Source organism: Aphis gossypii, chromosome 3 (genome assembly GCF_020184175.1).
Source record: "Aphis gossypii isolate Hap1 chromosome 3, ASM2018417v2, whole genome shotgun sequence".
NCBI classification, from domain to species: domain Eukaryota; kingdom Metazoa; phylum Arthropoda; class Insecta; order Hemiptera; family Aphididae; genus Aphis; species Aphis gossypii.
Window position 1 is genome coordinate 44,217,090 of NC_065532.1, and position 576,716 is coordinate 44,793,805.

A 576,716-nucleotide genomic window follows, 5' to 3' on the forward strand; every position below is an offset into this window, starting at 1 on the left:
ATTTACAGAAGGTTTAGGTTCAACCGTGTTGCATAGGATTTTCGTTCTTTAGACATTTTGACCACCGCATTAATTTATTATTCCAATATACGATTAGTTAATCGTTATAGTAGCTGTTATCTGTTGGGAAAAAAAAAGATTTATTTTAAACAAAATACCATCTTATCATGCGGTCGCTTAATCTAACTACTATTAAAATAAAAATAAAAAATTATCAGCACTCAGTTGTGTCAAAACCGTTTTTTAAGCAGCACATAGTGTTCTGGTTCAACTGAGAGGATTATCAACTGTGTATACGAGTGTGATTAGCTACAATTTTATTATTATTTTCTCAGTTTGAAATAGTTAACAATATAATACAGATATATATTCCTAATATTTATAATAATTTATATTTACATTGCTATACTAGTACTTTAAACTCTTTTAAATAACAATTATGTTTAATTGTTTTTTAAAAAGAATTTTATGTTTAATTATTGTCATCAAATTTGTGAATATAGATGCTGCAATAACAGGTATGTGTTCGAAAAAATTAAATTATTCATATAAGAGTTTTTTTTTTTTTTTTAATTTTTGTTCAATTCTACGAGTATGTTTTCTTATATTTTTATTGAAAGTATTAAGATAAATATATTATATATTTTTATTTTAGTTTAAATAATATTTTATTGATAACATAAAGGAAACAAAAAATAAATAAATACTATATGTTTAATTATTTAATCGGAAATATTACATTTTATTCATGATTTTGTGTGCGTTTTTTATTTTGATAAAATACTATTTATTTAAGTGTATGTGGTTTTAAAATTATGTTCACAATTTAGTATTTCTAAAAGTTATAACTTATAGATACAATTATTTGAAATTCAATTAAATAAAATAATATTTGTATAATGTGTAATAAATGTTTAATTTACTTAAAATCAATCAATAGATTACAAGTATTTTAAACATATCATAAATATAATATTGATATTTTTATATTATTTTTTTAGTATACTTAACATTTTAGTTAAATTAATAGAATATTTTTACTTAATTTTTATCAAATACTTTTTAGGTCTTAATAGCTAAGTAATATCCATAAATTAGTGGCATTTTCATAAAAAAAAAAATCATTTACAAAATGTACAAACAATATTTTCGATTATAATAATTCACGTACTTACGAAAATTGAGCTCAAACCTTTGTTTATCATAACAACTATTTGTTAATAAGTATTTGTGTTTGTAACAAAAAGCAGTTGATGACAAATCATAGTTATAGTGTAAAAATTAATAAAAATGAATAATATTAAAAATGTATGGTTGGTAGAATAGATAAAACAACATAACAACTATGTATTTATAAACTTATCATGTAGGTACTGTTGTCGTGTTATCGGCTTTTTTATTTGAGAAGTGTAGTACTGAAATGAAAAATAGCTTGTGATTTTTCTCTTAAAATTTTTGCAGTGAATTAAAATTATATAACATTAAGATCTAATAATGTTTTAAAAAATAAAAAATTAAAATTAGATTTTAGAAATTTAACTCATAAATTATTTAATTTTTGAAACAAATTCTTAGCCAATCGTCTAAGATTTAACAACAATAATATTATCTTGTAATCAAAATTTTCTTACTTTAGTACACAATATTTCATTTTTGTAATCAGAACTTGGTTTGTATATCATGTTTAATGTCTCCCTCGGTCTTTTACACACAACTTTTCTGACAAGCACCTAAATAACAACAACTAATACGTCATTTTTTGAATTTAAACTTAGTCTACAAACTGAATGCTAATTTATGAAGTTATTATAATTCTCATTTGGTCATACACTATTAAAATTTTGGACCAAAAAAAAAAAATCGTGCAATATTCGCCTTCTGGAAGCATTTTAAGCGATTAGTTTAAGACTAATTACTGGATGTCCATGGAATGTTTTTGATTTAAATTTACCAGTGATCAACATATTTTCACATTCGAAAAACTAGTTCATCAATATTATAATAGATTTTATAACAAACTTACTTATCACAAAAATCTTTTTACTTTTCAATTTTTTACTAGCTATTTTGGGAAATCTTGCCAGTAGTATATACATTGACCAACAGACAACTTAGTAAACATTAAACATAATAATATCTTATTTTTTGTATAGCTCTTTTAACTTATTATTCATATAATTTACTTATTGAGCTACTATTAGTATAAATCGTAAATATTATTTGAATTAATAAGAAAAAAATATTCCATCATTTGTTTTTTTGGCTGTATTATTTAAAATTTAACAATGATATTTGATTAAACTCCAAGATAATTTTCTTTAATAGTAAATTGTTGAATTATAACTATTAAGGTTTTTTAGAAAATATTTTATACACAAAATTAATACATTTACATTTGTAATAACTAGTCAAAATTAAAACAATGGTATAATCATTATTATAATAATAGATAGGTACCCTATTAAAAAACATTTTAAATCTATTAACAGCAGTAATAAAGTCAATTATTATTAACATATTTCATGCTTGTTATATATTAAAAATTAGCTTATTATACTATTTAATAATAATAATTGTAGTTCGTATCTATAAGAGAAACAGAGAGTATAGCACTTATAGACAAAGAAACTTGAACTTAATTTAAAATAATGATTTTTTAATCGGTTGACAAAAACACGTATTATTATACTATAACGTTCTCAGAGTAAATATAATAATTATATTCATATTTTGAGGTAGATAGTCATTTTAAAATATATACTACAATCTATAGATTTTCCTTTAAAATATAAGACTGTTAAAAATTTAGTGCTAAAAAATGGATGCTGAATAATTAAAACTGCCTCGCTGTATCTATCTTCGTTCATTGGTTTTTTTTTCAAATGTATTTACATTATTGTTTATAAACAGTAAAAAATATTTTTGTATACAAATTATAAAATAAATTGTTGTCAAATGTAAATATAATAGTGATTATAAAACCAATGCTATCAAACGCTATAAATTATTAATCAATGCAAGAGTGCGGATTAATTTTAAAGATTAAGGAATTCATTTTAATATTAGAGCATAATATAATACATGAGCAAGAATCTATAATATAAGTATTGTAAAATAAGAGTTTTAACCATTTGGATTTACTTCAACTCAAGCTCAAATTAAAGGAATAGGTAGATTTTTGTTATAAATTAGTACATTTTAAATTTATCATGATTTTGAGGGTAATAAAAGTTTAGTTCAATTAAAAAAAAAAATCTCTAAGAAAGTCGAACAATAAAATGCTAATTTTAAACAATATTGAAAATATAAAAAACGATGTTAATAAAAATTATTAATAGTTTCCATTAAAAACCTTAAAGGTGATCTGAGATCAAGTTCAATTTTATAATTGAGTTTTTTTTCTTTGTTTGTTTCTGATAACATACGGAACATAGTTTATTTGTAATTTTTTTATTTCCCTATTTTAAGGACATTTTTGTCATTTTTATGTCTTATTTTGAGTAATTCGAAGCTTTGATATATTTATATAGAATTTTATAGTAAAATATATTTAAAAAAAATGTGTTTTTATTAATTTAAAACTAATATTTGTAATTTTTTTAGACCATTTTTTAATGACATTTTTTGCCATTTTTATGTCATAGTTGCATTTTTTTTTAGGTCATTTTTTATTGTTCTTAAGGTCATCAACTTCTGAGTCCTAGTTATAATTAATATTACTAAATCAATATTGGAGAAAAGATCTATAAATTATATATTTAAAAACACTTTCTTATACCATATTTTAATATAATATTATATAACGTATTTAATTATGTACTGCCGTGGTACTGATACGCGTGAAGTAGGTACCTAGGTACGTAGTTTGTACTCGTTCAATGTGTTGATTATCTTATGGGACTGAAGTTTTTTTTCTGAAGTTATTCTTGATAGTGTATAATGTATGATTAAACGATTTAAAAAATACACATATATTTATATACTTATATATATGTATAATATATATATATATATATATATATATAGGAATGAATAATCCAAGATGATATTTTAATAGTACTAGGTATATTAATTTGTATAGTATTCGCCTATTGAATGTTAAAGGGCACCTAATAGATACACAAATCTGTAGGTTTACACTTCTCAGTTAGGCGTATTTTATAGTCTTAAGATAAATTAATTAAGTATCTATCTAAATATAGGCAACAACAGCTTGTTTAATATATTATACATTATGATGTCATAGATTACTTTAATGTTTTACCTATACGACCAAATATTAGTATAGGTATTTTCGGTATACTGTTATAGTAACATAACAATATTGATCGAGTAATATTCGTTCACTATAAATGGTATATTATTTGTTTACATATTTTTTTTTGTACTAAATAATCAATAATCAATATTGAATAGGAATTATTAGCTATCATATAAAATATGTAACGTTTATAAATAATTAAAAAAAAATGTATTCAGAAATTGTTTTGATTGTATTTGGTCTTTGGTCTTATAGTAGTAATAATGACTCTTGCTAATGAGAAGTTAAAATACTAATTTTCTATGTTCATATTTTTAATATTAGGTTATAGTTTATTTTAAAAAATTTCAAATTGCGAATATAAATATCTTCCCTTTTATAATTTTTTAATGGGCATGTGCAGCTAATCTAACCTAATTCAACCTACACATTTTATTTTATCAATTATTCTTATTCTATAAAATGTTTATTTACTAGTATTTCACGAACAACTCAATACAATTTATGAAATACTTTACATTAGTAAATTATTAATAATGATTTAATTCAGTTAATTACAGTTTTAGCTTTAAACATTGTGTTAATAAATTAGAGGTTTTAACTATAATTTGAAAATAAGTACGAAAATATTATTGACTTTTTCATGAGCCTTTTATTTTAATGCACTAGTATAATATTACATATATTTTTATTGTTAATAATAAATTATATTCTTTAAGTAGGTACTATTAAATTTAATGAACAAAAAAAAAAAAAAAAGTAATGAATATTTTATCTCGATTATATTTATTTATATATTTTTGACATTATATAAGCTAAAAATCAGTTTAGGTTTTTGTTTTAGCTCGTGAAATATACTTTTGTCCAATACAGTCAAATGGTCATAGAATAAAGTCTATTTAAGTATTTGTATACAATGTACTATGTTTAAACTAATTTTTAATAGGATATTTGTCTGTTATCGTCAATCAACTAATATAACGAACAATTATAAAATATCGATTAGTCATGCGCCCAAGACCCGAGATACAAACAGTAAAATTTTTTTTTTTATTCGTATTACGTTTGTGTACAGCTACAGCTCACTAAGCTAGTGGTACTTTTATATTAATTAAGACCTATAATATGTATATTCTAAAGGTACTCAATGTATAATTCAAATCGTGTAAAATAAATATTTAGTTAATTTATCGTATATACTTGTTTCACATGTTAACTATGGACTCAATATGAAATAATTATCCTTTAAATCATCTTTAGAACTATTATTTCACTAATAATTGAACTTTGGATGCTATTGGCTACAAAAAGCTTTACATATTGATATCGAGTTACTGTTTATACATTTTAATCTATTTAATCATGACGTGAATTATGTATTATTATTTTACAGCTAATAAATTAGGTGACATTGTAGTTACTACTTACGAGATTAAAATGCGTATTACGTACACATTACATCAAATACTAAAATACGTGAATAATTAATTGAAATATTGTACCCGACATTTTGTTAAAGGTAATAAAGGAAAACAAAATTGGAACGACACATGGACGGATAAGCTGAGAAGAGATTTATTAAGGTTCTACGATAGACACTCAAGACCGGTCATCGGCGATAATCTGACAAATGTCACGGTCAACACTGTTTTAAAATATGTCGATCTGGTGAGTAAGATTATTACATATTTAACAAACTTACGACTAGACTGTGAATTAAATGAAAAGCACTAATAATTCCTAGAAAAAAATTATTAGACTGAAAAACTTTTGAATAAAGTATATAATAAAAGTTGTTAAAAAATGTATTTAAACTAAATTATGTAAAGTATGTACCTAAAGATTTTTATTATTGTGATAAATATTTTACTTGATAGTTTAAAATATTAATATTGATATTCTACAAATGATATTGAGACGTTGGAATAATATGCCTTACTATTCGATTTTTGCTTAGTAAACTTTTGTAAAAAATGACGTTGCTTATTACATACATTGAAGGACCAATTGTTGCAAATTATCTGCTTGTTTTTATTGTATAAGTATTATAATCATTGATGAAACGTATATGTTCGCAGGACTTTCAAAATTCAATTATGACCATTAACGCTTGGGTATCAATGGTAAGTATAAAATATACCTAATATATCGTATTTAAATATTTGAAACATAATAATTAAATGGTTATGGGTCGACAATCGATCTTAATATATACTAATACGGTTTTGCATGAACCTAGAAAGTTTTTTAGTTTTTAATCTTATGCGCATATTTAATGAAATGTTTTTGGGTCTCCTCGGAAAAAAAATATAATATATTAGACCAAAACGGTCTTTAAAGCTCACCATATGTACTGGTAAACTGTTGCTAAAATGTTGCTTTCGTACTCCTACTTTCGTAGACTTGGCAAGATGAAAAACTTCTATGGAATGAATCAGATTACGGAGGCACAAAATCTGTAAACATGGCTTATGATGAAATATGGATGCCCGATATTGTGGCCTACAACAGGTAGGAATCGTATATAGTCAAATATTGCAAAATTTGGTAATAAACGTATAAAGCTCGCTTTTTGGCTGAAATAATCAAGGTAGGTACCTATCTCACAGTAACGCGCACCTTGTAAAACGATTTTGGACTATCGAATCCGTTTTGGTTGAAACTTGAAATATATTTTTTTTATATATAAATTACAAAAGATACTTTATAAGTTTTTGTTATTTAAGTATTAATTGGTAAGTTCATTGAAAGTTTTATTTTTTGAAAAAAAAAACCGAGTGATTCTCATATATCACATAGTACATTTTGAAATAATATTAAATGCCTTTTGGCTTTATTCGAAGCATAAATATTTAATTAGACTATACCTAACTATATTATATTAAGTAGTTAGTAGTTCTTAGTTCCAATTAATTTGAACAGTCGCTTAACCAGAAAACTGTTTCTGGGAAGCACTTATATTTAATTTTGTTTTGGGAAAATGATTAATTTATTCACAAACTAAACACAATAACAAGCAAAATTTTTCAGTGTATCAATTAATTGCATTTCGCTTACATAATTTTAGTGATTCAATTTAAAAAAATTTAAAATTTAAATTCAATAAACCAACCTATTATTAATCTGTTTTTTGTTTCGCAGTGCTGATGGACATCATGACGAGACGTATGGAAAGATTAACTGTGTTGTCCGCTCTGGTGGACAAGTCCATTGGATACCTCCAGCCAAGTACCGAGTATTTTGCAACGTAGACTTGACCAATTGGCCGTTCGGAGAACACACCTGTTCATTGCGACTCGGCTCTTGGACGTACGATGGCAATTCAGTTAGCATGCAAATAAACGAGAAAATAAATGTATGATTATTTTTCATTAATTGTATTAACTAAATTGATATAGAGTAAAACTGTAAGATATATACTATGTAAATATATATATATATAGTATCATAAATAAAATAACACATAATATGTCAACTAAAAAGATAATTTTTTTAAAATAAGTTTTTTAGAAAACTAACAATCACGTGATTTTCTTCTTATAGACCGCCGACATGATTAGCTTGGATGAGGGTTGTAAATGGGACATTACAAAGGTGACGCAAAGACGGAGAGTTGAAAGCTACTCTTGTAATTCCAACGACATTTACGAAGATATTCATTACAGTATCACCGTTAAGAGAAAAATACCTGCCTACCATAGTATTATCATCATTCCAGCGTTAGGTACATTATATTATATTATTTAATTATACATTTATACGTATTAGCATAATACCATATTAGCATATTGACACTAAATATTCATACTACGTCAGGACTATCGGCTTGAATGACGAAAAAATTATTTCTTTATTTGTCAGTGCGGTGTTGATAAAATTCCATGAATAATATCAAACCAATACCTATATGAATTAATCAGTGTGAATGTATTATCCAGAGACGGATAGGCTCTTTTTTTTATTATAATATGGAAAATGTTTAAATGGCCACACATAAAAATATTTCAGAAACCATGAAAGGTTTGCTTCGTTCATATAACATGTATAACTATTTAAATTTTCAATATTAGTTACTCTCCACAAATATTTTCATTACATATTTCAATATTTGGATACATTTAAGCGACATAATATTCATACTAATAATTTTAGTTCCAACTTATATACTGTTTATTTTATTCAAGTTTTCGTTTATGGTGTGAGAAACAATATTTAGAAAATCAATTTAAATTTACCAAATAGATAAAAAAAATGTACAGACTATATAACTACTTTAGAAAAGAAAAACAAACAAACGTAAGGCCTTTCTGGGACTTGAAGCCTAAACCAAGTAAAACCTATAGGTCCTAATGAATCTACTATCCATTCATATAAATGGAAAATTGTAGCGATTTGCCATGCAGACATAATATTTTGTATTTTTCGTATTATGAGGTGAGTTGTAATATCATGTCACCAAAACTGTCCTGAACTATAGTTTTTCCTATACTTATTATTGAAATGATTGTTATGTTCATCTTTAATAATAATATGACAAATGATAATCAGATAATATCGCAGTCGACAAATATTGTACAGTCCAAGTAATAATGGTTCAAATATAAAATATGTTTAATGTTTATAATAGTTGTTATTATTTGTGTAATACATTTTTTTGTACTCTCGTAATTTAGTCGTCGTATTCCTGACGCTGTCCGTATTTTGGCTACCTCCAGAGTCGACGGAGAAATTTATGTTAAGCGGCGTAACTCTGGTCATGATATGCATACTGTTGATGATGATTTCTAGCAATGTACCCATCATGAGCGATCGCATTCCGTTAATAGGTGAGTTGTGTGATTATAATACATATGTAGTTGAATTCTCTAAGAAATATATTCTATTACATTAAATGTTTTATTTTTCGCTAACCGCCTGATTTTCAGTACTGTTTTATTCAAACTCGTTGGGCATGGTCACTCTATCGATGGTATTCTCTGTGATGTTACATAATTTAGCTAAATCTAAACAACCCGACCATAAAGTACCTAAATACATAACTCAGTTGTTGAACACGAAATTTGGAACTGTCATGAGGTTTACATCATTAAAGGTAAATACCTAATTCTTGATAATAATGGTAGATATTGAAGGTTATATATATATATTATGTTTAAACAACAACAAAAAAAAAAACTCACCCAAGACGAGATTATAATATTATAACATTTAATTTTTAATTGTATCATAATACGTTTGCGTTGTTTATCGCTAACACTGCAGCCGATAATTTACTATTATTGGTTTATTTATATAATATGCCTTGTATTATATTGTACTTGAAATATATAGATAATGATTTTCACTTAATAACGATAATATGTATATCGTAAAGTGTTTTAAACCTTTTACAATAATCTCAAGTAAGTTATGCTATCCAAAACCAATATACGCAAAGAATGTATATTGATTTTACATTGGCGTTTTTTTTTTTCATATTTATATGGTCTGCCAACATTTTTCAAGTAGGATTGTTGAAAAAAAATGCCTGCAAATTAGTTTCTTGAAATTATCGAATAGGTTCCCGGGTAATCTATTGGTAAATATACTAATTGGTTTCTGCGTGGTCTAGGTAACACTCGAATAATTATTGGTTCTGATTAAAATTCTATTTCAATATTAAAACAATGTTAAAATTAACATTTTAAATTATGGTTAAAAAATGATTGTACACTTCAACCAAAAACAGTTTCTTTCTCATTTTATGGAAACTTAGGCGTGTAGTTAGTTTATAGTAAGCACTGTTAGTTAATTTATATAATTGTATACAACAAACTATATATACATATAATATGCATTTGTCAATACCTATTAAGGATGATAAAATAATTATATAATAATAGTTTTACTTTAACCTTATATCAAATAAGTCGAAGTTATAGTTAAAATAAATAGTTGGTAACAAAAAATATGATAGTTATCTATATTTTATAATATAGTTTTTGCGAATATTGTAAACTCAAAATTTGGTGAACATTCAATTTTTTAAATTAATTTTATTTTAATAACTTTCTTTTTTCAGCTGTATTTTTTACTTTTAACGAGATTAACTTACCTAAATATGTTCATACTGGATCATTTTTTTTTCAATTAATAAAAATATATTTGGGTAGATGGAATATAATATTCTGATTCGTAAGTTTCTCATCCAAAGATTCGCGACAATAAATTGTTTTTTCTTCTGAAAAATATGAAATGCTGACTACATTTTTAATCAAAAATTGCAGTTAGGTACCAGTTGATAATAAAATATGTTTACTTATTTGTATATATTTGAATTGATCCAAAGAGTTGTGCAGCGATAATAATTTTTATTGAAAACCAATAATTGTTTATGTACTTTATTTTGACCCGGGAACGAATTTTGTATTTTCAGTTTAAAAATTTCACGTGACCTTTGGGCTAGCTAGGTTTCTAATTGAAGATCTAGCATTATTAAAATATTTAAAGGAGTTAATTTTTTTTTTACAATAAAGGAAAAATTACTGAAAAATATTTATAATGCTTGATAACATTTCAGTATAGGGTGTTTAATCAAGTTCCGCTTTTCATTTTTTTTTTAAATGCATTAAGTGCATCATCACGGAAGAATTGAAAAAACGGTTTGCTGACTATTTATTGATTCACTAAAACGATTAGAAAGGATATTTATTGTATTAAAAATCTATTATCAAAAGCAGCAGGAATTCTAAAAAATTGAAAAGTTGATTAGTGACAGAAACAAACATTTTAGTAAACAGTTTTTACAAACAATTGTTGTCAAAATAATTTTTAGGAAACTGTTTAGTGTTTACTTTCGGTACCTCTACAGAAAATGTATAATATGATTACTTTAAAATATAATATAAAAATCTATACAAGAGATGAGTAAAGCGGGACTAAAACACTCCATCTATTTTCAGTTGTATCATGTTTCGATTTTACTATAAAACTATAAAATAAAAACAAAAAAAAAAAATTAACATATAATATAATTCATATTTAATCATGATTAATAACTGAAGTTTGACAATATTTTGAAATTAATTCTACATGGTTTACATTTTATTACAGACTGATGACGAGGACAAGCTTTTAGACGAATCAATTGAAGATAGATCAAAACCTCCTCAACTGAAAGAAAGTCAATGGTATTACCTGGCTCTAGTTTTGGATAGATCGATGTTTATTGTTTACTTATTTTTGTTCATCACTATGGTGGTTTATTTTTTGAAGTGAATAATATAAAAATAATATTTCACTTATGATCAATTATTATGTATTTATCAACTAGTTTCTATTAAGGAACAATTTTTTTTTATTTTATTCGTATCGACTTTTTGTTCTTTTATAACTCTCATATTTTTATAAATTTATAAACAAAGGTATTTTTAATTATATTTATATTTAATCCTAATATTAAAAAAGTATAGTTACTTATTTGTTGATTATAATGAATATTTTTGGCTTTAATTATTAAATATACTTTAATTTTATATTTTTAATGAATGTCTATGAGTATCTATGATTTAATATCTTTAACTTGATATTAGTTATATATAAAAAAAAAATTACCTATATAAAAAAAATGTATTTTAACTAATAATATTCATTAAAGGATATTTTTTTGATGAACTTGTATACAAATAAATATTTATTAAAATGCACATGTCATGAATAATTTAGATCACTTATTTTCCAACGTATTATGTAATAAATGTGTATGATAAAAACAAAAAAAAAACAATAATGTATGCTAACATAACATATAACAAAAACATAACAAGAATTAAAACAAATAGTTGAACAAGTTTTCATAATCATAGTAAGTATATATGTATATAATGTATATATATATATGAGAAGATAAGGTATGAAAATTTGATTTGCATTTTCAAGAAAAATTCTAAGAAACTACAAAACATTCAAGTTCCTCATAATACTTAATACGTGTAATATATTATGATAAATATTCTACGAGTATAGTAAAAAAAAAAAAATAAAAAAAAATTCATTGACCCGTTATATCTAAAGTTTAGCAAATAATTATTATCATTCAAACATTAAATTATGTTAGTTATAGATAATATATACGATACCTAACTAATGATGGGGGTATATCTTAAATGTAAGTAAATTGTATAATCTGAAAAATGTTATTATTTTATATTGTTGATAATATGTAAATATGTTGGGTTTTGCCATGTTGCTTATAGTTTACGGTAAATCCGGTTGTTTGTGATATTTGCACTCGTTTTGTTTCTTTGAACGACTATAAAAATAATAAAAAAAAGTTGTTATTAATCATATAAAAAGTAATAAAATAGAGGTAATAAACAATAAATTGTTTATAAATTCTAAATAATATCATTTGGGCTGTAAGAAAAATCATCTGTAAACAAGTATTTGTATACGCACCGCAAAAAATAGAGGATCACACCAATGATAATAACCATCTTTATAACAAATCCAAAGCAAAATATGTATTCGATGACGCGCGGATCGTGTTTCAACTGCTCCCAAGTCGTCATTTGGTCGCATTGCAATTTATCGTCTGGCATACAGATGTCTTTAGTGCATATATAGCTACCTTGCAAAGTACTGCACATCGATTTTGGTTTTTCTGATTGGTTGCATGAAGCTGAAAAATGTAATATGTCAGGTACGCGTTGAAACATTACTTATCGTAATAACATAAATTAATAAATGTAACAACCAATAAGTTAAATTAGCTAGACAATAGACATTGAAAACATTTTTTTGTTTTACTTACATTCCATAACCACAAGTCCGTCAGATCTACGGCATATCACGTCGGCGTTTGGGGTCAATGCCCAATCATAGGTCATGCATGGTGGTATGCGGCAATCACGAGTCTCCCAGAGAGGATCGGTGCAAGCGGTAGTTCCAGCCGGCGATTGTGATATGACCGTACGCGATCTTGTTTCGTAGCCAATAGTCTCTCTCTCGCAATCTCCGTGACAATGTGACCACTGGCTCCACTCGGACAGGGTACAACCAGGACCGCAAGATACGTAACAATTCTGCCAGGATAATGGTTTTTGCTGGCCCAAAGAGCCGCAAAAAGTAGACTCGACTGTTTCTCCGTCATTGGTCCTCACGCACGTCACGTTCCTGGTGGTCATACCATGTCCACAAGCGGCTCCCTTTACCAAGTTAACACATGGAAACGAATTATTCATCAAATAATATTTCATCAAAAGAACTGCAATGAGTTTATGATGTATTTAATATGGTTGGAATAAGTGAACATTTTGAAAAAATTCTGGGGTGGAGAGTGGCTGACTATTGTTTTGCACCTAAGCTTAATTCGATAGATACCATTCATTAATGATTTAATTGCCAACATATTCTTTATTATTATCCATGTACACAATTTTATTTGCATCATTATGAATGAAATCATAAATACAGATAATTCAAATATATGATTTTGATTTACATATTTCGCTGGTTTTTGAATATTTGAATGATTTTTAAGAAAAATATTCTAAAAGTAAATTTGACTATATTATGTTTATATATCATTTGTAACATTATAAATAATCATAGTATATTTTATGGAATATGGGGGGGGGGGGGTGGCTAAATGTACTCTTTATAATAATTGAAGATACCAATTATTCCAATTTCCACCTATGACTAGTATTTTCGTTTATTTCAAAATACGTACATGGAGTTGACATGCGGACCATGGACCTAGCGACCAATTATAACAAGGCACAGCTGGACAAGGCTTCCATTGTTCGATAGTCATAGGACATTGTCTTCCTGTTGCACTTGGGTTCATAGCTGTATAAGCTCTGCGTGACACTCCTTTAAAACCAACGATACACAATTATTAACGCTTGTGCTTCATTCGTAATGTCGATTAACCTTGATGACGCGTGCAAAGTAATAATTAACTCCAGTCTATTTTTAACATGCTATAAATAATATTGTGGATCTTATATAGTGGATGTTATTATCATGTAATCATAAAAGTGTTAAAAAATAATTTTAAAAATGTCATCTGTATAACACAAAAATTAAAATTAAATAATTTTAACACGTAATAATTTATTATATTTCTATAATACGAGTAGAATAATAATAGAAAAAAATATTTAATTTTCAATAATAAATACTAGATAATTAATAAAATTATTATTCTTGATTTAAATTGAAAAAAATTACAGCATACGCGCTACTATATTGTCTAATGTTTAAATATAGCAAATTTAGCACTGTAGATATTGGCCATTACCTGTATCATTGCAAGAGCAACTTGAATTCCATGGTGACCATCCTTCAAGAGCGCAATCGACTGGGCAATCAATATAACACCATTTGTCCAACGGACTTGGTTTTGGCTGATCGTCACAAAACCTATTAGGGTAAATGAGCGTCATTATAGGTATTAATAAGAAAATACGTATAGGTAATAGCCATATGATGAATTGGGCTTGGAAGTTATAGCACTAAAAATGTAACTTTCTTGTCTTAAATATGTACTTATTTAAATAAATACCAAAATATACAAGTATGCTAAAAATTGGGAAGTTTGATTTTATTAGTATTATATAAGAAAATACTTAGAAATAGCACTTACGATTCTAAATAAACAAAAGCTCTAAATCAGTAAAAACATTTTGAGTACGATATTAAGAAAGATAATGTGTACCTAACAAATTTGTATTTTACTTTGGATGTTTTCATATTTATCAGAAAAAAATTCTTATTCTAGAACTTCCAAGCATTGTTTTAAATAATATAAAGCGAGTACATTACCGGTCTAAAACAGTTCTACCATCGCTCCTCTCGCAATACACCGCTCCGACTGTCATACCTTCACCACATGGACTACCACCCAAAGGCAGACATGATACATTTGTAATTGTTTTCCATGAGTACTTAAAGCATGTGAAGTTCAAATGACACGGTTGCGTTTGTATGGCTACAGGACAATTTGCTCCGGTAGGGCTCTGGCTTCTAAGCAACAATCTGGTTCGTTGTTGTTCTTGCGATGGTAGGCAATCCTTTAAAATTAATTATTTTTTTATTAGAGAAGATAATAAATAACCGTATATAATATTTTAAGCTGATGTATAACTTTTTTTAAACTATTAATAATCATTAATTTTTTATTAGGTATTTTAAATTTTTAAAAAAATGCATACAAAAATAATGTTTTAACTTTCAATATTTTTTAATGCCTACAACTTTATTTAACTTAAATCGACATATTTCGTACTATTAAATTGTTTAAATATATTATTTACTTTTGGGCAAATTGACCAATCTGACCAGCTACTTAATACACAATCCCCAGGACATGCGATTGTACACAAGTTTACTCCATCTGGTCGTGTGGTCCAATCACAGTATTCTTCTGACAATTCTATTCCAGTATTTATGTGAATACATCTATTACAAAAGTTAAATAAAAATAAATATCAGTTAGATTATTAAAATATAATTTTTTTAATATGAACATTTGATAATATGTGATTAAAGACTTAAGACTATAAAATGTTGCACAAAATTATAAAAAAAAATACACAATTAATATTATTTTGTTGTAAAATGTGTTTACACTATTTTAAATACATTATTTATTTACCGCACTAATCTAAACATTTCTCCTTCACCACAGCCTTTCAGTTTATCCTTATCCGGTAATTTACACTGGCTCCATGGTTCAGTAGTCCATTGGAAACTGTTACACGGTGTGTTACAAACTTTTGTTTGTACCGTTTCACCACAGGGTCTCCCACCATTTGCTGCGTGTCGTTCGATCTATTAAACAATATTTTTAATAATTAAAAAACATTAAAATGCACGCAAGTTAAAATAAATTACGGTTCTAGAACGGTGATGTATCCCTGGTCCACACAGTTTACTGCATACTCCCCATTCATTCCAATCAGACATTTGGCAATCAATCGAACACGGTACTAAACATGGTTCTTCTTCAATTCCTGTACTACCACCACACAACCTGTACAAAACAAAATCATAATAAGTACTATAATAATATCATACATATGGAAATATATTTTTCTCCCTTACGCTGGATCAACTAGATGGTTATTCACGTTGTAACATCCCAATGACCTGTATCGCGTGCCAGCTCCACACCCGTCAGTTTCATTCGTTAAACAAAATGACCAATCGGATGTAGGTTGGGGAAAATATTCAGAGCACGGGCATTTTGTTGTTTCAACGAGACGCACTTCTTTGCAAGCCGGATGCGACATAGAATCTCCAATAAGTTCTCGGGTTCTGGTACGCAAACCCGAACATGGCTGAGGGCATGACGACCAATGGGACCATTCAGTCATTTGACATGGAGTTTGACAGTCCACATGACATCGTTCGACACTACTTGGTGTAACGTTTAAAGACTGTAGACAGTATTTTAGTTCGACGTACACAAGCGAATCATTATCTTTACACCGGAAATCTATAATAATAATATTTGTTAACAAATTAATAATAAAAATAATATTACTAGTCTTAAATTTGAAAATATAGCTTAATAGGTACCCCTTGTTCTCAGACCATGGCCGCAAGTAACGCCTTCTGCTAGTTCACAGTGAGACCAAGCACCGAAATCTAAACCGTATGTAGGACATATTTTATTTGGAATTGGACATGATTCCTCTTCAAATATTGGACCACAAGATTCACCTCCAAGAATAACTCGATTACGTTGTCGTTTGAATTTAGTTAAATCCGTTTGTTCTAAAAAATATTTAATTATTTTGTGTTTTATAAAGAGTCTTAAATTTCTTATATATGGATTTGTGCAAAATAATAAAGTTGATTATATATTTTATTATTATTTCACAACTATACAAAATATGTAAATAAGGTAAAACACATATTTATCATTATTTATTTATATGATCTGTACGAAATGGATAAGTATTTTTTTAGTATTTAATTTAATTTATTTTGATTAGCACTATAAAATATAATAATTAATATTACCATTTATACATGAATCATGAGGACATTCTGACCAATCACTCCAGTCCGAAAGAACACATATTTTACTTTTACAATCATTGGAACAATCTCTTACAGTGATTGGTTTTGGTAATTCCTTACAACTATAAAAATATTATATTAATGTTAGTTTTGTTTGAGTTATTATAGGCACTTTAAATATATATTTTTACTTTTCATCTTTCACTTTCTTATCATTTCCTTTCATGCACCAAACATCTCTTGTTTGTATTCCATGACCACATGTTCCATTGCAGTCCGTCCATGGTAAAACTAACCAGCTTAATCCATAACATCCGTGCGTATTACAATTTTCAAACTGTACCATGTCATCTTTGGATGGACACGGATGCCCAGTTTTTCCAGGAGGTCCAATTACAGTACGGTTTCTATATCTAACACCTATATCGGATTCAATAGAACATCCCATAGAACATTCACTCCATTCTGACCATCCAGATACAACGCAGTCTTCTGGGCATGGTACTGAACATGGTTCAGATTCTGATGGTTTGAGTTTAGAACACAATGAGTTATGTACTACTTCCTATAAATATATTTAGAATATTGTAAAATAATAGTATAAGTACGATTTATGTATTTGTATATTTACCTTATCATGTGCAGTGCAATACACCTGTCTAGTCCTTTGTCCGGGACCGCATTTCTCAGTAGGCTCATCAAGCATACAACTTCCCCATTGACCGTAATCCCAAATATAACATTGAGGATTTTGACAAGGTTGGACTTCTTCAAGACTGGGACATTGTACACCATATTCACTAGGTGGTACATTTGCAATTCGGGTTCTTTTTCTGTATCCGATATTTTCAAATTCTAATAAAAATATTTCATTATTAAATATTTTTAATTTCTAAATAATGAAATTCAATAAATATTATGTTAAACCTTCTTGTGATTCAGTTTCATGTTTAGAAGGACATTTCGATGGTTTACAAGGGCCCCATTTACTCCACGGTCCAACTTGACAATCTCTTGGGCATGGTATTTCGCATCTATTAATATACATAAATGTATTATTTTTATAAATCAATTTTCCCATTCTTATTAAGTATATGATTTGATTATTATTAAAAAAATACTATTTACATGTATACAATAAATACATATTATTGACCTTTGAATTGTTGGTGGTGTATCCAGAATACGACAAACTGATGAATCCATAAATTTACCAGTCATAAGTTCAATACAAGTGATGTTTCTATATTGAAGTCCACCACCACATTGAACCGATGAATTAGAAATGGGTTGTGAACATTTACTCCAACTTGATATTAGCCATTTATACCTAAAATATATGTAATATTAATTATACCACGAATGAACTAAGAAAAATTATTTTATGATTTATGTGTATCATACAAATTAAGAATTAACTAATAAAATAAATATCAATAAATATAATATATAGATCATTATTTTACATTATGATTTAAATTTAATTTTCACTCTTGTGGTAAATTGAATGATGTACTTATTTAAATTGTTGTAAATTAATGTAGGTATTAATAATTAAACAAAAAATCAAAAATAATACTTATACTACTGTCCTCACATAATAGTTAAAAGAAAAAAGAGTGGTCAAGTGAGTAACGTTTTGCTGTATAGTTGGTCACTATATAATGGATGTATTAAATTTGAATCCAATGATATGTATTATTGTATACTAAGAACCATTCTGAGCGGAAATGATTTGTGTAAGATGATACCTAGGATATATTTTCTAGTGGATAGTGAAAAAGGTGGTTTATGTTTTAACTGGATGTCGCAAAATTTAAGTTCTTTTATAATATTATTGTAAGCCAAACTTATGGAAAATCTCGTATTAAGTTTTCCACTCTTAGCTACGTATACACATTTTTTTATAAATTTTAACTACAAAATAATTTACAAATATTCATGATTTTGACGAATTTTTGTCAATATTTGAAATTCAAACGCTAATAAAAATATTATTTAAATACATTTTAAATAAAATTGTGCCTATATATTCTTATAATTTTTTAATCACTATAAGACTAACTTAAAAGGAACTTTGTATTTAATTTTCAAGTATTTGACTCGGCCAAAAATTTTTTATCGATATTTATAAAAAAAAAATATAACAAAAACAAATATTTCAAATACCTAGAAATAACAAAAATATTTTGAAAATTTAACTGTATAGATAACACTATTAAGAACGTTTGGTGAAAATTTTAAATATCTGCAGTGATTAGATTTTGAGTTACAACTATATAAAAAATCGATTTTGTCAGTTTTGCGTGAAAATTCTCGTTTTTCTATCACTATTTTTTTGTTTTTCTCTTTTTTTTTTTTAAAACTGATGGAAAATTCTTACTTTTAACCTCTATAATTAACAAAGGATATTCACTTTACCATCGGAAACCATCCCCGAAGTTTGAAATTGTAGCATTATTTCGACAAGTTATGCTGTACAGTAGTGTATACAAACAAAAAATAATAAACACATCATTGTAAAATAAATACATTCATCACTTCGTTCAGTATCTAAAACGTTTATCTAATTTGTGTTCTTCCAGAAAAAATGGAACATAATGTGACCAAAAATTCATTATAATCTATTACCTATATAGTTCGTTGGAAATTGACAAAGACAAGACAATCATTAATTTTACCAAAGAATTATAATTTTTTATGTAAAAAAAGAGTGTACAGAAATTTATCAAAAAACAATTTAGCTAATAGCACAAAAATAAATTTTTAATTTACTATTATATAAGAATTTTAAGATAAAATTAAATTATAAAATTATTTTTCACTATAAATTAATAAATACGAGTAGATTATTCTAACAATACTTTTTTTTAGTTATTCTCAACTATAAAAATAAGAATATTATTCTTAGTTTTCGACTATATAGTGCAATATTATGTAAAAAAATATCAACACTGCCAAATAAATAGGTACATTTAAAATTTATCTTTATCTCTGTATCCCATATTGCTAGATGTGTGCGTGCGTTAACATACATATAAGATAAGGAGTTAACGCAAATGCGTCACGATTTTTTTCAATTTGTATCATATTTTAAATTTAAATTTTATCCGTATTCATATTATTAATTATTTTTAATTTTCTTTTTAAAATAGTGGATTTTATTTTTACATTCTTTCTTTTTTTTTGTCACTCGTATGTTAACACATTTTATTCTTATTTTTTTTTTATTACCTAAGTATTTATTTAATTATCATTCCTTTCCTTAAATAACATTATATAATGCTTCACGGCTGTAACTGGGGGATCCAGGGTTCCAGACCCCCCCCCCCTCCGAAACTTTTAAAAGTAGAAATAGTCAATGCAAATTATTGATAAAAATGACAAGTGTTCAGTACCAATCTAGATATTTAAAAAAATGTTGGATCCTCTCCCCCCCTCGAGTTTTTTTTCAGTTACGGCCTTGTAATGCTTATTAGTCATTAGAGTTTATAAATTAATTTATAAATTATCATACTTATCAGAGCACAGCGGTAAGTTTTCTTTTGTAGTTCTTGTTTCTACGAGATGAGGACATGGTGATCCCTGCCCTTCATGTAAACGAAGAATTTGACGCTTTCTAATTGCTTCTTCGGCTCGGATCTGTAATAAAATAAAGTAACAAGTTTATAAAAACAAAATACAATTTGAAATTTGAAATTTATGTTAACATACTTTTCCACCTGCGCTAATACATCCACCTTGTGTAATTTCCCAATCGGTCCAATCACTTACAACGCAATCTTGGGCTATGATACATGCTCTAGTATTGGTAGGCAACTGTTTATCCTCACAAAAGCTGAGAGAAACAAGTATGCCGGACTCGTCAAAACAGCTCATAGATCGCTTTTGTGTGCCCACTTGAGGCCAGTGTTTATAAAAAGTATCTGAATGTGAGCCTGAATTTAGTATGCCATCATTGTCTCCCATAGTATGTTCGGAAAATGGAACACACTGTTGCCATTGATTTACTTTCAGTTGGTATAATCCAAATGGATAGAAACTCGAGCACGATGGATCGTCTGGTACACAGACACGCGATTCAGTAAGCTAAAAAAAAAAAATTAAAAGCTAAAAATATAGTTGAATAATGTGACTTTAACTTATTTAGATATTCATTTGAACGTAAAATTACGAAAGATAATAATTTTATACCTATTTTGGAATTTTCTACAAAATTATTATCAGTACCGTTAAATTAAATCATATCATTATAATTTTATATATATATTATATATATATATATATATATATTTATGTATTACGTTACGAATTAAAATATAATCTTATAAATTATGAATATTTAAAATATTTTGTTAACTATGATAAGATCCAAACATACTTTATTATTAATATAATTTAAAACAAACTTTACCGGTGGACATTTAGCTCCATTGTTTTTCTGTTCAATTACTATACTTCTCGTCCTTCGTTGTGTTCCTCCACAGCAGATTGTCCAGTTAGAGTATTCAGTGACTACACAGTCTTGGTTTTGTTCAAGTGAACATACTTCCACTGGAGGTGTTCCGGGAGATAAATTTAGGCAACTACTATCTTCAATTCTGACTGGTTCCTATTCATAATAAAATCGAAATAATTTATTTTATGTTTCATATGTAAATAAGTATGTCTGTTAATTAAATTATTATATTCATACAAACATGCTACTACCAATATTTTAATTTTTAACTGCTCTTGTCTAAGTTAGATTCTTTTCCTTCCTACGTATTTATTATTCTCCACAATTATTCTAAACACATCTCATATTTATACTTACTGATTTTTGGTTATTGGATATGATTTGTTTGTACATGTATTATAATATATATTATATAAAAATATGAAATATAATATTAATAAGTAGTAAAAAAAAAATATATCAACTATTATTATTTTAAATGAATTATATTATTATAAGTTAGAAGTAAACTAATTTATACTTTTTAATTCCGTGATAATCGTAATTAAAGTAAATTGCAGGTCCACTCATTTTAATTTCAAACTATTTATCTCAGTATAATTATAAACGAATTTAAATGTTAGTTATTCAGTTGCAATAATAATTTACCTCAAGTTTTATTCCGTCATGTATAACCATGACACATGTGATCTTCCTGCGGCGTATTCCCTGGTTGTCATTTAGCCCGGTGTCTTCAGATCTAGTGCACGGTTCCCATTCACCGATTCTCCACTCTACCGCATCTGTGAAGATTGATAATATATTGTAAAATAATTGCATATTACATGGAGTGGTACGAATATCGAGTTATAAAAAGTCAGTATAGGTATTTACCAGTATTCCACAGAAAGTTTTGAGTGATTTCGTTCGATGGTGGTGGCAGACCACATCGATATAAACCAATTTGCAAGATCAATGTGATCAGTAATCCGGTGCTAGGGAAAATCATAGTGCTATGTTGGACGGTGTAAGCTCCTCAGACAGTGGTTAAGCTTAAAGGACGGCGTTTACGTTCATCTGAAAACAAATCTAAAATGAAAACTACGTTTTTAGTATAGAAAATCACATGATGAACGTTGATAGACTATGACGATTTTTATGCTATGAAAACGCAGAGGTTATCGCGCAGAAAAACATGTCGGTCACAGGATCCCGGGCCGCAACACCCCTGCAGGCTATAATAATAAACTGATGCGCGCGCGCGCTCGCTTGGACGTTTTTATGATATCGTCTCTGACTATTTCACGTATTTGATATACGGCTTAATGTGCTAGCAAGCTGTTGAAGTCATAAATAAAAACAGCACGTACCTGTTCGACCGAAGAAAAGGCATTTTTTTCAGTCGAAAACGTTACCAGCTACTACTATAATATGCTGTTCGTTTACGGTATGACGACGGCAACAGCAGAGAGACGTCTGGAAAACACCTAAAACTGGCCGCGGACAAATCGATTCACGGGGAGAGCGAACGATTTCCGTTGCCGGGGAAACGCTTTTGCGTCGACTTTTGCGACTGCGTTCGCTCCTTTGTGCTCGCGTGTTACATGGTATACATATAGCACTCCTTCTGCACTACAACCCTCCCCTCACAAAAACTAAAACCACCACCCAACAGAGGATGTCAGACACTTCGTCCCCCCGCATAGGTATGTATACATTATACAGCACACCATTCCATTTTCGAGCCTTTGTTCTCAGGTACCGAATTTAAACGACGCAATAACCGGTCATTACAAGGTCTGTGCAATATTTCGTATTGTATATTGTATATTATATTTTTAACGACACGGTTTTATTTTTATTCGTATACGATGTGTACCTATGATGTGTACTAGGTTTGACCGTTTGATTGGTGGGGGGAAGGTTACTTAAATTACTGAAATACATTTATTTTAATTTAATTTACTATTTAATTATATATTTATATCAGTTATAATCACACTGCGGTAGTGCGGTGCGATATTATATATCTAATTGATAATTTAAAATATCAATAATCGAAACGTTGACGAATACGTACGCATAATAATTACACGATCGATTGAATACTGTCAAATATAAAAATATTATGTGACATGACAATTTATATGTACCACACTATAATATACTTAAAAATAATTTTTCTGTGTTTTACAGTAATAATTTAACATAGGCAACAATAAAAAACAATAGAATGTTTGTTAAAAATGCAATGAATGCATTTAAAACATTAAGATATATTCATCATAATATTTTTTAATAATAACTTTGGCTCTTCATGCTATGGAATAGTATTATAAATTGATTTAATTATTATTTATATATTATGGACAACTTAAATTTATATTAGCCACTCTTATGTGACTATACAGACTATGCTCATATGTATTAAATAAGAAGCAGGTATAAAAATGTTGATTATTATTCAATCGTTTTATACTTTTATATATACAGACTATTACACAGTTATATTTTTACCGTTAATAGTTTTAATCTAAAACAGTAATTTTTAAAACATAAAATAATAGGTAATAATAATAAGTTTAAATAATCGATATTTTTTTATCTAAGTGAGATTCTATTTTTATTAGCAGAATTTAATAATATTTTTTACCTATATTATTTATAACAAACTATGTTTTATTACTTTATAAAGTTTATCCATATAGGTTTATAGCTAGTTTTGTATTTAAGTTAAAATAAAAAAATAAGAACTATTAAAAAAATACAAGTGGATTTTATTTTTTAATGCTAATGTATAATATTCTGTTATAGAGAATTACTTCAATATGAGCTCAAGTTTTGGAGGTCATAAATAATTTATAAGTCATTCGATGATTTGAGTATATACTTGATTATATATTTACTTGTATTCTTGTATCAACAATATCTCGAATATGAAATATAAGCTTTAGCTATCACCAAAAAATACATTATAGTTATAAGAATTGACTGAAATTTCATTCAGCACAATAAAACACACAGAAACATAGTATATTGATAGGTATAGTAGTGTATGTTATAATGCTTTAAATATAAAATTTAATCATAAAATTACAATTTACAAACAGTAATTTTATTTTAAATACCAAAGAATTGTCAAGTAACAAATCAGTTAGATTACATCTTAGAACCTTATTGTTTTATTATTCAAGATGTATTATAAATATATTATATATTATATATATAAAACAAATTTATTTTTCGTAAAGTTGTGATCTTTTTTTAAAACTTTTTCATATAATCTGTTATAATTACTTACATTTATCATTACATATAAATTCTAAATTATTTATATAAGTTTTCTTACTTTTCCAGTAAAGACATATATTCTACAAAACAGATCAAAAATAATATTTATAAACAATAAACAGTTCTTTCTGTAATTATTAGGGAAACTGTTTTGTTTCAAAATATTCATAATTATATTTAAATTATTTAATAGGAAAGTAGAAGTACCTGGTATTGAATTAAATTTTTCATACTACAAGTCAGTCTAAATATTATGAGATAAGATAAATATTTTTTTGTACAGAAATCGTGTATGATGATGGTGAATATTTATGCGTGAGGGACAAATTGACAATCAAAGATTGAGTTAACTTCTTGTAAAACAGGTGCTATGAACAAACAATATTTATTTTTGAGAAACAATGGTTATGGGTTACTCTGTAGTCGATACAATTGATTTCTAGAGTGAAACATTCCCGCTTGAACTTTTGTAATTTTCCTGTAAAAAGGTGATGTTAGATTATAAATATAAACTACAAACAAATTAAAGCTAAAATTTACCATAGAAGATGACTTATGATTTGACGTAATATCGTTATCATTTTTCAATGGAATCATTCTAAAAACAATAAATTTAAGAAAATACCCCATAATAAATTAATATTACCTACATTTTTGAATTTTCATATGCAAGTCAACAATACAATACAGTATACAAACAAATATTAATTTTATGTCATATTATTATTATAATTATTACAGTTGGCTAAACAAAAAAAAAAAAAAAATAAAATAAAATGTAATCATGTACCACTCCATCTCTAAGTTTCACACAGGAATAAATAAGTATTCAATTTATATCTGAATAACCACACTACATTTTAAAAATTAAAAATGTTCAAAATATATCTGTACTTAGTCTGTATGTTTACTTTTAATGTAAGTGCGCTACATATTATTTTAGTTCATTTCCAAGTTACTAGTCACAGCAACTAGATGGTGCTAGAATGACGAAATCGTTATATTATTATAATAGTGTTGGTTATTTTTTTAGACTACAATTAATATACCACATTATACTAATTAATTAATTTAAATTATGGATTTAAAATTTAAATCAAACATAATATTTGGATATGGACAAGACGTTAAATAGGTTATTTACTTATTCAAATATGTTTATAATATTACGTAAAAAAAAAAAATTTTCGACTGTCGATTTTTAATATTAAGTCATTATTACAATGACTATAAGGTTTACAATAAAAAATCACGTTTAATTTTTAAATATATAATCTACACATTAAATAGATAGCTAAGATGTTTTTTAATATAGTTAATTTATATTATTATACATTATATATTCTTTCAATAATTCTGAATAATAGTCCTCAATGTCACTCTATCTAAAAAAATATATTTTTAGTAATGTAAATAGATTATAAAAATATTAAATACGAATATGAAAGCTATTCTTAATTATTTGTTACTTGAATTACAATTATTGTATGCGTCGTAATAGAAGTTCAGGTAAATATTTTAAATATTGTATTATCTTTAATAAATAATATTGTATACTATCAACTCATTTATCTTGACACAAGCTCAGCATAGTGAGGTAAATTTATAATAATAATACATTGCAAATCTTAGTTTTGATTTCAGATTTATTTTTGATATTTTTAAAATGTATAGGTATGGTTTTTTATGAAAATAAATAAATAAATAAATAATAAAAATGCTATTATAGTTGTATTTTGCATGTTAACCGGAGTTTTTAATTAAAATATATTAAACAAAATTAATTAAATTTTATATTCACTTGAAGATTTAGGCATGGTCCCATCACAGTCTTCATCACCAATGCAGCACTAACAGGTACGCGTCAATTTTATTTTATTTTTTATTTAGAAGAAAGCCTCGATGACAGGACTATTGGCTTGTTTTATATGGGTACTTAGATACTTTAAAGTAAATTGTAAAATTTAATATTATTCATAAAAATCAATATATTTAGTATGGATTCTTCGTCGGGCCCCAGTGCGTCGTGGAGTTGCTTAGATAATATGTTGTATTTTTGTCGGGCCTCTTGCGTGTCTCTACATTCTGTATTGATGTGTTTGATCGAGGTTGGATATCTGCATGTTTGGCATAATCATGGAGGCTCTATTTTCATAAGATAGGTATGTGTGTAGTGTGTATGACCTATTCTAAGACGATTTAATACAACTTCGTCTCTTTTTTTGAGAGATATTGGGTTATTTCATTTTTTGATTATTTGAAGATTATTTAGTTTTTTTTTTCAATGAAATTTTCTTTTTCAAAAATAGATAACAACTGAAAAAGTAATTAGTATTATTTATATATTATTATATAATATTGTATTTAATGAATTATTATTTTATAATTTTATTCCTAAAATGTTTGTGCTTTGTAAAAAAGTTAATCATTTTTATTTTTTTAAAGTTATAACAAAAAATTACAAACTTAATTTAATGTGGCCTTAAGATATTAAGACATGCAACTTTTTAATAAACTAAATCTTAATTGTAAAAATACAAGATGTTTATAATATTTATTAAGAGCTTTAAATGGGTTTAAATAAGTTAAAAAAATGATGATCAATAAACTTCAGTGTTATATTATAATGTTAGATTTTAAATTATTGATATGATTTTGAAAGTATATAATTTATTTGGTTTTTTTTTTATTTATTTACACCAGTAAGCTATTGAAAATGAGGTGTTGGTTGTGAACAATTTTACATTATATTTAACAAGCTATATTTTTCTTGTCTTGTTGCTAAAGAGTATATATATTATATACATACATATATATTATATATATATATATATATATGTATGTATATGTATATTTATAATCACATATATAGTTTAACTTGTGTCTCTCTCTATTTTTTCCTTTCTTTCTTTAGTCCATAAATTTTATCAGTATTAATTAAACGTCGACTGGAAAATTCTTGGTAAATACAGGCAAAACGCATTGCTCAAAGAATTCTTTTATTACTATACCACCACTCCTCTACTATTTGGTGTTTGCTCCTTTAAAACCTCGGGCAAGTTGATAGGGAAAAAGTTGGCTATTTTATAACTAATGTCAAAAAATTTAGATTGTTAGAAAACCATAACAAAAAAATCACAGAAAAACAGTTTTATGAAATATTAAGAAGTATTAATAATGTTATTAACATTAGATTTTTTAAATTTATATTGAAGTGTTTTCAAATAATTTAAAGATGTAAAATTTAGTATTACCTATCGCGATCAATGAAAATCCATAAGGAATAGTTTTTAATATAAAATTATGTCAGAGTAACAATGTTCAATAGAAATATTTTAATCAAGTAAAGAATAACACTGCATTATCTTTTATAGAAAAAGATTTAGTGATTTATGAAAAACTTGTAAGAAAAAGTGAATTTGTGTTTTGCTGTAGAATAGAACAAATCGTTTTTTGAATTCCTATGACTTTTATATGATGGAATAATTCGATTAAAATTATAAACATAATGTTACAATTGGAGTATTTTAAAGTACTAGAAACCTAAATATAAAACTAAATGCATAGTTTATATAACTATTTATTAGTTATATATTCAGCTACAACACATTAATTTCAAATACATTTTTCATAATATTGAAAAATTACTCGAAATCTTGTATTTTTAAATTATTTACATAAATATTTTTATTATTGTATTATGAAACGTATAAAATATATTTGTCAATTTGTAAAATTATAGAGTTTGCAATTCTACTTAAAAAAAATCCTAAACTTTATTTTCTAGTAATTTAAAATTATTGAAAGTTATTATAAATCATATTTATAAATAGATAAATAAGTCTCTGTATTTAGATTGGGCTATTTCATTGTTTTAAATAATGACGATTTATTTAACTTATGAATTGTTTATTTATATATTTTTGGTTTTCTGTAAATATAAGCTGTCTATTTGAATTTTTATAGTTATATATATATTTAATTTATAAATAATATTACCATTTTTATTGGTTTCTGACTCATTCTTTTAAATAATGTGCCTTTCTGATAAATTGATAAGACACGTTTTATTTTTATCTGTTAAATGCAATACCACACGCGATATACAATCAATAGTAAAACAGTAATAGGTGCCGTCACTTTTACAAAAAGTTGTAAGTATACCAAATTAATATACCATTCTGCTTTAGTGCCTACTCGTTGTATCGTGTTAAATATATCTAAGGTCCACCATTTCACATTCTCATACTGTACATTAATAATATCTAACTGAAAAATATTGTCAGCAGCCATATATATTTATTATATATATATCCAAATACTAGTTTCCCATAACACAAAACTTTTCAGTCGACTATCCAAAGAACGTATCTACATAATGGAGATGTAATCGGGAGAGGGATACCAGATTTATACATACGAGTAATAATATAAAATACAAATTTCCATCCTTCTCACTCAGTCGTATACATAAGAGGATTATGCTTTATACCGTCACAAGTTTTAATCAAATTTAATTAGAAAACGGACGCCGAAATAAAGTCCGTAATCCTTTTTCCAGTGCAGTTCTATGCCTCTCTCTTCTAGTCTTTCCAAGGCTATTAATTATAACTTTGACTTGAAAGTAAATTTTCCAAATATGTGTTACTGTTGAATCGATCGTTTTCAAATATCTCCGTTTTTTTTATTGATGATCGATGTACTAAAACAAACATTGAATTCAAAATATGATTTTATTTAAATTATACATAAATTAAAATAAATTTCATACATTCTTATCAGCGAATCTATTACCAAACAGTGTATCGAAATTATAAACTAGTGAATATGGTTACAAATTTAGTCTCTATCACATTATTTTATAGGTAGATTATACTTTTATTAATGTAATGGTGTAAACCATACTTTGAAGATCCTCCTATAAAACTAAAAAAGTATAATTTTTAAATTCTTTAATATATTATTATGTTTAAATTAGTTTCTTTTTTATTAATAGTTTTTTATGTTCAGTAACAATAATAATATTTATTTTTTCTGCTTTATTCGCTAAACCATAAGAATAACAAATCTATTTTATTACAAAAGATATGAATGAGTGGTAGTTTACTAACTTACTTTACTACTAATTAGTAATACTTATTACTAAAAATAAATAAATAAACATGTGTACATATTGTATATAAATATTACATTAATTTAAAGTACTTTTATATGTTAACTCAATGAATGTAAATACTAACTACTTACTTAATTTAAATAGTTATTTCCATTATTTCTGAAAACAATCTATGAGATCTGTAATTAATAAACACAGGTACGTACACAAAAAAAAATTTCGAGGGGGGGCTCATAAAAAAATTTACAATTATCAATATTTATCGATGAATAATGATACAAATAAACTACACAACTATTCATTTTCGGGGGGGGGGTGAACCCCCAAAACCCCCCTTGTATACGTGCCAGAATATATACGATATAGTGTCTACCTACTACTCTCTATAGTATATACTTGTAAGTTGTAATACTATCGTACTAATACAAATAAAGGTCCAAATTCAAAATCATATATTTTTAAAAATTGTGATTTTTGATAAAACAATGAATTACAGGTAAGTTTTTTTTGTTATCATCGCATCACTTTAACAATACATTAATTACATTAATTAATTTAAAATAAAATACTGTCAAGGCTTATAGTATATTGTATATGCAATTGGTTATTCTCATACTTATTCACATTTTGCGATTTAATGATAAAATAATTGTTAACTAATAACTATATTAGTTTAAAACTTCTCCCCACTCTTACTTCACAAGGTGGCTCTATAGTCGTAGCTTCTCCGGTGCTTTTTGTACATTTAAAAATAAATATTTACAGAAAATTATACCTAGTTGAATATCTAGATATCAGTCATGTAAAGATATAAATCGATAAACGACAGTGTAATTTAAAGTTGTCATAGATTTGTACCGCGATCGTGACAGCTACAAACACAAACGACGAAAAACACGTATACGCACGGCCTTCGAGAGACGCGAGCTACGCAAACAACGAAGTGAAAAACGTTCGGAAAAATTGAAAAATCCGGCAAAAATTATAAAAATCGTTTTCAAAAACTCGTGTTATTAACCAGAGGAGAACCGTTTGTTTTGATAATCGCATTATCGACGGTAGAACTATTCGTTTCGATAACGACGCGGTCACGGAGCTACAGAAAACAGCGATCGGAAAAAAATCTAATTTTCTAATTGGCGTTCCTTATTTGCTGCGTACCTGCGTCGCCAACGTCGCGAACTCCTTCACATTTTATTATATAAGGATAAAGGAGAAGATTAATTTTATGGATAAATATAACTTATAAATAAATTAAACTACTTATTTATTTTATTTTATTATTTTTAATAATAATAATAATAATAATAATAATAATAATATAATAGATACTTACTATAATATTTATTTTTTCATCTATGTTTATAGTTTGATTATATTTTATTTCGTCGTCCTGGGCTACGATATAGGAATATCAACAAAATTCATGTTATTATTTATTTCACTGTGTTTAATTCGTTCACTTAATTAACAATTCGTTTTCTGTCATATTTTGATTTTGAATCCGTAACAAGTATGTGGTTCAATAGCATGATATCCAACAATTGGAAAATTAGTATTGCCATTGGCGGTATTGCGGTGGGCTTTGCGGGCTTGGCTGCTGCTTACAATAAATTGGTACTGAATATAAACTTATTAATTATTTAACATTTATTTCATATAATTTCTTAAATTATTTTTAGTACAATAATGAGAATCGTCAAACTAAATATGAAATCATACCACAATACAAAAACAAACTAGAAGAATTAGGAATGGTTAGCAATAATTCGACCATAGGTCCAATATTTTTATGTGGTATATTTATTTAGTTTCTTATCTAGAACTTAATAATTACTCAACTAGACTTCTTTTTTTCTAATTATTGAAAACCTTTATTTCATATAATTAGAAATTGTATTTTTTTTTTTATCTTATTATATTTTATTGTGTTTATTACAATATTTTAATGTTCACGTAGGAAAAAAGAACAATGACGACTTCGATTTGCCTGATGAAATCGTTATTGAAAATTATTTGAATTCTTTTAGCGAAGATCCATATAACGATAAATATTCACGCGCATTAATGGAAACGGAAATTCAGTGAGTTTATTTTAAATGATTTTTACTCGATTCAGCCAGCCTTTTTATTTTTGAAAAAAAACTGTATTAATATACAGCATAATTATCTTTGAATTATAATTATAATATATTTATATATTATACACATTGCAGTATGACATTTATAATAAAATGTGTTATAACTTACAACATAATTTTAAATTTTTGTTTTTCGTCGAACTTATTTAGAACTGGTCTCGCCAAATCCTTTACATGCCTCCGGGAGAAAAAATATGAACTCGTTGAGGAGGCATGTAAAGAAGAATTGGCGAAGAAAAAAAATAAAAATAAGAAGAAAAGGTTGATGAGACAAATTCGAAGAACATTGGCATTAAATCTACTTGGTACTTTTGCCATACTACGGGGAGATTATGTGACTGCAATCGAACATCTCACTACTGTTGTAGAAACACCAAGTGCTTCTAAAAAGGTATAAAATTAAACTATATTTAGTGATGTGTGTATACACTCTTAAAAATGTATGGTTTTATTATGTTATTACTCCTTCCAACAAATTCATAATTTCTAAATATTTCTTTTTTTCTTATTTCAGTTTCAATAAATAAACATCTTCTATCTTTATTTTATATTTAAGATTATTTATTTTGTAACCTAAGTATAGATTGTCAAAAGAGATTGTTTAAAGAACTGATTATTTATAATAAGATTATCATAGTAGTATTAGTAAATTAGATATTTGTTTCATTAGAATAATTAGAATAATATAATGATTTCTCGGATTTAGTTATACAATTGATTAGATAATAAAACTGATTAGCTTTAAAGTCTAGAATACTTACACGTGTAAACAACATTTAAATATATACTTATTTTTATATCTCCAATAAAAGTATTAATTTTATCAATTATTTAATACACGAAATAAACCCCCAAAATTAGGGATAAACATTGACTAATAAATTTGAAATAAATTATACATTGTTAGAAATTGTGGTTCTCTTTACTATATTTCTACATAAACTCCACTGTGATCAATGTATGTATTTTTGCATTTTGAAGACCATTTTTTTAATAACTTTATCATAGAACTCGTACCAGATAGGTATGATTTCAATGCAGGAATAGGGATGATTAACACTTGGTACTAGGTTAAAAAGCTTTTCGAGGATTTTTAATATTATTCTATCCATATTGGTTGATTAAGTATATTGTTTCTCAGGCAGTGTGAGGATGAGAATTTTGAGAATTCATCTTGATAATGCAAATGTTCTGTAAAAATCTTGTCAATTATAGTTTTACTAAAAGATATCAATTCATACAGCTCTTGAATAGTCATCAATCTTCAAGCATTATCTTCTTCACTTTTTAAATTGTATTGTTCGAAACCAATGGCTATCCAACATTCTGATCATCGTTGACATCTGTATTTCTGTTTTTAAACTGTCGACGCATTTCGATGAGGGAATAAATGACATGCCAGAGTTAACAGATTTTATATCTTTTAGATACCTTATTTTACAATCATAGTATTTAAAATAATATGCTCATTATTGACTTATTAAATATTTATTGGATTCTCATCTGACCCAGTCTTAAAATCTTAATTAATCATTTTTATATACTTAAATAATATTAAATTATATTTTATAAAAAAATCTCTAATTAGATCACTGGTCATAGGGCTAAGTATATATTTTTTATAATTTAAATTATTTCAGTTTTTAAAAATTTCAGTTTTACTTATAAAACCAGAAAGTTTAATTATACGAAGTATATATAATATAAAATATTTAATACTATATTATAATGTAACAAAACTGACCTATATTTTTATAATTATAAATTGTTTAGATATAATAATTGTATGTTGTTTTCTAATAGTTGGTGATAAATTCGTTAATCAAGAGATCTTCAATTTTGTATCAACGAAGACAATTTAAAGAATCTCTTGATGATTTAAAACTAGCAGAAAATTATATTCATGAGATCAAGCGATCAGATGAAATATTTAATACCACTTAATTATAATTGCATAAGGTTTATTTAAATCATATTTTATCTATTTGTTAAAAAAAAAAAAAACAAAAAAAAAATTTATTTTATATGATAAATAATATTATCTTATACAGTTATATATTGTGTTATGTTACATTACTTTTGTAAACAATATTTATTTTTATAATCAATTTGTTAACTATTTCAATGATAATAAATAATTATAATGAAAAGAATAAAATATGCATTGTACCATTTATTGAATGTAAGTTAAAAAAAAGATTTAAAAAAATTGGGCAAATTCTGCAACATCAATTGTCTACAGGTTACAAAAAAAAAAAAATTAAAATAATCTTACTTTAATAAATTTATCCTTCTTAATGGTGTCAACAGTAGTTTTCTTCACAATAATTTTTATTTTTGCTGCAGGACAATTTACATCTTTAGATTTCCCTCTTTTATTTTGTGCTGCTTCAATTTTTCTAAAATTACTGTGATGAACAACATAGTTTTTTTCTGAAATATATAGTTTTATTAAAATGTAAAAATTATAAACAATTTGTATATATAGTCATAAATTTATATGAATATAATATATACCTCCATAAATATAATATTAACTAATATTTTTATAAGTAGGTTATATTATTACTTAAAAAATAAATTATAAAATTAGTAATTAATTTAAACTAATAAGATGTTATTGAATATAATTAAGTATTTATCAAAAGAAAATATTAAAGAGATAGATGATCATATATTTAAAGTACCTAGTGAAACTAGTGACAGTTTATATGAGGTTTAAAGAAATGTAAAATATTGTATTCTAATATGGGCGTTTATCTAAACTTTACAAGCACCATGCAGCCATATATTTATATTTTGATTAAGAGCTACCTAATGCACCACTTGCCACTGCAAATTGCAGGCATGCAATTGCTGTTTTAGCATTTGGAAATAAAGTACAACCTTTATCGTTAAATACTTCCTTAAATGAAATAACACCAACACCAAAAGAGAATAGTTCAATAAAAACAAACATTAAACAAGAAGGTACAAAGACGAAAGACAATGAGAATAAAATGAAGTGTAAAAAACATGAAGTAAACTGTGATTGAAAACTGTGAATTGTCAATTGACGATGTCAAAAAAATGAAATATAGTGTTAAAAAAAGACGTTCTCATAATGAGCAATTTCCCCTTCGTTGACATTTAAATAATAAACATTTTCATCGTTCAAAATTTTCCCAAGAATATGAGTCCGTGGTAGCGGGTTTTAAGTAACTTTTGTTAAGTTGACTTCCGCGCGTGAGTTAAAAAAACTATAAAAAATTCAAAACTACCACAATACTTGAAACGTAAATCCTCATACCAATTTTAAGTTTTTTTTTAATCTTCTTTCCCCTTTATCGTTCGTTAGAATAACGGACGCAATTTTATAAATGTGCAAGTTAACAAACCGCTTTGGACTCGCAGCATTAACCACGTTGGACATTAATCTGAATTTGCACTGCATGAAACTATTTTATGATGAACAGTGACCAAACATAAATTAGGGGAAAATACATATTTGAGATATAAAAATATATTTATCTAAAAAACAGATAAAACTTTTAATTTATGTGATTACACTAGTTAATGATTTTAAACTAAATTAAAATATATTATGTTATTTATCACATAGTTATTTTATCCTTGTAGTTAAATCTTTTAAGTTGTGAATATTTGTATGTTAAATGCTTTTAAAATAAGGATAATTTTTCTTAATATATTGTGTATGTAAATTATTTTCAAAAGCTTTTAGTTAAAATAAATCACTTGTTTAAAAAACATAAGTAGTCCTCTTAAGTGCTTAATATTTCAATATTTTTTTTAAAATTATAATTTGTCGAATATGTTGTATCAATATGAAATATATGAAAAAATATCTTTGTCTATAAACAACGTATGTAAATAGTTTAAAAATGTGAATAAATAATTTTTTATAGGTTATGATAAGCTTACACATAGCATACAATTTATGTTTATTTTAGGATTCTAACTTCTATTATTTGTTTATTTTATTTATGTATAAATCATTTTAACTTTGAATAGCATGCGTCATTGAAAATGTATAAAGTAGAAATTCATAGAATTCGAGTCAACATACGTGGAAAACAAAACTAACAAAATAAATATGCTGATATTATAGTTTTGGATACGTGTTATTAAATATTTATGAACCCGATTAAATTCAGAAATGCGGTTTTAAGTTATTTAATTTAGCAGATATAAATCGTTTACTTATTTTTGTATTTTAATTCACGTGTTTTAAAGTAAAATAAGTAAGTAGGTACTTATGTGGTATGTCTATTGACTAAAGCTTAAAGTAAGATATCAAATTAAGAATAGTATTGAACAAATCTATACATATACCTAAAACCTATTGGTTAATACTTCGTAAAAAAAAAAAAAAAAAAAAATGGGTAATTGTATGTTTTCATAAATTATATTCATTGTTTAGCTTAATACAATTTACTCATAAAATTGTACATCGTAGGTATGTTAAAATATTAATATTTAAAAGAAATTAGTTGATGAATTTTAAGTATAATAAATTATGTATTTAAAAACTACATAAGTATATAATATATATATATATATATATTATAATTTTTTATATATATAATATGTATATTAGAGAGTACAATCAGTTTTCAATAAAATTAATAAAAACCATAAATTTGTTAAAAATAATCAAGTTATATGAATAATAAATTGTTCATAGATATCTATTTAACAAACTGTATTGTGTTAAAATATTCACTAATTTAAGATTATAACCATATGACCTATATGTCAGAATAGTTTGAAGGGGATGTTTCTTTTGTTAACAAATGTCGGTTCAATTTGGCATCGTATATAGAACCTATATAGTTTGACGGCGACCACCCTCTGTGTCACTTACGGTGCACCAATAGTAAATCACCTATAAAAGTTCTGGCTCTGGGCCCGTTTGTTTTGTACTGAACGGATGATCTCGAAGCTAATAAATTAAAGTATTGAATCCATCGACATTACCTATACGACTATAGTATATTGACTTCTATACGTAAAAAATAAATTATATTATATAGTATATGTATACCGTATATTGTAGGTATATAATAATTGCACACTATGTGAAAATGTTGAAGTTATATCTATCCTTTAAAGTGTAATAATATGAAACATAAAAGAACATAATAGATGAATGTAATATGATATTATCTAGGTACAAATAAAAACCTGCTTTAAATATGACAATAACGAATAAATAATAATGTACTTTGTATTAATTAACGATTACATATTATATTACAATTTATAATAAATTAACATAATGCATTCAATAATGCATCATGATTTATAGTTTTATCTATTAATTATTGGTTATTTTAACAAATACTTAAATTGTTTATTATGTTAATATGATATTATGTAGTATTTTTCCAAAATATTTTGTCAATTAAAAAGAGATAGAAAGTAAAATCACGATTTTTTTCTTTTATAAGCATTTAAAGTTAAAATTAATTATTAATAAAATTCGTTAAAATCACGAGAATGTGTAAATTATTTTGTAGTTAAATATTCATATATTTTTTTTTAATTTTATAGTTAAAGCTTCAAATTTAATACCTACATTTTGCTTGCTGGAATAAAAAAAATATATATATTACGTAAAGCCACTTACATTTTTTATGCACGTTTGAAGTTCAAAGATTGCAGATGATATTGCACCTTTCAAAGTATAATATTGTTGAAAAATAAAGCTTCAATATTAATCGAATTTGACTATGGGAATTATTTATTAACTTATATGGTAATTATTCCATTTGCATCATTAATGATAAATAAATAATTTTATTTTCTAAAACATGGTTTCTTGACCACAATTGAACATTATGATAATTTATGTTTGTTATAAAATCACTGAGATAATAATTGTATCAAAAAAATTAAATCTTACAAGTTGTACGATCTCAGTGTCACGAATCTGAGATGAAATTGTAGTTATTATTAATTAATGTCGTCCTATTACTAAACTTTCATATAGGAACGATTATTCATTACCTACCTATATTACATGTTATTGTTAATCAAAATAATACGTTGTGGGCGCCACAACCGAATCCGATACCGTGTAATAGTGCCACCAACTGTGCAATTAATCATATTGACTAGTTGGAAAAATGGCGAGATATTTTCCCGCGAAAAACACAACTACGTTCTTTTGTTCTTACTTCTTGCCAAATACCGCGGTCATCAGCTGTTCGGACGATCAAGCTCAGAAACGCGATTCAACGTAAAATTTATTGTAAAGGTGCCTTCACACTAGGTTTGCCAACCGTTCTACATTTTTCAGGATGGTTTCAAACATTTTGTTTAATTTGTTTATTGCATTTAAGCATAGCTTTATAATATGCATTTATCTTAAACTTTATTTAGATTTTAGGATATTTATCCTACGTATTTATCTTACGCTATTTAGTTTCAGGCGTACTGGATAATCTATTAAACGTTAGAAATTCCCCATTTCAAAAACTATAATTATTTTATATTTACGTAATTTCGTTTACGAATAAATATTTTTACTATTTTTATGATTGTAATTTTAATGTCATCGTGTATTCAAAATACCTCATTCCAAAGCAGAATATTTTTCGGCGTAGGACTTCAATATATTATTATGACATCTATAATATACAAATATAATTACGATTAAACTAGCAGTTTATGAGTTATTCAAAGTAGTATTAAATATAGTATAGATTAGCGGAATGGAGTAGTTCAGCGTACCCATGCAATGTTTGTTCATTACTCCACTCATCTAAACTTTAATAGATAGGTACTTATAAATTATAAGTTAATACTAATAAATTAGTCGTCTGAAATTTTATAGATAAAAATACTATGCTTTAAATATTTTGCTTTGAAATATGAAATTTAAAATGTACGTAGTAGGTTCTTATTCAAAAGAGTTAACAAGTATAAACAAAATAATTACTTTAAAAGTACCTAGATAAAATAATAAAAAATGTTATTTTGTAACGATTTAAAATTATGTAAAAGAAATATTTTCAAAATCATTAATGTTTCTTGAAATAATGGGTTTTATGTTATATTAATCGCATTGTAAAAAAATGCCTACCTACCTATTTATATTTCATTATTATTATTTTTTAAATTGTATTAAGTAATTTTGTATAATACTTAACAATTATAATTTTTATCTACTAGTCTGATGTATAATATACATTATACACTATACATATAATATAATATGACTTATGATATTTTTAATCATGTTTCTTGAGAATTTTGTTCAAAAGAAAAGTATTGTAGTATAATATAGGTACATCGTATGTACCTACATTTACTCGTACCAAAAATTGTAATTTTATTGTGCTCTTATAGACTGTTGTATTTTATAAGTCAGTTTTGAGAATGATTGATATCATATTTACATTTAAAAATAGGTTTATAGGAATATCCTAATTATATTATATTATGATCTATACCACGGACTAAGATATCTTAGTTCGTGTCTATACCTAGTATGTATTATACCTACTAATTTAAGATTTAATTAAGGTAGCAAAAATCAAATAGGTATTAATAGAATGTCTCATGATATTATTAATTATTAATAATTGTCATTTTATTATTATTCATAAATATTTTTATAATTTATTATTAATTTACATGTCTTGTGAAAGATATTATGCAACATAAGTTATAAGTTATAACTTATAACTAATACTATAAACTATAATAATACTATAAAGACGTTAAATTCCCCAATCCAAAAATTAAAAATTTCCTTTTAAGTATAAATACAAATTTAATAAAGATATCATACATAAAATGTAAAATATTATTTGCTACGTCATATATTTTGTTATTATAATTTCTTTAAAGCTACTGAAGATAATATAAAAATCGGTATTCAGTAAATATCATATTATTATAAAAAAAGTTACCGTGAATCTAAGACCGTGCCGTGAATTATACCATTTGGAAGTTGGCCACCCTACATCAGATAGCCGTGTTTTTATGTGTCGTGTTGGTAACAAATTTGAAAATATTGGTAACACTTTTACTATAATTTGAATATATTTCAATTTATTCGAATCATCGCGCGATACAGAATACAAAAGCTACAGTATTAAATTCCGTTTAAGCCGGGTCTCTATGAAACGTTGTGTAGTGTTGTGTTACTGGTTCCGTTGTTTAATATTAAGTAGGTACCTAATAAAATGTCGGTAATTCGTTTTCTAAAAGTTGAACATACCTATTTAACTTTGTGTGACACGGTATGGTAAAAATTCGGCGAACAGTTGAAACGCTGATACTGTCGATCGTTTTTGTTGCATCTGATTTTTTGTTTCCGTTTTGCAATTGTGTCGTTCTTTCGTATAGTATGATACACGAGTTGGTCGCGAAAATTTTCCATAATTACGTAGGTAGTTGTCGTTTAGCTGTCGGGTCCAGTGCGGTGTTATTCTGGAAATGTATCGGATGGTTCTCCGAACGAGAAACTGAAGACGTCCAAAGGTAAGATTATACAAGCATTATAACATTTTTATAACATTTGATACATTTTAGTGACTTATTTTATGTTCGTATACAAATTCATGTTATAATATACAGGATGTTAGGAATACTAGGAATAATTTTCTATGACAAATCAACCTGGTTATTAAGGTTATTTCATATTCTATAGTTAAATAAAAAACGCAAGCTACTTTAGACTTATTACAAATCAATACATAACTAGTCGAAATAATGCTTCAATTTCAAACTTTGGGGGTAGTTTTCGATGGCAAAGTGAATATCCTTGGTGAATTATAGAGGTAAAATGTAGTGATGAGTCGAACCTTGATTTTTTTAATCGAACCAAACTTGAACCGAACCTTCATATTTTCTACCGAACCGAACCTGTTATGATTTTAAGTCGAACTCGAACTCGAACTCAATACTTTTTATCATGTACATTGTATCTACCTACAAATTAAATCAACCATAATTATTACTATTGTATTTTAAGTTTTTGTATTACCTATTCTACATTTTAACTTTTTAGTCTAAATAATTGTATTATTTTATATTTATAATACATTTAAATTTTAGATAATTTATTATAATTAGGTAATAATTATAATTATAATTTTTTTTTTTGAGCATTAAAATTCTGAATTTTTCTGAGAATTTTTTTTTGAAGTGTCGATAAAAAAAATTTGGATGGCCAAAAAACCTTGAAAATTTAATACAAGTTTTCTTATGAGTTTTTCTTATTGTAGTTAAAAAAAAATAAAAAATCTGTTATCACAATTTTTTTTATAAGCGTTTATTGTTCAAATTTTTACGAAATATGTCGAAATTGCGAAAATTTGCAAGTAATTTTGAAGTTGAAAAATCATAAAATTTTTTGTGTTTATAACTAAGGATTAAAAATACAACACTATGTTTTCCATAAATTTTCCTTTAAGTAGCTATAGAGAAAACTCGAAGCATCATTATAGAAAAAATTTTAAATGCGTTTGAATATCAAAATTTACAAAATAGCGTAACGATATAACGATTTATCCTCAAACGATTTTAAATACTTGTTATTATTCAAAAAGTATAAGTCATAGATACTTGAAATTTTCACCACATATTCATATTACTGTTATAAATAAATGGCTAAATTTTCAAAATATTTTGATTTTTTTTTTTGAGCTATTTATAGACAACTTAAATTTTTGATTTTTCTGAGAATTTTTTTTTGAAGTGTCAATAAAATTTTTTTGGCCCAGTCAAAATACTTGAAAATTTAATATAAAGTTTCTCATAAGTAATTTTTTTAGCGATTAAAAAATTACAAGAATACAAAGGCACAATTTTTTTTTATTAGCATTTGAAGTTTAAATATTGACAAAAATTCTTCAAAATCATGAATATTTACAAATTATTTTGTAGGTATAGGTAATTCATAAAAATGTTTGTATAAGTAGCTAAGAGTTGAAAATTTAATACAAGATTTTCTATTAGTTTAGCTTACAATAATTATAAAGAACTTAAATTTTGGTGTATTCAGGCCATTAAAACAAACCACCTTTTTCACCAAACACTGGAAATTATATCCTAGGCTGACAAATCATCTTCGTTCAGAATAGTTTTTCGTAACAATGATACCTATCGTTGGATTCAAATTTAACACTCCTATAATATATAATAATGATCCACACGGCACCTAATGTACAATAGAGCGTACCCACTTACCCGCTTTTTTTTCTATGGCTCTTCGGGAAAGTCTTATTCTCGTAAGCTAAGTACTCAGTTTTAAAAGAGCTGAAAACTATAGAACTCTATAAATAGGAGCATTTACATTTGTTCCCCGCAAACATCAATTCTTACATAAGAATTTCAAGAACACCGTTGGGAATATTGTAGTTTCCCAAATGCCTTTTTAAAAACATACACGAAAATGTTAAACTTAAACACTTACATAATACTATCAGAAATTAGTATGTTTCCACCTTGGGATTTATTATATGAAATTCCGGTTTATGTGTATACTTTGTTCCAAATAAGATAGCTTGTGCGCAAATAATTAAATTATGTTCATTGTTCATACATAATATTTATTAAAAAAGTAACAAGCTCAAGCGGCTCGTAAGCCGTGGCACCGTACGTGAACGAAAATCATTTTTTTTTGTAACAGAGTATAGTAACTTTATAAACAAATCAAACAAATCAGTTAATCCAGTTTAGGTACATTTACTCCCACGAAAATTAACAACAAAATAATTAATACTGAATACTGACGTTTAAAACAGTCAAGTAGTTTCATAGAAAAAAATTTTAAAAGTCAATATGATAACCGGACAGATGGCACCACAGTAGTGTTCCTTTTTCCTCGCTTAATTTTCGAGAACAAAAGCTGGGTCTAAAAAATATACTTGAAACCCAATCTATATAGTGTGCTCTATAATTAAAAAAAAAACAATGGAATACCTAGAAGTTATATAGAGTTGTAGTATATACTCGTGAAAAAATTACCATTTGAATAATTAATAAAGTTAGAAGTTAGAATAACAGTTACTGTTAAAATTTTAATATTATTTATATTTGTACACATATTTGCAAAACATAGATATTTCTGACATTAAAAATAACCTAAATCGTCCTTTGCTCTTCTATTTAATCTAAAAAATGTTAATATAATTGATTCAGCAGTTTTAAATATTAACTTTTTTTTTTACAAGTAGACAGACTACATTTCAATTCTATTTATTTGTACGGATTATAATCATTTATTTTATTTGACCCAGCGTTCAAGCTTATAAGTAATATTATTTTTATTTCGGGATTGTTTCATTTAACATTATTTTTAATTGTATACTACTTGAACATAATATTATATTCATTGTGCTACAATAACGAACATATAATATGGCAGACGTTCAGTTAAGAGCTTAAATAATTTTTTCAGAGAAAAAAAAAACAAAATTTAATTTTACGTGTATTTTTATTACTTGGATAAATTATTATTGGGTTTATAAGTATGAATTTATACTTCATCATTGTTGAGATAGGTATGTATTTAGGTTGTAACATCAGTGTCCCAATTAAAGGAAAGATAGCTTTGAGACCAATGATCACCCATTCCTCCAATTATTTTTTTTAAATTAGTTTTTTCATTATTGTAGAGTATTGATTTGTCAGAAGTATATATATATATTTTTAAATTTATTGTTCTGATTTATGTTGGATACTACTTAATAGTTGGTAATTAGTAATTGATAATAATTGCCTATCAGTTTTTATTTTGTTGAAAACTATTTTTAGATTTATATGGATAGTATAGCAATTAGATCGGTTGATTGTTGGACGTTTCCTTCGATTTATTATGACGATAACAATAATAATTATGACTAGGTAGTTTTAAAATCTTTTTGAATTTTATGAAAAAAATATCCCACAAAATTTTTTCTGTCGCAATAAAAGCCGAATTTAAATCATGATATTAAAAATACAAAAATGGTTCTTATATTTTGCCACTAAACGTAATTGATGGCTTAAATTTATGTAATTTAAAAATATATGAATCAATATTTCCATTTTCGAGAATATACCTACCTATATCAGTTAGCACAATTACTTGTGGCTGATAGATAATTTTCCACATTATGGTGAATCAAAATTTACCTCAATAACACAATGGGACATTCACGTTTAAATGGACTAGCAATTTTTTTTATTATTTGTGTATTTTCATATATATATAATATATAATATATAATATTTTTAAATGAAAGGAAAAAGAGTAAAATTATAAGCCCCCCCAAACCAAAAAAAAAAAATCATGGGTGCACACCTATGTGACAGTATATACAAATTAAAGATAATAAATATGTAAAGATTTCTCTATTTGTACCTAAACTTAAAAGTCTTAATAGATTACTATTAAATTATGAGGTCGATTATTGAGGGTGGGACTTTTTTTTATTGATTGATCGTCGATCTAATATTATTTTAGAACATATCACTACTCGACTCATAATAATATAACTACTAAATAAAACTAGTAAATTGGATTAAATAGTTGTTGACTCAATGATTCATTGAGTGCAAATGTGCAATAGAGATAAAATTTAAATTTGGAGTATGTATAACTGCAGTATATTACACACGTAAATATGTTTACATAATATATAGTATATAGGTACTAAGTACTTATAAAGTTATAAATTTGTTATTCCTCATTAATTATTTACTATTTTACCATGTGTAATCATTAACTGTATCAGGGATTTTTTTTTTTTAAATTCAATTTAAAGGTTTCCTCTAAACAAAATAATGGTTTCAGTTATAATTATTTCTATATAACAGTTCCGCTTTGTTTAAAATTTTAAATATTTTAAAAATATTCAATCAATAATAAATGGTATAATATTGTTAAACGTTAATGATACGTTTCAATAGGCACAATAACAAATACATTTCGAGTGACACCATAATATCTCAATACTCGTACATGATTATTGTCTCAGCAAGTAATACGTACAAATATTACATGCAGTAGTCAAGTTGCAACAATAATTTTTTTTAGTAAAATAAATATTCTTTAATATCATGAAGTTCGCTGTGGTAAATTTACATCATAATTACCCAAAAACATATAATTTGAACCAACATTTTTCAATTGCATTATTTTGTAATTTGCATCATCTTATATAGTAGGTAATAGGTATAAATATGTATTAAAATTGATTATTTTTTATAATAATGTAATAATTTTATTTATTTCTCCATCATAATTTATAATACAATGTTATACCTACTTACTTTAAAATAAAGCGATTACGGACGCATAGGACGACAAGCATAAATGATTACAGAATAAAACAGTGGGCAGTTGGGAATTCCGAAAAAATATTATTATTATTTGAGACTATTAGGTACCTAACAACGTCATTGAGGATATTAATGAAATAAATGAATGCATGCATAAATACTCATTTTGATGTAAATCACAAATACAATTTTTTCTTATTTAGTATGGCGAAAATTATAAACTCCTATAAAGAGTAGATTGAAATATCTATAATATCAATGTAATAAATGAAGTACTAAGTTACGAATTAAAAATTAGTTTAAGAGTTAAGACTTATAATTTCGTAGTTATAAATTCCGAAATTTAATATAATAACTAATATGATTATTTTAAAATACTTACATAAAAAATCTGATATAATATGCCATATGAAGCAATTTACTTTCACTTTAAATTTTTAATTATTGTTTGATTAGTTTAACAAAGTCTATACCTAGTAATGAATATTTTTTTTTTAAAAGCCATAACTATAAAAGTTTCTAACTTAACTACTTAAGACAAGTTTATACTTAATAGAAATAGTTACAACCGTCAAAATTAAAATTAAAACTATGCTTAATTTATAAAACATATTGGATTATTTATATATGGACCCTTTCTCCGTGCTTTCAACAACTGTATCTGTTATATTGGACATTGGTATTATATAATCACTACGATGTTTTTTCGAAAAATATATTAATAAATTGTAGCTTTGGTAAATTTAGTTGATATGAAAGTAGGTACATAATAATTAGTTCTAAATCAAAATATATATTTTAAACAAAGAATATAAGTATTACAAATTTTAAAGTCTACTTTATTTATTCTAAGAGTCCAATAGTTCGGTAAAATTTGTTAAAACTGTACTTAAAAAGTTAAGACGCTATTAAAACTATATTTCTGTAGAATACTTGCACACGCATATGCATAAAACATAATAGATAGAAATTATCTATGCACCCGTTAATGCATAAAACTTGCTTTTACTAGGATACTAGGTAGTAAGTACGTATAACATTACTACGAGTATTTTGATTAATGTTCTATTTATTATCAAAAATTCAAATATTGTGTTAATGACTAATGAACAATTAATATTAAATTTCAATATTTCAATATACCTTATAAGTTTCTTATAAACATTTTTAATATAGTTAGAATAACTCATTACTAAATTAGATATTATATGATATCCACATATTCAGTTGTCTAGCTGTTGGAATTTATGGTGTTTTAAAAGTCGCGTCTAGTTTACAGAAGAACGGGCACGAAAGGATAGTCGAGGGACAAGGTTGACAGGTTGTCTGTCAAGTGGTATTAGTCGATTCATTGAGCTGAATAATAACAGAAATATTTTGACAGTTAAGTGTAGAAAACAATTTTATATATTTTACACACAGAGAAGGTTCTGCAATAAGTCTAGTGCTATAGTATAGTGAAATTAAGCATTAAAAATGAAGTTTTTTCAAATTCTATTTTATATAAGATGGAACGTTTATTTTCACTACTTACGTATTGTATTTAGTTCAAATAGTAGCTAATATAGTTTTTCAAAACATAATTTTCTAAGTTTTCAGAGGATTAGATTTATATTGGTACTAGACACTAGTGTTATGAATCTAAATTCTAAGATTATATACAATATAACAATATAACAGGATAACCTTTGTATTAGGATATAGATGCTTATATTTATATTGTATATTATAATTCATTTTTGTATAATATGCGAGACATGGCGGAAGTATATTTGTTTTGTCGACGCGTTTGTCCAATAACCAACTGATACAACTTTACTGTGTACAGCTATGTTCACAATTTTTCACATCATTATTAAATTAGAATTTAAGGTGTTAATAAATTACATATACTGTATACTATGTATTTTCTTAAAAAATATAAATTTTTTTTTGTGATAAATTATACAAACTTTCAAATTATATTTAACTGCCACCTATTTCATGTAAGTGATCGACAAATGTTCGTCTTTCGAAAATAATTGAATATTTGATATAAAATATAAATGAACATAACAATTCAGAGTACATAAATAGTGGTGTTATATAAGTACCTAGTATTATATAATTATTTGATTTGTAACCCAATATAGCCCGTTATGTGTCATTTGTGTGACATTCGTCGCCATAGTTGGTATTGCCGTTGTTGAATTAATTGTTTGGACTAAAAAATAAAATTGTCTGAGGAATATTATTATCTTAAATACACCTTGTATTTTATAAATGCCTATTAAATTAATTGAATCTGATATTTCATATATAACTAATAATGTGTTTCATATGTAATTTACAATATTAATATTTAATAACAAAATCTCAGGGTTTAGAACCCATGGTTATAGATCAAACATAAATCAGCAATAATTAGTCAAGTTATTAGAGTTATTGTTAATTTTTTTTTTTTTACAATTAAATGTATTTTATGATATTTGATTTTAATCACGTAGATAATATAATATTTAAATATTAAATACCTATACTAATATCCGTAGTACAATTAATTAACTCCAGAAACTATTCGTTTCAATTTCATTTTAAATATACCAAAACTGTCAACAAAATGATCTGTCATACAATGTTTAAAAAAGTGAGATATACTTGTTTAAAAAAAATAACTTTACCTAAGTAACAAAGTGAACATAACAGAACTCTACTTTAATAGATATTTATTTATAACTGTTCTATAAGAATTTTAAGTCTGATAGGCTATGAAAATGATAAACAATATTGTAAATTGTATTCAATTAAATGTTTTGTAAATTATAGTTAAAAAACAATGTATTTTAAATCTATAAAGTATACATTTTCATGTTTGTTTAGAAAAAGTAAAGTTTTGTTTAGAAAACTTTTTCATAATGGTTAAGACAGTGGAAGTAGAAACTTAGTAAAAACTAATTATGTAGGTAGAAAATCTCATAATTTTTTATCGTGTCAAGGGCGATTGTAAACTTTTTGTCCCAGGAAAAGACATATGTTTCAACTAAAATTTCTACTTAACGGGAGTAAAGCTGAAATCACCCAACAGTGATTTATACATATCCAAGACCTTTCATCCGCCCTATATTGTTTCGTTCGAAAGTTCTGCCATTTTAAATAGTCATATACACATAACATATATTATATATTAGCTTCGTACAATTTACGTGCATTCACATTCAGAAAGTTCTGGAGTATGAACCATCATGAAGTTTCTTATCAGTTCTCTCTATAACTAAAAACATTTATGGAAAATGCGTATTTATATATAAATATACAATTATACAGTATATTATATACTATATACTCGTACGTTAGGTATACTCATTTTACCAAATAGTAATCGGGAACAAATGAGAAATTTCACTGTCATTATAAATAAGCTATTTATTATCTATATTAGCTTTCTATAGTAAAATTGAACTGTATGTCTGTATTTGATCATTTTGTGTATAATATAACTATAATATGTTTATTGTCCATTTATTATATTATATACAACATATTATCATTTCTATAATATTTATTATTTATAATTAGTCAAAAAAATATGTACAAGAATGTATATGAATACAAGCAAGTGTATATTCTCAGAATTCACAAAGATTTGATTTTATTAGTAATAAATTAATTTTATCCTACCTTTTTTTATCAGAAACAATAGGTAATATTTTACAAATAATCAAAAAATTAAGTTATTCGTTAATCTTTCAAAAATAATAGAAATTTGTTTGGTTCCGTGATGATTTTAAAAACATTTTTTATAAAATGTATAGCGAGATTGAAAATGTTCAGTTTTCTTAACATTAACCAAATGAATTTTAAGTTTATAATGTTTGTATTTACAATTTAATATAATATTATAACCCCAAGGTACGTACAATAAAAACCATATTTTTTTTTCATGACAGAAAAAGTATTGTGAACATTTGTTCTACCACTCCGAAAAATTAAAATTTTATTACAGGTAGTATTTAAATGGTCTCGAGTCTTTTTTTTTCATTAATTATAATTATATTTATAAAATATTAGGTATCTGTTAAAAATGTATCATAATAAATTTAATAAGGTTATATCGACTGCCCCAACAAAAAAAGTCGTAACTCGATTTTTTTCAATTTTAAGTTAATACTTCCATCTGATGGAGGATTTCTCACTGTATCTCCCACGAAAACGGTCGTTACTTAATTCAATCAAAGAGATTAGAAATAAAATAATTTTATAATGTACTGAAATCATGAGTTGATTAAATTAAATTAATTAGCATTTAAGTTTTTGTTACCTAAACGTTGATAGGTATCACTAATTTCTTTATTATAAGTACATGTAACCGAATTGGGAAACAAATATTTTAAATAATATAATATGTCTTGCATTATTGTCTGTCTCGTAACTGTATTGATTGTAGATTCTAATCAAAAACAAATTTTAAATATTAAATTTTAATAAATACATATTTTTGTCAAAAATGGATTCATCATTTTCCTCAGTCTTCACCCTTATTAATTATTTTACATTAAAAAATTCAAATCTATTGATCTAATTTTTATTTTAATAAATGTCATTCTTTATTATTTATTTATTTTTATTAATTGTACCTATAACCTATTCAATATTATTATTGGTATTGTTATTAAAGTGAAGTTTTATTTTTGTTTATCTAAAACATAATAATATTAATAACATTCTATGATCGCTATTCCATAGTATATATTTAGTTATCTACATATACTTTATACACATAAGTAGTTGTTTTAAATGTTTGCTATAAATATATATTGTTATATGATATAGTTCTTATCAAATACTTATAGCTTATAAATTAAATCATGCCCATCCCTCAGCTTTCTGTTAAAAGAGCACACAATTCGATTTATCTTTATAGGAAAAAGACGTAGCAAACTTGATCGTTAAATGAATTATTACAGAGATACTCGGGTGTCTCAACGCTTAATATAGGATTTATTGTGAACTATCTGCCTTCAGTTTTTATTAGGCTTGCAGCTGGCGAATTGTTTTAATATTTTTATGATATTTCTCAATCTTTCTTTGGCTAGATAATAAATTCTGAATATGTTATACGTTGAATATTTATTTGTTAAAATATCAGATAATTATTGGTTTTTTGAAAAAAAAAAAAAGAACGGAGTTAATTGCATTTTTAACAGAATATACATTATACGTATTAAATCAAACATAATATATTTCATTTTATTTTTTGTATTTTTAGTTTCTCTAGTATTTTAATTTAGTTGGTATTTTTTTTTTTAACTACCGATATTATCGTATTTTATTTATTGTTTAAAAAAAAATGTGAACACTAGTGTACTAAAAATTGTTAATACCTAGTTTTAAAAATAACACTGCAGTAGGTTTTGATAGAGTAACAATCAAATTATTAAGATACATTATTGAACACATAATTAATCTGCTAGTTTATATTTATTATTATAATCTAAGTACACGGAAAAAATATTTTTCTAGATTATCTTTAGGTGGCGATGATTAAAGTTTTTCTAAAAGGTGGTGATTTTACAAATATGAATAATTATAGACTAATATTCTTGTTGATAATTGTACCGAAAAATTTCCGAAATAATCGTAGTAAGATTAATTACTTTTTTGGGAGGAAACAAATTTTTACCAAAAAATCAATATAGCTTTAAAAGTTGGTTTAGGTACACTTATTTATGTATGACCTGTAGTGTGTAGGTAGTAGATACTTAAAATTAAACGAATACACGTTTTTTTTTTCATTTAATTAAATTATGTTATCTTACGTTTATTTATATAGCAATTTGATAAATGTAGGAATGACGTTAGGTATTTGAAATGGAAATTTGTTTAAAATGAATGAAGTTTTGTTTTTCGTCTGAGTACACAATTACCTTGGATGGGGACTGGGGAGAGGTATATAAGCTGCAGCTGGTTGCTTGCTGAAGAGGTATGGGTGGTAGTCTTATTAGATCTGTTTCGAACCATTTATCAAGTTCATTCGTCATTCCCCTCGGTCCAATTCCAAAGCATGCATAACACTACAGTAGAAATACGTCATCAGATGGCTAGATAAAATTGTTCGACAAACAATATGGTGTATATTTGTTTTTATGCTATACAAAATAATATATATATTTATACGGTTTAAACGAGAATAACGGGAAGTAGATAAAATCTTAAAAGAGGCTATATATCCATAACAATAATATAATACAAGAAAGAAAGAATAAAAGAACGTCAAGACAATTTTCATTATTAAGACTCCAATAAAACAATACTGCAGGAAGCAGTGAAGAGGGTAAATGTAAAGAAGAAAAAGCTGTATGGATATTGGCATAGAGCCACCCTGAATAATAATTTTCTAAAATAAACAAACCAAAACCAAAAGAAAAAGGATTCTTTTTACCAAAGACTGCATAACAGATATTGACGTTTTGTTGGGCCATGGACAAAATAAAGTTTTACTGCTGATCGGAAAATGATACACCTTTATTGGTTTATTAGGAATTAAGTTGTAGATTATTGTACAAGTTTTATTATTGCAAATGATAGCTTATTAATAGTTACTTTTTTTAATTATCAATATTTATATTTAATTACGCAATAATGAATAGCTATATTATATAAAATCACCATAAATTACATGTTTAAATGATAAATAACGATAATATGTTATTTTATTATCATTTAAAAATTTTATTCGTGGAAACTTAAATTTTTATAAATCTTATATTATTATGAATTTTAATATATTATGTAATAACGTTTCTGATTTACTTTAAAATAGTATCTATTTATAAGTACTATGAATCTATTTTTGATGTTATACGGTATTTACAAAACGATTTTATTACATTTTGAGTTTTATAAGGTTATATAATAATATGTAATTAATATATATTATAATAATAATTACTTATGAATAAATTCAATATTTTCTGAAAAAAATATATCAACCTATTATAATATTAAGAGTAAAATAAACGACTTTAGTAGCTTTAACAAAAACACATAATCACTTGGTGATGTAGGCTAATAGACTGTTTCTGCTTAGAATTGTTTTTTGTATACAATGATGTATCATAGAATTCAAATTTAATACCTTTATAGTAATGATTAATTCTGAAATTTCGATGTATTTCACATTATTTTCAAAGTTTACTGTGCTTCGTGTATTTTTAAATGAGAATTATATAATTTATTTTGAATTTTTTGAAATTTATTAGTTTTTAGATATTTTTCTTATTTTTTTAAGGCATTTTAGAGTTTTTGGAGTTTTTGGAAACAAAATATGAATTTTAAATTTTATTTTAAGATCTTTAGATACCAGCATGGTTTATATATATGTATATATAATATAATAATATACTACAAATTAGGTACTCGTAATTCGTATTATATAATTATAATATTATCGGAATATAGTTAATAAAGCTAAATGTGTCTTAATTAGAAACACTACACTACACTACACTATATAGGTAGTTAACCTATATACTCGTATGTTAGGTATTCCGTTACTTACAATGAATGCTTAAATACCAACTTCATTTATGTCGTATGGTTTAATTTCTTTTAAGAAATTTACGATGTTTATTTTACATTTGATAGTAGGTAGGTACTTTTTTATTGTAATATGGCGTATTTTAATTTAGTATCATCATATTTAAATGTAGAAATTATTTTGGTAAATTTTACAAAATTGATAATGATTAACCATTTTTGAATAATATTCTGTACATTTAAGTACAAGTATCAGGTTTACTTCCAATAATTTACTTAAATTTATGGGACCGACATAAATATTTTAATCTTTGTTCTAAGACTTAGTATTTAAATATATGTAGCATAAAGTATAAAGTATGTAGATACGTTTTGAACAGCTCGAGTATAGTTTTTAGTAATTGTTTCAAATTAATGAGTTAGATACCTAAAAAATAAACTAAATCTGTTTTAAATTGAGTTATAGTCAACGACTATCAGCAAATTGCAAAACCTAGATTAAAACCTACTAAATATTGATTTTACAGATGTAATATATAATATTTTATCGATTTATTTAGAAAAAAATGTATTCGATTTTTTCAGTTTAATAAAAGTATGTAATATGTATTGCTCAACTACTAATAAATCTTTTTAAATAGTTTTTAAATCAAAAAAGTACTGAGAAATCTATAAAAAAATTCCAAACGATTTTTTTGTTGATTATTCATTGTTATAGTTTTATTATGAAACCAACAAAAAATATTCTTATAATATGCACCCATCGAATAGCTTCTTTTTATATTTTTTTTCTAGTTTCTATAAACGCTAATGAATAATAGCTGTAAGGAATTAGGTATACATTTTATCTCGAGTTACGTTTGTTTTATGTATTTCTATAATATGGATTAAGAAGTTTCAAATATCTTTATTGGGATTTCTCAGACAAATAATTTGATATTGCATACACGTATTACATTATTTAATAATTTATATTACCTTTCTCTGGTATTTACTGCTCTCGTAATACCTATTTATTTTACACTTCATAGTTAGATATTGAGTAGATGTAAAGTATTAAAGAAATAAAAAAGAGACCGATTAGTTTTAAAAATGTTTTTACAATAATTAACAGTAAGGTTTATATAATATATATATATATTTGATTTCTATTGTTTGTTTATTTATTTATTTCTGTATTCATGTAATGCAAAATCAGAAAAATGTAATATGGACTTATTTAGCAGTATATGTTAAGTTTGTTTTTTTATACTTTTAAGCAGTAGGTATATTTTTTTAACTGAAATTTAGTAAAAACTTGAATATTAAAATTATATACACCATTATTTAGTTTTTAGATGTATAAATTATAGTACTTTCTAGTATTATTAGGTATATATTACTACCGCTGAAGTTCAAAATCAAATCAAACTTTTTTTTTCATAAAAATAAATTACCAACATATTTTTTAAACGTTTATGATTAATGATACATTATATTAGGTACCTATAATTAAAATAAAACGTAAAAATTAAATTATGTTTAGAGTATACTATATTATATTGTGTAGATATATATTATATGTTTAAGCTAAATATTATAAAAATATTACATATTAATTTTAACTTATCCAAAATAATGAAAGTATTTATAATTTTTATAACTATTATTTTAATACTTTTAATAGATATTTATTTGATTTGATAAATCATAATACAACTGTTTCTTCTCGATTCCATTACGGTTGTTAGTTTATACACATTACACAATATGTAAGCTAGAAGATGAAGGTGCATGTTATTGAGATGTAAAATATACAATATTTTTAATTTCGGTGTATATAAATAAGTTAAAATAAATACATTCAATATTTTCAGAATTTGTTTTAATATTAAACTAGCTTAGTCTAAGCTGTTTAGTAAGGTACAAATTATTTGGCATTAAATGTCTTGTACCTAAATGCAATTTGTATAGATTTTTAGAGTTTGTACCCTATAAAGATAATTTTCAATGGGATAAGGGCAACTAGCCAACACTAGCACATAATGTTGCCAGGTTTTGTAAGGTATTTATCATTTTTGTATTACAACTGTATAATAACCGATATTATATATTTAACAACGATAGTATTAAACAAATATATAATATATACCTGCTTCAATTGATGAAAATCAAATATTATATATATTTAAAACAATAAGTCTCTATCAAATATATTTCATCAATCGTTTATAATTATTAGATACGTAGTTATTACTTATAATAAAATATATTTTACTTAATATTTACGTTTATATATAAACCTACATATATATTTTATTAAGTCTAGTATTAACTGTTAGGTTAATATTGTTATGATCTTTTGTGAAGATTTATAGGTGGTGAATTACATTTATCTTTGTATAATTTAGATTTAGATTAGTTTACTATTAATAAAACAATTTGGTGATTTTTTTATTGATTTAAAAGCTCTTCATTGCTATTCGTTGGGGACGAGTAAAAACAACTAGTCTAATTGATGATTCAGATGACAATATATTTAAGACCTATCGCAGGGGTAGGATGTGATTTTCACTGTATAACTTTATTCTCCATTATTTATAAATCGTTGTATCTTTTTGGAAATTTTCTCGTTATATATTAAATTATGTACCTACTTACGGTTTGGCAAGCAATTTACTTACTAAATATAGTAGGTTGTAAGTGTGTCGTAGACTTTGATAACAAAAATTAATGAATTGCATTATTTTAAAACATAAAAACAATTTCATTTAGCCGATTTCAGAAATTTACATTTAGAAAGTTATAGTAATTTAATTGATTTTTATTTCAATCTAGAATTTATAATATTTGTATTTTAATAAAATTGTTGGAATATTTATTGAAAATGTTCATTTATTTTGAATAAAGCAAAGATTACGAAAACTATATTTTTAATTAGAAATATAATAATATTATAAAATATTTTATATGCAATATTAAAATAATTTCCAATAATAAATAACATAGTTTATTAATTCATTAGATAATATTATAATATTTTATTTTAATTTAGTAAAATTATTTCCAGTGGAATAGGAGTTAAATGTGTTTGCATTATTTAATAGCATTTCTTTTAATGTTAAAAATTCCCGTAGTTTTTGGCAGGTGACTTTAGAGATTACGATTTAATAATAATTATAATCACCTTATAACCTTTAAGTTCTTGTGAGGATCGCCTAACATAGTGTGAGCATTAATCAATTGTGGTTTGCGACTAATTAACGCTGGCCAGCCGCTGTAAACGGTTCGTTTAGAGGAATCGTAGTTTGTAAACTTTTCCTGCATCGTGACTGTGTTATACAAAGTGGTTGAAAATGTTCAGTCAGCTTACACGAATTTACCTATTAATATTTTGAACTAATAAAATTACATAAGATAATCATAATTTTACTTTGAGAGTATTCCAAATGATTGTGATATGGATACAAAATTTTTTTATACAAACTAATACATAACATGTTATACATTGTAATACATATTGAACTATACAGTAACGATTTCATACCTACATTTTAAAATTGTTTTTCTTAAAGTACAGGTCAGATATTAGTAATCTATTTATAGTTGAATAAAATATAATTTTTTGATGAGACATGACTTCAGCTGAATAAGATCCCTAGGTCAAAAATCTGTATAGAGGATTATTGTAATTATGTTTTGTGTGAAAGAGGGCAAATACTCGCGGGTCGATCAATAAACCGTAAACAATGCTCTGTCCGCTCCCTAACAGAATAGTATAAAAGCAAATTGGTCGATTTAGGGTACATTGCATTTAACAGGAAATCATAGTTATCCATTATTATTTTTTTTATTTAAGACATGGTTCAAACACAAAGTTAAATTTTTATTCTCATACCTATATGAGATAAAAACTATAAAAACTATTATGATCTAGGTTAAAAATTAAAAATCATGAATAGAAAAAAAAGTGATAATTTTTAATTAGATAATTAAGATAAATAATTTAATTAAAATGTATATTAATTATAATATTAGAATGTTGTACATCACGTATTTATATGCACTGGATTTTTTATACATCAGACTTGTTTTACTATGAACTATTTACGTCATATTTTTTGGTAATCTACCAGTATTAATATGGCAATGGAATTAAATATTGATGTTAGTTTATGCACAGTCTTTAAATGAAATGAAAAATAATATTGAATGAAAACATTTAATCATTAGCTTAGATAATATAATAGTGCTGTATTCCAATTAATATTATACTTAAAATAAAACGATGTTACATTGTGATACAATATATTATTAATATTAGTGAACTAAAAAAAGTAGTTGACTGTATATTAAGCATTTATCTCATTATAACCATCTTGATGATTAGGCCAGTATTTTCAAATGTTATAAATCTTAAATATTTTATGTTTATCTAAGTATCAAATTAATTTCAACTTTATAATCGATTATACATATTTTAAGCCACACACATTTTTGTTAAATTAATTTAAAATATAATTTTTAATAAATAACTAAGATCAATCGTTCTACTTTAATATTATCGTATTCTGAAAGTAATATTATATCTTTATTCTAAAATGGAAAAAGAAATAAACCCCTTGCAATACATTCCAAATATCCTCGTGAATGCGATTACCACGGGTTTTTCAGTTACACTCAGTTGGTGGTGTTCACGTTGTATTTTCGTTTTCGTTTAAAGAGAGATTTGTAAATATTTGTACTATACAGTTTTGATCTCCCGGACTTCTGTTTTTCAAAAAATTATATGTCGGAACATATTATATTTGATCCGTAATTTTAAATCGTATGCATTGCACTCAATAATATATGTGCCTCTACCAAATGTCTATAATATCGGGCACTATTGCAGTTCTGCATGCTAATGCGAAATTGACTCCGGTTGGGTACACCATGTTTCCTCAGTACACTGCAGAGAATACGAACACTGTCGTAGTATTATTATAATATAATATAGGTATATTTTGTTGTTGATGTTTGTATACGGCTAATTAAACTTCGTACTTTTTTATTATACTTTTGATATTATTGTGTTGTTTTTGCCCAAATATGCTGGTTATGTGGAAGTGAGGTGGTATGAATACGTGCGTTTACATATATTATTAGTTGAGCCTGTGGTGTATACTTAGATATATTTTATGTGAGTGTATATGTGTGTACAAATACTGAGTGCATGTGTATACATACAATAGGGGCTCGGATTTCATCGTTTAGCATGCTCCCTTTTATGTTAGAATTTTTAATTGAAAGAGCATTGACGACTGCTTCCTCTCTTACCACGTCTGTGTCCATCTACCCTCGCAAAACGTCATATTATACTTTTACTCTTTCTCTCTCTCTCCCTCTAACACACACACACACACACACACACACACACACACACACACACTCAACACACACGTACGTTTTCTAAACGCGAAAATATATTATATGAAAGGGAGCGGGTCCACGCATGATCCCTATAATATACGTACAACGACGCAACTCGCGCGCGCCGTGTGCCGGCAACAGCCGTGGCGCGCTCGTCGAAGGATCGTCGTCGTCGCCACCACCGTTACACCACGACCGCGCGCGTTAGTAACGTTTCGGTATCGCTACCGCGCGCAACCCGACGCCGCCGCCGCCAACGACGACGACGACAATTATTACGACGTCGTCATTGTACCTAAGACGACATACCCTCGCGGAGTTCGACATTCGCGTATTGTCGATATTTACGTCTGAAAACGCCATACATAATAATAATACATCTCTGCCATTATCGCCTGTAATTCCATATTTTCGTATCGGTTTGTTCGTTTCAACGTTCGCATTCCCGCGGTGTTCCCTGTCAGGGGCTGCGTTTCGAGTCCCGCGCACGACTTCGTTATCCTGTCCAACGACTACTCTTGTGCATTATATATAACTTCACTCGTTTAGAATAAATACGTTTCTGTGTGCGTCTGTTTAAGATTTTGCTATGGATTTAAGTAGACCGCCGAACCGGTAACACGTTGTTTACCGGAAATCTGCGTTTTCCGTGTAAGTGTAGCTATTTATTGGATAAATGCCGTGTCATAAATCTGTACGGATAGTTAAAATTTTATTTATAAAACTTACATAAAGATTCATCATTTATATTCGAATTAAATATAGGTATATTTATTTTAACGCTACTTTTCTTTTATGAAAATTGAAATTCATAAACCTATTAAACTATTGTGTAATTAAACTCGATTTCGACACCTATTATAATATCTGCTATGTACCTACTACTATACGATATACTTTATTAAAAGTAATAATTGTAAATAGTATAAATTAAAAACGTGGGCAACTAATATACACTATTCTTTTTATTACATTCACTGGTACCTAATATATTTGAATTAATAATTATTTTGTGTATTTTAAAAAGTTTTTAAAAGTTCTTTTGAAATAAAAAAAAAATTGTGTTTAGAACATATTTTTCTATGCTCTATTTAATAATTTTGTCCATAATACCTAATACAATGTATATTTGTGATTGCCTATTTGTGTTTTATGTGATAAAAATATTTTGTTTCTATAATCTTATATGAATATGAACTGAAATGTACAACTAAGTTTAGTTATTGCTTTGGGAATTGTTAGTTTAGGGAATTTGAGTTTTGAACAAAGGGATTTAATGAACGTACCTAATATGCGTGAAATAATATGTGGCTAATAAACTAAAGTTTATTGATGGCATATTATATTTGAAATAATTTTAACTTTAAATTTATCATTTCAATTATGATAATCAATTTAAAGTAAAATTTATTCATAATATAATATATTATTTAATTTTTTTATATACACTTCTCAATGCACTGCCTTATTTACTCCATCTCCTATTAAAATTATAAAATTCAATCTGTAAATATTTACAATAAGAATTTATGATAACATATAATATTATAATTATTTAATTGACTGGGAAAATTCACTCGAAAAGGAAATCTTTCCATGAAAACACTCCAATAAATCTATATGAATAAAAAATCTGTTATATTATCATCTGTAAAAACGAAACATTTATTTGACATTACACAATACTTTATTATTAGATATTCATATTTAATAAAGTATGTAATTTTTATTTTTATAATTTACAATTTAACAATATCTAAGTACATAAAAATCAGTTTTTTTTTTAAATTTTCATAATTTTAATTAAACAACAATTAGTTTCAATATTCAATTGGATTTTTTTTTTATCCATTATACATAGTTAACCTTGAGTAATTTTGTATTTATTTGAGGTAAAAAAAACAACTTTCAGTTGTACAATTGGAAATTGGTGAATAAACATATCCTAAGTGCTTTATATATATATAAGAATACAAATTCGTATGACAATCTTAACTTATTATAGGTGTATATATACTTAGGATAAATGTATTTAAATTGTTTGAAGATTGTAAACAAGATTGAAAATGTCTTAGTACATTTTCGGTTGATAATAAAATATATAATTAGTTATTTGTGTTTTATTAATAAATTAAAATAAAAAGTATTATGTATATTGACAAAATTTATGTAATTTTATGAAAAAAATAAATTAGAGTAAATTTACAATTATTATTCAACACGATAACACACAATTACGAGAACTTACTTAATCCAACTACCTACCTAAAGATTATTTAACTTCTCCATTAATCTCAATTTATTTAGAAATTTGTAATACTTTGTGTATTATATTGTGGTCTAAAAATATATTAAAAAACTTTTTGAAATAAAAACAAAATAAGATTGAAATGAATATTAGTGGTAGAAGTAAAGTAACTTTAAATCTAATTTAAAACTAAAATAACACTCTAGATCCATAAACAGTAATTTAAATTAAATTAATATTTAAAAAAGTATATAATATTACATCGTCTAATATATAGTTATCACAATAGTTTTTGTTTAGTATTATTTAAAAAATAAATGTATTTTTTGTTAAAGTACTAGACAAGGAAGTCTTGTGTAATTGCCTTATGTTTCCAGGATTCAATTAGCCTTATATAGTGACACACTAAATATAATATAATCAATACATTAAGATAAATAACTACACATTTTTTATTCGGTAAGATGTAAAATATTAATAATAAATAATATTACTTTTACAAAAAGTGCATCTATTGGACAATTTTTAACTTAGGTTATACCTTGTCGTAGATGTTTAATTACACTTTCTTAAATCTCAATAGTATCAAGTTCGGTTGATTAAACCAATTTTTTAAGAAATATTTAAAAAGTTAAGATATTTAAGTTATACATACTACGAATAAAACTATTTTATTGCGATAAATTATTTGAATAACTTATGATTGATACAATAGTACGCATAATATTATACTACAGGTGTATACATTTGTTGAGGATTGGTGTGAGAGATCATTTATGACATTTTTTTTAACGATTTTTTTCTGAAAAATCAAATATAGTGATTAAGCATTTAACGAATTTTGACATTTTATCTATAAACTCTATTAATTAATTGTTCACGCTTTTCTTATATGAAGTCTGGTAAGCATTTAATGTTTTAAAGTTCACAAGTGTTTGTTGTTAACACTCATTTAGAAATTTATTTTTTTAAAGTTTGCCGAATTGCAAAACATGTTAAACAATTTGTATCAAATATTTATTATATTCGTGCAGTTTCGAGTGTTTCAGCACTATATAGGCAGACGTAAATGGTCATATTAAAATATCGATTTATATACAATGTCCCTACGAGGCCGGTAATAAACGTTATTTGAAAATTTGATTTTATACGGAAAACTGTTATAAATTATATGGTTTTGCTTACTTTTTCAGATAATATTATTATAAACGAATCGTTTTGGAAATTGTTTACATTGGGGTGGTCTAAATACCTACCCTCTTTGTCAGCCCTCCGGCCAGTATATAGAACAGTATATCGTCCCCTTTCACGGATTATATTTGTCATTTTGCGGAGGCAAAATCATGACAGGAAAGAATCTACAGTGAGGAGAAGGGTGCAAGGGAGAGAGATGAGAAAGAGATATGGATTGAAAGTTTGGTAGACAGAGAAATTGTATTTATGCCTAAGCTCAACCACCTCCATATAATATACGCTTTCGTTAATGTTGGTAGTTTTTGGGGGTGGCGTAAATCGGCAGCATTGCTATTTAAAACCACATTATCTATGCGCCGCACGGCTTCGTTATTGAAATTAACCTTGGTGTTGTAAAACGTATTTAGGATTTTTCAGAAAATGGGGGAGGAGTGTTTGGAATCTTATAATTCGATAACGTTAAAGATAAAAATAAATATTGTTGTATATTATTATAAATAATAGACTTAAATATAGTTACACATACTATGTGTATATTAGCTGGGCTAGAACTGAAGGTATATCAAAATGATCACCCATACAAACCTCTTTTTCACTTAAATGTGGTACTGACGAGATTTCTTGACGGGGGTCTGTAGTTGGACCCGATAAAAGTTGGTTATTATTCGTTGTTGCTGCCACAGGCTGCCTTTACCAACTATGACGCCTAATATTATTAACGCGCCTTCGGCATCCAAAGCGCTATAACAATAGAATATAATAATAATAATACATGCCTGTCGAATGTATGTGAATATACTACAATAAATGCCTCTTTGGTGAGCTTCTAATTTTTATTATTCAATATGGTAACAAGCTCGTGGTTGTCTAATCTAACTTATGTATAAATATCACAATGTAGTAATAATAATAATAATAATAATAATAATAATAAAATGCTATGTTATTGAAGTTAACTTCGAGTTTTACAAATTAATAGTCGTCATTGTTATAAATATGAATATAAAAACTAACATCCAAGAATCTCTTTTTTCATCACTACCATATTGACCACATGGATTATCAATTTAAAAACAAATATAGGTTGAATACTAATTTGTTTTGAATTTATTGTACGTTTATACAAAATAATTATATTTAAAATGATTATAATATACACATAATATGACATATGTTATTAAAATATTTGTTTCATACAATAATATTGCTTAGCGTTGCGATTTTTATCTATGCAATAATTTCCTTCGTTTAATCCGATTTCTCATAATTATTTATTTGGTTACTCTCGTATAATTAATCGTTTAATAAATTATTAGAAATACACTAAATTATCTTTTTCTTAAACATAATTAAACTTTATATTTTTTTTTATGTAAAAATAATATAAAGTTTTATGAATATAACAGACATAAATCCATATTTTAATAATGAATAATCACAAATATATTCTAAATATATAATTGTTTATTTATTTTATTTTTATACAGTTTTGAATTAACATTTAAATTTAAATTTAGATAGTATTAGCTATTTTAAATATTTCAAATCATATTTAAATATAGGTATGTTTAATTATTATAGTTTAATATAATTTTTTTTTTTTCCAAAAAATGTTTGTACAAAACTGTATAAATGTTAACCGTGTTTATCGTTTTTTTTTTTATTAAATGTAGTAATAAAAATACAAAATATTTTAAAGAGTATGTATTTTTATATCGTATTATTTAGAAACTAAATTATCATTAAATAATTCACTATTATTTTAAAAATAGTATACCGTCTTGTCACGTGTTTTTGCGATCAACTATAGAAATTACTAATTAGGATTGTAAATAAATTGAAAAAAATTAAATAAATCGTTGTTCAAGTATAAATGTTAATGAATATTATAATTATGCAGCAAAATGTTTTATTTATAAATGATTAAGACAGTTGAATTAAATAATTATGATTTTAATAAATCATAAATAAAAATTTATATTATACTTTTTACATATTCGAAAAACTAATTTTAAGTACGTACCTATTCATACACATATTTTTTATAATTGTTCTAAAAAAAAATTTCAAAACTATAAAATATGTATAATACAATCATCAAATATTATACTTAATTATATTGCAAAGTTATGTATTTTGTTCTAATTAAGTAATTGTATTATTTTCTTGTGTATTCAAGAACGTCATGTAAATGTTTAAATAAATATTATTTATTGGCACGATTAAGTAATCTTTATAACTTCGTCTTATTTAATACGACTGATATTGTAAATAATGAGTTTGAAACAATTTAAAATAATAATTAGTACTTCCTAAGAATAGTTTTAAAATTGTGTTTTATAGAATTAGTATTTAAAGTGTTGGTGTTAAACAAACTTAAAAGACACTAAATTATTATTTATTAAATCTATCCTTTGATATGAATAAGTTATAGAGTAACTAGCGATTTCTATTTAGAAACAACCATTAGCTTAGAAACCGTTTCAAAGGAACAAAAGGTTTTGCCGAAATCTGATCTTAAACTCTGTTTGTTAGTTTCCTTTTAATAATAATGTTATTTGAGAAGATTTCTAACGTCTTTGTTTGTTTTTTATTCAAATTAAGTAATTAGTGAAGGAATACTGCTGAAAAAATAGAGATACTCATCATTTTAGATAATCCAGACCAGATGTTTGTTATCTTCATTTTACCCTTTATTTTATTTTTACTTTTATAAGAACGTAGATTTTTAATACTATAGTAGGCGCAGCCAGGTAATTTGATTATAGTTGAGTACCTAGTATCTCTGAAAGTATGTTTTACACCCTAAAAGTTGTGTTTTAAATTTTTAAAGCCCTAATATTTAATGCAAAATAGTAAAAAATCAATGAATTAATTCATTTTTCAGAGATTAAAATGTTTGTTAACAATTTTATTGATTTATATTTATTTAATTGTTACAATTTTAGTTAAAGAAAATATATATGATTTTCATTGAGTTTATAATAAATTAATTTTATTATAACACAAAGTATACCTTAAACTTCAATGTAAATTAACGATTTAATATCAAATAATTTTAGATTTTTGTTAAATTTTAAAATTACCAGTCGTAGAAACTTGAAACATATTCCAGTTATTTAAATTGGCATTTTCTGTACATGATTTTTGGTATTTAAGTTTTTCGTATACAATGATACTTATCATCGGATTTAAATTTAATACTCCTATATTATATACTAGTGATCCATATGACACCTAATGTAAAGCAGAGCGGTATCCATTTAACTATGCTTTTTTTACTTTATTTTTCTGAATATTTTATAGGATACAAATAAATTTGATTTTAAGAACATAAAATAATCTATTAAATTCAACCAAAAAAGCAGTGTAGGTACTTAATCTTCATATAATATTCATTTTTTGTAGTTTACCATACTAATGTTAAAAACTATTTCTAATAAAAAAATATTGTTGTATTGATGACTGTACTTTTTTTCAGGTCATTATCTGTAAATTTTTCAACAAGATCTAGCCATGGAAGCCGGTAGTTCGGCTTGCGTGGCTTTGGCATTTTTGGTCAACTACAATACGCTGAAAGCTGGTTTCGTGTATGATGACAGGTAATTTTTTAGTCAGTTTTTTTAGAATTAATAATGAATTATGTTTAAATATTTTAAACACAGTGAAATTCTGAAAAATGTATTCATTTTTTGAAACCACCAATTTTTGTTTAGAAATAATTAGAATTGTATGTTGTATAGAACTATTTATCATCAATTTTAATTTTAAAATGTATTATAAATTGAAAAATATTTGGTTTGCATTTGTGTATGACTAACTATCAATTTATATGACGAAGTGTGTTTACAATTCCAAATTTTCATTATTGTTTGACCAATCATTTAATTATTTGACATATCATTAACATTATCTTAATAATGATTGATATTTTTTAAATGCCGTAGGTAAAAAGAATAAATTAAAAGTGTATTACTGATAATATTCAAATGAATATTTTTTTTTGTATAGAATAAAAATAGATAAAATATAAGCTAAAAGTCTTTAGTTTTAAATTCAATAAATTTAATAAAAGAGTTCGGTTAAAATGTTTATGAACAAAATTGATTTGTCACTTATAAATTTAAGATAATAAAGGTGAAATAGTTAACTTCTTCAAAGTATTATTATTTATTTGGGTTCTTTTAGAAACCATTCACAATTGTTGAACATTTAATTGTTTTTTTTTTATTAACATGCAATTTTAGATTTATAAAATTATAATTTAACTTCCCAGGGATGTTTTTGTTAAGCATGCGTAATATTTTACTGTATTTAGACGTACATAGATAAATAAGAAGGATAATATTACATTGATGTTAATAATAATGATACAAAGATTGAATGCGAGTAAGAAAAAAATATCTAAGGATAAGATCTCCATTTTAACGAGGCATATCCTTTTCGTTGATGTCGTATAATATAAAAAAAAAGAAGAGAGAGAATAACTAAAAAATATATATTTATACCAATTCTTCATGATGGCCGAACCCATAATGATATTCCTAACAATAACGTCAACGTGTGTAAATTGAAAGTCGAATTAATTTTATTTCTAACGCTAATAAACATCCAAATAACTAATATATATCACAAATACGATAATATATGTATTATATAATGTTATGAGTGTTATTAACTGTATTACACAAATATTTATATTTATAATATATATATATATATATATATATATATTTTAAACGAATAAATGATTAAATAATCTTCAAAAGATGATAATCTTACATAATAAAATGTATCTATTGGGTATATCTAATTCGTATTAATCTTCTAGTGTAATACGCTAAATTACTTGAAACCTTGAGATTATCCGATTATAATATATCTGTATTTTTTTAAATTTTGGTTAGTTTATATTAAACATTTAAAAATGTTAATGTAATAGTGGATAAAGATTTCAATCTTTAAAAAAAATAATAGTTTATTACTATTTTTTAAAATAGTATACGAATTTTGTTCGATGATTAATTACTTAAAAATTCTTAAAAAATAATACTTAATAAATTGCACTAACTATAATGCATGCATGTCAACATAAATAATCTCTTGAAGGTAATTTGCACTAAATTTATTACGTGTGTATAATATAATATAGGTTATACTTCAATAAAAACTCAGCAATTTCAATCCTCACTTTATATTTGTTTATTTTACTGCAGATCAAAGCTCGTGTTAGAAACTACTGTTAATTAAAATGTTTACGTATATGCTCTGAATCATTAAAAAAGAATATATATGTAAATAACCTTTTTTCATAAGAAGTATTCTCTCCAATATTTTTAATTTGTATAATATACCTACTAAATTAGTTGTTCATACTTGTTCAGATCAATAAAATATTATTAAAACAGTGAAATTACTAATTCGTAAAAATTGTTAGTAAAAAAATTTAGTGTTATACCAAAACCTTGCTATTTATATCTATTTGGATATATATTATGTAAAAGCACGTTAAATTTCAATTAAATTATAATTATATTGTTTGAATTGAAATGGTGAAAATTAAACTCAAAATATCAATCATACTAAAGAAATATATCAATTAAAGTAAACCGAAATTATATTGTGTAATCAGAATTACTTACTTAGTATTTTGCTTATCTAGGAAATTATTCATTTATCACATTATATTAACACATTTTTTTACATGTATTCTGCTTATTATCTATTCTTGTTGATTTTATATCGTTTTTAAAATTAGTCCCACAGAACTGGTATACTTAGCCAATGTTGATCAATGGTAGCCAGCGACCAGTCATGTGGAAAATTGAAAATAAAACAATAACTTTATTTTATGATCTATTACATTCTCATTAATTTATCTGCTTTAAAAATTTATTAGAAATCGAATACTATCCCAATTTTTATTTTTGAAAGTATTACATATTTTAGAGGTTTTTATAATAGTTCTATAGTTGTAGGTAGTATCTATTATAATATACCTATAACTTTCATGCATTTTAAATACCTTATCATAATAATGAAGTTTTTTAAATTAAATATCTAATTTGGATTTTTAAATATTTCTCAACAATGATTATTATATTTTTTTAATGAGCTATAATTTTAATTATTTTTATTCTAGGCAGGTACTAACTATAATTTCCCTTAAGTTTACGTAGTGTTACATTTAGCTGAAAGTTATTTTAAAATTAGCGTGACGATAGTCGATTATAGATAATAGAAATATTAGAAATATTAACGAATAATATAGAATTATGAGTATTTGTTGGGTTGATTAAGTCTAGAGTTCTAGACATGACTATTATGTTATTTTAATCTTTGGGTACCCAAACAACTTTTCATCACATAACTATACAAGTAAATAAAATTATATTGTAATAATAACAACAATAATGATGATAATCATTTTAAACTATGACGAAAAAAACTCCATAAAAATATTTATTTTTTTTTGTAACATATGTGTATTAAAAGTTATGTCATTTCAAATACAGAAATAAATAGAAACAAATGAAACTGTAGGTATATTTTTATTGAAGACATTTTAACATAAATAACTCACGTAGTTTTGATCTATATTTATTTATAGGTATTGATATAAAAAATATTATGAATATTAATAGGATCTAGGTACTGTGTACTTATCTTTAGATACCATATAGATGTTGCATAATTATTAGACAGCCACCGTTTGTCTTTTTTATTGGTTTTTGTTTACGCTTTGAAAAATTCAGTAAAGTATTCCGACTGAAGTGTAGAAACAGTTTTTAGATCCCAAAAACCACGGAGGAGTGGTTGTTAGTGCATCGATTCTTGTGTATGTATACTTGACTTCATGTAGTATAATATAGAGCCAGATGGATAAACATAGACTTCATTGTATTGCCTCGTTATGTATTAAGTCTCTATGTTGTTACTCTCTCGTATTTAATCTTTATATTCTTGAAACGAGGACTTGTTGTTTATTTACTGAAACGCAAATTTTGCATTTTGTAACTATAATAATTAATAAACAATATTATTTTTAATAGTTCATCGGGGGTATGTAATATTAACTTTCTCAATTTTTTATTAGATTATATATAGACGTGATTACATTATAAGTAATATTATATTTTTGACTATAGAATTTTGACGGCGTTTGAGTCTAAGAGTATATTTTTAAAATGCTTATAATAAATAATAATCATTCACAGTAATAATAGGTACTAAAGACTCTTTTATTATTTTTAATGGCCATACCAGAAACAGAGTAATTATAATTATTTAAAACAAAATAATATATTAATTTTATTTGAAGTGTGATAATATGAAATAAATACATTTAAATTACATTTTTAATAATATAGATAGTGTCTATCATGAAAAATTCAAAATACTTTAAAAACCTAATTTTAAGATATAATATTGTATACAATTGTACAAAAAATGGCCTCCTCCAAAGTCAACGTTTAGAATGACCGTGTCAGTGGTAAACAAAATTCCACAGGATCATGTAAAAGTAATATATTTTAACAGTAGCTTACAAAAGACAGAATTCCGAAATGTTTTCTCATTTCTGTTGACTTAAGGAATTCGTTTGTTTCTACGTAGAGATGAGTCCTTACATTTCAAGCTTTATAAAATAAATGTCTAAAGAAAAGAGTTTTTATGTAGAATTTATGATTCAAGTTACTTTTTTTAAGTTAAACTCGCATATTATACATCACAAATATACAAAAATATGTTTAACTAAAATGTTTAATAATAAATATAAACAACGAAAAAAAAATGTTTAAAAAGAGATTAAAAACGTCTATACTATTCAATGATTATAAAAGCAAATACAAATTTATTTATTGTTGTAATTTAAAAAATGAATAAATTGAAATATTATTAAAAAATGAAAATGAAAATTATACAACTTTAGTAAAGAAATAATAAATACCTTGTGTTATAAATTTGTAAGAAATTCAATATTAAAATGTAAACTAACGCTTTCTCCTCTAATTATTTTTATTATTTTGCTGTAATTAGAAGAATATTAACTATTTAAGGTCTTCATACTTTTCGTCATTACGTTTATTGTTATTTTTCATATACAATGACATTTTCAAAATGTTTGTTATCATTTTAAGCTATTTATATAATGAATTTTAAATATTGTTATGCGGTATGTCGGTATGGAATTATGAAAATTGCTCAAATTAAATGTATACCTAACAATAATATTATAAATTATAAGAATTATTAAAAAATATAAATTAATTATGAAATATATCTTTAGATATAGAGACTTAACACATAGTTAGGAGTTATAAATTATTTACCTCTTTGATATTAATAAATAGTCTAAATATTTTTTCAACTAATATATTTTATTTGCACCTAGTTCTTATTTTTAATAATAATTATTTCATTGTTTTTCACAAGTTTTTATATATTTATAGTGTTCTTATTTATTTAATTTTAATTTTTCTTGAGCCTAAGTTGACATATCGAACACATATTTTATTTTGATTACTTTTTTTTCAGTATTAAAAAATAATGATTATGATGTTATGAATAAACGTTATATTTTGTAGCATTAATTTGCAACAATAACGAGCGAAAGTAATTACAATAGTACTCTAAGCATTAGTAGGATTTTATTTTACTATTTTTGTCGCTTTATTCAGTTGGATCAATGAAAAATATTGTTATCGATACATAAATGATAGAAACAATCTATTAAAAACTGTTTTTATTGTATGTGAAAAAAAATATTAAAAAAAAATTCTATAAAAATAAGCAATATTGACTTTATTATACTAAAAAGACCTGGTATAGGTACTAGGTAGTTAGTTAATAATTTTTTTAAATTAAATAAAATATAAATTTTTATTAGGTATTTGTTATTGATTTCTTTTAAAGATTTTAAAAATAACTGAATTTATCTACTTTTAATAATTATCAGTGAATGTAACATTATTTTAAGTATTTTAAAAATCAACTAATTCAATGTATAAATCTTCAAAAATAAATAATTTGATGACGCACGTCGTAGTTCCAACTACGATCATATACATACATGATTTAAGTTTTTTATTATTTGTAACTTAACGTGGCAACTAACAAGTATCACATTTTAATCGAAATTTTGAATACATTTTAATTTATCCACACGTTTATCTATACTACAAATGTTTAAGGATTTACGAGTATAATTATTAACATAATATAGATTCAGCGATTGTGAATTGTATAATATTACTGTTGTTTAAAAGTCTATATATTATAATCGTATACCGTAAGTTAATCTTGTAATACTGATTAAATTATAAAAATAGGTTTGATATAATGTACCTATATAAATCGTAATTATATTTTATTATTATAAAATATCTTCTTCCTTGAAAATCATTTAATAATAGACACGTCTTTACTCTTTTGAAAAATAAGGAATTATATATTAATTATTTTTAGCGTAACAATTATTTGTTTATTTATTAATTCACAGTTACATGTCATCTTTCATAATAATGATTGATTATAATTGTAATAAAATAGTATCTTATGAATTTACAACAGACTTTCGGAGATGTTTGTATCAAAAAGTATTAACTACATTTTTTTTTAATTGTTTAAATTAAGTTTGGTTTTTATTTATTATTCCTTTGTAATAATAATAAAAAATTAAAACATTTTACTTAATAATTACAATACAAAAGCGTGAATTATTTCTTGCGTATTTATATTGCAATCAATAGCATTATTTTCCAAGGCATAACCTAAAGAGGTCTTATGACAAAACAAATCACTACAAGATATAGAATTTGTATTAGATTCATTATTTGTTTTGGCTGAAAAATCAACTAACTCTCATGGGAATATGGGATTTATATAAAAGAGAGGAAGGAAATATAAGAGAAGAGAGGGAAAAACATATATCCTAAACAAACAACTCGGTTACGGTAGTTTGGTACAGGCAAACATAAGAATGAAAATAGAAAATATATTCGATAATTTGTACCAAATATAGCAGTCCCTGACGCTTTTAAATAATTCTGGACATGTCGATCGCCCCTTCTAGCAGAGACAGTATAAAATCGCTACGTATAACCTACTCCTCTAGTTTAGGGGTAAGTCCCCATCCGGTGTGAATGTGTTTGTGTGCTATCTACACTGTTACTCTATATAGAAATGTATGGTATTCTGAACACGTTGACCAGGAGCATCTGTTGCGGTGTGACTTTGGAAGGGGTGTGGTTGAGAAAACGCTGCACAAACACAGTTACAGTAAACGCTTCCATACAGCCTTTACTTTGTACACCCCGTTAATTGTTTCTTTATCTTATTTACTAATTTTGTAGGAATAAACAAATATGGGTTTGTCCATTGGTTTTAACCTATCCATTGTTTTTACTAGAGATTTTAGATAATTTTTACTTTAAACTGTTAATTTAAAACTAATTTTAAAAATTGAATTTGATTTACTTAGAGTTGAGTTTTAATGAGATATAGAAATTCGATATGTTCTTTACGAGTAACTAATTACAACAACCTTCTTTAGAATTATGTTATAGAATTAATATTTTAACTAAATTCTGCACTTCTCTCGGCTATCTTATTAAGTCAGTTATGATTTTGTAAAGTATGGTATACATACAAAGATATTATATCTATATGAAGAATTAGATAGAAAATAATGGTTTATAGTTTTTTTCATAAAACCAGTGGCAAACCTAATGGCATTGAAATTAAATAAGAAATAGTTTAACTGTTATAAGAGTTATCCAGTGATGCACAGGAACTACTTTTTTATATTCATATATGTTCTATTAAATTAATTTTATTTTATACAAATAACTAATACTATTGACACTTGATAGTTTTCTAACTATTATACATTATAAATACCAAGCAATATTGTCATCGGTGGGTGACTTCATTTTGTTAGCGATTTCATGGTAACCATACTATCAATTTATTATACACTTAAAAGAAAAAAAAATATTTACAGAATGTGTTTTTCATAATTTCATATTAAATAATATATATTATATCTTATAGCTTGGAATACTATAAGATTACTAAAAATATTTTGATTTTATGTGAAGCGAAGAATATATACTGGCTTACAATTATGTAAAATACATTATTCAATTTCTATCTACTATTTTAGGCAATTTTCAACTTTGAGAGTGATTTTCGATACTAAATTTTATGTATTCAATACTTTGGTGAATTAAACATATGAAAATTTCAATAATTTTCTTAATAATTGGCAAAAACTTACAGAAATTAAGAGCTGAAAAAATGGAAATATTTTAATCAGTTTGATTTTATTGTTTTAAATCAAAATGGATTAATTAATATCTATATTTATCAGCTTATTAAAAATATTTAAAGTAGGAGTTTCTGGTCCTTTCGAATGTTTAAATTCGATAACACTCGTGTACAATAAATAGCATCAATTGTAAGAACTTAATAACATGTATAATTATAGGGACCTAGAGATATTGATGTATACGAGAATATTATGCATTGCGTTTAAAAATAAACTGACACCGAGTTCTAGAATTATTATGAACATTAATTAAACTACTTATCGTTGTTATAAATGAAAACATTGTCTTTATTATTTTTAATTACAAGCTATAATAATAGAAGAAGTTTTTCAATTAAAATATTGTATTGAATTATTTTTAATATAGTTTTAAGATGAAAAAAAAATGGTTTAAGAGATTATTTTTTCTTATTCGTTTTAAGAAGTTGAAATTTTATTAACATTCCCTTTATCAAAACAATGAAAACAAAATTCCATTAAAAAATTAATAAATCTACAGAAAAATGTTTCATAAGGTTAAACGGAAAGTACTAATAATATGTTTTACGTATTATCTTCTGATGTAAAACTATTGGAAAACTAGTTGGTAAAATTATTTAACAAGTACTTTTTGAAAATATTATATTTTATGTTTAATTGTTTGGAATACATTTAGATTTATTTAATTTAAATTGTAAATTTCATTCTATATTAATTTTCGTACACTTATTATGTACTTGAAGTAGTATGTATGTATTTGATCAGAAAATCATTACACTTTCATACTTAGAAGTTTATAACAATACGAAATACATATATTTTTAGTCAAAGTCGAGGAGTACGATATATTTTATTTTTGCATACAGTAAAAGCATGTTGAAGTATTTATTACAACTTAATTAATAGAAAAAAATATGTTTTACAGCTAATACTATAATATTATTTTTAAGTACATCTATACTTCATTAATAAAATATAAACATAGTTATCTGTCATGTACGAGTAGTAAAATGTCCTTAATAAATGAAAATACCGGTTTAATTTTAATTTTAAATTAAAATAGGAATAATTAGCAGTTTAGCACTAGTGACAAGTGTTTATTTCTCTATTACTCGTCACGTCATTCGTGATAATTAGCAATCTAACCGGTCACGCCTCTTTGAAGTTTTGCTTTTGAGTACCTGTTTCATTTATTTCTGGTCCTTTGTTTCGGTAATTGATTTAATTTGTGAAATTAATGCGACCTGATTTTTGACGATTCAACATAACTGAGCCATCGTTTTTGTTAAGAATTGAGATTATATTTTATATACTAGGTTAAATATCAATTAAGACATAATTTAGATGTAAAATACTTGCATAAAGATAAAAATAAAATAAATGATGTATTATAGATCGTTTAAGCTTAGACCCAAGTGAATTTTTTGGAGAAATTTTGTTCCTCCGGTCAGTGACCTATTGACTATTATGCTGAAGCATTCGTAGCATATATCTGATCCTTGGTTATAGTGTAAATATATTATTGTATACGTGTATTCACCGGGTACATGGGGTATAAAATTTGGTCGTCGAAGAGGATACAGTGTCATATATATTAATATACAGCTGCTAATTAGTCCGTGCCCGACGACAACGGCGACGATGGATTTGCGTGACACACGCCAACGTCGCATCGGTCGTTGACAATCCCTTGCTCGCGCGACGTAACCGTGGCGGCGAAGGGTGCAATTATTACACCACGTACACCCCTCCCGTAAAACACCCCAAACACAACCCCTGCGAAAGCAACCCCCCGTGGTGGTGTGGAGTGACGTCGTGTTTACACGGAAGCCGGTAATTGGAGGAGGGTTGGTGGGTTCAGTGTTGACGGTGGTAGTTCTCGTCCACGTTGTCCACGTGTATCATTGTAAATGTAGGACGCATAAATTGGGTAGGTATACTGTATCTATGCGGATGTTTGTCGTTTCAACTTACCTAATACAAAATTTATATTTAGTTTAAGACTTCATACATGTAACAGCAAGTATGGGATGGTAGTGCTAAAAAAAAAAAAAAAATACGAACGCAACAATTTTCGTTCCAAAAAAACTTATTGACTTTAACGTCAAAATAAACTCATAATCCTCTCTGATGATTAGCATGGATATATGTCCAAAACATTTATGTTTCTCTTAAAGTTAATATAAACTTTGAAAAAAAAGTTTAAAAGTGACTTATAATATACATTTCATGTGGACAAATTGGAAGTGATGCATTGAAATGTTTATAAAAATAAGTATTGGTTCCTTCATTCCATATTTTTATTGGTCTTCGAGAAGTTCAAGTAATTTTAATATACGCGTAACGTTACGTAATTTTAGTCTGTTCGTCCGCATATTAGCTTATTATCCAATCATACGCATTCCGTATTAAATATTCTAAACGTATGGAAATGATGTGTAAATTATTATTTTGATATATTTTGTTTTATAGTTTCCATCACGTGTCTGTGTTTCATATTTGGACATCTTAGCTAGATTGGTAATATTTTTAGATAGTTGAAATGATTTTTAAACAAATTCGACCAGTTTTAAACATTGTTTGATTTTATTCAGTTCATTACTATACGATAATATGTAGTTTTTTTTAAGAATGATTATGTTTGTCGTATATTTCATTAATGATACTCAAACTTATTAACCATGCATTTTTATTAGTATCATAATATTCTTAAATAGGCGTATGATTTCATAAGTATACATAAGCCACATTTACGTCTAACTGATCAGAATAACTTTTTTTGAATATGTGATAGTAAAATATAATTTAATACAAAGGTAACTGAGTTTGATCGTTGAGATGATTGAAGTGTGTGTAAGTATCATCATCAGGTTTTACATTATGCGTTTATTAATTATTATGTTGCTATCCGGTAAAATGTATTTATTATAAATTTAAAAATTAAAAAAATATCGCCAAAATGTATGGTATCTCTGTTGTAGCACGTGCAGTATAATATTATATACTTATATGATACAAGAAGACATATGGTGTAAACAATAAACATTATAAAACATTAGCATATATGGGACGATTAAATATATTATATAGTATGATATATTTAATCGTTTATTATATTTAACGTTTTTTCCATCCATAAACACTTCTGATCGGTTGCCGTTTTAATATAATTTCACTCGACGATATTAATATTAAAATAAACGAGTTGGTTATATTTCAGTTTTTGATATTTTATTATCATATATAAATAAAAGAGACACGCCGCATAATTTATAGTTTTCTAATGAATATAAATCCACAAATGCTAATTTGATCTTTGAATGAATTATTTTTGTTCAATGAAAATATTATATACATTTTGTTTTGTTCCAGTAAAACTTAATTTGAGTTCTATATATCGGTATTACCCTTTTAACCCACCCCACTGTTTGGATTAAAAAGTTAATATTTCTGTCATGTTGTACTTGAATTTTTAACATACGCACGTGGTGTGCATTGCATATACCTACACTTTTAAGTTCAATATTTTTGAACAAGTGTTATGGGATTTTAACATTAATATATTTTATTATTTATAGGTATATCTGCAACATTTTAACAATGATTACATCAACTATACGATTTAAAACCAGTTAGTTTATTTTTTAGTCCAGTTAGATTATTAATATTCTTTATTTAAGATTTAAAACTGAATACTAATTATTTATCATTTAATATTACTTGAACGACTTATTATTATTTTATATTATTTATTGTAATCAATAGCACTACCAAAAATTTTTTTCTGTTTAGATTATTTAAATTATTTTGAATTTACTAATAAAATAATCTGATTATACTGATCAGTATAATACAAGATGTAAATATTTTCAACTTTATGCTTATTATTCATATGTTTTCACCTAGTAACATTGCAAAGTTGGTTGGGATTTAGATTACTTATGAAGATACCTATATTTAATTCTCGTTTATTCGTAGTCCTTATAGTAAGGATGATTTAAAGTTTTTCCAAAGATATTAAGCTTTGTGTGGAAACATTCGGCAAACTTTTACCCGCGTCCCGCATAGTTTAATCGAAATATTACGGTGTCACTTCTAGTACTTTCATCATGGTCGTATTTTTTACTCCACATAACTTGTATCATCCTCAGATTTTAATTAGCAACCCAGTTGAATAGTTGACAGGGGCATGATAACAATATTGTCCTACCTAAGACACAAGAGTTTTAATCAAAAGTGAACAAACAAGAGTAATTTTTCGTATATATAGATGCTTTGAACCATCGCAAAACTCGGGTTCCTTTACTTAAAATACTAATAAAACAAGACGTTAATAAACTAATAAACATGACTGAGTTCTTTCAAGTTTTGTTCATTTGAAAATTTTATTTAAAACTTTTGTTGTACAACATTGATGGCGTATGTAATGATAAGTACAAAACAACTGTATAAACGTATATAATACATATAGGTTGGTTTACACATATTATTATACAAATTATATAATAATAAGAAAAAAAAAATTTATTATAATATTATAATAAAAACTTGTTGTTGACTCAACTAAAGACAAGTAGTATTTTAGTATTTATGTTGCATTAAATTCAGTATACAATTAGATTAATAAACGTCCGTAGTATTTTGTAGTAAATAGGTCGCTATCGACTTTAAAGACTATTTAGTATCCGGTCATGACGTCGATGAAAAGTGAGTGGTTGGGATATGCATCGGCAGTGGATAAAATATCATTTTAATACTTATCTCGCATAAAATGAAGACAAGTACGGGCGCCTCTGAATAGAACTGACCGCGAATATTGTTACGTGTTTTGTCTTTTACCAAGAACGTTGTCGTCTGAGTCATCTAAGTCGCACAACTGTGCGTGCTTGTTGTTGCAATCGTTATTAATGACATACTCAAGCACGAGCGGTCGGAAAGTATGGCAAACTCGGATTATTGTGTCACGCGGGCAGCCCACGACAGCATCCGTGGTGGTCACGCTCGCAACCGCGTATTCCCATCGTCGTCATCTCCGCCCGTCTATGTCCGTCATAACCAATACTTCATCTCTTCTCAAAATCGCATCGGAAATAGCAGCAGGAGTAGGACGATAACAATAATATTATCGTCGTTGCAGGTATATAATAATACAATAATGGGCAGGTGGATGTCACGTCGATGGCGGACGCTGCAGGAGGTGGTGTCGTTGGTATAAAAGGTGGAACGCGTGACAATGATTGATTTACATCGGCTCTCCGACCCTGCACACCCACACCCCCTACTGACGCCACGAAGATGTTATCCCCAGGGATTGTCTCGACACCGTGTCTCTCAGGACCACCGCCACCGCTGGCAATTTGTTTTGCCCAAAGTCCCAGAAAACAATATGATGTCACGTGCCCTCCTCTTTTATCCACAGTCAACACAACGCGGGGGAGCAAAAAAAAGAAAATCAAACTTTTAACAACCTACAGAGAAGACCGACGACCTACGCCCGAATGACAAATCGACTCCGAACGCCAGTCTTTTTGCCGGTCGTTCTGTTATTTCAATCCCTCTTTATAAAATACACGCGTTTTGTAGGTAGCTATACTGTATAATATATACGTTTATAATATGATATATATTTATTATTATTATGTTCGTACGTAGCAGTTTATGTCATCCGGCGAAGTAGGTTTTTTCTATATTTCGCAGTTGCGCATGTTTCTCTGAAAACTATCTGTCAAGTATAACTGAGATAATGTTTCAAATACACAACTGATTTAATACACGTTTTTTACTTCATCATTAACTGAAAAATATTGATAAAACCAATACCTATTCAGTTAATGTATAGTTAGTGTTTGGTTTTATAATTGCTTATTTGAGTACTTGATAATTCAACGCAATTAATAGGTATATTATTTATCAATAAATAGGTAAACTGAAATTGGTTTTTTAATTGACTTAATCGTCAAATAGAAATTTTTATCGAGATTTCATATAGAGCACAATATAATCTTATAAGTTATAAGTTATAATTTAATAATATTATAAATGTAAATTATAATATATATATCTTTAAGGTTTATCCAACTCACAATTTATTATTTGATCGAAAATTTAATTAAAATACCCCTGGTTTGTTATTTAGGTTAATTATATATAATGAAAAACAGATCTTCGGGAGAACTATTTTATTTATCTTGTAGTATTTTTAAACTTTCATTAAATTAATGTCAACTGAGTTGAGAGGAATGAAGCAGAAAAATACGTTTCGTAAGATGTCTGTAAACTTTGATTGCGTACACAGGTAGATTATATTCATTTGAGTGACAGAGATTATCCGCAAATATCGCAGTGGTATAGCGGTGAAGTTAATGCTTTTAACTTTTAATCAATCATAAACGAAAAGCCATTGAGTTTCCCATACACAAAAGTACGAACTACTCGATGCGTATAATAACCGATGATTTTCTTCGTATAGAATAGACTAGGTATAGAAAGCGAATTGAAGCTTAAACTGGGGAAATGACCATGGTGGTATATTCAGTATTCGTATTTTTTTTTCACTAAATCTTTCGCTGTTTTCTTATATTCTTTGTAAATATAATATATATTTAGCTCTTAAAATATAATTTATTAATTATCTTATTTAAATAAATTATTAATAGTATACAGTTATTATTATAAAGTATTAAAACTAAAAAATTAATTTTGCGTCTAGCGTATATAATGAAAAACAAAAAATATGCTTACATTTGGGAATTATACATTTTAATCAAAGATCTTCATATTAACAACGAATAATGAATACCTATAATAGTAATATAGACGGTGGTTCCTGAAGTAAAACCGGATTATTGATAGATTATGTAAAATATTAAGTTTTGTTTTACTTAAATTTCATATTAACTTATCTATATAACATAATATCATGTATAATAAAAATATAATAATGTGTAATTTAACTTTTTATTTTAAATACCTATATAGTAGCTTATTTGATTTTAATATTTAAAGCGTTTACATGTCATCAAAGATTGATGGGCTATGTGTTGTTATTTATCTGTTTCATTTTTTTACATGTCACAAGAATTACACAACATTATTTGGCCTCGGTTTGCGGTCCTTTTGTTGATATTTATCGGGGCTAGAGCTTGGAAATTGCCGTCATGGGACACATAGTTCAACATACAACCTCTCTCTATCCCTACAGTTTTCGAATGGCTACCATGGTTGAGGTTACCTTTCGTGTGTTTACCCCAATTGTGCTTAAAGCCGGACACATTTTAATGACCTCAAGTTTGAGAATCGCAACAAACGGCCCTAAAGACCCCCGGGTAGCTGATGGACACTCTGCAGGTACCTGAGATCCCTCGGGAACATTGCTGTTTTCCAATAAAAATATATAACTTAGGTTTGTTTTAAAGCAAGAAATGCCAAATGTATTGAACATTTCCAAGTTGTTTGATTTTTTAAGTAAATAAACTGACGCTTGTGTAAAAAACATGTACTATTTTTGATCTCATTTTATTTCCTCTTAATTCATTTAATTAATATTTATTCATTATAACGTAACTTTATAGAAAAAAAATATATAATATTTATGTTTTAAAAATTAGAAGTAGTTATATTAAAAGTAATTCTATACTTAAGTACTTAGGTTGTATTGAAATTTAAATCTATATAATATAATATATGTATTCTATAAATATTTGAGTGTTCTGCGTGTTGTCATTAGATAGATTATTAAATTATTTAGTTTTATAAGTCATTTTTATGTTTACATTAAAAAAATTGTAATTTAGCATTCCTAGATAGGACATATTAAGTAAAACCTTACCACCTATACGAATAAAACATAGATGTATTTTTTCCTAAACCATGTTAAAGTTAATGGTTTCTACTCAAAATTAAACCAATTTGAATGATTATTGATTCTTCAATTATTAAAACTTGGAATTGAAAACTTAGGAGAAATATTATAATTGTATTTAATTTATTTCGTTTTAAAATATGTTAATATATTTATTAATAAATCAAAGTAAAACTTACTAATAGTTGTAAATAATATATATAAGATTATATAAGACGAAGTTTTACAAATAATAATTTTTAAACATACATCATATAATAATTACAAGTTACTAGTTAACTAATATAATATATTATGTAAAATATTGTTATATAAAAATATAGTACCTATGTCCTATATGGTTTTATAAAAATCTCTCTTTAAAATTAATTGATTAATTTTCTAAGATACTTCGGGGATAATTTGAAGAGGATACTGTTATAATCTCTAAATATTAAATAGTATAAATTCTTAAGCACTGTTGCACGAATAAATAGGAAAAGAAATTCAGTATTTCACTAGGTAATACTTTTAGTCATTTTTTGTCTTATCCATACTTGTTATAATTGTATACATACACACGCGCTACACTCATATAATATATATATAATAGTATGGACTAGTAATTAAATGTATTTGAAAATGTGGTATAACTCATTACAATTTTTCAGTAAAAAAAATATTATGTTATTATATTTAATAATATCTTATAGGCATAACTAATATCTATTTATTCTTTCCATATTTTTTCTGAAATAATGAACTTATTTTTTCCATAGGTTATATTATACTAATTTAAGTACTTATTTTGTACTTAGTTGAAATTTTATAAATATTTATAATATTATATACATTAAAAATGTTTTAGCCGAAATTCTATAAAGTCTTATTAGAACTTCTCCTTAAAACAAAATTAAATTAATCACGTTTGTTTTTCTAAAAACTCATTAGTTAATATAATATTTTAATATTTATAAATAAACTGTTGACATTTTATCCAATAATTTTTGATGAGATTAACAATTGATATTAATGGAATAGCTATATAATTATGTACGCATTCTAATAAATTAACTGTGTGTTACAATAATATAATATGCACAGACGTACAGTGTACAATGCACAGTAATATAGTAGTTAATATTTATCCACTTTTTCTTGATGTATTTCATGAGATGTCCACAGCTGTGTGACATTCATAATCACACAGCATAAATTTTCTTGGGAATTATTCCAGCCTATTTGATAAGCAATTTTTATTTGTAATTATATCCAAGGTCATAATTAAAACACTTTTATATTATAACACAAAGTGATTAAATATTTTTTGAAATTCATTTTTACTCAGTAAAATAAAACGACATAATATTTATAATAAATTAATAAATAGTATTGAAACCAACTAAATGACGTCTGTCTGATTTGATGTCATAGTTTATAATAAATTATATATACTACACGGATTAATAAATATTATAGTTTTATGTTTTTACTCATATCATAATTATATTATGGCCTTGCTATCTGTTTGTATTGTATGTAATGTGTTCGTATTTATGCGTTGAAACCGATTCGTCTTACCGGATTGTGGTTTATTTCTAGACCAACCATTTTTTATCCATTTTTGTCAGTATGTCTAGTACTAGCGCAAGATGTGTAAAAAGCAGATTATGTGGGCACCGTTATTATTTTATTAAAAACATTAAAATCATATTTGGATTGTTTTGATGTAGAACCCATATCTGTTTCTAACGCAGCATAATGTTGTGTTGAGATTCAGTTAACGGACGACGAATCATGCACCACTCAGTATAGTCACCTCAAACACTTATGAGTTATGGACTGATATTTACATCGATGTGTTTCGTTTTAATTAGCTAATTTATTGGTTAATATCAGACTAGCCCTTAAAGTTGTTTTTGGGATTAAAATATTTGATACATTTAAAATTATAAATATATTTTTTGAATTTGGTTAGTTATATTAATTATGTTATATTTTATTTGTTTCAGGTGAGTGATAAATACAATAATCTGTAAAACTAACAAATTATAAACATATCATATGAGGAAATTGATTTTGAGGTAAATTTTAACTATCCGTAAGAAATTGTTTATAAAATGTGTTAATAGCATCTACTTATACTGTATTTATAAAAGTAGAATTAAATTGTACAAATAAAGTACAAATTGGATTAAAAAACGGGAAAGATTAAAAAAAAAAAAAATGATTTATGAACTTATAGATTTGTACAAAAATGACTACATTTATTTAATAAAAAAAAAAAAAAACATGTAATAATATAATATAGGTCTATCATATATATTATACATGTAGAGAACTATAAAATTTATAAAAATATGAAATTTTCTTAAAGTATTGTGTGTGTGCAATCACCCGCAGATTTTTCCAAAGAAAATATAAATATCCGGTAGAGAGAGCGAGTTTTCACTTCTCTTGTTTTTCGCTTACATTGTTGAAATTATTATTCACACAATCGGTATATTTGCAACAAGATTATGAGTGGTTTTTTGTTTACTTTAGTGTTAAGGTATATGGAATTTTTTTTTACTACAAATTCTTGAATAAATAATGTTTAATTAAGTTATGCATTTATGTGTAATCAATAATCAATGGTATAATGTATATATATTATATATGTCATTATTATTTATTATTACATAATATAATAATTAATTAGGGATGATTAAAAATTAGACCATTTTTAGGAAACTAAATTGCGTTGTACTTATTTTTCATAATTCATGATAGTGAATTAAATTATATATTAACGGCGTATTAAATAATGTTTGATTTGAATTAAATTTATTGATGAATGAGAAAAAATTCATCGTACCTATATTTTTGAGTTTAATAGTGGATAAAATTGATTTGTCTAGAAAATACTAAATGTACATAGGGAAGATTAGTAATATTTCATTATTACTGAAAAGCTTATTAAATTTTAATGACAAGGCTTTTATTTATACTTCAAATTTTCAATTACGGTGAAACTCAGTCTTACATTTTCGAGACAGACCTTTTATATTATACTGTAGTATACATTTAACTTGTAATACGAATTAATTTGAAAATATTGAAGAAAATATATCAATAGGAGTATAGGAGTAGTAACTAGTGTTTTTGTATTTGATACTCTAATTTTCTACATTTTTACACAACAAATATTACACTACATTGAACAAAATATAATTTAATTAATATTATCCTACTTTTAATTATTTTTGTTTTCAACTAATTTTAATAATAAATTATAGCGGAAACAATATTTTGTATGTAATTATCAATTTTTAACTTTATGACATACTATAATAATATCAACATAACTTTTTAAATACCAACTACTCAATATATTATGTTTTCTGCATAATTTTGTTTATAAATAGATACAAAATTATTGTTTTTATTTGGTGTCCAAATTAATATGATATAAAACTGTAAAAACCATTATTATTTCTATTCATATTTATTTTGAGCACGTGTATTGTAACATATTGAAAATTAAAATAATAATTAAAAGCAATGTCAAGGAAAACGCAAATAAAATATAATAATATGTAAAATAAACGCTATTGGTGTTTTGATTGGTGCGACAACATTATACCGTGAAACGATTTTGTATCCTCGCTCCGTTTGTCCGCTCTAGGGATTAACGAAATTGATATGCAAATGTATGAACTTACGAGTTCCACTAATCACATTGGAACTCGAAACCGATTTTAATGTTGTTGGGTTATACGGTTATGCCGTTATGGAATTTGAGGATGAAACAGTGTATGGGTAGGAACCATGCTCAAAATTGTTTTGACAACGCAAGTGTATTAGTTTTGTTAATCAGTTGAATTAAAAAAATTGTATTGATATCGGTACATTTCAACATACCTGTAAATTACTTAAAACTTTATCAAAAACACAAATAAAAATTGTTATATATTAGCGCTTACTGTTTACTGAAAATATATTTTACCTATTTTTCGAGTTTTCGTGGTGATATAAAAACTTTATAAATTTAAATGTGGTACATACAACAGCAAAACGACCAAACTTTTGTTTTAGTAACAAACACCTGTAATGTAAGTTAAACTTTCCCTCTTTCATCATATAGATAAATTACTCTTTTTTGGGAAGTTTCCCAAATATACAAGTCATAAAGGTAAATAAAGGTTGTTTTAGATTAAACTTTTTAAGAATTGATTTTACTTTTTAATTTCACGAATAAAAGGTTAGGTACATGATTATACAAAATCAATTATTGAAAAAAAAAAATTAGTATACACGAGTAAATTATAAATATATATGTATATATTTTAAAGTTTAAATTTTATATTCTTGATTATTAACTATAATGTAGGTGTATGTTTTAGAAAAATCAATAAATTGAAATAAATTTTTAATTATTAAGTATGATATTTGATTATTTTATGTTCAAACATGACTTATTTTTATTTTATAAACGCAATAATCATAAACTTTTTACAATGTAAATTTTAAAATTTTTCATAACACAAAAATATAAATTAAATTATTTGTATAAATTGATTCATTAAAAATTTAATTTTTAGGTTACATAAATAAATACGAAAAAAAAATATTTACTAGATTGTTCTTAATTAACGTAGTAGTTTTATTAGCTACTTAGTATACCTCAATAATTTGTTTCTCTTGAATTATTTTATTTTAACCTAGTTATCAATATAAATTTGAATTATTTTGTCTCGTTTCACATTCAATTACAAATCTTTATATTTAATTTATTTGTATTTTTAACTTGAAATGTTTAAATAAGTTACTATTTGGTTAAATATCGCGATAAAAATGAATATTACTCTGATTTAAAAACGTCTAAATCATATTATACAACCAATACGCAATAATACAGTTAAACATTATATTGTATTTTATTATTTTAAAGTGACGCCCATCGAATAATTTATTTTTTGCCACCAACACTAATGTTACTACCGAATGCGCATCAAAACAATAGCCCTCTTAAATATGAATGAGTTTTAGTTTCTCTTCTGTAAGAAATCTTTTTCTCGTTTCATCTACAGGTGTTTTCTCCCCTGCAGTTGTTCCACGCACGCGCCTTTATGCAATGATAGCTACAATTGAATTTACGATAGTAAAATGGGATAGTTGTTTCCCGCCACAACCTTCAGGCGTAGTTTATGATTCAGTTCTTTTTTCGCGTGTAACCTAGTTACGAGATTACCCATCAATAACTTTTCAACAAACATTTACCTAAATGTATTTACGATTTTCTCAAATCACTGTAATGACTGTTGATTGGTTGAAATGATGTAAAGTAAATTTTCGAACACTTTTTTTCCATTAAAATACATATTTTTAATTGAACAATTATTTAAGATCCAAACTTAAAAGTCATAAAGTATTTTGTAGTTACTTAATTAAAACTATGTTTGAATCATTATAAAATTAATTCCAATTTAATTTACAATAATTAGAACCAGACGTTTGACATATTTATAATTCATAAATAATAAAAATAATATGCATATTAATATAAAATAATAAAACTATAATAGTTGATAACAGTTAATAATACACGGGTAATGTTTTAATATTTTAAGGACAAAAGAACAAAATAATAATTTTTAATATTATAAAAGGAACCGAAATATGATGTTAATCGATATAGTTAAGTATAAATTATTGCTTTTATAATAATATATTATTTAACAAAATATATGCTCGAAAAACGATATCGATCGGGAAGGGGTTTGGTGAAAATAGAAAATAAAAACATCGGTCGAGTCATGTGGATTGGCAATAATCGTTTTATAGCTTTACAGAACACTATTGTGTTTGTAATTTATTTTATTATAAACGTGAAAATCGATCGTAAACGACTGCTAAAAGAATTGATGTGCACGTCGGAGTAACATTCGTCTTCACGACTCGGTCGAATCTTGGACGCAAAACCACGTGTTGTCCACAAACGGGGGGTAGTGTTTTAACGCACGTTGAATAGACGAACGATACACGCACTGCAGTAAATCCAATGGCTGAAAGTTCACCGCCGTTATTACAATGAAACTTAATTTCGAAACAGCCTTTCGCTCGCGTTTGTATACACTATATACCGTTAGCGCGATTGCCGCGGTCGCGTAAAATCACCACGTGTTGGAGGTTGACCCTCGCTGATTACGGTCGAGGTAAACTTCGGCCGTCCGATCGCCGTCGCCCGATAATAATAATAATAATAATAACAACGTTCATCAGAGTCGATATTGTTCGCAGAGGCAAACATCACAACCCCTCCGTGAATTGAATTTAATTCCGTCGCCGACGCTGGATCGTGCGGCGCGTGTATGCTGTAGCGTCATCGGCGGCCATGCAGCTCATATTATTATATTCTCGTCGGCGTATTATATTTTATACGTATAGGTAGTATTCGCGGGGACGCAATGGTCACCGGATATGCAATACATAGGCATCTAAGCAATAATTACCTATGTATGTACAGGACGTGTGTACACAAAAGGTTATCCGTCGCCGTTGCCACCGTAATCGTTCTATATCGTTGTTCGTTTATTATGTTCGCGCACTCCTCGTCTTAATTGAGCGTAAATACTCCGACGAATCTTCCGGCCGCCGGCGGATGTGCGTAATCTGTTATATATTATTATGTGTGTCCAGGAGGTGTTTACCGCATCTGAATACGAGCTGCCGCTGTACGGTTTTTCGTAGAGTCCATTCGCCGCGTGCCAAAAACTGCTCTCCGACCGGTTAATACTACCTAGGTATATAATAAAATAATATTCCTCCGGTCGTACCTGTGTAACATATAATAATACGCCGCCAACGCTGCCGTCATATACATTCGTAATAATTATCGACCCAAATTACGTACGCCATTTATACTGTTTTGCTACTACCCACTCCCCTTGTATCTTATTATATACGACCGCATTTCACACCCTCAGACCGACCGACCGTTTTCCGGCTAACCACTGGCAACGCCGTTTGCTATCCGACGGTCGTGCGGCATGCTGGTCCTCTCGATATCTACTACGATACTTACTTATATGGTGTACACGAACACTTTCATCGTATTTTATATTATCCACGGCATCATGTTCTAGAAACTGAATCGTTACGACGAACCCGCGTTCTTACATTATTATCCTGCAGGGAAATAAATGTGTTTGCGACTAATCACGAACGCTAACGATTGAAAATTAGGTACCCAAAATATTATCTTATAAAACTATATAAGACGACACTTTTAAAGGAGAAACACACATTTTATTTTGAAATATGTTTTTAAGTTAATATATTAGAGTACCTAATTACAAATCATATATTATTTTAATTTTATTTTTTTGAGTTTTTACTCTGAATGATATACATTTTTAATTTCATATTTCAATCTAGAATATTTTGCTGGGAATTTAAATATAATTTAAAAATGATATTTTAAATTTGTTTATTAGTATAACACGGATTTTAAGTTTTAAATTTTTAATATTAGAATACAGTGAACACTAATTTGTGGGGGGTTCCCTGACTACTCAACTCCGCTTATTTTACTTAAAATACTTACAACTAATTGAAAACCTGTTTGAAATTCGATTTGTAATCAATATACAATTCTTAAATTAATATTCTAGTTTGTGTTATAAAATCAAAAATGTGTCATTCTAAAATGAAATATACTTAAAAATAATAACAATAAAAATATAAAGTAAAATTTTAATGAATTAAAATTATACGCAAAAAATATTTTAAAAAACTTTAATATGTTTCAAAAAAAAAATGTATATACTTTTAAAAGAACCACACTGCGTAGTGTAATAATATGTAATTTGTGTACCTAAGAATTAATAGTTGTATTTGAAGTCGTTTTTATTATAGTTATCTCATTATATTAAATTATAATAATATACCTATATAGCTGTACATAGCTTAATGAAATTATGAAAATTAAATATTCATTTGATTTTAGTGATCACTAAATATAAATAATTGTTTAATTTGTTAATGAAACAAGGAAGCATATCGACCAAAAAAAAAATGAATCATGGATCATTATAAATACTGATTTTTTTAATCATAATTAGTCTTTAAACAAATTCATTATATTTTTAAAGAGTAGTATAAAGTCTTAAAAGTATTTTAAATTAAATTAAATTTTTGGATTTCTTATAAATGAAATATAATCAATTTCAAAAGGACGTAAAGCACTCACTTTAGAAAATACATTTGGAGATGGCTATTGAGGTTCTATAGTAGTTGTTGGGTCCAAGGAAATATTATATTCTTGTGCCCTCGGGAAATTCGTTGTTGTCGACAGAACAAGATTTCATTATTTTTCTACTGTGCGGTGAAGGTGGAGGAACAGTGTTGTACGAAATAATGAGAAGACAGAAAAGGTTTAATTTTGAACTAAAAAAAAAAAAAAAAAACAATAATAATAACGCTTTTTTTTAGAAAGAAAGAGTTATTTGTATTATATTATATTTGTACTTAATTGAAAAAATAGAAGAATATAAAAGATTTTTTTTTCTATTAAGTTATTATATTACAATGCTTACTATATAAATTATAAATATTTAATCATCAGTATAAAATTTCTTCCAAAAAGTATAGGTATTGATAAAATTATTGTGTTTAATACAATAATACATAATAGATAATAATATATATAAGTAACAACAAACTTTACGATCCCATTAAGTTCCTAAATTACGGGTTTATGTAGGTATTAAATAATGTACAGGAGATTCATCAAGTATTCTCATTTAAAATTTTGTTTTAATAATTTATTCAATTTTATTCGTTAGTTTAAATTTTTAAATTTTTAAAAATTGTCAAGCCTTAATTTGTCTTAAAAATTATATTTTTAATTATTTAGATTTCTATTCTGTGTAAGGAGTGATTAAAAATTCTATTTTAAACCCATCTTTTTTTCTGTAAATGTTTAAACCGAATAACCCTCGATTTTTTAAAAAAATGTTTTAGTTTCCTAATCAAAGTTCAAACGAACAGTTTCTAAGTTACTAATATGTATATATTAAGGATATAATAATAATCTTAAACGGCGGTTCAGTTTAATATGTATATAAATATTTATAATATTGTTGACAGTTAGATATTAAAATGTTCAGCATAAATTCTATTTTAAAGTCGGCATAATAATATCGCATAGTAAAAAAACATACATCATTGTAAAATCAATACATTCATCATTCCGTTCAGAATCTAATACTAAATAAATACAAATTCGTAACTAATATAAAACAGTACACACAATAATCATCAATATTGTAATAAAGTTAAAATAAAACATGCGATGGATGAAGAGCATTAAATATCTTATTCTCGATGACAAAGTCACAAAAGTGTAGTTATACCATTTAAATTTATTTTTTGTTATTTAAAGTTTAAGTTTTAAAATGAAGAAAAATATCACACTTATGGTCGTGAATAACTTGTAGAGTGTATATTAAACTTATTAATTTCTCAAAATCGTTATCTCTATTTATTTTATTTGTATTATTTATTATTGATTTTAAAAAATTAAAATACATTAAATTGTATAATTATATAACATTTGTGTAAGCCGATGTTTTAAACCATTTTTTTCTTCCATCATTAAATTTATATGCTTATAAACAATATAAACCATTACTCGTGTAAATTTTATTTTTAAATCTTTTCCGTATTTCTACCGTTTTCTCCATCCCATTCAACTTGGGCCCGTTGAACCGTTAAACCGATAATTGTGCGACACCAAGTGAACTCTATATCGGCAATGGCAGCAACGATGGAGAAAAAAAAAGTTTAGGGAAAAGTTTAGACTGTCGTTTGAATTTAATAACCGTGTTACAACGAATCCGAAGAGCGTAAAGCGTGAATAATGATGCGATAACGATATTCAAAAAGTTCCTATTGCATGGATTTTTTTAAATATATATTTTTTCACCTTAGAAGTGTTAACGCTGTTTTTTATATTTAGCGGTTTTTTGTAATATCTTAAAAGTTTTTCACTTAATCAGAACTCGCAAATATCCAAGCAGTGGTTTATTTGAACTTTGAAGTTTTAATACTTCACACGTTAAACACAAAACGCATACATTATAAACAATATTTTGTTTGCTGATAAACATGTATATATATACTCAGTCAAATACATTTCTTGAATATCCAACTGTTGTTTTTTATACATAGATTTGAATATTATTTGGATTATTTATGGGATATATTATTATTTTAATAATAATTAATATCAGAATTTTTTATAAATACATAATTGAATTTTACTAAAACAATTTTAAAAGAGTACTTTTGATATTTATCTTGATAAAATACATATTGAACCGTTTGTATAAGATTTAGTAATTGTATTTTGTAGATTAGATTAGATTAGATTAGAGTTGAGTAGAATAGAGGTTGAGGTTATAAGTAAAAATACATAAAATCTATTTTAAGACATAAGAAGATAAGCCAATTGTGTGTACAACTAATATTTGATAGTGTAATTTATACTTTTATTAAACTAAATTAAAGTTGTTTGTTTGTAAATAAAACAGAAAACAGTATTTTACTAAAAATAACTTACTCAATAATTTTTATTGAATCACCCATTTTTAAATCAAAGCTTTTAGTTAAGTATAAATAACGTATATAATAGTATGTACAATATAAACTTTCCTGTACTAGTTACTTAATGTTTTGGAATTTTTTTTATTAAATTGATGAAGTATACATTTAAGAATAGTTAGGTATATAATATGAAATAATAATAATAATTTATCGATTAACTTTAGAATGGCAATTGAATTCAACATATATTATAGTAAAAATAAAAATAAAATATATAGATTATATACCTATGTACGTTAAACCTAAATCTTAAGTTCTTAAAAATTAATTATGTTTACTTCATATTTTCAAAACTGCTAGTAGAAAAAGTCTATAAAAATATTTTACAAATTACAAAGTTATAATACTGACTACTGTTTCTGTGTAATATATTCGAATATATTTTTGCACAATTTTGTATTTTTATCTATTAACATAACATGTATACTTTTATGTTTGTTTTTAAATTTCAAATTATAAGATTACATTAACATTATGACCCATCTCGTCTATGATAATACAATCATTTATATATTGTTAAAATAAAATTATAATCAACAATATTATTATCAATGTTTCAATAACAAACTTTATTTATAATCATAACAACATTATAATAATTATGTATATATAATATATTATATATATACATATATTACACTGTCTTATTCTTCTGATTTTCATCTCAACCTCTTTAAATTATTAATTTGTTCGGACCAGCTTCCGTTTCTACAGAAATGTATTCATCACGTTTCGTGTCAGCAAAATTTCGTAAGTCTTATCCATCTCTCACGCTCTTTTTAACTGTCGTCTCTTGAAATCTCACTGAATATTAAGAACGACGAAAGTTTTCTAATTAAACTTGCAAAAGAGCTTTTACGGTTTGCACATATAAACGCACATTTCTACATAGGTACGTATTATATAATTATACATTTGGTTTATTTAGCCTTACACCTTAGTTGGCGAAAAAATGATTATCTTATTACTTTATCCTGTTTTTGATCTCGTACAATAAAGGTTTACGCATGACATTACGTTTGTTTGTCCGGTCAAGGGGAAATTCCCTGAAGAATCGCGTGATAGGAATAATTCAATTTATTAGTCATTCATTCGACCTGTCGTGGCCTGAACGTTAAACTGAAGATGAAGACATCATTGGTCTCGGTTTGATGGACGGGGCAAACATAAAATTGGCTTGCCACGAGTATTTCACTGTACGAAAATGATGACGATGGAAATTGGTAGCAGCGGTGGGGATTTTCTGCGGGCGCGCGTAATCAAGTTTCTTTTCGGTCGGCCAGTTTTATGCGTCTAAACTTCATTACTGAATTAGAACTCAACCGAGAGGACATTATTACATAAATATATATATATATATATATGTGTGTGTGTGTGTGTGTGTGTGTGTGTGTATGTAGTATGTATATAAAAGCTAGCAGCTTTAAAACTTCTCCTTGGCCACCACTGACGTTGCCACTTTCTGGCGTCTCTCATTTTAAACGATTCTTATTTTGCATTTTCAACGGTCGGCCTGAGCTAATTGCGAAACCATCGTCATCAAGCGGTGAACAGACGGTGGCGGTGAAGCAAGTTAATATCCACCGCCTGTTTGTTTCCTTCTGTGGTATATTATAGAACCCAAATCTCCAAAACGTTTCAACATTATAGTGCATTATGCGCTACCCACTGGCGTCATTAGTCTGTATAATATATTGAATGTTGTTGGTTGACTGGAAAAACGGATAAAGTGTTTCAAATATTCATCCACTTCCCTTATTTCTTAAAAATCTATATAATTTTTACTCAATACATATCAAATATTTTAATTTGTTGTAATTATTCTACTCCAAATCTATCATACATTAAGTCGTTATTAATTCCGTATAAGTTATACTTTATATAAAAAAAATATACAAATGCATACCTGATTTGCCTGATTTGATTAAACAATTTGTAATACTATAAGGTTTTTGAATAATCAGCTATAGTAAATACTTATAGGTCAGTCCGCTATAACTTATAATAATTGTTCAAATGGACCAATACCGTATTAAACCATTACCATCAGTTAGACACTCATCAGCCGTTAGACGCGTCAAAAGTTAATTTACTGAAGAGTGATTTGTAAAAGATATACATTCGTAAAATTTACCATAGCTAGAATTTCGCATTGAATCATTTTAAAATAAAGTTTGTACCACTCGGGAGCTAATAATTTACGTGTTCGAAGTTTCATTCAAAATATCTTATTGCTAAACCACAACGAGTTAAAAGGTTAAAAACCTTTCTTCCAAAATTATGTCAAACTTAACAAACAAGTCTGGCTAAGTTAAACTATTTTTTTTTATTTCTCTTTATAAAATAAACTTATTAATGCTGTTTTAAATAAACTCACCAATAAATGTTTTTATAAAATGAATAATCACTTACCAATAAATCGAATTAATCAATTAAACAAGTATTTTATAAAATACAAATTTAAACACAAATATCTCATTATAATTTAATTACAATATAAAGCAAATAGTAATACGCCAATATACGATTAGTTATTCTCCATTATATATCTATTAATATTTTGCATTATTAAATGTGATACATTTTCAATATATTATAATATAAACTGTCGAAACTTTTTATTTTTAAAATTATTATAGGAACAATTAAATAGTTTTATATTAAATGTTATGTAGTTTTTATTAAATTAAAATATTTGTTTATCGTGCTAAAAAGTAAAAAGCATATTTTATTAAAGTTATTTTACTTTTATAGATTTTACAGATATGAGCTAGTGGGTTAATTGTCAATGACCCTTGCTTAACGAGAATACAAATTCTAGGCTTGTGGGGACTTACTGATGGCCCTGTTTACTTTTCTGTTCGTTTACACATTATGTACACTACAGAAAAGGGGTTGTTAAATCAAGCTTATTATCCATAACACCCTTTACAAGTTAAAAGGTAGAATTTTTATATTCTCAAACAAAAATTGACAATTACTCAGTGGTTATATACATATTTTATAATACTTTATTAAAATGTTATTTTTAATAAATGTTTAATCATGGATAAATTTAATAAAACTATATTTTCTATTCTATAAATAAGACTATTATACCAATACTGATAATTACTACATTTTTGTTTTCTACATAAATAAGTAATTACTGAAATTGTAATATAATGTAATGTAAATAACTATTTAAAGAGGAATTCGTGTAATTTCAAAACAATTCAATAGTCAGTGTATAAATTAAAAATCTATGTATGATACACTTTAGCAGTGTATAACGTTTTTTTTACAATAGAATAAGTTGTACGATTTGAGTCATAAAAGTTCAATTCAGTTTTAAGTAGATTTCATTTACAAATGTACGGTTTTATGGAACTATATTTACGAGTTTTTTTTTGTATATTTTTATAGTTACTATTTGGATTTAATAATATTTATAATTTAATTTGAAACATTTTTAAGTGAAAAGCTTGACAAAGTTTTAAATTGAAAAAGAAATACAGGAAAAATTGGAAAAAAAATAGAAGCTGTCTCTTATTTAAATATCTTTGTAAAAACATGAACAGCAAAATATAACTGCAAGTAAACTTTAAAATGATTTCATGTCACCCGACCTAAAGTGTTAATATAAGAATGTTTCGAATATTTATTTATAAACAGAATTAAAAATATAACATTTTTTTTAGTAAAAAAAATATCTTGTTTAACGGAAAAAGTTAGTTGTTATATTTTTCCTATATTATTATTGCACTCTTAAATTAAAATGGTTGTACAGTTTCGTAAAAATCGTTTTTTCCTTTGGTTTTTTTCGAAGAGAATGAGTGAGCTTTATGGATATTGTTAAGCATTTTCATGTCTTTGTGTCTGTTAAAAAGCATTTAAAGTTTTTAACTAGATTCTTAATGAGCGGACTGATTAAAACTCATTTCTTAAAAACAGAGAAAATATTAAAACGTATTCCTATTCTATAATTAGGTACACATTTTATATTCTCACATTGAATATCAATTAGGTATAATAATTTTAATACATTTTATCATTAAAAAAATATTTTTTTTTATTTTTTCGTAAATAATAGCAAGTAACAATATTTTTATTTATTTTATTTGTGATTTTAAATGTCATTTAAGAACTTACATGTTTATAGTTTTATAATTACTTATAAGTTACGATCAATCCATAGTTGAATATTATTATACTAATTTATTTTTAAACCCACGAAATTATATTGATACATTACAATTTATTTTGAAACCAAAAATGTTCTTCACCTTTTTTATAATCATGAACACGATATTTATTTGATAATCATTACCTATGTATCTACGTGCTGTGGCCTTTGAAGTTCGTAATTAAAATAATATTAGTTAATAGTATTGCATTTTTAATAGCTATAATAATTATTAAGTTTAGTTTAAGTGTAAATGGGATTAATTAGCTTATTCTAAGATGAAAATATTAACGAATGGGTATAAATATATAGGCGTATAAACGTAAAATAGTATAAATTATTATGGCACGATAAATATCTTTCTTCGTGTTTGCGCTTTATATATTTCTATTAGGAACAAGATGAGTATAGTGTATTTAGAAACGTTTTTGGCGTGGTAGTACATTAAATGTTTTTGAATTCTATGCAGTATGGTAGTCATAGTTTGCCTTTTAAGATCTATGCTTATTAAATATTTAAACCCGACATGACTTGACATTTATTATTTTCATATCAATAATAATATTATTTGAAGCCTAATTTAATTAGTTAATCGAAAGTAATTCATTAAAATTACTACTTCAGAAGGAGCAAAAACTACAAAATATAAATTAACTGTAGATCATGCAAATTAGTTTTAATTGTAATTATATACTTGAAGATAAAAAAAAACAATTTTTATCTGTAAAATATACTAATGTATTATAATTATCACGTATAAATGATATATTCTTATGAAACTCAGATATATATATAAAGTCGAATATAAAATTCCTCTATAATAAATTAATTTAAAAATACCCAAAATCAGAATTTGAATAAATTTATTGAAATCTAAAATAATATTATTGTATGACAAATTTAGTGAATAACTGTATATAATAAATATTAGTCTACTTACATATAAAGTATTTGGTCTATAGTTGATTTATTATTATCGAAAAAATCCATTTCAAAACCATATTAGATTTATTCAGATATTTTAATATTTAATTTTACAATAATAATAATAAAATAAAATATAAGCAGATGATTTATAAAATTATGTTGGACAGAATTTGGTTGGTTAGTTTGAAGATTAAAAAGCACAAAAAAAAAAAAAATAAATATAAAAAAATAGAATAATATAGGTAGATAGTCCCGCTAACAAATTTATTTATATGCAGGCCTCACCATCGGTTTTGTTCAAAACGCATTATATAAAAATTCTGCGGGTTTACACCAATACTGTTTTGTGGGTTCTACAAAATTAATTTCAACACCAGAAAGGGCGAAATTAGCCCTAAATTCATTATATCGTAGTATACTGGTATTTACCCGTGGCCGGGAGAGAACAACAGAGGAAGTTTTATATTTAAATTTATTATTTCATTACACAACGCGGTTTCCGACTGCGGCTATCATTTTTATAAAATTTTTTTGTGTATTTCAAAGGTTAAAATTAAGTTACAGAGACCGAGTTTTTACTATGTATTTCAAACAGGCTACAAAAAAAAAAAAAAAAAAAACGAAATTAAAATAATAATAATAAAATAAAATAATTAACAGAAACACCGACGGTGGCCCTTAATTAACGCAGGTCCATAGTTATTCTTATCTACAAAAAGCTTAATTTTGGGTTTGCCACTTTATTTTTTTTTGGCTGTGGCAAAAAAACCCTTTTGTAATAAATTCATAATAATCTTGTCCAGACTAAAAAACCAGTGGCTTTTATTTAATAAGAAAAAAAAATGAAATGTTGCGTTTAAAACTACATGTGTATTTATTTTGATATTCATCGCTTTTATTTTAACTTTAATCGTAAACTAAAATAACTAAAAAAATGTCATTATCATATGAATATTTATGTGTTATGAAAATATAATATTATTTTTAATTATATTGATATCCGTAAATAATATTTATCATATTTATCATATCATAATACTTAAATGGACTTTGAATACAATATTATATTGGTAAAAAAAATAAATTCATATTATACTTATTTTCAGATATAACTACAAAATAAAATAAATAACATTTATTAAAATATATATTTATTTTTGACTCGTTCTTTTAATGAATCATTATTATAATACCAATTTAAAATGAAAAATTAAATCTAAAAACTATTTTACTGAATCTTAACTCTCCCTACTTTTTTTATATTATTAGGACTATGTGTGAGTACAATTATAAGTGATAATAATATATAGTTATTTCATAGATTAAATATAGGTTCTATAGATAGGCTACGCCAATGTAATCATTTATCGTTCATTGCTTGAATTTGAATTTGGGCACTAGTGACGTTGGCATATTGTGTTGTGGCATCGGCATGATGAGTTGGGAAATAAGTAACTATACTTGTCTCTTGCTACCATTTACCACTAGTGAGCTGAACCTATATTAAAATAATGAGCTATAAATGATTGCGCTGACGTTGTGTATCTATAGTGTTATTTAAATTATGTTCGTGAATTAATATTCAAAATATTTTTTGTTGTTTACAAAATTACTTTTTCACTGATCGAAATTTGTGGGTGACTGTGAAAAAAATAAATAAAATATAAACTTAAACTACAAATAAGCGTTTTTGGGACGGTAGCGGTGGTGTAAATCAGAACGACAGGTACACACACCGAAATTGCGTTGGTCGGAATTTCGTGAGAACGTACGACGACGAGCAATAACATAAATTTCGACCAACAGTGCAAGCGGCAAACACAAATGCTCCTATATTGCCGCCGCCGGATAAATGTCTTTGGGGAATTCTCCGCGTTAAAGCTTTGGGCATTGCGTTACTGCTGGCTGTTGCTACTATTATATTATGTTTATATCCTAGTGAATAGTATAGGAAAAAAACAACGCAACACCATCATTTTTGTCCTTATGTTTTTGCTGTCTGTGACCCGTTTGAATAGAATATTCATTTTTATTTTACGCCAAGACATCCGCGAGGATGCAACAGAGGTCACCTCTCTGTGAGTGGTTAATATTTATATAATACTCGTATTTTATAAATGTTCTATATCTTATATGAAAATCCGGTTTGATTTGTATTATTAAATGGAATTAGTTTCGATTTCCAGGAAAATTGTTATCAGGAATTATTTTCGAAAAAAAAGTTGTACACTTCTCTTATTGTAGTTATGGTAAACGAAAGTATCATTATGTTATACATAGGTTCTATAAAGTATACTATCTTGTTTCTTTGGTTTTCTGTGGTCTTCCTTGTACGGAGTTACAAAAAAAGTATATGAACACGTCAAATGTTTGTATAATATGATATATATTATATACATTGATGATTATATATCATATTGTGAGAACAACTTTGAGTGTCACTATACTTAGAATATCGTTGCTATATTGTTACTATTTTTCGTTTGATATAGCGAAGAAGACCAATACAATATTCTATAACATCTCAAATATTTCCCGAGCCGGTATTGCTAGGTAACACAATTGTTAATAAAAGAGAATCACAAAGCAAAACAATAAATATTGAGAAAAAACATATTCCTATTGATAATGTTTATAATTAAAATAACAATTTTCAATCAAGAAAATCATCAAGTTTTTGTTTTTATCCTCGCTCCATTACGCACGTTTAGATTCTTCAAAGTATTTGTTTTAATTTATTGGCTCACTGTTTTTTAAAAAAAATCATACTATTGTGATGCTTTGTAGCTTCATAACACAATATTAATTGTATACATTAAATAGCTTTTTACTTTCTTGAGTAGTTTTATCAAAATTTTAGATGATTATTTAAAAAAAAAATATTGAACGACGATTTTGTAGTCGTAATTAATAAAATTATTATTTAAGAGATTTCGTAATGTATTTAAACAATACTTTTTTTAACAGACGTTCTTATCACCGTGTTGATACGAAAACAGTTTTAAGAGGGTTAAGACATGCTCAGATAAGTTTTGAGTATTGCATTATTACTTAAACCAACGTCATTATTTTAGGGGTTATCAAAGTTTATATTTATCATTACGCATGGTAGAACACAGGTTCTGGAGAGATGAACTGCTCTATGTATGAGTAAAGACTAAAGTATATACTTATATATTATATATAGTTCGTAACATATGTTGTAGACTTTTAAAAGTTTTGTAAATCTTTAGCTGGGTTGATGGTTTTAGATTGGTACTTTGTAACTTCAACAACTAGATGTCTAATTTTTATATACCTACCAAGAACTTTAAAATTATATTTTACTTATAACTTTATCAAATAATATAATAATATTTATTATTTTGTAAATTATGTGTAATTATAAATATTAAAACTAAAAACATTTCATTATATTCTGTGTTTATAAGAATAAAAGAGTACCTATAGTGTGTGCTACAATTTGTATATTTTGTTAATGTTAACAATGTTTGATGTTATTTTTGAAATTTACTTATATTCACATAGAATAAAAGTAACCATTATCAAATAATAATCACTTTTAAAATGTAGAACTCAAATTATAATCAAACGTATATAATATACTTATAGAGTTGTCTACATTCTAATAGTAATAATATTTTTTATTATTGTTATTAGAAAATACTTTATAGAAGTTATTACAAAATTAACAAAAATGAAATATTCATTTTAAAAAATACTGTAGAATATACATGATTTTAATATTTTTTAATTCATTATAAAGTCATATAAAACCAGACCACAAATGATTATCAGACTATCGGAACTAATTGGAAAGAGAGTCTATTTTGTTGATAATATAAGAATCTTATCACTAAAAAAAAAAAAAAATAATAATAATAATAAAAATAAAATTAACTTAAAGAACTTAGTAACTGTTATCAATAATCAATAAAAATCGATTATTTACTAAGTACCTAAAAAGCATTTAAATATCAAAAATATTTGTATTAGTTCATTTGTCGAATGTGGTGTATAAATATTATGTTATCGAATATTTAAGCCTCAATCCCCTAATATTTGCCTGGATCTCCGACTATGCGGAAACTCTATCGAAAACCAGCTTAGGCGTTTGTCAATATGATTTACGTGTATTATTGAACAGCTATTATACTATTATAGTATTACAAGCACATTGTATTATATTAATCTAATACATAATATATCTAAGCGTGATGTTGTATAGTATGTAGGGCAGGTGTGCCAGCGATATAGGTGTGCTATACTACAACGGTAGCTGTAAAATATCGTGAAATGCAAAAGCAAATAGATATTTTATTTTTCGTTTTTCTGACTAAAGTTTAACGCTATAATAATATATGCGAAGACGATACATGTTATTATAATATTATATGAGAATTGCGCTTTAGACTATCAATAAATCACGTGGTTCTCGCGCGGCTATTATAATATTATTATCAAAACCATATAAGTAAAACAATTGTGCATGCTTGTCTATAATATTACGGATGTTTGTAAAAAAAAAAACTAAACATATACCTACATAGTCATTTTAAAAGTCATGTTGAATTTAATCAAATAACCATTACATTGAGAAAGTAAGGTTAGCCGGAAAATGGTTAAGATGTTCCCTTGAAGACGTACAACAGAGAAACATTTTTTTCAGTTATTTTACGAATCTAAAAACTTTTAACGAAAAAAAAAATACATATCAAAATGATATTATGTATTTCTCTTTTACCTTTCGAACGTAGTGTTACCACGTGTCCCTTAATTAGGTAAAAACCCTTTTCCTATCATCCATATTGTTAACGTTACTTTGTATTTTGCTCCGCGATATTGCTAAATGATCAATTATTGATTTCAAGGGACAATAAACATTTATTTTGAATGATATATTTAAATTAATTTCTTAATTGCCATTGCATGTACTAGGGTGATTATTTTATAAGAGTTATTTGATTGATTAAAACTATTAAAAGTTTGATTTTTTTTTTTTAATTACGTAAAATAAATACTATTAACTATAAACTAAAGTATTTAGGTATTTTAAATTAATTTAATAATTAAATAGTTAGATAAATATTGTTTAAACTATGTTTATACCAAAATGTTTTTGTTTCTGAAAAACTTATGTTTCAAACTTAACATGAATAGAGATATTTAATTATGTTCATAAGCATACTGTTAAGTATTAAGCTCTTCATTAATCAGTTAATGAAAACAAATATTTGTTCAACTTTTTAGCCTGTTGATTTTAGTTTTTAGTTATAGATATATTATTTGTTTAATAAATTAAAATAGTAGTACATAGATTTGCGTTTTCGTAAATCGCGATGTATGTACACCTTTTAAGTTGTATTTATAAGATCCTTTAATTATATTCTTATAAATTAAGTCACAGATAACAATTAAAAACAACATAGGTATGTACGATTGCCGTGGTAATTAATGTGAAACATTAAAATCTTTAAAATAGGTGAATCCCTGTACCCCAAGCCCAACCGACCCTTTCGTATGAGCACCCAAGTTAAATGTTAATTTAAAATTTACATAATATTTAATTGTATGTTATAAAAAAGGAATGTATTAATTTTTCAAGTTATGGAATATGATGAAACGTGTTACATAATTTTGAACCGGGTAGAATATTTTTTCAGATACTTACCTACTAGTTATTATGGTTAGTGTTAATTAACACTTTCAACGTCTTAAATTATTTGTTTTAACACAAGATATCTATTCTTTATTTTATCCACAATATATTATGTCATAAATCAAAATAAGTTCTAAAAAATATAAATTTCCCTAAGTTATAAATATACTCGTTAGTATACTGTTTATGAGTAATTAAGACCATTTAACTTGTACTGTTGACTGTAAAATTGTTCATGTCAAAATCTTGTGAATAAATGTTTTTACATCTGCCAACTCCTGTAAATAAAAATAAATTGTTTATTAATTAATATAGTTGATATTGTGTAATTTTCTATGAACACGTAAATATTTTAATAAAATAAGCATGTTTTTTAAAAAAACATAGAACAATTTTAACTTGAAAATATACTTAACTAATTGTTTATTTTTAAAATTTTCAATGTTTTATAACTTAACTTTTGATTAAAGTTAGACTGCATAGTCTAGGGACTAAAATTTATGAAAATCGTACAAATCAAATTAAAAATATATATTTTAAAATTTAAATATCTAAAAAAAAAGATAAAAACGTAGATTAACCAAATCTATTCAAATAGTTATAATCAAACATTAATTTTTGTTTTTAGCAAACAATAAAAAAAAATAGTTATTGATTGGTAATAATAAATATCATAATCATTCAGATTGTTTACTCACTTTCTCATTTGTACGATGCAACAAGCCTTCGTAGCTAGTGAATTGGCTTTTGGTAGCGAATTCTTTTATTATTTCTGATGTTCTTGTTCCCCATACGTAAGGTATAACTGGGTCTTCCGTTCCATGACATTGGAATATTGGTATATTGGTGTTATTTGTGGCCGCCTAGTAACAAAAAAATAATTTATTTCACATACATATTTGGCCGAGTTAGATAAATGTGTATCACAATAGTATATTGTTAATGAAGAACCATAATGGCCAATTTTGATCCAATTTTTATGTTATTGGTTTTAAAGGCGCATAAGACTGCGTGTTATTACTTATTAATTACGAAAATAGGACGATATGTTTACTATAAAAAATCAAAATTGTGGCTTACCTAATCGTTTATTATCATATTGTATCTAAAGTTTATCTACTACATTATCAAGGGCAAACTAATGAATCTTTATTAAAATATCGTTTTAAATAAGAATATGATTACTTATCTATTCTAATGTGTGAATATCACACTATTAAGGTCATTTTCATGAATCATTTATGAAAATAATATTTAAAAAATGCGCAGTAGGAAAAGGTTTTTGGAGTTAATAATTATTTAAAAGGGTTACTAATTTTCAAAATTGTACAAAAGCCTCTTCAATAGTTTATATTAAACTAAAACAATATTATGTTAATCATAAAATGTTGTAGTTCATAAAAATACCATTAGTTAAAAAAAATAACAAATAGTTATTATTCGAGATAAATAAAAAAAACATACTAATAAATACTACATTAAAGTTTGGCTTTTGATTTAATTTATAATTTAGTAGCTTCTTACCACGGATGGTAATAAATAGGCGATAAAAACGTTACCGTAATAAATAAGCTATTATAAAATTATAAAACCAAGAGTAACTAATGATATTAATAAATAATTTTACCAAAATAAAGTATATAATTTATTATTAAGCGTATTATTTAGTCACGTTATCAATAATGTATAAATTATATTTTAAATGATATTATATTTTAAAAGTGAGATCATTTTAAAGAAATAATGTAAAATTTACTTAGTGTATCTACTTCGTACCTTAATTTTAGAAGTTGAATAACTAATTGAATTTGTATTAATGAAAATTTAATAAATTCATTTTAAAAATATTAACAAAATATACCAATTTATTAAAAAACTAGATTTCATATTTTAGGTTTTTAGATTTTTAGTATTGTATTTTGAATTTATTCGTAAACAATATGAAGTAGTCATACTTTTTAAAATTATTTATTTTATTGTATTGACATTAACTTAAACATTATGTACTTTAATTAAACATTAAATCGATTTAAACGTAATAATAATCATAAAATATACCTACTATAAATTAATTTAGCTTAAAAGTAATACGCACTCTTATACAATAATTTTGTTCATAGTTTAATATAATTTTATGACAATGACTGTGATTACGATAAATTTTAATACTTATTTTTATTTGCTGAAACTATTTAATGTAGTAGGTACTTTTTTTGTTATGTATCCGTTTCATATATTTTTAAACGAGAATCAAAGCTTTTTATTTTGTGTTTTAGGCAATAATTGTTCATATTAAGATTATTTTTCAAAACATATTTAGAGCTTTTTAGATTTTTAGTCTTAATTATAACTCACATCTGGGAAGGTTCTGTGCAATGGTATCCAACAAGACAGGATTATGAGTCCGGCCAATGGCCTATGGTACGTGAGTGCGGCGTACAGAGCCAGAGCTCCGCCTTGCGAAAAACCACCCAGCAACAATTTCTTTGGTGGTAATCGCGTCTTAGCTAATTCCTCGTCTAATAGCGCGTGTACATTGTCCACAGCACGTAATATTTCCGACTCATTTTCCGGTGCGTCTTCGTTCAAAGTCGACACGTCAAACCAAGCAGGCATTGAGAAACCCTTGTTTAACGTCAATGGTATCTTGGGACTTGAAAATATCGTGGTAAAATACAATATGTGTTATTAATGTTATCATACACTGTTACTAAAATAACATTGTTACAATAATAAAATAAACCGATTTATAATCGATTCACGGTATATTATACTAAAGCGAGGGTGTTTGGTTTAAAATAAATTATTATTAGTTTATGCCAGTGGCGCATATATAACTTCTGTAAAATATAACAGAAAGATATTTCTAAACTACATAAAAAAATAGGGATTTGTAAGTTTAAATAATGCACTAAAAAAAGACCTTAAATACATAAAATGATAATCTCTCAAAACTCAAACCTCCCAAATTCAATGATTAAATAATTCCTGTGTTTGATTATAGTTATCATTATAGCTATATTTATTATGATATAAGGGTTTAAATTTCAAGATTTAAACTATCGCGTTTAACTAGTAACGTGTAGGCTCAGCACATGACAACAATGACAAATTAAATCTAACGACTTAAACATGTTTACGCAAAACAAACTAAAAGGTATTACAATTTTAGAGTAAATACACTTGTTATACGATTTATAGAGAAAAGTATTTCGGAAACAGCTTTATCAGAATTTTGTATTATACTAAATAATATAATATAGCTTGTTGTAAAAGAGCACAATAATAATCTTATTATTTTTTAACAACTGTGATCATTCAATGACTAAGATTTATATATAAATATAGGTATGACTTAATTATTTATATCATTCTCTAAAAATGTCATAATCAGCAAAGTTTTTAGTCTAAAACCGCGTTTTAATTATTTTTTGTTTGGTTTACGTGGATATGTTTTTACAAATGAAATTGATTGTTTTAACGTCTAATTAACAAGTGATAGTGAGATTCGTAATCAGATCCTTGTCTGTATCTTGTGGTATCTTTTGGATGATATGAGTATATTACATGGACTAAACTGTACTTATATAGTATAGTTGTTCAACATACATACAATTTTTATAATTCTGGTATTAATGTAGAAATTATAATAAAATATGTTCATTTTTCTAAGAAAATATTATTTTATAAAATCTCTTACGAACAAAAAAAAAAAATAATAATAATAATAAAAACCATAGCAATCTGATACCAATATCTCCCTTCATCATTGTATTATACGCCACTGGTTTTACTAAAATACATTTTATAAAATAAACTCACGCAGAAGGGCAGATAATCTTGGTATTTGGTTTGCGTAAATTCGTCAATAACTCCGACCAAATACTCCTAAAAATAGTATAAATACAAAATTACAGAACATGTTATAAAAATACCAATTTTCAAGAATTCATTATTACTGGTTTTTTTTAAAACTTTTTTATGAAAAAAATATAATACTAAATATTAGTTTTAAATTATCAACAATAATCAAAACCAATTGAATTTTAAACAAAACTATAAAATACTAAAAAAATATTGAGATATTCATATGCTATTTATGCTTAGAGAATTTTCTTACAAGTTAAATTCTGAGATATTTTTTAAATTACTTGTGTTAATTTTTTAAGGTGTAGAAAAGTGGGTATTTCGTAAGTTTCTTTTAAACTTGATCGATTTCATGTTGGAATCAACGTCTAGATGGTACTTTTAAGAGGGTAGGCACGCAATATTTCGTTAAATTTCAAAAAATTACAGTGCATTTTACCAGCTAAATAATATTTTATAAGTATCTTGGAGTTGTTCCTTTTTTATTTTTAACAAAAACGCATTAAATATTATAGCTATTATACTATGTAAAAATCAGAGTTTTATCAATATTTAAAGCGTTGTAAATGTTTTTAAATTACCCAGATTCACCAAGGCCATGGAAAAAAATAATCTGTAAGCAAGAAAAAAAATATATAATTAATTTATCAAACAAATAGCATTACAGTTATAACTTATATAAGTATATAATTTCGTACTAAATGATACGCGCCTTCTACAGATATACAAATAAACTATGGTGCTGATCGCTATACATACCTTACATAAAATATATATAATTTTTTTTCTTCGATAATAAAAAAAAAAACATTGTACTTCATGGTTTTTGGCCCACAAACCCCCCTTGGGAAGGAAATAATCTATCTTGGGAAGACGAGATAGTGAGTCTATACATCTACTCTCCTGGTTAAACGGACTTATAACGTTACCAGTTTAAGTATGAGAAATAGTTGCTCTCTACGCTTACCGGCTTCAGTATTTTTTTTGTTTTGTTATAATAGTATCAACTATTTGTATGTGCATAATGTACATCTTAGGTAAAATTAATAATAATTCTTTATATGATATAAAATATTGCTAAATAACAAATCATTTCATGAACTAACAACATTTTTAATTTCTATACATAATATTTGTTCAACATCTTTAGATTTTTTCAAATATTATACCTAAGCTCATACTGGTAAAAATAACATTTTAATTAATTTAAATGACTTTGAAGTTTAAAAGTACATAGCATGCTAAAATAATATAATCTTTTTAAATCATCGACTATAAATTATGATTATTGATGGTACCTACTCAATATTTTTAATTAATATTAAATTATTAATACGTATATTTATATATCTTTATTAATTTTTTATTTTTAAATTAATTTATGTTTTGACCTTGATAAACATATTCACAAGTGCTATCTCAATATTCATTATTTTAAATGTATAAGATAGATTTCGTATTTAATTCAAAGAATTGTACTTGGCATATTTTATATTGCTATCTATGATTGGATTTAGTTAGGTATGTCTAACTAAAAATGATGTACTTATATTCAAATATCATTTTTTCTATTGGTTTTAAAGTTCTAATACATAACTTGTACATAATAATATATTAATTAATTAGTTTCAATCTATTGTGTGTGACATACTATTATACTAACTTGGCGATTTTGTCTTGTCTAGAGTTTAATTTTCAACCTTAAACCAAATGTAGTTTATAAACTTTAAGTTCAAATTTAAATATTACAAAACTCAACATTTGCACACATCATGTAACGTTATATTTTTAATGCAATACAAGAATAATAACCAAATAACTGTTTTGACTCGAAGACATAATAATATACTATGTAGGTAGTCAACTTTTTTAATGAATTTTTAAAATAAGTCTATTTTACCTGTACTTACTAATCTGCCATATCTATTTAAAATATTAATATAGCATTAAAATAATAACAACTATTATTACATTTAACTGAATTTATCCTCGTAGTATTTTAGCGATTACATCGCACGTGTAAGTATACCCGAAGTATTTTCTCATGATTAAACAAATCTTTAAAGCGCTGTTGTAGACTTAACTTATTACACGAATCTAACGCACATGTTTCTCTTCGAAACGTGTTAATGCATAATAATATTATATGAAATGTATGTAAAACTATAACATATTGTTAAATGTGCATTGTGCATAATATCTATTTCCTCGGCACCTGATGATAAGTCGGACGACTATTACGATTATTGAATAAATCATATAAAAACTAATCACATGTGTGTATTTCTTCAATACGATATATGATTACGCTCTTTTAAACTCTAGTAGGCACTAGTTTTAAAATAGTTTATAGCTGGCACATGGTACTTACAATATCATAATTTTTATTCCGATATCCAATTTATTAAGCGTATCTATTACTCAGCACTACTCAGTATTTGGTGATTGGTTAGAACTAAAAAATCATTATTTAAATTGAAATGCAATTAAAATTTCAGAAAATTTGTTTTGTCACGTATTATTATATTGGTCTACTCAAAATTGTATTTTTTATTTTTAGTTATTTTGCGTTTATTTTGCACTGTTTATGTTTAGTTTCAAAATATAGACTTTTTAGTGTTAATTCTACTAAAAAATAGATAGGACTAAAAATTTAAGTTACCTAAAAATTTAAATATTTATCGCATATAAAGCCATAAAATACTGGAGATCAATAATTCGGATGTAACGTAACAAGAACGTTTGTTATTTTAACTATTAAAACTGCCACAAAGCTATATTATTATCAAGAAGATAGCGTAGCGTCATGTGTAACATTAATTCTAGATAAAAAAAAAAAAAAATCTTTTTTAAGTAATATTGCTTACCGTTGATGTGTGTTTACCCGTCGGAGGTACAGTTACCGTTTCGTAGGTTGACATTATACGGACACGATAATATTAAAATAACTATTATAAATACAAAAACGCGACGGTAGACGCTGAAAAATAAATAAGAAACCAAAATTATTCGATGTTAATCGTTACGAGTGTGATGATGTTGACGATATTTCTAATAACCCGATCGAAACGTCCGCACATCGACGTGTGTCAAACACGAGTGTCGTAAGTACTTCTCGGTACACGTGCTCGCTATCGTGCGATGCCGCCGCCAACACTACGCTATTATATTTGTTATATTGCACTGGTTGGATTGTCTAAGACCGAACTGATTACCGTTTGACCTTAGAATCTTTCGTTGTAAATTGGTCTGGTTTATCTTAACTGGCATACGTCGCTAACATCAAACTTGGTAGTATTATAGTATATAATACTAGTATAGCATAGTATAGTATAGCATTGGTATATTATTCTTTTATAGAGCAAGACAGATACAACTGTTATAACAATGACCAATGTTGTGGTATACCCTCACGACCATAATATAATAACGTGCAATTGTATAGTATACATTATACAATGTATATTGTATACCTATTATTGCGAGCGACGTACCCATCCAACACGGGTCGATCTTGTATCATTATTTTTTGTCGTGTGTTTGTTAATTTAGTCGATGAACAGTGTTTTACATCCTACTCGGTCATAATTTTAAATTTATACTATATTTTTTTTTTAAGTTTCCTGTCAATAATATTCACACCCTGTCGTTTATTATTTTCGTTTGTTCGTCAATAAATAATAATTAATAGTTAATACCCAACGTAAAATATTATTTGAAATAAATTGGGGATAATAACATAATAAAACTATCATATCAATTTGACCTTTTAAAAGTCAAATTTCTGTTTGATACCCAATTATAGACTCAGTAGATTTAATACTGTATGATAATGTTTTAGTAGTACAGAAAAGATAACTACCTACGGGTTATACCATCTACCTAATAATAACTATTTTTATCTATTATTTATTAACAATATAATATATAGGTACCTACCAATAATTTAATAAATATACTAATTCTAATGAATACCTTATTTCCTACTCTTCCGCGTAATTTATTAAATATTTGATAATCAAAGATGAATATTATATACAGTTATTATAACGATAATAATGATATATATATATATATATGTATTATTGGTTTATACTCATAAAATATAAATGAACTATTTTCTATGAAATTAGAATGTATTTATTTCCACTTAGACATTTATTTATTTAATATCCACACCAACATTTATTTCAGTTTTGACGTTGTTTTTTTATTACTATTAGGTTCATAAAAAATATAATTTGTATGCTAACCCATGTAAGGCAATAATACAAAAAAAACACGTAATCATTCCCTAAAGACTTATCTTTGGGCGTTTTTACTCGGTCTGGTGACACTTTCACGGTCGAACGACCAAGTGTAAATTCATACTGAACGAAGAATACTGCCATCGTAATGGATTTTATAAAAATAGCTCGCTGTAGCAGTGCTATCGATATCAAAAATCTTTCGGCTTTTCCGGTGATGTCTAATGCAACATTTTTTTTTTTTTTTATCACAAACGATATTGGCGCTCACGTCATCACAAATTCACGACTAACCAGTATTATATCGAACGTACAACGCCATCTAGTAAACCGGTTTGACCACCTACAACAACTAAACCCACATGACACCGGTACCATGAATTTACAGACATACAAATATATATATACATTATATACAAATCACAAGTCTTTTAGCAGTCATACCACTGTAATTTTGCTAATGTAATTAGGTAATCACTTCTAAGTTGCATGTAGGGTTTTTATCAATGGTAGAAATAATTGTTGTAAATGTATATGATTTACACGAGTATTTATTATTATGATATAATTATAGGCACAACATTTTGTTGTCGACAAATTACTAGCAACAAACATTTTGCACAAAAAAAAAAAACAAAAAAATAAATGTTTATTTTTGAAGGAAACAAAAAGCGTACTAGTTATTTATAGATATAGGTACTATATAAATAAATATAATATGTTATATAAAACAATTACATATTCAGTATGACCTTGTTTATTTTTTATTTCATTACTATTATTTTTTTACTTAATTAGTAGCAAGGTTTTAGATTTTGATGCAATGTTATTATTTAAATTTTAAATAATTATTACTTGTTACTTTTATTAGGTAGGTAGAGATTATATTAAACTACTATAGTTTCATAATTTTCGATAGAATTCAGGGAACATTACTGGAGTTTAAATGGGATTTATTATGGTTAATGATGTGAATTATATATTCTAATATGCCCATAAAATATTCTATACATATATAAAAAATGTATCTTTTATGTAGATAATATGTGATGTGGTATGAATATTGGTTCATACCAAAAATATGCATACAAAAAATACGATGTTTAAAATTCAAAAATATTGAAAACGAATTGTGTGAAACAAAAATAAATTATACAAAATATAATTGCTTTAGCAGTAAATTTTACTCTGAAAATTGAAAACTTAAAAAAATTAAATTTTTTGGATTTTTAGTATTAAAATTTAAAATACTGGATGATTCACTAAGCATATTCAACTTTTTTTTAAAATTTAATAACACAATTATTCAAATTCTGGTTTTAAAATTCTAACTTCTAATTGTAATTTATTTGCAATTTTGTAGATTTTGTATATTAACATTTAAAGAGTTTCCTGGGATGATACAACAAACTTGATTTTGAAAAAAAAATGTCTTAAAGACTATATTTTTAAATACTTAGAATTTTGTTTGGCTTTTATAAAGAATGTCTTGTAGTTGTGATTCAAACATCTTTCTTTAAAATGATCATCACACCATCGTCTGTAAATTTCATGTCAAAATATACCTTCGAATTATTTCACACCATCTCTCTATATAATTATACTTCAATACTTAATTACGTATACAATTCTACTTAAAAACATTGTATTTTAGATTTGAGGTTAACAAAAAATGTATAGCTTTTACAATGAAATGATCTTATTTTTTATGTATGCGTTCACAATTTTTAGTGAAGAAAACAAGTACTTAAAATTAAAATTCTATTTAGAAATCAAAATTTTGAATTTTATTTATTTATTTAAAGTTTTTTTAATGTTTTAAAGTATTGGGTTATTAGAATTAAGAGAATATTTATGTGCTTTTAGATTTATAATCTATATCTATAAGTCTAATTATAAAATTATATCTAAAAAGGATACTTTAGGAGAATTTGGAGAAATATGCGATAGAGTGTGTGATTAATGTTTATTATTAGTACATGTTGTTATATGAGTATTATTGTGAAGATTTTCTCTATGTTTGGTCGTCTTTTGTACATAAAAATGTATTAATTTTATTTTTAATTATTTTTTTAATAAAAACAGATTTAAATTTTCCACTAAATTTACTATGATTTGACTGTCATACTTTTTTCATATTCTATATCAATTAATTTTAATACGAATTATGAATATGATCTAATTTTACTCTTTTTGTTAGTATATTTCTAAGTAAAAAAAAATAAAAATAAAAAAATAAAATTGTGAAAGCATAGATAATTTAGTGACGAATCCAAATCTGTATCTAAAATTAATATTGGAACATTATGTTGGAAGTAATGATGGAAGTCGTGAGCTATGTTTTCGACCAAAAATGAATCATGCTCCAGCCCCCTTAAAGACGAATTATATGAGAATAATATTATATACTGTAATAAATAAAAAAATTATAGGAATATTAAATTATAACAACAAAATATCATGATTAGAATGTATGAAAATTATCATTAAATGTTAATTAAAAATTGCTGAACTTATATGGAAAAACTTATTACCCTAAAAAGGAACATAATCCGTTTGAACCACCTTATGCAATCGAAGTCGTCTTAATAGACGCATTCTGTCATAATTTTAATGTATGTACTATTGATTAAATATTTATATTTTGATTAAAATTTGATGGGTTGATAAATTGTTTATACGTTCGGACTGTGGTTGATAACATTGTAATCGAATAACAAACTTTATTTGATGTAACTGGTGTAATATTTGAATGTGATGTAAAAAAAAAAAAAATAGCCAACTATATATGCTCGATGCGCTTGAAAGAAAATATAAACATTATAAATGCGTAATACTTAATATTGAAATATTATTATTATAATATTATAATTTATAATTGTATGAAAAATCTTGATTAACAAGTTTATTTTAAATCGTTGAGGTACTCGTATATATTGTTATGTATGACATGTACGTAAAACAAAACAAATAATATTATTGTGATCTAGAAATTAAACTATAGATAATGAAGTTTGTGTATAATTGTATAGATCTTTGATGGTAAATTTAATTGAATAATATGAGAAATACAAAAAATACTTGAAACTCAAAACTATTTTACCTGAAAATACTATTGTCATTTTTATTAAAATTTGATCGTTTATCGTAAAACCGTTTTGTATTATAAATTTATAAAAAATAATTAATATTTTTACAATATAATATTAAGAATTTTCAAAAATTCAAAATTGTTACTTAAATTTATTTTAATTGATTATAATTTATTTTATTGTGATATACTGTTTGGAAAAAAAAATTAAAATATGTAGCTTATTACAATTTTAAAATCAAAATAGGTATGTATAAATACTTTAATGGATATTAAAATAACTTAACAGTGTGATGCAACTTACCTTTTGAAGAGGCTTAAGCAAAATTATGACTTAAACTATATTAAAACTATATATTGTGTTGTATAATACATAATTTTGTTTATTTATTCTATTTTTTATTTTTAACAAAGTCTGTACTTAAGTTATGATAATGTGTGTGATTAAAAGTCTTTTGAAATGATAAATTTGTAAATATAATTTTTAATAACTATTTTCGAGTGCAAAAATACTGATGTTTATACTGTTTATAGTAACTTTCGCTGTAGGTAGTAAGATAGTTGAGTAATTTGATCGTCGAATAATTTGTTCGTTAGGTAGTTATATAGTTCATTCAATTTGGTATAACACACTCGAATTTTCTTAGAAGTACAATAAAAATGAACTTTGTGCCACTTAAATAACGAACAAACAACTAACAAGTTCGCATTCACTGCTGTATGAGCACTTGTCTCCATTGCGTTCGGATTGTTTGTTTCTCGAATGTTCGCATTATTATTAAATTCTCGAGACATTTTGAAGTATATAGAGGGTATATGGTATAATTTATACATCCTCATAGCCAACATATTTTACAGATTTACAGACAAAACAATAATGATAAATATCTAACTGTCTATTTTATATAATATAAAATATACTAATAATATTATTATATATCATAACTACACAGACACATATAACAGTGTAGTAGTGTGATGGAAGTTCAGCCCGTCAATCCTCCAAAAATAAAAAAAACATTTTTAAAAACTAAATTTTCCAAGTAGAATGTTATTTTTCTACAACAGCTCATCAAAATCTGTATGCGAAATGATATGGAATACGATATGCTAACTGGGTTGACTGTGACGAATATTTACTGAAATTAGATGACTTCAAATCTAGTAAAACGATAAAAATCTGAAATCAAATTTGAATTTGTTTTTAAGTCTATTTGAGATAGACTTTCTCATATTGATTTTACAATGATGTATGTTTTTTTTTTTTTTTGTTTTTTTTTTTTTTGTGTCTGTGTACAGCATAACTAGTCGAAATAATGCTCCAATTTCAAACAATGGGGGTGGTTTCCGATGTAAAAGTGAATATCCTTGGTGCATTATAGAGGTAAAAAGTTAACATTTTCCAACACTTTTCAAAAAAATCGAGAAAAACAAAAAAAAAATGACGGAAAAACGGCAATTTTTACGCAAAACCAGTTTTCGACCAAATCGATTTTTTTTTTATGGTTGTAATTAAAAACTAATCACTGAAAATACTTGAAATTTTCACCAAATGTTAATGTCAGTGGTATCCGTATATAATTAAATTTTCAAAAAATTTTGACTTTTTTTGAGTTATTTATAGACCACTGATATTTTCGATTTTTTGGAGAAATTTTTTTTAAAGTGTCGATAAAAAATTTTTGAATGACCAAAAAGTTTTGAAAATTTAATACAAGGTTCCTTATGAGTTGTTTTTAATGTAGCTAAAAAAAATTAAAAATCGTTAGTCACAATTTTTTTTTATAAGCGTTTTTAGTTCAAATTTTTACGAAATCTGTCGAAAACGCGAAAATTTGCAAGTAATTTTGAAGTTGAAAAATCATAAAATTTTTTTCTTTTATAACTAAGTTTTGAAAATTTGGTACAAGGTTCTCCATACATTTTTCTTCAAATATCTGTAAAAAAAACTCTACCGGATTCAGACAAAAAATTTTTATGAGCGTTTGAAATTTAAATTTTTACAAAAACCGCGTTAAATAACAGTTTAGCCTCAAACGATTTTTGATATTTGTTATTATTCAAAAAGTATAAGTCGTAGATACTTGAAAATTTTACCAGTTATTAAGATTCGCGTTTTATTTACGTGATTTAAATTTCAAAATATTTTGACTTTTTTTGAGCTATTTATAGACAACTGAAATTTTCAATTTTTCTGAAAAAATATTTTTGAAGTGTCGATAAAATTTTTTTGGCCCTATCAAAATACTTGAAAATTTAATACAAAGTTCCTCATATGTTATTCTTATAGTGATTAAAAAATATAAGAATACATAGGCACAATTTTTTTTTATTAGCATTTGAAGTTCAAATTTTGACAAAAATTCGTCAAAATTATGAATATTTGCGAAATGTTTGAAGTTGAAAAATCATAAAATTTTTTGTGTTTATAACTAAGGATTAAAAATACAACACTAAGTTTTCCATAAGTTTACCTTCAAGTATCTATAGAGAAAACTCGAAGCATCATTATAGGAAAATTTTAAGTGCGTTTGAATTTTAAATTTTAACGAAATAGCGTAACGATAACGATTTATCCTCAAACGATTTTAAATATTTGTTATTTTTCAAAAAGTATAAGTCGTAGATACTTGAAAATTTTACCAGTTATTAAGATTCGCGTTTTCTTTACGTGATTTAATTTTCAAAATATTTTTTAATATAAGCTGGTTTTTTTAAACCACCTTTTTCACCAACCACTAGAAATTATATCCTAGGCTGACAAATCATCTTCGTTCAGAATCGTTTTTCGTATACAATGATAATTATCATTGGATTCAAATTTAACACTCCTATAATATATAATAATGATCCATACGGCACCTAATGTACAGCAGAGCGGTACTCACTTGCCCACTTTTTTTTTATTTTATTATTTTTATTTCTTTAAAATTGGAATATGACTATATTTTAATTTCTACTTTTTTAGTATAACTTTTTTTTTTTAATTTAACACGATAATATCAAAAATATGGGAAAGTTTGTATTAAGCAGACTTAACAACAAATTTAAATCTGCTTTGAGATTTATTATTACTTCACTAGATAAATCGCTAAATTTGACAAAAACATGTCTTTTATTCTATGTTCCGCATGTATTAGATAAAAATAGAAACAGTAACGAATCCCCTTAAAAAGGTCGTATAAAGATTTGTCATGTTCCTTCGCAAATAAGATTTTATACTTAAATATAGAACAATTTTAATTTATAATAATTAATTACAATTTATTTTATATAAAAACATAATTATTCAATATTATATTTTAAGATTAACGATAAAAATAATTTATTAATTAGAATCCATACCCCCCAAGAAACAAAATAATAAAATCTTTATAATAATATGTGGATATATAGAATATAAAGGATGTGACCATTTATATAACATCATTTTGCGGCATCTACGACAATAAATAATTGAATATCTCAAATTAGTGGTACAATAAATTCTTCGCTTATGCATACATTATGTGCTACGTCAGAGTAATGAACAATGTCCCTTTACGTTAGTCACGTGTCACCGTACGAGTGTACGGTTTATTTCCGACACACTATCGCTATAACATTTCCGATTCATGATTTATTTTGTGCAGCACGTTTTCGCTTACCGTGTCGTGTTGACATTATTTTGGAACGTTTTCTTTGGCAGTGTCTGGGTGGTTTCCAAAAAACTCCAAGACGGTTAAGTCATTGCTTGAAATCGGTCGGTTTTCATCCCCCCTTTGCCTTTTACCAGTTGGTTAAACATGACACGACGATTTGGCCTGTGATTTTCCAAACTTGAAACTCTTCGTTTTGTATAATATTATTACAATAATGTTTGACATGATTATTGTCACAGTCCCTAGTATTGAAAATTATAATATATTATTAGGTATTACGATATTATATTAAATCCAATGAGGTGATAAACGTTATTCGTCACATCATTTTATTCTACTAAGTGTCTTAAGAGCAAAAATCAAAAAAAAATCACCATGCTCAGAATCTAATACTGTATAAGTATATTATTAGTTTGTTAAATATTATAAAAATATTTCTTTTTTTTTTCAATAACTTTTCTTAAATCGAGCTATTCGTGTTATGTACCTATATATTAAATTATTAAATAGTAGATGTGATGTTATGTTCGTGATAAAGGTAATTTTGAGATATTTGTTTGCATTATCCGATTATCGTTATAACAAACATATTTATACAACTCAAAACCTCAAAATAACACCGAATTATACATGTGCACGGGTGACCCTGGTATAATGTGTGAATTTTACCAATACTCTAACGTTAAATTAAGTGTTTAATTATCAATGACACATCGTCACACGAATTATGAGATACCGACGAGATGTGTAATTGGATTGTCTATAGAATATTATATTTATTGTTTTATACGTGTTTAGTATAAAAATACTCATATTGTATAGTTCATCGGGAGTTTATGACAAATTATTATCAAGATTGACCTTACTATATCCATCGTAAAATGTAGTGAGCGCATATAGCGTTCTTGTCTGTATTATACTACAGCACAAAAATCTTTAGTAGATTCTAGAACTCCAATCATTTATTTGAACTCATATTATGAGTACATATAGTATACATTTTTATAATATCTATTATTTTTTTTGATGACAATTTAGTTTTGAATAGAAAATAAAATTCCATTTTATTGTGTTTACTAATGTCTATATATTATATACATTTTAATATGCGTACATTTAAATTAAAATATGAAATACATTTTTCATTTTTTGTAATTAACATAGTCAATTGTCAAACTCAGCTGAATTAGTTCACAAAGTAAGGTACACCGATGCCAATTTGCACCGGTGAACTAATAAGGTACATCGAGATATTGCATCGTATATTGTCCGTATTTTACGTTTATAAATTTTTTTCGAATAACGTCAGAATATATATCATAGTATAAAATTGTACTGTTTTATTGAGAAGGGGCCCAAAATCATTTTTCATCGATTTTACTTTATACGTTAAAATGGTACTTTTTTAAATTTTACTTCACATCAAATGATGTGCTTTTGGGTCCTTATAAAAACTCAACTGTGAGAAAGGGAACAAGATCACTAAATTTGTCATACTCAGCTCTTATGCATCAAAGAGCAATATTGCGTGAGCACTTAATGGATCTGGCTCCTTCTCACTGAAATCGTCCATTGATATCTCGGTATATCGTTTTATTGATACGTTTGAACAATTGAAATCATCCATTTATTATCATATACGCGCTGATAATAATATTTATATTATTATGGTCTAGATGAAAACTAAATTTTTGAATTTTGTCTGTACTTGCATCCACTCGACACGTGTACATAATATAATATAATACAATATAGTGTCATGATTTATTTTAATAATTTGTCGTACGATTTTCCAGCCGGGCGATCGTCAACAACCCGGACGTGACGCGAGCCGCACCGCTGACCGACATCTGGACCAACGATTTCTGGGGCACGCCGATCGGGTCGAGCAGCTCGCACGGCTCTTACCGGCCGCTGTGCGTGGCCTCGTTCCGGCTGAACCACTGGACGGGCGGCCTGGACCCGAAGGGCTATCACGTGGCCAACGTTCTGCTGCACTGCGCCGTCACGTATCTGGTGTACGCCGTGTACCGGACGCTGATGCCCGGCCGCCGGCCCGCGGCCGCCGCGGCCGTGTTCGCCGTCCACCCGGTGCACGCGGAGGCCGTGGCCGGCGTGGTGGGCCGCGCCGACCTGCTCGCCTGTCTGTTCTACCTGGCCGCGTTCCTGTGCTACGCGGCGCACGTCCGGCACCGGGACAGGACGCCGGACCCGCGCCGGCGCGTGGTGTGCTGTGACGCCGGCTGCCACCGCCGGACGTACCGGTTGGGCTCGGCGGTGCGCACCGTTTTCGCCGCCCTGGGCCTGGGCACGTGCTCCAGCGACCTGGACGGGCTGCCGGGCGGCGTGACCGAGTGTTGCGCGGTCCGCGAGTGGGCCTGCCTGGCGGCCACCGTGCTCATGGCGGCCGCGTCGATGTTGGCCAAGGAGACCGGTCTCACCGTGTTGGCCGTGTGCGCCGTGTACGACGTGCTGTTCGCCAGCAAGCAGTCGCCGAACAAGGTAAGCCGTGTTCGACGATAATATTATTATTTTATTATAGTTCTAAGGTTTTTCTATACCGTTAAATATTATAGGTATTTAGTTTAAAACCGAACATTCACTGTATCTATATTTAGGTGTAAGTGCAATGGAATTCGTTAGTTTACTCGTATTACTTACGCTTATGTGTGGCGTCTTAAATAAATTTTTTAATAAAAAAAATAATAGATATTTTGGTATTATGTTGTGCTTCAAGCAGTTTGAGAATATCACTTGTAGGCACAGCCACCTCACATCATTAGGTCAAACTGATAAATGTAATTGTACCGATCGTTGTAGTTACACTGCGGTGCACTTATAGGTACGTGTCTTTTGTAGGCAGATAAGAATTCGTTCAATTTAAATAGTTTAAAAACAAATTATTCTTAATAGCAAAACTAATATTTCTTATAGGTATTAATTTTACACTGTATAGATTCCAATCGATTATCAAACCTAAAAATATTCTTCCTCTCTATAAATATATTATTTGATAATGTGCGATCAGATATTTTCCGCGGAGAGAATAAAACAGAATGCTAGTAAAATTGATTTAACTACAATAAAAACAAGTAAATAAGTGAAAAAATTGAGTACAATTTTAGTCTGTAAAATAACAAATGTAATATCGAATAAAATGTATCACTCGACGTGAAAACCACTCAAGTGCGGGTGAATGCGAGTGGGTTTAATTGGTCACGCTACTTATAGTGAACACCCATATTCGGATCTGGTACAGGGATATTTAACGATTACGTAGGCGTGTAATATCATGCTGTTATACTTCTACGGGTTTATAATATATTATGTGCAGAGAAAGGGTACCTATATACTTTTTCTTCGAATAATACCACCAACTTATCTAACACTTACAGATATCGTATATTATGTTCGTATAAATGCAAATATAAACGCAATGTTTACACTTTGTATGTTAATACTTTCTAACTGTTCATACCTGTTATGAACACGGACTATTTTTGGATATTATATTATAATTAAGAGAGTTACAATTCATAATATGGTATTATTGTGTGTGTGTATGTGTGGATAAAGAAAATTCCACTTAAGTAGACTTTAAAAATGCATTAAAACTACAGAAAATATTTACAACGAGTGATTAGAATCTATCTAAGAAAATAATAAAAATAATTAGAAGGAAATACAAATCAAAATATTAAGAAATCTACAAATTAAATATTTATAAAAATTATGCATTTATTAGCGTGAGAATTAAGATAACAATATGTATAAAGAAACATAGAGAATAATAATAAGATTGTTTAAAAAATTTCACATTGAATGTATTATATTATTATCAGATCTTTTTTCAACGATGTTATGTTTTTGGTTCGTAGATTTTTTTTTACCTTTACAGAAATATGGGCTTGATAAAAAGCCAAAATAAAATGCAACTCGATCAACGTCAATTCTATATTATATAGTTTTGACAGTTCTCTATATAGTTGAGGTTTCCCGTGAAAAAGAGTTATTTAACAATCATAACCCGAGGGATCGGTCGTAAACTTTTATCGAAAATCTTAAGGTGTTTGAATTAACCGATAAAACATCAAACCAATATTTTACAATAAATTAAAAATACATTTTATACATATCAAATAATATTATGACAGTATCGTAGCCAGGATTTCGATTTATTTTTTTATGGCTGGGCATGTTGACAGTAGGATCTATTATAATTATAATATGTTTAAGCGATTATGGTTATAATTAGACTTTTGGAGCTACTTTTTTAACAAATGGTTAGTGATTACAAATTTAGTAATACGTTCACAGAACTTAAAAAGCATTTTTAAATTTTCCTTAAATTCCAGTGGACCCTCTTAGTCTATGACAATAGCGTGATGTTCATATTTCAAAATAATTATTTACCATTATACTCGAAAAACGATTCTCTATAGACCTCGTTTGTAGATAAAACAGTCTAATAAAAACGTTACCATCCTACATCCGTCGATAAATTAATGGTTTATTATTGTAACGTTATTGTGTCCACTGGGTGTTGTTTCCGTAAGTGCGTATAAAAATTATTATTATTATTATCATTATTGTTGTTTTATGCTAATGTGACTACAAAAATTTTGTTGACTATATAACTTTTAACTCGAGTTCAATAACAATAATTAGCCAAGAAATAAACACAAAACAATAAATTTAAAATCATAAAATAATCGTATTTGTTTTAACTAGCTATACTATCATTCAGAATGAGGTCAATATTAGAATCGTAACTTAATTACAATTGTATTTGAAACAAAAAAATTAATTCAATTTTAGAGTTTTTAAATCTAAACTTTTGACTGAGGCTTTGAAAAGTTTACCACTTAAGGACTTGAACACAGAGAGAGACAACTCTAACTTTTGAAAGATATTAGAGAACTCCTGTCATGATTACAAATTCCCGAAGGAAGTTTATCAAACTAATCCAATAACTAACAATTCCGATATTTTAGGAGTTTCAGTTTCATTTCCATAATTGTGATATTTAACTAATTAAAATAGTATGAATTATATCTTTTGATTTCAATGCCACAAATATAACGAACATGTTAAGTATTTTATTGCTAATTTGTTTTGAGTTTTGGAACTAATCTGATAATTATGAAAAAGGAAAGTTTACAGACTTTCAAATACCCTTTTCACAATATTATAAAAACCGAAATGCGTACTCATGATATACTTTGTTATCCGACAGTTACGAAACATTAGAAAATTAAATTTGAACTGAAAATATTCATAATATTTTTGTTTTTTAGATTGTGTAGAGATATGAATAATATATTAGTAATTAAAATTTTAGTTTATAATGCACATTTAACATTATTTATTTGTTTTGTCATATATTATTCCCTATGACATTTAATTCTATGGATGTATTATAAATACAATATTATACAAATACTATGCAATTCTATTTTGAAATGACATCAACAGTATTAAAACATATTTCAAAGAAATAAATGTGCCTAGATATTAAATGTGTTACGAACTGTAATAGCAAGTATATAATTTTTGTTAGTTACGTCATAGAAGAAAAATTAACTAAAATTATTTTATAATAAGCAACGAAAAATAAAAATAAATAATTAGGTATATTATATTTGAATATTATACTTAAAACTCTACCGAATTAAAATCATAATTTTTTATTTGCTAAAAATCATAAAATTTAATTATATTATTAAGAACTTAAAATAGTATTTTATAAAACCGAAAATTATACCATTTGATTGTCCAATGCGATTATAAAATCAAAAGTTTCAAGATTAATTTAAAAGTACATTATTTTATATTGAGATTTGAAGCAAAAGTTTTTATAAAATTATATTTACTGGCAGTATCATTCCCATTGTTTTATAATAAAGAAAGAGCTATTCTTAATCTAAAATCACGTCAACAAAACTTATGTCATAAAAATGTTTAATACTAGTGAATAACACTTAAATTTTGTATGGTTTTTTTTTATTATAATTAACAATATGGCAACTTCATACTACATTATTATTATTTATTTATAATCGTAGATAAAAATAATTTTAAATAAAATAATTATATTTCTATAAATAACACCAGTACAATATATTTATTTAATATTATGCAAGTTTCAGCGTTCAAGTAGTAAAATCAGTTTCAGTGAGCTTAATTTTATTTTTAAATATTTTCCCGTACTTTAAAAATTGTTTGAAAACGATTTTTAATCATTTATTTGTAAAATGTTGTTTCTCTGCATTTTTAAGAATGATTTTACAGTTGGAGAAAATTCTTTAAAATAATCATAAATACTTTTTAATCGAAAAAATATCATAATGAATATTTAATTCTGTTGGTATTTTTAAATGGAAAAGAAAATTAACAGATTTATATCATACAGGACGTCGTAAGTTATTGCTAGTTGTATATTTACAATATAAAGTTTCTCTGGAATAAATAATAACAATAGTTATTAAGTATGACCCAGTACATGAATAAAATTAATTTTTAATACTAACTTATATACACAAAACGAATTTAAAAAATGCACAAAAACGCATTGAAAATGGGAAAAAATGAAGGTTTTTTTTATAATATACTCGTGATCATATTTCACATAATCAAACAAATTGTTTTGCATAAAATATGTAAAAAATGAATTAACTTTAAGTTTAAAGTAATAAAAAATCAGCATTTAAATATACTAAAAATATGCAAAATAAAAGTTTCAAAATTATATGCTTTGATACAATAACATGATTCAAACTTTCCTAACTTTTATACGTCATAATGTGAGCAAAACTAAAAAAAAAAGTATTTTCTACTTATTTACAGCATAAACAAAACAATTTTATAAAACTACGTATAGACATAATATATAATATTTGTATTACACTAATCAGTAAGCCACTCAATCGTTTGTCTTTTATTACATGCCGATTTTTAAAAATCTTGAACCACAAAAATACTTGAAACAATATTGATCTTAAACTGCATTCCTGGTTCATCTACCGTTTAATAGGATTGGCGTGGTATTTCATAAGGCTGTTCTATAACAGTGTGAATTTTAGTGTTTAGTCATCGCGTGTATCCTTCAAAAAGAGGTCACAGACTAATACCATTTACACGGAATCCAGGCGTACTTTAATAAGTTCTTAGATAATTTGAGTTCAGTATGTTTTTTGGTGCTCTTTTCATGGTTCAAATCGTTAAATTTTAGCGTCATCTGGTGTACTCCACGTGAGTCGCTCGTATCCACTTGTACCATTGCTGTTTGTCTATAATGTTTATCATGTTTTAAATCATAGTTGAATACTTTGTTTTCTTGACGATATGAGTGCATGAAGCTTCATAAAAAGGAGTTAATTCTTTGTAAAAAATAAATTTTCAATTGCAACATAATGACAATTTGGATCATTTAGTTTTAGTCAAATACCTTAAGAATCGGAGATATTAGGTTTTTACTACAAATATTTTAAAATGTATGGTTTGGCCTAAAATGATAACTATAATATTACCCTAGCGTATATCCAGTACTATTTATTTATTATTATTTTTCATTCTGAACTTCAACAGGATAGTAATGTAAACAATCTAGATTTTAGGTTTACTGTTCTTTGGATCCTAACTTTCGTATTGATATGATATTACGTTACAAAGCGTTAAAAGTTTTCGGGTTTGTTGTGAGATTTATTAGGGAATTTATCTTAAAATATTCGGTTATTATATTATATTTTGTGCTCTTGTTTGATTCATTCTATAATATGGTTCAATAATTTTAGGATCCGCATACTGCTTGTGGTTTTCGTCAGTTTTATTGAGTACCTACAGGCTACAGTAGAAGTTTTTAAGCTTTGAACATTTCAAATTGATCATTTCGCGTTACTCGCATTATTATAATTACCTATTATTTTTCTGTCACCAACCAATCAGAGAATCGGTTCTTTCGAGAAGATGTAGGTATGTTAGTACATATGCCATTATTGAACGTACTGCTATCAAATTAATTCTCCTATTACATTTTTTATATACAAAATGAGCTAGTATGACGATTTATGTCTATCATAAATGTAGATCTCAACATAGAAATTCAAATTTAACATTATTGTTTAGCTATCATGTCGTAAATTTTTACATATATTCATATTACAATTTATAATTATTAGTATTGTAAAATTTATTAATAGGTATGTGTATTATTATTCAATAACCCAAAAGGTGTACTTTTTAGAACAATAAATTGAAAAGTTGGTTAAGTGAAATGTCTATGATTTTACTTTTCGTCATTTTTTTTTTACCAGAACTCGTAAATAAACTGTTTTTTTCTAAAAATCCGGCACTTTAGAACTTTTGGGCCCGTAAGCTATTTGTATACGCAGTGTACACACATACATTCTTTATCTAATATATATATATATATATAAGTACATATAAATCGTGATTTTTTTCTTTTTGATTTCACTAGCGAATGCCGGCAGCCTACGGGATAAAACTTTATTACCATTTCGTCGCATTAAATTGCGTTTAAGTTTCGAATGGGTGCTGGCAGCGAGAATAATGGCGTAAAAGATATTATATAATAATATATTATTATTTATATATATATATTGCTAGGTGGAACGAGGAATAGCTGCGAGCACATTTAATACTGCTATGATAATATTATCACATTAGGTTGTGAAAAAATAGAAAAACGTTTTCCTCTCGTCACGTTATTTCCGTTCGTGTCTTCTGTCGACTTCCGCACATATAATATAGAGACGCGGACGATTAACCTTATAAAAAAATAAGAACCTTAAAAGTAGAACGTCATCATGTAGGACATATATGTGTGTGTACTGTGTTTGTGTATGGCAGGAACGGTAAATGGATTTATGACAAGTATTTAATGTTTTCATTTCCTCCAATCGTCGTGGTTTGTGGACATTGCCAACGACAAACAATATAGTTTGTGATTTGTGAATTTTTTCTCCATGATCAAGTAGTTGTATTTAGGATAAATTTGGACAATTGTTTACTATTTTTTAAGCTTGTTAAATATAGGTATGCTACTTTAGTATAAAAACTATTAATTCAAAATGTAAGTGTATTTTAAAAATTTCTCAAATGTCTTAACTTATTTAGAATTTGGTTGATGAAAACATTAACTTAAGTTGGAATAAAAGCTTTTTTTTTATAATTTTTATAATTTAAATTACAAATTTAATACTCTGTCCATTAAATTAATGATTATTATCTAACTAAAATAAACTATTGGTCATTATTGATTACTTGAATTGAATACGTGGCGGTGGCGTTTAATTTTTCTTGACAGAATTTGACCATCATAACCTGCACCACAAAAACAATAGAATTTTACTAGAACCGCTATAGTTTGTTTGGACCGTATATTCGGTATCTCGGTTCAATCGTATTACAATAGAAATATAATAGAAATATATTATAAGAAATATTTCTATTATTATAAAGTAGTATCAATATTTTCAAAAAGAACAATAAAATTCTATACGTATCAATACGCGTACTTGTCGACTCGTATCTAGCTCTAATTTCGATACTGATCGGTACTTTTCACTTGTAAAACGTACCATGCAACTTCTTGAATGCTCGATAAACAAATATTTGTGGATGTACTCTAACTTCTTCCTTTTACTTTTAATGCTTATAGAAATTGTATAATATACTAAGGTTATATCTTTTTTTATATTACACACACACCCACAATTATATTTTCACTTAAATTACAAATTTACAGCTTACAATGAAGTTGGTTTTACATCATCCCGATGTAAAGAATATTTATATAATATTTAAAATGACTTAAAGTAAATTGATTGTAACGAAGTTTGTCTCTTCAATTATTTAAAATCTTAATTTTTTGTCTGTGTTATTATTTCCACATTCGATTAAAATTTAATAACTATATATTTTTAATTAACCTTACAAATATTTCTCTGATCGTATGATCGTATATTACCCTATGTACTTAATAAACATACTTATATTATATTATGTATATAACTATAAATTATATTATAGGTATATTATAATATTATATGTATGCAGAACCATTATATCAATCCACCATCGTTGCTATTACCATTAATATTTTCGATGTGAACATGTATTGAACTATTATATGTATAATTAAAACGAAGTAAACAAAAATGTTTGAGCATGTTTAATTTGTATATTATGAGTTAAGTATATGTATATGTAATAAATAAATAATTTAATTTCAACGAATTTCCATAAAAGTAATAATATTGATATAAAATACAAATCATATGTTTAAATAGTAATCTGAGGGTAAAATCCAATCGGACTTATATAGGCAATTCTTTATTTCAGTTTAGCATATTGTAAAAAAAATTCAGTGACTTATTATATTGGCTTGTGAACATGTTGACAAATACGTCAGACGCATCAACTACGGTATATGTATATACCGTAATCGACTATAATATATTATTTTTCATGCATTTTGCCACGAATAAGAAGTATTTGAGTCTCGTCACATCATTTACGCCTTTCTTCCGAGATGACGTCTAAGAGCATGTAGGTGTTATTATTGTGGAATAAGAGATTACTCAAACACACGCCAGTGTAGTACCTATTTCAATCCACTCTGTTCGTTTCTGCTGATGTCTTTTTAATCTTCAAATAAATTGAAAATAAAATTCAACATAACGATGGTTCCCCATTAGACTGTGTCTGCCGAGATCTGAGAGGTAAAAACTCAATAGGGGCTAGGTTACCGTCTGATTGAGTTTTCTGTGTCAAACTCGTTAATATGTTATTTTCTTGTATTTGTATAATATCAATAAGGACATTTTTAGCCGATGAAATTCTATAATTACTTAATACGTAAATGTTAGTATATTGCAATGTGATTTACCAATTAGGTTCATCGTATTTTTCTTTTAATAATGAATATATTCGAATTCTGGTTTATAGGATTCTATGTACACATATTATTAGACTACACTTTAAAATATTTAAATTTATTATACCATTTAAGAACTACGTAAGAAGTAACGGAATTATCTTTTTTTTAAAAAAAAATAATAAAATGATTCTTTTATACTTTCAATTAATAACCAGACGATTTTTTTTAAAAACTGTGATGTATCTAAAATAAATGTATCTAAAATAAAACACTAATGGGTGGTTTTTGAGTTAATAAATGTTGTGTAGGAAAGAATATAGAAGATAAGTAGCCATGATAATGAGATTAAAAAATTGGACTCGTAGGTGGATTTTCCTTAATCATAAATTATGTAATTCGAGTGCAACATATACCTTTGATGATTAACTATAACTTTGTATTTATAGAGTATTTTTGTGATTTAGGCTATGTCAAGGCAAGGCTCATTATTTGATCACTCCAAGTTTGTTATTTTGTATGTAAAACCATAAAATACACAATTTTAAAGGGCGTGAGTTCGAAACCATAAACTTTTGCGGTATGAATTTAACTATAGTATTATTAATATTATAAAATATTTCGAGCAAAGTTTTTGCTGTAATTTAAATCTTGCACAGCCTTTTCTAGTCCGAGGTGACTCAGTGTTTTGTGCTTTATTTTTTTTTCAACCAAAAACATACGTAGGTATAAACAGCTTATATAGTGCCGAAATAGCGGGTACAAGAGGTTTTGCGCGTGCGAAAATGTCAAATTACGACACGTTCGGGAATAACGCGAAAAACCGTTTTACACGATTGTCTTTCGTCGGTAGTTGCGAAAGTTTCAATGCTCCTCTGCCACTGGTACAGAGTACACCCTCGTCTGTACTCAGTCATAATGTAATATATTTATATGCATACAGGGTGATTTTTTTTTTATCATAAATCATGGAGTATTACGTCACAGAAAATAGTATAAAGAATTAAATTTCAAGTTGTATTTACATAGTTTGCTGTAGAAAATATTAAGTTTGAAAATATTACAAATCAAATATTGTCTTGCATTCACTGAGATGTCGTATCTAGGATATGATAAAATATTCTACTATATGACATATTGTATTTTCGGTGTTTGAAATTTATTCGGTTGTGCGACGACGGGTATTACATCCGCTATGTGTACCAAGTGGCGTCATTTTATTTTTTTTTTAATACGCATATTTGTATGCAGTCTAAAATCCTTTCCGAGAATTTAACCCGCTATTTTCAGGTCAACCAATTTAAGAAACCATAATTTATAGCTATCATAATATTGGATTTTAAATACCCAAATGTATTGCATTTTACGCAATTCAAATAAATAACGTTATGCATATTGCATATAGTTTTGAATTTTGTTTTTTGTCATTTGAAAATAGAAGATACAGTGGGTGATGATGCGTGATTCGCATAAAAGGCCAGTAATATAGTCCTGTTCCGTCCATCCTCGTGAAAACGGTCTGTCAACTTTTTTCCTTTTTTTTTTCTTTTTGATACATACTACGTCTTCAGTGACAATAATGACCGTCGGCGTTGTCCATAACGCATATGTATAATACTTGACACAGTGTGTGATACGAATCGATCAAAAAAATCTAGGGATGTATATAAATTACATTATACTCATATATTATATTTATATTCATCGATGAGAGGGTTATACGTATAATAATGTTATCGTATTTATGTGTTCGTATTACGTAATGCGTACATTCAAAATTTACCTGGCTACCAATAAACGTGGTTGTACAACAGTTTTATTTATTTTATTATTTCCTTGCAGAGAAAAAAATATTTCGTTACTTACTTGTTATAAAGTATTTTTTTTTCATCTCTCGAAATCCCCCGAGTAACTTAAAACATATCTACTTTTTTTTCCTTTTTTATTGTTATAAAAAACTGTTGTTGCAGCATAAGCCAAGTAAAAATGATTTAAAAGTAATAATATTCACGTATTATTTATTTTTCGTCTAGCAAATAATCAGTTATCGTTTCGGATGTTACAATTAATGATAAAGTTAATTATTGCTGATTAATTTAGTTAAAATAAAAAAATAAAATAATGTAGTGTTCTTATTACATTTTATTCATCTGTATTATTTAAACTCATCTCGAATTTTCGGAACTTTTTTAACTACTGTACTATTGAGTTTGAGTAAACTGAAATTATTTTTCATTTTTTATTATAAATTGTACATATGAGTACTACATATACTAACTGTAAGTTGGGTCTTGTAAATTATTTGATGATTTAATGTTATACAAAATTGCTTTAATTAATTTTTATTTTCCTCGTGATTTCACCTTCAAAGAAACGGGAATTATTCTTTCAGGGCTCACATTTCACGTAAATTGAAAATTATATTGCATTATAAATTTACGCTTTTGTTTTTTTCAATAATTTATACTGATTGCGTTTGTATGAAATATGTGAATATTATGGTCAACTATATGCACTATGCAGCTATATTTTTCATATAGATAATACATTTTCGATTATTAAAAATTTAGTTGTCAATTTTTTATACTTTCTTGAGATACGGAAATAAGATACTATATTATATTATCCATATAATATAATGGTTTTTTTCTTCACAAACCAAAATCCGAAATAACTAATATAACTGCTAACCTCTAGGTGCCTTAATTGTGATGATGGTAGTGGTAGTTGGGTGGAGGTAGATATATATTGACACATTAGATCAGCAAACATCAACAACAACCTGTTCACGTTCATTATCGCCTTCAAATAAGTCACTATTAAGTTCGACCAAAGTCCTGAGCAAACAATGAACACACACAATCCTCATTTCGGGTCGTAAGTTGATATAATCGTCGGTGTGTATATATTACAAAACACAAATTGAACCAAAAATAAATTGTATAAATAACTCAATTGCAGTCTTTGCTCGGTTCCTTAATCCCGCGAACGAAAGTAAAACATTAAATGTCGGCGTATTTGTTATATTTTATGTTGGCATCGATAGAAAATTATTATACTTATATGTTATAATATATTGTATAAGAAACTTTTTTCAGAATTTTTAGTGAAATTAAAAATTGATTTTTTTCTTCAATAATTCAATACATTTAAATTACTCAATTTCTATTTCTTTATTTGAAATAGAAAATTGGGTTAGTATAGATTGTCAAAATACATAGATGAAACCTTTTACCCAAATTAGATTAGTATATGGACAAAAGAGAGAGAGAGAGAGAGAGAGAGTAAACATATACCGTCCTATGTCCTGCCATCACTGAATATTTATGATTATTATTATCGTTATCAACAGGCCAAAGTTGTATTATCATTAATATGAAAGCGTTTGAGGGTCGTTTTTGCATAATACCAGGGACACGGAACCCCGCCCGTTCACTGCTTACCAACACTCATCGGCCAATCTATCCAAACAGGAATCTGTACCCGAATACTGCTGCGATGACCCCTTTATCTTTTATTAACACGCCTCACAAACGCCTTCCCTCAGCAAAGAGTATTTGACCCAAATTTGCATGGCATTAAAAATAAATATAAAAATGAAAATATGAAGGAAAAAACTAACCGAGATCATCGGGTGGGTAGTAGTAAGTAACCCCCTCCCACGAGGGTAATATTGACCTTAATGGAAAACTTAGATGGGCCGACCATGGTTGAGACTATATACAATGAATAAATTATACGTAGCAATTCGTGTGGTTGTTTTGTTCTCCAATCACCACCGTTAGGTTAGGTAGCTATATAATTTTTTCAGTGCCGAAATCTTCATAGCCACAGTTTCCAAAAAAAATTTAAATTTTTTATTATCCTGTGAGATCTAATCATATTGCGGACCATTTCCGTCCCAGTTGCCGATTCAAATTATTATCGAAATAGTCGTGTAGAATAAAATACTGAAGTTAATATATAATATATAATAAGTTGCCAATACCAAACGCTATTATTTTTAAATATTTTAATTAATTATACTTTGAAAATTAAAATCCGTTAAAAAGTTACGGTAAAATTATAAATGAAAATTAACATAATATATTATTGACTATTATCATTTACAAAAGTTAATAATAATAATAATAATAAATGTAATATTTATTAAGTTCTTCTCTCACTCCTTTATTATATCAAGTACTACCATTACTATACGCATATTATCACCAATCCTTTGTCTTTTATTGTTGTAATGTATTCATATAATTCTTAATATGATTATGGACGGTTCAACTTTTGTCTTCTAAGTTCTAGGCATAAACTATATACTATTTGGTACACCGAGAAAATGGAAATGGAAAATGTTTCCAATTTCCGTTCAACTGACTTAAAGGTTATTCACAAAAGGGACAGTAAATTATTAAACTCAAAATCCATCTTATCATGATAGAATGTGTACACTATTTTATGTACCAATTTCTTTGATCTGTTTTTCTTTCGCTCCATTTACCAATAATTCTCCGACATAATGTACAGCTCTTTTAACGTAGGGGGGGGGGGCACGTGCTAAAATGTATGTCACAGCATCATTAAATATTAGCCCATTACATAATACTATATAATTTTATTTTCATTAATATACACACAACTATAGTTTTTTTACATTGATAATTTATTGCGATTAATAGTATTATAAATTTTTCAGTTATAATAATAATTAGCGTTAGAATTAAATGTAGAATATAGAATACGATTATTATATTGATATTTAATGATGATAATCGAAATTATTTCGTTTTAACAATTGAGTACTTATATAGAGCAATCGAACCAATACGTTCAATAAGTAAATCAGAATAAATCGAGTTCTTAGTATTAATGAAAATGGACTATGTTAGTAATATAAACTTAACATTTACTTGTTGTTGAAATATTTAAAATACGACTATGAAAGGACAATACAAATAATGTATGTTCAGTTATTTGGTTTTTAGTGGCTCGTAAAACTATATAATAATATTATATGAATAATAAATGATAATAATAATAATAATCGAAATTGTACAATATTTTGTTTGTGGAGATTAAACGGTAGGTTTTTATTTAACTGATAAATGATAAGGTATAAAGAAATTTATGTAATAAAAGCTGAACGTTACTCCTTAAATATTACTTGTTTTATACAAAAATACTTATCGAGAAATCCAAACGAGTATAGTTGAGCTTGAACTTGAACACAGCTTGACCTTGAAAAAATTAAATCAAGTTTTATACACGAAATCAGGAATTTAAAATAAAACCAGTTTTCTAACCAGGAACTAGAAAAAAAATTGAATTAGTTTTTCATTTATATTCATCTGTTAGTTAATTTTAACTGATTCGATTCACAATATATTTGGTAGTATGTATTATTTCCAATTAAAAGATTGTTAATAGTTGTAGTATTGACAATAATATTTAATTGTTTAACGTAGATATTAAAAAATGAAGCTTTTATAAATTTATTTGTTTTGTCAATACATTTTTTGTTTAGTAAGTTGATTTTTTATGTTTTACTACCTATAGTATAATATAATTGCGTTTAAAAATATAAAAATATTCTTTTATTAGACTTTTGAAGCAAATAATAATGTGTATATGTATGTGAAACAACAGATATTTGCAAAGCCATTTTTATTTAAACTGATTTTGTTTTATTTTAGAACATGGATAATATTAATATGATATCATAAGTTCAGAAAACTTTATTATTCAATATCTATTTTGTATAATTTTAAATTTAATCAATTTAGAAAATAATTTTATCCAATAAAATTGATTACTTAATATATGTTAATCATAAATATAATTCAAATGATTTTGAAATTTGTGAATCTAATATTAAATAATATTTTGATTTGATTTTTAATTTAACCTTGTATTAGAAACAAATCTAATAAATATAATTGTAAAACATATTCAAAGACAAAGAATAAAAAATTGAGTTGGTACAGTATTTTTTTTTATCTTTAATGAAAGTAGAATTAAATTATACATAATATAATAATATGCCTAACGTTTTTATTATATAATTACTTTTCTTTTGTAAAAATTAAAATTGATGGCCTTATTTAAATTTGAAATTCACAGTAAATAAGAATTATTATTATATATTTCTTTTTCTTACTGTGAAAAAAAAAACATTAAAAGAAGATATTTTATTTTGATTAAATTAGTTATACAATTGTACTTATTACATAACGGAAATATATTTGTTCTTTAAATTCTCATTTTCCGTGTTATTGAGTTTTATTTTTTCATTACGATTTAAAGGTAAGGTATTCATTCAAATATAATTATGTTAAGCCATGAAAATTATTGTCAGGCACGTTTCTGTAGCTATAATTAAGTCATTTTTAACTACGTGCACTGTCGTCAATAATTTTAGATGAATACGTAATATTAAAATTGGACATTTTTAGAAAACTAAAACTTTCAAACACACGCATTACTTATAGCTATCAGGCATAATACGATAGTCAAAAATAGTCAATAAGTATTTTTGTTATAAGAAAAACAAAAAAATAAAGTAAAAAAAAATATTGTACTAACTTTTAACTAAACTAAGTTTACTAACAATTAAATAATTATAACATTTTAACATTTAACTTTTATCGTTTTCTTATCAATGTAGGTATATTAACTTAAACAAGTTAAAATAAATCATTAAATTACCCAGATTTGACCATAGTATATTAGTACTAGAGTGTTTTATTTTTTAAAATCTTTAAGTTTCACGTATCATGAGCCAATGGCATATATATGATGTGTGTTTTGGGTAACGTATGTTTAGGGAAAGTCATGTTTTTGTACGTTGGTAACGTTTACACATTGTATACGGAATAATATGTAATTATTGATGATTTGGTGGTTTATACGCATTTTAATTGTCTGAATAATAAATCTATTGTTGTTTAAAAATCACATTATCGTACAAAAACGAAAACTATATTAGTAAGCGTGTGAAGGAATAAAAACTAAAAAGGATGTATAACCAAAAAAGGAGACTTGTCGGCTGAGTTATTAAACAAGAACATTTTTGTTTATTGCATTTAACTACTGTGGCTTGTAGTTACTGTAATTATTAGATATGATTATGAGATATTATATGTAACGATATAGAAAATTTCGTGTTTATAGTTACTATAGAATAATAATAAAAAAGTATTTATTATTGTAAAGAAGTACGTTCATATGGTTAGATACACGAATTGTACGTTAACTTTAATTTTTATACTCTGACAATTGTTCAATAGCTTAAGTACCTACTTAATAGTAAATTGGGGTATACTAACTTATTTCGGTATCCGTATATAAGTATGTTATATACACGAGTAAAATAATATTATATACTATATAGACCGAATTAGTCGCTTCATTGATCTTGAATAGTTATTTTACGAAAATCCCTTTACGGCGACGAAGTTCTTGGGCCGTTATCATAATCAGTAGACTAGGTTTTCTAGAAGCCAGTACGTCATCACGTCTAGCTGTACTTTCGTGTTTATCGCGGAATTACAGCTACTCGGTTTAAAGAGCAACGTTTGACTTTCATTGTTCACTCGTGGAGAGACCAAATTGACTGTCGCTAGTGCGCAGTCAAATGTTCAATTTATTTTGGTTAGTAAAATAATATTACAGACCGAAAAAATATTCACCGCATTACGCTTCTTAAACCGAAAAACAATATAGTAGTTATAGTAGTAGTATTAAAATATGGCGTTTTAGTATTTTTAAAAATGTATAAACCTAGAATTAAAATAATGCATTATCTCTTATATGAAATGGGGTAAGCATGCTTAGTGATTCACCCTGTAAAAGAAAAAATAACTATTATCGTAAGCAAGGAGCGCAAAGCGTATCTTGGGGAAAACACATAATGTGTATAGTATAATATACTGTATAGATACAAGCATTTTAATTACATTTTTAAAATAACATTTTTTTCTGTTAAATGATTTAAATAATGAAAAATAAAACCCCGATAATGTGTAAATAATATAGTCTAATAATCATAAACTTTAAAACAATGGAAAAAAATTACACAAATTAAAATGTTGACATTCTGTATCCTGAATATAGGATTTAAATTTAATCAAGCTATTTAATTTATCAATAAAAAAAATGTCTAAGTCTAATAAACAATAATAGTATATTGTTTTAATAAATAAATGTTATGTATAACTTTTATTATGAGTAGATTATATGAAATATGATATTAATTGTTGGTATGATAGAAAAAAAATGTAAGTTATAATTTTTTTACTGTAGATATATAATACATATTTTAAACTATAATGTTAGATGTATTATAGTGAGTTGTCAATTATCTAGTATTTTACCAAAAGTTGAATTTGTTAGTCTCTATTAATATAAATTATTTCATATAAATTTCTACCATCCCAGTGAGTTTTTAGTAACTGTTAATTGTTTTAATAACATTCACATTTCTTTATTTATTAACATTTCGTACGAGAAAAGTTTGTACGGATAGCCATATTATCGTTTTCAATCGTTAGTTCTTGTCAACGTCGTATTATACGTGTATAATTTATGTTAAAGTATACATATATATATATATATACGTTTTTATTAAGCTGTATTATACCTACAAACGCGTATTACCTATATATAAGAAGAATAAGAAATTGCATGGATTAAAATGGAAAAGAAAGGTACGAGGGAAACGGGAGAAGACGAATGCCTAAGAGATAATATACATTATCCCGAAATCGACTGCCCTCCAAAAACCTTCTCCTCGCCGCATGTGGCTCCATCACCACCCTCGTCGCTCTGCAGTATTATATATGTTCAATACAACGTCGTACCGAATTAAAGAGTATAGATATAGGTATAGTGTTGGGCGGCGAGTACGCGTATATACCTTATTTAAGAGTAATGCACTCAAATGAGCCAATATTAAGGTGCGACTGCGGCCGCCCACGGAGTAGCGTGGTCGAGGGGTGGTCGGCGGCAGCGTAACGTGGTGTAGCCCCGACTCTACTAGCTGTTGAGTGGGAGGGGGTTTGTGGACAGAACGAGGGGATGATGTACGACTTCAATTTCCGCCGAACACTTGTACAAAAGCCAACGGTATTAACCGTGTGCCCGGGTGTTTTTTTCCCTCCTTTTTCCGGGTCACGGATATATATACCTACTGTATTGGAATACTGGAAAACAATATGCAGGATTGTTTTTGCGTTTTTTTTTTCGTATTTTTCCTCTCCCGTTCGGCTGAAGATTTATTCAAGTATTACCTTCCGAGTGTCCGCCCTCTCTGGCAGGAAACGCGTAGTACACGGACGCGCGTCGTATTGTGTTGTGTGCACGTGTATATATTATAACGCGCGTAAGGGGAGTGAAAAAACAAATGCGCATTTATAATGCTCTTGTTTTCGTGTTTTTCGATCGTTTAAAAAACGTAAAAACATAGACTGCGGAATTCGTCGACAGGAAACGCTACGTATAAACTATTTCTGTCCCCCCACCATAACACATGGGGTCAGTCAGTGTATCTACATATATTATATTATATAAATAATAGTTCCGCAGCACACACACATATACATATTAAATTATATATTTTTTTCACGTCGACCGTACTTTTGTAGAGTATGATAAAAATAATTTTGAAAAAGAATTAAAACACGACGTCATAATAACAATATATGGATATACCTACCTTCCTAATTCGGATTGCTGAAGCATTTACGTAAATATAAACTCAAGTTGTATTACATTATACAATAATATAATATACTTATAATCCTGTAGAAAACGTTTATAATGATATCGGTGGTTGTGGGCTGTATACTGGGTTTAATGACCTAAAATTAAAGATCCCAGCAAAACTTTTGTTTTATAAATTGGTTTTTATGACGTCCTTATAATGACTTTACAAATCTAATGGAGTTTATTTTTATTAAGTTTAGAACCAATATTTTATCCTTAACGATCATGGGTCATATAATTATTGAAAGTTTATGATGAAAATATTTTTCTAGGTATGACAAAATATTAAACAATCAGTATAAAATTATTTATAGTCGTATAGTTTATAATAATTAATATAATGGAAATGCACTTTACCTAATTTTTAGCAAATTATAATATTGTTGTATCGAGAATTTCGTAATTAAGATAATATGATATCATCGTATTTTTTATTTCGGCTGTATCTAATGATTATCGGTCATTTTTTCTTGTCTCCGTAACTTTGTTAAAAATGATTTTCTGCACTGTACGCGTACATGATATCGCAAATAGACGGAGTATAAGCCGCTGCAGCAGTAGTGACTGTTGTTTTGTGCGTTTCATCTGTGACCGTATTTATCTTTAGCCTGTAGGCACCTTTATAGCCGTGTCTGTTCGCTGTAGGCAATCACAAAACGTCGTAAAAACATTATATTATACATTTTTGCTGGTAAAAACGATTGCTCGCGTATATTCTACACACCGATATAAGGGTTGTATGTGCAAACGATACGGATTTTAGTATGCAGGCGTTGTATATGTTCTGCGTTGGGAATGCATTTTATCTTTTCACGGGTAAATATATTTATATGTAGGTATGTCACACAGTCGGATCCGAGGCTAAATGTGTTTAGAAGACATATTTTATTCATTTGTTTCGCTCGGCGCGTGCTCCAATAAAATGTGTATATAGTGTACACTACGTACATACCATATACATAATATTATTACATTATACACACACGGAACAGGCCATCGTGTCAAATGCTCAACCTTCGTAACGTATTATATCGGCGCATATTATTGTTCTAGAAACATAATTTTTCTTCTGCACGATGTACCTATAATATATATTATGTATATGACTACGCCATCGCGATCGTCACGATCGGCTTCGTATGCGGTTTTTAGTATACGCGTCACATGATTTTATTTTTTACCACAATATTCGTAATGATTATTTTTCGATTTTGACACGGTCGGTTGAAATACTTAAGATTTTTGCAGCACGTTTTCGCGTAGGTACAAATACATTCTCTCATAGCAGAATTTTGCTTCTCAATAAATAATTGTCGTGCAAGGTTCATAACTCATAAAATGAATACGATTTTCCATACGTAGACAGTTTTTTTATAATTGTCGAGCTCGTTTGATTTTAGCTTTTATAGAAAGTGTACATGAGTTACATATTTTTATTTTTTTTTGTAACTGCCATAGCTTGGACCATTAATTTATTTTTTTATTCTGTACCTCATCATCATCATCATTGTTGTCTGCACAGTTCACAAGCTGATATATAGCCTTTAGCAACGCGTATCTTTTAATTCCATTTGATTTATTGTGAATCTTAAGTTTAAGTAGTTATTAGGTGTGAAAAAAATCACACTTCTTTATTTTGACGCATTGTACGAAATAATAAAAGTTACACATCGGATACCAGAGGCTTACAATCGTTACAAGATTGACAATCAAATCAATCCATGCGTATCGACTGATCGGTTTGACGTTAAGTCTATTGACTTGTAGTTTGTTGTACGGGGTTCTTTAACCACCATCATCCTGAAATTTGTTCTCAACCTAATGAGAACAATTAATTCACTATATTTGGAATTTATAATCTGTGAACGAAAAAGTTAACAAATTGCGCAGTATGGTAAACAATGAAGGTATTTCTATAGACACTTTTTCGTCAAACGAACAAGCATACACCGGTAACTTTACCCAACCACTTTGACCTGAACTCTCATTTTCCAACAAAAAGACGGAGAATATTTTCTCATGAACGATTTTCACAGTTCATAGACGCATTTTATGCCTTTTTTCGTCGCACTCTTTGTCTTTCTTTCTTTCTTTTTTTTTTTTTTTTTGGACCGGATTTGGATATTTCTTGCAATATAACGTTCTTTTCGTTAACGTTTAGAATATTGCCATACACTCTTTTTGTAGATAGTTCAAACGAACGACTGAAAGGACGAACAGATCGATTTCCGGTATATAAGTAGCCGGTATAGCAGTATAGGTATATAATGTAATAAAAAAAATAGATCACCGAACAAAAAAACTAAATAACTGACCTGCGGGTGTATAAAAGAGACAATTATTGAAAAATGATTAGAACACGATAAGATGATAAAATATCACCTATCCATTTTATTATTTGGCTCCCTCATGTGTTATTGTTACTTGATGCGATTTTTGCTATATATGTAGTCGGGAAACAATAGGTAATAATTGTAAATTTGGATTTAGTAATACGGTATAAGATTTTTTTTTTATTAATTTTTGAACCCTATTTGTACTCATATATTATTATGATGTAGCACTGGTAATCTATTTTTGATTTCAAAACTGAAAATTTAACCACTTGAGTTTCGTTTTTCGAATGGCGTTTTCATGATGACGTCGTCAACCGCATGTCGTATAGTGATGTTTAACAATAGCACGTTTTTACAGGGCGCGTGTGCGTATAATAATATAGTGAATAGTTCTCGTCGTAAATGTATATTGTTGTAAATGTCGGGTCGTGGCGAATGCATATTGAACGACGATCGGATAGATGACTGCAGTCGGTTCGCATATAGTATTTTAAATATGGGACAGTATTGTCGCAGTATACAGAGTGTGTCATAGCATTTTTTTCATTTTGTTGCGTGTTAACTTATAATAGTTGTGTGATGACGAAAAATACAGTTGAACATCCTGTATAATATATATTATGGCCGGTGTATATATATACACGTATTGTATCATTATATTGTCGTGTTATCGTCGTCTGCGTGTATAGCGATGATGTTTATGAAATTGAGGGAAGAATAGGACGGTATTATAATTTTATGTGTACTTCTCTTTTATGTGACTCGGCGTCGTAGTCCCTAGATCTATTTAAGGGAAGGGCATGAGGGCGTAGTGTAAACGAATAGAAAATAATACAAAAATGTATTTTGAAGAAAAAAAAAAATGACATCTCGGTGGCAGGCCCTTCGCAACCACTTTTCCTCGCCGAAAAACATTATAGTATAATTTTGTATACATATATACTCGGAGTTTATTGCATAATATAACAACACAGGGATGGGTACGTGCGTTATCTCGTCCACGGAGGGGTTGCAGATATACCGCCACCACCGATGCGTCATTATATATACGCGGACGGTATGTGATGGAGGCGGTCTGCTGCTGGGATGTGTAGAGGTGGCACAGAGATAAATAGCACGTGTGTCTACTATGTGTGCAGTGGGCTATAAAAGATTGCCGACATGTATATGTGTATACATATAATATATATATATGTGTGTGTGTGTGTATTTACGTATACTGTAACCACACTCGATTACATAGGCTTCATATTTATATATACACAACCTTTTTTAAACGTGTAAATCGGAATTGTAGAGTCAGACAGTAGAGGTTGTTTTCGGTGGCAGCATTCAGTTTAAACGTATTCAAATAATTGATAAGGCTCAAATTTATGGCAACCGAATTGATTTCCTTCTCTTTCATTCGCAGTGTATATACAGTATTTAGTTAACGTATTATTATATAATATTATGTATATTGTATACAAAAAAAAATCTAAACCTTAAGACAGTTACCGTTTAATATTTTAAATAAACATAACTGTTTGTCATTAATTGAACCATGGAGTGGATATAAATATATATATATATATTATATTATATAATATAACTTTGTGTTAAATTGAATAAACAAAACGAATAAGCTATAGTGTTTCTGCTAATTTTACAACATAAAAGTATGAAAATCAAAAATGTGTGGAAGTATATCCCAAGTAGATCCCATGACGATCAACTTATTAAAGTATTGATATAGTCATTATGCTACATCAGCGACAAGCCTCACACTTGATAACGGTAAACGGTCTGGTGCCGCTGCCGGAATTTAAATAATAATAATATTATGACAGTTATGTTATAGAGTTGTATATTACACGTATAGAGCAGACTGAGGTAAAATCGATATCCGATCAAATTAGGGTTGACAAATGGACGAAAAATGGAGGTGAAAAAAAAAAATTATAATAGAGCACGCAGAATACTAATTGCTTTTGTGAACCCAGTCGGTATGTGGGCACCGTCTCGCATTTAGGTGCGGGGTGTTTTAATTATAGAATCCTTTATCACGAGGGATGGTCACTGGAATAATTGGATTTACGCGTTTTAGACGTATAATGGGATTTTGGTTTATTTATATATATATATATACATATAATATTTGTAATATATGTGTGGATGTGTGTTTCTGGGTGACAATCCGCAAACAGTCGAAGCCAACATTGTCTACAATATAATATATATATATATATATATATATTAAATAATATCATGTATGATATTATATTCTCTGCTATACATAATATCTGTCCAACATTTTTATTGAAACAATGCAAATAAAGTCGTTTAGAGGCAGATAAATAAAAAAGGTGAAATACATCGGTGAGAATTTTTTTCTCTCTCTGAACCTTACTCTGGAGATACTTTCTAAAATTGAAAAATCGTTCCATATCATTATTTTCTACGGAGACTTTTGGTAATAAATGTGAATCTATTTAGTATATTTTAGGAGTAAAAACGAAAAATTTTCGGTACTTTTTAAATATAATCGGTAACGAGAGATTAAGTATAAGTAACCACTCTACATTTAGGTAGTATCCAAGTGTATTTCATCACTGAGTTAAATTACAATGATGTAAGATTTTATTTTAATTTATTTTAATCTTAGTGTATTATGTAGGTAAGATAATTTAAAGAGAAGATGATTCAACTTTTTAGTGACCAAACGCTACGTAAGGTTGGTAAACAATTATTTTTATAACAATTTTAAAACATGAATTTTAATGAATCATAACCGTGATCTGAACAATACATAGTCATTCGCCAATTGTAATAAAAAGCAAAATGTCCTGTTGTATCTTTCTTACTTGTCAATATTCAAATATAATAATATCGGTTGATAGGACGAAGGTGGCTTACATTCAATATCACATATTTTATTAAACGTCCTCCTAGTTACTATTCACGAACAACGCTTATTTCGTTTTCAAATCTTTATTTATTTTGTTCATAATATAGTCGTTGAGATCATCATAAAAAAAATTTTGTCTGTAAAATGTATAGATAATTTATCATATGGATCGTCGTTTTATTTTGGCCATCGATAATCAGATACGATAGCAGGTCAAATCGGACTATTGAATAATTGCGGTTTCAAATGTTTCATTCAAAGAATGCGTGTACAGAACACTGAAACATTTTCGTTTTATTTAAAATATTATCCGTATAATAAATTCTACTTATTCGAAATCAAAATGTAATTGCTAGTACACCTATCACCATTGGCTTGGCCCGCCGATTTATTTGAACCGTAAAATAAACTATTGCTTGTTGAAAGTATTATTATCGGTGTGTTCGGTGAATACTAAAATTGAGACTTTTCGATTGATTTGTGTACACAGTCCTAGGTCATAGTTTATTTTAAAAATTAACACGTAAATTCACTTTAAAAATCGTCTAATGATCTAAAGGTAACATTTATAATAGAAAAAAGGTGTTTCTCTATTATAAATTAATAATACTAAAAATTATAAAAACCAATAAAACCTGTTCATATAATTTCAAACATATATAGTCACACGTTTTTATATAGTTAATGAATGTAATTAGAACAAGGTCGCGATTTTATTTTCAAATAAGTGATAATGACGTTATTTTTAGTGGCTCAGGGTTTTGTTTCCACCCCGAAATCCTTTTAACGATCGATTACGTAATTACTTTTTGGATAATGTCCCTTGCGACCATAAAGTAACAATGCGGTCATAACGTAAATGTCTAGCAAAATTAATTTATTAATTTTCTAATTTTCATTTATGGATAGTCCATGCGTTACATACAAGTACACACGTGCGGAACCTAAAACATTTTACGCACGTTTGCACCTGGTGTTTGAAAATCATCCAAATATATATCTAATGGATGTCATCGATGGTTTATACCATCATAGTGGTTATTGGTGTATATTGTTATTTTCAAATTGTATAAAGTTAACGTACCTTGTATATTGTATTACAGCATATATAATTATGACTTAATCGGCGTTTATGTGAATCTGTGAAAGTAATATTATTCGATGAAATCTGAAAAAATATACTACATTGTATCATTCGATATTGATTTTATAATAAATATGTAGGTAATAAAATAGTATTCTATTATTGTAATGAAAGTTTTCTATAATACTTTTTATGATAATCATTTTTATAATTTTATAATATTAGAATCAGAATATCATAATTGTTTATGATATTCCATCGCATGCTCGTAGATTAGGTTAGATTACATATACGATAATATTATACTGTCAAATACCAAAATGCACTTAATTTAATAAACCCCACTTAAAACATGCACTCAAACGGTCATCGGGTCTTGTAGTTGATCGTTAACGAATAAGTTAAAACGTTCAAGTCATTGAATAATGACATAATAATAAACATAATGTCACGGCACGCGTATTACACGAATCGATGACTGATATTGCGTGCGTTAACTGTTCAACAAGTAACAACACGCGTATAGTTGTGTACTTAGTATAGTCGGTACGGTACTGACTATAAATATAGTAGTTAGGTATTTAAACTTTTAAGTTTATAATTTAATTTCGATGTTTAACGATTGAAACGTTTTCACTCAATAATAATATTACAATAACCTCAAAGTACTATTACTTTTACAGTTTGTGTATAATTTAATGATAATATAAAAGAAAAATCGGAAGTTAACTGAAATTGGATGTGGTCGATGTACAGTATAATATATGTTTTTGTATTATTATTATCATTATTATTTTATATGGTTTTCGCTTCACAAATGGTATTGGGTTATGGGAAAATGAACTTATTATAGCTTTGAATTAAAAGCACTCGTGATTTTGTATTATATGATTATAATATATAAACATAATATCAATACGCATAATTTATAATATATTTTTATTATCATCGATCGGCGATTAGGTCAGCTCTATCCGGAACATTATAATATTTCATTTCTGAGTTGACGATGTATTATGTTAATGATACAGTCGAAAATGTTCGTAATGACATATTTTAAGGGACCGGAAAAATAAAGCTTCGATAACTGATACTGTCATTAAAAACAAATTACTTGAAAAATATTAATAATATTTTTATTATTTTATTAAAATGGTTAGCTTCAAATGGTTCAAATGTAATTAACAATAAATAAACAGAAAATTAATATCGGAAAACAATCAAGTCTAGTTCCTAATAAAGTATATATATAAATACGTATAACATATTATTATATTTTTAACAATAAAGGAAAGTAATAATTTATTACTTATTTTCTCAATTAGTAGTTTTGAATTTACTAGATGTACAGTAACACATAAATATTATCAATTTGCTACAATATTGACATAATACAGTGCACAATGAATTTTTGATTTTGTTTTTTACATTCGAGGTATTCCCTTACAAACTATCAATACAATTATTATTAAACTTCTTCTACTAAATATTTAGAGATGTTTACCAAGTATTCCTACTGTTCGTCTTTATAATCAAAAAGTGGTTTTCGGTTTTTTTAAATTTATTAAAAAAGACATTTTATTTTTGAATAATTGATACTCTTTGTATCATTTTAATGGATTTTATAGGTTTTTACACATGAAATATCTATTTTTCAAAAACAAAACTCCCATTTTAGATTTTGAGCGGAGCGGTAAATTTATTGATGATATCATGATGTGCATTATTTTGTGCGATGAGTACATAAATAGTTGTCGATAAAATGCTTAAATTTTCAAAAAGAGAGTAGTTTTGTATTTAAAATTGAATCTGTAGCTTATAATAATACTATTAGAAGTCAAATTTAAAAATTCTTAGTACTTATTTTGTATAATCGGGAAGAATAAATAAAAAATTTGATTTTGCTTTTTTTATACAACTCGAAAATGAATAAAAAATAACTGTATGACTGTTTATAACTGTAAATAACTGTGATGATTGGATTTTTTGAAATTTTTAAGTATCGTTTTTTGTTTATGATAACGTTTTCAAAATATTTCCGCTATTTTTGATATTTTTGATGTTTATATAGACATAAAACATTTTAAATTTTTTTATGAATGTCGATTAAAAATTTTTAATTTGAAAATTTAATAAAAGACTCTACAAAAGTTATTTTTACATCTGTATAAAATTATTCAAATAAATTGGCATGTATTTTTTTCATATGCATTTGAAGTAAGAATTTTATTGAAATTTTTTTTCAAAATTGTAAAAAATAGCATAAAAATAATAATTAATTAACATTTACAATATTTGTACCCAGCTCATTTATTTATTTTTAATTATAAGCTATTAGGTAGAATAAACTATGACAATAATATTTGCAGTTAAAATTTTAAATGTTGTGCAGTTAATTTTTTTTTATATACCTAAATTTTGAATTATAATTTTGAATTCAAGATTCTTCATAAGTAGTTTATACTGAAACAGTAAAATATAAAAATAATGTGTATAGACAATTATTTTTTATAGATATTTTAAGTTCCGATTTTGATGATTTAAAAATATTATTCATGACATATTAAATTGTTATGACGTATTTTATATGCTTATGAATATTTTACTATACGTAATAACATTTTTTATTTATTTAAAAATATTATTAATTTATAGGTAGATAGGTACTATAAATCCATTTTTTCCGTTTTGTTGTATTTAAAAAAATATATTATTAAATGTTCTTATTTACTAATTAATAATATATGCAATATTTTTAGAAAAAAATATATTTACTTACAAGTATAATACCACCAGTAAAATAAACGGCTTAAATAGTTTTATTAAAAAACATGATATTATGCTATTAGTCCCTTTTCACTCGAAATTTTTTTTCGTACATATAATGATATATTATTGAATTCAAATTTAATACACCTGTAATAGTGATCTAATGACCACTTAATGTAAACTAGAGCGGTATCGACTACTTATCTTTTTTACTTTTAATTGTTAAATAGTTATTATTATTATTATTATTTTAAATATTAATAAATCTAAATTAAATTCTAATGAGCATCCGACTAAGTTATTAAATGATTATAGTCTTTAAAAATGTTTAAAATATAGAATAAATTATTTAATATTAAACGTAAGATTTCTAGTGATTGGATTTTTTTTTTTTATATAAATAATAAAATGCTATAATTGCTGATATTTCTATAATGTTCAAATTGGTATACCATATTTGCTATACCTGTTATAATTTGTGCATAATATTTAAACACCCTAAAACTATTCGTTCAAATTTTGATTGAAATAGATGCATAGAAATTTTTAAAAAAATTATCTGGTGAAAAAAGGAGAGTTCTTATTTAAAGATAACAATTTTTATTTCACGGATACATCCTGTAAATGGTAAAAAAATATTTATTATTCGAAAATACGGTCTTAGTTATATTTAAAAATTTCAATAATTCATTGTTCATACACTTATCATTTAGCAATATCGTAAATGCAGCATGTTGCCTAGCGGGGTATCAGAAAAACAAAAACGAGGGTAAAATAAAAAATTGTTACTTAAAACCCCTTCGGCCATGAAGATTATCTCTCCCACGGGAGGGCTCGACTAAAGCTGGTGATGGTGGTGATAGTTTGCCGGCAGTGTGCAGGAGGCGCGTAGATCGTGGATTTATATAGTTAATGTATTATTATATAGACCTCGCGTACTTATAGACGCTCAAACAGTGAGCAGCAGACAAGGGATTAAGTTGATGGAAATGTCGTGTTCCACGGCCCAACACCCCGGGTGTGACGGCGCATTATATGCATATAATAATAAACGGTATACGTATATCGTGCACTCGAATGTTCATATGTATATACATTATACAAAGATACCTTATCGTATCTATGATGTATGTGTAAATATATAGTATATTTACACATATACATTGGTATACATTACAGGTCTAACAAGGGATGTACTGAGTATAAGTCGCATATAGAGGATCGCGGTAGTATAGAAATATTAATTTTATTGTAGAGAGTGGCGCCCATATACGTATATTATGCCTATATACGTAGTTCAAGAACTGAAACGAGTGGAAGGGTAAGGCCGGCACTTCATAATTATTATACGTATTTAAAGCTTACATAATATAGGTATACGTACTAGATATACGGACATAAGTAGCTTTGTCAGCTAACTTAGCACGGCTCTCTCTCTTTCTTTCGCCCTCACACTTTATTCTCTATCTATTTATGTATATATTATATATACGCACATAAATACGACTACCTTTATATATGTTTATGTAAGTGTGTTTAGCATACATACATATATATTTATAATATATGTGTTTGTATGTATATAAATATCCCTACGGTGACTGTGGCTCTCGAATGGTAGGGAGAGATAACTGCCGCCACCGGCGTTGCGATCTATATTATGTATCTCTGTAGTCTATATACATATCGACATTGTGTGGCTTCGGGTGTGGTGCATGTACATAATATATATATATATCATCAGAGTGAGTGGAAAATGAAAAATGATAAACTCCGGGATAACGGTAGACGTGGTTAAGTGGGGTGAGTGCAAGTCGGTGTGTGGTGGTTGGGAAGACGCGACTTGTTGGACTTTTAGAGTAAAAAAAAATTATACGAGTACACATACACACACACAACATATATAACGCACGGCGTACAATTCGAAATGTGTTCTGTTCGAAAATCCTCAGCATAATATGTATATATATATTATATGAATTCGTTGCCCTATGTTATTTAAAAAATAAAAAATAAAATAAAAACTGTTTGGTTATTTTTTTTCACTCTCTGCACGTCGTCTGCGCGCTCTGTTCATTTATCATTATTTTTATTTTTTTCTCTCGAGTGGAAGTCGTGGTGTGGCATGGGCATTTGGTGGCGGTGGTGGTGTCGACGGAGAAATTTTGCCATTATTATATTTTTCAATATCCGTTTGCCATCAATATATTTCACAACTACTATACTATATATATAAATATATAATATATTAATACTACAACTGATGCTGCGCAGCGCTATTTCACCGCATTGAGCTTTGCTCGCCAAACAGACCAGATGTCGAAGAAGAAGCCGCCCGTTTAGAATTTCTAACGGCTGTGTAATATTTATTAAAATACCAAAGGACATCAAATGACACAGCTGGAATTTGACAACCTATTGTACGGGCTCGCCCCGGTGGAATAATCGACTTTAATATTTTTACTATGCTGCAGCAATTATACGCAGTCGAAAATTAATTTAATATCTACCTATAACGATGGTGGATTGTAGGAATATGTTGGAATGTGTCATAATTATAAAATAACTCGAACGATGTAGCTTATATATTATAGTACTGTAAACTCCGTTTTTATGTTGTACTTACGATACATATCGTGTGGCATTTTGTTCCAATAAAGTTCGGTTATACCAATAATCTGTAATTAAATTAAAAATATCTATATATTTATTAATTTATTAACTAGTTTATTATTAGGAAATATTATGTTTAAAATAAATTATATATAGTTTAAAAATATTTAATGAGCATATAGTATAAATGTATACTAGTAAATATGAAGCAATATTTTGAAAATTATTATGAATTTGATGACATTGTTTGTACACGATTTGCAACTATTTGCAACTTTAATAACAAAACAGCACTTTCCACATTTTTGACAATTGACCGAATAACAAAAATATCATAATATTCATAACGATAGCAATGGAATTTTGAAAAGCAAAATAAAATTCACATTATTACATACTACACTATTACAACCGAAACAATAATTCGTGAAAAAATATATAACCACTTTATCAGAAAAGTAATCAGACCTGATTAACATAATAAAGATATTATAAAATTTAATTTAATTTAGCGGCGAGGATACATCACACCACAATCATTATACTATATTTTGGTTCTTGAAGTAAATAATATGCTGATTTTCTATCGTTTTGTTATTATTATTATGTAGTCGAACTACACAATTATGATCCTATTACATACAATAACAATCATTACTTGCATATATAATTAATTTTATAAATATATGTTTTAAACTAAAATAATTATGATTCAGATACTCCTAAAAGCAATGATATTTTTTATAAAATATGTAAGCAATCATTTTTAAAGAGTTATATATTAAAAATTTAGTCATATATAAACAGCAAAAAAATGATCATTTTAATGTGTGTCGACCATGATATTATGATAATTGCTCGCATTGGGTACATTGTATAATATGCGCATTATAATTTTACGCGCAAAGATATTATTTTATTATTGTGATTCCAGTGGTTTGATTTTAATGAATTTGTATGGATTCATAAACAAGTTTACTTTACATCAATTTGTGCGCTTTTACAATTTCAACGAATTACTCACGAAGATAAAATGTTTGAAACGTTTGAAATATATATATCTGTTAACTTTCAAAAGTAAATAATTAAAAAACATTATTAAACTTGTATAAAAGTATGCTCCGAATTCTATCAGAGTGAAGTAAATTTGTTTAGTAATATTATAAAAATCCATTAGGGACCATATACGGTTTAGGTACTTTATATTTTCTGTCAGTCATTCTAGAGGTAGGTATTTCGGTGGACGTTTGGTAGTATAACTTAGTTATTGGTCATTATGTCTAAGAGTCTTATGTTTTTCACATCGAAATTTAATGTCTATGCTGGTAGAACTTTATCAAGTTTTTGTGATGATAACAATCGTTATAATAATATATAGTAATCACTACTCACTAGGTGTTTAATTATGTACGATTTAAAATGGATGGTTTACATTAAACGTCGCGAAGCTAATTAAGAATGACTCACGACCACATTATGCTCTTTAAATATTACGTATTACTAACCCATCCAATTATTTTCGTACTTTCCGATCAATGCATCATGCAATATTACAATATACACAATTTGGTGATTATGATAATATATGCATTAATGTAAAGATAGTGCTCACGCACGATTTGCATAATATATGATGATAGTATGGTGCGAAACCTTTGGCATACTATTCTATTTATTAATTTACGTTCAATAATTGATTTGACTGAACGGTGTTGCAGATTTTGTTTGTTCACTGACATACTGTTGAACATAATAATGTATTATAGCGAAATTTCCTGGTAAATTCCAGATATTTAAAAACGAAAGAATAGTCTAGAAATTTTAATCATAATGGAAGTGCATTGATGACACCCCACCAAGTCATTTAATCGAATTATTGCTAATTCAAACATAAAATCACTATCATTATTTAGTAATTAGTAAAAGTGTATAGTAATAGTTATTGATTTAATATTAAATTTCTCTGTACTAAAATATAAAAAAAATAAAAACTAAAAAACGATATCTATTCTCTATAAATTATTTTCTGCACTACACATTTTGGTCTATATATATATATAGAATATAACATAAATATTTTTTTTAAGAGAAAAAGTTTTTTCATTAAAAACAAAAATGTAGGTATATAAAAACTGATTGATCAAAATCCAAACAAAAATAGTTCTCGATATAGAAAATAAACTATATTACCGATAAATTCTTAAATATGCATGTTTTATTTTTTTGGGAATGTTTCCTATACACGCGTCACAACACGAAGTGTTAATGTACTATATTTTTGTCATTTTCCAAACACTTTTTTACTGGCATAAAATTTGTTTGTGTGTGTGTGTGAGGAACTCTTTCGATTTAGTTATGGTAGTATAATAGTATAATAGTCGCTTGGCGATCGATTTTCACGTTAATATCATTATCGTTGTGTGGTATACGGTAGCGGTGGTGTAGTATAGTACCTATTGCTGGTCATACAGCACACCGATGGCGCAGACGACATGAAAAATAAGCAAATTCCATTTTGGTATGGCAATAATATTATAATACACGAGCGCAGCCGAGTAGATGATAATAAATTTGATTGGATTTAAATATTAAACACGGTCGGGGGAAACGTCGCTCTCAATGTGTGCACTGCGAAAAATCATCGTAATTATTAGTTTATAATTTTCCATTATTACGCTTCGGTTTTATGATTGATTAACAGTGTGCATTTTACGTGCTTGTTTAATAATTTGGTTAAATAATGTCACAGTACCTATGTGTACAAAGTATGGTCGGTGGTCACTAGAGAGAAACTATTTGATAACAAATTATTATTGTTTTTCGATACCTGAAAATAACAGTTTTTAGAATATATACTGCTTCATTATTTTCAGAATCTCATTATTTAATGTTTAGACTTATTGAATTAAGTAACACTTGATTTTTTTTTTTAAACAATATACAATTTTCAATTTGCCACTATTTGCCCAAATTGTTTTTATAATAAATATTTAGTTAATCGCAATCGATTCATGTTTTTATATATTATATCTATAACATGTTTTACATTTATATGTATTTATGGAAATTATAACTTTATTTCTGAAAACTAATTAGTAATAAATTAATTTAAATAATTAAGCGTTTAGCTTGATCACCAAATAGCTTTCTTATTATTTTTATAGTCTGTATTTCAACAAAAAACTTGAGTAATTAGTACGTTATAAGTTAATCGTGATGACTTTTTTTTTGTTTTAATCATTTAGGTATGAATAGCATAATACTATTTCATATGCAATAGTATAAAAATACCTAATTATTAAAATAGACACTTAGAACAGATAATCGATTTTTGTTTTTAATTATCTTTGATTTTCAACGGTCAAGTTGTTTTAATTGATAAATAACGAAGCTTTATAAAGTTTTATTCGTTTGAAGACTCAATTATATAAGGCTCTTTATCACCGTCTAAAAAATGTTCCTAATGAATTCTTCGTATTAAATTGAATGGTTCTTGGCTTTCGTGTACATATTATACCATCGTAGTATGTTAACTTTATCTTGTAATTTTCTTTTTTTCTCCAAACTCAGTGAAGAATCACACAGAAGTAAACTCAGAAATCGAATTTACCGCTTGAAAAAATAAAACTTTCTTGGAAACATTACCAATTCACATACGGTACTTCATGTATTCATACGTAGACTAGCTAGTTTTATGTCATCAATCGAAATTTAAAATCCCATCAAAGTGTATACTTATCGACTATAATACGGATGACAAAAAATGTGTTTTATAAATATTGGAGGTTACGATATGATAAAATGTAATTTAACATTTTTATCGAAAAATCATAAGTGACGAGATTTTTCAGTTTTACTTTGCTTGAATTTGGTTTACTTCTATTCTATAGATTAATAAAACTATTATGTTTCTATTTAAATTTATGAAACGTGAGTAATTTATTTTTTAAGCTATTTTTCAATAATTTATATTTGGAGGGAGCTGGATACAATTGTAACAATTTTCAAGAAATGATTTGTTACAAGCAAAATTCAAACTATTTTCGTTTGATGACATTTTTAATAAATAAAGGAACTCATTAGCTTATAATAATATAATTTAAGTGTTAATGTTTTACATACACAAGTTGCTGAGTAAATATGGATTAACAAAGATAATACTAATGATAATAACAAGTTATAAAAAAAAATGATTCAAATATATAACATAAATGACAAACAAATCTTTATTTCAGTGTTTACAACCAAAAAACCCACTTAAATCATAAATATATGTTTTTTTCTGTAATAAGACATATTATAGCTAATAATATCGATCTAATTATTTTTTTTTCGAATACAGTCCAATGTTTTTAGTATTTTTTTATAGCGAATTTTCGTATAAAAATAACGTAAAACAGTCAATTATAGCATATAGTAAGTTAGATAATTATACAAGATAAAATCAGTAAATAATTTTAACTGGTTTTATGTATTAGTAAAACGAACAAAACCGTGTCGCTAGTGATGCCAGTAGACTTTAAAAAAACAAGTATGACGTAGAAAAAATGGAAATAATATTGATCATTAAACATTAACACTTAAAAAAAAAAACCAGTAATATATATAATTATTTGAACATGGTTATTGGTTACGTTCTAACAATTGAAAATCTTATAGGTGGTGTATAAGTTAGATTGAAAAATAAACCAATTCTGATCAAGGAAATTATATTTATATACATAATATTGTATATTATACAATTTTATACAATATCCACTTCGTTATTTGTTATTATTGTAAAATGTTCTATCTCGACGACTTATTTCTTTTGTTTTCTTTACTTTTCTTTACCTTAATAGAAACCATATTATTTACACATAACAAAGAACATTAATAATACCTATATAGGTAACATTTATTTATTTTCAATTATATTCGTATATTGCTTTATTTTGAGAACTTCTTGATGGTCTGATAATATTATTATTACAGTGGACAACAATGACGTGTATTTACGATTCGAATAGTTACCGAAACACTACAAAGAAGTGATAACGAACAGCTATTTATAAAACAGTAGATAGTAGTATATAGGTACCAACGATACTAGCGATACCATAATATTATATATATTATTGTAATATGGTAGTATGGTACGTCACAGTTGCCATACATATTATGTGTAGGTAGTGAAAACACTAAAAACAGATAAAGATCGTCGACAAAAATATTATTACCATCGTCAATCAAAACGTAATGCTATTTTGTTGCGTTGTGATATCGTTTTAATAATAATTAGCAATATTTCATACTATTATTGTTATAAGCTATTATTATTATTATTATTATTATTATTATATTAGGTATAAATATAATTTTCCCCTAACATCGCCGAGACGTATTATTAGTCTGCAAAATGGCGGTAGCGGACTCGAATTGATGACTGGGGGATTTTCGGTTTAGATAGCTATTCGACATGCGAAACTCGAAGAGGAGGTTAAAGGTGCAAATAATATTGCATAACATATTATATTGCACGTTATGTCGTTGGATCTTTATAATTTAATATATTTTTTATTTATATGTTTCCGGCCTATTTCCATGCGAACCATAATAATAACACATACTATGCAATTAATTAATAGAACTACTACTTCGTTATTTATATATATAAGCTAATCTATGAAGGATTAAACTATATAATTACATATTTTTAAACTATTATTTGGGCGAATCATTTGTTCTAATTTCTTAACCTAAGACTTTCTTGTCTATTTTTCCATTAAATGTATTCGGTCTTAGTAACTATACTGTTTGTAGTGTTATTTTTATGTTTTTTTTTAATAATATACTAAAATAGGTTTTTTAGTTTTTTTATTCTGATCTTAAAATAGAGTAAAAATGTTTAATAAATGGAAAGATCAAGATATAATAACACTGATATTAAACAATTTTTTCTAATTTCTTATCAACAATTATCAAACTTTAACATCATAACGAATTCTAAACTCGTTTTTTTTAAGTTTTAATCATTTATAATATATATTATCATAAAGGAATCCATTTAACCTCATGTACTCATCTTGCCTCAAGGGTTGTTATTTTCATAAGTTATTACATTATTTTTTTTTTCTAGTGCTATCCCATGTAATACACCCACATCATAAAATTGGATATTATTAAAAAACCTTATTATTTTTATGCTATAACTCTATTTATTTCAATGTATATTTTTTGATGTTGAAGTACACACACAAATATAATATAATACAATAGGTACTATGGTTGTAATTTTTCTTATAACTATAATAATTTATATCATATGTGGTAGAAGTCGAATGCAATTATTTACTTACACATGTTGTACAATTTTGGTCGTTATGAGGAGAATTCAATGAACAACGAAAATGACTATGTAAAAAAAAACATTTTGTCGAATTGTATATGCTCAGAACTTCATTTGTACTGATTAAAGGAACATAAGCTACCTTCTGCGATGATATTATTTATAATAATACATCTCATCTTAACGGCACAAGAAAACTTTCTTATTCTAATCCAGTTTTTACTTTAATCATGTTGTGTATACAGTGTATATCTATATGATGTAGGTAGTTGTGAAATTTTGTGATTTGATTAATGCAATTAACTAAATATCTCCGCATGTATAGTATATATAGGTATATTGTGTATTATAATGTCTAAGAGTACTTATATATATACTTATACATTTACGTACCTTATCAATGTTGAAATGTAACTTTGAAATTTTTAATAGTAGAGAATGATGTCCCTAAATTCTAGTCAATACATTTGGTATTATTATTATGTACAGCTCTGTTGTGATACTTTTTGAAATTATTGTATTTTTAATGTAGTATATATTGCCAATTTAAAACAAATCTTAAAGTTCATGTTAAATAACTAAAACTTATATAGAAACTGAAATATTTTTGTAAACATTTGCTAAGTTTTAATAGAAAGGAAATAAAATAGATATTTATAGCATAAATAGGTACATAATGCAATTGAAATAAGTGAATTCCAATAGTCAAACAAAACATTTTAAAACATTGTACTAATGTTTTATACCAACTAAAAAGCTTTATTTGTATTTAGAAAAAAATTAAAACGTATATAATTTTGTCTCTAAAAATAAATGATTTTTTACAGAGATGTACCCTATAACTTAAATGCGAGTATTAGAATAAGAGAGATATAAAAATCAGTAATATTTTCAATGAGGTATTTTTAATTGATTGAAATATATTTTATCGACTGTACGCTAGTATTTATAAAAATAAACCATAACATGTAATGCATTGATCCTCATACGTATGATGTGAATGACTCTGAGATTTTTATCACTCGACATTTTAAGTACTTTTTTTTCAATTTCCTACGTACTTCGTTAATTTACGACTGTCTTGTTGTGTATACGCAGAGAAAATGAACATTTAAAATGTAGAAATCTCTTTAGATAAAAACTCTTTAAAATATTTAACAAAATAAAAAAAAAACAATGACACACGATTTTCAAACTTAATTATACGTTCGTTTAACTAATGTATAATAATAATAATAATAATAAAAATCAAACGTCAACAATTTAAAACGAACGGTGAACAGTCATAAGCTAGGATAACGCGTGTACCGTGTGTGGTCGAGATCGATCGAGATTTTTAAATAGGTAAGGAATTTTCGTTCGTAGATGGTAATAAAAAATTCCGTAAAAGCGTTCTGGCATTCAGAATGTGAAAAAAATCTCTCACAGTTGACAAAAAAGAAAAAAAAGTAAAGAAAATCAAGAACGTTAAGAAGACAAATCGATTCGAATAGTCATTTTCAGTTGAATGGCCGGTCAAGTGTGTTGAATCGAGTGTTCACTAGTATATATATATTATATATAGATGGATTTTTTTTGTTTTTTAGACGGACAGTGATAGAGAGAGAGTGTATATGTGTGTGCATGTGTGTGTAAAAGAGAGACATACTTTATTATGTGTACTGTAAAACTTTGATTGGGTTCTCGAAAGGCCACTTATAATTCAAATTAAAAAAATATATATATCGAATACAGTTACCGTTTTTTATTTAGTTATTTTTTTTTTTTTTTTTGGCAGGTTGCAATTTTTATTTGTCACCATACATAACCTTATATAGTTACTATAATATATGCCTGTATACAGTATATTTCCTCTATGACTATTTTGAAGGAATGTCTCCTTGATAAGTTATCCATGCGTGATGGTGATTGGTGCGATGTTAAAGAATAAAAAATACATTTCGCCAAAAAATCCAGCTGCTATGCTCTAACAGTGATAAAGGGTCAAATGGAGGGAAAGAAACGGCATTTGTGGACATCCTGACAAACTCATTTTGAAATTCAAACATTATTATCGGTAATTTTTTTCTACGATAAAACGTGAACAGAATACATAATACTGAAATAAATTCTACAAAATACCATGTTGTCACGTTTTCATGTATATAATATATATATATACATTATTAGTCCTCTCTCTATAACCTGCAGTGTTACTATATGGTTGATGTAACGTGTTATTTCTCTAAGCAAACCAAAAAAACGACAAAACGGCAATTTCAAAGTAATAAGTTTTATCCGAAGTACCTGTAAAATATGTATTTAAGTTGTCATTCAATTTGTATCAAACAAATTAAATAAAACAGTGCTATAACACGAATCATTAAAGTTTATTTAAAAAAAAAAATAAACATAGCTGAGTAAAACTTACAATACTGACAGCCACCTGCATGGTCTTATCGTTTATCAAATATTATATAAAATACATTTACCGGTACTATTATAGCGTGTTAGGTCATAATTGTTATGTTTTTTTTTGTATGTATAAAAAAAAAATGTTTATAGGTACTTTTTGTTTAGATAAAGTCTGAGCTTACCGTGCTTGTATTTATGTATTTCATTAGCGTAGTTATTATTATTATTATAATAATTTTCAAATTAAATATTAACCGTTAAATGTATAAATATATCAGACCTATAGCAGACACTAATTTTCAAAACTAGCTGTGGTTGATCGATAAACCATCACAGTCGTTCTGTACGAGATAAAATCAAATTAAAATATCTATCATCCTATCGTATAGAATGTTTGAAATTACTTTGGACGAGCGTGCAATAATATTCGACGTTTTTTTTTTTTTTTTTTTGAAACTAAAAAAATAATAATATAAGACATTACAAGCTCATAGTAAATCGTACGCTGTACAGTTATATAGAAAACCACGTCTCACGAGACTTTTGGATCGAATTCTCTCTATAATTTTTGGTGAACGAGAAAAATAAAGTTTTCAAAACTGAACGGAAAGCCGGAAGGAACGAAGGATGCGCGAGCGATTCCTGACCGGCATATTTCCTGAGGGTCCCGTATATTGGCTAGAATGTAAATATTGGCATAGTTGATATATACTTGTTCATTTACCACTTACCTGCCAACCAGAGGCGTTTCTGCGTCAAGGGCATTTTACATATAAATATATATTATATCAACATGAAAAATACGAATTATAATAATATTATATTCTATCTATATATTCTATCGGTAGATTTAACGATGGGGTGATTATTTTATCGTGAACCATGTAATATCATATAAAATAAAATACATTTTTAAATTTCACAAAAAAAATTATGAAGTACTCATATGTATGGACAATGGACATGTAAAATATATTATGTTCAACCAATAGTTACTATAATTCAAGAATAATAACGACTTTATGTTCTTAAATTAAATTTCGGTGGGTAATATATTTTTTTTTTTTGATACAAGGCACTCAGCCAATGTCTTGACATTTTTTTTCCATTAAAATTATACAATAATTTGTATCAATGTATGACACCAACTTCAAAATTTTCATCAAATATTTCCTGCTGAAAGGAAGTTTTGGCATTTAAGTACTTTATTATTTAATTATTACTTTTAGTAGTTAGCTGTCGATACAATTTTAAATTTTAATAAACGTATTATAATATAAATACATAATGATGGTGAACATGTTTGTGGATAACCTCGTATATTATATTCGCTTATTGTCCATAATCGAAGTGTCATTAACAGGATTAAGTCGAACCCATTTTATGTATTGTACTTCATATTATCTATAACGTTACTGGCTGCAGATTGCTGTGTAGGTATTCTATGATACTATACGTATTTTTATTGTCGTTTTCTGTATAACTTTTCACCATTTACAATACGATAAGTAACAAAATATATTTTAATAAGAAAGATTGCAACGACGGCTCAATTATTTATATACCTGACCTTTTTTTTTTTAATGGTCAGAGTTTTGTTTATATAATATAGTCGTATTTTTTGAGATACAAATATATCTAACACACATTATTGACAAGTAATAACTGAATTATAATTGTATACAAACTCTGGGATAAAATTTTAGTTTAATTGTCAACTTAAAAAATATTTATTTTTGTTTATTAATTTGTAATGATAAAGTAATAACAAACTCGGGTAAAATTAATAAAACTCCTATCATCCTATCAGTCAACCGATAGTCAGCCATATGGTGTCAAGTATGCCCCCTTTAAAATATGCAAAATAATGTAGATACTAAAAAAAAAGTCTACCGAACTTTGAGTTGAGTTATGTTCAAATTGACTTTGAATTTATTTGACTGAGTTAAACATTATAATATAGGGTGTATGTAAATTGAATTTTTTTATTTTCATATATAACTGAGTTGATATTATATATTATTCACTATACCGTATATATACGATAGTCGGCTACCATATTATGTGAATTTAATGACTCGAAAATTCCGCAAGTATATATTTCACTACCACTACAACTGCAACGATCTCCGTCGTATACTCGACTAACGTAATATTATTATGGCGATATCGGTTATCATAATATACATTATCATGTAGATTACACTACAGATGTGGTCTCCTATGATTTATTGGTCGATTGGTGAATTGTGTATGAATTGTCGTAGGCTATATTACAATTTTATTAACTTATATATCTCCTCAACTTATCTGTATCTTCCGTAGACGAGTATTTTGTAAGTAAAGGTGGATGTACGGTTATTTACATGAGTTTTACAGATACTCATAAAAATATTATCTCCTTTTCAAATAAAAATATCAAATCATCGTTTACAAATATAAATTTAACACCATATAAAATACACTGAAACCTGTCTATAACTGAAATTTTTTATGGTTAGGTACCGTGCGTAACTGTCCATTAAGTTTACAGATTCATTGTAATAAAAATTACCTATTAAAAATGACCTTTTGAGACGTTTAGAACATTTACTTTTACGAGTCGATAATACTGTAGGACGTACGTTATAGTTTATCTCGCACAGGTTAATCGATGTCAATAATAATACAATGATTGCGGTCATGTTTGTCGGTGATCTAGGCCGTATTTTTGTCATATTTAAATGAAACTTAGAGACAAAAAGAAAACTTCACCCTCTTCCTCCCCATAGTTGAATTCAACATTAAAAATGTATTTAGGAAAGCACAGAAGCGACGTGCTCCGTACACTATATACGGTATAACATATATACATATATATTATATATATATTGCGCCTGCTGCAGTACCAACGCCATTTCGTTTTTTTTTTTTTTTGGAAACAATTTTGTTCCACTGAAATTTTGTATTCATGTAGTCACTGCAGCATCACCAGAGGTCATTCTCTGCCCGTTGTCTACTACCCCGTCTCTGCATAACTTTTTTTTTCATCGCCACGCTATTAACGTTATATCCGCGTTCTGCGTAGCAATTTATTAAGTTTTCATTCTCAAACTATAGAAACTTTTTTTTTATTCGACGTCGTTGAACTACCGTCATTCATGGACACGCGCCTTATATACCAACCTCTGGTTTTGTTGGAAATCCGTAGATTATCACCAATTCATCGTCCACAAAAACGGATTTCGCTTGATTTATATCTGTGTGTCGTCATAAAGACGGTTAACGATTATTGACAGTAAGACCTTAAACCTACTACTGGGCGAGGTATATATTATGCGAGGTGATTATCTAATCACTGTTCAATGGAGATCACACGAATTAAAACTTTTGGAGTGCCACTTTAGGATTTCAGGAAGTTTTCGGAAAACTCATTAAAATTAAATATTCATGTTCATCAAAAGAAAGTAGAAAAAAAATGATAAAAATGATAAAAATCATCCTAATTTTATTTAAAATAATAAATTATTTTATGCTGGCCAAATAAAGTTTATCAGAGGGTCATCTGGTGACCCTTGTTATCTTAATATACATAGTAATATTTGAATGCTATGGTAGATAAATCAACGTGTTGTTGATAATACTATTTTTTTTCCATAGTTTAGAGTTGTTTCAAATTCACAACATATTTTTGACTATTATTTATCAAAAAAATGTTATACCTACTTTCAAAACACATAAAAAATGGCTAAATATTGATAAAATAAACACTCTATATTTATTATAATATAATTATATAATATGTGTTACACAAACTGTGGTACTTTATAATTTATTGATATTAATTTAAAAAATATTTTGATTACTATAATATATTTATATGTTTATATAATAATATACGTATAAACACGATATTTCGTTTTTATAACTAATGCGCGTGTATAACACAAATATTGTTATATTTTAATAAAAAACAAAAAAAAAAAAAACAGTCGTTTGAATATACATAATTAATAGGTAGGAAGGTAGATATTTAGTTGCATATTATTGTGCATACAATAATAATAATTACCATTCAAAATGCAACAACAATTTAATAATATACTAACCATGCAACATTGGAATGCGATTATTATTGTATCTGACGGATTTTCAATTCGCTTGGACTTGTGGCGCGTGGAATAAAAAGATTAATCGATATAGGTTTTGTATATGTATATACATGCAATATTTGTGTTATTTTATTGAAAATAAAGTTTTTCGATTAAATCGAACATCGTATTATATTATACAATAATGTATTGTATGTATCGGATAGTTCGGAACTAAATTCAAAAAGAATGTTTCGTAATAGTTGGCGCTAAACCTACGGACATAAATCGTTCTAACGTTTTAGACTGGAATACAAACTTGAAAACTTTTAGATAAACCGAATAAACATTATAAATCCGCGTGCGGTTAAAACGGACGCAATAAATTCAATTTACTTTCTTTCCGAGTATTGCGATAGGATTTTACCATCTCGTATAGTATAGTGTTTATTCTCGAACGGTGCATTTTGATTTCGCATTGATACCTGACCACCATTTTCTGTTATTAAATTAATATCATTATTGTAATGGTATTATCTATGTATATATTGAATACAATAAAATGTGATTTACGGGTCACTTGAACTCATGAAAAAAATCAATATAAAAACCTCTGAATATAAGTTAAATCTAATTTAATTATTTATCTATTCAATTATCATATTATCTCTGCCATAAATTATAAAAAGTGATCTATTTCAATACAAGTCTTATATTTACCCTATTATTTATCGTTCAAAAAAACCAACACTATGTATTGGAAAATCGTTTTTTTTGTATATTATGTGTAGGTACTTACATTTTAATTTTAATATTTTTGAGGTACATTTATTTAGTTTTTATTCAGCCACATATATAATTGTGTATACTTAAAATTGACAAGAAAGAAAAAAACTATGAACCAACAAACTTTGACTCTCAGCCTTTTGCGTCGAAACCTTTGTAACCCTGCCCTACTTTTACCTCCCTCCAATTACCCCGTATAAGCCATCCAGCCACCACCTTGCGGTAATTCACGTTGCAATGTGTGTGTATGTGTGTTTTACGTTAACGATTCTCCGGGCCATCTGTTTTTTTCCTCCACTATCATCATCCATCCGTCCAGCGTTATATTTTATAGGTGATGGGAGGATGGTAACTAGAGCAAGTTGTTAAATTTTTTTTTAATAACGCCGCGCAAGCTGTTATGCACCCCCTTCAAATCAGACCATCTCATATTATTCCATTCCATGCCTCGACCTCGTCATAGTATCTTCATTATGTATATATATATATATATATATATATATATTGTATGAGTTGTGTTGAAGGGGGTGGAATAATGGCGATGATGTTAGTCAGTTGACGGAGGTGTTTTACGTCGTGGTGATGGCAACACGCGGTCCTATTTAAACCGTCTAGTGCGTACGGATGGCGGATGATTCTGATGATAAATGGCCGCTGTTGAGCCGTCTATATCTCACTCTTTCCACGAATCTCTCTCTCACACCTTCTCTTTATCTCTCTCTAGCTCTCTCTCTCTCTCTCTATCTCTCTTTTTCTCTCTCTCGTCTATATATAATATATATATATTGAAGGATAGCCCGCTGTGATTTCTACTCGTACAACAACAATAACAACGGTACCAAATAAGACGATAGTGACAACACACAACTATTCATGCCAATATTACGATCATAATATTACTACCTTCTCTTGCTCTGTCGTTGTATAGAATATTCTATTCTCCTGAAGTTCCAAAAATACATCTCTGTTATTGCGATTTAAAGTACTTCTTTGGTATTCCATTATAGTCTGAATGAATCAAAACAAAATTTGCTTTTCATTAAAATCAACATTTTTTTACCCGTCAAAACCGGGATCAGTTCCAGTGATGAAGGTTAATTTTTACTTCTCTAAAACGTCATTATTTTTCCGATTTGATGATAAATATCTTTTGTGTTATATCTATTTTTCTTCGTATTAGGTAAGTAATATTAAAAATAGTAAAGCGAAATAATTTTTGAAATATAGAATTTTACATTCCTTCAGTTATAAGACAAAATGAAATCCCATAATACAATTACGATATTTTCTACATTTTATTTTTGTATTTTCCGACTACATTCTTAACGCATACCAGAACATTGAAAACGAATATAAATTACGAGGTAAATAAATTATGTATTACGTCGTCACGAAGAAGAAAGCACACTTATCCTTTATTTCTCCCATCATATTTCAATCCACTTATAATACAATAAATTCCAAAGTACCAGGATATTTCGCAATACATTTCAAGTCACAACTTCCCAGAAATTCATATTATAATACTCGTATATTATATTATATTGTATTATTATTATAGAGTAGTGAAAATACCGTTTCGAGTTATTGGTTTAAGGGTTTTTTTTTTTTGTTATGCCATTATAAAATATAATTTGGACGAATAATTATTATTACAATTATGTATTGTCTTCAATATTACAGTACAACTAGAGAACAATAACAATATAGGTATTGTCTACGGCAAAAATAGCCACTCTATTATATTACACATCTAAATTTTATTTCAATAAAATCGTATTTATAATTTTATTAATTTTACTAACTTAATATTAACTGTTATATGTAAAAAAAAAAAAAATAACAACTAATAATGTAACTTTTGTAATTATTGACTCCTCGTAATTTGATAATACATATAGTATCAAACGCAAAACTATGACATAGCGTTATTATTAGGCATTTAATGTTTACTATTAATCCAACATTAATATTATATAATATGTTTATACGTTGTAAATGAAAGATAATAATTATTATTATTCGTATAGTCATATAAATATTATACTATAATTATTACGTGTCATGGTCACCAGGCCTTGTGTGTTGCTGAAATTTTCGACATATTATCGACATTGTTGACACTCGTGTAATTGATAAGGGTCGAAACCGAGTATAATATGCTCCGTTGTAACTGCAGCGAATTATAACCTCTCTCATTCACCATGGTCCATTAAAGGCATGCATTACAATGTTATACATTAGGTACCATGCAATCAATTAGCTGTTTAAATTAAACTTCAAAGCACACGGCCGTGTCATCTCTATTATAATATACAAGTCGGCGTCGGTGTATATTTGATAATTTCCATTGCGCCACGCGCTCTACAATCATTAACGGTTTAATTACAAACGAAACGAAACCGGCTATAGGACTACTGGCAATCAGCTCTCGTCCCGTGATTGTCGCTGCAGGTTATTTTAGAAACGTTTAAATAAGTTTGCAACGGGATAAATTGAACGATAAAATAAAATCAAAGAATGGGTAGGAAAATGGAAAATAACTAAACATCCTCGCTATTACTATAAAATGTATATAATATAATAATTATATGAATTTCTATCTATATGGATCTTTTTTCAATTCGCATACAAGGAAATATCAAGTTTTTGAATCAAACATTCTGAAGACAATATCAGATGCTACCTACATAGTTTGTTTGTAAGGAAGCATTTCAAAAAGAGTTCCCCGCATTAATCAAATATATCAAACAATTCTGAAATTCTATTAATTAAGCGATCCACCTATAGCTGTAAATTGAATCAAACGCAGACTTTCGTATAATCTCCTAAATTTAAATAACACACAAAAATAAAGAAGTAATATAGCCACAGTCACGGAATCATATTGCTATAAATAACTTTACTTCTTTTATTGTTCTTATTTAAATCCATATCTCAAATGTTCCCAAACTTATTATAAAATAGATTTAATTTATATTGTCATATTATGTAAATTTAAGTTATAATAATATGTAGGTAATTATCAAGGTTCAGATGACAAAAAGTTAAGTAATACTTTTGTAAAAAAAAAAAAATAGTATTTTACTAATTATTAATGGACAGACGCATTGCGCATTATTATTAGTTTGTTATTATTTGTCTGAGACGCGACAAAACGGTTATCGTGGTCGCGTTGCTATACAATAATAGTATAATGTACGAACGACGTTAAAAGTATATATGTGTTATTGTTATAACTCCTTGGACCCGGGCCAGGAGAAGATCAGCACCGTGGGATTTGTCCCACAGATTTCTCCGTAGGGGATAAGAGACGCGAGCGCAAAAGACAGGTTTCACGGATCGTCTGCTAACGAAACTAAAATCCCCGTTAGCAAAATCATGGAGCCATTCAAAATATGAGCAGTCCCAAACCTTTATTGGAACTGTTACCAGTTTGATTTACTTTGCAGTTCAAACATCCAAATTTACGGTATTATTCCGATGACTAATGAATAAAAAAAATTGGATAAAATAATATGTTGGAGGACAGAATTTCAATACATTTTCATCACTATTATATGTTATTATCACCATGTGTGTTCTAAATGCGAACATTAAAAATATTATATTACTATGAGGCAAAGGATAAACTTTTTTTTAAAATACATTCTTGCACAAATATTGAACTTTTCTGGAGTGTTAACAATAATAGATAATTGCTATTTTATTGTTTTCAAGTGAATAAAATATACGCACTTACTCGTTATCGTACACGAAATGGTAATTCGCCTTTATAGTTCATTGTAAATAGACGACTATTTATTATATTATTTGATAATATATGTATGTGTGTGTGTGTGTGTGTATTTCCATTTTGATATTATGTATACTTAATATAATAGTTGAAAAACAAATAATGTGAAATTAAATAATATAATGTGTATCAGGCAGGCATTCGTAAACAATTTCCATAAAACGTATACATATATGCCATATGAAATATCTATATTGCATCTACATACAAGTGTAAACTGCAACAAAACTAATTTTAAACTATATTATATTGCATGTATATAATTGTATAATATGTACAAGACGATGTGTATTCGTATCAAAATGTAAATACAAATTATACGATATAATATGATCCCTGAACATTAAATTTCAGTCGAAAAACATAGTAACAGTATATTATTCAAATAGGTATATAAAATTATGCATGATATAATATGACATCAGTCCTATACAAATGATTTGTGTGAACAATATGAACATTATACACGTTACTATTACATTACTCGAAATCAATACCACCTTCGTATAAAAAATTGATGAAAAAAACATGCCCACCGCGTATTAAAAATAGTAATACAAAAATAAATTTTACAGACCAAACTAGGGCGCCCATAAAATAATATTGTACTATTCTGAACTGATTGAATATTTGATATATTTTACGTGCATGTAAAATAGCACGACTTTCGTGGTTAGGTAACTGTTCGTCAATTATAATTACTTAGGGAAAACAAAATTACAAGTTAGGTTTCATGTACCGTAATTATTATTGTAATAGTGTCGAGAACGACCTTTCAATTGAACGAAACATATTATAATTAATTATTAATTTTCGTTTACAATTTGTGCCAATTATCATATTTCGTATTTGTTCACGAAAACTCGTTTTTTTTTTTTTATTGCTAGCTCAATATAATTAACAGTAAGTTAGGTACGATTAATTAATAAAGCGACTAAAATAATTGTTGTGGTCAAAAGATCGTGTTTAAATACTGCGTCTTTTTAAGTATTAAATTTCGTGACTAGTATTCAGTCTAAATGCTATAATACGAAGGTATTATAATGTATTAATGTTTTCTTCCATATCGTGCAGTCAGTCCCATTCGTCAGTCATTTTGAATCGCCTCTTGAAAATTGTTGTTTTGGACTTAACCTCTTTACCCGTAATCGGTATAGGTACAGGAAACTTATTAAATGCGCAAGTCACCACATACCGTGCATTCCTAGAGTCCGTATTGTTATACTACCAAATGCGTTGGTTAATGGGTTCTGTGAGCCAAAATCGATATCGAAACGTGGTCGAATGTCGTTGTGATGATAATAATAATAATAATAATAATAATAACACGACAGACAGTGCTTTGTGTGGTTTCGTTGAACCGGGGAAGTGAGCCAATGATATATTATTATGGGTGTAGTTAACGTATTATTAGAGTAATTAAATGTTTGCTCAATAACCCTAAGAGATGATTGGGTGGTGGGTCAGTTGGGTAGAGGTAACGGAACTCATGGCTATCGAACGATTGAGCTCGTTTTGCCTAACCTTTTTGGTCGAAACATTGAACGTGTTTAAAAATATACAAAAGACTCGCTGCCTATCGTTACAAGTATAACTCAATTATTTTTGTTTATTATTTTAGGGAAATAATGATATTATTAAATATTTTTTTTATTTTACCTAATAAAGACTTAAAATATTAAAATATAACTTTATTTATTTATATTACTGTTTTCTATTATAACCAAATCTTAATATGCAGTTATTCATCATAGAAAAACAGAGACATTTGAATAGTTATTTAAACATTGAGTTTCTTACACCGAAAACATTTTTTTTTTCGATTGGCTGGAAGAAGGTAACGGATGTTGTGTAAAATGAATAACAGCCGAGTTGACATTACATTAAGCTCCCATTACGTTGAATCTAAAAATTAAAAGAAAAAAGTTCAGAATATCAAAAAAATCGTGATAAAGACATTCAATCTAATAAAAATCTATTACAATAATTACATAATGTTGTTATGTCGAGTTTCATACACTAATGATTTATTTAATGATCAATCATGGGTCTCAAATCATATTTAAACATTAAATTTACGAGCTTGCTATTAATACATAAAAGGTTTAAAGATTGTTCATGCTCCCGTCAATGGCATTGTTAAATTTATTATAATTATAACATCATGATTTATGTTTGTCGATAATAAATTAATAACCTATAAATTAAATTATATTAACACGGCGTTTTGGATATGCATTTTTGGTGCATCACTGCCGTGCGTTCATTTTTCGGTGTCTCATTGTCATGAATAATATTATACTTTTTTACTTTTTACACTTTTGTACGTTTCTATTATAAAATGTACCTCCTCGTTATGTTGATAACTCTTTTATATGCTCATTCACGTTTAGACGATTTAAATGTTCAGAATATTATATAATAAATGTTTTATATTATAAAATATATTGTATTTTACTGTTTTAGTAGTCTTTAGATCTTAATGATTATTTTTAATTTATTGTATTATCTCCTTTACTTTAACGGTCACATTGTTTCGATGTGGATTTTTTTACGAATTTTGTAAATATATGCTCAAAGTTCATGTCATACACAATATATTTTAATATTAGTTATAATTTTTACCTGTTCAATATTTTTCACTGTCATCGTCCTCGTACGTTTTGTTTTTTTTTTTTTAATTTAAAACACATATTTGGTATTTCTTTACACACTTTTAACATGTCAGTTTGGTTCTGTTGACTTTTAACGAATACTATTTATTATATTATATTATTTATTATATGTATTAAATTTGTAGTGTTTTTTTTTTTCAATTTAAAAAGAATGTGTTGCACTATTTAATTACATTTTGAATTTTGATTAAATTTTGATACAGTAGGTGCCTACCAGGTACACCAGGTAAACTACACACCTAATATTTATATCACATATATTTCAAGATCAAATGAAATGTGGTTAAAAAATATTGTTATATGTGAATAACCTTTATTTTATATATTTTTAAAAAATTGAAATATTTAATATAATCATTGAAATCCCAGTGTTTGACACAAAAACACACACACACACACACACACACATACACTATGTATATATACATCAACATCATACTATTTTTATAGGTATATATTTATGTGTACAATATAATAAACCCGTGCGCGTTACCTATATAGTATATAATAATATAGTACCTCTGTATAATATCGGTGGTGGTAAAACGTGATGGGGGTGACCGGTGTGGTGTTTCGCTTGTCGAAAAAGGAGGAGGCGGTGGCCCGAATATGGCTGTATGGCATGACAAGGCGGCACATGGTTATCGAACACGCGATTCGCCTTTGGAGAATAATTTACGACGCGGGACATGCCACTTAGGTTACATTAATCAGTGTAATCATGTACACACAAGCGTAGAAGGGGTGAGGGTGAATAATGTTAAAAAAAAGGGTAACAACGCCGCCGCCGCCACTGTGTGGCAGGTACCTATATAATAATATTAAATACGATTTCGCGATATTTGCCAAATACGCGCTCGCCACTGACGCCGCCATCAAATCATTTCCCCGACGGCTAATAAGTAGTCTTTTACGTTTTACACGGTAATAACATATTTCGGACCGTCGTCGGTATTGTATAATAATTTAATATACATATATAGCCGCGTAGGTGAGGTTAGATATAAATTATATGATTCATGATGTGCTATTTTAAGTGTATTTGCGTGTGTATGTGTGTGTTCAGTCGTAACCGCATGATAAAATGTCGAGTTTAATATATACTATTATTATAATACATTAATAATAAAATTAAATTCAACGTAGATACTTGGAATGTACGTCAGAAAAAATACACGACGCGAAACAATGGCTTGTTGCGAGAAGGACGTTTACATTGTTTTTTTTTTCTTGCCGTTACACAATGACCTTTTAGCTGTTTAAAATTCAAAACCCCGTGGCCGGTGTTTGTCGTGGTATATAATAATAATAATAATAATATATAAATATATTTATATATATTTTATATACACACTTACACAGACATTATACATAACTCGGTACGAGAAATAAATTCGCTTTCATGTGTTAATTTGCATTGTGTGCTGAACACTCCTCGGCGGCGGCGGTGACATCGATACTAATTAAGTTAGTTACTGCGACAAAAAATTAACGGGCGTGTACACAACAAGTCATTATACCAGAACCTTAAAAAAAAAAAAACGTTTTCGACCCCTCCGTGAACCGGATAATAAAAACAAAACAAAACAAAAAAAAACCACGTGATTCGCGCGTATATTTTAATATGCATGTAATATGTATGTTAAGAGTAAATTAATTTGTTTGTAAGTATATATGTCGTCCCGTTGATGGGTTGGTAGAATAGTAATGATGGGAAGTGGGGATGAACGGTTCTTGGAATTTGCTCACTCGGTGCTCATGAACCACGACTTTTGATGAGTGCCTATATATATATACGTAATATAAACGATAATAATGTATGAATAAAATTTCAACTTATATTATAGTAGGCATAATATAATAATAATTTGCAAACAGTATTTTAATTATAAAGTTGGAAAATCTACCCTATATTCAATCTCCACTAACTCGATGACTATATTAAAATCTTAACCTTGGTAACTTAACATCCAATTTTTTTACTTTTTACGTTTTATGACATTTTGTTTGATTTTGTTTATATATTAATCTGACCATTTATCTCGTATCTACAATGCTGTTTAGAAAAGTACATTTATATATTTTTATGTGTTATTATAATTTTTAATTAAGTATTCAAAAAATTAGAAATACAGAATAGAAATATAACAATTATTGAACCTAGCATTTATGTATGCTTTTTATTCAGTTTTATAACCCAATGTTTTTCAATTATCAATTATGTATTTTTAAACTATATTTTATCAGTTTCTAGAACTATTTTGATAGTTTAGAGTTATAATACTATTTATGTTTTATAGACATGTTTTTATATTACCAAGGAAATAAATAAATATAACTTCAATTTAATATACAAGTATATGAATGAAAAGAATTGACCGGGCTACGATTATTATTCTTAAATATCTAAATTTGTGGGATTAGCTCATTAGTGATGACCTAATTTAATTTGGTATGATCGAGTTATTACATTATTGAAATTAATTTAAAGACGAAAATCGTTATGCATTATATAACCCTCTTTTACCACGAAAACCATTGTTTTATGTACTTTGTAATAATTATAACAATATTTTTTTAGCTGCAAGTTATTTTTACATATTTTATATTTTTTAAATGTATAAACTATATTTAGAATGCCATGTTTAATTCATCAACATATTTTAAATTTTTTAATATATATAAATTCTAGCAACCTCACATATCTCTGTAATATATAGATGTATATAAATTATATACACAAAAAAAAAAAATGAAAATAATGCCGGATGATTCAGTGCGAGACGGCCCGATTCAATTATTGTATTGTCCGGGGAACGTTAAGCACACCGAATGCGTATTTCGTTGTTTCCGCGTTGTGTGCACGTATTGTCTTTAATATGATATTAATATATATACGTATACATTTTACATAGATGGTCTGAACCAATGCGCATTGTATCGGAGACTCGAACGTGAATATTATACGCTGTATTATTAATATTATTATTATATTAAAATGTTCAACGCGCACTGCTGCTTTCCTAAAATACGGTATTGTCTGCCTGCAAACGCCAACGAGAAAACATTGTTCTTTGCCAAGACTTTGAGAATAACTTTTTGATTCCCTACCTCTGTACACACATACTATATATACCCCCACACACAATCAAGTACTGGGTATTACATAGTTGCGGTAATGGTAGGTAGGTAGGTTTATACCTTGTGCGACAATTGAAAATTATTGTCCCTCTACGCCAATGTTGAATAATGTATGTGTGTTATAGTACGAAAAACTATTGCCGTTCGACAAACAAATGATCAATTATAGATGACTTTTTGTATTTGGTTTTTCTTCTTTCTTACCGCCTATCCTATTATATTCTTTTCACCGCTTTTAACATCCACGTGTTGATCACGATGTATTATATAGTTTTGTGTGTTTAAAACCTACTGCGGCTGTTTCACACGCTCACCACCGTATACTTACGTTATTTAAATTTACCAAGAAATTAAATATATTTTCGATAAGTCAACAGATAGTATACGTAAACTTTAATGCGAGTGCATTTGAGAAGACAATCAAAATTAAATACTAATAGTAATAATAATTATATATAAAAATATACAAGTTTAATTTATTGTGCATCGCGTTACGACTTTAACAACTTAGGACCTAGTTGTATTTATTATATATATACGAAGTAATATTTGAAATTTTCTTGTTTTGATCTTATATCGAGTTCTAAAATGTTTATGGATCACATAAAATGGTAGTTAAAATGGCAATAAAATTATCTCCGAACAAACGTTTAAAAGTCGGAGTTCTCTACAAGATATTGTGAGCATATTAGTTACCATTATATATTAATACTACACTAAATATGATCATCTTCTTTTATTTTTTAAACTATATATTTATTTAAATTTTACGAATTTAAATTATTACGATTTGACGTCAAATATTTTATCAACCTAGTCTTGTGTAATTATCATTAATAATTATAATATATTATATATTTGTATCTTTGTACGTATGGGTTTTATTTCAAATGCTCCATAGTGAATTAGAGATTGGGATTATTTGTCTGTTTTATGAATTGATGATTGTTATTTTCTGATTTCTTGTTTATCACCCGACATCTGATACTGATTTCGATATCTTTCGTTTGTTTGCAGAATTCCGGAGGAATGTACAGGACACTGGCGATTCTGTCGGGCACGGCGGCTGGTCTGCTTTTTGCTCGGATTTCATTGATGGGCGATGGCGGACCACCTGTATTTGCAGCTGCAGACAACCCGACCGCCAAGTCACCAAGTTTGGTAACGCGGACACTGACTTTTCTCTACCTGCCCGTCGAGAATTTTCGGTTACTTGTCTACCCTCGGAGGCTGAGCTTTGACTGGTCTATGGACTCCATTACACCCATCACTTCCGTCTACGATCCTAGAAACGCGCTGTCCATCGCCCTGTACGTGGTCCTGTTCGCTGCGGCCAAGCGGTCCGCCGTAGCTGCGTCCAAGGCCAGACAACACCACCACCACCGGTCTCACAGGTGTTGTTCAAAGACCAAGTATGGTCGACCGGTCGACCTACCCGATGACCCGGTAAGTAAATATAAATTTCGTTTTCGCCTTATCCGCATACTAAAGCAATCAAGTGTTATCTATGGCATTGGCTAGTTCTGAAATTATTTTTTATACATCTAGAAATAATAAATCCACTGTTCGAATATTTATTCGGTATAATGATACACCAGTGATAATGCAAACTGTACCTATTATCGATTCAGTTTTTTTTTTTGTAAATTAATAATTAAAGAATAGTTGTAAAGCGAAATTTGAGATGTCTTTCATTATTTATTTTTATCAATATTTTTAAATCAGATTACGTATACGGTTTGATATTTTGGCTTTAGTTTTAACGGAAATCAGATAAATAAATAAATAAATCAGACCGTCTGAATATCTTTTTTATTTATATATATATTTTTTTTGTTCGAATTTGAATTATAATAATTATATCATTTCAACGCAATGTTTTGTCAAATTTTTATCTGATTTTATCATTTTTTGTTAAAAAATGATAATATACTTTTTTTATTTCTTACGTGTAAGTCTAGATTATATGTTTTTACTCCTAGTATTTATTAGAAAATTAGATCTTTATTAACATTACCTAGTCGATCGCTTTTCGTCTATTTTTTTTAATTATTATTATTATTTTAACGTTAATTCAAAAAAAAAAAAAAAACCGATCTAGTTCATACGCACATAATGAGTTTCCAAATTATCCCAAATCAATTGTATTTTTACGTAAATATTATCGATCATCCTTGAAAACTTGTTACTTTCATTGACTATACATAAAATTATAATATTTTTAGGCAAGGGCCATGGGACTTGCTGTCGCCATGACCGCCATACCGTTCGTGCCGGTGTCTAACTTGTTTTTCTATGTGGGATTTGTGCTGGCCGAACGAGTGCTGTATATGCCCAGTGTGGGCTACTGCTTCTTGTTCGGCTACGGTTACTCAGCACTGGAACGCCGGTTGGGGTCCAAGTGGCCAAGGATGGGACTCATAGTGGTGCTCACCGTATACGGTGCCCGGACGGTCATCAGGAACAACGACTGGCAAGACGACGAGTCGCTGTACCGATCGGGATTGCACATCAACCCGCCGAAAGGTTAGTGATTTTTTTAAATTTACAAAATATTATTGTCATTATTATTATTTGATTAAAAAAAAAAAAAATCATCCCCTGACTTGTTATAAAATTAATAGATATAGAAAAAATATTGAGTTATTGACTCTATTTTCTTATTTATTAAGAAAAAATTGCGAAGTATCACATGTCTCTTATTTTGATAAAATTATGGACGAGGACGACGCACGTAGTTTTGAAATAATTAGGTATAACATAATATAATATTATATAACCAACGAAAATAAACATCATTATTGTTTCATGATGTTGTGTACCTACAACTACTATTTTACAATTTATCTTTATTTTAAATAAATGAAAAAATATAAGTGTCTGTACGTTAAAAGCGTGAAATTATATATATTAAACAGAAAGACGAAAAAATCAAAGATGGCTCTTACAATTTGTATTTTTGATTCATTACAGTATACTAATTTAGTTAAACAAATCTCGGTATTATTTGCACTCAGAGTGTTTTAGATGTTTACTAGGAATAACATTATTGTATAAATTTAGGATCAAAGGGTTACTGAAAAATAGCCAAAACGATAGAACTTCTTATAGAAATGTTTTGATTCTTTCTGAGTAGTTTTTAAATGCAAATCAGTGTTGTATGACTAAGGACTTGTTATTTATTTTAGGCTAATAAATTTTTAAGTCAATGATTTCTCTTAGCCGAACAGGTTCTGGTTTATAATATAAGTCTATTATTGATTTAAGTGAGTAATTTGTATGATCGCATCTGTATGTTTTTATGATTTTAAAGAAAACAATTTTTAAAGTTTGAAATATTTTAATAAACAACGATTTTCAGAGTTTTAATATTTTTTTGTATTACACATTTTTAACTTTGTTAGTCAGTTATCTTATTGAAATTCCTTATCTGTAACAACATACTTTTTTAAAAATTGTGCTCTAGAAATATCGTTTTTTTTTTTTTTTTTTTTTAATGAATAATTTATATATATATATCAGTATTTAAATTTTGAATGAACCGAGTAATGCATCATCAATTCGTGGTTTACAGATGTTACTTTATTTCAAGCATACATACTGTATATGCTTATAAATAAAAACTTTTCATTATATATTCAATAACTTATGCATCAACATATTTTTGTCACTTCATATCTAAATATATAATTTATATATAAACTTATCTATTTTACAAATTCAAAAAAAAAAAAAATAATTGAAAATAAAAACCAATGTATACTCGTTAATTTAAACTCGCACCCTGTATAGCTAGAGCCCGGAAGTTCGGGCACTAAAAACCATCAGGTTGTATCGTTGTGCCCATAAAAACAAAAAATTTGCAACAAAATTGTTTTTACATTTAAATTAACCTTCGTTTATTCCTATAACTACATGGTCGTAACTAGTATTGTTTGAAAACAAATCGTCTGAAATACATTTTACTGCGCAATACGAAATTCAATATAGTACATATTATTATTATAGTATTTGCCTAGAAGCTTTTTTTAAATGAAAAAATTGTTTTATCTCTGAGAAAATAATGATTATAAAAAGATTATTATTTAACGAGTAGCTCGATAAAAATAAAGACAAAACTATCTAAATTAAAACAAACGTTTTTATAATACTTATAGTTCTTTTAACGACCTATTGAGTTTCAAAATACAAAGATGTAGAAAAGTCTAAGTAATAATTTCACTTTAAAAAAGAAACGCGTTGATATAATATTATTCTACAATAAACAATGATATATTTCAGTTATAGTTTTAGTATACTACAAAATATTATGTAATATGATACCAAATCTCAACTACAATTTAAACAAAAAAAAAATGAAGTTACCCCATGCGTCATTTTCCAATTTCATCGAAATGATCTTTGCACACGAGTTTCCGGCTTATGTATAGTATGATATAAATATTGTCGTAACAGTAGTTGGGTTGAGGTCCGCCAAAAATTTCGAGTAATGGCGTATTATAATATATCATATTATTATACGTACATATACTGTTGCGCACCAACTTCCGGCATCGATTTATTCATTTTATTATTACGGGTTGGGTAAAACTCGATTCGCCCGCGGGCCTATTTTATTATGTTTTACACACACACACATACCACCATACACACACACATACAAATATAGAGCTGCTTGTCGTTTGAAAATCCGACGCCGTGGAATCTCGTAAAGAGAATAGAATATATTATTATTACACACACGCGCTATTTTATACAACGCGCTATTTCGAGGGTCGAAAAAGGTCTTTCTAGATTTGAGTAATCGTTTTCGTGCGGAACGATATTATTTTTAAATATACAAGTCTGCGAAATACCGCCGTATAAAATGTGTATAATATTTTTATAGGTATACATATAATGCATTATATTATACGCATGTACAATAATTAGCTGCAGGTGCGTAGTATGCGAGGCATCCTCTGCAGGAGTCTAACGCAGCTACATACACATTATATAAGGTGGATCTATGCATACTGCGAGTCTTTCGTTTTATCGTAAAGTTAACATAGGAATCATGAGTGCAGAAATATTATACCTAAGGGTTGAGTTTGATGCCTTTACAACTATAGTATAGAGCCGCTATGCCTATAGCTCTCGTATTACATGTCTCGCCGTAAAGTCTGCAGTATATAATATTGTCGTTGTTAACTTAATGATATGTGTATAGGGCGTTGAACCATATAGACTAACGGAGTGTTGTACTCAAACAATTAAAGTGGACAATTTCAATTAAACGTGATTTGTCGAAAAACTCGAAATCTATCGTTTGATATACCGGGAAAAGTGATTTACCGACTACCTATTTATACATACTATTTAAAATAGAAATGTTTTAACTGAAATGTTGCCTGTTAATTTTATACTGCCAATAAGTGTTCTTCAATCTGATTTATATATCGGATGACATGAGCTCCACTATTTTTCATTTAGTTGTCAGATAATAGTGGATAGGGTTTATTATATAATTATTGGTTTTGACTAACTTTAAAAATGTTTCTAATGATTCTGTATATGCTCTTTAGTATTTGGATTCATAAAGTTTTCACTATTCAGTATCATTTTTAGTTTGATAAATAAATCCATAATCTTTCAGATAAATATACAATTGTATACTTGCCACAAACCACAGTGTATCGACGTACCAAAAAATTCTACCTCCTTTTTTAAAATGAAACCTTTTTTTTAATTATTTATTGTTTTTTTTTTGTTCTATGAAAATCTATATTCAGTTTTGTTGTCATAATTTCAAAATAAATCAAATGCTTTTGGATCCTATATTCATTTTCTAAGATTTCGTTAGTTTTTTTCTACCGAGGTTTCATTTTCAAAGTATTTTAATGTAAAAAAAGTTAGCGCTTAATGGTAACTGAAGAATAATTTAAGAATAATAAATGTAAAATATACTTTTAAAATCCATTCGTATCCATGTCCTTATAGTATTATTTTGTAAAACTTAGAAGCTATATTAAAAACATTATTATCACACATTATATAGTCTCCAACTTATTAGTTTAATCAGTTTAATATTTATCTAAACATCGGTACTCTTTAAATAATATAAGTTTTTTTTTTTTGTTCATGGTTATGATATATAATAATATGAGTAAGTACATTTAATTCTGGTACTCTAAATGCAATAATAATTTGTTCAAAATTATTTAAAAAATACAAATTAACAAATTACAAATTATAAATTAGATTTTCACTCCTAAGAATAATAATTTATATTCAGATATGCACGTTCTACGTATATTATAATAAAATATAAGAATAAAGAAGCATAATATTATTATACTACGAGTATATTTCAAACTAATCCGTACGACAGAAATAATAATAACAATAAAAACCGATGAAAGACAAACAACACTTCGAAACGATAACATTCGCAAAACGGGGCTGCCTGCGCCGCTACGATAAACTTTAATACGCATTTTAAACGATATGTCCCTTCGCGTTGCGTCTATTAAAATATAATCGCTCAGTTTATGTATTATATTATAATAAAGCGAGTTTCGATTAGATTTTTTCCATAATACAGTGGAAATAAGTGGAAAAAGTATAATCCCACTCTGAACCGAAAGAATGCGCGTTTATTTTCGTAGAAGAAAAATATTATTACGTATAAAATGTATACGAATTTTCCTCCGTATTTAATACGTATGAAAGAAAGAGGTGATAAGGTCGTGTTCTCGACATCTGGGGATGACATTTTTACAATGTACGCGCGGTGTTTGTAACTTAAAAATAGTTCACTCTGAGTTTTACGCAATTTTTGTATATTATAAGAAAAAAATTACAACTCGAGTAAATAATAAAACGCAAAATGAAGATGCTTGGCGGTCGGTAGCGGGCTGTGGAAAAAATAAAAACCACGTCATTAACGAAAAAACTACGGACAATATAATACTTTTGCGATTTTAATGTTACAGTTATATGAACTGGGTGGAGGAAAACGTTTTATTATTATTATTATTAATGTCGACGTATGCGCACAGACATTTCATCCGAACAATTAGAATTTATCGTTTATTCAACGCTTATAAAGGTTCTTTTATACAATTCAGGTAGTGATAAATTGAGAACCACTCCAACAAAGTTTCGAATCACTGGACAACCGAAATGCTTATAATATATAGCAACCACAATACTGTAAAGATATAGTGATTATATAAAAGTCATATGCCGTTATTTTGTCCTCATTATTTATTGAAGTCGTCACTCACGATGATCAAATCAGTTTTACAAGGTTTTTGGTAACAACTATTATTCTACAATTAATTATTATTTTTCTATTATAAATTCTTGGATTATATATCTTTGTGACACTCCAAGTGATCCACCGAGTCTATCATTAAATCCTTTTTAATAAAATAAACTAAAATATTATTGTATCCAATTTTAGATTGTTTTAAACTTAAATCTTAAAACCTTGAATTAGGTCAATTTTGTTTCTATAGTATTAAATTTATTAGTGATAGTGGTATTTCAGAGCTTTTACCAAATAGCTTTAATAATTGTATTTGAAGTAGTATGTTATATTATAATCAATACTATTTAAATGGTTAAAACTAGATCAGGATTAAGACTATTGTTTGAGTACATTTTAAGCGTAATTTTTTATTGAATGTTTGCATTTATGAGATATGAGTACACTATTTGTGGTATAATAATTTAATTATTTTGAAATTATAGTTGAACAATTAATTAATTTAATGCAAGTATGTATATACAATTCCGCCTGGTAATCTAGATTTTTTATGACTACAAACTGTGTCAGTTATTGTTAAAATTGAAAAACTTTAAGCATAATAAACATCTGGTTTGCGATTGTCTGCAGACATAATCCTATATTATCTATAACATAATACAATTTATACAATTTTATAACGGTAAGGCGCCGACTTTAGCGTTTATGACTGGTTGTCGTGCACAGTATTTTAAATTATTTCATTATGCTATATTGATGTTGAATATACTTTTGAATTTCATATATTGTCCGAAATTAAACTCGGAATAGGTATATCGATTGTGTATACGTTCATTGTAAATCCTGTGAATGATAGGAATATTTGTCTTTTAATTTAATATAATCTTATTCATGCAACAAGTGAAAAAAACCCTCTTTTGAATATATTAGTCATTTTGCACATTCAGGTAGGTATTTAAAGTTTGACTTCGTTACTCAAATTGATTAAAAATATATTCGTATATAACACTCAGAAATATTTATAAAAAAAAAAGAATCTGAGTATGAAGTAAATGAGTAAAATACAAAGTTAATATTGACATAAAAAAATATTTATTTCAATTATTAAATTTTTGGTCACGTAATTTTTTGTTGGAACATTGTCATAAAACTTTCACCGATCACTCGTGGGTATACAATAAGGTTATTTTTATCAGCATGCGTATGTGTTATCACATCCCAGGTGGAAAACAATGTTTTTCAATAAAACATCCCACGCCTGCACTTAAACGTAACCATACATCTATCAATATTATATTTTCACAATAATAAAACATTTTATTATATAGTATATTTTTCATGTGCAAGTGTTCAGTTATAAAAATCATCTTAAGTGTCTTGATAATTATAAAACACTGGAAATGTTTCGTGATTTGCTTCGTATATTATAACTATCATTGCTGAGATGAGCATATTCGAAAATGTCAAAATATATATTGAATAATTTTTGGACATAAATTACCAATATCTTATCTATTGTTTATTATTTTATAATCACCAATAAAGACAAATTCTTAAATAACTACTTTTGAAATCGAACTATACCATATGTCCGTATTATAAATTTAAAAGTTATCAAATTAACATAATATACATTTTTTACATGTTTTACGTCAATCAACGGATTATTTACAATAGTTATATGAATTTGATAATTGTTATAACAATTTTATTACCTAAAGGTAATAATAGTTTTAAACAGTAGTTTAAATTAGTTTTTATTTCTTACAGTAAATATTTATTTTTTATTAATAATACATTTTTTGACAATATAATCATGACTTTATAAATAAGTTTTCAAACGCTTAATCCACGTCGCTGAGCATATCACAAATAATTTTTCTTTCAGTATTCACTTCAAACTTGTTTGTCTTTTCTTGAAGTATTTTTCCGTTTAAATAAAATCTGATATTTAAATAAATATTCTAAGACAAGAATAAGTAGAAAATTTTTTGTTATATTAACAAAGTAAAATCACATTTGATGGAAATACCTACGGAAAATAAACGAATACATATAAATGCAGCTTTGAGAAAAACATCTCTAAAATAGATATACTTCTTTATTATTAATAAATTATTTATTAAATCATATTATGCTTAGAGCAAAAAAAAATATAGTTGTGCAACTTTGATAATAAATGATACTGAAAACTTTAAAATGTGCAGCTGGAATCGTATGAGAAGTATAAACTAGATAAAAAAGAAAACTAACGAAGAGGTACTTGGAATTGTTAAGGAAAAACATGTTAAGGATTAGAACATGACGTTAGGAAATAGTTGAAGATGCCCCAAGACACCCAGAAAAGCTGCATAATATAATTATCGGAGTGAAGAGAACTGCAGGGCTTCCTCGTAATTCTTACATAGACCAAATTAAAAATAACGCAAAAGCCAAAACTTTTAAGGAACTAAAAGAAAAGGCAATCAATCGACTAAAATTGAGAATTAAAGTCGTTAATCAAATTATGGGTTGAAAAAAAAATAAGTTTAGTTGATCAGAGTTAGTAGTTGACCATTATTTGACGGCGTATTTTTGTTCAAAATTCGATTTTTTCACTATATTATAAATTACGAAACCGTAATTTAATTTAAACAAGATCTTTGAGCCTATTGATCAAATCAATTATATTCCTAAATTTCTTAACATGTCCATATTATATATCATATATCACAATAATATAGTTTAATTAATATGTTTTACATAGCCGATTATAATGAACAGTTTATACGATTGTATCACATTCAGCCAAACTCATTATAAATATAAGTACTGAATTGTTGTATGATATTATACTGTCTGCAAGTTTCACTCGCACTTCGTACTTGATATATTTAATGTACAACAAATAAAGCATACGCGCGTCGCGCGTACGACCTACCTACGTTTTGGTTTGCCACAGACGAGTTTTAATTAATATAATTATACAATCACGTGTATGTATGAGTGCAGAATTCTTGTAAGCGCGCATTTTGCTGCTCGCGCGTGTGTGTGCAGCCAGCAACGAGCACAAAGTCGTAAAATAAAAAATAAAAACTAAACTAAAAAAAAATATATATTCGCTAATAAAGGTTCAAACCCCGACCTGACTGACTGTACTCCGACACCGACGGCGAAATGTATATGCGCGTGCGAGGTACTTTTTAGTTTTAATTTATATATCAAAATGCACGCGCGATATGTGTTTGTGTGTGCGTGGAATTGTTTTTGTGTCCGACACGAAATACTGACTTGTGCAGCACCGCTGCCGCGTGATATGAGTTTATTATTTAAATTTTTGTCGAGTTTGTCGCAACATAAAAAATAACCCATCCAGTATTAAAACTGAAATACAGTCTAATTACGACCGAAATCTCTCAGTTTATTATAATGTATAAATTAATGTGGTGGTAACTTTACATAAAATATATTTCATGTTATGATCAATTACACAGTTTTAATTATATAAATATATATATATATAAATAGTATACTATTGAGCCATTTGCAATTAGTTTATGCATTGTTTTCTGAGTGACTCATAATATGTACATATTTATAATATGTTTAATGAACGATTATAATCGTTCAATATTCCATCTGTCGGTTGGAACTATTTCTGATGATTCCGTATTGTTAACCGTGTTCTATTTAAAAAAAACTCCAGTGTAAAAATTCTGAAGGTTTTTTTACCTATTGTGGACTTTTTATGCACTGTGCAGTTTAAAATCTAAAATATTAAATTATTGTCAAGCATTTAAGCATTTTGATAACCTCATAATTTAAAGAATGCCATGGTAACACAAAGCGCTGTTGTACTATAATATGAAATCGTAAACCATACACTATGTAGTTATACAAAAAAAAAAAAAAAACAAAATATTTAATATTTTCTTCGTAATACTTTTTTATATGAATTTACATTCCGAAGTATTATTTGATCGGTGAACATATAATAACTCAAATCATAGTTATTCTTCGTGATTAAAACGGTTACCGAACCGATCATTTGTTAACAAAACCTATATAATTTGCATATGCAAAATCGATCTTCTCCTGAAACTTATGGTCAACTTTCAATAAATTATTTTCAGCACGTTTCGTTGTGCGTAATTTATATAACTTGGTTCGTTTCGCTGTAGTATATAATTAGTAAATCCTTATGAAACTCGTTATTTACTTGTAAAAACCCTACAAATATATTACCTATTACTAGGATTAAAATTATAATAAAATAAAAAACGTAAATAATGCATTTATTATAATAAACGCAAAAAATGTGTGAAAATTAAAAAAAAAAAAAAATTAAAAAACATGTATTTTAGAATTTATTCCTAATATGAAATCCATTTTGATAACGACTACAAAAATGTTTTATAATGTAAAAAAAGGTAGGTAAATTAAATCATTTATGAATTATTTTATTCTTTCTGTTGGAGTTTTCAATCAAATATTATTCGCTAGCTAATAGAAGACAAATGTTTTCTCATTTTTTGTTTTGTTTGTTTTTTTTTTTTTGTTTACCAAAGATTGATAAAGTAAATATATATTTATAACAAATTATATTGTCTTGTTGATATATTATATATATATATATATATATATATAATATTCTATAAGACTAAGTTAGGCCCAGTAGTATAATATTACTATCATCCATGCCATTGTCATCGTCGTACTATATCTGGCACCGTAGAACTATTGATCGCTTTTTTTTAATCGATTACTCTGTAATTTACTATAATAAATTCTATAATGTGTATAGGTAAAACGTATAGTATATACATACGTTTTATTATAATTAAACCGGTGACGGCCAATTTAATTATATTCATTAAGCTACCGATACACTTCCAGCTATATATAATAGGTACCCTTTAGCCTTCGGCTTTTACGCGCTAATAGCATGCGGCTATATTTCCTTTCCGACCGTAAACCAATCAATAATCTGATTAGATAGCCACGGTTCAAAACGGTATGTAAAAAAAAAACCTTTGGAAAATATGATAATTAAAAAAAAACACATTTTGCTTTATTCGTCATTTATATAATAGGCATACGTACTATATATTTTGCGATAAGGTAATATTTTTCAATTTAATACGTTTGAATGTCAAATAATATAGGTAACATATTATGTGAGGACTGAGGGACATGGTGTAGCGTAATGTTTGGTCACTCAGTAAATGGTGCTGTAGTCAAGCACCGCCTGGCGTGTTGCTAGCTCTTGAATAGGTGACCACCCGAGCTTTCAGCGACGAAGTCATGTTCTAAATACGATAACATGTGTTAAAAAACCTACTACACTGTAGTTTAACAAAAAATTAAACAAAAATATCACAAAACTATAATGTTCAAAGTTTCTAAAGTTTAATTAATTAAAAAAAATAATTATGTAAAAAAGTAATAATTTCAGTGTGATAAAATACACAAACGATTTACAGGGCAGATTGTTGCACTTATTACTTTTTTGTTTTTATCAATGTAGTACATAATAATCAAATCTATATAATTTTCCAATTAGTTATCATTTAAATTACACTTTATAGGTATATTTATTTTAGTATGCAATATTTAACTATATAAATTTGTTTAGTTTTGAAGTCAAATCCCATTTTAATTTATTATTGAACTGAATGTGTAACTAATTCAATATATTTATTATATTTAAAAACTCAAAAAGATTTTTTAATGAAAATGCACTTCAAATTAAAATTCTTTAAATACTTTATTTAATTTCTATTGAGTTGACTACACTTACCGCTGTGCTATTATTATTATAATATATAATATGTACGTTTATTATAAAATATTGATGTTTTTAATTTGTATACCAAGTTTCAAAATCAATCTATAATTTTTAGTATTTTTCATTCTTCATCTAGAAATATTCTTTTGATACCATCTTTTTAATATATCATCGATTTTGTTTTATTATTTCTTTTGAACGATTTGATATTTTCTTATTTGTTTTATTAAAAATTCAATAAAAGTAATAAAAAATACGTTTTGAATCTACGGTATCTCTCAACTTTTTTTCTTTTTTGTTAGACGTACAAAGAATTATACCCATATTGTATTTTCCATCTGTATATTTTCCAGATACAAATTCTTTGGAAAACTGTTGGACGTGTTTGATATAGTATAATGAAAATATATCGAAATGTACTTATAAATATACTCGTACCTATTATAAATACCGAATTCGTTTAGATTTTATCGATAAAACTTTTATAAATCTAAAACTATAAATCATAATGCTACTGGTTATTATCGTTAAAAATAATTCCAGGCGATGAACAAATAATTAATTTTAACAAAATCGTGATATTCGTATCCGCGCACTTGTGATTATTATAATATAACAATTATTATATTTTACACCACGTTTCAATAGTACAACACACATAATATTATAATATGTATGTGTAATGTTAATGTTGGGAAACAAATTACTTTTCAAATACCTACTCTGATTAAATTATCGGTACTAGCTTGAATCTGCGGAAGTAAAACTCTCCACTAACACTCGTAGTCATCTGATTATGTCGACATAATTACGGTAATACGATTTTCAAAAAGCGTATAAGAGAAAATACTAATAATATGTCGATTGAATTGCCGCCAAGCACGCGGTCTGTATAGTGTATATTATATAGAAATGGATTAATTGCCGGCAACTAATTGTCGAGTAATTGACCTCGATTTTATACGGTTCGTTACGCGCACGCAATTTAAAAACCAATACCTTATTCGATAACGACGCGCACTAATAATATTATCTCGATCGTGACAAACGGGGCGTGGATTTAACGCAAAATACGTTTTCGTCTGTTGGTATAATAATTGCTTTCTAATCATGAAACGTAGATGATTTATGACCATCAGTGTAAATTAATTTATAATATTACGAGAATTGTTTATTTCACTTCGGATTGTTTAGGATATTTTGAAATAATATATTATTTTACGTGTTTTACTGCAGATTAGATGTTTTTATTCTATTTTAGTATGAAATACACAATACGACTATTGATTTTTTTTTTTGATGTCTAAATGAAACTAAAGCCTTGTTTATGTGTTCCGCAATATTTTAAATTAGTGTTGTATTACACTGTGAGAATATTAAAATAAAACGAATCTTGGATATATTGAATTATTAAGCGATGTCTTTAAGACATTTTGTTTTAATTATTTATATAGTCGTACAATCTGCAGTCTATTAAAATATACAATTTAATACTGTATCTAAATTATAAATAATAGGAAAGTATTGATCCTTATGATAATAGTGAACGTACATAACAGGGGTAGGCAGTATGGGATATTTATGAAATTATGTAAGGTTGGGGTCAGATCATTTTTTTTTGTTTTTACCAAATTTTATAAAAAAATCCTTAAAATTACTGTCTTGATTTTTCATAACTTTAAAAAAAAATTAAATTTTTCCATCATAAAATTATACATTAATTAATTAATTTCAAATTATTTATTTATTTTATACGTCTTGTCAATACACAAATTATAGGTACATAGTAAAACAAATACTATTATAGTATTATACTTTACCTATAAAAAATAGTATAGTAAATGGTTGGCCAAATTCTTTTGGTCACGATCTACTAAAAATATACTTCACCTTTGAAGATCGAATTTATTGAACATTTTTTTTTTTTTTTTATTGAATAACTATAACTCGTATTAATAAACGTACTTGTATTAAGTGTATATAAAATAACAAATATTCCAACCAACTAACCATTTTAACCTAACCTAACTAATTAATAATTATTAAATATAATATAATAATAAATAATAATTTCTAAAATCTAATAACTTTAGTATAATTAACTAAATAACATATTACTGCGGGAATGATAAAAATTTGAAATACCAAACCAGAATAAAAGATAAGGACTATACAGATAAAATTTATCGATAATTTGTTCACTACAACTTCGATTAATATTTGTGCGCGTGGCCTTTAAAATAATTTCTAACATGATCGACTTTGAAATTGTCCGTGATTGGCCGTATGGCCACCCCTTGTATAGAAGTACATAATATACATAATATTATATTATAGATAACATTATACTTACCTAATTGTCGATTTCACCATGTTAGACAGCCCATGGGATAATAGGAAATATGGTTGAATAGGTGAGGTTGTTATTAAAGGAAATATATTTTATTTCATAGATTAATTATTTTAGTAAAAAAATTAGAAATACAGTGTCTTATATATTCATATGGCACATAACAATCTATATTTATTTGTGATTTGTATAATGACTACCTATTTGTCCTGAGATGTTTTCATAAACTCATATTTTCTTTTATAATACGATAAATTCATTCAAACTAATATTTTAAGTATATTGGTTTAGTATTTTTACTCGGTCAAACAAGACTTAATAATTTTTGAGTTAATTAGTATTTATTGATAAATTAATTACTTATTCGATTAAATAGTTAATTTAATAAAATGAGATATTGACATAAAAAAATAAGACTTCATATTATATTTTGTTCGAGATAGTTTCGTTTTGATTAAAAATATTTTATATTATTAAAAATGTTTTGCGTCTTCAAAAACTTTTCGAGTCAATTTATTACGGAAGCTTACTTGGTGATCTCTGGTATATAACTTTACAAATAGGATTATTAATAATTATATACTGATAAATAATGAAGAATTTTAAAATCAACATAAAGTATTAGATATTTAAAATTGTATATCTATAATATAATGGACACATATGTACAATGTACATATTATATAGATAAAAAAATGAAAAAAACGTGTAATTTACTTAAGAATATAAAACGTATTTTAAACTTGACTAACAATTATATAAATAATATATGATCTCGAGTATTCAAACATAAAATAAAATGTACTAGTATAAGGAGCTAGACTATAGATTTTCTATAACTTCATAAATTAGTCACAAAAAACATGATGTTAATTTAATTATCATCGATCGATTTTGATATTTTATCGTGAAACGTCGTGCGCACCTTAATATCAATAAACAAATGAATAGTATAAAACGTATTAATATTTTCGAGATACCTGTTAAACCTATTTGATTGTAACGATTTTTTTTTCTTTGCAATAAGTACCTAGCAGTTTTTACTACTATAGTATAGACATACGTATTATAACTGAAAATACAAATTAAGTTTGAAATTCAATAGCTACTCTAATTTGAAATATATTTTTAAAAATATTTCTATCTCTCTATGACATAGTTTAGACATAGTTAAGTAAAATATAAACAATTCAAACTATTTGTATGTGTGCGTGATTTTGAGTGATAACGTATAATCATCAAGCCCAATTTAAAATAAAAACATTTCAAAAAAAAAAATTGTATATAATAAAAAGTGTTTATGAATATAAAAAAAGCGAGAAAGGGAGACCGAAGTTAAATCGAGTGAAGACTGTATAGAATTATAGGACATTGAAGTTTTTACCTCCCTTTGGATTTCCAGCTGCCATTCCTCTTGAGCTTTATATTATCCACCCACCCACCCTTATCCCGAAGACTTTCGTTTCTCAATTAGGTTGAACGACATACCGTAGTTATGGTGGCAGTACGGCAATTCACTTTGGCCTAGAGGCGCACAGTATGGCGCACGATGTCTCGTCTCGACGTCATCGTCAAGCACGTATTATTTTCTCGATGATTTTACTAAGCCATCGCCCCATAAAACCCGTCACTTTTTTTTTTTTTTGTCAACAAATAAATTATTTCCGTATCCATAACCTCACATACACACAAACGATGCAAAAATATTATAAACTCCCGGTCGTCTGTATGGCTTATTTATTTCAGTGGTTTCAAATGCAGTCGTGCCTTCAGTGTGCGCGCGTCTTTCCTCGTTTTATGTCTCGTATCGCTATCGGTGCCAAAATCGACGTGGAAAAAGGAACGGTTGAGGTCGTAGGAGAGGGTGCCAGATTCTTTTCACTTTTCGTTTAATCGAATCGTAACCGTCGTATTCGTCGTAAATGTCGTCGTTTTACTTTGTAAATATAATATAAATTCTAACGCCGACAAACGTTTCGGAAACGCGATCAAAAACGAAAAACGCTGTTTTTTTCATTCCCACTACTTCTTTTCCTCAGATTTATCATGGACGGCATCTGACTTTTGTTGCACCGCTTGGTATATTATATGTGCAGCAGTGTATTTATATAGCGTTATTCGAATCTACTCTAGTTGGGACAAGCGGAAAAGACGAAAAACGAGTAGCGTAACGTCTACACAGTTCAAGCCACTTTTTTTTGGTATTTCAATGCCCATTTCCGGTTACCACCGTCCGTTCGATTAAAACGTATTTTGTGTAGGCAAAAATTATACGAAACTCCACTAAGTCATTTTTACAGAACGAAAATTATCTTATACATAGAGTCTATTAACTTGGTACAAAACTACTTATTAGTTTTGAAATCAGAATTCGTTCTAACTTTATTTTTATTTTTTAATTGATATTATATTATGTCAAGACTCTATAATCATATAATTGGCATACATTTATGATAAATTATCTTGTCTCATTGATTTGTTATTAGTATTACATTTACAATGAATACGAATTATAAGAATTTTACTTGAGTCATAACCATAGTATTGTTATACTATTAAAAAAATAGATAACAGTGGTATGTAGAACTAAACATAAAAACTACTATTTATTATGATGAGTAGGTAATTATTTTTATATAGCTACCTAAGTTAATATTATACATTTTTTTTTAATTTCAAAAAAGCTACTATAGAGTTTTGGCTTATAATATAATGTTTATTTAATTACACGATTTGATAAATAGTAGTTATTATAATGTATTGCACATTGTCTAAAATTATACAGAAATGTATACAAATATAATGCCTAGGTATGCGTATAATACTAGAATTATTAATCGTGCCGTTGGTGGTGTACAATAATGTAATATATTATTATAATGTTTAACGGTAATAAATTAACAAAATGTAAGTACTGAAATAATAATTATAAAATACAATTTCACACAAGAGTATCGGATGTATCTGCAGGCAATTAATCTCATTTGCCTGATTCCTGCTGATATGCATATTCTATTATTCCTTGGTGTACTCCATTTTTAAGATAAAATCGTTAAAATACCGTTTCAAATTTTCCTATGGACACTTTAAGATTTATTGTGTTTCAGGTTTTAATTAGTGTTTCGAGTTTATTCTGAAAATGTGAACAGAATTGAAATTATAATTTAAAATTCTATTTAAAATTAGTGTTTTAAAATTTAAATGTTTCAAGTAGGTGCTTGTATGGGGTGTATGGCTATTATACTGTACACGGCATTACAGTAATACTATTGTGTAACGAAAATAAATTTAAAAAACACTAAACTACATCGTTTGCATACAAACGAAGACTTAAGTAGACCCCACGCCATTGTTGTTCCTCTGAACAATTTTCAGTTGGCGCATATAATATAATACGCTCAAATTACGTTTTTTTTTTCTTTTTACTAGAAATTCGTTCTTACTCATTTATTATGTTTTAATAACCAAAACTAAAACGGTTATTTAATCGGTGAGATTTATATTTCAAGATAGTAACTAATGACAAATACGTTTTTAATAACGTGGTAATTTAAACACTGTGCGTCCGATATAATGTTCACAAATATTAAAAAAAAAAAAAAAAACAAAAACAAAAAAAAATATATATATATGTATAAAAAACTTTTCTAATTGCATTTTACATAGTTAATTAGTTTGTTGTTTTTCGTTTCGTCACGCGAACGTTAATTACGAAATTAATTTATATGTACGCTCCATATACATTGCTTTATAAAGTTCGTACGGATTATGTTGTATATATATATGTGTGTGTGTGTGGTGTGTGTGTGTGTGTGTGTGCGTGTATAATAATATGTTCACTGCAGTGCCACCGTTAAATTTTGGAATGTGTGGTGGACACATAAACGCGCTGGAATTATGGTTCGCTTTTAAACGCACATATGCGCGCGCGCTCGCACACACACACATTGTGGGTTGTTTTCGGGATTACCGGGATTGGAGTATACTCGTATGGTTAATTAACGGCAACACCAACTCCATTGTGCGTATTTATTATAACAAAACATTCGATTCGGTTTTTACGTCATTGTGATGGATCATATTGTTATTATTATTTTATGCGTTTTTCGTGTACTAGAAATTACGACATAATAATTATATTTTCTAATTATACCTACCTATAATTAATATCGACTAAAGACATATATTTATGTAATACACTCGGAAAATATATAAAATATTGACTAGTAGACAAAACTATACTGTTCTTTAACTTCCTCGTAAAATAGTAAATATAATATATTATTTTAGTACCGAACGGCGCGTCGTGTATATAAAACAGATACACTACGGTAGTAATCCAGCACGAGTGTATATCTACAACACTTTAATAATATATCCGCGATAATCAACAAACTTCAGTTAGAAAATAAGTAATAATTCGAAATCCACGTACATTGATTTAGCACTCGGATAAATGTATTGTTATTACGATTGTGTGGGTGGTCATTCCATTAAAATATCACTATCTCAACAAGGTATTATCGAGGGCGATTTTTGATAGAAAATTGGACCCATTTTCTACTTTGCAGTTTAAACATATTAGAAGTAAAAATTAAGACGAATAGTACCTACTAAACATTCTGCTGTATAGTAGATTTTGAATGTTTTAAGAATTTTATTTTTAATACTAGTATATCACTGTAATAAATGTGATAAATTTGAATTTACTATCATTGCATACGAAATCTGTTATAAGAATCTGTTACAAAACCTACATTGCTAAGTATATTATAATATTGTCTTTATAGTTTATAGTAATTTAACTATGTTACAATTTTAGTAGTATGGTAGGTTGAATGAATTGGTCCTAAAACATTTTATTTGTTGTATTTTTGATATAATAGATATATTATATTGTTATTAATATTTGAATAAATACCAACTCACGTTGATCATTATTAATTATAGGTGTGTAGTATAAATAGTCAATAGTTTAAAATCAATCTAAATATTTTAAAACAAAATTGTGTACATGAAATATATATATATATATATATAATATATATATGTAAACGTTTTAAGTGCTCAGAAGTGTTTTTTTTTATGTTAAAATTATCGTTTAAATAGGTATACTCAAATCTACTATACAGCAAAAACGCAGAGTAACAGGTTTTTTTTCTCTAAATTAATCCAATATATTTTTTCTATACTGTAATTTGTTATGCAGATGATTTTTTTTTTTAAATATCGATGTATCTAAATTGAATTTCGAATAGGTAAGTAGTTTCTGAGTTTTAAAATGTGTAATATGTACTGAGAATAAAATAGTTATTACTTTTAGTCCAATTATTTTATTTTTTTTTTTTTTTTAATAATAAATTATCTGAAATAATTATAATGCGAATAGCGAATATATTAGTATCAGAAATAAAATTGGCAAAGAATTCTATAATAATAATAAAATAATTTATAGACATACCTTGCATATATTTTGTATTCGTTTTATGTCGCATGCATAAATAACTGGCGCAAGCCATCCGTACGCTTATAATAGTACACGTTATTATCTCGACTATTAATAATTATTATTGAATCACAAGTATTTGATTTTATTTGTGCCAAGACTACACAATTAATTGTCTTATTTATATTGGCCGCTATATCACAATAGTATAATCCTGTAACTGTTTGTTAAAATTATATTATCTTAAGAGATCGTAACGTTTCGGAGTAGTTCCTCTCTTTTATATCTTCACTGCGATTTCTCGTTGAAGTGGCATGTCGTAATTAATATTTTATACAATGATATTACGTGGGTTCACGATGACACTTATCCAACCAACGGTGATAAGTACTTAAACATTTAACCTTTGATAGGTACTGGATAATATATAATAACGCGAAACAAAAGTGGAGAGATAAAATAAAACGAAAAAAAAAGTACTAAAACACCGACGTTGTCTTATGCATTACGCTCGGTCTATATTACATTCGGCTTCTCGCTTTTTCATTATTCTCTGTATTCTATTGCGCGAATTTAGCTCTGTCCGACGTCTTCGTAGTTTAGTATAATATATTATATCTGTGAAGATGCTGTTTGAACTATTTTAAGTTAATCTATGCCACGACATGTAAATCATTACAACAATACGATAGTGACGTATTATAAATTTGAACTTTAAACTTGATGTCTCTCGTGTATATTATATCATTTTATTACATGTGTACAAACCTATTATCAACTGCCGTAGCTGAATCGGTATGCATCAACTAGATAAACGGATGCGTTTTGTGTATCACAATATAAGATATTATTATGCGTGCAATATAACATTTTGTATATAAATACATATATGTATCGTATATTTAATAACACTATATTAACATAACATAACTGTTACTGACGGCATGTCTTGGGTTATCTAATTGTAATTAATTTGAAACACGGGGTCGGTTAAATAAAGCTTTCTGTTTTGTTATCAATTCGTTCGTTTTACGTCCTCTGGAGTATATAGATAATATAATATTATAACAACATAATATAATATAGGCATTATATTTAATAACGTGCATGTAGGAAACGTACTGTTATCTTGTAACTTACTATGTTTTATATTTTATAATAATAACGATAACGTAACGAAACAAAAAAATAGCAATAATTATATGTACAAGGTTGGTTTACTTTCGCGTTCTTTGACTTTGAAGAAAAAAAAATTAATAATAATAAAATAATTTGTATTTATACATCAACAAAGAGATGGAAAAAGTATTTTTCAAAAGAAAAAAATCTTATTTATACACACACATTCCCTTCATCGTTCCCTCAACATATAATATATATATATATAATATTATCGGGGCAAACTATAAATCAAGATACGTCGTTTAAACGACCGTTGTCGACAAATGCCCTCCGAACGAACTTGCGTGATATCGCGCAAACCATAAAAGCGACCGCCGCCGCACCCAACCAATGGCTTTTGAGTGCGATTTGTACCGGTTTTATAGTTTTATTTTATTTTTTTTCGCGTAAAAATACATATACAGTAAAGATCTTCGTACCCCTCCCCCCACAACCCCACAACTGATACCCCTCGAAGTTCTATACACACCACAGACATAGACCAATACACATGAAAGTCGTATAGATATACAACTTTGGTGGTGATGTGGGGAGAATTAGATTTGAACCCTATATGGTTGGCATTTCGGAGTCAGGTGGCCGAAATCGCCATAAACTAAACGATACGAGTGTCTCGCTCATTTTCGCGCTTGGATTTCTCTCTTTATTTTTTTTTTTTTTATTACTATTTTTATCGCGACCCATCCTTTCACTGTAAATGGTCAATTTTGCCTTCGTTTATTATATATAGTGTATCCCAAAAGTTCAGTACCGCTTTAAATATTTCTGTGGCAAATCAATATATTTTAATATGGTTTCTTTAATGGTTGTATATAAAATTATAACACATTTATCTGGATATTAGAAAATATAATATCTTTTTTTTTTATTAGTAACCTAGTTAGAGTATGTTAAATTGTTAATGTTTTTGTTGACAAATTATTTGTAGGTTAAAACTAAAACGGACTGCATTTATAAAAATCAACATTGTTATAATGTGAATGATTTTTTGATAATCCATAGTATAAATTGATTTAAGTTTTGTGAAACTTTTAGTGTAATTAAAAATTGATTTATTTTTAAAAACCAGTTTGATTCTCACGATCTTAAAATAATTATTTTTTTGTATATTTAGTAATAAAGTAAAATATTATTATTTCTTACATAAAATATTCCCACGATTTTTGTAAAACAACATGATTTACGTAAAGTTTATTAATGTTTTAGTCAATACAGCATATTTAATATTTATATATATTTATTACCTAATATTAAATTTTGAAAATATCGAAAACTAAATGCATAAAATATATGTATTTTCTAATTTATGCTGTTGAATTTATTATAAATTCAGTTGAAATAAGTTTTGGGTGATACAGAACTTTTGGGTATACAACATAATATATACATACGTTATACTACAAACAGAGTCTTTTTCAAATAGACCAATCAAAGATTTGATTCATGTTTAGTTACACGTATATAAATATAGTGGGAGTAACATAAATAGTTTTGATTTAATGAAAACCAACAGGGTATAATAATGCCCTAAGGCGTATTGAAAATAACAACTACAAAAACAGCAACAACACTGGAACCAAAATCCAAATAAAATTCTACGATTGTCGATTGGAAAACATTATATTTTTCTGTCGAAATACAAAACATTTTTTCGTAATTCTGTATATATCAAATGCATCCTCGACCGTTGTTATTACGGTTTCTAACGTAATTTTTTATGGGGTTTTTATGAAACCAAAAAATATTCTGTGAATTTTAATAACGTTAGTTTCGACGAATTCATTCGTTATTATTAAATAATTATTATTTATATTTCAACCTTTATTCTATGCTAATTACGTAGTTCGTATTATTTGGCATGGTATAATAACGTCATAATTGTAGTTGGGACACGAAAATATTTTAATATTGAGTTTATAAAATTTAGAAAGTTTATTAATTATAAGATTATAAATTATATTTATATACATATATATTATAATTCACAAAGGAAAAAGACCATTATATTTTATAATGATCATATCTAAACTACAACAGTTTTCAAATAAACAAGAAATTTTACACGAGTAATTGGATTACTCTTGAAAATTAATTAGGTTACGCTATAAATTCATTTTGTAAAAATACGAAAGTTGGTTAAAACCTTATACCTACAATTAGATGTTATCTTTTAAATAAAATAATAATTATATATGTACATCTTAACGTACTTTAAATGTAACCAGGTGTATGCTAAAAAATATTGTATAATATACCAATATCATGTTCAAACGTATTATCTTTCGACGTGCGACCTTTATATATATTTTTTTTAACCAAATAATACACCAGACAAATAATAGTAATGCGATTATACACAATGATAAATTACGTTAATATTATAACTACAATTATAAGTACATAGTTAACTGCTGTCTGTAACTCTGTTGTATACTTGCATGGGATATATTTTATCATCATTGTAGTATGTTGCCGTGTTGGTTTTTACAAAAAATCGTTGTTATTTATTTGGTATTATCTACAGTAAATTTTTAACAATCTATATTATTTATTATTCGAATATATCGTTAAAATTTTCGACAAAAAAAAAAACCAATATATTATTTTTTAAACAATACGTTATGTTTAAATATTTAAACATAATATAATTTTAAATTTAAACAATGTTTTATAATATGCTTACGTAATGGCCGTTCGTATATACCTAAAAATCCATTATGCATTTAAAAAAAGGTATTATATTTAGTATCATTGATATACTACACATGAATTTATTAGTTTTTCTAATAAAATGTATTATTCTTTTAACGATTTTTAAATTTGAAACGACTTACGAGTTAATTTGTTTATTCAATTCTATACTTAGAATCGTTTTAATTGAGATAGAAAATTGTTTTCATATTATTAACTCATTTAATTAACTACAGCATAGCATATTTATTTGTTGATACAATTATGTACATAATAATATTATATTGGTATGATATATGTTATTTATACGAAGTCAACGTTTTCATACTATGTTTTATTTATCATATACTGTACTACAAAAAATATTACTGGACATCATTTTTGTTGCTAAAAATATTTTCACAACTTGAATGATAATCAAATCACCAAGGTATAACTCACAGTCTTCTCAAAAAGAGACAATTTAATAAGATGCGTTAATGTCGTTGTTACGTATTATAAATATAATTATGATACAATATGAACTGCGCTCCACATCCATCATGTAATTGTGAAGTCATTATTGGTTGTGATAGACAAATAGATGGTAATAACGAATTGAATAGAGTAATTTATAAATTCATAACAATTAATTCAAGATTTAAATCAATAAATTATAACAATGAAAATATTAAATAAGTACAATTTCAGTTATCACTTGGAAAAGTTAACAATGGATGTTTATGTCCCCTTAGTATCAATGTTTTACTTTTAAACTATAACTAAGCATTTTAAATATTTCTTTCTAATTGCATTCAATATTGTTATACTTCTGCACATGTAAAAAAATAAGTGAGGCAGCGTTTAATAAGTGATTCGGTATAAAGACTAAGAACATAGGATTTCTAACGATACGTAAAAAGGTCGTCCGTCATATTTCCCCATACTGTACTGCTTACCAAAAGTAAGACCTTATCCTTTCTACACAATAAATTATGGGTACTAGTTTCGCGATTTACGTCATGGCATGTGATGCTACATTATAATATATTATTTATTTTTAATGATATCGACTTCACTGTGACCATAATCTCGGGAACACGTACCGTCGTACTGTAATCTGAAATGTGATATTAAAGTAGAAAACAAAAGGTGAATAACATCACACTGTTAACATGGATACAAACTATAATATATAACACACACAAATTATTGATTAAAAAAAAAATCATTAAAAATGTCCCCTCTGTCTAGAAATATAACGGTATCTTTTTGATAAAATTAGCAATACTATTAACTGGCAAATAATAATAGCATAACTTTACTGTTGATTATATGATATTGGTAATAAAACGACATTGCATGTGATTGAAAATTCGTATATATATTATATATAATCTTTCAAAGATCTGTGTATACGAGGCCCGCATATACCCATTATATAGAGGCTATATACCAATTTTATGTATAGTATTATCTGTTTGATATAAGCTTTTGAAGCTTTCTGCGAGGTTAATGGATAGTATCATTGTATTCTGTTCACAATCTTTTTTTTTTTTTTTTTTGGCAGACAAATGACGAACTGTTTGAAAACAAGAATTTTTAAGTTGTTGGATTATTGAATGCGGGAAGTACGATCTATGGCAGCGTATATTTATGTATATACAAATATATATTTTAGTATTATATAGTATATTATAATAAACAAGACTATTCACTAGATATTATTATAACTCACAGTTTTTCCTAAAATTATTTATTTATTTAAATTCAGAGTTTTTAATTATACTCATTTTCAAATATTTAAATTTTTTTATATCATACTTATAAATTTTAAAATTCAGAACTTAAATAAGTTCATAATTAACGGTAGATTTAGGATGTACATGTTTGGTGAATAACTCTGAAATCTGTGTATCATATAATACACGTTATAAATAATATTACTTTTGTTTGGTCCTTCTTTCAATATTGTATAGACATATATGCAGATAGATTATGTACGACGAATTGATCTTCTCGGTATTTTTTGCTATACTGGCCAGATTATGTACCGGCCAAGTAATCCATCCATGATTTAATCCAAAATCCATAGACTTACGTACTTCCAAAATATCTTGGCGCTGAATTTGAGTCTTTGTTTGGATACAGTTAATGTTTACACTGTATTATGTATATCATATAGCTACTGGGTATGGCTTTGTATTATATTTCATTAATACTTCATTGTAACAAACTTTTAAGAATAAAAAACGATCGAATAAGAATCTTTTCTGCATTATTATTAAATAAAAAGAATAACTCGAGAAATCTATAATATTGTAACACAGTAATTAATATTTTCAACAATTATAGCTGATGGAGGAATAAAAATATCGCATATTTTTTTTCGAATGATATTATAAAATATATAACGTGTATGTTTGAAAGAACTTATTTAGACCAATAAAGCTCGTACGGTATATTAGTATGTTCAATAATTATTAACAGATTTGATTCAAAAAGTATTACTTGACGTTTTACCTTTATAACTAACTAATGAACAAAATCATTATATTATTACGAATAATTATGAGTGAATATTAATTATATAATATCGTTATATTTGCAAATATAAATGTACATTGATACTAAATGAGTGGTGATCCTGATTCATATTTCATATATTGTAATTAGTCTATAATTTATGGTAACTAATAAATGGTAACGGATATAATTATATATATATATAATGTATTATGTTGTTTATTGATTATTAATAAATCATTCATTTGACACAATGCATAATGTGCTACTTCAGAGTACTCTTGTTCATCAGTTATACCTAAACATACTTGATGTTTGTGAGAATATTGACAACGTTTGGATAGTCAACTTACAAAATTATTGCTATAAATACTTATGCAATAATATATGCCATTCTTGTGTATGTTTATAGTAATATAATAGTTTTATTTTATATATTATTATTATGATTTTATGCATTCTACATATATAATTTTATACATTTTATTCGTAGCTTTAATACTGAATTAATCAAAACTCAAGAAATCATTCTGGTTAACCGGAAACCCGGATATTTTTTTCATTTTAGAAAATTATTTGATAATATGTAATATGATAACAGATATATATATCTATTAATTGTTATTATTAGTTCAATGTTTTAATTATTTATTTGATAATACTTAAGTATTGTTATGAATGGTTAAAACCAATCAACCGATATTATTTATATTAAATAATTAATATTTCTCATTATCAACGAATTTGAATAATGCTTTCTTCGTTTATTTATTCTTAATATATATTATACATTTATAAACGTTATTCTAAAAAAATAAAAATAATTTCTTATTAGTTTTCAAATTATATTTTTCATAAGCTATTTAATACCCTCAAATTAACTTAAATAATAATGGTTATGATCACCCAAACGTTTGTTTAACTTTTTATTCCTAGGTCTGAATACCCAAATCCATCAGTACTGAAAGTCCGAATAAATAATTTTTATGCAAAGCTCTGAAATTTCACAGGTTGCTTGTAAGAAAAGCAACAATTTTAAAGCTTATACTATACTTATATTGAATTTATTAGATTTATATATCATGTGTATACAATATACATTTTGTGAAGGTTTGGATAATTCAACCTAGAACTTCGTTAAAATAGCAAAACGGCTTTAGATATACATTAAATATAAATATGTATTAAGTTTTATTCTGCATTATCGTCCCTTAGTATTATTCATACATAGCCTTTGTCATAACCGCGTTCTACAGCGTTATTACAATGTTGTAGCGGACAACGCTATAATGATGGATATGGGATGAGAATTTGGCGGGATGAACGCGACAAAAGCGACCTAAGCATAGGACATTCTAGCCTTAGTCCTTTAGTTAACTTCGTACAGTAGTTATTTATGGAGTACCCCATAATATAATAATTTACTTTATTAGATTAGCGCATGGAAGTGGCAAATGATTTATCAAATATTTATAGTTTCATTAAAATAATTTGGTGTTTGTGTTTTACTGCTCATAAACCATTTAGAACTAAACCAAAATTATACTTTAAAATGGTTTTCTACTTTGCAACATACCTAATATTTGTATACATTTTCTGAACATAATTTATATTTTATTTATTTATTTAAAATTTGGTTACACTTTATACATAATATTATGTGGTTCGATTTTGTAAATGTTAATAGTTGAAACTAAATAACATAAATATTTCAGACCCTTATTATACTATATTTATAATATTATACAGTTTATATTTAAAACCAGGAATCACTAAAATTATTAACTGTAAATATTATGTGTACGTTAAAAGTAATAGCAATCCAGAACTTAAAATAAATTATTTACATAAATAAAATGATAGAAATTGTATTAATATTCAATGATAAGTTTTAGTATTTAATAAAACATGATTACATATGAAAAATTAATAAGCAACTTTATAAAAATAATAATTTATCTATAAACATGTTAATATGGTATATTACACGTATAAGATATATATTTTTTTATAACTGGGACGAAATGTGCTTTGTTTTCGTATAATTATTTAATATTTTTAAAAAAATAGTTAATATTTCTTGGATTATATAACTAGAATTGAGAAATACATTTAATTATTAAATCATAATTTTTTTTTCTCTAAAAATTCAATTTTTATGTGTGAATCATAACAATAAACAATAATACAAACTCAACGATGTTAATATTATTAGATGTCAATCTATAAAATCATATAATAACAATATATAATATAATATTTATATAATCATATAATAAGTAAAGTATTATTTAATAATGTGAATTACTAACAAAAAAAATTCTAGTTTATGATGCTTATAATAATATATTATAAAAATCAATTTTGTTTGAAAAAAGTGTATATTTATATAATAAATCGAAATTTAATTATGTAAATTACAATTTAACCATCTAAGTTATAAATAATGACGTGAAAACCCCTATACACACAAAATGTTTTTTTTTTAATGCTGGGAAAAGTTTTGCTTAAATTTCAAATCAAATTTTCAATAACTTTTTGTAGTAAAAATTATAAACTTCCACTTTCCAATAAGGCATTATTAAATTTAAAAATAAAAACTATTAAGAGTAAAACTAATTTTAATTTTAGAAATTAGTTGAAATAAAAATAATTATAAGTTTAATATTTTTAATTCAATTATATAATAATTATTTTACATTATATAACTCATTATTATTCATGATGATAATTTTAAGTAGATTAATAAATTAAAATAATTAATTTTTAATTATACTAATGATAATAAAGTATAGGTATTTTTTATCTTTCTATTTTCGGACAAACATAATATTGTATAGTATGAAAACCCTTCAAGCATTTTATGATTGACGATAATTTGATATAGTTCACATTGCCACATGCTTTTGGGTAAAGTATTTACTATGCCTGCATATTTTCCATTTTCCCGGTCATATAAGGAATTCATGGAGTTTTAATATTATAACTAAAATAATTTACCAGAAAATTCGGTAACTATGCATGCCGCTTAAAATTCCTACATATAGCTGTCCGTAACATAAAAATATACGTTACACGTATTACACCATGGATTTTTCATTAAAAACTTAATTTTTCTGTTGACCGTAATGCACAAGTTATAATGTTCTTCTCTAAAAAAAACTCGTTATTATAATAATGGTCGTTTCATTTTCGTATATAATATGTACATTTGTACATAATATAATAATTGCAATAACCTAAGTATGTAACCTGTGAATAAATATATAGACACGAGACTGGCTTTGCAGCGACGTTTTTCTTATTTATTATGTTTTTTTTTTTTTTTTTATCACCGTACGGGTTGTTTCTATGGAAAAAAAAACAATTTTCCTGTGGTGGTCATATATTACGCGTTATTCCGTTGTGCGCGTATATTTCTCGCGTGGACGCGTTTTCGCGCAGGCTATCGCATATAGGAAATTTAATAACGGCGCCTCGATCCTATAAATTGTCGACCGTGTGCGGATTAGTATGTATGAGGTAATTTACATAATAGTCATGTCGGCCGTGCATGTGTATACACTGCGGCGGTGGCAGCAGAACGATTTCCACATAATATTTTTTTCTCCACTTTTTCTCTCCTCTATTTTTTTTTCTTTTTACCAATTTCGCCGCAGTCGTAAATTTCTGTCACCACGTCTAGGCCAGAACAAGCCCACCGCTCGCCATTATACTCCCCCACATCACACCGCACGTCGGTGGCATATTATGAAATTTGTTGTAAGACCCCCGCCGCCGGTATACGGCTTTGCGTCGGAATAAAAACATAAAACGTTGATGGCCTTTTTCGTTTTTGTCGTGCGCGCACATATATATATATATATATTTATATATTATACCTACTGCTGCAATGTTTAGAACTCTAGTAATTCTCATGACTTTGTGTTCAAATTCAATATAAAATATACCACATACATATAAGCCGTTTATTGTGCAGATAATAAAAAAATAAACACGAATATATTATATAATATGTATGTATAGTTAATATGATTAGAATATACTGTGTGTGTGTTTTTAAGTGCCGTATCAACTATTATGTTTTAGTAACAAATGAATATGTATTTGAATTAAATTTTTTTTGATAGTATTACATAGACGATTAAGTATGTTTATTAGTATACTGATGATCATTATTCAGGTTGCCATATTTGATGAAAAGTACAATGCGATATTATAATATTATTTCATATGTTTACCTTTTACATATTTAAATTTGGTTTTATCCCGTATTGTTAACTCATTAAAATTATATAAGCTACAAACAAAAATTCGAAGAATAATATTCAATGGAATTTAATATATATTATGTACTTACTATTAATTTGAATTAAGTAAAAATGTGATTAAAAACATTTTCATACTTTGACTCTTTATTTATTGAATTTAGTATAATAACAATTATTCTATGTGATGCGTGTATTTTTTGTATTTTAAATAAATTAACTTATTAGTTATTTATCTACAAACAACAGTATTAAATAAATAATATTTATATTTTGTCCAATTAAAATAGCAATTAATATTAATTGTATAATCATTCGTAAATTATAGACATTCGATTTAGAAAATATAATGCAATTATAATGTGTTTTTAGAGTTATAAATACATTTTTTTCATTTAGAACTGTCATTATTCTAATATCAATATTAAAAATCAAATCAATACATTGAGAAACTTAAGATTTCAATATTTTTTTTTTAAATACTCTTATTTTTAAAATTTAAAGTAACAGTTTTGTCATATAGTGCGACTAAAATGATAAGGTTTTTTTTATCATTGATAATTATATTCTCAAGAGAAATGCAATTTAAAAATATTAGGTCAATAAATGTGATTACCAAAACACACTGTTCACGGCATACTATACAAGTTGAGCTGGCTGCAGGTTTTCGTATAATATACATATTATACAACTGAAATGTTTGCCGCAGACGAAGCCGCCGAGCCGTGTATAATTTCTGACAGCACGCGTTGTACAAAAGCCAATTGGCTGGCTGACTTTTTTCCACGTTCACAATTTAGTCACGTGTGTGCATTCAATATTATATATTATTATTATTATATTACGAGTGTATGATGATTTCAATTACATCAGTTGAAAAAAATAAATATATTCTCTTTGAATAAAATATAATATTGTAGTATTATTATCGCGTAGTATGATATACAATATGGTTTACAATAAAATATCCTCATCGCGTCACAAAGTATTTTATAATAATGTATGTGCGATATTATAGCATGTTAAGTTAATATAACCAGATCCATATTTTATTTTTTTTTCAACTATAATATTCGGCATTGGTTTGCATGCATACAATGTTAAAATAATTTATAAGTTTAAATTTTTTTTTAAATCGTTTTATTAAAATAATTTTTTGATTTTAAGCTATTTCCAATCGGTGATCAAAATGACGTTTATTATAATTTGTTAGCTATTTGATATAAAATTGAACCAATGATACCCGGAAAAAGTAACTAGACATTACTGTAGCAATAATGCCTATTCAGGACGCCGGGTCACAATAAAATATTATATTGTATTGAAATGCATTAAAATCTACATTTTTGAGGTACAATAATAATTGCATTGCCATTGTGAAGTGGATCATATTTTATACTATTGCATGTATTTATATTTTATAGCAGTGATCCGATATCGTGATACGATGGCAATTACGATGGATGATTGTTTATAATACGCACTAGGGAGCATATATTATATAATACATGCATCAATATTACGTGTTTTCGATTGAGTAAAAACACTAATCGGAAAATAAATCCAATTACAGAAACTATCAAACGCGAACAATTTTCGTTGGGTTGTTAAAACAAAACTGTTAGGAGTAATTTTATTGTAAAAGTTTTAGTTTTCAATTCAAATGCGTTCAAAACGAATTATATTTGGTATTATCGTGTACACCAGCAATACAATATTAAATAATATTAAAAATAAAAAATAAAATGTAAAAATATAAATGTTTTAATATCAAATATCAATATTTACATAAGTATTTTAATATAATATTTTTTTTTAAATAATAAGCCCTTTTGACATGAGAAAACAAAATGTCGTTTATTGCAAAATGTCATGCATTATCTACCAATAAACTAATAAAACGATAATAGTAATAATTTTATTTTAATTCATCCAGTGAAATTCATCCATCGTCATTATTCTATAGTAATACAAAATATAAAATGAATTAAATAATTGCTATTTGTATGAACGTTTCGGTATAGCCATAATAATAACGTATACGATTTTTTTTATGTTTGATTTACTCTTTATTGTTCTAGGTACTAACACTAAAAATGTGTTTGGCGTCGGGAACAATTGGGTTTGTCATTCCGATAAATCGAAAATAAATTTATGAGAGTATTTATTTTGTTTTTGTTGGCGTTATATTGATGGCTTATATAAAATATATATATATTTTTTTTTATAGAATTGTTGACCCTATGTGTACTCTATGTATACGTCCAGGTCACAGGTGTACTGCTTGGTTAAAATTATTTGATTATTTTTGTGAATTTAAATTGATTTACGATCTGTCATTATATCGATAAAAATACCATTTAAATAGGAGTTAGTGGAATTATAATTTCACAAAATATAATATGATAATATATTTTTGTACAGTATGGGTCAAAGAGGATTTTCGTGTGCAGGTGTAACGCGTGTACCTAAATACGGTAGTTATTGAATTGTTTTGAGAGAAAACTGACCTTTTTGAAAATCGGATTTTCGGCTACTATAAAGTATTGGAGGGACGTGTTTGCCAATAGCCCAGAGGTGTTTGATTTTGAATATTATCCGTGTTGGTGAGAATGAATAATTTACCGCTACCACAAGAACCCTTGTTTTTTTTACCTTTGTTGTGCCGTCAGAAGATAAACGCCGTGTCAGATATATATGATTGAACCATCATTTTGAGTTGATGATTTTTTTTTGTCTGTACGTTTTGCATTTTTTTTCTACATTCAAAATCAAGCCTTGTACAAAAAAGTACTACTCACCTCAAAACCGGTACGCGATTACTTTAGTCAACTTCTTATGTGAAGTTAATGTTTTGTCCTTATTATGACTTTTGATATTCTCGTTGTTATCTATCTAGCACATTTTTCAGTAAAAAAAAATAAAAAATATCACCTTCCATAAATTATTTTAAAAATTCGATTACGTTTCTAACAATGTCTGTTTATTGTAAAAACGTCTTCACAGGATTATCTGTAATAAGAAAAGTATATTGTGTTTTGTATCCATACGTTTAGCATTTGTGGTTGTTAGTAAGTACAAATTGTATTTTTTTCTAAATTATTATGTAATTTATTGCAGTATCAGATCTCTAAATAAATTTAACACAGTTTTAAAAGAATTGATTTAATAAAGTATAACAAAAATATTATTAAGTCATGTTTCATGCAGCGTTTATTTAATTGATCTTAACATTTGTTTATTTTTAAAAGAATAGATATATTAGACGTGATCGAATAGAATTATATATATTAGTATTTAATCAAGATTAATTTCTATATTTTGGGAGAATTAATAACGGTAATAAATTAGCAATTACTAAACTAACTTAATCTTTTATACACAAAAATAAAAATATAAGAAATAATAAAAGAAAAGAAACTGGTATAGTGCTTTTAATATAAAAAAAGTCAATTTAAATTTTAATGAAGTATTTCAGAATAGTCTTTTATCTTTATAATGTCGACTTTAAAAACTGATTCTGACGAGGACAGGCACAGTAGTTAAACGTTATTACTTATATTATGCTATTTCAATTTGAAGTTTTGCGCTATAGATATTAATGATTTTTTTCAAACAAAACAGGTGATCATGACTTACTGTGTGTAAATGATGTATTTATTTAAAGAGATAACGGGTTGTGCTAATTCAAAAACGTAATAAAGTTAAGTAGTTAATGCAAAATATCTTAAGTTAAAAGTTAATATGGTAACTATTTAATTAGAAAGTGCCTGTAATCAAAACCAGGATTTACTGTATTACTTGATAATACATAATCACTCATAATGTACTTAAGCGCAGTACGTCGCGATAATAATTAAACTTAATTGTTTAGCAAACGTCCACATGGGAGTAAGCTATAATGCACAAATATATTATATATATATAAATATTTGTGTGTGTATATTGTTCAATAACCTTGTAATAAGTATAATTAATCACGGATGTTAATTTTTTGGAAAATTTTATGTGTATGTGTGTTTTCTGTTATACCGTCGCTAATCTTGCGATAAAATGTACTACCTCAATCTGCATAATATTATGTAATATATACATGCTGCTCATACATATAGTATTATTATACGCTGTGAACGCTCGTGATCAATCATTTAGAAAACAAATTTGATATTTTTAATAACTTTACGTTACATTATAAACGTATACAGGGTGGTCCTTTTATCACGAATCAAGACAATGACTTAAAAAATATAAATGTAGATTGTTATAATAATCGTAGATCAATACCAATTTATTGAGGGACATATTATGTATTTTTTTAATTTAAAAAAAAAATGGTACGTATATACTGAAGTATTTTGAAGTAATTATAAAAAATACATTTTCGTTTAAATATTCCTTGTTTTTTTTTTTTTTTTAGATATTAACTGGTATAATCATTCACTACATATACAGCATTACATTGAATTTTGTATACCTGCGCGCGTATGTTGTATTATTATTTTTGTTGTTCACAGTGCATTCGCGTTGGTACTTTATATACGTATACGAATTTATTACTACATTTTCGCTATTCAATGTGTTTTCAAAATTTCTACTCTATAAACACCCTGTATAAAATATTATACGTGATGGTGGTAGCGATAGATTAGCGTCGTAATAACACCACCGTGATTGTCAAAACAAACGTGACAAAAACACGCGCTTCATCCCGACCGATAATAACTCATCCACCGAACGCGAATATTATTCACCTGACGTCACATCGTCGACCGACTCTCCACACCCTTCCCTCCCGTTACAAAATACCTAATGCGTTTAAAGTTTATACGATAATATTATTATTATTATATAAAATATATACCACAGTGTAAATCGGTAAACATCGTAGGTGCTCATCGGTATACGGTTATAGAAACAGTACTACCTAACTCTGCTGTGACTTGATCACAACGTGATATTACAATATTATTATACGTATCGAATTCACGTTGAGAATTGTTTCGACCGTTAGTTGATGTAAAAACTCGTCTATTCGTTCCAACCATCGCCGCTGTTGCAGACATCGCTTTCGTTTCCACGACGATTTATGGTTATCCCAAAATATTACGAAGGCCGTGTGCGTGTGCGTTGTTATAATGAGGGATAGAAATGTGCTAGGGCGTGGTGGAAACACAACTAAAAAATCTCTCCTAGTCTTCTGTAGTCTATATACATAGGTAGATACTCACATAGGCACAGTATAGTGAAATCTCGCGGAAATAATTTCGAACACACTATACATACCTACGTTGTATATTTCATGTTATACATTGTATGTGTATATATTTTATGAAATACGCTGAAACGTAGAATTAATGTAACGCGATTTTAAGACTACTTATTAGTTATTTCATAATATTATTATACAACGTAAGAAAGTTATAACATTGCATAAATTGTACATATTATTGTGTTACGAGAATTGAACAAATATATGATAAAAACCACACAATTATGCAATAAAAATAGAAATAGAAACTATAATAATTATATTTTAATATAATTTATATTTAAACTTATTTTATTTTCAAAGTTTTCAAATTGTTTAGATTAATTGTTTTTTTATTGTTATTTTCAATTTTGAAAAAATATAGTCACCGTAATTTTATAATTTCATCGTCTCGCTTAAGTAGTACTAGTCTCTTACATCACAGTGTTGAGTCTTTTTTCTTTTTTTTTCTTTCTCAATAATAAACAATATATATTACGCATATAACTATTATAATACGTTTTGAAGTGCAATAAATTGCTTTAATAACTATAGATATTATACTCCAGTTACATTAGTATTATTATAATAATTATTATTTTTGTTTCAAAATCAACCTCTATCAATAAAACTACTTGAATAAGAATATGCTTATTGTTGTTATCCACTATATTCTACCGACCTTAGTCTTTTTAATTATCTAATAATTAATATATAAAGTGTTATACCCATGTCTAATGAAAAATTACTTAAATAATTTAACATTAATGTGTGTATACTGTATACTAGGTATACTATTCCTATACGTGTTTAAACTGGGCTCGGTAGAAGAATTTAACAGAAATGTCCATTGACCGCTGGCGCTTAAAAATAATGTTCTAAATCCATTTCCACCTAGATTGTGCATGTGCAGTGTATTATATGTATATATATTACGCTCCCCGTTGCCCTGCATGCACTTTGCTGCGCACAAACGTTGGTGGGCTATATTGTTATTATATCGACCGTAGATGAAAACTAGTGGAGGCTGCGATTTGCCTTCTGCGAGACTGCGAGAGTACACATTATTATTATCTACGTGTATAAAATCGCCCCTACATTTCACTCGTTTTTATACCGACGGACAGTTCATATATACAAAGATATGATTATATTTATGTATGTAGTGAGTGGTTCCGTTAGTGCGCACGCTTACCCACCCGTATACGTATGTGTGTGTGTGTGTGTGTGTCTGGGTTTGTTGCAATAAAATCCATCACTCTTTGTAAAACTACTTCCACTCTTGCACTTAAATCCCGAGCTACGTGAAGTTACGCGTTTTACATGGATATTTAATTGCCTTCGACCCGCACGCGTGCTCGCCTTTGTATTCACTACTTGCGCGCCGCCGCCACTCTATCCAAACCCTCGATTAATTACAATGTACCTTTCGACCATTTGTTATGTATTTTATATATATATTTTTTTTTTCATATACATGTTAGTTTCACCCTCTACGTTTAAGTACGTATAATTTTATTTCAGACCGAGAAATTAACAACGCTTGTTTATTATGCCGCCGTGTACGCTGAATGTTATGAATTTATACTTATGTAGATATACATTTATGTTTGTGTGCAGTGTACCATAACGTATAACATACGTTTTCCCTTACGTTTCGTAATCTTTAAACTCGTTTCGATAACTTTGAAAATGTTCGAATCTCGTTTACACACACACACACACACGGTAACAATCGCGTACGGAGCAGTGAAACGTTTTCGTGACACTTTAATCGCAGTTTTGTTATATGAAAATCGTTATTTTAAAAGACTTAAGTACATATATTTTCTATATTGTGTACATACACGACGGACAAACAAATAAATAACACGAGATATTGTGTGTGTTGCACGCGTAGCGTTTAAATAAAGTATTAACACTGTATACGATTTATATGTATATATATTATTTTGCGTTGTTGTTATAAATCTTTATTTTTAAGCTCTTTAAACCGTATTAAAATAAAACGGTTTTTAACGGTTTCAATGTAAACATATTTAACAATCTCTGTCGAAGAATCTGCCTTTTTCAACGAATTTACGCTGCTTTAAATTTATTTAGACTGGAAAAATACAGATACAAAAATCTTCTTACTATATAAAGCACGTTTTCATTTATTGTATAGTATATTATTATGTTATTATATCCTAAAACCGGAGTAGTCACAAACTCGCAAACTAACAAAACATGGCATCGTTATACTTTGCAAAACATTATTTTTATACATTCATGTTATATAATCATATTAACAGATAAACTACTGCACAATCTTCAATATTTGTAAATTTTACAAGTAAAAAATACTTTTTCCTGACCCTACGCGGTTTCATTTTTAAAATATTTTTTCTGTAGAATCAAATCATCTCATTATAGATGGCATTTTCGTCCTTTTCCTCATAAATATTATAATATATTTTTGATTTTTTCGTTTCACTCGTGTATTACTTATTTGATGAACCAAATCTCCCAAACTTATCAAATATAATATAACCTACAGGATCTTCTTGTTTTAGTTAGGTGTCTTGGTGTCCTCAAAGTTATTAAAAAACATTATTAAATGAAAATAAATATAATTTTGTATTTATATAAAAGAAGAAAAATTGTTTATTATTTTAACAAGATAATTCGCACGGATATTACTAATTAATATTTATTGACAATCATATGGCTACAAAAATGTATTCCGTATAGGTTGTATTTTAAAATATTTTAAATAATTATATTACATTTTTATTTTAAATATTAGACCATACTATTATAGTAATATCTGTGTAATATATAGTATAGCATAGTAAAATACTATATTTTTATATGTCATATAACTTGAGATTCGACATCTGCAGGTGAACGATTTGCGTTGTATATATTTTCGTTTATTCTGTTTTTATAATAATAATGTATCTATATTCACACTCCCCGATAACACACAAAACGATAAACAATGAAGACAAGAATGTTTGTCAGTATTAAGATAGAGAGAGAACTTTAGCTGAGTGTGGCAGTGTAGGCGCGTGTAGGTGTATCGATGATTGATGCACATAACGCGTGGAACGATTGAGGCCACGAAAGAGGAAAAAACGCCGCAAAGTCGGGTTATCAACGTGAGCCGGACCTGTCAAAAACATGTACGACCCCCCGGGGAGAGTTTCATCCTGGAAAATGACTCGGTTTCCAACATCTCGATTTTTTTTCATCTATACGTTGTTGCAATTTTTTTTATTCATATCATATTATTTTATGTGGCGGATATATACTCCCGGGCATACACGTCATGTACTCGTGTAGTCGTGTCATATATTTCTCTTCGGACGCGCATTCCGGGTTTTCCGACGATCCTGTCATATATTATCAAAAAACTAACAACAATTTAAAATGTATTATGCCATCGATGTAAGGTGAAACATTTAAAAAAAAAATAGATTTTGAATTTTTACCAAAGTAATATTATTCAGAAACACTTCTCTATATGTTATCCAATGAAATTGAGAAAAAGAATTATGAATAATAATTACACCACGAACACCTGTTATCATGTTATATATTATTTTGTCAGCGGCGTGATCGAGCTAGTATCTTTGCCTGTATATATATTAATATTATATTATTATATATACTATGTATGGCTTGATGTTATTTATAGAGTTTTTTTCAAAAAATTATTAGACCTTAACAATCCTTTAAGTACATATAGATTGTGTGACTAAAGTATAATTCCCCTTGACTATAACTACAGGAACTTTTTATTATGTTATATATTTGTTTGTGCTAAATATAATTTATACCTTATTACCTTATACCTAACCTTAACCTTTTTAAAGCAATTTTCATAAGAAAACAAATTGTATTATGTTAGCCCTTAATTTATTATTATTTATTTTGGACATAATTTAATCTTACCCTTCTTCTACCTAATATCTCTTTAACTGCATACGCTCTACCTTTATATATTTAAAATAAATCACAATCCATTTTTTTTTTACAATCTACGAAAAATAGTATTTTAAAGCTCAGATTTTAATAAAATAATTCATTCAAACATACAATTTTCAAAATATTTAGTACGTATTTATGATTTTTTTTTTTTAACTTTATAACAATTAGTTATTTTTAAATTAACTCAAATGATTTTCATAAATATAAAATTTTTGTCAGTATAACAAACCGTACCTTAGAATAGACCTATTGTTGTAACTGATAATATGTGGCTTGGAGATTCCTTTGTAAGTCTATACATATAATATATGAATATTTTTTGTATAAATCAATAATATGAACCAAATATTTCTTGATTTCGAATCATTTTTTTTTTTTTTATTAATATCCTAGTAAATTTTGAAATCAATATTATATAAAATACCATTTACTCCAAACGTGTTATGACGTAACTATTATTTATTAATATTTTCTTTTACTTTAATGTTTATGCATTATATGTTTTGCTACTCGCAGGATAATTAAATTTATTCGAAATTCAACTAGACATGTATGTTCTACATAAAAATTGAATTTCTGATAAAACATCAGAACTCTCCCTTCAATCATCGTTAAAAGTTGTGATGCCCAAAGGGCCACGTGGTGTTCATATTAAAAAGATCTGGTCTGGCCAAAGGTGGAATAAACTTTTCAAATATAATTCAGATTTTCCGGGACTTAAATGTGAACTTTTGTGCATCTTCATCCCGTTTTACTCTTGTTGTCCTTGTTACACTCGCGCCTTCTAGTTTTATTTGGCGTTAAAGTTTTGCGTGACGTAAAAAAAAAAGAAATTTTAGCGTCAAATAAAAACAAATTACCAGTCCCTTCTTACATTGGCAAAAAGTTTCACTCGTCAAAATGCGCAGAGTGAACAAGGCCGTGACAAATACTACCCTGTATATATATATGCAAGGCTGTGAGAGTTTTTTTTTTCATTTTTTTTCCTCCTCTTTTACCGAACGATGGACGCTGAAAACAAACTTCGATAACACAATCAAGACATTTGTTTTGCCAGTCTTGTCGTACCACCAAGTACCACCCGCTGGTCTAAAATCCAAGATGTATTTTTAAACGAATTCCTGTTTGTCTTAATATATTTTTATCCTTCCATTGGGACTGACACATAAATTCCCCGTGAATGCTTTGGTGAAAAATTAAAAATGAAAACGGCTGACGACTAACCCGTATTGTAGTTGGTACAACAAAGTGAAAACACGGGGATCTAATCTTTTATGAGTTTTGTATCTATTTGTTTTAGTTTTTCACTCTGTTCTATTCAAGTATTTAGGATTTATATTATAATATAATACATGGTATTTTTGGCTTGGTATTTAGGTAATAGTAATAATAAAGCAAAAATACATAATAATCGATGAATTTATTATAATTTACAAATAATATTACATAGACAATACATGAATTCTCAAATAATTACATATTTATTTATTTATTTTCCAGAAACAATAATATTGAGCCCCACTAAGACTCTCGTTTGGGGACCCAGGAGCCTAATCTATAACTTAAACATATATATTTTAACATAAATTTACAATAATTAGTACAATCTGAAAATTAAAGTAATAGCTAATTGATTATACAAACTTTAGCCTATATTATAAAGTACTTAAAAAAAAACTATATTATAATTTATAAGTAATCATGTTTATGATAGATAGAATTTGTTGTACCACCATATACAGTATACACACTACATCAACGTGCGTTTGTTTAAATAAAATGACTTTAAAGTTTAAAGTTATCATTTTTGGATTCTACGAATAACAGCGCATTTTAAAGACTAAAAATGTTTATGTTTTTAAATAATTCCAATAAATAAACAAATTAGTGGTGTATAGTAGAATATAGTTTTAGTTACCGTAATAATATATAATATCCATATAATATATTTATTTATGGCTTTGCGTGATGTTTGTCATCAACATAATATATGTATAAACAAAACATTGAATACAATTTATCATACTTTGAACGATCGTATAATAACATTTAGTATTGAATAACTTATTTTAATTGAAAATAATGTTGTCACGTTGTTGATTTTAAATGGGTACTTCAAATTTAATAAAACGTGTTTAATATTCTTTTATATTTTTTTATAGTGACATTCGTTAAAGTATATAATATATTATATTGCACTATATTGCTCTCGTTAACACTTCCTAGACTGTTTCATATATTATTTTCTTTTATAAAATATTTGAAAACTTTATAATTTTGGCATTCCGATGTGACTTTATGTACAATATGTATATCGTTTCGTTGTACACTTATATGTTGTGACCTTATGTATGTATATTGCATATATAACTATATCCGACATAAGTATACATAAATGGCTATACCCCGATATATAACTTGCTTTTATGTGTTGACAACGATACGGATTGATATACAAATGTATAAATATAGTATAAATATATTTCAGATTAAGGTTATAATTAAATGTTCTACGCGTAAAAGTCTTTATATTGCATTATTTATGTTTTATCTAATCTGACGAACGCGTCTAAAACAATAAATATAATATTAATAAAATTATTTAACATAATGAATAATAACAATTCAGCTGGATTTTAATCATTATTCTTATGTACTCATTCCATTTCTAAAATATTATTGATTGCTTTAAATGTCTCTAATAATTGTTAATGCCATAATTTTCCATTAATAATAAAAATAACCTAAAAAGTTGTCCATGAAGATTTACGAATTTACTGGTTTAATATTAAGCTGGAAGTAATTTAGATATAACTATACAAACATCATGCTACATCAAATGAATAAATCCTAGTTGGATACCCTATTCATAATATACAATCGTATAATCTATAATTTATTGAGTATTCGAATAAAAATAATTGATTATCGTGTTAACAATTGTTTAATGTCCTAAATTATATTATTTATACATGCATATCTACTATTACCTATATTATAACCAATTACCATATCATTTAAGGGTAAAACATATTAAATGAAAGTTAATTAAATATGTACAGCAGAGCTCCGATTATCTGGACTAATTAATGTCAAGAGTGGTCCGGATAAGTAAATATCCGGATGATTGACATATGTCAATCTATGTCATAACATATCAAAGGTTATATAATTATATGAATATATTGTATGTATGTATATTTTATTGTTAATATGTATGTAATATAATTTAAAATTCGTATTCATGAAGAAATAATTTTATTAAAATATTTAGCTGAAACAAAATAAGCTTTAATTATGATATGTGTCATATTTTAAAACTAAAAAAGTCGAATTTTTCTGTTTTTTTTTCTCGTCCGCTTAATTGGCGTTCGGATAATAGAGGAGTTCTACTGTACTTACAAATCAATAGTGATAGTTTAACACATTATTATTATTTATTTTAAACACATTATCTTAGCAATTTAGCATATCAAATAAGTATTGCAAATTAATAATTTATTAAAAAAATAATAATAATAATAACAAACACATTAAGTATGTTATATTATCATTATAATTTTTATTCCACTGCTAATACTGCTAAAGTACTTGTGAGTGTATTTTTTTTAATTTAAAACTAAATTAATAATATAGATAAACCAAAAGTAATTCCAGGTATATCATAATTATACATTTAGATGAATAAAATATGTATGTGCTGATAATTGGCGTGCTCCTACATAACACAGAAACAGTCAATTTTTTTTTCATGTTTTAAAATTTAGAAATGTAGAAAAGCGTTTTGTTATATTGCTACATATTGTTTATACTTATTGTTTTCTGTTTTCGATGCACTTAGTTTAAAAACAGTACATTGTGTATGCTAGTTGTTAAGTATTCGATAAAAATGTCAAATTATGGCTTAGATAGTGTACTATTAAAATAAAGTCTCTAATGAAATTAAAATTGGTAGCTTGGTAGAGACAATCTATTTTGTTTTAATCAACCGAAATTATAGGGACAATCAAATTAATGTTGATGCACTAAATAATAACTATACTAGTACATGCAACCATAGCTTGGCCTTTGCAGTAAATTATTTTTTAATAACGTTATTTTAATCTAACATAGATAGGGTTTATTGTAGATGGTAATAAGTAGTTAGTAGTATATTATGACTTATAATTTATAAGTTATAATAAAATAAAAACGACAAAATGTCACGGAAAAAAGAATTTGATATAACGGACCGTTTTAACCGAATTTTTTATGGGTAACGGGTCAATATCATATAGTCATAATATATCGTTAATAGTGCTAACAAAATGGAACCATTAATGTATTGTTTATCAGTACAATTAGTTTCCACGAAAAAATTGAAATTATTATTATGAATTTATTCAACAAATATAACACTTCCTGTCTGCCGATTTTCAATCTACAAAACTTAACAATGTGTATAATATTTACTTGTGTTTTTTGGTTTTTGCATATTTTATTGTTACCAATAATTATTATGTTTCACCGTTAAACATTCAATGTGAAATTGAATTCTTAAACCACAGTTCTATTACACCATTACAATTGGAACTATTTTAATATTTTAATATTTATTATGTATTTGACGAGGTCACGATTTTTTGTACTTCATTAATCACTGTATATATATATTATATATATATATATATATATATATATATATATATATATAATTTATTTGATAATTTTCATATTTTTTTGCAGCCTACGGAAATTTGGGCTCTATTCTGAGTAGCCAGGGTCGATTGGACGAGGCAGAAACGGCGCTGAGGACGGCATTACGATATCGACCGAACATGGCGGACGTGCATTACAATTTGTAAGTTCAAAAATAGTAATAAATATTATTTTGTAGTATATTATGTCGTTAGTCGCCCTAAAATATAACGACTTGGACATCACCCAAATGCTGTAATATTTACGAGCATACCTGTATGTATGCATGTATATATGTATAATGTATATATGTATGTATATACTCGTATGTATGTATGTATGTATGTATGTATGTATGTATGTATGTATGTATGTATGTATGTATGTATGTATGTATGTATGTATGTATGTATGTATGTATGTATGTATGTATGTATGTATGTATGTATGTATGTATGTATGTATGTATGTATGTATGTATGTATGTATGTATGTACGTACGTACGTAAGTATGTATGTATGTATGTAAGTAAGTATATTGCATGCATATTGGAATAAAGAAAAATGATAATTCGTTCATTGAAAAGATACTTTAGACATAAATATATAGATTATGTGTCTTATATAATTATATTTGGTAGGTAGATAACATTATTTAATGTCTTATTATCCATTTTTTCCGTATTGTACTTATACAGTAATTGCATCGTCCAATAAAACTTATGATTTCTGAAATCATTCAATCACCTTCACAGGTTTTTATCACTTACATCGAATATAATTTATTAAGGATAAAATATCTTTAAAAATATATGCTGTGCTTAAAATACGAACTTTCATTTAAAATAAATCTTCGATGGGTGAATCTTACCGCAATCCACAGTCCACAAACACCAAAATAAAAACAATAGAGCTAAGATCGTGAGAATAGTGAACAACGAAACGCCTTGAATTGATTTTATAATGGATGATAAATATTTAATAATACATGGTCATCTATTCCTGAAGCATACAAAGCAAATTTCTGAAATAGTTAAAATAATATTGTAACATTTTCGGTCTACACACACATCAACAAAACTAGGATTAGACTTTGACTCAGGTAGAGCTAAAATGTAAATCAATTATTTCAGTATATCTATCATTATATAATATATATATAGTTTTGAATAGAGCCAAATTTAAGGAACTATTCCAAGTTTTGACCCGTGTAATCCGTTTATGACGGATTAAATAATAATAACAATATTCTAATAATGTGTTTGGTTAAGTTGAGAAAACATTTTTTTTTTGATCGATCATAGATACAGTATAAGGGTACAACAATAAAGTTCTATACATATATTGTAGTTCAATATGAATTATCATTTAAATAAAATATAATTTGTAGCTGCAAGTTACTATCAAATATCAATAGTTATTTTGTTTAATACGAAAACTCGAAATATCGACAAACAATAATTTTTTTTTATTTATTCAAAAATCTGTATGTAAACAGATGACTCACTAAATACTGTATCAGTTGATAAATTCTGAAGTTATGTGTGTGACTTTAATATTTCTATTTTATATATTATATATTTAAAATTTTGAAATAGGCATGAACTATTATTAAAAGTACCTATTATCATCTTTTACTTTGAATATAATTCGTATAATACAATATATATTATATATATATAATTTATATAAATCACAAATAATTATGCCATCTTGCGTCGTAAATCGGTAAACTGCTACAGAATATAAATGATGTATACAATACATATACAATATATATATACGTGTGGCTATAAAACACGTATAATAGCGTTGTACATAATAATTCCGTGGCCCAAACCATTTTCTCGCGCTGTTATGATTGCGAAAATGTCAAAACGAACAAGACTAAAACGTCTCGGTGTGTGCAAATAACGTTTCTGGTACTTTCTCTTTATTAAAACTTATCTGTGGCTGCACATCCCTTAGCAACATTCCAAAACCACCACATTCTTACAAACTCTTCCACCTTCCTCCAGTATGTTGCTTTTGGTCCATTTCATTGTTGTCGAATACGTAATAATCAATGTATACGTACGTCGTCGTTGCTGCTTCGTATGATGAGCCATCTCTGCAGAAATTGTCATTTCTGCCACAGAATTCTCATTTTGTACTACAATATTATACCACTCTCGCGTTACATTTATAAAATGTACTATAGTGAAATTGCATATGCTATGCATAGTGATTATTTTCCTGATTCTTTGACTGAACCAGTCAAAAATTTAAAACACAAATCATTTTTAAATGTATAAATTTGTTTATAGTAATTCCAAACACTGGTTGAAATCATCAAAACATAGAATAAAATTGCCTTAAATTGTCTTATAATATTATATTGTTAGCTTAAAGTAATAACACTAGCACGCAAAATCACTATTTTTGACCACCGTATAAAATACAACACGCTGCCCAGATAGTTGAACTCGAGCCAATATCATCTGAGCGCTGTCTAACTCACCGGGTCTGTGGCGATAAAATAAATTGCAAATTTCTATGATAACGGCGCTGGAAGTTATTTTTCTTCGACAATTCAAAGAATCAAAATCGTTTTCACCAAGTCGTGTGCTGGCTGCAGATGAGTTCGAGAAACTGTTTTGTTCATCTTTCAAATGTTTTTTTCTGCGAAACAAACAGATACAGCCAGAACAATATGTATTAAAATAAAACCCGGTTTCTGAGAAATTTTTGTTATAATATTTTACCCTTTTCAGTTTTATATATTTTATTGCAACTTAGTATGCATACAAACAAATAAATATATTTTCAATGTAATTCAATTGAACTTCATACCCGAAAAACGTACGTCTATAAAACTATATATGTTTTGGTGATAAGTAAAAATTATTATGGTGAAAAATTGTAATATGAGTTGATATATGTTACATAATTTTAGCAGCTGTTATGATATGATGTTTGATGATACTAATTTTCCGTTGATGATGAATTTGCGAAAAATCATACTATATATCGTTTTAAGGTAGCATTTTGCTATTTATGGCTTAGTTTTGTTATATATTATGATTTGAAGTTAGGTGAATTAAATATTATTCTTTAATTATTTTTTTGATATGAAATAATGTTCTCGTCGTAATCTAAAGAAAAAAATTTTGATAAAATTTTTTTATTTAATGTTTATTAAATAGATTTAATGGTATGATTTTATTTGAAATTACTATGGTTTTATGTGGATTGGAAATTACACTTTCAGACTTCAGTGTATAATATGTTTATTTTGATAAGTGGAGTTCAAAATCGTATAAGACGATAATGTATATCTCATTAAAAAAATAGTATCAAATATGTTTCAATATTTCGATTGTAGCGTATATATTTATGCTAGAACTTTCTGCTGGCAATAGCAATGGGTTTTGTAATACTAGTATGAAACTAAACTTTTTAAAATGTCATTGTTATAACTTCATAAGTTTCAATAACAGTAAATTCAAATAAACAGATTGTACTATCAATATTTTATATCTTCAAAAAAATAAAAAATAGAGCATTTATTTCAACAGCTGTATGGTTCGGAAAAATAATATATTCGTATATAATATTATATATTATATTGTATCGTTAATAAACTGAATACTATTATTAATATTAATTTATTTTATCGAAGTAGTCATTTTAACATCTTATATTTTATAAATATCTGTAGAATAACAATTTTGGCGTGTTTCGAATAGTTAACAGAATTATATTTACTATTTATAACATTTATAGAACTTGGAAGTTAATGCATTTACACTTAATGTTCCAATGGTTCCAACCACACATTGGTGAGCAGAATTGCTTTGAAGCGACTAAACTCGCTTTATTGTGACTAATGAAAAATAAAATATTTATGTTTAATGGAAAACTCGCATGCTCATAAAGTGTATTCATAATACAAAGTTTTGATTAACATTATTGTTTTATAACTTTTATTTATTAAAATACAACTTGCATTATTTTGATCTTTATAATAGAGCAGTTCCTAGGTGACGTATTTATTTCGTACATTAAAATTTATAAATTTTCATAACATAATACGCCAATATAAAGGTAATATTACATATACTTCGTTTTGTTTTTATTTTGTGGGTACTATTTTTCAATTTGATCAATGGTATTTTTTGAATAATGTATACCAGATACCTATTTAATAAGCATTGTTTTCTTAGAAATTCACTCTTAAATCATTTTTTGCTATGCATTTTTACATCAGTTTTATTCGTATTATTAGTTTTGAGTAGCTTAACAAATATTCTATTATTTTTATGAAACAATATTTGTATTATAAATGTTCATGTACGTTCTGTTAAAGCTTCCAGAACATTAAACTTCAGTATTTACAAATTTGTATTTGCAATAAATACTATATTAGACAGGTAATGCGTAAGCATAAAAAAATACATTTTAAATAAAAATTCAAACTGAAAATTGTAGACTACAATATATTATTCAATATCCATTGAACAAAGTATTTTTTAAGATGTACTATTATACACGAATTTGAAAGTTACATGCTATTAAACAAATTAATCATATAATATTATACAAAACTAACTACGTAAAAGGGTTGGATAAATTGTATATTTCTATAAAATAAAAAAAATAAATATGTATATTATAATATATTTGGCCACAATTCACAACTATGTATTTTTATTTTATTTAGTGCAACAATAATAATAATAAAGTATAGTATAGGTATATCATTGTAATAATATATTTGTAATATTTTTACTGTACTTTTTTTAAAAACATATGATATTAATTCATTAACTAATTAATTAAAATTATAATAATACGCGTGTAACACGCACTCCGGTTTAGTACATCGAAAAGCATAAAATCTGCATTATACTAAAAAATATATAATATGAAGTCGTTAAATTATCATTTTTTTTTCGGTCATTGAACGAATATTTTGCAGACGATAAATCAATAAATTTGTCCGTGGTAAACATCGAAAATATAATAATACACGATTAAAAAAAAAAAAAAAAAAAAAAAAAAATGAAAGAGAGAAAAAAAGCAAATAATGCAATAATTGTATAAAAATTGGAAAAAAAATCCATTTTATTTGCGGTATTAATACAAAACGCGACTGACGAGCGGATACGATTTAAGGTCATCGCAATGTCCCAGCGGACTTCCGAATTGCGTACCTACTGATTTATGTACACGCAATATACGAATTGACGCGTTTATCTATCCACCCCCAAGCTACCCATCACTAAATGTATACGACCACGGACAATATAAATATTCGAATTGTGTTGGCCTTACCGATCATTCGCCTGCAAAACAATTTATAAATATAAAGTATACATATACACACGTATTCGTTCATTCGTTTATTATTGGTTTGGTACTGAATTTAATATCCATCATTCGTTTATGTACCTACCGGCAAAATCCTAAATCTATACTATTATACTGTTTAATGCTACGATGATTTTATGAATAAATTCCGATGGGTATACGCGAGTTACCGAAGATTTTAGATTTTTATCGATTTGAATTGTTTCGTTATAATCGCTGATACAACGTTGACCTAAAACCCTACAATTATTCTTGGTGAACAATTATGGTTATTTTTTTGAGACATTTATTTTCTTAGTGTGGTAAAAGTTAGCCCAAATAAAAATATCACATTTTATAATAATATAAATTATATTGTATTATGATGTGACATTAATAATACTCAGACTATAGGAAGCTTTTGTTGTTGAGAAAACAAATCAAATGAAATACGTGGCATTGTAACACTCAATGCCAGAATTGAGACTACTATAGAGGAAGTTCAAAGATATTTTTGTTCGTTCACAAACAGTAGTAATACCTATACTTCTCATTTAAATAGTAATAAATTTGTTTTTTTTTTCATACGCATATTTTTATATCTACCGATATTATCATGTTTATAATATTATTGTTGCATATACAACTGTGATGGCACTTCACATATTACTATGCTACACATTTGTTTTTCAGTCGATCGAGTTAAACTCATCGAGTGCCTACCTATCCTCCAAACTATTTTGATTGTAGATTTAACAGTGATATATAGTACAATAATAACAATGTATCAATATATTCGTCAATAATATGTACCTATCGTGATATGTTTCTGTTTAAAGCGTAGTTTTTTTTTTTTTTTTGCTAGTGACTTGTGGTGGGGGTGTAAAGCGGTAACGAACGGCCGTTCGAGTTATTCGATAAAATATAAGCTATATAAAATAACCACACGCCACACACTATATATACATACATGCATAATATATAAATATATGCACGGTGATCGAAAACAGTCATGGAGTGTGGTTTTAAATTATGACGATGGGCTTAGAGATTTATTTTGTTTGCTCTCCTGATAGCGAACATCGACCGTTTCACAATAAAAAAAAACCTATGACATCCTTTTGCTCTACCCGTCAATGTTTCTTTCATCCGAAAACCGTCGACCACTATACTATTACATACATAAATAAATTCACTTCGTCGTAGCCATCGTGCACCCTGCAGCACCTTTGCCAATCTGCCCTTAAACATTGAATATATACATACATTGTGAACGAGTTAACGTGATATACAATTGAATTTATTCCCTCATTCGATTTCAGTGATTAATGTAGTTTTATAATTTCAATTTCCAATCAAATCTGAGTACCTATGTGTACATAACAATATTTTTTTAAAAATAAAAATACGAATTGTTTGTGTTTAAAAGATTTTTGGATTGAAAAAATGTGCATTTTATATTTACAATATTTACATATATATATTATATATATTTTAATTATATGTGAAACATAATTTATTAAATAGTATTCTTATTTAATTAAATATAATGTTTGTAAAAGTGAATGATTAGTTCCTGAGTCATGACACTGACAGTTAAATGAAACTTTATATACTGTAGTACCTATATCTCTTCGCTATGCTGACTCATTGTAACTTTAAATATTAAAAGCATTCGTAAATAATCAAAATGTATAGTATATACCTATAAACCATAGGTATCATTTAAAATTATCAAAGTGAAAAAAAATAAGTAAACCAATAAACCGCAGTTGCCTAAATACCTAAATCGACATAAAATAACGAAAGCTGCGTATAAATATCTATATTATATTTACCTAGGACTTTGATACAACACAAATAACAATAATATATAACTCGATCGTGTACTTTATATTTTAATAATAATATAACTAATATCATATATTTGTATGCATTTTATGGTCGCTGACCCCCGTATATATATAGTCGGATGAAATCGTAACTTCGTATTATATCGAACAATAGTGGACGATGAAAAAGGCTCTATCCTCCGACCGACCATCCACCTTTCGTCCGCCGTGTAACAGCCGAATGCCAATACCCTTTTCGCCGCAACAGTTGGCACGCTGATCACGAACCTCTGCCCATAAGGTTTGCGCGTCCAATATTCCCGCAAATTGGCCACAGCTCGTTGTATTTACTCTTTGGCGAATTAAACACAGCTGTACGTGTAATCAAATCGATTTATTTTTCAACATATGAATAATTTTTATCACTACACTATAATATGCGAGTTTGTATTTTATATATCGTTGTGTTTTTGAAATAATATCCATTTGTCATTTATATATAGACATATCTGTAAAAAAAAAAGTATAAATAATATTATTAAACCCACCATCAAAGTATAATAATATGTCATATTATTATGACGAATCATCTGAGAATATTACCATATAACAATATTTTACATTTTTACTGTATATTATAATATACTGCAATAGTATAATATTGCTTGATGTAGGTTTTTGTGACCGTGATGAGACGCTCATCTGCTCAACCCGTTTCTAAATTCCTGTTCGCATTACCCACAATGCATATATATGTTATACACATTTAAGTGCACGAATACGAATATACACATATACATAATATTATGTATATATACGCATATGGCACATTTGCAAAATTACTCGATTTGGTTTTCCCGTCAAAAACAAACGGCCCGGCCAAAAACTCTATTAGTGGAGGAGACCCCGACAAACTCTGTTGTTGCAGTCGTAGGGTGTATATATGCGCACAATAACGTATATATATGTGTGTGTGTGTGTGTGTGTGTGTGTGTGCTATATATGGTGCACGATATTATTTCGGTTGTCCGTTTCCGAAACTGCTCGTCGTAACACACCCCTTCCGTCCCACGCGTTCCCTTCCGCCAAACGGACGCGAAACGTTCTTTTATATAATACATTATACATATAAACAGGTTATATAACGCATATTGCGTGGATCGTGCACTGTCGTTTTTCGTCCATCCCGAATCGAGTCGTTTGGGGGGCGACCCGAAATCAGTCCGAAATAAAATTATTGCACACACCGAGTTACGGCTATTGTTTACGCGTCTAAAATAGAAACAGCGATAAGATTATACGGATTTGTTATTACTTTTGAAATTGCTTTGATGCCTTATATAATAGCGATAAAATTTAATGTCTCCATTTGACAATTGAATAGTTTATCTGTCTTCTATATCATTATACGTATTATAATGCAGCTGTATTATTACATCTCTCTACCATATGCCGTAGCTGCGATTAAAATATTATTATGTATTATCATTGCAGAGCTCTGCTCGTGTTATTACTTCTATCGTCGTCGTCATCACCACCGGCGACAATATTACTGTGCGACGTGCGTTTATGAGCCACACATACCCTATCACGTATATATATATATATTATAATATATAATATATATATAACTGATTATGATTTACCAAAAATTATTTTTGTTTTAGAAACAATACAATAAATTGTACATCATTTGTGCGCGACTTTAAATTGTTATTTTTTACGACGATGCGAGTAAAACCAGAAAAATAATCAGACGTTAGCTATTTACTATTTAGTGCATATTCATATAGTTGAACTGTTTGAAGTTTTATTCCATATTAATTCGCCAACTCTTAAGACAAACTCGCTTCCTTAAACGAGTGTATACTATGTACAATGTACATTTGATGCATGACAACTTAGATAATAACAATTAAATAATTCAAATTATCGTATTACCGTAGTTTGCATATTATCGCATCCAGTTTAGACGAATTAATCTTTTTGCGAATCGGATCGTGAGATGTATCCAGCATCCAGATTAAATATTATGAAATTTGACGTAGACACGAATCAAGAGAACGACGATTAGGTATACATATTTTACTGGTGGATATTGAATTTAAGTTTACACGTACTTGTATATTAAATATAGTATTATGCGTGGGTATCTTATTATTTAATAATAGCTTACAGATGGTAATTTACTATAATATCGTATGATTTAATCAACACTGTCGTATATCAAACAAAGGCCGCAGATAATAATACCCTAGTGGTTTCTATACGATACCGCTCGCAAATAATATTATAATATAGTTTGAACTGTATATTGGACTGACTATATTATGATATAATCGTATATTGTCAAATAATGTTATGTATTGTGCTCGCTGCTCTCAGATAATTAATAATAATATTACGAAGCTATTGTTAGAACGGTGCGGCGAATTGTTTTTAGACTATAGTATAATAGCGTATGCAGGGTTTTAGAAAAACCAGTTGGTTGAACGAAGCTCGCGGTACCTCCCATAAAATAATGCATAATATAATATAATATCGTATGATGTCAAAGTTAATATATTAATTATATGGTGTCTTCGCGATGTAGGTGTTTTTGGTTCGTCTGACTATTATGAATCGTTCGAGTCTATTGGATTTTTTTATTAATATTATATTTAATATTAATTATATTGCAGATAATGATTTCTCTATAAATTAATTTCAAGAGATGCGTGTTATTATTATGTGTACAACAAGATAATAGTTTACCACCGAGCCTCGAAACTTTAATACCGCGTTTTAGAGCCGACCGCATATTTTATTAATTAAACCATAACTCATGCTAGCAGATGGCCGTGTAACGGGTGCCTACATTATTATACAGAAGATTGAAAGGTTCCTTCACTCTCTTTCACACTCTATCTCTCCTCCTTTCTCTTAATATTTTAAAATATTGAAAAACGGCCTTCTTTCCTTTCTTCTTATCTGTTTATAAAAATCAGGGTATAAAAAAAAATTGAATGCCTCTTCGCTGAAAGAATAGTTCCGTTCAAACTTGCGTGAACCTCTTTATTTATTATTTTCTAAAAGGGTTCCTCTGTTCTTTACTCGTAGTCTGGAGACTACTTAAAAACCGACGACCGCCCATTACCCACTACAACACCCACGCGGGACTTATTTAATCAAATAAATCATAATATATTGTAATAACTGTATATCTGTATGTTACTGCGTTTGATCATCGGGTATTTATTTATGGTATGCAAATAATGTGAAAAATATAATGGGTTATAATTATTTGAATAACGAATCGGAATAAATAATACCGTTAAATAGGTAGGATTCGATGACGGGAAACACATAATATGTTACATTAATAGGCTGGGTATAAGAGAAAAGGTATTATTGTGGAATATTGTCAACTGTTAAAGTTACCAGTTATTATACAGTCAGTTTTAAAGTTAGCCGATATAATCCACGACTACTTACATTTTCATTACCGCTGCAGATATTTTAATACGATGTTGTATCACAGTATACATCGATCAGACGTGTTATTTGGTATTTTATATATTGCAGAATAAAATAAAAAATAATTACATATATTATATAGGTATACCCAATAATTTATATATAATATTATATATTATAGTCCTTTTGCAACACCGCTCGCTGACTCATATCAAAATTTGCCAAAACGACGTGACACGAGACCATTAAGAACTGTGTGGAAGGTGTGTTTGTACTTTTTTCGGACACCTATATACCCTGGTGTTCGTATAAGTATATAGTTTAAAGCGTAAAAATATAAAAATCACACACACACATACACACACACACACACACACACACGCACATAAGTCCTATAATAAGTATAATAAAACACCCCATACCTCGTGTATGAAGACACGCCACTGGTATATATGCTTTCAATTTTCCGAGAGAAAGCTCGTCGCCGATCGAATCTTAGATTATTATATTTCACGTCGGTTCAATATTTTTACCACCTCCCCCTTTCTTGCCATCAGAGTTCGGAATTTTTAATTTCCCAAAGTGCTTTGAACACGCGCGTCACTATATGTAAGTACGTGTAGATATAATATAAATGTTGTGCTTAAAATTTCGTTCGATATAATACACATACCTACACCGCATTCAATAACCATCGTTCATACATCGCATCGCAATGTCTTAATTATGTCGTTTGAGATATTAATAATATTCTATGTAACCGTGAACTTGTTACCCTACCTAAGATGGTATTAAATTATACTATATTATCGCGTAACACAATTTTAGCACTCAATTGACTCCCACTCAAATAAGACATACACAGTTTCATTAAAATATATAATGAATAATATTTTCAACAAATGTAATTAAGTCACTGTCATTATCACCGTTAATAGAGTTCAGATTTTCAGATAAAAGTTTGAAATAGTTTTATACAGGTTTTTTTTTTTTTAAAACAAGGATCGTCTACTAAAACTTCAAAACACGACAAAATAAGTTTGAATAATATTTAATTAAAACTAAACCTGACCTAAACCTTTATAATACCTGAAAATACTTTGTTATTATTTTATTATAACAATATGTCCATCATAATATACGATTCGACCAAAAACTTAATTAGTAGAAGTAAATTAGGTAAATGTATCTAATAATTTAATTTACTAATATATTCAATATTCATCCATTAGTATAACAGTATCTACACTAATTCAGTATTCTCTGTACCTATTTTATGTCTATAATTATATATAACACTGATTGTAGAAAGTTACTGAATAATTAAGATATATATATGTACAATATATATCTTGAAAACCGACTCAATAGTTCTTTTTACATAATATTATGTCATCACTTATTTGTGAAAACATAACGTTTCGATGAAGTTTAACGATAAGACAATAATATATATTCACAAATATTTCGAGATTCAAACATGCCTAACCTATCCCGCGAGTATTGAAGGAATAAAAATATATGTCAAAATAATAATTTTTACACTTCGGTTTGTGTGTGCAATAAACAATTTATTTTTATTTTTATTAATAACAACGAATAACTTACATTAGTAGTGCAAGACGCACGGTCCGCCACGTTTATACATTATTCATCGCGGACCGTGCAATATATTATATTATATTGAACGATATTCACAAGCTCAGAAACTTTATATGATATTATATTTGCGTAAACTGCAGAGAAATGTCTGCCAGAACTTATGCATAATGATAATTTTAATAATGTTTACGTGTGCAGAGAGATTCTCATATAATATTATCCAGACGAGTCACCACTGGGTGGTTACTGGTTAGTGGTTAACAGTTTCGATATCTATATGATATAGATGGGTACTTATAATAAATTTCATGTGAGCTCATCGACATTCGTTTACTCTGCGACGGTCGATTTTATCTCAGATTTCGTTACTTGGTAGTACCTTTAGCCGATAATATATTTTTATTATAAGTATACCGCGTTTGATGGTTAATATTATATTTTAATACAAAATAAATTTAATATAATACGATGTAACCCATAAGTATGTGTTTACGGTAGTGATTTTTTTCGAAAGTATAAATTTATGTTTATTGTATCCAGTAAGGTATACCTATATGTGTATAATATAGATATATATACTATAAGGTTAGCGTTTTATTTGATTTTTTACGCCAAATATCGCTAGATGACCCGGGGAGCTGACCGTTAAACAGGAAATCGCTTTCCTGTGCAAATAAAGTGGCAATACATCCGAATGAAAAGCACTCAGTTTATTTTTCACGTCTCCCATAGCTAGGGAATATATTATATATATATTTTATAAATAGCATATATATGGCCTCTTACCCTTTAGACCCATACATACCCCCTAACCAACGTTTCCGACCGACCGCCCCGCGCCCTTCCTTATTTATATACACCGGCCATCGTATATATTCGCGGAAATTTGTGTATTATTTGCATAGGGGTCTGGACGACCGGTCGGCCATGTTGATTCGATAATAAATACACACGGATATTCTTTGGTCTCGTGAACGTGTCGGTGCATTAAATATGAACGCAAACTTCCAGCTGATGTGCTTGGTGGAGGAGTTAGTGGCGGTAAGTATACAGTAGTGGTGGTGGTGGTGGTGGTGGTGGTGGTAGCGGCGGCGGCGGTTGCAGATTGCATACGAAATGTATTTTGTTAAAAAGAACCTTTCAAAATGTCGTCATGAATAAACCATGGACACGACATGGACGGGAAGCAACGTGAAGTTATAGGTAGGCGGTTGAGGCGAAGAGACATCGCAGAATCACGTGGTATAATACGTATATATATAATATATATTAAATATACAGGGAGAAAACTGTACAACAACTGATTGGGTTCGTCTCGACGACAGCGGTAGCGGTAATAATTCCCGAGAACTTTGGCCTTGGTAATGCATTATTCCATCGATCCTAATGCGAATTTGATGTCTCCAGTGCAATACTTAACCGTCTCAAAAGGTAAATAAGAGGAATTTATACAAACATCTAAATAGGAAAATAACTGTTACTTCGCATTTGTATCCCTTTCGCGTACCATCCCTGATACCACGTGGTATACTACAACCACCACTCTCTGCGTGCTATAAATGTATATGCATATAATATACAGAGTCCGCTGCTTTTGTTCGTTTCTGAGAAGTGATTTTATACGATAACAATCAGTGTGTATACACAGTTGAATTGTGGCCGTATAACAACGAGTAAAAATTCAGTTAGGTAGTATAAATTTTTTACGTCTTATTATGTTCAAAATACAATGAAAATATTTTACTTATATATGTATCTAATGGAAATATTAATTAACGATAAACAAATTCAACTGTCGTGTATATACCTATGTGGCTATGAGTATTTTAACGTTGAGGTGATAATAGACGAGATACTGTGCATCGTTCGCAAGCATATTTTTAGACACTTTAAACGGTATAAACTGCGATCTGTTCTACTTTATAAATATATAAATTTGACTCCTCGTAATATATTGTTGCTTTTTAGTTCACAATAAACAATAGTTTTAAAATAATGAGTAAGCAATTCGTGCCTTGAAATTGATAAAAATAGTTTTATTCGAATTCATATGATTTATAGTATTATAATATAAGATCCTAAATCAAGTGACCGCATACTTACTAATTATAAGTTAATGAACCTATATACATAGATAATTTAATATAAATATATATGGTCAAATTAGTCAATATCTGAATATTTCGAGTAATTGTTTATTATGTAACATTTTATTTAACAATTTAACTAGTTAACCGTTAAGATTGATTGAACTCATGTTAGATTAGAGTATACTTATAACATTTTATTAAAAAGTAAAGTACAATTTATTATGATTGGTCCAATTTTTTAATTTTAATTCATTTGATATACATATATTTGAACAATATTAAGCCATTAAGTTAAAAATAAAAAAATAAATCCATAAAATATATTTTTGAAACAAAACGTTTTGTAAAAATTACCTTCATTGTTCAAAACTTATTTGTTAGACACAACTTATTTTGTTTATCTATGATAAATATTAACTCACCACCCATACAATTATCTAATATTATATAATATATATAATATTATATAATATATATTGTTGTGTTTTGACAGTTTATTTTATTTTTCAGTATTTTGTTTTTAAATTTTGAAAGTAATATCTTATAAATTTAGGGAGTCTTAAGTGTGTTCATATTGAGGGAAAATATAACGGGACTTACACCCTCCTTCCCAAGAAAAAATTTACGCATATTATGACGTAATATACGACTAGTGCGTAACGCATTCTGCCATTTCCAACAACCGTCACGGGCACCGTCGACATATTGCAAAGTTTCGTCTCTATATAAAAAACGGCCGCTGAAAAAATAATAATAACGATAATAATCGTAATCATAAAGAAGGTCTAAACATTTGTATCCCTTTTATTCGATGACAATGAAAGATTATGCTCAGAGCACACACGTCATTAATTTGCTATCCCGCATGCACTGTTTATTATCATGATTATTTACGAGCGTCCATTTTTTTTTTTTTACAGACGTTGTGGCTTTTTTTACCATTTCCATTCGTTTTTACTATTTTTTGTTTTCGTTTCATAGTATATAATATATATAATGATATGATACGTATATAATATATATTGAGTAGTATAAGTATTAAGTATCATATTTCGTGAGCTGTTCGGTGGCTGCTTAGCGACGAAGAAAGTAAAAAAAAACCCAGAACTTTGACTTAGTCAACTGAAAAACTTAATACAGTCAACCGGAATCATATATAGTACCATTCCTTAACGATATTACGTCATATAATCAGTTTATTTCGCTTTCAGCCCATTTATATCCACTGATCCAGATTTTTAGGAAACTGCAGAATAGATTTTGACCATAATCGGTATAACCCTATAGGTTCGGTCTTATACTGGTTGTTGATCTACATACGTATGCTATTAATCGCTAACAATTAAAATTATTGATCGATGACAATAATTTCTTAGCTATTGCAAACATTAAAATATATCATTTAGTATTATCATATAATATTCCTACAGATTCAGTTTATTCTAAAACATACTTTAAATAAATAATAAAGTTTTACAAAATGGAATTGCATCATTTGCTACCTCTTTTTTTTATTGAGACTTTAATTTATATTATTATATATTTTTCATGCATTACAAACAACACGGGTTTTACTCATAAAATATGGTTAATTAAATGGCTAATGTTATTAAAATGTAATAATAGTATGTACTTATATTATGTGAGTTGGGAATACGTTCGATCGCCACAGTAATATTTATTGAAAATGTAAAAGCGTTTTGCGTGACCCACCGCCGTTTTATATTACTATTAAAATCAGATTGTTTAACTATATTATTATCACATGATTGAAATATTTAACTGTTCTACTTGTACATATATGAGTATGGTCAGTGAACAATGGAAAATGACATCGGGTATGTGTAGATAAAAAAAAAGTATATTATATTTTCTCTCGGGTTTACCTCAAATATTTTATTTGATTGCAATAAAACATAACGCGCATGGACAATAGGTTATATTTTAATATTTTATTAATGCATTTATTATATTATCACAAATATAAAATGAAGAATAAAATGGTCATGATAAACTGGTGCATTCTAATAATAGTATATTATAGAAGTTTCACGATAAAGCGAAAAATAAGTTTAACAATATTCGTTGTAGTATCATTCCATTCTAGAGTTATAGATAAAAAAAAAAATTTTCCCAAATAATAATATATTAATACATAATAATAGAATAGATAACTATTATTTTATGTGAAATTATTTTCATTCGTTGTGATAGATGACAAATAATAAAATATAATTTTACTAACAGTATTTATTCTAAAACATTTGATAATATCGTCGCCTATTGTTTAAATGTTTTGAAAGAGTGCTCTTTGCTGCATTGTGAAAACTCGATTTTCGATAAAATTCAACGATATCATTTTTAAATTAATTTTAGATAAGAAATATTTTTAAAAAAATCGCTCCGGTTTCGAATCACTATTATAAAGTACATTGCAATGTTTTTATTTTCAACAGACTAACTATGATGGAATTCGATGAATTATTTATCTTTAATCACGATTTCGTAATTAAAAATGGACGTAAGTGACGTTTTGATACAGACGATTGGTTGATGAAGTAGGGTAGAATCAATCTGATAATTTATACAAAGTAGAGTATAGAAGATTTATTGAGTCAAAATAAATATATAACGAAACGTCTTAAGTCCAGAGTGGCTTTATACTTTATAGCGAGATAGAATGTATTTGTGTATAGGTAATAGATGTTTAAAAACTGACTAACTGTAATTTAAACTACACTAAGTTTATGCAAAGACAAAAGTGGGTATTTTTTGAGTAAAAAATCGTTTTTTATAGTTTTGATATTGAATAAATAATATTTTAATAGAATCATAAAGTACATCATATAAATAGAGTGGAAATAGACACTATAGTCATATAAGATTTTCCGAATAACACAATCAATCATGATTCAAATTATATAGAAAAAGTTAACATACTAAAGTATTTTAAAATTAAGAACAATGTTGAAACTTGAAAGTTATAGCATTAACATTTTTTGTTTATCTGATTCGACAACGAAGTTATGTAATTATATTTTTAGTGAGTTATTATAAACAAACTCGTATATTGATTAGAGATTGTAAAGTTAGTGTTTAATGATTTCCCGTTAACGTTGAATGTAGTATTTAATCTAAATATTTCACCATATCCTGTCTAATTTAAAATATTCTCATACCTAAATAAATTTTCATAAAGTCTAATAAAAATAATTTTATGTGTATCCGTATGAATAAACCAATATATTTGTAGATTATATATTGACCATACCATATTATAGTAGTTATCTATCTAGTATAATATATTAAATCATAAAAATAGGAAATTGACTATATTTGGACAACCAACTAGTCAAATTCTATACATTAAACTGTTCCAAAGGAAGGATCACGCAAGCACACACAGCCATATATATATATATAATTATATATCACATACTAGAGTTTATATACATTTTTTTTCTCTATTTAATGTGTTTTTCACTTTTTTATACTAAACTACTCAGAAAGTGGAGAAATATCGTGTGGGTGAGGTCAAAAGAGGGAGAAAAAAAAACTTTTGTGAGATCATAAATCAAGCACAAAATTCTGCCAAGTAAACTCCTTCGGCGAAAAAGTAAAAAAAAAACAAAGAGAAACCCTTGAATTGTCACGTCCGTTTAAATAATTATTCAGTAAAATGTTACACATCATATTGTTATTCGGTAATGGGTAGATTTTTTGTTAATTATTGTTGTGACCCACGGCGCATCACAACCCATTGGGATTTTAGAAGTTTTACAGTTGTGTTTTAATAATGAACTGATAATAGAAGATATATACATAGATTATAATATAATAAATAGTCTATGTATAGATATAAAACATTAAGTCTTTATTAATACAACAATAGCTTATATAGATAGAATATTGAAATATTTCAATATACGCGATTGAACGGTTTCTATTTTCCTCCATATTCATATGATGTTATATCATAAAGTTTGGATTTTGTGTTGGTAGGAAATAGGAATGTCTTTTACAGCAATTAAGAATAGTTTTAGATTTTCGATGAACCTCGTTTACCTTCTTAAATGAGTTTAATAGGCAATGGACAGTGATCTTGTTATGAATCGAATTAAAACCGTTATAAGTTATATTTGTTGTTTTTACACATTTAAAACGTTGAGTTTAAAACTATTTGGTATAAGAATAAAAATAAAAATTATAAATTATATATTCAGTTACTTTTTTTATACATCTCATGGAGTAAGCCAAGAAACATACTTTGTTCAAAGTGCCGATATTAAATGTCCCTTATGTATAATATAGTTAGAAAAGTCGAGTTTTTTTTTATTGATATGAAATCACGAGCTATATTATGTATACCTAAATATTTTTACCATAACTTTCTATCATTCTATTTTTGTTTGCAGTTTGTACTTAAATTAATTAATTTAATTAATTTAATTAAAATCCATCATTATTTTTTGCTTTTAATACTATACAGAGTAACCAGATAGAACTTATCAATTATGGTTTAGATATTTTTTCACCCTATAGTAATGTAAATGTATATTTATTATTAAAGTATTAATAATTATTTTATAATTAAATTTAATTTTAAATCTTTATGACAGAAATCAAAATAATGAAAAACATAATTTTCTTTGTTAGTTTCTTAAAATCCAGGTTACCTACCTTTATAGTATAAACTAAAACTAAAAATTGACTTGTTGAATTGTTGAATAAACTCTAACTTTTTTCAACCATTTTATTTTGAAAAAATAATGAGAATTATTTTATTGTTTACAACAAATCTTAACCTATTTTTTTTAAGCCACCGCTATTAGATTCTCGTATCTGTTAAAATATTTACTTTGTTTTGTCTTTTTTTTTATTTTTTATTTTTTTTTGTACAAACAAAAATAAAAAATATCCATTCAAATAAAAACAAAGATTATTATAAATAATACGTGGATTTGTTTTACTCAAATTGAGTAAACGTATTACATCTATGGTATTATTTAATATGATATTTGAATAAAAATTCATGTCACTTTTCACGTGTTTAAGTATACTCACACATTTTAATGAATAGAAATATTATTTAGTATATGTATATATAGTAGAATGGAATTCTAAAAAATTATCTTTTTAAATAATTGTATATTTTATACATAATCAATTTTAAATTTTAATGTTACTATTTTTGTTTCTAATGATTAAATGATAAAAAAAATCAATAATATAATATTATAATCCAATATTATTATAGGTAATACATAAAAAATAATATTTTTTGTTCTTTGAATTGTGTTGCCGAGCTAGGAACATGGAATATAGTCGGTCACTATTACTAAATGGCATAAAGGGTGCTAGTTGGAAGTTGTATTTTGTACAAATCCATATAATAACCATGTGAAGCAGTTGGGACATCTATTAATTAACTTAATGTAATTTCATTTATATTTTAATACGTATAACTACTATATATGACTAAACTAAATCATCTATATTTGAGACTATGCCATTCATGGCTCAAGTTCATTTGAAAACGATTGGATTCATTGGTTACCTCAATGTTTATCACGTATTTCGATATAGAAAATATGAAAATCAAAATCAAAAACAATATATTTTTATTCATAATATATTACATCGCTATACTCCAAATCAAAGTATTATATTTCGTGCAAACGTCTGGATATGTTATTGCATAGAGTATATAGACAATTGAAAATATTCAATATATTGCGTGTTGGTGGAACACTTGGAGGTATACAATATATTATATAGTATTATTGTTTTTTTTCTGCTTTGCTGGGTAAATAATATGTATTATATAAACGACCATCGTCTTGCCTCTTTCGTACATATATGTATTATCATATTCGTTCGTTTTCCTGACCACTGATTTGTGTGATTCGAATATGCATTTTTATTATTATTATTATTTAGTATATTATTTTCTAGTATGCGTTCTTATATTATACATAATACATAACATATATAATATATGTCATACACACACTCACATATTTATACATATATATATATAATTACACCAATGTGAGAAGCCAACCGTTAACTTCACATATTTTATTGGCTTAACGACTTCGACTTAGTTGCTCCCTCTTGATCACACATCGTGCACATCGCGATTTTATCAAATACAATTTTTTAACAGTATACGATGGTATATACCTTATTATATAATCCTTAACGTCTTCTCGTACTATTTATTTAATTATTTAATTTTACAGTAGTTGCTTATACACCGATGTCAACACATTATAATTTTCACTGGTTTCTCAAGTATTATGTAGCTCATTGTATATAATATGTATATATATAAACGGAAACGTGTTCAAATGCGCGTTTGTATAATAGTATTGAAAAAGAAATATACCTAATATATATTACTCAGTTTTGTCAGAACACTATATACTATTCGATGACTTACGACGGTTATCGATTTTTGAGATGATATTATATGTCATCTCTGGGTTTGTTTGCCATACATATATATTATACACGCATACGACATACATATAATACATATATAAGATCATTTCTTTATACTCGAAGTCGGGACCGTGAATTCAAATACACGAGACAGCAACATCTTCGGGAAAAATCACTTCATACGCCGATTCTTATTCACTTTTCCTCTCGAAAGTTAGTACCTAATACACGTCAACGATTTCCTCTTTATAATAATTTATTTGCGTGGAATATATTACCTGCTATAATATTATAGATATTTTAAAATTATTATTACGACGAGTTTGAACTACAGCCTTAAAAATATTTATACTCCAATTATTTTATTGTTGTTATTATTATAAATTATAATTTACATTGTAATGACGATGTTTTCTCATTCCACTATTGATTAAAAATAAGATAATCTCATTTTTTTTATAAAATAAAACATTAAAATATAGGACATTTTTTTCGAGTCTAATTCAATTTGAATACCATATATGCATGTATAAAACGTATTTAATCACCTTATTATGTTATTATTATAAAATAACGATGTTATAATTGAAAATACAGACCGATATTAATACTTCATTTACTTTATAAAATATATATTATAAAACAAAGCATGACATTTTTTTAATGAACAATTTTTCAAATTATAAGTATAATAATTAACTTTTAAATTGTAAAAAAATTAATTCAACATGACGTGTAACCAACTGACGATTTAAACTTCGATAGTATAATAACTGTGTTAATTACAAGTACCTATGTTATTTTTTTTTTTTGTCAATAAGCATTTTAGAAAAAGTAAAATAACTTTTTTTTGATCATTTTGTATAATTGTATATTCAGGAAAACTAGATGTTATACGTAAAGTAAAAATACATATCTTACATATTATTATTAATAGCAAGTCGTAATAATTTAATATTAATTAATTAATTAAATAAATACAACGGGTGGGGCGTTATGGATAGTAAAAAATATATATATACATTATTATAACACCATAAATGATATATTTTAATGCTAATATCACCTCAGGAAGACGGGGGACCGTTTTAGCTTGCATGATTCCGATTTGCGTCTCGCTATTGGTAGGTACCGTTTTGAATGATTAATATAAAGAGTAGTAATTTTAGCGCTATGCTTATAGTCATTCGCTGCAAACGACCTGTTAAGTCCAGAGCATTGGTCCGTTAGCTCTAAGTTAGGTGGAAGGTATAGTGGCGATAAACACTGACCCAGACATGATATCATTAATTATGAAAGTATACCGCAACCACGGTTACTACATATTACATAAGTGTGTGTATTAATGTGTATGTACATATATTTTTAGTGTACCAGGCTGGTGTTAGTAGAATCACGTTCGACCAACGACGACGATGACGATGGTTATGGAGCACAAATAGGGGCTTTTCGCGCGCAAGGTCCGACGTGACCCGGAATAGCAATAGAGGGTGAAGGGTTGATTCTTTATGATTATTGTCATCATTACTGTTTCGTTTACGAGCCATCTTCTTGGCCATCGTTGACGATAATAAACACGTATGTAACTCGTCTCCTCGCTATCTCTATTTCTCTGTCTCACACTCCATCTCCATAGCCAACCATCTATATCGACTATACCGTTTTCTATAAGTTCCTACACTGCCGGATTTTATAGGTTTGAAAAATAAAGATACATAACAACACTCTTACGTACGATTATTATACGCGTCCATAACTACATCTATATTTTATATATTATAATAGTTTTAACTAAACACACGGTTATGATCAGGTCATCGACTTGTCATTTACATAGTAAGTGAACACCGACTGACAGCGGTTAACACAATGAGTACTCAGCTCATAAACGTGCATTACCTTATGGAAGTTGTTGTTAAACCTTGTTTTTCATAGCTGGTATAAGGTGTAAAGTTTCTGTAAATGATGTCGATGAGAGTTTATCAGTTGGGTAATAAACTGCTATACAGAGTGTAAAGACAGTATCCGTTGTAAGATTATTATTGACATTATTATTTGTATCTCAGGCATTTTATAAAAAAATATGTAACCAAAAAAAAAAATTTATTTATATTAAGTATATTGTGTCTCTGGTACTCTGGTAGACCAGTTGTAATGTGGGAGTAAGAAATGAATTTGAATTGTAGCTCTTGAACCGTGAGAATTAAAATAAATTAATACCGATTTGCCAATGGATATGCCTTTACATTTATCGCACTACCTAGCATAAATATTTTATAGGCTTAGGTTTAAGGTTTAAAAGTAATATTTTAAATGACTATCAATAGACTTATAATATTGTATAAATGGTGACAGAACGTTCTGAACGGATTTATACTTTGAGTTATATAATACGAGTTCCCGAGAAATAGGCCACATCATTGCGGTCATCGGATCTCTGTTGAGGTTAAAGATGTTGCGAATCGTTAATAACCCGGTTTAGAAAATACACTGTAAGCAAAACGTCTTATTGATTACATAAAGGTATAAAATACATAATATTATGTACTATATAAACAAAATAACTGTAATATTTTGATCGTATTCTACATTAAATCGTGTTATGTTGTCAGATGCATCGCAAGCAATTTAATATTCAATTATATTATCATATTATCTATAATCGTCAGTCATTTTCGACGTTGCGTTTTAAAGCTGACTGAAATTACTACGTGTATTACGATTTATGCGTTTTCGATGCACCACGATTTTGAAAGTTAAACTCTTTTAATTGCAAAAACAACTGATTTGCGTATGAATCAAAAGAAATAAAAATTTATAATTTATCGTTTTTCCTAATTATAGACTTAGAAGTTTTGACAATCAAAGGAAATAAAATAGTTTAAACCATGTAAATCATTTTTTTCTGCTAATATATAAAAAGGGATATTGTGAACTTACACTTTTTTCAGATTGATATGTAATTGCATTTTTATTAGGTAGTTTAATATCACTTAATATCGTAATGTGTTGTTTATAATAAGTTATTATTATAAAATTGTGCAATCATGTTACACATGCTATATTACTAATGCAATTTATTAAATTGCGTACATCTAGAAGCTGTATATGTATAATGTATATAGACATATTTAGTTCGTTTGTTTGACTTTCGTGCGTCAAATTAAGTTTCATAAAACAGATATTATCACTATCATGTTTCGAATAAACTTCAATCAACCCATCCGTCCTTCAGTCCTGCAATAATCGGTATAATAATTACTAGTTCTGCTATCGATTCATATACAGGCATATAGACAAATTATATTTCTAATTAATTTCTCGTAGCGTATCGATTGCCGGCCATTTGTATAATAATGTGTACCTATTTATGTCCTATTTACTTACTATACGATATATCATATTACATCCGACACGTATAAGCGTATATATTATCATTGTTATGCATTGTACCCTTGTGTGGTGTTTAATTTATTTATTATTGCACTCATTCTATAATTTACTGACTTTTTTTCACATTAGTTTAGAAAGGTCGCAGAACAATATAAGTGATCTACTGATCTATAAATATGTTTCATAACATAATAAAATATACAACTTCATTTAAAATTTTATTTTGTCATTAATGCATATAAATATATATTTTCATCTATCAAAAAAATAATTAAAAACAATTTTTTATGCAGTAAAGTTAGTATCGAACCAATTTGTGCAAGAAAAGAACATACATAGTATACATAATATACATAGTATAAAATAGTTATTTGATTTTTGAACAGTATATAGCATCACATCACGTATATTACATATAAATCGTGTTGGGAATTAAATTTAAAGTTATCTATTTTAATTTTCTAAAGAGCATCTGCGCTTATCTGCAATGTATTGTTCTTACATTTACTAAAATGAAGATGACAAATAAATTAATTTTTCAATAATTTCCAAATAAAACAACATTAAATAATAGATTTAATAGATTTTGAACTCAAAACGATGACTAAAATTTAATCATTTCGTTTATCATACAAATTTATTGATTGATAAGAAATGTTCGCTTTATAGGTTTTATCCAGTTTGTATACGAACTACATAGTGTTATGTTAATTCTTAATATCTACCTGATAGTTTATGTTTATTTATTTCTCGAAGAGGTTCCGAATAACTTTTGAACATCAGTTCAGAAAAAAAAACAATAGATTTTCAAACAGCATATACCAAAGAAAAAATTCTTTGTCGTTCAACTTAAAATTGACACGACTGGATAGAATTCCATCAAAACATATTACGCTCTTGTAAATATATAAAAAAATAAATGTAAAATGATGCTCTATATATATGCACTTACATCATTTGATTTCGCTGTAGATTCTCATTGAATAAAAAATGTGGTTGAATTTTATGACGATATAAATAAATTCGAATTCACCAGAAAGTTCATCCGATATCGAGGTCAACAGACTGCTATTATAATTTATTGTATTGCTACACGATTGTGATTTTGATTAAGAAAAAGAAAAATATCAAAATACTGAATAATACAATGATAATGTATTCAAAAATAAAGCCTATAATTATCTCGTTGAAAATTTCACACCATTATCAAGACGTGGAGGTTCTACGTGCGATATGATTTACTAATATTCTATAATAATTGTTGTATATAGACATTTAAGGCCTAATTGGATTCGCACTTCCTTTATCATAGCCGCCATCGCCGCACCGCTGTTGCCGCCAACTATTTAATGGTAGTGTTTTCGCGATCACTCTGCAGTCTGCAGCTGTATATATATACTATAGAAACCCTTTGTATCGTTTGCATCATGGCGATTGCGATAAAACGGATATGTGTACATACATAGTATTATAAATTTGTGTTTATATTATGTTATAGTGGTTTGATATTGGCACATAAAGAGATGTTTATCGCAAACCGATGTAAAAAAAATGTTGAGCAGTGTACGTTATAACATATACGTATATATTGAGTAGTCGTTCATGGGTCACCGATGTTAGATTATGGTGTGTCGGCAGTGCAGTTCGCTTGTATGTGGGATTTCGTTCCGAAGGATATTCCACAACAGCCACCACCCTCTCCGATCATATTGTCTGTCTCTCCGGAGACGTGGCCTTTGCGAGGAGGACTGAGCTGTATCGCGATAGTGTACTGAATATACTATATATATATATGTATATGCTGTATACATATTGCATAGTAATACTACTTTGCAATGTGTGTGCGTGCGTACACCATGAAATATATACGTATATACTATATCGTGGTATAAATGTATGTGTGTGTGTGTGTGTGTGTATAGTAGTATAAAATAGCGATGCAACGCGGCGCGCATGCACCATAATATATATATTTATTATTATTCGATACGTGTCCGGCGTTGGTGGTATGTTCGGATACTGCACAAGGGTATTCTGATGTAAATTCCGCCAAGACGAGGTGGCTCGTACCCTTTGCGAAGCTCACTCCACCACTCATCCCTAAATATCGTCCATCCCTTACTCGCGCGATACATATGACCGTACACAGGGGATGGATGTATACAGATATATATTATATACACTGCACGAAGAATGTACTTGGATGACGGGAGGGCTCACACAGCAGTGTCTGTGTGTATATGTACGGGGTGATTTACGAGACTTACACCACGTGGGATGCAATAGGGGTGAGCAAAACGGAGATGAGCTACCCGTGCGGAAGCTTTCTGTCAATATTTCCTCGAATAGGGAAAATCTATGTGGTTCCACGGGGGTTGATCGGAGACATAGCCAACACGCAGGCGGTGTAGTAGCAGTGAACCGTGCCCCGAGGGGGTTAATATTTGTTTCAACAAACTCTTCTAGCGCGATTAATCGTATATATATATACTGTTTTGTGGATGCGTGATATTGCGTGACATAGATGATCCGTGCTGTGGATACAATAATCCACAATATTAATATTTTTTTTACTATTATCTTTGTTTGAATTTTACGTCATAATTTAAAAAAAAAGCCACCGTCGCTAGATATTTCATGTGTTTACGGAATAGTAACAGCTAAATCCGCAGGCGTGGACACCAAACATATTGTGGGCAAGAGAAATGCATTTTGATTAAAATTCCAGCTTTAGACAAATAAATTAAACTGATTTGGCATTAAACACATTTGTATAGTTTTTACATAAAAAACGTGTTTTTACAACAGTCTACAGTCTAAATTTTAGAGATATTTCAGTGAAATAAGCTCTTAGTTATCTATTTAATTGTGGATAACTAATAATAATTATTAAAATAACCAACAACTTTTATTGGAAATAGATTGCGTTTATTAAATTTAGATTGCACTTTTAAATGTATCTTAAAATTTATCGGTTTACTGAGTGAGATGATCGTGCCTTGACACCACTCACTACTTCGATCCGTGATTCTAAGTAAGCGTATACATTATAGAGAACTGTCAAAATATTGTGGTTCAAAACCGACGATGAGATTACTATATTAATAAATGTATAAGATCCCGTTCGATCGTAGGTGCGCCACAAAGTTGGACAGAATTATTTGGTTATTTTACTGACACCGAAGACTTAATAATATTATAATATTATGCAAACAAACCAACGACGTTATTATGATTCGGGCTCCGTTGACGTATGCTCGGTGGTCGTATCGATCTTAATCATTACAATCCGAAACTTTTTTTTTCTCTTCGCGTATAATATTATATATTTCCGATACGTAGGCGTTATTTTATGTATATATGTTATAGTATCAAACAGTCTCTTCTGGGTATATTGGTGGGTTGGTGGGATGGTTATAGGTATTGGTGAGTAAGGGATAGAAACGTCTTGGGACATAATGATATACCGACGGTAATTTATTGTGCACAATATATATAGCTATATATCTGTAATCCGCTGATATTGCTGTTGCGATGATTTTGCGTACGTCTTTCTGGCTGTGAATCAGCATATAAATATATATATATATATATATACGGTCACGACTATACTATAATATCATGTTTACTGCCATTCGGACCCAAGACGACCGTACAATTATATTATGCGTATACGACCCAGATCGTTTGAAATAAATTCCAATTTCAGCCGCCAAAATAATAATATATAATCATCCTGCGTATAATAATAATAGTACAGTACGCGGATTCCTAAAACAATGTCCACAGTGTGTGGGTGTGCGCTACAAATTACAATACACGACGCGTATTCAATGATATTAATTGATATAGATCGTTCCCTTATGCGAATCCCTTATTAACTCGAGATTTTTCTTGGTTTTCACCGGATGGAATGAAAAACGTATTCTTTTATTCTTTTAAATTTATATATATATACATATATAATTATCGTAACGTCGTTTATTGAGGTTTCAATGTCACTTAGATCATTTCGACATATCGTTAACCTTCCGAAAAAGTTCAGCGTATTTACTCGTTCTAATAATATTATACCTGCTTATATATTAAATTGTGTACATTATATACGTATACGATAATATATATATATATATATTTATATAATTGTATACGCAATAGCCAGTAAGTACTTTGCTCGTTAAACACAAAACACGCACACGCGCAAACACATAGGTACGTAGTTACACAAAACGTGTGTATTTTGTATTACCTATTTTATAAAAAACATTAATATAAATAATATTCTAAAACAACTACCATTGGCGATACTAGAAAAAAAAGTATAATGGTATAAATGAAAATCAAAATAATTAGATTATATTATTATTTTATATCTCATTGTACCTACATTATAAAACATTTTATAATATTCAACGGTTAAAATATCTACAGACAGTAATAACTAAATTTAAAACATAAACAGATATTTTAAAATGTTGTAAAAAGTACTTAATTAACAATACTATATTACTATACTATTATTGATTTGTGTTGGATGGGGTGGTGCAATTATAACCAATTCACGATGTACTAATTTTGTCTAAATAGATAAATTTTCACAATTAATACCTACATTTTTAAATTTTTGTGATTTATCTAAACTAAAATTCAACCATTTCTACTAATATGTACTTATTTAATTGTTTGATATTAATAGATACTGTTACTAAATTTTAACATCAATATTATTTCATATCTATACTAAAATATGCTATAAAAAAAAACAACTCTGTATTAAATCGATAGACGTACTAACGTAAATTCCTTTTTAAATAATATTCTTAAAGAATAGAGTAGGTTAGGTTTCATTTGAATCGTATTTGTCAAAATGCTACGTGTAACTACGCATAAGTTACCAATGCTTAGAATTGTTGAAAAATCGTGTTTAAACGACATTTCAAATACTTTAAATTCAATAATATTCGCGCAATGGCGATTGGTCTTTGATCGTCAGTCGGGTTGAATAATGGTTTATATGTTTGTGTAGTTTGCATGACACATGTCGTGTATGGTTTTTGAAGATATATTATAATATATGTATATATATATATATATATATATTTGTGTATGAACCGTTGTACTTCAATCGGACAGCAATATGATACTTTACGTGGCGAATGGGAAGAGAAAAATGGGGAAAAAAATATAGAAGTGTTTGTTTTCCACACGTCACTTTCGTGAAAGTTTTCTCAGTGAAACACACCGAAAATAAGTTGGCGTCAAAAACAACATATTTTGGCCGTATCGGTTACAAAGTTGTTTATCGAAGTTTAATCTACCAAACTGGGTTACAAATATCCGTAAGTTTCAATATTACAACAGTAATGGTAACATTAATAGTAATGATAGCAATAACAATAACAATATTAATAATTAATAATAATGTTGTGTGATATGGATAAGAATTATTCTTATAATAAGTATAATATTTTATAAATTTCAATACAATATGTCTCTGCGCAGTCGAACCATAATTTTAAAAGTAATTATAAACATAACATTGTGATTTGATTTTCCCTTAGTCGATTAACATTAATTTTAGCATTATTGAAGTTATTGCAAATTCCATGTTTGAAATGTTTGAATTCGTAACTATTACCGCGTTGTGATAGATAACTCTCTCGAGTACGCAATACACGTTTTAAAAATACAGGGATACTTTCTCTCTCTCTCTCTCCCACACACACACACACACACACACAAACATACAAATAATAAAAAAGGTGATTATAATATACCGATCGTAGACGGTTTCCGTACTTTTCAACATACAAAGTACTTATATCATTTTAAACTATATTATATTATGGTATAGTATTAATTCTTCTAAAAAATAAAATTGATTTTAATAGGATTTCTTACAACAAATATGTTTTGTATTATAAATGCATTTTACTTTTTTAAACGATATCTTATTTATTCATAACTCTAAATTGTCTATATTACCTTACAATAATGAATAGGATCTGTCTAGTGTGTATAAAAGGGTTAAACGTGTTTTATATTATGAACAACAACAAAAAAAAAAAAATTACAGTAATTTAAGTTAAATTATTTATTTATTTATTACTTAATAAATAATACAACATACCTGTAACAAAATTTAACAAAAATAAATAATAGTTGTGTACATATATTTTTTTTATTTTTTAATACCTTTATGGACTAGAAAAAAATGTAATTGATAGATAGCTTATGAATTACATATGTTTGTTATTATTACTATTTATTTTACACCCTGTTTGTGCATTATATAATATTAATTATATTAATATAATGGCGGTTTAGTGTTCATAAAAACGAGTATACAATACTCGTTTTATAGGTCCATACGACTGCTCTATATTGTGTGCATATATAATCCAATATGTGTGCTACAATCATTAAAAATACACAATAAGCCACGGTTTTATACGGAATACGAAAAATGCAAAACAAAAATGTCATTGTCATATTGTTATTATTATATTCTTTACTATAGCGTGCGCAGACGGCGTTATCGAAATTAAAACTTGATTTCGTAAACAGAAGGGTATTATATTGAGAAAGTATAAAATATTAAATAAAATAATATTATGAAGAACTTTTCGAACGATAATTTCTATTTCATGTACCTACATAAAACGTAAAAATATAAAATATAATGAAAACGCTACAGAATTTATTTTATTTTATAGAAACGTCTATAAAAGCAATTCATAAAAATCAGTAATGTTTTATTTTTTATTCTTAATCTTTGGTGGAATCAAATGTATTTCAATAATAGAAATTTCACTATACAGAGCACTCTTGCAACAAAATTTCGTTTTGTATCAATAAGATCCGCGTGGCCTATTATATTATAGTGTGTTAGTCATAGTGTGGTGTGTATGTATAGTACCAATGTAGAACGATGCGACAGGAATTGTTGAGGACCGATAATACCTATTAAATTTCGACAATAGGTATTATATGTGACAGGAAAGAATAATATTTTTTTTTGTGATGTATTGTGCGTTATATTTTGGTTTATCCGTTAATCATATTAAAGTATTTTATATCCCTGTAGGGATTTATGCCCCACGGAAACATATAGTGTAATAATGCATTATTATCACAACACAATAAAAGCAACCGCACCATAGATTTGGAAACTTTTTGTCGCCTGTGTTTTTTTTTTTGCTTTGAGGTAAAAGGATTGCACTTACAATTTTTTTACGCCTTGTTAATCGCCATGTCAACACTGGAAAAACGGTTAAACGTCCATCAAGCATTTTACACGATTAACATCCGTAATTCTATGTAATTAGAATATTTTTTTCTTCGTTCATGTTGAGTGCGCCGAGTAATATGTAAATATTTTCCATGTCACGTTATACTTTTCTTATAAAACGACATCGCTGGTGGTTTAGTGACGAACGGTGGTCAAATAAATAGCGGACAATTTAGTGAAAAAGCTGTCAGAAATCTTAGCGACCGTTTATACCAAATCAGTATCATACTTCTAGTATATAGTGTAATCTATATCTTTAGCCACTATGGATATTATATCGGTTAGGTTAGGTTATTCGTCAGCCCAATGCGATATATTTCTTGCAATGTTCACCACGAAATAATTTTTGTCGATAAGTTCAGAGCGTTGTGTATCGTGCAGCCGTCGGAGGTCAGGAGTAAAAAAAAAATAAAATAAAACGTGGACGAAATATTTCGAAATGACCACTGCAAAGGTTGTCCTGCTGGTCATAATATACGTATAAATACCTTGCAAATAAGAACTATCGTATATATAATTAAAGGCTGGTCATTTCGCCTGTATATGTATATATATAATATGTGTGTGTGTGTGTGTGTGTGTGTGTGTGTGTGTGTGTGTATGTATGATAATAATACGTACGCGTACCGTTAACGACCACTAATTTTATGTTTTCGTTGCACTAAACCCAGAGTGACTGTATTTTATGGTAGCCGCCTCGACCGCGGCATTGTAATTAAAATTGTCTTTTGTGCGTGCCCCACACCCTATCATCGTCTTCCCCTCTCGCGCTGTCTCTTTCTCGCACACACCCACACACACACACACCAACACACCCCTAAAACTCCTCTCTCAACCCCTCACCCGGCCGGCCGGCGAATTTTATGCACTGTAATGAATACGCATTAAAACGGCGGCGGCAACTACTGTCCGCTACCTCGAGTTCACCATGGCTAAGTGACCGAAACACGAGATTATACTATGTCGTGAATATCATACGCACACGCACGCACACCGCACGTTTGTATAATGGGTGTGTATGCGTATATATTTCGCTCATAAATCATTTAAACAAACCCGCACAAGTATAACATGCAAATTCTGTAGTCGTAATAGTTCAGATTCCCTCCCCCCCCCCATCCAACTATTGCTATGTTTATATAATATAAAGTTGCGCGTACTACACTGCACATTATTATCATTATCATCAACGACATCATCATCATCATATGTATGTAACTGTATGTAACCGTATAGTGTATCGTATCATCGTTATGAACAGTCGTGTAAGTATATATATATATTATAATATATATATATATATATATGTGTGTGTGTACTTTGCGACAAAGCGTGCGCGTGAGACGACTACACCCGACTTTTTGGGCATATGTCTTACCGAAGTAAGTTCGATTGCTAGTTCCGCTATATAGTAATATACCATATTAGCATTACAACTCTTACGATTAACCACCGATTAATGATTATAATAACAATAACTATTAAACATTTATTTTTTTTTTTTAAAAAATTGAAATTTTGTTTTGAACTTATTAAAAGATCGCGATAGTTAATTTAACAAAGCTATAATATGAATGTCAAATAGTCGTAAATGATTTACGAGTTTAGCCAGTATACGAGAAGTGTGGGGAACGTCGCATGGCGAAGATGGATTACTAATATGATATGAGTATGCTTTAATATTATATATATACGTATATTGATGTTGTGCATAAATATACTGTACTGTAACGTGAAACAGAAAAGCGAGTAAGGTTGACTCCGCCGAGAATAAAACTAAAACGAACGCGGAGACAAAAAAAATCAATTAACTGATGTATACGTACGTATAATGTATACAATATGTACGATATATACCATGGTAGATAAAACAGGGGGCTGGAAAAATAAATCGAGTCCGATGCAGAAAGAGTCGTATAATAGTCGTGCAGTCCGTCGTTGTCTAAAACGCAATAACGAAAGTCGAACGAACCGAATACAAACAGTAAACAGCAGAATCACAATTATCGTGTGTATAAAATATTTATGTGTTTACATTTGAAATTGTAACTATATTGGTTTTAGCGAATTGAAACCGGTCATTGAATCTCATTTTTTTAAATTATTGAACATCGGATATTATGCTATGTGTATAGTATAACAATACGAATACGTCGTATTGAATTTGGTGACCGAAGATTTGATTTATTATTATAATATTATTTCGATGATATCTGACGTTTTATATTTTATTAATTCACTAAGCACACAGAAAAATTAACATTTCCTTTGGGGATGATATTATAACATGCAATATTGTCTGCCGATATTGCATTTTTTTTTTTTACCATTATTTTTATTCCTTTTAAGATTCATTTTCCAGAAAGCATCAATCACTTACTTTATTAATTTTTGCCGTCAATCTATACTATCTATGCTCTTCCTCCACAAGCTTTAAGTAAACAAACGGTGTCTTATATTGATAGATAATTTAATTTTACTCCAAGAATTATATATTACAGAAAGAGTATATAATTATTGTCACGTATGCGTATAATTAACGTCATGGTATTCGTAAAGGAACTTAATACGTCGCATGTTCTGCATGTATATTATACTGATATATTCATACTATTCTATCGTATTAAGAACATTCTATAACGATCGTTTTTGAGAACAAAATAAAAACTAGATACGATAGATACCCCGAACTAATATTTAAACTCATTGTAGGGAATCTGTTTTTATTTCAAAAGTCGAAATTGGAAAATTTTCAAAATAGTATATGTAAAGAGTTAAAAATTTATATAATATATGTCACGATAAGATAAGCACAGATCGTTATTTATTTAATTAATGAATGTATCATACAATAATAGGAATGTAATTTATTTCCATTTTAAAGATCTAAAAATTAAATGCATACAAAAATAAAAACATTAAATTATATTTTAACAAAATATTAATGTTTATAATTATAATAGACAGAGTAAACCTATATTAACCTATATTTATTTCATCATTTTCATTATAATATGAAAAATTCAAAATACCATTTTATACTTTAGCATATAAACAGGTAGGTATACGTATCTCCAAAAAATAGAACAAATATTTTTACATCTACTAGACCTTTGTTTTGAAATTAAAACTTAATTTATAAACAGTTGTTTAGATTAGGTTAAAAATGTAAAATATACATAGATGGTACATGAGTAAAATGAAATAAATCAATTTTTGCAATTTTTAAATTTTTACACTATCTCATTAAAAAAAAAAAAAAAAATGTCCTTAGTAGTTCGTAGTATCGTAATATTTAAACGATTATTGTGTTATTTCGTTTAATAAATAAGTTTTGTAAAATTAAAGTACAGTCAATACAGAAATCAGTTGTTTTGGTTTCTAAAAAGTGTGGTTTTTATTATTTATTATTTTTACTAAAATTTAAAAATTTTCTTTTTTTACCTAAAATTATTATTTTTCATAATTCAAAGACAACTATGGCCCTTCAAACACATCGTGTATTTACATAATATGTAACCTAACCTAACCTAACCTGGCGCTATTTTTAAAATTTAATATTGTTTTAACTTTAATATTCGTACAACTGAAAATACGTGTATCCACATACAAACGATATAATGTTGTATTATACTTTTTAAACGTATCAGTTATCGTACAAGGACCGCATAAAATGTTTTCCTATTGAACTCAACTACTATTATATAATGTGCATACCTATTATAATAATATATATATAAATCACGTTATTAATATAAATGCACTCAAACGCTGCTGCTGCTGCTATACTATTGTATATATACCTACCCCTGTTGCTTTCGTATTACAAGTAAATTACTGTAAAACCCTTTAATATATATTTATTTATAGTTTCGAGTGCCTTAAGTGCTCAGCACGGATATTATTAAATTCGGATCGAGCCACACAAATTATATGCGTGCCATTAAATTTTGTTGCTGTGCCCCAATCCGCGTTTGGACCACTTTTTTCGTCGTCTCTCACGCCCTACACCACTGCTAACGATCATTTCTTCCGTGCTGGTATGTTAAGGGAAAAACTGGCAATAACGATCATTACTATAAAAGGACGCTATATAGACTTTAAACCGCGCAAGTATGATATCATATATATTTGTGTGTGTGTATGTGTGTGTTCGTGTAGTGTAACTAAGCGTGAAATTTCTCTATAAGCGCATTGCTACACGGTTCTCTCGTCGCAGTCGTTTCCTTCCGTTTTTATTTTCGTTAGTCACGCGTGTGTCTGTCCCGAGCGATATGATTAATAGAACACAATATTCGGCTCTAGCTCTTTGCGCTCGGGCGCGTGTGCCGACGTGTTTTAGCTTTTCCAACGGCAATTTGTCAACTTGACAGCCGCTGCTCTAGTTCATTCCGCCGAAAAGCCGAGAGATGGTTTACGGGTACGCAAATAATATAATAATAATAATAATAATAATAATAATAATAATAATATAATAACAATGCTGAATCGTACAACTAAACAACGTCATCATAGTGCGTACCTTTATATATAATATAATTACACTTATTTATGTATGTATGTTACAGAGGGAATTTGCTGCGTGAAAAAGGTGACGCTGAAGCAGCTGTGTCAAGTTACAAAAATGCAATAATGTACCGACCCTCGCTAGCAGGTAAATGATTTTTTGTAGAAATTATTATATTATTTTACTGGTGTATATAGATTATTATTATTTTCATATTCATTCGCGCTTATTTTTTTCTCCATTATATTACAATCAAACTGCAGTTTAATATTGTATGATTATAAATGACAGACATGTCGTCGCAATTTATTGTATTAACATTGAAATATAAATTCATTGTCTACACTGTACACGTCGATAAATCATAATAATTATTTAAATGCCTAAAAAACTATGATTTATAACTCTTAACGACCGTTCTGGTTATTTTTGTGGTATTAAAAATAAAAGATTTTATAAAGTTAGTTTTTACAAATAACGTCCATTTTTCTACAAAAAATTAGGGTTTTCAAAACCTACTATTATAGCGTTACGTATAAAAAATAAAAATAAATATTTAATTACACAACAAATCACCAAAATAATCAAGGTTGTGCGTTAAAAAATAAGGTTACATAATTGTATACGTAAAATATAGTTGACAAAAGTATATTAAAGGCTTATTAGAAAACTCAAAGTTACAATTATTATACGAAAGGAAACAGCAATAATAATACATTACATTTTACAAAAATAAAAACAAAATATAAGTCATTTTTTTATTATTTGTAAAGCTAAAAATAAGCTGAATTAAGTTTATGGTTTTCAACATAAAAAAAATATACATATTATCCAAATATTTGCTTCTGATGTTGTTTCAAATTCGAATGATTAAACTGAATAATAAATTTCCAGTTTAAATATTTGATAAATCAAGAAGTTAATACATTTTTATATCTGTTGATTAAATCATGACTTATCAATTACGTGTATTAAATATTGTGGATTTTTTTTTACTTTTTATATTAATCTTAAAAAAAAATTACATATTTTATACTACTATTTATGTGGTATAATTATATATATTCACTTTTTCTAATATAATATTGAAGAACGAAATGTGTAGAAACACCATTTTTATTTGTAATTATTCCCATACAGATAAATAATTTAAAATATAATTGAATTATAGGTATTATACTTATATTGTGTTTTTATTATTACACTTTAGTTTTTTTATGGAGTTTCTGGTTTGATCTTTCCTTGAACTGTTATTATTAATTGAGAATTTATGAAATTGGCGGATTTCAGTATATAATTAAATGTTGACGAAACCGTCTACCGTTTTAATATTATGTTACAATAATTAATTTTATGGTTGCTTCAATGTTTGTAATTTGATACAAAACGTTGTAAATAACATCAAGTTAAATGTTTAAAATTTCAATTATTGAAAACTCGATATTCGAAATACTGATTTTCTTCGTTCTCCGTTCTAAATTATATAATCTTACCCGACAGACTTGACCTAAACTTAATTATTAATCTTTTTTTTTTAAAAAAAGAAAAAATAATAATTTCAAGTTAGTTATTACAATTAATGACAATCATCTAATCAAATATTACAACTAGTTACTAGTCATACACGTAATCATTAATATAATATTAAGCTGATGTAAATATGATTACATAGTTATTTTAAAACGGCGCTTTGGATAGGCATTATAGCTACACGACCGTCTTGGTTTGTTTTTACTGTAATAATATAATTATTATAGTTTATAATATTAATTTTATTTTTTATTAATATAACTCTAGATAATTAAACTCACTATATTATGTATGAGTGAAATTTCGTTATAGCAAAAAAATTAAGTAAATTAGTCACTATATAGCTTCAGTATAATACATTTTGAACAATATAAAATCGTAATAGAATAACAAATCACGAGTGAATATAATATATTTTCATAACTTTATAGTTCATGCAACAATATGCATTAAAAATATGCTCTTCTTAAAAACACATGAGTATTTTAATATTTTGTGTAATGGATATAATATGGATAGTTATTTAATTTTTACCATTACTTAAAAACGTGTGATTTTTTCGAGATTAAATAGTTCGTATTGATTATTATTTACCTATTATTTATGACATAACTTTTTCAAAACATTGTAGGAATATGATTTAAAATAACAGTAGAAATACAATGAATTATTTATACAAACGGAAATATGTAGGCATTGTAGCTTGTATAATGTAAAAATAATATTTTTTTACCAAGTTACAAGTGAAGATAATAGCAATTACAAAAAAAAAAATAATAATAATAATAATATAAATGATTATAATTGTTATTTTCGAACTATATATTATATAGTGTTATTCATCATATCTGTTCAATTATTATTGTTCCAAAGTTGCGTATTCATTGTAGACGAATAAATTCACCATCGATAAATATCAACAAAAGTCGGTCGTACATTAACAAATTTCAATTAAACGTCAAATCATAATAGTCGCGAATAATAATATAATTGTTTACGAAATTAATCGATACAGTCGGCCGTTATTGTTTAACGAAACATTAGCGTTCGTCAGTAATCGCCATTACCATATTCATTACAATATAATATTATAACGAAAGTACAATATCGCCCACAGACCTAAAACGCGCCAGGATAACGACATGATGTTGTACCTATAACGATTTTCGCTTAAATCGATACTTTTACTGTGCAGTTTTACGATGTACTATTCTATAATACTACAGTCCTCTGTTTTGTCTGCGATGTAAACACGGCGCGACGTCGCGTAGTCGCAACAAAATTATACTATTATTAATTTACTGCGGTCTCGACACAAAAATAATATCATATATATATATATATCATTATTTAGTTGCCCGTGAAATACGTTCAATAGCGTTTTAATGAACACGGGCGGGAGTTTCAAAATTTAAATTAAAGAAATTATTTTATATCTTTTCAAACGTCGAGTTTTTTTTTTATTTCAAATTCAATATTGGTGACACAAAAGGCATTTAATTGAATCACGGGCACAAAATCACGGCCAGTGCACGAGTCTATAATAATATATATATGCGCATGATAATGATATGCACGTATTCGCGCGTATATACCACAGCTGCAGTTTATAATTTCCACGCTGTTTTTTTTATCCCTTTTATGGACCCGCCCCGCAAGAGCATAATAGAGGTGCAACGTGTATCATCTGGGGAATAATTATAGGTACTGTTGTTTTCGTCATTTCTGTTTTATAAATCGTCTGAAAATCACATCCAATACGACTACTTTTATTATAATTTTTATATTCTATATATTTCAAGTTTTTTTTTGATATTTTAGGAATCCCAAATTATATCTACGTCTTGTACATTTTTATACCTCTCTTCTACAAAATATTGTATTGATTATACCAAATCATCCGTTATACGTAGTTACATTGAAATAAAATGTTCAAATAAGCCTGGAAAATATTCTATTTAGAAATTATTTATTTTAAATACTGTTACATATTTGTCTTGAAATAAAGTGTTTTTTAAATTTAATATTCAGAATTCGGATATTAGATCCACCCGCTAGCGTTATTGATGTTATTCGATGATGCACGAGTCTATATAGTGATGAAACAATAACTGTAATTATGCTATTCATATTTTATCGTTATTACGGAAACATTCTGATTCTATATTGGCTCAAAGAAATATCTACAACAAAATGGGTTATTTTCAAACCGAATTCAATGAGCAAATTGTTCTCACTAAACACATTCTACGTCTAAAATACTGATTATTATCATTATTATTATTGATCACGATTTTCTTTTCTTTTAAATTTTTCTTATAGAAACGTGCATTTTTTTATGTGTAAAAACAAACGATATCATAGTAGTGTAGCAACATATCAAATGGGAACCTAATATAGATTAAATATATTTTGATTTTTAAGAATTATTGCACAGATGATCATATATGATATTTCCTGATGATAAATAAAACGTGTGAGAAAATCTTAAAATTATGATGTCGTATACTAGTACCAACTTAGTTCAACTTTCTGGACTTCGGTTAAAACGATAGAGATAATCGAAACCGATTACAGTAAAACCGACTAAGCTCGTGAATAGCGATCACAGTAAAACAAGAAAAACGCAATAATGTGGTAATACTATATATATTACACTACAGTCATAAAAAATCGATCAGATCTCGGGATTTAGTCGTATCATATTTTATTGTTATACCCGAATAAATAAATATAGTTAACGTAAAAATCGCATTCAGAGTACGCAAAACAAAATCGGTAATTTTTTTCGACCTACACCTTAACCTTTTTGCATCGTTACAAATATTTAAAGATAATAAAAATGTTTATCAGACAATAACGCATAGATAAAAATATTCAGATGCAAACATGTATTGTTGTGTTTCATAGTATATTATGATAAAACTATAAAAACCACACGTGGAAGTCGACTTTAACGAAAACTGTAAAACGCGCTAATAATAAAATCCAATAATGGTACTCATAAATACATAGATATCACCGTACTATAATAACCAAAGCAATTTTTTTTTTATTATTACTTAATAGTAATTTTCCGATAAATGTGTGTGTTTTAAAAAAATATATTTTTACGTCAATAAACTTGGAAAATTTTAACGGTACAATCTAGAAAAACAAACTTATTTTTTTTTTTATCAAATATATTATGTACCGTGTACTTCAAATCGTGTAAAAAGAGTTTCAAAAAAAAACATTAACATAATGGTAATATGACGGTTACAATTTAATTGTCATATTATAGTATATTCTACATTCACAATATATATAAAAATTATATATGCATATTTTTTACTGGCGTTATCGTTTTCTGCTAAGCTAATATTATCACATGTCTGCATATTATATATACAATAGGTAACCTACTGTACATGTATACACTATACAGAATATCCAACCGCACGATTTTCGTTTTAAATTTTAGTATAGTTCAACAACAGCATGATAATATACATTAAACCACCCTGTAAAATATTATTATAGCCATATTGTTATCAAGTTTCCCTAGGCAAAAGTATCTCCAGATATGTCGCTGAAAACGACCTTATCATATACATTACTTATTTGTTTTTTGCTCGTTCGTGATGCTGAAACAATGCTTTCGATTATAACATGAGTTTTTATGACAAATTTTCTACTTGTATCTACCTACATGAGCCTTTTGTTTTAAATGAATTCCGAATCTGAAGCGTATCTTATGGTTATAATAACTAACATTTTACATCCTTCGTGAATAATTAAATACCTCTATAAATTCTTTAACTGCCTCGGAGTTTATTCTTATGTCGGGCACCTTAATTTTTTATTTTAACAATGATATTATTCTTACATTAATATAATAATATGATTCTCTAATAATTCGTAATTGTATATTATGTTGGCAAACAATGTTGCATAACGGTTTTTCATTTTATTTGGTTTTTCTCCGTTGGCTGTCGACTATTTAGAAAAAATATTAAGTACATTCAAATATCACTCTATTATACTATTAAATTATTTATAAAAATATATTTTTTTTAACTCGTTTTCGAATTTTTTATTTATAACAATAGTCACAACGTTTTCGTCCAGAGAATTTCATTTTGGTCTAAAATCAGAGAGCCGTTCTCGTGACTATAAATCCGGTTAAACATAAAACTATACGAGGTCTCCCGAATCGAAACTGAAATCCACATAAGCCTTGAATTGCAACTGTAATTGGATCCTTTGCAGGAAAACTTTACCCATAATCGGAAATATTGTACACCTCCTGGATTCGCAAGCATGAGGACAAATAGCTGACAAAAGAAATAAACACATAAAAAATAACTTTATTACTAAGTGGGAGAAAAGTTTTGAAAAAAAAAAATAAAATATATATATATATAGAGAGAGAGAGAGAAAGAGAGAAAGTGGATAGAAAGATAGATGAAGATGTAGCAGTAAACAACGTTTTCTTAACAATATCTCAGCTCGTAAACAACAAACGCAATGTATATTGTATATATAAATACAAATAAATTCGACAATGGAAATAAAATAATAGCCACTCAAAAGTACGCATCTAGCAGAGGGATACACTCCCGAGTTTTTATATATTTAAAACGGGTAATGATGGCACGACTCAAAACAATTATTTTTATTCTAGTCGACCGGTATGTAATTTAGTAATAGAATAATTATATAATAGCGCCGAACTTATATATCATAATAAGTGATCGTTACACTTCTCGAATGGTTGTGGTTAGACGGGTGTTGGTATTAGAAGTTTGTAGGAAAACAAAATTAAATAAGGTGTATTATACCTATAGTTGACGCTTGATGCCTAAAATATTAAAGCACACGTTCCAAGTTCAGTACGCCGTCTTTTCCGTATAGTAAACATAATAGATATTTTGAACGTTACGTATGAGTGGATTTTAGATTACAGGTTGGAATACAAAATTTAAATTTTACTTCACAAAAAAATTTTTAATTCGTCACCGCTGAAATTATTTATTTTAATAATTATATACGTTTTACGATGATATTGGCCACTAGAAATTCAATAAAATACAAACAAACTCATATAAATTTCAAATCAAATCAGAAATATAATTATTTATATTCAGTAGTATTATGCTTCCCCTCCCCCCACGGTTAATAATTCAATGTTGTCTGGCAACCATTTTACTTGAGTAATTTAATACACTTATATATTTAACAGCTATGTACATACTTGTGTATATTATAATATCTGCTTAATAAAATCGTCCATCTCTCTCATTTTTTTTTTTTTTTTGTAAAATATAAAGAAGAAGATGATTATTATCTAGTATAATATTTCACGAAAAGAACTACTATCTTTTACATTTTTTTTTTAGATATTGTGCTAGACTACACATTTTATATATTTTAATATTTTTTATGTTAATTTAATTAAAGAAAACATTATTAAATACAATTTATATTATTTTACCTACCAACTTTTGTTTGTGTCTTATTTCGGACATATTTTTTGTTCCGTGCTCTTCAATGTGGACGTCTAAAATGAAAAGTGATAATACGATATCAAGTTGTAGCGTATATTTCAACAAAGCTATATTGATTTTTTTTATCATATTCCACCGTAAAAGTTCCCATTTACATTTCTTAAAACAAATAATTTCACAAAACGGATGTGGCATCTTAATTTAGTAAATCAGTACGTTGGATTATTTTTATAACAGAAATTATGTCATCAATGTTCATTCGTTTTTATTTTTATTTTAAACTTTTTACCTCGTAGTCACCTTATCGATTCGTAAAGCTATTTCAAAAGTTGATGAAGTACCTAAGCAATAATTAGAATTTAACATTTTGATTCATAAACTTATAGTAATATAAATAGAACGGGGTTTATTTATATTTATCTTAATGATTTCCACGAATAATTATAAATGTAAATCTTAACATATTATAATTATATGAATAAAAATAAATTTATATTACATTTTAATAATATTTACAATGTTTGATAAACTTATACCTTCTAAAGAAAATAAATTGTTGGTACCTATGGTACTTTATTTTGAAAAATTAAATTAAATTAAATTAAATTATTTTATATACTAAAGCATTATTGAAAGTGTTTGTAATTAACAAATAGATAACATATTTGGCTTATAAATCATATTTTTTATTTTGACTTAATAGTACCCATACATTTTATAAATCATTATTATAATAATATAATATACTATATTATTCAGACACCGTTGCCGTTAGAGCATACAATATTATATTTATTTTGTTGTACACGGAAAATACGGTTTTCAGTTTGTCCTGTCAAACTATTGAGTTAAACTCTTGTCAAGCGTTTTTACGTAATATTATCAATGAGGTCAGACATACTTGAATTTATATTCCACTTACCAAGTTACAACATGTAACTTTTGTTTTTACACCCTATATAATATACTCACTACGAGATTGTTCAACATACAATAAAAACACTCCATAATGGTCAACTTCATCCAAATAATTAAAATGAACACACAACAGTAGGTTTTCCTATAAATTCGAGCTATCTAACGGTTTAGTCATTAATATAAATCTATCTGTTAACTATATTAAGTTTAATGAAGATTTAGTTTGGTATAATAAAAACAAATGTCTGCTAATTACAAAGGTTCCTAACAGTAGGTATTCGTCGTATAATTTAAAAGTTTACAACTTTATCACGTATCTATGAGTAGAAAGAGATAGACAAAATTGTAAACTAGTTTTAGAAAATAGTCATATCGCGTTTTAATTACAAATTTAATAAATTATATTTACGGCTAATTACAAATTTGAAATGCAAGGTAGGGACCTTTGTCGGGATCGTTAAATTTCAATGCAATCCGAATGTGTGTGCTATCCAAAAGTCGACATATTGACAATATTATTATATAATAGTATAAACCAGCGTCGAGTTACTTTTCAGTTTTTAACTCGTTTGACGAATGAATTTTCGTGTTTTTCTCGACTGTTTCGACTGTATATACTGATGCATATCGTATTACTTCGACTCAGCACGAACGACGAGTACATTTCGAACTGAATCCCAGTAAATTGCAACGGTTAACCTTTCAGACGTTTCGAAAAATATTTGACTTTTTGATTTTACGAAATCACACAACAATACCTTGACGCCACAGACCAATCCATCACCCGCAGAAATCGTACGCTTCGCAAAATCATGCGCAAAGAAAATCAAACTTAACTTAACGGCGCTCGTAAAACGTTGACGATAAAATATCTCATAACGATTGCATCCAAAACGTCTTATGATAAAAAAAAAATATATATATTATGTTAGTTTAATATTATACATTAAAAATGTTCAAATGTGCTATGTGCCCAATATCTTTTTTTACCTGTACCCCCGCATGCCTCTCTTCCATATAGCTTTTCTCCTTCTACTCTTTATTACAGTCTTCACTATCTCTCAATGTTTGGTGAAAATCATATTACCAATAGTTACCATATTTTTTTTCGAATAGAAGGACACAAGTGTCACAAAAAGCATCACCTATAGCGATATTTCAGATATTGGAAAACGAGTCTATAAAGTGTAGGTGTATAATATTAGTATACAACAGTGAAGAGCTTTTTTCTAATATTATCCGTTATTTTTTAAACACAATAAGAAAAAACCCTATGAAAATGTTTGAATGAACGCAAGCGAGCGTTATCACAATCGAGTTCTGATCATAATAGTTTTTTTTTTTTAATACGACGATATTGTTGGTATGTATAAGTTATTATTCCTTTTAAATTATATTTTCACAACACTCCCCGCCCCAATGTTAGTATGCTTACACTTATTTTTTTTTATGAAGATCTTCGAAAATGGTAATATGGATATATTTTTACTTAATTATGTTTAACGATATAACTACCTATATGATATTTATTGTGTCAGTACATTCCACTGTTTGCACAATAAAAAAAACGTTTGATTTATTTATATTGATTCCTATTTTTCTTCAGCAATGTTGCATTTATATACGTTTAAAATACAATTTGTTTTTGTTCAACACATTATAAGCCATTATAAATATTAGCTATTCAATAATGTTCATACTATTTCAAATAAGTCAGTTTTATTATTTTACTGAAACACGATACGAATTTACGACCTTTATTGCTATAAACGCAATCATCAAAAGCAATAATAATTTCGCAAAACTGAGATTGAACTATTCCGTTTATTTAATGTAGTGGAAAATATCGAATCCAAAACTTTTGCAATTTGTTTTTCTTTTTTGAGCCAAAATTTTACAACGCGTGTGTATCGTAAATCCCACGAACAACAACCGTTTTTCGTTTTATTTCAAGTTCGTCGATTTACAACGCTACTATAAAAATTAAAAGTGTTTAATGAATCGGAAAATATCACAAAATCGTGATAGCTTCTAGAAAGTATTTTGCGCTTTACGTTAGGATATTTTATGATCGACAACTTTTTGTATATTGTATTTTAAAACCACGATGTGTAACAAATATAATAAAGACCTTTGTAAAAAGTTTTTGTAAGTTGTCAGATATGTTTCGTTTCAGATGAAGTGACGTGAAAAAAATGTATATTAATATATGTCATATCTTTAAAATATCAATAAATGGACACATATTGTACGTTGAATTATAATATAAATGTTTCAAATTGGTGTAGCATTAAACAAAAATATACCTGCAATAAACGTTGCATTAATTTGCAATATTTAAACTGAAATTTACTCGACTAAAAATTGAATTGGTGGGTTTTTTTTATAGCTTAGAAATTATATCTTTCTAAATCGAAACCGGGGACCACTTTATTATAATATTGTAGTAATTAAATTGAAAATATACCGACGTAATACTGTAATCGAATATATAATTAATATAAGTCTGCTAGAACAGCTAGTAGACACGGTTTGCAGCACATATATAATAATTGTTTATATTAATATTATTATCTATATGTAAGGAATAGTCAAACATAAAGCCTACTGCAGCAAAGATAATATAATATATATTAGAACTTGTGGTCTCAAACTATTGCATTTTGCTAATTCGAGCAGATTTATACTTATATTTTTTTAACACAGGTCTGTTATTAAATCCCACCCATAATATATACGAGTATTATATATATATCATACCGCAGTATAATAGTATAGTGTGCGTGGCCTCTACCAGAACTAATTTTTTTTCCCTAGAAAATTCGTTATGAAACGCCAAGTCCGGAACGAAATGCGAAATAGTAATAATGTCCGGATACTGTTGAATTCTGTTTGTGTTTGAAGTGCACACCGCAGTCGGAGACCTGCGTGATTACACATGGGTTTATACCGGGGTTTAGTCTTGTACACCGTGTGTTGTATATTACGCGAACAAAGTTTAATCCGTACATGGATATTGCTATATAAGTTTGTTTTCAGTTGCTTACCAGTATACCGGAGGATGACGATATTATAATATTATATTATATATAAAATCTGTGTGTGTGGGTGTGTGTAGAAAGGTAACTCGAAATCGAGAATCTGAGTCAATATTATAAAGTAATAATATCATGTGTATACTATACACCACTTTCTCGGTAAGCATACGGATATCATGTGCGGTTTTATCGGTGCATAAATATATAGGTGCTCTCCTTCGGGTTAGGCCAGTTTACAATACCTATATTAATATTATCAAATTAATAACAAGTAATTTTAACATTATGTGTTTGTCTATATTTGGTTCTAAACAATGTTATTTATTGTAGAGCTCACTACGCCGGAATAACGATATAAATTATAGTAAATATTTTTCCATTTTTTTTTTTTACTAAATGAAATTACAAGGTTTTCTGTGAACCTATTATAGTTACCATAATGCCTTTATACGAGTACATACTCACATACATTTATATAATATAATATACAAGAATGAGTATCAACAAATTAAAAATTTAAAGTCAAGTTACCATTTACTATGTAGTATAACGAGTAACTTTTATTAAAAAAAAAAAAAAAAAGTAAATTCTAATTGAGCAAATAAAAATTTCTTCCGTGAACCATAATACATGCAGTTACTAATCAAATTTTAATTTTACAGTCACGTTATTTTTTTTCCTCGTATTAAAATTATAAACTCGTAGATTTAAAAAATAAATCAAAATAAATTCATATTAATAAAAATGCCCATAAACAATTACAATAGTCTCACCTACACACATTGCTTTTAAATATCAACAATATCTTAACAAACCCCGAATTAAGAGTTATCTGGTTGACAATTAAGCGTCAGATAACAAATTTCAACATTTAAAAATAATTTTATTGCAGTGGTATCTTAAAAAATTATTTACAAAAATGAATATAAATAACTTCTATTAATAATACTGGGAATCCCAATTTGGGACTCGATAATGATTGAGCATAACCATGGCAATCGATGTTATGATGACTTGTGACTTGTATACGGCTTCAATATAAAAAATGCTGTTGACCGATGTATCATTATAGTAGGTAGTGTTAAAAACGTTAGTGGATCCCGTGGACCGTGCTTATTTGTCCTATTTTGAAAGAGTTGTTTCGTATTTTTTTTTTTTTTGTAAAAAATAAAGTTAACTATTGTTTTGAATTATAATACACATCTCCCATTGATAATTGGTATATAATAATAGTATCTATAATTTCACGGCCTTCTTTTCTATTAATTAGGTACTCTTCTATTTACTTTTCGCATTATAATATAGGTATGTATTGGTTTATCTCTATACCTTTATGAATACGGCTTATTGTGTTTTGGTGAACATTTTAAATTAAGTTTAAAAAATTTATCTGCATTTTAATCAAAGGTACTTTTTATTTTTTAAGCATGTAACGTTTATAAGTTTATAATAATGAAAGTATGACTTTAAATTTCGACTTAACTTATATTTTCTATAATAGTTGAAAAACTAAAAAATGTACTTACCTTGACCAGTCTTATGCTTCTAGTCCCTACTATATATTATTTATAAAATAGCATAAAGTACCTATCAACATACTAACATACTATAGTCTCACAAACGACTATGTTACCTAACGTATGAATACTATTTATTTTTCAATATTTACGCTTCTGTCATATACGAGTATAATGATATGTTCATATTATATATGTTGTTATTAGTCTAGAGACTCCGAATGACAGAGTTATTGCGTGGTCGACTAAAGGAAAACTTTACTTTTCATCCATGCCTAAACCTAACCATAGCATATGGTATAATATTACTTGTTTGAAGCAAGATCAGACAATATTATTATATTAAAACTATTTCAATGTGTACACGTGTTTCACGAAAAACAAAACTTTATTAATAACCATCCGCTTATTACCCGCGTGTGTTTTTTTTTATTATTATTATTATATTATATACATACATGATATATGCATACAGAATACTTTTAGTTCATCATGTGTAAGTTATGTTTTCAAATTTACTTAAAAATATTGATGGGTATACCTACATCATCTATTTATTTAATAACTCTTTGAATACATAATATATTATTAATTATATCCTGCCACGCGCACTGGTAAACGTAGATTTATCGGAATTTCTATATTAATGAATTCCAGATAATTGATATAATATATTATATATCGATATTTTTAATAATATTAAAAATATAATTAAATTAAGATAAAATTTTAATGAAAATTAGATGTATATGTAGCGCTTCTTTACAAAAAGATAAAACCTCTCATGGGAATCAAGAGGTAGAAGTATTTATTTAAAACGTATAACACACAATACAATATTAGAATAGAAGACGAAGACATATTTTTATGCATTTTTTAAAAGGTAATTTAATCTTATTATATTACTATCATATGAATAAACATTTTGGGTGGACGATTTTATTTTTTAATAATCGTTTTTTAATTTATTATGCAAATACCTAATTGTATTTTTTTTTTTTCCTATAGATTATTGTAAAACCAATTTTTTAGTTTATATTTAAAATAAGAGTAAATATATTACGGCTTAATTGACTTATTATTGAAAATAATATATTTATTTTTACTAGTTGATTCCTGAAAAATACAGGTGAGTTATGCTAATATTCAGTTCAGAAGCAAAATAATATGGTCTATTTAAATACTATTATCAAAAATCAAAAAATTGCTGTTTTGAGCAAATCCCATAGATAAAACCGCAATAAAATTCTTCAAAATCACTCAACGAGTTATTAACATACTTGTAAATTATAGGAACTATATGATTTCACCGTATGTATACAGCTTACTCACTTCCATGACGTGTTATATCGTGTGGTTAATATATTTTTACTAATCATAGACAGCCATGGATTTTTCGGACAAAGCTCAACTAGGTTCAGGTTATATTAAATAATATAAATTATTTTATACGTATACTAAAAAGGTTTTCGTTCGTCCTTAATCGTGCTATAAAATTCGAGTTTTTTATTTCAATAACTTACACGTCGTGTTTTCTTTTCACAGTATTATTTATGAAATGTAGAAATAGTCTACCGAAATCATTGAGATAAGTTGAAATGAAAATCTTTACCCTTAAAGTAATAATATATATCATAATATTATGTACATATCTACATTCATTCATTTCCGCAACTTGACATAAACGTAAAATAATTTTTAGCTCTGTAAAATAGATTTACAATAATATATAGAGTAAGGCAGATATGCATATTAAATTATAATTTATAATATGCAACGAGAGAGTTATATTTCTTGGGTAAAACTACGACGACGGTAAATAATATCGTCGACTTCGGAGCAACACTCTCCCAGTCACGGACACTAAGTCGTACAAAATCAACAAGTCGAATCGCGTCGTTGGTTTCAGAAAATTTATCATTTCCTGTATTATTAATATATATATGTTCATACTGCTGTCGTCTAATTAAATATTATATGTGCATGGCAATCTCGACGAAGAACAAACTCTCGTGATTAACCGCCGCCGTCAGAACGTCTCCGCGCTCACTCGGTATATCATACATATATATATATTATAATTTAACGTCATAACACCCGCGAGAAACCTGCAGCCGCCAGTGGGCTATTTATATATATCCTCTCTAAGGAAAACCTTCACTTGCGGATCTTCGGCTGAACTTCCACTACCCTCTCACCAACCATCGCCATACTGCATATGAGCGACGGTTCTGTAGCTTAGTTAGGTATTCTCCTAATGCACATACACACACACACACACACCACACACACACACACACACACATATGCGAAGAGAAAGAGTGACAGCGGAAGGAGGGGTGACGTGTGACGAGATTAATTAGGTCGCACCGAATTCAATTTATGGGACGACGGTGCCTTTAAAACAATTTACCTCTCCACATGCGGCGCTCTTCTCGCCGTGTTATATTGTAGTATGCACCATATATATACGCGTGTATTACTATTATTATTATTATTATTATTAATATATATTATAATATAATGTGCGACGACGACAAAGTCGACGGTGGTATGCGCGTCATCCGACCAAATTGAAAATTACACGGCGCGTTAATACACCGTCAGCTTGTCTCAACCCTTCCGCAGACCGCACCCCGTCTTTCGTTGTTCGCTATAATAACCCTCTCGTTGCGGACCACCCCCTTCCACCGACGCCGCTTTCCTCGTCCGCCGGTGACGCGAAATCATACCACCCCCGCCACGAGCGCGCCGTTATAAATTATATATCGCGAGTGCCAAGTCGAGAAATTTATTAATAATAGTAATAATATTCTAAGCCAGATTAATTAGCGTTTCACGTCGTATATATATATACGATGAAAGACGCAAAGACTGTCGCACATGCATACGACTTGTATTACTACTACTATTATTATTATTATGATTATTATAATTATATTATTATAACGCGTAGTATGTATACGAGTTACTGAGACGGTGTGAGCTTGATTCGATCTCTTTACGCGTTCGGGTTCAAGAGTATTACGAATTAATTCGCCTTAAATTGTTTATACATCGCGTGACGTGACGTTCTCTTTTTTCAAGCTTTTTCTTTTTCTTTTTTTTTCTTTTCGGAGACAGTGTATTACGCTGGACGGATGCCTTTATAACTTTTTATGCTTAGTGACGTGATCTGCTGTATGCATATATATTATGTAAGTTTTTTTTATTTATTTATTTAAAACATTTTCTCAAAAAAACTAACTTATTCTGTACGACAGGAAGTGAACTGACGCATAAAAATATTCATTTTGACTTTTGAACGGTTTTTTTTTCCTACCAAGTCGTCGTTGGCGTAATAAATGACATTGAAAGTTAAAATCTAAATTCCCACTTAAAATAAGATGGTATAGTGCATTATTATTATTATTATTATTATTATTTTTTTTTTATATAATTCAATGATTTCGTAAAATCAATAAATAATGATAAACAAACAAACATTGTATCAGTAACTCCATCACCAAAAAGTAACGTAAATAGAATTGGAGATAATTTGTTTAAAAAAAAAAAAAAATTATAATAATATCATTGGCATTACTTAAAGTCATGAATAATTTACAACGTGAACCGTCGTTTGTTGCAGACTGCGATCTTCTTTCGGCGTTTTTTTCTTCGAGACGACAATTTATCGACGCGCATATATTTACCTGTTAAAATTCGCATCGTCAGTCTTATTATTGCGCCTTACGATCGACGGACGAGCTTATATACTGTGTAACGTAATAGTGCTTACTTATATATTTCTATTCTCTGCTGTTAAACTATATTATATACATAGTATGTATTTTTCAAACTCAAATAGCCATTAAATTATCTTATTTTTTTTCTTCGCGTTGTTATATATTATACTACGCTCGTCGTACGGCTCTAATAGCATTTTTATTATTGACAGTTAAACATTTTGAAATGAAAACCTTTTTACGCATTAAAGAAATATATACGTCTCCCGAGTACAGTTAAACGTAGATATGTGCATTATACGTACGATAATTGAATGACGTCGGTGGCGTTCAAAGTTGAAAAATATAAGAAGAGATTTTGCGGTAGGTACTATCAAAAAAATAATAATAATCGATGTACTGATTTTAATTCAATATTTGGCATTTCTGTCTAAAAGTTGTATCAGGTGGGAATAATATTTTATTTACAAACGGGGATGAAAAAAATGCTTTTAAAATTGCATTTATATAGGAACTGGATACAAAACAACAAATTAATATTTGATAAGTACCTACATATAATATATATGTATATTTATTAATTTTTTATAATTGTTATAAAAATAATAAATATATGAAAATTCTTTGCATAAATTCAGGGTGGCCTGTCAAAAATGAATATTTTCTACATTTTATGATCCAAAAGTTTTGATACCTAGTATGAATAAAGCCAGCCAGTGAAAACATTCAGTGTTGATGAATACAAGCTGAAACGATTAAAAGTAAGAATAGTACATACTATATATATTTAAATACAACCATATAGGATCTAACGTCATTTAAAATACATGGTTTTTCAAATGCATATATGCATTATGATTATCGCATTTTCGTAGCGCATAAATACGATTTTATATCATATCATATCATACCATATCTATGTTTTTACAATATAATAATAGTTTTGATAATAGTTAAAGTTATGTAAGTGAGTTGCGATTACTAATTGGGTTAGCCAAGAAAAAAATATTATTATCCGGGAATAATGTAAATAGTAAAAGAGTAACCGTGACCTAAGTGAAAGGCTATGGATATCTTAATTAAACAAATAGGGATAATACCGATAGGTATCTGGTTACTCATGAATTATACAGTCTATCTATATACATGCTTTATACACTACAATATATATATGTATACTTTATAGTTTATACTTTGGATAGTTTCGATAATGGCCGGTAAATGACTCGATCATTAGCCAAATGTCGTAACAATTTATTGCAACATAAATTTATTCCAAATTATCTTCACTGTTGTCCCTTAAACATCAAACTACTTACGTTAGAATTAATAGTACTTGACTATAATAATTTTGTGAAGTATGTATTTGTTCATGTACGTCATTTATACAATTATATTCTATACCTGTCTAGTGTCAACTTCTACGTACTAGTGTTACAGGTAACCATAATAGAGTGTATTTACATACATATATATACAGAGTAATTCGAATACGTTGTACAATTTTGTCTATACATTTTATATGTGATGAAAACATTACGATTATAAAAAACAATTTATGTGTGTATCCTCATGAATGAGATTAAAATCGTATAAGTACAATACAATAAGACCATAAATAAGACTCGCTTTGGAATAAAAATACAATTTACTCTGTATAAAAGTGGTCTTAACCTTTTTTTAATTAATGTCACCCTTATCTACGAAAATTCAATACTGCAGTGTCGCGCTGACATCAAAATATTAAATCGTTTAAAGTGTACACTTTAAAAGAAAAATATAAGTGTTGTGAAAGAATACAGTACTCAAAAAAAAAATAATAATAATAATAATAACTACACATTTTATTTTAGTTTTAATGTTAGATTAACACTGACATTTCGGACTTTAAGAATAAATTAGAAATTATATAAAGATATGATATTTCCGTTATGCCGTTTAGTGTTACTCACTATTATTTATATTTTTGTGTTTTTCCGATGTTAGTGGCAATAATACGATTTTATTCGAAAAAATTAATTATTCTCTAATGGTTTTTTTTTCTTTTCCGTGGTTATTATATGTCACTCCTATGCTTCATCCATGTCATTCCGGTTGAGAACCACTGTCGTTTAAATGTATATTTTTTAACTAATGTTTTTTTTCTTCCTAACAACCTAATATCAAAACCGTATTTACGATGACAACGTAAATGCATTAATGTGTCCTCAGAGGGCGATATAAATATTATATATAAATTATATGTATACGTGATTATATAATAGAGGCAATGTAATAGAATTTTGCTTTATAAATTATTTACTGATGGACATTACATAATACCATTTAATAAATACAAAAAATGTACATACTAAACTACTCGTAAACGATACGCATGCTACTGTTTTTGTTTTTGTTTTCATAATTATTGATGTTGCTGTTATGGTCGATAGTCCTGGGCGTGCATGCTTAATAAGTTTGACGTTGTCTTAGGTTAACTATTTATGTTATTTGAATAAATTATAAAAACATTATTATTTATATTATATTATATCGTAATTGATTTTATCCACATTTAAAATTATCATTTAAAACACGTGAATAAATTTTATTTATTAGAATGATAAATAATGAATATTAGTTATTTTTTTTACAGCTTGTATTGTCTTCTATATTTGAACATGATTTGTATTAATATTCGTGAATTGATTCAGATATTATTCCCATCCTTATTTGTATAGACTTGGAATTAATTCATTAATATTTACGATTTCAATCTCTTTAAATGTCAATTGTAGATATTCAAAAAAGACAAAAATTAATTTCAAATTAAATACAATAAAAAAAAAAAATTTGAAATTAAAATTTCAAAGATTATTTTATTCATATCCGAAATAAAAGCTCAAAAATATTTCACTAAACATGTCAGTCGTCACTCTACGTATAAAACTATACGTTTTTAAGTAGGTACGTAGAGTATAATACTATATGGTATATTATAGTTATCGTATTTTAATATTATATGTAATATATTATTTTCATTATTTTTTTTTTATTATTATTATTTACTAAATGAAGACAGGTCGTTAAAAATCAATGTATCATACATAATGAATGTTCTCACTCCCGATTGATAAGATAGTTGAATTTATTTTTATTAGTTTTTTCTTTCGGTTTTATTTTTTTTTTTCAACATTTTTATTCACTCAATTTTAAATAATTAATTTTTATAGAGCATCAAATAATACATTCACCGACGATGTTGATTAATTAGAAACTTTAATGTCGATTCGTTTTAACCACCCCATTCTCACTCCCACTCTCCCATTCACTCATAATTTTGAATATTTTAATTGGAATTCATTATCAAAAAGAAAAAAAAATGCATTAATAACCTAAGACTTTATACTGACAAATGGTTTTTGTAAGCGTTCTATTATTAAAAAGTCATTAAAGTCAATGTATTTATTTATGTTAACGTGTTTTTGAAAAATTTTAATGGAAAGTCGTTTCAATAAGGATGTGGAATTAAAAATAATTTATTCACGTTCAACTATGCAAACTCGGTCGAGTCGGTTATTTGGCTTAAAACTTTATTTTCTTTTAATTAGTGATTGAAAAAAAAATGGTAGGAATTGTGCTTTGAACATTTTGAATATATAGTCAACGAAATATATTATTATTTTTATTGTGTCTATTCGAGAGGCAACCAAAACAGTAATCTAAAAATAATAGTAAAGCAAAAACATTGACTTTAACAGTACGACGAATGAATTTTAACTTTGTTTATTTTGTAAGTTTGTTGATTTTTCATCGTACCCACCATGATTATCGCCAAGTGTAGCGGCATATATAAGTATATATCATGCTGTACATAATACCCGCAAAGTTAAGTATATAATAAATATTGAAAAAACAAACTCTACCGGCAAAATGGTCGTCTATACACCCACAATGGCAACTGTATAGATATAATATAATATAGTATACTACATATATCGAGGTCGAAAGAAAATTACAAAGCCGATGCGATATTAACAACGGTTATTATTATTATATAATATTATTTCATATAAAATAGGTATATTTTTCAAAAAAACTTTATTTATAGTTTATTTATAAACGAATATCAACTAAATTATTCCTCCCCAGTGATTTTAAAAATTACAATTAGTATATTATATATAAAAAATAAATAAATGCCTTACACGAACTGTTCACCGACCATTATATAATAAGAGATTCGTTGAGATTTTTTTTTGCACATATTTCTCTAAGCTTTCGATGCAACTCATCCAACCAGATAATTTAATGAGGTAACGACGCATAATAGGTTACGCAAGACACCTTCTGTTGAGGTATATCCATCTCGTTAGAAACTGATAAGAATGAAAGCTTCTTTGAAATCACAGAATAACTCGACAACCCAACAAAACTCCCGTATCTCAAATCACAACGGTAAATGTTAGTCTCGTCTAGTTTGCTTACTTCTCGTACCATGTACTCTGATTGCCGAGAATTAGAAACTCATTTTCGATATCATATTATTTTTGTTCACCGCTTTATACGTTAATATGCTAACAGAATGTAATGATATTTGTACCCCAAAAAGTACTGTCGAGTGAATTTCAATACGGCGAGATTCGGACTTAAATTTCTCACGGCTCGTTATGTACATGGATTTACAAAACACTGTAATCTTTATCGTATCTTTTTCAGCAGCCTATTGGAAAAAGGTCGAAGCGCGAGGTTCAACACATTTAGAAATTATGGTTTTTTGCGAATGTTTATTAATTTATAATCATCGTTCCTCATATAATAAAATAATCGAATTAATATAATTTTAAAAAAAAAATCACCAAAAGAAATGTTCTTATGTGAAAGAGAGCTGGCTTTGAGCAGCAGGTTTTCGCGCAACATTTTTTATATTATTTGCATTGTATAGACCCGGCAAAATTGGCCGTTTTCTCTCTTGCTCTGTCGACTGAACATTGTGCACGTGATTAAAACCTTTTGGCACACGAGTCTTGGCCATGGTCGTGAATTAATCAAAATGATTATATTATATACACGCCCGCGTTGTAGGTACTCGTATTATGTGTATGTGTGTGTGTGTGTGTGTGTGTGTGTGTGTGTGTGTGTGGTGTGTGTGTGTGTGGTGTGTGGTGTGTGTGTGTGTGTGTGTTGTGTGTGTGTGGTGTGTGTGTGTGTTGTGTGTGTGTGTGTGTGTTGTGTGTGTGTGTGTTGTGTGTGTGTGGTGTGTGTGTGTGTGTGTGTGTGTGTGTGTGTGTGTGTGTGTGTGTGTGTGTGTGTTTCAAAATCCGTTTAGGCTGACGGCCGTGGTGTTAGTAGCATTACAGTGGTCGTAGCCATCGTCGTCTTATATACATTATATACGGCCGTAGATTATTTTGTGCGAAATCATCAGTTCCCCCAGAAGGGTATATATTTAGTGTACATAGTAGTAGTAGTCTAGTAGTTTTCGACCCAAACGTAGATAACCGTTTACAAAGCACGTTCCTGCAATCGGCCGACAACAAGATGTACAATATTGTAATATACGGTATATTACTAGAAGAAGATCGACGAGAACTCCGATTACCTCTTGCATGTTAACGTTTTAACGACGAAATGCATTGTATTTTGCTGAATAATAGTATCTATCGAAAAGTTCTATAACAATAATGCATGCAATGTATAGTTTCTAATACATTAATACGGAAATATACGTGCGTGGTTGTAAGGACAGTGGAATAGGTTTCAGCAAGAAATATAATCCGTCGAGTTTTAATGTGGTTTTAAAAAAAAATTGATCGAAGGTGACTAATTCAAAGTTTTTGTTAGACTTGTAACTCATAGCAGTATAAATTATACTACTAGTAGATATAGGTATTAATTTTTTTTGCGAATCTGCGATGGAATGACTTGAATACAATATTGACTTAATATTCTACAGTACGTTATTTTAATCTGAAAATTCAGTATCTTCGAAGCATATCCATAGTTTTTTTTTTTATTATTTACTTAAAATTATTCATAAATCCTTACACCTATAGATACCATTTTTTTTATTCGGCCAATTTTGAAGTAATTTTAAAACTTAATTTAAATATGTAAAAATAAGTTATAGTTGAAATTATAGATGTACACTGACGTTACAATGTATCTAAGCTGATCTATTTAAGTGTCTATTTAATCATTGTTTAAAAAATTAACATTTTTAATACATTTTGTTGCCATTGCATATTTTTTTTGAAGAAAACCTAAGGTTTTAAGATTTTTATCGTAGTACATTACACTTTTAATTTCATATTCCAAACTAAAATATTTTTTGGAGAACTAGGGTGATGTATTAGGGTACATACAAATTTAATTTCAAATGAGAAGTAATTAATTCATTAAAATTATTAAAGTATACTAGATGACTAAAGTAGAGGGCTATAAAGTAATATATATTTGTTCACTACTCGGATAATCATCTTATCTTTAAATACATGTGTACAGTATACGTTATAAATAATTAACTAAATGTTCCGCATTTATGTATTTATTTATTGTGTACTTTAAAAAATCTTCAAAATATAAAATTAAAAATGCATTTTGGTTAAAAAAATTATAACAGTAAAAAAGAAATTAAACTTTTTCAAACAATCAGTAGATAGTCACTTAAACGGATTACCTCGTATTTATAATAATATTATAGAGTACATTTAACGATTATAAATTTAAAGAAATTTTGACTTGAGTTTTGATATTACTTTGAAGTTGAATGTTCTAATTCAACATTTAAAAGTTTAAAAAATGATGATGATTAAAAATTTTGGAAATATAAATGTTTTTAGTGTTGTTGTTTTGCAATAAAATAAAATTATCTGAAGAAAAAAATTAAAACTTTTCTTAATAATGAGTAGATAATACATGCATTCATTATTTACATAAACGTAACTTAATTTTAAAATTATGATGAAAATCTAATTAAAATAATATTGTATTCAAGACCATATTTTGGAAATATTTTGAATTACATTTGACTTTGGACGTTTTAGACGATAATAAAGCTCGTGCTATTATCTGTATGACTGTATATAACTACGATATCTAACCTGCGAAAGAGAAACGAAAAAATAAAAACGGACATTCGCGGTATAAGGATTATTTCCGTTATTTATGGCGACTCACACGGCCCACAGCGTGTATATACATCCAACTAACGGTTGCTTAAGCCCCAACCAACACCATTAACAACTCGTATAATAAAAATAATAATAATAATAGTAATAATGATAACGATAAAGAAAGTTAAAGCTGCAGTATTCGTTTTCACCGAAACAGTAATGTTACCACAAATTATTTTATCCTCCGTTCAGTTCATAAAGGTTAATGAAAACCACAGTTATTTTTTTCTCTTTTTTTTCCTTTTCTCGTTTTCTCTCTCTCTCTCTCTTCGTCCTATACCACAGTCGGGCAGTAATCGAATTTTAAACTCCTCCGGGCAAAAGTTTTTTTTTTTCTAGCGCGAGTTTTTTGATTAAATTCCCACAGTTTTAATAACAATAAAAAAAAAAAAAGAAAAAAGTTGGGCATTTGTTTTTCATCTTTTTTATGATTATTATTATTCTTTTTTTATTGAAACCGTTCCCCGTAATCCGAGTTAGACTTCATTAATACACTGCGCGTCGGGTTACCATCTTCCTCGCGTACAAATCGGTCGAAGTGAACCATCCTTTTCAATTTTTTCTGAATAATTTTCTAAAGCGCATTATTGACTCTTTGGCATGTAACAATACTGAAAATCCAAAAAAAAAATATTTAACATGCTTTAAAACTGAAATGCTGAAATACATACATTTTAAAAATAGTGTGATTAATAGACACTGCATATTATTATGAAAATGTGTATGACAAGTGGCAACAGTAAACACATAATCATACACCTTAAACGTTTAATTTTAAGTCTGTCGTTTAAGTAATTTCACTGAACTCAATATGCATAGAAATTATTTTTATGTAAGAGATTTTTATTTAAAAAATTATTAACATATTTCTAATATTTAATGAGCATTTACATACAAGAAATATATATATTTTTTAATTCCTATGTTTTTATTTGTTTTATATCATAACATATTTTATTATGTTTAAAACATTTTAAATTCATAAATTATAATATTATATATTATATAAAAATTGTTTTAAAAACACATTCATAGATATATATGTTCATTATTCATACAATAACAATACAAAAATTCTATTTTTGTAGCTCTTAGTCTTTTAACTATTGTAATATTTATTTATATATATATATATATATATTATAGGTATATTTATTTTGTAGCTTTATGCGTATTTATCGACTAAATGGTTTCTTAAGTCATTTAGCTATTTTTTTCGTAAATGGACATATATATTTATATGTTTATAGCTTAACACGTAAATAGAATTTTTTTTTACTGAAAACCATATTTGTATTTAATACACAAACTCATAAAATAACATATATTAAATCCATATTTAAGTACAATATTTATAATTATAAACATTTAATGTTTAAATATGTCATCAAATAGTAAACAATTATACTTTAATAAACTAAAAATTTACGTTTGAAATATTTCATAATATTTAAGTAATTTAAACATAATGTTTTGATTATACATTTAATTTATTGTACATTTAAAATTAAATGTTTTATAGATTTATCTATAAAAGTATTTTTAGATAAATGTTATATTTTCAAATTCCAAAATAATATACCATTCTCTGAAATAAAAATCAAACATTTTTCAAATAAAAGTTATTTGAAAATAAAAGTATTTATCATATTAACAACTTAATACAAGCTCAATTTTAAAATAATAAAAGTACATTGCTAATACACTGCAATAAAACGACTATCAAATGTAAAAAACTAATTTTCACGATTAACTTTAATGCTTTTTGAAATATTTTTTTTATAATTTGATCATAATTATTCTAAAACCAAACAATTCAAATATTTTGTAATCATTCTAAAAATGTCCCAAAACTATTTTTGAATTAATAGCATACAAATCATACAATAAGTTGATGCACAAGAAAAAAAATACATATTTTTTACTTATAAAACTGCCATTAGTTTTTTTTACATAACTACAACAACTTCCTTCTGTTCTATTTGAATATATCATTAGAATAACTATATAGGTATTCATCAATATGCTTATCAGTGAAATCTTAGTCAATAAATAGTACAAATTTTATAAAATTATTATACAAGTTTGTAAAATAATATATTCAGATTTCTTTTAATACGGGTGTTTTGTAAAAAAAATCGTTCGAGTTATATGGGTCTTGAGTGTTTGATTTTTTTTTTTTAAGGGTTTATAGAGGTGTTACGGGTTCGGGTTAATTCGGGTGCAAAGCTTTGAGCGTAGCACCTTAATTAATTCAGGACCCAACTACAAAGTATACATATATATATATATTGATGCCTACGGCGCGCGGCGTATATAGCTAGTAAAAAGACTAAGTCTTGGATGTTTCTTCATATACCTACACGTTACACCAATGAAAGAAATGTTCAAAAACACATTTAAAAACCTTCAAAACCGCTACTATTATTATTTGAGGTATTTACGAAGAATTCGTCGGAATGACGTTATTTTCTTGCAGTGTAATAGTATAGTATATGTCATCGGCTATCTGACCTAACCCAATTCAACTCGAACGTTTCTGAAACAGACCGCTCCGACGAGGGACCGCCTGTATCGAATTTCATACGTTTGGGTATTGAGTGGATATTATACCTATGTATATTATATATATATAGATAATTTTTATTGACAGCCTTTCGGGGCTGCCATAGAAGTTTGTCGTTTCGCTTGCCGACTCCAAAACCACAAATTTTTACGACGCTCGTTAATAGATAAAAGCTACTGCATGTGCACTTAATGTGTCTTAACCTCGTTTAACCTTTACTTCATATAAAAACGTGTAAATATCACGCAACCCTTAAGGAAAAAATGGAAGCGAGTATGCTTAATAGTGATTAGTGAATCATTATACATAGGTACACAATAATATATTATATAATAAAATGTAATATTACTCTTTCGCATGATGGTCAAGTATATTATTTTTGTAATTATTATAAGTATTTTAAAATCTACTTATAGTTTAGTAAGTACACATAATATATAATATGTAATCACTATACTAAGCATACTCGCTTCCATTTTTTAATTTAATAATGCGGAGCTTATTTAAATTCTGATTTTTATAACTCATAAACATTTAGTATATACTTTAAATACTTACCTACTCAGACGTATTTTGGTAGCATTTAGTCATCTGTTAGTACCCCTAAACTTATATCTACTTATTATAATATATTATTGTAATAAACCAATTTATTTTGGCTTTTTTTTTTTATGTAAATGATTTTTTTGCTTTTTTTTAAAAAATTATTCCAGCTGTAGATTTGTATATGTTTATTTTGCAATTGTAATCAAATTAAAATAATTAATATAAAATGGAAAAACCCATTTCATTTAATTTCAATATTAGATTATTATTGTTTTCGTTATCAGATTGTTTACTAAATATATTAAAACTATAGATTATCGATTTACATATAGCCTGCAGTACCTATGCATACGGTCAGTATGCCTTGAACATTGATATTGATCGTTTCTAAATTTATGATTTAATGTTGTAATTTAAAATTAAGTATGCACCGATCACTTCAGTGGATGTAGAGTGTTCGTTTTCTATGTTTAAAAATATTCTGTCAGACAATAGAGTCAGTTTCACTTCTGCAAAACTAAGGAAATACGTGGTAAATAATTAATTTTTAAATTTTTTTAAAAATAAATTCAAGTACTTCTTTTTCGCATTTTTTAAAATAATCGTATGCATTTTTTGTTGCTTATTATGTTTTAAAATTTAAGCCCTATATATATTAGGTATGAAGTTGTAATAAATTGATAGTATCTTCATGTAATTCGAAGGGAGAGAGAAAAACTATTTTAGTCATATCTCTCCCTTCAAATAAATCTTATATAGGCCAGTGATATACTTATTATTATAAGTCTTACACAGTTATACACGTTATTATATTATTCATAATATCATGATATTATAATGTATTAATGTAACCTTGTGATGCTTTAAATGTCTTAAATATATATATTTAAATAACAAGAACTCAATGGTAGTTGTTATTAAAGGTTTTATTGCTTATTAAATAATTACAAAGTAGGTAAATCAAGCTTTATGTTTAATAGTAGATAGCTGATGGTAGTCGTATGGAGTTTAGTAACATGAAAGGTGTTGATGTCTAAAATGTCTGCGATTAACTACTGTTCTTACATGATGTATATTGCTTTAACTATAAGTCTTATAGTCATTTGTGTGTGAATATATTACGACTCGAAAATATAATAATAATAATACGATCGCCAGTGACTACGTTTCGATTGAACAAACAATTTAAATACGGTAAAAATAAAAATGAATAAATGAAAATTTTCAAACATTTTACGGTCCAACAAATTCGACAATACAAATCGTTATACATTCGTTCGAATTTTTATAATCGTGCGATTACTCGCTGCTCCGATATCGAATAACACGTGGTTCGTTGGGTCCCAATATCTTGTCATTAGTTATTACTGTTGTTTTGAAGTTTTTGTTGTCGCCATCTAAATGTCTGAGTGACGCGTACACGTTATACGCAGTATAGACTTCATTTACATTGAACGTGTATCATAAAAACATCTAAACGCAGTACTAGGACAGTTTTGAAGTTACACAAAATCAAATATTATTTGACAATTTTATCGAGCGACTCGTGCACCTCTGCGTACTGTACATTATTGTTTTTGAATTCTATGCATACATTATGAGTATCAAAATGAAATTTATAACAAATAAACATATTGTTATGTACGAAAGTTAACGCCCAACATAAAAACCATTGTATTTCCTTAGTATAATTTTAATTAAATCGTGTATGGTGACATCAACACCCCTCCATTGAAATGTATAAACTATAAGGTAATCGTCGCGTTGTACCGATATGATATAGGTAGCCAAAATAATCTCTTTTAAACATACCGTCTAATATATTTCCCATGATACGTAGTGATCGCTGTGCACTGTATCAAAAAAGAGCTTTCGATTTATTTCTAATTCGTTAAAAATATTTTATCTACGTAATATTAATTAAATTATATTATTTGAGCGATTTCACTAAAAAACGAGGTTATGGTTTGTTTTATTTTCTTTTACTTTGAACAATATTGTTAGAATTTGTTTGTATCCGCATCAACGACTTTCTTTAATTTCAGGGGGACTTGTTGCATATTAGCTGTAATATACATTTCGTTCAGTTCGTACTTTACACAAACGTAAACACCACAAATCGAAACGTTGAACCTCTCAATTCGATATTTAATCACTCGTCAGCTACTTCGCGACATAGCTATTATAATATTATTACAGTATAGGTACTGCCTTGGCCGTTCATAGCTCGTAGGCGAGTGGAAAAAGAACTGTCTTACAAATTCGTTCGTTTTTATAAATCCTGTCGCTTCGACATCCCGTAAAAACAAAAAAAAAAAAAAACAGTACGAAAATCGTTTGTTTGCGAGATCGTTTATACGCAGAACTGCAGACTATATATTATTTGAACTGTAACGTTTTCCACACATTGCGAATAAAAATATATAATAACGCGTGCTCGCTGCCGGCGGACGATCGGTCCTAACGCGTCTCGTTCGTTTGAATTCGCTTCGTGATTAAAAAAATTGACGTGCGCTCTTTTCCCCGACAGCGTTGTTATATTATCGCTCCGTTTGTTCTTCGTTACGGGTTTGACGTCGTCGAGCTGAATATTGTGTAGTGCAAAACACGAGACAGAGCTCACGAACCGTGCGCGACACATACTCTCGCATAATATATTATTATCGTCGAGTTCTGCAAACACAGCAGCGCAAAGCAAAATACGATCGCATCGCCTCGAGCAAAACACTCGATTTTTCTCGTTCCGGACTTATATATTGTTTTGTCGTTACTACCTATAATACTACGACCCAGTCTGACGGAACGTTTTTACACAGAAAAATAATCAAACTAATATTACCATAACACTGCTTTTTTTTTTATTATTTATTATAGTACTGTGATATAAAAACGACATGGTATTTATTAGTTACAATTATTTTAATACGAATAATATATTAATATATTATGCATAAAAGTAAATTTAACATTATAAATAATAATCATATTATACGTCTAACGTTCATTTTTCAATTTTTAAAAAGAAAATGGCAATTAGTATTGCTATTAAACTGTTTTATTATAACGATGGGAGTAATTATAACATTAGTAATTAATTATGATAATTTATATAATATGAAATAAACGTATAAAAATAATTTTATATACGCCAGACGTTAAAATATTAAATAATTATCTTCAGCCCCTCGACTATATTACGCGTTTGAAATACCTAACTGAGAAAATAATAATATTACCCAGTAGACAGTAGTTAATAAGTACAATTTCTGGCAATTCAAATTTTATAATTATAATAACTTATTCATAACATTAAATTATATTAATATAAATGTTAATCAATTATTTCACTAAGCGTTAAATTTTAATGGGCATTTACGAACATTTTAAATTTAAAAAACAATTATTGGAAACTTATTTTTGATAAAATAATAAGTATACATTAACAAGCTCTCTTTCATTAAATTTACTATTAAACTCAATTATGACTAAACTTTTATTAAAATTAAAATGTCTTTAATAGTTAATTATTATAGTTAAAAACAAAATAACGTCCATAATTTTTACAAATAGTATCATATGAGTAAGACTCCGATCCAAAAATAATATCCCTAAAAAAGATATCCATTAAAACTAACTACTAAAATATCTATTTATACACTGGTTTCGAAATCAAATTTTGAAGACGTTCGTTCATTCGCAAATATACGCATAGGTAAAATAATAATTTTATATTGTTTTCGGATCACTCAACGCAAGTATGGTATTAAGGATACGATTCATAAGCATAATATGAGTTTAGGTCTTATAGGTATTATTTTTTTGCGCGTTCAATATTATGATAGACAGGGTTGAACAAGTTACTGAATAAATATAACCCGTAGATACAAAATACATTAAAAATTATAAAAACAAATAAAATCGTATTTTTATCATAAACCATTTATTTCATCATTTTTTGCTAATGTATTTTAAAATTCAAATTATGAAGTATTATTAATGGATTTTTAAATGTAGTAATTAAAAATATCATAAAAATAGCATAATTAAACTAAATATATGTACATCTTGTAAAATGTTGTTTGTATTACAATATTAAATTAAATTAAATTTTATAATTATAATTTCCGTTTAAGAAGATACATCATTATTATTTAATCCACCTATAAATATTACTGTGTAGAGAACATTTTATAACTATAACCTTAGAAAACAATTGCTCGACTTACGCAGAATAAAATAAATATGTATAGTATTTTGCTAACAATATTTATTCAAACAATATAATTTCTAATTTTTATTATTTAAATGTTACTTATATTAATTCTAAGTAAAAACTTTAATGAACATCTGAAGATGTTTTCAATGGACCTCTTGTTCTGATTTTATTTATTGTACTTGATAAATGTTTAAATTCTGTAAATATTCACCAATTATTTTGAAGATAGTGATTTTATACATGTTCGATAAAATTATAATACCTACTTAAAATTTAAAAAATTCCAAGTAATCCTAAAAACTATAGCTAAATATACAAACACTATACCTATATTAGTTATTTTGATAAAAATTAATTCTTAAAAAGTTAAAAAATGTAACACTAAGATGATTCTCAATTTGATATCCGGCAATAGTACAAATGCATTGTTCAATATAAGTCTGTAAAATATTTTCCGTTTTTTTTAAATCGATATTTTTCCGACATCGCAAATACTTATAGTGTATTATAATAACATATTTCTCACAGACGTATTCATAAATCGTCACTGTTCCGTTCGTTAAAACCGTCGCAGTCTCCAATGTTTGCAGAAAATATTTCAACTAATCAAATACAACAGTGTCTATCAACTTAAGAACTTGTTCTATACATGTCTTGTTAGCGTTTTTTGTCATTATAATATACGATCGCGTGACTTCTCTAGACACTACTATCACGGTCAATATCATTATAGTTACCAAATACTCACCTAGGAAATATAATAATCGGATTATCGTATAACCATAAAACGAGACGATTTTTTTAATACAAATCAATCACAATTCAATCGCGTATAGATACACATTAAAAATACGTTTATAAGACTTCTCACAAACGAACTAGTTCTCCTAGTTTACGCACTACATACTCAATCTATAATGTTCTCCTATACATCGTCTGGTAAACCGAACAAATATTCAAAGCCATATTTATATCAACCTCGGAATTCATATATTTATATTCCCGTAATAACGTAGGTACTATACTAGAGACATTTTTTTAATCTTAAATCACGAGCATACTTTCAAAATCGTCATAGATTTATTTAATAATAAGTTGTTGATTGAGAATGCGTAAATACCTACTACATACATATGAGGTGTTTCCCACATAGTTTTGTACGTCAACGTACGATTTATATTTTACAAAACAAAATTCCTTCTACTGGTGTTATACCGTTCGTATAAATACGTATTACGTATAATATAATATTTTATTATTGTGCAAACAAGTAGTTAATTTTTTAATATTTTTTGCGCAAACGAATTTTGCGTTAGGAAATTTCCATATGTACGCAAACTAGTCATAGTCCTTGTCGCCGACTGGGTTTTGAGTATTTTTTTTTTTTGTTTTACATTACAAAACTATGTTTCATGTTTTGCTTTCCACTCGACCTTAAGCGTGTGTCGTATCATGTTATGACGATGTTAGTAATAGTAATTGGAACACGTAGGACGCAATAATGATTATTATTGTATCAAAACGTTATTAACTTGGCACGTTGGATAGGAAATACAGAAGGGCTCTGTGGGACAACACTCATCCTTTATTGTTGTCATGACACTCTCATGTTTGACCTTTAATTATATTATTTATATATTATTATATTAAAATAACCGCTACCATAATAATTGTTGTAACGGACCTTCGTTTTTAAAATATACAAATCAAACAACAACCGTTGATTTAATTAATGAAAACGCGACCACGCGATTATATTCCGTCGCACGCGGCCCAATTGTTTTCAAAGTAGTTTGGAGCTATTCGTGACGTGTCCGATGGAAGATGCTAATTATAGTAGCAGTCAATTAAACCGATGAAAGTTAAGACTAATCTATTTCTAGTTTTTTTTTTTCTAATAATGGTTTTTTAAAATGTTTTTTACTTTTAAATTTATATTTCAAAAGTTAAACATTTTATTGAAATATATCTTAATAAGATGTTTTAATAAACAGCACAATTTACACAGCACGCTCATTCCTATTTTCCCTTAAACACTATCATTTGTTTACAATTCATACAAGCAGACCATATTCCATAATCAGAATATATCCTACTCTTTAGGTGACATAATATTATAGTATTATCTAAATAAATAAATTTACATACCAAAAAAACCAACCTTAGTGACTAGTGTACATTTCTGTACAACGTTTCTTTTTTCGTGCTTTTGATCACTGTATACACACACACACACACACATGTACACATAATAGACGTCTATCTTCTTTCCTCTCCCACCCAATAGTCGGCCATCGATACTGTAGCCGATATGAACGTGTGCGTGTGAAATACGTTTTTGGAACACAGACTGGGGAAGAAGGGTGCAAATCGTTCTGTGGAAAGCACGCACACACTCGCATTCATGTGCGTATATATATATATATATAAGTAAATATATATTATTGACTCGTGTTCGCCTCGAAAATGCTTTGCAATTATGAGTCACACGCCCAGCGTTATTTATTTCTATTCTCTCTCTGCCACCATAGACTCGGTGGCGCGGTCGGCTCCTCTTTCAAATAAATAAGATTGTCGTCGTATATATATATAACAAGTATGTATCAAGTGTCAGGACGGGCAGGGGCAACTGGCAAAAGTCATCTGTTTTATACTTTGAACGTATTTCTATCTCTATCTCTCTCTCTGTATAATATATATATATATATATCTCACTCATTATGTGATATATATTACTAGGAGATCAGTTTTTCTAGGTTTTGTTCCAAACGTGCTGTGATATAAAATAAGATCTAAAAAATACGGAGAAAAAAGTAAGTTTAATAATGCGAGACCTTCAGTAGGCTTATAGTTTTATTCGGAGATATTTTGTGGACTATTACGGTGTCCGAGCTTTACGAACCCTTGTCCATAAATATGTAATGAGTATACTCAAATGGTATTTTGACCATAATAATTGTAGACCATTTCGTTATAACAGCTCAGCCATAGACTTTCATTTTTTTTTGCATAGATACAGGATTAGAATGATTTAACTTAATCGTATAAATTATGAGATAGACTGATGATAATTATTCAGTCCCAGAGTCTTGGCTAAAGTGAAATTAATCATGAAAACAATATATTGCAACCATTTTCGTCATAAGCACTTTATTATAATATCGACTCTAATTTTTCGTTAACCACATTAAATTTGTTTTTTAAAAACAACAAAATATTTTTAAAAGTCCAAAAGTAAGATATATTTAATATTTTTAAATATTTCTTGACTGTTTCAACGAGTAATTTTATAATATTCTTTTGATAAAGACAAACGAGATGAAAAGTACGTAAACTCGCACACGCCTTTACACAAAAATACAACAATCACCGTGAAACCTCTCGTATACAACAATAGAATATTTACAATATACAATATGATTTCTTCGTTATACGTACGGATCGGTCGTCGAACACTCGGTGATTTAATTTTTTTTATCGACAAATAAATAAAACTTTACGCGTTTTGTATTTTTATAGCATCTACCACCTCTCTGTGTACATCTGTAATAAAAATAACGATGACATATTGTAACTGACTTTTTTAGCTGTGCAAAGACGATAGTTATAGGTCGTAACTATACCATAGAACGTGATATAAAAGAAAACGAGATATTAAACAATAACAGACCTCGGAAAATAACCACTTGTCATCATTCTAAATATTTATGATTTTTATAGATATATATCGTTATCATAAATATAGACGATATTTTAAGTACATTATATGTTTTATTATCGTCGTTGTATAGATTGCTAATTTTCAAAACGCCAAAATAGACGAAAAAAAATGTCATTTTTGTACGTGAAGCGGAAGTTAATTTGTTTTAGTGGTATCGAAACCACAGTCGGTGCGCGTTTTATCCTGCAGTTTAAAATTTTCTTTTCTTTTTCTTACGGTCTTAAGTGAGCTCTCTGTTTTCATATTGTCAGCCGCGGCACTACGTCAAAAGTTTATTATCATATATTTAATGTTTATCGCTGCAAAGAACAGTATTCACAAAGTACTCGCGTAACCATATTATTTTGTTACAACAATAATGTAAATACGACGTACCCATATACTCGTATATTATGTTCGTATAACCTACCACGTCGCTCAGATTTTTTCCCCTCTCGAGAGTTTTTATTACTGGACATCTTCTATCGTGCACAGAATTTAAGTTCGGTGTACCTATATGTAAATACTGTAGCAAAAATGTCTATAACAACATTCCATCATTTAATTAATTTAATACATAATATTATAATGTTCACCCCTCCCAATATAGGTACAAGTCTTGATAATTATTATCTCAACGCGTTTTAATATTAATAATAATCGTTATAATCATCTCAAAGCCCTCCTGAAAATGATTCGATTACGGGCACTCAAACCCCAATATACCTAAAACTGTGGAAATAATCGTAGGTACCGTCTACGCCAACGGTTTCCAATGCACGGCCCTTTAACAAATTTAGTGCGAACCGCACTAAAATTAAATTGTACGTTCCAAACTCCAAATTTCTATAAACAGTGAATAAAATGATCGTCGCTTTTCATCTTCTTATTATTTTTATTTATTTTATCTTTCTTTAATTTCAACTTGTATTGAATTACCAGTTGGACAGATAAGTAGGTACCTACAATAAATTATGAGTTTATTCATTTCCACCGCGTAGTCTTGAAAGAACGGTTTATCCGTAATCGCTTATTGTCCGTTTGTATTTTATCACGCGTTGTCGTTGTATTAATATTTAATTCTGTGAGTAAGCTGCTTATTTTTAAATTTTCTATTTTCCTACAATACCCTTTCTTAACAAAATATTTTCTTTCTCATTTTATTATTCTCCGCTAAACTTTATAAACAGTTGTAAATGTTTATATTTTTAATTATTATCATTAAAAATGTATACGACCCGCAAGTAGTTCTCAAAAATTACATTTGGCTCTTTCTTAAATTCTAGCGAGTACCGTTGGTCTATGCGATTCAAAAACTCACCGTTCATCATAATAATTGTATGTTGCTCATCATTGTTTTATCATTTGTTCAAAATTGAGATTTTTAAAAATGTTAAGTATACTTAATGACTATGATAATTTAAATAACTTAGAATTTTTTTATACCATATATGTATATACAATATTAATTTGGTTATACATGCATATTTTTTATCAAATTCAACGTTTAAAAAAAATAAATCGACGAATTTTTGTTTTAAATGTAAACATATCTAAATTCAATCCGAAAAAACTAGTTTCTGAGTTATCTATAGTTAGCTTAATATACTAATAGGAAATTTTTTCGTTGCAATAGATATCTAAAATAAATAAATATTGAAACCGATGATAAAATAGGAGTGATCATGTTTGACTAATAGGTAATATATTATATATTTCAAATCTTAGTGCTTAATATTTATTTTCCATTTATTTATTTAAACATATACTTAAATATTAAATAAATAATTTGAGTTTCGTTTAAAAAAAAAAAAAACAATGGGATTTAAAAATAATAAAAAACGCTACAAAAAAAATATGAAACTAATTAAAAACCGACGCGATGCTGCCATCCGATACGATTAAGGGGTTTTATATATTAAAAAATGTTGTTTGCGGAAACAAACCTGGTGTAGAGGACATTATCCTTTAAAGCTATAATATAGCGTAATACAATATAATATATTATATACTCGTAGTTAATTATCGCATTCGCCGTTATCTCTCGCTTGTACTTATGTAAATAGAGACGCGCGTGTCACGTTCCTTTGTTTGTTGAACGCGCCGACGGGTCGGATTTATATCCGATTTACTATTAGGCGGCCAAATATTATTTTAAGGTTTCACGAGGACGAGTTCGCCAGCCGCGTGTCTGTTTTCCTTGCGTATTATCATCATCGTCATCGTTATTATATTATACCTGCGCTCTAATAACCAGTAGCGTAGAATTATAGCGCTATAATATATATTATAATTACCTATCATACGATTGGTGGCGATGACGGCAAGAAAAAAAATAGGCAATCATGGATTTACATTCGTGTGGATGACAATCAATCGCATCACCGGGAAATTTTAATTATAAATCCATTGCACCTGTAGACGTTTTTGGAAGAAAAAATAATAATTTTTGACTGTATTACGATCAGAACCTTACGCGTATGATTATTACAATTATACTACTATAGTAATAATAAAAATTTGAATTCATAAGAAACCTAAAACCCCAAAATGCGGACTTAATGTTCGTATTGGATTATTATTGTTTTCATTATCGACTTGTTTATTAAATAATATTAAACGTATAGATTATTGATCTACATACTATAGCCTGCGGTGCTGTCTGTATGCTTTCAGCATCGATATCGACCATTTCAAAATTTAAGATTTTGTTTTGTAATTTGAAACCTGGTATGACAAACTATTTGAGTACGTGAATACGTACGTACCTATGTATCATATATTATCATATATCGTATATATCAAACGTGAATTTACATAAAATACTATCACCACGCCTGATAGAATAGATGTGTTTTAATTATTTATTATAATTTTTTTTTTTATAAAATAGATGAACTTCAAAATCTCTGATTTTGTTTATTTAACTTGAAATAACGATAAAAAAGTAAAAACCATTTCAAATTAATAAATAATTCGTAGTTTAATATTATATAACATTTTTTTATTGCAACTTATAAAAAAAGAATTTTTTAAATCAGTCTAATGACGTGTTCTTCATAATCTCTTCATATTTATAGTAATAAATATCTATCGGAATCTAACTATTTCAGCAAGGCTTGATTTTGAACTAAAAATGACTTAGCTCCTACATCTTTAAGTTCACCGCACGAGATTAGGTCAGCAACTGTTACATCCACAGTCTTGCTAAGAAAAACGTATCCGTCTTTCCTTATTTCCTGACCGTCATATCTTCGCATATCTCTCGTCCAATCTGCAGTAATAACTATAGACGCCACTGGAAATAAAATAAGATATTATTTATACGTATATTAATATTTTTTTTTTCCGCAGTGGCTTACCTGAACATGGGACAGCTATTGGCTACGATGGGTCGATGTGAGGAAGCGGAATCCGTGCTGAAGCTGTGCGTTTCACTGGACGGTTCTTATTCTAAGGATCCGATGAACCACGTGACCAGTAGGGTGTCGGCATTGGTCACGTTGGGAAAACTGCATGCCGACCGGGGCAGGCACTCGGACGCGGTTCAGGCCTACAAGCACGCAGTATCCATTTTACCACCGTACTACAATTCTCGGGTGAGCATTATTGAATATTTATTTTACTTTAAATGTTATTGTGGTAATATTGGCGAATAAAAGTATGAATAAACATGGCCGACAAATCTTGATGACTTAAACGGAACCACTTCTTATCATCTCTCTATCCAAATGATGAATACCATTTAAAAAATTATATAGAACAATATTATATAAGTAAAATAAAAATAAAAAGTACTCTAGTTAAAACACTGACAAGACATTAACGGTTGTAGGTTTTAGATTCTGAAGGGAGTGATGTATTGTGTATTTTTTTTTTGTGTCCGTGTACAGCATAACTTGTCGAAAAAATGCTTCAATTTAAAAGTTCAGAGGTGGTTTCCGATAGAGAATTGAATATCTTTGGTGCACTATAGAGGTCAAAAGTAAAAAGTTTCCAGCAGTTTAAAAAAAAAAAAAATCGATAAAACAAAAAATAAGGAGATGGAAAAACTGGAATTTTCACGTAAAATCAGTTTTTGACAAAATCGATTGTTTTATGGTTGCAACTCAAACACGAATCACTGTAAATACTTTAAATTTTCACCAAATCTTTTTATTAGTGTTATCTATTTAAAGTTAAATTTTTGAAATATTTTGTATTTTTATTTTTTTTTTGAGTTATTTAAAGACAACTGAAAATCGATTTTAAAAAGTATTTTTATTAAAGTGTCTATAAAAAAATGTTAGGAGCCCAAAAAAACTTGAAAATTTAATTTGAGGTTTTTTTAAGTTGTTCATATTACAGTAAAAAAAATAAAAAGTCGTTAGTCACAATTTTTTTTTATAAACGTTTAAATAAGTTCAAATTTTTACGAAATCGAATAACGATAACGATTTATCCTTAAACGGTTTTAAATATTTGTTACTAGCTGTCGCCCATGTGATCCCACGGATAGTTATTTGCTAATTGTTGGACTGTTTCTTTGTCTTATAGTTCTTTCATATATAGTAGTATAAAGTGTACATACTTTATACCTACGCAAAATAATAATAATGTAAGGTGTTTATTAATTCTCATAAATATTCTTATAGATATTAAAAACATTTTTTTTTTCTCTCGTTAATATCATTATTCTTACATCCGGTAAATATAATATATATTATTATATAATAATATTATAACGTCGTTAAGTGAATAACAATAATAATGATTATTAAACAACAACATTTGGGCATGGCATTATGTGGGTCTTCGCATCGTACAGCCAATCAGCGCGCTGAAGACTTACTATACTTCTTTTCTATTGGTTATTATTATTATTATTATTGGATTCGTTTTAATCTATCTTAACTATTCGAATTTCAAGATTAAGTTCGTCAGTCTTAGTTCGAACGCAATGATCTATACTTCAAACCCCGCAGGACCGTTCAAAGTACCGAGCCGTTGTCACATCTCATACAAGTCGACAATAATAATTGATTCATCGTAGATTTTCTTTACACATTCTGAGGTTAGTCATGAGCAATTGCTCAGCCATACGCTTTAAACAATTATTTTAATATATTATACATATACGTTAAAATTTAAATTTTACAAGAGAGACACAAAACTTATTTTTTGTAACTTATTGTGTTCCCTTATCGAAATAAATTAAATAAAGATAGGTACACATACTGTTATACTATATAGAAACACGTAGATATGTTTCGTTTTCACGCCAAATAGTGTGTTAAGATACAAAGAACATATTTCTTTTAACAATCTGAAAATTTAAAAATCTTAGACATGTTCCTTAACAAAAGTGGTACTTAAACCTAGTAGTAAACTGTCAGGTTTAACAGTAAAAATTTTGTAGACGATACGTTGAACGGTGTAGACTTGTATGTGCGTTAAAAAATCGGAACTTGCTTTTATGGTATAGATTATTCAGAAAGAACAAGTCGTTAGTACTTGAAAATCTTATCAGTTATTTAGATTGACATTTTCTTTACATGATTTAATTTTCAAAATATTTCGCTTATTTTAAGGCTATTTATATTTAAAATATTCGTTTTTGTTCAGTTTTTTTATTACAAATATCAATACAATTTTTTTGGCTTAGTCAAAATACTTGAAAATTGAATACAAAGTTCATCATTAGTTGATCTTATAGTGATAATATCTTATAGTAAAATTATAAAAATACATAGGCATAGTTTATTTTTATTTGCATTTGAAGTTTGAAATTATATTAACAAAAATGAACATTTGTTAATATATAAATTAATATAATCATGAATATATTTGCAAATTATTTTGTAGTTAAAATTTGTATTAGTATCTAGCTAAGAATTAAAAATTTAATATAAAATTTTCCATAAGTTTTATTTACAATAATTATAAAAAAAAACTTGATAGTTACCCAATTAGAAAAATGTATCTTCAGTTTAAATTTTTTCAAAACCCGAAATTCACTAGTTAAATAACGATTTTCTATCAAATAATTTTAGAATTTTTGTTATAATTAAAAATGACTAGTCGTACAAATTTGAAACATACACTAGTTGTGTTTTCTGTACATGGTTTAATTTTGGAATATCCAAGTCGTTTATAAAACATAAGCCACCTTTTTCACCACCTAATGGAAAATAATATATACAAATTATATCCGTTCAGAATTGTTTTTCGTATACAATTATACCTATCATTGCATTCAAACATATCCGTTAAAGTGGCATACTGTATGCCCAAGGTCCAATTATCAATACCTACTATACATTTTAGCGTTATACACTTTTGTATACAATTAAGCTTTTAATGAATAGGTATAATTAAAATAAAATTTTTTTTCGATTTCTACTTTAAAATTATTAGTTACCTATATATATATTTAAATATCGTCGAGATGTTTCTTTAATGCAGGTACCCTAGAACCAAAAACCTAGGTTTATTCCTTGATTAAATTTATAGAACTGCGATTTAATATCTTCGTACCTCGTGTTTCGGAAACAATATAGCTAGATAATAATGCGTGCGAGAAAATAAAAAAACGTAATACAAAATAACGTAAAAAATATCGAAAACGTCGACCACAAACAGGCTAAAAGATAACTCTATTGAATCTTTTAAGTATTCAACCATAATAAAGTCGGTCGGGCTTAAAAAATCTATGTAATAATATCATTATAGTTGAACGAGGTTTTTACACTAAAAAATTAACACGTGACTCCGACTAATCTTGGGTTGAGTGTTTTGGTGGTTTTTTATCGTATTATTTATTTATTCTACGCACCCTTTTCGCTTTTCGCCCTTCGTGTTAGCGTTAATAATTAACACAATGTTATAGTAGACATCGTCGTCGTTTGCTGACCCTTTGTTTTCACCCTTGTTTGGTGGTGGGTGTTTTGTATTGTTTTTTGTCGTGCGTTATGATTTCCCGCCATAAAACGGTCCGGTAAAACAAAACGCATACGACACGTGCTTCAATCGCTCTATACCTGCTCACAGCTTAATAAGTGCGAGTTGTGTTTCGTGCACTAAACCATATCATAATATAACTTTCGTCACTAACTATCTATAAATTAAATATAAGTGATAAGTCAACATTCTTATTTCAGTTAAAATAGACATTTTTCTATTTTTTGTACACGCGTGGCATATAATATTATGTTAAGTAAGATTCAAGTACTTGACTAGTGACACCGTAATATTTTTTCTCTCATAAATAAGTACAATCGTGTTAAAAAAATATATTATAAAAAAAAAGAAAATTAACGATGGTTCTCATCCTCATTGTAGAATAAAATATTTAAACCCTTTAAGTGTAGTTTATATGCTATAAACATATAGGTATCTATACACAAATCACATGTTATGTTATATGCTTAATTGCATGGCATTTGATTTTAGTCTTAAATTGTTCGATATATTATCTCATAAGACAATTTTAGATTCTGAACGAAGTGATGAATGTAATGATTTTACAATGATGTGTGTTTTTTTTTTTTTTGTGTCTGTGTACAGCATAACTAGTCGAAATAATGCTCCAATTTCAAACTATGGGGGTGGTTTTCGATGTAAAAGTGAATATCCTTGGTGCATTATAAAGGTAAAAAGTTAACATTTTCCAACAGTTTTCAAAAAAATCGAGAAAAACAAAAAAAAAATAACGGAAAAACGGCAATTTTTACGCAAAACCAGTTTTCGACCAAATCGATTTTTTTTTTATGGTTGTAATTCAAAAACTAATCACTGAAAATACTTGAAATTTTCACCAAATGTTAATGTCAGTGGTATCCGTATATAGTTAAATTTTCAAAAAATTTTGACTTTTTTTGAGTTATTTATAGACCACTGAAATTTTCGATTTTTTTTTTAGAATTTTTTTTTAAAGTGTCGATAAAAAATTTTTGGATGACCAAAAAGTTTCGAAAATTTAATACAAGGTTCCTTATGAGTTGTTTTTATTGTAACTAAAAAAAATTAAAAATCGTTAGTCACAATTTTTTTTTATAAGCGTTTATAGTTCAAATGTTTACGAAATCTGTCGAAAACGCGAAAATTTGCAAGTAATTTTGAAGTTGAAAAATAATAAAATTTTTTTCTTTTATAACTAAGTTTTGAAAATTTGGTACAAGGTTCTCCATACATTTTTCTTCAAATATCTGTAAAAAAAACTCTACTGGATTCAGACAAAAAATTTTTATGAGTGTTTGAAATTTAAATTTTTACAAAACCGCGTTAAATAACGGTTTAGCCTCAAACGATTTTTGATATTTGTTATTATTCAAAAAGTATAAGTCGTAGATACTTGAAAATTTTACCAGTTATTTAAATTGGCATTTTCTTTACATGATTTAATTTTCAAAATATTTTGACTTTTTTTGAGCTATTTATAGACAACTGAAATTTTCAACTTTTCTGAAAAATTTTTTTTGAAGTGTCGATAAAATTTTTTTGGCCCTATCAAAATACTTGTAAATTTTATACAAAGTTCCTCATATGTTATTCTTATAGTGATTAAAAAATTATAAGAATACATAGGCACAATTTTTTTTATTAACATTTGAAGTTCAAATTTTGACAAAAATCGTCAAAATCATGAATATTTGCAAATTATTTTGTAGTTCAAAATTCATAAAATTGTTTGTATTTATATCTAACGTTAAAAAATTCAACACTAAGTTTTCCATAAGTTTTGCTTCAAAAAGCTATAGAGAAAATTTTAAGAGTCATTATAGGAAAAATGTTTTAAGCGTTTGAGTTTTAAATTTTTATGAAATCGGAATATTTGTTTCAAAATAGAACATATGACAATATTTAATTATAATATATTATAGACTGACAAATTATCTCCGTTCAGAATCGTTTTTCGTATACAATGATACTTATCATTGCATTCAAATTTAATCTACCTAGTCCGAGGTCTTCCTAAATATTCAATTTTACTACACAGCTACCCTACTGTCCATTTCATAGTATATCTTAAATCAAAGTTTTCTTGTCTTTTTTTATAAGAAATAAATTAACCCTTTTTTATTTAGTAAAGAATAGAGCACAGCATTAGTAGGCTCGCTCGTACAAGAAAATGTAATACATTTAATAGGATTTAGTTTTGTAACGAGGCACAGCACCGTCTAGGCTTTATCCGATGTCGGGGATTATTTAGTAAAGTTTGAACGTAATAAGCTCGTACTAATATTACGAGTGGATTAAAACAATAAATTTCATGGGAAATTATAAAAGTGATTATAAAATTGCGTAGCTTCCAGCGTAGGTAAATTCTTCTTAAGAGAAATAAACATTTTATGTTACACGAAGTTGAAAATTAAATGATCAAATATAAATGTTTTCGAGTTTCACGTTTTCACGTGTATATAGTATGATTTTTTTATAATCACTATTACACGGTTTCAAATAATTATAGAGACTTCGTATAATACCTACGTTAAGAGATCAATATATTACGTAGAAATTATGTATTGTTTAATCAATGCATGAATTAGTATTATATATTCAGCGACAAAGGCAACCAACAACAAAGTTTGCCGAATTTAAGTCAATCTAGATGCGAAATATAGTTGCGTAAACTTATATCGGGTTAGCCTAACTTCAAAGTCCAAAATATATAACCACGTCGAATAGAACAATAGTAATATCATTTATATTCTTGCTCTACGATGGACTAAACGTGACTTTGTGGTGACCTCCGGAAAATCTCAATAATTATTAATTTATTAATGATCTTACGATAGTAATGCAATACTTTAACTGTCAGCCAAAACCGACTAGAGCAAATGTCAATCATTTAGGTAAGATTTAATTAAAAGATATTGAATAGGAGACAGACACGTTTTAAGTTTGATAAATAATCTTTCGTGCAAAATTCTATCAAATACTTACGATATATTTAAGACATCGTGAGAATAATAAACGAATCTAGAATGAAATCCACTATATAAGCCTTATTTAAAAAAAAATTGTTTGTAGGTACGATAAAAAATACTAAAATAATTACGTTATGTTTAATACATGTCAATATGTCATTGTAATAACTTATTAAATTAAATAGTGGAAAATGTAATATTCTAAAAGCTAACATCGCCAGTCGACGGGTATACATAATGTTTATTTAATAAATTAATTAATACCGTATAATGCCCACTGGATGAGTATTATAATTAATAAACCATATCAGCTGTCGAATATAAACAAAGTTAATATTGTGAAACGTATATAACGAATATACTATTATAGTATGTATAGCCTATACGATATACTAGTAAGTTTTTGAAGATAATTTTATTATAGAGGTACAGATTTTTAATTAAAAAGGTATAGGTAATAATGTACAACAATAGTCTAAAAATAATTCAATTATTACGATAATAACTTGCGTTTAATACAATACTTTTTAATATTATCTCTACAACACTTTTACGCATCGTATCGCAGCGATTTTTATCAAAAAATTACCATCATATTACAGACTTTATAAAATAATAGTCTTCAATTCAGTTTAAACATTTCTTAGAGCTAGTCGTAGAACTTTCACAATATTTGTTTCAACAAAATTTTAATCACACACAGTACACAACATACGAAATAAATTTATCAAAATTATTGTAGCATATTGCATAATATTATATTATTCAGAGTATTGTGAGTTTTTTTTCTTAATAACAGCCGTTGTGAATAAATTACTAGTTATATATTTCAAAAACGTCTTATCGGATTTAATACCGTCAAAAAAATTAAAAATAATAATAAACATGTAAAATATATTTGCGAAACAGGCGAGTTACACTTTCTAAATAATATTATTCACCGCACCCAACAATATTATATAATTTTTCTACTCGTTGATACAAATATCCCAATAAAATATTGTCCCAAATATTTTTCACTCATTCCGTTAACCAATCATTTTATCGGGTAATTATAAATAACCCGTAGGCCATGAATATTCTGTGACAAAATGTAATTTTTGATGTGTACATTATATTTTGTTATTTTCATTTGCAGGTATTGTTCAGTTTATACGGTGATGCGTTGGCGCAACTCAACAGACACAGAGAAGCCGAAATGTGGCACAAAGCGGCACTAGAAGTCGGGCCTGATCATGTTCCAGCACACTTGAGTTATGGGAAATGGCTCGCAAAAAATGTGAGTTGAAAGTTGTCACTAAATATACTTCGCGTGTAATATAATATCATAATAATATATAAGTACAGTCTCATCATAAAATGTAAGTCAATATTTTTGTCTCAATGAGACAACTGACACAGTGATATGTGATAGGCTTTAAATTTAAAAAAAATAATAAGCAATTAGTTCATATTAAAGTTATTATACCTCTAATCGCGAATAAACGTAACAAATCGCATTTAATCGGATCATAGTAATTTTAAAATTTAACCTAATCGACATGTTATTTTAAAAATGTGTTGCAAAGTGAAAAAAATACTTGACTAAAATAAATATTAAACTTTGACCACTTAGAGCTAGATCGAGTTATATACATCGTTTTTGAGTAATCTTGTATTTTTATTTATTTAATTTGTCATGATATAATATATACCAATGAAACTCAAAACCGAATAGTTGCTCTATCGAACAGTCGTATGAAATAATTTTGATGGGTACAATACTGAAAGCTATTACAATATTTGACCACTTGCAATGGTAATGGTATCGTAATGTAATCTACACGATTGTATGATGTGTAATATATGTAAGTGTGTTTACAAAGGTACACAATTTAATGACGAATGTGTAACGTAAACACGTAGTACTGTAGTAATCATATTCGCGATTGTCATTGATCAAAATATTAATATTATTATCGAGTTATCGGGCGTAATAATTGCAGTTCGTAAAGATTCGGTCAGATAAAAAAATAAACCATTTGGACGATTGCGTGATTTTATTATTTCAAAAAAAAAAAATACATATATGTATTATACAATTCGTCTTTGTCGTGAAAAAGTGACAAAAAGTTAGATCTAAAAATAAATATAAAATTGATTTAATACCTCTTATTATTTAATCGGTTCCTTTTTGCGTGATAGCAATATTATATTATTACATGATTTTCATAGAGAATACTTATCACATTTTATCGCATTTCTGTCTTACTTGATAACGATTAATGGCGTTTTGAATATACTAGTCGTCGGGTGTTAACTTTCCCCCTCCACAATGCAAAGTGAAAATGATAACCAAATATCGATTAAACAATGAATATAATTCATAAGTTTATCTGTTTAATTTTTTTTAAAAAAAAAACAACTTTCTTGGCCGTGATTTAATGAGTAAAAAAGTTAAGTTGCTTTTAGGCTTTTAACTAAGTTATATAATGAGTTTTTTAAAGCTACTCTTAACTTATCTGTAGGTAGTTAAAATTTGTTCCAATGTATGCGGTATTGCAGTTATTAATCATTTATTTAATTTTAAATTATTTAAATCATACCATAGCATAATATATATTGTGCTAATTTGTATAGATTGTTTATGTCAACCTATAGGTACATGATTATATTTTCTCTGAAAAATGTTACGTATAACTTTTATAATAATAATAATAATAATTATATTATTATTATTATTATTATTATTATTTGCTGATTTTATTCGTACATTTTTATAATTTTGAAAAATACATTTTTGAACAGAAGTTTAAAGTACTTTTCTGTGTAGATAATCTTTTTCTAGTAAACATTTTTTTTTTTAACGACAATACATAATTGTATTTCCATGTTCAGAAATAAAATACATTTCTACACATTTCAAATACACTAAAGCGTTAAACGAATACTATTTTTTTTTTAATTTTTTTTTTTTTTTTTTTGTATCAACCCATAATTTAAAGTTTAGACGAACAAAGTTGTGCCACTCTTATCTTTTGAAAACATTTTAATAGATACTTGTGAACAGTTATATTATAAATCATTGGTTCGGTTTATTTTGTGCATCGCGATATTATGATAACTATATTCCGCATCCGAATACAATACGAAATTAAAATCTTTATAGGTCATCATCGGCGCATTCATATATTAAATCAATCGATATCACAAGCAATTTACCAACAGAATTTGTGTATTTGTGTGTATAGCTATTCAAACGAATTGCCACGTACCTAGACCATAATATTATTATAATGTATTTCCGACGGTTTGTCGCTCGTGAATACGAGTATATTATGCAAAAATCGTATTATTTACAACCACATTGTTACACAAATTTATATAACAAACATCTGTGTGCGTAAGTGCGACCTCAGTGTTGACATTTTTTTTTCTGCATACATGTCCGAACCTCATTATACGTACCCCATAAAATATATTATATAGGACTTCCGTTTCTGTTGCGTGTATGGGTGTATGAGCACAATAAATATATATAAAACAAATAAAACGTTGTGGAACGACGATAACACGTCTTGACATTACGCAGCGCGGCCGTTTCGTTTACATGTGTAGGTACCCATAATTCGTTTGTACACACAATGCACACAATATATTATTATTATAAGGGTCGTAGGCAATACATACATAATGTATAAAGTGCATAGATAACCCTCTTCTGTCATAGAAGCGTTATTGCATTATTATGGTTAAAACCGCAGCACAGTACTATTATGACATAACGAATATGACGAAGTGATCTGTTGTTAAATGTCCGATGGTTTTTTCCATTTTTTTTTTTTTTTGCAAGATTTTTAAAAACTCGTCTTGATTGTTTGTTTAATTTTGCAATCGGCCCTTTCAAAACGAATATTTCAATGAGTTCCGCTCAATGTGATCACTGCAGGTTTATATAATTATAGTCGTTAATCAAAATCAAAAATGACCAAACCAAATCGTATGTTGTAAACGTTTTATAGACCCAACCAGTTAATAGAATCAAAATGACCTGCACTAAAGTGATCACATTGAACGGAACTCCCATTAATAATATTATAATGTAGTATATATCGTATAAACATTTTTAATATTCTAAACTATAATATAATATAATACACAATGTTTAATCATCGTGTAAATTTTGAACTCGACATTTTCAATAGGGGAGCATAATAATACGTTAAGTGAAAATTTAAATTTTTGTTTAAAATTTTATTTAAGGTTTTTTTTTTCGTTTCATAATAATTGTTATTACAACAAAAAACATACGTCTGCACCGCACTAAATTCGACTAACCATTTGTAATTCATAATATTAATTTAATTGATAAATCCTATATAAATATAATAATTATTATTTTGCATACTCCCGAAATATAACTGCATTTTTTAAGAAATATATTTTAGAAATGTCTAAAATGTAATATTAAATTGTTAGCTAATGACTTAAAATTAAAGATGAATTAGTAAGTGTATACTGATTTTTCTAGTAATAAAATATCCAACGCATAATAAAGTACAATTTTCCGTATGAAAATAAATTTAATTGATGATTAATAATGTTCGGATTTTAAGGCAATAAAAAAGCATTAAATGTGAAAAAACTATTTAATTTATATAAAAAGCAATTATACAAAATTTACTAAACAATTCCGATGTATATATTTCACATGATACTTTTACATTACAAATTTTATAGTACGAAACTTATGCATCGGTTGAAAAAATATTTTTACTGAATTCTTTAACATATTTTTTCAACTTGGAATTGTTACTATGTTTAACTTTCAGCATATTGAAAAATAAAATAAAATAAAAGGTCGACGAATAATCTCGAATCTACACATTATGAACATTTTTTAATCTATACGTGGGTACTTTTATAAACGTTAAATTAACATATCAAATACTCGATAAAGTATTTAGCGATATCGATAAATATTGTCATTAAAAAAAAAAACTCATTCAAAATAATTTTAAACATAACATCTATAGTGCACCATCTTCACAAGCTGTGATACTATACTAATAACTAATAAATAATAAAAATAATAATAATAAAAGCTCATAATATTTGACGGTGCACTGCTAGCCAGCTGTCACCTATACTATGTAAAAAAAAAAAATTCACAATCTACCTATAAGAATCGATATAAAATAATATTATTATATGAAATTCTCTAGTATAAATGTAACGAATATAACGGTGGTGATTGGCTCATATCGACCCACGAAAATAAATAAAAAATATAGAAAACAATTTGCGCACTTCCATTACTTAATAATATAATAATTAAAACTAAATCATGGTGATTCGCATACACAATAAAAATAATATAATTTAATTTGATAATAAATAAAAAAAGCGTTCACGCTTGCGACATATCAAAATAATAAGGTGATTCGCTGTAAATTCCAAAATTCAGTTTTTGAGTCTAGTTACTTTAAAATTTTATACATTTGTACGTTGGACAATCAAAACGATATAAACATTCAGCCGGTAGACAATAATTAATATGGGTCGCAGTAGATAATAATGTAGTTATAATAAAATGCATAACGCGTAAAATCCGAACAATATTCCAACGAAATATATTAAATAAAGAATCGTGTTGTCGATGTTTCATAATTCTCAACACACACACACGTCCTGTAGTGATTGGTTTTAGTTTTTTAGACTGGAATTTGTGTCAAATCGATACAATGTTATCAGATCGAATAATGATGAATCTTACCGTCGTACGCCAAAGATTTTAAATATTATACGGTTACAGAGGTTACGTTCTTTAAATTTGATAGTACGTGACTTAACTGTAAGTTTAGTCCACTGTAATGGAAAGATTAAAGTTAGTTTACATCTAAGTTTAGTGAGTAAGTCTCAACTGTGCACATATTTTCGTTTACATGTTCATACACATCTAAATATTATCACAACGCATCATTATGTATTATTATTTATTAATGCGTGCTTCAAATTCGTTCAAATTTTATGGTATTTACAAAGTTTAGTTTTATGAATTTACTGTTTTACACTTTGGGATTATGCTGAAACCAAAATCGAATTGAATTTTTACTTTTATTATAAAAATTACCACATACATCTAAGTTGTGTATACACATCAGTGTATGGATAATGATATGCTGATATTGTAGTATATTATGTTATTAAGCTGCGAACACACTATTGTTTGTTTTTTTGTGTTATAATATAATGTTTATCGATATCGTTTGAACATATTTTCCGCAAATCAATAAAGAATTAAAACTACCGTTCCCGACAGCGCCTTTTGTATGTGTAAAATGTATATTTATATACAATCCATTATAAACAATATATAATATATATATACATTATACATATCAGATTATATATACGTAATGTATACCTGCCTATAATACAACATGTATACATTCGGACTTTTGTGTTTAGATTTACAGTTGTCTATACCGAAGTTTGTTTGTCAAATCGTACACCGGCGGGAGTTTATATTTTCATCTCCGAGCGCAAATAGTAATAATAATAATAATAATAAAAAATAAACCAAAAAGGAAATAACAGAAAAAAAAATGTTTTCCTTTCCGACTCACTCTGTGACCTAGTTTTTGATGATGATTAAAAATCTATTGTTCTTTTGTTTGTTTTTCCGGTTTGAGAACTTGGTTGTTTTCAATACGGTGACGATTAAACGTTAAAAAAAAATCCGTTAGATTAAAAAATAAAAAAAACTTCATTCGTTAATCCGTCAACGCTCGCGAGTCCGACAAACGGAAATAATTCGAATTGTATTCACCGGCGCGTTACCATAATTGAAACATCGATTTGATTGTGTACCTACAGATACATAGTGACGCAACCGTCGCCATTTTAAAATAAATAGATTACGTTTGATTCGTTTGATACTGTTTCACACTGATGTTTTTGGTATAAAACTATAACATTTGTTTTCATAAACAAAATCCGAGATTTAAAAACGATAAAATGGTGCGATAGAATAAATAAACATTCCTTGATTCACAGTATTAATAAACATGTAAACGTCAACCTTGTAGAATCATCGAGTCTTAAATAGGTACATATTAAGTTCTCCTCTGAATAATGTCCTCGTGGACGTAAGATTACAAATTACAAATTAATTAAATAGCAATAGGGGGATCTTGGGTATCCAACATTAAAAACTACCAACGATGAGTAGTAAAAACATTAACATATATTTCTTTTACACACGCATCCTTGTATTCTGCTTATGAAACTTCTCCAGTAACAAGGAACAATAATTAACCTACTCAGAGTAGGATACACCACACTCGCCTACCAATACTTTATGTTGGGGGAAGAACCCACCATTTACACCACCTGTGGCGTACAAGTGTACAACTAACAGTCAAACACTTATTAACCAAACGCGTAATTTCCAACAAGAACGAGTAGAAACTCTAACCACCTTCAAGTAATTATCAGCCCGGACCTAACTACAACAATCAAGCTATTCAAATATCTCAAACTTTCTTAATATGTGCCGGTATAAAACAATAATATAACTTAGGCACATGTAGGTATAATAGTTCAACTTTAACACTATATTTTTTTATCTCCAATGACCAGTGTAAGTAATAAAAAAATTCGGAAACGATATTACATAATATTATAATATATAATATATATATATTAATATATAATGTATAATGTATAATTACATAAAAAAACACTTTGTTTTCTTAACTTTTTAGATTGTTTTTTTTTTTTTTTTATTGCTTTTGTTCATCTTGTGATTTGCATAACAAATGTATTTCAGAGAACGCGTATTCACGAAGCAGAAAATTGGTTTCTACGGGCGAAAAAATTGGCTCCCAGTGACGCGTCCGTGTACAAACATTTCGGTCGGTATATATTTTATAAAATACATTTTGTAATAATTATAATATTATATATCACCTTCTGAAAAAAATTTTGAAACTGTAGTTAATAATATTTAAATATAAAAATATTTGTGACCGGTAAAACCCTGTTTTTACAGGAGTTTTCCTACTAGAACAAGAAAGGTTCTCTGAAGCCGCATCACAGCTGGTAGAAGCCGTCGCGCTTGAACCCGATGACTACGACCTGACAGTTACAGCAGCCACCGCGCTCAGGCAGGCGGGCGTGTCGCTTAGAGCTGAAGAAATGTACAGAAAAGCAGCCTTACTCAGGCCACAGGTATGACAATCCATAAATAATATCTATTTATTTTTTAATTTACTTGATATAAAATATAGAATCTGAAATGTATTGTGATGATGTGACAAAGATACAACTGATCTCTAAGAAGATTTGTAAATGTTTTAAATTAACTATTAGGATAAAAATATGAAAACATAAGCCAGTGATTTTCAATTTCGGGCAAACCTCGACCCCCTTTTTTTATTTTCTATAGAGTTTCGGGACACACTTTATTTGGATGATTATTGAATGCGATTATATTTTATTATGTGAATGTGTTCGTACATTAAATTCATATAACGATTACAGTAATAAATAAAAAACGTAAAATCCACAGACATTGTTATCAACAATTTTTGATTTAACAAGTATTTGTCATCGTTTTTTGGAGCTATAAAAATTATTAGATTTTTACTTCAATATCTTTTCTGATAATCTAGTTAGGGCGATCAAAAGAAACCATCCTTAGTATTTTTTATCAATTTCCTATTTTTTTGTAATTCAAAACGTATAGCTGTGAATACTTTAAATGCTCACTAAATATAAATACAACATTATAAATTTCAATAAAATTTAATTCGAAATTCCTCATACAATTTTATAATTTAAATTGAAAAAAAACGATTCTGTAAATACTAATTGTTTTTTTTTTGTAATTTTTAAAGTTTAGTTATTTACAAAATTCGTCATTTTTTTAAATTAAAAATGTATAAAATATTTCTATATTAGGCTTAAACATATTTAATACAAGGTTCCTTTAATTACTTCTTTTTAAACCCCAAGTAATCGAATAAATGTAGGTATAAGAATACATTTTTTTTTTTTGTTCTTAAAATCTATCAATCATTCCCTTTTTTTAAAAAAAAATAAAATATTATTAATATTATACCTACTTGTAATTTTCTTAAATCAAGTTATTTACGTAAAGTTCAAGTAGGTATAAAAAGTATTATAGTTATCAAAAAAATACTGAGAATACGAATATTCCCATTATCCACGCAGATTATGTCAATTTGTTTGACTCGTTGTATAAATATATTTTACGATATTATTATAATCTGTTTGCTTTATCCTTTACTATCCTCGTAATAAATTAAAATTTAAAATCGATTTTTATTATTCACTGTTTAAACATCCACCATAATAACTCGACTGCAACGGCCGTAAACTCAATCAGTATATTAATAATTCGATGCTGTTAATATATATATATATATATATATATTTGACTTAATGTTTTAAATATTACTTAATTCTCTTGTTAAAATTTTTTATTACTTAAGACTTAATGCGACCTTGCAAGCAAGGATGAATGGGGGAATATTGATCGATCGAAATTCGAAAGAGGGTCTGAAACGTTTTGAAGTGAACCACACTTTTACATTGCACGTATACACTTAAGGAAGGTACATAAAGTACATTAAAATGCAATGTCGTAAATTAGTTTTTTGGTAATACTTTTATAAAACTTGAGTACGGATACAGATATAAAATAGGAGCAATGTACCACGTTTTCGGATGGAGATTCTATTTATAGAGTTTCATGAATTCACATTTTTGTGTTGTGTAAGCATTTTCTCGGCGTCTGTTTATGTGTACGTGATTTGGAACGTAGCCGAAATGAAAATCCGTACGATAAATAAATCATCACAAGGGTTGGTTTGGTCTATATTATATAATCTCATCTGTGTACAGGACGCTCGCCGATGGAGCATAATATAACAATATTTTTTATATGACATTATAACGTGATAGAAATTTAAAATAATTCGGTTCATATAGACTGACAATAGAATTGAAAGAGATGATTCGGAATAATTAAAATAATAAGACAAAAAAAAAGTCAAAAAAAAAAATCTCTAAAATAAATAATAAATACACCATGATTCCATACACTTCGGATAAATAATATTTATCGAAATCGTAATTGTAAAGAATCGATTAAACGGAATCAAATTCTGACATTCGTTGTCACGTTGTTTATCATTTCTCTATTATTTAAAAAATATATATTTCTACTATTTTCTGTAAAGATTTTATCACATATATTATATTGTTGTTTAACGATTCCATTATTGCCTATGATACCATAACCATTTAATCTTATAATTGTTTTGTCTGATACCACGTAAATATTTTCAAAGAATTCTTCCCTTGTAACGTGTATCAACGATCAATATTAATATACTTATAATTTATATATATATACAAGTATCAAAGGTGGTTACCTCCGTTTGACTATTTTAATACGTTTTGGTATAATCAAATTCACCACCTATACAATAACAGAATATATTATTACATATTTATTATCCTATGCCTTTATTAATATTTTACCCGAAGAGTATTGTTTCATGTTACTCCCATTGCTATAAGTGTAATCGTTGTCTAGTTTGAATAGTAGGTTATGCGTATAAAAATTGGTTGGAAAAATAATAATTCATGAAAAAAAAAATATTTAAAACATTATATTATGTAAGGTATTCCAATCGTATGATTGACCATCAAATATAACGTTATATTGTAATCGACAAAGTCAGAGGTTGCATTCTCCGAGTATATAATATTAAAATAACATATCTACAAATCTATACAATGCACGTATTCCTATAGATAAACAAGGAAGTTCCGAAAATAAGAGAAAAATAATGGTGGTCTACAATATTTTTTTCGTTCATTTTATCCGTCCAATTGACTACATATTAAATAATCGTTAAAAACGTTAAAATAACGTTTCTCTCGTCCGATTTCATTGTATCTTTTACATAATATTATACCGACAGCTTCATGTTTGTTTGAAAAGATCAATAAAAATCCGAAATATTATGTATTTTACTAGAAACTCATTATTTTCTATAGCTATTATTATGATATTATATTACAATAACCGTTTTTGAACCGTCTGGAATTATTCCGTCTATACAATAGTCACGGGGGATGGCCTAGTCCGCTGAACAGCAGAAGACGGGGGCGCTCGGCCAGAAGAAGATTATGCGAGAAATTCGATTTTGCCTGCGACGAACGGTTTAATTGAAAACACGCCCCTCTTCGGGTTTAACTCAGACGTCCGAAACCATCATCACTTTTGCCTGGCCCCCTCCCCGACGTAATCCTGACTGTGTGGAGCAGACATCGGTGACAACGCGTTTGTTAACCACAACTATACCAATCGAGACGAACACTGCTCCACACAACCAGAGAACCGTAGCCGCTTAGGATTATAATATAACATTACGATTTGTAAATGTATATATATATTGTAGCAGTATACAGAGCGTATTATTGTCTATATCGGTGTATAATCCGTTTATATAAAACAGCCCACTGCACGGCACGATGGCCGCTTGCAATAATAAAAAAAAAGTCATAATAAACGATAAATACAAAATTGGCGTTGAGCTTTAGAAATATTTATTTTTATAACTGATTGATTTTTCATTATTTTCCGAAATACATTTTTTAGATTTTGAACGTAGGAACAACGTATGTATTGATTTTACAAGGATGTAGGTTTTTTTTTGTGTGTCCAAAGAAACTTGTTATAGTAAAAGAGATACTTTGATTTGTTTTTTGCTTTGAGTGTGGTTTTTTGTAGTGAATTAAATCCAATTTGTTTTTAGGGAGAATTAAAAACAAAAAAATTCTAGTACATTTTTAAATATCAGAAATTAGAAAAAAAGGTTTTGTTACTATAATATGATTTAAATTAACAATTTATTCCAGTGACTCATTGACACTCAATACCTACTGTACAACAATGAAGTTACCTACTTAATGGATTTTCTTTAATAATTGTCAATGCATATATTAAAGATAACGAGAAATGAAGTTGACTTTTGATTATATTAGTTTATTGTTATTGAAATGCATTTAAAGTTCAGAAAATAGGGATTAAGCATAGCCCATCCTTGTTGAAAATGTGCAATTGAATTGTGCTTAGGTTGCGTCTATTCGTCTTCGAATGCATTTATTATAAATGAAAATAAATCTAATCTGCTTGAGAATTTAATGTGAAATCATTGAACATATCGTCATTGCTCATCTTATTTAAAAAAATATTTTTATAACTCAAAAACAGTAAATTGTACACCAAAAAAAAAAATAGAAAAAAATAAATTTGTTTTATGTTCGACTTAAAATTGAATAGTATTAATTTTAAACAAATGTATAATAATTCAGTGCTAAGTTCGTCCGTTTTTTTTTTTGAGCAAACAAGACTTTTGTGTTTTTCGTCTAGGAAAGGTTAGGTTAGGAAAGTCTAAGATTTCTTTATTTTGACGAATATACGGATTTTTAATATTTTTATGACTCTCCAGCCATTTATGAGGTGCTACCATTTAATTTATATTATTTTTCGTAATCAAAATTTTATTATTTGTATAGTTTAACCTAAAATTTTGGTAAAAATAATCATTCAAATCATTTATTATATGTCAGCACTTTATTTCTTTATTTTATTTAAAGTCACGTCCTTTGACAATATGGGTTTTTATCCGACCAAGAAAACTGTTAAGACAAAATATCAATTGTTTTTTCTTTTTTTGTTAAAAAGTTTTAACGTCCTTTTCGATGTGTATTGTGGTATTTGTCATTTTTTTCCCACAAAAATTGATCGATTTGAATTATGTATATTGTTGAGGATTTACGTAATCGGATCACCCCGTTGGTACATAAAATAATATTATCCCCCGACCAGATAATAATATTATATTTTTACGGTGTTTGTTTGACATCATCAGCAAACGTAAAGCGATAGTATCAAACCGTATACACATTACTTCGACGGTCATGAACAAATCGTGAGTTCGAAAAGATACAAACAGCTGATAACATACTCTCCCCACAGCCCTCCACATCGATTACAGTTATTGCGAAAACAGCATTTTGAATATTGATAAGAGTACTGCACGTTGGTGTAATAACGCGGTCCTATCGTCGTGATCACAGCATCTCTGTATATAACCGTTATTACAAAGCTTTAACACACACGATAATAATACCGCGTTATCTGAGGGAAATCATTTCACCTTTATTCCTCTACCATCGCTTTATACTTTTGTCCGTCCAATCAACTAAAATTTTAATTTGGCGAGTACATTTATCCTATTTTTCATTCTGTCTGTCAACTATAGTTCAAGCACATTTTTAATGTATGAAATTAGAAAATCGGTTGGCGCACACACACACCTCGTTGAAAAATAATAAACCATTTTTGTTTTACTTATATTAGGTATACTTATATTTTCATACATTTTTATTTATTTTAAACTTTTAAATTTAAGTTAATATATATTTCAAAAAATAGTCGATTAAAATTTACAACAATTTAAATCATCATAACGAAATGTTTGATGAAATCGAAAAAAAACTTTTTTTAATAAATATAAACTAAACTATAGGTAATTACGCATTGTGATAAATAATTAAGTGTTTTATTTTGTATTTTTAAAACCAGAATTAAGCATTTATAAATTATCATATTATGTAGATTTTTAATTGATAGAATTCGTGTGCTAGCCTAAACGTTATAGGATAAATAATACAGAATGTAAAATATACATTACGACTTTAGTCATAAATAATTTATTAAAATTGGAGTTCCAGAGTTAAGAACATATTATGGAAATATTTTGATTATGTCCCCGTAAAATAAATTAAAACCGTCGTTTAGCCTCTGATTTTTCGTTTTACCAATCGCCGTCAAGAATATAATTACTATGCTAAACGTGATACCGATGCTGACAGTTGTGCTTCCGCCAAAAGCCGCGTAGGTCGCACAAATCTCCTCTCCAACCCCCCCCCCCCCCACCAACACACTAACCACCACCACAGATAACTTAACATGTGATTCGTCGATCTCGTAACCAACACTTCGACTATTGTGTTCGCAGGACGCTAGCAGTCACAGCAATCTGGGAGCCATGCTGCACCTGAACGGCAAACATCGAGAGGCGTTATCCAGCTACCAAAACGCGCTGAGGATATCGCCGGACGACCAGACCACTCTGGACAATCTCAACAAGCTGAGAAATGTGTTGCGTCGCCGGTCCAGAGCTGCGTGATGACAGTCATAACATCGGCAGCCGTGATAATTTTACTTTAATAATAATTATAATACTATGTAATATGATGATAATGTTGACGAAGACGATGATGAGTGTGTAGTTTTGTATTAAGACGTAATTTTCTATATTTTTTTTCGTATATAAATATATATTTTAAAAATGTCTAAACCTGTACATAATATATTGTATACACTATATATATATGATATAGTACCTACAATATATAACTATATTATATATATATATTATGATTAATGTCTACTATGTATTAAATTTATTATATTATATTATTATAACAATTTTTACATAATATTACATAATATTATTCTATAATATTGTGAAGTGTATATAATATTACTATTATGTTAAATTGTACTTTATTTGTATTGTGTCTGCATAATAATATATATTTCTGTATAAGCATATTATGTAATACTTATGTACAAAGTGGCAAAAACGTATATGGTCTTCTTCAATATGACATTCAAATTTAGCGGATCACTCACGATATGACGTATACTTGAAACTGTCGATTTTCTAGGTCGACTAAACTGTGAGTTAAAAATATAGATTTATAATAGATATAAAATGCATTCGTTACCAATTTTTAATAGCTAATGGTCATAAAAAAAATCATGTACAACACTATTTTAGCATTTTTTAGCAGTGTTAGGTGAAGCTAAAATGAAAATAAATCATAAAACCCGACATTCGAGGTGATCGAGCTCAATAATCCTCGTACAAATTCAAATTAGAATTTATTAACACTAATACGAGTCATATTTATCGGGTACTACTACGATATAATTTAATATTATCTTACTAACGATTTAATTTATCCTCATCCAATATAGCTTCTAAAAAACGCTCCTAGAAAAATCGGCAGTTTTCAATAAAAGAAAAACGCTCCATCAAATACGAATACTATACCTGCACTTGCAGCACTTGCAGGAGACCGTGTCTTTTTTCAACTTTGTAAGTAAGTATAACATTAACATATTGTACAAAATCGATAGAAATAATATATAATATTTATTTTTGTTTCTATAACTATAACAATATTATAATATTCTATAGTCGGGAGTGACGAACTAAACGTGTCGAACGACGTAGGCTTATGGTAATTTTTTCTGAGGATCATCCACCGGAAAATCGAAGGGAAACGTAAAGAGTGTAGGGGATCTGATATTGTTTAAACGCTACCGTGGTTTTTCCAAGTATACCGTCATCACAGTACACGACGTTTTTTTCTAATATTTTAAGACATTCTTCCTGTTTCGTCTCGAACAGTGTAAACACTGTTGTCTTTGTTTTTTTTTTATATATATATAAAAGTACCGCGTTCCGGAAACAATGGTTGCCTAACTACTACAAATATATCCAAAATATTTATTTACGTCTCTTCTTAGCCTATTATTTAAAAGAAAAAAAAATGAAATAAAAACGCGTATTTTTGACGTTGTCACCCAGTCATTCGAACTCGACTTGATATTTTTCTAATGAGTATTTTTGTTTCGTACGCGCACGCAAGTGTCATGCTTGAATTTTTTTTTTTATCATTACCATTGCTATTATTTTTTTTCATTTCATGGCTTTATCATAACTGTCGTGCTAAGAGGGGATATTCATGATATTTTTATCATTATTTTTGGTCCAGTATGAGATGGGGAATGTACCTATTTCTTGACATTACGTTTCGTTTTGTTTTTAAATGTGTACATAATATATTATTATGAACGTAATATAAATTACTATAGTATTGTATTTGTATGTGCACTATGTCAAATGATTAATGTTTTTAAGATAGACCTTAACCGACCGACCGACCTACCGTTTTTTTTTCCACGGCCGTCTCGATTTATTTTTTTAATCCATTTTTCGTAACAAAAATGATTTATAGTGTGTATTAATAACAAAATTTATTTACTACGACCGTTGTGGTGATATCGTCGCTTGACCGTCTGCCGGAAAACACGTTTTTCGCGATTTTCGAAATACAAAAAAAAAAAAAGTCACCGTCTTTGCTTTCTAGCCAAGAATATTCGCGATAATCGATACGAAGCCGCCTCGTTGTCCGCAAATCGCAACATCGATAATGCAGCGATGTAACCTACCTACGCCTAAATGTAATACATTTCGATATCGCGATGTCGATTAATTAAATTTTAGATTATAATATTATTATGGAGCTTCATAAACATCTAAACTCAAATTAAAATTACGTATTATAGTCATACGTAGGTGCGTATTGTAATATATGTAACGCGATTCGTTAAATACGTGATTTATAGGTAGAGTCGCACGATAACACAAACCTACAAATACTATATATATATACATGTATTTATGTTATTTATATAATATTTAAAAACAAATATTTGATATTTTGTACATTTCGTGTAAAGACAATAAAATTAAGACGTCTTATGATTTGTTTGGTGTTGTCGATATTTTTATTTTTTCCACTCCTCGTCCGTGTTTTCAGTTGTTGTTATTGTTGCTACTATAGTCCACGTCTTCGGGCAATCGCATCGTGTGATCGACGTTATCTCCGTTCGGCTGTTGATCGCCCGGAAACGGTGGCGGACAGCAGTACGGACTACCCCTGACACTGGTTTTCGAACAGTACGGCGCATCAGAGTTGGTTACGCAGTACACGCCGTTCACCCTGAAATACCAAACTTGTTAAGCATAGTATTATTGTTAAGGGAAAACATTTTTTCGAGATGTTTATTTTGATTTTAGAGTAAATCACTTTTAAAAGTGATCGAAGAGTAAAAAATAAGTTACTTATTATTTAGTCACTCGAATATAATTATAATTAAATTAGTAATTACTAAACTTTCAACAAGAAAAGTAACTTCATAATTTCGAGTTTCTATTTTTATCCGTACGTTTAATGTGTTTTATCTAGGTATAGCTCTAATTCGGTAATGTTTAAAATAAAATCGCACGAGATAATATCGTATAGTGAGGAAACATAATTACGTTACGCTGTTATACCAACTGTCTAGCCTGCAGTAAAGTATTTTGAGGCAAGACACACTTACTCGTCGGGTGTGTGTTGGCCCAGGACGACGTACGGCGTTTGGCCAAAAGAGTTAACGATCGAAAAGCTTGAACTTCCTTCACCCCCCTGCAAACATCTCCTGGTGCACGGCACCGCCTTACGGGCCGCGTCTGGGTCCAAACTCTCAGCCAAGTAGCACACGCTCCTCGTATGACCGCACAGTTCAGTGTCTGCAACACGTCATGCATAGGTATAAAATATCTTATTACTTATTACTTACTCTAATAAGTTATTAGATTGTAAAAAAACTCGACACTCGTTGCAGGGACTACAGTAATTAATTTTCTTCGGCGTCAATTTCCATTATAGTCTGCAATCTCACACTTTTCCCTTAAGATAAATGTTACCGGAAGTACCCAAAAACAGGGCTATAGTTAAATTAAATTTCTATATAGAATTATTAAACATGGGTCGAACTCAATCCGTTTGCAATCAAATAGTTGGTCCTTGGTCGCATTACTGAGAAGCAAAGTAAGTGAGGATCACTATTTTTAGTAAATAACCGACCCAAATCCCATGTTTGGAGGTCTAACATAAATTTACAAATTATCATACTTTCCACAATAGTATTTATAGAATACCTTATTATTATTTAATTGGTCTTGCATTACTGAATTGATTTCAATATAATTTTTATTTCGACGTGACCGATCGCGGTGATGTCATATATAGGTAGTAGCACAGCTATTCAGTTTAACACTGAGAATTCAATATAGCTATTGACTTAATTACGAGTGTGAGTTAACTACATGATCATACTTTCTCTACGTACTTACCGGAAGCGTTTGAACAAAATGGTTGTACGTGTCCTCCGTTCAGACAGAAATCCACGTGTCCCATGCGCTTCAGGTCACCGTACCTCGACGTAGCGTGTATGATCTGCACGACATCTGCGTCTCCAGAATCCAATCGGCTGGATGCCCGATTTCGGATTAATGGTTTCGCCGGATCTACGCCTATAACATGGTGGACGTAAGATTAAAACCGTAAACAGACATTTGATTATAAATTATGTACCAAAATCTAAAATAGTTAGATTAAATTAAGTTTTTTGGTGCAATTCGAATTATCGTAATAACAACTTTATAAGGCTCAGTTGCATAAATAACTACAATAGTACAACATAACCATGAAAATAAGGTGTAAAAATTACATTTTGAGCGTTTATTTTTAACCAAATGTTTTGAAAAATTCAAATCGATTGATTACTAGATTTTTATTGTTGGTAAATTATAAATTTATAAGTCCTACTATGAAGTTCTACACTGACGTTTTAGTCTTTGTACATCATTGTTAAAAGTGAATAGTTTAATCTGTTAGGTCAGGTAGATAAGGTTAATATGTAATAAGTATTTATATTTATTACGGGACGATATTATAATACATACGTACCTATATATAATTAGTCAAATATATTATGATTTCGAATTTCATATTTTCCGATAATAGTATTTTGTTTTTGGAACATTTCTTTTTTTTTTTGTACCTTTCCAGAGGTTATTTCACACTTTTGTCGTACTGATATATAAATAGGATATAGGTACCTATAATTCGGTGCATTCTAAATGGCAGGTAATTGGCCATAATTCCACATAGATGTGCGCCAAGACTGTGCCCCACGCACGTGAGTTGGTCCATGTCCAAGCCGGCGGCTCTTAGATGAGTCAACATAACAGCCATACACTTGGCCACGGGCTTGAGATTGTGAACGGCAGCCGTGTAACACGGGATCATCGATAGTTTGCTCCAGTCCACCATAAAAACGTTGTACTTTCCGTTGTTCAAGTACGCTGTAAATCAAAAAACATCGATTTAAAATACGTTTTCATATAATTTCTGCAAGTGGATTATTCAGTTTATGTCAGAGGAAAACTATTTACAAATTTCTTAGGGTTTTCAGATTATTCATAGTTTAAAATAGAATACTTTTCAAAACACAAAAATTCTACATTTTTAAAATATTCAATCATACATTTTTTTTTGTTTCATATCGTCTTTGTATTTTGAAATTTATCTAAATCTAACAAATACAATTTATATCGTACAAAGTAGAATGCACCAAAGCGTTAAATCAACTTAAATTTTAGGTAAAAATGTGTAAATGAGTTGGTTTTGATAGTAGTAATATTAGCCTTGTTGTGGATTCTTTTGTAGGTCACACACTTTATTAACTTAATGTACGAGTGCGTTGAAATATAAAATAGTATTTACATGATTTAAAGTTCATCTTTTCGATGCAATAATGATTCATACTGATTTCGCGATGCACTTATTCACGTGTGCGTCATAATTTATGTTTAGTTAGTATTTACAGTTGTGTTTGTTTTGTATTTATTAAGTACCAATGTATAGTGTTCAAACACGAACACTACAACAATCCGAACGGCAGCTATATACATAATGTTATATTATCACGTTTGGTATGAAGGTGGTCTTTTCCATTCCGGTCTTGTACCTACCTATGCATAATATAATTTCATCGAGTATGCATAAAACATTTTAAATCCGTTTATTTTATAATCTCACACGCAACATCGAATCGTTTAAACACGGTAAACGTTATAATGATGGAAATATATTAATTCACGTACTTGTTTTTCACATGAGCGCTCGTGTTTAAACCATAAATATTATCATATCATTGCAGTTAGTGCGTCTTACAGATTAGTTGTCCGCTTGCATACAGAATGCATCCATTTAACTCACCATAACATGTGCCTACACTTATTTAATTATAACCTCACAATTAACTAAATTCGTTTTGTAAAAAATCAGTTTTTATCATACTGTCTTCCAATAAAATGCTATTGGCTCAAACGCTCGTAAACAAAACTAGATTTTTTATGTATTCACATTTATTTATCATTGAATTCGAATTTAATACACACCATATCCGTTATACAGTATCTACTAAATGACCAAAAACGTACATTTAATTCCTACTGTACAGCAGAACAGTTACCTACATTCATCCTTCTCGTTATTACTTTTTATTCTGCAGAAATATTACTAAGATTTTTTTTATGGTACAAATAAGTATACGATAATGTAGTATACGTTTTGAGAAGCACTATAAAAATTATTGTTTTAATATTTTTAAGCAAACATGCCTAAACATTAATATATTTTGGATTATAAAGGCAAAAAACTTCTTTATCTGTTAGTGAAAGACTATCATAAAAAAATAAAAATAAGTTGCTATTATTATATCGTTCTTCAAAATCACATAAATCGTTTGATTACCGATTGAATCGATCACTCTGAGCTCAATAATATAATATTATTATCCAACGAAAGTTTAAAATATAATTCACACGTTATCTGCATACAAAAGTATACCAAAAGTATATTAAACAGATGTACGATAACCGAGCTGGTTTAAGCAGAAAACAACAGTTTACGGATGTTTACCTGTTAAGGTAAATATTATTTACGGATATATACATACCCAAAGTATAATATTATTTATTGTTTTCCACCGGTGTATGTGAGTTTTCTATTCACCATATTTATTATTATCTACGCGTGTTTTGTTTAAATACGGAAATAACAAAAAGAAAAAAAAATGTTCAGTGAAACCTGTCTTGTACATAAATAATAATATATGTAAATGAATAATTTGTGTACTAATCTAATGTTGGTATGAAATGGTAAACAGATAAAAATTATTATTAAGTAATAATAAAGTGTGAGATTTTTCACAAATTTTAGTTTATTTATCATAATAATAATCATATCTTAATGCTAAATTTAATTTTATAACTCGAAAAATTTACTTTTTTTGATAGTATAGGTCTATATTATTTAGTTTCTTTTTAGTTTCTTTTTGGTTTCGTTTAATAAAAAGTTTAAATCACACTATGACCGCAGTGCGGTATATAAAAGTTAAATAATATCCAGAGCAGGATAAGCGAATTAATTCATGGAGCTTAATTCCAGCACCTCGGAAATCGGTGAAATAAAACGTAATAAAGCAAACGAGCGTTCTATCGAAAGTCAACACGCTCGAGTAAAAATAATTACATCAAACGCGTTCACCTTGGTATCATTGAAGCTGTGCTTATGACTTCTCTCAACTCTAGAACGGTTCCTCTTCTAATATTAGTGGCTGTTAAACAGATTCCCGATGCAACTCAAAAGTCAAAACTCAAGAGGGATGAACAAATTGAATTATTTGTTTATAAACTATCTTAAATGAGGGTGACTCGTTTTCTAGAACTACCATTGAAGTTTAACGATGCATTTACTATACCTACGGGAAAATTCTCTTAACTCACTACACTAATTTTCTATTGATTTTCGGGGCAAAAAATAATAATATTTTAGATTCTAGGTTCTAACTAGGTTATATTGATTTTACAATAACGATTTTTCTTTATGTGTTAGTGAGCGTGTGTGTGTGTGTGTGTGTGTGTGTGTCTGAAAATAATTTTTTAGTATACAATGCTCTGATTATCAATTTTAGTTAAGGTTTCTGTTAATAAATTATCTAGTTTGTAATTTAGTAAGTCAAAAACAATTTGAATTTAAAAAATACGAAAACGTGTTAAAATGCTTATACTATTAATTATTATTATAATTGTTATTTGATCATTTTTATAATCTAAAAGTTAGAATCAATCTGCACTAAATTTTTTTTTTAATCATATACAACCGATATGTTGTATCATCAAACCTTTTAAAGAATTTGAAGTCAAGGCTTGTTGTAAAAATGGTAAAATTAAATATACATATATATATATCATCGATCATAAATAATGAGTATTTATAATAATAAAAGTTTTTTTGATTTTATAAACTAAATGTTTATAAATATTATTTATACTGTTATGTCCAAAAACAGTTCTAAAAATAAATATTATAACAATATGAATATTCGTTGTGATATTATACGGTCTAACCATTATTTCGATAGAAACGACGACGACGACGACAAAGGTGACTCGTTTGTACGACTATATAATATCTACTACCATAGGCTAAAGGGAATGACATGAATTATGTTTTTGACTTTGTCGGGTCTATTCTAGTCACATTTTTCAGCATCGCGTCTGTTATGGTTGTCATCGCCGTCGTCGTCGTCGTTTATTTATTCATCATTGCCGAGTGCACCTTGTAAAACGTGTACGTTTCGTACAAAGCTATACTTCGTTAATTTATTACGTTTTCTAATTGAGTTGAAAATCTGTATACATTTGATGTAAGGGTTTTAAGCTCGGTTAAAAATTAATGATCTACGCTCTGGTATCGACATGTAACTCGAAAAACCCTGCCAAATGGTGCGATTAATGTACAAACGAAGTTATCACTGTACTAACCGTCTCTAAGCACGGCACCGGGCAAGTAGTCTTGCGCCGTTCCTCCGTATCCGTGCACAATTAACACCGTGTGCAGTGAACGATCCCATCCGCTCGAGTGTAGCCACGCGGGTGATGTGAATTCAATTTGTTGCTTCTGCATTTTCGAATACCCGTCTCCTCTTCCTCCGCCGGTGTTACTGAAATATGACATTATATTAATACCGCCTCGTTATGAAGTGTTTAAAAAATATGCGACATATAACATTATAACATTATCGTTAAAATTATTACGTATAGACGACTAAAAATCTTATATTTTTTATATTCCCATGACAAATTAATAAATTAAAATTTTATTTTTCGACTGAAATCTATAAAAAAAAAATCTGTTTTAAATTTTAATGGTAGTATACAAAAATTATTCATGGTTCACCACACACAGTTGTATACATAAATTCCTCACAGATTTCCCAAAATGGAACTGTCCAATAATGCACACGTAAGCTTTTAGATACTCACACCAATTTTATTATTAATCATATTTAAACAAAATCATAATCAATGTAATTAATTCAATAGAATTTATGAAGTATTGACCGGTCAAAAATCTGTAGTTATAAATGACAAGTAAATTATGATATCCATATAGTAGCTGGTAATAATTTAAAAAAAAAGTCTAACAAATTTCCGATAGACATTGTCTAAAAACTATGTTCACATCGGAAAACAATTTGGTTTGCCGTTCTATTTGTGTAATATTTATTTAGTTATTTTTAAATTAAAAAAAAAAAAAAAATTATATTAAAATCAAGTTTTGATTGACCAAGTTAGAAACAGATAATTTTTTGATTTTTATAATAAAAATACTACTAAAATTATCACAACGGTTATAAAATCGATCTTTGATCACGTGCAATTATAATGTATTTACTTACATTATTGTACGTATTTATCGAGATCAGGGTAACTACTTTTCAGACAACTTCTTTTTATTTTTTTCTGTAACACGGCTCATTGTATAGGCAAAATAGGTACATTGTGGTGTGGAAATAATAAAAATATATTATTCTTAGTGTCAATCACATATTATTATTAAAATTAATGTTATAAGTATAGGGTTTTAAATCTGAAACATTTTTACATTTTATTTCACTATACGGTTTATGGAAACGGTCTAAAAGTTTGTTGATAACTTTATTTTTTATTTTTTGATTAATTTTAGTCTATACGAATTAATTTTAAACTTCTCTGTTGAAGTTTAACGGTCTCGTTCTCGGTATTTTGGTTTGATTCGAATCTGTTTTATAGACAAACAACGGTAACTTTCGATCGCGTACGCTAAATATTTCATGCCTACGCCACGATGAAATATTATCGGTGTTTCTCGGAAACACGCCGCGATATATTATAACACTACGTAACAAATATGTCTCCTCACAACTTTTTGTTCTGTGTCGACGATTTTTAAAAACCGTCTTTGAATACAACGCATAATATTATACTCGTCGTCGTGAATTCGTATATCGGTGTACTCACCGCGACCCGTTGACGGTACTTAAGTAACACGCGTGTTTATGATTTGACCTTTCTAAAAGCGTGGATGACGACGACACAGTCTACACGCGCTAACACATAGGAACTCGAACACGGAGACTATGCACACACGCACACAGTCGTCGTTAACAAAGGAAACCCGGAGAAAACGGTTTTCAGGAAATTCGGTCCTTATATATTATAATATAATATATTATAAGGCTACAACTTACTCTCCTGTTCTATTCTGTTTATCGTCACGTCGTTTAAACTCTCGATGATACTCGAATGGGCGTGACTGCCTTTTGCCGCCGTTTCGTCTCTGTCTCTCTCTCAAACACACATATAAACACACCACTCACTATCTCTGTACGTGTAACTCTTCTTTCGTCGATTCGGCTCTCGTCTCTCTTTAACAGCCTCTGCCACCGCGTTTGACGATCCACACCGCAGTGTTGTTTGGTCAAAACTTTGAAACGAGTCGTATTTGCATACCGCCTACACTGGCTACGCCCTTCCGCCACCCAAAGATCCTCTACGCTAGTCCACTACTCGGCTAAGCTTCAGCGCTCTCCCAGAACGAAAATATACTGACGTTCTATACACCCGTCACGCATCCTCAGCGGCTGCAATTAACATTGTTTCGCCGTTTCGGTAGAAATGTTTGTTTTTGTTTTTTTTTTTTTTTTACCACTATGATTACCTGTGCATAAAAGAACATGAAAAAATCGTTGTGTAACATGCTGTGATATTTATCGATGCGTCAATATAAAAATATTATAAGAATGAGTTGAAACTACGCTGTATTTTATAATACCGTTATTATTATAATAATAACATAATATTGTAGTATTTCATTTTGATTTAATATATTTTTATTTAAGTTTGTATTTTTCCCACTACAATTTCGAAAATAGTATTAAAAAAGTAGGTCAGCGCATTTCGGTGGTGGATGTTTGTCCATCGTCCCTTCGGTCCTCGGACAGGATAGTGTAATTTTACTGTAGGTATTCGATTTGAATGCAATATGATTGCATTCGATAAAAAACAATTCTGAGCGGACGAGGGGATCTTTTTTATTTAATTTTATTCGTTTCTATAGTGATAAACAAAGCCGTAATTATTTTACACCACATAATCGTGAAGTTATACGTTTTTTCTCCTTTTACCGTTTTTATTTCGAGTATCATTTCGAAAATCGAAAAATGACCTTTTTAGAGTACCAGCTCAAGAACATTACCTTTCAGAAAATATGCTATACTTGTACTTTTGAGCAAGTTTAGAGGGAGAAAAAGTGTTTAAAGAATAAAAAATAAATAAACATCATTGTAAAACCAATACATTCCTAGCTCCGCTCAGAATCTAAAAAATCAGAACAAATATTTTAATATTTTTATTTTCACTCTTTGTATTTTAATATTATCGTGCTCAATCGATCGACCAATATTTAATATTTATTCGTAACTCAATAGTGTGCATATCCGAAGATATTGAAAATATATTACTATCGGAAATGTTTTTAAAAAAGAATGCGTCACTTTAGGCAGGCTTATTGGATATCAGTTTATTGTCGTATCTAAATCCTATAATATAATTTGCTTAGAAATAGTTCAGTTTTCCGTAAGAAAAATTGGAAAAACTTTGCAGAGTACACATTTTTCTCATACATTTCCTATGCAAATTGTATATTGGGTTTAACGGTGAAGTTTTTACATTCCAATCAAAATCAATGACGTATAATACTGAGTTATTTCTACATGATTTTTGTTCTCTCAAAATCTCAAAATTACTAATTCATATAACGAAAATATTATCTAATTGCAGTTGTTCAAAAAAGTTTTTTTTATATATATGTATTTAAATTTAATTATTTTAAATATTAAACTAATTATAACCATAAACTAAGTTTAAATACATGACTCGATCAATGTCCATGTCACAAGTAATGGATATTAGTATATTAGCAATGCATTTCTTTTTAAACAATAATTATTATGGTGTTAATTAAATGGCATATCCTAAATTTCTAAATTACCCGAAAAAAAAACAATGTTTTTTAAGGACATTTTCACGCGTGCAGAGACACGCTATTTAATTTAGTATAAGTAAACTTTAATTGCCGGATCTGAAAAATCTCAGTTATGTGTATAGAACAATAATAATAATATGTGTACTATAATAATTATTATTAATAAATGAAAGTTCTCACGGAATTTTTGTATCGTATACAACTAATAGTAGTTATTATTTTACAATAACAGAAAGGTTTACCTTTAGGTTTCCGGTTTTGTCGATTTTTAATTGGCAACATTCTTTCTCTTTTTCACAATATTTTATATGCTTGCAATTATACTTATATTATGTTCAATGAAAGTACAACGATTTCTACTTTTGACAACAAAATAAAACGTAATTAATAAGTGATATTTTTTTGTTTACTATAATATATACTCAAAATATGTCAACATAATGTAAGATCAAACATACAAAATAAAGTTACTCGACATCGTTAGAGTTGTGAATCATTAATGTAATTTGAATATTGTGCAAATACAATCGAGGTCGGAACAATATTTGAGATTTGATGTGTATAATAGAAGGTATCGTTTTGTTTGAAATGTTGATTTTTCGTTTACTAAAATGGACAAAGAATTCTCATTCTGAATTAACAAATATAATATTAACATATTATAGCATAACCTAGAATGTGGTTTTATTTTTGTTTACTTTTTCTCTACTTTTTCATCAAGAATAACACTGAGATACTTACTGGATCATCTTTAAAACAAATATATTGTTATTAAATAACAAAAGAATAATAATAACTCACGAATAGTGACCAATAGTAAGTGACAGTTCAAACATTTTAAGGATTTTACAAAACATGTAGAACAAAACACTAAGAGTAAAACTATCGTATGTACGGAGCATGTTTCTACGCAAATGAAATAGCGGTAACAAGAAGTACTTTACTGATAAATGTATGCCTGTCGTTTAAGTTTATTAATAACGTTTGCATAAACATATATCATACTGCGTCAATAACAAATTTAATACCCAAAGAAATTTCAAATATTGTCAGTTAAGTTAACAAAATCCTCTGCCTTTGTTTAGATATTCTACGTCCGGCGGAAATAACAATAAAATTCGCCAACAAAACCAAACTAATACAATGATATAAAACAATAACTAAAACTTGATAATGGAGTTATATATTGTTTTAAACTGCGCTATTTGAAAAATTACTTTGGTCCGATTGAATTATTTAACTATTAAATAAGAAAGAAAAATATTTCTTTTGAATACATTTTATTTATTGACACTTTTTAATATACGAGTATGATTTCAGTATTTATTCTCGTTCGTCCGAAAAGTATTGCCTGACAGCATTCTTAGTAATTATTATATTTTCAATATTGTTAATATCAAATAAATCATTAACAAAATTATTTTAATACTTTTTATCGATTGATTTTGACCACATATACATTATTAATATTAATTTCTGTAGTTTACAAATGAATAAATCAATATTTCGTGTGTTATTATGATTCAAACATTTTTCAATCACTCCAAATAACATGGTTAAATATTGATAATTTTAAATTTATTATTATTAGTAAGACAGCCATCAATATTTTAACAGACACACTATAAAATAGACTTAGGTTACCAGAAGATTAATACAAATTAATATAATTATTACGATAAATAGTTGCCAAACATTTTTAATCCTATATTTTTCACTCTCGAATATTTGTAAGTCCTTAACCGAATAGATTACAGTATTGAATCGTCAACATAATATGTATATGTAGGGTTAACAGTGCATACGAAATACAAACGATTCCGAGTGGTTGGTTTTCAATTCGATGTCAATAGTAGTAGTTTGGCTGCATTAAAGCGTATTCACTACGAGCACAACTTTAATTTTAAGCTTAACAATATAGTTGATAAAACGTACATTTTAATATTTTATCCATTTAAGGTATTTTATCTAATTATAACTATTGGTTAGTGCTATGTAATATATTAAAATCTATTATAATCTGACATAAAGTAGATTATTAAGGGATTACTATTATGGCGAGTGAATAAACTAATAATATCGCCTGCAAGTTCATCTCATCATCTGCCTCTCGTTAGTTTTATACATAAATATTTCATTATGCTTTACTGATTCTATTCATAATTCATATTTCATCAATTTTTTTTCTTTTAAGAAATGTTTTAATTATTTACACGTAAATAATTGACTACTTGTATCAGTAATTTTTACTCCATTATTTATATACTTTTAATATACCTATTTTTACTTCCATTTGTTTTGTTAACACGAATATTACCATTCTCTGTGTACTGACTAAAATAATGTTTCCCATTAAATGTCTGCGAATGTTAAAATATTCATTGTAATAGCGTTGTACATCAGAAACATAAAGTGCTTGTTGCAATATAGTTAAAAAGAATTATTATGAAACGATATACAACATCGAATTAAAAAATGTGAATAGTGCTAATAACGCGAAATGCATAATGTACTCTGTAGAACACACGAGTAATACCCTGAAACATTGTTGGAGCTTCGCCAGTTTCCTAGAGAATATATGCTTTTTCGGCATCTTATAGTTATTCGTTACGGCTACCCGGGCAGTCAGATTTTCAGGAAAATCTATCCTTCTCGTTTGACCGAAATGAATCTTATGGAATCCCGTATTCTCCCGAAATAGATAACGATTTCGATCGTCATCAAAACTAGGACGGTTATTATTTATTATAATATTATAAAATTTTCTATCAAGTGTTATAGTAATCGTCCGTTTATCGATATCAGGTATTCGTGAGCTAGTGTACGTGTGTTGTGCGTTATAATAGGCATTATTCGATTTCCGAATACGAAAACTGTCTCAATGCCAAAATCGAAAAATACTACGCCTACGCTCTTATACACAATAATTAGGTTACACGCGCTACCACTGCTCTGCACTTAAAACACGGACTGCGAACGTCTAGGAAATTTAAACAACACGCAAATCGCAATAAAACGACTTCGTTGGCTTCATTCCAGGACACTGCATTGGATGATCGCTGTACCTACATTGTTATTCCTTTGGTGTACTTTTGTTGTCAGGTTGTTTTTATTTATACATTTATACAGCACTACCGGCTGTTTTAGTACCGAATAATTATTTCAATCAAATTTACCGGTCGACCGATTAGAAACTATCTACAGGAAAATTTTTACAGCGGCGACAAAACTGTTTACTCAGTTCCGCGAAATTCTTAGTCTATCTGTCGGAGGCCGTATATTATGCTCAGATCCAAAATTAGCGTACAAACCGTCTAATTCAAGGGGAAAAAATTCACATACCATATAAAAACGGATTTTAGATAAATTCGTACTGGATTTATGTAGTTTTTATTTTCTGAAATTTATGCTAGCAGTCCACATAAGGTGAGAAACAATTATCGGTGCTGCAGACCCAGACTGTATATTATTAGCAAAAACAAAAATTACGTGTTTGCATATGGACGCACTAAGGCGCAAACAGTAAAATCATGTGCCTTTGCTGCTTATCGATGATAACATAGATTTATTTTTTTAAGAAATATTTACCATTGTTTTTTACATCACAAATTGTGACTCATTTTTCTACGCATAATTTGTCCAGGGTATTTTTTTATTCATAATTGTATGTTAAAATTAAAATAATAAAGTAAGTATGTATGTTAATTATTTTGTAAGCTTTTTTATCTCAAAATTGAATAAATTAGTGGGTGTATGTGTGTGTGTGTGTGTGTCGTGAGTCGTGTTATTAGATTATCAATCTAAATGTATAAAAGTATATAGAAGTTCATCAAAAGATGATTAAAAAAAAATCAATAATAACTTTAATAAATTTAATTTATTCCAATTTATTACTTCAATTAAAAATATTAATGAACTTATTAAACTTTGGAAGACCGTAATTATTAAACTAGTGAACTAAAATTTATAATTGAACCATCAACGTTTTCAAAAAATAAAGCTTCATCAGATTCCATCACAAATATAATTGTGATAATTTAAAAAATGTTGGAAAAACTGAGTATTTTAAAATTTTGAAATTGTAATTAAAATAAAAATTAATAAAAATAAGGGAACACTTCTATTTTCAAAAAACGTCCTACCTATAGGTAGGTTTTCATTTTTCAAAACTGTGTGCGCAAACGAGTTGCCGTAAATTTAAAAAATATATTAATATGTGCGCAAACGAGTCTCCAACTAAAAAACCACACGTACGAGTACAACAATAGGTATAAGATACAACACGTATATATTGTATATTGCCACGTCCAAATGGAAATTCCAAAAAACCTACACAAAGCATTATTGAGCCCGGTGACCCGGAAATAACAACATCAGCCAAAAATAAAAATAAACGAATACTTAATTTTATATTACCGCACATAATATATTACGAACAAAATACCGATTAATTATTATTGTAGTAACCCCAATTATGTAACTCGAATAATAAGCCACGATATCTTTTTATTGTCGTGGCTTTGAAAATAACGATAGTAAATAAACTGTTGATTGTCGGTTAATAATATACGGATACGGTCGTAGCCAAAACTCGTTTTGCCAATAACATAATATTATACTCTAACAATAATTCTAATAATTACGAACGGATGTTTTAGTATTATTTCCTTCAGCTATTACCACGCCGCGGCCGCCACGATCGTAATATTATTATTATTATTATTATTATTATTATTATTATTTATGATTATATAAAATTATAAAGTATAAACACACGCTATTATGGTATTGTCAAAAAAAAATTCATTCGTATACACTATACACTATAGACTATTATAGTGGCGCAGTATATTGTTAATGCCATTATGTTATTACATGTACAATTTCACTTTCGCATACCTGAGCGTGTAGTAATGAAAAAGTATATCTTCTCCGGGACACGTGTTGTCTGAATCTCGCTTGTACACGCAGTCGCGACCGGTGACATTATTCTGTCTAACGCCCATGTTTAGAGCGTTCTGAATCAGTCCTCTGCCTCTGCCGTGCAGCGAGCCTGAGAATTTTTTAAACAAAAAAACTTTAAAACAATACACTTTATCGAAATAGTTTGTGCGAGCACAAACGTTATACGCTATAGATGAACCAACTTAATATTTTTAATTTTGATTTATAAACATAAAATATAATCAACACAAAAAAAAAAAAACAATTCAATTTTTTATAATTTATAAAATTAAATTTATAATAATATTCAATACACGCATTTAAATATTGTAAAATAATGTATAGGACACAGAACCTCAGAACGGATCTTTTGTATGACGGAATATCTTAACCAGGATATCTTTATTTCAAAACAATCCTTGTTTTAAAACATATTCGTTTATTATATATGTTATCAAAACATCATCAAAGGTAAGTATATCCATAAGTGGATGATAATTATTTAGAAAACAATCAATTAAAAAACCGCGAGTGATAACCTTTTTATACATCGATGTTATTCAAGGAAACTTTGAATAAATAAACGAACCCGGCGAATCCGGATAAATAATACAACTCTGAGTTGGTCTTGAACAAAATCCAGATAATCCGGATATTTTCAGATTTCATTACTGCTTTCGAATCTTGGTACAGACGAGATTTGTTTTATTCGTGGGCACGGACGTGAATGAAAAATAAATATTATATAATATAGGTAATATTTACCAACATAATAATATTGTGATTATGAATAACACAATATCATATAAAAGACGAGTTTGCACAACGTCCAGACGGTATAAATAACGATTGTTTAAAAAGAAAATCAAATAATTTCCTCTATAATATTATATATTACGTCGAAACGTCTGCTACAAGTAGGTACACTACAGTATACAAGTACCTAACCTAACCTGCGTACGATTATTAAATCATATGTTGTACTACAATATTATGGCGAAACGACTAATAAAACACGTATTATAGGTATACGTATTGTCATTAGCCGAACAAAGGTACATAAAATGCTTGCGCATGGAAACAATTTGCGATATTTAGTGGACTGGAAAACACAGTAATAACGGCTGTTGCAGACTTCGGTCCCAGCGTAGAAACCGCACGTCGCATACCATGGTATATAATGTTATATTATTATTATTGCTGTGTTCTAGGTAAAAGCGAAGCCATTAGACCGAGTCATCATTTCAAACCGTTGTCGTAAAAAAAAAAAAAAAGAAAAAACGCTAAAACGAAAACCGTGATCCGACTGTGCATGAAGGCACCCTAATATAACCACCTCATATAATACACCATCAGTAAACATCTATTATATTCAAATGTATGATTTTTATGTCAAATTAACAGACCTTCACGATACACAATCAAATATTATGATATTATTATATTATTTTGTAGACGCGACGATAGTGATCGATGTGTGATTGATAATATGTCCACCGAGTTTGCGATCACAATACGTGTATTGAGATCCGAATTTATATGTAAATATATATATTTTTTTTTTATAGTTTCCTTAAATCGAATAAAAATCCATACGTATTCTAATGTTTAGATTCTATCATAGAATGTTGCATGTATCGTAAACATTTGATAAAATAGTTAAATATAATAAGAAGTTTTTTTCAAAATACAAGGCCACGCGTTCCATGACAACCACTGAAGTTTTCAATTTATACATTTAAAAACCCGCGTTTTCATAGGTAGAACTTTTTAAAATTTAAAATAATTTTTATATTACAAAATTGTATGTTGACGGAAATTATACTAAATTACGTACAATTTTTCAAATAGTTACATGACAATTAAGTTTTTTTTATTTTTTTAAAAATAACCAATATTATATTATATATTTTTAATGATTATGTTATTATTACTATAAAATACTATATTACTATGTCTATTTAATGACATCGTTATTTTTTTTAAATGCATAAAACAAATGTTTATTTATCACTTAGTCATAAGTTGGCAGTTTTTATGTTTTATTTTTAAAAATATGTGAATAATATACAAATTGCAAAAGAATCCGAACTTTTTTATTTTTTTGTTTATTGCCCTTTCGCCAAATAAATGAATTTTTAACGATTTCCAGTTCGTCTAGTCTTTCGCGAAGTTAGGTTAGATGGCTATACGCTATTTATATTCTATAATATTCGATTATTTTAAGCTTTATTTCGTCGACGAAATATCGAACGCAATATAGGTACATCGTACATGTACAACACCGCAGTGTACATGGTATTATTGCGGAAAATATAAAATATTATTGACTTTAGGCGCCCCTTAAAGTTTCCTCGCCACAAATATGATTTTAGTTTTGTGTATCTTTTCGAAAGATCTTATATCTTTTCTTTTGTGAACGACGGCGCTTCGAAAACTTGAGCTTATATAGTTGCCCTCGCGTTTAATACCGTTATATTATATCGTGGAAAAAAGTAATAATAATAATAAACAAATAATAAATATAAGCACGCCGGCGTTGGCATTGTCCGTATGTTTTGTATATTTTCAATTCGATATAATCTATTGCGAGAAATTTAATAGGAATTAAAATCTCTCAACGGAACACATATGCGTAATAATATCTCATTATTTCGGTACTATATATTATTATACTTGTCTATTATCAGTTTCATCATTTATGTTTTCTTAAACTATTCTATTCCTACTATCAAATCGATATGTCTATAATCTATACGTATAAGAAATTATTGCTATTTTCCGTCAATTAATTGAAATCGATTACCAGTCTCATAATATCAATATCGTCAGTGATTTGAACACAGATAGTTTTAAGGGAAGACGTTAATATTTTTAAGTTATTCAATATTATTACTCGAATATGTATCGTATTTTTTTTTTAAATTTAAATATAAGCGATAATTTATACATAAGTATATATTCTAGTATTATATACCATATCGATAGTTTTTAATTTAACGCTATTTTTCTCAATTAATATTAACAATATTGGAACTTTTTTTAATCTAAGGTCATTAAAAAACGTCAGTAATGAAAAAAAAATGTTACGTTTTATTATTATGAGTTTAAAATATGTTGAATTCCAGCATTATTTTACTAATTAAGTATTCCTAAGCAGAATACACTTATGACTATTTCAATACATATAAATAAAACTTTAACCAATCGTTGTATTATTACGTTATAACTGTTATAAGTATTATAAAATATTAAATTTATACGTCTTATATGCTTGTTGTAATATATTAAAATAAATAAGCTTAGAATTATAAAATATCTATATTCAAAATAATAATTAGTATTTATTTCCTCTATATACTATTAATCATTATTATTTTAACAAGCAAATTGGTTTATTGTAAACCTTTCTATTTTTCCTCTTTTAACAGCACAAATAAATAAATAAAAATAAAAAAAAACCTACGATAGATTTAAATCCAACTCGAAAAATGGCTAGCAATAAATGTATATGACCATGTACAAAATGTACAAAATGTCGTAGGGCGTTGACAAAATGTCAGAAAGTCAAAATGTTTAATACGACTGAAATATAAACTAACAACAATATATTATACGACAATAAAGTACTATTGAAAATTTTTTAGATTTTTTTTATTGAATTCTTTACTTGTATAACATATTATACAATTTATATTTATGCACACAACGTTAGTACATCACATGCGTTTTATAGTAATGACTTAATGACATTTGAAAAACTTTTCTCGTTCAAAGCACTTTCGCCAAACTAAATAAAGTCGCAGTTTACGATAGAACGAATTAATATATTATTTCCTTTGAGTGTTAAGTTATACAATAAAGTTAAAATTCTGTAAACGAGACAATGAGTTAAATGAAAGCAATGACCTCGCTTCCTAGTGGGATGTATATAGTACACCGTTTTATCTCAAAACGCATATCACATACTTAAGCGATTTCATTTTTTCAACGTCAATGGCTCTTTTGAAAAATTGTTCAATTTGTCTGTTTGTAGCTTTATAGAAATGGATAAAATGTAATGTATTCATTTCATCTGACATAATCTATCATGTATTTTATTGCACTTATTATGAAATTAGCTTTCTCCTATTTTAATTCAAGTAGGTTACCCGTATGTGTGCAAAATAATGTTTCCGACTGTCTGGTAATATATTTTTTTAATGCAAGTAGGTTAATACAACGAATATATTTTTTAATGATACATACTTAAGTTGATCAATAAATTGTGTATATTCATAAGTACTTTCATAATAATATTATGTTCGCCACTTAAAATGAGTCAATTCATTAACCGATTTTAACTAACCTAACCTATACTGAGTGTTTTGTTTGATTATTTTCTTATAATGATAATATATTTTAAACAGTATTCGAGAGAAATAAAATATCAAGTACACACTTAAACTTTAAATTTAAAATCCAAACTCTCCAAAAAAAATTGCTTAGGATTTGCCTAAAAGACCCTTGGTTTATGAGGAATCACCAAACACACAAAGACACTGGAGTATCCCTAATAAATATCTGGATTAAAACTCAACTTAAAAACTTTCACGACAAGCTAAAAGAATTGGACAGAGCTCGTCATTACCAACTAGGAAGAAAAGCCCAAAATAAGCGACTGCGACCTTGACTACCCCAAGACATCTTTCCAACGTACACTGAAAAGCTCTCAACGGAAGATGAAAATAATCAACACTAATAATATCAAACATTCAACTATATCTAAATTGTTATATCACTTAATCATTAATATAATTGTAAAGATTAAATTGTAATTGAAATTTTTGTACTTGTAATAGCACCTAACGTGCTGGAACATTTTAACAACAATAAACGAAAAAAATAAACTTGAAATTGTTTTTTTTTTATATACATATTAGTTGAGTAACAACAGTTGAAACGAAATTTTATAAATATTACTCATTTTCATTATAGGTAGACTAATAATGTAATTAAATAAATAGCTGTTAATTGAATATATAATAAACTATAATAACAACAATTATTATCGTACTACCTTAACGGTAAAAAAAATTAAACGAATAAGTAGTGAAAACCCTCTAATCGTTATGTATCATTATTTTAAGTATGTGTAATCCTCTTGACTTTATCGTTACCATATATTATTATATAATACCTATACATAATAATTTCAAAATATTAAATCATCCAAAAACGATTGGAACGAAAAAGTGAATAGTATAATTGAAAAAAAATAATTATAGTCTTACAATAAAAGAAATTTAAAAATAAAGTTGCTCATAGACCAATTATCTACCTCTAAAATGTAACCCAGTTTGGCATTGCATTTTTTATTTCTGTAGGTATTACTAGTTTTGTATTATAGTCTTGTATATGAATTTATTATTAATTTTTTTATACGATACTGAGAATTGTTAAGGATTTTTCACAGTAATTAGCTATAAAGACTAGCCACTAGGCAGTTTAAGTTTCAACTTATGAAAACTATAAGTAGATTTAAATATGATCAACATTTTTACGATAATAACTTCCGGAAAAATGGTAAGTTATAAGCATTATAGTTAGAAATCGCATACCTTAAAAACTAATATGATATTATTAATTATTATATGGCTCATCGGAAAAACGTTTGTAATATTTATTAAATTTAACTTGTTAGTTATTACTGAAAAAAAAAACGACCTATTTGATGATAAACACAATAAATGTTGATATATTTGCGTCAAATAAACTTGTATAAGGAGTAATATCCTAACATAATTATTTATTTACCTGTATCATATTATTTTATAGGAGATATTTTTGTATATTATAATATATATTAATAATTATTATAATTTCTAGTCTATTATCGATTCTAATTTTACCGGTCTACTACGGTACGTGTTTTACTCGAACTTATTATTGAAGTCATTTGAATAGGTACCATTTTACTAATGTAAATACTATAAAAAAAAACATGAAAAAAGAATAATAATAATATTCCGCAAGACATTATTATTAATTACATACAAATTCTGTTACACGCAAATCCTTAACACAGCTGTTATGAACATGAAAAACCAAAAAGTCAGCGGTGAAAAATATATATTTTTACGACCATCCGTCGACTTTAGTACGATCAGTTTTCAAACGTATGAATAAATAATGATTTACGTTTATTTTTTTCACGTCATTATTTTTAAATTTTGATAATTACTGAATTAAAAAAAAAAAAAAGCCTAAAAGATAGAAAAGTCCGTTGGCAAAGTAGAAAAGTTTTAAAACGATAAATATCTAATGCATTGACTATCGAAAGACGCTGTGCATATTGTGTAAATGTTTGCTACAATGAAATTTTAAAAATAAATCATAACAGTTCACAAACTAAATATCAATCGTGTGCGATATAAATCACAAGCCATAACTCATTTCAATTGTATATATTTTTTTCGCACAACAATACGTTATGTTAGGTCATACACAAAATGCACCATTCCCAATCTTTTTAATATTTTATGTCAATAATCATAAATTAATCACGATTATAATATATAAGATATTTTAATTTAAAAATTGCTATTATTTTGACAAGCATTGTTCTTAGACTTTTATTTTTTAATAATTTAACTAAAACGAATAAATGAAAATAATGAAATATACAATTAAATATATGTATAATGTATATATTAACAACGAATTTCAACAGTATATTATCTGCTATCAACTGCGCACTTAAAATATTTTTGTAAAGACAAGCTATATATACTCCACAAAATTTTAGTCTGCAATAAACGTGACAAAAGTAACAGATCGCAGTGAGAGAATTTCGCCGAAAGTTACTATATAATAATATTATGTTAAATATCGAAAAGACTATTTTCAGATATTGATTATCATAATAAATACAGTAAAAATTCTATTAAATGGCACGGCCATATTTCAGTAAAATCAGTAAAATACCCATAGTACGTGTCCACTGTAGGTATACCTACTTCAAAAGAATCATTCGACAAAGAAATATTTTTTTTAATTAAACATTTTCAAAAAAATATGTTTGGAAACGTTATGACTATGACATCTTAAACTGTTCACAGTGAAAATCTTTTTTAAATAATAAAACGAATTATTATTTTAGTCATATCTTATTCCTATATTCATATAGGAATATATTATCAAAGACGTAAATACTTTTAAGTTAAACTGTCATCACTACGAATTGGTTTATTTTTTGGGTTGCTATAAAAATCTACAATTTAGCCTAATTTAAATTTGAAAATTTTAAGCTATTTTAGTTTTTGCTAGTTTTTTTAACGTTTTTAATCAAATAAATTAAAAAAAAAAAATGTTTGCTTGATAAATTATGTATTTATAAATTTATAATTTCAAAAATTATAGTTGTTTAATAATTAACTTTTAAATTTCAAAAAGTGAAAAAAATAATTTAATATTTGGGCGATAATAAATTGTGTGCGGCGTACAGAACACCATATTATAAACGTATACTTAACATTATTATAATATAATAATAATTGTAACACGAGCATAGGAATATCGTTATTTATATTGATAGGTACTAACCGGATGTAATGGACGCATATAACACACAGAAGAGGCCAATTTTGTAGACCACAACCACGCCGGACTTGCTACTGCGTATCATGACGTTGATATTCTACTATATTGTTTTATATTGTATTTCGTCGAAAAGTCACTTGCGGTAGCCTTCTGATCGGAATTTAATAACGTTTTCGAAGAAAAAAAATAAACCGCGAGCGGTGCTCTTCTTCGGCGACTCGCACACACCTATATGGCGACTACTGGTGTATACTTCGAGGTATTATCGTATAAATTACGCCAACGAGAGAATTATTATGATACCGTAGACGAGCGTACGTCAAATAACGATTATAATATATTACAGAGTTATCGTTAGAGCAGTGAGAGTATAGTATTGAATACGCGAGTGACAGCTGCGGCGGAGGAACCGTACTATATTACGCTTCGCGTTCCACATGCGTGTGGTGGAGGGGAAGAAAACTAGTATTTGAATAAACCATTATTATGATGGTCCACTGCAGAAATTAATTAATGGAATTCGTAAAAGCTACTTATGGTCACCCGCGGTAATTTGCATTTTATACTCCACCGAACCACGAAGATGCAGTTGCATTATTGACAACCTATTCGGTTGACCGTCCGCGCACTACTGATCGATCGATAAATGTTTATACTTTATAATCGCAATATCGATTTTGTTATGATATTTTTATCGCATTTATAGAGATTCAATTTATAAACAATAAATACCCAATGGTCGGTTTTTTTTTTTTTTAACGAGTTTAACAATTTAATAAAATAATTATTGCCGTTAAATATGTATACACATTAACTAAAAATTAAATTTGGTATTTTTTTTTTTTTTTTTTTTTATATACATAACTGAAAATGTCACGACTAACTAATGGTTCAAAATGCATTTACCAAATTCCTAAAGGAATATTATTTAGATATTAAGATACATTAATATATTATTATACTAAGATATTCAGTACTATCAAAACTGTGTAAAAATATAATGAAACTAGTTGTAAAAAAGCAAATACAAAAACATAAATTAATTTAAAAAAATAAAGAAATACATAAAATCAAAAAAAAAAAAATCATTACATTAATTATTATAATATAACATGATTGTTTTGTATTAAATTAAAATCAAAAACGGCCATTACAGTGACGAAAACACAGTACATATTTTGACACCTGCTAATACACAACAGAACGAGTTCTCCGATTTCATTTTCCCTAAAAACATGCACCAAATTTTGAGTTTTCACAAACTTTTTACCTCCAATTAGGTATCGGTGACGATTGTTTTTAATGAGGAAGTGTAATTAAAGGAGAGGGTACATCAAAACTTTACTCACGTCGTCAAAACTCTAAACCAATATGTGTTTATAGTCATGTACTCTTATGTTTTGGTTAGGTAAAGAGAAATCGTAGTAGGTATAAATGAATATTATAAATTTACTGCAGCCTATGTGAAAAGAAAAAAATTAAACTTATGTTCATACATAGAAAATTCAAAATGTAAATTGAAAATAAATGTATAGCTATCGGTTTTAATGATTTTTTATTTAAAAAATAAAGTTAAAAAAAAAACAAAAAGACAATTTTTTTGACGTATATACTATGTATAATATGTTTCATTAGATACCCACATTTTTAATTCTTTGAACTTTAAACACATTTTTTAGTCTTTTACTGGCATATATATAAGTAATATTATCTTAAAAAAAAAATCATTTTATTAATTAGTTTGAACCACAGTAAGTGTATTGTATATAATATACTTTAACTTTATAGAAATAAAACATAAATATTATAATGAATTAGCTAATCGAATTTTGAAAATAATTAAAGAAAAACTTAAATTAATTCATTTGTATTGGAAAATATTTCATCTTAGATGTATTTTCTTGTTTTTCGAGATGACATAATAACAATGATATTATTATAATTTATAAGAATGAATTGAATAGTTTTCTCTAGACAAATATTCATCTAGATTCTAGATACTACTCAACTCTGATATAAAACACCACACGCGGAGCTTAGGAATCCTGATAACGTAATAGCGTCTACGTCCGTGCAAAACGTCGCAAGTCCAAAACAAGTATTATAAGGAAAAAGCATAAACTTTCTAAAACCAGGTGAATTCCACAATTATTCTTTGTTTGCGTGTTTTGGCTAAGTGGAAATATTTAGCATAACATGTTTTATGTATGTACGAACAATTTGGCAGAACCAGTACAGACACTCTTATCTTTTATTTTATAATTTTTTTTTTCTCGATATGCAATATTATAGGTATCAATTCTAAGAACCGAATTTTGGACTTGGAATACTTTACGTGAACGGGAACGACATAGGTTCGAGTGTGCGCGAGTACAGTTATATTTTGTCCGTCGTTACAATAATAATATATACACTTTTGCTGTTATTGTTGTTTACTATTCGGCGCTCGTATACACATATAAATCTATATTCCTACTCGGCGTGGACTATTGACACACAAAATGCGTGTCTATACCTTCATAACAATATTATTATAAATATTATTGTAATATACGTACTTTGTACAGTTATCTACGATGCATATATTACACACTGTTATAAACTATGAGGACGACGAGGAATTTAAAGCACCATGACGACGAACGCGGCCGATGTGCAGCAATATAAGTATATACCATACCTATTACCTATATACAATATTATATATAGGGTGACAACGATATTTTAACCTGCAGCAGATCAATCGTTAGGTTAGGTTACTTGTAAAGTTTTTGTAAAGCAATAATCTACATTTTTTTAATAGCGTTTTTTAAACATTTGATCTTATTTTAGGAAATAAACAATATGTTGTTTTTATTTTATACAAACATTTTGGAGTAAAATATGTAAAATAGTGGGAAAGTCGATTTTAATTATTGTAGTGCGAGTACACGAAAAATGTCCAAATTTTAAATACTTATTCCCAATTAAATCGATAGTTTTTTACAATAAGATGCATAGACGATTGATTTGTATTGTTCGTGTTTGTCAAACGATTCTTTGCTTAGGTATTAAATTTAATGTTTTGAATATTGCCATGTCTAAAGAATCTAACAACAGTGATGCATAAGGTCATAGTGTAACAAATTCAATCAAGAGCGTTCTGTATATTAAAATATATTCACCCTATCGATTTAACCAATTCTGGACTGGACTTACGCACGGCTGAAAAATCAATTATCGATTAAATAATTATTTATACAAACATCAAATAAATATCTGTACTTATATATTATAAGAAAATAACATAATATATTGTATGACGTCCGGTTAAAGTTATTGTGTGTGTGTGTGTTGAAAACAAACGGAAAAAAAAATACATATTATTACATTAACAATATTATAAACGGATGGTTAGCTATACAACGACAAGCAGTACACCGAGCGAGTATAATATAATATTATATTATAATAAGAACAATAATGATGAATTAATATAATATTATTGATCGTCACTTTTATCCGCGCGATCTATTTATCATTACCACATATTATTATTATAGACACAATATATTATTATAATATTACATCGTCACACGCGGTATCGAACCGTTAAATCATCGTCGTGAAATATTGTTAAAAAAACACGTGATAACGAAACATAATAAGACGTATTATTGTTCGATTTGCTTGGTCACGGTAGTGGTGATGGCAGGCCCGGTGGACGACCAGCTCTCCTCGAACGATTCCTCGGACGAGAACTGTTGCGACGATGACATGACCGTCTTCTTCTTTACGCCACCGTTAGCCAGCTTCTCCACGGTTTCGGACACCGACTTGGTCGATTCCTCTGACTGCACGCTCTTGGCTTTCTGCTCCAAATGCGAGTTGGCTGTGTCTTTGGTCACCTGCGATACAGAGCAATCACTTAAAAACAAAAAATCTTCCAAACATCAATAATATATTATATTGTAAATTTGTAAATAATATAACCTAACATTTACAAATAAAAATCATCTGCTTTAACGATTATAGTAAAATAGTTGTTAAAATGGATGGTTGTTATTTGGAAAAAAATAAGTCTCCTTATATCACTCTTTAAAAAGCATTAGACATTTATATTTTAAAATATTATAATCGATATATTTACAATCTCCAAAACTCAGAATTAAAATAAATCTATTATAAGAAGATAAATTAGAGATAATCGTGCTTTTAATTATAGTTACAATAGCAAGTATAAGTTAGGTCTCTAACCAGCTAACCTATATACGACGATCAAATTATACATTTAAGTTTAATAAATGCATTGGCTAATATATTATGAATCAAAAAGTAAATTTGGTTATTAAATAAACATTATATACCCACACGCATACCCGCGTTATAGTAATTTCTGAGCTTAACTTATAAATTAATAGTTGATGTGAAAAAGCAGTACATTTTAAAACACTGATGTTGTTTATTTTGGAAAAACTTTGTTTATTTTTTCAAAACTCAAACAAAAAGTTTGTATTTTTAAAAACCAATTATCTTAAGTTTTTGATCTGAAACTTTTAACTTAAAATCGAAATAAATTGATGTAATAATTTATTTATAGAATACAATAATATATTTGTCGTTAAAAATTGAAGAAAATCACGAACGATAATTGTCGGTACCAAAAATTAAAAATAATAAAAATATATCACGCAATAATTATTAATAGTATGATGTTGTTCTGTATTTTTTTATCAATCGTAGTTAATTGTTCAAAAACTATTTAGTAATTTCGTATATTGCTTATTAAAAATAAAAATATTTCCCAAATTCTACTTTATTCATTATTGTGAAATGGCGATCATCACAATCGCACACTCTTTAAAAAAAAATTTGTATACATTTTTCAAAATTAATATTATGTATTCATTCATATTATTTTATATTTATTTTATTTCCGAAAATCAAGCCGACCAATTACGCACGCTATTATCTAATATTACATCATCGTTGAAAATCCAATATGGATGCATACAAAATTTAATTAAAAATATGTAAATCGGTTAAAGGGAAAAAAAATTGTCGTTAAAAAAAAGTTATTGTACAGGACACTTCTTAATACTTCAAATCATGTGAAAATTTGATACTTAAATAAACTTTAAAATTCCAAAATTTAATGTTGACATTTAGGATGAAACTTATAACTTGTACATTGTTTTTTATTCACACTATATGTAAGTATAGTGAATACCTAAATGTATTAAATAATACATAATTTTATCCTAGATAATTAACAAGTTGCACAATATGATATTATAATGTAATGCGGGTAATAGGTACCTATATTATAACTTATAATACCTATAATTAAAATCATGTGTTTTCTGAAGCATAAAATACATGTCCGATTCACAATTAGCTTAATATTTTAATGTGTTGATGGCCCGGAATAGATATTTTCAGTGAAAGTCATAATATTCCAAGTTTTTGGTTAATAGTACCAAACATATTTTTAAATGGAAACCTAGTTGATATAAATGAATTAACAAAATAACCTCTGAGAACAAAAAAAAAATAACCCACTACCTACAAGTGGCTATTAACATTTACATAACATTTCACAAATAAACCTAACAACTTAAAAATGCACAATGAATAAATTAATAAATATACTTATGATTCGTAAAACTATACTTGATAAAGTCTAGTGTTCGTAGTACTTTTTAAAAATAAACGAATATTGATTAAAAACTACTTGTTCAAATTTTGATTTAAATACCTACACCGAAGTTTCCAAAAAAAAAAAATCATCTTCTTAAAAATTTACATAAAAAGGTTGGATCTCATTTGAAAAAAAAAGTTAGTATCGTTGTAAGGTATACTTATAAAATATAAAGTTATGTATAGTAAATTCGATGGTTATTAATAATTTAAAAAAATTGTCATTAAATTAACTTAAACATTTTTAAAAATAAGAATATGAATGAATAAATTATAAAAGCGAAACACGGGGTGAGTGTGCTTGGAGTTAATCATCCTATATAAATTCATTTGATCTATTTTATAGCCATTAAATGTAGGTACATACATAGGGTTATTTATACCGATGTTGTCGTACGCAGTGGCGATCAGGTTTTCCGAACGCTTGTTTTCCCACGATATTCAACGATACACATATATATATAAGAACTATTACGTAGACAGCCTTTGGGTTTAGTGGAATCTGCGATGACGTTTTATTCGGCACTTCTGTATTATAGTTCTGCGATAAACCCGAAAACGTAAGGCTGGCGGTGGGTGATGGAAACGTCCCTTTACAGTAAACTGCACAAGGTTGGTTTTTTTTTAAAAAAAACTCGCGCGAAAAGGGTATAAAGTGCCGCCATAGGCGATTTTATATTTTTTCATTGCTTCACCTATATCTCTAAGACAACTTGCTCGCGTTGAAATGCTATTATATAATATTTATTTACGTATATAGACGTATTATATTTATATCTATCGGAATGTCATTATTTTTTCCACCTGAAAACACTCGAAAAATAGGTTACGTATATTATGGCCCATATATTATTATTCTTATTATTATAGATGCCATTAAGTTGCAACGACGAATACGTTTTTAGTGTTTTCAATTAATCACGGAGCACTATATTACCACACGTCGTGACCATTCAATAATTTTTCAAAAGGGAAAAGTTGGGAACAAATCGGTTGCTTGTCATTTCGGGGTCACCAACCATGAATCTAGATCCAAAGGTTTGGAGAGCCGCAGATTTTGATAACAATTTAAGTATATCTGAAATATATTAGTAATAATAAATAATAATCAAATAAAACTTACGGGCCACAACGACAATAATGGGTAGATAACAACTTGTAACTGGACGTCACAACGTATGACCTATATCGGACGATATTGGTGGACCAATATAATATATAATTCGATATTTTTTTATCTATTGATTTATGGGTTACTCGTTAGAATTAAATAGATCACAATATGTACTAAAAAAAAAAAACAGTATTATAACATTTTACAAGAGTCATTGCATATTTTTTTTATAAAAATAAAATGAACACTAAAATAAGGACGACCTGCCATATATTATTATATTGTGGGTAAGGAGGTACGCGTGTCATCAACGCCCCAATGTAAGAAACTGGAATAACATATTTTTTTATTTTTTTTTTACATACAGTTGAGCACCAATTGCTACCGCACTAACGATTTACCGTCCTCTTGGATTGTTCCATTTCGATTTAAATGCAAGGGGGTCGGTGGTAAGGATACCACGCGTGTATAAGATGATTTAATATTTCAAGACCCATTCGAACAATTTGTGAATTTGTTTTGCGTTTTTCGTTTTGTAATAAATTCAGACTATATTTTTAAGGAACAATTCCATGCAACGTGTTTACTCTGGTGTACATTATGTATAGTGGTATCTCGTAAAACACGGGAGCGGGACAATAAGTTAGCGTATACAAAACAAATCAAAATAATATGCGTTTTCGTCGTAAATAAACTTTTGGATGTTATTATAATAATAACTGAGATCACCCGGTTATCTGAAATTACTGTAATTTATTCGCGCGAACAGAGAAAATAACAAAAGCAATCAAAAAATTTGATTTTTAAACAATGATAAAAAAAAAGGAGAAGATAATATTATGTTGTATTATTATACCACACGTTGTATTGTAATATTTTCTTCGTATATTATATAAATATATGTGTGTATTGAAAATGAATACATGTAACATCATTTCGTTGATTTATACAATAATCGTAAGTTCTGTATTCTCATATTTGTCTTTGGTTTTCGTGAAACTATATACACTGTTGTTATATATATTTTTATTAAGTACTTTTGTTTTTGGAACCGAAAAATGTGTGAATACATTATTACAATTTTATAAACACGTCCATCGCTACAATAATATTTTTTCATATCGTTTTTTATTTATGGCGAAAAAAAAATAATAATAATATGACGCATGATTATGATGATGGTATAGTAATAATTTCACTAAGAGGTCCCTACAACAATTATTGTTTTATTTTTAGCGTGAAAATCGTTAGGCAGAGAAAAATTATCACAAAGACTCACAGTTTTTACATGGGGCAGACTCGACAACGTATTATTAAAATTCCTGTGCCATAGAAATACTGTTTTTTTCAATCATTTTATAAAGTTTTTACATTTTGGAAAATGTATTTTTTTACTTTGTTGTAAACGGCGCATAATAATATGACTTCACGAGTAAAGATGAATCGAAGAACTGAATATTTAATTATGTGGTTTTCACTTAAAATTTTTTGAAAATTTTTGATCTAGAAAATAGTTTGAGTCGTTGAAATAAAGGGATCGAGTACCAATATATGTTGTGTTTGTCGTTCGCGCGTGTAACACAATGGAAAACTACATACTGCGTTAATCAGTACGACTGATTTATAATTTTTTTATAAAACACATTTTAATTTAGTGTGAAGTACACATGAGATCAAACATTTTTTTTTAAGTTTACTCCCTAATTTCCAGAAAAAAAATAATTTATAAAAATTTTAAAATAGTTTAAAACGGAGGTATACTTATTTTATTAACTATTATTAAAAGTAATGACTGAAATTAAATTGAAAAAATTGTAATATTATAAATTTCGTGTACACTTCACGTCCAATTCAAATCTATTTTTATAATAATTTTTACTTCAATACATCGTTTACGTCAAATGTCAATCTAATGCTTATGGACGTGAAATGGTTATTTTTACAGTGCGCACAAATTAACGACAGAGACAGCAGAATATCAGCATATGTATGTCCACTCGGGTCCCTAAGTATATCAAATACTGAAATACGTAATCGAGATTATTGCTTACTTTCAAATTCGATTTTCATGAGTATTTGTAACTTTTATTCTATTATCGCGCTTTAACAATTAACATGAATTAGCGATTGAAACTGAAACGTGTCTACAGTTCAAAAAATGGATATAATATTAGCGACTATATTAATTTCGGTTTTACGATTTAGGTTAGTAAAAAAAAAAAAAATCAGAATTTAATACTTCAAATAATAAAATATATTAAAGTTTTGGTGAATACTGCAAGTAAATAACAACATTCTTCTCTTATACTACTCTTTTCAATATGATTACAGTCCTGGCCCCTGGGTTCAACGATATACCAATATAATACCATTGAACTAAATACTATACTTCGAATGTAGTTAAAATTGCCTATACAGTACCCCTTAAACTTAAAAAACTCATGTGCGCACAACATTACAGAACGAAATCATGTTAACAATCGTGTGGTACTGTGGTGGACCTTCGTATGTGTATAATATATGTATAATAATTTACCTCTTTGGTGCGTTCAGCCACTGAAGACGTCTCTTCAGTCGCCGTCACTGTTTGTTTTCCGGTATTGGGTTTCTTTTCGACCGTTTGAACTTCCATTATAATGATTAAGTATTATTATTATTATTATTTAAAGAATAAGGGTTTTTTTTTTTTTTTAATTTAATTTACAATTATAAAAAGAAAAAAAATATGTGTTTTAACTATTTTTATACAATGGCTCGCCGAGACGACTAAACAAAACACGGCGGTGGTTCAGTCGTTCTTTTTATAAACGCTACGAGCGACGGGCGGCAGCGGCTTTACTTCTACCACTTCTTCGTCGTCCTCGTCGTCTTCGTAATCGATTTCAATATCGTCGTCCGATAGCTCTTCGCCGGAATCACTGTAATCCCTTAAAAACAAATAAATAAAACCCTAGTATAAGTACGTGTCACGCAATATTGTATTGTAATCATTATTATTATTATTAAATACATAATAATATTATGACTTAAATCGATTGGCTAACGGGAAGTAAAGACGGTGGCGATAACACTGCACAATTGATTTATCTGGCACACAAAATTATGTAGTATCGTTTTGAGGCGGTCGTGACATTCGAAGATCTTCGTAAAAATAATCCGTAATCATCAGTTATCGTGCTATAACGAATGCGGTAGGTATGTGACGAGTTTTAAGTGTTTTAATGCTCAAAAACATAATCGGAAAATAAACGTTGAAAAATAAATTCTGAGTAATATCTACGACATCATAGGAAAAGTAGTGAAAACTAAAAGCCCCCAAAATCTATATGAATTTCAACAACCTAATGTTATTTAAATGTTGTACAGAGCTACATAAAATATATTTTGTATAAGATTGCGTTACATAACTTATATTACGTATTGTTTAAATAGTTCATTTTGTTCTTTTACATAACATAAAAAGGCATTACAACGCAGACAAGTACACAACGCAGTTAAGTGATAGTTGTTTGTTATGATCATTTATACTATTGTTGCAATCACTATGTGATAATCGGACTGTGAACATTCATAGATCTAAGAAAAATGATCGATTATGCGTACAATGTACTATTCGAATGTGGTAATGACTAACAACTATTAACTTCATCTCAAATACGTACTCAAATATTGACAATCTATGTATTGATTTAACAATATATATTTATTTTCAATGTATAAAGGCACAGGCTATGGTTTTAAAAATTGTATATACTTGAAAATGATAAAAAATTTACTGCGAGAACAAACAATAAAAAGATTTTTTTTTATTCATCTTTGCATATTTTCATCTAAAAGTTTTCTATCAATATAGGAATATTTTGATGAATATAAAGTTATTAAGTTACATTTTTAATTTGAATTTTAAAAACAACCGCCGTCCGCCAACCACACTAATTTCTTGTTAATTTTTATATAATTTAATTATAATTAAAGTAATTTAATTAAATACATAAAAAACTAAAAAGTGAAAAATCCCCTACCTTCGAGAACTTATTTTATTAGGATCTTTGTCATGTTTATGTCTTTGCGGTCTGATCCTTTTACGTTCAATCCAATACTGATTATTACGATCGAATTAGTACCATGTATTTATATCACAATTTTTGTCATTTCACATATTTTTTATACTATCATTGCGTCATTGGAATTTATTACTAAGAATTCAATAATCTAATAAAATGTATTATTAAAATCATGTTAAATTCATTAGAAAACATTCATTCTATTCATTTTCGCTAACTATAAAGTATATTGAAATTTATACTTGAATGATTAATCCTATAAAATCTAGTACAATTAATGTATAATAATTAAATTTGTAATTGTTGATTGTTCAAAGTGGAAACACGAGTGTTAGCGAACAAAGCGCCTGTCAATTTTTTTAAATTTAGATAGAGCTGATTGCAATTGTTCAGGAACACCCCACAAATGTTGGTTCCCCATATTCCGCTCGTCAATAATTTAATTAACACTTTGTACTCATTAACTACTCTACCTAAATTTGATTTGTTTACACAAATATACTCTGAATATTATTGTGCTTATGAAATAAAAAATGTATGTTGTCATTAAAAAAAAAAGTAAAAACTTAAAAAATATAAATTCACTTTAAAAATGTGATTTTATAACGACTTAAATTGATGTAAAAACAAAAATATTTCCATCGATAAAAATAATTATTGAAATCTTGAGTGTTTAACGTTAAAATGATCATCTGGTATACGTACAGTTTTGTTTATGAAAAATATTATATACTTACTACGCCTAATACCTCTACATTGGTATATACCTAACCTATAGCTATCTTGGTAAATCGTGCAATATATTTCGTCCAAGGCGTATTAGATGTACTTATAATAATAAAATTATGTGTATAGTATAATATTATAGTGTTAGTATAGCTACTATAGAAAAATTCAAACGACGACGGCTGCAGCTGCTTCTTCGACCTCGGTCTTTATTAGTATGCACATACGCGAAAGCGACAATAGACAGACACAAATAATAAACTGCGTAATGATGTAAAGAAAAATACACACAAGGCGTACGATATAGTTTTTTATTTATTTTTTTCGAATGATAGAGACAATCAGTGAGATAAAGCCTTCTAAAACGATTTTACAAAAAGTAATATTTTTGATTTCGTTTTCCGCATATACTATTAATCGTATGTGAGTAATCTAGGTATATACCTAAATCAATATTATAAATATATAATAACACCTAAAACCAGAGACGAATTGGCATATACTGTGAACTCTTATTACGACTATATAGTATGTATTAATCAAATATAGGTAATACATTTATACAACTGAGCCGCTTTAACAGTTAAGACTCTACAACAGTATTAACAATATTATGATAGATAAAATAATAGATAGTATGGAGCGGTTTATAAAAAATTATAAAATTTATTTAGATTTAACATGTTTATTACCTAATAATTTTTATTTTAAATCCTGGAATATTTCCTATAGTTGTAAATCTTTAAGTATACTTCAGGTTTCAGCATTCGTCTTAAAACTTTAAAAAAAAAAACATAGAAATTATAGTGTATGGTTAACAATTAAAATAAAAATTAATTTTCACTTAAAGTTAGAATAAATATTAAAAATCATTATTTGATAATAAATTTTGATACTGATGCGAAAAAATTTCTATTATTGATGTTCATAATATAAATATTTATAAAAATACATGTGAAATGAAGCAAGTGAGTAAAACTGTGCTGTTAACTGATTAAATATTTATAATGAAGTAAGCTTTAAAGTAATGCAATCAACAATTAACATTTGCATGATTGCACTGAAATACCTATCTTTTTAAAATTGCTCCAACTCAGGTTATGTTTGAAACTATTATTTAAATTTTTTATATTACACTTGATCAAATGTTTACTTTAAAACTAGGCGTGGCTTTCGAACACTCATTTTAAATGTTATTATTTTTTAAAATAATAAGTTAGACGTTTTAATACGCGAAACGTGAATGTGGCTTCTATAAAAATATTCAATAATATAGATTCTGAAGAAGATATCAAACGCTTGAAAATTAAATGTGAACTCTTTGAAATAATAACATTAATTTGTCAAATATTAGGCATTTTCTATCTGTAATTATGAAACAATATATCTTAAATTAATTTATGTACTATAATGAATGGTATACTGTATTTGTTGCTTATAAATATATAATTTAATAATTTTTTTGTTATCTATGTATCTACCAAAGAATATTTTTTTTTGTATAAAAAATAAAAAAAAAATAGATTGAGCTCCTTACGTTTATAGTTATCGAGTTAAAAAATATTACCAATTTGCCCTTGTCTAAAACATGTTCGTATAATCGTATGAAAATAAATAATTTTAACTCGTTTAGTCACGGGTCACAGGGACGATGGGTGAGAAAAATCAAGACTTGAATCTAAATACCTAATTGGAATACTTGTGCTGTTTATTCAAAAGAATCCTTATTTATTGTATTCTACAGATTTATTTAAATAGCGTGTAGAATACAAACAAAAAATATATTCTTTTCTTGTTTGCTCATACAATTTTTAGTTTTAATATGAACTGTTATTACTTTCGTCCTATAACTATAGGTACCATTATAACTCAATAAATTGAAAAAATAATATAAATACGTCCCATCGTCTCTGTTTATAAATACTCATTGACTACTTTATATTATACTATTGTAAATCTGCACACACCGCACTCAGTTAACATGTCTATTCAGTTCATTGGCCTTTAGCTAGTGTAGAGTGCAGGTCATTAAATTCCAATCAAACCGAACCATTAAAAACAGAAATAGTAAAAGTCGGTGATCGTCCCATTTCATTAATATACCGTATGTATATCTAAAATCAAAATACAAAATACAACTAATTAGAAGCGAGTGATTAGTAAAAAAAAAAAAAATTGTTATTCAAATCAACAAATCAATAAAAACACAATATTTAATTCTTTTAATAAATAAATTCGTCAATTTTCTTCTTTTTTTTTTCTAAATTGTTTTACAACGAATAAAATTATAAATCTTTCGATAACATTACTTATATATTTATATATATATATGTATCTATATTAAATATTAGGTGTACTTAAAAATATTATTATAATATATATATATATTATTATAAAATCGACAACTACATTATTATTATTATTATTATTATAAAAAAATAAGCTCTCCACGTGTAATATATTATGTAATATCAAATTACATTATATCGCAGCGGCAGCAGTAGCAGCAATGGTAATAATAACAAAATTATATACAATGACTACTACTCAAATAAATGTTGTTATTATTATTATTATTATCGTGTGAAGACGGGTCGGGGGCCGGGGCCAAAAGCCTAACCAAGGGCGGCGGCGGCGGCAGCGACGACGACGACGACTTACAGCTGTTGGTCTTGAATGGATTCATGGTGGCGGTTCAGGAGTTGACCGCCGTGCGTCTGTTCGGCTGACAAAAAATCTTCGACCGCATCTCCGGCAGTAGCGTTACCTGTTGTCGCTGCCGGTGGTTTGACGACCGTTTCACCTTTTTCCAATGTCGCAAAGTCCACCGCCGGCACAGGGCCTTTGCCCGAAGTCTTTTTGTCGTCGTCCTCTTGAAATTTCACGTGGGCAGCGGCCTTTTCCAACGCCGCCGGTTTCAGTGCGCTTTTGTCATCACTGTCAACTTTGACTTCCGCTGGCCGACTTGTGTTGTCTTTAGCCGAATCTGGAGCGGTAGCCGGGTCACTTTTAATCGTCGACGTCGGTGGTGGCGGCGGTGGAACCGCCATTCCTTTCACATTTTCGAATTCAGCCTTTGGCTTTGGCGGCGGCAAGTCTTTGTCTTCCCTCTCCACAATTTCAAACTCCGATGACTTGAACTTGGACGCGTCCTTTTCAGGCGCCACAGGTTTGGTGGGCGGAGCTTCTTCCCTCTCGTACGCCTCGAATTCCGGTTTTAACTTAGCAGGAACCTCTGATTTTTTCGCGTTATCAATATCGACTTTCGGCTTTTCTTTTTCACCGGTTTCTTCCGAGACCTTAGGCGGTTCGGGTTTTTTTACTTCGTCTTTTGGTTTTGGTAGCACGTCCGGTACTTTGACTTCTTCGGTTTTGTTGACCGGGACACTGGGTTTGGTAGGTTCGTCTTTTGTTACAACTTTATCTTCGGGTTTTTTCGTTACGATCGGTACTTTCTCGTCTTCATCCTCTTCGACTTCATCCTCGTCTTCTAATTCCAATTCCTCTCCTTCTTCGTCTTCGTCATCGAAAATCTCTTCAATATCGTCATCTTCGTCCTCTCTGTTTTCGATGTTATCGCCATTGCTATCCACTTCGACGGGTGGAACTACATCAGCCAAATCTGTTGGTTGTTCCTTGGGGCAGGACGGACTGTCTTTGATCGATTCTGTAGAGGCCTGCAAATAGAACAAAGTCGTATATTATTTTTTCTGTTATTTTTAATCGGAAATAGTTTTACAGTTGAGTTATAAAAAATAATGCGACAGCTGATGCACCACATGGGCGAGTAAAACGGATGCCAAAAATCTCAAGTAGGCATTTATAACAGGCTATAAAGTTGTAAATTATTCTTAACTTTAAAAACTAACATATGTATTCGTTGGATAAACGCCAGGGCTTATAATTAATGTTTGGTTTGACAACAGAATTGGTTTTTTTAGGGTACCTAGGTAGTTAAATCTTAAGCATAAATAAAACATTGTTTATATTTAAAAATTTATAGCAATATAATATTGTAAATATTATATTATTGTTTTATTATTTTAGAAAAATAATATATCATATACAAGTACAATTTTATTATTATTATTTATTATTTATAATAAATCAAATAATTTTTTTTTTAATTTTCAACAGCAAAAATTGAATATAAAAATTAAGTTAAGTAGTTCAAATACACATTTAATATACTCATTCGTAATATTTTTTCTGGAATAAATAACTCTAAATTAATATGTATTATAATATTCAAAATATTTATAACAACTATATTATCACTTTTTGTAACATTATTTGTATACCTATACATTTAACATATTTCACGTGATTTGTCAAACAAATTAATGTGTATATACAAATTAATGTTTTCATTTTAACACAATTATTAAATTATAAATCATGAATAAAATTATTTAATTAAAAAAAAAATAAGGAATAAAAAACCATATTAATGATTATATTGAACGAAACAATGTTCAGTGAACTTGGGACTACTAAATAGAAAATATAATTGAAATAAAACTTAATCGAACAATGAAGTATCAGCAAGAATTCCAAATATAACTTAAGTCTACATTATAGAAATAAATTATGTACACATTATTATTAATTATACATACAAGGCGATATTATAATGATGTTACGACTTCAATGAGTGGACTTTGAAATTGGTACGACGAATAATACGAAACCAGATGAGATCAATAATTGGGTCAAATAATAAATGATGCAACAAAAATGATAAAACTATTTTATTATATGTTAATCGTGTGTCATCATTGTATGAGTTTATAGTCAAGTCTCATCGACTAACCAAATGTCAAAGGAGATAAAAATTAACTTTACTTGATTTATTTGAGATTTATACAAACAGAATTATAACTACATATATTATATTTACAAGGGATAAGATTAAAATTTGAGTCATCAACGCTTTAGCACTATTAAGAGACTACTACGAAGTTTTATGAATAATATAATATTTATTTGTAGTATACCTATGTCTTATATGATATTAGGTACGGATACCTATACTATTCGTAATTTCTATATTCCAAATTTGGACACTACGCGTTACTTAAAATATGCATACACCTAATTGTATACCCACATTATATACATTATATTATAATCGTTAATTTAGTCCTTTTTAATTTATTGATGCATGCATATTATATTTTTATATTTTCTATAAGTCGACATGCCCAATCTTTATACTAACTAAATCCTCCGGCGAATTATATCGTTTACATTATCGCGGTAATGACGGAAATTTAAAACCGGAAACATTTCTTTCGAGTGGGCATGGCAGTCTCTGCTAAAGCCAGTACACGCCATAGAAATAATATGAAAGTGATGAAAAAATCGAAACTTCCTTTTATGCCAACACGTGCATCTGTGTGTGGTGTGCCCGATCGACAAGGTGGGTATACTAAGGTCACGGTGTAATATAGCGTAGTCGTATACACATAGATTGTAAACGATTTAAGTGTGAGAAAAGGGTAGATGCTACTTGATAAAAATAGTGATCTCTTGCAGCTATATAGATCCGTTCAAAAATAGAAAAAACTACGGACTACAGACTAGTATAAGCTGGCGATCCTAATTCACCAAGTATTCTCACCCCTGTTTTTTCCTTTAGTAAAAAAATGTTATTTAAATTCTGATTTTTGATATTTTTAATAATGTTCGAGGACCATATTTTTAAATTTTCAACTATTCAGATTTTTTTATACTATTTAAGAAGAGTTCTGTAATGATACAAATTTATTTTTATGAAAATTAACTTAGGTACTTTACTATAAAATATTCAGTAAATGATTTTTTGAAAATTTTAGCGTACATGATTTAAAATTCGAACAAATAGTTCTCAAGTTATTACAATAAATATAAATACAACATTATTAATGAATCATTCGATATAGGTATTTTGTACTATTGTATAATTATTCAAGAAGAAAATTTAGTCTTTAATGTGGATCGATGAGGACGAAGGCCAGAAAAGTAGGTGACCACAGCCCACAATACCTATTGTAATATTGAGAGTTGAGACCGATGCCACATTATATATCATATCCATTTGGCGGTGCTAATTATTATATTATACTAATAGAGAAATGTTTTTATAGATCTAATCACTATTTTTTTCCCTATAAATCGAGCACTGTAATAGGTAGCACATAGCAATAGTAAAAAATAACATGATATGCTTTCGTAACGTGTCACCCAGCAACCTGAATGCGTGTACGATAAGCTTAAGCGTTGAACGATATATTATAAATTACAGTATAATATATATAATATAATATATAACGGTCATATGCATATTACATGTATGTGTACACACTAATACAAGTACGTGCACTGAATATTAAATAACGTAGAAATAACGACCTTTCTGTGACTCATTCAGTCAGCCCTGCACTAAGCAAATACACCTAATGTCATCCTAACCTAGTAATAGGAATAAGGAACAAGAATCGATATAAATAATATGTTATGTTCTTTAATTTGTCGAAACAAAAATAATAATTAATATATAATATTATTAATAATATATGTTATTATTTTATATAATAATATAATATTATTATATATATCTCGTAGGTACATACATAACCCGAAACGATTGTATAAATTCAAAATACGAAAATAAGTAAAACGCGTATGTATATTAGGTAAATGTTTTTAAAACTTACATTTTAACTGTACCTAACTTTGAATGTGGATAATTATCATTTGTAATCGTTGCTGTACATAGTAACTACAGTATATACACTCACGATATAATCTCGATTGTTCTTGTATGTATGTATGTATTTATGTATTATTATTATTATACAATCGGATCCGAACAGTGCAGCGGTTTGAATATTATAATAATTACGAAGCATCTGGCAAAATATTACAAATATAATATAATTCAAAAAAAAAAAAATGTTAACCAACTCGTTTTTCGAAAAAAAAATATAATATGTATCTATATTTATCATTTCAATTTCAATTATTACACAGATAGAATACGGGAAGTTAACGAACACTTACAAACCGTATTTTAAACGTTATCGTGCTGATGATTGTCGAGATCGGTAAAATGATTCGTCGCGTAAAAACAATAAACACGATTATCAAGCGGCGCACGATAAATATTATTATTTGGATTTTTCAATATCTGTGTCGATCATTGACATTCACGCGCCAAGTGGTAAGTACGTATATTTAAAATCATTGTATTCCTGTATAGTGTATATATGCATCATTAAAATATATATATAGGAAAACAAAACATCGAGGCCGCAGGCCGGGTATAAAGTATTAACGAGTTAAATTAAAAACAACTTTGACTCGACACAAAATCAGTTAATTTTGAATTTAATTAAGTTTTTTAATTATTAGTTTCGATTATGTATAGACATCCTTGATAAATGTGTCACTTGGAAGTTGAAAATCGCATTACCACTGTTCACTAAACAAAATCACAAAATCACCCATATGCAAAGAAAATTAATTTAATTTAAGTTAAAGTCAATTTTTTCTCAACACAACTTACTATACCTATACATAAAAAACTTGAGAACAAAATTAAACGAGATAAAATTATTCATCGAATTTCCCAGCCTTGATTTTTAAACGAACGAATTATATAATATTTGTACACACCACGCACGAGTATATAAAACGATATTATATAAGTAGATAGGTATCACCGTGTTATCAAGTTTACACGCGTGAGGACGCGCCTGACATTTAATCGGATCGGAATTCAGAATGTCGAAAAATACTACTACAATATAGGTATATAATTGTTACAATGGTCATAACTCATAATAATTATTAGTCATACGGCGTCATAATGGAATAATATTTACGTCTAGATAATAGGAATAAAATAATATGATTATGTATTGTGCAGTAATGCAATCGCGTCACTCCTCACAATAATCGTGTACTAAGTTTACGGAAACTACAATTACATACATTTACACTGATAATACTATCATCATTAAACGATAATTTGAGCTCTATACTGGCCTTCGTAATGGTAAACGGAGTGATGTAAATTGTATTCAATAATAATGATTATGATATACATGCACAATATAACTAACTAGTAGTTACTTGCTATAATAAGAATGAGCGTATAACGATATTATTAACAGCGGTGTTTGCGGAATCGTCAAAATAATAATAGCAATATTATAACAATTATATTACACCTATTCGGCGTTTAATAATTTTAACCATATAGCAATATAATGTGAGAAGCGAATATTGTACAACAGCTAGCAGTGAGAATAGTATACATTATACCTCGCATTATACAATCAGCAGTGGTTGAATTGTAAAATAATGGACAAGAACGTGAAAAATATCCTTTTGAAAAATTAAATTGGCAAATTGGATTATTTAAACAAAAAGAGATGACACTCCCGATTGAAATACATAGTATATCCATAATGAATATTGAATTGAATATTTATTTAACAATAACACCCAATATTTTTAACTAAAGTCAAAATATTCATTTTTGTTTGATTTTGAACTGATTTTTTTGTTATTCTAAAAAATGAATTTATATTTATTTACCTTATGCATTATTTAAAAAATCTGTAAAACTTGAACTTCAACATAATAAAAACGCCCCAAAAAATAACGATTATGAAACATAGATAATAAAGAATTTTTATTATCAACGTTATGAAAGCGTTCGAGAATGTTATTCTAAATATAACTCACGTAGACGTTAAAAAACATTTTTGTTCAAATTTTAAAGAACAAAAATACAAAAAAAAAATACAAATTTTATTTTTTTATTTTTTTTTATTTATTTTTTTAATTTTATATTTTTAATTAATTTTATTTTTAATTATTAATTTTTTTAATTTTTTAATTTTTTTTACAATTATTTTATTTATTTATTTTTTTTTTTTAATACAATTTTAATTAACTTAAATTTAAATTTTTTCTTCTTTTTTTTTTTTTGGACTGCAGATTGTTATGTCAAAATTCCTAATTCCGAATTCGATGATAAATTAAATCTCTGTCACATAAAAGGGATTATAGGATTATACATACATAATACGGCACTCAATGTGGGAAGGTTAAAAACTCAAAAACGTCTAAAACCAAAAATAGTATTTCAATAACCCCTCCTACACCCAAATTATAACATCCCATACGTGGTTGTCCATCCCAAATATTTAGTGATACTTTGGAAAGTGCGTGCCCGCTGTATATGAAATCATAAAACATTCGTAGGCGTAACGATGATGCATGGTGTGTCTAAAATAAAGATTTTGTAACGAGTACAAAACCCACGGAACACAGACAATTATACGCAGTGGACAATCGAGAAAATATGATTCACGGTAAAACTATTTTCGATTGTACTTACAGGTGAACGACACGCTGTAACGGCAATGGTTTAAATCTGAAGTCGATACTTCATAATAACATTACAAACGATACTCATTGCGGCTTTACAGACCAATATTTTATCTATTGTGTATTATAATACACATAACACATGTATATTATGGGCACCTACAAAGGTATAATAATACAGCGGCGAGCTTAGGTCGTATTTGACGGCTAGCGAATCGATGGCACAACCTTGACGAATTTTTTTCGGGAGAAGTTTCGCCAATTCGCCGTCGCCGTCACCTGCGTGTGTTCGACTCAAGGACGGCGCAGCGACTGTTATAGACTGCACTGCACTGTAATACGCGTAGGTGTGCGCCGTACATAATATTACGGGTAATATCATACCTATATTTATGTATCATAATACCGTGAGTCACGCTACTCGTACCTATATGCGTACTAAACGATAGTGACGAACGGACGAGAGAACGAAAATATCTACTCGTTCTATCCATTCCTAAACGGAAACGTAGAGCTAATAAGCTAATAATAATAATGCATAGTGCACGATCACGTCTGTCGGTCCGGATGCCAACTGCAGCGCGTTGACCGCAGCGAAGCGATAAAATATTTCGGTAAATTTACGGCGAGACGCTACGGTGAGAAATTGCGGAAATTTTGCGTACAAACACTACAAACACATCAAAATGTACCGAGTAACGCGTTTAAGTATTTCGCTGCACTATATTAGATTATCTGTATATGAAACGGCCTAGGGGTGAGCTTAATCGCGTATCTGTGGTAGGTATTAACGACGTTAAGTTACAGTGATAAAATAGGAGGTATACAGTTAGTAGAATGGTTAATATAATGAAAAGACAAGTTTAGCGCACGATATTGTCTTAAACGACAGTTCTATTATTCATAATTTTACATTACCTATCACAAAAAGAGTCCGTATAGAATATTTGTAACGTCGATAGAAATTGATACAACTAGAACCTTGAAAGTTTTTTTACAAAAAATTCACTTCCTCTTAATATTTACAATGGACTTCAACCCTGACTTACACCTAACATTTATTTCAAGATTTTTAAAACCGAGTGACACGCGTGCGTATACGTAAATACGAAAATCTGTTTTGATAAACATTAAAAGTCGATTTTAAGATTTCGAACTTGAAAACTCATTGCTTTTGCTTTTTGGAGATAATACGAAAGATCAATCACGAAACACGTACTTGGGCTGTTATAAAGGGTATGTTCTTCAATCTTCACACATTTGAATATAAAGCGTACCACTTCGAACAAGGCGCCGATTGTGTAACACTACACAATGTACATAGTACCTACGTCTAAATATAATACGACTAGCATATACCACCGATTGCGTAACAGCTTAAACGGTCTCGTCGTCGTAAAGCATAAACGTGATAATAATATTAGGTACAGTGGGTACACACAAGCTCAGTACTACGATAAAAACAATAGTAGAATAATAATTATTTTACAAAAGGTATAATAAATAGATAATAATATATTATAATATTATAGAATATAATAATTATACATAATAAAAATGTATTATCACGATTATTAAGTTAGATTTGAGAAGTAATTTGTGAATATCGTTTTAAGATGTGTTGATATCGCGTATTCTGCAGGAACGATAAATAAATTATTGGTAAATGATCGATAACGACCGTATTATTAGGTATTCCCGAGGATATTCCGAACGTACTGCGAGACAAAAAACAAACAGTAAAATTTCGTTACCCCACGTGTTTACGAATTTCAAGTTCTATAATAAAAACCGGCGACGGAGCTCTACAACACAAAATAGATACGTTTATAAATAGAGATGGTATCGCAATCAAGCGCGTCATACGTCTGGCACGCCGTGTTCGCTGCATGGTTATAATATACTGAAGTTATATCATACGCCTCACCCGACGTAAATTATAGACATTATCGTTTTCAAATTTGATTTTTAAATTTTAAATTTTTAAATCAATAATTTTAATTCAATATCATATTATTCTATTAATAAAACACGGCTAGACATTGGTACACGCGACCTTCGCGGTACGAAAACCTTGAACTCGACCTCGTGCAATAACGGTGACGGATTTCCAACGTTCGATCAACAGAGATAATCGCGTCACACCGTATAAAATCGTAATCGGCTGCGAGTCGTTACGTGATAATATTACCTATTGCTACGGAAAAAAAAAAAAGAAAATAATTCAACCTAGGAACTTACTGTTGTGCCTAGACCCGCCTACCTGTCTATTATAATATACAGGCATAAATTAAATTAATCGTGCTTTTGCTTTATTTGTAAACGAACACATATGGTGCCCACTCCCCGTGCCCCCCGCGCAACGCACAGCCGGTGGAAATTCGATTCCGACGACGATCGATCGTCGACCGCCGCCGCCGCCGCTAAATGCTGCGACAAAACTTAAAACCTTTTGACAATCGTATTATTATTACCGTTCTTAAATGATAAATATATTATCAGTAGCTTCAAACACTAAAGTTCAGAAATTAATTGTCCACCAAAACTACAAGTCGTCTTACTACCTGTTTAAAAATTAATAATTATCGAAGACGAAACAATTAGTCGACGGGGGGGGGAGAGCAGCTGTGAGATAATTAAACGAAAATAAAAACGAATCATTAAGTCAAGTCGTGTGCTTACCTGTCCGAAGAAGAAGTTCCACACGATCAGCAAGTACCGCTTGAGCACGTCGACGAACATGATTCCGCGCAACGTGTGAACCGGTCTCTGCAAAGTCTTGAAAGGCTGAAAGCACTGGGACGATCACTGTCACTGTATCGTATGACGGTATGCGGCTTCGGCGACCGGCGGTGTTGCGCGCGCGCGCATTCGCGCTTTGATACCCGGTAACTGGTAAAACGCACTCGACGCCGGCTGCAACTACGCGATGCACTGACGGCGGTCGGCGGACGCGCACTAAACGATGAAATTACCCTTTGGCGGTCTGACAGACGACGCGACGACGGTAATTGACTGTTATTAATTATTATTATCGTTATTGATTCAATGTTTTACGATCGAAACACGACAACACTCGGTTTCCCGTCGACGTTTATTATACGACTGCGAATAAAATTTGAATTTCGCACCGTATCGAAACGCAATGATCACACGATAAATCGTACGCACAAACAAAAAAAAAACACCAACGACACGGGCGACGCGTAACGCACTGCACTGGCGGCGGCGGCGGCGGCGATAGCGATGCGCTGCGGACGGACAAAAATGCAACGGGGGGGGACGGCGGCTGCCGCAGCGGCGACGGCCGGGACACCGCTTGGCGGGGGACGAGATGAAGAAAAAATTTAAGAAACGCTCGTTCAGAAGATGACGTCAAAATATCTCTGCTACAGGACTGCTATTAATAAATACACCGACACACACACTGACTTAACGTGTATGTTTTTGTGTGTTGAGTGTGATATTTACGCCGCCGCTATGGTCACTGCAGTATGGTGCGACGCCGGTGGCGATCGTTTGGACGCTCGTGAACGGTTGGATAATAATAATATAATATTGTCCGTCGGAAATCATATTTCCGTTCAAAAATGTTCCGTTTTAAAAATTTCATCGGTTTTGGAAATTCAATGACATACGGACAATATTTATTTTAAACGTAGTATTATATTAGGTATGTCGTTCAGACCTCCAACAATATTGTCCTGAAGACTGAACTACGCTACACGGAATTACGGGATCTTATTTTCACGAAAACTATTATTTTTATGAAAAATATTTCGTCGGAAATTTACATATTATTGAGTCACGTTATACGATTCCGAACAAATATTTCCGTTTCTGAGCTACTAAAATACTATTCTGACAAAATAATATATGCAAACGGTTTAAATTCAAAACGCATACGTTTTCGAAACGAAATACGTCTTCGCAGCAGGTAAATACTGTTCCGAGTTTCGACATACCTAATGTATTTCCAAATGAATACAGTTCTAGAATGGCAGATAAATGCGGTTCGGAAAAAATGTTTTCCGAATTTTAAATTTTTACGTTCCAACCAATTATATTTTCCAACAAAATACAGCCATCCATCGTTTTTCTCGTTTTGATTTTTTTTTTTTTAACCACTCTTATATTTGTTGAGTATGACATGACATATATTATATTATAAATTATTGACGTTGAAGTATCGCGCTGTATGCGGATTATATTGTGGTGTTAGAATAATCTTGGTCGTATTATATTTTAACCTGCAGACTGGCTGCAGTAGACTTTCTGTCGTCTACGAGGATTTAAATTTTTTTCCTCATTCAATGCCACTCGCGCGTTTAATGTTTAATACGTCTTTATAAAATCAATCAATTATACTAATGGAATATTTCTATAATCATAACTACCAAATTTTCGAGGAAAATAAGACAAATCGACAAACTACGACATGCCGACACCGTTTTGGCACCATCATTTGGCCACAGAAAGTCCTTTGTTATAATTCTAAATTGGATTGCACTAAGTAATTACCTGATTATTTTATTTCATTTTGTATCATAAATAATTATATTACTTTAATAGTTGGGTATTTAGAATTTATTTTACATTTTTACATAATTATGACATTACTCGAACCTATTAAAGTGTTCTCCAATTAATAAAAAATCAATTCATCATCCGGCTATGCAAATGACTACTGTAATATTTCTATACCTAAGCATTATAATATATTTAATATTATTTTATAATTTATTCTCTAAAATTTTGTCACCTATCAATTATTTATATAAAAACTTAAAACTTGGGAGTAACGATATTTTTTATGATATTTCTTAAAATATGTTTAATCATTTCAAAGAAATTCCATAATTTTAAATAAAAATTCATCTATAATATATAATTATATTATATATTTACTATGTAAATGCTCCACTGGATATGATTAGCTGTACACCGGATACTATACCTTTTATTCACTCTGTATATACATAATATATTGCGAGTGTTTGATCACCGTCCTTTGAGCAAATATTTGAATTTTCCGAGAGACGACAGACGACCTAATCTATATTATATTGAACCACAGTCGTTCCCGAAATTCTCAAGAGAACAGTCGTGCATTAGTATAGGTAGGTTAGCCTCTGCAGCTATATTAAAATACCACTACAACTCTGAGATTAATTAACTAAAATTGCTTTTAGCGTAATTAAATAATAATCGATTAAAATAATGTTATTTTATAATATTATGCGCTCGTGAAAATTATAAAGCAAAAAACGAATTTTAAACACAATAACGATGTTGCAGTGTTGCACACTTATAATAAATAATACATAAATCTCAAAAATATTTTAGCGTCTGAACTATTTTTTGCAGATCGTGAACCTTAGTTTTCATCAGAAAGGTTATATTTTTTATAAAAGCAAATTATTATAAGGTGTAAAAAATATATTTTTAAAAATTAAATATTAATGAGAATATAATGGGAAATTTAAAATGTTTATAATTTATTTATACAAGTGGCAATTTGAATTTACAATAGGTACATCATAATCCGTTTATGATGTTGTAGATCATATTATATTACTATATTATTTTTTAATATTAGTCATAATATGATCAAGGTCTTTATAATGATGATTATAAATTATTATAATTGTCAATTACCAAATACACGAAAAAAAAATAAAGGATCAAAATTCCGTAATTGACGCGCAATACATGCAAACAGTTAACTGTTCCTTAAAATGTCAAAAAATAATTATTCATAGTTGAGCATATTGTAAATTGCATTTTAACGTTAAATAATTTGAGGGTTTTTGATTACCTATCGCAGGAACATTTCGAAATTGCATTACGCCACGGTGAGATGGAGATTTAAGCGGTTATAAATAGACACAGGACAATATTATATTGATGAGACGGGCACTCAAGTATTTCTAGTGACGATTATAATATAATACCCGACAAAACAAGTGCTTACACATTCGTTTCAACGGCCTAATTCGTTTTAATTAATTATACTATCTACGTAGTGTTTATCACGCGAGTCACCATATTGTATATACCACGAGTAAATTAAGTTTACGTGCAAAAACTACATTAGACATTGAATTAAATAGGTAGTCGATAGTTAAATTTTACATTATATTGTTGTAATCATTAAGTTAAATTGATTTTAAAATTAAAATTAAAAAAAAAAGTAATTAACCAAGTTTTATTTTTTCCATCGTATTAAATATTTATAAACAAACTAAAAGTATAATATTACTATAGCTTTTATGGTTTAAAATATTAACTTTTATGCTGCTATAATTACACAAATTGATATTGAACGATAGGTACTTTTTTGAAAAATACGTCATATTTAAATTATTATCTCTGTCAGAGAAGGTAAGAAAAATTGGAAAATCATTCTGTTAATGTTAATAAAATAATATTGTTATTAAAATTTACCTACTTACCATATAGAACGAGATTAATAAGGTTGTGGTGTACATAAAAGAAGATACTTAAAATTTATCTAATCTAAATATTTTGTAAGTATCATTGTTTTGTTTATAGTAAAAAAAAATAATATGCGTAAAAGTTTCAAGTCATAAATAATATTTTTGAATTATAAAGTAGCTTGTTTGTTTAAAAATCTAATTTTGTTAAAATTTGAACTGCAAATACTAAAAAAATGTTGCTTATAATGTTTCTTTAATATTTTAAAATAGCTATAATAACAATTTATGAGGAACCATCTATAAAATACTCAAACTTTTTGACCTATTATTTTTTAATTAAACTAAAAAAAAAATCGAACATTTCAAATGTCCATGGATGCATTAACAGCATGAACATTTCCATAATATTTCAAAATATATATCATAACATCTAGAAAATGTCAATATAAATATTTAGTAAAAAAAAAAATCCATTATTCGAAAGTTATTTATAAATAAATTATAATGAAAAACCAAAATGTATTTCGTCTAAATGGTTTTGCGTAAAAAATCTGGTTTTTCTCACTCGGCAACTGAACAATTTTAACTAAAAATTAAAGAATGAATACACTACCCATAACCTGTCAACTATCATGATAGATAAAAACTGTTATCTATTTAAATTTACAAGTTAACGTCTAAATGTGATTAAATATTATTTACATTTTTACGTAAATTATAATTTATATTTATATTTTTATTTTTTAATGTTTATTTTCCTAATCTTCGCACTAAATTCTATGTGGATTCTATATTCCTATGTACTAAGAATTATCTTTAAATGTTTTATCTATTGAACCAATTAGTTTAAATTTTAAAAAAACTTTTTTAAGTAAAAATAAACATAATTATAGCCTCATAGGTAGTGTGTTTTAAGTGACAAATTATTTTTTATATGTACAACAATAAAAGGCGATTCTTTTATCAAATAACAATCCTTTTTTTCAAAATGTATTAAAAAATGTTTGCAATAATTTCTAGTAAAAATAAAACAGTATTTTTTAGTATTTTTTATCGTTATAATTTTTTTAAATGACAATATACATTTTTTATTTCATATTCTGAATCAGAATATTTATCGGACTAGCTATTTCGATAGATACAAATTCAAATACGGATGACTAGTTTATGAGTTATGACTTTATGAGTATTTAAAGTTCAGGTACGCAGAATGGATAATAACTTACTAACTAGACATCTTTTTTTTTTTTAACCATGTTTACCGAATATTGGCTGATTATCAATGTTGAATGCATTGTCTATTTTTGCAACGCCTAAAATTAAATAAATTGGAACATTGTTTTATGAATTTACTATTCTCATCATTATTATTAGCCTGCAATCTAAAAGGACTTGAAACAGAAGTATAAATGTATAATAATCTAAATATTATGGTTCTCCTTGTAATTAATGGACAATTTTTATGCTAAGAAGTAAGTACAGAGAATCAGACTTTAAAACATATCTACTTAATGCAGTAACATTTTAATATTTATGCAAGTACATTTTATTTTGAACGCATTTATTATGATATCCTTAAACAATTTTGAAAATCTATGATTTTTTAGTATACAAGTAAATCCATACTTTCATAATAAACAATATCATACCCCGTATATATGTATTGGTATTAAATAACATTAATATGACTGAGAAAGTCAGGACTAAAAACCCTATTAAAATTTAAAATTAAATGATCCTTCAGTTATTATATTATAATCTGTAAGTCTGTAACGTACTTTTAATCTTTCAATGAGTGCGGGGATGTACCATGGCATTTTTAATAGATTATATCGCAACAAAATTTAGTATAATATAAGAAACATAATTTCCGGACATAAAAGTGTTGTTGTATAGTTTATATACAACGAAACGACGGTTACCAACTAGGTCATTTTAATATTTTAAATTAAAAATGTGAGATAGATATGGTGTAGGCTACAGCAGCTAGGTATTATTTTTTACATTTGAGAGTATAAAAAAAGATTAAATTATTTTTACACATTATATTGAAAACCGAAAATAATATTTATATTTTATATAAGTAAAAACGTTAACCCCCCCCCCCACACACACACACTTCATCCCTTGGAGAAAATAATGTCTCTGGATTTTTTACAATATAATTATGTATTTTAAAGAAAATTAATGTTATAAAAGGAATAAATATTTTAAAAAATAAAATAAATACATTAATTATTCTAGTTGGCAGTTAAACTAAACTTATTAAGAGGACCTTCATCATAACCGCATGCATTGTCTCTAGCTTACACACGCATTACATGACATATCTACATACCAGATTCTTACATAACAGTTTATTTATAGTTAATATTAGAGCAAATTTATGGACTTTGCAGAGGAAATATAAACTGTTAGAGCGAAGAGTTTTATTTCATATTTTTTTATTATAATAAGTTATAAGTACTTATTTTAAACTTTAAATATATATATACTTAACTCGTTTTAAAATAAACATATGAAAAAAAATCTTCGCTCAAGCACAGTTTATATTTTCTTTTACAAATTCGATAATATGTAAATTTACTCTGACATTAACTTTAAATAAACTGTAGAAAAAATCCGGCACGCATTTTGGCATTTGCTATAATATGCAAATATTAGAGTGTCTTTCAAGCTGTTCGATTAAAACTGCTTTATAACTTGAACATTACATATATACATATTTTCAATGTAATCGTTTTAATAAAAAAAAACTATAATGTGCTGTCTTATATTAATTAGCGAGTGTCAAATATGAAGTCAAACGCATTAAAACTAAAAACCGTCACTAATATGCGAGCAGTGCATAAAAAAATTACTCGCGTATTAGGCATGCTTCCAAATGACACTGTTCGTAATAAAACAAATATAAAGGAAATTAATTTTTATCTAGAAAATAAATATAATATTATTCTTCTGTTTTCAATTTTATTACATTGCAAATACTGTTTTGCGATCAATTCAGTGCATTGACATATTTAACGTCTTAAATGCAGAGATTCTCGTGATTCGTATTTGTATACTTTATATTTTAGAAGAAGTCCACATTCAAAAAGGAACAAGGTAAGATAATGGTAATATCTCAGTATACTTAAGCGTATAATTAATGTTTATAGTGGTTATAGTTAGGTACATTAAGTGCAATAAAATATAACGTTAAATAATATAAAATGCTTTGGTATATCATATATTATTATATACATATTAATATATATACTATAGGTGAGTAAAAGATAAGTATAATTTATCATCCTAGACCGGGCGCCCTTTCAATCTAGATAATTGGATATATTACTATTATACGTAGTAAGCTTAACACTTAAAAAAATACTTAACCAGTACGGCGTAATATTATATGTTTCCAATGTAGCGATTTCAAATTTATTTATTTAAATATTTTACCAGGTGTTTTGGCGATTTAGATTTTTCATTTAAATGTTTCAATGTTATTAGTTTATTGCCAATAATAAAAATAAAAAATTGTTATTTAAATATTTAATATTATCCATTAACATTAATAGTAATAATAAAAAGTTTACCCCGTAAACGATCGAAACAAGAAAAAATTATATTATTTTATTTATTACGCACATTTTGTATACATATTTATAAAGAGTAAAAAAATAAATATAAAAACATATTTACCAAATTAATTTTTTAAACAACTCTGAGCGTTCCTTGAGTACTAAAAATACGTAGTAAACGGTTAATGTAAGGCGAAATACCGAAGTCATAATAAGTTAGACGAAAAGTTGAATTATGCGCAGCCAACATATAGAACAATGCGCAAAAGTCAAGCATCAAATTTTTTTGCTCTATCCTCAATCTCTTTAAAGTATTAAACCTATATATATACTCTTATGCTTATATTAATAAGCATTTGCACATTTATAGTTTTTGTAGTTATTCAAAGTGAGCCATTCCTATAACTTTCGTTACGCGTTTCGTTCATTTTAATACATTATTAAAGCTATTATATTTTATTATAGCCCCATGAATAATTAATCAACCGTCTCGCTCTAATGATATATGATTATTTTTTTTTAATTCTTTAACGATGAAATTTATATTATACATATATTATTATTATAACACATTGTCTCGAGTACGTTTTAACTCTAACCGTCTTCCCGGCCTATCGCGCACAAATCGTTTTCGCATTACATGCGGACGAGGAGCGTTACAAACATCCGCCGCAGTGACAGTAATAATATAATATAATATGTAATATCATGTTATACCGTCAAACGAAAACTGACACTCGTGCAGCAGCCCGATGAGGACTGGTAACGCGAGACCACGATTGTCGCCACTCGTCCGGTCAGAGTGATCTCGAATAAGCTCGATTGCGTATACTCTAAACACCAAACTATACATGATATTATACAGGATGTTTCATAAGCAAGCTCGCATGCGTTTTATTCTTTAATTTTATATTTTTCATTGAAATTCTTACTATTGGAATTATCGATAATGTACGTAAAACATATTATATTATTTTCAAACATTTAGATTTCTTATGCCGTTTATTATAAAATGAGTGTTTAGAGGAAGTATACAAACTTCTTTTATTCAAATTAAAACCTCCCTTTTTCGGTTAAGTTAGTAAAGTAATGTATTTAGTAGGTACCTATATAAACTTTGATAACACAGCAGAAACTACTTTCTTGAATTTATATATTTTATAAATAGATTTATTTAAATTTCAAAAAATCTAATCTAATAAACGGTTTGCAGATTAAAAAGATTTTCATATTTCAATTACACAATTCATCAAAGTAACTCTTAAAACGCCATACAACTTTAAGTATGTGTACAAAATTATAATTTTTAAGTGGGTAATTAAAAGTGCCAAAAATAAAAATAGAATTTAATTTGAATAACTGCAAAATTATAAAGAATAAAACAAAAGCGAGTGTGCATAGTGTATCGCCCTATATAATATTGCTGTGTATAATACGAATCGCCGGGATTACAATAATATTTATAAATGTACGAATGTGTGCGTGAAGCGGTTGCTCTCGACATGTCTTCGTCGTTATTATCATTCTACGTGATATTTCACAGGACCCTAGCCGAACTCAACGAGTGAGATACAGTTTCGAAGCCGTTTTTCTATTTTGAGTATACTAGCGATAGGCATCCAGGCGCTGCAGAATCCTTCGATTATTGGCAACCGGCTCGAGAGAAAAAGAACCAACAGTGCCAGGAATTTAGTAAGTAACGCGCGAAGGGTTTTGGAAAATTTTGCAAACAAAGTGTGACAAGAAAAAAGTACGCTTTTAATTTCTACAATTTTATTATAATGTAACATTGCATCTTTGTTAAATATGACTTAGTATATTATAAGGTCATGGTGTATATTAGACGATGTGCAACAAAATTTAATCATAATAATAGTGATTTTCAACGGCACAAATACACTCAAAAAACAATCATATAAGTACCGGTTTAATACAATTGAGCAACACTTATAGTTCCCAATCATTTCCTATCCAGTATCCTACAACAGTAATCAACTAGCTCGCAATAAATATTTAATAGACATAAGCGAATTTTATAAACGTATTAATTTTTTTACAGACGTCTTACAAATTTATTACAAAATAGGAAAACAATTTTCAAAACTATAAAATCAAATTTAACATAATATTTTGTTTATGAACCGTTTAAGCTTGACATCATAATTTATTATTATTACCCGTAGAACAATATATAAAATGTATATCTTCTGCTTTAATATACATAGCGCAATTAACTTATTCGTCGATTTATAACGAAATTATTATTAAATCATATGGGTACCCGTAGTCGGGTCCAACCACATTAAATTATATAATATGTACCTATTCGGTATAGTATGTAAACGATATTAAATAAAAAACGTCAAAACTCGTATGTAGCCAACTACTTTGTACTTTTAAATCGTTATTTAAATATACCTAGTATATTGTCGTAGGAATATTGTTTTATTATTCGATCGTCGAAAGAAACACCACGATAAAGCACAATATTTTATTAGCAACAAAAACAAGCAATGTGTAGCGATCGTTTGCAAAATCCACTACAAACATTATAATACACACAGGCACAATGTATACATATTATTATAAGTGTTTATGCGTATATGGCTGTATACTTACGAGTGCACAGAGAACACGATATAATAATATGAACGCGTGTCCCTGGTTAAGCGACCATACGACTTGTGCGATTCGAGTCGGTTCTGACTAAACGTTTGCCGTCGCGTCGATTCGCTACAAACAGAAGAAAAAAAATTTAAGAAAAAAACGGTGTACCGAACTTATTTAGATATCTCCGCGTGTGGTGGGGGTGTAGGAACGTAGACGACAAACGGGCGACGGGCCAAGATCGAGGGCTGACCTGTTAAAAGAGAGCTTTATTTCCGTCGCATGACTCCGCCGCCGACCGCCGTCCATTGTTTGGGAAGCTGAAAAACGCAATAATATTTATTATATATATATAAATTATATTCGTATATATTGTATTTCCAAACGTAAGCACTAAGCGTATTTTTTTTTATTGACGTCCGTCAACGGGATAGTGTGAGCGGCGTGTACCTATTTAAAACACTCGCGACGCAGCTGGAAATCTCGATTGTAAACAGACGATTCTTTCTTTCGTCACTAAACAATCATTTTCTTATTTTTTTGTTGTTGTACATCATTTGAAGTTACGCGTTTTTGTATTTTTACTATTTTTATCGTTAGCGTTTTTCAAGTTTTTTTTTTTTTTACTCTTTATTATACCGACATACATTTTTTTAATCCATCTTATCTTTATAATCTGTAATAAAATATAATTTGAATTCGTGTAAAAATCGAACAAATAATTTTCAATAATTTGTAATTTGTAGGTGACTACCTATAAAGTTAATGAATGTTAAGAATGTATAAAATCGAGTTGAAAAATAACCGTATTATTAAACTAATTGCTTCAGGGGTCACAAACATTTTTGACTTAACTCGGTTTTTATACATAGGTATAATTTAAGTTAATAAAGTAAATATATATTATTATTATTTTATAATTCAAAAAAGTTATTTAAATACTTTTATACAAAATTATAAAAATAATTTCATTAAATACATAAAAACTGCCACACAAATGCCTTGAAAAGCATCTATAAAATATTAAAATACAATACCGCAGTACTAATAGAGTGAGATTTAGTCCAGGTGGTCCACTACTTGCTAAGAGAAAGAAGAAAGTTTACGCAGCTTATCACAACTTCGAAAAAACTTGATTATTAAAATTTAATAAATGGTTTTTGTAGTTTATTTTACATTTCTTTGATATATAATAATACAATAAGTTGATTTAAACAAAAATAATGTTTAAGTGTAATGATTTTTATCATGCTCATTGTTTAAAATAAGAGAATTTTTAAAATAAAATTACTTTCAATTATTAACTTGGTCACTCAAATTAATTTATAATTTTATATTATAATGTAACTTTAATCTAACTAAATTAACTTTTTTCTTACAACATTTTAGCTTGTTTAATAAAAATGGTTTACTTGTTCGGCTTTGCGTTTAATTTTAATGAGTCGTGTGGAGAGCCTCGCGAATATCTACAACAGCTCTCAAAATGTTGATGCCCTTTTATACACACATCGATACTTTTAATACATATATACTATTGATTAAAAAATGGTTTCGAATAATTGTAAAAAAATATATTTAAGTTTTATGAAAAGATAACACATTTTTATAAAACATCATAGTTTTACATTCAATTTATATTATACTGACAGAGTTTTGCTAGTTTTAAAAAATTTGACATTTACTATTATACTATTTTTTATTGTTTATGATGACTTAGCTTAGTAGTTTACTGGCGTTTTAACGTTGTATTCTAAAATATCAACAATGAAGCTTATTAGCTATCGTGATAATATTGGAAAAATGTTCAAAATGAAAAAACGTACTTACTTGAAAACCCCAACCATGTATTAGGAAAAACGACCTTCAGGATTTATTGAAAAAAAATTATGTAAAGTATAAAAATTATATCCATATACATTAGTTGTATATTGTCCAAAGTAATATAACTATTTTTTTCTTATAATAATCCAGAACACTTGACATGTTATTTTTTAACATTTTGGTATTTCAAAATATCCTTCAAAACCAAATTTGACATATTATTCTTCATTTGATTTAATTATTTTCATTGTTGAAAATTGAAAAAAATACATGTTGTATAAGTCATACTATTTTACATAATTCGTCAGGCATTAATCAAAGCTATAGTATAGTGGAGTAGACGTTTCAAATTTCAAAAAAGTACCTACCTAAAAATGTACTTATTTACAATATACATGACGTAGACGTATATTATGTTATACGTATAATATGGGGCTGTGAATTTGTAGAAAATGGAAACACTTTTTTTTTGTGAAAATCTACAGCTATAACATATTGCGATTAAAAATATTGATTTTAAATTTTAAAGATTATATTTTGAAGAAAATAAACGATTTGGAAGAAAAAGTGCTTATCCGACTATTACTATTGAAGGAAAGATAAAAAAATATTATTTACATTTTATTACAATTTTCGCCGTGCTAACCATAATAATGTGAATTTTAACTGTCACTACAATTTAAATTATTATAATATATTTGACAAATTAACACATACCTAATCACTCAATAGCCCGATGTTTGGTTTGAATCTTTAATATCGGTGTAATGTGGGGTGTACCTTTCTACACAAGAAATTATTGAAAATCATTTCGTTATAAATCGTTTTACACTACTGTTAAACCGATGTTAAAATGGTGTTATACACGAATTTACATTGGTCACCATTGGTTTGTTCCATAACTAAGCTTACATTTTTTATTTTGGATTTATCATGATTATAAACATCTGGCTTTGTTTTGATTGATTGCCTTAAGAGCTTGTCCAGTTCTATAAAAAAAAAAGAGAACTTCATAAATTTAAATTAAAAAAAAAAAAAAAAATTAAATAATTAAAACGTCACCTCAAATTTATTAAGAAATAAATTATGAGATTTCTGTCAATTAGGTATGCTTGTACACAATATTATTAGTGCTCAAAATTAAAATAATTGCATATCATGCACATAATATTTTATTTGTTTTGACGCTTGGCTGGTAAATTTAAATAAAAATATATAAACACGTAAATAATTATGTAGATGATGTGTTTTTCATAAAATAATATTATTGTGAGTCAGTTTTTGGCTACTGTACGAATCGAGGATAAATAAGGTCTAATGAGTAATGACTAAAAAACGTTGAAAAATATCAGTCATTTTTAGAAGCCTGCGGTGTAATATAGATTTTTGTTGTTGTCATATTTAATCTTAAACTAAGATCGGTTAGTAATAGATAATGCGCCTGATGTGCCAAAAATGTATGACCAAAAATAAAAAGTTTGGACACACTAAATAAAATTTTAGTAATAATACTTAAATTATTAAGACTTAAATGGCCAAATAAAAAAGTAATTTTTTGTCATTAAAAGCTTATATACTCGTATCATAATATAATATATATAAGTACAAATCGAATCATGACTGAACCATTTTAAAATTTTAATTTTGCGATTTCTGGTTATAAATCATGCATACTAAAATTACTCGCTATAATCTGCCTGATATTTTGTACTGCTAAAATGAATTAATTAACACAAAGTAACAAAATAAGCGATTAAAATTTAAATATCAGTTGAAAGATACACGCCTTCGGTTGAGTTAAATATAATTGTGAGATATTCTTAATTTAAGACTATCAAAAAATATTTTGATTTAAAATTTTATGTTTTATATATTATATATATATATATTACTGGCTACTACACAACGTAACCAACAAAGCTTAAAAGATTATATTCCGAGACACGATGCAGTAATTAAATTTTTCACAAATCTAGAAAAAGCGACCTACATAGTACAAATCATTAAATGTTTTTTCAAGTATATTGCTCTTACTAACGACCATTAATATGCTAAGTATTCCATGGTATACTGACATTTGTATAAGTATAAGTGTACAGCGTTCATTTAATTTTATATTCTATTATGCTCATTAAACAAGGTGTATTCAAAATCTTTGAAAATTCTTTTATTTTGAAAAATTTAAATTTTACGAACGTCTTGTAACCTATATAAAACAAACCAAGCTCTACTCAAAATGACTTTTTTTTCACCAAAATCGATTATGTTTCAAAATGTGTTTGTGTAATCGCACCAGGAACAGTTATAACAATTCACCACTTTTTCTACTATATAGGTATAAATATTAAAAATTGTGTTTTTTTCAGATTTAAATTAGATACATTTAAATTTTTTTTTTTTGATTTTTTTATTGACATAAAACATACATTTTTTATGGTTAAAAATTATACGTGTTAAAAATTGACGAAAAGTCTATTTATCACATGGTTCGTCGGCGGCTAACGATACGGAGGAATAGTATTTGGGTGCGGCCGAATAGTATTGAGGTGCGATGGCGGGTGCAGATGAGTAGTATTGAGGTGCGATGGCGGGTGCAGATGAGTAGTATTGAGGTGCGATGGCGGGTGCAGATGAGTAGTATTGAGGGATGACGGTTGCAGCAGACGAATAAAATTGAGGTGCGATGGATGGCATGGACGAGTAGTATTGAGGTGCAGCTAAATATTTGGTAGCGGTCGAATAGTATTGAGGTGCGGTGTACGCGTTGAGGTAAGACGAGGCGTATGTCCTGGGGATGTACGAGTACGACGTGGACACGGATGATGGCAGTGACACGACCTTCCTGGCGATCGGAAGAATAGGGCGTTGGACGGGCATGGCGATTTTGGATTCGATGAGTGGAGCGGCGGTAGCTAAGGTGTATTGAGAGCGGATCGCTGGCACAGCTTCCAATTTAGTGGTTTTGGTTATCGTCTTCAAGGCGATCGGAGCCGGTGAAGCGTTTTCCATATTGGCCTGCCACGCGGTCGAATCGAAAGTCGCGAGTGCTGGACGGAAAGCGTTCATCAGCGGGCTAGTCGCGATTCTGGTCTCCAACTTCAGCGGTGCGGTGTCGATGATGCGGGCGGGTTCGATATCGATCGCGGAGCGCAATATCGGTGCCGGGGTGGACACGGAGACGAAGTCGGAGGCGGTGGACAGGATTGGTGACGGGGTAACAGACATAATTCGAGCGGGTTCGAGATCGACCGCGGAGCGCAAGATCGGTGCCGGGGTGGACACGGAGACGAATTCGGAGGCGGTGGACAGGATTGGTGACGGGGTAACAGACATAATTCGAGCGGGTTCGATATCAACCGCGGAGCTCAAAATCGGTGCCGGGGTGGACACGGAAACGAATTCGGAGGCGGTGCGCATGATCGGCGCTGGAGTGGAACCAGTGACCAGGTAGCTGGACGTCATCGGATCGCAGTCTTTGATTGCGGTCGAGTCTAGCTCGACGGTGCTTAGGTCGTCAGCGCTGTACCCCAACTGGTACGATGTCGGATTGGCCGAAGCCAACATCGTGCAACCGACTGCCAACACCAAACATACCTGCAGAAACACATTATACGGAAAATACGTCAGAGATCTGATTTGAAAAATAAATTTAAAGCATAATACAGAGACGTATAGTATCTACTTAAACGTTGCATTCCAAAAATATAATAACTATCAACTCTATAATATAATTTATTTTAATAAAAATACAATGGCTACGATGAAACATCAAATAACTGAACCTCCTAAAAATGTTGGTATCTATTAAGAAGACCGGGAGGACCGACGTCCGACAACAGATTACGTGATTTGCCCGCTTCAATATAATATTATGAAAAACCTATGGCTCATATATAGATCATAATCAGTTCGATAATTTTGTTTTTTAAACGTCAAAAAAAAATATATTAAAAAAACTACCAAATTTTGAGTATTCGTATTCCTAACTTAACCTATAAGTAATTAATTAAACGTTTCTATGTTTATATTAAAATTTGAAATTTCTATTTGAAACTAACTTTATTTTATGCTATATACATAATTATATAAATACAAAACCGAATTAATTAAACGTTGTCTATACCTATTTAATATACACGAACAATAATCACTTACTTGGATACAATTCATAGCTGATATCTTCGCTCGTCGTCGTGTCTTTTACAAGTGAATAAGGTCTTATATTATAAGATATAATATAACTTTTGCTGTTTGAGTACTGCTACTATTTGGCTTGTCTGTGGCAAGAGATTAAACACAAAGTATGCTCGAAGAGACAATAGCTGCCGTATATATACCAACCGCCGAGGAACCACCAAACGATAATGCTTTACGGGAGACTTCGAAAACACAAACACGACCTTGTTGCCTTCTTGCAATCGACGACACCTGAAAACGTGAACCTGCAACAACACCGGGTTAGATTACATCATGTTTAAAAGCGTTTAGAGCTTAGCTTTGCGTTAATTGATCCAGGCCTCGGGGATGCACAAAACAACGATAATTATTCTTAAACGTGTTTAAACGCGACATATACGCCCGCTAAGGTATCAAACGCATATACAGTATAATATTGTAGTAATATATATTATTCTATTTTGAAAAACATTTCGGACGTAATTCATAATTATTTATTATTGTGACTGTAAGTGAGATAAGTATTCGGTTGAGAAATAAAATATTTCGTTTCAAATCTCCAACACAAAAAGTACGAATAACTCAAATTTTATGGTAACAAATTCAATAATTTTATGAATAAATATAAATAAATATAAATTATAGAATAAATTATTATGATCATTATTAATGAACAGCTAAGAGTTCCACACTGCCAACTTACTAAAATACTATATATTACTAAAAACTATATAGGCATGTATCAAATTTAATTTAATTTAAACAATATAATCAGTGTTGTATGCTTTATACTTTCTGAATTCTGAATAAATCCAGTAATTATTAGATACATTCATCATATTGATAACAAAGTAAATCAACAAGTGATTACTTCTGTTAAATAAACCTTATTTATTACGAAACGTAGTAAAAATATAACAATAATAAAGATAAATAAATAAAATGTAAATATATAATGTCTATTCAATTTAAACAAAGTCAAATAAATATCATTAAATTTAATATTATTTTACTGAAATTATTTTTTTTAAATCATGATAAAACAGATTGATACAACAAGCATAAAAGAATTGGATGAGTACGACTATACATTATACAATTATATAATATAAAATATATATGGGCCTTAACTATTAGTATTTTATAGGTTCACAGGTTGAATCCTTTTATTGTCATTCACTCATTCAATCCGTTTAACGAAATAAAATAAGAATTTCATTTCGTCTTTTTTGTAAAAAGGGCACTTTTTAACTATCCATAGCTATTTTAATATATTATACGTAGAAGGTGGTATATTTATAACATTTGACGTTCAAATTACGAGTTACAATATTGTATTATTTAATTATCACAAATCGTAATAATTTTTAAAAAATATTGAACCAAAAAAAGGTTTATTATAATATAAAAGAATTAGCATAAATCAGATGTCGTAGGATAAATAAAAAATTTTAAAAATATTATGACAAATATTATTATAATTATTGCAATTATTGTAATTATAGTAGGTAATAAATAATAATTATCACAGAGGAGCGACATTTAAAAACGTAGGTACCTACAATTTCCATCAAACGCGATTTTAAATTCTGTGCGTACTACTAGAAACTCTTAAATCCATTCTACAATTGATAATTAAAAATTGATGAAAAAAAATGCGTTTATTTAGTTTATGATGTAATTTATTGTTATAATTGTAATTTAAACGTCGTAATTCATCATTTAAACGACTGAATTGTATTATAATTTCCTAAATTCAACGTATACCAGTATAATAGTACCTTTTTGGGTGATGAATAGGTATAGGTAATCTTTTATTCAATATTCTATCATAACGAATTTTTCTAAGAATTGTTTATTTTTAACTTTTATATTGAATTACTGATAACAAATCTATCGTACCTCATTACACTTTTTATAGTTATTAAATCATGATAATATTCATAATACATAATAAAAGTTTATCTACGATAATCTAAAAATCTAACTTAATTGTAACATAATAATGATACTATTTTACTTACTTACTTACTTATTTTACTACTATTTTACCAAATGTTAGTAAAATTTCCATAGTATGTTGTATTTGTTTACATGAATTCTTTTTATAAAATAATGTGTAAATGAACAATTAAGTACCTATTATAAACAAAAATTAATTACATTTTATACTATAATTAGTGATTAAATAATTTTTTTTAAGCATTATCTCAATGCCTTTTTTATTAATATGAAATAAGATATCAAATAATATATGTTATATATATTTTTATGTATTTTAAAAGTGTATTGAGATAGGTAATAATATGTTATGTATTTTTATAGTAAGATATAAACTAAATCAGTAAATCATAACTCACGCGAACAAGTACAAAAAAAGTTTATGAGTCAACATTTGAATTTATCCATATTCATATCACCACTTTTGATGCAATTTATTGTATCCACAAATACAACACTAGATGAGTAGATGTTTGAAAATAATGTTATTAGTCACTAGATAAATAATACAGTAGTCAGTAGAGTACCTTATACATTAATTTTTCAAATTAACGCACGCGGTTTATTTAATAAACAAAATATTTAATAGCAATTATACAAAAGATTAACAATATGCGTTTAAGTATTTTAAAACAACTGGAAATAGTTCACTTTGTTAATTCTCTCATATTGTTTCCTATATTATTTATGGTATAAGACATGTGCGTTTTGGTGTAACATGGAAATAAGTCCAAGTCGTAACCGTAAGTTTTGTAATAATATTTGGATTTATTGCTTTTTGCCACATTTTTAAATACCAAGAATAGATTTTACATGGGAAATACGAAGTATTGTTATAATGTGTGAATAGTTCGTTTTTTTATAGACATGTTTGAAAAAGTACGATTTATAACAATAAATGTTAAAACGTTTTAAAACATTATTTAACATACGTTTTTAAGCCACAAAATGTCTTGTACACTTTTCAATAATTATCGGTACAAAATATTTTTTAAATAATATATTTGTAAAATATCACCCCTCCATTATATTCCGTTGTATACTGATAGTGATTCATTAAACGTATAACATTCATTATTTCAAAGGCTAATAACGTTTCTGAAAATATTTTTTTGCAAAATCTCTAAAATGATTAAAAAAAACTCATTTTTTTTAAATAAAAAATATATTTTTACTAATTTTTATCGTGACTTATATTTATTTTTCTATAGTAGTAATATTTTTTTGGGATAGTTCGGTATATAAAAACATGGACGACTATTAATAGTTTTAAAATATTTTCAAAGCTTACTTTAGCAGATTGTAATGGTATAGAAGTAGGTACACCGTGAAACGTTGACCTACTACTTTACTCATCAAAACTTTAAATACCTTTAATTAATAAATTATACTTGTTGGAGATTTGATTTTTATAAATCAAAATACCCTAAGTAATATTATTATTCGGAATATGGAATTAAAATTGTATGGAATCATTCAAAAAAGTAGAAACTTAAAAAGTATTACGATAAAAATTTTAAAAATATATATTTTTATACAAATGTTGTTTTTTAACGACTTTAAATTATATTCAAGAAATATTTTCAACATTTTCTGAAAAAATGAATATCCTACGTTTACCTTGTATCGTTCCGTAATCCGTATATATTATTCCAAATTATAAAACTTTATGTTATAACTTAATTATTACTTAAAGAAACTTTTCACGGACTATCAACACTAATTGCTTAGTTTTTAAAATGTAAAATACATTTTTACTGTTACGTAAAATGTATAAAACAGTATTATATTTCATTTTTAATTACATATTTTATGTTTATAATTAGTAATTACTAATATTAGTATTGAGTGTATCCAAAATCCTGTTATTGATGTTTTTTTCAAAGGTAAAATTTGTTTACTTGGTGTTGTTTAAATTAAAAACCTTTTAACTAGCCTAATAAGTACCTATTTATTATATTTATGTTTTGACTATTAAATTACCATTAAGCGTAATATTACCTACCTACTTATGATAATTGTAAATTATGTAAAATGAAGACAGAAATATTTAAATTTAATTTTAAGCAAGTCGTTACTAAATACGTTTAAAATCTGTTTTTATTTTAAAGTGTAAAATATAGGTAAGTACAAAATCGCATGACTAAAAGGCTATTTTTCAAATAATTTATATTAAATGTCGTTTGTCATTAAAATGTACACTTTTAAAATCATTTAAATTCTTTATAATATTGTTGTTTAATGCACAACAATATAAATATATTTAAAAAATAAACTTTTAATAACTTTGAAAAATATAATCTTTAATTAACTACATCCTCTCAAGTCTATATCAAAATATTAACAATAACTTTAAAAAGAATAATTATCCACATAAAAACACTTCACGAATTTTTTTTAACGAACTATGAAAAATTATCAATTTATTATACATAGTTTAACTATGTGATTTATGCAAAATTATTATTCTGATAATAGTACATACCATTCAAAATGTATTGTAATATTACCTATTTACCTACAAACTATAATGTTCTACTTCAAAACTGTGCATATAGATTGCAAAATTTAACCACTTCATAAATAGACACCAATGGCTATACTAGTATTATAATTAATGTATTATGTTCAATTTTGGTTAATATCTTATAATTTTATAACTAATAGGCCAGACCAAAAAAATAATTTATTTATGAATTTATTATTGTATACACATATATCACAATAATGACGTGAAATTATGATAATAATGTGAATTACCATTTAATAGATTTTATAATATTGAGTAAAACAGCACATTTTTAGGGGCGCATGTAAACTTCGTCATAAGTATCTTTTTTCATTTGTAGTTAAATTTGTAGAGTTTTTTATTGTACTACTACAACATACTAATCTCATGTTTAATATTTTAGCTAAAAAAAAAATATATCAATATTTAATAATTTAGCTATAAGAGGTGTATGCCATCTACAAAAAATGACTACATATGTGTTGTATTCAATCTCTCATTGATAATTTTTTTCTGTTTACGTAGATAGCATTTTCACGAAGGTTTATCACGAATATCTTCCACCGCTTTTCTCATTGCACAACTACTTATTTCTTGTCTTTCTAGTGTTTGGATTGAAATTGGAAGGCATGAAGTAATGTGTGTATCATTTGCAAAATGTGTTAAAGTAATATTATGTTGCTCAGCTCCAACAGTTTTTATGAATGCATTACATTTATTGTTATTGCACCTCCGTTTTATTTCACCAGACGCGTACTTTATATTTTTATTGTACTTATAATTTTTAAATACAACCAATAAATTACCTCGTTGACCAGTAATTAATTTTATATTATTACTTTCTTGCGACATATTTCGTTCGGACATATACAAATATCGGAAGTATCGGGAATATCGGAAGTATACACGGAGACACACAGACTGCGAATGATTATGTTCGTCAAAGTATACGTCTTTACGTATACCTTACCTACTGCCGATATCATCATTGGAAATCCTAATTTCAGATAATATGAAGATAAAATTATTAATAATTTGAATTAATCTAACCTTGACAATATTTTATCAATTTTGACATTTATCATCACAATAAACATATTTAATGTGAGAAGGCACGTGACAATGCGAGTACTGTCGCACTGACCAGGTAAAAAAAAAACTGGCGGAGTTTACCATAAACCTATTATTACCTTTTTATCTTGACCGATATTCTGGAGGAGTTATGTAATATTCTGATGCACATTTTTATCGACTAAATCGGACACCTGACCGACGCATATTTTTCTCTTTCCCAATAAATTATATTTCCACCCCTTTTATTTACACACACACACACACACACACACACAATACACATAACATATATACCATCACATACATACTGAACGCAGTACGCACACATATTATATACCAATATATTATACATATTACATACATACATAGCTTACATCTCACACACAACAACCAAACATTAAGCAGTTAACACTTAACATATTGATATTATAATCATTTACGAATAAGCGGCAAGCGCCTTGCTAAAGCATACGTTATACATAGGAATGTATCACACGCACACACTTTAGCGAATATGCTGAACATACATATTGATTCTACTTCTCGATGAATTTAATTTTTATAAAAAATAAATCTTATGACGAAACGTGATTGATTTCTCCGTTTGATTTTGATTTTTAGGCAAACTTCAAAATTAAACACTAGAAAAATTTTACGGAAATGTATAGTCGTGCTATATGATAAAAACAACAACAAAAACAAAAAAAACATTAGTTTGGTGAAAATTGTTTTATATTACAATTACTACGCGTTATTACATTATGTGTACTGGTATTAAATAAAATATTCAGAGCCAGTTCGAGTTTAACTATAGTTCGTCCGGAAATTGAAGTTCTCTTTCAGTGTCAATAATGAACAAAATTCGAAACACCTAATTGCTGCTGGGCGATCAAAATTAAAATCTACGTCACGTAGTTTTTACCATACCACGATGATAAATTTTACGAGTTACACGCTACACCGGTGATATATCGTTACGCTAGTCTTGTCAGACTAAAAAAAATATATAAAAAAAACCCTTATTTATATCGGATGGTAACTCTGCAACTTTGTTTTTTTATTGGATTAAATTCCTTTGTCAAAGTATAAGGAGTAAAGAAATTAATGTCTATCTCGCACAAAGGGAAAATTCTGAGAATCGGGGTTAAGTGCCAAAAAATCAACACAAGCAGTGTAATAATAAATCGTATACTATTTTACAAGTATTAATTGTACACAAATTATAGCCTAAATCCATGATTGAGGAAACGGTCTATTTCCACCTACTGTAACGATTTATGTGTACTAAAAATGGGCGATTGTAAACTCCATCAGAATATCGGTCAAGATAAAAAGGTAATAATAGGTCTATGGTAAACTCCTCCAGTTTTTTTTTTTACCTGGTCAGTGCGACAGTACTCACATTGTCACGTGCCTTCTCACATTAAATATGTTTATTGTGATGATAAATGTCAAAATTGATAAAATATTGTCAAGGTTAGATTAATTCAAATTATTAATAATTTTATCTTCACATTATCTGAAATCAGGATTTCCAATGACGATATCGGCAGTAGGTAAGGTATACGTAAAGACGTATACTTTGACGAACATAATCATTCGCAGTCTGCGTGTCTCCGTGTATATTTCCGATATTCCCGATACTTCCGATATTTGTATATGTCCGAACGAAATATGTCGCAAGAAAGTAATAATATAAAATTAATTACTGGTCAACGAGGTAATTTATTGGTTGTATTTAAAAATTATAAGTTTAATAAAAATATAAAGTACTTGTCTGGTGAAATAAAACGGAGGTGCAATAACAAAAAATGTAATGCATTTATAAAAACTGTTGGAGCTGAGCAACATAATATTACTTTAACACATTTTGCAAATGATACACATATTACTTCATGCCTTCCAATTTCAATCCAAACACTAGAAAGACAAGAAATAAGTAGTTGTATAAAGAGAAAAGCGGTGGAAGATATTCGTGATAAACCTTCGTGAAAATGCTATCTACGTAAACAGAAAAAAATGATCAATGAGAGATTGAATACAACACATATGTAGACATTTTTTGTAGATGGCATACACCTCTTATAGCTAAAATATTAAATATTGATATATTTTTTTTTTTTTAGCTAAAATATTAAACATGATATTACTATGTTGTAGTAGTAGATACAATAAAAAACTACAAATTTAACTTCAAATGAAAAAAAGGTACTTGTGGCGGAATTTACATGTGCCCATCGAAACATAGTTCTTCATTAGTCTTCATGGTACATTGGTCGTGGTGTTGCTAATCGTTTCAACCTCTCAGAAGCGACGTACTTCAGAGCTGACTTTTTAACCTGAAACATGGGTATTTTTGAAATTACAATTCGATAATTTATTAATTAGCCTTTAGTATTTATTATCTATTAAATACCCGTGTTGTTACCTTTCTCTCCTTATTAGTATAAATATCATCACAATTATTTTGGTGTTTTTTTTGTTTATTATTATATTATACTTACAATAAACTATAATATTACTGATATAATATTTATAGTGTTTGTAAATGTACGTTATCATTCACACAGAACAGCAAAGTAAAATGCCGTGGTTCAAGTTTTAAAGTAACACGAATTATTTCAACTGAATTTAGAGTTTTCATTAAAATAAAAAATATTCAAATATTTAAAACACTCATTAAATAAAAATTTGATGAAAAATTAATTTTAAAAATCTTTGTGTCATTTTACGATTTTGCATATTTCCAAGTGATGTCTCGTATTTTAGTAGGTTCGAATTCGTATAGGTAACTTATGGTCCGTTAAAATTATATTCTGAGAGTAATAAAAACTTAGTAAGTCGAAGTTGCTTAAGAAAAATAGGACAATCCAAATCCGGTCTCAAAATTGGTATTCCAACAAAAAAATATAGATAAAAATTAATGTTTGATAAAATTAGGTATGTTTTAAAGTACATATTATATCCAATAGACAAACTCCGAATAAAATACAAGGTCTTCAGCCAAAATACTTCGTGTTACTTTAATATTATTTGAATACGTGGTTTATGCGTTCTAACGATATTCAATTAAATGTTAACCGTAAGTTGTTCGGTTTGTGGTAAGTATAAAATATACCGAAAAAGTGTCTTCATCAGATTTAATTTGTTCGACTACGTTCGTCCGTTTAGGTGGTATGGACAGTTTTTCTATCCTCGGCAGCAATACCGATAAAGGTACTTTACAACAATTGCACTGAAAACATAATAAAATAACTTGTTTATTAACATAGATCCGTTTTTGAACTAAATATAATTCTTTTCTGGCCAATTTTCTATTACAGTACCTATACATTACCTACCTAACATATTACCTATATTGTATACAGTGATCAAAGTGTAACATAGTAGAGGGAATAATTGCTTATAATTTATAAATAGCGAATAAAAAAAAATTCCAAAAATATTAACCGGTATTTTATCAAAATATTCTTTTCTAGATAAAATTTATCGATTCATTAATATCCTTTTTTATTTTTTAGACTATACGTTTGTTACTCTGACTAATAATAACTTATTATTTTTAAAAAACCGCAATGAGCCTGTCTTTTAAACTTCATTATTTAAAGCACAATATTTTATGAACGTTTCATCGTATAAAATACCAAACAAATAATTTTTCCTATTCATAAGTATTGAAAATTTTGATGAATCAAAATGTGTGAAAATACAAAATGGTTATCATCAAAAAATTTAAAATATTCTTTAGTAAAATTAAAGGTAATATTGTAGGAAAATGAATTAAACTTATGAAAATCATAAGTTTTCTACGTCTACTAAAAATATATAACTGCCTATATTTATTATTTAATATTAATTTTAATTGTAATTGTAATTGTTTTTAAATGTTCGAGCGCACCTTACGCGGTGCCTGATCGACACTCGATGCGACCCTCCGTGGTGTTGCCAAATCATATATTCTTTGAATATTGACTTGTCGATAACGACGCCAAGTAGTCACTTCCTCTCTGAAATTGATTGCAATTCATAATAATGTGTTGTTACGAAAAGTATCTTCAAATAATCAATATATCCGTATAAATATTCGCCAAATTTAATCTATCCCACAATATCTTATAAATAAATATCATTATATGTACTTCCGAAAAGTAAATCATTCCACGTACCTACGTTGTATAACAACTAAAAAATTTAGTTTTTTTGTACTAAATTGCATGTTATAATTATGGCAGCAATACAATTCCGTATAGTTTTAAATACACGTCACCATACCGAAAAACATACAAGAACAAAACATATATTATTATTAATAATAATACATATTTATGTATTATCATTCTGTGCAATAAACGATTCTGCTGTTTTGAAAACAACATTCTTTGAAAAACATGATTTTATTGTACACTTAACACATTGTTGGACTTATCATATTTTGATATTAATTTGGACTGATGGTTATTTTCTTACAAGCTGATCCTGAATAGCATACAACAAAATATCCGAAAAACATAGGGTGATTTGATTAAATATTCGATTGAAATTTACGAAACACAAAAACGATCGATCTATATTATTTATCTACCTTCTGACAAATACCTACCAATAATTTGATATCATATTATTATGGTATTTAATTAGTTTAAGTACCTACTAAAATGTAATATTATTTCGATCATGATAACATACGGTTTACAGAGCAACGCGCAATATTTCAATAATATATATATATTTTATATCTAATTATAATAATTACCTTTATTTACTTTGCACGTAATACGCGTAATTATGTATAGTACATAACACGCGCGCTTTCTATATAATATTACCTACTGTATATTAGGTAGGTAGTTAAAATGCCATTTATGCATTTCAATATTATGAAACAATGAAGTAAAAAAAATTATATACTACAAAATAATTATTTTAATTATATTTTATGACATCAATCATCGCGAAAAAAATAGAACGCGATTTACTATTTAGTATCAATTGTTGTTTCAATAAAATAAAGAACACAATTATAATAATATGTTAATCAATTCTAAAAATAGGTAGTCGATAATTTTAACTTTAAAAAGTATCATTGAAATAAATCCTCAATTTTGACTTACTAGTTGGCAGCAGATAAATTAATTTTAAAAATATATATGGGTTACCAAAATGGCATAAAAAAGTTAAGTTATGGGGTTTTAGCACATATTGTAAAGATTAAAATGAAATAACTCCAGTCTCCAAGTATATAATACATACTATTATATGTGCCTAAATATAAGTCAGAAAAATATGAATGCATCGCAAAATAAGTATAAAATATTATTATTATTTTATTAATATTAAATCGAAAAAAGTAAAAAAGTAAAATAGTAAAATGAACAATAATAATAAAATAATTAATTATATTAATAATAAAAAAATAAATTAAATTATTATTTGTGCCTTATTTGTTAACTAATATTTTTAAATACTGAAACTTTTAAATTTTAGTGTCTATAAAAATTAAATTTTCTCACAAAATGTCTTACACTCTTACTTTAATACTAAAATTTTATTTAAGTCACAATAATAATAGTAGTATCCGCTTGAACAGTATTTAATACATTTAAGACTAATATTTGTATTCTTTTATTACCAATATTTTTTTTTTGTAATTGCACTTAACTCAGTGCTTAAATTATAATATTTTATGATTTTAGAAATTAATTCAAAAATACATTTCCCGTAAAGTTAATTCAATGGCCGGTTTGAATTTCACTAATATTAAGAGCCAACTCGATTTCAATCGTTATAATAATATATGATAACATATTAACTTACCATGAACATTGTACATAATATATCAATTTATGAGTCGTGTACTCACGTGTATTCGTAATAATCGAATCTAGGCTTGGATAATTCGTTTAATCGGTCGGCACTCCACGACTTCTTTTGCGCTTTGTTATTTTTCGTCCTAAATTATAATATATTAATAGAAAAAACTGTAACAGTCGTCGTTAAATACATATATAAATTATTTATATTATTATATAGACTATAATTTACTGAAAACACGGTGACACCAATTAATTGTTACTTATTAGTCATTATATACTTGGGTTGAATATGCATTTTCATAATTTCGACGACTATAAATTAAATAGTATGACAGATATTGGCAAGATTATTTATTTTATTTACACCATGATAGACATTAATCCAGGTAAATATTTGTTGAAAATTAAAACAATACCATGAATATTATAGAAAAATTTTAAATCGAACCATATAGTAGTATGTCTTTGGAGCTTCTCGCTTTTTTTTACTGGGAGATGAAAAAAGTTTAAGTGGGAAGACAAAAATCTGTTTGGTCTAATCCCTAACCTATACGCAATTGATAAATAGAAATAATTAAAGTTAGTATTGGTTATTTGGTTACTAAATGAAGTTCTACTACTTGCAAACATTATAATTTCTGAAAAATATATATAATTGGCAAAGAACGAATATAATTTTATGTTAAAACATCGTACATAGAATTTATAATTTCAGTAGGTTCAGTAACTCCAACCTCTATAAGTCGAATATTCGACAACTCAAAGAATTTCCTTGACCCCTGCCTAACAATATATATATTTTATATATTTTCTATAAGTCGAATTTTTGATAACTCGCCCTCAGCCGATTACTGAGGTTCCACTGTAATTTTATCGTTTAGCAATAAGACAAAGTCGAATGTTTTTTTTAAATCTTTGTTTCCTGGTAAAATAAAACTATAAATATAGATGAGGTTTGATACTTTGAAACATACATATAACACACTTGATTCGTAATTAAAATTCGTAACAAATGTTATGTTCAAACAAAAAGTTTAGTGCTATCACAATTTATTACTTAGAGAAACGTGGTTTTGTTGTTGTTTCGTTTTACAAGAATAATATATTATTTCGGGCGTTACAGAGTACCTGTAACAACAAATCCTGTATAGAAAACCGCACATTCACAGTCCGCATTAACAATAAATAACTCCGATAATTTCACAATAATGGCGGAAATCCCTTGAAGTAATGACACAGTCCTACCACTCAATCATCGCTCATGATACTCATAGGAACCTTTTAAACGTCCCCTGGGACCTATGCTACAATATTGACACAATATAATAATGACATCTACAATAAAGGCCGATCAATATTGTAACGGAAATGTTAGGAAAACGGCTACATATTATATTAATATAGTACTTAAATCAAATATTATAGATAAAAAATAAAAATGAACAAAAATATATCATCTCTTTTATTGCCCCCCCGTCTTTAATATAAATTTGGACTTGCGTCTTCTAGTATCACTAAATAATAATTTAATCTCTATAAAATCTGAAGCCGGATACTTAGGGGCTTAATCTTTCGTAGGCGTTTAATATAACACCCATCTGTCCTCGTTTTCTCCGTCAAACCACTTAAAAGACTCAAACGAAACATCTAAATTATTGATTGTCAGATGACACACCAACTGGCAATGCGTATAATACACTTATATAATTTATCATCTTATAGTTTTTCGATGACGTCTCTATTAATATTTTACATACTTCGAGATACACTAAATAATGTAAACGCTGTAGATGGCCTTAATATTTTACCATCTTTCTAAGAAAACGATTAAAACAAACGTATCTGCGCAGACATTATACATATACTAGTAGTTTACATTGGTGCAATTGTGGTGACTATTGAGAGTAGTGACATTTTAAGCAATTTTTTTTTTAATATGATAAAAAACAATCATTCAATCGAATAGATACACGTATATAAAAGGTACATGGTTTTTTACTTTTATTACTTGGATAGTACAATCATCAATTATAATCATTTATTTTATATCTAAATGGCTAATAAAATATTTAATATTTTTTGTTTTTATGAAAATAACTGTTTAACTTTCAAAAAATTTAATAACTTATTATTATATAAGATATTAACGTACTATATTTTATGGGGAAAAAATAAAAATAAAACTATACAAGTATTTATATAATATTATAATAAATGCAATTTGGGCAGTCGCTAAATCAATATACATTTAAGTATAACTTTAATTGCAAATCAATTACCACTATTATATGTGACGTTTACTCAACATTAAAAATAAAAAGATTATTTTTTAAATACTAGTCTATTTAAAATCTTAATTTTTTAACACAACCATTATAAGACGTATAGGGGTACAGTTCAAATTTTAAGAACTAATATTTATGAAAAAATATACTTAACATTCAAACTGTATATAATAATATTATAAAAATAGTATATTGAATATTGTATTATTATTTGTATTATAAATATATATTTGCAATTAAAAATATTGAAATTGTATTTATTAATTATAAGTATTTAAAATTTTTTTAAGTTAAGGTAAGCGGAGTAGTGGACCAACATTTTATAATGTACTCTTGTGCCATTCCCCTAAGATAATTTAAACTTAAAAGTTAAAATACTTTTAATTAATTAATTTACTAAGTAAAAATTCAATTTTAATGTATCGAAATTCTCAGGAAATATTTTGCTTTAAATTATAAAACTAAGTATGTATATTTTGTCATTCAAAAAAATAAAATCTTAAAAATCGTATCGATGAAAAATAAAAATATTTTCAAAACTTTAATACTTTTCGAGTGATTACTCTTAATAAATAATTTAATAAAGTTTATCTAGTATATATTTTAAAATAACAATATTAGTATTTATATCAAAAATTTTATAATTAAATGAAAGCAAAATGAGAAAAACACGTCATAATTGTAGGTAATAAAATTCATCCGTACCTATTTTTCTTCCAAAAATTGTAGGAATTGTAGTTGAAGGAAAATACGAGTATTAGGAAAAGTACAGAATTTTTTTTTTTTTATCTTAATTGCGCTATTGCAGTAGGTTGTTTACAATTCATCACGAAAGTTAATAATAATGTTATTATTCGGTGGTATTTTGATTCACTAAGTTATGAATAAATTCTCACAAATAGGCACGCTATCTAAAAAGATTTAGGGTTGGAAAAAAATACAAATTATTGTAGAGAAAACAAAACAGACATCTAAAATCCAAAAAAGACATTGAATCATTATCAGATACTGTATAATATTGTTATATAAAATACTTAATATAGATACTACGATTGGTTGATTTTCTAAAATATTAATCTTGGATGACATAATAATATGTGTGACCTATTGAAATATATTTTACATCATGTGCAATAGTTTACAGCCGTGCGTATATAATTAAAACCAAACCTAAAGTTTGGCACCACTACAAGTGTTTTGTACATACAAATATACAATAATACATACAACTCACATGGAAACTATTGGTTTTGGATTTGTAATTGTAGACGTTTGTATACGTCTCTTTGTTGCCAAACTGGACCAATACTCTTTTTTCTTTTTCATGTACAGTTTAAATAATCTTTTGGTTTTATCTTTGATTTGTGAAACGTCCATCTACATTACGATTAAAAGACTTGTTGCGTTTAAAAAAATTAAATACCGTCTACGATTAAACCAACAATAATAATTAAAAGGTTCTCACGTTATTTGTTATTTCATCCCTAGGATCGTCTTCTACTTTTGAAATGAAACATGTAAACCATGGTTCCTCGAATTGGTCCATGGTTATTTAAACCAAAAATTGCTGTACAAAACAAATTTACGATATATACTTAGATAATAAATAATATTTATATTTAAAATAAATATCTCTTAGATACCATCTTAAATACCTATATGATATAATATTCGTACGCTGTTTTCATATATTTTAATATATATAATAATAAAATATGAATAAATGTAATCATACAAATTGGAATCTGTTACACTTACCTTTATTTATACAATCAGAGAAATTTGGTACTGTCTTGAAGTATTTACGATACAAGCATTAATACAATATACTATTTTATTATTAATTAAAACTTATAAACATATACTACTTTGTATAATACAAAAGTATTATAATATAAATTATATTCCTATAATACAGTATATATTTAATAATATAGAGACGTAGTTATAAATTATAATATAATATTAAACACGGTGATTTACCATGCATGCTCACTCATCCCTTTTTTTCTTTGATAATTCGGTTATACAAAATCTGGTTACTGAAATTTTTTAATACAATTAAGTGCTATTTGTTTAAATACACAAGATTTTTTGAACCATTAGAGTGTCCTATGATAAAAACTGTCTGTTATTCAAATTAAAACCACATTTTTTCTTTTATTTTAAATTATTCAGCAGATAATGTTTTTAATAAATCACTATTCAAACTACTAGTTTCCGACTCGTTAAACTTCATGTTCTAAATATAATACTTCATTGTGAATTATGATACCAGCCCAGGCTCCGGCTATCATGATTTTATACATAGGTACAATTAAAATATATGTAAAGGTAATATTTCTTTAGTAATCTTCTTACTAGTTATATATTCAAACGATTATTATAATTTGTAAAATGCTAATAGATCAATATAACTTACCTTATACATAACTTGTAAGTCCATTAAATTACAAAACAATACCTACATAACCTTTCTATTCTATCAAATATCTTATCTAACTTTTTCCTTAAACATTATAAAGTTTTATAATATATTTATAAAATTTATTTTATTTATATAGAAGCATATAACCCTTAGTACACTATGTTTAATAGCTAGAGAACAACTAGTTCGAATTTTAATTTAGACTTTAAAAACATCATCCATCAACATAATATTTTAAATATTATAATCTGTTGAATAATTTTAATTGTACAAAAATCTTAAACAGTAGAAAATATGATCTATACTTAAATAAAACATACTTACTTAAAAATTCAAAAAATAATATTTTTAATAATATATTGTATTATAAAAGAAAAAAGGGTTGCGACATGTGAGCATTCTTAATGAATTACTGTAAATATATCTGTCTCGTCTGTCCGTCTGTGTATTCTTTTAGTCTGACTTGAAGACATTTCGACCATAATGATTCAACAACCGTCTTCGCGGAGGTGTGTTCTCCATTATACGGCTGACATAAGTAGAGTGAGCACTTCCGGTGATTTGTCCCGTACATATTTATAATCCCGTTACCGGAACAGGATGACGTTTTATAGTCCATCGACCGTGTGATTTACTATGTACAGACATGTGATATATATGTCATACTTTCAGAGGTATGCACTTGAATGAAGTCACTATTCTTATTTTTTCCTCATTAATTAGTCTTGGTATTTATACTGTAATGCTGATTTTTGTTTTTTGATTCTTTTCCAACTATAAATGATAAATGTAGTGATAAATAATAATAAGGATATTATTTTATAATTATTTTCAATTGATACTATTTTTAATTTTAATTTACTTCAATGAATATTATACAATTTTATAAAAATTAATATTTAATATTACATTCTAGATAATGAGCTTATGTGATGGTTTATAGTTTATTAACATAATTATTTTAAAAAGCTTAATTAATATTTAATACTTCATAATAAGCTAAACAAATGTACTATTCAAACATTTATCAAACAATATATATATGTGTGTGTGTGTGTGTGTGTGTGTGTGTGTGTGTGCGTGTATTATGTAAAAAAATCAGTTAGGAATCTATTGAAAAAGTGCTCTAAATGACATAAGTCAAGTACAACATAAGAAAATAATATAATGATGTGAATACAATTTTGATGTAGGTGTCCTACAATGAGTACCTATACAGATTACAGCTATTACTCGCATTATAAAATATAATATCTAAAAGTTTATCTAGATGAGTCCAACAAAGTGCCATCGACATATTACATAATAACCAATATACATAATTAAATCATCAGTTTGTATATAAGAGAAGACTATTGTGATAATTTTTCTTTCTAAAAATAGGTTCGATTCTTACGTTAAAAAACGGAATTGAATAAAAGACCAGTTCAATTTTTAACATAAAATCTAATATTATTATATATATTACAATTATAATAATACTATATATAACTGTAATAAGTATAAATTTACTTACTGTTCTACGTTTACCGCAAGTTATTATTCATTTAATGTAATACACGTATTTCAAAACCTATTAACAATTTGAAAATATTTATTTTACATAATTTTAAGTCGTTAATAACAACATACATTTTTAATTCTTCATACCAAAGCAGAATATTTTTTGATGTATAAAAATCGAATTTTGTACGAGTAGTTTATGAATTAAAAGTTTTTAAAGTTTGATGAGTAGAATCGGGTGGAAGGGTACACCGAAAATGTTGGTTTACTGCTCTGCTCGTCAAAATTTTAAATACTTCTAACTTTATTAATAAACTGCTTGTCCGAATTTTGGTTTATATAAACAAAATACTTCTAAAATATTTTGTTTTTCTGCTTTAGAGTATGAAATAAAAAATGTATGTAGTTTTTCAAAAGAGAAAAAAATGAAACACAAATTATAACATAAAAAGCAGTAAAAACATTAGTTTGTAACGACAAATTATGTAAACAAAATATTTAAAATATACATTTATTTTCTAAAATAATGAATATCTTACTTTAAATGGATAATTCATGTATTTTTATATAATATACAAACACATTCTATGTATAATTTGGTCATGCATCCTTTTTTCACCAACTCCCTCGCCGATCTCAGTTGCTGTATAAATCTTAAATTTTTCCGCGTGAAATCTAATATTTAACAAAATTGAAATAAAAACTCACCTTTTTACAAAAGTTGTATGCAACCTATACACACGTCTAAACAATTTATGGAAAGATTAGCGTCTTCGCTGCTTGTACAATAATAATAAAATATATTCGTAACAACAATAACATAAACGACGATCGCCTTCGAATAATATATATAAACACATAGGTAGGTGCACATAAACATATAATACAGTCATGCGATAGTGCGCGAAATTCACGACAGTACTGCAAAATTGTTTTTGCGATCCTGCATGCTGCCATCATTGGCAGTGGAGGTGCATTCATAACGACTTGGGTGACAATATTTTATCGTATATACGCGTGAAAATTGTAGAACAAAAAAAATAAATAAACGCTTGCATACTATACATCGCTTCGGTATATATGTAATATGTACATAATAATAATAATAATAATAATATACAACCTAAATAATATTATATCGTACATGCGACAAAAATATTCAATATTATTATTGTTACGTAAGGTATGTCGCAGTGACGCAGTGTTATCCGTATAGGGTCGCATATATAGATGATTTTCGTGACAGAAACGCTCCGTCAGTGGATTACGTCGAGTTTTACAACGATCGCGCGCACACAATTCAAAAGATCCTGTACATAACGTTACAATATCGTATGATCGTGGGCGGCCTGTGACCCACTTAAAAAAAAAAAAAAACCAGTGGCATTACGCGAGTATTTTAACATAATATAACATAATAATAAAATATACGCGTATGTCGTATATATATAAATAGGGGACGACCACGATAACGGCGCCAGCGATAATAACAATAATTATTATACGACATTTTATAATTTATACACACTCAGTGGGTATACGTAGCAAGGCCGACGTTCGGATAGAAGGCGGTGGCGGCGGCGGTGCACCCGCATCAGAGAGCCTATAGCAGACCAGTTGCAACGTTTGTAGTGCACGGAGTACCTACGATATTATGACGAAGAGTCGTAGCACGACGACCGCGACCGTGGTATATTATTAACGCAAATATTATACTCGCCGTATAGGTTACACGCATACCGGGGTGACCGGGCGCACGCACGTAAGTCGGTCGAACAGACGTAGATGACCCGCAGGTAGAACAATAATATAATATAATCGCGCCCAACAACAATTGATATAGGAGGAAGGCATGTGCCACGCTCTGCTGTTGTTCATGGGCAACGCGATCACTGGTGGCGGCGGCTACGCGGGCAGTCGGAAAACGACGGTCGAGTCGGCTCGCAGTGGCGTACCCGACCTGAAGATGACCGCCACCGCCGCCACTTCCGCCATGGTGAGCGAACTGACTCGGGACGTGGAGCGTCTCAAAGCGGCAATGGACGAAAAGGACCGGACCATCGAACAGCTGGGCAGGGCCGTCGAAGACATACGCGTGAGTCTGATATCATATTATGATCGTGCACCGACTTGCCGATCCTGCGACCGTGACGCGAACCCACCCCCGACCCGCAGTGGTTGTGACCGACTCGACGACGATTACTCGCCGTGGTCTATATTCGACACCCAAACCCCTAACACGTCGGGTGTCGAAAATTCCGACATCGTAGTTGTCCGATAATCGCCGATGAGGTTATATTATAACCTGCGTACGGCTTGTATATATAATGCGCGGCCAAACATTATCTTAGTCATGCCTCATACTCGTTCGAACTAGACTCGCGAATACTAAAAAAAACATAAAATTGTTGATAAATAGCACATTATTATTCTATACATATATTTTTTAATAGTAAATTTCGTATTAAAATAATTATATAATCGTCTATAACCAACGAACGGCCTAATAAAAGCTAAATATAAATATATATAATAACAAGAAATTGAAAATTTCTAAAAAAACGTCCAAGTAATCCAAATCACGCGGTAGGACGTATATTATAGGTAATATACTAATATTGGCATTACAGCTACCTATAATCTCTCTTTAAACTATCAAGACTAAAATGGTCGAACAAAATAAATAGCTGTAAACGAAATTTCGTTTAACTATTCAGCCAAATAAGTAGATCCGACGTGGCGAGTCACCCTTTTAAATAAATACAGATAGTTTACGAGGACTGTTAAACGCCTCTTTCGCCACGTTACTGTTAAACACTTGACTAATGACTTAAGGTACGACGGCCAACGCGTACCTAAATACACATAACAGCGTGGCATATACATATTATTTACTGCGTACAGCATCGGTCAACGACTCGTCGCTTATTAGGAACCATCGTGACCAATCTCAGTTTTTCCAAGAAACGGAACGAAAAACTGTTTCGTTAGAATTTCGGTAACTATTTTGAACAGATTATGTCAACAACTGTTGTATAATCTTAAAACTAATAACGCAGTCTCGCTCGTCTTAAAAACACAAGTCCACTAATGAATATAAAACGAAAATTCTAGTTTTTTTTTACCATAACGTTTCACCTCGGTGAGGTATATCGTAAAAACTCACGTTGTATACTCTGCGCTTGACAGAACTATGATGCGAATTTTTCGAGTAGAAAATATAATCGATTGGCCTGTATCAGTTTTTTTTATTTTTATTTTGTTCACCTATTAATTTGTCAAAACATAAACAAATATAATATTTTAAACGCAAAAGTGCATAAATAACGCTATATATACGAGTACACACGATGACCTCGTATAAACTAAAATACCGCGAGCCACTATAAAATAAACGTATTTTTATGTTAATTTTTTTAGGTTTTTATTATTATTATTATTATTTCAAGGAGGTGGAAATTTTCATGTTTTATTACAACAGTGTGTTTCCTTACGGTACAAATAAACCATTAATATACAATACCCAGTGTTTCCAAACATAAATAAAATATCGTTACAAATTTATAATATTCGATAAATATAACGATTAATAAAATTTATAAAACAGTATAAACATATTATAATCACACACAACTCTCGACGAACGGTGAATTAATGTTATAATAATGTATGGTATTGTGCTTAACCCACTTATATCTTTGTGTGTACACGCACAACTATACACCGGCCACGGCTAAAAGTTTAACAGTGGTAAATATATATCATAAAATAGCTTCCTGCACCGGTGCGTGTATCTACCGCTCCAGTTATTGACCCACTTATGGTTTAAAACCTCCGATTATCACCGAGCTGGGCCGTTTGGCGATAATATGATTCCACTGCGTTAAAAATAATGTATACCTAATACGATGTCTGACGTCAGTGTCATCGGAAACGGTGGGTGAGCTATGCACGGCTTGCCGTTTCCCACCCGGTGCATTAATACAACGTATTATATTATTATGCAAGGAGGAACAAAACTATCATTTCGCTCTCCCCCAAAAGAAATTACGTAGTAAAAAAAAAAAAAACCAACACTATGATGTTATATACACACAAAACGAATTAAATATAAACTACGGAACTCGCGTTGTATGTTATCTATACACACCAAAGTTAATATTAACTACGTGTCGAATGATATCTACGAGTCGGACGGATACTGATATTGCCGGTACACGTTAATATTATCCTCACGAAACTGTATAAAATAATCACCCTACACCATCAATAGTGACCTTATGTCAACAGTCTTTAATCTAAAATTTAAAACGTCGATACTTATGAATCATGAACGATATTTCTCTGTATTTCTATAATTTTTTACGTGTAAATTAGTCAAGTATGTGATTCATTCATAGGAAAACGATAAATACTTCGTATAACGTATTTGAAATTGTATTTTATTATGTTTGAACTGTGAAAGTATGTTATCGGCTTGTCGTTATATTGTATGTAATTATAATATTTTAAGTTCATACTTATCCTACAGACAGTATTAGATAATTTTAAAATATTATTAAGACATTTTTAAAGAGTTATTTTACAAAATATTTAATACTAACATTCAATTTTTACAACAAAAATTAAATATTAAAAAAAAATAAAATAAAATGTGTGACATTTAAGACTCCCTAGAAAATTATCTAATTTTTTTTGACGTGTAATTATAGAATGTTAGACTTTAACTATACTAGGATTAATTTATAAACAATTTTTCATTATTATTATTATTATTATTTGAATTTTATTTATCGTTGTATAAAAATATAGTAAGTACAACAGACGGTCAGACGATGGCGGAGTGATACATTTTATAAAGTGCGATGGCAAAGTGATAAAAGACATAATACTGTCATTAATAAACGTGAAACATAATAATCGGAATCCACGTTTGACATTTCACTCGGACGAGTAGAAAGCCTACAGAAACCTAAGTAAACACGCGCGTCTATACAATGATGTGTCGAAGAATATTTCTTTGAGCTAATTGACTTGAATTTAAAATAGGTGAATGTGTAATAAATTTTAAAAATACAAAAAAATTTAAAATATAAAACGAACTATAAAAATGTTGGTATTAACAAAATTTTTTTTGCGCAATTCCTGGGAAATTGTTTGTGCATTCAAAACATATCGATTTTGAATTATGATGTTGGAGTGTTGTAAATTCACATATTCTAGGTAAGGTCAAACTAAAGTGAAATATTATAATTTCAACTTCAGAAATTTATGGTTTAATACGATGGATAATTCGCATATGTTGTAATTTTATTTCTTCAATGAAAAAAGACACTAATAAATTCTTTTATGTTTAAAAATAAGAAATAATAATTACGCGTTATTATTACACCAATCAAAAAACTATGAATCATTTTGCAGTAATAAAAATATCTTATCACATTTAATTTATTTAATCGATATTTTAATATTATCATAAAATATTAAGGGTTTGGAGTGCTTTATTTTTTCTGATACATCATTTATAAATAATGAAAAAAGGTAAAGGAGATAAGCGGTAACTTAGAGGTACGCTAGATAAAACATTTATACTTTCTAAGATAAAATTTTCATCGTGTTTATCTTAATTCGATTATTTAAAAAATATCTTACCCATCTAATAGAATAGATCGCATAATCCATAATATTATATACTTTAAATTTCAGTATTATAATAAATTACTCTATCATCGAAGATTTTCTCAAAATTGGTAAAAATTAAATTAGTCTGTGCACTGTCATGGATTCATTAAAAATATCTAATATTGTATGTTAAAAAAATACATAAATAATAAATTAGTACAGTAATTATATATAGGTTTTAATGTATAGACTACAGACTGCCTCTGTATCTTATTGGCGTCGTTAAATCGAGCCATCGTTTATATTATTATAAAGGTATAGTTACTTGAATATGTGTTTATTTTGGACTTGGTTTGAGTAGAATATGCTCGAGAATGCGGTATCAAATCAATTTCTCGTGCCATCGCCGCAGTCGTCGCAACATCGACTAGACAAAAAGAAAGGAGTGTCGGGAGAATGTTCGACTTCTTCAGAAACTCCTAAACCGTTTCCCAAACAGTCTAAACCCATCAAGTATGACTTTTTTTGTTATTTAATACTACACTATATATATATATATTTACAGGATACTGATTTCAGAACCAAACATCTAATCAAACAAGCGCTGTGCAAAAATCAGTTTCTGAAAAACTTGAACACCAATCAAATTTCCGAGATTGTAGACGTCATGTACCCGAAAGACTTCGAAGCTGGAGCGTACGTCATTAGAAAAGGCGATCCGGGTACGGATACCTTTCATATGATTAATAACAATACATTCGTCTATAACGAGAAAACTTCGAATCATATTTAGCGATCGTATTCGAAACAACTTTATAGATAATATTACTTATTGTACTGTATTGCAGGCTGTTGTTTGTATGTGGCCGACGAAGGAAAGTTCGACGTAATCCAAAGCGGACGGGTGGTCGATTCCATTGGACCTGGCGAAGTGTTCGGCGAGATGGCCATACTTTATAACTGTCCGCGGACCGCATCGGTGAGAGGTAACTGAGTGGCGACGTAGTTGACTGACGAATCCAAAACAGTATTTTTCATTTTTTCATATTATATTTTACTACTATTTCAAAACTAAACATATTATGATGTTTGGAACTTTTATATAGTTCTTCGGAATTGTTTACGTATTTGTTTCTAGCCATCGAAGATGTTAGGGTGTGGACTTTGGAAAGAGTAGCATATCAGCAAATCATGAAGACCTCTGCTATGAGACGGTTTGACGAACGAGTGGGTTTTTTGAAAAGCGTACCGTTAATGAAGGATCTCAACGAAGAATTTTTATCCAAAATCGCTGACGTCTTGAAAGAGGTACGTCATCACTCTCACTCGACGATAACTATCATATTATAATAAATTAATATCCGTTATAATCGATAAACAATACGTAGTGTACTTATATCCTATTATCAATAAATTGTTCGCTATTTAGTAAAAACGTAAATATAATCTTATCACGCTTGCCCGGTAAATTAAAAATGTAAAATAAATCAATATATCACCTTACCAATAAAGGTATCTATACATTAAAGGCTACTAATAATGAAAAAAAATATTATACAAAGAATTAACCAATAATCTCTTTAACCTCAGCACCACAGCCACGCAATAAAAATAAATTATTTTATTTAAAAAATTACGATATATTTTTACATAAATGTAAGCTATTTAAGTTAGGTACTAGATTAATACGCATATTTATAAAAATATATAAATACTATAATATATTATTAGGTATTATTTTATTAGTTATTTATTTCCATTTTTTATTATAAATTGTAATTAAATCTTGCTTCATTACAGATTATTTAATTTAAACTTAAGTTATTTTTACTATTAACTACGCAAAATTAGTAAATATTTATTAAAATTAATTTTTTTTTTTCAACTAATTGTGTTATTAATTGGTTTGATATATTATGTTATGAGTAGAGTATGGATTTTAAAGCAATAAAAAAATTAAAAGACAAAAACTTAAGAAAAGCAATAAAACTGTCTAAATCTTCCAAAAAAGCATCAAAAAAAAAGTTTTAAAAAAATATTTATCACAAAAAAGTATTAAAATTATTTAAGAGTTCATAAAATTATTTAAAAAAAGGAATTATAATAAATTTACTTACAAGACTGCTTCTAAACGATTTCTTCTGTATATGAATATTTTAAATTAATCAAATTAATATTTTAATAATAAAAAAATGATAACTACAATAAAAGAAACAGACATTAATTATTGATTATTCAGTAGGTAATATTCGAGATCAATTAATTATTATGATTTAAATTCAATATTTTAATATATTGTATGGACAACTTTAATACTTAGAAATGTAAATAAACAGAAAAATACAAATCCTAAATTAAATAAATATAAAAATTAAAATTTCAAATACGTTTATTTAGAACAGTGGCGCAACTAGAAAAGAATTTCGGGGAGGGGGGTTACATTAATACAACATACATCGTCAGGTGTAACGATGTGAAGGAGTACTGTAACCTCGGATAAATTACGGGGGGTTACAACCCCTTAACCCCTACCCTGGTTGCTTCACTGATTTAGAACACATTTTGAAAAAATGTACTAAAAATGTACTAAAAACACATAGGTAAATATACAAAAAAAGCAAAATAAAATGTCGTGCATAGTACTATAGTAGTATAAATAGAATTTGTAGCTGACATAGCTTTGTTTTAGAGCAATAGAAAAAAAAAGGCAAATGCTTTCAAAATCCACGCGTACTCTAGTTATGAGTTTATGGCAACAAAATAGCTACAAATAAAATTACTAAATTACTTTATAATCAATAGATAAAACTTCTAATAGAGATAATACTTATATATCATTACGATTTAATACATTTAATCACAGTCTTTGCAGTTTATGATATTTACGTAGGTAATTAATACGTCTATATTCTATGTGATATAAGCAAATAACTTACAGATATACCTAATGTTATAACTATATGTATATATATTATAATACATAAGTACTATTATATGTATTTTAACATTTAATCAATTGTATGATTCGTTTCTAAAAAGATATTATATACAATAACAAATTACTTAGAAACCATTTGAGTAGCGAAAACTATTTTAAGTAACAAGTTATATTAGATATTATATCGGTATATATACTATATTACTATATATTACAAATAAAAACAAACTTCGAGATTTACTCATGCTTTAATAAAAGGTCGGAACCCTAACGACCTTTTAGCGTATAACTTATTGTCCAATGCACACGGAAATTTATGTCAGACTCAACGTATTTAACTTTTTTTAAAGTTTCCAAAACGTATAATATCTACCGGAGGTGTACTTACATGAATTCGTATAATAGCACATGTTAGACATAAAATACGTAGGTAGATACGTAATTAACGACAGTAATTTACTCATAAACCTGAAACCGTTTTTTTTTTTTTCAGGAATTTTATCCGGAAGGGCACTACATTATAAAACAGGACACTCTCGGCGACAAGTTCTACATACTGAGCGAAGGACGAGTAAAAGTCACAAAGACCAATAAAGGTTAGTACGTTAGATTACTTAAAGTGTTATATTATAAATATTTTGTAAACTAATATTAATCGAATATTTAGACTAATTCATTTAAATACAGTAAATAATAAATATGCGTACCCGTCGTATTAGGTGACAATGGTCTAAATGCCTGATTCCGAATTTGTTTTATAGTATTGGGAGTGGATGTCTTAGTCTTACTGAATCGGAATAACTGAATTAATCATATAAATTTCCTAGAAAAAAAATAATATATATTTTTTATAAATCGATTTAAATCGGTAATCAATATTTGTATTATAAATGAAATAAAAGTAAATTATAAATCATTATGGTTACATGATTATAAATTATAGGTAATCGTAATTCGTAGATATCTGATTCTTTTATTGGTTCTTATCTTTAATTCGTATTTATTATGAAAAAATATACCTCTACAGTTAGCGTATTTAGAATTTATTTGAGGGGGAGGGAGATACGACTAAAATAGTTGTTCTCCTTCCACTAGAAATACATGAAGATACTATAAATTTATCATAACTTCATACCTAATGGCTAATGTAAATTATATATAGGGCTTGGACTTTAAAGTATAATAAGCAACAAAAAAGCTCATGTTTGTTTTAAAAAAGCAAAAAAAAATCATGACCAAAAATTGACATGAATTAATTATAAAAATAAATTTAAAAAATTGAAAAATTAATTTAAATTTTAAAAAAAAAAGAGTTATTTACCATGTATATTCCCAGATTTGAAGTAGTGAAACTGACTATTGTCCAACCGAATATTTTTATACGTAGAAAACGAACTATATACATTCTACATCCACTGAAATGATCGATGCGTAGGTACTTCATATCCGGAGCTGGAGGTTTCAAATTACAATACTAAATCTTAAATTCTGAAACGATCGATATCGATGTTACAGGTATACTGACCGTATAGGTACTGCAGGTCATATGGCATATTATGTAAATTGATAATCTATACTTTTAATATTTTTAATAAAAAAGCCGATAACGAAAACAATAGTAATCTAATGTAAACATTTAGTCCGCATTCTGGGTTTTTACGTTTCTTATTAATTATTTTTATTTTATTACAATAGCATAATTAACATATAAAATCCACAGCTGGAATAATTTTTAAAAATGCAACAAAAAAATATTTGGAATCAAAATGACGTGAAACGAATTTATGTATAAAAATTCGATTTCCATCTCATATATAAAAAAAGAAGTATATACTTTAAAATCCGAGTCCTAATTATATAATGTTCTTAGTATAGGTGTATAAACCTTATAATATTATAATATATTATAATATATTAAATAATATGAATTAAATAATGAATCATTTATGAAATATTTCATTAGTGAATACTGAATAAGAAATATTTACCTCCTTCGTAGAATTTCTTAAATAATATGTTTTTAATCTTTTCATACAAGCTAATGCAGTGATATAAGCTAAAAAAAGGTCAAGGGGTAGATATATATATATCTCCCTCATCTCCCCCAGTAAATACGCCACTATAAATTTTCCACTGGTATTAATTTAAATATAAATGCGTTTTATATATATACAATATAATACGTTGATACAAAACCGTCACTCTGAATACTTCCAAGACATAATTAAGTGTAATAATTTTCAGGTGAAGACGAAGAAGAAGAATTTGGAGTTTTGGAACAAGGAGAATTTTTTGGGGAAGTTGCTCTGTTAAAAAAAGACAAGAGGACTGCCAACGTTGTGGCCATGCACCCGGGAGCAGAATGTCTCACGCTGGACAGAGAGTTAATAGATTACTATTTTATTTTTTTTATTATTTTTTTATACACTTTGAGTCTGACTCTTTGCTTTAATATAAGCCGTCAATTCAAAAAAGTTTTTCTCCATGTGTGAGCGCGTATACATTATAATAACGCATTAAACATTTGACGGTTTTTCGAAAAATACAATTATAAAGCCCATAAAAATTAAAATGTATAGATAGCTTAGAAACTAATTAAATTCGTTGTTATGTATGAATAGGCCTTTTGTGCATTTCATCGGTAATCTGGAGGAATTAAAAAACAAAAAGTACACAGAACATCCACGAAAACCCTCGGTCCAGTCAACGGTAGAAATCAAGACAAGTAAATACAAATTATTATTCTGTCCCCCGACGTCACACCAGATAAATATAACAATTTGCGTATACAACACACAATTGGATAAACACATTTTAAAAGTATTAATAACACAATACTTTTAACTGCATAAACTTACTTACTTTAAGTATAACACACTGCATGGTGATCGATAATTCTGGTTTAATCAACTATATTGCACGTTTTCTTAATTAATTTTTATGACTGAAATATAGGTATAGTTATTGTTAACAATGAAAATTTTAAAAAAATCCTAAAAAATTATTATAATAAAAAATATTTAAAAATTATAAATACTATACGTAGGTATGTAAGTAGTGATAAATATATTTTACGCTACTTTTTATATTAAAATATATTTTTCAATTGGAAATCACAAGATTTAACCAAAATGATTTAAGCGAATTATCTCACTTTTACTACCTTTGAATAAACCTATATTAACTGCATATTACAGACACATTTTACCCGGAACTATTCCGCGTGGAACTGACCGATTTCGAAACGGTTGCCACAATCGGAGTGGGCGGCTTTGGCAGGGTCGATTTGGTGTGTCTAAAGCTGGACAAAAGCCGATCATATGCGATGAAGAAACTAAAAAAACAACAAATAGTGGACATGCAGCAACAGGAACACGTGTACAATGAAAAAACCATTTTGGAATCGTGTACAAGTCCGTTTATCGGAAAGTGAGTATTAATGTACAATACATTAAAATATATAAGTATATAAAGTATTATATTTTTATTATTAACATTAACATTTTATTAACGATAGAAATTTAGAGCACACATTATAAAGCGATTGTATATTTTTGGATTTTTGTCAGACATCTTTATGAATTGTTATAGTTCTAAGCTAATGACAATTTAAATTTGCGCGTAAAATACTTATATGAAAAATAAAAATAATATAGGTACAACGGTATTTATTGTCTTATAACCGAGTACCTAGTCGACTAACAAAATATATAATACTATAATCATACACAATATTAATCCGACGATCGTTTACCTTATAGACTGTACAAGACGTATAAGGACAACAGATATGTGTACATGCTGATGGAGGCTTGTCTGGGCGGTGAGGTGTGGACCCTTCTCCGCGACCGGAAGTGTTTCGACGACAATGCCGCGTGTTTCGTGATCGCGTGCGTTGTAGAAGCACTGGACTACTTGCACGGAATCGACGTCGTCTACAGGGACCTGAAGCCGGAAAACCTGTTGCTCGACCGACAGGGTTTTGTGAAACTGGTCGGTTTCGAAATAAAATATAATATAACATTACCTATAGGCTATATGTATACATTACTCAACACTAACCCAGTAACTCCCGTGTAATACGGATTACGTCACAAATCAAAGGGACTTAAAGGAAGTTCACAGTCGCCGTTTTGTGCATAATCCGGAATATTGGTTTAATCTTTAATCAGACAAAATAATAATAATATTAAATACACTCGATAATAATCATAATCTAATATTGTTACCACTATACTATATAATCTAATTCGTGAAGAACAGTCTAACCAGAATAATATAATCATACAAGTATACGACTAAAAGTTGAATGTATATTTGACTTCCCGGTGGTAGATACGGTTAAATTTTTACGACCAAATTTTGATAAACCAATCAGAAAAAAATATTTTACATTAAACGACGAGTCGTGAACTCCCTTTAATAGACACTCGTATTAAGACGCTATTTCATAACTTACTATACTACCGTGTCGTGGTGTACTGCGTATTTCGTGGTTTTGACTTTTGGATTTGGTACATTATCATGTTTGATAATGGTCACAGTTGTTTTAAAAGAGGTAAACGCTGTAACCACACGTCAATCAAGTTAGAATATTAATTCAACTTCACTGTAACCTGCGGTGGTAATCAATGTGGTCAATAACATTAATTGAACAATAATCAGCTACTTCGTCAGTTGTCGTATCGTGTGCCTTTTATTCTGATTGGCCATTGTAATTTATGTTACCACGGTACTTAAACTAACCATAATCAGCCGCATGACAATTCCAATCTAAATTTGGGCTGATCTCAACTTTTGGACACGAAACGAAACGACAGACGACGACGTAGCTGTGAACCAGGTGCAGTGACGCGAACACGGTAGAAATGGAACCCAAATAACGTCCTAACACTGTCGGCGTAGCCCATATAATATCCATGTGGGTAACTCGTTACCTGTATTATACAGGCTGTATACAAAGAACATCAATTAGTTTAAATGTTTAAAATATTCAATTACTCCGCCGTGTGTACATGTGGTTAAGTGGTTAATAAAATATCTGATTATTAATGACCTAGTAAAATCGTTTTACTCAAACGATGCATTATTTAATTTGGTAAATAACAAGAAAATTATGAATACGGTTCACAATATATAGTACACTTCGATTTCATAGTACAAAATGTGTAATATATATGATTTATACGAATACACAATCACAACTCACAAAGTTAAATTAAAAATTAACATAACTATACGTCTACTTACGCAGTTAGATGATTTCTGCACTTAAAATATTATAATTATTGTGTTTTATTACCAGAGAAAGTTGACACTTTTCTCCCTAAAACAAATTGACTCTAATATTTTATCGTATTTTAAGTTTATTACTCAAAACGGGAACTACCCTACTTGTAATTGTAATTAAAAACTTTCTCTCTCGTCGGCAGGTGGACTTCGGCTTTGCCAAAAGGCTACAACCTCGAGGCAAGAAGACGTGGACGTTCTGCGGCACGCCTGAGTATGTAGCACCAGAAGTTGTGCTGAACAAGGGCCACGACCGGGCCGTAGATTTTTGGGCTCTGGGAATACTCGTATACGAGCTGTTGGCCGGAATGTAAGTACGACTAATGACTATATACAAGTATATAATATATCACTATATTATGTGACTTAGTAGGTACCGGAAAATTCTCAACCTAGAGAAACTTTAATTATACAAATTTTATACATATATAATATTATATTAACATATTTTATTTAAAAAGAAAGTATAATCTATAAATTATTATGTTATGAGCTGAGCGATGAATTTTACAATGTTTTTTGTCTTATGTATCTATAAACGATAAGTAGTCAATAAAATGTTTCAATTTTCACTTTAAGGATGGCTTTGGATAGAAAATCGGATCTAGTTTGTATTTTAGGAGCAGGTTAAAATTAAAAATGCTCAGTACTTTATTTTTATAATCGGGGAAAACAAACAAAAAAAAAAGGTAAAAAATGAGAACTTTTACTCAAATCTAATATTATTATTTAAATAATTGTTATGCAACCATGATTACCAAAATTTAGACTGTCTTCGCTCAGAATCGTTTTTCGTCATAACAATGGGTTATTATTGAATTAAAATTTAATAAAATTCCTTGTAATTATTTACTCAATAACAAAATTCCACTAGACACGTAATATACAGGAGAGCAGTACCAACTTGCCCTACCTTTTTTGTTTTAATTGATTTTTTTCTTTATTTTCTTTTTTTTTTTTAAGAATTGAAACATTTAGATAGATACAACGTCCTTCCTCCCCTCCCGTTCACATTACTGAATAACAAAACAACAATGTATATATATTATTTATGTTTTTAGACCTCCGTTTAGCGGGAATGAGCCGATGGACATTTATAATGCAATATTGAAGGGCATCGGGGCCGTTAACTTCCCCAGACAGATGAACAAAATGACTCAAGGTCTGGTGAAACAGCTATGCCGAAGCGATCCGACGGAAAGAATAGGCTACCAAAAGGGCGGCATACAAGATATCAGACGGCATGAGTGAGTTAAATATTTATAAAAATAAAGACATGATGCCGAGGCACCGACATACTAACTTTATTGGCTTTCGGGTACCGTCGAAATGAATGAGTAAATATTTTTATTTTTATAACTTCGCTTTTAGATGGTTCAAAGGTTTTGACTGGACCGGTTTGAGAAACAAAAACATAATTCCACCCATCGTACCCCACGTAAGTCTGCTATTGTATCAATACTAAAACACCATGTGGCTGAGCAGCTTTCATATCCGATACATTTATATTGTTTTTGATCGTGTTTGTAACCATATAGATCAACAATCCGCTAGATTCGTCGAATTTTGATATTTATCCAGAAGACGGAGACGTGCCGCCCGACGAATCATCTGGATGGGACTCAGAATTCTGAAGCGGTCGGTCGCAGCGTGAAGTGAAATACTTTCGCCAAGTCTAATGCCGACTGCTACAGGACTGTACATATTATTATTTGTATTATTATGAAAATGCGACAAAGTATTCATTGTCTAGACTATACCGTCAGCTTAGTACCACACACGATTTCCGAGAAGGAAAATAACAAATTATAATTTCGTATGTAATGTATGACCCACATATTATGAAGTGTTAAACACAATATCACTTTAACTTCACTATTTATTTTATACTTTTGAGAGACCTTATTTTTACTTATCAAAAAACAGTCGAGCACCCAATTGTCTTCCAAACAATAAGTAATTTATCAACGTAATAATGCGTAAGTACTAACAGCAGGGTCCTTCACAATAATTACAATATATATAATTTTTTTATTTTTATGTATAAATATATATTTTATAATATATATATAAATAAATAATTTAGAATTTCATTATGCACGAATAAATAAATTAAACAAAATTTAGTACTTAATCTTTGTATACAAATGAAAAATAGATAAGAAAAAAAACAAAAATTAAATAAATCTTAAGGTAAAAATAATAACAACAAATTAGATGTAAAAAAAAGTCACTAACCAGTTGTACAATTTAAACAACGCAAATACAATACTTAGATAAATACATATAGGTCTAATTTCAAAAAAGAAAAGGAAAATAACTTAACCACGTTATAAATCAAGTTGGCACTTGCTATAAACATAATTAAGCAGTTAAGCTTGGTTAGAATATAGTTAAATAGTTTTCTACAAAAATAGAGAAAAGAAAAAACAATCAGCATTATATATTTTTTATATCTTGTGCATTAGCAAAAAAAAGATTAATTCACGAGTAATAATAACTCATAATATTAACTAACATTTCGTTATGTGTTCTTAATGAGTAGAAATAAATTACCTAATTACTTAATAATCCATATGTTACAAAATTTTTTCATCAACTACTTCAGAAACATCACTGTCATAGCTATTTGAAGCAGCTTTGCCTATAAAAAATATTTGAAATAATTTTTTGTACCTTTAAAAATTATATATTAAGCTTACTTTTATCAGTTTTGTCAGATTGCTCAGTTGGGCTTGGTGGAGGTGTGTTTACTTTTGATGATACTCCATTAGGTGTCTTTGAATCATATTCTTTAACTTCCGCAGCATATTTATCATCTATTTTAACATTTAGAATGTTAACAAGTGAAGATATTTTATCTTAACAACAACACATTGACATCAATTAATAGATCATCCAACAACTCACCTAATATTTTGGGTTTAAGCACAATCTTATCGATTACCATCTGTTTGTTTAGAGCACTTCTTAACTCCTCGTCAACATTTATGGGTTGATTAATATTATTTGATTCTACTTGTTTGGCTTTCTATAAACAAAATGATATAATTAGTTCATTCAAAAGCAAATATATTAAGCAATTCATTTTAATCACCTTATGATTAGAAAGAGAAGTTTTTCGACCAAGGGATCCATCTCTCGACGGTCCTAATTCCTCTTTTAGAGAATCAAATCCAGACTGATCTAGTTGTACTTTTGCTACTGCTTTTTCCATATCATCAGTTACAATTTCAATATTGTGTATACATAAATTCACTATATCTTCACGATTGATTGTTCGCAATGCCTTTTCTAGCGAATTTCCAGTTGCTTGTTGTCCAAATGTTTGTAACCACAACCTAAGCATGACCATGGCCTGTCGTTGGGTGTTACCAGGGTATTCTGATTGGATAATACTGATGTCTGATTGAAGAATCCCTAGTTCAACAGCTAATGATGGCCAATTATCACCCAACATGTTTGAAATATCTGACAAACGAATATCTGCTCTACGTATTGTATCAATTTGTTCTATGAATAACAATTATTATTATAAGTAAAAATATTGTTTGTGTGTAGTAAAAAAAAGTAGTAACATACCAAAACCATTATCATAAAAATTGCAACTTCGATCAAGACTTAACAGATCTGATTCAGATTTGGTTGTTACATTAACAATATCTTCAGGAATGGTCACGTTCAATACACATAAAGGTGTTTGTGCAGGATCACCTCGATTTACTTTAGGCTCACGCATAAACAGAATCCGAGCGACATTAGTATCCTCCAGGTCACGTATGCGAACAGTAAATGGTAGACGATTTTCACGGAAAGCAGTGAAATTTAATTCTAGTTGTTCACCAGTTTTAAATATTGGTAATAAATTACCAGCAAATTCTACAAATATATTTTTGTTTTGCAGCACTTCAACATCTCTGCTTTTGGCTACTTCAACAAAGTGCTCTTGGTTTTCTAATGTTTTTTCTTCTTTATCATCTGTCATGCAAAATACTCTAAGACGTGCCTCCATAACATCTGTTCTTTTAGCAAATACTACAAACCTAACAAGTAACAATAAAATTAATGAAATAAACAATTAAATGTGTTTGTTATTAAATTATTTACTTTGCCATAAATGGAACATAGTTAGCTTCAATGAAGAGTTGTGTTGCAATGTTTTTGACTTGACTAACATTTCTGCAGTCTATCAACCAAAACCTTGCAGATAAAGTTGTCGTAAAAGTTACACAGTCCTTGACAAAAGTCAATGGTGTTCCTCCAGTTACATCATCCCATTGAGCTTTAGACTGACCACCTATATATATGTAATATTCGGTTTAAATCAATTTAGCTAGAAAACCCGACAAGGTAGATAATTACTAACCTGACATACTGCAAAGCAATCGCAATGTAGGAGCATCTCCTGAATACTGGTTTATCATTCCTTTAGTAGTGGCTTGTGGCAGAGGAATAGTCAGAGTAATAGCTTTATGAAACTTTCTTCTGCGAGGTTCAATGGTAACAACAGGAGACACCGCAACACGATTGCCAAATAATTTTGCTACCAATTCAACAGGAATAGGTTGAGCCTAGATAATTTTAGTAAAAAATTTACAAAAAGAACATAAAGAATTATAATTTGTTCTTACCTGTAAGCCAACTTTTATACGTTTTGTTAATGCATTAGCTGGAAATAATGCTTGCACCTGTGGTACAACAGTAGAAGACATAACTCCACCTTCTGGACCAACAGGATGTATTTCTTGACGTAATCTCGAAACAATAGCAAAATATTGAGGAAAATCTAGTGTCAATATTCGTTCGATGCGACTAGTTCTAAGATCTTCAATCTGCCGGAGTTCTTCTCCTTCAAAGCTATCATTGAGTACCTCTTGCACAGCTTCTTCGTTAGCTTCCAAACTATGCTCCTTCCATGTTGTTCCATTTTCGGATCTTAATACAACTAGCTCTCTTTCTCTTCCTCGCAGTGATGCAAAATGAGGTACTTCAATAATGACAGGTCTATATAAAATTAAAAATTAAAACAATATTATAATGTTAAAAATAAATAAAATTTTAACTTAAGAAATACCCTAAAAATTTAGCTCCAGCCGGACCAAGTTCGAGTATTCTACTGGCTAATGCTTCTCCTTCCATCAAGGGTGGTGGGTTAACCATTTTGTCTCTCCGTAAATATCGACATGTAACTCGCATAGGACTTGGAGCCTTTCGAGGTGGAATAATTACTCTAACACCTGATTGTCTACATCCTCGCATTGCTCCTCCACGGGCATCCACCAAAAAGCTAACTAGGAAACTAAAAAACAAAATCAACAATTAATATTTTTTTAAAGTTAATATACAAATATAAATAAAACAGTGCACTAGAAAATTAAAATACAATGTGCTAATTAAAGTCAGTACGATTAGGTTTATCCTACGATCAACTCATGCCCTAAATGGTTCAACATGCTAAAAAATCAAAAATTAAAAATGTCAGTAATATTATAAAGGAATTGTTTGTATTTTATAACATATTCTACTGATGTAATGATAAAATACACAAACTCTATCTATAGAGTACATATTATATGTGTACTATGTTTAACTTACTTTTTCCAACGGCTTTTTCTGTACAAATGCCAATGCCGTTCAAATTATAATTTAAAAAACACAAAATTTAAAATTAGTGCTGTTATTTACATTGTCTTATAAACAGATAAATTTCAAAATTCAATTTTATTTACAAAGTAGTTTATAAATAAATTTTTAACTTACACAATGTAACTTATTATTACTTATTAGTTAGCATTATAGTATATACCTATTTATAATTAATTATTTATAAAGTATACTGTATGATAAAAAGTTAATATTTTAGAATTGTATATAAAACACATTTTAACTGATTAAACATGAGAGTAATGATAAAAATTATTAATAATACTTATAGTTAATCTAAATTAAATTATTATAGAATCTACTCATGCAGTGGTGTTAATGTAATATATTGAAACTAACAAATAAATCAGTACACTACATATTATGTTACCTTACCATTCAAAATACCTAACCTTAATGTGAAAATATAATCAAAAAAAATAAAACACCAATGCTAAAAATGTGTGTTGAAGTATTTGTTAATATTAAATAAATTGGTACATAATTATAATAGAGCAAAAAACATAATGTATTAAATCGTTCATAGCACGCACACCTATAGTATGGCATTAAGAGCACAGCAAAATAGTGTTAGAAATTTAAAATAAATATAATAAAAAACAAAATATAAATAGAGCATTAATGAAAAATAAGTAATAAAAGATTAAAAATATGTATTGAGTTAGTGTTTGTTGTGTTTCATTCAATAACATTCACTCAGTCTACCTTTCGCGCCACATTCCAGTAGTATTTCCACGAGGGCCGAGCATTGCCAACGATTTCTCAAGTCTATCCAACCTGTCGGTATAAAATGCAAATGGGTTTTCTCCAATGCACAAGATGCACATAAATAACAATGCATTCTCGTACACAAATTAACATATAATAGTTATTATACATAGATAAATAATTAAATATGTAATTATTATTATTAAGCTACTTTTAAACAAAATGTCATGCCTTAAAAACTAAATAATGTATTTTACATAATTTGTCATAATATTTTATTTATTATACTTATTGGTTTATGATCATAAGATTATTAAGTTGACTTTGAATAAAAGATATTAAGTTTTTAATTTAAAACCCTAAAATATTTTTTTAATCATACTTTCATATATTACAATTGTAATTTGTAATTTGACAATTACATAGCCATAAAAATGTTTACATCGGTTATTTTAAATTTTCAAAGTAAATAACATTATAAACTATATATTATTTATGATCAATGTGTATAATAAAATAAATAGTACTTCAAATGTACATATTTCAAAAATACATAATTTTTAAAATTACAACCAAAGCTACATAATATATATTAATTATATATAATTTCATCTTAATTTAACTTATTTATTAAACTGTTGTGCTCAGTGCTCAAATAATGCCGTAAAATTAACCATAGGTGCAAAGTTCAGTGAAATAACTAATAAGCTTTATACAAAAGATAAAAGACAATTTTTAATTAAAATTAATGGAAAAGAATTTCCACGCATAAATATGTATGAAGACAATATCCAATATCGTAACATTAATATAATATTTTATACCCTTAATACTCAATTAAGCCTTATTATACTATATTTTTTAACATATAAAACTTACCCAATATTTACAGGCGAACGGCAGATATCAATGTTGTCAGATAGTAAAGAAACTCCAGAGGGGTTGGGTGAATACTGGGGTGAAACATAATGTGTATTACTTACATACTCATTGGCAACTATTCATATAAAAATAAACACATTCATTAATAGAATTATCATAGAAAAGTTAATCAAATAAATTAAGATTTATATAAACAGTTGTATTATTAATTATTATTAATCAGTCAGTGATTGTAATAAACGTATTTAAGTTATTTAAGAAAATTAAAAATAAAATAAAGATAGATATATTCCAGACCACTCTGGTCTAATACAGTGGCTGTATTAATATTATTTTTATATCAATAAAAAAATTATTTAACTTTTTTGGCCATTTAATATAAATATTTTACAGTTAATAAAAACACTATAAATTTAAATTTCATGAAAATACTGTATAACTGATAAATTTGAAAATTATAGTCATTATGAATAAACAAAAAAATATTTTTCTGTATGATGAATACGACTTTTGAACACTTAAGTACATAAGTACAAAAAAACTAATTCCAAACATAACTTACTAGCTGAATCATTAGCTATATCTGTTTTTTCATCTCTTGTAACATCTATTTTCAATGAATCATCTCCTAATGATTTCATATCGTCCACTGTCATATAACGATATTGGTGTTGGTCATTCAACATTGGATCTTCATCTATCAAAAATCAATTCCTCTATTAATATAATACATCATATATTATATAATATAAAAAAAAAAAAACATAAATTGATATTATAATAAATTTTATATAAAACATACATTTATTATTTATATTCTAAATTGTTAAAAATATTTAAAAATTCATATCGCTCACTTAAATCTTAAATAAAATAATATTAACATATTATACATGAAACATTCCAAGAATAAAAACAAACAATAAAATATAAACTAACACTACATTATGTAATCAATAAAACTGTGGACACAATATTTATTTGTTCAGTATAATATCTTATCTGGTAACTTAAACTGAAGTTCATTTAATACAAAATTTATAAAAACAATTCTTAATTTCAGCTATTGGACTAATCTCAGCTACTATAAAAATAATTCATTATACGATAATTCTTCTGAGTACATTTGCTGATACTTATTATTATGATATTTAGATGGACTATTCATATTAACTTGAAATATCGTATAAATATTTATTATCTTATGAGGACGTAGTACCCACATGTGTTGTCCCAGTCATACACACACAAGCAACATCGCACATTTTTGTTCACCAGTTTCAATAGTGAACTGTTAGTTTTGACATTAGAGTAAATTGGACTATTATATAATTTAAAGGTAAGATCATTATTTAATCTCCACATAGCCTTTTATTGATATTATTATTTTTAAGTAAGTTATGATCTTTTTGAAAATACTGTACATTTTAAAATTATCATAACTTACTTAAAAATAAAATAATATCAATAAAAGGTTAAACATAAGGCCCAAGATAATAATCTTACCTTTACACTTTGTAATAGGTCAATTTAATTTCATGTTAAAACTTGAGACAGCGCACTATTAAAACAGGTTAACAAAAATTTGTATGGCAAACGCGTTTAAAACAGTGACAACACATGTGCGGAATACAACGTCCCCTTATTATGTAAGTGTTACATATTTATAAATACATAGCACATATACTAGTTAAATTGAACTAAATAAAATAGATTTAATCAAAGATCACATTTTGCATAAACAATTAGTTAAAATCCTAGTAATTCGAATAAATTACCTATTATCATTTTAAAAAATTATAAATTTAAACAATAAATTATATTAAAACATAAATAACATATAAACCTAATAAGTAATCTATTTATTGTTACAAGTTGGTGATAAATTGTAGTTGTTAGCAATTGTTAAATGTAGTATAAAAAAAATTATATCAACTTTTATGAATATTGCTTATCTATATAAATCTAATAATAATCTTTAATGTACTATACCTTAAAAATATATTGAAACTAATTAAATTCCTAGAAGATTGTAGTGTAGACAATGGTAATAATGATAAATATGGAGCCTATATTACCTTTTTGAAGAGTAAATTTAAAAAATATATAGATGCAACATAATAACAATAAAAACAATTTAACAACTCTTGCAGTCAGATAATTGCAAAAAAAAATTAAAAGATTATTTAATGTTTTGAAAATTACTAACTTAATAGTTTTAACTTTTAAATATTTTTTCTGTAATACTCATCTAAATTTAAATTGCTTTAAAGCTTCTTCAATAATTTATTAATTGTCCAAATGATAATAGGTATTTACTATTTAGTCATTAATACAGACAACAGACATTAACTTCAAAATGAATCGTTGAAAATAGTTTATAGTAACTAATTATATCATTAGAATTTTTTAATAAATAAACATGGTTAATTGTGATTAATATAATCTTGCATTGGAAAAATTTTAATTTAATCATCATTATTTTAAATATTATTTATAATACACAGTAAACCATCAATAATTGTAAGTATTTTTTTTAAGTTAAATACTTGTATAATGCATAAAACAAATTTACTAAGGTATTAATAGAATAAAATAGTACTAAAAACTATGTATTTAAAATACACCATTCATGTAAATATAAATCTCATAGAAAAAATACAAGATATTTGAATTTATGAACATAATGCCTTTTTAAAATAATATAGCAAAATTTTAACATGCGAACACATTGTAAGTAAAATGTTGTAGAGTAACAGACCATGGTAATTGGTAAAGGTATTGTTCACTATACAAACACCTAATGCAAACAATAATATTAAACATCCACAACATAATGTCATTAAACATTTTTGTATTATATACACACACCCTGAATCTTTTATAGAATGAACACAAATCACAATAAACATTTAATGACAGTACCTATATTTGTTTGTCAATATACTATAAAAACTGTTTATAAGGCCCTTGTTTTATAATTTTAATAGAATTTTAACATGAATTCATTTTTAGTACTATACCAGTACTTCAATATTTTAAATTTATAAAAAAAATTTAAAAAACAATATAAATAATTTCCAATTAATTATAATAGCTAAGTCTAATTAATAGAATATTTATTGTTGATTCGTATTATTTATTATGACTTAAATAAAATTTAGATGAAATAAAAGCTAATATAAGCAAATATGTAAGCAATGCAATGTTAACACTGATAACACCAAGCAAAACATAAAATAGCGTGAGAACGTATTTTCCTATCTCTCATTTTTTTCTTTTATTACAACTTACGTAGTACGTTTCGACCTTGATAGTATGGAAGATAAATATGTTGCGCATGTGCCGGCTTGCCGTAATCGTTCATGATAACCGACAAGACATCATCACCACCTGTCTCAAGTACGTGTCCCAAAAAAATAATAATAATGATAGTAATTAACCCGATAAGCAAACTACTCAAGAAAAGCTCCACTTTATAACCTGATGTGTTCTTAAGACATCCCACCATTTAATTTTACAAATGCAGTTAGTAACAACAAAATATTCAATATTTAGTTAGTTTAAAGCTTTAATTGTTTCTATTATATAAGAATTTGATGTTACCTCCTTCGTCTTCAGAATCAGACATAAATGTTTCTTGCATTGATTCAGGAGCTATAACCTTATATTTTTCTTCAATAGTGCTAGTGGTTGTAGTGGTTATAGTTGTTTCAGAAACTACTTTTAATGTTTCTACAACACTTATGTATCCTAATCTGTGAGCTATGTTTAATGGTGTTTGTCCTTGCTATATCATAAAATTCAAACTTTTAATCACTATTTTTAGGAATAATATTATAATATACAAATTATTTTACCATATTTTGAATATTTGGAGATGCTTTGCTCTGAAGTAATAGTGTAATAACAACTGTATGGCCTTGTTGAGCAGCTTGGTGAAGAGCTGTATAGCCAGATGATGTTTGAACATCTACCGCTGCACCTTTATCTAAAAGAAATCTCACCATGTTGAGTTGACCGTAATGACTTGCTACGTGTAAAGGAGTAAATCCGGTCTAAAAAAATAAAATCATCACATAAAGTTTTTATAAAAAAAAATATATATATATGAATCAAAAAAATTAATTTGGTTTTCTTACTTTAGTTGTTGCATTGATATTTGCATTATTGTCAACTAATAAACTTGCAACATTAACTTTATCTTCTTGAGCACAAAGATGTAAAGGTGTCAAACCATTCTTCAATGACAAACATAATAATGATTAATAAATATAAAAAAAAATTTGATTATCTAATAATAAACTCATCAGTCATACGATACCTTTGACTGTAGGTTGATTTCAGACTTGTGTTCCAATAACAGTTTAGACATTTGCTCATGACCTTCCTGTGCACTCAGGTGTAACGGACTAAACCCAGCTTTAGATTCAGCATTCGCATCTGACTCGTTCATCAATAGTGTAGTAGCGACATCCAACTAGAATGCAAGTGTTATACAGATATGCTCCACCACACAAAAAAACATACTACAGTGCAATAGTTACCTGATTCTTCTTAGCAGCTATATGCAACGGTGTGTAACCATTTTTAGCTGCCATGTGTGGCGATGCACCATTATCAAGAAGTAAGAATACTGTATCCTGGTGGTTATAGTGACTAGCCACATGTAACGGTGTAACGCCATTCTAATTTACAAAAAAATTTATCTAATTATCTAGAAAGAACTCTTTTATTATGCCATATTTAAATGACCAATTAAATTGTGTATTTATATAATATAATTGTATTGTATAAAAGAAACTTTAGAAAATAAAAACAATAATGATCCTAATTCAATGATCTATAGAGTATAATAATTTTTTTATTAGTTAAAGTTTGACTCTTAAACAATTAAAAATATTGCTATATTACATTATTCAATATTCTTATTATGTTATAAATTTATTGTTTAAAGGTTTAAAAATAGATTATAAAATGTAATAAATATAGAAATAATACAAAAGTTAATTATTTTGATTTTTTTCAATTTTATGCAGAACAGTCTAGTATAATTACATTATGACTTTCAAGTTAGAAATTGTTAATTGTAAATAAGATATCATTTTTTGAAAGTTTTTGAAAGACCAAATAGTTTGATAATTTAACAAAATAACTTAAAACTCTCTAATTTAAATTAATATAATTAATAGAGAACCTTTTGTTTACCATGTTATTATTTTAATATGAAGCTACCTTTTTAAATACACTTTATCATTAATTGTTGAATAGAAAATTCAAACAAAGTTCAGATTACTATGATTTATATATTTAAAAAACAAGAAAATTATTTTTTTTCAAGGTGTAAAGTGAAACTCATCGAGTAGGTCACTGTTAAATCTATTAAATTTGATTTTACAATAAATTGTTGTATTTAATTGCATAAAATAGTTAGGATAAAATTTTGTAAGATTAATATTTTTTTAAGAATAATAAAATAATAAAAAAAATTTGAAGATAAATCGTTATTATATATTGTCATATTGAAATAAAATTTTATCAAAATTTGAACTTCAAACATTAATAAAAAAAAATTGGGACTATTTTTGATCTATTTTTATTCCTGTAAGAATAATAATTTATAAAGAATGTTTTATTGGCAAGTAATATAAGGCTTTTGATTAAAAAATTATAATAAGTCAATAAATACCAAAAACAAAGGTACAAAAGTACCCACTAAATTCAATTCCAGAAAATACCAGAAATCCTCTTTCAAGTTAATATTATTGGGGTATTTTAACTGTTCCAAAAGTTACAATAAAAAAAAAGATTTATCCTTAACCTTTATAAAAACAATTAACTATTTTTTTTTTTGTTTTAGGCTTCAACAACAATTTTTATTAGCTTGTATTTTTAAATTAATCGGTTTTTACTGTGAAGAGGGTACAATTTGGAATACATGGTTATGGTGTGAGGATTTTTCACTAAACACCTGGTAGTGATTGAGCCAACCACCATATCAGGCTAATTAATTTATTACTATGCTTAGAATCTAAAATAACGGAAAAGAAATGTTTCACCAACAAAAATAAACTAAACATAAATTAATATATAATATATTGAACTTTCACTTTAAATCTTGTATAATAAGAAATATTCGTATAAATTTGACAAGATGAAAATTTTCAAAAATAATTTTAGCATTATACATTAATGATCTTCACAACAAATTAAATTATGAAAGCTAACAAAAAATTTGTATTGTATTTTAGTATATTAGATTTATTAAAAATAAATTTATCATACATTGGTTCATAAATTAAACTTTAAATACTTTTACTTTTATCTATACATCTGGCCAAATATTCAAATTTTTGCTTTTTTATAATTTGTATAAAAAAATGAATTATATTTTCAAAATAACTATTGATTTTGAGTTAAAAGTATAATTATTAAGTATATTATACTTACTCTGCCTTGAGAATTAACCGGGGCTCCTTTTTCCAAAAGCATATTAGCCACTGTAATGTTTCCATATTTGGCAGCTAAATGAAGAGGTGTAAACCCTTTTTTAGTAGTCAATACTAAAGAACTTCCACTTTCCAATAAAGCAGAAGCCACTTCATCGTGTCCTTCTTTAGCTGCTATATGTAAAGGTGTGTACAAATCAGTTGTTGTAGTGTCTACTGAAGCACCATGTTGAAGGAGTAATGTAACAATCTGAGTATGACCAAGTCTACATGCAACATGGAGTGGTGTTTGGCCATGTCTTGCTTTAGAATCCACTGTTGCTCCAGAACGCACCAAGACTCTCACAAGATCAGACTGGTTAGCTCTAGCAGCCAAATGCAAAGGACTTTCACCGCGAACTGTACTGGCATCTGGGTAAGCACCATGACTGACTAAAACAAGGGCAATGTTCATACAGCCCATAAAACTGGCAACATGTAATGGTGTTAAGCCAGACTAAAAATAAAAATAACATAAATAGTTATAATATTATATATTAATGTATCTTTAAATAAAAATATATATAATAAATAACAAATACAAAATAGCTTTATAACAAAACTGCATACTTCTGTCGTTGCTTCAATAGATGCTCCATGTTTTAGTAAAAGTTCTACAACTTTAATTCTATTCTTTTTACAAGCTATATGAAGAGGAGTAAAACCATTTAATGCTCTAGCATCTGGATCAGCATGATGATCTAACAGTGTTTTTGCCACTTTAACATGGCCACAATGAGCTGCTACATGTAAACTGGTTAGATAATCAACAGTGACATCATCCACAGGGACTTTGTAAGTTAAAAGTACTTTAGCCGCATCTACATGATCGCCTTGAGCTGCCATATGTAAAGGGGCTAATCCATTCTAAAAAATAATGAATCAAAGTTATTAGTTATAACATGATATAGTTTTAATAAAATAAAAAAATAGTACCTTTGTTTTTAATGTTCTAGGAGTGTTGGTTTGTAATAAACGCTCAATAACATGATCATGCCCAGACCTTGCTGCACAATGTAATGGAGTCAGTCCATCTCGAGTCTTAGCTTCAATATTAGCACCCAATTGTATTAACAACTCAACCATATTTAATTTTCCCCATTTAGCAGCTACATGTAATGGTGTTATATTATGCTATTTACAAAAAAATGACTATTATTTTTCAGAACAAAAAAAGTATATTTATTTCATACTTTGGCAGTAAAATTTACATCAGCCCCTTTTTGAACCAACATAGAAGCAACGTTGTTATTACCATAGTGTGCTGCTATGTGCAATGGAGTAAAGCCACTTTTAGAAGTAACATCAGGATTATGATCATTCTAAAATACATATTTAATTTATGTTTAATATGTTCATTAAAATATAATATAAAAATATTTATTAGATTTCAACTACAAAAGATAAAAAATTAATGTAGTTAGCAAATAAAAAACTATTATACAAATATTAAAAAAAAAAAAAAAATAGTACAAAAATATTTATTAAGTTTGTTAAAACCTGTAGTAATAAGCCTGTGGCCTTTGTATCATCCTTCTTAGCAGCTATATGAAGAGCAGGTAATCTTACTTTGCCTTTAGTATCATTTTCCAATAATATAGCAACAACTTTATCATGGCCTTGTTGCATGGATACTGCTAATGGAGAAAATCCATCCTAAAAAATAATAATAATAATATTTAAATGAACTAAATAGTAATTTTTAGACTTGTATAAGTACTCAAACTTTAATTTTAAAAAAAAAAAGTCAAATTTTCAAGTGTTTTGTTACTTGACAGCTATTTTAATTGTTGAGTAGCTACTACAATATATTTAACATATTTAAACATTATTCAATAGTTTTTCATTTTTTTGTTATTAATTTTTTCTTTGATTTTCACCAAGAATCTGAATACTAAATATCAAATACAAATATGTCAGAAACAATAACTGAATACAATAAAATTAGTCTATTTTATTAAGTATTAAGTAAACATGGCTATTCTTGAATATACTCGGCTGTTTAGAGTACTTAGAAACAACAAGTACTTGATGTTAAAATATAAATTCTTATGTACCTAACTATCTCTTGTTAGTTCATTAAAACAATACAATATTTTAGTAACCTTGGATGAGAAAACCAAATACAATATTTATATTTAACCCATGAAACTACAATTATTAAACAAAACTTTCATGGTCCAATCACTAAAAAGTTCAATTAAGAACATTTAGCCTATATTTTCCGAATGAATATATATAATTTATTATTCAACACTAACAAGAGTAAATTGTTAAATGGGTCCAATTGTTAATAGGAACCTTGAATACAATCAACCTGGTTCTACCTACTATTTGTTTATGAATGTCATTTAATTTTTCCTAAAGTAAATCTAAAATTATTATACATAATATATAACATAAACTTTAATATATTTTACCTCAGTAACTAAAAGTTGATTAGCACCATTTCGCAAAAGTAATTCAACAATGCTACAATGATTTTCTTGTGCAGCCATATAAAGTGGAGTGAAACCACTATGTGATTGTATATTTACAGATGCATTATTTTCTACTAACACTTTAACAATTTCTTCTTGACCAGCTAAAATGATAATTTAAATTAACTAAAAATTTCTTTAGCTTTGTATAAATTAATAGAATATTATAATTCAAGAGTTTAGGTAATTAAGTTAAAATGAGTATATACTTACCTAATGATGCAATATGAAGAGCAGAATTTCCTTTTTTGGTTACTGAATTTACAGAACATCCTCTTTGTAATAAACATTTTACAATATCTACATGACCATCTTTTGCAGCTAAATGAAGTGCATTGAGTCCATTCTATTTTCAACAATTACAAATATATAATATACAAATACTGTTCTTAAAAAAAAAAAAAAAAATACTTACAGCATTTGCTGTATTTACGTCAACACCAGTACTTTCAAGTAATTGTAAAACTTTTTCTAAATTTCCTGATCTTGCAGCTCTTAAATATGAAGTTGCGGGATCCGCCTAGAATATTTAAATTAAAAATTATTAATTATTTAAACAATATTGTATTGTTAAATATAATATTGTAATAAGTATAAATTGTTTTCATTGATAAATTATATAGCTCTAATTAGTTGAATAACCATTACTTATTTAGTTCAAGTAAACTCAGTTCAACATACATTATTTAGGTAGTAAAATCAAATGACCAATGATTGGAAATAATAAAAGAAGAAGGAGGACTTATACCCTCAAAACTCTTCTAACCCTTCAATCACCCCACCCATGAAAAAATGTCATCATTATCAAGTCAATATGAAGGAAATAATATCATATTATGTTTATATTTTTTCTGTATGAACTGGCAATATAAAATTGTAACACATATTATATGTGTTTTTAAGCTGTACATTTTACTAAGATTGCATTAATAAATATAAAATAAATAAGTAATTTAATAAATAGTAATTTTCCTGTGATTTATATCAATAATAATAGTTTAGTGGTTTGGACTCTAAACAAAAAAAGGATGAGAAGCACTGGTTTAGGAGGACCTATGTTTTTTTCAATCACTATTAACAGGGAATTCCAAAAAACATAAGCTATTTGGAAAATGCAAATTATTTATTTGATATTCCATTATAATTAAATAATATTACATAATACCATAACTAGTTATGACACCCTATTCAATAACATCAATAACTTTTGAAATTTAAATTAAACTATAAATTAACATTAAAAAATGTACACAGATACATATTTTAAAAAGAATATATGTAACAAATAGAAAAAAACTTATATTTATTAAGTAAATACCAATTATATAGTAAAAAATAATTTATAAAAACAATACATAATAGTTGTTTTTTATCTTAAATTGTATGCGGATCAAGAAATACGAGTATATTGATTTTACAATGCGTTTTTTATTTATTTTTTTTTTTCATCATATAAGAAAGTAGGAAATTATTTAACATAAAAAATGGTTTCTAGAAGTTGATATTTAGAATGGAGGAGGTTAAAGTAAGAAATATTTTGCAATTTTCGTAGGTAGTAAATAAGAAGAATTTTCAAGCGCAGTTGAAAAACGAGAATATTTACGTAACACAAGTTTTGACATTATGATAGATTTTAATTATTTTTTCTAATTCAGAAAGGAATACCGGTAGATAGTTGTAGAGGCTCAGTATTCTTGTTAAACATTTATTAAAGTTTTGTTTTAAGAAGACACCACACCCGCATGTGTTGTCTCTGTCTTACTAACGTACAATATGGCAAATTTGAATTCAGCAGAATCCATTTTATGCTATTAGCTTTTATATTATAGTCAATTGACCTTTTATCAAACTTAAAGGTAAGAATATTATTTAGAGCATCACGTATTCATGTAGGCTTTTATTGATATTTTAATTTTTAAGTGAGTTATGAGCATTTTAAAGTTTTAATATTTTACATACTTAGCTATAACACAATTTAAAATTAAAATATCAATCAAAGCCTAAATGATGCCCTAGATAATATTCTTACTTTTAAGTAAATTTACTCTGCTATTAAAGTAAACAGCATAAAATGGATTCTACTGAACTCGAATTTGCTACGGTGTATGTTAGTAAGACGGAGACAGCACACACGGGTACAGCGTCCTCTTAACCTACTGAATCAAGAAAAATCGAATAATAATTTAAATATGATTTAACATATAGTATCCTTAGAAATAGATGTTAATCACTGCTTCAAAACTGGGTTCAAAACCTATATTATACCGCAGAGCGAAATTCCTGATATTAAGAAGTAACAAAGACAAAAATATTAAAATCTCATAAAAATACTTGAAAATTATTAATTTATTAATATATTGTCTAAAAATTAGAAGCATCTATGGACAAATGTAATCTATTCTAGTATAATTTGCTAAATACAAATTCGCTAGATCATATCTACGTCTGTAAAGATAAGAGGCAAATAAACAAATGAATGACACATGTGTATACCGTGCTCATTCTTGTGTGCCTCATACACACAAGAATAAAAAATAAAAATACTAGGTACCTATTTAATTTCATGTTAAAAAATAAAACAGTTATCAAACAATATTATCTCTAACATCTTTTACTTATTTCTATTAATATCAAATTGATTTAAGATAACTAGGTACATAGTTTATATCAATAGAAAAATAATAAATTACCTAGTTTGTGTATAAAAAAATCTCGAAACGGCACATTTTTGTATCTCTGCCAACCTATGTATTTTAACAGTAACTTAATATAAATATTATATACATATATATGTACTCTATGTCTATAGGCTCATCTTATACTTTAATTTATTCATTGTATCCTTCCTAATTAATACATAATCGAAAGAAAAACACTTGTAATATCCGGAGAACTAACATTTACGAACATACACATAAACCTATTCTAAAATTAGATTTTGAAGATAAGATTAGATTTTAGTTTATATTAAATTAGGAATTACATCAAAATGTACAGAAATCACTGGCAAATGGAAATTGAATTTCACTAAGCATTCATTTTAAAGCCATTTACGCTAGGTAGATAAATATTATTCAATTAAATCGAATGAAGTAAAATAATTTTGTTATAAAATGTTAACAATAAAAAGCAATTAAAATGTAAGACCCAAACTAAAAACTAGCATATTTTTTAAAACGATGTAGGCACCTATTTTTAAAATATTTATTTAAAACGCATGTTAATAGGCATTTCTTTGGTACTAAATTATTAACATTCTAATTTAAATTTAACTAATTAATTTCATCTGATAAAAGAAAAAGGTTGATTATAATCGCTTTTCACATTTTATAAGTACATAGGGGTTGGCTATCAGAATACTACAAGGGTAGAGAACTATTGAGCTGGTCGTGGATGCATCCATTGACCTAAATAAACTGGACTTTATTCTCCATTATTAATACGCGTATAAAAATGAAAATTGTACTTTAAAGTTTAACGCTGCATACGTTTAAAATAAATTATACTATGTAATATAACACAATTTGAATAATAATAATATATTGAAAATAACAAACATTAAATATTAACAGTAATAATATGCTTAGCTAATGCCTACAATCTACATATAACACCTTTAGCTTCCATGGACTGTGTGGGTGTCCCATTATCCTTGATCACAACATATAGCAACTATAATAATGGTTAAAAATTACTTTAAATTATTTAATTGCGTATGCCATATAATGTTTATACATGAACAACGTCATCGGGTATTCAACATTTAAACTAACCATGAATGCTACGATTTAAGATAATAAGAGAAATTAGGTGTACACGTCGTCAAAACAATCTTCAAGAATTGTAGTCTTAAAGATTAAGTATATTATTATACAATTATAAATAATATAATCTAAACGACTATAATAAAACGTTAAAATATTGTTTAAACACACAAATAAAATATAAAACTATGTGTTAATTTCTACATCAGAGGTTCTCAAACTTTTTTTAAACGTAATCTATATATTGTGTATAATATGCGAATCAGTCGCACTCCACTGACAACTTAAATAAAAATTATTGAAAATTATAAATATATTACCTATGTAAAATAGTAAAATTTAAGATCCTCTATTTAATTTAAATTATAAAAGAGAAAAATAATGATCTTAACTTACATGTAACATTTATTTTATTAACTATATTTAAAACATATTCATAATTATTTTTTTATTTTAAGTTTTAATTAATACTCAGTTTTTATATGATATTGTGCTGTCATATAATTAAACATTTTATAAAAGAATAATCTCTATATAATACGAAAATAAATTATATACTAGTTAATACAATATTAATAATACTAATATTTATTTCGTCCCCAACTTAAGTAACGAGGACATTAGTTTCGCATCACAATTTAGACAAAATGACATCATGTTTTTATTATACAGACGGTAAATCATTATGTTTATATACTCTTAAATTAATATAATAATTTTATTTAGCACAAGCAGATGTTGATGATGAACTATAAAAAAAAAATATAAGTTCTGTAATTATACATACAATTATGTACAATATGATTTCGTCTTTCATTTTTTATTTAAATAGTTGGTATATATTTTAAATAAATATTGGAAACAATAATTATATATTATAATAATATTATTGAATTAAATAAGTAATAAATACATTATTATTGTCTTAAAAAATATTATTTATATATTCAATACATTTAGATTCATAATTCATATAATTAGTATTTACTTCGACAAATTAAAACCAATTAATATGAATTAAGACACTTATAAAAAGTATTCATTTCCCTAGTAAAAAAAAAAAAAAAAAATGTTAAAATAATAAATAAAATTTAACAATATACACTAAAACGACTACATCTACAAACTAATTTTTATAATATCATGACACATTTTTGGGTGATAATTCATAATTGTTTTATACATTTTAATATTATTTATCCCACTTAAATAATAGAACTTCTACACTATACAATAATAAAATCCAATAATGCTTGCTGTTTTAACTATAGCGTGTACAAGCGACCATATTGATCGAATCGGAGACTAAAATACCTATATATTTATAGCTGGTATAACTTCAAACACAATGCACTGTCCAGGTGTATGTTTAAGGTCAAAGGGGGTAATCAGTATTTTTTATGACAATATATTATTAAATAACTAATTCACCCCAGTATATCAGAGCTGAATAAGCAAAAATATTGTTTTTTTGTTTACCACATTATAACACGTCATATTATTCTTTATACGAAACGTATTTAAAATTCAAAGAATGTTTTCGAAGGCATCCTTAAAAAGTGTGACATTTAAAAGTTTTACGTAATTTTAGATGACAGTTTAAAAATAAGTTATATTAACTAAATATTAATAGATTGTTGTTCATGCTACTGAAAAAAATACTATAATTTACAATACTGTTAAAATAACCGATACCGATTGCAGTTCTTCGGCTACTACAATATACAATATACATGTATAATACCTATAGTACTTTTGTGTTCACCCACAACATAAAAAAACAAAAACCCTTTAAAAGTCCCACATTTTAAGAAATTATTTTTCTCAATAAAAAGAGTCATTAAAAATTATACTCAACTCAAGCTATTTATTAACATAGTAATGTAATTTGTTATTATTGCAAAATTTTTAATTTCGTAATTTTATTACGAAAAACCAAGATTCACAATTTTAAGTAAAATATAAATATAAAATATTTTTTAATATTTTTATACTCGAATAATTAAAATAATTAAAAATAGGTACACAGTATACACAATTATCCATAATTGCCCACCTGTTATTTAATTAACAATTATCATCAAGTAATACATTATTAAACATTAAAATGATACGTTATTTATAATATATATATATGAGAAAAGGGTGTGCCCAAATACATTGGGCACACCCGTCAGTCAAGTGTTCAACTTAAGAGTGAAGTAACATTTATTATCGTTCATTTAATTAATCAAAAACTTAAAAATATTAATCCAAACAAATTAATCCAATATTATAAGAAATACAAATACCAACTATTTCGTATACAACTAGGGTCAATATGGTCGATAAAAAAATAAGAATTTATTACGCATTCAATGCATTGTTTATATTTTAATAAACAGTAAATAAAAGTTTTTCAACTTCCATCATTATTTATATCCTGAATTATTAGAAATCGGAATAAACGTGCCTATAAGTAAAAATAATAATTAGAGAATTATGAGACTGCCCACAATTATATAATAAACACATGCAAATATTAATAGTTTAATGAATAGACGGTACAATATTAAAACACTATTACATGGACTATTTTAGTTTATAAATATATTATTATATCATATAGTAAGTTAAATATGATAACGTGTTTCATAATAACTATTATAGATTCCAGGTAGTACCTATATTAATTATATCCAACAGGTAACAATTGAGATAGATACATTATATATATATATATATAGTATTTGAATAATAATTTTAAACAAATAAAATCATAAAATAACTAAAAATCTAAAGCCAATACACAATCTGTTTAACATGTTTCCGTATTTTAAAGTTCATACGAGTAAAACAGAACTGTAGTATACACATACATAACCAATTTTTGCAAGCTTAACGTAATAATTAAGATTTTACAATACAACGAAAAACCGTCATGCAAATCTAGTCTCACTTGTCAAACAAATCAAAACAGTTTTGATATATTATTTGTGCCTAAACCTAACGAATTTTTTTAACATACCTAGGTATTTGATAACACATTAAAGGAATTACTAAATGTTGAGGACTGTTCAAGTAAAACGGAAAATAAACGAATGTTGTAAGAATCATTTAAACTAAAATTAACGATATACATGACGTACACTAAACCAAGAATGACGATATTTATTTCCAGATTTATTTCTATAAAAAAAATATATAAAAGCAAACATTTGTCATTTAAATTGTTAACTTATAACGATATATCGTTATAATTATTTATTTATTTGAATCAACGTCAAAATATAGTAATATAGTAATTAATTAGGTACTAAAATCTATAATATTCTTACATATTTATTTATTATTATATACTATTTATTGAAACAACTATTTAACTTTTATGGACATTTTAGTAAATTTTCAACTTTTCATACAATTACTAATTACATAATTTAGTTTTTATACAATTGTAAATGTCATTAAAAGACCTTAATACCCACTTTCTTATTTAAATATTTATTGAAATACCTTATAAATTCTGTTAACAATATAAACATTCAAGAAAAATATATTCATTTTAATAATAATTAATAAAAATAAATATTTCATAGGTAATCACACAAAGTGGTACACTTTATAGTTTAAATTTGTCTAAATATTTAATAAAATAAAATACTTATTTATACAGTTAAGAGGATGCCAATGCACATTTGTATTGTCTCTTTGGCCAACAGGTAACATAATACATCGAAATGTCTAAATATTGTAATAACAATATTTTTATATCGATTTTCCTAAATCCACGTATTTTTTTTTAATGCACATAAGTAATAATTAAATATAATTAAAACAAATATATCAAACCCTAAATCATGTATAATATAATGGATGATTTTACTCCAAGATTAATCAAAAATCGTAAAAAACGATTTTAATAGAGATCGTTTTATCTATATTGCGAGTTGGTCTGAAATTAAAAATAATACTGCGCTGAGATCCATTTATCAACAATTTAAACAAAATGTAAAAATTAATTTATGTATGAATAACCCCACTAGGTATTTATGTAGGTAATGAAATTTACACATGTTTTTCAAGGTACTTAATCATAGCAAAAATAATGTTATATAATAATCATTCTAGGTATATTATTTAGTTATTTAAATATTTCAAAAAAAGCAATTTTTTGGTTTTTTTAAGCAATGACGCCAACAAAAAAATAATAATAATAATTTTATAAGTTTTTTATTAGTTTTACTTCACTGTTCCATCAATTTATAATAAATTAAAACTACACTAAAACATCGATTTCAAACAATTTAAAAACACCTACTAAAATATTATACTTGATAAATACCTATAACACAAGGATACTGTTAAAATACTTGTGGGCAGATAATACTTTACGCTGTATAGAAACGACTAACGTTAGTTTAGTTGTGATGGTCTATGTTATTTTATAACCGGTTTCTCGATGTCCGTAATATTTTTTCTTTCTACCTAACAGCTAAGTTTATCCAGAATACAAAACGTCTTTAGTTCAGGTTCATCTTATTGGTATTTTTATTGTTCTTGAAACGTAACTAGGTTTTCGCACATTTTCTCATATTTAACAACCGCCTAATTAAAACAACATCCACTAATTTTTAGATCTAACGTTCAACTTAAATACACTAAATGACTAAATATTTTAGTTATGATTTATTAGAAAGACAATTATTACACTAAGATAAGTATAGTTATTTTATTATTAAGCGATACAATATATGTATATTGTATATACGTATATACGTGGGACTCAACTACTCAAGCATTTAAATTTCATTAAATAATATTTAAATTGACATAATTGTCATAATTGTAAGTTAATACAAAAATAATTTTATTTTTAATTGAGTAATAAACAAACTTGTGATTATCAACCATTTATACAAGAATTGTTGCAAATAAACATAAAAAAATAGCTAGTAAAAAAACCAAGTAAGTCGAAACTTTAATAGATAACATAAAATAATGTCCGAGGTCAATGTTCTAGCGTCACCGATAGAATGGTGGTGCTCATTATTATTTCATAAGGTGCTTAGAAAGATGTAGTATCTAAGAATGAAGTACAACTATAATATAATATACATATAACTACCTAGGTATAAAACAAGTCTATGTATCAGATTTGTGGCATAAAAATTAAAAAGAAAATCATCGTACACAAAGTAATAGTTCCAATTATTACACCAACATACCTACAAGTGAAAATTATAAAATATTTATAAAACGTTTATACAATAATTTTAAAATTATAGTATCTCATTTCTAGTTATTTCCAAATAGTATTAAAATAATACAAAAATACTTCAAAAACAACCCAAAATAACGTTGAAATACCTATTTACGATGATTATGTCATGGTCCAGTGAAAATGATAGAATCACTAAAAACATTCGTCCTTGCGATAAAAAAAAAGTATTCCATTGTTTCCATATTGACCTGAACACAATTTCTATTAGTGAAACTAACTTCCGAAGTAGAAGTTATTTTAAAACTAATGGACCTACACACGTATAATAATACAATAAAAATAAACTACTTTATTATTTTGTAAATAAGGTAATTTATTAATAGGTTGTAAATTATTTTTATACTTAAAATTCATTATAAAAGCAAAACAAACAAAAGAAACTACAGCCAACAAATCAATCATTCATCTCACTTCATTCAGCTCGGCGCGAAATAATAACGTTTTATAATAATTAATAATACATTATTATAAATAATACTATTATTTTAAATTATACCACAACACGTACCTACTGGATTTGAAAAACGAGTCTGAGCACTGTTTAGTTAACAACAATTTCATACTTTTAAAATTTTCAATGAATATTTTAGAATTCGTTTTGTTAATTACAACTACTATTGATAAAATATTTAGAATTTTCTAATTTTACACATTCGATTACCATTTATATAAATTTAAATTTAATCAAATCTAATACCTACGATCAGCGGAACAGTGATTCAACCTACGTTAAAAACTCAATATATTTGATTCAAAATATGTTTACAGAACGAAAAAAACTCTAAAAACTACTGAAACACAATATTCTTCCCTTAAAAAATAAAAAAAAAAATGCGAGACACGAGTGAAACGTTAAAGAGGACGCCACACCCGCGGCATGTGTTGACTTAATTATATCTGTAATTATATACACACGTATAGAACATGACAAATTGTACGTTAGCAATAATCCATTGTATTTTATTATTTTAAAAATTTAAGTAAATTGACCTATCATAAAAACTAAAGATATGAATATTAATGACATCTAGGTAGTAGGTTTTAATTGATATTTTAATTACGAAAAAAGTTATAAGCATTTTTTGTAAATTTTAAAATTATCATAACGCTTCAAAATGAGGTTTTCAATAAAAATATCTGAAATGCACTAGACAATAATTTGATATTTACATTTATAGTGAGCCAATTCACTTGGTGAAAATTGTTATTTTAAAAATAAAAAGAGTAAAATCAATTATTGTGAACATAAAAATTTGTCGTGTTGTACGTTTGTATAACAGAGATAACACAATATGCAGGTGTAACATCCTCCTTTACTTAGCATTTCGCTTTCTTTGGCATAGTATACTGTTATAACATATAATGATTTCAAATTGAATTCAAACATTTCAATTGCATTAAGAAACCATATTATTTTTGATTTGGTCTTGATATAAATTCTTTTTTCTTAACATTTTATTATGAAAATCACAAATATTAAATATAATTTAGTGCAGCTTATACAATTTAGTACATTATAAAGATTTGTTAACAATTTTTACTTAATATAAGCCAAAAGAATTATTAATTCTCAACTCATAGTAATGTAAAATTTTGTATAAACGATGAAATAAAGCAAGTAACAGCATAATAAAAAGAGAAAAGTTTTATAATTATTATTAAATTTATTAGAATATCTATTATAACCTCAGACCTATAGATTCACTGTTCAATTGAATTTCAATCAATTACATACAGTTAACAAAAACCTATTTAATTTATTTTTACATTTTTAATTAGAATTAAGAAATTTACACTCAATATAATTATGTATTTACATAAAAATGCACGCCTTATTTATAACTAATAGGTAGTAGAATGTGGTATAGAAAAGTATATTATTAAATATTTATCTACCTACGTAACATTATAATTTATAACCAATTGAAAGAACCTCGTGTAAAATAAATTTGTGCTCAGAAAAATAAACATAAAATAAATTAAAATATTAAACTACGCCCCATAGATGAGTAAAAAAAATTAATTTTCCTATATCTATCTAGATAGGTATTTTGACAATATGATTACTTTTGAATGAGACAATAATAGAAAAGTATGTAGTCTTTATACATCACTATTAACTCAAAATAATTAAAAAGTTGAAACAGATGATAGATACTTTAGAAATTTTAATCATAATTTATCAGAAATTTGACTAAGACCTAAATCAATTATAGTTATAATATTGCAAAAAAATATTAATAAACTTAGTAACTTAACATTTATACTTGCATTTAAAGTCAAGTACCTAGTGTATTTTAAAGAAAATTCAAAATTTTAGAAAAATGTAATTATAATAAAAAATAAGCACCTTATGCATGAAAATCATAGTAAATTAGTCAGCAACTATGTCAGCAATTAATTATATTTTTACAATAGCTCTTTACACAGTTTACCAATCAATTTAAGCAATTCTCATTATACATAACAATCAATAACAAAAACAATATTTGATTTAGAGAAAAAGTACCTTATTTTATAAAATACCTACCAACAACCAAAATATTATTTTAAGCTTTAAATATTTATATTTTTTGCAATTTTTAATTTTTGGGCCTGAACTTTAGACAATTTGATATAGGGAAGGTTAATAATATAATAATATATTAACCTAATAGGTATATTTTATATTTTATCTTGCTGGTTTGGTATATTAGTAGTCTAACATATTTACTATTATCAACTTAGTACAAAAACTGAAATGTATAACTTTAATGACTATAATAAATTTTTTAATTAAAAATATTGAGTTGTTGTTAAAAAGTTACTCGAATTTTTGTTTGGCCATCAAGTAGGTAACTAACGTGATATTGAGTACTAAATCTTTAAAAACAGTAGACAAGATTTTAATCAATAAATTTTTGATTCAAAAAGACACTGACAAGAAGTCAGCATGTATGATTATTTATTTCAACCAAATATGTTAATGGTTTAACATAACCCACAACTATACCTAGTGTATGAATATATTTTTAAACATTGTTTTCAAATTATAATATACTAATACTACTTATCAATATAGGTATTCACATCTAATAAGATTAAAAATGATATTTTAATTCAATTGAACTGCATATTTATAAGATTAAATACTTGGATAATTACATATTATCCTCGATATTATCCTAATACTTCACAACAAAATAGTTTAAATCTAGTTCATACAAAGTCAACTATTATTTGTCATAACTATATAGGTACCTAAAACAAATTAATCTACAATAAGTACAATTCATAAAATATTATTTGTTATTAAATTATATTATATTATAAACCTTGGTAACTATTTTAAATTTATGTTTGTAATTTGTATTGTAGGTTTTAGGGATTTAAGTTATAATTAATATTAATTCTAAATATCTAACTAAACATCAGTTGCAAACTTACCTGTTTGGTTTTTGGTAATGTCTCCATACCATTATTAATGATTGGAGCCAAATCCATATCCTTTTCTGGATGTAACGAACCGTTTTCAGCAGCTGGCATATTTTTCTCTTGATTCGTTCAAAATTTATAGTTTAAAATCCGATAAAAAAGCTATTAAATCGTTTGTACACAATTAAATCAACAAGCCGTCGATCCATTTATGACCATAAACCAACAAAAGTCCATTTATATTTAACTATCACGCGCACCAGTACACATTCATGAGTAATGTTTTTTTATGAAAATGGTTTCATTTAAAATTTCAAAGAAAATAACAACAGAAATGCATAAGCAAAATAATTTAAACAGCCAAAGAGAAGAAAATCGTAACTACAAACAACAATACGACACTAACGACACTAACAACACTACGACGGCAACTACCGAGTAGTGACACTGACCGCGGAAATTTTTTTGCCATTAGTGATTGTAAAATATTTTAGTAAACAAACGATAACAGTGTCGCCAACTGTTCAATTTTATTTGTTACAGTTGGTATGTTATTAATCGTTCGATAATTTGTGATGTGATCAGTATGAAGTACGTCACGATACCACTTTTTTTCGGCCGTCTTTCACGAGTTAACCTGCATCGTGTTCCTACGACATATTCTCAACACTCTATCACATTTCACTCTTTTCAATAGCTTTTTTTGCTATTTCGAATTTTGTTTACGTCGGATGCGTTTTCTTTTTTATTCGGAAGATTTCTAGTTTATTGTATTGTGCTAAAAATCCACGGTAAAGTATTATATTTTATGTTGCATTTATTGTCGAATGAGAAATGTCACTATTATTTGATTTTCTCCGGTTTGGTATTAAATAAATATTGTGTTAACGCTTACCTAACCTCAATAACACGTTTTGATCACCATCCGGGATTTCATGAAAATATTTTAATTAGTTTTATACATTTTAGTTATTTCTCTCTACCATTGTGTTACAGATCATGTCGTCGATTACATTGAAAGATGTTGACCAACACAAATTCGTTGCTTCATTCTCCGCATTCTTAAAGAAGTATGTTTTCAATAGTACTTTGTTCTTAACTAGATTTTTAATTTTAAACTGCTTTAATTTTAGGAGCGGTAAGTTGAAGGCCCCTGAATGGGTTGACTTGGTAAAAAATGGTAAATTCAACGAATTGGCACCTTATGATGAAGACTGGTATTATACTAGATGTGCTGCCACATTGAGACACATTTACTTCAGGTCGCCAGTTGGTGTTGGATCCCTGACCAAAATCTTTGGAGGTAATGTTGTAGGATTTTATTAATTAAATTGTTTTAAGTTAATATAAGCAATGGTACTTGTTTGTTATCACCCTGCCAGTACGCTGCATTAAATTTATCATCCCTCCATATAGTGTGTCATTATTGTTCCTATAATTATCGTATTTAACTCATGATAATGATCTATTTTTTGGAAAATGAGAAAACTACATTGTTAACTTTAATTAAAATTTATATGACCCGTCTCAATAGTTTTGTCAGATTTTTAGAAAGCTCACAAAAATTTGCAGCATGAGGGATTCCAACATAATTCTGTTGACCATAGTTATAATTTTGTTAATCCAAACACAGAAGTACACACCCAAAACAACGAAAGTTTGTGAAATTGGGGAAATAGAAAGTGTTATGGACTGAAAAAAAATTTTCTGAAATCATATTTATATTTGGCAGAATTTATGTGGAAAACGCATCTGGGAACAAAATGCATTTGAAACTATCTTAAAGATATATCTGAGCTTTGGCCTCCATATATAAATTATATTCAATATTCTAATAATGATAAAATATATGTTAAATGTATACTTTTTTAATTAATTATAATATGATACATTTAGGTATTTTTCTAACATTTTATTATTTATAATATACATTATTTATGGTGGAGCAATAACAAACTAGTACCTAAGTATTAAATAAGTCCATAACTATTAATGCTTCTATCGTTTTATAGCTGTACTTGTGGTGAAAAAAAAAGAATATTTATTAAATAATAGGTGTTTATTTTTTGTTTAATTTTCAACTATTACAGTATATCAGTTTCTTTAAATTGATGCCTAATGCTGTATTTGTGATGTAAAGTTAGTACTGTTATCTTTATAAGTCATATTCTTTGATTATCTGTGAACATAGACATTAATTTTAAAAAAAAATCAATAAACCATCTTGTGGTTTTCATACTGTTATGTTAGTCTATTGCTGTGATTTTGAGATTTACTGTGGACATTGACTTATTTCACGAATTCTTATTTTTGTTGTTATGGTTTTGACAAAATATAACATCAGATGTACAACTATTATATTCAATCATAACCAACAGTGACCTTAATATAGTTTATTTTCTGGCTGGACAGTGGTGTCATTACATTTACATAAGCATCTTCTCCTGCGACCAATAGGAGCAAATCATCAGTGAAAAATATTACAAAAATGGGGAACATAAATAATAATAATAGTCTATGTAACAAGCCATTATTTATAATAATTGATTACTCCTTTGTTTATTAAGTTAGAGAATCGATCAAATGCCATAAACCTTTTCCGCAATAAGCTCTTCAATTTAAAAAAAAATTCTTAACGATCGGTTCAGTAGTTTCCTAGAACATAGGCCTTAAAGGTTTACATTGGTTTTCATTTTCACATTTATATAATAGATATATTAGGTACTTAAATCGTTTAGATATTTTGAAGTAAAATCATTTTGTGCAATGACCTGTACAAAAGTAAAGATTTATTTAATTTAATTATTTCATATGCCAATGTTTTTGTTATAAACTGAAGAATAAATTGTACTATATATTTATTTTTTTTTATTTTACAGCTCGCAAACGTAATGGAGTGAGACCATCCCATTTCTGTCGCAGTTCTTCTGGTATTGCACGTAAAGTACTACAATCTTTAGAACAAATGAAACTCATTGAGAAAGTTGAAAACAACAATGGTCGTCGATTGACCTCTCAGGGTAGGCGAGATTTAGACCGTATTGCTGCTCAAGTCAAACAAGCAAAGAAGAAGAAGCAAGCACTTTTGGCCGCTGAATCAGCCGGATTCTCTGTGCTTATTCCAAAAACTGACTAAGAATTGAGTTTACTATTGTATAAGACCGATACATCCTTGAAAAGTAATAAAATACTTTTAAAAAATATATATTTGTATATTTAAATTCTAATATTTATTTATAATTATCCTATATCATTCTATTTAATGAATCTACTCGAGCATTTATCCAAGTCAATTTTAGCCTTAAGATTTTAAAAAACAATTATCCTCTTACCTCTAGTAATATTGGTGTATAAAAGAAAAAGCCTAATAATTGAGGGCATAAGTTTGAATTCCACTTCTGAACTATAAACAATTATATTGTAGTTTAATAGTAAGATGATGAGTGATATAGATTGTGAGGAATGTTTATTAATTAACAAAATAGAACTAAGTATTTAAGTATAGCTAGATAATACAATTTTTAAAAAAATACTCATATTTTGATCATTGTACATCTGACTGTTGACATTTAGTGCAGTATGTTGTGTTATTACATTAGTTATAACAACTAACATAATATTATATAGAATAATATTACCCTTTAAAAACATAATTATGTATTCTTTTGTTTATTTTTATTAAAAAAAAATTAGATTTATAGTTCTTCAATTCTTCGACCTGATTGATGATTGTATATTATTAATGGCAGTAAAATAATACAATGGCTACAATAACCAGTCCTATCCTAAAAGAACCCATTTTGTTTTACAAAGTTGACCATCACAATTTATCATTTTTATCAAGTTATCCACTATCATAGTTAGTAACCAAAGCTACTGCCAAATGTACAAGTCAACTCTTTTTCAACTAATTTTTTTGTAAAATCAATTTTAAATATAGCACTGAAATTAAATTAAAATATTATTTTTGAAAGCTTTTTAGAGGTTGTTTAATTAAAACCATATAGCTACAGGAGTTAAGATGAACATACCATTAACCACAATTATTGAAAACTGTCTTCTCCAATATTTTTTTCTTCAAATCGATATTACTAATTGAAAACTAATTTAGTGTACATAGTATAATATAATTGTTATGCTGTACAGTGTACTGTAGCCAGTAGGTGTCGAACCTGAACACCTCATTGAGTAGTTTACTACAGTATAGGTATGTGTTATAGTTAAATTCAATAATAAATCATTAGGTACGAAAAATAATTCTGGTTACAGACTATTACTAAGTAAATTCTACTACTTATTATTTATACTTCTAATATAGTAACTAATTTTACCATTAGTAATCTGATAGGTAGTAAGTTTATTTAATTTTCTCCGAGAATACCTCATCTCAGTGATGCAACTTGATAATGAAGGGTCCATATGAAAAGTTTCGAAATGGTGACCTTACCTGCCGCTAATAAAAATAATAAACAGTTATACCTTATTGTAATTAAAAAATATTGTTTCATTACATGTCGATCGAAATGTCATAGTTGATAATTTGTATTAGTTATATTTATTTTTTTGTCAAAATCAAATAGGCAAAATTTTTACGGCAGCAATCATTAATTATTTCGTTTGTCCAATTCAGCTATTATTCTTTTTTCAATGTTTAATATTCTGATGTAGGATATAAGAAAAATGATTTTGGCCAATTGAGTCTTTCAGGTAAGGCTTATTTTTTTATCTATTTTAATTTTTAAAAAGATCTCAAATAATAATAGATTACAGCAGTCAGCAATCTATTATACTAACCATTAATGCTCGGATTTTAAAACATAATATGCTTCTTTGTTTAATATATTCAATAGAAATCTAATTTTTATACATAAATTAATTTCATGTCATTCTGATTCTAATAAACCGATTTATTTTTGCTTTTTTCAATTATTCCAGTATATTATGCTATTGAAAAAAAAATTAATAAGAAATGTAAAAAACCAGAATAAAGACTAAATAGTTCAATTGGGTTATTGTTTTCGTTATCGGCTTGGTTATTAAATTTATTAAACATAATAAAGATTATCGATCTACATATTATATAGCATTATAGCCCACAGTATAACATCGATATCGACTATTTCAAAATTTAAGATTTAATGTTGTACATAATTTAAAACCTCTTGTATGAAGTACGCACCGATCATTTCAAGTGAATGTAGAGAGTTCGTTTTCTATGTATAAAAATATTCTGTCGGACAAAAGAGTCAGTTTCACTACTGCAAATCTAGGGAAATACATGATAGTTAATTCTTATTTTAATTGAAATTAATTTTCAAACTTTTTTATTAATTTTATAAATAATTCAAGTTAATTTTTGGTCATGCTTTTTTAAACAATCCTGTGCTTTTTTAGTTACTTATTTTGCTTTAAAATCCAAGGCATATATAGCCTAATAATGTATGATAATATTTATAAATAAATTATTTCTATTAAATTTTGAATGAATTTGTACTAACCATAGAATGATGTTGAATAAGTGAAAGTGAATTAATAAGTTCGTTGTTTAAATAGACAATAGCTTAAAATAAAACTAAATACTTTGTCATTGCTTATATTATAAGTAAAAGTGTATATTCTCCACGAATAATTTTGAATTACAACAAATCAACTAAAATTAGTATTCTTTATTTAAATGTTCAATTCTGTGAAATTTTGCCTGTAAAACATGGTGCCTATATATTTTAAATCTTGAGTGGAGGGATCTTAGAGGAAAACAGTGTCGTCAGTACCTATAGAGTATAAACTATTATAATATTATAATTAAAGTGATACTTGATAAAAAAAACCTACTACTATGGTGTCGCCAAATTACCTATCTAAAACGCCGTGTGTTCGTATTTTATATATAATTTAATTTGATTTGATTTTAAACAAATATAAAGGATATCAGAAATTCAGAAACATACTATAAACAATGAGATAATACTAATGCCGATACGAAGAAAAGAAAAATGTTTAAATAAATGCAGTAAATACACTATACCAAGTCTCTTATAACGAATTATTTTTTTTATTAATTTATGTAAGAAAGTAATTATATAGGTACTGATAAGCAGTGACGTAGCGAATTTTTATGGACGACCATGATGCATTGATGCAAAACATAAACTTCAGTACCTTCCTTCTTTTTATCCCCTTAATGTAGTTTATATAATTATTATGTGACTGTATATATTTTTACATCATTATTTTGATCAAACGAAAATGTTTAAAAATTTCTTGTCTAAAATATAATTAGGTATTCATACTATTCAAATTTTTTGTACAATATAAATATATATTAATATAGTGAATATCTTTAAAAATAATTATTTTTATTCGATATTAAGTGATTAAAATAACGCATAATAATAATAATCTACGTTAAAGTTTAATAGTATTTTAAAATTAAAGTTTCTTTATTTTATAAATATATTAACTTATTATGTTGTCTATTACTCATTTTGTCATAACTCATTGGCGTTTGTTCAGTTATTTTTTTATTATATAATATTCTGTCACTATAAGTACAGTATTAGAAACATAAGTCGGTTCTCCTTATATTAGGTTTATGGCTTCATTGGGTGGGTGTCTTATTTGCCAGTTTATTAATTTATTTATCACTATACGCTTATTACCATAAGAACAGGGTTATAGAATACAAGTCAATCATATGAACTATATTATAATATAACTTTGTTTTTTTTACGTTATAAATTCTTGTTAAAGTTCTTGAATTTTGTATGTTTATACATTTATAAATAATATTTATTTAGCATAAAACATTTTTCTTTCCTTTTGATTCACTCTATTTATACAATTTACCCATAATAAGTATAGGTACCTAAGTGATATTACTTAAGTTACATTTTAGATTCTAAACGGAATGATGAATGTATTCATTCTACAATGATATGTGTTTAAAGTTGTTCTTATTGTAATTTATACCTAGTTAAAATAAATAATAATATGGTTACCTAGTAAAAATAAATGCGTGTGCGTTGTGAACCTTTGAAATGTGAATACATAACTAAGTAACTGAACTACTGAAGTGTTTGTTGCAAGGGAAGTAAGCAATACAACGACTTGTATGTCACGTCAGATATAATGACTTAAATGACTACAGATGCCGTGGATACTTTGTTTAAAAATATTTATATATATTTACAATTAACTACACATTTTTAACTACAACCAGTTAGAGTTAACCGAAAGTCCTGTCTCTAAAAAAGAGAAGGAAAACGTACTAATCTATATTAATTTCACCTAAATGATAAATACATATATAATCTTGCCCAAATAATGTAATGTATTATACATTTAGGCATATAAATTTCGCACAAATGATGCTTCGTATTATGTAAGTATAGGTACATTGGTTTATTATTATTTTTCCAGTCCTCAATTTAAAATTACATATCTCTAACAGTTGTATATAGAATATTATAGATACGTAAAAAACATTGTGAAGTATATAATTATTTTTGAGTTTTTGTGTGTAAATGAATAATATGTTGTTTGTATAGTCATCGTCACAATGTTATTAATTTTCGAAAAAATAAAGTAGAGTTGGTAATTGTTATTTATTATAACCATATATCTAGGTATTTCAATTTTATTTCTTACCTATATTGACTATATTTCAATAAGAATATAAAGGTCAACTGGATTTTAATAGATATAACAAAATTTAACGTTGCTTAGCAACGGGTGTGAATGTATGATTCTCATAATTTAATAAAAGTATATTTAAACAATAATTTGTTAGGTGAATTTAATAATGCTGTGCATAATTAATAACATATTTTTTTGTGTTACTAGTTGAATCATTGTAGCAATTTATAAGTACCTAAATAATATGTATAACTACAATAAGTACACGAAAAATGCGATGATTATGAATAATTAAAATTACCTTTAACTTTAAAGAATAACCCATCGCTTAAAAAGTTAAGCCATTATACCTAGATGTTAATTATATATTAATATGCCTAGTATATTATAATAATATATGCATATAATATTATCCAATAATTTTAATACCTAATGGCAATATAAAACGTCTTCAATCTTCATCATAGTTATAAGGAATAAGAAGTATACTCAATGATGAGACTACGCATATTTTGTTAAGGGGTAATATAGGCAGCCAACAATAAATCCAAGGTGACGTCACATGCATATATTTCGTATATTCTGTGCGTAGTAAGGAACTCGGTTATGTTAGGTTGGAACGGTTGGGTTATTCAAGTTGAAAATATTATGTACTTCTAATATTTGAATATTTCTACAGACTGTCAAATAGTTTAGTATAGTATTAGTATAATTTTATTATAGTCTTTATTCGAAGTATTTAAGGTTAGTTTAGTTTAGGAATTAGGAATAATCATAGTTAGGTTAATTGAGTAATGTGAGTTATGTAACATGTTTTTATACTATTATTTTTTTAAATTATGTTTATTTTATAAATTTTTGAATTTTTTTGTGTTTTTGTTTAATTGGTAATTATGTATTTATATTCTTTAATAATTTAAATAGAGTAAATGGAATTGAGTAGATAGGCAAGTATCCAGTAAAGTAGATACTAAAAGTATTATAGGAAGTATAATATATTAATATGATCTTTCGTAGCTAAACGATAGTATATTAATACAGAAATTACTGGATAATAATAATTCTGAACTAAATTTAATACTCAATAATTGAAGCACTACTACAATATATTCTTTGATTAGTAATCTCCTAAATCATCTTGCACTGTAAAACAAATAAATGTTATCAATTTATAAAAATTTTATTTTAGCACTTTATTAATTTGTTAGAAAAAGTTAGTAATTCTTGAAATATGTTGTATTAATAACGATAATATAAACATGTGGGAAAATTTTCAAGTATTGACAATGAGCTTTTGAGTTACAACCATTTAAAAAAATCGATTTGGTCGAAAACTGGTTTTGCTTAAAACCCATTTAACATATTTTTATAGTTTAATTAAATCAAATATTTGGACTTAGAATAATTTTGCAATAAAAAAAATACTTATAAATATTTCATCGGCATTTAAATTATCTCAATACCTCATCATACTACATCTCTACGGTTCCTCATACGTGGCACGCTAAAAATGCACCAAGCATATTTTCACTTTACCATCGGAAACCACCCCCGAAATTTGAAATTGAAGCATTGTTTCGATTACCTAGTTATGCAGTAGCTGTATGTCTGTAGATACACAGATACAAAAAAAAAAACAAACAAACAAAACAAAACAAAAAAACACACATCATTTTACCTAAAATCAATACATTCATCACTCCGTTCAGAATCTATAATATGAATAGGTAATATAACTTATAAGTTATACAGCCATATAAGTAGGTAATCTAACTTATATAATATAATATTAATTATTATTATAATAAATCAGTTATTCTTAACCTTATACATAGGCGCACATAGTGGGGTGCTAGGGGTGCTTAGCACCCCCTGACTAAGCGCTATTAGTTTATTACCATCGAGATAGATAAGAATAGTATTGTTTATCTAACTCGATGATTATAAATAAAATAAATATTATAATATTATAAATACATATCTCATAGCAACTCATTAAAAACAAAAATATTTCTGTATTTAAACAAAGTCTAATAATATATTTTGCCATTCCTAAAACATAACTATATATAACTATTTATTGATTTTGGTTCTGATTAATTATAATTATTAATAAGCTTACAAATTACAATGTCAATGTACAATTTTAATCCTTTAAAAATTATGGAATTTCCTTAATTTCCACCTATGAATTTTGTTCATGACGGAACTATGTTCCAAAATAAAATGTTCAGAAAAGAAAGAAAAAATGGACATATGATATTCGACTACTGTCCATTAAAAAAAGTTTTGTAAGTAAAGAATATAGTACGATAAAAAAAAATATTTAAAACTATAGCACCTACTATAGGTTAAATTTTCAGAATATTTTGACTTATTTGAGCTAGGTACACAAATGGCTAAACAAAATAAAAAAAAATAATACCATTGTTTTAATGGTAGACAAATGAAATTTTCGATTTCTCTAAAAAAATTTTTGAAGTGTCGATAAAAAAAACTTTGGGTTCCCAAAAAAGCTTGAAAATTTAATACAAGGTTTCACATAAGTCGTTCTTATTGTAGTTAAAAATTCATAAAATTTTTTGTATTCATATAATCATAACTAAAGTTGAAAAATTCAACACTTTATTTTCATCATAGGAAAAATGTTATGACTAAATGACTTATGAGTATTAATTTAATTTTAGATTTTTACGAAATTGCACAACGATAACGGTTAATCGACAAATTATTTTAAATATTTGTTATTATTCAAAAAGTATAAGTCGTATATACTTGAAAATTTCACCAGTTGATTAGATAGGCATTTTCTTTACATAATTTAATTTTCAAAGTATTTCGCTTATTTTAATGCTATTTATAGGTATTGGTATCGATTACAGTACCACCAGCTTTTCACATAATGATGTACTCAGCTGCCATATCCCAAGCATGGATACCCATTTCTATGTAGAGACTAGAGATCAATACCTCCTCTAGCAACTTGTGTTAAATTCTAAGCAGCAGAACCACCAGAACGAATACTAAACAATTGGAATTATTATATGTCTATTACATTTTGTTGTATATCAATTATTTTTATTATTTTACCAGTCTGTTAATTGTTATTATTATATTTATTACTACAACAGTCTGATTATTATTATTATACTTATTGCTACAACAGTCTTGGATATTATTATTAAACTTTAAAATAAATATACAGTCCACTATTCAATTTTTTATTATTATTATAATTTACCTTTACTTTTATATGAAACTGGTAAGGTTGCTATAGTTGTAAGCCCCTGCGTTCTTAACAGATATTATGGTTAACAATATTCCTGAATTCTTCAGATCTTATTGAACCAAATTCTACAGCAACCAAAGCATTAGTTAGTAAAATAAAAATAACAATAAGATATTATTGTGTTTTCAAAATAAACTTAAGTGCTTTAGATTATAAAAAGATGTCTGAATTTTGAAACATATTATAGCTATATCAATAGCCAAATTATATACCTATTAGCATTGATTATAATACATTATACAAGGTCAGTGGCGGTATGACCTTTTATTATCTGTTAGGTACACAATTTAATTTATATGAATATTGACAATCCACCCATTTACCTATCAATAGAAAATCATATATTTAGTTAGATGTTATAATTTTAAGCTTTAAAGTCAATTCATTATAACATACATTGACCCGACAAGTGCAAATTCCTACCCAACCAGCATCCACCTTCTATTTTCATTCATATAACTAACTGTGTAAAAGTAACTTTGTTTATACCGTCACTGTACCGTGCGGCCGAATTGCCGAAATTTCAGTCGTACTCATAGACATGATTCTATTATGTCTATGGTCGTACTACGTCAGCCACAAGAGTCACGCGTCTACAATCGTGTCCTAAGGAATCACACCTTAAATATATCTTTTTTTCAAAATGTTGCGATGCGCACCGTCGTCGGTTCGAACGGACGGTACTTTTTTTCGGGCAATTCACGATGCCTGGAGTGAAAAGCCGCCATCCTACCCCTCCCCGGACATGGAATCTCATGAGAATTCTAGTTATCAATGATAATATAACGGATAAAATTAATTGAATCATGTTCTAGATGTATCAATATCAGTTCGAGACGTTCGTGCAGATTGACCTCTTAGAAAGACATATTTTTTATTCCTTATATTATGGTCTTAATATTACTTTTATCAGTTGAAATCGAGTATTATTATTGTCATCAAAGTCATCTAGAAATATATATATTATGTAGTACAGCTTTAATTAGTGACATATTTATGTCATTTATGAGTGATATATATTACACATATATGGGCAATATGGCTATATAGGTATATTATACATTTATACCTATATTTATAGTCATTTTGATATATAAGTATATACCCTTTTAACTTAAAAGTGGTTTTCTACTTTACACCATTCTACTTTCATCACGCATTGAAGTTTACAACTTGAATAAACGTATTGTTTGTGAATTTTTAAGAAATTTCTAGTCTTAAAACAAATAGGTAATTACTAATTAATAATTTAAAATGTAGACGTTTTAATAGTTTTATAGTTGATGTAGTACTGTAGTAGGTATAGCAGTACAACACTTGTTCGTTGTTTTTGGTTCACATCATTTAAACTGTACGAGTTGTTGATTTTTGAATGAGAATGAAAAGGAAATCAAATTTGGGTAGTTCAATGAAAAAAATAAAGAAAAATAATTTTAAAAATGCAGCTGTTCAATGATAAAAAAAAGTCCTAGCTGGGCAGATCAACTATGAAAAATTTATGTCGAAAATATTATTTATACACCAAATCTGCAGAAAACCGAAAATATTATTAACGCGTTTAAGTACCTAAATGTTAGCACTATGCATTAGGTATCTTGGTACCTACCAATCCAAATTTAACAAGAATGCATTTTGTACGGTCAACAAAGTACCTATAGTAAGTACACGCGTGGATAGCTAATAATATTATAATAAATGCAATACCACATTACGACCTGAACCCGGCGATTAATGACTAAATTATATTAGGAAAATGCTATATTATTAAATTGTTTTAAACGAATTTTATACTTATCTACATAGAATTTTATACTTATCTACATAGTTTTATCTGTTTATTAATTTTTTTCTGCAACAATAATTTAAAACTCGTAAAGACAGACAATATTAAATTATATCACGACTAAAGCACCATAATGTAGTGTTGTAAAGGGGTGTACGGTGAACAATATATTTCGGCCTATTTAGATTATACTACCTATAACGCCTATTATTTATTTTTTACTTTTATTCGAGTCTTTCGCGTATGGCGTATACCCGTGGTTTAGCTATCACAGTTGCATATTATTATAATTATTATTTTATCTATAAAACGGCGCGTCGACCGCGGCGCACGCGCGTCATAGATTACGGTCCTCTCCCTCCACGCGCGCACAACAATCGGGAATGACTACATAGTACATACCTGCATTCCATTTTGTATAGTGTTTTAGTGTTTACATTCCATTCCGTCGCCCCGCACTATACGTACGTATAGGCAGAATATTGTCAATTCTGTGTACGTGATCGCTTTTTACCGTTTTCAATTCCGTCCGTTCGTTTTTTATCGCCGTTATTTAATATTCTCTATTTGTTTTATTTTTCTGTCGTTCGCGATCATTGTTTGGAAATACACACATAGTATAGCCCCGAGTACACGGACGAATCGAAATCCCGTAATGCATGTTTAATTTAACGGCAAACACCACAGTGATCATCGCAGCTCCAGCCAGCCAGCCGTCCCGTGAGGTGAGCAAAACCCGTATTTTCCTATTTTGATAAATACGATTTATTTTACATTAGTGATAGTAACGCTACTCCTGTATCGTGTCGTAACCTCAGGGTTCGCGGAGTGGGTAGGACAGTAGTACCCCTGGGTTCCGACCCATTCCGCGTACCACTTGACTCCTTGGGAAAGTGTGTGTCAATCTTCCGACTCGACCTCGTCGTCATGCACCTCCAATCTGATCCTATCATGATTTCTTTTCTCTGTTTCTCTTTCCTGTCTTTAGATCTAGACCTTCACCATCATTATCCTGTACCATGTCTGTGACCTGCCCAAAACTGCTCACCAATGTGTGAGAATCGTCCTGAAAAGCATACATACATATGGAAACATAAAGAAAATCACTTCACCCCTGAAACTTGTGTCGACTGTTAAATAAGCGAAGATGAAGTGCTTACTGAAGAATGTGTGTCTGTTTGGCCATGTCACTTAGTTATTTTACAAACATTACACACAAAAATATGCTGGACCACATTGAAAACCATCTCATATTTGCCATCACTTCTGATTGAAGTTTATTTAGTAACATATAATAATATATACTGTATATTATATGGATGACATGTAAAAAGTAAAACAAAAACGAGACAGGTTTGATCAAAAAATTTATAAAAGTCTTTTTGTAGTCAAGAATCAAAAGAACTTTTAGCAAAAACACATAAATCTATCTAACATTTTATTTACAGTTTTTAAAATAGGCAAAAATAATCCTACATTTTTAGACTTCGAAAACTTTTATTTCACTTTTTTTGCAGTGGTTGAAAATATCTTATGCCGACATTCTGCTTGTAGGATAACTGAGGGATGGTGTTTCTAAAAATGTTAAAACATAGAATGAAACATTATCTTTGAAATATAATCACAAAAGACAATTTAAAATCATATCAGATCAAGTCAAGTTATCATTAAAAAATAATCAATTTTATTAAAAACCTGTTGTTTATTTTTAATTTAATTTTAACATTAAATTAATACATTTTAGTCAAACTATGTACCATAAAATGTTTAAAATTTACAATACAATTATATAAATAATAAATACACAATAATTATAAAAAAGATTTAGCAGTTAAGTAAAATAATAAAATAATGAAAATGTATCCTAGGAATATTAATTAAGGTCAATTACAGAGGTACTTATAAAATATATAAAAATATTAAATATTGTATATTAAAATTTGTTAGCTAAAAATTATACTCATATGTATGTATTTAGAATTGGTACTCCAATTAGTATAGATACTAACATAAAGTATTTACATATGATACTATGTTTCATTATGTTATATGATGACTATAATGGAAACTATAATTATTTATAAGTATCCTCAAGTTAAAGATAACTTGTTACTTATTATTTCCAAAACATCAAATTACACTTACCTGTTATCAAAATCTCCAATTATATCATTACTTCAATATACCTAAGTAAAATTTTTTCTGTATGAAGTCATTACATAACATTTCAGAAAACATTAACATTTTTTCTTTTTTGATTATTATTATCAGTTTTTAAGTTAATTACTATTTTAAACACAAAATAAAATGTCTTGAATGACAACTTACATTTTTATTTTCATATGCCAAAGTAAAACATTATTCAAAGTATTTTGATTTATAAAATTTAAATTTCAAACAAGTAATTTATTTATTTAAAATTTTTTAGAATAGTGAAATAATATACTAACATTTTGAGGTGGACACCATTTTTACTCCATTCCACTTATCTTAACATTAAATACTTTTAAATCATAAACTACAGGTCCAAAATTTAATTATAATTTTAAAGTGCTCCAAAACATATAATGGTTTTTTAGAAAAATATTGTTTTTATTGATTGAGTTATGTAAAAATAAAAATTTCAAAAATGTTAATAGTTTGAAAATAATATGTCTTATGTTAAACCAGTTGATGGTATATTTAATTTTTAAATATTTATAAAAAAAATTGTTGTATTAATTAATAAAAATATATTTTTATGTTTAGTAATGTTCTCGAAGAAAAAGAAAAAACCTCAAATATCTTCACCGACAAATTTTGAACACAGAGTACATACTGGCTTTGATAAACGTGAGGGTAAATTTATAGGTTTGCCTTTACAATGGGCAAGCATTGTTGGTAATAATCAAATACTAAAGAGCACCAATAGACCATTACCTCTTGTGGATCCTTCAGAAATCACTCCTACAGAAATATTAGATTTAAAAGTAAGTATATCACAATTGAATATTTATTGCCCAGATAAATTTATTGATATTTCACTGGTTTTTTAAAATGTAATTGTAACAAAAAAATGCACCAATCTTTAATATTAAGGGTAGTAAATGTCCCATAACAAATCAGAGTTAGTTTGTGCTTACTACATTTTTTTCAAAATGCTAGCCTTGTTTTGTTTTGTATTGTATACTAAAAAAATATTATGGGTAAAACATTTTATTGTATTTCTTTTAGACTATTGTGCGTGGAGAAAACAATCTAAAAATCAATAATAACCCCGTTAACATTCGAAACAATGAACCAGCTGGACTTCCAAAAACATCTAATGTTGCTCGTTCAAACTCACTGCGTTCCTCAAGTCCACCACGTATTCGAAGGCAACATCCAAATGTACCACCACCGTTGCCAGAAAATGAAGTATTAGTATTGAACCAGAGTTTAGTACCACAACATTTACCACAATATCCAACACCTAACAATACTCAAACAAAACTTGATTACAGCAATAAATTTGTAAGTCATAAATCAAATTCTATGATTATTTCATTTCATCATGGTTCTTATTATTATTTTGTTGTATAGATAAAACCAGGAGGTTCAGAATGGTCCCCTCAAGAAACGCCGATATCACGTTTAAATCAGAACAATACTCCTACAAGCCAAACAATTATACCAGATCAAGGTGGATCTCATTCATATCATTCTATGCAAAATGGAAATATCCCACCTATATTTTCTAATGGCTCAGCAGTTGACTCGCCATCTGGAAGTCAAACATCACAAGCCAATACTCCCGTGCCACCAAATCGTACCCATCCTGTTATTAACAATGCCCAGATTGTTAGTACAAACAAGGTAAGTCTCAAAACTTTTTTTAAAAATCTAGAATTTTAATCAATGAAATTTTAATTCAAGGGCATTGCTCAAAGTCATACTCGAACTCAAGATCAGAACCAAAATATTAAACCAACCACAAATGGTATATCAACAGCTAGTACGATGTCAATTCCTAGTATAGCTACAAAACAACATCATGAGCAACAACGTATTACACATGAACAAGTAATTTTTTTTTATTATTTAATTTATAATAAATCGATTAATAATAATACTTAAAATTGATTGTACATTTGTAGTTCAGGGCTGCTCTACAACTTGTCGTTAGTCCTGGAGATCCTCGTGAAAATTTGGATAGTTTCAAAAAAATTGGCGAAGGGTCAACGGGTACTGTTTGTATAGCTACTGATCGAATGACTGGTCGTAAAGTGGCTGTCAAAAAAATGGATTTGAGGAAACAACAACGTAGAGAACTGTTGTTCAATGAAGTTGTCATAATGCGTGATTATCATCATGCTAATATTGTTGATATGTATGACAGTTTTTTGGTTGGTGACGAATTATGGGTTGTAATGGAATACTTGGAGGGTGGAGCACTTACTGATATGGTTACACACACTAGAATGGATGAAGAACAGATTGCTACTGTTTGCAAACAGTGTTTGAAAGCATTGGCATATTTGCATTCTCAGGGAGTAATACATAGAGATATAAAAAGTGATTCCATACTTTTAACTACGGATGGAAGAGTAATTATTTTTAATTATTATCATTATTTTATAAATTATAATATATATTTTATTATCTTAATTTTTTAGGTGAAAATTTCTGATTTTGGTTTTTGCGCTCAAGTATCTCAAGAATTACCTAAGAGAAAATCATTAGTAGGAACACCTTATTGGATGTCTCCTGAAGTGATATCACGTTTACCATATGGGCCAGAAGTTGATATTTGGTCGTTAGGTAATAATTAATTTTAATTTTATTAGGTATTTTATCAACATTTTTTACATGTTAATTTTTTTCTAGGTATTATGGTTATCGAAATGGTTGATGGTGAACCGCCTTTCTTTAATGAACCACCTCTTCAAGCTATGAGAAGAATACGTGATATGCCTCCTCCAAAACTTAAAAATTCCAATAAAGTATGTTATTTTATAATTTGTTTTATTCCATATTAATTAAAAAATATAATTTATATTTTATATACATTTATTATAAGTATATATAATTTAATTTTTCTTACTCTTCAGATATCACCCAGACTACAAGGGTTCTTGGAAAGGTTATTGGTTAGAGATCCAGCGCAAAGAGCAACTGCTGCTGAACTTCTACAACATCCATTCTTAAGATTAGCGGGTCCTCCTTCGCTGCTAGTGCCATTAATACGAGGATCCAGACATAGCAATTGTTAAAAGGTAAACGACTCATTGTTCGTTTGTGCAATTTTTGTTATTTTATTATTACATTACTTTTAATTATATAACAATTTTTTTTTTTTTTTACCAAAAGTGTATTATTGAAGTTACTTGTAAAATGTAACTTACATTTAAAATGAAAAGCAATGAATTATTGTATTTTTTTTAATTGTATTTGTATGTAGTATTATGTAATAATTTTTAGACATCGAAAATATTTTCACCTTTTTTGTCACAAGCTCAATATGACATACTTAATGTTGAATAATTAGTGCCTTAGTTGTAATTTTTGAATACTTTTAAGAATTCATTAATTCAATTCTCCATTGTTTTACACGAATAGAAACCAAAGATGGAGTAAAAATAGGGTCAAACTTAATTTTATAAAGTGTACCTTCACTTGTAACCAGGTGCCTTTTACGTTGGATATAAATGTATTTTAATTTTATTTAGGGTAAAAATAATATTTTGTTGTACATGTTACTAATCTAGTAGTTTGTTCGTATAAATATTCAATCTTTATTGAACTATTACCATGCTTGTGTTTTTACAGTATGTGTATCAAATAATAATGTTGAATTTTATACGGATCATTAAACTTCTGATTTCACGGTTATTAACATGCGTATTATAAAAGTAACCACACCTCTGTGTGTCATGCACTTTTATTGTTAACATAACATAACTATTAGACTATTCATTGATTATAAATACCTTTTGAAATATAGTATTTTAAGTTTACAGTAAGGCTGTTTAATAGTTAAGATGAAAAACTTATCGAACTTAAGTAAACATATACACGGTACAACTTAATGCTTTAACATTCCAATTATTGTTTTTGATTATTTGTTAATTAATTGTTTATTATTGACATCAGTATTTAAAATGATTGAATTCACATTTTTTACCTTCTAGTCAGTAATTGATTTAACCAATCTTTTGAAATTTTCATTTGTATTATCCATTTGACATTATACTATTATTGTTTTCACCATGAATTTGTGGTATACGCAATATTCCCTATCTAATAATAACTTGTTAGATCTCTGTTTATTGATTTTTTTTTTTTTACTGTTCTATTAAAAGCTATTGTACTTCATAACTTTATACTTTTAAGACTAGGTTAAAACTTTTTTTTACTTAACTTTTATGACAAATTGTATTATTATTATTTTCACTTGTTCAGTACAATTAACACAAATTAATTATTAGTATACACTTATGTAATAAAATTATGTGATATTCATTTTTATTAAAATACAATTCATATTCCATTTATTTTACGACTATTATATTTTCGATCAAAAACCTAATGCTTAATATATTATTTTAATTTTTAATTTTATCATATTTCTTGAATAATTTTATGTTGTATCCCATCAGTATTTTTTGATTTGTATTTATTACTTATTTGTTTATGATTATTATTTATTGACTACTTATAAAATATGATTATTTTTATGTTTAATTATTGATTATCACTATTATTTTACAAAAAATATATAATATATGTATTAACTAATCGTCTAAATGTTTAGTTAACCACCTGTAACAAATAATGTCACATTTAAATATGTTGTTATGTAATATTAAAACAAAACTCAATATTAATTATTAATATACTTATATTTATTATTTCTATCATTGCTTTTTCCTTAAACAAAATTTATTATTTTACAAGCTCGGAAGAAAATGAAAATACTATTTTAAATCTTTAAAAATTACAGTAGAAGATTTGTAGTACGAGCACACACCCAAATGTGTTGTCTTTGTCTTTCACACACGCACCTCATTTATATTCACATTCAACACTTCCAATTTTGTGTATTATGTTTTAATATTGGATTGAAAATGAACCTTTTATAAAAATTAAAAGTAAGAATTATCTGTGTTTTCTAATTGCGATGCCATTCATGCTGACATGATATTATTATACAGTGAAACTTCCATAAACGAATTATTTTTGAGAACCATCACCTTCATTTTTAATTATGCGTTAATTCTATTTAATAAATTCCTCTATACCTAATACAAAATTTTTCAACATAGAAATTTCACTGTATTATTAAAGCTAACAACATAAAATTAGTTCCGCTGAACGAAAATTTGCTATGTCGTATATGCATGTAAGACGGAGATTACACATGTGTCATGTGTGACATCCTCAAGTAGGTACTATAAATATACATTTTATTGCTCGGTATAAGCTATGTTCACCGTTCGTGTACATTTATTAATTGTGTTGTTTAGTTATCAAAATATAATCGTTATAGTCAATAGTCATAGATGTTCTCTGTGTTAGTAGAAAAAAGAAGTATTGTGCAATTCTAAATTTCACAACAGCCTTGCGTAAGTAAATAAAATAAGATATATTTTAAATGTAAATGTATTCTATACGTTATCGGAAATCAAAATAAAACTGTACATAATACCTAGATAATCTATACAAATATACAACAATACTAGTTAAAGTATGATTTTCATGAATTATCTACCTAAAGTTAATACTCATAAAATAACGGAATTAAACGCTTTAATCGTAAGTCGTAACATACAGCATATAGATATATACGACGTGTGTTTGTACGGGTATGATTGTACGAGGAGTCGTTCGAGTAAATTGATTTATATCAATATTAGTATGAATAAGTTAATAAATAATAATACTAAACAGAGGAACTAAAAGGAAATTTTAATTAAGTATATTTGGCACACAAATACAATTGCGCGAGCACTCACACGCGATATTATAATTATTCGTTATTATACGTATTTCGTAAGCGTCTCGCGCGGTCGTCTTCCGACGGCGATCTATGGGCGATCGCGACGCCAAATACATATAGGGCCCAGGCGCGTATACAAGGGGGGGGGTTCTAGGGGTTCAACCCCCCCCCCCGAAATTTAATTAATTTAATAATTTAATAAGGGTTAAATTATAAAAGAATAAAAATTTACAACTAAAACCCCCCCAAAATATTTTTTTGTGTACGCGCCTGATAGGGCCCCCGTCGTTTGCTGCAATCAGACGGGACGAGCGACTTGTACGACGCGCGCACGAGGTGACGAGAGACAGCAGCCGACGGGTTTGTGTGCCGGCCAAAATTGGGTTTTGGCGGTCGAGCGACTCGACGCGTTCAGTGCTCCTGCCGGCCACCTGGTCCCGGATTTCCTGCGACCAGTTCCGCGCCGTAAACGGGTGTTCGGCGTTTCGAGCGACCAGCAACACGGTTATAGCAGCCGTCTGCAAGCCACCGCCGCGCGCACTCGACCGTTGACCGTTGCGTTCGCGTCTGTTATATATTTTGCTAAATTATTACTTTTTTGGCGGGTCGCTTAAATTATACGATCGCTGACGGTCGGTATGATGTGACTCTCAGATAATACTATACACGACGTGCCTATAGGTATATAAGGTTCAATTTTTTTTTCGACGACCATGTATATATATTTCTAGAATATAAAAAAAAAAAAACAATAATTTGAAGGCGACTCGTCAACATTTTAATTACCTATTCAACGTTAAATTTTACTTTCTAGTCTTTCTTTTACAGCTGTCACCGAGAATCAACGTACTTCTATATATAGCTTCAATTCCGATACATGTGGTGTTACACAGTTGATCGCAATAGCAGTTTGTATACGCGGATAGTTAAGTTCTTAAGCCGCACATACACTAGACCCGGACCGATGACTGAACCGAAAAATATTTTCGTAAAAAAATCATAGATCGGCCACTGAACAAATATATTCAAAACGACAATCCTCGAAAATGTAAAAAAAAAAGTGATAAACGATGCTATAGCCTATAGGCCACCGTTAATTTATACAACGTCAATATTATAATATTAGGTAGGTAAATACAAAGCTATTGCGGGTAAATCAATAGACGATTACGGCGGCGCGACGAAATCATAAAAATGAATAAAAGCGAGAAGACAAAATAAAAATAAAAGGCTAACTATGAATTTTAAGCCAAATCCATTTATTGCCTCACGCGTTTCCCATGTTCGAATTCGCATAACAAAATCGGCAGGCAGCTATATTTAAGTCGCGACCAAAAAGCTTCTCGGTTATTATTATAACACTCACCTTATAAATGCGTATAATATATACTTACACACACGTGTACGACACGGTATAACAGTCAACCGTACAAAACTAATATTAATAATAATGTTAAAATGGAATAAATATTCATCATTATTACCTTGTCATCCGTTTGTAGAAACAATAGACAACGACTGTACTGGTACGATCGACAACACGATCTCGCGGTAGTGTATCGTGGATGACAGTGATCGGGTGCTGGGTGGTGATGGTGACATATTAGCGTCGGAGACTGTACGTTGTTTGGAATAAGAGTGTCACAGCAGAGCCGATCCAGCGGTTTTCGGGTCCAGAAATGACCACCGATGAGACGAATGTTACAGAGCATCAGGCAGATATTTTATTCACGTGTGTAAATTGTATTAAATCCACACTGTACACAACAGCTTTGGCCCCGAAGAGCTATATAGGTACCTATTTTGTCGGTGACATTTTATTTATTTTATCCATATTATAGTAATATAGTACATTGTAAAAATTCATTATCAGTTTGATTTTAAAACCAGACTTAAAAATTGAATACACGGATTCATTATACGAGTTGATATTATTAGAAAAAAAGTATAACGCAAAGCCGTAGAATAAATTATGTGCGAGACTTTTGAATTATCCACACATAGGGTGCAATTGTTCCTAACCAATAGAGATTACTCATAGGTAAACATTAAGTCATGTTGATGAAACCATAGAAAACAATATATTATGTTATTGAGTTCTATGGTGAAACAATTACATACTTGTAAATAATTATGAACACTTATTAAAATAAATTTATTTTAATAGTTATTATTTTATAATTTGTTCAAATATGTATGTTAACAACAAATATTTGCATCACAAAATGATCATTTAAACAAGGAACATTTTTATCTAACATTTAAATTTACATCATTTTCATCTATTATTTACAAAACAAAATATATAAATGTATATATACATAAAAAACAATAAAAATAAAAAATTACACGAAACAGATTCTTAACTATTGCATAAAAATTGTACGAGTGTTTTTTTCCTGAGAAAATTAATGCAGGACACAATATACACTTGTACGTTAACAAGACAGAATACTTTTTTTTATAGTATCAAGGAAGACTAATGCTATATTATCAAGCATGTGTACTTGTAACATTTGTGTTTTAAAATTACTTCCAAAATATATCAGTCAAATAATGTAAGCCATATACCAAATACGTTCAAACTTCAGCTCCTAAATCTAATACACCGGCTTCGGCTATAGGCACATAACGTTCGTCAATCTTGATCAGTAATATAGTTTTATCAACGTGAGATCTTTTTGACAAGTCACGGTGATTTGGAACCCATTGATGCACCACCTAAAAATAGTTAAAAACAAAAGTTTTAATAAATAATCTTTATATAAGACTTAAACTTATAAAAAAAAGGTAAGTGCGTTTTAAATTTGTTCATTTTATCTCAGTCAATTAATATGGACATATAGTAAAAATATGATAGATTACCAATCCTTCCATTCCTTTTTCTGGTAACCAATCTTTCCAGTGACTACGACCACCTCTTATTCGCATTTTTTCATCTGGCCAAACTACATCTATTCTACGACCCAAGTTTATAGCATCATACACTTGTAATGGATCCAGAATCTATTCAAATATAAATATTAAGATTTTGTCATTAAGAGTTATAAAATATTGTTAAGATCATTATGAATTCTATTTAGTAAACCTACCAAAACTCTATGTTGGATTGGAGAATTTTCATTAGGGTTGCTATCAACAGATGCTTGTGGTGAACTGGTGATTGGTGACTGTGACGATGATAATAATCCTGCCAAGTTAGCCAAACCAGCAGAACTTGGTTTGCCAGCAACATTAGCTGTACTACCTCTAGTACCACCACTTCTACTGCTGATACTACCACCAACTCCACTTCCACTACCACTCATTTCAATAGACTGACTTCCTGGTGTTCTAGTTCCATATCCAGAATGCCTATTAAACTGTGTCATAGCGTATACACCCTCATGTCCAAATCCACCTTCATCATGTGATTGTAATGAACTTCCACTAGAACAACCCTCGACACATCTACTTTTTAATCTAAATGGAAGATAAAAATATAAGTTATAATACTTAATATTTACACAATTATATTAAAAAAATTATATTAAGCTTACCTGGACCATACTCTGATAATAGATTTTTTTATTTTTCCCAAACTTATTGATCCACCAACAAGTGATGATAATTGTTCATTGGTCTCAGCATACGAAGTAGTTAACGGTGAAACAAAAATTGGATAACCAATAGGTTGGTCACACGATGAATTTATTATGTTTCGTAGAGCTTGTTTGGCATTTTGAATACTACCACGTTCAGGATTACGATTTCTCAGGTACACTAATTCCTGTTGTTGCCCCGCCCAAAGACCGCGAACACATTCACGGTTTATTTTTATGACACGGAAACTTAAAAACCGCTTGTTTAACATGATTACTTTATACTCATCAGAACCTTCATCCATTATATGTCTATTAAATAAAACATTTTGATTTATATTTCATAAATACATTTTAAATTATTATTATAAAAATATATAGTACAAGTTTATATATAATAGACCTGTCTGGCCACATGAACATTTTTGTGGCCACACTGCTCTAGTTTGTTATTGCTCTGCCAAATAAATAATCGATATATCGTGTATATACACATTTAATTTTTTTTTTTTTTAACACAATTATTAAAAAAATATATTATCTCTAATAACAATTATAATAAGCATAAAAGTGTACAAGAAAAACATAATTTATATAACATGAAAGATTGAGGAAAGTAGGTACCCAGAAGTTACACTTAGACTTTCAAGTTGAGAGTCTTAACTAAATCCATATTCGAACACTAATTTAATAATTAGTAAAAAAAATAATATTAATAATAGTTATTTACAAAATATATTTAAAACATCTTAGATAATTTTAGCAAAGTAGGTTATTAATATAGGCCAGAATAATGAAGTAAACATGCAAAGACTACGTAATTATGATTTGAATATTGGAATAAAAGAAACCAAGAAAGCCCTAGTGCTGTCGTAATACATGAATAGGTGACAATTGTAACAAAAACTACCTGATACATTATTTAATATTTGTTAAGTATTAATAAATGTTTTGGACCAAATTTTGTGTTTAACTTTTCTTCCAATCATTTAACAATTTACATTCTTCCTTTATAAGCGAAGTATAAAAATAGTTTAAACAATAAAGATCTTATGATTGAATAGTACTACAATATTAATATCATAAAGTCAATAATGTCTTAAAGATACAAAGAGTACAAAGGTAAAGATGATGGTAGATTTTAGAGCATATCTACTTAGTATAAGTGATATGACAAGACATCCCAATTTTTGATTTTGTTTACAATTTGCATAATAATAATTATTATTATTATGAATGGCAGAGCATTAACAAACCAATACCAAATATATATATATATATATATATATAACTTACATCCTATTTTAAAATATTGCTTATGCCAAAATGGAAAGAGTTTGATTATTAATTTACCTTAAAGCAAGTAATGATGGCATTCCAGACAAAACAGCATTTCTCCAAACAGGATCTCCTTCGTGGGATATCACTAAATTTCGTTGAAGATAGTTTAAAGTGCTGTACAAAGCAGCTGGATCTTCATATTCATCAGGAACCATAAAATGATTCTATATACAAAAATAGATCGGTATACTAACACATGAATTATAAAAAATATTTTAAATGAAGATTACACACCTGATGAAGTTTCAATGACATCCTAATTGCTGGAGCTAATACTTTGCGCATCAAATCCATATCTGCAAAAATCCATTCATCTCTTGTTGATGTTATACGGAAATCTCCTTTAAAGAGGGCATGGAGACCATAGAGAAAAAATTCAACACTAAAAATACAATTGGTAGATTAGTTTAAACACATTATTTGTTGATTGGTGTTAACATACCTTGACATGGTAGTGTGTGATGCTAAACCCAGTGATCGTCTTCCTAGTAAGCTGAGTGCAAAGCATAATGATACTAACAAAGAATCTTTACCTTTATCAATAACAATTTTTCGAATCTGAAAATATAAAAAGTAATATGCATAATTAATAGTTGTTAACTAAACTAAGTTGTGATGTTGATTCTAAAAACATGCTTATTTTCGGTTGGCAAACACAATGGAACTTTCATAGTATTTATACTTATTCTAAGCTATATTACATTATTACTAATTTAATAATAAATAAATAATAAAATATGCTAAGAAATATAGATAGATACACAATCTCTGATTAGAATCGTTTGTATGTAATTGATTTATAATTGTATACACTACGCAAATATGCAATGTATTATTTAGTAGAAAAACTTTTCTGACTTTTTTCAAAACTTACATTTTCTGTTTGGAAAGCACAAAATCGTATCCACTCCAAATAGAACGAACAAAAACTGTTGCGGGTAACACCACATGAAAGCAAGTCAAAATCTTCATCAATATTTATATTAAAAACTGGATCAAGATCCACAAAATTCTTGCTCAATGTTGGTTTTAATCCTTCTTTTATCTCATCTGATGCTAACCATTGTTGAAGTTTTGGTGATCGTATAGCATAATATATAATACTCTAAAATAAAACATTGAAATCAAATAAATATTATGTACCAAACTATACATATAAAAACACATTTAGCATTAAGCATTATATACTATAAATACATACATGCATATAATATATACACTATTATAAATTATAATTTAATTATTAGTAAATTACCTTTATGTAATAGCTAACCAATACTTTTCGGAAGTCAAATACTTGTAACATTGATGAGGCATTGATGTCTGATATACTATATCCTTGTACAACATACTTGGCAGCTACTACTTGCCAGGCAAGCCAACGTTGACCAAGAGCAGCATTTAGAGACAAAATATGAGGAAAATGTCCAGGCTCACAGCAACAACATCCTGTAATAAAATGTTTGTATAATATGTACTACAAATTATAAAAATAACTATAAGCCATACATTTTTATACAATAAAATATACCAAATAGTACCATCCTACCAACCTCTCTTCAATGTTGAATATAACAAAAAATAAGAAAGTAGAAAGTGTGAATTTAACTACTTATAATTAAACCAGATGAACTATTTACCATGGCAAATTTTCAGTCATACAACACAATATATACAAATATTTATAAATAGATTTTTAATACATACCTTCATTATCTTCAACACCTTCAGATATAGCTTCTACTTCTCTTTGCTGGCAATAAGTACCACGAAACTCAAGTCCACGCATTTGAAAAGTAACTAAATTGTTTCCCATTTCAACAATATGAACCAAACAATTCAAATAGTCGGATGCTAAGACAAAGCAGTCTCCTTGTGACACATTTCCCCAACGACCTAATATAAGATCACCACAGAGGGTATGTTGTAGTAGTCTAGTAAGGTGTTCATAAAATATTGAATTAAGATTATTGTCATCTGCGCCAAGATTTCTTTCTAAATGTGATGATAATTTGGTGTTTGTATGATCAACTCGTCTTGTATTATAATCGCGTTCCCAAAACTTAACAGGTCGTGGATAAGATGTTAAAAATATAGCACTTCCTAAATAAAATAATAAAAACAATAAGTACTTAATATAATTTACAATTTTATATTATACTATAGACTTAGTATGACTGTAAAGTTTAATATTTACCTAAAAATGGATAAAGTGGTGAAGAAACCACTGCAGACAAAAATGCTTGAAGAAACATCATTGCAGAATGAGGAACAGAAAATGGTTGAGCAAAAGCATGAAAAGCTGAACCCCAAGTAATTTGCCATGGAGCAATGTATGTTATAACAAATTGTAACTAATATAAAAAAAAAATCAAATTAGTAATATAATATCAGGCATAAAGCTAATTATATTAAATTACCTTAAGTAAAAACTCATAGATCTTATCATATGCAATAGCAGTAAGGTAGTAATCAATAATGAAAGTTTCAGAACATTTTACATAATCCAATTGAAAAAACAGTACTGCAAATGCTAGTATATTATACTGGTTGGATTGTTGTGAAAACGAGCACCGTAAACATTTAAGTGCGCATACTGATAACACCAAAGAACCTAATAGAACTCCCAGTTTTGTTACAACAATTATGCTGTCAGAAGTCAAACAACCAATAAACATCAGTGGATAGAGAACGTTTCTTTCAAAAAAGCATAAGTATACATAAACCTATGAAATAAATTATAAAACATATATATTAGACAATAATTGTTTCAATACTTGTTAAACATAAATTATGTAAAAATAATTTTTCAAACAGAGCTCATAATGAGTAATAATCTTACTTTTTCAAACCACATAATTTTAGCCAATTGTTTAACCTCATATTGATTATACTCAGATGGCTTTAATATAGGATGAGCAATGCACAACCAAGGCAACTGCTTTCGCAATTGAGGTATTATATAATGTAGAATAAATCCAACACTGAAAGTAGTACACCACATTACCTGTAAATTACAAACTAATTAATGCAAAATTATCAAATAATTTATCATAGTTTGGATTAGTATGTTTATTATCATATATCTAAAACTTCATTTTAGCCATCATCAAGTATGGCCGTAAGTATAAATCATATCATTTATATTAATACGTTAGCTGCCACATTGATAGGCGCAGTCTTTCAATTAGTATTTGTTATACAACAAGCATATTTTTACAATGTATTCCAAATTTGTATATCCCAAATATTTGAAAAAATAGAAAAATTGAAAAAAACGTATTATATCACCGGAATTGTAATGATTCCCACTACGCCACAGACCTTATATTAGTTCATTATTGTAACGCCATAGAAAAGTTAATAATATTAAACTAAAAACATTTATGATCACCAGCGATCATTTGGAATGGTAGTAATGATGTACTACGAGTGGTAGTCACAAACACATAAAATTTGAGAATTACAGATGACCGCCAGCGGCCATGTGTCGGTCAACGTGTTAATCAATTTAATTTTTAAATTATATAATCACAACCTTGGTGTTGCTTTATTTAAAATCAACTATTAGTAATTAGTATACATTAGTCTTAAAATTTTAAAAAGTAATATATTACTGGCATACAGGAAACATAAAATAAAAAATGAAAAATTTGATATCACTGTAGTGTTTTTAAACATGTTGTAATATTTAATTTTTTTTTTTTTAATATTATTTATGTTTAAAATATTGAATATATGAAAAGTTTTTTGACTTACTGGATTTAATTCTGGTTGTAAAGCTGAAAAAATATTGCTAGAATGAATAGCAAAAACAATAAGACCAATAATTGGACAAAAAATTAAATCAGTCTTCAGTCTTGCATTTATTGTATCTTGTAACTGTTTTGGCCAATTGTCTTGAATTTCAATTTCATCATCTAATTCTAAATATAGTTGTATTGTTAGTTACATAATTTTTAATTTCTTAAAACCTAGTTATTTAGAAATAATATTTACCAGACTTTGTTTGTTCTTCACATTCACCTTCTTTTTGTTCAGAACCCTTTTTCTTTGATTTTTCAGTCTCTTTTTTAGGTTTAGGACATTCCATATCAGGTCTAGAAAATATGTCTTCATTGGGCCACAAATATGTTTTTAAAACATTTAATATAGGAGCTGGATCACTGGAGCTACGACTTAAATGGTAAGATATGGCAGTGAGTAATGCACAAAATAAGGAGAAAAATACATTTCTTGATGATCCAGACCAATCATTTAATGCTACATATGCAAATCCAAATAAAATAGATACCGCCAAACAACTTCTCAATACACAATATGCAGATGCTTTAAGTGAACTGGTTGCATTACCTCCAAATAAATGTATATCAATTTGTTCCAGAGTATACATAAAAAAAGTATTAACTTGAGGCAATAACCCCAAACTAAAAGCAATTGGTAAAAATAGCAAAAAGTTTGATAAGAAATCTCGAATAGTTTCTAATATATATAAAATATGTAGAGTAAACCCATAGAATTTGAGCTGGTAAAATGTTCGGCCAGAATTCAGTTGAATATGTGTTAGTAGAAGTATGGATGAGAACAGTATGAAATAAACTGGGCGACTATACACTACAATTTTGTTAAAACCGTGTGTAGGAGATGCCACATCAGGTTGTACAGATTTCACTAGAGAATACTGACAACCAGCCATAACAAAACAGAAAACAAATGCATGAATATCTCTGTAGAATTTAAAGTACAATACAAAAGCACCCAATACTGCAACTGATGTAGCGAGAATAATGGTAATAAATAGTTCTAATAATGTTGGGTTCCGATCAATGGCAGTTAATAATGCTAGACGATCAAAGCGTATTTTGAAGCTCATTTTCTTGACTGGTGTGTACGGATAGTATCGTTTAGGTTTAGGAAATCCAACACTAGGATCAAGAAGATCAAATCGCAGCTGCCGAGGAATTACTGGAAAATCATCTTGATAATCAGGTCTATTATTTTCATTCTCGAGTTCCAAGCTTTCTTCAACTGGTGTAATTATTGGCGAAATGTTAAAATGACGGTAACGCTGTGGTTGACTTTGTGGCCAGTAAGAATCTTCACGTTCTAATTGTTGTTCATAATTACGAATGGGACGGGGAAACAATCTTACAGGTGAGTGATTAAAAACAAGATCGTCTGTGGAATCATCCCTCCGTGATGTTGAAGGTAAATTTGGGAATGGTTTAATTATTGAAGAATTATTATTTAACATGTCTCTAAAAGTATAAGTCATCCAATGACCATTTTCATCGCGAAAAAAATGTAAAGATCTAAAAACACAGATAAGTTGAAATATTGTTAATTAATTTTATTCATTCTGTTTTTATAATAAAAACATTTTTGTACAAACCCTTCAGATGTATCTTCAGGACAAGCAGCAAAATTTGCACCCTCGGTTACTTGTAGGTATGGAGAACTATATGCTTCACGAGATCTCATTCGACGAAAATTCCTACTGCTGGAAAAAACATTTTTTTATTTAGAATTCTAATAATAAATCGTTAATTTAGAGGATGTCATTATTTTCTTTCTTTAACTTATGTGAAACATAGCAGATTTGTGTTCAGTAAAACTAATCTTGTTTAGCCTTAGTATTATAGTGAATTGAAATATTATTAAAACTCAAAGTAAAGAACATTATCTGTGTTTCCGTTTTTTAAATTTTTATGCATGTATGAGTATGCAAATTATAATTTATAAATAATCATATTATCTCACTTTAAAATTAAAATATTGTAAAAAATCCAATATACAAGCATAGATAATATTCTTTACTTTAAGTTTAATAAATAAATAATTTTAACTTAAAATTTTAATATATTGTATCATTTTTTTAAATATTCCATACAAGTTATAGTAATTTTGCCAAATGTAACAGGAACAGTACTAAAATATACTTACCTAACTTGTCGACCTCTTATTCTATCTCTGTAGAATTCTACTTCTCGTTCAACATCACTAAGATGATCTAAAACAACTTCATTTTTCACAGTTGTCAAAGTTTGATTTTGTTGCTGTGATTCACTTGATGGAGCGATAGCTGGTTCAGAACTTGTGGGGAGAAGGGAACTTAATTCATTATGAGAACCAGCAGAAGAAGAAGCACCTTCATTCACATTTAATGTAGTCATACTGTAATGTCAATTATAACCAAATAAAAAATAATTTTATTTTGCAACTATATGTATAAGTTTAAGTATAAAATATTTATCGAAAAATTCCTTACAGAGAATCATCTATCGACTATCAACTATTAGAAAGTTGACAAATGTGATTCAAATTATACAACATTTTCTGATATAATTAAAATTATAGGCATACAATAAGTAAAAATAAGTAAGGAAAGGAGGTGAGAGAGTATCAGCATCTCAAAGCTGATAAAAATTCAACACTGGTTATAACCGAGTGATTAAAATTTTAAATCAATTCACACATTAATTTTAAAAATTGAAATAAATTATGTGAAGAGCAATAATACATTTTCTAAACCTATCTATGCAACTTAAAAGAATACTTCAAGTGGCCTTTTATCAGTAGATCTAATTGCTCTATATTTAAATAATTTTGAACATGAGAATTATAACATAAAATTATATACCAACAATATGAAATTAATAATGTAAATAAATAATTTTGTTGATTACTGTAAGTCTGTAACAGTGTAACCTACAACATAAAATTAATCACTTCACCAATTAATAATAAGAAGATATTATACCATAGGTTAAGTAAATCTAATCTTATACCTTAGACCTGTATGTAATAAAGTTTACTCTCATAAAAAATTGCTTAGTTACTGTTGCTTAAATTTTTTTAAAGCAAAGTTTGCAATATTTAAATGACACTCGAATATTTATGATGAAGAAGTCTACTATATTTATTTAAAATAAATAATCTTGTTTAAAAAGTAGACAACTATTTATAATAAAATTATTATTGTATTTGGATGTTTATTCTTATTATAATATTTTTGTCAACCTTTATTTATCAATAAACCACTTAACATGTTGACTGCGTACTGACGCCAGTGGCGTCATGAGGATCATTCAACAACGCTTTTGACACCATTTGGAGTCCAATATATATATTTAAAGTAAATGGTTTATTATTTCTTACGCGTTGCTGAATGTTGTTTTATTATTATTTAAAATATGTATTTATACACCGTTTGAACATATGACCAAATAGGAGAACATTTTTATGTTATTTTTAGAATAGTGACACACGCACTGTGTGAAAACTGAAAAAAGATATATGCAGTCCACATGTTAAAGATTAGGATACCTTAGAATAAAAATTATTTTACCTCCGGAAAATAAATAATTTAACTAGATACAACTTTAAAAATGCATGCATTACAAATTAACTCACGCATCAGGTCTACTAAGAGTGTTATTGTCAATCCATTCATCAGTAACTGTAGGATAACTTTTAGATTCTGTACCACAATCCATATCACTTTTAATCTTATCACACATACATCTTCTAGATTCTGTTAAAAACATAAATTAAATATGCTAAAAAATATTAATTTATAAAATTACTAAAATAATTAAAATTGAAAGCAACATTTCTAATATTAATTCAATGGGCATTTTGAAGTATTAAATATTAGTTTAAATATTTATTAAAATTATAATATAGAAATTAAATTAAATTCAAACTAATATATAACATTGTATTGAATAATTGAAAAATAATTTGATTAGAATGTTGCTAACACTTTTTTGATAAATGTATAACCTTTGATGTTCTATAGAATATTACATTACCATTGGATTTATTTTTATTTATTCTACGATGTCTTTTTCTATCTGAATCATTTTTAACGCTTAAATGAGGAGTTGACGTCGCTTTCCTTTTTTTATTTGATTTTTTTACTGAGAAAATATTTAAAAAGTTATCAAAATAAGTATGATTATAATAAAATACAAATATTTAAATTAAATATATAAGATATATCTTACTATCTTTAGCAGATTTTGTTTTTGGTATAGCGCCTGAATTTTCAAATCCAACTGAAATTGGAGCTTGAATTTCTTCTTTACTTCCATCTTTAGATTCAGACTTATTTCCTAAAATATTAAATGCTTTAAGTATAATTAATATAAAAAAAAGAATTCATAGAAGTAGAACAAATAATGATTAATGATTAAATTATAAGAACTCCTTTGTGTGTGTCTATGCACTCACTAGAATTGTTATCTTCTGAAGTTGTGGTATAGTCATCATCAGATAATGTAAAATGCCACGGTATTGATCTATTTTTTTCCATTTTTCTTACTTAGTGCAGCATGTTAACAATTATGATTTATATTTAAAAAGATTAAAATTAAAAATTTTAATGTAAAAGTTACCTTTTATATCACTAGACTCTGATTCACTTTCTGTGTGCTCAAATAACCAATCAATACCTAATGTTTCTGGCGATTCCACTGGAGGTTTTAATTCAACTTCTACATGAAAAAATATAGATATGAATAAAACATATATTACATGCAGTAAATAATTATTGAAAAACTAAAAATTTGTTTAAAAAATGGTAATTAAATATTCATTAAGTATGAAATATAAATAAAATATATATAATTATAAAATATTTAAATACAAATTTAAGTAAGTATTTAAATTAAATATTTATATTGTTAAAAAATACAATTCTATTATCTATGAAAATACAATTTTTTAATAAATAATAAAACCACCATTAACATCAAACATGGAAATTAAATTTATTATTACTCCATACCTTTAGGTTTATTTTTTTCTATAAATGCAATTTCAACATCACTTTCAGTATGGAAAATTCCTTTAACTTCAGCACATATTTTTTTCCAATTTTCTTCGTGGCTATTTAATAAAGGTGATCTACTGCCAGCTTCTTCATCATCATCACTATCAATTGTTGTATGTATAATTCCATGACTAGAACACTGATCCTCACAGTGTTCAACAATTGGATAGTCAATATCACTTGATGTAAAAACAAGTTGGTAACTATTTGTTCTTCCTACATCTGATACAATAAATTGGGTAAGATTTTTGTTATTTTAAAAGTAAAATTTACAATTTATACAATTATTTAACCTTTATCTTTGGTAAACGCATCACTAGATGTAGAATAGTCTGAACTAGCACACTTTGGATCTCTCTTTAATGCTAATGCATTACTTTCATTTGTAAAGCAGTCCTATTTAACACATTAATTAAAATAATTATTATTATTTTACATTGATATTGATACAATATTAATATTTCAAACTAACAGTAGATACTGTAATGAAGTCTTGAGCTCGTTCATCTTGATACTTCCATATTTCTGATAAACTTTGTAAACACGCACGGCCATAACGTCTATTACTATTTTCTTCAGCTGGTTTATCAACAAAATGTGGATTGTCTAAAAAATATTAAAATTATTAAAAAATATAAAATAAAGTTGTATTATAGTTCACATACTTAAACTTTTAATAGGCCAATCACATATAATTTTTTCTTGGATATGTAATCCAGAATCAGTACTAGTAGAACTACTCTGTCTTCCTGCGTCTATAAATATTAAAAACATAATATATTTAATGGTTTAAAATAAATTATTGGAAACACAATTCATACTTGGTTCATTTCGGTGGTACCCAGATGTTGAAGGTTCATTTCTATGGACCCCCAAATTAAGGATTTGCATTTCAATACCCTCATCTTCTCTAAAAATGTAATATAATATTTATTAAAACACACTTACTTTTTATACATTTTATACTTAAACAGTTAAAATTAATAACTAAAATAATAACTTAAACATAATTTAAAATATAAAAGAAAAAAATTTATACCTCTATTTAGACATAGAAAAGAAATACTATATGTAAAAATAATGATCATAAGAATTAAATATGGACAAACTGCCACACCGACAAATATGTCAGGACTTGGGACTATCGTTATATTCTAAATTAAAATGTGAAATTCAAACATAATATGCTAAAAATTGTACTTAACTTATTTTCAGTAACAGAATTAATATAGAAAAATAATAAATATTAGTTAATATTTTAAAATAGTTACTTGTTTGGTTCTCGAAGGGCAGTACGACGTCCTTCAATTTCTGAACTTCTATTCTTTTTTGTTTCTTCTACAATATATTCGGTTGTGTCGAACATATGATGCAAAGACCAATTTACAAGTTTTATGATTGTGATTATCAAACTTACAATACTTGAATATAGTATCCATATAAACATCTCTGATATATACTGCAAAATAAATTTACAAAAATGTTAATTTAAAATATACTTTTACAGAAAAAAAATAATTAGTAGATTACCAAGTGTATAAAAAATGGTAAACAAAGTAAAATGAGCCATAAATAAAGATGGAATGTGTTGGTAAAAATGCTGTGTTTTGGTTCGTAGTACCATCCTCCTGTGAATGATGCCCAAATGCCCTGACGCAATATGTCCCAAAACTGAGAACCCATATTCTCCACCAGTCATTTGTGCTTTGTGTAACTTATCAACTTTGAATCCAAGTATACATTTTCTAAAACATAAATGTAATCTTAATAAATAGGAACTTATACATTTTTACAGTCATTAACTATTAATAATTCAAATGTTCATCAAAACTATTTAATAAAAGTTAAATTTTAAAATTTATTAATAAACTAAATTCTTAAAAATAGTTTGTGTTACATTAATATAAAATATTAAATATGCATATTTGAAACTTTTTTTGGTATCAATTTTTATACTGTCACTATAAAACACATTACACTTATATGTATAATAACTAAGTTAATAGTTAAATTTATACGTCTACGAAATCAACAGATGAAGCATAAATTAATTAAACTAGAAGCATAAAATATTGATAACAAATAAATATCATTAATATTTCATTACATGTATGTAATTATAATAAAAAAAATTTAACATAATATTAAGTAAAATAAATATATAACATAGTATTATATATATATATATAAAAAAAAAAATGGAATAGCAATGATTCAATAGAAAGGTATAGAATTTAATCATAAATTATATAATTTTATTAATTATGAATATTAGTAATTGATATCATATGACCTAGTGTAAAAGCATTATTAATAAAGTAAATTCTGATACCTATATTCAAGAATTAAAATGGTTATGCATTTGTTCTTATACCCTCATACCAATATCGCTATATCGCTAAGCTAAGTAATAAACAATTGTTAATCTTGAGATAAGAGAAATATTATAAAATGTGTATTTAATAGGTAATTACACTACTTATTGGGCAAATTTTAATAATATTTAAAAAAAATAACTGTCAATATATTTTACATTATATTATTAATTAAAAATCAAAAACAGTCGTCAATAATAAAATATATTTTCACATAACACTATAGTATTTATTTTGTAACTTATAATAATTATTTATTTAAGTCGCTTAAAATATTTTATTAGTAAATGAAGTTCCCTCAATTTCAAATCATAACTGTAAAATAATGATTAAATTCTGACAAATTGACATGCAACAAATCAAATATTTGTACAATCAATTATATAACATTAAGTGACTATTTTGGGGTTTTCCATCTGCACCCAAAAGCAAAACAGTAGGTCGATGACGACACAATGTTATTCGAATATGGATCATACATGGAAAACACAATATCTTTTAGATCACTTAAATTCTAATATACTCCACATCGACTTTACATTGATGATTGAGACAGCACGTTCAGTAGTTGAATTTAGATCGTTGTTTTGAACAAAAAAAAAATATATGATACAATACAATTTGAAAATAGAAAAACAATAATGTCAAATTTTCATAATTATTTTACTACTTTAAGTTAAAACACTCTGTGACGATGTTGGTCTGATGGTGGCGAACAGTCACATTTGATAACTCATAACTATAACATAACTAAAATATTATAACAAAACATTATACTACAAAATATATCATCTATTTTGTAACCATACGAATGTCGCTATTATCATGAATTTCGTTATCAGCAAGAATTTGAAATCTATTCTTTAGAATTGGTATTTTTTTTCCCCGGACTAGCGCTAGCAGTAGACTGTGCTGAAGCTTCTTGTACCATATTAATTATTAACATTTGATAGTAAAAAATAAATAATATGTTACGGTTAGCTGTTCTGTTCAAAAAAAAAAAAAAAATAATAACAGAATTGAAAACAGTGAAAACTCACTATTAGTGAGTGGTATTGGCTCGGTTAACTCGTCAGTCGTCACCACAGACTAAATAGTTAAATTCTATCTTTTAAGATGATGGTCATCACTCATCATGAAACGTGTATAGTTGTTATAATTACCTTGGTAGTAGGTTATATATACCTTAGATCATAATTATTCATAAAAATAAACCATTATTTAATATTATATTATTGTTAAATAATTATAATAAGACCCATAAATTAGTATGTAAGTGTGCATCTTTAAGTAGGTATACATCGCGTTTACTTGGTACATTCCAAATTATATTTTATAAATAATTTTTTTTTTCGTGTCTGCTAGCTTTATGATATACCTTAATAATTAATACCTTATATACCTATTACCTAGTTATACTACGTTTAAACTATGGACGCTTTACTATATCTTTGACGAATCGCGGATAAGATTAAGTAATAAAAACACGAAAAAAATTTTATTGAAAACCAAATTTGTATATCTAGTTATTATGACATATTGAAATAGGTACCTATTTAATTAGACTTAAGTACTTATCGATTATTGCGAATACCTTTTTTATGCGATGTGATTTAAAAAAATTAATTAAAAATTTAAAAATTAGAAATTAAAAACTAATAATTAACTCGAGAAGAAAAATGTTCAGCCATGCAATTTAAAATGCCTATAAAGTATAAATGGATTATCGTACATTCAACGCCACATGAATTCAACCAAATAACTGTCTATATAGATGTTGGTGAACCGTACTTCGATGCCATTAAGAGGATCCCCACAACCTATTGAAATTATGTGCATGAGCACCAGTTTGAGAATCAATAAAATTGTAAGTGTGGTTAACAGTTAAATGATTAAAATTCACGTGGCGTCAAAATAAGTACGATATAATCCATTTATCCCATTTATAAGCATTTTCAATTGTATGGCTGTCGGCTGAATATTTTCCTCCTTGAGTTAACTATCATTTTCTAATTTTGAATTTTATTCCTAGTTTTTGTAACAGTTTTAATATTTTTTAGTTCGTTTTTTAAAATTAAACTGCATAAAAAAGATAGTCGTGATGACGTGATAAAACCGTTAAGTACCTGTACATTCGTACTTAAATCATGAAATTAATAAATAGTTATAGGTAAATGGATGAATACTTAACATAATATAAATTAAAACATTTATAAATAATCAGCCTGATAATTATTGATACCTACCTATAATAAAAATATATAAAGTAAATATTTTTAAATTAATTTTTATTTTTATTTTTTTAATTCGGCATGATTTCTATTTTAAAGTTAGACAACTAAAATCTAGTTACTCAAAATTGTCTCAAATAATGTAAGTATATAAAATATAAAATTAAATAATCATTAATTTCTGCATTTTAAGTGTATCATACTATCATGTATAAAATATGTAAAAATTACAATACATATGTGGACGTGTGGTAGCCGGTAGGATATAGGTATATGTAAATGTATAATAAATATGTTTGGCAATATAGTCCAGTGGACAGTAAGTACTAGATAAAGATCACTACATATAGCTTGAGAATTGATATGTCAAACAATGATGAATGCGGAGGGGGGGGGGGGTGAATGCGTTAATTTGATATTGCTCCATTTACAAATTTAGAAGATTTTATGCTACATTTTGACACTTTTTCGATTCACGTGAGCTCTTAAATTTGGTTATTAGTACTTAGTTAAAATAAGTATTTGGTACGTGGTTTGATTTTGAATAATTAATTATTTATTGTGGATGTATAAATTAAAAATGGATGAGCTTTTAACCAAAAAGTTCATTAACATAATCAGGTTTTGTACAACTAACGTTCCATAAATTATCCAACTAATTCGAAAAACAGTATATGATGGGGAGAAATTGGAAAGGAGTAAATTCAAGCATTAAATTATTATTGTTATTTTGTTATTTTAGAATCTAAACACAGCGAAGAATGTAATAATTTTACTATAAGATTATATTTTGTTTTATTTTTCTTTGAAGAACTATACAATCAATACAATTTGAATAAGTATACATCATACAAAGCTGCTTTTAGAAAATTGAATATACAGGAAATCCATATTTCACTCATAAATACGATAATACTGTTAAGACAATTTTCAAATTTTATTTCCGTTGTAAGAAATGTAGTCAAACAAAAATAAGATAAATTAAAGAAATATTTTTTTTCATTCTAGGAACTTTTAGAACACACTTATAAAAAATATATAAAAACGTGATATGACTTTAAAAAGAAGTTTTTATGAAAGTATAAACCACAACTGTAATTTTATTGTACAGTTTTTAGAAAGCAAAAAATAAAAATAAGTAAGTACTTATACCTATTATTTTTTTTTATTTATTATTTAATTAATGTGCTCACGTGAAAAGTATAAAATGGTACCTAGTAACTTGAACAAGTCTTAAATATTTGTCATTTATCAATTTGATCAGTGAGTCAAACAGGCCCGTAGCCACGGGGGGGCGAAAGAGGGCGTTGCCCCCCCCCTAAACCCAGTCGTTTCCCCTCCCTAAAAATATTAAAAATATTAGAAAGACATTGTTTTATATATAATTCCCTCCCCCCCAAAAAAGTTTACTTTGCCCCACCTGAAAATTTGGTCTGGCTAAGCCGCTACCTGGAGTCAAATGATTTGTCAAATGATTCATGGGTCTGATGACTGTCTAAGAAATACAATATACTTCGTCAACCAAACAATAATAGATAGGTATACATAATAAAGAAAAACTAAATAAACAAAAAATTCAAAATATGTATAACCATGTTATAGATGATAAAGTAACTTAGGACTTAGGGTTAGCAACTTTTAGCGATATTGCAACATATTATATTATGGCTAATCGCTAATATATATTTAAGTTGTGAGCTATGTAGATATTGTCGTATTGATTTAACAATGATATGTTTTATTTATTTATTTGGTTTATTTCTGCCTTCATCTTTTGAAATAAAATAAATGCTTCAATTATAAACTTCAATAATTTTTCTATACTGAAAAATTAATCTTTAATCTATATAGTTGATATAGGTAATTGCATACATAATAAGTAGTCTAAAAGATCGACTGATTTTAATGGTATGTATATTATGTTTTCTTAGATAATAATTTGACACTGACATATTTCATATGAGAAAATACCAAAAAGTAATTGATAAAATAGACAATATCGCGGGTTATGTGAATTTAGAAAAATGACATTTTTAATATTTTTTGTTTGTATTGTATATTATTAGTATTTACTTAAAATTCTTTGTTACTTTCTTAAAACAATCCCGGACTCAACTAGTGTTGTACATGCGATTAAATCTTAGTACTTGTGACCCAACTCGGATGCTTCGCAAATTGAATCTAGTTACTAAAAAAATGTCAAAATGAAATGTTCTGAATATTTTATAAAATGTCATGTAATAATATACTTAATCGTCTTAGCTCAAAATGATTTTTAGTGTATAATAATATATTCATATTTAACACACTTATTGTAATTTATATAGTGCCCCAAATCCAAATCGGTACTTATGTAAGCGGAGCGGTTCCTATATACTCGTCCATATTTTTGTTTTTATAAATGTTGATAAAAAAATACGTTTAATTAAAAACCTTGAAATTTGATTACAAGGATTTCCTCATAAGTTGTTTATACTGGAATTAAAAATCTCTTTTTTTTTAATAAGTTAACACTATATTAGATAATTTTTTTTTTGGCGTACCTACATCAAAACACAAACACACAATATATTATATTATATATATATATAACTAAATTAAATTGTTATTTTTATGGTTATTTATAAAATTATAACTAACTTGTTGTAACATGTAATATGTTGATACATTTTAATTTTAATAAATAAAAAAAAAAGATAATTTTTAGCAATAATATTTTAATTAAACTAGGTATATAAAGTAAGATAATACAGTGAACATAGTATAAGTCAGTATACAATATTACAATAAGAAATAAAAAAAAACATGAATAAACATGAGAGGGAGACCTGCTAGTGTGGGAACTCTCAGACTGAAGAGATAACCTAGTTACAATTATTATTCTGTAGAGAAATTATTTAAAAAAATATACATAAAACCTAATGGGTAGAAAAAATAATTATTATTTAAAACCACAATACAGTCAATACAGATAAAACGATGAGGTCACTTATAAGGATTTTTGTCTTTTAATATTTCTTGGTGGGATGTTATTATTGATATTTTGTATAGGTACCTACGACATTATTATTTATTCGCTATAGACGTTTAATAAATATACACAATATTATATAATTATGAATAACTTCACATTATCGCCGTAACAATTTAAATTTTATTTTACTTCATTATTTTATTTCATTTCTATGTTAAGCTAATATTTTATAATCTTACAACTACCTAATAACTACCAAACATTGTAAGTTAATATTGGTATTTGGTTGTGTATATACTGTGTCTTTTGCAGGCAAACCCAGGAAGTGGACAGTTGAACAGTTCGATTAAATAAAGTTGTGATGTATTTAAATAATATCACTTTGCTTCAATTAAGAGCTCAGTCTAAACATTCTAAAATGCAAATTAATGTCTATAAATTATCAATTGAATTATGCAATCTAATTAAACGCCGAAATAAATGTAAGTGTAACAAATAATTTACTACTTATACTATTTTATTTAATATACAGTGTACCTCTCTCGGTAATTCGAAGTTCACGGGGAAAAAAATTCGACTTACTAAAAATTTAGAGTAATCAAAAAATATATTTAAAAAAAATATTCTAAATTAATTTAGGTAGTAGTTTACATCAAATAAATAAAAAAATATACATACCTACATAATATTTTTAAAGAATTGGTCCAAAGGTTATTGTTTATTTTTATTTAAAACATCGTTATCTATTTTATTTTCTAAATAATCGAGTGGCTTAAATAAATCTTCCATACTTTTATTGGTTTTAATATATTTACGTATTTTTTTCTAAGGCAAGTGTCTCTTTTTTACTTGTGAATTGTGATGGTACAGGGTTCTATTTGCGGGTCTTTGACTTCTTTATCTTCATTATCTTTATATTGTCCAATATATCGGAGACGATATCGTCTTATATACGTGTATTTAGTTCTAAATTTGGATAAGAAAATTCGAGACATCGAAATATTGTTTAAATAATTTTCGGGTTAACAAGATTATTTTAATATTAAGTGTTATTGTTATTTAAAGGGGAATTTTATTTATTCGAGATATCGAGAATTTCGAGTTCTCAAGGTTCGAGTTATCGAGTGTCGACTGTACTTGTACTTCCGGAATATTTAGAATACTGTAATATTTATATAAAATGTATATCTATATTCGTGTTATATTTTTAATATCTAATTAACATTGACTTAAACATATTTTATAGTTATTTGGTATTAAGTATTTATTAGGTAAAAATAATTTATTATAAGTTTGAGTATGAAAATTGTACCTACACCCAATACCACATTAAATATTACATATAGGTACTATATACCAGTACCTATATCACACGGTATAATATATAGGTATTACGATGATGTATACTGCAGATGGAAACACAAAAAATGTAAACTTATAAATAGATTGACGATTTTATTTAACCAACCGCATATAAATAGTTTATTAGGTTATATTATGAGGTAATCTTGGAAATATTTTAGTTAGGAAATATTTAAGATAACCTAGATGATAATAATTTATAAGTTATAAGTTATACATATTAATTATAGTAGGTACTAGGTAGTCTTAGAAATATTTGGAATTATAATGATTTTCATAAATCCTGTATAGTATCCAACTATTAACTAAGTACTGACACCGTAATATAAAGCCAACTTTTAAGACTGTACCGTCTGTACCACGATTCACGAATTCCACGTGCTATAATAACAAGAATTATACACACTTATCCATTTGGAAAAGTAGCAAATAATGGAAATTGCATACTTTCATCCATTATTGTTTAAATGTTATCAATATCCATAGTTATCTTTGCTATGTCTCAACAATAATCAATGTTTTGTTTCTATACATTTTCGACTAAAAATAGATATGTTCAATATATTTTGATTAAATACATAATAAAACATATAAAGTAGATAAACATTAAACAACAATGTTTATATATGTCACTGGTCACCACTCGCGGGTATCAATTAAGAAAATTATAAAGTTGAATTATTAAAGCATTATATAAAAAAAAATACTGCAATTGGTTTAATAACTATAGATACTATCACGAAAAATCCGCTTGGATCGTGACAGTCAGCCAAAACTTTTCGTGAACAACCTATTATAAAATGAACCCCATAATCGAATATCACTAAATAGTATAGTATGTTTTAAACCGGTTGCAATACATATTTCGGGTTACAAGTCTAGTGCAAATTAACAATTGAGGGACCGAACTTTTCACTTCAGAAATACAAATCGGAAATATAGCATAGCATAACAGAAATCATTCAATTGGTGAGAAATTTGATTTAATTATTTTCCATAAAAATTTTCACAATCGTTCGAATATACTTAAAAATATTTTGGATAGAAAAAAAATACATCTATCTATACTTAAGTGAATGGCCGCTACGATTTCTTTGCTAAATCAAATAAACTAATCATAAAAGAACTAGGTAATGAACATTTTAATATCTTAAGATAATAATAAAATATGCTCATTTTCATTCAAATCACTGAAATGTAATTTAAATATTTCATTTAATATTGAATAGTAGGTAACCATGCAATTACCATTCAAAAAGGAAATTACTTCACTCGCGGCTATATTTCATATTTTCATACTTATACTAAATAGGTACTTAATAGATACTTAGTGCTTACTACTCAGATACAAGGTATATAGACTAAAATATATTCTCACAACGAAATTGCTTTCACCTTTAATTTTAATAATGTAATAATTTTTGCAATATTCTTCAGTTAAAATTTTGTGAGTATTAAATTTATTTACATTTAAACGTATAATTTAATTTAAAGATATTGACTGATAATCATTAAGAGATTACTATTAAATACCTAATAGTCAAATAATTTAAAGTGCCTATTAATACATAAAAAAAAAATAGTTGATATATATTTTACACAGTTATACCGACATGCTAAATAAGTCAGTAAAATACAATAAAATAGAGCTAAAAAAATAATATTAAGTTTAATAATGAACCCGTATTCGCGTGTATATACTATAATCGTATAGTATTATTGTTACCTATATAATATATTATTCGATGCGCGATGGCGACCATTTAAACTTAAGACTGCCGAAATTCCAAAATATACTATGACGATGAGTGGTGATGATTATATTTATTTTTTTTTTAAAAATACATTTTAAAATTCTTTTATTTTTTTACACAAAACAAATGTATATATATAAATTTAAGTTGTAAAACTTGTTTGGCAACATTTTATGAGATTTAGACATATGTAGTGACGTAGTGTAGAAGTTATCAGAACTCAATGTACAAAAACTTCTTCTTCGTCTTATCGTTTCCGGAGTCTATATATAAATTATATGATAAAATTCAAACGTACATCAATAATAGGAATAATAGGATATTTTGCGTAGGTAGTTAGGTAGTTTACATATTAAAGTAAATTGACTTGCTATCAAATTTAAATGTAAGCACATTGTGTGTTTTTTACATTAGTATTTTTCGATATTTTAATTTCTTATTTCTAAGCAAGGAATTAGACAATTCAAGAGACAACGACATGGATCTCCAGTGGAAACAGGACAATATAGGTCATAGGATAACCAAACAAAGATAAATATTAAATATACATAGTACAGAGTTATGATTGACCAGTAGCAAATATTAGGAGACAGGAATAAAAAATAAAACGGTGAAGAATTAGTTAATGACAATATAAACTGTGGAGAGACATAGTAGTTTTGGTCTTTAATAACATTTATTTCACGAAGAAAAAAAAACTAAAGAAGAAGCAAGAAATGACTATTAACTATATGACAATGTATAATATCACAATTTTAAATTTCAAAATTAAAATATGAAAAAAAAACCAACACGAAAAGCCTTACATTTAATTTTCATAGTAGTAGATAATTCATTTTAATATTAAAACTAAGTACTAACAACATACATTGAAACAGCGAGTGTAGCATCCTATTAACTCTTGAGATCTGAAAATTTATTAAAAACTTTATCTTATAGTTAGATAATTATCTTACAGTCCTGAGAATTTCCTAAAGTCTTTAAAATTTTGTTTAAATTAATATTATTTAAGTAATAATCTAATATTTATTTTAATTTAAAATCTAGGTGAAAGTAATTTTTAAATTTACTTACCTTTTTTTCAATCACAAAAATGACAAACGTATCTACTTTAATTTGGTTTCACGACTATATAATGTAGACTGCTATTCAAAAATTAAAATACTTGGAAATTTATAGCTATAAAAAATTGCGAAAAAACATAATTTTACCCTATTATCAAAATCACGAACTTAAAGATTTAATACTACAATATGAACATTATTAATAATAGATAGTTAGATCATCTATACATACATAATATAGTAGACTTGTCCATAAGTATGTTATAGGCCCAGTGGTGTAGTGGAGCATATACGTTGGTATACGGCGTATACTCACTTCTCTGTTTTTCTGTAAGTGCATATACCTACTTATAGAATAACACATGACATGCGAGTATACGCGTATGGGATTGCATTTATTCTACTTAACTATCTATTTGATAAATAATTTTAAATTAATAAATAAAAATAACCTAATCTTATTGATTTTACAGTTTCCATAATTAAAACAGTTGTTTGTATTACTTAATTACTTACTATCACGGTATAATATACCGTGCTTACTATCTATGTATCATTAACTCATAATATAGGTGTAATAATAAAAAATTAAAACATATAATAATTAGGTGAGCGTGGATTTATATGTATTAAAAACCATCCAAACGTGTGCTAAAAAATCTTAAATATGCATTAAAATGTTAAAATAGTCATAAAAAATAAATAATATGCATAAAAAATTATTTTTTGAAAAATAGTGAAATAATGTCAATCATGGTCGTAATCGATAATTTATTATCTTACTTTATGTATTTAGTTCCCCAATGGTTGATCTAAGCCCTATTTAAAGCTATATTTGGAAAAACTGATTATTCCTACAAGTATATACCTACCTATTAATTTATTTTGATATAAATCGAAACTATAAAATATAATATTATTTTTTTTATATCATAATATACAATAGTATATTATATAATATTATATATGTATTTAAAAATGTTTAAAAAACTAAACATCGAAATATGCACTAAAAGATGAAATATGCAATTAAAATTTTAAAATAAGCCCTTAAAATAGAAAAATAGAAAAATAATGCGAAAATATGCACTAAAAAAGTTTCATTTTTTGAATCGTTATTATGTCATGAAACAAATTTTGTGCTCACTTAGCATATTATCATAACCAGAATAAATTTGTAAATACAATAAATACATACAAATCCGCGCTTTAATAATAATATATTTCTAGGAATATGATTGTAGACTGCAGTAAAATCTCAATTACTTCAGGGTAGAAATTAATGTACTTATGTAATTATTATAAATATAAAAATAACAGTTTATATACCAAGCACATTAAGCGTATACTCACTAAAAAAATTACGACTACATCACTGGTTATAGTTGATCTTTTTTAAACTATATAAGTATGTAGTTATTAAATAATTTAAAAAATGATATAATTAATTTTAAATTTACGCGCATAATTTATTTAAAAAATAAAAATATGATGCATTCTAATGATACTTTGATGCTTATCATTTTACCATACAGCGGTATAGAAATAAATTGTCCGTTCATCGCACACATGAATAATGATATATTTATCAATAAATATTACTACCTAGCTATTTATTAATAAATAACAATGTGTAGTTAATAGTTATATATTACACAATCTTAAATTAATGATATCTTATATATATTGTTTTAGTTACCAAATATAATACATTAAATCAATGTTATTGGTTATCAGTAAGTTAAATTTAATCATTGAGTTAATAATCAATATTTAACCATGAAATGACACGGTGTAATATAAACAATTAACCGGTCCTATAATACTATAAGGTGTTTTCAAAATTAAACAAAAAAACATATATCAACGTTTGGTGGACAGCCAAATTAAGCTACCGACCTTCATTGTAAGTTTAAAACAACAATAATGACATTTATTGACAAACATACATTATTTTATTTCAACTAGTAATTCGCGTTACAATTATTATTTTGTAGGTTAAATAATAAGTATCCAATAATGATGAAAAGAAAAGAATTATTTATTACATTTGGGTTTGTTTTGATGACAATTTTAAAAGGGTAAATAAATTAAATTATCATTAAGTTTTTACTTAAAACTATAGTTAAAATATTTTAAATTTAATTATTATTATTATTTAATAAATATAACAGTTATCAAAGTATTTTAACTATAAAACGTATAAATCCAATGTAATTGATTCTACTAGAGTGAAAAGTGATAAACTTGTGATTGACACGGATGCTGGTGCTGATGATGCAATGGCAATTTTGCTTCTACTATCGGCACGTGCCAATAACGACACGAATTTCGATATTGTGGCGATTACTTGTACTTATGGTAACACCAATTTAAAAAATGTCGAAAAAAATGTGCTCAAAACATTGACAATCGCAAATGAATCAAAAGTAACTATAACAAGAAAAACATTATTTATTGATATGCATTTTAAAGCAAATGATTATTATTTTTCATAGATTCCAGTTTACTCTGGTGCTTACAAGCCTCTGACCCATAATCATACATCTGATAATTTCTTTGGTAATGATGGATTTGGTGATTTTGAATTCAATCAAAAAATTATTGGTAATATTGATAGATCAAAGCATGCAGCAGTTGCATTAATTGATTTAGCTTATAAATATCCTGGTGAATTGAGTATACTTGTAATTGGACCAACAACTAATATCGCGCTTGCCATATCTTTGGATCCAAAATTTGTTCATAAAATCAAGCGATTTTATGTCATGGGTGGTAGTGTTATTGGAATTGGGAATAGCAGTCCAGGTGTTGAATTCAATTTTGGCTCAGATGCCGAAAGTAATTTTATATTTTTTAATTCAACTCGAGGAGAAGTTAGTTTATTACTACCCTGGGAGACAAATTTATCAATTAATATATCATCGGTAAGATATAAAAAATTAAAAATTACTTTATGTAATACATCTATAATTTATTTTTTTGTTTTAGTCATGGAGAAAAAATGTACTAGGTGGTATTAATTCAAAATTCCTAAAGTTTTTAAATAAAGCAGAATCAAAAACTAAAGAATCACCAACGTGGGAACCTTGTGATTCTTTAATGGCGGCAGCAATTTTATGTCCAAATTTGATTAAAAAATCAATTGTTACAAATATAACACCAATTATGGAAGGTGAAGCACGTGGTGGAATACTGATTGATTATTCAGAAAGATCTCACAAGCCAAATAATGTTGAAATTATTCAAGACGTTCATGTTGAAGAATTTCAAAAAATTCTTGTGACTTATTTATCATAAATTTTAAATAGCAATAGGTACAGTTTTTTTATAAACTTATAAGATTATCAAACATAGATCTACGGATTCTATACTGAAATATTAAAAATATTATTACTGATTATGATTAATCAATTATTAATATCAATTATTGTGAACATTTACAATTAAATATTTAAATGTATCTAGGTATAAGAAAATGAAACTAACGCAATCTGTATCTTTTACTTATTGCAACAAACAGTTACAAACTATTATATGTCCTAGTGTAAATAATTTCTGAATTAAAATATTTTTAAAATTTTAAAAATTATTAGAATACGTTATTTCATAGCCAAGTTTTATAATACGTACACATTTAATAAGAATAACATGGTGTCGTGCTATATGATAAGCTCTAATAATAAAATTAACACAATAACACTCAGTGCATCACGTAAATCAGACTACCAGAGTTAGTCAAAGTTTAATCTTTTTCGCTGCACTATGACCGATGTGAACCAAATAAAAAATAACACAAAAACGTTAACTGATAAAATAAACACTTGGTGAATATTTTAATTATCTACGGTTATTTGTTTTTTTGTTATAAGAAAATAAAGAAATACATTTTTTAAAAACTTGTTTAACATAAAAATTCCTTAATTGTCTTTTTTAATATTTTTCCTCGATGTAATATAAACATTTGGTAAAAATTGAAGTGTGTCTACGATAATGTAGGTAATTCATATTTAAATAATAATAAAATATTAAAAATCATTTGAGGAGAAATAATAATATTACAGCAGGTAAATAATCCAATACTGTAAAAATTTGAACACCAAACAGCTGCACTTATAAAAAATTAATTGAACTTTACAGTAAATATTTTTTTGTCTAATATAAATTGAAAAACTTAAAAAGAACCTACTTGTATTAAAACAAATTTTATGGATTTTTAACAACAAAATAGTTTACTAATTTTCGTGATTTCGACAAAATTAGTTATAAGTAATTTAAACTTAAAATTCTTAATTTTTTTTTTTATTTCTCCAAACTTTTTTTAAATTTCTATCATTAACTACTTATAAAAAACCTTGTATTCAATTTTTAAATTTTTGATTTTTAAAAATAAATCCAAAATTTCATTTTTCTAAAAATAGCTCAAAAGAGTTAAAATATTTTTAAAATTAAATAATATATGTATACATCGTATATAAACTGTTATAATATAAATACTGTGAAAATTTCAATTATATCTACGGTTGTTTTTTATTTTCGATTGTCATAAATTTAAAAAATCAATTTTGTTAAAAACTGATGTCTGATGTAAAAATTCCTATTTTCCTACATTTTGGGGGGGGGGGGGGCGGGGGGTTCCCAATTATTAAAAAACTGAAATGTATACTCGCAATAGGAATTTTTTACTTTCAATATCTAAAGTACCAACTACTAATTACATCTAAACAAATCTTCGACCAGCCCATTGAAATCTTATAAATTCATTTTTTTAAGTAAAAAAAAATGAAAAAAAAAACAATTATAATTTTAAATAAAGTATTAGCAAATAAGGTGTGTTCGCTACTTTTTGGGTTAGCTCAAATGGAAAATCAACCATGTACCAAAAATGGTACACATAGCGGTTAATCTGTTAAAAACCATCCTCGAAGTTGAAAATTGAAGCGTTTTTAATATCCTAAAAGGCTAAAATACCAACACAACTAAAACACATTGTAAACTTGATACTTGCATAGTTGCATGTATCATATAATCATACATATCAGAATTATAATATATCTTCATTTAAAGTCTAAAATATAACTAACTATTCCTTCTCATCACTCTTCATTATCTTCAATAGATCACTAATTTCTGAAAAAATATTCTTCTAACTAAAAAAAAAAACTATTGCTTTAACTTAAACTGAAAAAAAAATTAAAAAAAATTTGGGACTTTAAATTTAATTCCCGGTAACATAAAATAGCCCTATCGCCCCAATCTACTCTTGCTTCATATAGATACCGAATGTTTGGCGGTTTACCGATACCTGTTGAGGATGACAGCGACGACGGCATACACAGTGGCGCTGATTCGAGTAAGTGTCGGCGAGACGGATGTCCGCAGCACCGCAGCACCATGTAACATAGGTAACGCTGCGGCCGATTACAAGACGCGTGCTTGCATGCGCAATCGGACGCAGAATTTTCGGGCACGTCAGTGTGCGGCCGCGGCATTGGCAATTAGCCGTTCGAACTCAACCATTCCTCGCCGAGGTGAAAACAATGCATCGGGCATCATGAATCAGTCCAGTGATTCACCAATTTTAGCCCCGATATTTCACGAGCGGCCTACCGCAATCTGAGCATTCCAGCTGTTGCACTCTGACGCTATTGCAGAAAATGCATTTTCCGAGTCTCCGCAATTGGCCGTCGTCGCCAATTCGTCTGCACAGTCGTTGCCCACCCGCAACTATATATCATGTCCATTACTGCATTCGTTCACCTGGAACTTGCTGAGGTAGTGAGGTACCTAACGTGAAGAATATAAATAACCAGTGGACAGACTTGATCAATTCACACAAACACCGTCGGCTCTCTCACACCCAAGTCTATCTTATCACAACAGTAATTTTTAAGCATTTTTGTTATTATTTGATGAATTAATACTTATTAAACTGTTGTTACGAAAATTACTTTTGTTATATTATAATATAATAATAAATTTTAACTGTTTTTACCTAAATGGTCAAAATCCTAATAAAAACCTGAATATATATAGGTATTATATATTATTCTATAACGTTCTACTGTAGTATTGTCCAGTATAATAAACTATAATAACTAGGGTTAGAATTTTAAAGCATAATAAGCAACTAAGAAAGCAATTGATTGTTTTAAAAAAGCAAAATAAGCTTGACCAAAAATTAACATAATCTAGGTACTTATAAAAATGAATAAAAAAAATTGAAAAATTATTTTTAATTAAAAAAAGAATTAATTACCTACCACGTGTTTCCCAAAATTTACAGTAGTGAAACTTACTATAATTGTCTGACAGATCGACAGAATATTTGTATACATAGAAAACGAACTCTCTACATCCACTGAACTATCGGTGCATACTTCATACAAGAAGTTTCAAATGATAACACTAAATATTAAATTTTGAAATGGTTGATATCGATGTTAATGGTATACTGGCCATATAGGTACTGCAGGCTATAATATGTAAATCGACTATCTATACATTTAATAAGCAACCCGATAACAAAAAAAATAATAATCCAATATAAGAGTTATATATAGGTAATAATAAACATGTAGCCCGCATTCTGGGTTTTTACATTTCTTATTAGTTTTTTTTTATTTTATACCATAATAAACATATAAAAAATCTATAGCTAGAATAATTGAAAAAAGCTTTTACATAAAAAAAAGGAAAAATAAATTGATTTATTTGGAATCAGAATGAAGCGAAGCGAATGTATGTATACAAATTAAATTTCTATCTCATATATATATAAAAGCATATTACGCTTTAAAATCCGAGCCCTACTAATAACTTATGAGTTTTAAGTGTAATATTACAAAAAAAATTGTTACAATTCGATGTCGAGAGAACTAGAGAAGTCACTGCAGTAGGTAGTGGTCTAGTGGATGTGTTAAACTTGATTTAAATTTTAAAGTTGTCTTATTTTATTAAATTAGACTAATACTATTTGTAATTTATTAAATTATTTATTTTTAATTATTATTATATTTATACCATACTCATGCAGTTGTATTACTGCAACAGTTATTCGATAACGTGTTAAAAAAATAAAATGTATATGATGTAAATATATAATTGAAAAAAGCGGGTAAGTGGGTACCGCTCTGCTGTACATAAGGTGCCGTGTAGATCACTATATTATACATTTATACATTATAGGAGTGTTAAATTTGAATTCAATGATAGGTATCATTGTATACGAAAAACGATTCTGAACGAAGATGATTTATCAACTTAGGATATACCTAATTTCCAGTGGTTGGTGAAAACGGTGGTTTATGTTTTAATAGCCTGAATACACCAAAATTTAAGTTCTTTTATAATTATTGTAAGCTAAACTTATGAAAAATCTTGTATTAAATTTTCAACTCTTAGCTACTCATGCAAACATTTTTATGAATTATACCAACAAAATAATTTGTAAATATTCATGATTTTGACGAATTTTTGTCAATATTTGAACTTCAAATGCTAATAAAAAAAAAATTACATTGATTTCCTTTCCAAATTATAGGTTTAGAACTGACAAATTAGTAATAATAATTGTAATCATTGGCACAGTTAAAATTATATATATATATATTAATACATCATCCATAATTATGTGTGTTAGGTATATACGTGGCATTATTTTTTTTTTAAGCATGTCTATATATTTTTTGTAGTAATTTTAACTAACTGAAATCAAAAACTGTAACATGGTAGATGATTAATTTGTGATCAATAAATTAATCTATTTTTTAATTTCGGTTATTATTTATTTATTTATTTTTTTTATTAGTATCAAATAGTTAATGGTCTTGTGTCAGTATTCTGTATTAAAGTATAAATATCTATTTGTAATTGTGTTAAAACACTTAAAATATCAATAAATACAAATACATTTGGATAATAGTGTTATAGGTAACTGTAGTGTAGTGATGTGTCATTAAGAGATTTTAGTAAAATTGAATGGTTTTTTTTGGTGTTCATGATACATATATTTTCATATTTGAATAATTATTCCGTTCATGTAATTATTATTTAATATTTATTAATTGTGTTAATACTTAATTCTATTAAGCTGATATTTTCTTTCCTATAACCATTTTTAGTGGTATATAAAATATACTTTAATCGGCTGCTTTTCTGTTTGCTGAAATTAAAATTAATAATTTTTCGAGGTAAATTAAGTGGTTTTCCATAGTCCAATATTAGCTAACATTGAAAAATTATCTGCGTTGTCTAAATAATGGGATTTACGAATCAATATAGGTACCTAATGCTATTAAATACTTACTCTGTAATACGTTTATTTTTCAAATACTTTTGCCGAAACCTTTAATCTCTATTTAACTAAAGTGCAATTCCATAATTTATTTTAGGTAAAAAGTGCAGTTCAAGACTCAACTAAACTCAAGTAGTTAAACCATCATGATTTCTGAATGTAGGTAATAGATATGAGTTGTGGACCGTGGTATACTATTTTTTGTATAGTATGACAATGAATACACATTTTATTCACTAGGAGTGCTATAATACCGTTAGGGAAATTCAGTTTAGGAACCCCTTATCACATGGTTGTTTATTATCACACTACTTATTAATACTTATAAGCTCACTTACTACTCATGTTATAATTTCCCGTTTTTATTATTATTTATTACTTATTACTTTATCATCACGTCTGTGGATTTGATTTTTTCTCACTCGACTTCGGATTCCGAGCACATGTAACGTACTAACATGTTGCTTTCGGATTAATTTTTCTGAACCGTTTAAAGTTGTATTTATTTTCTTAACAGAAACGATTAAGTACAGCTGTTGTATATATTTTAAATATACTATAATATTTATAATATTTTCTTACCTTAGACTTTCGATTAGATAAACAAACAAAAAACGTACCTACTTAAAATGGATTTTTGTCACACAGATGAAGAGAACATTGAAGAAGAGAAAAAGAGCTTCCAACGAATAATAACAGCATTCATGTTCTACAGGTAATAAGTAATAACATTCTTTTATAATTGTATTTCTATTAACATTTGCCATCAATAATTGAGATTGTTTGAATCTGCTAGTTCATTATTCGTTAAAATAAAAATCCTTAAAAGTGCTTGAAATATTCTTTAATATTCTATTTAATTATTTTAAAACTATTTTCTTTCTTATATATATCTAACAGGCACTTTGTTACCCCTTTTTACAGTTTCCTGTTACATTTAGTTGGAAAAACAGCAGTTTAAAGTTTGACAATATATTACTGATAATAATCCATGTGTTAAATATAAATTCAATAAAATTAATAATATATATTTATTATATTTAGTACTTAATTTCATACTTTTCATCAAAAATAAAATGGTGCTAACACTATTGAGCTCTTTTGAATTCTTAAAAATATAATTTATCAATTAGTCTATTTAGTTTTAAACACAATGAAAATGTATTGAGCTTTTTTCTTTAAATCATTCATTTATCAAATTTTACCTAATAAAAAATATAATTATATATTGTTTTGATCATATTGTCAACATATGCCTATATATAAGTAGCCATATTATAACATTTGCTTATTTTTTTCTCAGAATTCATTCTCTAAGCCGCCTTACCAAGACCATAAACTACTTGAAATCATTACCAGAACAACATCAAAGACTATTGATTAATTACAGTAATAGTTTGGAAACTATAAGACATTGTGTAGATTATAACTATAATGTTATATTAGAAATGATTAAAGATACGGCATATTTATTTGAAAATCAAAATACTCCTAGTCTAGATGGTTGGGTAATGATAATAATCACATCAATAAATAAATAATATAAATATTAACATATTTCATTTATAATTTTTCTAATATTTTTTGATTATAGCATCCACCTGATAAGTACGCACCAATTGAATCTGATTTGGAAAAAGTGCAATCAACTTTGAAACAGTTTGTACGAGATTGGAGCACTGAAGGATTAGAAGAACGTAACACTTGTTACAAACCTATAATTGATGAGATTTTAAAAGAATTTCCATTAGAATCGTATGTGCTAATTGTGCTTAATAACTTTGTTACACATTAATTAAAACAAATAACTTCAGTGTTACAGCATCTGAAATTAAAATTTTGGTACCTGGTGCTGGTCTTGGAAGATTGGTATTTGAAATTGCCAAATTAGGTTACACAAGTCAAGGAAATGAATTTTCTGTATTCATGTTAATAGCATCAAATTTTGTGTTAAACAGGTAAGAGTAATTTTGTTCTTACAATATTTATGTTTGTATTTTTTATAACTATTTAAATTTTTAGATGTCGAGGTGTTAATATGTACGTTCTTTATCCATGGATTCATCAGTGTGATAATAATTTAGAAACTGAACATCAAATGCAATGCATTTCATTTCCTGATATCAATCCAGCCAAAGAGTTACCACAAAGTGCTCACATTTCAATGGCTGCTGGTGATTTTTTACAAGTATATGAGTTTTCGATTAAAAAGTGTTAAGACATTTACTTTATTCAAATGATTATAGGTTTACACAGATAAAGACGAATGGAATTGTATTGCCACATGTTTTTTTATTGATTGTGCCAACAATATTGTTGCATTTATTGAAACTATTTATAAAATACTGAAGCCTGGTGGTATATGGGTCAATTTAGGACCATTATTGTATCATTATAGTAATGTGTTTGATCAAAATTCTATTGAACCAAGTTATCAAGTTATTAAAGAAGTGATTAAAGGAATTGGTTTTCGTTTTGAAGTAAGTTTAGATCAAACTCAAATCATATGTTACTAAAATAAATTACTGTTTTTCTAGAAAGAAATTTTAAATGTTCCCACTAAATATGCACAAAATCCTCAGTCTATGTTACAATATGAGTACAAAAGTGTATATTTTGTGTGTCGCAAACCTAAATTTCCATTGTCATTAGCTCCATTAACTTCTGAAAATGAAGTTAACGAAAACGGAATTGATTTCTCGCTTGATGGTGATGAAGTCTGCTCAAATGATTTCACTGGTGATAATGATGGTCATGATGCAGAAGAAACCAATTGAAAACTCAATCAATAAAGACTTAATTTTTTAATATTAAGATATTTTTGTGATGATAATAAATAATAATATTAATATTGTAAGACAAATTTCATTTATCGTTTCTTTTTTAAACACACTTTTAATTCTATGTGTATATTGATAACCTATGACAACAATAATTTGAATCTCATTCAAAAAAAAATTGATTAATATATTTAAAGCAAATGTATAACATATTATATTGAAGGTTAAGTACAAAAACAAATTGTGTCATTAATAAATTAACATTTCAGTTAGCCTGAAAATTAAGTATTTAATTTTCAACAATACTGAAAGATATTTATATTAAATTAAAAAAATATGTTGTATTTAAACTTAAAATATCAATTAGTTTATATAATAACTCATTACATTATAATAATTGTTACCTAAATACTATATAGTTTATAAAAACATTTTGTTTTTTATATGTACACCAATATTGTTATAGGATAAGAACTATTTTTACAAATATTTATAATCTTAAAAGCAGTCTGATGTTTTTTTTTTTTAACTTTTGACTTATAATGTAAGAAAATAATAGGATATTATTTTCTAATCTTATATAATTTGGTTTTTAGAAAAAAAAAATTATTTTGATTTTTATGCATGTAAAAATAAAAATAAAAAACTAAGAAGAAAGAGTTTTATGGAAAAACTTATTTTATTTTACAAAGTGATACATATTTATGAATACAACTGATGAACATGAAACATATAATGTTAACTGAAAATAAAAGAATAAAAATATTAATACATACATATAAAAATACATAATATTAAACTTTTTATTTACATATTTGTTTTTTATCTTGATTCTGCTTTATGTTTAGGTGGTTTAAAAATTTTGATTTTTTTACTTGACTTTTTAGTTGATTCCTGAAAAGCTTTCCAACTGTTTACTCTGCTTTCTCTTGACTCCTATATTTATAAATATGTTTTTTATTTAATATATTTTCAATAGTATTCAAATTCCAATCAAAATACTAAAATAATATTGTATTATTATATACAATTTAATATTTTCTAAAATATGACTGTTTCAGCAAAGGACACTGGTTTCTCTAATGAAAATAATGGCTGCAAAATAGTGTCAAATACTCAAATTCATACTTTAATCTCTAACCACGTAAACACCCAAACCTAAAATATATTTTGAATGTCAGAAAATTGTTATTATTATGTTTTCGTGTTTTTAAAAAGTACACATTGAAAACTGTTATGACAATTTATATTGAAACGTATAATCATATGAATTAATATTTACATACTATGGTATAATATAACCAAATCTATGATTTTGTGAGAAGATTTATTTTAATGAACATTGTGTCATTTCAAGGCAACAGTCAGAAAACAATTTTCTACTTTTAAGAGAACTTGTTACACTTGTTAGTACTACCTATATTATATAAAATATCAAATAATAATCAATTACTAAACTTACATCAAAATTTTTTTGCCATTCTTTAGACACTGTTGCTTTTTGTTCTTCATCTATTTCTTGTTCCCTTTTCCTTTTTCTTTCTTGTAATTCTCTTGCTTCGTGATCTTTTCTTTTGCGTTCTAAATCAGCAAATAATTTACACGTTTGAACATAAATACTACGCTTCATAACAGCTGGATCATCTTCTTCAACTTTTGTATCTTTGCCCTCTTTTTTCAATTTTTTTCTTTTTTCTACAACCATAAATTCAGTCATGTCTTTAGCTTCTTGTATGATCTCGAGACATTTTTTTCGAGATTCATCATTGTCAATGGTTCGCCATGCACGGTTAACAGTTTCAAAGGCATTGTTTGCTCTTTCTAAATCATCTTGGTTCTTATCTGGATGTACCAAAATAGACAACTAAAATAGTTTATAATAATCAAAATGTAGTTATAAAACATAAACTATGGAACAAATCTAGTTTAGCGGCCACGCGAATTTTTCGATTTTTTTTGCCGAAACCCTAGTAAATCAACGTTTTAAAAACGATGGTGCAAAAAAAAATTGGCGGAAATCAATAGTTTTTGAGTTATACCATTTTGAAATTTGAGTTTTTCTACAATATACTTATATGGGTAATTTTATGCAAAGTTTCGAGCTAAAATAGTGTGGCGCAGTGGTCTGCACCCAAAGTACCATTATCGTGATCTCGGGTTCGGACCCGACATTCAGAGAAAAAATTTTTGCACTTTTTTCCTCGTTTTTTCGTCGAATTAATTTTACCCCTTTTAACCCTGCTAGGTGACTCAGTGCAACAAAATGCATTTTTTTAACCCTGTGACCTACTCGAGGTGGTGTTGCATAGCAAATCGAGGGATATTTTCGATTTGTGCGGAGCGGACCTAACCATTATCGTGATCTCGGGTTCGAACCCGACAGAAGAAAATACATTTTTTACACTTTTTTTTCATTTTTATTTTTATTATTATAAAGAAAAATCAATTTAAAAACTATTCCGATTCTTCACTAGACACTACATCAGTACTGCTTTCAGATTCCGATTCTGCAGTCTCCACGAGATTGTCGACTGTGTCAGGGTTGGCAGGGTTGTATAATATGGAACACAATCGGAAGAACTCTGTTAGGGGGTCAACATTTTGTACTCGACACGATTTTAAAAACATATGTTTTGCCAAGTACCCTGCGTAGAATCGTTTCTTACGACAATATTGGCTCATGGATGCTTTAGCATGACGCCACATCCCTTCCACATTATTAGTATGTGCCCCGGTCTCAGGGTCCTTAAATTGAATTGAGTGATTGACTGTTAGATGTTTGTAACCCTCGTCTTTCAAACAATCATAACTCTAAATTTATCAAATCAAAATTAATCTTAATAATGTAGGTATAAGAGTTGTAAATATTAAATAGATTACATACTTCCAACAATCGCTTATTATTAATGTCCCGGGTAAAATCCATTCTTTAATCACGACTAACAACGTATCTTTATCTCTGCGTTCAACAGGTATTAAGAAACATTTACCTGTTTCCCGCTCCACACCACCAAAAATCCACTGCCCCTCCACTCGATGCCCTCGGTAATATTTCCGCCGACCAAACTTCGACTCATCGATTTCAACAGTTTTACCTTCACCGCCTTCATAATAATAAATGTAAATAAAAAATAATGAACAAATGAATCATGTACAATTATGGAAACAACAATATTACCGATTTTTTCATGACGTAAAATCATACCATCAAAAACTACTTCACGATGGAATGATGCCCAGTCAACAACCGTTTGTTGCGCAACATCAATTTCCTTTTTGATGAAAGATTGAGAAACATTCTCCGTCCACAAATAAGAAAATAACACTAGTTTCCAAATCGACATGTGAGATTTTTCAAAAAAAGTATTTTTTCTGATGGATTGTCGAAAATCACATCTTACTTTTTTTTTAGAAACCAATGACGACTTTCTGCATCGCCATACAAAGCCATCGACATAGTCACTACTTTCTGACAATATTAGAAAATGGTTATTGTTACATTTCAATGTATCTGGCTTTGCAATGAGACCCCAAGATTGAAGCTGTTCAATGACCGTCATGGACAACGGACCATTTTCATTGCACTCGAATAATTGAAACAATTTAATCACAGACCACATTATTAAATTCAAAGTAAGAAACTATGTACGTGTAACCAATACTGCGTTAGAAACAGCTATGAACCAAAATAAGTATCTTTATCTTAAATCATATACTGAATTTGTACATTCATATACTGAATTTGTACATTCGATAACGGACATCGGATTACCTAATCGCTGCGCTCACTCAGACTTTTAAAAACGAACACATCACTCGACTTGCTATGCAACACAACCTCAAGTAGGAGTTGGGTTAAAATGCATTTTAAAAAATGTAAAAATGTAAAATGCATAAAATTTGACTGCGCGTGTTTCGGCACTCGTCGCTACGCTCCTCGGCGCCGTCGCTCCGCTCCGCACAAATCGAAAATATCCCTCGATTTGCTATGCAACACCACCTCGAGTAGGTCACAGGGTTAAAAAAATGCATTTTGTTGCACTGAGTCACCTAGCAGGGTTAAAAGGGGTAAAATTAATTCGACGAAAAAACGAGGAAAAAAGTGCAAAAATTTTTTCTCTGAATGTCGGGTCTGAACCCGAGATCACGATAATGGTACTTTGGTGCAGACCACTGCGCCACACTATTTTAGCTCGAAACTTCGCATAAAATTACCCATATAAGTATATTGTAGAAAAACTCAAATTTCAAAATGGTATAACTCAAAACTATTGATTTCCGCCAATTTTTTTTTGCACCATCGTTTTTAAAACGTTGATTTACTAGGGTTTCGGCAAAAAAAATCGAAAAATTCGCGTGGCCGCTAAACTAGATTTATACCTAAACTATTTATTTAAAAAAAAAAATGAAAATTAATTAAACTTGCTCTTTTATATTTTTTTTTCGCCTCATCCAAAGGTGTGTCATGATCTAACTGGAGTACTTCATATGGATTAAGATTGAAATATGATGCTCCAGGACGCAGGAGCCTATCAATCTGTTGTTTAGATGTCAATACTGAATCACGTTTTTCGATCTCTTTTACCTAAGACAAAAAGCACAATAAAATAACAAACAGTTAATTAAAAATACGTCCATCAACTCACTTCCGTATAAAATTTGTCAAACTTGTCATTTTTCATCGGCGATTCAGGATCCGTTGACTTGTTAGCCATACCTATATACCGACAGACCGTTTATGGTGTAAGATCTATTAAAACTGAAGGCCACAAATACATTAATTCATTTGTCTTGAAATAGTTGAAATGTAAAGTCACAGATAGGTCTTAGTGACAGCAAATGATTGAAATCTAAAAATGTTCTTCAGAATAGTATTCCCACCAGAAAAAAACATAATATTTTCATAAGACTTAAAATCAAGTTATCACTCACACTAACATTACCTATTAAGTAAGTTAAAGTATTACAACTTTGAAGACACAAGCCAGTAAGTTATAGGTAATCATTAGTCAACAACAAAAAACAATAATAAATATGTTATCAATTTGATTATTTCTATCGTTATCTTTATGATTTTTACTATAGATCAAGGTGTATCGATACACGTTCTTACTATAGATCCACAAACAAAGATATTATTTATGTAAATCTTTAAGATTAATATTATCTATATTAATTTATCTGAGGTTAATAATTTGATCTAAAATTTAATTTTTCAACCAATACAACCCAATAAGCCCTAAAGCATCTGCCAATTATTTAAAAATGATCATTATAGTTAGTGGCGTAGATACGATTTTTTTCTAGGGTGGGGGGCTTTAAATAAATTTATGATACAAATTACAAGTTATTAGTTAAATAAGCCTCGTTTTTATTTTATTCTAACTTCTAACCAGTATAAAAAAGATTTTTGTCTGGGGGGAAATCCTTTACACCCCACCCGTAACTACGCTACTGATTATAGTTAAAACACTTAAAATCATTTATAACCATTATCCATTGACATAAGTTAAAGTTTAAATGTATCATGTCTTTGATTGCAATTACTTTCAACTATAATACTGTAATAGACAATAGTCTACGTAATAATTATTGGCCAAAGCCCAAAATTAACATTATTATTAACTACCTACCGTATTGAATACTTGAAAATCAATTATCAATTTATTATACAATAATTATTCTGAATTTATTACAGGATCGGAGAGCATAGCACTGTAAACATAGATTTATGAACTATAAAGATCTTTGTAGGTTTATGAATCATGATTAAGATTCTGAGTGAATGTTTATAGAAATTTAGAATCTTCTCAAGTGTGAAATTTAGAGGCAAACGATGGGGGAGAGGTTAAATCCCGAAATATCAAGAAAAATTTAAAAATATAAATTACTGAACCTAGATATTATTATATTTTTATAACATATACATCAGGGGTGGTCAACATGAATGTGTTCGAGATCCACATGAAAAAATACAATTAGGTACCTATGCCAAGAGCCAAAATGTTTATAAATAAATTTTATATAATTTGATAAATTTTAATAAACGCTTACCAAAAAATTATAATTTATAACAATAGTAAATAAATTTATATTTTATAAATGCCACATCTGACTATGACGTAGTCGTATAATGCATGTATACGAGTAGGTAAATACCTAAAAAAGTCATAACTTTATAAGGTATAATAATTATTATTTATGAACATTTTACATTTTTTCAACTAACATTTTTTTGAGAAAAATTAGCAAATTATGTGATAATTATTACAATTTTGCAAATATACCTAAAATTTGAAAATTTATCAGGGTTTTTAACCTAAGTATACATGTGTATAAAAATTCATTGAAATCAATTTTTTACTATCGTTTAAATAAAAATTTTATATTAGATATTCCGGTAAAAGCGTAAAATAGGTAATTATTTCTCTTTAAATAATTTTTGATATTTTGTTATAAATCAAAAAGATCAAAATATTAATAATAATAATAGAATTAGTAGATACTTTGAAATTTTCAACAAATTTTTAAATTCATACATAATCCATTTTAAATCCATTTTAAATTTATTATAATTTATAATAATTAAATAATAATAGGCAATAAATGAATTAATGCAATGTTTTACCTACTAATTACTATAGTTTTAATACTTAAAGTAAAATAATTAAATAAATGACTAATAGCTATATTAAAAAACACATCAAGAAGACTCAAAAACGAAACATACTTAATGATACAAGCTGAGTAGGTATACTGACAGACCGTCTCCGTTCAGAATTGTTTTCTGCATACAGTGATATATTATGGAATTAAAATTTAACACTTGCATAATAGTGAACCACTTGGCACCTGATGTACAGCAAAGCAGTATCCACTTGCTTAACTTTTTTTTAGGGAGGAGGGGTTTACGTTAACATTACGAATGTTTACAATGTACACAACATTGTTTTATTTACACTTGGCCAAACGTACTGTTACTACTTGCTATATAACAGTTGGTTGCAAAGTAAAAAATTTTAACGTCATACAACATTTCTGTGCGTTGTACGGGTGGTATAAAAAAAATATTTAAAGGTCGTTCAAAGAACGTACAATTATATGATTTGCAGGTAATTGATCATTTTTTCAAAACGGTAAATTAATTATTAATTTTTGTTCATTGCAAATTACTTTTTTTGAAATTTCATCAATTAAATCTATAGGTACCTAGGTACTTATCAATACCTAATTGGAAAACTAAAATAAATGAAGACAAGTTTGCCCATATTACATTTACCTTGAAAAAAGTCCATTGCCCCATCATCATAATTAACAGTAAAGCCATATCACCAATCGGCAATCACCATCAGTCATCAGACCAAATAAAATACTTAGGTTAAACACATCACAATAAGATCTCCATATAAAAATAAAAAGACAGCACCAAACATTATACATATATTTATACCTATTCCACAAACTTCTTCCAAAACTAAAATTCAATTTAAATCTTAAAATCAAACTATTAATAGGTACCTACCTATTACCTAATACCTAGGTATATAAAGCAATAAGACCCATGTCCCATATAGTCTTATGAAATCCAAATTTGAGGGCCGGCTAAGCCATCTAGCATTTGACTATCACAGGTACACAATAGTAGGTATATCAGAAATGCTTCCCTTTACAAAGACCTTATAATATCATAACTGACAAACAAGAGTCAAAGAATTAGCAACCACCAAATTCAAACGGTTCCATTATTAACTTAACTCCCACACAAACACATTAGGTAATAAAAAATATGCCTCTCATGCCATATCCAAAAACTCTATACGATATTACAACGCCTAAAACAGGAACGGTTGATGTGATTTATTATAATTAAACAATAACTGCTTAAATAACAACCTAAAAGCTAAAAGGGTGTTGCTAATGGGTCTTTTTCCTCAAACATATCAGTCATGTACAGTTTGTAGGTATTCATTATATATACAGATTTAAAATTTCTTCTTTAATAATAAAAAAAAAGTATCAATTATTGAAAATACTATAAATCATAATAAGAAACTAGATTCAATAAGGCAATATTAATTTTTTAACATCTAATGATAAATTATTTTTATATTTTGATCGAGTTTTACTTAAATCTTAACAAAAATTTGATGTTAAATGGAAATAGAAATTGATTATTTACTTTTTAAATAAATACATTTTTAATTTAATAATACTATTAATACTGACTATAAAATTTGACAGTCACAATATTATACTTATAAGTGTCTAAATATGAGTACTTTATACTATAATACTATATATACCTTTTAAGTACCTGTTCAGTGGCATAGTTATGATTTTGTTTTGGAGGGGATATATAATTTATTGGTTAAACATAAAGTGGGGGACTCAATAAGTCAATGATTTAAACATTAAAAAAAAGGCTCTGGGGGAGATCTATCCCCATATCTCCTTCCCCATAACTACGCCACTGTCTCTGTTATATCTGTCCGTTTGCAGTTATTGGTACATACATTGTTTTGATTAAAAAGGATATAAATATTATTTATTACATTTTAAATTATCATTAATTGTATAATGGTTCACTTAAAAGTAAATTTAAACTAGCTAGTATGAAAAAAAAAAGCGAAACAAAACAAAAATTGATATACTTTGTTATACTTTAAGAATTTTAAAAATGTCCTGCGAATTATTTACAAGTTTTAATATGATATTTAAATTTACTATATACCATTCTACTCATATCAAAAATCCTTTAATGAGAATTTTTTTCAATCTATGAGCCATGTCTTTTTTTAATTTATTATCGTAACTTATTCTTCCAAATGTTTGAACAGATTGTGTAATAAAAAAAATTTAAAATAATAAAAAAAATATATTAATTTTATTTAAGTTTATACTAAGTAACTAATTTTCTTAAAGTTGTACATGGAATTATTGTTTATTGTTTAAAACATATGTTTAGAAACCAGAAATTCTGTAAAATCTCAGTCTAACTTGTTTTAATATTTACCTTAATTACTGTGTTGAACCTGAGATATTATGTTAATACAAGACTACTAAAGTGGTGCAAAGGCATATAGTTAATATACTTAAATAAGTTCTTGATAAATATCAATATTTATATATTAAAATTAGTATTTTAAATATTAATATTTCTATTTAGTTTAAAATAAATACATAAATTCAAAACACATTATTTTAAAATGTTAAGAGAGAATAAAATCTATGAGAAAAAATAAGGTTTTTTTTTTAATTAAACGCGTCTAACAAAATTTAAAATTGATGAAATTATTTACAAATAATAAATATAATTTATACAAATAGGAATTTCAAAATTGTTTATAGACAATCAATAATCTTTTGGTAAAAAAAAAATTTAATTATTTATAAAATTTTTTAATTTATTTATTAGCATTTACTCATTAAAAAAAAAAAAAAACATGATTTCACCAAACAACTTTAAAGCATAATTGTTAATTATATTGAAATTGAGTTAATTGAGAAAGTCAAAGGTATGAACTTCGTCATATTGTTGCTGTTGTTGCTGAGGTTGCAAGGTTCTGCCTTGAGCAACGGGAACTTGTTGCATGCCCATCATTTGTTGTCTGTATTGAGGTTGCTAAAAAGATATTAAATTAGTCATTAATTTTTACCTGAAGAAGTTCAAAATATTGTTTTCAAAAACACGAATAATTATATATTTAATCATACTTGTTGTAATAAATGTCTGAGACCAGGATTACTGGACATTACAGGTCGCATTTGCATTCTCTGTTGTGGTGCATTATTACCCATAATCTGTGGTGATTGATTTCCAGGAACCATTTGCCTTTGCTGTTGCTGTTGTTGCTGCTGTTGTTGTTGTTGCTGCTGCTGTTGCTGTTGATGGATATGGAATTGTTGGGTTCTCAACTTGTGTTGTTCTTCTTGTTGATGCTAGACACAAAATTACTAATGATAAAAATAAATCTACCAAAATACATATTAAAGATATTTCATTCAAATGCTCTTTAAACAATAACATAACAAATAGACCAACACATTGAAATAGTTTACTCACTTCCAATTGTGCTTTTAATATGGTCTCTTGCATTTGAGCATGTTCCAGATTTTGTTGCATTTGGGGCACATTCATTTGATTACGTATCTATACCATATAATACTATTTAAATATTTCTAACATATAAAAAATAATATACTCATCGTACTTCTAGCTGAGACTTCAATATATTTTCTTGCATCTGAGCTTGTTCCAAACGTTGCTGCATTTGTGGTATATTCATTTGATGACTTTGAATCTAAAATTAATAAAGTATAAGTCATAGGTCATGAGTCATAAAAAAAGCTTAAAACAGTCTAAATACCTCCATTTGAGACTTATACTGTAATTCTTGTTGTTGTGCTGCTTCTAGTGTTTGTCGAAGTTGATGTATCTTAGCCAAATTTTGCTTTCTAGCCATCTCAATTTGTTCACTATACTGGCCTTGTGATGGACGAACACCGACATTGCCAACACCTCCAGGATTCTATAAACAATCCATAACACGTAAAGCAATACAAACAATTTATCATTTTAAAATTGTTTTACTTGTATAGGTATATTTGGATTATTGACTGGTTGCCCAGTTGGTTGAGGACTAGGCATCATTTGAACTGATGGACTATTCGGGACAACCTGATTATTTTGCGGTGCAAAATTATTGGATGCCATTAATTCAGCTATTGTGGAAAATAAAAATTATTGTTCAAAAAAATGATATAACATTTTTCTTATAATTTGTATAATTACTAACCCAAATTTGATTGAGGTTGACTTTGTAAGGAAGCTGTTAATGCACTGTTAGGCATAAGCCCAGGCATCTGGTTAGGTCCTGGACCACCAGGCATATTTGGACCGGGTGGTAATTGCAACTGTCCAGGCATATTGCTTTGGGGCATTACCATTCCAACCTAGAAATAAAAAAAAAAGAAAATCAGGAATTTTAAACAAAAATACAATTGATTATTTTTATACAAAGACTAATAGTTAAATTTTCATAGAAAATTATACCACTGGAGACTTATATAACATCAAAACTATAATTGCTACTTATTCAGACTATCTGTAGCAAACCCACCACAATAAGGCAATATTACCTTATTCAATTAAAATAAGACAACAAATCTTTTTAATGTATTTACTTATACCTAAGAGTATATTTTATGGCATTCTTGTCGTGTGCTGTCTACCGCACACTTTTTGTTTACCGTCTATGTTTCTTTATGTCTACCACATGGGTAAATAATTCATAAATTAATTTAAATGTAAGATTATAATATATTTAAGAATATATAATTATAGTAATAATTCAATAATACATGTCCCAATTTAATCCTATACATAAAAATATGCATTATAACAGTGGTTTTCAATTGCTGGTCTGCGGACCAACACTGATCCGCTATAAAAAAAGATACCGTCTGTGTAATATTGAAAAAAATATATTTCCAGTGTTGTGGTAAAACGAATCAAAGTACAAAGTGGTCCGTAATCCTATTTTAATCTAGATTCTAGATTCTAGGTGGTCTACGAAAACAAAAAGATTGAGAACCACTGCATTATATTATGTATTGATAATTAAAAACGATTAATATTTTAATTATTTAAACTATATGGTAGGTATGATTTAACATATTTTAAAAAAAAACATGTAAATGTATTGTCATTATTGTTTTTTAGACACTACCATTGTTTCACCAAATACGAGAGCAGCAGTGATGGTGATGTACCATGCATTTTCTTTAACTACCTATTCAAAGTTCTAAACCACCCCATAAATATTTTACGCATTGTGTGTTGATGGTTTTATGTATGTACTCTTTAGTTGAATGCAGAAAAATGTATCATGTATTACAGCATAAACTAAATTGTAACTGATTATCTCATACTATGTTGGACTTAGGTTAGGTATATTATAGTATTATATTATTATTATAGAAGTTTCATAGGTAGTTAAGATAAAACCTAATCGTTGTTGAATCATTGGGAATGAACATATACATTATACAATGAGTTCCGCTTTATACGATCACTTTGGTGCAGGTCATTTTGATTCTATAAAGCATTTATAACATTACACATACAATTTGGTTTAGGATATTCATTTTTGATTCTAAGAAACGGTTGATTCTATAAACCAGTCATCATACTAAGTGGAACTCACTGTAATATATTATATAGATGTGTCGCAGATGACAGATATGCGGTAGACAGCATACGACAAGAATACCCATTTTAAAGTTTATTAATAAGAAAACCAAAATCAAAGTATGGGACCATATTTCAATTTATCTTTAATTCATTAGAAAAATTAATATTATTCTTAATACATTAGAAAATACTTTTAAAATAATTAACCTGTTAATAAATTAATATAATACTAACAGCTGAAGAAAATGTATTTAAAATTTAAAATATTTTTTTTATAAAAATTTAATGGTTAAAAATTAAAGCATATTCAAATAATAGGTAATATAGATAATGGTAATAAATAGTTCATATAATGTGTTAAATTATTTCATTGTAATCACTAAAAATGGTGTATATACATTGATCTATAAAAATTAATTAAGTAATTAAATATTAATTATTTTCTAAAATTTAGTTTGAAGTTTTCTTTAAAATTGTGTTATTTCAACATCATTAGGGATTTTTTGAGCTACTACATCATCTGCGCCTATAGTATAGGTAGCTATTAATAAATATTCCTCCTAGAGCATAGCAAATGTTTGCCATATTTGAAACTTGACACTTGACCATGAGGTTATATAATTTAAAATTTTAGTGTTTGGTCACCCTGTATAAAGTTTAAGAATATAATTTAAAAAAAAATTATAAATCATTATTCATTACACATTAATAACACATAATCACCTCATGACCAGAAACTACCATCACTCCCATAAGTGAATCACGTAGAATTTTTAACACAGTCAAACACACACTAACTTAATCAATAAAGTTTTAAGATTTGAGATACACACATTCAATATCTATTAGAAGAAGCATTACAGCTGGTCAAGTTGTAATTAAATGTCAACTTTTTAAAGAAATTGAATTATATAATCTAATTTAAGCACTAGTGTAACTACAAATACCAACTAAATAGTATAAATTAAGAAAGATCATTATTAAATAAGGCTAACAAAATCTTATAATTTAAAACTTAACTTTTTTGGACAGTCATTGTCAGAACTTAGGAGAAATCTACTCTTTATTTTAAAGTATAGGAAGTTTTTTACTTCCATTTGTTCGAGTTTATTTATAACTATTAATTCACATGCTAGTAGTTGTGATAAGAGAATAAATTCACAAACAATGTATACGATTGGTGGTTAAAATTCATCATAATTGTATTTTATTTATTGATTAAACAATGTATTTTAATGAGCTGATAAAAATTAAATTTATTAAAAAAAAAAAAAAAAAAATCAAACAGTACAGTAGAGGTGTTAAAAATATTACACATTTAGATTAAGGCTAATGATATTTCAATATGGATCCTCGATTTGAAATCTATAACACAGTTAAAATTGTTATGGAAAAATGTAATGAATACATTTTTTATATTCCTAATTTAATTCACTTATTTTAATACATGAATTTAATAAAAATAAAAAAAAAATACGGTTAAATAGTTAGAATTTAAAAAAATTTTAAAAATGAACTTTTGAGAATTTAATTAATCTAAAATCAATTAAACTAGAAGAACAAAATTCAACAGTTTTTATACATAGAAATCAAGTGAGTATTTATAAAAAAAAAATAAATTATGAGGATTTATACATACAGTAATACTTTAGATGATTATTTGAGAACACATTACAATAAAAAAGAATTTTTTGGTTTAGATTTGTTGGAAAATTTAAAAAAAACTACACATTAATACAGTTTGTATATTAGTTTAATAATTATGTCAGTTGCATTATTATGTACAATCTTAACTTCTAATTATATTTTGAAGATAATATCTAAGGTCCCTAAATATTAAACCATACACAATACACAAATGCAAAAAAAAAATTGACAAATGTTTCCATAGTTGATTTTTATGATGAGTACTCACAGGTGAAGTAAATCATTTAAAGTGTAATACACCTTTGAATGTGTATGTCTTGCAAAACTTGAAAATCATAAGTCAAGCTATCATATTAATATCAGTTTTGTAAAATTTTATTAAATATTAGATTATCATAAAAATTATTTTCTTTCAACATAAGAACTGAGCTCTATTTCATTAGGCATTCGACCAATGGTGACATCAAATCTATCTTGAACACTATTCAAAACTTTTGCATCAGTTTCTTCACAAATGAATGTAATTGCTAATCCTTTGGTACCAAAACGTCCAGCTCTTGCTACTCTATGTAAATAAGTGTCTGTATCTTCAGGCATATCATAATTAATAACAATGTTCACTCGTTCAATATCCATTCCTCGACCAAACAAATTGGTAGCCACTAATATTCGTTTTTGAAAATCTTTGAATTCTTGGTAAAACTTTAACCGATCTTGTTGGGACATACCACCATGCATGGCAACAGATGGGAAATTTTGTTCATTTAACAGCTCTGTTAAAACTACACAACGTTGGACAGATTTAACAAAAATGATAACCTAAAAAAAAAAAAGTATATATAATAGCTATCAAGTTTAATAATAAACATTACACTACTTCTATTATAAGATAACCAAGCAAACATTAGGTATTTAATAGATATCTCATTTTACCTGATTAAATTCTAATTCATCTAGAAGATCAAACAATTTCTTATTTTTTTCCTTTTCAGTGAGTTTAACATAGTACTGCTGGAGGCCGTGTAATGATAGTTTGGCATCGTCGTCAACATATACTTCCAATGGTTGCTGCATAAACTTTTTACAGACAGGTCGTATATCTTTGCTAAGTGTGGCACTGAACATCATAACTTGTTTGTTGAATGGTGTATTCTTAAATATTTCTTGGACATCACTTCGCATGTGTAAGATTTCTAACATTTTATCACACTCATCCAAAATAAAATGCTTCAAATTATTGAGAACCAATTTCTTTTTTCTGATTAGTTCTAATATGCGACCCGGGGTGCCAACCACTACATGAGGCTTGTTATTCTTAAGTGTATCTTCATCTTTTGTAATGGGCACACCACCAAAGAAAACACTGACCTTGACTGCCGGCAAGTATTTGGTGAAGCGCTCAAATTCTTTACTTATCTGGAAAGCCAATTCTCTGGTATGGCATAAAACCAAAGCGTATACCTCACTCTCGTATACTTCTAATTGCTGAAGAGTGGATAAGACAAACACGGCTGTTTTACCCATACCAGATTTGGCTTGGCATAGAATATCCATACCCAACATGGCCTGTGGTATACACTCGTGCTGCACTTCGGACGGATGTTCGAAACCACAGTCGACAATTGCTCTTAGAATTTCTGGTTTTAAGAGAAAATCACGGAAACCCGAACTGTGTATGGACACATAGTTACCCTTTACTTCTTTTTTGGCGACTTGTTTCTTGTCATCGCTCTCAACGGTCTCGTTCTGTTCGTCTTCTTCGTAATCCAAAAGATCATCAGCATCCGCCATTATAAGGGTATCTGGTTGTGAGTGACGCGTTAAAATCAATTACGAGGACGTAAGGTGATTGAAAGTGATGGTTCAAGTAAAAACTAAGTATGTAGAAAAAATAATTTATGAAAACAGAACATTAATCGGCAAACGACGCGTGTTTATACGGCATTATGGGATACACAACAGACATTTTAGATCGGCGTTTATGATCAGTGTGTACGCGCTTAGGGAATGTAAACAACAGTTTACAGTGTGGCAATACCAACATGATTGGAGAAGATTATAACGATCTCTCCAAAGTAGGCACCATTGATCATAGATGGCGGTACATATAAAGAAAATTAAACAATATTAACTCTACTTAAAAATATTAATCCATACCTATTTATTTTATAAAATATTTTTAAAAATCATAAAAATCATTACCTATAAACTTTATTATTATTCAATAATAATAACAATTTAACTACACTAGTAGTAACATAACAAAGTATGTCATGATAAAAATAACTAATAACTTTAATAAATTAAACTATAAAAAATAACTTTTTTTTTAGTTGGATAAAAATTGTAAATGTAAAATACTTTTGATAAATTTTAAAAAGTGTAAACTAATTATGCATTGAATAATTACTTTTTATTTAAATCTTTGCTGCTATTACTATCTACAATTTTACACTTGTAAAGTTTAACTTATATTCAATGAATCATTTTTACTTAAAAGTAAAAATACAAAAAAATTATTTCATTAGTGCAAATCTATACTACTCTCACTATATAAATAAAATTAAATACTTAATAATTAAAATAATATATTACAAATTGATATAGTTAAAAATCTTACCTGGCCTTGACGTAATATAGCTGAGGATGCTTTTTGATGTTGTATTAGTTTGCGTAATCTATCTACAAATGCTGCTTGATCATTTGGAATAAAACCGATGAATGCTTTTCTATCATGAGTATAGAGTAATATTAATACTTTGACATCACAATTATGAGAAGTTGGAGCACTGTTAAAATGTACACAGCCAGCCTATAAATAGTTTAGTTTTTAAAAATAGAGTTAGGATACGGTATAGGTATTCAAAAACTTACATATCCACTGGTCATGTACTTTGTCAAAGATTCTAATGCTTCACATGGTGTAGGTTGGAAAACCACAGATTTTGAGTCTTTCAAATGAGCTCCTCCAATACTTCCTATTAAATTCTTAGGCATCAATTGCATAATTAATTTTTCAGGCCATGTTTCTGCTTTCCTGTATACAAAAGAAATAATTTTAAGAAAATATTTTTTGAATACTCAAGTAGCAGTAACAATTTTACAATTCTGGTTCTCCATTTTTTATACTGGCTGAAACAATACAAGGGACGTTTCTTGTTATTTTCGGTATTTCATTTGAAGGCTTTGATTTTTCTATCCACTCTAATGTCCCTGTCCAAATAGTTTGTCTGCCAGGTCCATTCTATAGTAATAATATATTTTATAAAACATGGTGTAATAATTTATTTAATAATTAACTTTTAATACTTGTTGTTGTTGAACTTGTTGCTGTTGTTGATTCATAATTCGCAGAGCAGCTTGTTGCTGTTGCTGTTGCTGATGTTGTTGTTGTACTTGGTGTTGTTGTGCTTGCTGCTGCTGTTGTTGTACTTGCTGCTGTTGTTGTGCTTGCTGCTGCTGTTGTTGTTGCTGTTGTTGTGCTTGCTGCTGTTGTTGTGCTTGCTGTTGCTGTTGTTGTTGCTGCTGTTGTGCTTGCTGCTGTTGTTGTTGTTGCTGCTGTTGTTGTTGTTGTTGAACTTGCTGCTGTAAAACTTGTTGTTGCTGCTGTTGAACTTGTTGTTGTTGCTGTTGTTGCACTTGTTGCTGTTGCTGCTGTTGTACTTGTAGTGATGTCACTAAAAATTAATTTATTAAGATTTTTAAAAAAATGTTTAGGTTTTTATTAAGTTTTTAGAATTTGTATTAAAATAAACATATTTATGTAAAATCATCAATCATAATCAATAATATTAATTAATTTGTATTTTTCTTAAAATTTTAAAATTTTGTTACTTATTATTCAGTGATAAGTGTAACTAAAATTACAATCACATGAATACTAATATAATATACTATTTCCCCACCTAATAAATTAATCCATTTATAATCTAAAAATGTTACTTACTATCTGTTCTTTGTTGGAATGTAGGCGTTGTTAACTGTGCAATTAATGCACTTGCTTGATTTGGTTGACGCTGTTGCGTCATTTGCCAATTACGAGGTGCTTGAGGAGGTCTCAAGAAACCACCAGTATTAGAAACATTTGAGTATTGTTGGTTTTGACCTTGATTTACATTACGAATCATTTGTTGTTGTTGTACTTGTTGTTGTTGTTGTTGTTGTTGTTGTTGTTGTTGTTGTTGTTGAGCTACAGCAACAGCTTGTTGGGCTGCCTGAACAGCTTGTTGTTGTTGATGTTGCTGTTGCTGCTGCTGCTGTTGTTGTTGCTGTTGTTGTTGAACTTGATTCTGCATAGCCAAAACCTGAACAAAAATAAGATTTTAAAACAATAAATATACATATTCTGTTTCAAATAAGACATGTGATTGTGCATGAAGGGCGTGGCTAACGAGGCGTATATCATAACATCAGACGCAACGACCGTCGTGGTGGTGGCAGATGATCTACTCTGATAGGTTAGGAACGTAATTCAGTCGTTTGGGCACAAGTCTTCTTATTTGGAACAGAGTATATGGTTCAATACTCTTTTGGATTAAACTCCAAATATTTCAAATTTAAAATATCTCCATCAATAAATAAAACTTTATGAAATACTAAATATCAAATAAAATAAATATTATATATATTATGTGTATACATAATACATAATATGTATAAATATATATAATATATATATAGCCACATTTATTGCTAATTTAATTGGTCCAAATTACCAAAAGTTAGTGCAATAAATATAATTAAAAACATAAAGTTTTAATTAATAATTTATAAAAATATTCTTTTTTTATAGTTTAACTTCAGTAAATAATTGTTAGATTACATACTGGATTAGTAGTCCTAAATGGAGTACACGGAGCAACTGGTGATCCAATGTTAACATTTGTAGACAATGGACTCGTCATGGATAAACCAGAATGAGTTGTAGCAGGAGTTGGGCTCATTGGACGTTCTTTTAGACTAAAAACATAAAAAAAAAAAATTAAAAAAAAATACATTAACATGTTGACTGGCCACACGGCCACCAGCAGTCATTCAATTGGTATTTGTTACACGCCAAGTATATTTTTCAATGTATTCCAAATTTGTAAATCCCAAATATTTGAAAAATAGAAAAATAAATAATAAAATAGAAAAAACGTATTATATCAAAAAAAATTGTAATGATTCCCGCTACGCCACGGTCCTTATTTTAATGCATTATTGTAGTGCCATAGAAAAGTTAATAATATAAAACCAAATTCATTTATGGTCGCCGGCAGTCATATGGCGTGGTAATAATGATGAACTATGGGCGCTGGCGTTCACAAATGCATAAAATTTGAGAATTACCGATAACCGCTGGAGGTCATGTGGCAGTCAACATGTTAAAAGAAAAAACATTAATAGATACACTAAATAGCTGATATTTTAAAAATTAAATATATATATATATTTATTACAAATCATTATACAGAGATATGGAAGATTAAAAATAGTTACATTATATACTACTTATTACTAGAAGTTATAAAATGTACGTTTAAGTTGTTTGTTTTACATAATGCTCTAAACTTATTCAATTCTTATTATTTTATTTTTAACTTTACACAAAACAAGATAATATTAGAATTTTATTTCAGAAATAAAATAGTAGTTTTTGCAATTGCAATGTGATGGAAAAATAAGTCATTTTAATTGTAATATATTTTAGTAATTTTACTAAAAGTACTGGGCCTTTATTTTTAATCTATGATTTAACCCTAGCATTAATTACATTCAATTAAAAAACTATACTATTTTTAAGCTGTATAAAATATTAATTATTATTTGAATAAACAATAACATGTGAAAATGCATACATATATATTATAATTGTGAGATGATGATGTCATAATGCTATTTTAAATATCCTATATCTTGTTGAATAATGAAAATAAAACTAGATCGCCTAGATAGATACAACTTTAGGGTTAATATACTATGATCAAGATTAACTTATATTTTAAATACTTTGCTTATTTAATATTTATATTTAAATTAAAACTTGATATTTTTAAATTAATTCACCTGTATCCATTAAGTAACACTAGATGCCTTGGATCTTTTGCATAATTTTTGTTTTGAGAAATTTGTAAATCACCACCAGCTTTTTCAAATAATTTTAATAATGCAGGAGTTTTTCTAGCTGACAAAATTGATAATAAAATTCCTTTCTAAAACACATATATAAACATTTAACTTAATAATAATTTCAAATTTTCATAGATATTTAAAAATTTAAAAATATACTTACTTCTTGAAAGAGATTTGCCATTTGATCAACACTACGACCAGCATATGTTTCACATTCCATAATCGGAAAATTATAAGGTGGTGAATTACATATGAGAATACAATGTCTTTGCTTAGCTTCACGGATTTCTTGCAAGTCCTCAAAAAAAACTAGGGCCGTAGCTAAACCTTCACCCATGTAAGCATGGGATTCAGCCATACCACCTATCATGCTGAAAAAAAGGACGAAAGTCAGAAATATAATACAATAAGAATAGAATAGTCTTACTCAATTTTTTCAATAATTTTTATGACTTTTTGTGGGCTAGTGAATGTTCCATAAGAACGACAGCATGGAAAAGGTTTACAATCATTTGCTTCATAAACAACAATACCATAAATTGCACTGCTACTCTATAATATTAAAAAAATTGATCTATAATAAATATTCTAATGTAACACCTCTAAATATTTTAATAATACAATACTTACTTCAGACAAATACTCTCGTTCATCAATAGGTCCTTGGTTAAAGTACCTTTATAAAATAGGAATAAATACACTGAATTAAAAACAATTTCATATTATGTCTATTATTTTTTTTTTAATGAATAAGCTTCAATAGTAATATTTTAGAGTGAAAAATCAATAACAACTTACTCTAAAGTTGGAGTTACATAATTTGTTTTAAGTTCACTTATATAAGTGTTCATTGCTGTTTTCTCAATTACAAAAATAATATCTGTTTGAACAGAATGATCCAATGGTCCTAGAACCATTTTTGTGCTTTTGTGTAGTAATTATTGTCGAAAAAAAGATTTAAGTATTTTGTATTAAAACTTAAACGCTTTCAATACATCGTAACTTAATTATATTATATTATATTGTATTATTATTGAAAGTATAAAATAGTAAATACATAAATGATTAACATCAAAATACTTGTTTGCTCCTATTATTTAGTATTTATTGAAGATACATTGAAGTATAAACACTTTACACATTAACACATAAGTGATAAGTAGCAGTAAAATCAGTGAATAGTGTTATCGCTTATCATGAAAACAATTATTATCAAAAGCCTTTTAAATTATTTTAATTTGCCACTTGGAACTTGGAAATTGGATTCCCGGTTGCTCGTCACTCGTCAGTACTCAGTTGTCACTTATTGTCGATTTTCAGTTTTTAGTAAATTCGACGTGGACTTCCAATTTTTTTGTCATTACATTTTACAATTCTAATAATATAAAGCTTAATAAATTTTAAATAAAAAGCATTAAGACTACCAATAATTTGTGTAATGAAATATCTATAGTTTATTTCTCAGTTAAACTTAATAGTTAATACAGATAAACCTCGGAAAAAATAAAATGGACACAAAATTTCCTACGAAAAATGCCAACGAATTCGCCAACGATTTATTTGAGACATGTAACTTGACTGAAATTGAATCTCTACAAAGTTCTTTAAAAAAAGATGTAGAGAAAAAGGCAGACCAACTAAAATCATTAGTGAGGTTTGTTCAGAAACATTTTTAAGAAAAGTAAATCATACTTTATAGTTTATACTGTACTATATATTTGTTTTATTTTATTTGTTTTAGCGAAAAATATCGAGATCTTATTGATGCAGCTGACACAATTAGTTCTATGGCGATAATAGTTAGTGACATAACAAATGTTACTGAAAATATTTTAAAAACAAACCTAACTAATCCTAGTTCCACATTAGATAGGTAATTTTCAGCATAAACCTTTTGAATAATTAATTTTAATATGTTTTTAATCTTCAGTGAAGATAATTTACTTGATACATTTGCTGCTCAGTCAAAACTTTTAATTGATTTAACTGAACAAATATGGGACTGTTTGAACTCTAGAAATTATTTAACTGCTACTCAATTGTTTCAGTTGGCTTTATGTGTTAAAACAAGTAAACATAATATCAAACATTTAAATAAAATTTACTTTAAAATTTTATTCAATGTATCATAAATATATTTTTTATATTTAGGTTTGGATGAAAATGTAATTAAAGGTCTTAAAAAAGTCAAACCATTTTTGGATAGGGTTTGGTCTACGATATCTCACTTTCAAACCACAATATCAGATAAAACAAGATTAGAATTATCTGGTCACATTTCACCAGAAGTAATACAAAAAAATAAGAATTATTGTCTTCAATATAATATTGTGTATTAAACTTGTATTTTATTATTCAGAAAGCAGCATGTTGTTTTATAAGCTTATCAATATTAGAAAGATTAGATGCTCATTCTTTAGTTAAAGAATTTATTATATTACGTTCAAACATGTTGCAACATTCATTGATGGAAGGAAATTCAGTTGAACTAAATATTGAAAACAGTTGTAATTTAATAATAAATACTATTTACAATTTATATTTATGTTTTACAAGTAAGATATATTTTCAAGTATTATTACCGTTGTAAATTGTAATCTAATGACAAGACTACACAATTAATGGCCAAATAATTTTGTTTACTTCAATATCATTCTGAAATATTTATTAATTTATTTTATTAATAAATTTAGACTATGATCTTTACAACAGTGGAATGATATATTTACAAATTAAAAACATTTTAAGTAATGGACCAAGTATATTATCATTAGTAGATTTGGATTATTCATTAAAATTTGGACTTATATATTTACCAAATTCCATTAAAGAATTCAAGTATGTAATTTTACAGTTTATCTGGTGTTTTCTATTAATTGTAATTTATTTAATTTAGAATTAATTGTACATTATCATCTAATGAATTATCAAAAGACTACATAACTAATATTGTTACTAATTGGTTAGAATGGGCAAAACCATTTGTTTGTACCAAAGTCACCGAAATTCTACAAAGTGTTCAATCTTTTTCAACTCTTCGTCACTTAAACCAATTGTCAACTGTAAGAGAATAAATAAACAACAAATTTTTTTTATTGATAACTATTTTTAAATTTCAGGAATATCCTCAACACTGGACCGCTATATCTGAACAAATTTCATTTGAATCTGATTTGTGGTCTGAATTATACTGTCCTCTGTTTGCTCAAAGAACTAAAGAGTTGTTGACCAGTCATTGGGAAGATGTTTTTCCTGTAATTATGTCAGATATCAACAATGCATTAGCACAGTAATATATGAAAAACTTTCTCCTTTCTTTCTATTTCATAACCTTTATATTATTTCAGACCAGAAGAGCCTTACCTGCAAGATAGTTTATTTTCTGATACAGATGAATGTTTTGAAACTCGTTCAATAGGTTGTTCAGACAGAACAGCTGAATTGTGTGCATGTATTGAAAAAAGGATATCATTATTGGCAGATATGTTAAGTGAATTGTACTCCAAAGATGAAGATCCATGGTCCTTAAGGCAACATCAAGGAAATTGTTGCAAAAATTTTATAATTAGGTTAACGATTTTATATATATTATAATATAATATAAGATAAAATTCATGTATTTTTTATAATCTTTCTAGGTTGGGAAAAAGTATGGTACATTTAGTTGAACAAGACACACTAACTGAACCTGGCATATTGTTAATAGCTAGATTTTTATGGTTCGTGCCAATATTATGTACAACATTAAAACAGTGTTTAGTATCCTTATACCAACAGGTAGGATATTTTCAGACCATATTTAATTTTTAATCTTTAATAATAATTTTAAACTATGAAAAATTGATTGAAAATATCATACCTAACCAATTTGATCAATCTATACATTTTATTGTTGTATATAGAGATAGATAAGGTTATAGTTAATTTGCTTTATTGTTTACTGCATTTTAAATAAATATTAGTTTTATAAATTCGGATTTCAAATTTCAAATTTTACACTTGCTTAAACAATTGTTGTATACTGTCCTACTTACATAAATTGTTTTAAGATAATTAAATAATTATACTGGGGGAGGGGGGGGGGTTAAAATGTTAAACCCCTATCTGGGTAACATAAATTGCAATTAAGAAACCGCAGCGATAATCCATACCAAAATAACCCAATTTTCTTAGATAGTTATTTAGACAGTCTATCTACGTTGTTAAATGATAGAAAACCAGTAATAAAATATTTATTTAACATTAAGTAAATTCTTTTTTTTGTTCTGAGACAAAATTGAATCCGCGAACCCCTTTTTCCTTAAATACACCACTAGAAAATGGTACCAGGTAAGTATGTATTACATAAATATTTATATTAGATAGAATGTTTGGGAGAATTCAATGAAACCATTAAACCCTTTGAGTTAATAAAATTAAGGCCAGCTTGGTGAGAAATATTTTCAGTAAACTCCTTAAGAGGGACACCATGATATTTTGACATTGATGATCAAGTTTAGCGATATAGGCAATGTAGACAATACTAATTATAGGAAACATAATTTATAACTAATATAGTATAAATAATTTTAAGTTATTCATTTATCACTTTCTTAATTCTTTGGAGTAAAATTTAATATTTTGTTTAGTTTAATTTTTGGACATTATCAAAAGAAGAAATGCAAAATTCTTCCATAGTTGTCTGGAATAAATGGATTGAAGTAGTAACTAAAAAAATGTTTGATGGTTTAAAAGGAAATATTTTTCCAATAACACTTGGAGAACAACTATCTACCATCCCGGTATAATAATAATAATAAAAAAAAAAACAATAATTATAACTTTAAATTAGACAGTGTTTTATTTTTAGAAGTGGGACATTTTGGATATAGAGGTGGAGAAAGAAAGTGGAGAACTAGTTGTGTCTAAACTACAAGTTCCAAACCAACCCACATTTCCATTGCAAAACTTCATTCACGATATGATCAGATGTCTAGCTTTGACATTACCTCCAAAGTAATTATTATACACACTATTTTTTTAATTTTTTGAGTTTATTTGTTTGTAATATTATTTAATTTAGATTTGTTCAGGAGAAAACCATTGCTCTGTGTATTGAATGGATATTGATTGAATATCGTAATAATAGTGCACTCGAAACATCATTGAAATCTAGATATCAGATTCAAAAGTTATTTGATCTTAAGTATATCAATCAACTTTTTATTGGCATTGAGAACCAAGTAATCTTAACAATATTAATCACAATAACTTATAACATGTTGATAACATTTTTTTTATGAGTGTAGAGTTTATCAGCTATCTGTTCCGAGCAAATATCAGCAGTTGAAAATCAAATTGATCCAATTAATCTAGATGTTTTGGACGAATACATTGTTAAAAATGTTAAACGTGCTGTGGCTACAACTAAAGTAATAACACAATATAAAACTTATATTTTAAAAAAAAACCATAGAAAAGATTATAAAATGCTTTTTTTACAGTGTATTTTTGGTACTATGTATCCTAGTCAGTTTTCACAGTCAGAATCTTCAGATGAAGCAAATAACTTGATGTTTAGCACATACAGATTTAAATTATTTTTAATCACAGATTCATAAGTATTAATATCTTTGCATTATAATCTTAATTTATTCCTTAATATACATAAATAATATGTATAAGTTAAATTTTGTTTTTTAATTATAAATACATTTATTTTATAAAATACTCTGTATTATGTTTTTTGTTTTATTTTTAAGCTAAAACTGTGATAAAATTAAGTTCCCTTTGAAATGGTTGAATGTTTGATAGTTTTTAAGTATAAAATTGTATGGGAAGATAATGGTTTTAGAAATTATGTATAAATTTAATAGCGTTTATTTTGATCAAATAATATATAGCATAATATTATCAATTATTACATACAGACGTTGGAATGAAAACTAAAATTACATGTAATTATATTATTGTTAATTTATGCATCATATGCTTGAGCATAGGCAGTGGCATAAATTGGGTGGTGCAAATGTAGCAATCGTACCAACAGAAAATCATAAAAAATTGTAAGTATGTAAAAAATTTAATTTTTGTACTAGTGTTGTTTTTTATTTATATCTTAAAACCTTTTTCAACGGTACAATTTGGTAAACATTTTTCTGATAATAATATAAATTTTATATTAGCACTTGATAAAATTTGATGTAATGTTTTAAAAGACGCCGCAAACTCGGTTAAAAATAAAAAAAATACAAACAAATGATAGGTATGTTTAATTTGTAAATTTTAAATATATTAATTATTATACTACTATAGTAACATAGCCAGATTCTACTGGTATATTATAAAATTAATAAATTTGGTTGTCCAAATCATTTGACCAATTTTAAAAATACAACTCATGCTTTATTCTATATTATTCTGTGTCTGCGATAAAAGTCTGCAAACGCCTATGATATACATACAAATTAATGAAAATGTATAATTATTTAACAAACACATATTTTTGTTCGAGAAATGATCAATAATAGTATGCACTTAAAAATGCATATGATGCTTTTAAATTTTTTTACATACCGATTACATACAGATCTTATATCTTAAATATATGCTTTCTCATTTACAGGTGTTCAATAAGCTTGGAAATAGTCATTTAGACTAATTGAGACTGATTAAATATTTTACATTATAGCTGTTAATCAATGTTACCTGTTATTGTTTCATATAAGTATTAAACTATGCACACTGTAATTATGTGTTTCCAAACTAATGTAATACTATAATAGCGAGTATGTTCCAACTAAAAAACCATAAACATCAATTATGATTGAAACAATAATTACACAATATTACATTTACCAAAAACATAAAAATAATCATTTTCACCAACAATCTGGCCAACAGGCTACAAATAAGATAAGGATAAATAGAGTGTTGCTGATTTCAACATTTAAAAAAGTAACAATTGACCTCAAAATAAGATGTACCAAAAACCAATGGTCTCAATTATTATATTTATGATGAAATTATTTAAATAAGTGAAATAAAAGGAATTAAACAAAATATTAATATCAACAATAATAAACAGCATACAATGTTGTAAGTTGATGTATTTTGTTTTATAAGGTAATTTGTGTTGGGCGAGGATCAGTTAAAAATGTTTAAATACCTTTTTACAACTGATACATGACCAGAAAATATATACCGTAATACCTTTCCACCTCTGAATGATAATAACAAAATAACACAATTTTCTAATTTGGATTTTTTTGTTTTTTGAAAAAATATATATTAATAATAATATGTATTTTTATATAATAATAATTATAATAATTAATAAGTAAACATGTAGTATACTAACTTGACAAGAAAAAAAAAGTATACATTAATAAATTTTTCATCATAAATAATACTGGTCTATAAAAGACCACAAAATAGAATCATTTATTATTATAAAATAATAATTATAATTAATTGTTTCAAAGCTTTTGTATGTTAATAATAATAATAAAAGAAATGTATAATAATAAATAAATCAAGTATAATCGTATAACAATAATAATAATAAAATAGTGTTAGGCTTTAAATATTGTTCGTGTTTTTATTTAAGACAAAGATATTGAGCAGAAAGAATTAAGTGCCCCTCCCTTTGTTTTTGGAATGTGAAAGGAGTGATTGATAAATAGTAATATGACGTCCTGCTTGAGTGCATGATTACATTTTACTGGGCACATAAATATAATTTTATTATAAGCAATTATTATGCTAAACAATAAAACTATACTTCAATAAATAAAGGTTCTTAAAAATTAAAGAAATAATAAATTTAATAAAAACTAGCTAAATTAAAAAAAAAAATTTTACATAACTTGTTCAACCATTTTTGTTATTACAACCTTAATAAATAGTAATTTAATAATAATCATAATTACAGACCAAGATGTAAAATGGTCATGCAACTTTGGACACATAATGATCTTGGACTTACAGGCTTTTTAAGCATATATTGAATAACTACCCTGTACAGTATGAGCATGAATTTACATGTTTTCAAACTGATCAACTCGGCGCTTTGTATTGCCCTTTCTAATTTCACGCAGAGTTTTATATTTGTCTCGTCCCTGGCGTACATTTTCACGGTGAATTTTATCCATGGCAGTCTCCTTGGTATCATCTCGTGATTGAGCTAAGTCTTGTTTCAACATCTACACATTCATAAAATGAAATAAATAGTGTTATATTGTTAAGTATAATAATAATAACAGGTTTACCTTTAATTGATCTTGAAGTCGTTCGTTACGCTCAGCGAGGGTACGGCGTTCCTCTACTGGATCAACAATATCCATGTCAGTATCTAAATCTTGTGTTTCATGACCATTGACCATTTCATCATTATCCTCATTTTCATTTTCTGTTACATGATGATGCTTGGGGGTTGCAGCAGCAGCAAGTGCTGCAGCTGCAGCCTCTTCTTGTTTACGTCTCGCCTCTTCAACTTCCTCCTAGAAAAATAAAAATTGGTAATTAATTAAATTATCGTATTGATTTTATTGATTTAAATATTAAGTGAACACAAATAGTAGACTAGGATAAATTTAAAAATCAAGTTTTACTTAAAATATATTTTGATTAATAAAATCCAACAAGTATCAAGTAACCAAATTGGAACACAATTATTAGTAAAAACAATGAAATAAAGATTCCTTTTATCTAAATTTTAAAAAGTGACCATTTGAGTTAAATTAAGTTTAAATCACTTTTAGTAATTAATTTAAAATATATTTAATTACAAACAAATATAAACTAACTTGTAAACGTCTTGTTTCTTCATCTTTAGTTTCAACTTCAGATTGAATACGCATAACTTCTTCTTGTTTAGCTTTGATCTCTTCTTCTAATTTGGCTCTTTCTGCTGCTTCCATGTTCTTTGATTCTTCTAAGCGTTCCATCATTTTTTGAAGTTCATTTTGTCTTTGTTCAAGTTCTTCTTTAGCTAGTTGAAGTTTATTCAACTGGTCTTCTAAACGACGAATCATATCCTAAAATATTTAAAAAAATAATGACTAATACAACATAGATAATATATAATATAATATTGAAATACTTGAGCACTGAGCAAATCTTGTTCACGTTTAGAAATTTCTGCTTGCATGACTTTCAAACGTTCTTCATATTCTTGATGTTTCTTTTCAGCTTTTTCTCTAGCAGCTATTTCTAGTTGAAGTTTCTCTCTAAAAAGTATTTTTTTTTTTATCTTAAATGTTGATATTATATTATACACACTCAATTAATTAAAAAAAAAATAAAATAAAAATACCTTTGTTGTTGTTTGGCAAGTTTTTCTTCCCTTGCTTGGGCTTTCATTTGTTGCACATCAATAGTATCAGGCTTACGTCTCCTCATGTATAATTCATGATTTCCCATGCAAAGAGCTAAAATACGTTTGTTAATACGAACACGTGGTGCAAAGAATACAAAGTCAGGAGCTTTCTTATCAATAGGTTTTATAATAAACTTTCTATCGTTGAATGAAATATTACGGATTTCTGACCAAGGAAAGCCAATCTTTGGAGTTAATCTAGAATAAAGAATGTTTAAAAATAAAATGATATTAAATTTTAATGAATGTTACTTACTTATCATCCTTTTCATATATATTTAGACCTAGGGCATCAACACCCAAAAATAATTCAGTTCCTTTTTTGTTGAGAATGTCAAAGTAGTTAACTCCATACATTTCAAGATCTTGGGCAATTTTCAAATATTCCATCATGGCATCTTCTCGCATCATGCCTCTATGTTCATGCCACCATGTAGTAATGCTAGACTCCCATTCTTCACGTGTCATTTTATGTTGATCCATAACACTAAAAATTATATTCATAAATAATTTAAATTTACAGCTATTAAATTATTATTAACAATTTACCGTTGTGGTAATAAACGATCATTGGTAAGAAAACCAGGTGTATGAGTGAGTTTGTTGTAATCACCATGCCTTGCTTGAACAGCATATGAAGCGAGTAATACAGATGTTTCTGATGGACAGTAAATTTCATCGGATAAAATAGCATTTTTCACCTAAAAATAAAATATTTATTTTCATATTAAATAATTACAAGAAAATAGTACATATTTAAGTTAATAATCTCTACAAATAAGAAAATTAATTTAATATTTATACTTTGTTTTGAATAAGTTGAAAATTTTTATAAAAATAAATGAACAATTAATATTTAATGCCAGTTCGTGGTGCGTTAGTGATCACTAATCCTATATACGCTTTCTTCTATGGTAAGTGGGTTTAAGTTATGTTATAAAGGACACCATATAATATAATAGCAAATATATGTTAAACAATTTATGTTTCATTTTATTAATTTTAACATAAGAATGAATTTATCTATAAATAAATTTAAGATAAAAACCATTTGTATTCTGAATAGATTCATATTTAAATATTTTACAAAATTATAACACTTAAAAATTAAAATATCAAAAAACATCTTCAGTCACATAAATAATTACCATCTTTAAGTTTGATAATATGTATAATAATATATCAATTCACTTGAAATATCATTTTAAGCTATATGACACTTAAAGGAACTGTTTAACTTCTAACTTCTAAATCTATTATGCTATGTACTTGTAAGATATAGAGAATAAGTGCGAGATTGGTGAAGGCGACTTTGAATAAAATGTATAATTAAATGTAAGTTGATAATACATTTTTTCTTAAATATTGTTTTACATCAAAGATATGATGACTTAACACTTAAAATAACATTTATGGTACTTTAAAGAATATATTTAAGATTTTTTGAAGCTCTACTACACATATTTATTTAAAATATGAGTAAAAAAATTGTATAACTTACATTATTTCAGTTATACAAACAATATTGTATCATAGGATAATAAACATGTGTTATGCATTCTTAATTTGACCAAAAACCAACTAGTATAAAGACTCATAACTTTTCAGCCCTTACATTTGTACTTAACACATACTTCATGATTGTTAACTTTATTATTGTACTGTGAATGTTATGTATCAATTACTCTAGTTTAGTAAGTACACAAAAATCTACCAGGAAATTTATGCTGTCTCTGATTTTTTAAATAGATATTTTTAATAGATATTAAGTAATTGACTATAATATGTATTTAAAGCTTGATTAAGAAATGATAATTATCATGTGAATATTTTTTTTTTACATCTGTAGCCATGACTTTTATTATGAAAAATATCTAAACAAATATTTGTAATATTTTCTATCATTACCAATTACCTACAAAAATATGTTCTATACGACTAATGCTTTAGGAATCATGACTCAAGAGGTTATTTTTGCCAATTAAATAATTTGGTATAAAAAAATGTATAATCTTATCATTTATAAATTGTTCATATTTTAATAGTAATTAATTTTGATAATACTTTTAATATTTTGCAAATAGTCATAAATAGAAATTACATTTCAGAATTTCTAATAATTGTTTGGGACGAAAAATTGTTATTTATACAAAAAAAAAAAAATAATAATAAAAAAACATTAATTACTAAAGCATTTTTATCAGAACAATAATATTAATAATAAATATTCTTGGAATTGAATCAGTTGAATGAAATATAAAATATAATTATTACTCATTACTTTGTATGATTGTACAATTTATCTTTTGAGGAACATGATATTATTTTACTAAGTTAATTATACGTGTAAATGATTATTAGTTTTGTAAACACAAAAAGTATAATTTAAAATACTGTACTAATATTAAAATATTACCTGTAAGTAAAATAATCTCAAAGTAATATCTTGTATAAGTTCTTCTGCGACATCTTCTGGATAAAATTTGGCTCGGAACTTGAATTGAAGTGGATTTTCTTTCTTAACATCTTGGCTCATGACCTGAAGATATAAAAAATTGATTAAATATAAATAAATGTTGATAGAATAATTTATTTGATTGACACTAAGGTAATGTGCAAATTCAAATATTCATAAATTACAATTAAATGTAACGATAACTTATCAGTTTAAAATGATATATACTACAAAACAAATAATAATTATTATATTTCATAATATATATAATATATGTGTATATACATGTAACTATTTTCAGTTATTAATGTACATAACTTAAGAAATTTAATTTTATCTACTTTAAATTGGTTAGATTCACATAAAAATTCAAAATATAGTAACATGTTACCAATAAATTATTTTAGGAATTAGGAAAGATCTTTAAATGGTTTTAAATGGTATAGTTAATTGTATAATGATGAAGTCATATAAATAAGTTTTGGAAATTATATACTGTCACTATAATACCCCAGAATAACCATACTATAATAAACATATAAAATCTGTCTTAGTTTAACAGAGCAACAAAGCGAAATTCCAATTATCAAAGTTTAAAGTAATTGAATAGAGTAAATAATTTTAACATTAATTAGGATATTATTTTTAAAAATATGTCACATCAATTTTGTAAAACATTGTGTGATGAAGAAATCAAAGTATAAGTAATTTAATAATACAAGAAAACATAAAATGCTGTAGGTAAAACAATATGTAATAAAAGAATATGATTACACGATAATATCTCTAAAATATTCTCATATTAATTTGTTATGAATATTTAAGTTCTAATAATAACTAAGTCCTGGAACCATATTTTCAATTTTAATTAGTGGAATTCCTCAATATTCTTAATTTCTAGTCATAAGTTATTATAAAAATATATGAAATGTATAGAATGTGAGTAACTGATAGTCATCATATTTATAAATCATTTACTAAAACTCTTAAGAGGACGCCACACTAGCATTTGTTTGTTTTACATCACGTGCATAACATAGCAAATCTACGGTCGACATTTTATCAATTTTTGCTTAGATTTTTTAAGTTAAAATATTTGTGTGAAATGAGAATTGACTTATTATTAAGCTTAAGAGAACATTTTTTTTAATTTGTTACGTACTTACGTCAGCTTTTAGTATCAGCATTTTAAAAATATTGTACGAACCAACTCATTTAAAAATTCAAATATTGTAAGAAATAAGTGAAAGTTGTAAAATGCTGTTACGTATCACGAATCGTTACGTCTTTTTAAAGAATTTTTTTTATTTATGTCTCAGTGTGTTATAAATTTATAAGGTAGGTGCCTATATGAATAATAAATAAGTGTGATCATACGCTAAAATACAGAAAACACATTTTCATAGAACACAAATAAGAATTAAGTATCCTATAGTCTAGAGGATTTTCGAAAATGTTTGTACTTTAAAAGATTATTATCAATTCAAAAATACAAAAATATTAGATCACCTTTTTTTTAAATTTAAATCTGGTCCTCGGCAGCCTAGCCCATTGGGTTTACAAATGATTTTTTTTTTACATATTATATTTTAACTTATTTTAATAGTTTTTTATTATGGTTTAAATTTGGGCAGGTTAGGACTTAGGTTTGAATTTGATGATATTGGAAATTGACTGAGGGTAAGTATAACTTATATTAATTTTACCAATTTGCATGTAGCTAATTGATAAAAACATAAAAATGTCATAAATAATTATCTTAATAGATAATCATATGCAAGAAAAAATTTAAAAAACCTTCATTAATACCTAACATTATTTAACAGTTGACCTTCAAAAGAATTTGTACCATGAAATAGTGACGAGAATAAAAAAAAGTTTTAACATATACAAACTCGAACGTGAATTTCTTAGGAAACATAACTGTTTTTCCAACACTTATGCTATGACTACAATTAAAATTAAGAAAATATAACGAAGGTCGAGATCGTGACCTCTACGGGTTCTACGTGAGGACAAAATATATTTTTTTCAATGCGTAGCCAAGTAGAAAAATTATAAAATTATCTTGGATTCAAATATTTTACGGATATAAATGTTATATATAATTAAAATTACAATACAGATAAAATTGCTATTACGATTAAAAGAAAGTAGAACAGTCAACCAAATACATGCACGCATCGTTATAGAGAAGTATACGTTCATTATCATCACCTGAACATGGTTCACAACCAGTTCTTTAACCTCGGCTCATATATTTTTAATAATTTATTAATACATAATAATTCAATTTTGTTTTTACATAAATGTAACAAAGATAATATAATTTTTTTTATTTAAGAGAACATTTAAAATAAAAAACCAATAGTATAATTGATTTATAATTTGTATAAAGCTTAAAAACTAATGATAAGTATTTGAATGAGAAAAATGAAAAATAATATTGTAATACAATTATAACTGAAATACTAAAATATATAACGGAAAGCTATGTGTTCATTTAATTCAATTGTTTATGTAAAGGTTTACTAATAATACAAATTACATAGGCATAAAAGGAAACTATATAAATATAATATTCACTGTATAACACAACTATGTGATGGAAAACCATAAAAACAAATTAAACAATGTGGGTAAACTCATTATTATAATGTCAGCAATTGTGTAGCGAAGGACACTAACAATACAAAATGGTCAGTTGGAAAATTAGAATGACTGTAGGGATACACGCGAAAAAAAGAACAGAATAACATTATAAATATGAATATAATATGTATATGTGCGCATGTATGTAAGCTAAAGGAATGTATTGAATATATCGGGTTGATCAAAACAATACTTGTTATGCTTATCTAATATTACGTCGAGTGTTCAAGAGGAATGTATATGATACCTGTAACCAATATTTATGTCTTGGATCAAAATAATCAATGGATTCTTCAACAAATGATTTCCTGTTCCATAAATTCCATAGTTTTTTGCAAATATTTTCAGGCTGCGCATGTAAAGTAATATATTATGTGAACAGTTGTTTCACCAGCAGAAACACAAGAACGAATAAAAAGTAACGTGTAATTAACACAAACAATATTACTAATAGTTAATATCAATAAATTAGGTTATTTTTTTTTGTTTACGTAGTACCTATATAACCACCTAACCATTAGTTTTTAAAACTAACATATTTGCATTATAATGATTTTATTAGATAATAACCACTATCTTTTGTTGTAATAATTATTGATTACAAATAATAACGCATTTAAAAATAGTATAATTACTCATAAAGTACAATATTTTTATTATTAAGAACCAAGAAGACGCCACACCCGCATGTGATGTCTCCGTCTTGCGTACATACCAAAATGGCAATTTTTTTTCAGCAGAATCCACTTTATATTGTTAGGTTTAATAATATCAGAGTAAGTTTATTTATTATTAAACTTAAAAGTATGAATATTAGGTTGGTCATCTCAAAGTCTTTTTTATTGATATCATCATTTTAAAGTGAATTAGAGTTATATAAAATATTACAACTTTAAAGTAAACATAATTCACTTAAAAATGATGATATCAATAAAAAGCCGTTGGATTACATAGATAATATTCTTACCTTTAAGTTTAATAATAGGAAAAATTACTTAAATATTTAAGCTAATAACATTAAATGGATTCTGCTGAACGCAAATAGTTTTATTTGTAGCATGTAAGACAAAAACATCGATTGCGGGTTAATGGCGTCCATATAAAAAAATTATGTAGGTATACTTAACAATTAAACAATGTAATCAGACGAAAACTTATTTTAGATGGCATAAAATATTTCAAATATGTTAATTTCCTAAATTAGTTTTTTTTTTCCTAAAAATGAATAATTTTTAGAAATTTATATCAAAATCAATAAAAGAGATTAAATTAATATTTAGGAAATTGTTAAATTAATGATAAATACCATTGTTTAGTACTTATTAGTTATTATGATTAATTTATTACATAATATTATTATTAAAAAAATTCAAGTTTTAAAGACGAAGTAGAAATGTCACACCCGCATTATAGCACACTAACCGAAACTACTAATTAGCCGAAACTAATTGACTTTAGTTACATTTTAATTTTTAATCAAACTATGAACATAATTTTATCAATATCTAAGTTTAAATTTTTGATTTTGTTTGTTAAAATGATTCTTTAAAAATCTTGTTAAGGTGATACTTAAATTGAAAAATAAAAATAAATTAAGTATAATATAGGTTGTCTTCGTTTTTATAATTAAATAAAATACGAATTAATTAAATTTTTTGTAACTGGTTTCAACTAGATTGAACTAGATTGTAAATTTTACTTACAGAAAAATATTAAAAGAAATTGTCAAAAAAAAAAAAATTATTTCAAACTATCTACCTGTTTGAAATCATTTTTATTTTTTTAGACATAAGATACAGTAACTTACAGATTGTTATCAGTTAGAAAAACTTTTTAGTTAACGTAATTAATATTTTAATACTTATAAAAATATTAAGTGCAAGAACTTAAACAAATCTATAGAATAGTAAAGAGTTACGAGTTTATGATTAATGAATACGATATAAGTAACCTCGTGAGTATTAACAGGCTATAAGTATTCGCTTTTAAAAACTATAGGTTTTAATAAGAATTTAAAAATAAGGCAATCTTTAAGTTGAAATTTAACAAATAACCTTAAGCAACCAACGTTATTTAACAATTAGACATTTATAGATTATGGTAAACCTATTCAAAAAAGTTAGAATATAAATATATAAGACATCTTCATTAAAATGTATGATCTTGGGTTTAAATACCTAGTCAATTTAAAAAATCTAATTATGGTAGTAAAAAAAAAAAAAATGACCTCTTAAAAGTATTATAGACTACCTATACCTACTCTATTTTAATTGAGTTGTATATAATATGCTATAAGCAAATGTTTGGTTCCATTTAATAAATGACTAACCAAAACAATTATAATATAAAAATCTATTTTACTACAGAACTTCCGGAATAATATTTTGTTAATGGTAACACCAGGTAAACACTGAAGTATTTTAGAATACGCGATTTTTCGTAAGCAGTAACCCCCAAAAATCGTGGAAAAATGTTCTGCGTACTCTAAGTAGAATCATTCCAAAAGAAATTGTTAAACAAAATTATTACTTAATTATGGATTTTAAATAATAATACATTACAATATCATTATATATATAAAGTACCATGTTAAACACAAATTAAGCAATTATTATTTATGTATAGTTAATATTAGTTTATAGGTATACGATAACATTTATTGTTTTTAACAGAAATGATTCTGTTAAAACCTATTGATGTTATAGACTAATTCATAATATTTTTTCCACGTTTTTCTCTGTTAACTGTTGTACGAGTATGTGGTTATTATGAACGTATATTTAATACTGATGGGCAATGACGGCATAATATTACACGCGATTTTTCTGGCACTAAGTGACCTTGACACAATGATGTATCTTCGTTTTAGAAAGTAGTATACGATATGTCCACGAGACAAGGCCAAATATCGAAACGCACAGACACTTGATAATTCTGTAAATGCCTGAGAAATGCTATTGGAATAATTTATCAAAACTATATTCCAATCAGTTGTCTCCACTTTCGGTTGATTAAAATATTTGATAAATGTGCAATCAAAATAAGTATGTAAGCGTAAGAATATCTAAAAGTTTTCAACTATAGATTTTCGAATTTGCATCAAAAATATTTATCAATACCTTAATGAAAAAATGCTCAATATATGGTAGGTTAGTTTTATTAATAAACTAGCAAATATAGAAACCACGTTGACAATAATTCAAAGAGAAATCAGCGTTTAGCCGTCAATTATAATGGATACATCCGGTTTAACCGGGCTTTTTAATTAATATCGAAAGTCACGGAGGTGAATATAAGGGAAAAATCAAAAATCAAATATCCATTAAAGGTAATATTTTTATAAAATAGCCGTAACGTGGCTAAAAGTATACATAATTGTTATTTGGCAACAATAAAAGAATTCATGCATTTATAAGTTTCTAATTATTGAAGCACACAAATAATTAATATTTAAACTAATATGCCTAATTTGATAATTTGTCATGTACCTAATTTTGATTGTCTAAATTCTACAATTATCAGAATAAACTTTTAAAAAATAGATGTTTGTACAGATTTTGAAGTCGTATGACTAATAATTTTAAGACATAATTCAAGTGTTTTTAATTTATACAGGTATACTCTTAACATCATAGTAAATATAAATATCAATAAAGAATACGTGTATATCTTTAAAGAAACTAAAAACGTTTGAAAACAATTCACTTTTGATGCTGATAAGGAAATACTTATTTATAAAAATGTTGTTATCAAACCTCTAAAATATGATCAATAATAAAAGGAATAACTATTTTTCAATTTTTAGTATTTTCATTATTAGAACACCTGTTGCATCTTCGCTGGAGCAAGATAAATGCGAGCGCAGGTGGAGTAATAAAAACCAACAAGTGGCTAAAATATTTTATAAACGATATATTATGTAAAACTACTGATGACAATATTAGTATAAATTAGTAACTAATAAAATGTGTTCCAAAAACAATGTCAAAAGTACATTATCTTAATTATTAAGTGTTGTATATTTGTACAGTGATTAACGGAGATGTTTGCTTTACAAGTCTGTGAACTATTCATGGATTTGCATAACCTAATTGTTCGATGACATTAAACTGTGACTTTGGCACTAACGCATTAGTCACGCGTATACTGTACGAGTCTTCGAGAATGCTAATAGACGGTTTTTATGAAGTGATTCGATCACAAATAGACAAGAAAAACTTGACAAAAACTCATAATATAATACCTATGGCTCGTCCCCCAAGGTCGTACGGTTTCAAATATACTTGGGTTTCAAAGTGTTAAACGTCATCTTGGATTTTACATTTATAATATTATACATAATACATTGATGCTGTGCCTATATTGTATTCTAATTTCAAAGGAAAAAATATTAAATCAACTAGTACCTTTTTATACAGTTTGATCCAAGTCATATCGCCTTTGTTGTCAGTGTACTGCAGGCCGAAAAACCATACCTCCCTCAATCCAATGGTTTTTACTACCTGGTCGAATAGCTGTTTGCCGGTGGTAGTTTGCTGGATAGCAAATTCCAGCTCGGCGTCCATTGTGGTCACTCTCACGTTCATCTGAAACAGGCAATAGTTGAAAAAATTATTTGAAAACGTAATACAATCCGACCCAGCAAGATATATCCTCCCTGCCGTTCACACAGATTCCACTGTAACAATCGACAAGACAATTTATGTTCTTGCTATAATACATGTATTATATACATTATAATATTGTGTTTTGTTGTGTGATCTAAATTGGCGGGAAATAAGTAGATCAAAAAAGTGGTTTGCCCAAGCGCACGCTCGGACATTTAAAATTTAGTCGTTGTTTAAATATGAATACTAAAATCTGTTCGAATTTCCAACGCAAGATTTCATTAACCAGCAATAAACTAAAGAGCTATGATATGAACGAAAAAACCATTGAAAGTAGGTATAGTACACATCATCTGTAACGTTTACGAGTTTTAGAAAAAATATCATCATCGGCATTCTGACACACGAATCGTTCATGTTACGTCAACTATAATACACCGCGGTATATTAATTGTTCCACGTCTCAAGGACTTACAGTTTTTCCGGACACCATCTTGTTGCGGTAGTTCTGAAAACACGACGCGTCGGTATATCGGCAGCAAACAACACTCGCAAACGTCTAGCGGGTTGCACAATCGCGTAAGAACAGTGTAATAATTTTGGGATGCACGCGCACGAACTGAGACACTCGACTACCGCGCACACGTTTGGCCGGCCGAGGGGATGAAAAACGGTCGAAAAAAAAACGATTATTAATGTCCGCTGCACATTTGTAACGCGGTGGCGTTGAGAGCAGATGGACGCGACGCCAACGGTTGTGCAGGTGCTATAATACAATACTGGCTAGTGACTACTAGTGAGTAATGACTGAAGAGCGTCTGAGGCCTGAGCGGCGTCGAAAGGACGGGGAGACGGACCAGAGTATAGTTACCCGCCACTACAACGGGCTTGGTTTTGAAAAGTAAAAAAAAAAAAAAAAACGGCGGATAATTGGGCGTGGCCAAGTGATGATGACGGTGAAAGTGGTGGGGGGAAACGGACGACCAGAAACTGGTTATAGGAAGCGACAACGCCGCCACCGGCTGGCACTGTACCGCCACCTGGTTTCGGGCCAAGGTGCACTCTCGTCTCTCGTAGTGTTGCGCCAACGGCTGAACGACGGCGGCGGCGGCGGCGGCGGTTCGTCCGTTGATAGCAGCTATGCCGAGACCACTTTACGAAACCCTCAATGACAGTTTAAACAATATTTATACACGTTTTTTCCTTCCTTCGTGTTAACGATCGAGATACTTGGAATTTTTTACCATTCATAATCATAAGTTTACGTCATAGATAAGGCGGAACGTGACGATCCACTTACTCGTTGGGATAATCCCCCCTCCACCATCCAACAATCCATCACTAACTAATAAAACTCATTCTATACTCTATAGGGTTGTACAACTTAATGTTTCATATTATAATCAATGAAATTACAAAAACGAACAAATCACTCAAGAGATGATTAAACAGCTATAGTCATGATCGTGGATAATATGTAACCATATACTAAATATAATATAGATATAGTCCAGAGATCATAAGTACCAGTACTAGTATTATAAACCAATGATATAATGAATGAGATTCAATAAGATATAGAAATTAAAATTAAACCAAAAATAATTTAATACTTACAAGGATCGTTAAAGATAGAATACTCATGTCAATAATAATTTAAACGTTTACTTATACCTACATATTTTTTATTAATCTAAATAAGTGCAGCTAAAATATTTTTTCATTCTTTAGAATCTAAAAAGCTTAGATACTTAAAAAAATATAATGGGAACTTTTAATGACTGTAAAATAATGTAACTTAATATGTTTGTTAAATTTTAAGTGTCAAACGTGTTTTTTTTTTGGTAACTTAAAAAAACCAAATTGTGTAAGATTTGTTTTAATATATATAACATAACCTATAGTTTTAGCAGTATACCTTGAAAATAGCATGGTACGATTAAATACTCGGCATTATTTTCAAATTTAAAACTTTTAAAATTATCCAACAAGCTACAATTTTGAAAAAGCCTCAGCGCATTTAATTCTACAATACAATTTTCAAAGGTTATTGGTATTTTGATCATATTATGCATCAACGTGTCACAATTTTCCAAACATTGAATGATGATAAAAAATGCATATCGATTACGGCTAATAAATACAATTTAAAAAACATAAATATGTAATATAAACCTCAAATAGTAAAATTTATAAAATAAAATATTGTGTTACAAATTATTTAGATCACGAATCAAATTTGTACGTTGTACCATATTTAGTTATTTTTACATTGATGATGATATAACAATATGCATAATATACAAATTCTAACTATTTAAACCTTGCAGATTTTTATTTATCATTAATTTTTATTGTTCAATAAATTAAAATATAATTATTTATTTAATAAAAAATTGTATGTGTAATTTTTATGGTCAGTACCCCAAGTTTAAAACTTGTTTAAACACAATAAATATAATGTGTTGTCTTTTATGAAATTTAAAAACAAAAATAAATATTAGTCACTAAAGAAACATCACCAGTCTCTTCATAGTCATTTAAAAGAGGCTCATATTATGTGCGTATTATGCAATGAGCTGTAATCAGGTTTTAAACTTAGTTGGATTTATCTATGAATATGTTAGAATATATTTTCTAAAAAACTGTGTAAAGACTATAAAATACGTAATAAATAGGCAAATAATTAACAATGAAATGAAAAATGTAAAATAAAAATCAAGGCTGCTATACAAACTATAACATTTAAAAAAAAACATTGTTTTAAAGAAATAAAAACGTTAACAGGAACGATAAGCTCTACTGTTCATAGAATCAGTAAAATAGTTTGTAAACCTTTTAATAATAATATAAAAGCAATAAAAATAGTTTTAATATTATAGCCTAACGAAATCAAATGTATACTTATTCGTTAATTCACCTATTTATATTGGTATATGTTAAACTCCTAGCCTTACATAGTTACATGTATCCACAAATTATTTCAGATTTTTAAATGTCATTTAATAAGCTATATTAACTACGTCACACACAAGGAACATAAACAGTTGTAAAATTGTGCAATTGTTCATATTATAATTACATCAATAATATTAATACATCACTATAAGCAGTTTTTTTATCGATATTTAAAAACAATATCTCTCAAGATGGTAATTTAATGTATAAATTAATTTTAATAAATCCTATTAAATATTAACCCTCATAAAAAAATAAATAAAATAATAATCTCAGATCTAAGACCCGCGTATTAAAAATTTACAACTTAAAAACGCATTATTTATCTAAATGATTTAAATTACTGTTAGTATATGCATATTACAAGTAGATAATTTATTTTTTCTATTTTAATAATAAAGATACACCATTGATATCTAAACAGTAACTATGTAAGATAAACAATATTATGCATTTATGCATATTAAATATTCAGGGGAAAACAATGGAAGTCACAACTAGATAACTACGAATTTCTGTTTTTTAAACTGCACATAAAATGGTGGTTATCTTAAGGAAATTTGATAGAGCCACGATATATCAACGTTCAATAAATGGTAGCTTGTAAAGAAATCAAAATTACTTATTTTGAAATGTTCAATTTTGTTTATTTCTTGAAATTGTTTCATAAAACATTTCTTAATAATTACGATCGACACCAAAATAAATGATATGTTAACTGAAAAATGATTTAACTCTGTAAATATGAGGAGGGTAATTTGCACAATAAGTTAAAACTCAATGTATTCATTTATAGAAAATATTTATTTAAATTGATAGCGTAATATAATTATACATACGAGTATAATATGTATATTCTATTCCCAGTTTTTTCGTTCATAACTATAATCTCGTATTATCAAGGGTAGTTTTTAAATTTTTAGTTTAATGAAAAATAGATTCTCCTAAGAATTTGTGTCCTACTAGTCTTACTAGTTTATATCCTACGTCGAGCGGTTGTCAGAAGATCTCAAAAACCATGCAACATAATCAACATTGAGTTTTGAAAGAAAACAAATTTTAACCTAGTGGTATATTTAATATCACAATAATATGTTAACAAATAAATGAAAAATTATAAAGTAGGTAAGTGCCATAAAAAAAATCTGGCATTTAAAACACAAGATAAATTTTTGATTGTACTCAGGAATATAAAATAATATTATTCTTACTCTGTACGGAACAAAAGGGAAACACTGTATACATAAAATTACATCAACTCTAAATAAATGAAGATAAAATACATCAATAGATCATTTTATCATTTTACTTATTAAATTGGTAGTTTTAAAAAAGAAAAAAAATCTAGATATTTAAACAATATAATATATTATATTAAATCATTGTTTATTAATCAGAACAATTTCTAACGGATAAGTTTAAAAGCTCGATGAAAAACCCAGCGTTTCTTAATCTAATGATCGTCAACCCAAAACAAGGAAGTATATATGAAATACAGTTAGGAGTCGCTTAAAAATTGAAAATTCATTTGGGAGGACGTCACGGTAAAAAAGTTGAGAAACACTGGAATAGCAAAAGATTCTGTTATACAACTTCTACAAGACTCAGAGTACAACACCAATTCAAAAGTTTTCATCTGAAACTAAAGCCATCCCGGTACTACCTAAATGATTTTCTTTTTATTTATAAGATCCCAAAATCAATGTGAAAACTCTTGCGACGTAAACTAAAGAATAAACTTTTTCTAATATTTCAAACGATTAAAATTACACATAATAATACGTTCTAAATATTATTTTAAACTCGTAATAATGTTATGTAATGGTACAGTTTAAAATTTAAATAAAAAAAATTAAAAAAAAAAAATTGTAAGTAATTAACAATTGCGTACAAAAGTTAATTTTTTTTTAAAAATAATTATAAAAGAAAAGTAGTGCTTGATTATCTTAATTTAAACTTTAAAATCTAAGGAATAAAAAATGTTTTAATAGTGAGATTGATTTTACAATGTACATCTAATTAACATCGATTATATTATGACCATGTAAAGATTACCTCATCATAGTTGAGCATCTATTATTCAAATTGTATATTGGAAGATAACTTAAAAACAATTTTTACACATTATTTCTATACATTTGTACTCGTACTTCGGCTAAGCAATAATACACAACATAAACGAGATAGGAATTTACAGATAAAAATTTATGAAATAAACATTATAAAAACATTTTCAATCTAGCACAACTAAACTCAATAGTATTTTAACATTCTTTATGAATTGTTATTGTTTTAAAATCATATAAAATATTGTAAAAGAATAATTTTTCACTGATATTTAATTAAATGAAAATGGCTTAGTCAGAAATAAATCCAAGAATATCAATTACAAATACATAATATAAATTTTTATTATCTTAAATACCATAATAAGTAAAATTTTTTAAATTTTTGAATCAAAAAGACTCGGAAAAAACAACCAGTATATTTTTTAAAAAATTTCTTAGCAATGAGCTTTTTATGTTTTACAATATAGTTTATAAAATTAAATTTTATTTCAACTAATAAATTCAACAATTTCTAAATTTAGTTAGATTCTAAAAAAAATTTAAAATTCGTGCAATTTACATTTATGTATTTTTATTTTTTATAACTACCAATTTAATAAGTAAAATATTAAAATGATCTATTGTTGTATTATGTTATTTATATAAATTTAATTAAAATGAATATATGATACATAACATTTCAGAAGTTATAAACAGTAAACTACCAATCCAGCCCATTTTATTGGAATTGGGTTCATATAATAAAACCGACTACTTAGTGATAAACTGATAATTAATAAGTAATAATATTAATAACACTTCATTCGAATTTGTTCATTTCGTAACCTTCGAATAACCGGAAAAATGACCTAATAATAATTTTGATTTCACTTTCAATTACATTTTTTTCTTAGTAATTTCGCGAAATCTTCAAATTATATATTTTAAGAGTACGTTGAATTTGTACTATTTTTATTTTCCATATTTATCACAAATCTTTATAAATATATTGCTCATTGTTATACCGACAAAAATGTTTATAGTTTTAATTTTAAAATACACGTTTGAATACTAGTTGAGCCATTATACACTATTACTACAATAATATTCGATTACATATTACTGGTTTAAATTTACACAATTCGTAAATGTATTAATAAAAATCAGTAGGGTACATACTACGAAGTCTTACCATAACATGAGATGGGATGTGGACGTTGTGATAGGTAGGTGTGACAAGGGGAATCGCAGGATGCAAGAGGATAGGAGCCGATTGTTGTACACGAGTAAGTTAAAATATAGAATAACATTGTGGTTACTGTAAAAACCATTGTTTAAAATGTAAATTGAGTAGGCCTTTACAAATCTTTTGTATTATAATAACACCTAATATATTAGAATACTATGTGGGTTGTATTATTATTACATTATGAATAATAAACCCAGGGTTTATTTGTAAAAAAAAAAAAAAACAATAATATCAACAAGGTATGTATGTAAATATTTAACGAAAGTAGTTAATAATAATCACTTGTTTCGAAAAATTCATTTGCAGATAATTTAATTTATAGATACAATTATTATCAGTTTACTTCCTGTAGTTACTGAAATAGCAAATTCATGAATAATATTCCAGAAGTATGACACTAAACTGTGTATCAATAGGTAATTGTATTATTATATGATGGATTTAATATAAATGATATATTTAAATAAATACTATTTTATGACCTCTTAATACATAATGTACCAACTTAAGAGCAACAAATAAAATAATAAAATACTTAGTTTATACAATGAAAATATATTTTACTACAACATCAAACATTAACTAACTCCAATTTATCTAATATTTAAATTTATAATACTTACAATAACAAACAAAATTATTAGTAGTACCTATTGAATATTTATCAACTACTATTGCATAAATATATATTTGATATGTATTTTAAATTAAAAGATTGATACTAATTGTAGGACTGAATGTTCAAGCATTGTATATAAAATACAGTTCTTAAAACTAAAAAAAAAAAAATAATTAATTATATGTAAATGCAGTTTTTTTCATAGAAGTCACTTTGTTGCAATCTAAAATGTAAAATACATACCACTAAAAAACTGCTTATATTTTATACATACAAAATAAGATACTATTCATTTGTGAAGTAGCAAAAGATGAGCAATAGTAAAATTTAGATATGCATTACATAATATTTTTTTTTAACAAGATGTCCATAAAAAAAATAAAAACTTTAATTATTAAATAATAATAATCAACAGTTTATATAAGTTGAAAATTAAATTGATGTACCTATTTTTAATACAACTTATTTTTTAAGAATTTTTTTAACAATATGCATTTAATAGTATGGGAAGAAATAATAGTCTCAGCACAGACATAATAATTTATTAAAGTTTATAATTAAATGACTATGGTTTTTCAACTGTAAGAATGGTTAAATAACAAAAATATAAATGACAAAATTATAGTTCACCAGATGGTTACACATTAGATGTTGCCAACACAGAAGAGGTCTTAAAATGTTTTTTTTAGAATATTTTTTATACACTACTTAAAAAATAGCAACACACGTTATATACAAACTTTCACAAATAAATTCTTTTATTATTATTATTCATATAATATACAATTAAGCTATAAATTAATTCAGGATCAATTTCTTATTACACTTATATTGATAAAATTTAATTTTAAAAAATAACTATTACAATAAATTATATCATGTGTATAACATTAGTTTTAAATTGATGATTGAATTATTTATCTTTTATAATATGACACATTAAGTGTATTAATAATTAATTAAGGTAATTTAAATGCATTTTTTAAACTTCTATATCATATATTAATGGTAACTAATTGTAATTATTAAAAAAAAAATTATGACTTACAGATTTTGGCATCTTGAATTGTTATTGAAAATGTGTATGTATAAGTGTTCAACATAAAAACCTGAAATAGTTAAAATATTTTAGATTAAGTGTAAGTTTATTAATTAGTAATAAAATCAGCACTAGTGTAATATAATATTTCAGAAGTTAAACATATACCTATTGAAATAAACTAACAAAAATATACTTCCGGAAATTAGTGTTTCATAATATACTCAAACAATTTACAGTATTACCTGGTCTTAAATTTCAAACAATATGGATTACATAAACCAATTTACTAATGGTTTAAAAATCGATAAAAATAGTTTTAACTTGATACAATGTACCAAAAAAGTGGGTATTTAATATTACTAAATTTTAAAAACGTATAAATTAATAAAACATTTCGATTATTTGTTTTTATAAATAGATAGGCTGTATAACAGACGATATAGTCTTAGCTACTAAGCTTGAATATTCTAATATTGATTTATTATCAAAGGTAAATTCCATAGTACATTCAAAAATGCAACATGTACCTATCGACAGTTACATAATCAAGTCACTTGCTTGTAATCTATATAATATTATTATGTGCCCATGTCCTACCTATATTATAATTTATAATATTATTATGATATTAAATTGTTATTATTATATTGTACCCACTTATATCTGATAATACCTATAGCGTTCTTAGATTATAACCTCTAATATTAATCACTTATCGTCGTCGAGTAAACCAGAGATTTGGCGTATCGGCGGCGATCGGAATGATTGGATTGAAGGCAAAGGGCGGTTTTTGCAGAATTGCCGGGTTATGCACATTTTCTGAATTATAAGTGTCGCCCATCGTCGTTTCTGGGCGGGATAGTAAGGAGAATCCGGAAGCGGATAACATGCTCAACAAAAATAACACGAGTGATACACAAAAATCTTGACTCACCCCGGTAGAAGTTGTTGTCTGTTGGCGGTCCTTAAGCAATTTAAACGCCTCAGTCGACTTCACCGCCGGTAACACGCACAATGCGGAGCACGACGATGTGTGTGTTTCGAGTCTCGAAACAGAATGATCCGTTTGAGTTTTATTTTTAATTATTTTTCACTTTTATTTTTACGTTGAAATATTTTCAAAAATACATCACGCACGAAAATGGAAAAACGTAATCACGTCACGTTGACTGATGGTGTTGCGCGAATCAGCAAATGAACCCGGTTCGGATAATCACTACAGCTGGTGGCTGCACTGCCGCACAACCTGTATCAGTGCAGCCGTGGCAAGTGGGTTAAAATGAACCATACGGAACACAAAATCGTTTTCTTAGTTCTTATATAAAAAAAAATGGTACTATATAATATTATGAAAATACAATTGGATCATCTGAGTCAGGCGTCCTAGGATTTTTAAATTTTTCAGTATGACATATTATGTTGCATACTCATTTCGCCGCACTCAACGATTATATTATTATATATCATGTTTAATATAAAATAGTAATAAAAAAAACCTCAAATCATAAACCGACTTCGTTAACGGGTCTAGAAAATATATTATATAAATTATAATGCATTAATGCATAATATTTCATTCACCTTTGATGTAATATTGTAATGGGTGGAGAGTAGTTTAGCAGACAATAACGGATATATGTTTTACGCCAATGAATTATTTTGATCATTAAGTACCTACAAGTAACAAGTGGATTGGGAGCTTTTTCAGCAGTCATCTATAATAGAAAACTACATGTGAGGAATTTGAACTTAGGATTGAGGACAGTTGACAGTACTTGACAAACGTAGTACACTTATGCGACTTCTCAAAAATGTCTGAGCGGATTCTCCCATACCCCCACCAACAAACCATCTATCAGAATGGCGGTCACCGAACACTTAAAAATGTCCAATGAGTTTTGGACTCCAATGTACAGGTCGGGTATCGAAAAAAAATAAAACCACTGTATAGCTAATGTTATTATTTATTATGACCCTATATTATAAAGAGTAACTATACTAAATAAGGTACCTATTAAATTATAATAATTACGATTAATAATTAGCATTTGCAGATAATGTAATGCAGTACTCCAAACTAAAAAACTGAGAAAGTCACACTAGCTGATTGCTGTTTAGTAGGTTTCAAGTCTTTAGTATATGTATGTGATTATCACGAAGGGCAGGGTTATGTGAACTTATCCCGCATAAAATATTATTGAATTATGATGCTTTGAGCAGAGTGATGAGTGTTTTACAACCATATAAAATTATAAATTGCACAAAACTGCTCCAATTTTCAACTTCGAGGAAATTTTCTCATAATTTACAACATAAATCATAAGAATAAAAATAATTTTTTTGAAACATCAATTTGAATTTTACATAAATTCAGTGTTTAACAAAATCAATTTTCTTTTTTTGTTGTAGGTATATGTACCTAATTCAAAAATGAATAAAATCGAATGAGTGAATGCACGGGAAAGTCTTCACTATTAATTAAAGCATTTACTAGACAACTAGACTTATACATTTAAAAATATTTCCGCTCTTTTTACGTAAGTAATATAATTATACATATACAATTTTTGATTTATATATAATAAAAACCAAAAAGTTTGTTTGTAATATCAGTAGAAAATTTTTAAAATTTTTATGAAGGTTCCTAACAACTTTTTCTCATAGCATTAAAAATAAAAGTCATATATTTTTTAGTAAGGATTTGAATTTTAAATTATAAATGTTGACAAAAATCATCAAAATCGAGAATTATTTTGTAGACATGTTATACGTGGACAGATCCTCTTCGTTTGGAATCATATATTTATTTATAATTTAATATTTTAATTCAAACATATATTATAAATTACCATGAACTACATAATGACGAACCACAAGGCAAATTGTAATAGGTACACTTATTAGTCGACATCTATACATCTGTACTTTATATCAGAGCGACTTACCGGTACTTTGTTGAACAAATTAACTGTTTTAAAAAGTGATGACAGACAAAAAAATAAAAGTATATCATTGTAAAATCATAACATTCATCGCACTGCTCAGAATCTAAAATGATGCGATTAATTAATTCTTGGAATTTTGGTGTTGTATAATAAAAAATAATAATTTATTATATTATGCACTTTGCAGTTTGAACTTAAAAAAAAAAACAAAGAAGTTATTTATTTATTATTTCTGGCATAAAGGTACCATAACTACTCGTACCATTTCTATATACACCCAATAGATATTATAGGACAAGTAAGCTACCTATACAGTATACATACGCAGAACTGCTGTTTAGATTGTATGAATTCAGATCTTACCAGTAAAAATATAAACAAACACTCTTTTTTCAAGATAAAGCAGACACGTTACTTTAGTTTTTAAGTGATGGTTACTATCTATAATCTATATAGTATATACTTAATCTATTGAAATATTGAAGCGAAAGTTCAAGCAATATATCATAGATTGATTAATAAATAAAAAAAGATTTGTATGTTTACTTTAAAAATGTTCATTTTTAGGGAGGGGGATCCTTCGCAATAATTTGTGAAAATTAAAATATTTAGATCTCCCTTCCATTTTCTACTATAAATTTATAAAGCTTTAGTATATAATTTTTAATTATGTAGTAGGTATTTAAAATTGTATACTATAAAAATCTTGGTAGATAGTTCATTATAGTAGCCAATTATCTATATAGACTATAGTATATAAATAATTATTTTGAATCATATTATTCTTTTAAATAATTTTTACCTGCTCGCTGTATAACCACGGTATAGAAGATAGTTATCTTCTATACCGTGGTATAACACTATATACGGCACTATCCTATATACTTCTCATATAAATCAAGATAAAGATACTTTAAATACATAATATTATACAATTTTACAATACGTATTACTCAAACGTAAGTGTAACTTGTATTATAAATTCATTATTAAAATTATAAATTCAGTAAAATACAAACAAAGAATTGACATACGACCACATGGGCAAGGCCGTAGTCAAAAAAATATTTTGGGAGGGGTTAATGTATAAATATGTTATATTATGTAATAAAATATGAAATTCTAACTATTCAGACATTCAGTCTTATTTCAAAAAAAATTTCGGGGGGGGGGGGTTGAACCCTAACCACCCCTGGCTACGGCCTTGCACATGGGTGAGTACGTGTGTTTACTATTCTTATCAATATAAGGATTGGTGTATTTGATATTCGCTGATGTCGATATAATATAAACAGGTAGATAATATGTTAAAGAACCTTAAAATTAAAGTTCAAACAGTAGCTGTAAGCAGACGCAGCCAAATATTTATCTATTTCCAAAAAAAGATGTTTAAATCAATGAATCTCTATTAAACATACAGTGTGTTGTGTGTATTGTATTTTTATAAAACACATTACATTGTTCATTATTATATTTTGTTATGTAATTTTACTCTGAACAGAGAGCAACAATAGTAAGCAGTGCACTGTTCTATATTTAATTCGAATTTCTATTAATTCTATTTAAACTGAGCTAATAATATGAATAATAAATAATTATTATGCACAGAAATCTAAGATTAGATAAGAATAATATACTATAACTTAAACTTATAATATTTTGATCTATTTATATTTGCATAAAATTGTTTCACAAACATTTTATATTTAAACAACATATAAGTAAAATTAAACGGTTGAATTATAAGTTTCTGGAATTATAGTTATACACTGTAATTGAAAATTAATTAAATTTAATGGTCTACATTATGCCTCTGTAGGATACTTCGCTAGTTCTAGAGACAAATATAATAAAATTGTACTAGTATTGACATTTTATGGACTCTGATGCAGAATGTTTTTTATTGATGTATTATATTATGTGTAATGCCAAATTTGATGTAGGTATAGGCACTAGTGTTGAAAGATGATTGATTCGTACTAAAACACGTGCAATTTATCACCAGTAATTGTATTGGAATAAGCCAATCGCTTTCTTTTTTTGCTATAAGTACTGGGTATAATTATCTGAAATAAAAATTATAATTAAAATAACTAACTGGAGTAAATATTAAGATTTGATTTAATTTATTAGAACAATTATTTCTATTAAATATAAGGCGTTTTCTAAACTAACCGGCTGCAAATCAAAGTTCAATAATTTTGCTTCGCTGTGGAATTTGTTTTCAACAGTAACCAATTTAGTCGAAGATAAATATCCATCCATGGAGGCTGTGACGTGATAATCACCATTCGTGAGTAGTCTGTAATAGTCTCCGTCTTGGACTAAATTTTTTCAAAAACATTAAATAAAATTTGTTATAAATCACAAAAATGATATTTTTAACTATCAGACTATTATTATAAATTAAGTAATTATAAATTTACCGGAAGTCACATCGTGTAAGATTGGTGATAGTATGCCATTAGTAACATTTACCACTTTAATAAATGCATTTACTATTGGTTTTAACGTGGCCGCGTCTCTAATTATTCCTTTAATTCCTATGTGTGACTAAAACATTTAAACAACATAATTATCAAACATAAATATACAAAAACACTGATTGAAAAAAACAATTTAAACTAAAAAAAAGTACTATAATATATATTTATTATTAAGAATTTATTTAAAAGTATGGTATATAACTTAATACTTTTTTATTATTTAATTATTAATAATATTATGAAAATTAAAATTGTTATAATAACAATTTACAAATATACTAATAAATATAATTTAATCATAAAATTATAACTATAATTATTGTATCTATAAGATATATAGATAGATAGGTATGTATTACATGTAATCTTATGTAGTATATTATATTATATAATTATATTAATTATTTTATATTCGAAAACTGGTAAGAAATGATTTGCTACAATTTTAACTAGACAAACTTTATTATTATTATGTAATATAATATTCAAAATAGGATCATATAGGTACTATTTTATGTTTATAAGAAATTCATACATTAAATTTGAAATAACATATACCATTTATATACCAAGTAATTTACTAAGTATACTTATCCTCAAATTTTCTTTTGATTGTTGATTTATTATATTTAGAATTTAGTATACATAATAATCATATTTTTTTGTGTTCAGATTATTTTAACATTATTAAAGAGTATCATCAACTTTTTCTTTCTATTTTTAATAAAATTATGTCTTTTTATAAAACTTTGATAAAGCATGAAGGAACCTATAACGAAATTTTTGAAAATATGCTTATAACCTATAAGTATACTTAAAATTACAAACATTAGATTTTAGATAAATTCATTTAAATATAAAAATTAAATTAAAAATTAAAATAAATTTAAAAACGGAGATGAACATGCTTGGTGTATCATTTTGTATTCATATATACGACGATGATGTACATAAGAAGACATTATATTAAGTGTATGTGGGGGGAAGAGAAATGGAAAACTCTTTACCCTACTAAATTTTTTCCTTAGATATAAGATATCGTATACATTATATTATTAATTTATTGATATACCTGCCAAATTAAGTTGATAAGTGCGTTTTTGTTTCTGTTCCATTCTTTTTCTAGTTCGCTTTCTTTTGTATATTTGTCACAACCCAATTCTAAGGTAATTTCAAAATCATTGGAAGACAAGTAGTTAAAGTCTTGCATTCCTAAAATCAATTTTTAAATATTAGGATTATGGTTTAAACAGTCCTTGTTTGCACATATTTGATACAAAGTTGAACTTGTTTGCGCACATATTATATACACAAATATTTTCATTAAATATAATTGTGATAAGATTTAGCGTCGATTCTTATTTTTGCAGGTAATTTATAATTTGGTTTTCCAGCCAACGGGGAAGGATTAAAGTCTGAAATGGATAAAGTATATTATGCAAAAACATAATATTCTAGAGAAGTATAATCGATTAAGTGGAGAAAAAGTTATTAAATTTGCAAAATGTATATTATCTCAATTTCTTCTGCTAACAAATATACAGTAAACCAAAAAAATATTTTAGCCATTTGACTTTTTATCTACTTCAGAATTATTATTTGTATATTCCTTTAAGCATGATGAATAATGACTATTATTATACTTTGTATTAAACAAAACCGAAATAGGTTTAGATGCAATATATAACATTAATAAGTACGTTATTGGTTCAAAAATATTCATTATTTGTTTAACTATACGTCAATCTCAATAAATCTATGAAAATAGACATATTTATTTACTATTTACATTTAAGCACCTGATGTAACAAATATTTCTGAGAAAAAAATAGTACAATTAAATTTTTAAAAATATTACTTTTTTATATTTGACAGTATAAGAAAAATAAGTGTAATTTGTAAAAAGTATTTTATAATCGTATTTATTTATTATTTAATTGTTATTGTGTTAAGCTTGAGCCGTGATTAAAATATACATATAGTATAAATTTCAATAATTTATAATAATCAATACATAAAATAACATTATTATATATTATATATTAAATTACTAAAAATGTGTAAGTTTTAACTGTTTTAAGACTTTAAGAGCCATAGTTCTTGTATAGGTATTTATTATAAGATTATAAGATAAGTATATAAATAATATTATACTGCTATAATTATTTTAAAAAAGTACTAAACAGTATTTTTTTTTATTTTTACTTTTTAATGCCAGTCTTTATATCAGAAAGTATTCGGAAATATAACCTATCAGTTATCAAAAATCATGAATTTTTTTCCAATGATTTTAATAAAAATTGGAATCTTATTTTTCAGTTATTTTACTAATTATACAAACCATAATGCTTATTAATTATTCTATTTTCAAATTTATTTACATGATATTGAAAATTGACAGTGTTGGCCATAGTAATTTAACGCAAATTACAAATTACTGTAATGAAATTATTTTTTCAGTAAAGCTGTAGTAATTTTATTACATTTAATTTAAATTAACACAGTTGTAAAAAATTACTTTTTAAGCGAAATTTATATAGTGTAACACATTATTTTTTGCGTTATTAAAATAAGTTATGAATAACAAAATATCAAATCCTAGACATAAAATCTTCTAAAAAAAATTTAAAATAAAATAAATGTACTAACGAATACGAAAGTTTTAAACTTTTAGATAATAATAAATTATATTGTTAAAGATCTCAGCAGTTAATATTATTGGTGGAAAATAAAAGTTCATAAGTATTCAAAAATTAATTATGGTTTGTGAATTATCCAAAGTCTAAAATCTAAAATAATTAAATATTATTATTTTACAATAATTACTGATACACATATTATTTAAAGTAATGTTCTTTGTAACGCTACTTTTTGATTCAAAAAGTAACTCAACGTGATAAAACAAAAACACAACATTGGGTAATACGAATGTAGTTTAAATAAAAATATTTAATGCAACGAGTACCTACCTAACGTAATTACTTTTCAAAAGTAATTTTCCAATACTGAAAATTTGAGCTAGGTAATAACACATATTATTACAAGCATTTTATATTTCGATTTTTAGATAGGTAAATGAATACCTAATGGAGTGTAAAATATTGGTACACCATTCAGTTTATATATATAAGTATATTATATATATATTAGTTATATTATACATAGACAATACACCTATAGACTAAATGATTATACGCTAAAATTATTTTTAAATTACTGTAAAAAAAGTTTTTAAAAACGTTTATAAAGTTACAAAGTAATGAGTGTTACGCTTAAATGATAAATTAATAACTCTCTGTTATATTCAGATTCATTAAGCATATTCACATCCTTTTTCTTCTTTAATAATAAATATGGACTACTGAAAATCTGATTTGTGACATTTTTAAATATTCCTAAATACCATATTTTCAAATTCTTGATATTTTTTGTACTACTTCATGTATCTAAAGATACAAACTTATATATTTTAACGACTGTTGACAAAATCCCTTTCCTACTGTAAATTAAATTTAGTAAAATTTTGTTGAAAATATTGAAGCATCAAAATCAAAAATCGAACGAGTAGTTTTTGAACTATTTAACCTAATGCCTTAAAGATAGTAGGTCCATGATAATTAGTTTGAAGGTATATGTCCCCCACGCGTACCACTGGGGCTACGATTTTTCGAAAATTGTAGTAATCAATATTATATTAATTTTTCAATATTTAAAATTTACAAAAATTACCCAAATATAATAAATACTAGAGCAAATATATGGCATCTATTTTACATTTTGTAAAATCATCTTTAATAAGAACTATAATTATTCTTTTATAAACATTTAATAACTGAAAAACTATTCGTTAAAATTTTGAATAAGACCCATACAAATTTTGTATCTCATTTGCATTAAAAAATGAAAGTTTGTAACATCGCCGGACACTCCTTGAATTCTCAATAAAATTCTCAATAATTTGAAAATATGGTCTCAACAGAAAGTATATTGTTCAACAATTTAAAAAAATATAATTCATTAATAAACGAAAAGTGGGGGTGAGCATACTTGATAAATTACATGCACGGCGCGCGGCGCACGTATATAATATGATATGTACATTGTACACTGACTATAAAATAACCGATGCGTAAGTATTGTCCAAAATATATTATTCTTCATCAAAATTGTTTTCAAATTTTAATTATTTATTTATTTTAATTTATTAAAATAGGTACCTACTCAATTTTACGATTATTTACGTAAACAATTATTTATTTTGAAACTTACCTCCTCTTACACTATACCATTTAGCACCATTAGTAATTCCACCTTCTTTTCCAAAATTTGTGTCACCACCTCTACACGGCATTCTATTTGGATTGGCCATATCTGCATGATAATTTGCATAGGATAAAGCTAACCATCTAAATATGATATGTAAAAATCTTATAATTTCCAACTTACAATAGATAATATTAGTTTTACATTTATTAATAATATTTATGACAAAACATTACTTAAAAGTATCGTCGTCAGGACTTGTAGCGTATTCGCCTTGCACATTGCCATATCTACTGGCGTCGTATGGATAATTGGCAACTAAATCGCCTCCGTGAAGATTAGCCGAAGCCACGAACGGTATAGACATAATCATTTGCATTACAGCCTTGGTTTCTGGTTGCACCTATATGCGGGCACAAGTATACAAATATATAATAATCATTAAACCATAATAGCTGACACCTTTAAAATATTTTAATGTTCTACTAATTTTTTTTACTAATTATTACACTTTGCCTTAATTAATAATGAACTAGATAATTAATTCTTGAACAAACAACTAATTATTGCACATTGATATTAGCACTATAATGAATATAAGTAAGTAGATAGGTAGGCATTCAAACAAATAATTAAATTATTGTCAATAAAAAAATTGTATATGTCATTTATACAGATACATAAGACTATAATGTTACTAAATCCATATTCTGTTTTTTCATAAAATACTTGTAAATAAATTTTTTTTTAGTTAAAGGTAATAAAATATATTTATTACAAATTTATAATTAAATATTTTTAATTAAATTTATCAACATTATTTATATTAAAAATTTAAAAATTAGATTTTTAACGAATGTAAATAAAAAAAATATGTAGCGATAATTACCGGTTGTGACAAATGATCCACCATTTGCATCAAATGATTGTTAATATCTTTGTAATATGCTTCATTGTCAAATATAATTCTGTCTAAATCTGGGAAATTTCTATTTAAATCCACACCCTCAGCGTTGTCTCTGCCTATTAAATAGTTGCTGCCTCCCTAAATGTACAATATACTAAATTTATTAAAATCATTATTATGCTATTTAACTAATAAACAAATCATGTTATACATCCTCTGATGATCTTTGCCAACCATCAGGATTCATCGACGGCATTAGGTGAATCCTAGTTTTAGTAATTAATTTTACAATATCCTCGTTTCCGGCTTTATACTCCTCACAAAAGTAATCCGCTAATTTCAATAGTAACTCCCTTCCAAGTACTTCATTACCATGCATGTTAGCTATATATTTAAACTCTGGATCCACTAAAAATGCAATAACCATTAACGTAAATATGAATACATAGTGATATAATTAATTAAAAATGTACTTGGCTTATGCTCAGTTGGATGAACTGAAAATACGAGGACTAAAAGTGGACGGCCTTCTACAGAGTCCTCCGATAGCCTATACAGACTAGTGATATTTGGGCATTTGTCGCGCACTTGCAAAATGGCATCGTACATTTCTTCATTATTGTGGTGTTTGAATTGGAATTCCTTTCGTTCAGATGAATTCACATTGATCGCAAAAGCGGCTAACCACAATAAAGCCCACATTGACGTTGCGGGTGATCTGCATAATATTAAATAAATATACTATAATATTGTCGTTTTTAATGTTAAGTATTGACTTTAGGTCTAACGCAAACACCACATAACATGAACAAAATAATAATCATAATTTATTCTTACCCGAACATTTGGATTTGTTTATTGATCATTGTAGTTCGTCAATAAGACATTGCAGCATTTAATTTTTCTGGTGTGCTTACTGAATTATTATGATTTTATTAAACAGTTTTCTGGAATAGAGTGCAACTGCGGATAACTTATACAAAGCGGTATAACGTCCAGCTGGCTATAACAGAATGGCAATGCAAGCTCTCGGTCTGAGCATGCTCAAAACGTGTATAGAGCAAGTCCGTCCCACCCACCGGTGCTTCTACAATAATATATATTGATTTCACACCAAGTGTATGTTATTACGTCAAGACCTGTGGCCACAATTTTTATTTTTATTTTTTTTGTTAAAGCAAAACAGTTAATAATTAACATAGTTTAAAATTTTCGCTTCGTTTACATATATAATTTTAAGTGTTTAAAAAATAAATTAAAAGCTTCGCCAGCTTTCTTACAACTTTCATAATATAATGATTAATGAGTAATGAATGATCATTAGTCGTCTATCTTTTTTCTCAATACTTTTTGAATAATGAAATATTTTAACGTATACGGTTATGTTGCTTTAGTAAAATGTTGCAAAAAGTATACTCCAAAATTTTAATTTACTATACAGTATATTCTATGAAGGTGTATATATATCTACATTCTACACCTATAACCAAATATTTAGAATTAAAAATGTATTAACTTTTACTTATTTTAAATTTACTATATTATAGAAATATATTATGTATCTACATGTATTGTAAATACTTACATTCAAAATAGCTATTGTGTACAGTTTACTTACATCGAATTAGACATCAGTTATCATTAAACAAAAAAAAAAACAACAGTTTAGCTGTTTAGTGTTATTAAATAACTGATTTTAAATTCAGCGTTTATCGAAACATAAACATATCAATAAACCTAAATGAATACGTGTACACTTATAATGAACATTATAGTAAAACATCAACAGTTATTTGATATTATGAAATATTTGTTTCGACTTAGTGACGTATAGTACTATAGTATACATATAATATATACAGTATACACATATATTGTGGTAAACTAATGTCGTTACAAATAAACTGTCATTTAGCGAGTATATAGTTTTGAATAATATATATTATATATATTATATACATATAACAACTATTTAAAAACTATTACAATTCAATTAATACTATTCCAAGGTCATACAAATAAGAAATAAAAACATTATTTTTCTATTTCCATTTTATGTAACTATTGTAATCATTTATAACTATATAAACTTAACAAAAGTATAAGGAGCTATATTTATAAACAAATGGTACATAAAAAAATTTACATTGGTAGCTCATATATGATATAATATTAAAATATATTTTAATCAATTTTATAAATCAATTATTAATAAATAAAGGCTGTATCTACCTTTGCACTAGCTACATAATAGAGTAGTAAACAATCTTGTTGAGATACCTATAATACAAGTTTTATAAGTTTTTTTTTTCGTTTAAAGTACATAGGTATATGTGATAAGACTGCAGTGAATTTATTATCAGGAATATGGGCAAATATATAGGTGTGTATATTTTTTAATTTCTAATTACTAATTAGTATTTAGTACTTAATTTGTATTACAATTTGTTAGTTTGTGATAGACATTATGTTTTATAAAATTAGTTTATATTTTATAGTACCTCCATGAATTGACAATAGCCTTGAAAGTTGAAACTGTGTTTATCTTATGGTCTGCAGTGGTTTTAAAGCTCGAGGAAATTTTTGTATAGATTTACACAAGTATGGCTTGATTTCCTGTAAAATCTACAGGTATGCCTATGCGACTTCGCTACACAATATAATATATAATCATTATATACAGAGTGATTTACCAAACAAATTTTGATAATTGGAACTTTTAAGTAGGTACGGAAAACGTATTTTAAAATAGATATCATTTAAGAGTGTCCTAAACGATAACAAAATTATTTTTTTAAATAACAACTACACTTTTTTACTGTAAACTATTTTAACAAATTATATTTAAAAAAATATTGATGCATTCCAATCAAAAATCATATGACTAATTTATTGCCAAGTATAGATAGTGTATTTAGATTTGGTTTTTAATATTTTATTATCGATAATTATAGTACCTAGTTTTATATAAAACTCAAATTTGTATATTTTTATGTAATAGAAAAACTTATCTATATTTCTATAATTGATATGCCAGGCTTAATTTTTTATACTATAATATTTAATACACTTAAATTTAAATATACACAATATATATATATAAATATATATATATTTTTTATTGTAGTATTGAGTCTATTAAAATTTATAATTGATTTTTGTAAGTATATAATATAGAAACAAAAATTAATAATTATAAAGGTTAAATTAAAACGATTAAATCATTAAAAATGATGAAAAAAAAACTGCTAAACTGAATCAAATTTCTTTGATCTGTATTATGCAAGTTACTGACATACATTTATAGGTTTGCAAGGGAATTTAATAAATAACTTTTACTAGAAAAATTTGGGCAGAAAAATTTAGGATTTCTAAAGTTTTAAGAAAATTTGTTTTTTATAATAAATAAAAGATAGTTGTATTGGAAGGTCATACTTACAAAGTATTAGATTGATTAAAAATTTAAGGAAAAGAAATAGTATTGCCTTCCTTTAAGTGGACAAATAGTATGGAATATAGATAATATATTATTGTCATAATAAGAACATGATTAAAATATTATTATACCTAAGAGCTAAAATAATGGATGAATATAAAAATGTGAATTGATACTATTGTATTATTGTTACATCGTTATAAGTTATAAGTTATAACTTATAATATAAGTATGATGGTATAGATATTTTAATCATACGCATAATATATAAGATCGTAATTTCACGCGTTATACACATAACATTAACTTTGAATTTTGAAATATATATATTGAATTAAGTACCTTTAATTTTATACTAATTATTTCATTAATATGTACTATAAAAATGCTTTAAAAACCAAAAATTGGAAAAAATATGTGAAATAATAGTGTCACTTTTGAAGTAACTATAAACCCCTTTCTGTTACATGAATAGAGACTAGAGTTGCTATGTACAATAATGATTTGTTAACCTGTTCTATAGTATCCAGAAAAAAATGGCACTATAACTAAAGTTATAATTTACAACTTTATTAGTCTTAAAATTTTTGAAGAACAGAGCAATAAATATATTATGTGGGAAACTCCTGAGCCACTCCACTTTACTTATCAATATTTTTATAACGAATGTAACTTTTTTTTCTGTTTGAACCGACGACGCCACGGGAATTGCTTTCGTATTACTACCGCGGCGCCGCGAATAACTAATGCAACTTACAAGTTATAAGGTATACATAATAAATACTATAGATAAAAACTCATTCGTCATTAGATTTTAATTCATAAAAATATTGTGTTTCCGATTATAAAATTTAAAATCTTTTAGCTAAAATAAGTAAAAAACTTCAAAATTATAGTAAAAAAAAGTTACAAATATAATTTTAAGAAAAAAAATTATAATATATAACAAATTAAAATTGTGTATTATTATGTAAAAAATATTTAACTGTTAATTTTTTTTGGATATAACATATAAAGACTCTAAATGTTATAGAGTTATCATCTTGTAATCTGTACCTATTATATACATACAATATCAATTTCACGCTGAATTAAAAACGTCACGAGATGTCGATACGGCATGATTGCATTATAACACTGCAGTACTAGGATAATTACATCACGATTTACGGGAAGTAAAGTTTCTGGTGTATTTGTATCGATGGTTTTAGGCTATCGACCTTGATACTACGTTAACAGAATATAGTATAATATCTATCTTTATATAATATATGCGTACCTACATAGATATAAAATAGTTTCCGGGAACTAGTAATTACATTGCGAATCCTATCCGCGACAGCACCGACAACAAGCATTACGGGTATACAAGAACGATAGCTGATAATTAGTTTAATATAATCGTAGTATTAAAATTATCAATTGCATATCGCGTGAAGTCGTGAGGAGTCCTCTAAATAGTGGATCGTGAATGATTGATGTTGTAAGAAAGGCGTTCAGAATCAAACTTGAACATATTTTCATATATTGCATGAATTTAAGCAAAAGCATAAATTAATAAACTAATTTCTATAAAATGTCAATTTAATACTATATTATAATTATTATAAACAACTCGTATTATCCCAATATCTAAAAAAACTTAGATCATATACTATCATATTATATTGTATATTATATTTGTATAATGTATATGATCTAAGTAAAAAACCATAGATAACCAACCGCGCGTTGAGCATTGACTGCATGGATCGCTGGATGTGATCCCCGGATCCAATTAATTTATGTTTTGTGTTTATAACGGGAGAAAACGATTTCCAACACTTTTATACATACTTTATATTCCAACGACCAACAGTATGTATTTCTTATAAGTAATGATGTATGATATTACTATGTCCTACATAGCTCCTCCAACCACCGTATTCTTATATATATATACGATATACGTATTTATTACAATACATATACCTATACATATATGAAAATATGCAGAGCTTACATAGATATACATAATTCGTTTCTAGAGCAATGTAACTATATATATATTTCACATTCACTAGTAAAACATTTAAATTTAAAACCTTCACTAGCCTATTTCTTAAAACTACGAGTATTATCAATTTTTCATGTAAAAGTAGTACCTATATCAAATCAAGCCCGGTTTAAGGGGGAGCCAGGGGGGCCACATTTCCGAAGCCCACGTGTGTAAACTGTAAAGGGCCCATAGTCTTCTCGGCTTAAAATTACATTGAATGATAATTTGTACTTTTTATAGTACCTACAAGAATATTTTTTTCTTGTTTGAACTTACTGACGATGGGACTTGTTAAAAAGCTAGAAAAAAAACTTATACACACATACTTAATTTTATTTGTAAATATGCATTTTAATAAAAAATGATGTGTTTTTAATATTTTTATCCTTATATTAACTTATCATATTTAAATAAAAATGTTTAAATTTGTTTTGTTGTATACTTTTATATAATTTTAAAGAATTGTTTTCATTGGTGGGGGCCCACAGCCATGTATTGACCCCTGGGCCCCTGAAGGTCTTAATCTGGGCTATTGTATCAAATTATCAAAACACAACACTTGAATATACTAAAATGAAACTTGATTTATGAATTTATGATTATATTTTTAAATTAACATTATGAATTTATACAAACTATATTATAAAAACAAGTTTTTTTAATTTTTTTGTCACACGTACAAATCCACACGTATTGTCACAATTTTTTTACTATTATACCTGACAGTTTACTGGAGGTTTTAGTACCAGTTTTATTAGAGAACATGTCCAATATTTTGATATTTTTGGATTTTCACAGAAGTATGTTATTTGTATCTAAACACACTATTTGGTGTGAAAACGAACATATCTACGAGTTCCTACAGTAACAGTAAGTGTATCTTTATTTCATTTATTTTGAAAAGGGAAAAAATAAGTTATACAAAATAAGTTTTGTGTCTCTCCTGTAAAATTTGAATTTCGACGTATATGCAGAATTATATATATTATAATATATTAAAATAATTCTTTGAAGCGTACCTATAGTTGAGCAATCGCCCACGACCCACCTCAGAAACGACGATGAATCAATTATTATTGTCGACGTACCTATATGAGACTTGACAACGGCTCGGTGCTTGAACGTTTGAACGGTCCTGCGGCGTTTGAAGTATAGATCACTGCAGCGTTCGAACTACGACTGACGTACTTAATCTTGAGACTCGAATAGTTAAGATAGGTTAAAACGCATCCAATAATAATAATAACCAATAAAAAAGTAGTATAGTAAGTCAGTAGCACGCTGATTGGTTGTACATGATGCGAAAACCCACAGAATGCTATGCCTAATGTTGTTGTTTAATAATCATTATTATTCAATTATTGTTATTCATTTAACGACGTTATAATATTATTATACAACCGTCAATTTCTGCAACTTTATTATTCAAACGATCTATTTTATACTACAATCAGGCCTCCAAATTTAAGAGTTTGAGCTTTATCAACCTCTATTATTATTAGGTATATGTAAATAACTTATTAGTTATTACAATACCTAGAACAATTGTATATAATTGTTCATAATTGTCACAATATATTGTTAAAACCTTAATAATAATAATAAAAAAAAAAATATATTATATAATATAATTCTCGGGTGTAAGAATAATGATATTAATGTGAGAAAATTGTTTTTAATAATCTATTAGTATCTTTATGAGAAATAATTATAAACACCTTCAATTATTATTATTTTGTGTGGGTGTATACTGTATAAGTTGTGTGCATGACGCGTACCTGGTGAGATCAAGATCCAAGGCGTCAAGGAATGGACGTGGTTATCAAAGGTTAGGGGAAACAAAAAAAATAAATAAAATGAACACGGCGTGTAACGTCCAAGTGTAAGATAACGAGCGCACTTTATTGTGTATTAGAAGGAGTATGGTTTTTATTTAGGAAACGAAAAATAACCTTTAGGGAAAAAAACTGTCACACAAAAAAAAAACAATTTGTCGGTTGCTGGTGAGCTAATGGAAAAACGCGGTTCACAAGACTGAAAATACCGCGGTATCGGCTGGTCGACGGTTCCAGAAGCGAGTGTCGCGCGTCGGTGTCGTCCGTCGCCGATTGGCGGTTTATTCGAGAAGTGATAGCGCGGTTTAGCGCGTAAAGGTCGCTTGGCGCTTGAATTCAAATGACTATTACGCTTGATTTTAGCATTATGTTGATTGACAGAAAAACAGCCCCACAACTATCCACGGGGGTGGAGCACACGGGTGACAGTTAGTATATTTATAAATTCATATAACTGCGTTTAAATTTTATTGTAATCAAAAATAATCTATAATAAAAGAATTTGTTGTCCTACAAGTTTGGAAAGTTAAAATAATACTTTAAAACAAATTTTTAATACATTTGTACTGTTATTATAGTGAATTTCTTTACTAAATATTATACAACAATACATTTACCTATTATTAGGCTGAATTCATTTTTCCGAAAACATTTTTTTTCTCGTTTTAATGACGCTTTTACCGAACCGCACACCACCTAGCGAATTGCCGACTTTTTAATTTTTTACCCACCCCCATGATACATTTCTGGATCCACCCCTGGAGGCTGCGGATAACATCATTCGGTCTCTTGGCACTTCCGGTTTATGACAGCCTGCCGGATTTCCAGACGAAATCTTCACCTCTGCAATCGTGCCTTTGGTCGGAAATCGGAGCATACTAACACTAGAAAAATACTAAATTATCTAACAATTAATTATTTTAGAAATTTTATTAATAGATACATATTTAATTAATTAATTGGTGCAATAGAATTAAAATACGATATTATAGTTATTAATACCGAATCAGAAATATCTGTAAGTAGAGCTTTTATGCTCCGGTTTTAAAGCAATTCCGAGTGCATTAATGTTTTTTAACGTTTCAACATTTACCGGATTTACCTAGTTGAAAATTGCTAAGTATAAGTGTTCATCGATAATGTAATAATTTAATATAAAATAGATACCATCCGTGATAACACTATTTAACATTTCATAATAGTGTTACCATTAATTTTAGAATCAATTTTCTTTACGATTACATCTGGTTATTAAGATAATAAATATTACTTTTTGATTTTTTTTTTTTTTAGTACCTATCAATTATGTTTAAGAATGTGCTCAACTTACTAAAAAATATATGTTAAATAGTTTTTCCAGGAAGCAAGATCCCAAGGAAGGTGCTATAACACCTTAGCACAGTAGCACCCCCCTCCCTGGATCCTCGTCATAAATTGGCTACTGTATGTTTTGCGACACCCCAACATGTCACTCCAAAAATTACTTCATTTTCTTGATTATTTTTCAATCCAAAACCCAAAAATTCGACAGTTTTATTAAGAAACTAAAAAATTAATTTTAAAAACTTCTTTATAGGTTTATCAAGTGAAATACACTTCCATGAAAACATGTTAACAAGAGGTCTTAAATATAGACAACCTTGGGAATATATTTATTGGAAAATAAAAAACAAAGTTGAAAAATATTTTTTATGTTAAACTTATTATGTAACTCATTATCTCAATTAATTATACTTAATTGCCCGACTCCAAAATAATAATTAATGAACACAATAGGTACCTATAATTATTTTAAATTTGTATTTTATAGTTTATACCAACTAAACAAGCTACCTAAATTATAGTTTTAATATATTTTAAATGTTAATTTATATTTTATATAAACGTAAAATATTATAATATGTTTAACTGTAACGATTCTATGATCCGTTGACAATAAAACTTAATTAAATAATCATAATACTTAATGTTTAATGTTTGTTGTAAACACGTAGTATTTTTTATAAAGTGAATAAAAATAATAAAATCGTTGATATTCTTTAGACTTTATAATTATTATAAATTTATTTTGTGATGCGTTAATCTATCTATAATTTCTTAATTTCTATTTACAAATAAATTGTCATAAACTCATAACTTAAAATCGAATATCTCTAAGTTAATAAAATATTTTTTATTTAATAATCAAAATCATATACGATAGCGCTATCTAACTGCTAAAATAAGCAATAACCGCGGGCAGGTTTTAAAAAAATAAAAATAAATATAACTTTTAACATTATAGACTATAAAAGTTATATAAAATAGTATATAGGTATTTTAGAATCTAAGCGAAGCAATGAATTTATTAATTTTTAAAAAAATATGTGGTTTTTTATTTTTCTGTCATCTTTTAGAGTAGGTAGTTAAAAATTTATAATTATTCAAAAATATAATATAAACTACTTATTCGGCTTTATTGTACTCGTATTCTGGGGATATTAATATTTAGTATTTTAGTAGGAAAATACTTCAACTTTCAACTACATTAACTATTAAGGGTGTTCATAAGCGTATAGACAAGAGGATATGTGGGATTTATCCACCCATGACCTTTTTGTTTTACCTAACCTAACCTAACCTTTTACATTATACCGACAATAGAAAAAATAAAATATTTTTTTTTTACGAAAATTAGCTAGTTTTTTGGATTACATAATCCACCCACCCCCTCGGCCTCCTCAATGAAAATGCATGTCTATGACACGCAGAGAGTGTTTCAATGCTTTAGATAGCAAATTGCTATTTAGTTGGTACTTTTGAGAGATCAAAATTGAAAATTTTCAGTATAAGAAAAAAATGAAATCTTTATGAAAAACCAGTTTTTGACAATATTACTTAAATTTTTATGTATTTCCTACTAAAAAGTAATAAAATAACAATATATAATAATATACTGTAAAGTGTAAATACTTGACATTTTCACCAAATTCTTATTGTCTTAAGTTTTATTAGAATTTTCTATACAAGATCTAAATAAATAGACGATTTCTGAGCTACATATTTACTTTTTGACAGTTGACGTATTTGATTTTTTTTTATAAATGTCGAAAATTATTGTTTTCTGCAGTCATTACTGCAGCACTTAACATGTTCTTCATTAGTTCATAATGGTTCATATACCAATTTAAAAAATACAAATTTATCGAATTTATATTAACTATACTAGCTATACGCCTATACTATATTACAGTCACAATACTTTTTTTTAAAGTATTTAAAATTATGATTTTATCGAAATTCATCAAATTCCTGAAAAATACTTTATGGTAAGACTTAAATTTTTTAGTTCATTATTATTTACACTCAAGAATTAAAAACAAATATATAAAGTACTATTATAATTGTTATTTCTGGATCTAAAAAAAATTATATAATTCCTCAAACATTTTTTATGAACATTTCGGCAAAATAGAATCTTTCATCAAACAATTATCTTATTTTGTTTCAATTCAAACACGAAATAACTTAAATAGATAATTTAAAATGTCAATGTTTTTATAATTATCATTTTCTAAAATGGACAAATGGTATAATTTACAATACATTTATTAACTTTGAACTCTTATTAGAAATTGACATTTTCCATTTTTTCCATAAGTATCCAAATAAATATTTTGCTTAAAAAAATGCTTGAAAATTCAATATAAGGTTCCTCATGATTTTTTTATTAACCAATTTAATGATGTTCAAGATACATTTGAATTTTTACATGTACAATTATACTTGACATCCTACTTCAATCACATTTTCAAAACGTTTAGATAATATTCAATGATAAAGACTACTTATAGTTATAATTTATATAAAAATAGGATAAGCCTCTGTTCAGAATCATTTTTATAATTGTAAATAATTATTGAATTTAAATTTAACAAATAACAAATCCATTATACTGATTAGATACACTACTCATAATGTATAGGAGTGTTTATTTACTAATCTATTTTTTATCTTTAAGCATTTCATTGAATTTCGATAAATGGAGCAGTAGCATTATATATATTCTGTGATTAAATGAACATCCATGAAAAATGTGATTAAGACCCAAGCCTTGCTTGTTTTTATTATAATAAAATCCTTGTATCTATATGTTTATATTATTTAAGTAAATATAATCAAACGTGTATATGTTTTTATTTTCAAATTCACTAATTAGATAACAAAAGTTAGTGAATATGCTAAGTTTTTTCTACAATATATCAGTAATAATACAAATAATTATTAAAAGAGTATTTATTTGTTTGCACGATTATTTTAACTAAAGAAAAAGCATTATAAAAAAAATATAGAAGATTTGGTTTAAACGCTATTACTTATATCAATATAACATAAATATTAGCAAATTAAAATTAGGTTAAAGAATATCCAACTTAAATCACTAAATTTGAGTAAGTACTTAATGATTGCAAGTTAATACAGTTTTGATATTATCTATTAAAAAAAATCCACCTTAACGTTTAAATATTACTAAGTATATAACTTAAAATTTAATACTCTCAAAATAAAAAAATGTTATTACAATACAAAATAAACTAACAACATAGTAACTAAATATAATTAATAATTATGTATTGCTAATATGTTTGCAAAGGAACACGGTAAATTATAACATTTTGAACACATCATTTGTTTTCCTATGTATTTTTTTTTTTTTTTTTAATGGTGTATTGTTACAATGTTTAGCACAACAAAATGAGTGACATAATAAATAAAACTTTACATTTAAAAAATACAGACTACAAATCATTAACATTTTCCATACACCTCAACACTTAAGAAAAAAATCATATATTTTCACTTTAAGAAAATATATTTTGCACTTTTACAACTAATTAATTTTAAATGCACTAATATAATATTATATTAGCTTTTCAATCAGTGACTTAATTAAATTTATCATTATATATATATTAAAAATAATAAAGCTTAGCTTATTTTCTGTAACATTTTATTACCTAAATGAATATCAATCAAGTATAATAAATATCCATAATTTTGATGTTGAATCAAATAAATTTTTTATTGATGTTTAAAAATTAATTACTACTTAAAATTTAAGTTTTTATATCTTTTTTTTATACTGTTTATATTATAAACATAAGTAAGAATTCAATAAAAATTATACAATTAATATAAATTGTAACAATACAAGAATGATTTATGATTTAATGTTAATAAATAAATGAAAATTTTTCATTTTTTTTTATTATTATTATTATTAAAATATATACCATTATGTAGAGTATATACTATTATGAAAAAATTGTATTATATTCAATAATAAAAAAATATCCCTAGTACTTAAATAATTACAGAAAATAACTTTTTGAATGAATAATTGACCGTTATTTTCACTCAATAATTATTAAAGATTTGTGTAGTATATATACATTATATATTTACATATACTAGAAAGGTAATTTGGCTACATAAATTAAAAATGGAAAAATAATAAATTCGAGGATAAATAAAATAATAAAGAACAGAGAAATGTTAAGAAATACAAGATAAAAAGGAGACAATATTATACATCATTAAATGAAAGCAAAAACAATATTATTAGCTTGTGATAGTAAAGTAACAATTGAGCTAAATATTTAATTTGTAAAGTAATAAGTTTTAGTGTAACGGAGTTTCAGATTTTTCACTTGAGTCTGATTCTGTTTCACTGTCATCATTTGTGTCATTTAAATCCACTTCAGCACCAGAAAACATATACCTCCTCTTTTTCAACATGTAATATTTATTGGCTAAAATAATAAAAGCAATTTATTTTAATTAATGGTATGAAAAAAATACATATATTTGTAATATATTAATTGTATATTACATGGTAAATATGCAGCTAGACTAGATTTTTGAGGATCATCTGGATCAATACCACTATCTCTCGTAGTGTCTGTGGATAAATGTCGTTGCTCACTTGAAGTACTGGGAGCAAATTTATCATCACCAAGTGGTGGTGACATACTATTGGCACTATCTCTAGTAGAATCAGTAGACATTTCACCTTCTACTGTTTCAATTACAGTTGCACTAGACCTGTTAACAGAGTATTGATTAATATACAAAAGTTTAAAAATGTATGGACGTTTAAAAATATTACCTTGGCGATGAAGCGGGTGTATTCAAAGTTTTAGTTTCGGTCAACTCCTCTTTGCACCAGCACAGTTCAGTCCAATCTGAACCAAGCCTATTTTATAAAATTTTACAATTACAGAATTAAATAAAAAAATTTATAGTTTAAATTTAAAAATTACTTACATGCGACAGAGATGATCCACAATAACATCACTGTCACCAAGAAGTTCAACATCAAAGTTCATATGAGGTAGTCTTTCGCGATTTATTAATATTTGTGGAACGTGCTTGTTCAACATATCTTAAAAAATTTAATATTATTTAGTTAAATTACTACTTCTAAATTGTACTGAATTAATTATTAACTTACTGGGTATGCGAGCTACTGGTCGTACTTTTAAAGATGATCCAATTACTATCAATAAATCACAATTATTTTTATCATCTTCTATTGCTTTATGGAAACTGTCTGGAAGACCTTCTCCGAAAAATACAATGTCTGGTTTCATAATACCTAAGAACATATGAAATAGACAACAGTCAATAATTATTGAAGATCTATAGGATTTATTATAATATATTTAATATATATATAATTATACATATATCATTACCAGTATTATTAACACATATTGGACAACGCGGAATTCTTTGTTCAAATACATCAGGTCTAATAGTTTCAGCTGATACTTTGTGTCCACATTGAGTACATGATGCAGTAGCAAAAGATCCTAATAATGAAAAACAAAAATTATATAATAGTTTATAGAAAACTTTTATTAATATATTATCATACCATGACATTCAATAACATTGTTAATACCAACAACTTGCTCTAATGTATCTATATTTTGAGTGTAATTGCGTAAAAGCCGTCCTTTTTTTTCTAAGAGTTTTATAAATCTATAAAACAAAATAATAATTGTAATAAATTACGTAATTTAAACAAAATAATCACATACTGATGAGATGGCGATGGCTTAAATTGTCCTGGATAGATCTCTCTGGCAAATTTAAAAAATGGCCTGGGGTCTTTACTGAAATAATCAATACAAAACATAGATTGAGGGTCAGGTAAGTCAGGAAATTCTGTTGCTAGCCTAGCATAAACTCCATTATGACTTCGAAAATCAGGTATTCCACACGAAACAGAGACCTAAAACAAGTCATTATAGTTAGCATTTATCTTTTTCATAATTTATTTCAAACTACGTACACCTGCTCCAGTAAGAACCATAATACGACTGCTTGTTTTCAGTAACCTAATGACATCATCAAGTGAACTAACACTGCGTAGTCGATTTCGTATTGGAGAATCATCAGTCATACTCATGATTATCTGTCAAATAAATTACAATTACTTTTTTTATTTAAAATTGATCAAAATTTAAAGTTACATACCCTCCATAATGTAACATCTTCTATCTGGGAAGGAACAGAAGCTCCAAATACTTGATGTAATAACCTTCTAGGATTAATACCACCCATAATTTGTCGTTGTACCCAGTTCATTGAACCTACATTTATATTAATAACAACATTAATTAAGTAAAATAGAACTATAAAAATGCAATGTTTTTATTACCAGGTGCTCCTTTTTCAGAATCTCCATTATCAGAATGTGTACTGGAACTGGAACTAGATGTGGAAGATGAATCATCATCCTCGGGCTCCTCTTTAGTGTCCGAACTTTCGTCAAAAATACTTTATGCAACATACAATATACACATTATAACATACATTATGTTTTATTTATTTATTTCTTAATTAATAATATACATATTATATATCTATACCTTGAGTCTTCTGGAGATTCTGGTAAACTTGAAGACATTGTTAATGGAGGGGTTGGTGAATTTGGTTGTAAATAATTTGGTGATTGAGTATCTAAAGACTTGTATGATTGCTGGTATAAATTATTAGCTAAAATAAAAAAAAAATTTATTTAAAATATATAATTTATGAGTTATACTTAAATAATAAGTTACTATTATTCTTTTTATTTATAATATCAATTTAGAATAACATAACATTTAAGAAAACTATTGACCAAATTACTTTTAATAAAAATTAAATGAGCAGTTGTTCAAAAGAATAAATTATTTTTAAAATTTAGTCCATAGTGCATATTATACCAATCCATAAATATAGATTAATCATACCTAAACGAGAAGAATAAAAGGGAGTATGCCACAGATATTTGAAGTAGGTAATTCCTTGGTGTTTAAAAATTATCTAGAGAAACACGATAGTTAAATCATAAATTAGAGTAAAATAAATAAAATATATTAATTAAACAGGTTTTTGGAAAATAATTTTTCCTTACATTGATTACACCTATGTTGGTGCTTGGATAATGAATGAATGAATGGATTGTTAAAAATGATTCAGATATTAAATGTCATTGAACGCTAATAAGTATAAAATATCCTAAGAGGACGAATAAGCCGATTTGGTTTGGTAAAAGTCAAAAAAAGACCAACCATCGAGTTTACCGATGTGCGACTAAAATATTTTATTTTTTTAAATGACTACTAGGTCTAGAAACAACCAATGCGCAGTTATGCAATACGTGAAAATATCAATTGATCACGTTTTGCGCACAAATTACAGATAACCCGGCCCCGTTATCATTTGGCGCGAGGAAGTCGATTATCGGCAACAGCCATTCATGATAGTCGGATACAATAATAACATTGTGATATATAAATGTGATGTTAAGTACGTCGCGGGGGAACTTGGAAAAGTCGCGACATGACGCACCGTGGAAAAGAAAGCGAAGGATCGATGACGTCAGCGTAACGGACGGGAGGGTGGGAGGGGGCACGCCCCGGCGAAAATGCGTGTCGGGTACCGTCAAACGGGAAAAATATCCGCCATGTTGGCGAGACGGCGGGCCGCCAAAGCGTCGGCCCTCCGTGTTTTTCCAACGAGCAGTGTAAACTTACCGTAACATTCGCCGGACGGGAAACCGGTGTATCGTTGTCCAAAAGCTTCGAAATGCGAACTTTGGGCAATCTCATCGGCGAACGAGTACCGCATGCGTTTCGCAGGTGCCGCGGCCAGATCCGTGTCGAAGTCACCGTTGTCTTCGGACGCCATTGCGCGCATCAGTGTGTGTGCGGTTTGAGGGCGCGGCGGATAGTGGATACGTCGACGCGGTGATGACGACGACAACGACGGACGATGGCCCACCCACCACCTAGTAGCGCTGCTATAGTAGCAGCTGCCGTCTCGGCGCCGCCGTTCACCGACCAATGGCAGCAGGCGGCTACGAGCCGTCTCGCAGTGTGTCCACCGATCCGTTGGCCGCCAATTTTCTTTTGCCGCGCTTATTTCAAAACGTGTACGATTCAAAAATAGTATAAATTATAATATATACACGATTTTGCAGCGGTTAATAGAGCAATGGTGATAACCGAATAAAGACTTGAATAACGATTACGTAAAAATAAAACAGAACCATAATAGAATTAACGGTCACCAAAGAACCTATACAGTATATTATTATATAAAACCAAAAATGAATTCGACATCATCTCAAATTTAAGTCCAACTACATTTAACAATGATTTGATTAGAATTTCATTCTATTAATAGAAAACTCTTTACTAGAAACCCAGCAAAATATTAATAAAATAAAGCTTTTTAAATCTATCCCACCAACCAAAAATCGTTTTTAAATATAATAAAAACAAATGATTTCCTCGTTTTTTTTTTAAAAAGTTTCACTATTGTTAATTAAATCGATATAACATACTTACCATAAATATTGAGTATGATTTTACCGTGGTAATGTAATAATGTATTTAAGCAATTAGGTTTGATTTGTCATTTTTATCCCCAGTTGTGCACAATTTTCGTAAGTTCGTAATAATAAAGAACACTATATAACCAAACTATTTTGTTCTACAATTCTACATAACACAATTAACTATTTAGGTGCATTGCATTTAAGTCTTCAAAATTATTAATAATTAATTTTAAAATAAAATATTTTCATATTTGTTAAATAAATTTAGGCAATGTATATTTAATGATCAGTATAATACACAAGCTAGAAGAATAAAAATTGAATTATTCATTAAATCAGACTTCGTATACATTTAGTCAGATTATTTTATCAATGTTTATGAATACAAATTATAGTAAATAAATAAATTAATCCATTAAAAGAAAAATGAACAATAAATTAATATTGTGACTCAACAAAATTACAATTAAACATAATAAATTTTGGGTAATGACATAAAGGCAACACAAAGTAGAAATTAAAATATGAATTAGAATAAATTATATAGTAGATTGAAACAAACCTGAATCAAGTCACAATTACAGACAAGCTGAAACTTGTAAAAATTTTAGATACATTTACTACTGGTTGAATAAGTAAAAAGATACCCTTTTTACTACAAAAGAATATGTTTGTTAGACTATATTTTTTATACCACACGACATACTTCTTGATATGGACGTTTGTGATTTATACTTATGTCACATCATACTACACTTGTATTTTAGACACAAAAATGATTGACATGCAGCAATTCATATACACACTTATAGTATTAAAACAAAATGCAGCAAGTTCCTTTACTTACTAAAAGTGAGGGACTAATATTAGACTAACTTCTCTCAGAAGCTTAATCTGCTTATTACATGCTGCAACTATAACCACTCAACTTAAACGTGTATGGTCAGACATCCTCACTTTAATTAACAAATAATTAATTAGCTAAACTATTTAAAACTATTTTACATTAATAAATTAATAATTATGAGTGAATATATATTAAATAAAAGTTGTTAATTGGCAGGAGGTGGGAATGATTTTGCTCATACGTCATAGCTCATACTGAACCAGCATCCAAGATTCATAACAATCGCTATGGTATATATGAAGAAATTACAATCACTGCTAGTCCTTGGTACAGCAAAATAATAAATAAAAAATTAAAAATTGGTTCTACCAAAACCTGTATTTATTTATTTTTTCTTAAATTTTAAATATGGTATTAATACTTTCATTAAACAGTACTCTCAATTACATAGTGGAATCTGAGACTACCACAATAATTCATATCACTATAATAAAAATAATTCCACAAATAGGATAAATTCTATAAATTAAGAATTGTATACCTAATACTTTATGTATTATTATCAATAACAACATACTATACCAATATAAAGTATTGTATAGAGGTTATCAAACGTTTAAATCTAATTATTTTTGTAAAAATTTTAACTTAAAATATTAACATATTAATTTTATATAGATATGAGAAAAGTAGCATTTAGTATTAAAATTTCAAGATATTTGACCAAGCCAATTAACTAATAAGAATCTTTACCTGAAAGAATCAAAAATTATACCATGTATAGAAAACATAATAAAACATTGGAGCTGTTAAGTTACTAGATTCTAAAGGTGTTTGTTTCTCTATTAGAAGAAATAAAAATTGTTTGAAAATATAGCGAACAACAGCTGAATATCCACTATCGTAAAAAGATCATGGAAAAATTAATTTAACTTTCCAGCAGAATTTAGTAAATTGAAAATTTCAAAATTTATACAGAACCATATAATATTAAAAACTTTCAAAAAAAAGTATTTCCTGAAATGTTTTTATTTGTTTTAAACAAAATAAATTATTATTTTGGAGATTTTGGCAAAAAAAAAAAAAAATAAAATTACTTATAAACACGTTCACCTTAGCATGTATATTCCTAGTCTAGTCCCACATGCCGCATAACTATTGACAACATATTACATGTGCTGATCCGTGATAGATGTTTTCAATAAAACGTAACAAAAATACTCGGGAAACACAAACTAACTGCAACACATTGTTTATTAATACATTCTGAATAGCCATAATAAATATTGAAAGTGTCTCTATGGCCAAATTATTTAGTAAGATATTTAAGTATAAGTGATAGTGACGATCACGGATTAGATGCGGCCGTAAGCGCGCTATTGCTAGTACAGCTCCATGATCGGTGGTGGCAGTGAACGTGTTAATAACCTTGTATTTTAAAATTTGTTAGCTGAACCGAATAAAACTTTGAAATTATAAGTCTAAACTAAAGTAATACCAAGTTAGGTTAAAAAATTTAAATTTAGTATAACATTGAAAGTTTTTAACAGAATACACATATTTTATGCTTATTTAATAATAAATAAGCACAGTCAATATTGATTCAAAACTGCATAACTATCGTTTAAAAAATTTAATATTATAATAGGAAAAATAAAATCATGTAATAGTCCAAAATACCTAACTACGAGTTTGACATATTTCTAGTATTATATTATATTTAATTATTGAGAAAAAAATTTAATATTAATAAGACTAATAAAATTATAGTTTATGTAAAAAAATATTTATATTATTTTTTAAAATAATATAATAACATTATTTACTTGTATAGAAAGGAAACACTGATATAAAATACTATTTTTATAAAAATGTACTGAAAGAAAAAAGGTAGATAATCAACTCAGAATTATGGAATAAGTCCAACAATTTTATTAAAGAAGTGTTATTTACATCACAAGCATATTGATTGCCCCGTAAAGTACATTCATACACTTCTAACGTTCATTTTACTGAAAAAAAGAAAAAAAGAATTAGTAATTATAATATGGCAAAAAATACTTAATACAATACCTTTTTTCCTGACGTGGCACCAACTTTAGTTTTTTTGGTACCTCGTACCTTCTTCATTCTGTTCTTTCTTTCTTTACGTTGTTTTCTTGTCTGTGTCTTCTTCTCAAAGAGTCCATGCTAAGCAAACAACAAATTGTTTAGTATTTGCTAAAGAAATATGTAACATAAAAATAATATTTACCCTTTGCAGGCGATATTTAGGTTCAAACTTTTTAGCATGATCTAAGGTATCATAAATAAGAGCGAAACCGGTCGATTTACCTCCTCCAAAACATGTTTGGAAGCCAAATACGAAGACAACGTCTGGTAATACCTTAAACATTTTAGCTAATTTTTCCCGGATGTCAGTTTTTTTGGGAGATGGCTTCCCTGGGTGCATTACATCAACAACCTAAATACAATAAAATTGAGAATTATAACTCAATAAATTGTTTAATTTTAAAAATAATCACAACTGTAAAAACCACAAGTCTAATTTATTTTATTGGAGTAGCATGTTTTTAAAGTTTTAAGATATAAAATTATGTGGACATTAATTTTTAATTTTGATAAAGAAACAAAAAGTGTCATGATTGGCTGGTATAATTCTTTCCAGAAATATAGCTTTTATTAGTTTCTGGATTTCTTAGTCTTTGATAATTATTATATGATACATATAAAAATAACAGACTAACAAAGTGAACTATATATCTCTCCAAACATACAATTATAGTATGCTATTCTTTACATAATTGAAGATTATATAATATATTTAATATAAAATAGTATTCATTTATATGAAATATTAATTTTATGAAAATCATAAAAAAATACCCACATCTTCATTTCATATTAATTATTTATAAATAATACAGATATCAATGCAAAAGATAAAATAAACTATCAGCAAAAGATAATCAATTAAATAAAATGTTGTTTAACAATAGTCTTTTGTTGCTATATTTAGTGTTTTAGGGTATATTACACATAATATATTTCAATACTTTTTAGTCCTATAAAATTCAAACCATAAATATTAGTAGGTATTTTTGCTATGAATTGATTTATATTATTTCAAAATTTATAACATTTTTTTCTCGAAAATGCCAAAAAAATAGAAAAAACTTATAGCATAATACCTTGAAAAAATTTAAAATAGTATTAAGTATAAAAAATATAATAATAATGTTATGTTCATAAGTCATCACGAATAATATTTTTGATATAAAACAAAATAATAATAATGCTAAAAATATGTTATTTTGTACAAATTTGAATTTTTAATCAAAGAAATCAAATATTTAAAAAATAAATAATTTTTAATATAGATAAAGATTGCAAAATATAAAAAGAACATTGTAATTTTTACCAAATCATTTCTCGTCTTTTATCAAAAAAATTAAAAATTAAAAAATTCAATTGTCTATACATACCTAGCTTAAGTCATAATATAATATGTATAGAAAATAATCATAAAACTATTACCTATGTGAAAATTACATGTTTATACAGTTCATTTTCAAAACTAAAAACAGAGAAAAACAAAATTTTTATAAAATCTATGGTTTTCCTTAATTTTTCAGATTTTATAGAAAAATACTAATAATTTAAATTAAACTACACGCTAGATGCAATTATCTCTCTAAAATCACTCTTAAAGACAAAAATCAAGCATTTTAACAATTACTCTAATTTTTATAATATTGTAAAATTAATTAATAACTATAATATTATATACTAGCATGTTAATAATGGTCATTAGTAGCTTAGAGTACAAAATAGTTCCAAGTGATTAAATTATTATTGAAAATATTTTGAAGATTAAAAATTTTAAAATATACAATTCATGACATTAACTGATATGAAAGTACTCGCACTAAGCCTGGTAAAATTTTGTATGAAAAAAGGTTAAGTAAGCAAACGCATAACAACATGCTCCAAAAGCACACATTTCATATTATTTACTTACAAAGATCTAACTATTATCAACTAATTGGGTTTCAAAAAAAAGTATATTTAATGCCAACTGATTTCAAGCATATTATGTTTAACTGATAATGGCTTGAAATTGTAATATAAATATAGTATGGAGACGAATACCGGCCATATATTCCAATTAGTGAAAAAACTTTATCTCTCTACCGTTATTCCCTATTTTAAACCTATGTTTGATTCGAACCCTTCTCTACTTAAGTGTTGGAATATATAAGACTATGCTGCAGTATTCCATAAAGCAACATAACACATAATAATATGTATGTTTACAGTTGTGAGAAATAACACAATTTGATTAAACAACTAATAATGTAACAAATTTTTACTTTAATTAATAAACATTTATAAATTGTTAATGTAACAAGATTAGATTTTATTTAAAACATTTGATTATTTATATATTTTAAACTCAATGTAAAGGTTGACGTATCATAAATCATTTACTCACCATTTGCTTTCTGCATAGCAGTCTGTTGGTCATGAACTTGCGAGTTCGAATTGTAGCAGTAGAGGTATTGGCAACCTAAACAAGAACAATAAATAATATATTTTTAATTTATAATCACATATTATCATAAATATAAAATAATTTTGAATTTAAAATATTAGATTTATTAAATGGCAAGTTCTAAATTCAAAATATACTGGAAATTATTAACAAGCTTTCAGTTTTAAATATTTAAATTAAGCACAATGAACAACATGAATTTTAAAAAAAGATAGTAAACAATCGATACACTTTTTCAAAACATTATTTAATTTTACAAATAAATTCAAAATAATATCAAATTTGTATACAATAATTAAACCTGTTGTCAAGATCACTAAAGATTTTTATGCCTTATGAAAAAATACTTTTTAAGCCGACCAAAGGATTGGGAATAATAAGTATTTTGTACTCGGCTTAGGAAAAAAGGGGGTATTTCTTGATCATAGTTTACCAAGATATTCATTTTTAAGGTTTAATAGAAGCCGGACTCCTAAGTTTTGAGCATTTCAAAAGTCTACTTCATAAGATTAAGATGGATAAAAAAACAAATCACTCACCATTTTGGCCGTTGAATATTCTTTAACTAAGGATAGCAAAACAAACTAATTCTGTAACCATACGTGAGAGAAAGAACTGAGAAGGAAAGATTCGAATAAGCACAAACCAAAAACGTTTGTTACTTCCTACTAGTTACAATATTGTACCGAACATCATGATCATAATACTAGCAACCATATTAAATTAATTTGTTATTTGACAGCATAATTATTGGCTACACTGGTAGAGTGATTACAATCTCTGATAATTGTTATCTCGAATTGATTAGATAAAAATAAAGATTAGATTCAAAATAATATTTATTAACTATTTTTTATTATAATAATTAATAATAAATTATAATATAATATTATAATAATAAGTATTAACAACCGTGATTTATAGAAAATATCTTCAAGACCTAGATATTTTTAAAATATCTTATTTCATGACAATAGTTAATCTTAAAACTTTTAAAACCATGATCATTATATTTTACAAAAGTAAACAAGATGTTAAACAGAAATTAATATTATTCTCGGATTTTTTAAATTATTAACGTTATTGTCCAAACACGTTGGTAATGGAGTTATTATTGTTTAGGTCTAAAAATACACGTGAAACTCAAATTCTATAATTTGAAAAATTATATATAAATATAGATATTCTGAAAAACAGGAAGAATTCAACATTTCAACCACGAATTAAGATATATATATCTTAATTCGTGATTTCAACATTGCATTATTACTATTTATTTATACAAGTAAACAAATTGCACTGCATGACATTTATTGTTACTCAAATTGTCAGCTCCGTGACAAGCACAACGTGTATAATTGTACCAGTCTTGGAATTCCATCGTTGGTACCCTCCAGGCTCGAATGACCGAAACAGAAACACAATTATTAATTATTACTTTTTACTATTTAGTATTTACTGTACCTACTTTTTAACACATTTTATCCTAACCTAAACCTTATAGTAGACAAAAAAAGGAATTATTAACATCCCGTTTAAATGGGAGTAAATGATTATTATTATTTATTATTATTCATTAAGATATTTTTTATTTTTATGTTTAAAGTTGCACGAACATTGTAAAAAATATTTTATCAAATTTTTAACTTTTGGCTACTCATACAAAATTTTTTATAAATTTTTACTACCTACAAAATAATTTGCAAATATTCATGATTTTGACGAATTGTTTTCAATAGTTGACCTTCAGATGCCAATAAAAAAAAAATGTACCTATGAATTCTTATATTTTTTTAATCACTATAAAACTAACTTATGAAAAACTTTGCATTAAATTTTCAAGTATTTTGACTTGGCCAAAAAGTTTTTATCAATATTTATTAAACAAAAACGAATATTTCAAATGCCTATAAATAGCCTTAAAAATAAGCGAAATATTTTGAAAATGAAATCATGTATAGAAAATGCCAATCTAAAGAACTGGTGAAACCTTCAAGTATCTATGACCTATACTTTTTGAATAATAAAAAATATTTCGTAAGAAGATAGGTAAATCGCTATCGTTAAGCAATTTTGTGAAAATTTTAAATTCAGACGCTCATAACATTTTTTTCTATAATAACGCTTAGTTTTTTCTAAAGCTATTTATAGGAAAACTTATAGAAAACTTAGTGTTGAATTTTTTAACCTTAGGGCTTAGATATAAATACAAAAGAATTTTATGAATTTTCAACTACAAAATTGCTTGCAAATTTGAATTTACCAACATTTCAAAAAAAATACTTTGAAAATCGAAAATTTTAGTTATCTATAATTAACCCAAAAAAGCCAAAATGTATTGAAAATTTAACTGTTAATAGATAACACTAATACAAACATTTGGTGAAACTAAAAGAAAATTCTTATTTTTGACCTCTACAATCCATCAAAATTCAAAGATATTCACTTTGTC

At 27.4% G+C, this 576,716-nt stretch overlaps 25 protein-coding genes and 1 long non-coding RNA gene across 40 annotated transcripts; 9 read left to right on the plus strand and 17 right to left on the minus strand.

Moving 5' to 3' along the window:
* Positions 1–218: 218 nt before the first annotated feature.
* Positions 219–11,788, plus strand: LOC114123921 (acetylcholine receptor subunit alpha-like 1). The gene is made up of 9 exons (XM_027987060.2): positions 219–518; positions 5,781–5,929; positions 6,340–6,384; positions 6,663–6,772; positions 7,403–7,616; positions 7,805–7,985; positions 8,935–9,087; positions 9,187–9,353; positions 11,354–11,788. Exons 1-9 carry the CDS (start codon positions 440–442, stop codon positions 11,516–11,518), a joined length of 1,263 nt encoding a protein of 420 aa, XP_027842861.2. The 5' UTR covers positions 219–439; the 3' UTR covers positions 11,519–11,788.
* On the minus strand, positions 959–7,512 carry LOC114123925 (uncharacterized). Its single transcript, XR_003592397.2, has 3 exons — positions 7,374–7,512; positions 1,632–1,730; positions 959–1,415 (listed from the first exon to the last, which is right to left on the minus strand). It is a non-coding gene; the product is annotated as an uncharacterized LOC114123925 (long non-coding RNA).
* Positions 11,265–23,241, minus strand: LOC114123926 (thrombospondin type-1 domain-containing protein 7A-like). Of its 2 annotated transcripts, none has more exons than XM_027987065.2 (22): positions 23,084–23,241; positions 22,608–22,790; positions 22,383–22,516; positions 21,690–21,887; positions 20,990–21,364; positions 20,793–20,917; positions 18,432–18,605; positions 18,203–18,309; positions 17,907–18,130; positions 17,467–17,840; positions 17,276–17,397; positions 16,829–17,026; positions 16,352–16,745; positions 16,142–16,280; positions 15,903–16,078; positions 15,562–15,706; positions 15,071–15,318; positions 14,547–14,668; positions 13,974–14,116; positions 13,053–13,446; positions 12,698–12,920; positions 11,265–12,551 (listed from the first exon to the last, which is right to left on the minus strand). In XM_027987065.2, the coding sequence occupies exons 2-22, from the start codon at positions 22,720–22,722 to the stop codon at positions 12,497–12,499; spliced, it is 4,185 nt and encodes a 1,394-aa protein (XP_027842866.1). In that variant the 5' UTR covers positions 22,723–22,790; positions 23,084–23,241; the 3' UTR covers positions 11,265–12,496. The 2 variants fall into 2 exon arrangements, with proteins under 2 accessions (XP_027842866.1, XP_027842867.1); XM_027987066.2 differs by having other exon boundaries at positions 22,608–22,802; positions 23,084–23,225.
* Positions 23,242–31,493: 8,252 nt separating this feature from the next.
* On the plus strand, positions 31,494–34,216 carry LOC114119069 (uncharacterized). Its single transcript, XM_050203472.1, has 5 exons — positions 31,494–31,737; positions 31,803–31,917; positions 32,081–32,204; positions 32,412–32,652; positions 34,065–34,216. The coding sequence occupies exons 1-5, from the start codon at positions 31,636–31,638 to the stop codon at positions 34,203–34,205; spliced, it is 723 nt and encodes a 240-aa protein (XP_050059429.1). The 5' UTR covers positions 31,494–31,635; the 3' UTR covers positions 34,206–34,216.
* Positions 34,217–58,625: 24,409 nt separating this feature from the next.
* LOC114128341 (protein O-mannosyl-transferase TMTC2-like) lies at positions 58,626–315,146 on the plus strand. Its single transcript, XM_050205030.1, has 12 exons — positions 58,626–59,099; positions 65,372–65,492; positions 119,082–119,787; positions 173,835–174,263; positions 175,043–175,343; positions 218,227–218,341; positions 254,189–254,274; positions 291,881–292,125; positions 299,573–299,713; positions 306,248–306,332; positions 306,470–306,648; positions 312,543–315,146. The coding sequence occupies exons 2-12, from the start codon at positions 65,407–65,409 to the stop codon at positions 312,711–312,713; spliced, it is 2,544 nt and encodes an 847-aa protein (XP_050060987.1). The 5' UTR covers positions 58,626–59,099; positions 65,372–65,406; the 3' UTR covers positions 312,714–315,146.
* LOC114128346 (acyl-protein thioesterase 2-like) lies at positions 102,522–109,522 on the minus strand. The gene is made up of 6 exons (XM_050205034.1): positions 109,174–109,522; positions 106,888–106,919; positions 106,262–106,327; positions 104,795–105,092; positions 103,138–103,302; positions 102,522–102,717 (listed from the first exon to the last, which is right to left on the minus strand). The coding sequence occupies exons 1-6, from the start codon at positions 109,225–109,227 to the stop codon at positions 102,673–102,675; spliced, it is 660 nt and encodes a 219-aa protein (XP_050060991.1). The 5' UTR covers positions 109,228–109,522; the 3' UTR covers positions 102,522–102,672.
* LOC114128345 (phospholipase A1-like) lies at positions 315,039–337,808 on the minus strand. Its single transcript, XM_050205031.1, has 7 exons — positions 337,177–337,808; positions 329,548–329,701; positions 321,105–321,283; positions 317,331–317,576; positions 316,563–316,742; positions 315,767–315,956; positions 315,039–315,384 (listed from the first exon to the last, which is right to left on the minus strand). Exons 1-7 carry the CDS (start codon positions 337,256–337,258, stop codon positions 315,198–315,200), a joined length of 1,218 nt encoding a protein of 405 aa, XP_050060988.1. The 5' UTR covers positions 337,259–337,808; the 3' UTR covers positions 315,039–315,197.
* Positions 337,809–340,424: 2,616 nt separating this feature from the next.
* Positions 340,425–346,651, minus strand: LOC126551503 (uncharacterized). Its single transcript, XM_050205035.1, has 2 exons — positions 346,503–346,651; positions 340,425–341,060 (listed from the first exon to the last, which is right to left on the minus strand). The coding sequence occupies exons 1-2, from the start codon at positions 346,596–346,598 to the stop codon at positions 340,827–340,829; spliced, it is 330 nt and encodes a 109-aa protein (XP_050060992.1). The 5' UTR covers positions 346,599–346,651; the 3' UTR covers positions 340,425–340,826.
* LOC114128337 (neurofilament heavy polypeptide-like) lies at positions 346,614–361,373 on the minus strand. The gene is made up of 3 exons (XM_027992828.2): positions 360,823–361,373; positions 351,418–352,433; positions 346,614–346,893 (listed from the first exon to the last, which is right to left on the minus strand). Exons 1-3 carry the CDS (start codon positions 360,880–360,882, stop codon positions 346,755–346,757), a joined length of 1,215 nt encoding a protein of 404 aa, XP_027848629.2. The 5' UTR covers positions 360,883–361,373; the 3' UTR covers positions 346,614–346,754.
* Positions 361,374–375,046: 13,673 nt separating this feature from the next.
* Positions 375,047–381,787, minus strand: LOC126551502 (mucin-4-like). Of its 2 annotated transcripts, none has more exons than XM_050205032.1 (3): positions 381,512–381,787; positions 376,730–377,016; positions 375,047–376,168 (listed from the first exon to the last, which is right to left on the minus strand). In XM_050205032.1, exons 2-3 carry the CDS (start codon positions 376,742–376,744, stop codon positions 375,047–375,049), a joined length of 1,137 nt encoding a protein of 378 aa, XP_050060989.1. In that variant the 5' UTR covers positions 376,745–377,016; positions 381,512–381,787. The 2 variants fall into 2 exon arrangements, with proteins under 2 accessions (XP_050060989.1, XP_050060990.1); XM_050205033.1 differs by lacking the exon at positions 381,512–381,787 and adding an exon at positions 378,783–378,892.
* Positions 381,788–382,590: 803 nt separating this feature from the next.
* LOC114128338 (uncharacterized) lies at positions 382,591–392,150 on the minus strand. The gene is made up of 6 exons (XM_027992829.2): positions 391,898–392,150; positions 391,667–391,809; positions 388,195–388,284; positions 386,233–386,341; positions 385,453–385,569; positions 382,591–384,673 (listed from the first exon to the last, which is right to left on the minus strand). The coding sequence occupies exons 1-6, from the start codon at positions 391,976–391,978 to the stop codon at positions 384,590–384,592; spliced, it is 624 nt and encodes a 207-aa protein (XP_027848630.2). The 5' UTR covers positions 391,979–392,150; the 3' UTR covers positions 382,591–384,589.
* Positions 392,151–395,800: 3,650 nt separating this feature from the next.
* On the plus strand, positions 395,801–410,695 carry LOC114128336 (cGMP-dependent protein kinase, isozyme 1-like). The gene is made up of 15 exons (XM_027992827.2): positions 395,801–396,125; positions 396,207–396,458; positions 400,347–400,498; positions 400,565–400,707; positions 400,834–400,971; positions 401,124–401,293; positions 403,417–403,519; positions 405,168–405,306; positions 405,545–405,648; positions 406,121–406,352; positions 406,685–406,916; positions 408,356–408,522; positions 409,274–409,459; positions 409,584–409,650; positions 409,751–410,695. Exons 2-15 carry the CDS (start codon positions 396,216–396,218, stop codon positions 409,844–409,846), a joined length of 2,172 nt encoding a protein of 723 aa, XP_027848628.1. The 5' UTR covers positions 395,801–396,125; positions 396,207–396,215; the 3' UTR covers positions 409,847–410,695.
* On the minus strand, positions 410,234–437,326 carry LOC114128335 (ankyrin-3-like). Of its 4 annotated transcripts, none has more exons than XM_027992824.2 (27): positions 436,888–437,326; positions 424,850–424,954; positions 424,648–424,780; positions 424,375–424,538; positions 423,455–423,610; positions 423,148–423,276; positions 422,891–423,088; positions 422,525–422,821; positions 421,917–422,411; positions 420,014–420,154; positions 419,791–419,946; positions 419,609–419,707; positions 419,327–419,524; positions 419,073–419,256; positions 418,761–418,859; positions 416,029–416,163; positions 415,464–415,581; positions 413,808–413,825; positions 413,287–413,511; positions 412,844–413,216; positions 412,579–412,783; positions 412,320–412,509; positions 411,795–412,255; positions 411,310–411,725; positions 411,123–411,243; positions 410,915–411,031; positions 410,234–410,856 (listed from the first exon to the last, which is right to left on the minus strand). In XM_027992824.2, the coding sequence occupies exons 1-27, from the start codon at positions 436,984–436,986 to the stop codon at positions 410,792–410,794; spliced, it is 5,097 nt and encodes a 1,698-aa protein (XP_027848625.2). In that variant the 5' UTR covers positions 436,987–437,326; the 3' UTR covers positions 410,234–410,791. The 4 variants fall into 4 exon arrangements, with proteins under 4 accessions (XP_027848625.2, XP_027848624.2, XP_027848627.2 ...); XM_027992823.2 differs by lacking the exon at positions 413,808–413,825 and adding an exon at positions 414,582–414,653; XM_027992826.2 differs by lacking the exons at positions 413,808–413,825; positions 418,761–418,859 and adding an exon at positions 414,582–414,653.
* A 171-nt stretch (positions 437,327–437,497) lies between these two features.
* Positions 437,498–440,078, plus strand: LOC114128339 (40S ribosomal protein S19-like). Its single transcript, XM_027992831.2, has 4 exons — positions 437,498–437,666; positions 437,872–437,945; positions 438,009–438,178; positions 439,755–440,078. Exons 2-4 carry the CDS (start codon positions 437,875–437,877, stop codon positions 440,009–440,011), a joined length of 498 nt encoding a protein of 165 aa, XP_027848632.1. The 5' UTR covers positions 437,498–437,666; positions 437,872–437,874; the 3' UTR covers positions 440,012–440,078.
* A 9,906-nt stretch (positions 440,079–449,984) lies between these two features.
* Positions 449,985–457,165, plus strand: LOC114128357 (serine/threonine-protein kinase PAK mbt). Its single transcript, XM_027992858.2, has 9 exons — positions 449,985–450,307; positions 452,331–452,551; positions 452,796–453,074; positions 453,144–453,416; positions 453,477–453,623; positions 453,698–454,147; positions 454,217–454,361; positions 454,428–454,543; positions 454,652–457,165. Exons 2-9 carry the CDS (start codon positions 452,333–452,335, stop codon positions 454,811–454,813), a joined length of 1,791 nt encoding a protein of 596 aa, XP_027848659.1. The 5' UTR covers positions 449,985–450,307; positions 452,331–452,332; the 3' UTR covers positions 454,814–457,165.
* A 2,502-nt stretch (positions 457,166–459,667) lies between these two features.
* On the minus strand, positions 459,668–474,479 carry LOC114128376 (pecanex-like protein 1). 3 transcript variants are annotated; one of them, XM_027992884.2, is made up of 30 exons: positions 474,212–474,479; positions 472,828–473,042; positions 472,569–472,756; positions 472,119–472,207; positions 471,963–472,052; positions 471,770–471,903; positions 471,591–471,693; positions 471,253–471,519; positions 470,861–470,959; positions 470,697–470,786; positions 470,471–470,578; positions 470,276–470,383; positions 469,875–469,995; positions 468,405–468,635; positions 467,854–467,958; positions 466,461–467,773; positions 466,221–466,387; positions 465,304–465,468; positions 464,882–465,187; positions 464,659–464,815; positions 464,169–464,564; positions 463,717–463,910; positions 463,336–463,566; positions 462,904–463,019; positions 462,696–462,843; positions 462,474–462,625; positions 461,079–461,432; positions 460,632–461,001; positions 460,405–460,545; positions 459,668–460,260 (listed from the first exon to the last, which is right to left on the minus strand). In XM_027992884.2, exons 2-30 carry the CDS (start codon positions 472,978–472,980, stop codon positions 460,120–460,122), a joined length of 6,237 nt encoding a protein of 2,078 aa, XP_027848685.2. In that variant the 5' UTR covers positions 472,981–473,042; positions 474,212–474,479; the 3' UTR covers positions 459,668–460,119. The 3 variants fall into 3 exon arrangements, with proteins under 3 accessions (XP_027848685.2, XP_027848683.2, XP_027848686.2); XM_027992882.2 differs by having other exon boundaries at positions 467,854–467,961; XM_027992885.2 differs by lacking the exon at positions 470,697–470,786 and having other exon boundaries at positions 467,854–467,961.
* A 4,512-nt stretch (positions 474,480–478,991) lies between these two features.
* Positions 478,992–486,956, plus strand: LOC114128375 (uncharacterized). Of its 3 annotated transcripts, none has more exons than XM_050204092.1 (6): positions 478,992–479,359; positions 484,753–484,963; positions 485,055–485,138; positions 485,288–485,486; positions 485,556–485,984; positions 486,049–486,956. In XM_050204092.1, the coding sequence occupies exons 3-6, from the start codon at positions 485,077–485,079 to the stop codon at positions 486,355–486,357; spliced, it is 999 nt and encodes a 332-aa protein (XP_050060049.1). In that variant the 5' UTR covers positions 478,992–479,359; positions 484,753–484,963; positions 485,055–485,076; the 3' UTR covers positions 486,358–486,956. The 3 variants fall into 3 exon arrangements, with proteins under 3 accessions (XP_050060049.1, XP_027848681.1, XP_027848682.1); XM_027992880.2 differs by lacking the exon at positions 478,992–479,359 and adding an exon at positions 481,041–481,208; XM_027992881.2 differs by lacking the exons at positions 478,992–479,359; positions 484,753–484,963; positions 485,055–485,138 and adding an exon at positions 481,056–481,208.
* A 4,735-nt stretch (positions 486,957–491,691) lies between these two features.
* On the plus strand, positions 491,692–494,221 carry LOC114128372 (carnosine N-methyltransferase). The gene is made up of 7 exons (XM_027992876.2): positions 491,692–492,068; positions 492,657–492,861; positions 492,948–493,108; positions 493,168–493,311; positions 493,376–493,541; positions 493,600–493,833; positions 493,891–494,221. The coding sequence occupies exons 1-7, from the start codon at positions 491,983–491,985 to the stop codon at positions 494,128–494,130; spliced, it is 1,236 nt and encodes a 411-aa protein (XP_027848677.2). The 5' UTR covers positions 491,692–491,982; the 3' UTR covers positions 494,131–494,221.
* A 572-nt stretch (positions 494,222–494,793) lies between these two features.
* LOC114128374 (dnaJ homolog subfamily C member 8) lies at positions 494,794–499,161 on the minus strand. The gene is made up of 5 exons (XM_027992879.2): positions 498,780–499,161; positions 498,560–498,718; positions 495,596–495,997; positions 494,945–495,069; positions 494,794–494,875 (listed from the first exon to the last, which is right to left on the minus strand). The coding sequence occupies exons 1-4, from the start codon at positions 498,846–498,848 to the stop codon at positions 494,956–494,958; spliced, it is 744 nt and encodes a 247-aa protein (XP_027848680.2). The 5' UTR covers positions 498,849–499,161; the 3' UTR covers positions 494,794–494,875; positions 494,945–494,955.
* Positions 499,162–502,995: 3,834 nt separating this feature from the next.
* LOC114128340 (mediator of RNA polymerase II transcription subunit 25-like) lies at positions 502,996–515,173 on the minus strand. 2 transcript variants are annotated; one of them, XM_050204524.1, is made up of 18 exons: positions 514,886–515,173; positions 514,718–514,763; positions 514,515–514,639; positions 514,248–514,458; positions 514,022–514,167; positions 512,800–512,932; positions 511,920–512,277; positions 511,283–511,650; positions 511,078–511,217; positions 510,848–511,010; positions 510,594–510,785; positions 504,930–505,086; positions 504,725–504,855; positions 504,501–504,662; positions 504,345–504,434; positions 504,197–504,283; positions 503,848–504,072; positions 502,996–503,755 (listed from the first exon to the last, which is right to left on the minus strand). In XM_050204524.1, the coding sequence occupies exons 1-18, from the start codon at positions 515,002–515,004 to the stop codon at positions 503,630–503,632; spliced, it is 2,979 nt and encodes a 992-aa protein (XP_050060481.1). In that variant the 5' UTR covers positions 515,005–515,173; the 3' UTR covers positions 502,996–503,629. The 2 variants fall into 2 exon arrangements, with proteins under 2 accessions (XP_050060481.1, XP_050060483.1); XM_050204526.1 differs by lacking the exon at positions 504,197–504,283.
* Positions 508,062–509,965, minus strand: LOC114128333 (ATP-dependent RNA helicase WM6). The gene is made up of 2 exons (XM_027992822.2): positions 508,907–509,965; positions 508,062–508,792 (listed from the first exon to the last, which is right to left on the minus strand). The coding sequence occupies exons 1-2, from the start codon at positions 509,762–509,764 to the stop codon at positions 508,376–508,378; spliced, it is 1,275 nt and encodes a 424-aa protein (XP_027848623.2). The 5' UTR covers positions 509,765–509,965; the 3' UTR covers positions 508,062–508,375.
* A 154-nt stretch (positions 515,174–515,327) lies between the features above and the next one.
* LOC114128367 (conserved oligomeric Golgi complex subunit 1) lies at positions 515,328–519,796 on the plus strand. The gene is made up of 15 exons (XM_027992869.2): positions 515,328–515,741; positions 515,829–515,960; positions 516,018–516,157; positions 516,239–516,375; positions 516,447–516,642; positions 516,781–516,925; positions 516,984–517,149; positions 517,207–517,376; positions 517,435–517,656; positions 517,726–517,864; positions 518,716–518,868; positions 518,937–519,082; positions 519,150–519,309; positions 519,376–519,498; positions 519,571–519,796. Exons 1-15 carry the CDS (start codon positions 515,596–515,598, stop codon positions 519,685–519,687), a joined length of 2,292 nt encoding a protein of 763 aa, XP_027848670.2. The 5' UTR covers positions 515,328–515,595; the 3' UTR covers positions 519,688–519,796.
* Positions 519,797–521,472: 1,676 nt separating this feature from the next.
* On the minus strand, positions 521,473–542,252 carry LOC114128342 (moesin/ezrin/radixin homolog 1). 3 transcript variants are annotated; one of them, XM_027992835.2, is made up of 11 exons: positions 542,010–542,252; positions 541,082–541,142; positions 532,959–533,138; positions 525,862–525,984; positions 523,995–524,146; positions 523,702–523,932; positions 523,383–523,643; positions 523,170–523,296; positions 522,874–523,104; positions 522,337–522,567; positions 521,473–522,270 (listed from the first exon to the last, which is right to left on the minus strand). In XM_027992835.2, exons 2-11 carry the CDS (start codon positions 541,091–541,093, stop codon positions 522,106–522,108), a joined length of 1,713 nt encoding a protein of 570 aa, XP_027848636.1. In that variant the 5' UTR covers positions 541,094–541,142; positions 542,010–542,252; the 3' UTR covers positions 521,473–522,105. The 3 variants fall into 3 exon arrangements, with proteins under 3 accessions (XP_027848636.1, XP_050060484.1, XP_027848635.1); XM_050204527.1 differs by lacking the exon at positions 542,010–542,252 and adding an exon at positions 541,318–541,335; XM_027992834.2 differs by lacking the exons at positions 541,082–541,142; positions 542,010–542,252 and adding an exon at positions 533,635–534,018.
* Positions 542,253–545,663: 3,411 nt separating this feature from the next.
* On the minus strand, positions 545,664–552,794 carry LOC114128358 (carboxypeptidase E-like). The gene is made up of 10 exons (XM_027992859.2): positions 552,514–552,794; positions 552,150–552,394; positions 551,888–552,084; positions 551,659–551,814; positions 551,006–551,172; positions 550,776–550,912; positions 547,579–547,718; positions 546,447–546,573; positions 546,196–546,344; positions 545,664–546,086 (listed from the first exon to the last, which is right to left on the minus strand). Exons 1-10 carry the CDS (start codon positions 552,540–552,542, stop codon positions 546,000–546,002), a joined length of 1,434 nt encoding a protein of 477 aa, XP_027848660.1. The 5' UTR covers positions 552,543–552,794; the 3' UTR covers positions 545,664–545,999.
* A 10,450-nt stretch (positions 552,795–563,244) lies between these two features.
* On the minus strand, positions 563,245–568,378 carry LOC114128361 (NAD-dependent histone deacetylase sirtuin-1). Of its 3 annotated transcripts, none has more exons than XM_027992862.2 (14): positions 568,057–568,269; positions 567,271–567,343; positions 566,905–567,031; positions 566,694–566,812; positions 566,510–566,625; positions 566,325–566,447; positions 566,071–566,264; positions 565,905–566,011; positions 565,723–565,839; positions 565,479–565,622; positions 565,292–565,409; positions 565,134–565,220; positions 564,858–565,069; positions 563,245–564,777 (listed from the first exon to the last, which is right to left on the minus strand). In XM_027992862.2, the coding sequence occupies exons 1-14, from the start codon at positions 568,129–568,131 to the stop codon at positions 564,647–564,649; spliced, it is 1,743 nt and encodes a 580-aa protein (XP_027848663.1). In that variant the 5' UTR covers positions 568,132–568,269; the 3' UTR covers positions 563,245–564,646. The 3 variants fall into 3 exon arrangements, with proteins under 3 accessions (XP_027848663.1, XP_050059081.1, XP_027848664.1); XM_050203124.1 differs by lacking the exon at positions 568,057–568,269 and adding an exon at positions 567,435–567,603; XM_027992863.2 differs by lacking the exon at positions 567,271–567,343 and having other exon boundaries at positions 568,057–568,378.
* A 3,240-nt stretch (positions 568,379–571,618) lies between these two features.
* Positions 571,619–574,969, minus strand: LOC114128370 (40S ribosomal protein S24). Its single transcript, XM_027992873.2, has 5 exons — positions 574,804–574,969; positions 574,205–574,279; positions 571,964–572,173; positions 571,783–571,899; positions 571,619–571,721 (listed from the first exon to the last, which is right to left on the minus strand). The coding sequence occupies exons 1-5, from the start codon at positions 574,804–574,806 to the stop codon at positions 571,719–571,721; spliced, it is 408 nt and encodes a 135-aa protein (XP_027848674.1). The 5' UTR covers positions 574,807–574,969; the 3' UTR covers positions 571,619–571,718.
* Positions 574,970–576,716: the final 1,747 nt, after the last annotated feature.

Coding starts and splice junctions, on each gene's coding strand:
- LOC114123921 (XM_027987060.2), top strand. CDS start 440: ATGTTTAATTGTTTTTTAAAAAGAATTTTATGTTTAATTATTGTCATC. Junction 6,385..6,662: donor TTAACGCTTGGGTATCAATG/GTAAGTATAAAA, acceptor CTACTTTCGTAG/ACTTGGCAAGATGAAAAACT. Junction 6,773..7,402: donor GATATTGTGGCCTACAACAG/GTAGGAATCGTA, acceptor TTTGTTTCGCAG/TGCTGATGGACATCATGACG.
- LOC114123926 (XM_027987065.2), bottom strand. CDS start 22,722: ATGATTTTCCCTAGCACCGGATTACTGATCACATTGATCTTGCAAATT. Junction 18,131..18,202: donor TGAAACTGAATCACAAGAAG/GTTTAACATAAT, acceptor TATTTTTATTAG/AATTTGAAAATATCGGATAC. Junction 12,552..12,697: donor GTGATCCTCTATTTTTTGCG/GTGCGTATACAA, acceptor TTATTTTTATAG/TCGTTCAAAGAAACAAAACG.
- LOC114119069 (XM_050203472.1), top strand. CDS start 31,636: ATGTGGTTCAATAGCATGATATCCAACAATTGGAAAATTAGTATTGCC. Junction 31,918..32,080: donor AGGTCCAATATTTTTATGTG/GTATATTTATTT, acceptor ATGTTCACGTAG/GAAAAAAGAACAATGACGAC. Junction 32,653..34,064: donor CACCAAGTGCTTCTAAAAAG/GTATAAAATTAA, acceptor GTTTTCTAATAG/TTGGTGATAAATTCGTTAAT.
- LOC114128341 (XM_050205030.1), top strand. CDS start 65,407: ATGGAAGCCGGTAGTTCGGCTTGCGTGGCTTTGGCATTTTTGGTCAAC. Junction 119,788..173,834: donor GCAAGCAGTCGCCGAACAAG/GTAAGCCGTGTT, acceptor GTTTGTTTGCAG/AATTCCGGAGGAATGTACAG. Junction 306,649..312,542: donor CAGCCTTACTCAGGCCACAG/GTATGACAATCC, acceptor TTGTGTTCGCAG/GACGCTAGCAGTCACAGCAA.
- LOC114128346 (XM_050205034.1), bottom strand. CDS start 109,227: ATGTCAACCTACGAAACGGTAACTGTACCTCCGACGGGTAAACACACA. Junction 105,093..106,261: donor AAGATTATCTGCCCTTCTGC/GTGAGTTTATTT, acceptor GATATTTTCAAG/TCCCAAGATACCATTGACGT. Junction 102,718..103,137: donor TGCATCGTACAAATGAGAAA/GTGAGTAAACAA, acceptor TTTTATTTACAG/GAGTTGGCAGATGTAAAAAC.
- LOC114128345 (XM_050205031.1), bottom strand. CDS start 337,258: ATGATACGCAGTAGCAAGTCCGGCGTGGTTGTGGTCTACAAAATTGGC. Junction 317,577..321,104: donor CGGTGCCGTGCTTAGAGACG/GTTAGTACAGTG, acceptor TTTGATTTACAG/CGTACTTGAACAACGGAAAG. Junction 315,385..315,766: donor GGCCAACACACACCCGACGA/GTAAGTGTGTCT, acceptor TTGGTATTTCAG/GGTGAACGGCGTGTACTGCG.
- LOC126551503 (XM_050205035.1), bottom strand. CDS start 346,598: ATGGAAGTTCAAACGGTCGAAAAGAAACCCAATACCGGAAAACAAACA. Junction 341,061..346,502: donor TGGCTGAACGCACCAAAGAG/GTAAATTATTAT, acceptor TCTGTATCGCAG/GTGACCAAAGACACAGCCAA.
- LOC114128337 (XM_027992828.2), bottom strand. CDS start 360,882: ATGTTCGTCGACGTGCTCAAGCGGTACTTGCTGATCGTGTGGAACTTC. Junction 352,434..360,822: donor GGAACTTCTTCTTCGGACAG/GTAAGCACACGA, acceptor TTCTATTTGCAG/GCCTCTACAGAATCGATCAA. Junction 346,894..351,417: donor TCCATTCAAGACCAACAGCT/GTAAGTCGTCGT, acceptor TTTGTTTTTAAG/GGATTACAGTGATTCCGGCG.
- LOC114128338 (XM_027992829.2), bottom strand. CDS start 391,978: ATGGACCAATTCGAGGAACCATGGTTTACATGTTTCATTTCAAAAGTA. Junction 388,285..391,666: donor CCAAAACCAATAGTTTCCAT/GTGAGTTGTATG, acceptor ATTATAATTTAG/GACGAAAAATAACAAAGCGC. Junction 384,674..385,452: donor CTGATGAAGACACTTTTTCG/GTATATTTTATA, acceptor CCCATGTTTCAG/GTTAAAAAGTCAGCTCTGAA.
- LOC114128336 (XM_027992827.2), top strand. CDS start 396,216: ATGTGCCACGCTCTGCTGTTGTTCATGGGCAACGCGATCACTGGTGGC. Junction 396,459..400,346: donor GGGCCGTCGAAGACATACGC/GTGAGTCTGATA, acceptor TGGTTTGAGTAG/AATATGCTCGAGAATGCGGT. Junction 405,649..406,120: donor AACGGTAGAAATCAAGACAA/GTAAATACAAAT, acceptor TGCATATTACAG/ACACATTTTACCCGGAACTA.
- LOC114128335 (XM_027992823.2), bottom strand. CDS start 436,986: ATGCCAGCTGCTGAAAACGGTTCGTTACATCCAGAAAAGGATATGGAT. Junction 420,155..421,916: donor CGGTTAATTCTCAAGGCAGA/GTAAGTATAATA, acceptor TTTGTAAATTAG/AATGGCGTTACACCGTTACA. Junction 411,032..411,122: donor GCTTAAACCCAAAATATTAG/GTGAGTTGTTGG, acceptor ATGTTAAAATAG/ATGATAAATATGCTGCGGAA.
- LOC114128339 (XM_027992831.2), top strand. CDS start 437,875: ATGTCGTCGATTACATTGAAAGATGTTGACCAACACAAATTCGTTGCT. Junction 437,946..438,008: donor TTCTCCGCATTCTTAAAGAA/GTATGTTTTCAA, acceptor CTTTAATTTTAG/GAGCGGTAAGTTGAAGGCCC. Junction 438,179..439,754: donor CCTGACCAAAATCTTTGGAG/GTAATGTTGTAG, acceptor TTTATTTTACAG/CTCGCAAACGTAATGGAGTG.
- LOC114128357 (XM_027992858.2), top strand. CDS start 452,333: ATGTTCTCGAAGAAAAAGAAAAAACCTCAAATATCTTCACCGACAAAT. Junction 452,552..452,795: donor CAGAAATATTAGATTTAAAA/GTAAGTATATCA, acceptor TATTTCTTTTAG/ACTATTGTGCGTGGAGAAAA. Junction 453,624..453,697: donor AACGTATTACACATGAACAA/GTAATTTTTTTT, acceptor GTACATTTGTAG/TTCAGGGCTGCTCTACAACT.
- LOC114128376 (XM_027992882.2), bottom strand. CDS start 472,980: ATGGGTTCTCAGTTTTGGGACATATTGCGTCAGGGCATTTGGGCATCA. Junction 468,636..469,874: donor ACTCTTAGTAGACCTGATGC/GTGAGTTAATTT, acceptor TTGACATTACAG/TATGACTACATTAAATGTGA. Junction 460,546..460,631: donor CAATCCAACATAGAGTTTTG/GTAGGTTTACTA, acceptor ATATTTGAATAG/ATTCTGGATCCATTACAAGT.
- LOC114128375 (XM_050204092.1), top strand. CDS start 485,077: ATGATGAAAAGAAAAGAATTATTTATTACATTTGGGTTTGTTTTGATG. Junction 485,139..485,287: donor TTGATGACAATTTTAAAAGG/GTAAATAAATTA, acceptor TGATTCTACTAG/AGTGAAAAGTGATAAACTTG. Junction 485,487..485,555: donor CAATCGCAAATGAATCAAAA/GTAACTATAACA, acceptor TATTTTTCATAG/ATTCCAGTTTACTCTGGTGC.
- LOC114128372 (XM_027992876.2), top strand. CDS start 491,983: ATGGATTTTTGTCACACAGATGAAGAGAACATTGAAGAAGAGAAAAAG. Junction 493,109..493,167: donor AAAGAATTTCCATTAGAATC/GTATGTGCTAAT, acceptor AAATAACTTCAG/TGTTACAGCATCTGAAATTA. Junction 493,834..493,890: donor GAATTGGTTTTCGTTTTGAA/GTAAGTTTAGAT, acceptor CTGTTTTTCTAG/AAAGAAATTTTAAATGTTCC.
- LOC114128374 (XM_027992879.2), bottom strand. CDS start 498,848: ATGGCTAACAAGTCAACGGATCCTGAATCGCCGATGAAAAATGACAAG. Junction 498,719..498,779: donor TTGACAAATTTTATACGGAA/GTGAGTTGATGG, acceptor TTTTTGTCTTAG/GTAAAAGAGATCGAAAAACG. Junction 495,070..495,595: donor AATGGCAAAAAAATTTTGAT/GTAAGTTTAGTA, acceptor TTATAAATATAG/GAGTCAAGAGAAAGCAGAGT.
- LOC114128333 (XM_027992822.2), bottom strand. CDS start 509,764: ATGGCGGATGCTGATGATCTTTTGGATTACGAAGAAGACGAACAGAAC. Junction 508,793..508,906: donor ATGAATTAGAATTTAATCAG/GTAAAATGAGAT, acceptor TTTTTTTTTTAG/GTTATCATTTTTGTTAAATC.
- LOC114128340 (XM_050204524.1), bottom strand. CDS start 515,004: ATGGTTCTAGGACCATTGGATCATTCTGTTCAAACAGATATTATTTTT. Junction 512,278..512,799: donor CATTTAGGACTACTAATCCA/GTATGTAATCTA, acceptor ATTTTTGTTCAG/GTTTTGGCTATGCAGAATCA. Junction 504,663..504,724: donor ATCCAAATATACCTATACAA/GTAAAACAATTT, acceptor GATTGTTTATAG/AATCCTGGAGGTGTTGGCAA.
- LOC114128367 (XM_027992869.2), top strand. CDS start 515,596: ATGGACACAAAATTTCCTACGAAAAATGCCAACGAATTCGCCAACGAT. Junction 518,869..518,936: donor AACAACTATCTACCATCCCG/GTATAATAATAA, acceptor TTTTATTTTTAG/AAGTGGGACATTTTGGATAT. Junction 519,083..519,149: donor GCTTTGACATTACCTCCAAA/GTAATTATTATA, acceptor TATTTAATTTAG/ATTTGTTCAGGAGAAAACCA.
- LOC114128342 (XM_027992834.2), bottom strand. Junction 523,105..523,169: donor AAGATTTGCTCAGTGCTCAA/GTATTTCAATAT, acceptor TAAATATTTTAG/GATATGATTCGTCGTTTAGA. Junction 522,568..522,873: donor AAGAAACAAGACGTTTACAA/GTTAGTTTATAT, acceptor TTATTTTTCTAG/GAGGAAGTTGAAGAGGCGAG.
- LOC114128358 (XM_027992859.2), bottom strand. CDS start 552,542: ATGATCAATAAACAAATCCAAATGTTCGG. Junction 552,395..552,513: donor AAACAAATCCAAATGTTCGG/GTAAGAATAAAT, acceptor AATATTATGCAG/ATCACCCGCAACGTCAATGT. Junction 546,087..546,195: donor TGAACTTTGATTTGCAGCCG/GTTAGTTTAGAA, acceptor TTTTTATTTCAG/ATAATTATACCCAGTACTTA.
- LOC114128361 (XM_027992863.2), bottom strand. CDS start 568,219: ATGCGCGCAATGGCGTCCGAAGACAACGGTGACTTCGACACGGATCTG. Junction 567,032..568,056: donor CCCGTCCGGCGAATGTTACG/GTAAGTTTACAC, acceptor TTTTTATTTTAG/CTAATAATTTATACCAGCAA. Junction 566,813..566,904: donor GAATCTCCAGAAGACTCAAG/GTATAGATATAT, acceptor TGTTGCATAAAG/TATTTTTGACGAAAGTTCGG.
- LOC114128370 (XM_027992873.2), bottom strand. Junction 572,174..574,204: donor TGCTATGCAGAAAGCAAATG/GTGAGTAAATGA, acceptor TATTGTATTTAG/GTTGTTGATGTAATGCACCC. Junction 571,900..571,963: donor CTAAATATCGCCTGCAAAGG/GTAAATATTATT, acceptor TTGTTTGCTTAG/CATGGACTCTTTGAGAAGAA.